The 487,877-nt window shown below is 35.6% G+C and overlaps 2 protein-coding genes across 7 annotated transcripts; both read right to left on the bottom strand.

The window, feature by feature from the left end:
• Positions 1–512: 512 nt before the first annotated feature.
• AGMO (alkylglycerol monooxygenase) lies at positions 513–344,756 on the bottom strand. Of its 6 annotated transcripts, none has more exons than XM_081244289.1 (14): positions 344,462–344,751; positions 342,357–342,487; positions 332,569–332,720; positions 239,685–239,788; positions 224,734–224,829; positions 195,555–195,621; positions 193,050–193,115; positions 192,880–192,959; positions 189,092–189,226; positions 187,493–187,609; positions 174,106–174,188; positions 161,108–161,213; positions 96,456–96,564; positions 514–2,564 (listed from the first exon to the last, which is right to left on the bottom strand). In XM_081244289.1, the coding sequence occupies exons 1-14, from the start codon at positions 344,585–344,587 to the stop codon at positions 2,458–2,460; spliced, it is 1,479 nt and encodes a 492-aa protein (XP_081100415.1). In that variant the 5' UTR covers positions 344,588–344,751; the 3' UTR covers positions 514–2,457. The 6 variants fall into 6 exon arrangements, with proteins under 6 accessions (XP_081100419.1, XP_081100415.1, XP_081100416.1 ...); XM_081244290.1 differs by having other exon boundaries at positions 96,456–96,561; XM_081244292.1 differs by lacking the exon at positions 96,456–96,564 and having other exon boundaries at positions 344,462–344,746.
• A 58,499-nt stretch (positions 344,757–403,255) lies between these two features.
• On the bottom strand, positions 403,256–466,983 carry MEOX2 (mesenchyme homeobox 2). The gene is made up of 3 exons (XM_081244829.1): positions 465,876–466,983; positions 418,668–418,840; positions 403,256–404,662 (listed from the first exon to the last, which is right to left on the bottom strand). Exons 1-3 carry the CDS (start codon positions 466,387–466,389, stop codon positions 404,438–404,440), a joined length of 912 nt encoding a protein of 303 aa, XP_081100955.1. The 5' UTR covers positions 466,390–466,983; the 3' UTR covers positions 403,256–404,437.
• Positions 466,984–487,877: the final 20,894 nt, after the last annotated feature.

Raw genomic sequence — 487,877 nt, 5'->3', positions numbered from 1 at the left:
CATTTCAAAGTCAGTTGACATCTCTCCAGTACAAGTGCTGAGTAATTGATGAGCCCTATTTTTACTGCTTTTCTCTTGAGAGAATGAGAGAGAGAGAGAGAGAGAGAGACAGAGGTAAAGTGTTTCCAGTCAAGAGTAAGCATAAATTTCATGGCATGACTCAAGATTAATTTACAACATTAATAATAGTTATATGATCTGTCATCATGTATTAGTGCTTGACAAGAGAAAAACTTGACTGGAAAACTAACAAGGTTGAAGGTGAAGAAAAAAGTGCCCTGATTAACACACACAAGGCCTTGGGAATACTACCTATCTGGGAATCACTTCTACTTTCAAAGGCCTGAAAATTTCTAGTTTGAAAATGTCTGCATTTCTTAAAAAAAAATAATTTATAATCATAGTGAGAGTAACTAAGAGAGAAAAGAAAATGGATTAATTTGAGTTGACTAAAAGAAAACTAAACTTCAGCATAAAAATATCTTTTATCAATTTTGAATTCTTTATTTCCATTATTAAGCTCATTCCTAGACCACTCCTATAAATTCATATATATTCAAGCATATATACATGTTTATACATGACTTATGGCGAAACCAATAAACTGTCCTAACACATTAAAAAATCTACTTACAGATTTGTGGAAGCTCTCTTTTCTTTGCTGTTCTTGAAGGCTGTAACCTATAGACTGAAGGGTTTTAGGATGTAGAATATGGGTATTCAGAGTTTTTATGCTATAAAAATTAGCAATTTCAAGCCAACAGAGGTTCCCCTGCTTTAATACGATTCTAAAAACGCAAAGCCCAGCAAGAACTGTTGGTAAGGGAGACAAATAGGGACTAATATCTGTTATGGGTTCAAGTATTTGCTCTAGCTCTGTGTTAAATTAAGAAGTAAAAAAAGATGAATGAAGCAAAGCCAATTCCCTACTTCTGACGCTTGAGATATAATTTGTTAATTTTTTCCATCATGCAAAATTTAATCTTCCTCTGCTTTTCCAGTTTGCAAAATAAATGTGCTTCAGTTTTGCATCATGAATCCACACAGACACCTGCAGTTTGATTTTTTTACTAGTTCCACAACTTTTCTCTGTTTAAAGGTTAGAAAACACACATTAAAAATAATTCAACCGGGGGCTTCCCTGGTGGTGCAGTGGTTGAGAGTCCGTCTGCCGATGCAGGGGACACGGGTTCGTGCCCCGGTCGGGGAGGATCCCACATGCCACGGAGCGGCTGGGCCCGTGAGCCATGGCCGCTGAGCCTGCGCGTCCGGAGCCTGTGCTCCGCAACGGGAGAGGCCACAACAGTGAGAGGCCCGCATACCGCAAAAAAAAAAAAAAAAAAAAAAAAAAAGTCAACCGGGCTTCCCTGGTGGCGCAGTGGTTGAGAGTCTGCCTGCCGATGCAAGGGACACGGGTTCGTGCCCCGGTGCGGGAGGATCCCACATGCCGCGGAGCAGCTGGGCCCGTGAGCCATGGCCGCTGAGCCTGCGCGTCCGGAGCCTGTGCTCCGCAACGGGAGAGGCCACGGCGGTGGGAGGCCCGCATACCGCAAAAAAATAAAAAAAAATAAGTCAACTAACGGATCAGTCTCTTTAAACCAGCAATGAATATAGGCGAAGCTCAGTGAAGGACAGTATTAACTGTTCTAGTGCTTATAACTTTGCTTACTTAAATTGTAACTTTAAATCTAAGAAATACTGGAAGAAGGAACTGTTTTCAGACCTTCCCCCTTTGAACCATTTCCTGCTTATCTCTGTCAGTTCCCTCCTAATGAAATACTTGGCAGATTTTTACAATCCCAATGAATAATATACACACAGTGCTTGGGCAATTTTATTTAGAGAGTCTTTTAACATGGTTGTGACAATTTAAAATAGCACAGAAATACTGCACACTCCTCAATTTGCCAAAACAAACTAACCAAACATATTAGACATATGTATCACAAATTAATCTATGGAATAAATGAATTCTGATGAATTCTGGGGATTTTCATTTCAGTGATGTCATTTTCTGTAATGTTACTCCTTAGGTTATATGGCTTTCAAAGGTAAACCTAGCCTTAGGCAGACAACTCATGTAATACATTTTTATGACAACAAATATGTATCCAAGCACAATTTTAGCAGACAGCAAATGAAAAGTTGTCTAAACAATGCTAATAAAATCTTCATTCTTTTTACTGTTTTGAAGTTTTGTCCCTTATTCTCATACTCATTGGCTTAGATGTTACCAGTGGATGTAACATCATTCTATTTGAAATCATTTTCTTTCAACCCTAGCAATAAAGTAACTGCAGCTGACTTTAATTTTAATAGAGAATAATAAATGCAGAAAGGAAGCAAGAGTAGATAAATGTATTTACCTCACATTAGAGAAATAGTTCATATAATCATTATATAAGATAATTATACTTCCATAGGCAGTAGTAATATATTATGGTTGTGGACAAATGATTAAAACAAGAGAGTTGTGTACAAACGTTTAGTCATTTCCAAGGGTCTGAGACAAGTTGCTTCATGCTTCTTACTCCCCAGAAAGCAATGCAGATGGAAAAAAAAATCTGAAGAAATAAAATACAGAGAGGAAGAACAATTAAAATTGATTCAATACTTCTGTTCAACTGAGTTAGAAATACCTTTCTAGGGGAAAATGAATATACATATTTTAAGCAATTAAATTATTCAAATTGAATCTAGCAGTTGTTCACTGATAGAATATAGCCAACCCAGCTTAAAACATGTTATGTGAAGAGTAGGAGTAAAAAGTTTTGTTTCTGTGGCTTTTAAAATAAAATATCCTCACAAATCTGGGTCATTTCTAGGGATGGGGCTATGTAAATTAGGCAGTGAATGAAACAGAACTGTCTTCCGGCTTTTGGATACACTGCATGTTGTTTGTATTGTACTAAACAATCTTATTATTTATATAGTTTAAGAAGCCTTTGGAAAAGGAGAAATAAAAACAGTATTAAGGAATCATTTCTCTCTGAGGCAATGTGATCTACCATATTATGAACTTCACCCAACATGAATTAAATTCTAAATAGTGCTGACTTAACTACTTAGTCTTTTGATCTTACCAGGTGTAAAACTGTAACTGCAAAATTCTCTTTAAAATTGAAGACATACTAAATCATAATAAATCATAAGAGTTCATTGAGTTTACCCCTTTGCTTTCGAGTAACACCACACATTCCCAATAAATCACCAAAATTTAACCAAGTAAAAGTGTTGACTTCTTATGATCCTAGCAAGAATGATAATACAGCCATCTTCAGGAAGAATTAACCAGTTGCAGAAATTTTCATTGTGTGTCATTTAAATGCCATAATGACCTAAACACACACACCTTCTGCTCTTCTTGAGGTAAAATCTAGGCACTGGTCATAGTCCTTACACCTCAGAGCTTTCCAAAGTCAACCCTTACCCTTTACCTATACACAAAAACTAAGCTACAGGATTTCTTTTATGATCTCCATTTTATGTGTTATTAGAGTGATGATGAAAAATGTCCAAACAGCTGGGGATATGGGGAAAGCTGTGAAAGCATTTCCCCATACTTTTTTTTTACTGTGCAAACTTCTTCTTCAAATGATTAAAATATGACCACTTGCCTCTCCCCAGAAAGATCACAATTACTGAAAGATCCATTAAAATGTACAAAGAGACATAGTTAAGTAATAAGATGAAGGCATGGGGAACATTCTGGGGTGATGGACTAAAGTGAAGCCAAGGCCATTAACTGAGGCCAGTCATTCATTCACAGAAAATACCCTCAACTGCCATGAATTTGCTATTAAAGCCTGGATATGAAAATAACAACAACAACAAAACCCTCTTAAACCCAGATATTTAGATTAGATGGGTAGGTTGTTCAGTTTCATATGAACATTCTTGTTCTTTCTAGAGAACTATTATCCTTCACATTAGCTAATCTGATAGTTTTATTCAAATCCATGTGTTACTTTCAGCCTATAACATCCACAATATAAAAAAATACCAAAAATAAAATCAAAAGTTATTATGAAGCAGGAGTCAAGAATAATATTAACATTCTGAAGTTGCCTCAGAAATCAAATGCAATATGCTTAAAGGCTGGTTTTGATTTCGTTTCTTTTGACTGTACTTTAAGTAAAATGACCTCATGGGATTTCTCACGTGGTGCCAAGCAAAGTAATATCAAGATAAGGGATATTTGTGAAAGTTAGTAGATTGTGCAGTGAATTACATTTGTATATGAACATGGGTTAATGTTGGCAGAGGGATAGCTGAGAAGACAGCTTTCAAGTGGGACAGAGATGATAAATCTATGATATCGGGGTGAATAGTTTAATTTGGATCCATAATATTAATTGAGCATCTAATGGATACTTTGTGCTGTGCAAGGCACTGGTATCTGAAAAATATTGGGCAGCAGAAATTTTTATTGGTTTTCAATCTAGTGTCTAGGGTCACATGGATTTTTTTTTTTTAAGTGGGAGCCCCTGTCCTCCTCTGACCCTCATCCCCAGCCTTCCCAGGACTCCCAGGCTGCACACAATCAGCAGGGAAGCCGGGTGCAGATCACAGGACCACATGGATTATTTCATTGGTTGAAGTCTAGGGAGAATGAAACCTCTACAACTGTGTGTAAAATTTTGTATGTCATAATTCTCCTCGTCCCTACTCTCCACCCACTAGACTATCCATACTTTCATCTAGGATCTCTGCAATATTAAGAACCTCTGATCTAACAAGAGTGTGAGAAAGATTATAATTCAGTACCTGCCTTTGTTGTTAATTCACCACTTCCCAACTAAATCTTTCCACTTTTGAAACTATAAATCCAGTTTTGTTTCCTTAAGGACCCATCCCTAATTAAAACACAAAGATCTTATCGTATTACCTAAAATGCTTTTACCTTTTTACCAAAAAATGCAACGTTGCACAGTTTGTAGTTTTATTTTGTTTCTCTGTTTTTGGTTTTCTATTTTTTCAGGCCCCTACGTATTATCCCTCCAAATGGAGGAGAAAAGCTAATGAAGCAAAGAGGTCAGATTCACACGTAAGATTAATGCACAGTGAAACCCTTGCTTAGGCTGGGCATTGTCTTAGGTGGCTTTACTAGATTATAATGTTTTATTCTCACAGCAAACTTGGAGAATTGGTATCCAGTTTACTGGTGAGGCAATGGGAACTCATAATTTATGTGGCTTACCAAGCAGTCACAAAACTACTAAATATCAGAGCTTGTGTGATGTTTTTTGTTTACTTAATGTCCCCCAGAAAATCAAACTACACATCCTGGGAAGTTAGTTCAGTGAATATGAACATCAACAGTGAATTCATTTTCTCTTTTTTAGTAATCACTGTACTTTTTTGCCACTAACTACTAGGTTTCTAAGACCTTTTCACAATCAATATTTTAAGCATAAAGTGGATTTTTAAAATATATAATGAAATCCAGATTGGCACAAGATCATAGAAATTAAACGCAATGAATATGTCCTTCTCAAAATATGCATGACCCTGAAATAGATACTCAGTTTTATTAGAAAATAAATAGGAAAACACAGATTTGCTTTTATATTTTTGAAAGTGTATATATACTTATAATAGATCTAAACATACATTTCATGTATAATTTTAAGCTGGAAAACTACTTAACATGGACTCAGTATGATCACTTGATTATTATAGTCATTTCATTTAAAATTTTCCCTTGTCCAATCTTTCTCTTGATTTTTGTATTAGGCTGTTTATTTTAGTTCTCCATAGCTGATCAGATTAAAAGTGTCATTTGAGATAATTGCTCATTAACATATTTCTCAATCAACTCTTTGTACAATGAAGGCAGGGGAATTACTACTTAGGCCAGTGTAAGACTACATGGAAACCACAGCACTTTTTCTTTGCAGTATTCTTCCCTAATCTGTAGATATGATGCTTCCAGATATGTACAAACTCAATGAACACTTATTTTATTCTAGGTCTGGGCAAGTCCCATGATTTTAACAGCTGGATTCAAAATATGAAACAGAGGAAGTTCACTCTTGGTGTCAAGCCCTCCCTGTGTAACACATCATTAGTGGCCCTTGTCTTCAGGCTATTTCCTTGACTTCTCAGGGCCCTGCACTCTGATGCCTGAACTTTGGCCTGTACAGATGCTCTCCACATTTTCTCCGCCCCTTTCCCAAAAGTTCACCAATTGGCAGGTGGCTAATCTGAGCCATTAATCCATAATAAAATGTCAGCGGGAACTGACGTGTCATTCTGCTGCTCCTCCCCGTTAAGTCTGTGTTTTTTGAGGCCTTATTAAAAATGGAGCAAATCAGGCATCTATTCCTTTTTTTTAACTTCTTAAAATTGAAATAGTTAAGTTACAATGTTTTATTAGTTTCAAGTGTACAGCAAAGTGATTCAGTTATACATACATATATATCTATGCTTTTTTCAGATTCTTTTCCATTATAGGTTATTACAAGATATTGAGTATAGTTCCCTGTGCTATACAGTTGGTCCTTGTTGGTTATCTATTTTACACAGAGTAGTGTGTATATGTTAATCCCAAACACCTAATTTATCTCTCACCCCTCCCCTGCTATCCCCTTTGGTAACCCTAAGTTTGTTTTCTATGTCTGTGAGTCTATTTCTGTTTCATAAATAAGTTCAGTTGTGTCATCTTTTTAGATTCCACATATAAGTGATATCATATGATATTTGTCTTTGTTTGGCTTACTTCACTTAATATGATAATCTTTAGGTCCATCCATGTTGCTGCAAATGGTATTATTTCACTCTTTTTCATGGCAGAGTAACATTGCATTGTATATATATGTATCACATCTCCTTTATTAACCTGTCAATGGACATTTAGGTTGCTTCCACGTCTTGGCTATTGTAAATAGTGCTTCTGTGAACACTGGGGTGCATGTATCTTTTCAAATTAGAGTTTACTCCAGATATTTGCCTGAGAGTGGGATTGCTGGATCATATGGTAACTCTATTTTCAGTTTTTTAAAGAACCTCCATACTGTTCTCTATAGTGGCTGCATGAATTTACATTCCCACCAACAGTGCAGGAGGGTTCCTTTTTCTCCACATCCTCTCCAGCATTTCTTATTTGTAGACTTTTTAACGATGGCCATTCTCACTGGTGTGAGGTGATAACTCATTCTAGTTTTGATTTGCATTTCTCTAATAATTAGCAATGTTAAGCATCTTTTCATGTGCCTGTTGGCCATCTGTATATCTTCTTTGGAGAAATGTCTATTTAGGCCTTCTGCCCATTTTTTGATTGGGTTGTTTGTTTTTTGATATTAAGCTATATGAGCTGTTTGTATATTTTGGAAATTAATCCCTTGTCAGTCACATCGTTTGCAAATATTTTTTCCCACTCCATAGGTTGTCTTTTTGTTTTGTTTATGGACTCAATTTGCTGTGCAAAAACTTTTAAGTTCAATTAGGTCCCATTTGTTTATTTATTTTTTATTGTTTCCGCTACTCTAGGAAATGGATCCAAAAAGATATTGCTGTGATTTATGGCACAGACTGTTCTGCCTTTGTTTTCCTCTAGGAGTTTTATAGTACCTGGTCTTACATTTATGTCTTTAATCCATTTTGATTTTATTTTTGTATATGGTGTTAGAGACTGTTCTAATTTCATTCTTTTACATGTAGCTGTCTAATCTTCACAGCAACACTTGTTGAAGAAACTGTCTTTTCTCCACTGTATAGTCTTGCTTCCTTTGTTGTAGATTAATTGACCATAAGTGCATGGGTTGATTTCTGGCTTTCCATTCTGTTCCATTGATCTGTATGTCTCGTTCTGCCTAGTACCATACTGTTTTGATGACTGTAACTTTGTAATATAGTCTGAGGTCAGTACAGTATTGTCTGTACCAAACCTGCATGAAGCAAGTTTATAGGTGCCATTTCTCCAACTACACTTACTCACTTCCTATCTCTCTGTCACATTTTGGTAATTCTCACAAATTTCAAACTTTATTATTATTATATTTGTTATAGTGATCTGTGATTTTTGATGGTACTACCATAACTCACTGAAGGCTTAGATGATAGTTAGCATTTTTAGCAATAAAGTATTTTTTAATTAAGGTATGTAAAAATTTTTTAGACATAATGCTATTGTACACTTAACAGACTACAATATAGTGTAGACATAACTTATATGCAGTGGGGAACCAAAATATTTGTGTGACTCACTTTATTGTAATATTTCTTTACTATGGTGGTCTGGAACCAAATCCACAGTATCTCCAAGGTAGGCTTGTACTCCATTGTGTATATTTTGAAGCAAATTTAGACCTCCACGTTGATTTCCTAAAATTCTCCTGGAATGAATGTACCTATTTTGTATCACTAATAAAGAACCTATAAACTAATAAAGCATCACCTATAAACTGAAAAGTATATTTTTATTTAAAAATTCTTTCTCTGACATTGATAAGGTTCATAAAATATCAGTTAACTGGCTATTTTACACAAGTGTAACAACCACAACAGCAGCAATTTGTTTTAAGGGAAACACATTAAATGTACAGAAGTTTTTACTGAATTATTTGGAGAAAAATAAAATCAATTGTTTGTTAAATATACATTTTTTACATGTAATATTATAACATGGTTTATTAACTAAGCAATTCCATAAATGTCTCTCAATGTCAACAGATGTACAGTGCAGTTTTCACCAAATGGTGCATAGTATTCCATCTAAAGAATAACCTATATTTATCCAATGCTGTACTGTTGTATGCTTGAGTCATTTCAGAATCATGTTTTTGCTATTAGAAATGGCGTTGTGCATTTACAACAACATGGAAGGACCTAGAGACTGTCATACTGAATGAAGCAAGCCAGACACAGAAAGACAAATATCACATGATATTGCTTATATGTGGAATCTAAAAAAAAGGTACAAATGAACTTATTTACAAAACAGAAGTAGAGTCAAGGATGTAGAAAACAAACTTATGGTTATCAGGGTATAAAGGGGAGAGGGATAAATTGGGAGACTGGGATTGACATATACACACTGCCATATATAAAACAGACAGCTAATAAGAACCTGCCGTGTAACACAGGGAACTCTACTCAATACTCCATAATGGCCTATATAGAAAAAAAATCCAAAAAAAAAAAAGAAAAAGAGTGGGTATATGTATATGTATAACTGATTCACCTTGCTGTACACCTGAAACTAACACAATATTGTAAATCAATCACACCCCAACAAAAATTAAAAAAAAAAAAAAAAAAGAAATGGTGCTGTGATGAGGTCACCCTGGGAGCAGTGTGTTTAGTGAGAAGAGGACAGGCAGGGACACAGTGGTCCTGATGACAAGGATGAAATGGAGCCCAAAGGACAAGAAAGAGCAACCAGAAAACAGAAGGTAGTAGAATGGTGGTGGAGAGCAGAAGGCAGGAGGAAGAGGGCAGCTTTCTGCTTCTGGCTCTGGCCCTTGGGGGCAGTTACTGATGAAGCTGTAGTGACAATGGAGGGGAGGTGATCTGGATGGCAGCAGCCTGGGCACAGGCAGCACTGCTCTCAGCAGTTCCAGCTCTGCTCGAGGTAGTGCCTCTTCAATGGATCTGGAACCAACTGCAGTAGTGTCTCACCACAGCCAGCACCAGCTTGTGAGCTGAGCGGCAGGGCACCCGCATTTTCTGATCTCTGGGTCTCACTGATTCATCCCTTTTGGTCCTCCAGTCCCACCTCCTTCCGTTTGCTCTTCTGCCCCTTCCAATGCCTTTGAAACCAGTTCCTTGTATTAACATCCCACTGTTTGAAATACCTAGAGTGGTTTCTGTTTTCCTAACTGGACCCTGTTTTAAATATTTTTTTTCTTTTCTTCTCACAACTTTTTTTTTTTAACCAGACAAGTATTTGACTAATACATTTTTTGTAAAAAAAAAGATGAAGGACAAAAATAAAAATCTATTCAATCAAGTGACAGTAATATTTTATATGATAAAGAGTTTTATAATGACAAAATGTTTGATGTGGATTAATGGTATCAGTATAAAATAGTTATAGGTATAAGGTACATATAGCTCCTGCTATGTCATTTGAATATTAAGGGTGAAAAATGATTTCCTTGACTACTGACAGCCTTAGTGTAATATAAACCACTATATTTTTTTTGAGGGGGAGATGTCTTTTTTATTTATTTTTTAACATCTCTACTGGAGTACAATTGCTTCACAACGGTGTGCTAGCTTCTGCTTTATAAAAAAAGGGAATCAGCCACACATATACACACATCCCCATATCTCCTCCTTCTTGTGTCTCCCTCCCACACTCCCTATCCCACCCCTCTAGGTGGTCACAAAGCACTGAGCTGATCTCCCTGAGCTATGCAGCTGCTCCCCACTAGCTATTTTACATTTGGTACTGTATATAAGTCCATGCCAATCTCTCACTTCATTCCAGCTTACCCTTCCCCCTCCCCGTGTCCTCAAGTACATTCTCTATGTCTGTGTCTCTAATCCTGTCCTGCCCCTAGGTTCTTCAGAACCATTTTTTCTTTTAGATCTATATATATGTGTTAGCATACAGTATTTGCTTTTCTCCCTCTGACTCACTTCACGCAGCATGACAGACTCCAGGTCCATCCACCTCACTACAAATAACTCAATTTCATTTCTTTTTATGGCTGAGTAATATTCCATTGTATATATGTGCCACAGCTTCTTTATCCACTCATCTGTCAATGGACACTTAGGTTGCTTCCATGTCCTGGCTGTTGTAAATAGTGTTGCAATGAACATTGTGTTACATGACTCTTTTTGAATTATGGTTTTCTCAGTGTATATACCCAGTAGTGGGATTGCTGGGTCGTATGGTATTTCTATTGTTAGTTTTTTAAGGAATCTCCATACTATTCTCCATAATGGCTGTATCAATTTACATTCCCAGCAACAGTGCAAGAGGGTTCCCTTTTCACCACACCCTCTCCAGCATTTGTTTGTAGAATTTTTAGATGATGGCCATTCTGACCGGTGTGAGGTGATACCTCATTGTAGTTTTGATTTGCACTCCTCTAATTATTAATGATGTTGAGCATCCTTTCATGTGTTTGTTGGCAATCTGTATATCTTCTTTGGAGAAATGTCTGTTTAGGTCTTCTGCCCATTTTTGGATTGGGTTGTTTGTTTTTTTGAAGGTGAGCTGCATGAGCTGCTTGTAAATTTTGGAGATTAATCCTTTGTCAGTTGCTTCATTTGCAAATATTTTCTCCCATTCTGAGGGTTATCTTTTCATCCTGTTTATGGTTTCCCTTGCTGTGCAAAAGCTTTTAAGTTTCATTAGGTCCCATTTGTTTATTTTTGTTTTTATTTCCATTTCTCCAGGAGGTGGGTCAAAAAGGATCTTGCTGTGACTGATGTCATAGAGTGTTCTGCCTATGTTTTCCTCTAAGAGTTTTATAGTGTCTCACCTTACATTTAGGTCTTTAATCCATTTTGAGTTTATTCTTGTGTATGGTGTAAGGGAGTGTTCTGATTGCATTCTTTTACATGTAGCTGTCCAGTGTTCCCAGCACCACTTATTGAAGAAGCTGTCTTTTCTCCAGTGTATATCCTTGCCTCCTTTGTCATAGATAAGTTGACCATAGGTGCGTAGGTTTATCTCTGGGCTTTCCATCCTGTTCCATTGATCTATATTTCTGTTTTTGTGCCACTACCATACTGTCTTGATTACTATAGCTTTGTAGTATAGTCTGAAGTCCAGGAGCCTGATTCCTCCAGCTCCGTTTTTCTTTCTCAAGATTGTTTTTGCTATTCAGAGTCTGTTGTGTTTCCATTCAAATTGTGAAATTTTTTGTGCTAGTTCTGTGAAAAATGCCATTGGTAGTCTGATAGGGATTGCATTGAATCTGTAGATTGCTTTGGGTAGTATAGTCATTTTCACAATGTTGATTCTTCCAATCCAAGACTGTAGTATATCTCTCCATCTGTTTTTATCATCTTTAATTTCTTTCATCAGTGTCTTATAGTTTTCTGCATACAGGTCTTTTGTCTCCTTAGGTAGGTTTATACCTACGTATTTTACTATTTTTTGCAATGGTAAATGGGTGTGTTTCATTCATTTCTGTTTCACATTTTTCATCATTAGTGTATAGGAATGCAACAGATTTCTGTGCATTAATTTTGTATCCTGCTACTTTACCAAAGTCATTGATTAGCTCTACTACTTTTCTGATAGCATCTTTAGGGTTCTCTACACATAGTATCATGTCATCTGCAAACAGTGACAGATTTACTTCTTTTCTGATTTGGATTCCTTTTATTTATTTTTCGTCTCTCATTGCTGTGGCTAAAACTTCCAAAACTACGTTAAATAACAGTGGTGACAGTGGACAACCTTGTCTTGTTCCTGATCTTAGAGGAAATGGTTTCAGTTTTTCACCATTGAGAATGATGCTGGCTGTGGGTTTGTCATATATGGCCTTTTTTATGTTGAGGTAAGTTCCCTCTATGCCTACTTTCTGGAGGGTTTTTATCATAAATGGGTGTTGAATTTTGTCAAAAGCTTTGTCTGCATCTATTGAGATGATCATATGGTTTTTCTCTTTCAATTTCTTAATATGGTTTACCATATTGATTGATTTGCATATATTGAAGAATCCTTCCATTCCTGGGATAAATCCCACTTGATCATGGTGTATGATCACTTTAATGTGCTGTTGGATTCTGTTTGCTAGTATTTTGTTGAGGATTTTTGCATCTATGTTCATCAGTGATATTGGCCTGTAGTTTTCTTTCTTTGTGACATCTTTTTCTGGTTTTGGTATCAGGGTAATTGTGGCCTCGTAGAATGAGTTTGGGAGTGTTCCTCCCTCTGCTATATTTTGGAAGCATTTGAGAATGATAGGTGTTAGCTCTTCTCTAAATGTTTGATAGAATTCTCCTGTGAAGCCATCTTGTCCTGGGCTTTGTGTTTGTTGGAAGATTTTTAATCACAGTCTCAATTTCAGTGCTTGTGATTGGTCTTTTTATATTTTCTCCTCCTTCCTGGTTCAGTCTTGGAAGGTTGTTCTTTTCTAAGAATTTGTCCATTTCTTCCAGGTTGTCCATTTTATTGGCATAGAGTTGCTTCTGGTAATCTCTCATGATCCTTTGATTTTCTGCAGTGTCAGTTGTTACTTCTCCTTTTTCATTTCTAATTCTATTGATTTGAGTTTTTTCCCTTTTTTTCTTGATGAGTCTGGCTAATGGTTTATCAGTTTTCTTTATCTTCTCAAAGAACCAGCTTTTAGTTTTATTGATCTTTGCTTTCATTTCCTTCATTTTTTAAAATTTATTTCTGATCTGATCTTTATGATTTCTTTCCTTTTGCTAACTTTGGGTTTTTTTTTCTTCTTTCTCCAATTGGTGTAAGGTTTGGTTGTTTATTTGAGATGTTTCCTGTTTCTTGATGTAGGATTGTATTGCTATAAACTTCCCTCTTAGAGCTGCTTTTGCTGCATCCCATAGGTTTTGGGTCATCGTGTGTTGTCATTTTTTTCTAGGTATTTTTTGATTTCCTCTTTGATTTCTTCAGGGCTCCCTTGGTTATTTAGTAGTGTATTGTTTAGCCTCCATGTGTTTGTATTTTTTACAGATTTTTTCCTGTAAATGATATCTAGTCTCATAGCACTGTGGTTGGAAAAGGTACTTGATATGATTTCAATTCTCTTAAATTTACCAAGGCTTGATTTGTGACCCAAGATATGGTCTATCCCAGAGAATGTCTCATGAGCACTTGAGAAGAAGGTGTATTCTGTTGTTTTTGGATGGAATGTCCTATAAATATCAATTAAGTCCATCTTATTTAATGTATCATTTAAAGCTTGTGTTTCCTTACTTATTTTCATTTTGGGTGATCTGTCCATTGGTGAAAGTGGGGTGTTAAAGTTCCCTACTATGATTGTCTTACTGTCAATTTCCCCTTTTATGGCTGCTAGCATTAGCCTTATGTATTGAGGTGCTCCTTTGTTGGGTGCATAAATATGTACAATTGTTATATCTTCTTCTTGGATTGATGTCTTGATCATTATGTAGTGTCCTTCTTTGTCCCTTATAATAGTCTTTATTTTAAAATCTATTTTGTCTGATATGAGAATTGCTACTCCAGCTTTCTTTTGATTTCCATTTGCATAGAATATCTTTTTCCATCCCCTCACTTTCAGTTTGTATGTGTCCCTAAGTCTAAAGTGGGTGTAGACAGCATATATATGGGTCTTGTTTTTGTATCCATTCAGCCAGTCTATGTCTTTTGGTTGGAGCATTTAATCCATTTACATTTAAGGTAATTCTCAATATCTATGTTCCTATTACCATTTTCTTAATTGTTTTGGGTATGTTTTTGTAGGTCTTTTCCTTCTCTTGTGTTTCCTGCCTAGAGAAGTTCATTTAGCATTTGTTGTAACGCTGGTCTGGTGATGAATTCTCTTAGCTTTTGCTTGTCTGTAAAGGTCTTAATTTCTCTGTCGAATCTGAATGAGATCCTTGCTGGGTAATCTTGGTTGTAGGTTTTTCCCTTTCATCACTTTAAGTATGTCCTGCCACTCCCTTCTGGCTTGCAGAGTTGCTGCTGAACAGTCAGCTCTTAACCTTATGGGGATTCCCTTGTATGTTATTTGTTGTTTTTTCCTTGCTGCTTTTAATGTTTTGTCTTTGTGTTTAATTTTTGATAGTTTGATTACGATGTGTCTTGGCATGTTTCTCCTTGGATTTAACCTGTATGGAACTCTCTGCACTTCCTGGACTTGATTGATTCTTTCCTTTCCCATATTAGGGAAGTTTTCAACTATAATCTCTTCAAATATTTTCTCAGTCCCTTCCTTTTTCTCTTCTTCTTCTGGGATCCCTATAATCCGAATGTGTTGCATTTAATGTTGTCCCAGAAGTCTCTGAGACTGTCCTCAATTCTTTTCATTCTTTTTTCTTTATTCTGCTCTGAGGGAGTTATTTCCATTATTTTATCTTCCAGGTCACTTATCTGTTCTTCTGCCTCAGTTATTCTGCTATTGATTCCTTCTAGAGAATTTTTTTTTATTAATTAATTTATTTATTTTTGGCTGTGTTGGGTCTTCATTTCTGTGCGAGGGCTTTCTCTAGTTGTGGCAAGTGGGGGCCACTCTTCATCGCAGTGCGCAGGCCTCTCACTGTTGTGGCCTCTCTTGTTGTAGAGCACAGGCTCTGGACACACAGGCTCAGCGGCCATGGCTCACGGGCCCAGTCACTCCGTGGCATGTGATCCTCCCAGACCAGGGCTCGAACCCGTGTCCCCTGCATTAGCAGGCAGATTCTCAACCACTGCGCCACCAGGGAAGCCCCTCCTTCTAGAGAATTTTTAATTTCATTTATTGTGTTGTCCATCATTGTTTGTTTGCTCTTTAGTTCTTCTAGGTCCTTGTTAAACGTTTCGTGTATTTTCTCCATTCTATTTCCAACATTTTGGATCATCTTTACTATCATTACTCAGAATTCTTTTTCAGGTAGACTGCCTATTTCCTCTTCATTTGTTTGATATGGTGGGTTTTTCCTTGGTTGTTCATCTGCTGTGTGTTTCTCTGTCTTCTCATTTTGCTTAACTTACTGTGTTTTGAGTCTCCTTTTTGCAGGCTGCATGTTCATAGTTCCCTTTGTTTTTGATGTCCGCCCCCAGTGGCCAAGGTTTGTTCCGTGGGTTGTGTAGGCTTCTTGCTGGAGGGGACTAGTGCCTGTGTTCTGCTGGATGAAGTTGGATCTTATCTTTCTGGTGGGCAGGACCACGTTCTGTGGTATGTTTTGGGGTGTCTGTGACCTTAGTATGATTTTAGGCAGCCTCTCTGCTAATGGATGCAGTTGTTCTCCTGTCTTGCTAGTTTTTTGTCATAGGGTGTCCAGCACCGGAGCTTGCTGGTCGTTGAGTGGAGCTGGGTCTTAGAGTTGAAATGGAGATCTCTGGGAAAGGTTTTGCCATTTCATGTTATGTGGAGCCGGAAGGTCTCTGGTGGACCAATATCCTGAACTCGGCTCTCGTATCTCAGAGGCAGAGGCCTGACACCCGGCCAGAGCACCAAGATCCTGTCAGCCACATGGCTCTTTTGGGAAGTCTGAGGTCTCCTGCCAGCATTCAGTAGGTGTTCTGTAGGAGTTTTTCCACATTTAGATGTATTTCTGATGCATTTGTGGGGAGAAAGGTGATCTCCACCTCTTACTCCTCTGCCATCTTGTAGGTGTCCTCTATACTTTTGAATATTATATATATATATTTTTAAACATGACTACTGTCTGCTGTACAGATAAGAATTTAAGCAGAGATGAGACCTGAATTGCTACAAAATATCTCTATTCCTATTAATGCAAGAGAAGAAATAAACACAAACAGAACTAGAGTAGAAATTGAAGCCACATGTATTGAAGTTCCTTCTGAAATGAAAACATTAGAATATATTAGTTAACAATAAATTTTTCCCCTAGAGTTTTGCAAGAACACAATTTGACAAATTCCAACTCATAACAAATTGAGAATTATTGATTTTACTGCCAGCATGTTCTATATATGACCAAAATACTGAGTAATATGCAGACAAATGAACAAAGGGCTTAAGAGAAATATTTCCAGAAACTACTACCATTACTTGGAAGTCCTGTGTTCTCTGTGCTTATTTCTATACCCTATTCAAGAGCAGATATAATCACAGCTATGTTTAATATGTGGTCTTATAAAGATTCAGTAATATTCATTTCTATTTAGACTTTAAATCAAACATAATTTTACATTAGTTTAAAAAATATATTTATGTTCTTAACTAAGGAAAAACATGAAAAGAAAGTTCACATGAATGCCCATGTACTAACAGTGGCTTATTTGAAAAGAATGTGTTTTCCTCAACCATTAAATATCTTCTGAAATTAATGTTTAAACAAGAGAATACACTAAGCATACCCCAATAATGTTTTTTAAAAAGAAAATAAACACAAAAGAAACATTAGAACAGAGTTTTAAAATAATTCAGCTGAACTCCAAAACCAGAAAAATCAGGTTATTTCATTATTTTACTACTCAGTGGGGGCAAAGGACCCATATAAGTTCAGTGACAAAGAAGCATTAAAGCACTGTTAATCTAGGTAACAAATGCAGAATCTTTATTGCAACCATTTCTTCAGTTCCCCAGAGATGATTGCCTCCTATTATGTATAATAAGTTATTCACTTCTTCAAGTCTAAATTGCTCAAGAAAGTGTTTATCCTTTTCAGCAGTACTCCTACAGAATATCCCATTGTTTACCCAGATCACCTTTGAGATATCACAATGACATTTGTAAGCCATAATATATATATATATTTTTTATACACATTCTTTTCCATCATGGTTTATCACAGGATACCGAATGTAGGACCTTGTTGTCTATCCATTCTATACATAAAAGCTTACATATGCTAACCTCAACCTCCCACTCCATCCCTCCCCCAATCCCCTCCCCCTTGGCAACCACAAGTCTGTTCTCTATGTCTGTGATTCTGTTTCTGTTTCATAGGTTCACTTGTGTTATATTTTATTTTATTATTACTTTTTTAAATTTTTACATCTTTATTGGAGTATAATTGCTTTACAATCGTGTGTTAGTTTCTGCTTTATAACAAAGTGAATCATTTATACATACACATATGTTCCCATATCTCTTCCCTCTTGCATCTCCCTCCCTCCCACCCTCCCTATCCCACCCCTCTAGGTGGTCACAAGGCACTGAGCTGATCTCCCTGTGCTATGCGGCTGCTTCCCACTAGCTATCTATTTTATGATTGGTAGTGTATATATGTCCATGTCACTCTCTCACTTTGTCACAGTGAAAGCCATAATATTAGTAAGAAGATTAGAGATCACTTAGAGGTCTCTAAAACCTACCTACAATTCAGAGAATATACTTGAAGACAGTTGGCATGAATTAGCTACCGTGCATACAAACCCATCTAGTGGAAACTGAATAAACTATAATTAGCATAAAGTGAAAATAGATGCTACATTTCTCAAAAACATCTGTGGATTTTTCCTCTCTGAATTCAAAGTTATGAATAAAGTGTCTTTATAGATATATTACTTTAAATATTTCCAGTATTACCAACCTTTATTCTATGGGTACGACCATCCAGTTACATGGATTTTTAAATTGCCTTTGATTACTTACTACATTCTTGCCTTTCCTTATATGCAATGATACATCTTCGATTTATACTGATTTCCTGGAAATTTTCTAAATATTTTAATACATATACTCTCAATATCCAGCCTTCCTTTTTCTCAGTTTTTTCCAGGTTAGTTTTGTTGTTGTTGTTAGTTGAAGTTTGTCAAAAGGATAGGTACAAAGAAATGCCCAACTTACCACATAGAGAAAAATTAGAGAGACAACCAAAGTTGATAAGGCATGATTTATATCCAAAGTATGACCAGAATATGTGCCTTGTCAAAACTGAAGCCTAACTTTATATTTTTCTAATTGTCCAAGTTCTTAATGATAAGATTTTAGAAATTTTTCTTGAACTACAGGAGAGAAAACATTATGAAGACATGGAGAGAGAGTTATAATAAGGTCAAATTAATAAAGGTCCAAATATCACTTGTGAGAATGAATGTTTGGGTCAATTCTTTTGACCATTCTTTTGGGAAAAATATCTTAGGAAATATATATTTTATGGAAAGAGTCTTTTTACACTCATAATCTTCCTCTTATACTTGTCATGGAGCCTCACATTCTTTACTTTTTTTTTTTTTGCGGTACGCGGGCCTCTCACTGTTGTGGCCTCTCCCATTGCGGAGCACAGGCTCCGGACGCGCAGGCTCAGCGGCCATGGCTCAGAGGCCCAGCCGCTCTGTGGCATGTGGGATCTTCCCGGATCGGGGCACAAACCCGCCTCCCCTGCATCGGCAGGCAGACTCCCAACCACTGCACCACCAGGGAAGCCCTCTTTACTTTTCATGAATGTGAAAAGGAAACATAAATCGGGGCAATGAAAAATTTTAAGGATAGTCTGTTTCAGTTTTTATAAAGTTAAGAATAAAACAAGAGTAGGAAAAATCACAAGGGACCCAATGAACATTACCTAGTTTGACTCTGTATTAAAGTTAGCAATAGGTAAAACATTAAAAATAACCTGACTCCTTGCCCTGTGTACTATGACTTCACTTTCTTTTTAAGTGTAAGATAGTTCAGTGAATTTAAAAATTAATTGCTATTATAATTTTTGCTTTTATAATTCTGCCAACAAGTTCTGGCTACTAGAAATAAATTTTTTTTTTAGTTTTCCTGAGTATGCCTAACATTGGCATAAAATTGTTTGCCTCATATCCATTATGTTTTGAAACTGAAGATTTTTGAATAAAATGTTGCTGGATTAATCATGGTCCTTAAGTGTCTTAACAGAACCCTCAGTACTGATAAAAAACACGATATTTAATCTACAATTCAAAGTACCACACTTTTCTAATGCCCTTTTTCTGACTACTAAAATGTAAAGCATTTACATTCTAAAACCAGAGCTTTGTTTCAACAAAAATTATCAAGAAAATTATTCTGTTCTAATCCATCAAAATGCCATTCTCCTGGTAAATGAGTGGCAGTTCCTGCCAGATAATCCTACAACAATAGCACGTTGATACTCTACATAGCAATGCTCCTGGCATCTCTCTGACATAAATCAACAGCCCAGGTCTTGTCACATGAATAACAACTTTTAATACTTGAGGTACAAAAATTTATATCTGGAAGAGAATATATTTACGCATGCAGAATACCATTCAAGACTGCTAATCCAGGACTTTTACCCTGCTGTTAAAAAAAATTCCTTGTACTTGCCTTGCCTTCTATCTAGGAAACAAAACAAGTCTCTTAAAAATGAGTTCATTTTGGGGGGAAAAAATGCCATGTTTACAGAAATAATTGTCATATCTAGTTTTTAAAACAGGCCAGTATATCTTGGAAAGATATGTTTTGAAAAGATCCTTTTGTATTGTTTTTGCTTGTGTCAAAGGAATGATTAGAGCCCCAGTAAATGGGAACCTCCCAGAGTAGGCTAAATAGAAGGCCAACAGCTCACATATGGCTTGCAGCTTGGGGGATTTCTCTCAATGTTCTGCCAGAGATGGGACTGCCCAAATAGTTTCTCGCGTAAGTCCTAAGTCATAAACTGCATCCTCCTAGGCCAGCCACGCCAGAACTGGACCCAAGGGTATACAGAGTTTTGGCTGATGGGAAACAATGACTGCTTCCTAAGGAAGCCGCAGCTGCTTTCCTGAGAGATACCCCAGATGTCTGAATTTTCCCCTACTTTCCATTTCTGACTACCTGTTCTGGCAACAGTTCAAACAAAGGGTGAGGCAGGCAGCAGGCACCCAGCTGTTTTCAGTAAGCCTTGGCAATGTAGGTACTGATTTCATAAACACTACAAACATTCAAAGAGCCTATTTTCTAGCTTTTAAAGCTATAAAAAAGGTGTGAGCCTGTTCAAAAGCCCTACATCTCCTTTGCTCCAAATAGTGATAATGACAACACTGATGATGAGGATAAAAATAATAATGGCTTTAATTATGAAAGCAAAGATTATTAAAGGAAACATGATAGCATGAGCTTCTAGGAAAGAGCTCAATCTATACAGAGAAAATTGTAAAGATGTGAAATTTCCACATTACAGGGTCACCGTTCCTTTATGAAACAGCAAGGTCAAAATGTGTACTTAATTCACTTGATTTCTTATTTTTCCCACAACCCAGGCAAAAAACAATCAGATGTTGCATTATCCACTTGCTTTACAGCACATTTTCCTTTTCATTCACATATATTCAAGAATACTATTTTAAACTTTTAGTATATGTAAAATATCCTATAAAGTATATTAATGAAATATTACATAAGGTCCTCTTTATATTGATATCAGGTCTAGAAACCTAGAGAAGATGCTGATTTACATTTTAATTAAGATGAATTTTCCTGGCTTAAAATAAATAAATAAATAAATAAATAAATAAATAAATAAATAAGTAAATAAGTAAGTAAGTAAATATATATATATATATATATATCCACTCTTTGGATCTGAGATTTGAAAACTGAAAGATTTAAGTAACTCACTCATGCCTATAGGTACATATACAGGTTTATTATTTTTTAATGGTTTCTATATTTTACGTATTAGACCAAAAATATATTTGAACATTGTATGAAGTGAGTTGGAGCTTCAGTAATCTATATTTCTAGGTGACTATTAAATTTTCTGTACAACAAAGTGATGTCCCTCTCCCAAAAATCAGAACTGAAATCAATTTTTTACCTTAAGATTCTCATTTATTTTTATCTCAGTAATTCACAAAAGTGATCTTTGGCCAGGCTAATTCTCTTCAATATATCTATTATTTTTGCCGTAATTTTCTTTCCTCCAAGACCCAGTGTATATTCTTTGATATGGATTTTAAATGAGACTCTTTCAAAGAACAAATGCTACTGAATAAAAGCAGCAGAGGGAATGTTTTTCAAATTGTTCTAGAAAAACAGTTTTGGACAAAGTGATCAATTGGTAATCCAAAAATTAAGCTACTGACAGGAAATCTGAATATCACTGGTAACTTAGTGAAGGCTAAGAATGATAAACCACATACACATTACAATTAACTTGGGAGATAAAGTGACCTTAGTCAAACCAGAAGAACTCTGGAAAAGGAATAAGAAGATTAGGTTGTCCCAACTCAACACAAATTATTTTACCTCAGAGATTACTTAGAATTTCAGTTCCTGCCTCTATAAAATTGGAATAATAGTGTCTCTAATTTTCACAAGATTATGGTGAATATTGATTCAATTTTTTAAATTGTAAAGCTTTATAAAGATATAAGATAGATTACTAAAGTGTGTTCATTTTCATGCTAAAAAGATTCAATAAATTAAAAGTGAAAACAGAGTGACAGATAAGGAGACAAAAATTATAAGTAGAATTTGGAACATGTGAGATTTTATAAATGCCAGCTCTGTGTCATGGATGGTCATAGTTAAAATGATGCTTTTAAAACTGTGAATATATAATTATTGCTGGGAAAACATAATTCTCCTACAAAGTAGAGTAGGATTTTAGTGGGTAAGTACAATTATAGATTGATCATTGTTTGGAGTATTGATAGATCCATTATGTATCTCATCCTGTAAGAACATGGGAGAGTTTGATGTTCCTGATGAGTTTTCATCATGCCAGCCATCTGAACTATATCTTTTAGTGTCCTAAAGTATCCTTTTTAACTCCTTATTTATGATGAAAGTATGGAAAAAGTAATAACTTCTAATGGTCCTCTGTTTTGATCTCTCATGTTAAATTAAATTTCCATTATACCTAAAATTGTTAAAACAATTGTTTTTTACACAGATGCTACTGCAGGGGGATCCTGGGTTATATAATGGAAAATATTTTTCTCAAAAATTCTACAGTAAATAAATAATTCCTAGTGGTGGTGTTTCATGAAATATATATTTTTTAGAAAAATGTAAAAAGATTATTTATTTAGTGCTAGGTCTGGTGTCCATTAGAAAAAATAGCATGGCTCCTAGTTCAAAGGTGAATATATGTATAAAAAATTACATTGACTCAGTCCCCATTGGGTTGTATCCACTACATGAATATTCATCACTCTTGTTTTAGGCCAGGCATTTCACTGTTGACAGAACTCACTGGTGAGCAATATAGTCCCTGAATTCATTCATAGAACTTAGACCTATACAGTTTTTCATGAACATATATATTAAAGGTTGGTTTTATATATATATATATATTTATTTATTTACTTATAAATCATCAGGTCAAATTATCTTCAAAATATTGAGGTTAAAAAGAAAATAAAAATGTTTTACTAAAAAGAGGTCAATCACAAAACTATGTTAAAGTCCATTCATTGAACAAGTTATTTAATGCCTCTCTGCCTCAGTACCTTCACCTGAAAAGTGTAGATGATCTTACAAGGGTTGTTGGAATAATTAAATTAAAATAATGTTAGTATTACATTATTACAGGTTTTCATACATGCAAGTGCTCAACAAATGTCAGTAGTTTAGTTGATGCTACTGATTTGTTATTGTCACTATTGATATTAGGTCCACTTCTACGGCAGTATTTTCTAAACTTTGTTTGAAAATACATCATAGCAGTTATTCCCCCCATTATATTTACCTTTACAATTTTTTCACTTTAAATTATTATTTGTATATTCTGAGACATATAAAAAGAGATTTCTTTTCAAAGAAAGATGGGATAAAATGACTATAAATAGAAATTCTAATATTCACTTCTTTCATTCCAGTGGATCCTCTCATCCATCACCTTCAAAAACCACAATCACAAGGATAAAGAAGACTTCAAAATCCTATATTTGGTGCCCTGGGAAAAACACTGGCTGAGAGCCCTAAAACCTGGTTTCTTGTGCTTTCTTTCATAAAATGATTGAGTCATTTTATTTTCTCAGGATGTCAGTTTCTTTGTTTCTTTTTCTGTTCAATGACAGAATAGAAATAGAAAAATCTCTAAAGCCTCTTCTCAGTTCTATTATCTGAAAAGTAATTGAATTGACCAAGACAATATCACAATGGTAGAAAATTCCCAGGATAGTTCCCCCAAATAATTAAATTCGTAATAAAAAGAACACATCAGAAATGCTTCATCTTGCCCACAATACTACCACAATAAGGTAATTGAAATAACAGAGGAAATGATGGGGGAAAAGACTTTAAAAAAATCATTCTCTACATATGTGGAATATGTGAAGAGACTGGGAAAGGATGGGAAAAATGATTTCCAAATTGTCCATTTTTAAATATCAAGATCCCTAATCGTCTCCCTGGACATAAGCTGACTTTCTGGCACTCTGTTGCCTGAAATTTAGAAACTTAAGGTTCATCTTTGAAAAAATAACTTAGTGGACATCATCAAAAAGGTACAGAGGGGCTTCCCTGGTGGCGCAGTGGTTGAGAGTCCGCCTGCCGATGCAGGTGACACGGGTTCGTGCCCCAGTCTGGGAAGATCCCACATACCGCGGGGCGGTTGGGCCCGTGAGCCATGGCCGCTGAGCCTGCGTGTCCCGAGCCTGTGCTCCACAACGGGAGAGGCTACAACAGTGAGAGGCCCACGTACCGCAAAAAAAAAAAAAAAGGTACAGAGAAGTAGCCGCAGCGTGATTCTTAGAAAAAATTGCAGAGGCATATACTGAAATAAAAACAAGTAATGGACAATTTTGATAGTTACTGGTAAATAATGATGAGCTTTAAGGACAACAGAAATTTCAGAGTTAAATAACTTACCTACTTAAGTTTAAGAAATACAGTTATACTTCAATAAAGCTGGGGTAGGGGAAGCAATAAAGTTTGGCCATTAATGTATTGTCTAGGTCAAGTTATAAAATGAAATCTTCGAAACTTTTAGTTTTTAACTAGTCCATAATTCATTGTCAGTTGTTTCTCTCTCCAGTGCGAGAGAAAGGAGAGAAGGGGTGGGGGAGAGGGATTATTACTTGGATCCTTAAAAACAATATTATAAAAAATCTGGGGGAAACTAATAACCAACATAAGATATTGAATAAAGGGATAATTATATTTTAGTACAGTATGAGTTTTCAGAAAGCATTTTTGTAGCTGTAAATGTGTTTATAATTATGCCAAAAGTATATTTTATGGATTGTGGGGAAATGTGTTAATAATTTTCATAAATAAGTAAAGGCAAGTGGAACCACCTTGGTTAGCTTCTGAAGTTAGCACATACAACAGAAGTTGTCCAGAGTTAAAATTACCCTAGAAAATCCCTTAAATAACCCCTATAGTATAATGGTTTGTGTACACAAACCCTTTGTGGTAATTCCTTCACACACTCAAGTTTGAGAACCCTTGTGCTATACTGAAGAGAACAATCAAAGTAAAGTATGTAGATGTCTGATAATTTAAACCAATCTTGCCTTTTGGTTAAGTGACAAAACTTAGCAGGAAAAAAAAAAAAGAAAAAAAAAGAAGGAAGGAAGGAAGGAAGGAAGGAAATGGATAATGAGCTCTAAATTGTTTCTGGTTATCTGTAAAGGTTTACTTCTTTTTATTTTTAATATTGAGCCTCTATTACTCTAGTACTACATGTTAGATGAATGTGTTTGCTTTTGTGAAGGTCAAACAAGATATTAGAGTGCATCTTGGAGTTAGCAGTAAGTTCCAAATTCTGAGAGTAGCTTAAATGCACATATGATGTTACTCCACTTTACCTTAACATGCAGGAGAATATTTAGCTTGACTTCTTTGCCATGAAAAATTTTGTTTTGAAATGTTTTGACTGCCCTCAGCTTTTGGTTTCCATTGCTATTTCTAACTGCATCTTTGACAGCAGTGATCCTTTAAGACCTATGTAGGCAGAAGTTTTATTTCAAACATTCAAGTGAATAAATCCAATTCAAATTCTGTCACAACAAATATGATGTATCAGGACTCTCTGTTATAAGTAAACTAATTTTAGACTTGAATACTATCTTTTTTTTTTTCCTAATTATGACCTTCTGCAATAAACCAGTCCATCATAGAGTATTTAGTACAGGGATTCCCTTGTTACAAAGCAGGAGTTAAACAGAGAAAATTACAGAAACCTGGAATGAGATGACTATCATGACCCTTGAAAATTTCACCAGGATGAATATTGACTGAAGTGCCTTATAACTGACAATTTTTGTATGCTCTTATCAGAAGAAAGCACACATATTCAGAAGTGTTCTTTTTCTTTTTCTTTTTTTACCCCTCTTTAATTTTTTCCTTTGCTGTGGTGAAGTGAGTTACAAGCTCCCAAAAGACCTGAAGCCTCAACACAGCTTGGGTTGTGGACTGGATTTCTCCCACATGAGTTTGGTGGCCGGGTCAGTCGGAATGATATTAGTACATTTAATTTTCAAAATACACACAGTGGAACAGATGTGTTTTATAGGGACTGCAAAATGAAGTTCAGAAATAAGGGGGCCTGGATAATGTTCTGGTACAATATGGTTAGAGATCACTGTATGAAACTAATTCCTGCTGATAGTCATAACTTGTCTCTGTGAAAACTGGTTTATAATATTTGTGTATAGCACTATGGAGAATATCAAAGCTACCAAGATTTGAAACAGTGCAGCAGGAGCTCCAGAACTTTATGTAAATTAACCCCACAACATGGAACACATTAACTTGAGGGTTTCAGGAATTTGGAACTCAGAATGCCTGGGATGTGGGTTTAATTGAAACGTGGTATTATGACAATCAGTTTTTCTCTGGAGACAGAATTTTTTAAGGTGCATGCAAACGTATAATTGAGCATTGACATATTACATCATAGTGATACATTTTAAACAACCCGTATCTGCTTCACAATATTTATTTCACTGAAATACCACTGGATATTTAAAGATTCCTCCTTTCGAGTCCAGCCATCTAAATAAATGAACAGTACACTGAGGTGAGCCAGTCAACTCTCAGATGGGGTCAGGCCTCAAAGGCTCACACATACACAAAGCACTTCTTCTGGAAAAAATATTTCTGGGTTTTCAACATAAATCAGGGTCAACACATAATACAATCATACTCTAGTACATTTAAAAGTTGGAAAATAGTCTAACTAGGACAGTGATGCTTCCAGCAAACCTTCAGGCCAAATAGCAATCAGAGAATTCATGGCTTTGTGCTCAAACCCCATCTCTGTTCAAGTCCATGAAGGGGTTGCCTGTTCTCATGGGGAAATTTTAAATGGGAGTTAGAAAACTTCACTTTCTCCATGGTTATGATTTTACAGGATTTCTTTTTCTTTTTCTTTTCCTTTTCTTTTTCCTTTCCTTCTCATTCCTTTTCTCTGTTTTTCAACTGTAGCCACAAATGTACCAATACACTTGTGAGTAATACTAAATTCCAGGAGCCTTGATTTTCACACCATAACAATTAACTTATTTTTATGGTAAAGGAATAAGTCAAATCTTTTGAGTGAAATTCTATATGAATTACTTATAAATAGTAATAAGATTAAATAAAAATATAAAATTTTCTAATTGTACAAAGTCTAACAATATAAAAAATCCTATTTGGTCAAATTGCATATTAGATTCAGAATATACCTGATAAAATTAAGTATGTTATTGTTTAGGTTTTTTTAATATAAAACATAAAGCATAAAACTAAGAGTTACTTATTGCATGGCAGAGTTGGAAGCTCCAGGATCAACAGACTAACACAAATCTATTGAGCATGCATTATATTCCTAGATATGTACTAAAACTAAAGTGACAGAGAAATAGTATAAAACAATACTATATTTATAATACACACTCTCAAAGGGGCTGGGCCTTCAGTAAAGTGACATTACACAGATACAGAACCCTCTTCTACTACAAATACATTGAAATGTTACATAAATGCGACCTTTGAAAACCTAATATATACCTTATTTCAAAAGAAAGAAAGGGAATGCTAGATGCTGGGGAAAAGAGCAGGAACGGGAGGGAAGACAAAGTTGGAACTGGAGTTTTAATGCTCAATAGAGCCATGAAATGTGGTCTTGAATCTTTAAGTGTTGTGATGCCAGAGGTGGTCATTCTACATTATGCCCAAACCATGAAAAGATACTAGGAAACAAACACTGGCCCAGAGAGGTGGCAAGGAAGCTTTTAGTTCACCCTATGCTACAAATGGGAGAAAAAAATCAAAGTGTTGCATGAGACACTGAACAGTCAACATTTGTTCTAGAAGTGAGCGTGGTTCAGATATCCAAAGATGCTAAACTAACATAAAAATGGGTCCGTAACATGAAATTGCTAGTGGCCCAAAAGAAATAAATATTAAACCATAAAGATGCTATCACGTGCCAAGGCACATGAGAAGCCCAGGGATATAAAAATCCCAAATGAGGATAAGCTTATAGTAAAAATGTAAGTATACACATATCCATACACTCACACACATTTATAAAAGCAAACCAAAAACATCCTGAGGGAGATTCTAACAGATAGAAGAAATGGATAATTTATACCATGAATGTAAGAACTAAAGAAGCATTTGGAAAGAGAGAATAAAGTAAGAATTTTCTTTATATTTTAAAGGGATAAAAATAGTAGAAATAATGAGGAACAAACAAGGGACTAAGAAAAAACAGGAGATAAATTTAAACATAAACCAAATTTTAAAATCTCAAAACAAATATAGTTATTAAAATTAAAAATCCAATGTGCTGGTGGAAAAGCTCATTATACACAGAAGAAAATAAAATTAGGAAACTAGAAGATGGAAATGCTAAAAAGAGAGTTATAGAAACAAAAATATGAAAAAGAGTTGGAGACATGGAAGTTACATGTGTCTAACATGTGTCTAATTAGACACATGTGTCTAATTAGAATCTAACACATGTTAGAATCACTTATATGTGGAACCTAAAGAAAAATAGAGTAGAAAAGTGGTTACCAGTGGCTGGTGGGGTAGAGAATGAGGAAATAAGGAGATGTTGGTAAAAGGGTACAAACTTTCAGTTATAAGATGAATAAGGTTTGAGGATCTAATGCTTAACATGGTGACTATAGTTGATAACTATATAACTATAGATATATACCATATAACACTGTATTGTATAAATGAAATTTGCTAATAACTCTCCATGGTGATGGATGTGGTTGTGAATTTGATGGGGAATTCTATCACAATGTATATATACAGCAAATCTTTACATATACACTTTAAATATCTTACAGTGTTATTTGTCAATATACCTCAATACAGCTGGAAAAAAATAAATTTAAAATTTTAACTCTGATTAAATTTAGTGTTAAATCATGGGTATTTTAAATTGATTTGCTTAAGTTTTCCATAGTTTGAAAAAAATTATAGTTTAAAAGTATTTTTAGGGCTTCCCTGGTGGCACAGTGGTTAAGAATCCGCCTGCCAATGAAGGGGACACGGGTTTGTGCCCTGGTCTGGGAAGATCCCACATGACGCGGAGCAACTAAGCCCGTGCCCCACAACTACTGAGCCTGTGCTCTAGAGCCCGCGAGCCACAACTATTGAGCCCACGTGCTGCAGCTACTGAAGGCTGCACGCCTAGAGCCCGTGCTCCATGACAAGGGAAGCCACTTCAGTGAGAAGCCCATGCACCGCAACGAAGAGCAGTCCCCGCTCACCTCAACTAGAAGAAAGCCCGCGCGCAGCACAAGACCCAACACAGCCAAAAAAAAAAAAAAAAAAAAAAAAGTATTTTTAATTAAAAAGAGGGAGTTAATGAGACCTGTGAAGGTTCAGGACACCGTCAAGGTAGAAATGGTATTCCCCTGGGCCTGAGCAGTGGACTGGACTTGGGGTGGAGAGAAGGAGAAGTAACACAAATGAAGTGAGGAGTCCAAAGTCACCCTTGTTGGCCTGACTCTCTTTGAACATATTTGAGAGTAAAAGAAAATTTGAAAAAGAAGTCTTTCTATGAGGGCTATTCAAAACAACACTAAAGAATGGGTATCTCACTGGATGATTCCGTAGGAGAATACTGTTACAGAAGTATAAAATATGTGAGATAAATTGAGCAAGAGATCATTCAAATCAGGAAAATCTGGCATATTCATGTGTAGTAAGAGAAAGATTCATAGGTTTATTAATTTATTGCTCAAATTTGTTTTACCTCCGTGCATGAATTATCTGTACAATACTCAACAACATTCATCAGGCTATTTCTACTCGTCTGAGATTTGTATTGGAATAGATAATACAGATCACTGAACCGACAGCGACAATACAGGGTGCTGTGTGTAGCAGGGCCACACAACACAGTCTGGGAGATCAAGGCAAGTGTCTTGGAAGAATGAAGTGCCTGGAATACATTATTTCCTCAACTAAATCTTTATGAAAGAGTGATTTCATGGTTAAACAAATGATATTTAAACATTAGAGATAAAGGGGAGTTTGCTGGTGGAAAAAAGAATGGAAAATTTGGGGGCTAGAGACAAATAACCAGGGAGAAAAAAAGAGCACACACTGGAAGAATTGAGAGACGTTCGGAACGGTCTAACCCCAAAAGCACAGGAAAAAAGTAGAGAGAGATAAGGTTTGCTTAAGACGGGGCAGGCAACTGAGGGATTTTCATCACAAAGTGATATGATTAATTTTGTTCTGCAGCACCTGGCTGTGGTGTGAAGGGTGGTGACTGGCACACTCGGGGAGAGACCTCTTAGGATGCTGTCTCCGTAAGCGGATGATGACAGGGGCCAGAATTAGAATAGTTTTGGCTATGGGGATAGAGAAAAAAAGATGGATTTAAAGGATTATAGGGGATTTAACCATGAGAGTGAATGAGTTCCCCCCAAGAAATATATACATAAAAAAATATTTTTATACTCTCCTAATAATCCCATAGCATATTTTCAGAAAAACCAGACAGCTTATTACTTGTTTCCTAAATGCACCCCAGTTCTTTCCTGTTGTGCTGCTCTTCTCATGCTCACTCCCTCTACTTTTCTTTTCCTCCAATCCCATTTCTTTAAATCCCACCCATCCTTCAAGGTGGGCTTCAATGTTACCTCCTTCATGGAATATGCCATGATCTCAGTTCTCAAAAATATACAATCTCTACCGCCTCTAAACCTCCAGATTTCCCGCCTTTATTTCTTTTATTGCATTTACTACATATCGCCTGCAGTGATGGCTACTGAATATCTTATACACCTACCCAACTGTGCTTTAAGGCCAGGAAAAATATCCAATTTGTTTCCCTCTAAAGCATTTGACGTATTGTCTTATACATACCAAAGTCAGTTTTTACATGTAATACATTACAGTGTATGTAAAAATAATACATTGTATCAATCCAGAAATGTTTCTTTAAGTATGGATTTGCAAGTTATTTCAATAGAAAATTAACCTCATTTTACAACTATTTAAGTTTTAGAACTGACTGTAAAACCAAATCTAGAACTGGCTATTAATTGATGTCAATACATGCATATTATTACTAGTAACATCATCATATATGATTCTTAACATCTGTCCATTAAAATAAATAACATTAATCTAATTTTAAATTAAGTATGTTTCCAAAGTGATATGTAGGCTTATAATGATGTTATTTTTGGTAATAATATTCATAAATCTTATAAAACCATGAAAACCATAGAAGTGTTCAATAAATTTGAGAGAATAGGAAAAATAAAATCAATATATTAGAATTTTTAACAATTTGGTTTCCTTTTACATCCCCCAAAGATTAGAAGGAGAGAGAGAAGCAAATCAGATCAACTTATTTAAAAATTTTCTGAATCAGTGTGCCTCCTTGGTACTGGGCCAATAGAAAATGTAGAAGAATAATTTGGCCCCTATTTGGCTTCTGGATATTGAGGACATGTGTGTCGGATCAGAGTTACAGGGTGATTTCCATGAATCTATTCCAACCCTCCTGGAAGTAAAGTCCATCTGACAGTTTCTTGAGCCCGAGCTCAGCTTTTGTTAAGTCATCTATCAAAACTTTGGAATCTGGCTGATAAGGCTGAATGCTGCAGAGGTGCCTTTCATGAACTAACAACTTTACCTACATCATAATAAAGAGAGGGAAAAAAATGACATGATTCAAAAAAAAGATCCTCCTTGTCTTTCTCTATGAATTCTTTATTTCCCTCTCTGAGACAAAGGGCAATAGTAGCAAACATATGCATAATTCTCTTTTCCCCTAAAAAATCAAATACAGTCTTGATTCCTTAGCAGTGAACTTTGATATTTTTTCACCTTATTGAAGAGTTGGATAAACTACTTTGCCTTTTTTGCAGACATACTGGAAGTAAATTATGGAATTCCTTTTAAAGAGAGAATAAACATATGGGAGTCCTTTAAAGAAAATATTGTGCAGTTCGATGTTAAACATGCCATCCATAAAGTTAAATTTAAGCATTTGCTTCCTTCAAGGAATAGCCACTTGCTCTCCTCCTGGAGAAAAACTCAACAGAAGGAACATAGTTTTACCTCTTTTCCAGTATCTATCAATTATCAGGTGATTACTAGACATGTTGTACAGTTTCACCAATTTCATAACAATTTCTGTCAATTTAAAAGTCAAAGATTCTTAATATTTATATAGCATGACCCTCTTTACCTTTAAATTATCTCAAAATTTACAAAGAAGAAATAGCTTAAATACTTATTTTATGAGTAGATATTGTATTTGGAGAATAAAACCTCTAATTTTCCCTGTAGTTGCTCTTTCAGATATTTTGGTCTGAAATGCTACCTTTGTCTACAGCCATACCACCCTGAATGTGCCTGATCTCGTCTGAAATGCTACCTTTGGAGGAGAAGGTAGGATGTAAGCTTCAAATTGGTCCACTTTGCTATGGTTTAATTACTCCACTAAGGCATTTTAAAAAGAATAGTGTTACTATTATGAATCCAATATATTCTGGGAGGTATCTGATAACAATATTTTTGGTCTAGGTAAATAGAATACTGAGGTTACTCAATATTTGATGATCAGTTTAATTAACTAGTTTACAAATATTTGAAATGTAGCCTTAAATTTTGATTTTGGAAATCATAATGAAGTGAGACTCAGCCTGATTAACAGCAAACTTAGACTAAAGGCTCAAAATATTTTAAAAGTAAAACAGAGAAAAAGAAAGAAAATGCGTGTGTGTGTGTGTGTGTGTGTGAGAGAGAGAGAGAGAGAGAGAGAGAGAGAGAGAGAGAGAGAGAGAGAATATGAAGGAATGGAGATTTGGTGATTTTTAACATTCACCTAAATAGTCCCTTAAAGGCAAAACTTTTTTCTGTGTTAGCCCCCTTTTGCAACTTACTTGACTAATGATTAGAAATGTTCAGTAATTACTAGCAACCCTACTTGGTTATAGAGAAAATTGCTGCATCTACTAACTTATCCTCTAATTTGTTAAATAAATGATCAATTTCCCCCACATTCTTATTATGAAAATTTTAAACCTACAAAAAATGGAAAAAGAATAGTACCACAAATACCTCTATAATCTTTACATCTTTCACATATATATTATAGTTGGCCATAGGTATTTTCTCCCCTATCAATCCTTCTCCCTCTTTCTAAACATTTTTTTACCATTTGAAATGGCAAATAACAAGAAATTTTACGCCTATATGCTTTAGTATTTGTTTCCTAAGAACAAGGACTTTGCCCTATGTAATTACAAAACTATCGCCACATGCAAAGAATTTAATATTGATAAAATGATTGCAGTATAGATTCATATTTCTGCATATGTCTCAAAATATGCATGTGTGTACATATGCATGTACATGGGCTCATGTGAATCCCAGATACACTCAAAAAATCAAGCATTGCATTTGGTTAAATTTTATATTTAATTCAAACACCAACACCACTTTAAGATCTTATGGGCATAGCTGAAGCATAATAGTTGGAATCCAATAGCTTTGCAAACTTTAAATGAATGACCAAAATTTAAAGAAATTATTGAAATCCAGTTTCTGCCAAAACCTAAAAGATGTGAAGAAAATTCAAAATGGCACAGTAATTGGTATTTCTAATTTGATCATTATTCCTGTTCAATTTAGTATTGACACTAAAGGTTGCTAGAAATGGTATTATCTGATATCCAAGATGAAATTAGTAGATAAAAATTTTGACGAAACTATAGTTGCAGTGATATCATTATATTGAAATTCTCCATCACATTTTCAAGTAGAAATGACTACTTGCTTTTCTTTTAAAAAGATAATTTTCAGAAAAAAAAGTGAATCTCATCTAGGTATATGAATGAACGTTTGTTAGGGGTTGAACTCAGGCAGATCTTATAACTGGGTCAAAAGAGAATATTAAGAACAGGCACTTTTACAAAATATTAAAATGAATGCAATAGGATGTAAAATTGATTTTTGTCTTGTGAAAGAAGGAGCTAGACAGGACAGAATTTACTAGAATTTATCTACAGATAAGAGCTATTTTTACCTTGCTATGAGTTATCTATAATTTATAGAGTTGTAAAATAGCTTCCCCAGAATAAGAATCTGATACCTGAAAAGGCCTTTTCCAGGAGTCTAGATAATGTGTAGTTTTTACTTAAACACACATTTTCCTCTATATCTTTTCTAATTCCTGCCCTCAGCTATTTAAAATTTGTTATAATGATGACTACATTTAACTACAGATGAACAGCAATGTTATGGCATTTGAATTCTTGAGATCTGTATAATTAATTGAATCCTAACAAATAAATTATGAATATGCAAACATGCAAACATTTTTTTATCAGCAGCTTTATTGGGAAATGTGCTAAAAATATGTGCTCTAAGCAAACTTGGCTGGAGAATCATACCTTCATTGTCAAATAACTGTTATTTGAAGTATTCTTTTAATGAACCTTTGATATATAACATTTATTTACAATGATGTGTGTCAGGATTATTACATATGGGTAGTAAGAATGAAACAGATCTAGAAGTCAGAGAGCCACTATTTTTAAGGAGGTATGATATTCCTTCCTATACTTTAGGCTTCCAAAGAGTTCTAGAATAGGAGTATAATAAAAGAGAAAAGGATTTCACAGAGCCATACTGTTCTTTGGAACTATACACTGTGGTCAAATCTTTGACCTCTAACTGTCTTATATCCCTTCCTCATCACCCAATGCCCCTGGAACTCTGTGCTTGAAATTTCTCTTCTGCTGTTTGTCTGAGCACTGATTTCTTATTCTAACTCTAAGAGGTTAGATAGGACTGTCCATAGGAAATATGACACAATGGTTGGCTCACGAAGAGGATCAAAGCAGTTAGCAAATTTGGCGATATTAGTAACAGGGTCCAATTATATCTTCAAAAGTCTTAAAAATTATTTTGCTTCATATTACACATCTAGTAATACTGGAAGGGTTTTAAACGTTTAATTTTTGTTTAATAAAAATATACACACATTGTCGAAATATTGGAAATAGGAGTATTATAAAAAACAAAAATAAAGATCCTAATTCAGTGGTGGGGGTAGTTTGGAAAGACATTATTAACATTTGGTATAATTCCTTCAATTTTTTTCTTTATATTTCTCTTTTTTTATTCAGTGCATGTTAAAATCATACTAAATATTTTGATATATTTTCAATTTAACACATGTGAACATTTTTCTTTGTGATTACATATTCTTCAAAAATAAGATTCTCAAGAATTATGTAGTGTTTCACTGCATAAATGCTCACGATTTTATTCATTGCCTGAAACTGCATATTCCATATGCTCCTAATAATTTACCTCTATAAGTAGTAAGGTGATGGTAATCTCTATACGACAACCTTTCAGCCAATCTTTGTATTTTCTTATGACATGTTTCTGTGGTTGGAATTACTATAAAAGACCACAAATATTTTAAATTTCTCCATACCTATTGCCAAAGCTCCCAGTAAAATTGTGTGAAAATTTATAATATAACTAGAAGTATAAAAGTATGCACATCTCATTACACTCACACCAATCTTAGTATGATCTGTTTTTTAAAATATATGTTAATATATTTTTAATGGGATGAAAAGGCATGAAAAGGGATGAAAAAGGCAACCTAATGGTTTTTGTTGTTGTTGTTGTTGTTTTTTTTTGATAATTGCTAAGGTTATTCAGCTTCTATTGGAATTGTTACTCATCTAGCTCTCAATAAAAAAATCAACATATTCGTCCCTAAGGTCATTTATTGTTCATATGAGTAAATGAATATGTCTTAGTTTATGAAATATTCAGGAAAGACAAGCACAGACATAGTAAATATTTTAATGCATCTTCTTAATTATTTGAGTACTGATTAAACTGATTGGTCCAAATTATGATATTCATTCTGTGAAACTGGGCTTTTTCTTGACAGTTTTCTTCTACAGTTCTCCTCTTACCTGGGCATCTAGGCACTGAGCCCACTATCTGAACTGATGGTACTTTTTCAATAAATATTTACTGAGTGAATGAACAGGACAAGTCAGTCCCTACTGTGATAGACATTTTCTCATTGCATATTTCATAGGTATAAATGTGACCCAAGTTTGTCCTGGCTTTATTTGCCTCCATCCTATTCATCCTCTGCCCTAATAAAAACCAGCCCTTCTCACATCAGGTTTTATTCACTAAAATCTTATCAAACCTGGGTCTGGAGGGTATCCAAAAAGCAGAACTTTGAGCTCGATGTTACCTCTTCATAACATCTGATAATTCACTCTTTATTTCAAATATCACTGGCCTAGATCTGTATCTAAAGTCAGACTGGCAGCCAAGGAGATGATCTGCACTAAAAGAAACCGGTTTGCTCTTTGTTTACAGGGATTCTATATTGTTTAGCCATTGTCAGACATGACCTTAGAAAAGTCAGTTATGCTGTGAGATGGCAATTATCTTCCGACTCGAATTCTGAGAAGGATATTCTGAATTGATTTCTAATGAGAAAACAGTAGATATAAAATTAATCACCACAATCTTCTATAGGTCCTACATTAACAAATAGTCCTTGATGTTCCAGTCCATTACTTAGCTCATTGAGCCATGCTACATTTTAATTTTTTTCCTTTTATTTATTTATATATATATTATTTTACATTGGAGTATAGTTGATGAACAATATTTTATTAGTTTCAGGTGTACAGCAAAGTGATTCAGTTATACATATACATGTTTTTCCCATTTAGGTTGTTACAGAGTATTGAGCAGAGTTCCCTGTGCTATAGCAGTAGGTCCTTTTTGGTCCTCTATTTTAAATATAGCAGTATGTACATGCTACATTTTTAGAGAATAGAAATATAGGGTCAGAATTTCTGTTTCGGTAGAGCTGGCTTTTGAGAAAAAAAAAATTCTCTCTGCATAGGACCTTTACTTTATTATTAGCCCAGGAGAAAATAGCCCTGGATAATGTCAGCTTGCTCACTGACCCACAGCGAATCATTTTGGCACATAACAGCACACTAAATTACTCTCAAACCTTAATTTCCAACTATTTTTAGGGCAAAAACATTGGAGGCTAATCTTACAGATATACCTTATTACCAGAGTCACCTTCCGAAGAGTTTCACATCCATGAAAAATAATTCAACAGAAGACATCATTATAAAATCAATAAAAGGAAAAACCAAGAAATGCCTTTTTCAGACTGTATCTCTAATAAATTATCATCTTGCAGAAGAAAGGCAAGGACCTTTAATTATAATTAGGGAAGAATGCTGAATTATTACTCGAGTAATTACCTGAAAAATCCAGAGAAATGTGAAAACCGTGCCTTATTTTCATCTTTTCCCCTAGAACCAGCTTACCCCTATTTTTATCCATTTTTCCTATTGTTTTAAATAAAACTTGTGTTTCTTTCCATATTGTTTCTTTCCACAGGAAATTAAAGTCTATACTTTTCCAACAGGCAACACAATAAGCCTCTACTATGGTGGGCAAGTGATAAAATATATCTTAAATTAGCAGGTAGCTTGAGGCACATGTGGCCAAAACATGAGTTGAAAGTGCTCCAATGTTGACAAAACACACTTCATGGAGGGCATGGAAAATCCCAAAAGATCCACGGAGCTCAAGGAAAGGTAATTAAAACCAACTCTGCAGGTTATAAAAATGGAAAGGGGTTTAAAGGGAGGCTGAGTACCAGCAAAGAGAGGCACAGTGTAGGAGAGGCAAAGAAAGACTGAGGAAAAAGGCTGGAGTAGAGCTGTGAAAGGGTCAAGTAAAAGAGCCAAGAGGTACAATTCAAAACATTAAGAGTTAGGCAGAAGGACATATTGGAAATGCATGTAGAGAAGTGAAAGAGTAAGTCACTAAGAGAAAAAGAAGAAGGAAAGATAATAACTAAAGGAAAATAAGTACAAGATACCAAGAGATACAAATGATCATTAAAAAGCTATCTGGCATTCATTCATGTTTTGCCATAGCAATTATCTGCCAAAGCTGAAATTACAGTATTCCTCTGTGATTCGCCTTAATAGACTCAGCCAGGTGCATTATCTGCAAGCATTCTCATTCAGGAGAAAAATTAGCCAATCATCAATCTGGATGTGAATTTAAGGGACAAGAGTAAGTGAAAGCTCTCCAAATGATATTTATGCAGTGGGCCAATCAAAATTGCATAAATTACTGAATTCAATTGCCAGGAAAAGGGGTTAAATTTAATACAGCTAGACAGCTGAGCAGCTGCTTTCATGATTTAAATAAAAACAAGCTGAAACCCATGCTGTCAGCTCAGTGATATATGACTTGTAATGGGATGTTTCCAACCTTCACTTCCATATGACCCCCTCCACTTTAGGTAATGCTCCTTGCCTCCAGTGCAACCAACTTTTCAGAAAAACATCTGGGTCCCATTCCTGCTCTGTTAGCTACAATGCTGTCTCCTACAAACATAAGTGATTCATTGGACAACACCCTTCACTTCAGGATCAAATTCGGGAGTTTCACTGATAATTTTATCATGTTTACAACCAGAGATACTGTACACGAACATGGCACACATCTGATCCACAAAATTCCTTCACACGGTGTTCATACTTGTATAGACTGTATATATAAAATGAGAGGTGAATTTTAGTGGTTGAAATTAGAAAAACAAAGAAAGGCTATCCCCAACAGAATGGAGGTTTTGTCTTGCTACTGCCCTACTCCTTTATACTAGAAACTTCTCTTCATCTACACATTCCCCCTATCCTTCCAAAAAATAAAGGGAAGGGGAGAAGAAAAGACAAACATCCCTCTGAAAAGTGGGCTCAGCACAGGGAAAAGAAAGATGAGGACTTTGCCAATTTCACACAACTTTCACTCAGGTCAAGGTCAAATCAAAAAGAATTTATCCTACTATAAGAATAAAAATGCCAGAAATGACAACAATTATGGAAAAATGAAAAATCATATACATGAAATACTCATGATTTGAACTAGGACATTTTGTGTCTTGCAAAGCAAACCACGAAGCTCACACTTTCTATGAAGATATTCATTATTGTAGAACCCAAAACATGGTAGATGCTATCCCGAAAGGGAATCTGAAATAGTCACTTGATACTTTAAGACTGTACCTCCAATGATCGATCGATTTGCAAGTTGTAACCATCATTAAAAACAAACCATATTTCCCATTTTTAATTAATGAAACCCAAATTAATATTATAACGTATACACTTTACATTAATTTCTCATTTTAATACAGCAAGTGTCTACATATAGGCACATACAAAATTTTAAGCCAGACTTTCTAAAATGATTACTTTCCCCATTAAAAGTCAACAAAAACGGGCTTCCCTGGTGGCGCAGTGGTTGAGAGTCCGCCTGCCGATGCAGGGGACGCGGGTTCGTGCCCCAGTCCGGGAAGATCCCACATGCCGTGGAGCGGTTGGGCCCGTGAGCCATGGCCACTGAGCCTGTGCATCCGGAGCCTGTGCTCCGCAACGGGAGAGGCCACAACAGTGAGAGACCCGGGTACCGCAAAAAAAAAAAAAGTAAACAAAAAGGAGAAAGAGGACGGGGAGGAGGGAGGGGGAGGAGGGGGAGGAGGGGGAGGGGGAGGGGAGGAGGGGAGGAGGGGAGGAGGGGAGGAGGGGAGGAGGGGAGGAGGGGAGGAGGGGAGGGGAGGGGGAGGGGAGGGGGAGGGGAGGGAGGGGGAGGGGGAGGGGAGGGGGAGGGGAGGGGGAGGGGAGGGGGAGGGGGGAGGGGGAGGGGGAGGGGGGAGGGGGAGGGGAGGGGGAGGGGGGAGGGGAAGGGGAGGGGAAGGGGAGGGGGAGGGGAGGGGAGGGGGAGGGGAGGGGGGAGGGGAGGGGAGGGGGAGGGGAGGATGAAATAGAGCAGCCGCAAAACCAGTGGCTTACTGGGGCTGACTGCAGAAATTTGTGAGAATTTTGTTTCAGGAAAGAAGAAAAAAATCAGTAATAGCTAAAGTAGTAGTATTTTTGTTTTTCCCCCTTGCAAAAGAATACAAAGGTTCTTACATTTCCTCCTTACAGTTATAAGCTTCTTTGGTGCTCTGAAAATTTAAAGGTCAAAAAAGTTCACCAGTAAAGATAATTGGGGAGTCCAGCTTCTGCTTAAAAACCAGTATGTAATTTTCTAGGCCTGACTATAGGCCTTTTCAAAGGATTTACCTGGCAGGCCTTGAGGGGGAAAGCTGCCCTCCCCGAACTAGCCTTGGTGCACAGTCTGGAGGGAGTTGCAGCTGGAGACTCAGCCCTCCCCCGCCCAGGTGGGACAAGCTCTTTCACATACTGACATTCTGAGCCCAGGCAACTTCATTCCCAGGTTTCTTGATCTGAGGCCTTGGGCAGAGGTCTTCTGCAGATGCCTCTGCTGAGACCTCCTTGAGGGGGAAGGTAAGGAAAACTTAGAGAAGTCTCCACTCAGACTCAGGACCCGGTATTTTTCCACTCCTCGCCTTTCCCCCTTGCGCTCTCCCCAACCCAGGGTCCATAAAACTGCCAGGGCATTTTATTTGGGGCTCCCTCAGCAGTGAGACACGACTGTCACAGCCCCCATTTCTGTGCTGATGCACCCGACCCTCCACCTGTGGGAGGAGAAAGGAACAGGGGGAGTTGGTGCTTTCTCTGGTTGTGGACTCCTGCTTATACCATCACAGTTTTAAAGGCCTAACTTCATTTTGGGCTTGTTGCTTTAATCAGCTACTCTGACACCTGGCAGCTCAGCTCTCTCTTTCCCAGTTCAGCTGAGCCCCAGACAATAATAATGCACAAAATTCACTCATTTACAATTTAAAGCATCATCAGAAGAGGCTTTTCAGAGCATCACAAAATTTAAAGTGTTTCCCCTTTAATTTCTCATTAATTCCTGAATATATTAGTTGGATGGTTGCAGTAGGGCAAACAGAAGTTACCGGAGAACGGGAATATGATCACTGATACCTTCTGTTGCACTGGGAAACTTGCTCAACTTCTCTTTTTTTTTTTTTTTGCGGTACGCGGGCCTCTCACCACTGCGGTCTCTCCCGCTGCGGAGCACAGGCTCTGGACACGCAGGCTCAGCGGCCATGGCTCACGGGCCTAGCTGCTCCGCGTCATGTGGGATCTTCCCAGACCGGGGCACGAACCCGCGTCCCCTGCATCGGCAGGCGGACTCTCAACCACTGTGCCACCAGGGAAGCCCTGGATACATTTTTATCTTTCTTGTTTTACAGTCAAAACCTATCAATAAGACAGTTTGATGGATGCTGCTTCCACAATCAACTCTCACTTCCCCAGCAATGTGAGCCAATGTACACCCATTTGGTCCACCACATTCCCCACCTTATCTGAAGGCATAGATCAAATTGTCAGCTCTCACATATGAGCTTTCTTTGAAGTTCCATTTTGTATTTAAAATAATGCAAAATTTGCATTTTATTTTATGATGTGATTATGTTTTAAGAGAAAAATCATGTGTTAACCATCATGCCATTTAAGAAAGTATATATCCGTGTTTATTCAACAGCTCTGCATAATGAATGGCCCTAATTAACTCATATGTATATTTCATTTTGCAAAGCAAAATCTAGTGGAGCCAGTCAGACCTGGGTTAGGATCCTAGGTCTTCTAGGCATTATTGAATTATCTGTGGGGATAATGTTACCATCTTGCAGGGCTGTGTGAGGGTAAAATGAAATAATGCGATCTTCAACACCTATTTTTTCTCTTCTGCACCTCTTTTCATATGTAACTGGTTAAAAAGCTGCGCAACTCTGTGGCCCAGACATAGCATGGTGTCACGGCCAAAGTAACACCAATCTGACAATCAAAAGTAATGGAGAGGTAACATATATTCATTGCAAACTCTTCAAAAAATGTCAAAGGAGGGTTATGCACAGAAAATAAAAAGCTCCTAAAATCATTTTCACCATCCTTTCCCCAAAAGTCATATTTGTCATATAAGTATCTGTTCTCTATCTTTCTCACAAAAATTTCCAAAGTGATTTTTAAATATTTTTTGTCCTGCCATCTGCTGAATGTTTTCTTCTCTTTTCCTCAGCTATCAAACTGACCCCCTTCAATGCAAGGCATCTGCCTCTCTCCATTACTCATTTGCTGACTCTGTACGATGCTAGTCCAACAATCTGACTGGTAACATCTGCTCCTTACCAGGCATGGGACATGGAGATGTTGAGTACCCACGTGCACTTGGGGAAATAGGATTTGTGAAGCTAAGCGACTTGTACAAGGTCACAAATTTAGTAAGTGAAAGATTTAACATGCACTTTTTTTCTCCTCCTTCCCTCCCTCTGTCTCCCCTTTGCTGTCCTAGTCCCACTCCTTTTCATAAACCAAACAGCCTTAGTCATGCATCAGCTTGTCAGAATATGAGGCATAAAAATGTGAGTCTCGTACCACTGCTAACTAGATGGATAAGAGGATTAGGGAAGAGCTCAGAGTAATCAGTTCATTAACACTACAATATTTTATGGAGAAAGGAATTCTGCCTTTAGAACTTAAAATCTATGCTACACGATTTGAAGAACGTGTACTACACAGCAGGGAAGAAAACATCTGCCAATGAGTAGAATCTGAATCAAAGGAACTTTTATTAAGAAAATTGCCTTAATTAAAATTCAACACTTCAGTACTCTATAAAAACACGATAATTACAGCAAGATTTAACTTTAAATGTGCAAACCACAAAAAATGGAAATTCAGAAAAATCTCATCTGGTTCAACCTATCATCCTCAGTAGGTAGGTGCTAGTCACAGTGTGAATGGGAGGAAAAGCACTTAGGATGTATTCAGAAAGAGACAGTAGGCTCAAAATGGCTTCAAAATGGCTACAACAATAGGCTAAGTCCACATCACCAAACAAAGTGAGATTTAATACCCAACCTAATTACAGTTTCAACCTCTCCCAGCAAAGTAATCTTAATGGGTCAGTCTGGAATTTCCTGGTCAGCACCAGTGAGGTAATGTGCCTGACAGATCCCTTCCATCCCCCAAGAATGCTGAGGAAGGCCACTCTTTTCTTGTCCCTGTCTCCTTCTGCCTACAAAGGCTTTCCATTTTGTACAGTTCCTCAAAGGGAGCTCATTTATATTTGCTAGATGGGATGCTGCCTGATTTATGAACCATTAAATAAAGCCTATAAGATTTTCCAATTTACTCAGTTGAAATTTGGTTGTTTTTTTTTGTCTGTTTGGATTTTTTTTGCGGTACGTGGGCCTCTCACTGTTGTGGTCTCTCCTGTTGCGGGGCACAGGCTCCGAAAGCGCAGGCTCAGTGGCCATGGCTCATGGGCCCAGCTGCTCCATGGCATGTGGGATCTTCCCAGACCGGGGCACAAACCTGTGTCCCCTGCATCGGCAGGCGGGCTCTCAACCACTGCGCTACCAGGGAAGCCCTGAAATTTGGTCTTTAAGGAGAAGGAAAAAGACAGAAGAGCTCAAAGAGAAATGAATAAAACATTTCAAAGAGGAAATAGAGATTATAAAATATCAAATTGGGGCCTCCCTGGTGGCGCAGTGGTTGAGAGTCCGCCTGCTGATGCAGGGGATACGGGTTCGTGCCCCAGTCTGGGAGGATCCCATATGCCGCGGAGCGGCTGGGCCCGTGAGCCATGGCTGCTGAGCCTGCGCGTCCGGAGCCTGTGCTCCGCAACGGGAGAGGCCACAACAGTGAGAGGCCCGCGTACCACAAAAAAAAAAAAAAAAAAAAAAAATCAAATTGTGGCATAGGTGGAATTTTATACCATGATTTCTATCTGAAAGTCAGACTGTTGTTCTAAAGAAATAGTCACATTGTTTTTGATTCATTATCAACTGTCAAAAAAAAAAAACCAAGAATACAAAGGGAAAAATTAAAGACATCAGAAAAAGAGAAAGGGGATTAATAGCCTCCAAACCTATGGATTTTTTTTTACATGAGCATATTAGTCTTTTTGTTTTGAACTACTATGAAGAAGTTTTATGACAAGTGTATTAAATTGTGTGGGCTAAAACAAATCCATCTGAAGTGCCAGCCACAGCCTGGTATTGTGCACACTTGCCTGGCTGGGAGTAAGGAAAACCTCTCTCAGAGTGGACTCACAATGTCTATCAGGCAAAGCCCAGGCTAAAAAACACAGCCTACTCCAGGGAGCTTGAGGGAGGGATTGAACATGGAGAACCAGTGACAAAACTGATGGCAGAGAATAGAGGTGACCAGGGGCTGGGGGAGAGGGGATTAGGCAGTTACCTCTCAGCAGTTACAGCACTTTTGTTTGGGTGATGGAAAAGATTTGGAAATAGTGGTGATGGATACATAACATTGTGAATATACTCTAGGCCACTGAATTGTACACCTGAAATGTTGACTTAAAATACACTGATTTGCAGAATTAGAAATGGTCAAATTAATCAACTTTCTGTTGTGAAAATTTTACCACAATCGAAATAAAAGAATTTAAAAAGCAGCCAATAAAAAAAAAGTGATGGCAGAACACAAAAACCAATAGGAAACAGTGTAGCAATTTAGAGATTAACCACAGCAAGAAGACTTGGCTACCTAGGCTAGAGGGACCAAGGGAGAGAGAATGGAGTTACCAGGGTCTGGGAGACAAGGTTCAAGGACTGGAACAACAGTAGAAGCTGCAAACACCAAGGAGACACAACCACTGCTGAAGATGCTGCCCAGAGCAGTCAGAGGGGAAAGGACTCTGGCTTCTGGCTTCCTCCCAACCATCAATATCCCACTGCTGCCCTACAGTGGCCAGAACGAGGGTTAAGGAGCCCAGCAATGTACATGGCAGGGTTCAGTCCCCTCAATCCAGAAAAGAGCAAGGAAAAGGCAGGGAACGGATCAGGGAGAAACCAGCAAGTAACCCCCATACAACATACATCGCTGATGGTGTAGTTGGGCATGTCTTAAAAAAATCTGATAAAAAATATTATAAGGATTTGACCAAATCCTTATATAATGTGTATAATGTGTTTTATACACATTAGAGAAAGATCAAAATAAATCTTTTCCTGAAACTCAACCACTAGCAACAACCTCTAGAAAGGGATTAAAAATAGTCCTTCCATCCAATTATCTTTTTGGACCACAGGTGAGTTTGTGTTTAGCAAATAGATTATAATGCGAATCTTCCTATGTGAGGTTCATAATTTCCTATCTCAAAGAGGACTTAGTTGTTTCCTTGCCATCTCCACGTACTTTATTCTGTGTGAATGTCTATCTCTCCCAAAGTTAGTGTCATATACTAATATCTTTTTCATCTCCCTAGCACAGCCAGGGACCAAAAATGTCTTGACTTGCTTATCTGCTGATGCCTTAGTTCACTTGGACACTGGTCTTGCCTGCACTCAAAAAGTTTTCAAAATATGCCACCTGAGAAATAGTTTACAAAACAGCTCTTAGTGAGACACTTTCTTCCTTAAAATCCATCCATAGCTTTTTTCTCTTACGTTGTATACTCTTAAAGTGTTTGGTCTACAGTAAGGGTCAGCAAATTTTTTCTGGAAGGGAACACATAGTAAATATTTTGGGTTTTGCAGGCCATATGGTCTCTGTCATAACCACTCATTTCTGCCATCCTAGTGTGAAAGCAGCCTCAGACAATCTGTAAACAGAAGGGAGAGGCTATGGTTAATAAAACTTTATTTGTGTACACTGAAACTTGAACTTCATATTATTTCATGTGTCACAAAGTATTCTTCTTCTTTTGATTTTTATTCTACAATATAAACATATAGAAACCATTCTTAGCTTGTGGGCAGTACCAAAACAAAAGGCAGCCTGCAGACCCCTGGTTTACAACATAACGTTTTCTAAGATCTGTTGCCTGCCCTCTTTTCAGGCTTATGTTTTCCCATCCCCCGCTCTTGGTTTAGTTATGCTGAGCTACTTACTGTTCTTTGAGCATATCATGCTATTTGTTACAAGTTTCCTCTGCCTAGAATGACTCCTAGAATGTCTCCTCTTTCTCCTATGCATTCTGCAAATCCCTGCTCAAAGAGACACTCCTCTGAGACTCCTACTCAGGAATTTGAGCTGCTTTATCCAATATTTATCTTATAACCTCTCACTACCTATAATAGTGTATGTGCCCAAACACGGTTCTTACTGTACTGAAATTATCTGTTCATTTTCATTCCCATTGACCTTTAGCTTCATGTGGACAAAGACCTTCCTTGTTTCATTTGTGTTTTCATCCCTAGAATTTTGCAAAATGCCTAGGGTATAGCAAATACTCTAATGAATAATTGTCCACGGAATGGAGTGCCAGTTAACTAAAATAAAATTTCACTCTTCATCATAACACGTTAAGTAACTACCATAAATGTTGAGCTTAGCAGTGTTTCCTCACCCAAGCACTGGTGACTAAGTTTGGTCACTTATAATATGTAAAGGGTTTCTTCAAACCTGACTCTGTTCACAGACAACTACTACAATGACTCCAGAGAGCTGTTTCCTGTTAGTGTAGAAATAAGTTGTTGGGTTGTTTTTGGTTTTATTTTGGTTTTTTTCCAGACACTAATTAATTATTATTTTGGAAAACAGATCCTAAAGAGGAAAAATAGAGACTGAGATCACTATTGCCTCCAAAAGCCACAGAACCCTGTGAACATGCAGATGAAATGCCCAGAAACCATACTGCTGATTTTTTGTCAACTTTACTCTCTTTGGATAGAAGAAGGAAGGAATTTAAAACATTACTTTTTAAAAATGAACTGGTAAACAGGGCAATATTGGGCTTCAGACTGCAGAATTTATGTGGTTTTTAAGGAAAAATGGGGAGATTGGAAAGAAATTCCACACCAAAAGTAATTTTTTCTTCTCTGCTCTTTGGTATCTTTTAGGAGGGGGTTCCTAGAAACACTAGTGGGTGGGGAACCTGAGGAACAATTTTAAAATAGTGTTTCAAATACCCTAAAGAAATATTAAATAAAGGAAACTAGAACTATGTCCTAAGAGGAGCAAGTGTAAGGAATGTAAGTTACACATTTTTAAAACATTACCAGTATATAACAATTAAAGATATGGAAAGGATTCCTTAATTGAAGACAGTTACTCTGAAGATTTTAAGGAAAAAAATCTGTTATTGTATAAGATGTTATTGTATTTTTCATAAATTTGGAGGGCAATCATATATTTATTAACAAAACAGAGAACAAAAGCAAACAGCTTTTGAGAGGTAAGTATGGCAAAAGAAGATAAAGAGCCCTATCTTGAACTGTATCAGATGTTAGATGTGAAAATACTGTCCCAAGATCCCTGCTTTGACTTAAACATAAGAGGTCTGTATAGAGACAATAACTGGTGCCAGGACTAAAGTGTGTAACTCAAAAGCTTAAAGGAGCAGCCACAGATAATGTAATTGGCAGATGCAATGAAGTGAAAGACAATCAACTAAGACGTGAATTAGAAATACATAATTTAAATACCAAGAGATTTGGATGTGCTGCCCTCCTGTTATATATTGGAAGTTGTCCTAATTTAAAAGTTAGAGTCTAATTATTGGTTAGTGGTAAAGAGTTGGCCTGGGGCTTTTTTATATACATCAGATTTTCATACTACTTTCTATTTTATCATCAAAATTCTCTTTAAAACTTTCCTAACACTGTAATTACACGAAAACCACACTGAAGGTCATGACAAGTGCAACCATCACCTAAAACCTGAATAGCTAAGAAACAGCTATCTAAGAAATAGAAAATATTCAAACCCCACTATAAAAAGTGAAGAGATCTTTATGATTAAGGCAAAGAAAGAGATTTTGAATGCTTTTCTTCTATAACCACTGTGTAATCAACCTCTAATTTGCCTTATAACTCTTGGAACTTTCTGAAAGATTATTTTGCTATGAAGCTCTGTGTCTGCACATATTCACACCAGACAATGGAGAGAAAACCAGGGGAAGTAGCTTCCAGAAGCAGCAGCTGAGATCCAGAACATGCGCGTGGAGAAACTGTGTCTACCATTGTTGTATGTTCTTTCTTCTTTGGAGGGTCATGCTTATGTCAGAGTTTTCACAGATTTTCATCAGAAAAGATGAAAAAAACATTTAGGAAAAAAAGAAGCTCATACAGACATCCTTATTCTTTTGTGTCCCCAGTGTTCTCTTCATTTGTGAGAAGAAGAAATAGGTCTACTTGGTATTTAAAATCCTGCCTACAGTTCTGTGACAATGTGTATATAGCATATTTGAGTTAGATCTAGAGATTTCTTCCCTTGCCTATAGAACAATTTACATTCAAAATCTGATCACACAAAACTATGGAATTTAAGGTCTGTTTCAGGAGATGGGATATAAAATGTCAGGGAAACTAAAAGATGTGCTTCTGTAAGAGTTCACTAAAGATAAAAGTTAAGATAAACATTCCTTTTGCAGGTGTAAAATATCCAAAGTTGTCCTTTAAATAATAGTTATATACATATATATTGACCAAGAAGGACTTAAGTTTCCTTCAGATTGACCAAACTTTAGACAGTCTTCGACCTGACTCCAGGCACCAGACATCCCTTTTCTTAGAGTAGTTACTTTAGAAAACTTTCAGTTGTAAATTATTTCTCTGCCCCTTTGAGATGTTAGTCTCCCAGACTCTTCCCAGTTTTACAACCCAGAAATGTCTTTCTCAGGGACCTGGAAGCCATTGTTTTGCAATGTAATCATCAGGACCCTCCTATCTCCGGTCTCTGTGGGAAGGCAGCAGTCTAACTTCAGCAAGTGACAATATCAAATACAGATGGTCTAATTACACAGACCAATCTTCCATGAACATCCTCAGGTACTTTTCCATTAGCTCACCCCAGCATTTACAAATCCTCCCAGATTTGGTTTTACGGGAATTGAGTTCAGTTCCTCTCCTGTATTGCAATACAGGAGAGCTCTATTGCAATATTCTTAAATAAAGACTTCTTTGCCATTTTTAACAAGTATTTAGAGTTATTCCTCTTCTACAATAAATACACGCATATACACACATGCCTGCACACACATATGTGCACACAAAATGTACATATACATTTTAAAAGCTAATTCTATTTTAAATTATTCATAATTTTTAATGTTATTAACAAATTAATCTAAAGTTAGAGTTTAAAACATAACGGCAAAAAAGATTATATGTTAAAATTAATGTCTGTGGAAAATGAAGGAAATTCGAAGGTATGCATTTCAGAGAATCTGAGACTATGAAAATTATACAATTTGTTTAAGAAAAAAATTTCCAATTTTACATTCTATTATTATAAATAAAATGCACCATATTACACAATACAATGGTCATGGAAAGTTATAAGTGTAATTATTTTTGAAAATAAAAATATTTTAAATGCCCTAGGGCATTTAATAATTTAATAATATGAATAATTATAATTATACTAATTTAAATAAAACAAACACTAATATTAACATGAATAATTTAATAACACATCCCTATTACTACATGCCAGGTACTATTTAAAGTTGTTTGCATATGTATTAATCAACACAATGATTTTGTGAAGTAGGTTCTATTATGCTCCGCTTTACAGCTGAGGAAATTGAGGCACAGAGAGGTTAAGTAACTTGCCCAAGGTCACACAGGTAGTGAGTAGAAGTGAGATTTGAACTTGGGAAGTCTGGTTCTAGGTCTGTGCCCTTAGTCTTGTGGAAGGCCAGCTCCCCAAATATCACCAACACCGCTTGTTGATAAGACAAAGCTGAGTGGCTGCTTACTGCCCTAAAGGGGATCAACACCTCCAGAGCTGCAGCAGTGTCTCTGAGGACAGAATCAGAGGTCAGAACTTACTGAAAATTGAAAACTTGATATAAGGCAGGTCTTAACAAAGGAATGGCTTGATTAGTATTGGCTAATGATCCAGATAAAAGAGTCTAGGATTGGTTGCAAAAACAAGCTGAAGATATATGAGGCAAAAGATTTACAGAATTGAGGGCACAAATTGTATGCTAATGCTTTCTATTGAAGATGGATCAATCTGGACCAGTATGAAATATCAAGTAATTTTCCTGAGCTAAAATCATGCTAAAGAAGACAATGGAATAGTAAAGTCATGTGAATGTACATACTAGGCTGTATGGGGGCCTGTAATTTGGTCTTCACTCTCCGAGCTGGGTGTGGGAGTATATACTTCGGGTTCTTTACATCTCTTAAAAGACTACTATAGCAATTTTTGTTTTTGTTTGAAAGCTGCATGCCTGTCGAATAAATTAACTGTTTTAAGTTGACATTTTAATATGCTTTTTAAAGCACCATTTATGTTAATAAACCAATCAGGATAATTTATAACTTAGTGTGTTTTATAAATAATTTAACTTGCTCTGATTTAACTTTATGTAGACGTGTCTGCAAATTAACATATTCGTATATTTTGTATATTCATATACAATTGAATATATGAACATTGGTATATTCATATACAATTAACATAATTAATTGTATTCAATTAACAGTTGAATTTAATACAACTGTTTAACAGACCTCACTGGTTTTTAGACTTAAAAGCAAACCTTAGAGTTTTGTCTAGGACATGTAAGAATAGACTATTTTTCATATGTGTATTTTCTCATCAGTGCATTTTGCAACTAATATTTTCCCTTGCAACTATCTTTTTTTTTCTTTTGTGTTGTTGCTTTAACTCATTATGAAGCAATAACTGCTGTTGCCAATAGAAAGTTTTAAAAGAGAAAAAAATGACTTCTCCTGACAAATGATCAAACTACATTAAAGAGATAATATAATTATATATAATAAACATCCTTTTATTAAAAGTACAATTAATATCAGCTAGGCCAGTTCTCGTCATATTAAAGTTTCCATATCTAGCAAATAAAAATACAGGACACTAAGTTAAATTTGAATTTCAGATAAAAAATATGTTTTTAGCATAATTCATCCCAAGTAATATTGGGACATACTAAAAATTATTAGTAGTTTATCTGAAATTTATTTATTTATTTATTTTTATTGGAGTATAATTGCTTTACAATGCTGTGTTAGCTTCTGCTATACAATGAAGTGAATTACTTGTATGTATAACTATATCCGCTCCCTCTTGGACCTCTCTCCCACCCCCCCACCCCCCATCCTACCCACCTAGGCTGCCACAGAGCACGGAGCTGAGCTCCCTGTGCTTTACAGCAGGTCCCCACTAGCTATCTGTTTTACACATGTTAGTGTATTTATGTCAAACCTCATCTCCCAATTCGTCCCACCCACCCCTTCCTGCCTCTGTCCACATGTCCATCCTCTACATCCACGTCTCTATTTATGCCCTGCAAATAGGTTCATCTGTACCATTTTTCTAGATTCCACATATATGCGTTAATATACAATATTTGTTTTTCTTTTTCTGGCTTGCTTCACTGTGTATGACAGACTCTAGGTCCATCCACATCTCTACAAATGACCCAATTTTGTTCCTTTTTATGGCTAATATTCCATTGTATATATGTACCATATCTTCTTTATACATTCCTCTGTTGTTGGACATTTAGGTTGTTTCCATGTCCTAGCTATTGTAAATAGTGCTGCAATGAACACTGGGATACATATGTCCTTTTGAATTACGGTTTTCTCAGGGTATATGCCCAGTAGTGGGATTGCTGGGTCATATGGTAGTTCTATTTTTAGTTTTTTAAGGAACCTCCATACTGTTCTCCATAGTGGTTGTATCAATTTACATTCCTACCAACAGTGCAAAAGGGTTCCCTTTTCTCCACACCCTCTCCAGCATTTGCTGCTTGTAGATTTTCTAATGATGCCCATTCTAGCCGGTGTGAGGTGATACCTCACTGTAGTTTTGATTTGCATTTCTCTAATAATTAGTGATGTTCAGCAGCTTTTCATGTGCCTGTTGGCCATCTGTATGTCTTCTTTGGTGAAATATCTATTTAGGTCTTTCACCCATTTTTTAATTGGGTTGTTTGTTTTTTTGATATTGAGCTCCATGAGCTGTTTGTATATTTTAGAGATTAACCCTTTGGCTGTTGCTTCATTTGCAAGTATTTTCTCCCATTCTGAGGTTTGTCTTTTTGTCTCATTTATGGTTTCCTTGGGCTGTGCAAAAGCTTTTAAATTTCATTAGGTCCCATTTGTTTATTTTTGTTTTTATTTTCATTCCTCTAGGAAGTGAGTCAAAAAAGATCTTGCTGTGATTTATGTCAAAGAATATTTTTCCTCTAAGAGTTTTATAGTGTCCGATCTTACATTTAGGTCTTTGATCCATTTTGGGTTTATTTTTGGGTATGGTGTTAGGTAGTGTTCTAATTTCATTCTTTTACATGGAGCTGTCCAGTTTTCTCAGCACCACTTATTGAAGAGGCTGTCTTTTCTCCATTGTATGTTTTTGCCTCCTTTGTTGTAAATTACATGACCATATGTGTGTGGGTTTATCTCTGGGCTTTCTATCCTGTACCATTGATCTATATTTCTGTTTTTGTACCAGTACCATACTGTCGTGATGACTGTAGCTTTGTAGTATAGTTTGAAGTCGGGAGCCTGACTCCTCCAGCTCTGCTTTTCTTTCTTAAGATTGCTTTGGCTATTCGGTGTCTTTTGTGTTTCCATATGAATTGTAACATTTTTTGTTCTAATTCTGTGAAGAATGCCATTGGTAGTTTGATAGGGATTGCACTGAATCTGTAGATTGCTTTGAGTAGTACAGTCATTTTCACAATATTGATTCTTTCAATCCAAGAACATGGTATATTTCTCCATTTGTTTATGTCATCTTTGATTTCTTTCATCAGTGTTTTATAGTTTTCTGAGTACAAGTCTTTTGACTCTTTAGGTAGGTTTATTCCTAGGTATTTTATTCTTTTTCTTGTGATGGTAAATGGGATTGTTTCCTTAATTTCTCTTTCTGATTTTTCATTGTTAGTGTAGAGGAACACCAGAGATTTCTGTGCATTAATTCTGTATCCTGCAACCGTATCAAATTCATTGATTAGTTCTAGTAGTTTTCTGGTAGCATCTTTAGGACTTTCTATGTATAGTATCATGTTATCTGCAAATAGTGACAGTTTTACTTCTTTTTTTCCAATTTGTATTCCTTTTATTTCTTTTTCTTCTCTGATTGCCGTGGTTAGGACTTCTAAAACTATGTTGAATAATAGTGGCGAGAGTGGACATCCTTGTCTTCTTTCTGATCTTAGTGCAAATGCTTTCACTGTTTCCCCATTGAGAATGATGCTGCTGTGGGTTTGTCATATATGGCCTTTATTATGTTCAGGTAGGTTCCTTCTATGCCCATTTTCTGGAGAGTTTTTTTTTTATCATAAATTGGTGTTGAATTTTGTCAAAAGCTTTTTCTGCATTTATTGATATGATGATATGGTTTTTATTCCTTAATCTGTTAATACAGTGTATCACAGTGATTGATTTGCATATATTTAAAAATCCTTGCATTCCTGGGATAAATAAATCCCACTTGAACATGGTGAATGATCCTTTTAATGTGTTGTTGGATTCTGTTTGCTAGTATTTTGTTGAGGATTTCTGCATCTATGTTCATCAGTGATATTGGTATTTTTTTGTGTGTGTTATCTTTGTCTGGTTTTGGGATCAGGGTGATGGTGGCTTCATAGAACGAATTTGGGAGTGTTCCTCCCTCTGCAATTTTTTGGAAGAGCTTGAGAAGGATGGGTGTTAGCTCTTCTCTAAATGTTTGATAGAATTCACCTGTGAAGCCATTTGGTCCTGGACTTTTGTTTGTTGGAAGATTTTTAATTACAGTTTCAATTTCATACTTGTGATAGGTCTGTTTATATTTTCTAACTCTTCTTGGTTCAGTCTTGGAAAATTGTACCTTTCCAAGCATTTGTCCATTTCTTCGTGGTTGTCCATTTTATTGGCATATAATTCATCCCAAGTAATATTAGGATATACTTATACTAAAATTATTAGTAGTTTATCTGAAATTTAAACTTAATTGAACTTTTGTATTTTATCTGACAACTCTCCTTAGTGGCAAGTTTTCATCTGATAAGAGTTGAGAGCAGTAAAATCTACTTAGGATACATTCTTCTATCTTATTCAATTCTTTTCTAACAATGTCCCTTCTATGATTTGCTTTCTTCCACTTAAGCTCTCACTTGAATTTAGGTGCAGAGATGAAGGCCGACCCAGGGTGTTTCTTTATCCTATAGATAGGTTCAATCTAGTCTTTATTAAGGTTAAAAAGCAAAATTAATCTGAAAGGAAAGTTATATGCAATATAAAAACTAACTTCTAATAACTTTAAAAATAACTATCTCTGATATTCCACATTTATAACAAATACAGATGCTGTGGGGTTAAAAGTCTATTCTATAGGGCAATTTTCAGAGATGTAAGACATTATTAAAGGAAAAGAAGAAACAAAGAAACATCAGTCATTCCTGAACATTTCCAATATGCTCAGGTCCACACTAGAAGCTTTATAACTTAAAAAAAAATTTTAAGTGGGATGTTAAACAATATCCCTTGTTAGTTTTATTTTCCCCAAATGAGAAATGAAGTTCACTGGAGATAATTGATTTCCTCAGGCTATCGGTCTAATAACCAGTGAAAGCAGAATTCTAGCTGTATCTTTATCTATTAACAATGTTTTGTCCATCATACCAGCTGGGTTTAGATTCCAGTCAGCTTTAATTGACTGTCACAAATGGTGCCAAAAGAAGGAATAATCTATATCAGGGAGTGTCAGCCGGTTCCCATTCAGGAAAGGTGAACACCCAAATGTAAGCACTCACTGTGGTAGGACTGGTCTTGGCATCAAGCCACCAGGTTAACATGCAGCAGCCAGGTTAAGATTAGGGAAGTCACCAGGTGGACAATGTTTAGGAAATGATGATTCCATGGGAAAAGCAACTCTCCCATCTGTTTACTGCTGTGCCCTTCCTTCCATCATAAAAAACAAAACAAAACAAAAAAGACAACTGATATGGGTCAAAGATGGAGGCATTTATCGGACACTCAGAATTTTCTTCTCTCCATCTGTTGACTGTCAGTTCCCTCAGAAAGATCAGTAAAAATCTGTTGATCAAGTCAAACTAAGTTTATTAGATGTACTTCAGGGAGGGGTAACACCACCTAAGAGAAACAAACAAATCTTAGGACTGTTATAGACAAGGGAAATCGGAAGACGATATTAATTTTTGTCTGTTTGTTTTGTTTTGTTTTTGCCTGGGCTAGGTGATTTTCAAGTAAGTCTCTAAAGGCAGAGAACTATTTGGAATTGGGCAAAGTTCAGGTGAAACAACAGTTTTGGATTGTTGAACTCAGCTTTGGATTTGAAGTGAGACTTTGTGAACAAGTTGATAAATAAGTTATCTTGGTTGATATAGAGTCTCATCATCAGATGAAATTTTGGATGAATTTTTTTTAGCTAGGGACAACTAGATTCAAATTCTAATTCTCTTGATAGACCAGTATTTTACATTATTAGTTTACAGGAATGAAATCAGATATCAAATAAAATATATATTTTAATCACAATGTTTGGAAAAAATTATCACTTAGTGATAAATAATATCAACAGTCTTAAGACTAAATGCTGGAGGAAAGAAGACAAAAGACCAATGAGGCTGGGCTGCTAACTGGTGATTATGAAGATCCAATCCTTAATTTGGACACATATTAGGTCCAGATACCAGGACAGAGAATCAAATTGATCAGTGAACAACGGATTTGAAAACTGCATCATAGAAAAGGAGTAAAGAATTTCTATGTCTAATCAATAAAACTGAGATTATATTAGAGAAGGACCTAACTATTTACATAATTACCACCTTCCCCATTGTAGGGTAAAAAACTTCAGGGGAAAATACATGATAAGCCAAATTATGTATAACATAAAATAAATATGTGAAATAATGAACAGAAACTATATCACCTGACAATTACCTTACTTATATTTAAAATATAAAATGATTTAATTTATTGAATTATAGAAATAAGGTAAATAACATTAAGTGTCGACGACAGATGCTACTACAGTATTTTACCAGATTCACTAACCTAAGATGGAGGAAAACTTTTAAGTCAGAAAAAAAGCACTGTTGTTTGGAAAAAGAGTTTGGGAAGAATGTGGGAACAGCTTGAAGGAATTTCTTATATCACTTTAAAAGCCCACTCTATCATATGATATTTATAATTTTATAATACTTTAAAAAATAGAGATTTAGATGAAAAAATCTACTTAGTCTTAATATGCACAGAATGGTCAGATCTCAAGGGAGCACTTTTACAATCCTACTCACTAAATCTAAATCATCAGGAAAGAAATCTTCAAATTAAATTTAAGCAAAGTATCTTTTTAGAGTTGGGTGGTAAACATTCATCAATGTTTCTTTGTTCTCTCAAGCAGCTACAGCATTATTATTCTCTCGACTACCCTATTATTATGATATCATCTGGAGACCCAAGAGTGCATCTGGTTAAAATTGATGGACCCTTGCTACACAGAAATCGTATGAGCTAGAGTTTTCCCCAGAAGACAGAGCAAAAAGTTAAATCAATCCAGATCCATTTTATTCTCTGAGACTTGGAAGAATCTCTGTTTTTTTGTTTGTTTGGTTTTTTTTAGTGTTGTCCCATGACCCTTAGCTATGGGTAGTGTCAACATCATTTGACGCTAAGCTGAGAAGAGTTTGCAGTGATCATGGCTGGAGAGTTTCAAATAGAAGCTACAAAGTGATCAAAACATATGCCAGTTAAGCTTAAAATTGAATTTTTAAATATTTTAAGTAGTAATATAAAAACCATTGAGTTGTTTAGTCAAAGGCAATTTTAGCAGTCAAAACCCAGAAATCCACCAACTCCAGCAACACAAGATTGGTATATTTTTTTCCAAAGGATGGAAAATTTTGAGGTTACCATAGACAAAAATGCCCAGAATTCCCCCAAACCACTCATTCAGTTTCTCCCACTACTCTATCCATTTATAGTTCAACTTGATATTTTCTAATTATTTCCTGAACTTCTACTTCCTGCCTCTGAGCTTTTGATATTCTTTCATATAGAATGTTTTTTTCCCTGCATTACCATATTTTAGGACTTAAACAAAAACTCATCCTTGAAACATCCCTCAACTCTTAGCTAGAAGTTATTTCCGTCTTTTGTCCCTTCTTCAAGTGTTTTGCTCACAACTCCTAGAAAACCTTGTACAAGGGGTAAAATGGTGTGTATACAGTAAATTATGTGTATAAGACAGGAGGAAACATACAGTTACATTTGCATAAAGAAATAGTGGAAAGGATATATAAGATACATAAAAAGTAAGAGGGAATAGGGCTTCCCTGGTGGCGCAGTGGTTGAGAGTCCGCCTGCCGATGCAGGGGACACGGGTTCGTGCCCTGGTCCGGGAAGATCCCACATGCCGCAGAGCGGCTGGGCCCGTGAGCCATGGCCACTGAGCCTGCGCGTCTGGAGCCTGTGCTCCACTGCGGGAGAGGCCACAACAGTGAGAGGCCCGCGTACCGGGAAAAAAAAAAAAAAGTAAGAGGGAATAAATGTTCTCACTGTGTACCTTTGTCTAACGACTTGATTTTTTGAACTAGTGATTATTTCTTCAAAGATGAGTTCAAATATAAGAAAGAACCATCTTGCGTCACTGTTTATGAACATTCCCTCCCTTATTTTTTCGTAAATTCTCCTAGAACAGGGGCTATACGTTGTTCATCTTTTATATCCCTTACCTGATTTTGTGTAGTGTATGCATTAAGGGCATTGTATAAACACCTGCTCCCCAACTTGCCCCATTAGGGTATATTCTGAAACAAAAGCTAAACAAAAATCAACACAAAGAGAACAAATCTTGCCATTTTGAAGAAGTAATAGTTTACACCATTAATGTATTGATGATGAGACCAGAGCTTCTTTCCCATCTTAACCAAAGACAGTAAAGTATTCACTAATTCTTAAAGAGATGAAAATATAGTGAATTTTACTTGACTTACTATCTTGAAAATAATAATACATACTACTGTTAGACTATAAAAAGACATTTTAGAGTTTAGAAAATTTAAAATAAAGGTTAGTCTGTGGATTATAAGGATAACAATGTCAGTAGCAGATGATCTGAGTATTCCAGATCACATGGAAGTCCTAACTCTCTAATAGATCAGGTTAGTGTATATAATATGACACATTCCACTACAAATACTTAATTTCCTTTCACTTTACTACAATGAAAGATGTCCTCCCTCCCAACTAATCTCCCACTCTACCAGATTCCCAATGTCTTCACTGCTTAACTTTCTTTTCCCTTTTTCCTCTGAGATCTGGGACTTAAGAATATACCTCTCTTTCCCCTTTGACCTGAGGGAAAACTAAATACAGTCTAAATTAGAGCCTGAGCTAGACTAATAGACTGAGTCTGAGATTTGCAGGTTTCTAAATAAGCCCTAGATTCCTAATTAGCTCAACAAGGAACAAAATAGCATTCAGCCTTTCTTTCATCTTCTGATCCTCCACCAACTTGGCAAGACAATTTGCAGCCCATGAGGCTCAGTAAAAATAAATCACCATCACAGAGGTATAGTGCACCATAAATATTCAAAACCTAGAATCACAAACTTACAAATTGGAAGGGTTTCACATATATGTCCAGAATGCCCAGAGTTATGGACCATTACCTCTATTAAAAAGGAGAAAAATGCCACAGTCATTACTCATGACAATTTAATCACCTCTATTTTTAGTTAATTAAGAATATTCCTTAACTGTTAAGTACAAGTCTAATTTTCCAATCCAGAAATAACATAAATGCTTGTGTTTTCTCTCTAGGATTAGTACAGAAACCAGAGCTCAAAGGAATGATGGAGGAAGAGAAGGGAATCCCCAAAGCACTAAATAATAGGTCTGCATCTTATAGATCATCATCCCCAGACAATCAGACACTACATAAATGTTTCCATTGTACATTTCCTTTATTGCAGATACAATGAAACTGTCCAGTATGATTAAGAGATGTCTTACGATAGAAAATTGAGGCACTTTGCTAGAATATATCATTGAAAACATTTTTTTTTAAAAGCTGAATAAAAGTCTCATCTGTTTCATCACAAACCCTCACTTACTAAAGATAAAGAAATCATGCAGTAATTCAAACTGCATTTTTAGGGATTGAGTTTTATGCCAAAATGATTACATATTCCAGCAACAGCTCTCTAAGGATGCTGGGTTTACAAAATAGCTTCCAGTGGTTAAAATAGATAAGCATTTCTAAACTGAATATGTTGCATTTGTTACTCAGTAGGAATTTGTTTAACTAATGACTACATTTGCTTCTGTGGTAGTAAATGCTACCTGCTGTTAATTAAAACCCCCTAAAATTTGTTTTACATAGTGACTTTCTGGAGGAACAACTACTAATAGAACCTTGTTTCTTATATTCCTTGGCAGATAAAAAAAGTGTCAGTTAATAGATGATGACTTCAAGTTTATTCACTCTCCACAAATTATGATGCATCCTTTTCCAATAGAAGCTATCAAGCAGAGCTTTCTCAAACTCTTGTAGTCTCCCCCCCACCAGTAACATATATGTTATATATGTTTTATATATTATATATTTAACATTTTTATTATCTTATCTCTTCCAACTTTCCATGATAAGCGATCTCCAGTTGATGGGTCCTCCCCAGTGCTCTGAGCCCCATATCCAACTCCTTCATTGCACACCTACCTACATATCAAATGCCTCATTTATTTTCTTTTTCATCTAGAGCTTCTCACTTTCTAGTCCACCTTTAAACAGGCTTAAGACTCTCTAAACTTTCCTTTTTGTCCTCTTTCCCCTTTGGTCCGTTTCCCCCTTTTGCCCTCCTTCTAAAGTTAAGCTTCTAAAAAGTGTATTCCATAGACACTGTCCTCCTTTCTGGCTTCTTATTCCATGCCTCCACCCCAAATTGGAATCTTTTTCCCATCACGCCTCTGAGCCTCTCCTGGATGCACCACCAGTGCCCTCTGGGCATCTCGCAGTCCTTATCTTAAGTGATTTCTAACAACACCTCTATCCCTTTGGTTTCTGTGATATAATTCTCAGGGTTTCTCCAGATTCTTTGGATCTGACTCAACCTCAGCCTTCTTTAGGAGCAAATATACAATTTTTTAAAATGTCAAATTCACTGGTAATTAAAGAGATGCAAATTAAAATATGATTTATAATGTGTTTCTTATGAAACTTATAAGGAAAATAATTCATACATTGATAGTGCATATAAAAATTGAAACACCATTCCAGAAAGCAATTTAGCAAAGTGTTTTAAAAGCCTAAAAAAGGCATGTATTCCTTGATCTAATATCATTCTATTGTTAGGAATATGGCCTAAGGAAAGAATCATAAATATTTGAAGGAGTTTATTTGTCAGGACATTGATCTCACAGCACTGCTTATACTAAGGAAATTGATAAACAACTGAAAATGCTCAATAGTGGAGAAATAAATTATAGTTATCAATACAAATAAATGCAAGGCCACTTTTTTAAATGATGCAAATAATTATCTGTACCTGTATTCTCAAGACAGATTAGAAAACTGTATGTTAAGTATGATCTTATTTATAAAAAGAGTATGTATACAAACACGTAAGTACAAGTACATAAAGTACTGGAAGGTTTTGGATCCAAGTGTCTGCTGCTGTTTCATGTGACTGGTGGAAATACAGGTGATTTTTTTAACTTTTCAATTTTTAAAAAATTTCCTACAATAAACAAGTATTATTTTTGCCAGAATGGAATAAAAATGAAAATATTTTCAAAAGTGTTTGTATTTGAATAAACTAAACACAGTATTGAATTTTCAATTTGGAACTTTGAGCTTATAACTTGGATGAATTTGTTATTGTTTCTCTTCAGGCAGATATTCAGGAGTTAATAAAATAAGTGAAGGTTGTTTCAAAATGTTCCCTTGTTCTGACTTTGCATGTGGAATAGAGCTGAAAAATAAAAGGTTGGGCATGAAAAGCTTGGAAAATTTTACATTGTAAAACAGTAGTTTTTTAAAGATGGTAGGGGAAAGAAATCAACACAGTATGATTTCTGAGCTATTAGAGATGGTAGTAAGTATTATATACTATGAATTACATTTTTATTTCACCAACACCAGCAATATTGAGCAATATTGCTCATATGAGCAGTACTGAGCAATATGTCCAAGTACTGTGCCGAAGCCTTAATATGAATCATCTACTTGCTCCCTACAGCAAAATTATGAGGCAGGCGCCATTATTATTCCTATTTTAAAGATGATGAAAGGGAGACAAAGAGAGATCAATGAACTTATTAATGGTCATGCAGGTAAGTGACTAGGTTTGAACCTAATCTAATTCCAGAGTTTGAGTGTCCAATTACTTTGTGATCTGTCCTCATATCTATCATATCTAAAGAGAAATTACCATTACCAAAATTTCTCATACATATATGACCCAGTTTTAGAAAGCGGAAGAGTATAAATGGCATTTATTTTGCTTAGATAGAATATTATCCTATCTATATCCTTTAATTAAAATGGAAAATATTTTTCCTTAAAATTCATTAAAATTTCAAATGTTAAAAAAATGAAATATGATGAAACAATGATAGCCCCCAAATTATAATAATTCTAGTTACACTTTGTTACAATAACTTGGAGACATACACACACATATATGCACATACACTTGTGAGCACATATATATATTTATATAAAAATTTCACACATATGAATAGCCACTGTGCCATTACCATTTACCAACAAGGCCATATTCGAATTGACCCCAACATACACAGACAAACAAACATTTACAGAGTTTTAATGCTAATGGAATATAGTTTATACACAAAAAAAGGAAAGGTGCATGTTCCAAAAAGTAATAATAAAATATTTTTCCCAACATGACCAAATGTTTTTACTACTTTATACACTATCAGTTAAAGATTCAATTATTCATTATTTCATTCAATAAAAATTTCCACACATGCCAAACCATGCTAGACACTAGCAATAAGAGATACAAAATTGAGGTCAGTGGTAGGGGCAAAGGTATAAATGACAACTCAGAAGGTGCTTTGATAGAAGGGTACATAAAGTGGTTAGAGGATGAATTCCTACCTTCACCAGAAAATGAGTTGAGGGGAGAGGGAGTTCAAGAAAGCTTCCTAGAGAAAATAGAAGACTGAACTCTTAAAAAGAAAGAAGGAATTAGCTAAGCAGAGCAGTAAAAGAATGTTCCAAACAGAAGAAATCCTATGTATAAATGTAGCCCATGCAAAAGTGGACAGGAAAATCATTAGCTGTCATGGGTAGCAGCTTAATGTCAAAATTAGTGTCTTAAAGTCCACGAACTAGCACAACATGTAGTCCCCCCCCCCTTTTCAGTTCAGATTCTAGTCAAGAAGCAAATCTTTTCTTTGAGGATTATATGGATGAAATTTCTCTTGCCTTCAAAATTTGGGGTAGAATAAGAACAACCCAGAACACAGAGGAGGCAGTTAAGGAATGAGGGTCCCAAGAAGAGGTGGAAAAATACAACAAAGAAGTAGTTTAGAACAGGCTAGGGGATGGCAATGAGCTTCAACTTGAATGCAAACTTCTATTAGTTGGAAATAAATGCGCTAAGAAAAATTTCCATTCCCACTAGACTGTTGGTACTGCCAAGGGGTGGCTTGTGAGCCTTTAGTTCCTCCCTCCAAATGTAGAGATTTTGCAGCTTCTTCTGAACCAGGTTCAGTGGGAATGAGTGCTGTAAGCAACTAATGACAGTCGTCGTGGACACTGAATTTGAGAGTAGTGACACATAAGACACATATTATCTTGTGGCTATTTCCAGTCTACAACATAGACTGCTTTTGGGGGAGTAGTGAGAAATGATGCTGAGCTGGGTAGGTAACTGTTGTAGGAAGGTTGTTCTACTATCCTCAGGAGTCTTGGGTACAGTACAGAGGCAGAAAAGTATTTTAACCAAGAAGATAACTTGATAATCCCATTTCTATAATGACGATTACCACAGTACATGAAAATGTCTCGTTTTATTGTCTGATTTCCTCATTAGACTCGAAGCCCTTTGATAACAAGGGGAATAAATCTTTATGTACATGCAGTGAAAAACTCAACTTAGCAAATGAGTACTGATGAGGTTTTTCTTTCTTTCTTTTTTTTCCAGCCCTTAAGAAACATTCACGACATCAAGAACCTTTGAAGACTACAAGCCTATAAAGGATTGTCCAGAGAGATAAGATGAGCATTACATGTCACAGAAACCAAGAGAAAAGAGATTTTTTTTTTTTCAGGGAAGAGTTAGTATTTAACTGTGAAAAAAGTCAGAATAGTCATGTAGAGATCTGAATAATGGCCACAGAATTCATCAGTTAGAAAGTTATTGCTGATCTTAATAGAGAGATATCAGTAAAAAAGTATGAGTGGAATTCAAAGAGCAGTAGGTTTAGGAGAAAGGAAGTAGGATACAGAGAGTGTGTTCTATTCTTGGGTGAGGGTATGGGAAGAAGAATAATGGTAACTAAGGACACATATAAAGTTGAGGGTAAGATTATGGGAATTATGTGAATGAAGATCTTCTTAAGATTAGAATACCTAGACAAAGATGCAAAAATATTTACTTACTTCAAACTTACAATATTCTAATTTGTCATTGTTTTTCTACCAGCCCATGTCTGTTGTGCTGAAGAAATGATAGTTTTAATCAGGATAAAAGTTCATTTTAAAAAAAGCAATTTTGACTCATGACACACTTTTCCATAAAAAGTCATCCCCAGCTGAAGGCAGACCCCAGTAGAATGTGTGGAAGCAAGGCTTAGGTTAATAGGAAGGCCATGGATATCTAGAAGAGTTACAGAGATGTGAAGAGGAGAACAGAAAGGAGGAGATAGGATGCAAAAAATAAGGTACATCTACTTCACAAAATTTCCTAGAGCCATACTCATTTCTCACGCATGGGTAATGGGTAAGAAATACCCTCTCTCAAAACTTTTTCCCCAGATGTGAAATCAGCAAAGGATCATGACCTAATATCACAGGTTTAATGGTTTATAAAATTTAGCTTGAAAACTTTAGACTTATATAACATTTCCTCTTAGGGAAATGTCCAAAAAGTGTTTTAAATTCTGAATTATAATGTATCTTTTGATAAACAACCTTTTCACAAGTTGCATCTGTCAGTATTTATTCCAGGCTAAGAGAAAGATGATTGCACTCCACTCATGGATTTGTGTTCAGTCTTTTAGGAACTGTGGTTGAAGTCTTCAACAAAGTGATGTAACTGTGCTTAGTTACCACATTTTTGAAAATGATTATTAACTAAAATCCAATATTCATATTTTTTGGCTGACCTAGACTTTTCTAGATGATCTCTGGGAAAAAATGTCTGTGAAGATCTATTGTAAACCATCACAGTCTACTAATTTTTATTAATGACCAAGTTGGTTGTCAAAAAGTATTTAGTAGGATATTCCCAGTATTATAGAAAGAATCCTCAGACACTTAGGGAGTGGCTAAATTTTCTTCTTAAGGAATCACTTGAAAAATTAAGGCACACAATGTTAAAGAAAAATTGTTCTGCATGTGTGAAGCATGTGCTAGATATAAATATTAATGATCTGTTTATTCTGTAATAGGTAGAACCATAAGCTGGGAGCATTCAAGCATTATTCCAACTGTCTGATGCTTTGATAATATATTCCAGTAAGCGGAAGGCTCAGACAGAAATGAGTCTAATAGGAAATTGAATCACACACCCATAGACTTATGTGGTTGAACTGATTTGAGTATATAAATCTGAGGTTGAAAAAACTCCTGAAGTGACCACTTGAAAACATTTGAAAAGTTTCACCTTGGAATTTTACTGTAGGGTCAAACAAACAAAGCATAGTTCAATGAGGAAATGAAGAATTTATGTGTGAATGTATAAGCCAGCAAAAATCGTTTCTGAACCAACAAAGTTCGTTCATACATAAATCTATGTGCTTTTGATCCAAGCAAGTTTTGCTTGAATATATTAATATTTGACAGCTCAAGGAAAACATTATATATCCCAGTCCAGCTCAATATGCCTGTCTCTTTCTCTGAGATAGTCCTCTGATGTTCCCATCAGTCATTCCCATACTACATGGCCCTGCTTCTTTGTGCACAGATGACAAATTCAGCAGTGGGCACCAGACCACATATAAGCAATTAGATTCTCTCTCAAAGAATGTTGGAATTTTGTGCTTAATCAGTGTCAATCAGGTACCAGCCAGGAAAATGAAAACTATCCTAGGTAATTAAAACAGAGGGAAGTTAATGCAACAAATCTGTTACATCTGTGATGAAAGAGCTACGAAACCAAACGGGGGAGAGTGAGTCAATGCAGAAAGGAAGCCACAACATCCTTAGGGCAAGGGGACAAAGGGAGGGAGTGGTATCGCCAGATCTCCTGGAAAACAAAACAGTCAAGAGGCCTTGCCCTTATGGAGTTAATATTCCAGAAAGGGAGATAGATAATAATTATAAGCCTATCAGGGGGGCATTTTAGTCTCTACTAAACATTCAGAGTCAAAGGACTGCTCAGTCTATGCAGAACCGTGTAGGACAGGAACCACAGCTTTCTGGAAGGCCAGTGTCAGGCATTCCTCCCAGTGGAGTCCTTGCAGTAGCCACACAGCAGACAACTGAGGTACAGGGATGTGAGGTCCCCACAGGGCAGGTGCAGGAACTCCCCACCAGCACCACTCTGCCTCACATCTCCATGCCTCACACGTGTTAATGTATCTAATAATTCCATGGGTGCAAATTTCAGTGTCCTTTGCAAGGGACACCCTAGTTCCAAGACTCAAGACATTCAGAGAAGCTTAGAATATGATGTTCTTATTAGGTATTTATAGGTCATTCTTATTTCCTCCCAGTCTGATGGAATTTACCCATCAGGGGTAATAATTAGCAACAATGCTTCATAATATAATGGACACCATATGTAGGTCTTTTCAGGGAAACAGAGCCAGGGGTTTAATGGAAGATAAGTGGGGAAAAGAGTTCCGTTAACTCTTTCACTCACAATAATCACAGTGAAAAAATAAATTATACAGTGTGTTAGAAGTTGTTAAGTATTATGGAGGAAAAAAAACTTGAAGAGGATAAGAAGTTCTTTAGAAGTTAAAAACTTCAAGGTGGTTACGATCTTAAATATGGTGGTAAAGTATGATGGACATGCTCTAAGGTGGAACCACATGAGCGCCACCTTCTGGTACTCTTACAATTATGATATCCTGTCTCCTTGAATATGAGTGGAGCCTGTGACTTCTTTATAACAAATGGAATATGCTAAAGGTGGCAGAATATCACTTCTGTGATCACATTACAGATGATTGTAATATCTTTCCATTTCTGGTTTTGAGGAAGAAAGTGGCCATGTTGGGAAGACCTATCTGGAAAGGAGCTGAGGGCAGACTCCAGCCAAGAATCTTAATCTCTCACTCCAACAGCCCATGAATAGTAGAATGCTGCCAACAACCATATGAGCAAGGATATAGATAGATCATCAAGATACATAATCAAGCCCCAGATGTGACTGCGGCCTTGGCAGCTTGATTGCAGCTGTGCAGAGGACACAGCTAAGCCATGACTGGACTCTTGACTCACAGAAACTGTGAGGAAATAAATGTGTGTTATTTTAAGTTGCTAAATTTGTGGTACTATTTTTTTTTTTTTTTTTTTTCAGTACGCAGGCCTCTCACTGTTTTGGCCTCTCCCGTTGTGGAGCACAGGCTCCAGACGCGCAGGCTCAGCGGCCATGGCTCACGGGCCCAGCCGCTCCGCAGCATGTGGGATCTTCCCGGACCAGGGCACGAGCCCGTGTCCCCTGCATCGGCAGGCGGACTCTCAACCACTGCCTCACCAGGGAAGCCCTGTGGTACTATTTTTATGCATCAATAGATAACTAATACATCAATGGACTTCATGTTAACGAGGTGCTCAAATGTCATGTATTTCTCAAGGTGAAGAGCATTTGGAGCAGAGGAAACAGAGAGTGAAAAATCCTCAAGTGGGAATGTACCCAGAATGTTTTAGAAGTAAGCTCATTTGGAATTGAATGGGCAAGGGAGAGAGTAAAAGGAGAAAGAGAAATTTATGTCAGAATTTATAAGCCATAGTAAAGACTTGAGATTTTGAGTGAAATAGAGACACATTAATTGAACAAAGTAACGTGCTATGAGTTAGCATTTTAATAGCTTCATACTGGCTGGCGTGTTGAGAAAAGGCTGTAGGAGATCAAAATAGTAATAAAAGAGACCAGTTAGGAGGCTATTACAATAATATAGGTGAGAGATGATGGTGACTTGGATCAGAGTGAGTGAGAGTGTAAGTGGTGAGAAGTGGTTGGATTCTGGTTATGTTCTGAAGCTACAGCCAACAGGAATTCCAGATGAACTAGATGCAGGGTGTAAGAAAAAGAAGACTCAAGGATGACTACAAAGGTTTGGGCGGGAATAACCAAGACAGAGAAAACTGTGAGTGAGCAGGTATTTTGTGTTTTTGTTTTTCCTTTGTTTTGTTTTTCAGTAAGAGGATGGTGAATACCAGAAGCTCAGTTAAGGACATGTGACACTTTCAGTTCTATTAGGCATCCAGCTGGAAGTGTTGTATCAGTCTTGTGGTATGATTAATTCAGAGAGGAGGCACAGCCTGGTGGATACATTTAGACATTTAAATCTGTTAGGCTGAATAAGCTTACTAAGGGGGTGAAGGTAGAGAGAGGAGAGAGCCACAGACTGAGTGCTGGAGCACTCTTAAGTGTTCCATCTTTATAAAAAGATGGAACCAGGGCTTCCCTGGTGGTGCAGTTGTTGAGAGTCCGCCTGCCGATGCAGGGGACACGTGTTCATGACCCGGTCCGGGAAGATCCCACATGCTGCAGAGTGGCTGGGCCCGTGAGCCATGGCCACTGAGCCTGTGCGTCCGGAGCCTGAGCTCCGCAACAGGAGAGGCCACAACAGTGAGAGGCCCGCGTACCACAAAAAAAAAGAAAAAGAAAAAGAAAAAAGATGGAACCAGCAACAGAGACTGAGAAAAGGGGACCAATAAGTCAGAAGGTAAACCAAGGGGTTGTGGCATACAGAGAGCCAAGTGGAGAGAATGTTTCCAGGAAGAGGATATGATCCACTATGTCAAATGATGCTGAGACAAAAAAAACAAATTGAGAACCACTGGATTCAGTAGAAGTTATTTATAAACTTCATAAAAACAGATTCAGAAGAGTAGTGAGATTAAATTTGATAAATATGTAGTAACTCATGGGATAAAGAGCAAAGTGAATTTGTTACTATAGTTGTTTTGAGATGAGAGAAATAGCACAGGGAAATCGGCAATGTGGAATAGAAAGAAGAATTGCTGGAGTGATATTTTTGTGTAGATGAGAAAGGATGAGGTCTTCTCAAAAGCAAAAGCTTGGGGAGAAACAAAGAATGTACATGTGTTAGAATAGAGAAGTGGCATAGGATGGAGACACCAATGATGGTAGGCAGGAGTTTACCAACATTCTTTCCTTATTGCTTCAAGTTTGTCAATTAAACAAGAAGTAAGACTATCAGCTAGGAGTGGCAATGGAGAGTAGCTACTGACAGTTCAAGTAGAAGCTAGATGATATACAATAATCACCTGGGAGAATGGGAGAGAGAATGGATGGAAAAGGAAGAATGATTTATGGGCAGCATGAAGGACCAATGTGCATTTTCTGAACATGAATTTGAAGCAAAATAAATCAGGATGGTATTACACTTTTTCTCTTTTTATTCTAACCACATTCAACCAGTCAGGTGCAGGCAAGGAATAGGTGAAGGTTTGGAATTAACCAGGGTTGTGGTTTTGCAAAGCACCGTGACAAAGTAAAGGAGGAAAGAGGGTTGTGAATATATATGTGAAGTTGTTATTATAGTGATTGGCCATGAGATTTAAGTTAAAGAAGGAGGGATGAGGGGGCATTGGGGATGTAAAAAGGTAAAACATTCCACCGATTCAATATGATGGCACAGTGGAAATGTTGTAATAGTAGAGATACTAGAAGTGGGAAACCCGTAAAACAGGAAGTGGTGGCCAGTGAGTGGGATATATGGAATTGGGAATTTGGAGATGCCAGAACATATTGGTAATGACAAAGGTCATTGCCCAAAGTTAAGTTGAGAGTGGTATTGGGTAGAATGAACATAGCCAGGAGTTAAAAACCATTAAGAAATAAGAGGGCATATCCTGGTGGCCAATAGGAGGACAATGGTGAGGGGTAGTATTTGATATAGTCTGACTGGATGAGATACAAAGCTGAGTGTTTTTATGAAGCAGAGAGAAATAATGGAGTCAAGACATCAGTGAAGAGCCAAGAAACTACCTACCTCACTCCTAGACCCACTGATTCAATTGATGTGGAAGAAGAAAGAACTACAACCTGACAGGGCTCTAGGTGATAGAGTGTTCCCTGGTTTTACTTAGAATAAGAAAGTAAAAGCAATTTTCAGATTGGCTTGTTCAAATATTACCTTTCACAATGTCCCCTGAACCCACCAGCTCATTCTCCATGGCACAAAAGAGCAACATTTTATAAAGCAATTATGATTGTGGGAATCCTTCCCTTAAATTATTTTAATGACTTGAAATTCTTCTCAGGATAAAGTCCAAACTCCACAGTGTAAACAATCCAGCATAATCTGGCACTTGCTTACATCTCCAACCTCAACTCCTGCACGTTGCCACTTCTATACTATATACTGAGCACACTGAACTACTTAAAGTTCCCTGAAAATTCTAGTCATGTTTCTTTTGCCTTCTAGTCTTCACAGATACACAGATTCTTTCTTTTCCCTAAAGTACTCTCTGAAACTCCCTGATTTCATAATCCTTATCATCCACCTCATTAGCTAAGACCCCCTTCAGTTCTTAGCTTTTAATACAATTTCCTCTAGCCAGTTTTCTCATGACCATTCCAGTCCAGGCTAGTGTCCCTCCTATACCCTTCTAGAACAATGTACACATCTTCATTCACATTACGGCTCATAGCAAACTCTACATTTTATGGACAGGGACCATGTCTATCAAGATTATTCTTCTAAATCCAATATTGAGTATCATGCCTAATAAGTAACAGATGTTCAATAAGCAATCGTTGAGTGTGTGAATGGGTGATGAAGTATGTATGAATATGAATTTAAAAGAGAAATATCAGTAAAAGAAAAGCAATCCTTCAAACTTCCAACTTATTTACAAACAAATAAATGCTAAGGAGAAATATAGAGAATTAGAGGTCTCAATTGGTTATTAATGTATCACTGTATTCACAGAAAAGGCCAGTCAAGTAAATGGATACATTCTTAGATTGTATTGGAAAAGTAAAAACTGATTAACTACCCAAGAAATTACCATGAAGACACCAGAGAAAATAAATAATAGAGAGATGCTCCATAATGTTCTCCTAGTAAGTCTCTAAATAAAGAGGAACAATTCTCTATGAGAATCTTACATGTGTATTTCTAAGATTCAATACTTTTTAGGTAAGAATGATAAAAGCAATTGCCTTAACTTTTTAACATAGTTTTCTGTTTGGCTTTAGTATGAAATGTACTTTAAAAAAAATTCTTCAAAGTACAACATGAATGATAATCCATGAACTCAAAAGAAGTGAAAATGTTTCTAATACATTATTTACATAAACCATATGGACAAATATGGAATGAGTGTCTAAGAATGATAACCATACACAACACAGGACTCCTATCTCAGGCAGATCTTTATATAATTCAAATATTAATTGGGTACTTGTTATGGAAATATTATAATTGTTTAATGCTATCATTATAAAACAAAATTTGAGATCACTTTATTGAAATACCAATTCCTCTATGCTCATCTTATAACAATGCAACATTTATTACAGATATTGTGTTTACATTTAGGCCATAGAAAAGAAGTTTAACTGAATTTCAATTCTCTTGATTGTAAAATACAAAGAACATCTCTTTCTACATAAGTCACAGAATGCTTTTTAAGAATTTTCCCTCCGATTAATTATAAATACTCTTTAGGGCACAGAACTTTAAGAAAATCCAATGTAACAAGAAGAATTGATCCAAAGGATGTTACATTTTACTTAGAAACATAATTTACCTAAAACACTCTATGTTTGGCACCTTATAGTAATATGAATGGCAATTAAAAGCCTGCCTGGCTCTGGCCAGGTAGGGGGAGGGAAGGACAGTAAAGAAAGGTTTCAATGGCTGCTCCCTCTAAAGGGAAATCATATGCTTTCACCCTCCTTTTTAAAACTTCTGTGTACAACCGGTGTGGGCAGTGGAGATGACCACCCATTTAACAATTTATGCTAAAACAGAAAGCTGCTGTTCAGCACCACACCCAATCTCATACCCTAAACAGATTTATTTTATGGAGTTTTTCTTTGTAGTTAACCAAAACTGTATTTTAAGTGATCTGTTTAGCATAATATGAAAACTCAGAATAATAAACTAAAAGCACAAGAGTCTCCATTCCTCATTAAATGTATAACATTCCTAACCACATTGCCATCTTAAAACAGTGTGATTTACAGTATCCATGTAAATGTAGAATCAAGGTGTTATTTTAGGTTATAATTTTACAAAAGTTAAGGTATCATCTTTAGTTATGAATCAGTATGTTTCTACTTTCTCATGGCTTCTAATTTTGAGGCACACAATCTGAAATGAATTTTTGAAGAGGGTATAGATTATGTGAGACCAAAGATAACTTTTCCAGTTAGAGGGTCTGGATACTGTTTTTGTTTAAACTCCTCTCTCTCCCTTTATTATTATTATTTTTTTTAAAGGATCAAATGATCTACCTGGCACTATCTGCTGTTTCATTATCTGCACTTAAAAATACTGATTCTAGCCAAAGCAATCTTGAGAACGAAAAATGGAGCTGGAGGAATCAGGCTCCCTGACTTCAGACTATACTACAAAGCTACAGTAATCAAGACTGTATGGTACTGGCACAAAAACACAAATATAGATCAATGGAACAGGATAGAAAGCCCAGAGATAAACCCACACACATACTGTCACCTTATCTTTGATAAAGGAGGCAAGAATATACAGTGGAGAAAAGACAGCCTCTTCAATAAGTGGTGCTGGGAAAACTGGACAGGTACATGTAAAAGAATGAGATTAGAACACTCCCTAACATCATACACAAAAATAAGCTCAAAATGGATTAAAGACCTAAATGTAAGGCCAGACACTCTGAAACTCTTAGAGGAAAACATAGGCAGAACACTCTATGACATAAATCACAGCAAGATCCTTTTTGACCCACGTCCTAGAGAAATGGAAATAAAAACAAAAATAAACAAATGGGACCTAATGAAACTTAAAAGCTTTTGCAGAGCAAAGGAAACCATAAAACAAGACCAAAAGACACCCCTCAGAATGGGAGAAAATATTTGCAAATGAAGAAACTGTCAAAGGATTAATCTCAAAAATTTACAAGCAGCTCATGCAGCTCACTATCAAAAAAACAAAAAACCCAATCCAAAAATGGGCAGAAGACCTAAACAGACATTTCTCCAAAGAAGATATACAGATTGCCAACAAACACATGAAAGAATGCTCAACATCATTAATCATTAGAGAAATGCAAATCAAAACTACAATGAGATATCATCTCACACCAGTCAGAATGGCTATCATCAAAAAATCTAGAAACAATAAATGCTGGAGAGGGTGTGGAGAAAAGGGAACACTCTTGCACTGCTGGTGGGAATGTAAATTGATACAGCCACTATGGAGAACAGTATGGAGGTTCCTTAAAAAACTACAAATAGTACTACCATACGACCCAGCAATCCCACTACTGGGCATATACCCTGAGAAAACCATAATTCAAAAAGAGTCATGTACCAAAATGTTCATTGTAGCTCTATTTACAATAGCTAGGAGATGGAAGCAACCTAAGTGTCCATCATCAGATGAATGGATAAAGAAGATGTGGCACATATATACAATGGAGTATTACTCAGCCATAAAAAGAAATGAAATTGAATTATTTGTAGTGAGGTGGATGGACCTAGAGTCTGTCATACAGAGTGAAGTAGGTGAGAAAGAGAAAAACAAATACCGTATGCTAACATATATATATGGAATCTAACAACAACAACAAAAAGGTCATGAAGAACCTAGGGGTAAGACAGGAATAAAGACACAGACCTACTAGAGAATGGACTTGAGGATATGGGGAGGGGGAAGGGTAAGCTGTGACAAAGTGAGAGAGTGGCATGGACATATATACACTACCAAACATAAAATAGATAGCTAGTGGGAAGCAGCCGCATAGCACAGGGAGAGCAGCTCGGTGCTTTGTGACCACCTAGAGAGGTGGGATAGGGAGGGTGGGAGGGCGATGCAAGAGGGAGGGGATAATGGGAACATATGTATATGTATAACTGGTTCACTTTGTTATAAAGCAGAAACTAACACACCATTGTAAAGCAATTATACTCCAATAAAGATTTAAAAAAATACTGATTCTACTGATGTTTTGTTTTTTAGTATGTTACAAAATTCCTATGTCCACCTGATTCATCTGCAATCTTTACTTATTTTTTTTAACAAAAATGAGATTATAATAGATTTAACATGAATATTTTTTGGAAATTCCTGTAGTCTTCACTGATAAGCACAACACCAAGAAAAGGCAGAGGTTGTTTGTGAATGAAATAATGAAATGATACACTGCCATGCAGGTTATTTCTATTCAGGAAAGAATGAGACATGCAACAGAATATCAAACGTTAAAAAATAAACTAAATGGAAGTTTGAAATATCAGAAAAGAGAAGAAAGCAACACATATTTTAGGGTTATATTGGTTAATTATATGTATACATCTAAAATAATGATACCTAAAAGCAACCTTTTTGAAAGATTGATAATTATCCATTTTCAAATGATACTTTTAGAAAAAGCTCAAAAGACATTTTTTAACTACTTTAATCACACATCGGAACTCAGTCAGGAATGGCATAAAAGAATTTCTTCATAGTGAAATAATTGGCATACACTCTATCTTAAATTGTGTGTAATAAAAGCAAAGAAATGGATAGCCCCAGGCAAAAAATACTTAAATTTTGTTTGGGAAAAAAAAATGTACCTTGGATTAAATCATCATCGAGGCTTTTCTGCAGCATTAATTAGTGTCTAATGCAATAAGGCAGATTTTCAAATAGATACTTTAACATTGATTATTTTTTAGATCCCCATTTAAAAAGTAATTTTAGGGCTTCCCTGTGGTGCAGTGGTTGAGAGTCCGCCTGCTGATGCAGGGGACGCGGGTTCGTGCCCCGGTCCACGAAGATCCCACATGCTGCGAAGCGGCTGGGCCCGTGAGCCATGGCCACTGGGCCTGCGCGTCCGGAGCCTGTGCTCCGCAACGGGAGAGGCCACAGCAGTGAGAGGCCCGCGTACCGCAAAAAAATAAAAAAATAAAAAAATAAAAAAAATAATAATCATTTTAATTAACTTCAAAGGGACGATTATTGTGGAAGGTTCTTTGCTTGTAACTGTCTCATATTAAATTTTTACTATATAAAGACTTTTTCCTTTGGACCGTGATTCATTTCTCTACCCATATGGCTTATTGCTACTTCTATTTCTATTTGTCCTCTGCTCACTGTTTGTCATTTTCAGATTCTTTCCCAATAGCTCACAGCTTCATAAAAATATCCTAGAGAAGTCTAAGAGAGAGATACAATCTTTTTGAGTATGGGGAGTTTTCCTTCATAAGTTTTTATGAACTCATTCTCCTCACTAACATAAATATTACTTTAATAAATAAAATAAAATACTTTATTCTACCTTCATGTTTTCTCACCATGTATCTGAATAGTGTAACAGAATATATACAAATGGCATCAAAATATCTAGGGCAACAAAATAAAGGGTCTATTACAATCAGTAATCTCAAACTAGATGAGATTTAAGATGGCTCAAAATTGTAGCCAATTTTGAGAAGTCCAAGGATGGGGCAATCGGATGTCTAAAACATTGACATAACTGGACAATAAACTTCTTTACTTTTGCTAAAACTATCATTTAATGGAAAAGAGAATTTAGAGAAAATGGAAAAGTTCCTTCTTTGACCTCTTGGATAAAATCATCCCATTAGAGGCACTTACTTTGTTTCAGAGAATTTTAGTAGGTGGGAGGTTGCTTCTCATTAAAGAGAAATCCCTTAAAATTTAGTTAAAAACAGTTGCAAAAAATTGGCTAATGTTTCTTGTGTAGCTAATCCTCATTATTTTACTTAGAAAAAAACTGTTATTTTCAAACTCATTTCTCTTTTGCTTCATGGAAAAATACACTACAGATAATTATAGTGAGATACATTGACTACACCAAAATGTGTTTTATGCATTAACCTAAAGATAGCTGGACTCACTCAGTGAAAAAGACTTTGAAAATAAACTCAATGTAGTTTTAAACATTTCATGAAAGAAAGTGAATTTCTTAAGTCATAATAATTTTCAAAGCTAAAAAGACATCCGATTTTTATTCTGGGATGTCCCAACAACAATTTCATTTAAACCAATCCATATTTGTTTTCATTCAATATTTTACTTATGGCAAGACAATTATTCAGGGACAAATTGAGTTATACAGTTCAGTACAACAATTCACATTTTTTTCCACATCCACCTTTTGTTAGTGACTCATTATGGTACTATATGCTCACCAAGGAGGGCACACGGCTTCCTATTTATCTACTTCAACTGGTAATAGAAGTTGGAGGATAAAAATGGGTGCACACATGCTGAGAAACATAAATTGACAATATCGAAGAGCAGTGATTACACAAACTGAAGACAAAACCTTGTACCAGAATGGAAGGTCATAATTTCATCACGCCTGACGCAAAAATGGTAACAATGTATTCCAAAATATTATAAATATTTCCAATTCTAGAAATATAATGAATTAGTTTTGTAACAACTCTGAGATAATGCCAATAATATGTACTAAAGATAGTATGTTAAAATTTACCCTAAATTAAATGTTTATATTATTCATCACAAAACCATAATCAAACATTTACTGCACACTTATTATGGGTGCTATACATAGGTGCATGAGAATCAAGAAAGATTTTGTTTCTTCTTAACAGAAACACTGATATGATCATACCTAGAGAAATACTTATTTCTGGATCTCTGATTGACAACTGAAGTCCCATTAGTTTCCTTTTTTAGTTGTCTATTTTTGTTAATATAATGATGAGAAAACAAAATCAGTCTAATCACATGAAGTCTCAGTTGTCTTATACGTATAGGGAAGATTTGCATCCAGATTGTCTTTTAAATTTCTTTAAGAAACTAATATTGTATTTTTTATCCTTTTTTTCTCATTATTTCTCAAGATCAGTTGTTTCAAAATCAAACTTTCTTTAATCTCTCACTGTCATTTCTGCCCTCACCTCTATACATGTGGTTACCAAAATGGAGTCAAAAGTCCTTTTAGAGTCTTAGAAGATTGAAATGGGTATCCACTGGCAATTATCAATATTTATAAAAGCTTAATGGAAATTTTATGTGTGTATTCTATATAACTATACAATTAATCAGGTTTCATTTTTGTTTATTCATTTGTTTGGTCTTAAAGGAGCCTGGAATTATGATAACTCAGTGTGTAGTTATCAAATGATAAAAAAGTAAATGGATTATTTAATAAATACAGTTTTTTAAAGTATGCTTTTCAAAACATGGAACCATTGGCAAAAATTAATAATAAGTATCAAAACACTGGGAACAAGGTAACTCAGCCAACTCTATCTCATGACTTGTATTACTATAAATGTCCCATATCTGATATTCCTACTCCTAGTTTCTTTGCCACAAGACACAAGATAGATTATTTTCCCTATCCTGTGTCATGTTAGATTTTAGTCAATTTTTGAATAGGTGAAAACATTTATAAATACAATGTTGAGGTTATACAGACTCTATTTTAAAATTGAATTATATCAATTTGATCCAAAATACTCTGAGAACTTATCAATATGCACACACCTAAAAATACTTACATGTAGGCATGAGAATTTTTCAGAATATTTCACAAAATATATTGGCATCAATGAATATTTTAGGTGCATTTGAACAGTTAAAATAATGTTATCTATGTTAAATCTGGTTCTTTGAAATACATTACCAAATGTGTTTTCAATTTAAAAAAGGTATTGCCCATAATTCCTGTCCTTTTAATTACTGGCATTTTCAATCAAGAGTTATATACCCATAATATAAATTTTCTAGGTGCTGTGAGAATCTTGAGTCACATTTAATTCAACTAGAATGCTTATTGCCATTTCCAATAATAATAATTTTGGAAAAAAAATTTTGATTAAATTATTATGATTTAAGATACAGAAATATTGTACCAGTCTTTAAACATAGTCCTTTCTAAACTTCAGATTATGGGTTATTTTTCCCTAATTTAAAAATGTAAAATATACAAATTTAAGCTAGAATTCTGCTCATTCAAGTGTATATGGAAAACTGGAATTGTGTTTGTGGACTCATTTCTTATCATGAAGCACTTCTTCCCAATAGTAGCTTTTAATATAATAAATCTGAATGAAAACTATAGATTATATATTATTTTCTTTTTTGCATTTCCCTTAAGAAGGGATGAACAATTATATGAATTAATAAAGGCAGAGTTCTTTGCACCCAAATCTGTATACATATCAATATTTACTTACTAAAAAATTTAGACATACAATAGGGAGTAGAAATTCTATTTTCATCCTTATATATCTGAAATTTTCTTATGCTTTCATAACGATTCTGATGCACAATTTTGTTTTTTTAGTTTAACTTTATCACCATTTTTACAAGCCTGCAAAATAAGTTATTAAATGCACGACAGTAATAGATTTTAGGAACTAAGTCATCCTGGAAAAAAAGAAAAACTATGTATGGAGAAGAAAGAACATTTCCATCTTTATAAACAACAGTTGTTGTTTTTTTTTTTTTTTACATTTTTGGAGCCTCCTTCAATTTTGGCAAACATACCAATTTCGTCCAACTTCTTCTAAAGCTGGGAGTTGATCCAAAACTCTGGTAGTCAGAGATCTGCTAAGTGTGTTGTTGTTCTATTACCTGACACTTATGGCTCAATTTGAAACATTTTTTTATTCACTCTTTATATTTTTTTTTTCCTATTGTTGAATCTTAAGAGTAATGGAAGAGCTGCTTCTTTCCTCTTATTTACAAAAAGCTAAGTCTCTTAAACCTCTATGTCCATACACAAAGTAATTTAATTGAATTAATAATTCAAACCATTAAAAACTTTCCGGTTCTTTGTTTTGCATTATATCAAAAAAGAAATTACAGGTTTTTTAAAACTTTCAACCAGTTGCATAAAGCAAATTTTTTAGAACATTAATTGTATTCATTTATAGGACTAAATGATGAATTATTATTTGTTATCAAATTTTAAAATGTATAGTTGTCTCTATGGTTAAGATTCTTCATTTTTTTAATAGTAGGCACATTTTAAGAACAATATTTAATCAGATATATTTACAGACAAAAAATCCAAAAATATATCTAATAAGTATAGTTCTACTATAATAACTTTGCTTTAGTCATTACTTTAGTAATATATGCTTTGTGGTACACTAAGAGTACATACTCTCTGAAAAATAAATTTACAAAAGCATTGAGGGCTTCCCTGGTGGCGCAGTGGTTGAGAGTCCGCCTGCCGATGCAGGGGACACGGGTTCGTGCCCCGGTCTGGGAAGATCCCACATGCCATGGAGCGGCTGGGCCCGTGAGCCATGGCCGCTGAGCCTGCGCGTCTGGAGCCTGTGCTCCGCAGCGGGAGAGGCCACAACAGTGAGAGGCCCGTGTACCGAAAAAAAAAAAAAAAAAAGCATTGATATATAGACTCCATTGAATCTACAATATTTCTTTTTTTTTTTTTGCGGTACGCAGGCCTCCCATTGTTGTGGCCTCTCCCGTTGCGGAGCACAGGCTCCGGACACGCAGGCTCAGCGGCCATGGCTCACAGGCCCAGCCGCTCCGCGGCATGTGGGATCTTCCCGGACCGGGGCATGAGCCCGTGTCCCCGGCATCGGCAGGTGGACTCTCAACCACTGCGCCACCAGGGAAGACTTACAATATTTCTTCAAAAATATATATTGTTTCATGAGTATATCCATGGAAAATTTGTTACTAGCTTCTACTGACTTCCTTGGGGAATAAATGTGCCTAAGAGGTAATTCAAAGAAAGAAAGGTAAGTGTTATGTCTCAATATACTGATGTGTTAAAACAGAGAAAATGACCTATGCTAAACTTTACTAAAATTAAAGGTGAATAAATTGGTATCCCTTCGTTAGAAATCTACATGATTACTCTTTTGTCTGAAATTTTTACTTTTAAATGTCTGTTATGCCATCACATCCAAGAGTATTACTTATTCAAGCATTTTCCAAAATTTGTTTCTTAAAGCATTGTTCTCATAGAATATTAATAGTTGTTGAGGGTGAGGGAGCTCAGAAAAAGTTTCTGAAATGTATTAAGTTAGGGAACTGTTGGGTTAAATAAAATCCACGAAGTATTCTTTCTGTAGGAATGCTCAAAGCCTAAGAGAGAATAATCAAACACATTCATTATTATCTTCTGACAAGACTCAGTTCAACGTCTCTCAAGTACTTTTCATTGTTCTGAGTGATGCCTATCCTGAATATAAGGAGAAGAGGTTGGACTTACATGTGGTTCTATGGAGGAATGAAGCCACTAGGAAATTGGTTCATATCACGATCAATAGGGTGAACTCCCTATATTAAGTTAGGTCATTATTTCCAGTATTTTCAGAGTAAGCATCTTTGCTGCAAGCATTTTTGCTGCAAACATTTTCAACTCATAACTAATTGGCCATAAGGCAATTTTGCCCATGAAAGATAAAATAACTGGGTGACAGTTTTTGGTTTGACAGTTTGGTTTCAACTAGCTGAAATGTATTAGCACTTCTTCCAGTTAGCGACATTATTAATGGCTTTATCGAGCTGACAGATGACAATGATTTGCCCCAAGAGTTGGTTCCTTATTTTGAAACACACTACATTGGAGAAGAAAGAGGACAAGGGTGAAAATAACTTATTGGCCATAAGGCAATTTTGCTCCTGAAAGATAAAATAACTGTTTGACAGCTTGGTTTCAACTGGTTGAACTGTGTTAGCATTGCTTCCAGTTAGCGACGTTATTGATGGCTTTATCGAGCTGGCAGATAACAATGATTTGACCCAAGAGTTGGTTTCTTATTTTGAAATGCTACATTTGACGAGAAAGAGGCTGAGGGTGTTGAAGGCTCAGAGTTGAACCCACATTTTCCATAGAACTTTGAAACATCTATCAGGGGATATGTGACAATATGCCAAGAACAAATGACAGTTCAGAGGCCTTTACAATGCAACACAAAGCTCAGTTACAAATATGTCTCCTAATATTTGGCAACTGATACCTCTTGTAATGAAGGAAGAAATTTTACTGGAAAAGGAAAAGTGTGGTGCTGAAGGAAAAGATGAATCAACAAGCCAAAAAAAAAAAAAAATCCAAAACACCAAAGAAATGTACAAAATACTATGAACAAAAGACTTGGAAGACAAGTGCTTAGGTACATGCCACTGAATAAAATCTGTTATTTGTATAGTATTGCCATGAATCTGTATACATTTTAAATGTATTCAAATATTTTGCATTTCGCAATAAAGTCTTATTTTGTTATTCATTTCTCATGTTTCCTTATGTACTCTTTAATGTCCCTTTTTTATTTTTCACTGTCGTATCTTTATGGCAAAATAGCCTGACAGCCACTTAGTTATGAGCAAATGGGACAAAAGTGCTTGAGGCAAAGATGTCTACAGCAAAGATGGTGACTGTGAAAGTACCTAGAACCAAGGAAGGTTAGAGTACTCACATTCTGTCACCAGATCATTTAAAGAAAACAAAAGAACATTTAAACTTTATTTATGTCAATATTTCCCAAACTTCTGTGATGATTTAAAAATTTTTTTGAATGATAGTTAAAACAGAGATTTGGAGGCACCACACCAGATTTCCTGATCCATAACCTCTGGATGACTGGTCATTTTAAGTTACTTTTTCCCAGGGTTTCTTATTAAGAAAAAAGAGCTAGAAAATCATCTGTTAGGACAGACAATGGCATCTGCTTAACCTAATTTAGCTCTTTTTACCAACAGTGAATTTCATTCATTCTCCTCCACAACAAGACCCAAGCTTTATGAATTTTCTGGATCCCAGCAATTCCTCTAGTACTTAGAATACCACAAGATGTGCAAGTCAGATGATATTTACAAATATGTTTAAGGTCCTCAGATGGTGCATATTATATTTCTGATAGTATTTGCATTTTTAATTTATCTTTTTAAAATTAAAATATCTGTGGTTAAATGTAATATAGATGCATATGTCTACATAAGCTTACATACATGTATAGATGCATGTGTGTAAATAAGTTTACATACACATAAATATAGAAGAACGTAGACTAAACAAAGGCTTTCTTTGACAATTTTTATTTATTACATGGAAAGGAACACTTATAATCCTTTTATCACAGATTATATATTCCTGAAATACGAAGATCAATACAATACAGACACGTTCTTCAGATCTATTATTTTCCAAATTTTGCAAGTATAGAGACCTCTTAAATATGACTCAATCTTTTTGACATGGAATTTTTTCAAAAATATATAAAATATTTTCATTGTTTGCCTACATATTAATGAAAAAGAAGCTCTTTATAAACCATGAAAACTATTACAACCTTTTCTTTAAAATTCATTTATTCACTTAAAAAATCCATTGACTAGCCCTTAAGTAATAAGACCCACACTAGAGCTAAACAGTGAAGTGGATACAAATAATAATAATACAGAATCCCTCCCCTCAAAGGACTCAGCCCATCAGAAGGCAGCCATATAAACACATAATAAAGACATTATGTGAAAATATCAGGGGAGCTGGAGGCCTCTGAGCACCTGGGAAGACCTCATAAAGGACGTTACCCTCAAGGGGAGCAATAGAGGGAAAGCAGGAGTTCATTAAATGGACAAGAAAAAGAATAACATTTACAAAGGCAGTGGAGGAAGTATGGGGATTGTGAATAAGTGAGAAGGACTTGAGGTGTAGATTGTGGTGACAGTGTGAGAAGCATGAACGTGACCATGTGCTGAGATTAGAAGGCAGACTCAAGTAAGGTAATGAATGAAACACATTAAATGCCTTTCAGATGTATTTGGATCATCTCCCACAGCCAAAGAAGAGTCAAAGATTTTAAAAAAGAGTGATAATGTTGGGGGGTGGGGGTGGACAAGGCTTGGGAGAAGGATTCTGTAAGGTGCCCTCTAGGAGGCGAGGAGTGTTTAACTTACAGCATTTAGGTCATCTTGGCTGAATATGTGACTCACCTGAGGAGCTGTAAAAATATAATGTCCCAATTGCACACTTGCCCAATCAATTATGTTAGAATCTGTAGGGAGTGTGACTGATGCTCCAGTATTGTTTAAAGCTTCCTAGGTGATTCTAAGGTGCAGTCAAATTGGGAACCAATTAGATTGTTGGTTCTCCTGGGCTAACTGGCTGATCCATGAAGGTGATGAGAGGGAAGGAGACATCAAGTTCCACTTGTGGTTTTTTGCTAGAGGAACTGGGTAAATAGTTAAGCACTGGTATTGATAGGAAATATGAGAGGAACAGCTGAATAACGTAAACATGAGTATAAGCCCAATTTTTAACATTTTGAGTTTAGAGAAACACATTTTACACTATTGCAAAGCTTTTTCCTGCACTTGCTTGTGACCTTTTGTTGGTTTGGGAGAATGAGAAAATCCCATAAGGACATAAGAAAAGGAAAGATAGAGAAGAGTTTAAATATTAAGATTTCCATCAACATGGTCTCTGATTCTCCAGCCTCTGGAAACATATGCTTTTCCTCACGTTTTAGGCCGAGTTTTCTTTATTTAGCTCTTATTTAATAAATAATCACTTATTCATTTCATGACTATGTTTGTGCTAGAGGTCCCTCAAAGAGGACTAAGACCTAGTGTCAATTTCATTTAAGGCCCATCTTCCAGACTCTGTCCACAAGTGTTCCTGGACTTAACTTAGTTAATTAGGCTGGGCAGGTTTTACCCACTTCAAAACCAGATGGTTTTTAAAACAAAAGTCTAAGTAAGACAAAGGAGAGACCTATACTTAAGCTGTATCATTTCCTTGACGATGCTGAACGATTTCAGAGTATACTTAACTAAATATTGTTGATATTTCAATATTGTCAATATTTATTTCAGCATAGATGTTTCAGGAATATAAAGAAATAAAGACTAGAATGGTGGTTACCAGGGGTTGGAGAGTGGAGGAAATGGGGAGATGTTGGTCAAAGAATTCAAAGCTACAGTTTTAAGATGAATAAGTTCTAGGGATCTAATGTATAGCACGGGGATTATAGTTAATAGCAGTATACTGCATAGTTGAAAGTTGCTAATAGAGTACATCTTAAACGTTCTCACTACAAAAAGAGAGACGGTAGATATGTGATGTGATGGAGGTGTTAGCTGTCACTATAGTGGTAATCCTTTTGCAATATGTAAGTGTATCAAATCAACAAGTTGTATACTTTACAACTGGGCAGCTGAGGTAGAGTAAACATGTTGGTAGAGGGATTAGAGTGAGAGAAGGAGGTATTTGTCCCTCAGTAATTTCTACATGTATAGACAATAATCCTAACAAAGTGTGGATTATCCTAATGCAGGAATCCATGATTTCTCCAAGCTATCTAAGATTTAAAAACAAACCAACCAACCCAAGGTACCTGTGGCAAAGGAGTGGTACATTTCAGCTTGTAGTCTGGCTCCCCAAGCAAATGGTTAAAACCCACACTTAGTTGTTCAGAGAAAGACCAGTGTTGACTAGTGATGAATAACATAAACTATGCTTGATTCTCTGCATTTTGTGTGTTTTTAAGCTATGCTCAGCCTTTTATTCCAGTGAGTATTAAATTAATACTCTACACATTTTCTTTGTTTAAAAATAACATCTCTCCCGTTATCTCCAGTTTCAAATATTTCTAGATTCTTAAACTTATATATATTAAACTGTTGTGTAATGATCAAAGCATTCAGAGTGCACAAAGATGCAATAGTGGTATTAACCAAAGTCACATCATAAACTTTCAAGTATCACAAAGATAAGCACTGATTAGTATACAGGAGAAATAGTGTAGCTGAGGTATTTAGCAGAAAGAAAATTTAGCACAAAGTGTAAGTAGAAATGTTTAAAAAAGGAGAGTTAGTTGCTTAATATTGGTTAAAATATATTAAGGAATAGCTATCCTAGTTTAAAGCACTTATATTTAATAATAAATAAATAGTTGAAGTCTAAAATCTTGAAGAGATTCAACAAAATAAAGCATATTTTTCAAACTATGTGACAAGCCACCAGCAAATTCTACTGAGATTAATGGTATAACACAGTTGCATGTAATCACAGAGGAACAGACATAACCTATAAGAGTTATTTTTTCTTATACTATTAGGGCATGTAGTACAAACCCACAATAGCTTGGTTATGACATACTAGAAAGACTCAACTAAAGTTGAATGTAATACAGATATACTTGTTAATATTTTTGGATGTCCCGAAATGAAACAAAAATAAAAACAGAAAAGCAAAAAATTAAATTATTAATTTATATAACCCAAAAGCAATAAACTAAAAAAATTAGCATTACTAGGAGTGGATAATAAATTGCCTGTTGCAATATAAATGTGACCTAATATTTCAATATATCAATAATATTAAAATATAAAATATAACAAAATGTCATTTTCACTAACAAAAATATAAACTACATGGGGATAACTGTAATGAAATATAAACTACATGTGATAACTCTAAACTACATGGGGATAACTATATATGTGATATACAAGAAGACAATCTTAAAAAATACTAAAAATATTTTAAAATGTGAATAATTTAAGACAAATATAATTTGGGGAGATGGAAAAGCTGCTTATTTTAAAGGTGTTGAGTATTTTCATATCTATTTAGATGCTGAAAAACCCACTAAACATCATTGGTAGTTGTTTGAGCCTTACCAAATTATGCTGAAGAGTATCTAAAGTTTCATTCTGATCAATAAAACAATGTGACAAATGGAAAATAATTTATAGCTTGCATACAGTAATTCAATACATGATAAAAGAAACAAAAATAAAAAGTCATGATATTTATTCAAAAACTAGTAAAACAATGAATATGAAAACATAATTTTAAACCCACATCATCAACCTAAATAAGACCTAAATAAAATAATAATAAAAAAAAATAAAAGAAACCACCATAAAGTAAAATCTAATAGAACTGAATTACTTTTTACAACCTCAAAAACAGAGAAAATTCTAATCTTGAAAGCTATGGATATAATCATAATTGCAAAAGAAAAGATGAACAGATGTTCACAAGTTTAAAACAACTATTTTTCCCACTTTATTGAGATATAATTGACATACAACATGGTGTCAGTTTAAAGTATACAACTTGTTGATGTGATACACTTACATATTACCACTATAGTGACAGCTAACACCTCCATCACATCACATATCTACCGTCTCTCTTTTTGTAGTGAGAACGTTTAAGATGTACTCTATTAGCAACGTTCAACTATGCAGTATACTGCTATTAACTATAATCCCCGTGCTATACATTAGATCCCTAGAACTTATTCATCTTAAAACTGTAGCTTTGAATTCTTTGACCAACATCTCCCCATTTCCTCCACTCTCCAACCCCTGGTAACCACCATTCTAGTCTTTATATTCCTAAAACATCTATGCTGAAATAAATATTGACAATATTGAAATATCAACAATATTTATGTCTATATTGACATAAATAAATGTATATATTTATTGATTATACATATATTTATTTAGTATTTATGTCAAACTACAAACTAGGAAAATATTTTCAGAGCATAATATAGATAAAGGACTGTTGTATACAGTCCTCATTTATATTTAGAAAACATATATTACTTAAAAGATAAATGGACTAAAAAACTGACCAAAATAAAAGTAGTATAATTATCCACTTATTCACTTAACAAATTTTTAAGAAGCACATGCTACATAACAAGCACTGTTCTAAATCTGAAGAAATAGCAGCATGCAAGCAGACAAAACCTGCTGCCCTTATGCAGGAGGGATAGATACTAAATAAGACAAATAAGTGTGACCTAATATATTGGTAGTAATTGCTATGGAGAAAAATAATTCAGGAAGGGAATGACAGGAAATGTGGAAGTGGGAAGGAGACTATAGTTTATACCTTCCAATTAACAAATACATGGTTAGAGAATGACAAGGTGATCTAAAATTTAATCCTCACTTTTAACACAATAAATATGAATTAAAATAATATAGAAATAAATCAGCATTTCTATCATCAATTAATCTATGATAAAGGAGGCAAGAATATACAATGAGGAAAAGAATCTCTTCAATAAAAGGTGCTGGGACGGGCTTCCCTGGTGGTGCAGTGGTTGAGAGTCTGCCTGCCGATGCAGGGGACACGGGTTCGTGCCCCAGTCTGGGAAGATCCCACATGCTGCGGAGCGGCTGGGCCCGTGAGCCATGGCCACTGAGCCTGCGCATCCGGAGCCTGTGCTCCGCAACGGGAGAGGCCACAACAGTGAGAGGCCCGTGTACCGCAAAAAAAAAAAAAAAAAAAAAAAGGTGCTGGGAAAATAGGATGACTATATGCAAAAGAACAAAACTGGACCACTTTCTTGCATAAAAAAAAAAAAACCTCAAAATGGATTAAAGACTAAAATGTAAGACCTGAAACCATAAAGTTCCTCGAAGAAAACACAGGCAGTATGCTCTGCTTTTTAACGTCAGTTCTAGCAATATTTTTTTGGATCTGTCTCCTCAGACAAATGCAACACAAGCAAAAATAAACAAATGGGACTAAATAAAACTAAAAAGGTTTTGCACAACAAAGGAAACCATCAGCAAAACAAAAAGGCAACCTACTGAATGGGAGAAGATATTTGCAAATGATTTATCTGATAAGGAGTTGATATCTAAAATATATAAAGTACTCATACAACTCTATATCAAAAAAGCAAGTAATCCAACTAAAAAATGGGTAGAGGACCTGAATAGACATTTTTCCAAAGAAGACATACAAATGGCCAACAGGCACATGAAAAGATGCTTAACAACACTAACCATCAGGGAAATGCAAATCAAAATCACAATGAGATACCACCTCATATTTGTCAGAATGGCTATTATCGAAAAGACAAGAAATAAAAAGTGGTGGTGAGAATGTGGAGAAAAGGGAAACTTCTTGCACTGTTGGTGGGAATGTAAATTGGTGCAGCCACTATGGCAAACAGTATGGAGGCTCCTCAAAAATTAAAAATAGGACTCTGTATGATCCAGCAATTCTACTCCTGGGATTTATCCAAAGAAAACAAAAACACTACTTACAAAATATATGTGCACCCCTATGTTCACTGCAGCATTACTTACAATAACTAAGGTATAGAAGCAACCTCTTTCCTGTGACAGATGAATGAAGATGTGGAAATCTGCATTCCATAAATACAGGCTATTTACACACAACTTTATGCCATCATTACATGCATATTTTTGTGATCATTAAATTATGGTGTTGAGTGCTATAAACATATTGAAAATATAAACAATACAATGTTAATTGAAGAATATCAGAGTATTATACTGTATATAAAAGGTTCTTAAATTGTCTTTCTTAAATACAAACATTTATGGATGAAACAAAAATATTTCATGAAAAAAATATAGAAATAATCTGATTTAAGTTGATAGTATTTTTACCCAGAATTACAAAATTTTATAGTGAATGAGACCATACAATGACCAACTTTAATCTCTCAACCAATAGAGAAAGCATTCTACATTATGCCTAGATAATCTAGTTAATGTCAGAGGATCGTTCCCCACTAAGATACACTTTTGTATAGCTTACACCTTCTCCAAGGATCACAGCTTATTTGGCTAAATTATGAGTTCCAGACTAGACAAGGTCTAATCTCACCTAATCTCATTCGGTCTTACAAAATAGGAGTTTTCCACTTAGAAGATTTTTGATACTAGCAACTCTTTCCAGGCGTACCATGGGCCTTATACTGTCTCAGCCTCAACCCCTTGCTCACAGTGCCCATCGCATCTGAGTAGAATAGCCATCCCCTTTCCATTTCCTTGATGGAAAGCCTATAAAGTCTTCCTCATATTTTAGGTCATGGCTTAAATTCCCCCTTATTCAACAGTAAAATTAACAATTAGTAATAATAAGCATAGTAATAACATCAGTGAAAACATATCATAAAAGGAATGTAATTGAGGGATTACTAGTAAAAGTATTTTAACAATATTAATTCTGTAATAGTCCCTTACCAGCCCAAACCACAGAGTACTTTTATGTTTCTTTTCCAAATTAGGAAACTAGGAGTTCAGGAACACCAAATAACTTGCCACATCAACAAATTACAAAATCAGCTGAGCTGGGATTTGTCCTTGAGCCTGAAAGAAGCCAAAACTAGGGTTTTGTGGGGTTTTTTCCCCAGTTTTCCACATTACCATAGTCTTCTTAAGATCCCTCAGATGGAGCAAACCTCTCCCTTTGCTGTTCCTCAACTATGTTTTGAACTTGTGTACAGCATTGAGTTTACAGACTACCTTTTACCATAAATATCTATGCCTTTCATTCGCATACTGCCAAGCCATGTCACACCACACACACACACACACACACACACACACACACATCTATCCACAGAGGAAAGTACTTGCTCAATAAATACTCACTTAACTGACATAAACAGAATCCCAATTTAATCTATCACTAGTGAGCCATTGTTAACATTTCTAATTCCAGTGTTCAAGGTAACATGGGCAAGAAATCCCTGGAATAATACCATCCAAACCAACCGCAATGACGCAGGGCTGTGAAGAATGTGGAGCAGTGAAAACAGAAAATACTTTTAATACTTCTAAAGGAATAGAGTATATCAACCCTAGGCAGTGCTACATTTTACTATTGTAGTTACTGGCATTATGGAATACGTTTTTTTGTTTTTTGTTTTTTTTTTGCGGTACGTGGGCCTCTCACTGTTTTGGCCTCTCCCGTTGCGGAGCACAGCCTCCGGATGCGCAGGCTCAGCGGCCATGGCTCACAGGCCCAGCCGCTCCGCGGCATGTGGGATCTTCCCGGACAGGGGCACGAACCCGTGTCCCCTGCATCGGCGGGCGGACTCTCAACCACTGCGCCACCAGGGAAGCCCTGGAATACGGTTTTAAATGGAGTTTTTTCAAGTCAAATATCTTAATAGAAATGGAGCTATAATTGTACAGTGTGGTAACTTTTCAGCATCTAATGACTCATGAAAGCTTGCCAAAACAGGCAGACTTTGAAAGAAAAGGTTTACCTCTTTTCTTGATTTACTACAGAGTAAATCACAGACAAGCTAGTGTTGTTTTTGGCTAAGGACTTGAGACTAAGGCATACAAATGTGCAAAAGAAAAATATCTAACCAGTATATTCCCCTCCCTGGGCAACATTAGCTTATCATGTGAGAATGTAAAAGATTTTCAAACAATTATGAAAGTATTTACTCCAGGAATATTTCCATGAAATCATTTCAAGTATGAAGAGAGAATTATATGCATTTAACGAGTTGACAGAAAGTAGAAAAACATGAGTGAATGAGTTTTGTGTGAAGGATAAATGATAGATATTGAATTAACATTAAATTCAAATAGCCATGAAGACTCTTCTAATTGGTTAAATATTTATTCTTAGGGGAGATGCTAAATTCAATGGTGAAAGTAAATATTCTAGTCCATTTTTTAACATGACTCCCTTCTAAAGGCACTGTACGTTAGCTCAAGATAAGTCAATAAAATATCCAAGCACATTTGATATGGAATATTTGGGTAAATCCATAAAAAGAGCATAAAGATTCATATCCTCTGAGGTTTTGAAGACTATCTGTTTAAAGCTACGAAACAGAGACTAGCTATGTATAATAAGAATTATCTTGGCCAACTATAAGCTAATCAATTTCCATATAATATGATTAATGTGATATAAAATACATTAAGAATATTAAATTAGTTCAACACACACTTTTCTATTTTACAATCTAACCCATTAACTCTGATTTCTCCCCCCTTAATGATTTTCCTTCACACCACTCTAATCATTTAACATCTGATCAATTGTATCTTCTAGTTACCTCCTATCTCTTTTACATTTTTCCGTTATCATTGCCACTTACTCATTTCAAGCTATAGCCTCTTTTTTTAAATGAGAATTAAAGTATGTTATTACAATGTTTTTTACTGAAGTATAGTTGATTTACAATATTAAATTAATTTCAGGTATACAACATAGCGATCAGATATTTTTATAGATTATAGTTCATTTAAAGTTATTACAAAATAATGGTTATATTTCCCTGTACTGTAAAATATATCCTTTTTGCTTATTTATTTTATACATCGTAGTTTGTATCTCTCAATTCCCTACCCTTGTCTTGCCTCTTCCCCTTCCCTCTCCCCACTGGTAACCACCAGTTTGCTCTCTATAGCCTCTTGAATATTATACTTGCCTGTGATCTACTAGAGCAACACTAACCATTTTATTCTTCTGCTTAAAACTCTTCATCGTTATTGGGTTGAAACACAGATGTCTTAGTGCCAATGTCCTCTGTGATTTTACTCTTGTCTACTTCTTACTTCATCACTTTTGTCTCACTCACATTGAACTATTTTCATTTCCCCTAACTCCCCATGGTATTTCACACCTCATGTCTGCTTTTATCATTGTCCTCCAGGCGTCCTTACATTGCTATTTCTATTCATCTTTCAAGGCTCAGCTCAAGTGTTACCTCCTCCTCTTCTAATTGATCTCTAGCCACTTTCTCATCATCTCCCCAAACTGTTAGGTTCTTCTCCTCATGTTTAAGTTAAGATTAGCCAGACCTGAAATTCAAAACCTGTTCCTTTTACTTATGAGTTATTTATGTTGAGCAAGTTAACCTCACTAAGCTTTAGTTATCATATCTGTATAAAATCATATCATGTGATATCAACAGCACTGTTTTGATGAAAGAAAAGTGTATTTTCTGGAGAATATCATTTCTTTTTGTTCTGTGCTCCCTGTTCATACCTCTATGGTATTACTGATAAGAGTGCTTTGCCGTAATTTATTTTTTCTTGGTGTCTTCAAGTAGACTGAACTTCTTGAGAGAAGAAATAGAGTGTATTTCTCAAATATGTATCTCAATACTAAATGTAGGACTACTAACAGCTGATACCTATTTCTAATGTAAGCATTTACTAAGGGCTAATACTATGCTCAGCATTTTATGGATTAGAAGTATATATTCAACATATCCTCTGTCCTTACTTAGCAGATAAGAACATGTAAAGAAGATATGGGTAAACCATGACATGAGGAAGAAAGCTGTGAATACCATTAAATAAACATGGGCAAAGGCATGGGATTTCAGAAGACAACAAATACTCCCATCCTGAGAGAAATGGGGGAAAATAGAGGTGGAGGTAACCAAGTAGGAAATGAGGAAGATTCTAAGAAATTTGCAGCATTTGAGTTGACACTTGGAAAGGTAGTTAGGATTTGAACATAGAGAGATACAAGAGGTAAAGATAGAAGCAATGTCAGATAGAGGGGGAAAAATAAAAGCAAAATGAGGAAATGCTGGGCATTTTTAGTTGCTAGCAAATAGGTCCACTAAATGAGAGTTCATGATAGCAAAAGTGGTGAGTGTCTTTCACCAGCAAACATGGATCCTAGACTGATAGTTCAATAGCTCAACCAGATTTGGATATGTTGAGTGCACAGCATATTCTCAGCCATAGCAGCTATATGACAGGATTAATTTATCATAGTGGTATTGACATCTCCAAAGACAAAAAACAGTGGCTGTTACAGCCATTGTTCATTATTAATTGAGGTGAATAAAATATAAAAATTTTAAAGAAAATAGCACAGTACAGTTTTCCCAAAATCCTTAGAGAGTAAAAGCACAGAAATCATCTTCAAATGAAACAAGCTATTTTTTCCTTGCTGATATCATTTAAATATAACATTCATAGTGCCTTCTCATGTGAAGAGTAACAGAGCATGACCTCATCTGATGAATAGAAGAAGCAATTTTTCTACCACTAACTGGCATGAGAAAGAGCAAAACTCCTGGAGGAAATTAGCAAATCTTAAAGGTGTGGATGACATTCTGTAGTAGTGCCTGTCCAAAAAAAAATGACACAAATTATGGCACTGAACTGTAAAGCCAAACAGCCGCAGACACTCTCTCCATGGCAAAATGCATTTTTCCAGAGATTAATTTCTAAACATGCCAATGTTTAAGTGTAAGTTTGCAGTATATTACAAGTTACACTAAGGAGTCAGTTGAATCTCTCCTCTGACTTAAACACACATAAACACACACACATAGAAATTTTCCACTGGAAAACAGGAAAACAAATTCTTATGTTCCAACAAGCAACTGTATATTTTAAAAGTCTTTTCCATATTTACATTGTTTTAGTGATTGTATGTGTTTGTGGGTGAAGTTAAAAATGTCATTGATGGTAATCTGAATACAGATAATGAATGCAACCACAAAATAAAGGCAGATACGTACTCTTATTTTTTAAATGCCAGAGTAGGACAACCAAAATTATGCAACTAATTCTCATAACATGATCTAAAAACAATCCAACAAGTGGCAATTTAAGAATTAATCTTTATGGATAAATATATAAGCAAAAACATAGGAATGATAAAGCCTGAAATCAGGACTGACTTTTCCACTAGGTATAACAGCCACAGTGCCAAGGCCCCAGGGGCTCAAAAAACTGTTTTAATTTTAATGTTTTTAAACCAGAAAAAAATGAATATAATAACATTTAATATATAACAAAGAATTCACCCTGGATTATATTCATCTTACTACCAACACAGTTGGAAAATACAAGTTTTTAAGAACTTTATATGGAGAAAGTGGCCCAAAAAGACAAAAGAACCCATGAAAGTCAGAATGTAGTCCTCCGTGAATTTATAATAGAAGCTACTTCTAGTACTGAAAGGAGGAAAATGATATTAAAGAAGAGTATACAGAGAGAGCTGCTCAACTTTTTTTGTAATATTTTATTTACTTAAAATTATTAAGCAGATGGGGCATAATGAGATTTGATAAAACTCTTTAGGTACATACACGTTTGCTATGTTTTCTCCAGTTTTAAAAATAATTCACGATTAAAAGGTTAATAATTGATCCTTTTGGTTGAATGAATTATCGTTAGATTTTTTAAGGGTAAAATGTCCCTTTAAGATAAGCTGTTAGTTTGGTCTCCATAAATATTTTTCATCTCTCAAATGAACAAACTTTCTTTGGAAAGAAATGTTTCATCTCAAGAGACATGTGATTTTAATTTACAGAATTGTTCTTCTAACCAAAAAATGACACAGTGAACTTTTTTTGAAAATCATGTTGGTTACGGATTTTTTATAGGGTATTAATGTTCCCTAATAAAATTGGTATGGTGACAGAAGGTATGGGATATTTTTGCAAGATTTCCTTATTTTAAAATGTATTATTTTGTTCCAACTCCAGAACTTAATAAAAACAAACTTAGGAATGAAAAAGAAATGGAAAATGTAAAAGTTATTTAAAAATTAAAATCACTGGAAATAAAAATAAAAAATACATAAATCAACCTGACTGGTATAGGGCTTTCAGTTCAGTAGTGGTTACAGAGCAGATATTTATTTTCCAATACATTGGCTTATTTGAATTAGAAAGTCTATTTTCCTTAGACTGTAAGCTCCATGAAGAGAAGCCTTTTTTGTTTTGTTTTGCTCACTGATGTGCCTCCAGTAACTGGAGCAGTACCTGGCATGTAGTATGTTTTCAATTAACATATGTCAAATGAACAAATCAACTAGGGTTGAGCTTCATAAAGAAGGCAGGGGGCTTCCCTGGTGGCGCAGTGGTTGAGAGTCCGCCTGCCGATGCAGGGGACACGGGTTCGTGCCCCAGTCCGGGAAGATCCCACATGCCGCGGAGCGGCTGGGCCCGTGAGCCATGGCTGCTGAGCCTGTGCTTCGCAACGGGAGAGACCACAACAATGAGAGGCCCACATACCGCAAAAAAAAAAAAAAAAAGAAGAAGAAGGCAGGGTTCAAGCCATGAAATTGTTGTTGATAGTACTAATTATTTCTGCCCATATTCCTTCTTGACTACTCTTATGAAAGATTAAAACAGGAGAATTATCTATATGTTTTTAATCTGTACAAAACACCTGCGAACTTGGTTGTATTAGGTGAGAAAATTTGAAGGACCTCAAAAGACAAAAATTGGGGATAGTCAGTGAAGAAACAGGAAGAACAAGCCACACAGGAAGAACAGAAGTAAGTGCATTCTTAGAGCTACTTCTCAGAAGACAGCTCACAATGCAAATGGTGATGAGAAAAGTGCTGTCCACAGATGATATTAAGATAGCAACAGTGATGCAGAGACATGGCTGAATAATACAGGAGTTTTCAGAATTAGACATTCAAGTTAAAGAATAAGTATCTGCGACCTAAAGTTTATTCTAAGTATTAGTTGGAGTTTTTGTTTGTTTTGTTTTGTTGTATTTAAGATACATCAGATAGAAATAAAGATCAATCGTTTCTCAACATAGCAGAAGATAACTAGCAAGATGAATGATGCCTAAGTGTGTGTTTGGCAGCAAACAAGGAAGAGACTAGAAAAAAAGAGAGAAGTGGTGGTGAACATCTGGGGTGGTTTCTCTTCTAAGAAAAGGAAAAAGGTCATATCCCACCCAGTGAGAAGAAGTGACCCCCTCGAAAATGTAAGTGATCTTGCTTGACCTATGACGCGAGCATGAGGATGACCTCGGCTGTTTCACTGCAATGTGTGTTTCTTGTTAGAAAAAAGTGCGAGAGTTGTGCTCTGCCGTAAAAGAATGTGAGGGGTAGGAAGGTGCTGAAAAGCAAAAGAAAGAAGTGGAGCGTGGGGAACTTGATGCAAGCTATGGAAAAAATGGAATACTAAGTCAGCCCTGCCTTTTAAAAATGTGAGGTAGAAAAGATAAAAAGAAATACGTGTATATGTACTTCCCTATACACAAATAGATATGCATATACACACAGACACACACAGAGCTATTTTTGTTCTTTGTTTAATTGTGGGGATCAGTTCTTTTTCTATTAATGTCTTCTGCTTATCATTAAAATAATGATCTTTACTTGGAAAGGAACAGGCCAAGGGCATGTCTCTAATAGCTCAAAATATCTAATACTATTTTCTATGGACACCTAGAATCCCAAGTCTAAAACAAATTTAGGTTAGTTCAACTTTCGGTCCTTTTACAAAAAACAATACCAAGCCAACACCCTTATCCAAGGCTTGACAGTATCCTCAGAATTTTTTTATTCTATAAAATATGTCGGTTCTTTGCTCAAAGTAGCTGAAAAATCCCCATATTACAATATAAATTAATGGAAACTTAAATGACTTGACCTACATAAACTCCTCACATTTCTTTCGTCTTTTAAAGTTTTTTTCATCCTTTTCTCTCTTCCAGCCCTCTCTAGTCCCTCAATCCCCTTGAGGTCTTCTCCACAGAGCCTCATTATTTAAGTAAGAATGCACCCAGCAAACAGCTGTGGAAGGGAAGAACTGGACCGAGGCACATGGCCAAACCAGGACAGAAATATTGGGTACAATGTCAAATCTATTGGTATAAGGACAACCAAACAATTATGAGCTCTCAATTATGTTAAACAGTGGTGATTCAGTGTTTGTCATTCAGTGTTTCATTATGGAAATATAGGGGAGATTTTACAGCTGAAGGATTGGGGGATTTTTCCAATTATTTCATAATAAAAATCTTACTTATTCAGTTATTAGTTATGAGTCAAAGATTCTGCTTATTTCAAAAGCCCATGACTGAACCTTTACTGGGCCATGACTTTTTTAATAGTCCAATGAACCCAAAGAAACAGAAACTCTCATTTTTTAGGATGCTGCCTGCAGGAACTGAGATGAAACTACTAATCAAGTTATTTAAACAGAACTGAGAAGTGAGATATCTTCTGCCATCTGTCCTCCCATCCCCCAAAATATTCTCATGGAAATATGAGACACCGTTACTCTTTCACTTACACAAAGCACCAACACTTAATAAGAAAGTCGACTCTGGCCAATGATTTAGTTAAACCCTGGGAAGCACACTGGATAACAATTTCCTCTTGCTTTCCCTTTCCTCTGGGATTCCCTCCTGAAATCTGAAGGCAGAGTGAGCCAGCTGACATTCAGTAGTGTATAAGGAATTTAATATTAAAAGTAGGGCACTGTTTTGAAATATACAAATTTTTACTAGACGCTATTGTCCAGTGACATGTGGTCACACCTGTCTTAAGTAATTATTCATCATCTCACCGTGGATGTTCTGCCACGTGTCTTTGCCCTTGCTTTTTCTACTTATGCTCCAGCTCTCCACGAGAGGGCAGGCAGGGGCAAGGAGAAGGCAATTCTGTCGGGAAATCTGCTTAAAAAAAGAAAAAGTTTGATAGGACAGGAAGTAAACAATATTGTCTAAATCCAGATTTGAGGATTATCTGCCGATTTTTTTTATTCCTCCATTTCCCCACCTCTCCCGGATATGGAGCAATAGGGATTGGCACTTATTGAAGTAAACTGAAATAAAGGATTTTCTGTGTGTTTGGGTTCACTGGTGAAACCTGAATGATCAAAGTTCAACATGTTGCATTAATTTCTTTTCAACTGGCAGGATGGGTGATTGTGCCACTTTTTCAACCTTGTGATTTTATAGTTATTTCCTTTGACTCAAATAGTTATAGTAAATAATTCTTAATAATAATTCCCAATTTTATTCTGAGGAAAATTGCTTCAAAACTACATTCCCACATATATATCATCTGGATATATATGTAATTTAGAATTTGGAATGGTGATCTGGATTTTACCTTAGATATGCTAATTTACTACTGTACCACAGTTATACATAACAAATTAATTTTTCCACTGTGCTATTGTAAAATGGAAACTGTAGCTCAAGAGAAATCATATAGAAGATTCTATGAATGATACTTGGCTTCCTCTACAAAAAGGTACTAAAAATGTATAATACCCAATCATGGGTAAAATGGCATTATGGATACGTGGATGGGTTAGAAGAACAAATCATTTTTTAAAGATATTCTTTTCACGTTAAAATTCTGGGTAACGAAAAATTTTAAGCAACAACAATCAAAAGTCTTCAAATATCTTATATTTCTGTAAATTCATAATAAAATAATTTTGTGATAAGTAGAAGAAAAAAGTATAACTTTTGATAAAAGAAAGTTCTTAAAAGTAATTAGAAGGCTACTTGAATGCATCCCCTAATATTGTTTTAATTAACCTACTTCCATTACTCACTTTACATTTTCTTTTACATCATATTATACTCACCTTAACTGGAACAAAAACTTGTGATATGCATCGACATTAACTTTATTAAAATACAAAGTTTTGACAGGGAAGAATTTTCTTATTCTATACTAATAAATGGAAGGGTTTCGAATTTCAATGGCTGAAAGGAAGTCAGATTTTAGTTATATGAATCCAGGGTAACTTCATTCATGGATCAAAAAAGACCTCTTGGGGCTTACAAAACCTTTATTATTTTCAAGCTACAAGAAATAGTTTGGTAGAGAGCTGGATAATGGAAAACATATTCTTCTCCAATCAATCCACTTTGGGGTGCTTTCCAGCTGTGAGACAGTCTCTCAAACTTAAAAGTTCTCCGAAGTTCTCCTTGGCCTGGAGCCCAAATTTACTTATAAAAAATATGACTACGTAAAAAAAAGCATTACAAAATATAGCAATTTTTGTTACCTTGCTAAAAACTTAAAATGATTTATGACACTGTTAAGGATTGTTAATGCTTCGAATGGTTAGATTTTAATGTTTAGAATTAGCACAGTTTAAATTTTCACCTACTATTTTAGATTGTATTAATTCTTGTAGGCTGAAGAGTGTGTCCCCAGACTAAGATTTCTACTTTATTATGCTAAGTACACCACACTGGAAGAGGGCTACTGGAAATACATAAGTCATACATCTGACGTGTTATTATTAAGATAAGTTATAATCACCATAACAAAGATAATGAACTCTTTCTTTATATAAAGTAGTTCACCATTTCTAAATGCATAAGTTACAATTATGAGAAATAAACGTCATTAAAGCACATAAGATTTGGGGGAGTTTTGATGTTAAAAAGCAATGTAAGTGGGCTTCCCTGGTGGTGCAGGGGTTAAGAATCCGCCTGCCAATGCAGGGGACACAGGTTTGAGCCCTGGTCCGGGAAGGTTCCACATGCCACGGAGCTACTGAGTCTGTGCCCTAGAGCCCGAGAGCCACAACTATTGAGCCCACGAGCCACAGCTATTGAAGCCCATGCTCCTAGAGCCTGTGCTCCACAACAAGAGAAGCCACTGCAATGAGAAGCTTGCACACTGCAAGGAAGAGTAGCTCCCGCTCGCCGCAACTAGAGGAAGCCCGCGTGCAGCAACGAAGACCCAACGCAGCCAAAAATAAATAAATAAAATGAATTTATTTTTAAAAAGCAATATAAGTATCTACATTTAAAGTTATTAAACATGAAACAATGATAAAGTGACTCCAGAAGGAAAAATATAATAATTTTAAATTTGTAATTACACAATTATTTCATTCATTGCTAATAAGACAAATCTACCAGTAATGACGATGAGATACATATATTACACTATCTAAAATGTCTAGTCTAGTCCCCTAACTCTAATAGTCCTGTGAAGGATAAAGACATTATTTATATTCCATCACGATGGATTGTTTTGGGATCCTAAAATGTGGGAATTCTTGTTTGACATGACTTGTCTTCAAGCCAAGCCCATTTATTTGGAAAAAACTGAATCACCCATTTTTTCACATGGTGAAAAACTAAAACAGGCATACACTTACTTACAGGTATAATTGAAAATAATCTAAAAGTGATAGTGACAGTACCTGATATAGGACCTTTTTCTTAGATGGGAAAATCAATTTAAAATCTAACATAATATGACTCTTTAATTTACTTGTTTTTTAAAAAGCTAATGTGGATGTTTTAAAATAAATCACTAACTTATACAAGACTTTTTTCTTTTTCTCTTATGACACCTACGGGAAGTAGACATTATAATTACCTAATCATGTAATTGCGTCAAAGTGAGCAACAATAAAAAATTTCCCTAGGTGATTGCTTCTATGCTGATGGTTGCAATTACCACCTTCAAACTGCACCCAAATCTATACCTCCAGGCCTGACCTGTTTTCCTGAGTTTCAGACTTGCAACTGAGATTCAGGTATCTCACATGTACCTCAGTATAAACAGGCCAACAAATAAACTCAGTATCTTTCCTTTCAAATCTTTGCCCTTCCCTTGTTTCTATCTCAATAACAGTATGAACTCACCAATTCTGAAATTCAAGAGACTATGCAAGACTCCACAGGTATCCTCCACCTCTGACCAGTTAGTAAACACGTCAGAGAGAGTCTCTCTCTTAAATCTCTCTAGTCAATTCCATTTGTTCCCAATGCCTAATGCTTTAGTCTATTTTCTGCCCTACTTTCTAAATACCCAGAATTTCCCTGCAAGGCCTCAGGCCTCCAGCCTTGCCTGCTGTTTCTCACTGCTTTCCTCCAGCTCTCCATACATCACCCACAAGCTGCCAGAGGAATCTTCCAAAGAGCAAATCCATTCATGTCACTTCTCTTATTAAATTTTGGTTCTTCTCATAACGACAGAGTGGGATAAATTCTGCTTATCCTGTATGTATGTCCCTAACTCATCATATCCCATTCACTCCCTACACAGGTACCCGCCACTCCAAAACATGTGTTACTCCCTGAATATAGAAAAGTTGTCATAACTTTGCACATGATTTTCCTCCTATTTAAAAATGGGTCCTCTCTTCCTTATCCTGCTCAATTTACTCTCATTCTTCTTCTGTAAGCCTTTAACCAAGTTTACGTCATTTGAGAAGCCCTTTCCGAGCCACTAGTCAAGATTGGATATCCCTTCTACTATACTCCTGCAGCATCCTCCACCTATATCCTAGAGGTTTTCACTTTTCACAATAACTGTTTCCTCATTTGCATGTATCAATTTACTGTAAGCTTCTTAAGGACAAAGTTGATATCCTTAAATTCATTTTCATCGGAGCTTTCAAACTTATAACTCAAAATGTTAAACAGATAAAATCAAAAAAATACTTCTCTACTAAGCAAAGCCCTTTGATATTCCTGTATCTGTTGATAATCATATTATTACATTGTATATAATGAGAATATAACAACTAACATGACATGCTTTACATTTTACAGAGGATTTCAAATAACTCTTGGAAGCAGGCAATGTTTTCTACATTTTGTGGATAAGGAAACAAAGTTTCACAATATTTAAGTAATTTATCCAAAGTCCTTCAGTCAGTGTGTGGTAAAATTAATATTTAATCCAATTTTAGTTTGATTTCAAAATCACTGACTCGTAGTTGGTCACACAGAGAGATTTGGCTTAAATTCATAATTTAAAAGCTTAACATTTCTTAATATTAAGCAGCTTTACTATGCATTCCATTGTCCCAGATACTGGGCTGAAGTCACAGGCTGAAACAGCGACATCAAGAAATAGTCCATCAGCAGCATTCCCTTCAAGCAGTTATTTATCAACTACTCAGTACAGAAGAGTCATGGTCTATTCTAGAAAGACAAGCCCTGCTAAAAATCCTTTGGGGGAACACGTTAATTGCAACTGCAGGCACACATTATGAAGAATCATCATTTTCCTCTCTGAGCTGTTTTACAGACCAGCAAGATGAGTAGGGCCAACATTTTTTCCATAGGAGGACATCTCCAAATTTTTGAGTAGGTACCAGTAAAAGATGATCAGCAGAGGGGAAATACTTTATACTTTCTTAACATCTCTCAGTAATAGTGACGATCTTCAACTATATCAAAAGAGTTATAAAATAAACTTTATGGGTTAGAGGTAACTAAGGCAATTTTGAAGACCATTGCCCTAGCCACAATGATTTGTACCTTTTTCCAGCTCCTCCCTGGAACATAAGATCTCTCATCTAGCTAATGTAACTCAGGTGCTGTTTTCATTGAATTTTATTTTTAAAAACATATTTAGAATGTTAGAGGAGGGTCCTTATTTATTACTATATTTATATATATTATAATAATATTATGTGAGCATATATATGTTTGGGTAGGTTTGGGAGTGTGTAGCCTCTCTAAAATAGAATGTTAGAGAGAGAAAAACTTTAGTTATTATATTTATTCTTTATCATTTGAGAGATAACACAAAGAAGGTGAAGAAGGACTTGTCTAAGGTCCCTCAATAAATGATCATCATTCTACTTAATAAACAGCATTCTCCATATTTAATAAACATTGTTACCCACTGGAAAGTATACTTGACTCCAGGATCAGTAGAAGTGAGGTCTAATTCTCCCAATCCCATTTTTGCAGGTTTCCAAATTAATGCTAAATTTATTTATATTCCTTCAACTTCATATAAATTTTATGACAAAACATATATATCATATGCTGTCTGGAAGGAAATTTTTGCTCATCATGATTTGTCATAGGATCCTATCCCCAAGGTCCTCACACGGTCCGTGCCAGTCCTTTTAGGATTAGCAGCTGCTGTGAGCAGACACATAGCAGGAAGGCTGAGTAACTTGGCACACTTTAAATAGATCGAGTTTGGTTTTAATTTAAAGAATAATTTGAATCTGTAATGTTATTTAAACAAATGTAAAACCTCTCACAAAAACGCACATGCAGTAAATGATCAAAGCTGTGGTTATTTAGGTTTTTATTTGCTAAAAAAGTCAAGATAATATTTTTAGCAAAAATTTCCATTCTATCCTTAGCTATAACTTTGGAGGAAGGGACCCAGTTAAAATTTCAGTTTCTATCACTTTGCCAGAAATAAGCATATTTGGTAACCATTTGAAATATTTTGTCTTTTAGCTTCAAATCAATAGGGATTTAAGGTAGAGAGCATCAATCACTAATATAACAAATTGGATCATACAAAAATGCCCTTATTTTCCTCAGTATCACGTTATTTCACTATTATAATGTTTTAAGTAATTAGTGTAAAATAACCAGGACTATAGAGACAGTACTACCATTATTTTTAACATTTATACTCTTTATAAAAAAATTGGGAGCTTCTATTCCTGTTAAGATAAAGTATATTATTTTCCTATTGCTGCTGTTATAAATTACCACAAATCTAGTGGTTTAAAATAACACAAATTAATTATTTTACAGTTCTGGAGGTCAGAGGTCTGAACTGGGTCTTACTGTTCTAAAATCAAGTATGTTGGCAGGGCTGCCTTCCTCTCTGGAGGCTCTAAGGGAGAATCCGTTTCCTTGCTTTTTCCAGTTTCTAGAGGCTGCCCACATTCTTTGGCTCAAGGCCCTCTTCCATCTTCAAAGCCAGTAATAACCAGTTGAGTGCTTCTCACATCACCTCACTCAGACTCTCCTGCCTCCTTTCACTTTTTAAAGCCCTTGTGATTACACTGGGCCCACCCAGACAATTCAGGACAATCTCCCCATCTCAACATCAGATGATTAATAACATTCATTCCAACTGCAACCTCCAATTCTCCTTGCCATACCGTATAACATAGCATATTCATAGGTTCTGAAAATTAGGATACGGACATATTTAGGGAGCCATTATTCTGCCTACCACACAGAGTTAAACAACCCTGCTACTAAAAACAAAAATGCTGGAGACATATATATATATATATATATATATATATATATATATATATATATATTTTAAAGTACTGAAGAGCTAATGAGAGAATTACAGAACCAAAAATTCAAGGGAAAATGGGAACTCAAGAGTGTGAGAACTAATTTGGGGCTGAGGATATCTGTGCTCTATCAAACATTACTTATTTTTTGACGTCCTCATCTCGATGAAGGGGAAATAAATGAAAATCTAAGAACCATGCAAGATGAGAAATCTAACAGAAACCCCCCTCCACATTAATCTGGAATCTCAAGTGATCCCACCTACCTTTCTAACACCAGGATACCAGAAAGAAATTTGCTTAGGCCCTGAGAGGAGGTGGGAGAAAAGGGCCCCAAGAAGTTGCAATCACAAGCCAACACTTGCTCGGATGTGCAGCAAAGTCCATATATCTTAGGGGGACCAAATAACTTGTCTGATTGAATCTTCAACTGTCTAGCCAAAGCAGACACAAATTCTCTCTGGAGGAAACCACTCATTTTAGGCCTTAATGAATCACTATATATAATTTTTTAAAGGCAGTGGCCAATATACAATGAAAAGCAATCAAGTTCGCAAGAAAACAAAGCACCTTAGTGAAAATAAACACAAATAATAGAAAGTTAAAACAGGTCTGTTGAAATTACCAGATGTATATTCTAAAAAAACCTCCTTTTGCCTTTTGCCATATTGAAAAACATAAAAGATACATTTGAAAATATTTGCAGGAAATAAACTATAAAGTAATACATTTTAAGAAAACAGTACTCCTGGTAATAAAAAATAGAATAACCAGAATCTTTAAGCTCAATAGTTGGGTTTAACATCAGATTACAATATCAGATTAGATACACATGAAGAAATGGTTTGTAAACTGTTAAGTACATTTTATCTAAATGCAGTAGTCGGAGAAAAAAATGGATAATTTTTTTTTTTTAAAGAGAGAGAGAGAAATTAAAAGACATGGAAGATAGGGTGAGAAGGTCTAACATACATTTAATCAGAGTTCCAAAAGGAAAGGAAGAGAGAGTTGGGGAGCAGCAGTATTTGAGAAGTGAGAGACTGGAGATTTTCCAGGACTGATATAAAACACAATTTTGTAGCTTCACAAAGTCAGATGAATGCCAAGCACAATAAATAAAAAGAAAGTCAAGCCTAGATATATCATATTAAAACTATAAAACACAATACAGAAAGGAAATGCTTAAAGTTTCTAGGGCAGGGGAAGAATAAAAGGCAGGTTGCCTCCAAATAATTGACAGTTGGGATGAGAGCTGACCTCTCAAGAATAGTCATGGAAGTCCTAAGACAAGCAAATACATCTTTAGCGTGCTGAAAGAAAATAGCTGCCGACCTAGAATTCTACATCTGGGGGAAAGGCACGAGGAGATCTTTCAAGAATGGAGTTGTTGGGATTTCCTGGTGGTCCAGTGGTTAAGACTTCACCTTCCAGTGCAGGGGGTGTGGGTTCGATCTCTGGTCAGGGAGTTATGATTCCACATGCCTCAGGGCCAAAAAATCAAAACATAAAACAGAAGCAATACTGTAACAAATTCAATAAAGACTTAAAAAAAATGGTCCACATCAAAAAAAAATCTTAAAAAAAAAAAGAATGGAGTTGTGAAATAAAAATATTTTCAGACAAACAAAAACTTGGAAAGTCCACTGCCAGCCAACAGCCCCTGAAGGAAATTCTTCTGAACTTCATCAGAAGAAAAGTGACTGAGACAGGAGGTCAGAGATGCAGAAAAAATACAGAAAAAGAGATGGTTAACATGTGGGAATGTCTATATGAACACTCAGTATGTAACGAAAAACTATGATCAATGTCTTAAGGGGCTAAAAATGAAAACAAGTTTTAGGTGAACAGAGAAAGCCCTTTTATGATTTGTCCTTTTACGTGGCAATAAAGGCATGTTTCTCATTGATCCCCTGTAATAGTAGTTTTAATAAAAATAAATCCTCCCTCATTGACTTTCTATTAACTACATTCCAAATATACTGCTAAACAATTTACAGTTACTACCCTCAGTCCTATGAGGTAACTACTATTAAACACATTTACAAATGAGGAAACAAAACAGGAAGTTTACATAACATTTAACTATTCTAAATCTAGTAAGCAGTTGGGCCCAGATTTATCTTACTTTTGTCAGTATACTTTTCAAAAAACCCACATCCTAACAGCTAGGCTTCCTGAAAAGATTGGGGAATTTTTACTAACAGATATGCCTGTATTTTAGAGAGTGAAAGGATTTAAGGTTCTGATAAACACAAAATTTAGTTCTATAAAGCAACTGCTTCATGAACACAAAGAAGAGAGATAAGGAAAAACAATAATGTCATAGTAATATAGTGATATAATTCACAGACAGACATTTATTTTGTTCAGTAACTTAGGAAAATAGGCCAAAAAACCCAGTGAAATATGTATGTTTAAAGTTTGTAAATGTTTACTTTATATACCTAAATCTAAAATTAAAAAATGAAAACACCTACATTGTACTATAAATCAAATTTTATCCTTCAAAAATTTAATGAAATTTTTCTTGTATCTATATTAATCTGAGGGCCTTTTTCCCCAGTTCATTGGAACATAATCTAATCATTTTTTCTTGATTTATTCTTAAAATGCTATTTATGACATATCAAAAAACAGTATACAAATATTTATAAAGTGTACTGCAGTAGGTTAGGTAATGACCCCCCAAAGATGTCTATGCCCTAATCTCTGGGATTGTAAGTACATTGCCTTACATGGCAAAAGGGATTCTGCAGATGTAATTACGTTTATAAACCTTAAGATAGGAAGATCATCCTGAATTATGCATATGGACCCAATCTAATCACCTGAGTCCTTGAAAGCAGTGAAATTTCTCTGGCTAGAGGCAACAGAGGAGAAAAAATACGTAGCAGAAGAGGAAATCAGAGATTTCAAACCTGAGAAGGATTTAATATGTCACTACACTACTAGCTCTGAGATGCAGAGGTCTTAATGTAGGGATTGGAGGAAGGGCTTTTGGCAATTAAGAGCAGCCCCTAGCTGATAGACAGCAAAAAAAAAAAAAATGGGAATGTCAGTCCTACAACCACTAGGCTCTGGGTTTTATCAATAACCTAAATGAAGTTGGAGTAAATTTTTCCTAAAGCCTCCTGATAAGAACCCAGCAGACTGACACCTTGATTTTGCCCTTTGAAACTTGGAGCAGAGGAAAGAGCTGAGCCAACCCAGACTTCTGACATGCAGAGCTGTAAAATCATAAATCTTTGTTGTTTTAAGCCATTACATTTGTGGTCATTTGTTACTGCAAAAATAGATAACATACATGCAGCAAAACATTTAAAGTAAAATTGAAGTGCAAGTGAAGAGAAAAGCAAAACATATGTGGATATTTGCTGCATATTTGACTCTCGGCTATTTAGCAACCAACACAAACAGAAAAATAAAACCAGTTACAAAATTAACAGACATAAGACAGATATAAATGAGTTTGTCAAGATTACATAACTATACCTGTTAACTTCCTAAAGAGGAACATAATGAAGAATGTCAACTATATCCATAGAGTAGATAGATTTTAAAGGACCATCACACCATTTTTAATAATTTTCTTAATTGTAGGTCAACTTCACAATAATTTAGCAGTTTAATAAATGTCAAAAAAACAAGACCTTTCTAATATCTGAAATTTCAGTTATCTAGAGAAACAATTTCTAAATGATGTTCCAAGAAGTGTTAATTTTGAGAGATATTATTAGAAGCAATATTGTTGATTAGAACACCAGGCACCAGTTATCAATGCCAGGGGAGTACTCCAATTCCATGGAGGATAGCAAAGATCATCACAGTGCCAGCCACCAGGAAGAGAGGTCCAAACACTTCTGCCCACTGCATCTTGGTATAGGACTCGCCAAGGAAAAACACTGCAGAGTCAAGCACTGGGTGGAAAAATGCTTTAAACAAGGAAGAGTCAGAGCAAGATCAGCACCAACAGTGTGCATCAGTTCCTACATGGCTAGTGGGTCCTCTTGGCAGTGGAAACAGGGCAATTAGCTTTGCACCCCTCTCTTTATGCAGTAGAAGGACCCCTTCTCCTCCTCCATGTAGTCTGAAATACAGAAGCCTGTGGGACAGTGACACACATACTACAGCAGAACAAAGGAGTGCTCACTGAGTCTGAAATAGAGAAAGATGTTCCCATTCAAGGTGATAAACCCTGCATAGTCTGTGTAGGCATTTTACCTCTAGGTAAAGAAGTGTTCCAGGCCAAAGATCTATTCTTTTGTGGTTCCATGGGTGTCTAAAGACTGCCCATGAGACTGCTATCTTTCCTAACAAATATGCAAAAAAAATTTTTCATTAGATCACTAGGCAAAGGGGATCTCAATAAAGTAAACATATTTTTTGCTGTACGACATTGAAGTCCTTAATAGGCTATATATTTACTCTTTAACTTTGTAAGCAATATAGTTTTTAGCAAGAAATCCAAGAAAAAAAGTTTCAAAGTAGATTCCTGTGTAACTTAATAAATCAGTCCACTTTACAGGTTTATTGACTCTATGTCACTTAAATTATTATTTTTTAAATTTTAGGCAGTACGTAGATAGATAATTCACTGTCTGCCAGTGGAATTCCAGTTTCACAGTAGTAAAACCAAATTGTCTTCACATAAAGACAATGTTTAGCTTTTTGCTTTCTATAACTGGCAAGATGGACATAGGAAAAAAGAAATACATCAAGTATATCCACATGTGGCATTGTTATTAAACCATAATTACTTTAGAAAAGACTTTCAATTTACAACTCTGCTTTTCTCCCGGTCAGTCAAGTGAATCTTCCTTGTGACTGACTCTCAAAATAGTAACTTTGACTTTCATTTTAGTAAATTCTGTCATTATTTAGCACAAATCAGAGAAATATTCCACTATATTGCAGATCAATATTAACTTAATCTTTGTTATTTTTAAGATTATTTTTGACTGGAATTGTCTATCTAACATATATAAGGTATAAATTTATGACCCTGAAAAGTAGTCAATTCCATAATCCCAGGACACTGTGAAAGCTTATTTAACCAACTGCAACATGACCATTGGCAGACGTGTACATGAAACCAGAAGCTTATATTTAGTGTTGGGACATAAAATAAATGCAGACTAGAATAAATCAATATGAGTAATCCAGTTTTCTTTATTAAATCAGCAGTGGGAAAAGGCAAAAGGTTCAAATTCCACTCAAGTTATTGGGTTCAAAATCATCTTGTAATAAGAGAAATTTCCTAACCTATTGGTTGGTCTAAACTTCCTTACCATTTTAAAAACCTGTTAAATCCTCTTAAAGATTAACTTGATTGGAGTGAACATGAACACATTATTATTAAAGCCACTAATAGTAAAGTAAAATATCCCAGAGGACTTTCATTCATTTATTAATTTCCAAACACAGTCGGAAGTTATTTGATACAAGTGTCTGGTATAGCAGCAGTGCCCAAACTTTTGGCACCAGGGACCAGTTTCGTGGAAGACAATTTTTTCACAGATGGGAGGTGGGGGGGGTTGATGGTTCAGGCAGTAATGCGAGCGGTGGGGAGCAATGGGGAGCAGCAAGTGAAGCTTTGCTCGCTCGCCCACTGCTCACCTCCTGCTGTGTGGCCCAGTTCCTAACAGGCCGCGGCCCGGTATTGGTCTGCGGCCTGGGGGTTGGGGACCCCGTGGTATAGCAAGCAGGAGAAGAGAATTTGCCACTCAGTAAAGCAATGGTAGTATTCAATGAATAGCACCATTTAATAATTTCCATGGGAAGGGATTCAGAAAGGTTTCTTTTTTTTTTTTGATTTTTTGAATTTTATTTATTTTTTTATACAGCAGGTTCTTATTAGTTATCTATTTTATACATATTGGTGTATACATGTCAATCCCAATCTCCCAATTCATCACACCACCACCAACAACAACCCCCCCCCCCCCACCCGCCACTGTCCTCCCTTGGTGTCCATACGTTTGTTCTCTACATCTGTGTCTCTATTTCTGCCCTGCAAACCAGTTCATCTGTATCATTTTTCTAGGTTCCACATATATGCATTAATATACGATTTGTGTTTTTCTCTTTCTGATTTACTTCACTCTGTATTCTTTGTTATATACAAATAGAAAGATTAAAAAATCTCAGAATTGTCCATCATATGAGTTTTATTCTAACACAAGGCAATCAAGTTCAGGTTTCTGCTGATAAAGATAGAGCCTTGGATATATACTGTATCTCTCAAAATGGTATTATTTTAAAATGTATCCATTTAAAGATAAAAATACCTTGCTGGTCTTGAATTCCTCAACCATATTTTCGGACAGGTGGATATGTTTGCAGATGAGTTCACAGAAATTAAATATTATCAAATTAAGAAAAATATGGAAGATCTAATACTATTTTTCTTCCAACCTTAAAAGAAATTTCTCTTATATGTCTTGTCAGATTTTAGGATTGGTTTGGTAAGCATCATCCGTGGAGTCTGTTCACGAAGAAATTTAATTCCAATTTAATCATGGTATGATTTAACTTAAAATGTTTTAAAATATATGGACTAGAAATATGTCCTACATTGTCTCAAAACCCTTTTTCTTTTCTTGCCTTTACCCAGCTTCTTAAAGAAGCTGGTAAATATGCTTTTTTACCTAACTAGTAATTCAGAAAACCCTAAAATTAGCCTTGAAGTTGTTCACGTTAAATTCTCTAATGCTTTCCTAATTACCAAATTCAGTTACCCTTTGCTCAGTACTCATCCTATTTGGTCATTCTTACAGTGCTACTCATTATCTCTTCTTGAAACTCTTTCTCCCTTTGACTTCCATGATCCTACTTTATTCCTACTTCCACGGCTGATTATTGCCAAAATCTCTCAGTGGGGCTTTTCCTTCACCCTCTTTTTCCTCTACCAGCCTCGTCCTGACCTAAATTCCTGCTACTCATTTCTATTCTACACAAAATTGATTGTTGATGCCTTCCTATGGAATTTCCTCTTTGACGAATGTCCATCTTGGTAATCACTCTTCCAGTGAAGAAACTAAAAAAGTGAGACAAAATCATTTAAAAATATTTTGGGGGAAATTAAAGAATGCTTGTGTGGCATTATCAGAGCAAGCAATGGGAGAGGATGGAAATCCAGAGAAGTGAGTCCAACATTCAGGATTCTCTTGCTCTCACTGAGTTTACCAACTGGGAGAGGATGGAGGAAGAAAATCAAAGTCTAGGGTCTCCCAAAGGAGTGACCCTGGTGAATCAACCCTGAACTTGAACTGAAGACCAAAAGGATGCATCCTAGGACTGACGGGATAAGCCAAGTAAACCATGCTTTGCATGCTCTGAAGCTTGGTTTTGAAACATGTATGTAGAAATATCATGCCTCAAGGTTGAATTAAGGTTATCTGGATTGTTGGAGACTATGCCAATGGTAATTTAAGATCCTCTTTGGTGGATTTTCTTAGGACTCATTAATCTCTATAAATTAAACGTTAAATTTAATATCTATCACACAATTAAAAATCACCAGAAACATAGGAGAGAAGACTCCACGAATGAGAAGAGAAATGAAAGACAACAGAATAGAATCTTAGGTACTAAAAGATATTGGTATTATTTGACATAGATTATAGATACACATCTTTAATATTTTTAAGGAGGTATATGCCAAGCTTCAGTTTTGTCGATGGAAAATGGTAAAGTTACATAAAAGATATGAAAAAGAACTAGCTAGATATAGAAACAAAAAATACAACAATTCAGTGGTTTTTGCTTTGGAGCAAATTAGACATACACGAAGTAAAAACAGATGAAGTCGAGTATAAGCCTAAAAAGTCAATCCAGAGTAAAATTCAGGAGGTAGAGGACAGGAGTGAAGGTGGGAGGATGAAACAGAAGGGAGTGTAAAAGGACACAATAATGAAGTTTCAAAATATGTTTAATTAGAGTTTTAGGATGAGATGGCACAGAGAATGCATCAGAAGCAGTATTTAAAGGGATTAAAGGCAAGAAAGACATCAATTGATGAAAGACATCAATTCATAACTTTAAGAAACCCAGAGAATCCTAAGCAAATAAATAAAAATAATCTAAAACCAGATGTATTTTAGTGAAACTGCAGAAAACCAAAGACAAAATCTTCAAGGTAGTCAGAGAAGCTGTAACATAGTCACCTCTGTAGGTGAAAATTCTAATACCTTGATTCTTTTCCCAAGCATTCTCATACTAGTTCTACAATTGACTAGAAATTTTGCCTTTAAATATTCTAAGTGAGTTATAGTTAAATTTGTATAAAGAAAGAAAAAGGACGTTAAATCACTCAGCTCTCCATTTACACATTAAAATGTTCACATTGCATTTTCATAATATGAAAATAATAAAAAGGAACATTAAATATAAACTTAGAGAGGATCTATTTCCTTAATGGTTAGATTTCCAAAGTAGCTCAACATTCTTGTTTTCCCTGTCTTTACTGGGAAATGAACTGACAGCCATTATTAAATGAGATGATAGATGTCACAGAGTGTTACATAAGTCCTATTAAATGCATGGATATAAATGAGCTTGAAAAAACAACCTCCAAATTAGAAAAACAGAAAAAGCACAAGCTTTCCCTTTCTGATCAGAGAAATCAAATTAAGAAAACGACTGTGTTTAACATAATTGTCAAATATATGTTACATTTGGGTTATATAGCAAGTTTTTTTAGTCTTTAAAAACACAAAGTTTAAATGTCGTATGACGTTTTTAATGTGAAGCTAAATGTTATGGAAATTGTCTTAAATAACTCTGCTAAGAAACTAACCCTAAATCCACTCACCCCAATTCATTCAAGCCCCTATTCTGGCAGAGAGAGATGGAGACACCTCCAAAGATGATTCTTTGCACAATTTACAGTTCTTTTATGAAATGCAAAAGCTCTGAAATCCAACTGCTATGTCTGTGTGTACGTGCATGCTTCTTATTTTATTTTGCCATAGAAGTTAACTGGAATTGACAGAAGGCTACTAATATTCTTCATTTAGACAAAACTTTGCCCCCCAATGTTTTCCTCCCCGCCGCTGGCAAATTTGCTACAGAAAGTATTGATTGCTGGACTAAGGGTGCTGCAACAGACCCCCTAGGGGTGTTGCATAATACATGGTACATGTACCCTTTAAAAGCTCTAAAATATACTGGATTCTAAACACATCTGGCACTAAAGGTTTCTAAGTGGGATATATTCTTACACAAAGCAATGGCGAGGATCTGTTGGTGGCAAATGCTTATATATACATCATCACCGCCAAATAAGAACAGGTATGTCCAACATTAACTAAGAATGGAGCTCTTGAGGGTTTTCTTGGGTCAGGGGGCAGGGGCAAAAGACAACTGCATGATATAAAGAAAGGACGCATCTCTACAGTTTGCATTTGTAGAGAAGACAATTTGCTGAAAATTTTGCATTTAACAGCACAAGATATAAAAATTTTAAAAGACATATATCACTGCTACATTTAGAAGACAACTATTCAACAAAAATAAACTTTAATAGAAAAAAGAAAGACAAATGAGACCTGAGATTTTGTTTCAGTACTGTTTTTTCTGTAACTTGAATTTAAGGAGATTCTGAAAATATGGGTAGATTGGTTATTATTCTACATAGGCTAGTAAGCTGGCTATTTTTTTCTGCTTTAACCTTCATACCAGACCCTCTCTTCAGAGCCGAAAATCTTGGGCTATGACAATGGAAAATTAGGTGTTTATTCTTTTTCCTACTGGGTTTTCTATAGTAATAAAGTTATTGAAAATGGAAATAAACTAAACAAATAGGTTAGGCTTTTAAAAAAAAAATTCTAGGCAGAAGAGCTCAGACTTCCCAAAAGGCAAGAAAATCCCCATGTACCTGGGTAGGGCAAAAGAAAAAGAAAAAACACAAAGGAATAGGGACGGGACCTGCACCAGTTGGAGGGAGCTGTGAAGGAGGAAAGGTTTCCACACATTAGGAAGCCCCCTCACTGGTGAATACTGGGGGGTGGCAGGGGGAAGCTTCGGAGCCACAGAGGAGAGCGCAGCAACAGGGGTGCAGAGGGCAAAGCGGAGATGTTCCCGCACAGAGGATCGGTGCTGACCAACACTCACCAGCCTGAGAGGCTTCTCTGCTCACCTGCCAGGGTGGGTGGGGGCTGGGAGTTGAGGCTCGGGCTTCAGAGTTCAGATCCCAGGGAGAGGACTGGGGTTGGCTGCGTGAACACGGCCTGAAGGGGGCTAGTGCACCACAGCTAGCTGGGAGGGAGTCCAGGAAAACGTCTGGACCTGCCTAAGAGGCAAGGGACCATTGTTTCAGGGTGCACGAGGAGAGGAGATTCCTTCCCTGTCTGCCCAAAGAAGGCAGAGCACCGCCTAAACGACCTCCAGAGATGGGTGCAAGCCATGGTTATCAGCTTGGACCCCAGAGACGGGCATGAAACACTAAGCTGCTGCTTCTGCAGCCACCAAGAATCCTGTGTGTAAGCACAGGTCACTATCCATAACGCGCCCCCCCCATCCCGGGGAACCTGTGCAGCATGCCACTCCAGGGTACTGTGATCCAGGGACAACTTCCCCGGGAGAACACATGGTGCGCCTCAGGATATTGTAAAGTCATGCCGGCCTCTGCTGCCACAGGCTCACCCTGCATTCCGTACCCCTCCCTCCCCCTGACCTGAGTGAGCCAGAGGCACCTCATCAGCGCTGCTTTAAACCTGTCCTGTGTGGGCAGGGAACAGATGCCTGAGGGCGACCTACAAACAGAGGTGGGGCCAAAACCAAAGCTGAACCCCAGGAGCTGTGGGAACAAAGAAGAGAAAGGGAAATTTCTCCATGCAGCCTCAGTAGCAGCAGATTAAATCCCCACAAGCAACTTGATGTACCCTTCATGTGTGGAATACCTAAAAAGACAAAGAATTGTCCCAAAATTGAGGCAGTGGACTTTAGGAGCAAATGTACACTTGCGGTTTGCTGCCTATGACTGATTTGTTTCTGATATTTATGTTTATCTTAGTTTAGATTTTAGCACTTGTTACCAATGGTGGATTTGTTTATTGGTTTGGTTGCTCTCTCTTATTTTTTATTATTATTTTCTATGTTAATAATTTTTCTTAATTTTTTAATTTATTATTATTATTATTATTATTATTATTTTTTTTTTTCTTTTTGCGGTATGTGGGCCTCTCACTGCTGTGGCCTCTCCTGTTGCGGAGCACAGGCTCCGGACGCGCAGGCCCAGCGGCCATGGCTCACGGGCCCAGCCGCTCCGCGGCATGTGGGATCCTCCCAGACCGGGGCACGAACCCGTATCCCCTGCATCGGCAGGCGGACTCTCAACCACTGCGCCACCAGGGAGGCCCTAATTTATTATTTTAAAATTTCTATTAATTAATTAATTAATTAATTAATTAATTTCTCCTTTTTCTTCTGAGCCATGTGGCGGACAGGGTCTTGGTGCTCTGGCCTGACGTCAGGACTGAGACTCTGAGGTGGGAGAGCCGAGTTCAGGACATTGGACCAATCAGTGACAGCTCACCCAGAGATCTCTGTCTCAATGCTAAGACCCAGCTCCACCAAATGGCCAGCAAGCTCCAGTGCTGGACGCCCCATGCCAAACAAATAGTAAGACATGAACACAACCCCACCCATTAGCAGAGAGACTGTCTAAAATCATAATAAGGTCATAGACACCCAAAAACACACCACTGGATGTGGTCCTGCCCACCGGAGAGAAATGATCCAGCCCCACCCACCAGAACACAGGTACCAGTACCCTCCACCAGGAAGCCTACACAAGCCACTGAACCAACCTCACCCACTGGGGGCAGACACCAAAAACAACAGGAACTACAAACCTGCAGTCTGTGAAAAGGAGACCCCAAACACAGTAAGTTAAACAAAATGAGAAGACAGAGAAATATGCAGCAGATGAAGGAGCAAGGTAAAACCCCACCAAACCAAACAAATGAAGAGGAAATAGACAGTCTGCCTGAAAAAGAATTCAGAGTAATGATAGTAATGATGACCAAAATCTTGGAAATAGAATGGAGAAAATACAAGAAACGATTAACAAGCACCTAGAAGAACTAAAGGGCAAACAAACAATGATGAACAACACAATAAATGAAACTAAAAATTCTCTAGAAGGAATCAATAGCAGAACAATGAGGCAGAAGAATAGATAAGTGACCTGGAAGATAAAACACTGGAAATAACTACCACAGAGCAGAATAAAGAAAAAAGAATGAAAAGAATTGAGGAGAGTCTCAGAGACCTCAGGACAACATTAAACACACCAACATTCGAATTACAGGGGTCCCAGAAGAAGAAGAGAAAAACAAAAGGGACTGAGAAGATATTTGAAGAGATTATAGTTGAAAACTTCCCTAACATTGGAAAGGAAATAGTCAGTCAAGTCCAGGAAGCACAGAGAGTCCCATACAGGATAAATCCAAGGAGAACACGCCAAAACACATATTAATCAAACTATCAAAAATTAAATACAAAGAAAAAATATTAAAAGTAACAAGAGAAAAGCAACAAATAACATACAAGGGAATCTCCATAAGGTTAACAGCTGAACTTTCAGCAGCAATTCTGCAAGCCAGAAAGGAGTGGCAGAACGTATTTAAAGTGACGAAAGGGAAAAACCTACAACCAAGATTACTCTACCCAGCAAGGATCTCATTCAGATTTGATGGAGAAATAAAAACATTTACAGACAAGCAAAAGCTAAGAGAATTTAGCACCACCAAACCAGCTTTACAACAAATACTAAAGGACCTACAAAAACAAACTGAAAACAATTAAGAAAATGGTAATAGAAACATACATATTGATAATTACCTTAAATGTGAATGGATTAAATGCTCCAACCAAAAGACATAGACTGGCCGAATGGACAAAAACAAGACCCATATATATGCTGTCTACAAGAGAGCCACTTCAGACCTAGGGACACATAAAGACTGAAAGTGAGGGGATGGAAAAAGATACTCCATGCAAATGGAAATCAAAAGAAAGCTGGAGTAGCAATTCTCGTATCAGACTTTAAAATAAAGGATATTATGAGAGACAAAGAAGGACACTATATAATGATCAAGGGATCAATCCAAGAAGACGATATAACAATTGTAAATATTTATGCACCCAACATAGGAGCACCTCAATACATAAGACAAATGCTAACAGCTATAAAAGGGGAAATCAACAGTAACACAATAATAGTAGGGGACTTTATCACCCACTTTCACCAATGGACAGATCATCCAAAATGAAAATAAGTAAGGAAACACAAGCTTTAAATGATACATTAAACAAGATGGACTTAATTGATATTTATAGGACATTCCATCCAAAAACAACAGAATACACTATCTTCTCTGATCATGGAACATTCTCTAGGCTAGATCATATCTTGGTTAAAAACCAAGCCCTGGTAAATTTAAGATAATTAGAATCATATCAAGTACCTCTTCCGACCACAATGCTATGAGAGTACACATCAATTACAGGAAAAAAATCTGTAAAAAATACAACCTCATGGAGGCTAAACAGTAAACTACTAAATAACCAAGAGATCACTGAAGAAATCAGAGGAAATCAAAAACAACCTAGAAACAAATGACAATGAAAACACGACGACCCAAAACCTATGGGATACGGCATAAGCAGTTCTAAGAGGGTAGCGTATAGCAATAGAATCCTACCTCAAGAAACAAGAAACATCTTAAATAAACAACCTAACCTTACACCTAAAGCAATTAGAGAAAGAAGAAAAAAACCCCCAAAGTTAGCAGAACGAAAGAAATCATAAAGATCAGATCAGAAATAAATGTAAAAGAAATGAAGGAAACATTAGCAAAGATCAATAAAACTAAAAGCTGGTTCTTTGAGAAGAGAAACAAAACTGATAACCCATTAGCCAGACTCATCAAGAAAAAAAGGGAGAAGACTCAAATCAATAGAATTAGAAATGAAAAAGGAGAAGTAACAACTGACACTGCAGAAATACAAAAGGTCATGAGAGATTACTATAAGCAACTATACACCAATAAAATGGACAACCTGGAAGAAATGGACAAAATTCTTAGAAAAGCACAACCTTCCGAGACTGAACCAGGAAGAAAGAGAAAATATAAACAGACCTATCACAAGCACTGAAATTGAGACTGTGATTAAAAATCTTCCAACAAACCCAGGGCAAGGTGGCTTCTTGCCCAAGACAAGTTGGCTTCACAGGCGAATTCTATCAAACATTTGGGGAAGAGATAACACCTATCCTTCTCAAACTTTTCCAAAATATAGGAGAGGGAGGAGCACACCCAAACTCATTCTACAAGGCCACCATCACCCTGATACCAAAATCAGACACAGATATCACAAAAAAAGAAAACTACAGACCAGTATCACTGATGAACATAGATGCAAAAATCCTCAACAAAATACTAGCAAACAAAATCCAACAGCACATTAAAAGGACCATACTCCGTGATCAAGTAGGGTTTATCCCACGAATGCAAGGATCCTTCAATTTAAGCAAATCAATCAATGTGATACACCATATTAACAAACTGAAGGATAAAAATCATGATAATCTCAATAGATGCAGAAAAAGCTTTTGACAAAATTCAGCACCCATTTATGATAAAAACTGTCCAGATAGTAGACATAGAAGTAACCTACCTCAAAGAAATAAAGGCCATATGTGACAAACCCACAGCCAACATCATTCTCAATGGTGAAAAACTTAAACCATTTCCTCTAAGATCAGGAAGAAGACAAGGTTGTCCACTCTCACCACTCTTATTCAACATTGTTTTGGAAGTTTTACCCACAGCAATCAGAGTGGAAAAAGAAATAAAAGGAATCCAAATTGGAAAAGAAGAAGTAAAGCTGTCACTGTTTGCAGATGACATCATATTAATACATAGAGAATCCAAAGATGCTACCAGAAAACTACTAGAGCTAATCAATGAATTTGGTAAAGTAGCAGGATACAAAATTAATGCACAGAAATCTCTTGCATTCCTATACACTAATGATGAAAAATCTGAAAGAGAAATTAAGGAAACACTCCCATTTACCACTGCAACAAAAAGAATAAAATATCTAAGAATAAACCTACCTAAGGAGAGAAAAGAACTGTATGCAGAAAAGTATAAGACACTGATGAAAGAAATTAAAGATGGTACAAACAGATGGAGAGATATACCATGTTCTTGGATTGGAAGAATCAACATTGTGAAAATGACTATACTACCCAAAGCAATCTACAGATTCAATGCAATCCCTATCAAACTACCAATGGCATTTTTTACAGAACTAGAACAAAAATTTCACAATTTGTATGGAAATACAAAAGACCCCAAATAGCCAAAGCAATCTTGAGAAAGAAAAACAGAGCTGGAGCAACCAGGCTCCCTGACTTCAGACTATACTACAAAGCTATAGTAATCAAGACAGTATGGTACTGGCACAAAAACAGAAAGATAGATCAATGGAACAGGATAGAAAGCCCAGAGATAAACCCACACACATATGGTCACCTTATCTTTGATAAAGGAGGCAAGAATATATAGTGGAGAAAAGACAGCCTCCTCAATAAGTGGTGTTGGGAAAACTGAACAGCTACATGTAAAAGAATGAAATTAGAACACTCCCTAACACCATACACAAAAATAACCTCAAAATGGATTGAAGACCTAAATGTAAGGCCAGACACCACCAAACTCTTAGAGGAAAACAGAGGCAGAACACTCTATGACATAAATCACAGCAAGATCCTTTTGGACCCACCTCCTAGAGAAATGGAAATAAAAACAAAAATAAACAAATGAGACCTAATGAAACTTAAAAGCTTTTGCACAGTCAAGGAAACCATAAACAAGACGAAAAGACAACCCTCAGAATGGGAGAAAATATTTGCAAATGAAGCAACTGAAAAAGGATTAATCTCCAAAATATGTAAGCAGCTCATTCAGCTCAATATCATAAAAACAAACAACCCAATCCGAAAATGGGCCAAAGATCTAAACAGACGTTTGTCCAAAGCAGATATACAGTTGCCAACAAACACATGAAAGGATGCTCAACATCACTAATCATTAGAGAAATGCAAATCAAAACTACAAGGTATCACCTCACACCGGTCAGAATGGCCATCATCAAGAAATCTACAAACAACATATGCTGGAGACGATTTTGAGAAAAGAGAACCCTCTTGCACTGTTGGTGGGAATGTAAATTGATATAGCCACAATGGAGAACAGTATGGAGGTTCATTAAAAAACTATAAATAGAACTACCATATGACCCAGCAATCCCACCACTGGGCCCAGACCCTGAGAAAACCATAATTCAAAATGAGTCATGTACCACAATGTTCATTGTAGCACCATTTACAATAATCAGGACACGGAAGCAACCTAAGTGTCCATCAACTTAGGTTGGATAAAGAAGATGTGGCACATATATACAATGGAATATTACTCAGCCATAAAAAGAAATGAAATTGAGTTATTTGTAGTGAGGTGGATGGAACTAGAGTCTGTCATACAGAGTGAAGTAAGTCAGAAAGAGAAAAACAAATACCGTATGCTAACACACATATATGGAATCTAAAAAAAAAAAAAGGTTCTGATGAACTTAGGGGCAGGACAGGAATAAAAACGCAGATGTAGACAATGGACCTGAGGACACAGGGAGGGGGAAGGGTAAGATGGGATGAAGTGAGAGAGTAGCATGGACATATATACACTACCAAATGTAAAATAGATAGCTAGTGGGAAGCAGCTGCAGAGCACAGGTAGATCAGCTCGGTGCTTTGCGACCACCTAGAGGGGTGGTATAGGGAGGATGGAAGGGCGATGCAAGAGGGAGGGGATATGGGGATATATGTATACATATAGCTGAATCACTCTGTTATACAGCAGAAATTAACACAACATTGTAAGGCAACTATACTCCAATAAATATGTTAAAAATTTTTTAAATTACTACAGGAAACTTTATTTCCTCATTGAATAGAAATATATGATTAATAAGAAAAATGTGATACCAAATAACACATCATTAGCAAATGTCAATTGAAAAATCAAATACACTTTATGAATCTTAATGAAAAATTGTGAGATGTATATCATACCAAATGGGATAGCAATGGGCCAATAAGAAGTGAAGAGAGTAAAAGCACAAGTTATCAGGACTGGTAAATTCTGATTTAAATATACTATATTAACTTTTTTCTGTGTGAAGAAAATAGTAAGCCATATACACATAACTATGAAGATCAACCTGTATAACCTAAAAAACAATTAAAGGATAGAAATTAGGCATACCTAATGCTTAAATAAATACCCCATACTTCAAGAATAGTGCAATCTTTGGAGTAATAAGAATTCTTTTAAACTTCCAATATAAAATGACAATAAGCAAATATATTGATAAAGAATAATCTTGTTTTTCATAGTATAGTTAAGAGCAGAACAAATTTATTAAATAATCTGCACAGATACAGGCAATTTACCTTAAGAATGTGTTCCAATAGTCAGAAACAAATTAATTGACTGTTCAAGCTTTTGTATATATATTTGTATTGTTTTGTTTTTTAATTCTTTGGTATGGAAGAATTAGAGGAAGGCATACTGGGAAAATAATAACCATCATGGGAGAAATCCGTTTACCTTCCTTTTAAGGGGGTAAGAGAAAAACTGAGAGGAAAAATACAGTGTGTACAATATGAATATTTAATATCGAGATGGTAGGAGGGATGCTGTCAAATTATACTGATCTTTCCAGTTTTATTTTAAAACATTTGTTGTTCTTTATGGTTTCTGTCTTTAAACAATTGATGTATCTCCGATTCCATGCTACAGCAACCTACTGAAATATTCAGGCAGGATACTGAAATACTCCCAATCTTTCATAATATTTAGATACAAAATAACTTGGATATTCACAGATCATTCAGGGCTCTCTCTTGAGCTTGGAGTTTGTGACTTTTGCCAGAGCAAAGGGTTGTATGATGGAAAAGCATGCCTCCAGACTCTGGGCTTTAAAGCAGCTATGTAGTGGGTGACAAGGAGAAAGCCATATGATACTGAACTAGATACTGTTATGATGTTATACTTACTTTAAGATGGTGGTATTATCACAACAGATGTGAGATACTGTCAAATATGTGTTTTTTTGGGTTTAAGTTCATTTAAACACAGACAACAGCCAGAAAGTGAATATTTCTTGATAAAGGCCTAAAGAAAGCACGAATATGGCTTGTTTGTGGACTTTGAGGAGACCTGATTAAAATGGAGTCTATCTTTGGAAAAAAATGGGAAATGCAGTTAGTTAGCAAAAGAGAATATATCACCAAGACATTGAGGGCTAGGCAGAAACATTTAGAGTTGTTTGAGGGGAAAATTTTGAATTATATTTACTCTCATCTTTCTCCCCATGCCCCAAATTTGTAGAGAAAGTAAAAGACTTTCTTTTGTTGGAAAAAAAAGACTAGTTTAGGCCAACACTTGTATCAAATAATTGTGCTTATCACCCCACAGCAGTAACTTGTCACTCAGCTACTTCCATCAGGCCTTCTGCTCGGTGAAAGTCAATATCAAGGGAATGAGAACATAAGTAAGCCACAGCCTGGGAAAAAATATTGGCAAAAGAAACATCTAGAAGAAGAAAAATTATGGAGACAGTAAACAGATCAGTGGTTGCCAGGGATTGGGGGGAAGGAAGGAGTAAATCTGGCACAAAGAATTGTTAGAGCAGTGAAAACACTCTGGATGGTACTATAATGATGGATACATGATATTACACATGTGTCCAAGCCCACAGAATGTACAACATCGAGTGAGCCCTAATGTAAACTATAAACTTGGGGTGATTTTGATGTGTCAATGTGGTTTACAATTGTAACAAATGGACCACTCTTGCGGGGAATGCTGATAATGGGTGAGGCTATGCATGTGAGAAGGCACAAAGTATATGGGAAATCTCTGTACTTTCTTCTCAATTTTGCTGTGAACATAAAATTGCTCTTAAAAGATGAAGTCTTTAACTTAAAAAAAAGTCACCCTTGAGAAATATATACTAGATATATAGAGTTGGTCTTATGCAGAGATGCTCAGATTTTATATGCAAACCAAAATGCATGTTAAATTCGCAATGACACTTTTATTGGGAAGGTTTTAGAAGTGAATAAATTGTATCCATTTTATCTAATATTTTCAGATATATATAATTATAAATATTAACAAGTATATGTTTAATATTTATATGTAAAATTTAATACATAATTTTACCTGTAATAGTTTAATAAGTGAGGGATGAAGGCATCTCAGATTAAAATTTACTATAAAAAGCTGGTAAGATAATTGTTTTTTAAAACTAACTTCCCTCACAAAATTCACATCCAAACTGATCTGATAAAGAGTAAAACACCCTACACACACACACACACACACACACACACACACAATCATATGTATGTACACACAGGCAAATGACAATACCTTAATTCATCAGGACTTTAAAATATATTTAAGGAAAAAACTGTTGAAACAGGAGAAAATAACAACTCAAGACACTGAAAGAAATACCATGTAAGAAGTAAAATGCTTAAATTGAAAATATAGTATTGTACTTTACCACTTCATATCTCACTTTCAGCTAGTCAACTTAGATTTTTCACCCAATTCTAACTTTCTTTAGTTATATCATTGTTTCATTAATTTATTATTTTTTGTTCATAAGCTTTATAATTTTTTGAACCATGAGACAATTTATGACTTCTTAGCTTGATTGTGCAATTTGTGTCTGTCCTCTTGACTGACAAAAAAAAATGAAGAAACCAAAAGAACAACAATTTACAAAAATGAATATTCACTGTAATTACTGTGTAGGTTAAATTTTATAAAGCAGAAGAAATAAAATAGTCTCGTTAGAAGTGGTACGAAACTAATATGGTGGAAACAAGTTTTTAACCTTGGATATTACTGTTTCTTAGAAAGAATATAAAACTTAATTCATAGTGTTCTCAAGATGCAAACTCTATTAAATATTTTTTTAAGGCTCTGGGAAAATGGTAAAAACTTACAGTTACCTTCTGCCACTAGATGGAGCCTGGGCATCTATACGGCAAAATTCTCACCAAGTTTACATTTGGCTATATTTCATTACTTAGAAACTGACATAGAGCAGTTTAATATGAATGGGGGGAAGGGGAAATAGGTGATTTTTAGACTGTAGTATCTTGGCAAAATGTAAATTAATTCGAAGTTGACATTACTTTGTCTCTTTAGAGTCCCCTTTCCTGAATATAGATTCTCCAACACAAAACCCACAGACCTCTTTACTTGTGTACCTGCCTCTCAATGTTCTATCTGTTCTGCAAAGACTTCTCCAGAGCTTTCAATAATGCTTTAAAGATTATTCTACCTCCATTTTTCTTATTTTTTTCTGAACCGACTGATCATATGAAACATTCATTCTTGATCTTGATCATATAGTATCTCTTACATGTGGTTATAATGATTTCACTTAAAGAAGTGGCCTTCTCTCTTGTGAGGAGATGACAAAACTCTAGGATCACCACTTTGGAATGGACATCAAGTTCAAAAATACAAATGGCCTATTTGAGACAAACAGATACCATCCATTTGCTGTGGGTTGCATCTTTAGGCCTCTGGGAAGTAGGGTAATCATAGGAGAAGGGTTTCTGTGTGCAACAGGTATGGTGAAAAAGAAAAAAACAGAGATTTGTTGCATCCTGCCTTCAATAATTCAACTTGTCAGACTGCCAGGTATTATCTTGGAAAAGATTTTAAAACTGTAGTCCCAGCACTAACATAGGAAAGATTTTGTGAAATGCTGGAAAGTTTACAACTTTCCAGAGAATAGAATTTTGGCTTTTGTAGATTTAATGTAAATTATTTCAATTCTTTTTGATCAGTCCTGAAAGTTCACAATGTTTAGTATTTGTAATTATGCTGAGGCAAAGATTTGAACCTCATGTTGTGTTATGAAGCCCTTGTACAGGAATGAACCTCTTAGCTTAAGAGTAGGTCTAGTTAACTGCCTAGAATACACATAGCAACTCAGCTCTGTTCTCAACTTAACTATGTATGGAAGAAATGTTTTGTGACTTCTCTGTCGAAGACCACCCAAATGATATTTTCTGTTTTATATTTGCAATTAGGAGAAAGAACACTAAAAATGAAAAATCCTTGAGGCTAGGGTTCAGAGAAGAAGGAGGAACCAGTGGCTGAGGAGACGAAACACCTTGGGATAGGGAGACTGTATCAGCTACCAAAAAGACTACTTGAACCTGAATTCCAGAAAGAAAAGGAGCAAGTGTACGGATGACCAGACTTAGCCTAATGCATCATCCTGGAGCCTCACCTGCTCACATACAAAGATCGTTTGTTCACTGAGTTAAGGAGGCTGCATATCCTTTATTGCAACTCAGTTATGAAACTTAGGAGTTTAATGCAAAAGAAAAGGTTAGAAAAGAGACAACTATAGCACAATGATATAGGAAATATAAAAATACAATGGGCTACTACAGGAAGGTTATCTACTTTTGGGATGTATATAGTTTGGAAGTAGGAGCGAGAGAGTAGAGGCCTCCATGAGACAATGGTAAGCTGATTTCTTAAGCTATTAAAAAGTCAGGCAAATTTTAAAAAGAGGATCGTCATTGAAGAACAAGGAAAGGAGATATTTCCCACATGAGTAGCCTGCACTCAGGCTAGAGTAACTATGAAAAATGCATTTGTTCAAAGAGGAAGATACCAGGATAACTGAAAGAAAAATCTGGCGTTGGAGAAGCTAATCAAAAAGGATCTTATTATACTAAGCCTGATGCCCAGAAGCAGTCACTGAGGGTTTTAGACAGGCGAAGGAAACTCATTATTTTTTTACTTCAAAATAGTCAATCAATATTCCTTTTAAAGCTAAGTTTTCAAGTGAAGTTTTTTAAATTTATTTAATTTATTTAGTTTTTTATTTATTGGCTGTGTTGGGTCTTCGTCGCAGTGCACCAGCTTCTCATTGTGGTGGCTTCTCTTGTTGGAGAGCATGGGCTCTAGGTGCGTGGGCTTCAGTAGTTGTGGCTCACTGACTCAGTGGTTGTGGCTCATGGGCTCTAGAGCACAGGCTCAGTAGTTGTGGTGCACAGGTTTAGTTGCTCGGCGGAACGTGGGATCTTCCCAGACCAGGGCTCGAACCCGCGTCCCCTGCATCAGCAGATGGATTCTTAACCACTGCACCACCAGGGAAGCCCTCGAGTGATTTTTGAAAGGTTAAGTCATATCACATTACTTTTCTGCTCAAAAATTTCCAATATTTTCCCATGTATCCCTAATACTAGCCAATAAGTCTTGATGAACTCTGTTCCCATGTTACTTCTTTGACGCATCTTCTACTCCTCTCTCCTTCCATCCATCCTTTCTAGTCCCATTGCTCTTACAGCTCTGCCTTGAACACACCAATCATCCTCTCATAGCAGGGTTTAGAATTATCCTTTCTCTCTGCCTGGAATCCTGTTTCCTAAAATAACTGTATGGTTTGCACCTGTACCTTTTTCAGGTGTTTGCTGAGAGTTTACTGGAACACACACATCTCTTGCAGTCCTTCCCTCCCCAGTTCCCTCTTCACTTCCCTTGTTTTGTTATTCCTCACATCTGACTTATCACTATGTAACACACGGTGTATCTTATTAAACTATTTCTACAGTCTTTCTTTCTTTGCTAAAATGTTAGCCCCCTGAGGGCTTTGATTTTTGTTTGTATTGTTTCTGACATACCTCTAGAAACTAAGAAAATTCCTGGCACATAGTTATGCCCACTAAGTACTTTTTTTTCAATGATGGCTATAAATCATGGCTAATAAAAACAAGTTATTAAAAATTTCAGAAATATAAGGAGAGGTCATGAGGATCTCCAGTTGAAGTTTGATAGGGCAGAGGGAGAAAACCTCCACAACTAATTGGAAGTTCCTAAAAAGTGTGACAAGACATTGACTATAATCAAGAAGCCTGGGGCCAGGTAAACAATGAGTACTTGCTTGAAGGAAAAACATTTGTTTCTGAAATGAAAATGACAGAAGAACGAGTCAAATATATCTTTACTTTCAGAGTGGAATAACCTAGCAACTAGCAGGTACCATTTTTATATAGTCACTATAGGTGTCACTTACTGTTATCTGTATTAGAAATGTTCTCTTCATTAACGTCATTATCCTATTTAATCCTCTCAAAACCAATGTCCCTGACTCTCCATTTTACAGAAAGGGAAACAGAGTGATCATGGGATAGGAAGTGGTAGCTTTAGATTCAAACCCACCTGTGGGAGTTTGGATGCAATTTGCTGGAGAAGCATAAGGGAGATTCATTTCCATGAATGTCTTTTCTTGTTGAGTTTGGTAGAGAGTGAAGATGCAGCTCACGAAAGTTAGTGGAGTATTAACTCTGTACTTAATGTCAGAGACTGAAAATAAAACGAGACATGTATCTTGTGCTCAAGTAGCTTATGGACTGGTGGAGGGGGAAATGTCACTAACATATGGAATGGCATGGCATCATTTATTTTTGATACATTAAATTTAATGACAAGACATTATACAACAATTTCTTAACTTTTTGAGACTATTAATTTTTAAACATATTCTTTTTATTGTAATCACCAGTGATAAGCTGGATTATTTCACAGTGTTATAAAACTAAAATATCCATCTGCCAACCTACTTACAAATAGTCTAAGAAAATAGAATCCTAGGCTCACAGCCTAACTGTGCTTCACTTTAAAACCGTTGATAATAGTTAACTTTACCTTTGGGGGAGGAGAAAAAAATAGGAGCAATTGTCCTGGCTCCAGAAAGGGGCTTTGGGTAAGGTTGAATTTCAACCCTAACTATAATCCTCACCTAGTCCCTCCTCTTCTGCTAATTTCAATACCCAAAAAGGAACTGATGACTTACTAATACAATATGCATGTATGGAAAAAGAATATTTTGATAATCATTTATGTTGTAATTTCTAGATCTGAGTTGCAAGAAAGTTCTGAGCTTTTCTGATACTAAGCACTCCCTTTATTTCAAATTCTGACATTTGAACTATTTGAATTTCTATAGTAGCTTTTGCTTCTGTTTGTGCTTACTGGCTGCACATATTTTTTTCTGGGAGAAACACATGCGTATGTACTTTATCTGCTTATAGTGACAATGTATTTTCATTGTTAATAGTATGGATTTTAAAGCCAAACATTCTATGTGCAGGTATGGGCTTGCTAATTATGTGACCTTGAGCAATACACTTAACCTTCCTTTAAGCCTCACCATCCTTACCTCCTAAATGGAAGTGTATGAATCAACCTGCAAAATGATCCCAGTGATCTATCCTTCTGGTAGTCACACTGTTAATATAAAAGATCCTCCCACAATGAATCAGGATTGGCCCTGTGTGACCCACAGAATACAGTGAAGTGATATTGTATGACTTCTAAATTAGGTCATAAAAGGCATTACAGCTTCTCCCCTCACCTCTTAGATTGTTCACTCTGGGCAACCCAGAGCCATGTTTTAAAGACATTTAAGCAAGCAAGAGACAGGTCGATACAGAGGAACTGAAGTTACCAAGTCCATGACCGGTTTCATCTTTCAAGCCTCGGAAGTAAGACCTCCAGTCCTAGTCAAGCCTTTAGATGACTTCAACCCCAGCCAACATATGACTGCCAGTGCAGCAGAGACAGACTCCCAGCTAAGTAATGACTTCCCAGCTAAGCCTTTCCTGAATTCCTGACCGAAAGAAGCTATGAGAATATAAATGATTGCTACTGTTAAGCCACTAAGATTTAGGATATCTTGTTACGTAGCCAAAATAACTATAACATGAGTAACATATCTTATGGAATTGTTATGGGTATAAAATGAAGAAATGTAAACCAAGAGGTTAGTATAGTGACTAGCACTCAGTATGTGCTTTAAAAGATTGCAAAAGGTGCTATTAAAATTGTATGTTGGGGCAGGGGGGAGAGGTGGGGCTGGTGCTTAAACACAGAAAAAAATACACAAAGACCTCTCTCAGGACAGGCTGTGCTACCATATAGATTTTTGCAACTTACAGCCAAGACTAAGTGTTCGCTAAAACATAACTGTCTCTTGTTAGGTTCGATTGTATTTTTCAGCCTCATGTTTAATTAAGAATGGCCATCTGACTAAGTCCTGACAATGAAATGGGAGGAGAGGTTATATGCGCTGCTTCCACCATGGCCTAAAGCCCTCTAGTGGACAATCTTCTCCTCCCCTTCTACTTTTCCTTCAGAAGAGAGGGAGGAGAAACCATAAGATGGAAGGGCCTGGGGTCCTAAAAGACACAGAAGACTGCACTAAACAAAAAAATGATGTCAGTCTTTTTGTGAGCAAAAAATGTTGATTAATATACACCTTCACTGGACACTGGCATCTTCCTCCCTGTCAGGACTCCCCTCTTTGTTACTGACAGTTTACTCTGTGCCTGCTTCTAGTTTATCATAGGAACGCAGCAAATATGAGGAACTGAATGGATTTCAACTGTCAAAAGCACCCCTGAGGCCAAAATCTCTCTTATCAGGAACTCTCACAAAAATTTTAAAAGACCACATCTTCAGGCACTGGATTCTGTGTACTTCACTTACATTTTTCTTTAATATATCTCTCATTATATCCTCTTTCCGATATTTTACCTCATTTTCCCTTGCCTACCTCGCCTCCAGCTTCTGGCCCATCCTAACGTGATACCCTGATTTTTCCGCTTATTAGTTATATGACCTTGGGCAAGTCAAAATACGAAACAAGGCCATTCTGTATAATTCCAAGAATAGTTAATATGAAATGAGATAAACTAAATGAAGCCAGGGGCCCAAGAGAGTGCCTGGTACTTAGCTGGGGCTTAATAAATAATTACTATCATTCAAAATAAAATGATTTACCCAAATAATTTATATTTATATTCATTACCAAAATAAAAATACATTTTACATTTTTGTTACATAATGATATTTAAAACTATATTTCACCTCTCGATTCTCTGGCAGATATTACAGAATAATACCAATGTCTCACATTGTGGTATAAATTACATGATGCTTTCTGGGCATATGAGTGTTAAATTGATCAGTTTCTCTTTTTTAATCCTTGGAATCTCTCCGGCAATAGAAATTCTTGATGCATACTAGAAGGAAAAGCTTATAGCCCAAACATACAACCAGAAAATTGAGTTCAATTCTATTTTAGCATAATATCTTGTACTAATGTGATGACACAGCGGACAAAATTGAACAAGCTTGCTGATATTTATTTCAGAGCACCACTTTGTAGCCTGAAATGGATACTCATCTCAGCAGGTGTCAAGACGCAACAACAATCCACTTTCAAAGTTAAATGCAAATTACACACTGAAATTCTATAGAGAAAACAACTCTATTCCTTTCCCCAAAAAAAGACTTCTCATTCTCTAACAAGAGTGCACTTAGCTGATACAGTAAATGAATTGCGGAAAAAAATCCCTCTGGCTTAAAGAAACATCAAAGTCCATTTCATAAATGAGAAATAAAATGTAACTTCCTTTCAACAAAACAAACACGTTGATGATGATTCTTTACCACATTAACAAGGGATTTAGAGTCCATATACTCTCTTTGAACTTGGTAATAAGTTTCAATGTGCTTAGCATGTTGATGTGGCCCTGACAAGTGCTAATGTATACCCTTTGGGTTACTTGATACTCTCTATTGAGATGCACTACTGAATTGAAAAGGAAAAAAAAAGAGAAGAAGAAAAAAAAAAGAAAGTTACTGCCATGGGTTCAAAAATTCACTTGTAGAGAAAATGACTACAGAAAACCATCCATATTTAAAGCACTTGGAAAAATATTGATTGTACAAATTATTTCACACTAATCTAGACATCACACTTAAGAGTTAAAAATATTATTGCAATAAGTATCAGGAAAAGTGGTAAAAGTAATTGTAGTATGGTACTTAATAGTCATTTTTTCTCTGCAGAATTTCCAAATTCCAACTGTATTTATTCCTTAAATATCTCTTCTTCCAGTGATGTCAATATATCAGCATTTATTATGGACTCAATATTTTAAATGTCCCATTAAAGTTACTATAGACTACAAGTAAGCCCAAGTAAGTGTGAAGGAAGCAAGTGAACAACAGAGGGAATTAATTTCCCATATCACAAAGAGGATTCCTGAGAGCAGTAATACTCCAAATGATGTAAAAGGAAGTTTCACAAACACCTTTATTTTCTCATTTTTTTACATGTAAAGAACTATAAATAAATGACTTTAGAAGTGGCCAAGGAAAAGGAGGAAGGAGAAAGAAAAACTCATAAAGCAAAATTTGAAACTTTAAACGTCATCTTGAAATGATATATTAGAATGTAAAATTTCACATCATTCTGAAGTCTCTGACAACAAAAACACACTTACTAAAAAGTGTTATTGATGCCCTTATTGACTAGTTTAAGGAATATGTATGTGCTAGCTTGTATATTTACAATTACGATTTGCTTTCAAATAGTAATATCTTTGAGGTATTTCAGAAAAAAACATCACCTCATTCTATTCTCCTTTCATGATATTAGAGTGACTGAAAAGTAGGTGATTAGAAAATAACAGTCTTTTGTAACTTCAACCTTGCTCTCCCCTGGGGCAGTGGATTATTCTTACATCATAATATCTGTTAGTTAATACCAAAGGCTTCGCCCAACTTCAAAGTAGAGATATTAAAGGCTCACTTTCCACTACAAGCAGGTGTATTTTTATTAGCTTTCTCTTTCAAAATTGCTATGACTTCACTTGCGGATATCCCGCCAACAGCCATTATTGAAAGCCTTACTATAATTGCTAAGTTACATGCAACGTCTGAAGCACAAAACCAATGTCACTTGCAGCCCTCCAACAACTGACTGAAACCAAGTGTTACATCATTAAAGCTGAATTACAACACACCCATGGCGTGTTTTCCATGTGTGCTATTTTAAACAATAGTACAGAAAAACCTGGCTATAAATTCACAGATCCCCAATTTGTTCGAATTCATGAACAAGAGCTGTCCTAGAGCCTTTTCTGGCTCTATTTTAGTCAGAAATGTCATGCACCAAAATTAAATGTCTGTTTGGATTTTATTGGAGATGGAAATGCTAGCTTTATGTTGTAAATTTAAACAACGTGCCACAAAGGGAGCCTCACATTTATATCGCTTGGAAAGGCATATTCATGTCTAATTGCTTAGGGTAACATAAATAAACTAATGTAAAGTGTTCGGTTTCTCAACTGGTTCTGTGTAGAATAAATGAGATGAAGTGATGATGGCATGGGTTTTCAGTGGGTTCAGATTGGATTTGTTTTCTTTGATAGAGTTGGATGTGGAATCAGTGTATTCAGTTATTGTTAATGACCAGGAAGTTTTCTAGAAATTCATAAAAATTCAGTAAGACATTCATTACTGCTGATAAAAAGAAATATTAGCAGCATACTCGTATTACTTTTTTTTTCCAATTAGGTTCAACCCATTCCATTATTTGGTGATCTAAGTGGAAATACTTTTTCTGTCATAGTGGTATGCAAAGCTATTATAATTACATTTTAGAAAGGTCGACAACTTTTTTATTTGGCTTCAGTGATTTTATGGTGCCTAGATTCCACCGGAAAATATTTAGTCACTCACTTACTTGGATAGAAATCCATCACCTGGAATAGAAATCATGGTTTACATGCCAGCATCTTTGTGCAGACAGGCCTGAAAATATATACTAGGCAAGGCCACTGCCAAATGACTTGTGTCTGGCCAGGACTACCTTTCAAATGTTCTCTGCATACCAGTTACTGTTAAGATTTATTGTAGCATGTGTAGATAAATATACTTTAGCTTTCATATCCATAACTTAGATAATACAGTAGCAGTCTACACTCTACATATTACCTGTCTTCAGTTATGGTTTCTGTAGCCACTCACAATATTCAGATTTCTCACCAAACTTAACAGTAGTCTTCCTGTTACTTTAAATAGATCACATTGACAAAGCGAAAGAGAGGCATGGACATATATACACTACCAAACGTAAGGTGGATAGATAGTGGGAAACAGCCGCAGAGCACAGGGAGATGAGCTTGGTGCTTTGTGTCCGCCTGGAGGGGTGGGATGGGGAGGGTGGGAGGGAGGGAGATGCATGGGGGAGGGGATGTGGGAGCAGATGTATATGTATGACTGATTCACTTTGTTATAAAGCAGAAACTAATACAAAATAAAAAAATAAAATAAAAAAAAAGAAAATAAAGGCAATATCCTAAATATCTGTTTTTTTTAAAAAAAATTAAGCTGAAGCCTCCTGTATCACTCTAAATAAATGGAGGAAATATTAGTGGCTACATTTGGATTATCTTTAAAAGGAGCTACAATTGTTGATAATTCCTAGCTGTATACGTGGATCTAATTGACTGGTGAAGATTAAACTTGTTATAAGAACCCTAACAAACTCTCAAATAAAAGCATTTTTGTCAAAAAATAAATAAATACATAAATAAATAGATCACATTAAGCCAAGTGTAGGAATTTCATATATACATATATAACCAATCCATAAAGAAATTAGTTTAGTGTCTTAAACGAATCACTATCATGAGAAAATACTTCATCATAAGCAGATCTAATCTAAAATACATGAGAGAAATGAGGCCCTATAAAAATATATACTAATCTCAAAGCTAAGTGCTTGACTGGGAGAAATCCACTACTCTATTATTTAAATTATTTCATTCATGTGAAAAGTAAATAACCTCTATACACACATAAACACAAACACATACACATCAAAAAAATTTCAGGGCCATCACTTCTACCACATTCAATTCACATCACAAATTATGACAGCAAAAGAAATACATCACACCCACCAAAAGAACAACAAAAAACCCTAAAACTATGCTCTCACCACAAATATATGTCCACCCAGTTCTTTCCTTTACTTAGAAAATCTCAGTGCCAACTGAATCAAAGCAACCATACTATTTTAGGGTTTATTTGTTTTCTTTAAATTTGGCGGACACTGTTCTTTCCTATAAAATTGGTTGACTCAATAGGGAAAAAAATATCCACCATTAACTTTCAGCATACCCACTTGTTATTCTTCATCTTCAATCCCAAAATTAATCCTACTGATTCATGTTTAAGGATTGCTGTTGAATAAAAAATATTTTATGAAGTTACGTGTTCTGAGTTAATGATTTGGGGGTAAATTTGTCATTTAAATGTGTGCCATTGAATATATTAAGCACATTCTTTAGATTCTAGGATCTGGGCTGTTATACTCATCTTCAAGTACTTGGAATTTGACTACTTTGTGTGTTTTGATACACATTGAGAAAGTCGCAGGGAAACTAAACTATGAGTTACTTCCAATTTAGACATATCTACTAAATTCTAGGTTGTAGCATTTACATTATTAGAAAGTCATTTATTAAGTATTTGTCTTATCAGGCCCTACACATATTTCAGCAAATCAAGATGGCCTACATTGTATTTACATTTAGACTGTAATTTTCCCAAACCACAAAACCATTTTGACACCTGGCCCTTTAGAGTTCATGAACTTCAACATCTGAAAACATATGCAGGATTGTCAAACTTTCCACTTCCCTCCCTGGGGGCACCCAAACATATGTAACCATGTATATCACTATGTTATATGCCATCAAATTTCCTTAAAAGAAAGTAACTGGGTCCTTTTATCGCGGCAGCAAAATGTCCCAGCTCTAAGTCTGTGAGATATGGAGCAAGGGCTCTCCGGGAGGAAGCAGCCCAAGGGCAACCACAGGCTTTCTAAAATTGGAATCAAGTATACCCACTCTCTCTACACTTTCTTTCATTCAAAACCTATAACAGTACCAAACATTAATGCCAGAAGTACACAAGAGGAAACACCTTAAGCCAAAAATCATATTTCAATAACAGAATATATTTTATAATTATATGATTTACATTCTCAATTATTCCGGGGGGGAGGACAAAATAAAAAGGGGAGACAGGCAATGAGAAGAGTGATTACCCATAAAATAGGGGTGTATCCCCTCACTCAGCAAAGCTAAAGGAGATACAATGACATCCACCCCCACTGCTCATCTCTACCGGGTCAGAGATCTTCCAAACTGAGCAAAGGATTTTGGAAAAAAGGGCAGATGGGAAGACTGATTAAATCCACCCTTACCTGCAAGATAGGCAGCATCTCCCCAGAGAAGAGCGCTTTGTAATTCTGCCAGGGACATGGGAGGGTCAAGTGCAACCCACCTGCTCACCCAGCACATCTTAAAGCTTGCTAGCAACATGTCCACAAAATGCAGCCGCTGCCGAGGCAGCACTCAGGGGTGAAATCTCTTTAGCAGTCTTCGTCCACCTGTCTCTGAGTGCAGCGACTGGCCACGTCCTGCCGGCTGTTTCTGACATTTACCAGATTGCTAGCCCTTTTGACCACGGGCAGATAAATTAAGGCACCTGGGCTCCACCTTCCTAACTTTGAGTAGCAAGAGGAAGCCACTCTCCAGTGGATTCTTAGCTCCAGCAATTAACTGAAGAAAGCGCTTAAAGGCTCCCAGGCATTCATAATAGAGGATCTGGGGCTTTAATTAAGCAGTGACTTAGGGTGGCCAGAGGGAATATGTTATGAAAATTTTATCTCTGGTGGAGAGGTCTGTTTTCTAAGTACTTTAGAAATACTTTCCTGTATGTAAACAGAGGGTTTTTACTTTTGTTTTTTACAATCTAGAGAAATTTGAAACATTGATTTCATCTTTTTCCTCTGCGTGACACTATTTTTCTTTTTTTTTTTTTTACTGAGGGCAAATTCAGATAACATAAAATGAATCACTTAAACGTGTACAGTTCAGAGGCCTTTACTGCAGTGTTGGACAACCACCACCTCTGTCAATTTCCAAAGCATTTTCATCACCCCCAAAGAAAAAGGTAAAATTTCACACATTCATTTGATAGGCAAATATTTAAAAGTTACAAGCATTTATTGCTAACCATAGATAAAAACTATATATATTTCATCTTAATCATTCAAGTTATTGTTACACAAAATATTTTGCTGCTGTATCTCTGCTTTCAGATTTGCTAGCTGTAAAACTGTGAAGCTCTCACCTCTGATTATGTAATTTGAAGGTCAGCATCTGATGGAGATGCACTTTAAAACTCTTCCACCTGTGGGTACCTCCATAGCCCTCCTCCCTCCCTTACTGCAGTCTCTACTCAGGAACCAGAAGACCTAGTACTTCTATGAATCCTAAAAAGTAAATAAACTTTAAAATAAATGTATTTTGGGGATTATAAATGAGTGGACAAATGAGGGATGAGTGAAATGAGTGGACAAATGAAGGGATGAATGAAAGTATATTTCAAAAAAGAGTAGATTTCATGACACTGAATTTCATTAAAAATGTAGTGCAAAGAATGAATCATCTTCACCCAATCACATTACCTGCAAGTATTTACATCTGTTAGATCTTTAACAGATCAATGTTTGGTATAGGAGGTTGAATCCCTGCTGCTTCATACAGAATTGAAGAACTGGTAATAATACCAAGTTGTAATTTTATCTGTTCTTTCATACATAAATTGGTTAGAATGCTACCTAGTGGTTCTAAAACAAACAAAAAATTGTTTCAAATAGAAATAACCATTATATAGCTTAATTAGATTTACATGTATTCAAATAAAGTAATATGAGTGAGCAGTGAGATTGTTTTATGTCTGCATTTTTGTAGTTAGAATAATATAAGAAACCTAACTTGCCTCTCCAAACTCATCAATTCCCATGGATCTTGTTGTCTCCCAAATTTACATCTCCAGCTTAGACAACTCCTATTATTTCCAAACTTGCATTGCCCCACTTAGATACAGAGTAGGTAATTAGATTTAATAAGTCTGAAATTCAATGGAGAAACCAGGAAAGGGTAGATAAAATTTTAGGTCAATAGCATTTAGAAGGCGTTGAAATCCACGAGACTAGGGTAAATTGTCTTGGGTTGGGAGTAGATGACACAGAGTGAAAGTAAGAGAACTGAGCCTGAAGCACTATGAGAAATGATGGTGAGAAAAAAAGTTGCTTCTAGCAGCTAAAAAGGAGGGGCTCGTAAGGCAGGAATAAAACTCACAAGAGTACATTGCTGTGGAAACCAGAACAAATGAAGAAGGAGGGAAAGGCCAAGGTTGTTGCTGCAAAATTAAATTGAAGTAAATTCATGTATGTCTTCCAAATCCTTTCCCACCTAAGGAGAGTTAACTTGTTTTTAAAATCCAGTGTTAATCACTTCACTGGTAAACTCCTCCCACCTTCCATCATTCCCCATATCTGCCATTATTTAAACCAGGCTTCATATCACGTCTTCCAAGTTTTTAGGCAGTCTCATCAGTAAAAGTTCTCAGAATGGGAATATTTTTAGGAGGTCAAGAGATTTGGGCTTGCTGTCCTGATCAGACTTAAAAAATAGCTTATTTCATTAATGTGTGTATTTATAAGGGAACTGTCATATGTGTTAATATTCTCATCAATGCAGTCATTGTTATTCTTTGGGAGACAAAATAACATAATACTATTATGTGGGAGTATAGTATAATAGCAAATGTACAGTTAGAAAAGAGGTTTGAATTCTACCCTTATAACTTACAATGATATGACCTTGGACAAGTTAACTAACTTTCTGGGTCTCAATTCCCTCATCTGAAAAGTGCATATAATAATATATACTAAAAGATGCTGTGAGTTCATGAAAATGCATACTTAGAATGGAGTAGACACGTGGTAAACATCAGTGGCCTTTGCTTTAATGGATGTTTTGCCTTTCTTGCACCTAATAATAATTACACAAATGGAAATCTTTAAGAAATTTTATATTTTCCTACAGCAATTATTAAAACCTAAATTATATTTGATATTCAGTTACATTCTAAGGAGCCCTTTGCAATAGTATATTAGCATATTAGTATATAGTATATTTCATAACTCTCCACTGTAAAATGATCAATTCTATTAATTTCTAACTATGTACCTTTTATGGTAGAATATATCAATGCCTTTTTCTCTTAATATACTCAGTACAAAATTGCCTTTCTGTCAATGAGTGCTTGAACACTCTTCTTGTTCATTCACCCTTATTTCATCCTTAATTAAGCTTTGAATACCAAATTATAATAAGTATAGCTGATATTCTATCAAATATTTAACTCATTTCCTATCGTAACACCAGCATACCTCTAAGTGCCATGAAAAGTAAGGCAAACAGGCCCGAATATTTAGTTTAGAAGATTTTTGAATGAAAGGGGTTAGGGAAAGTATTAACAGGATCTTTTGTAGGTCTGGGTTCACTTTTGGGATTTATGATATCATATTCTTTCAGGGCTTATTACTATCAAAGAAAGAAATATAATTCAAAGGATCAAATTACAAAACTAACAAACAAAAAAATCTATCATATACACAATTCCTTACCAACCCCCTTGCTTCACCTCACTGCTGTTTTATTTTTATCTGTATATGTTTGAAAATGATGCAAGCTTCATAGTTTCCACTTAAATTTGCTGTAATGTTTACCACAAAAACCTCTGCAAAACTTGTATATGATATTAGTGAGTGCCTTTCAAAAATGATTTAAAGTCATGAAAAGCAGAGGAGTGAGATCCATTTATTACTTAGTACTGAAATAGCGGACAAAATTTTTCCTTCTGGTAGCATGTCTTAAACATGGTTTAAAAGTTGAAGTTTGTACTCACTCATGTACATATGGGAAACAAGATTTAGAAAATAATAATTTTTACTTTAACTATCCATAAAATTCACTGGATGATGCTGGCTATCATTTTCCTCTTACAGATTTGGGATTTTAAAAAAAGAAACAACTTGGCTATCAGTCGGGCTGTTACAAATAAAAAGATACAATTCCAAGCTTAAATCAAGAATTTCTTGATTACCCATTTAGAAAATAACACATATTTTTGGTCACTGATATATTTGAAACACCTACAGGCATATATGACACATAATAGGCACTCAATAATATTTACTGAATAAATAAATGCATACATATATATAATTACAAATACTGGTGTCCTAATTTCCTTAAGGAGTTTGGGTTTCTCTCCACAAAGCTAAAGCAACACAGAGTTTTGGGCATTGCTAATTTTGCAACAGACTAATGGTTTCAGACCTAGAATTAATCTGCGGAGCAAAAATATATTACAGTTTGAAACTAGGAATATGGATGTAGGACCACCTAAATGGTATGATGCTTTTTCACTGGTTGAATAAATCTCTAAACTTAAATATAACCGCTCTCAACATTTTACCTGAATTAGTTACCTTACTCTCTTCTATTAGTTTTATCTCTCTGGTGAGATTGTAATTTTCCTGAGATGCTGACATAAATTATCCTAAATTTCTCAGTTTTCTCTATCCCTCTCTCTGTAGAGTAACTATACTAGTTCAAGTCACTGTCATATCTTACCAGGATTACTACAATTAATCCCTAATACATTTCTTGTCTCTTATCTGTTCCCTACCAATTCTTTCCTTACAAAAGCATTTCAGTGACTATATTAAAATGTGAGTCTAAGCAAACGGCCTCTGTGCTTAAAACTCTTCAATGGCATTGGTGGTAATGCCGTGAGGACAAAACCCCAAACTCCTATTGTGTACTCTCTACACTTCTTTTTTCTGCTATTGCACTTTTCATTTTTCTAGTATGATCCCTTGTGTTCTTCCACTGTCACCTAACACTAGAGCCATAAAGAGCTACTGTCAATTACCCAACATGGTGGCCATTTTCTCACCTACCCCCTTGGCTCAAGCTGCTTGGTCTGCTTGACATGCCCTCCCTCAAAACACTTCAGTTTGTAAACTTCCATTCATGCTCAAGATACACATCATCACCTCGGGAAATCTTATCACACACCACAACTGGATTGTTCATGCTTTTCTTCTTTGTTATCTCAGAGCGTGCTGTGCATAACTTTAACACAGCATTTATCAAACTCTACTGGAATTACTAGTCTATTTGATCATCTCCTCCACATTCTTAAAGACTGGGATAATGTCTCATTTGCCATTTTCCCTTAGTATCGGTCTCAATACTTGGTACTGGTGCTGTTGTTACTGTTGTTTTCATCATCAGTAACACCACCAGCTAGCACTTGTTAAATATGTACCATGCAGCAAAATTAAGTGTTTTACATCCAATATATCATTTAATTCTTGCAACAATTCTATTGTTATCCACTGAAAGCTTGAAAACTTACTAATTTTCACACAACTTGTAAATATCAAAGCCAGAACCCAAACCAAAATTTGTGAGTTCCCACTCCCTGTTCCTAACCTCTATGATAACAATTCCATTGCAAAGTTGGTACTTAATATTTCTTGAGTATGTGACTGATTGATGGATGTATTAAATCCAGTAAGTTGAATGAAACATCAATGTTTTAGTAATAAAATATTAATTCTTAATAAGTGCTAATATAATTATTGCTCAATATAACTAAACATTTTCCTTATAAATAAAAGAAAGGATCATTTAAATAGATTTTTGTTGTTAATAGGAAGAAAAATACTGATTCTTTCTTGGTAGATGTAATACAAAAAAGATGCATTATATTCAGGTAAATATCAAAACCCACTGATAGTATTCTTTGTCATATAAGAACTATACCCTTCAAACTGGAAACAGGCATCTCAAACTGCATACACTGTATATTAGCATTCAATCAGCAATGTAAACAATATAATATAAGCATTACATGGACTTTACATTAAGATAAACCAATCCACTTTTGCCAAGACAGATGTAATCACTCAAATCCCATTGGGAAAGAAGTAACAGTGTTGTTTGGTCTAGGTCTCAAATACTTTATTTAGTAAATAACTTGGGCTTTGTATATTCATTTCTTCATAACACATATTTCTAACATTTAAATATTACAAAGTGTTTCAAGAGTTCTGGGCTTAGGATTCAATGGTAAAGCATGTTATTTGCTAATCTTACCTCATCATGCAAATTTTATTTGACAGTTAAGGGGATAATTTACTTTACTCTTTCTTGCATAACACCTAAATAATAAGAGGAATATGGCATTGTTATACCTTCCTTATATTTCAAGCCCCCTCATTTTTCTGAATCACAGATCTAGAAGTAAAACATAAAGCAGTTTTTAAAAGTTATACTCAGAAAAATTCAACAGTTTGACTTTAGTCAAGAGATTAATTTTTAAAAATTATTCAAGAGTTAAAATCAGACAAATGAGTTGAGTATATTCAACATATGGCTTTGAAAAAACCAGTTATTTTAGTGTTATCAGCAAAAAGCAAAGTTGTCTAAACTGAAGTGCACTTTGTTCTTTTTTTAAATTAGATCCATTTGTTTGAATTAAAACTGCATTTACAAGTAACCATTTTATATATCTAAATGTACATGCTTTAGTGTATTATGTTTATTTCTTATACATTCATGGAAAAAATTACTCTTTGGCGTATCAACATAGGTCATAAAAATAGGTAGTACATTCACATGAATCAACCTTTAAAGATTCTATGAAAAGGTCCCTTCCACATCTGTTCTCCTGCCATGCAATTTCTCTCCCCAGAGCATTCCAATGTTATTGTCTATGTGTGTGTATGTGTGTTTGTGTGCACCTCCTGACAAATTTCATGCACCTACAGACCATAAATATACAACCACCAAAAGACTTAGATCCATGACACTTAATCTCTTAGATGTAGGGCACATCTGTAAAGTGCCAAAAAGGATAATTAGGTTTCTTCCAATTCTAAAATATCTCAAATGATGAAAGCTGACAACAGCAGTTTAGCCCTCCATTTATTTTCATCTCAATATTGAAACATCCTCCTTTAATCTGTAATAGGTAATCTAGTCATTTTCTTCCATGGCACAAAGTTACAGGACTTACATGCTGTCTGTAACTTTTATTTGCCTGTCCTTCTTGATGTCTATGACCCGAAAGAGTCAAAACCCTGCCTAGAGGACCATTCATGGACTCAAAACCATTCTTTGGCTTTAACTCATTAATGTCCTATGGGAATGCCAGTTGAGTGTTGCCAGATCTTTAAATTTTTCAAGAGAAATCATTAATCCAGGTTCTTAAAGTCTCCTGATTTTAAAATGTTGGTAAACTATCAAAACTTTTTCCAATTTTATTGAAAAATAATTGACATACATCACTGTATAAGTTTAAGTCATACAGCATGATAGTTTGATTTACATATATTGTGAAATAATTACCACACTACGTTCAGCTAACGTCCATCTTTTCATATAGATACAGTAAAAAGAAAGGAAAGAAAAATAACTTCTTGTGATGAGAACTCTTAGAATTTACTTTCTTAACAACTTTTCTATATGTCATACAGCAGTGTTAGCTATAGTCATCATGTTGTACATTACATCCTAGTAGTTATTTAACTTATAAGCCATGTCTTGGCTATTGTAATTAATGATGTTATAAACATGAGGATGCAGATATTTTTTGAAGTTAGTATTTTCATTTCCTTTGAATGTATTCTCAGAAGTGTAATTGCTGGATCACATGTTAGTTCCATTTTTAATTCTTGAGGGTCCTCCATACTGTTTGCCACAGTGGTTGTACTAATTTACAATCCACCAACAGTATACAAGGGTTCCTTTGTTACACATTCACACCAGCATTTATCTATGTTTTTTATGATAGTCATTCTAATAGGTATGATGATATCTAGTAGTTTTAATTTGTGTTTCCCTAATGACTAGTGATATTGAGCATTTTTTCATGTATGTGTTGGACCTTCCTAGATCTTCTTTGGAGAAATATCTATTCAGCTCTTTTGCCTACTGTTAATAGGGATATTTGGAGGGGGTTGCTATTGAGTTGTATGAGTTCTTTATATATTTTGGATATTAGTCCCTTATCAGATATATTTTTAGAAATATTTTTTTCCCATTTCAAGGGTTGTCTTTTCACTTTGTTGATGGTTTCCTTTGCTGTGCAGAAGCTTTTTAGTCTGATGTAGTCCCACTTATGTAATTTTCATTTTGTTGTTTGTGTCATATCCAAAAAAAAATCATTACTAAGACCCATGTTAAGGAGGTTTATGCCTGTTTTCTTCTAGGAGTTTTATGGTTTCCGGTCTTATATTGAAACCTTTAATCTATTTTGAGTTAACTTTTGTCAGCAGTATAAGATATGGGTCCAGTTTCATTCTTTTATATGTGAATATCCAATTATTTCAGCACCATTCATTGAAGAGACTGTCCTTTCTCCATTGAGTATTCTTATCTCCCTTACCAAATATTAACTGACCATATATACTCGAGTTTATTCCTGGGCTCTTGATACTGTTCAACTGGTCTATTTGCCAGTACCATACAGTTTTGATGAGTATAGCTTTACAGTATATCAGGAAGTGTGATACCTCCCACTTTGTTCTTTCTTGGAATTTCTTTGGCTATTCAGGGCCTTTTGTGGTTAGATATAAATTTTAGGGCTATTTTTTCTACTTCTACAAAAATGCCATTGGAATCTTGATAGGGATTACATTGAATGTATAGAAGGCTTTTGGTAGTATTGACATGTTAATATTAATTCTTCCAATCCACGAACATGGATACTTTCCATTTATTTGTGTCTTCTTCAATTTCTTTCTACGTCCTTTAGTTTTCAGCAGAGAAATTTCATCTCTTTAGTTAAATTTATTCCTAAGTATTTTATTGATCATTTTATAAATGAGATTGATTTCTTATTTTGTTCTTATTGTATAGAAATACTACTGATTTTTGTATGTTAATTTTGTATCCAGAAACTTTACTGAATTATTGACTATATCTAACAAATTTTATTTGAGGCTTTAGGATTTTCTCTATATAAAATCATACCATATGCAAACAGAGATAATTTTACTTTTTCCTTTCCAATTCTGAAAACTTTTATTTCTTTTTATTGCCTATTTGCTCTAGTTGGGACTTCTAGTACTATGTTGAATAGGAGTGGTGAGAATGGGCACCCTTATCCTGATTTTAGAGAATAACTTCCAACTTTCCACCACTGAGTATGTTAGCTGTAGACTTGTCATAGTTAACATTTAATATGTTGATATATGTTCTTTCTATGCTTAATTTGTTATGAGTTTTTATAATAAATGGATGTTGAATTTTGCCAAATGCTTTTTCTGTGTCTACTGAAGTGATCATATGATTATTTTCTCATTCTATTAAGGTGATGTATCATATTGATTGATTGTGTATGTTGTGCCATCCTTGAATCCTAGGGATAAATCCCATTTGATCATGGTAAATGACCTTTTTAATATGATGCTGAATTTGGTTTGCTAGTATTTGATGGAGAATTTTTGCATCTATACTCATCAGGGATATTGGCCTGTAGTTTTCTTTTCTAGTAATGTCTTTTCCTGGTTTTGGTATCAGAATAATTATGGCCTTGTAAAATGAGTTTTGAAGTGTTCACTCCACTTCAATTTTGAGAAGATTTTGATAAGGATTGATGCTAATTTTTCTTTAAATGTTTGGTAAAATTCACCAATGAAGCCATCTGGTCCTGGGCTTTTATTTTTTGGGAGATTTTTGATTACTGATTAAATCTCCTTACTAACAATTGTTCTATTCATATTCTCTATTTCTTCCTGATTCAGTCTTAATAAGTTGTATGTTTCTAAAATTTTTTTCCATTTCTTCTAGGTTGATAGTTTATTGGCACATAGTTGTTCATAGTAGCCTGTTATGATCTCTTGAATTTCTGTGGTATCAGTTGTAATGTCTCCTTTTACATTTATAATTTTGTTGATTTGGGTCCTTTTTCTTGGTTAGTCTTGATAAAGGTTTGTCAGTTTTGTTTAGCTTTTTAAAGAACCATCTATGTTAATTAATCTTTTCTATTTTTTTGGCTATTTCATTTATTTCTGCTCTAATCTTCATTATTTCTTTTCTTTCTTTTTTTTCCTGCTAATTTTGGGCTCAGTTTGTTCTCTGTTTTCTAGTTCTTTAAGGTATAGAGTTAGGTTGTTTATTTGGGGTCTTTCTTGCTCCTTAATGTATGCACTTATTGTTATGAACTTCCCTCTTAGAACTGATTTTGCTGCATCCTATAAGTCTGGTCTGTTGTATTTTCATTTTTTTTTTTTTGCAGTACGCAGGCCTCTCACTGTTATGGCCTCTCCTGTTGTGGAGCACAGGCTCAGTGGCCATGGCTCACGGGCCCAGCTGCTCCGCAGCATGTGGGATCTTCCTGGACCGGGGCATGAACCTGTGTCCCCTGCATCGGCAGGCGGACTCTCAACCACTGCGCCACCAGGGAAGCCCAGATTTTTTTTTTTTTTAATCTATTTGAGCTATTCTATGACTTCTGATCAGAAATTTTAATCAGTTTACATTTATATGAAATTATTGATAGATAAGGACTTACAAGTGCCATTTTGTTAATTGTTTTCTGTTTGTTTTATAGATCTGTTGTTCCTTGTTTCTTACCCTGCTGTCTGTTTTGTGTCATGATGTCTTTTGCTATCCGTATGCTTTAATTTCTCTATAGTCTATAGTTCTTTTGTGTAATTGCTAGGATTTTCATTTCTGGTTACTGTGAAGCTCACATAAAATATCTTATAATTTTAACAGCCTATTTTAAATTGATAACAGCTTAACTTCAATAACATTTCTAAACTTTACACTTTCACTTCTCTTCCCCTCGTATTTTAGGATGTTGTTTTTTACAACTTACATATTTTTATATTGTATAACTAAAACAGATTAGACTGGTAGTCATGCTTATTTTTACATGTTCTTTTCTTAACTTTTAAACTACAGTTGTGAGTTATGCACCAGTATTATCATACTACAAAATCTAACTATGACTATATATTTACCATTAGCAGTGAGATTTGTGCTACCTTTTTATGTCTTTATGTTGTTAATTAGCATTATTTTAATTCCACTAAAGAACTCCCTTTAGCATTTTTTGTAAAGCAGGTCTTGTGGTAATGAATTCCCTTAGCTTTTGTTTGCTCAGGAGTCTTTATCCCTACTTTGTTTCTGAAGAATAGCTTCACTGGATATAGAATTCTCAATTGGCAGTTATTTTCATTCAATATTTTGAATATGTCATACCATTCCCTCCTGGCCAGAATAGTTTCTATTGAGAAATTCACTGATACTTTTATGGGGGTTACCTCGTACATAACTTTTCTCTTCTCTTGTTGCTCTTAAAATAATTTTTTTGTCTTTGATTTTTGACAATTTAACTAGCCCTATATGGTTTCAACCTATTTGGAGTCTTTGGGCCTCATGGATCTGTATGTCCATTTCTCTCCCCATGTTTGGGTAGTTTTCAGCCACTGTTGCTTTTTTTTTTTTTTTTGCGGTACGTGGGCCTCTCACTGTTGTGGCCTCTCCCATTGCAGAGCACAGGCTCCGGATGCGCAGGCTTAGCAGCCATGGCTCACAGGTCCAGCCGCTCTGCGGCATGTGGGATCTTCCCAGACTGGGGCACGAACCCGTGTCCCCTGCATCGGCAGGCAGACTCTCAACCACTGCGCCACCAGGGAAGCCCAAGCCACTGTTGCTTTAAATATTCTATCCCTTTCTCTTTCTCTTCTCCTTCTGGAATTCCCATAATGCAAATATTATATATTTTCATTGCATCCCATAATTACCATTCCCATAGTAGGCTTTCTTCACTTTTTCTTTTTCTCTTTTATTTATTTATTTTTGATCCTTTGACTGGGTAATTCAAATGTCCTGTCCTCTAGGTAGATGAATCTTTCTTTTGTGTGGTCACATCTATTTTCGAAAACCTCTATTGAATTCTTCAGTTTAGGTTTTGTATTTTTCAACTCTAGTTTTTCTGTTTTTTTTTTTTTTTTTTTTGTGGTACACGAGCCTCTCACTGCTGTGGCCTCTCCCATTGCGGAGCACAGGCTCTGGACGCGCAGGCCCAGCGGCCATGGCTCACGGGCCCAGCCGCTCTGCAGCATGTGGGATCCTCCCGGACTGGGGCACGAACCCGTGTCCCCTGCATCGGCAGGCGGACTCCCAACCACTGCGCCACCAGGGAAGCCCTGTTGCTTTTTTTTTTTATGGTTGCTATTTCCTTGTCAAACTTCTCATTCTGTTCATACATTGTTTTCCTAGTTTTGTTTAGTTGTGTGCTTGTGCCTTCTTGTAGTTCACTAAACTTCCTTAAGAAGATTATTCTGAATTCTTTGTCTGACAGTTCATAGATCTCCATTTCTTTAGGGTCAGTTATTGAAGCTTTGTTAGTTTCTTTTGGTGGTGTCATATTTAAACCTGTAATGACCTGGAATACATTCTATGGTTAATTGGGAACAGGTATTCTCAAGTATGTATTAATCTACTATAGCTTTGGCTACAGTCCCTTCCATTTGCTACGTTGTAACATTTGTGTATTCATACAGTCAGATAACCTACTTTTTCAGGGCCATTATTACTGAGGATAAATATAAATAAAGAATCTCCCTGATTTTCATATGAAGATTTTCCTCTGGAATAATGAAAAAGCCTGAGCTAAAAGTACCATTGCACATTGAAATCAGTCTACCATTTTAGTTGTTGGTTTTAAAATAAACAGAAATCTAATCCAAAATTATCCATAGCCTTCAGCAATCAGCTGAAGAATATTTAGCAAACTGAGGAAAATATTTTTTTGCACTGCAATTTCCACGTAGTATCACTAACAAAACATGGAAGAGCAAACAAAGTTTTTTCTAAGTTATCTGACTAATGTATTTTGATTAAACACTTTCACATGCTTATTGTAAACCATTCATGTGTCTCACATTGAGACTTCTTTCTGTGAGTGACACCTCAGTGATTTATAATTGACACTTTAGGAGAACAAAGTGGAAGGAATATATTCCTCTGGTTGCCTTTACTCTAGGCACACTGACAATAACAATCTTGCTGAATACTGATAACACTCTCTATGCACAGCTATTATCAGTTTTTGGCACAAGGATTCTCAGAGAGCCTTGTTAAAGACTTGCTTTCAATTTATATCATAGATACTGGGTTTAGTATTTCAATATCCAGTGTTCTCCCAGTCACAGATTTGTTTCAGAGTCCACTCCAATGACCTGACTCCCATTTCCACTGGCCTGGAACCCTTCTAAGCTCCATCAACACCAGTAAGAAAGCTTATCTGGAAAATGGACTTATAGCAAGCAAACTTTTAAAATCTATTTTGATTATTCATTTGTTTGGAGTGACTCTCTATAGGTTGAAAAGGGTGAAGTGGTGATTATATGCAGGTGCAATTAAATTCTCGCAAAGCACGATTAGGATTATTATTGTCCCATTCCTGTCTTTTATGTTCTCACACATCATGTACTGAAAAATCTCACAGACTCAATACTTCATTTCCCAAAGATTCCTCAGAATCCCACTCTTCTTAGTGAATTAATCATATGAATGTAAACCAATAGTATCTATTTAATCTGTTTTTTGAAAATTACATAGCCAGTATGAAACCTTAAACATTGAAGTAACTTTAGAAATCAACTTCATTCCCTTGACTTTACAGATGGTGAAACTGAGAACTAAGTGACTTTCCTCATGTTGTTAATTCATAACATCCATGTGTCTGGAACCTGATGCCAGTTTTTTCTCCAACTCATCACAGTATTTTAAACACTTGTACAAAGCTAGGCTGAGCCAGTATCAGACACTGTCATAAACAAACACAATTTAAAAGAGGTAGTATCCTCTTGGGCTGTACACTAGATCAAATTCCTTGCAAGTATTGAATTTTGGTAGGAATAATATAAAACACAGCATAAGCTGTGTTGAAAATCCATATTAGCTTTTAATCTGTATCATCTGATTCCCTGATCCATTATGTAAGCATGAAGAAAAGATAATACCAGTTAAACAGCAAACTTAGGAGTCACAAAGAAGGGTGTCAGATGGTAATTCTCCATCAGCTAGATCCTTTTCTCTGAGATTGCATGTCCAAATGGTTATTAGCGGGTTTGCAACTATCAATGGGCTTAATACCAAACAGACAGATTTTGCTCTTAGTTCTGAACATATTTAGAAAACACACGGGATGTTTCATCTCAGAGAAAAGGAATGAATTAGTCAGCTTTTCCTTTCTGTAACAAGTTGATCACAAGGAAGTAACTTTTAGAATGTTCTTAAAGGCTGCATATAGCTTTTTTTAATTTTACTTAGTAAAAGGAAGTTTGGCTCACCAATGACATGCAGAGCATATGGAGGGCCTTGAGAAGGATAAATGAGGCGTTATTTTTGAAAGATGGTAATTAAGTTGTTCAGTCTTCTTTCTTTTGGTTCTTGTTGTTGGTGGTATGCTACTTTACCCAGCAAACTATTAGGTAATATATGTCTTTTTGACCTTTATTACATTGTGGCATACGTGTGACATTAGGTATTTTAAGCAACTGAGTTTTTCAGCCTACTTAAAGTTATTCCATGAATATAATAAAATTGTATGATATATTAGGTACACTTGATAATACAGTAATTTATTCATTTATTCAACTAATATACTTCAATCTAGAAACCAGACTAACTGGTAGGCAGATGTCTGCACATGTGGAAAGAGTTCTCATAAAAATGCAAATTTAAACTTATCTCTGTTGCCGTTAAATATGAAGATACTACCAGAGAAACAGACAGAAATTCCTTCTACATACCTCTCCACCATTATATAAGTAGAAGTTGCAATACTTAAGAGGAAATAACAGGTGCTTAAAGTTCCGTTTGACTACAGAAGTAATAGGTAGTTCTGGGAGCTAAAATTCTGTTTTTAATGGTGACCCTCTGAGAAAAAATATTTGATAATATTTCTTGAAAGCATGAGTGAACATTTTAGTGCTAAAAATGTACTGTTGAAATTTTCTCTGCTTTTTAGCCAGCGGGAGAAACAAAAGCAGACTTCCAGGAAGCATGTCATGTACTTAGGGAAAGAAAACAGACATGTGCCCAGTGATAATTTGAATACCTGTGTTATTTTGCCTTTTAATTTGGCTTTAGGAAAATCATGTCATTTTCATGCTATAATAGCTGATGTGCTTTAATTGGACACAAAATATAAAAAGAATCTGATAGCATCTTATCAAATAAGCATTAATAAAAGCTTGCCAAATAACTATAGTTAAAAAGGAAAAAAATTCTTATTATAGTTTTTATTAAATAACACATACACATATAGCTAGAGAGAAAAAGAGCAGGCAAACGTACTACACAGTATTAATTCACATTATTTTCAGAAGATGGGTTTTGATTTTCCTTAACCTTGACTATCTTTACTTGTCAAGCAATTAATATGACAGAAGAAATAACAGATGTTCTTTTACCATTAACCTTCAGAAAGGAGATCCCCATTTCCAGATTTATAACCATTTGACACAATCTATTAAAGCAATGGAAAGATTCCCCCAATCAGAGATCTCCAGTTTGCTCACTGTAGATAAAATAAATATACAATCCAAATTTAACTTCATTTTCAAAGGCATATGAGACAGTCTCCTAACGTGTCTTGCCTATTTTTAAAATTTTTATGACGGTAAATAAACCCTGAAAAATTCCTTCTTAGATTTTACCACCTGAAACTGCAGCTGTTGGCTGCCACTATCAAAGCCTCACAACTCCAAACTCACGTGCAAACCTCATCAAGGGCAGACATTTCTAATTGATTCCAGAAGTATTTCTTTTGCTGAGATCAGGGGGCAAAGGAAGAATAATGAGCAGCTTTTTAGAGGGAATTGGGGCTTAGGGTGTTGAGGGGAGGGGAAGGGGAGCTTTTAAAATCTTGGGTTTGGCCAGAAATGCATAGCAATTTTACGGTCAATTGGTGAGAGCATCTGGAACCAGGCATTCTGGCCTCATAGTTGATGGTAGTGAAACCAGCTTACAGGCAACAGCAAGCCCATAATGAGTCCCTGTCATGTACTAGTGGAAACCATGCTGACATTCTGCCAAGTATCCCTGCACCTTTTTCTCAGGGTCAGGATTCCCCTTAGAGCCCTCATCTACTGTGTGAAATCCTGTCCGCCCATGGATCTTAACTTATTTTAGCCATTCTTAAAGGCAATGCAAAAAGAAAGACTAAAAATTAGAACTTGTGTATGTTTAATTCCTTGCATGAAGACAAGGTTTTATATCACAAGGCTGTGTTTGCTTTCATTTGGGGGATATATTTCAAACGCAGTGGGCCATCTTGTTAGTGTATATGGAGAGTGTTGGATGCTCAGGTCATAAATCATAGCACAGCTCGTGGCACACTCAGACGAGAGAAGGCAAAATTCGAGGCTCTTTGTTATTTCAAATGTAAAACAGGTGATTATAAAAAGGGACAGGATTTCTTTTTTTTTTAAATGCCAAGTCGAAAACCAAGGTGATGTGGAAATAATTTCTTATGAGTAAATGATGTTTACCTTAAGCTGCTGCTCGTAATTCACTATGCTGACATTGGTAGATTATACCCACAAATAAGTCAGGTAAAAGGACAGCCATGAAAAATGTAGAGTGATGTGAGTCAACAGGATGGAAACTGGTTCAGTGGTCAGGAAGGGGCGATGCAGAACGCTAGACTTCTAACATTCCTAAATTTTTGTTTTTATCTAAGCAATATAATTAAGAGAGATGGTATCCATTTTAGAACTCACTCAAAATTCCAAAGTTTGTGATATCGAAATAAATTCAATATGTTTTCTCTTCTAGTTAATCTCTGGGCAAGTAATCACTTCCTGTTTTCAAACAAGAAAAGTGAAACAAGCAAAAAAACAAAAGCAAGGAAACAAAAACTAAACAAAAAGAAAGGCATTTAAAATATTTTTTAAAAACTCAATATATTTTGATGTAAAATTTTCATAAAATACCTATGCTTTGATGATTTGAGTATAAGTTAACAGAAATACATAAAATTAGTGTTCCTCATAATTCATACAGTATTAAAATGCAGGGGAAAGTGCTTGATGGTGAAAATTTCCTTGAAGATAAAGTATTTGCAAAAGCAACCATACTTTGTAGATGCCCAGGCTAGTACTTTTCAAATAAAAGCCTAAGGGAGAAGGGACAGGTGGGTAAAAATATAAGATATATTTGTATCTCTTAATTTTTAACCATCTTAATAGGAAAAGATGATACATAGAAAATGATCAGGGATTAATATTTTCTTATATGTAGATTCAAAATTTATTTTAAAAATCTCATACTAGGGCCAGTAAATTTCAGGAATTTTTACGTGATCATCTACAATCCACTGTGTCAAATGTAGTCTCTTTGTGCTATCGTAAAACAAAAAAAGCAGCACTATATTCTAATATTGTTTTATTTTGGTTACCAAGTATTTTGTTGCTCACAGAAAGAAAAAGTAATTATTTCTAGAAAAAACACAGGCAGTGGAGAGGAGTTTTTTAAAAGGAGCCTCATATAAATCACCCCAATCAGTTTATTTTCACTTGCTACTAATCCTGCTCCACATTCAATGCATTACTTATGTTCTATCCACTCTTATAGAACAGTATATGAATGGACATGAGAGATACATGTGCACTGTCAATGAGTTTACACACATAAAGCTCTTTGCACAGGACCTGGAACAGAGTATTTGCTGTTTGTATGTGATATACACTGAAAATTTTATATCTTTAGATAATAAAAATGCAAGGAATATAAGGGAGAGTGAAAGAATAAAAACATTTTAAAAGAAAGTGGCAATGATACTTAAATTGAATTAGAGGTGAAGGAAGAAGAGTGAAAAACTTTCTTATATGAACACACAAAAAAATCTAAAGGAAATTTGCTAATAACCTCAATGCTTGTGTATTTTATTCTATTCCGTGAACGTTGCATATTTTCCAAAAAATAAAAATCTCTTATGTCCTATAAAACATATACTCTAATATGTCACATGCAGGTTATTTTCAAATTTCTTAATTTAAAGAGTACAAAAGGGATTACATTCTGGAACTGTGATCTGGCTGGTGAAGTGGCTTATATTCACCTATTGGATAAATAGCTAATGAACAGGAAATAAAGGCTAATATTTGGGTTGTTTAATAGAAGACTCATATATTCTCTGTGACGTAGCATTATGGACATAGGAACATTTCAGTATTTTAGCAGTTTTGATATAATGTAAAGATTTTGAATTAACTTTATAGTACTTTCTCCTAAAAAAGGATAGGGGAAATTCTGATCTATGTATTTAAAACTCAAACAGCCAATAAACCTTGCTAAACAAGTCAGGCTTGTGGAATTAAACTTCATATTATATGTTAGCTTCTTATTTTTGCATAATTATAGACTAGATTCATAACCCTGTCCAAGATTCATACAGGCTTATACTGTTAGTTACAGGAAAAACTGTAGCTGGATATATTTAGCACTATGTATATAAGAAAAAGTATATGTTTATCAGAATTAGTAATAATAAATGGTAGTATCGTGTTTATGTGTGGAGGTAGTATACTATTATATGGCATTACTCTGTGGAAATAAAACCTATCTAAGTTCAATCCAGGGGCAATGAGACAAACTACAAGCTGGAGAAAGATACTTTTAACAAATATAAATGACGAAGGAATGGTATCGTACACACAATTTCTAAAAAGCAGAAGAACTAAATAACAACCAAATAGAAAAAATGGGTAAATGACATGCAAGTGCATATCAGTGGAAAAGAAACATAAATAACCAGTGAAGATGAAATAATGATCATCTTCAGTAATAAACAAGAAGATGGTAATTAGGAATACAATGAGGTATCATTTAATCCCCCAGATGAACAAAAGTTAAGAAAGCTGACAATTCTGACTTTGGGGAGGGAATTTATACTCTTTTAGTGGTAAATTTTACAATAACTTTGGAAAACAAATTAGCGTTCTCTTAGGAATGTAAACAGGCCACACATTTCCTACAATCCAACAATTCCACATCTAGTTGTATAACCCCAGAGAAACTACATATATGCCACGTGCACTACAAGATCTGTGCACGAATTTTCATTGCAGCATTGCAAAAGTAAAAGCTAGAAACAAACATTAGAGAATGGATATTGGATATAGTCATACAATGTACATAAACTACAAATACATGCAATAAAAAGACTATATTTTAGGGCTTCCCTAGTGGCGCAGTGGTTGAGAGTCCGCCTGCCGATGCAGGGGACACGGGTTCGTACCCCAGTCTGGGAAGATCCCACATGCCGCAGAGCAGCTGGGCCCGTGAGCCATGGCTGCTGAGCCTGTGCGTCCGGAGCCTGTGCTCCGCAACGGGAGAGGCCACAACAGTGAGAGGCCCGCATACCCCCCCACCCAAAAAAAGACTATATTTTAGAAACAAAACGTTCAGTAAATTAAAGGAAATTGCAAGAAACTATACATATACGATATTTTGTTTTACTCAAAGTTTTAAAATAAATCAAATATTGCTTAGTGATAAATTTAAGAATATATGAAAAAATAAGAATTTGTTTAGAAAAAGCATGACAATGATAAACACAAAGTACAAAACAATGGTAGTATCTGTGGGAGTGTGATATAGAGCAGGATCACCCAAGTAGCACATCATAGTGTTAACAATACTTCACTGGTATTGTAATATTTATTTTTAAGGTGGGTGGTTTTCATTGTCTTTTAAAAACTATTTTATATAATTTAATGTATAATAAATACTATATAATGGAAAAATTATGAGTTAATATGAAGAAAGTATTATTTAAAACAAATAGGTACTTTTCATAAATGCAAACTTTGTACGGTTGATAAAAATATTTGCGGTTTGAATAATATTGAAGTAGATTAGTCAAAACTGTATACTGAGTATCATAAGTCAGTGTGTGTGTGTGTGTGTATACGTGTGTGCCTGCACATGTGTGTTATTTTTCCACATAAATCCATAAGTATGTTTATGGCAGACCATATATTTCATGAAAAAAAGTTGGGTGCAGTCTATTCTCCACATTCATAATGAGGACAGATGTACAGTTGAAATGAACCAACTAAGATGGCTTCAGGCAAATATGTCTACATCCTGTGATATACTAATCATCATTGTGAGATGAACCTAAATAATATAAAACCCAAGTCTGGTAGATTGGATAATGGCCATAAAATTCATCATACCCTTTTATAATTGCCTGCTCTTCTAATCAAGAGATGGAGTCTATCTTTCTACTCCTTGAACAATGGCTGGTTGGTGATGTTCTTTGACCAATGGAATATGGAAGAAATGACACTTTTTGAGTTCCAGAGCCTAGGCTTCAAGAAGTGTGGCAGATTCAGTTGTCATGATCCTGAAATTGCCAGGTTAAAAACCTGGTCTGGTCCACTGGAGAGAGGTCTTGTGGAGTGAAAATAAAGGTGTTCCCATCAACAGCCAAAATGGACACCCCCTCATGTGACCCTTGTGTACATTCAGCCCAGCTGACCCTTAAGCTGAATACAGCCTGATGAGTGAGCCTACATTAAAACAGCAGTAGAAACACCATAGAATTGTGAGAAATAATAAATCTTCATTATTTTAAGACATTAAATTTGGGGTTGGTTTGTTTTGTAGGAACAGAAAACTTAAACACCAAAGAAGGTTGAATTTTACTAAAAAGAAGAAAGAAGAAAGGAAGACTCCATGAAACATGATGCTGCTAAGAAGTGCTAAACCTCCCTTCACTTTCTGACACATGCATTTTCATCAACCATTTGGATAACAAGGGACATCTGAATATGCATGCCTTGTTATTTGAAGTATTCAATATTTAATTCAGCATTCTATGTAAGGTGAAAATTCCAACAACTTGCTCTCCCCCATTTGGGTGATTATAGTTGTGGAGTAGGTGCTGTCAGTGTTCACTCAACATTTACTGAGTCAGCAAATAAATGTTGAAGTCTTTACCATATTCTATTGGCTAGATGCATTCACAAGTCTCACCCACATTCTGGGGGAGGGGATTATATAGGCTGACAGGTCATAAACAGCAGAGGCAGGGATTATGGGGTCACTCAAGGTTCTGTCTGCCACAGTTGGAGAGAGTACGGACAATAATTCAGACAAATACTTATATACATATAAATACTAAGGGGAAAATTAAATCAGGGGTGGACGAGGCAAAATTAGAAAATAACAACAACAACAAAAATGGTACCCAAGGAAGGCTGGTGGCATTTCAGGTAAGACATGATGATATGAGGGCAGAAGTCATGTGGATTCCTGGGAAAGAGCAGGCAAAGGTAAAATCAAGAGCAAAGGTACTGAGGCAGGGTATACTGAACATGTTTCTAGAACACTGCACATGCCTGGAATTGAGCAAGCAAGGAGGAAAGTAGTAGAAAATGCGGTCAGGGCACTAAGAGGACATCTACTTTTTCATTTGATAAAAGTAGAGTATCCTGGATGAGCCTGGCTGAATCACATAAAAATCCTTCAAAGAGGCCCTGAGCCCTTCCTGAAGCAAGAGTTTCTCTTTGGGGTTTGATGAAGTAGATGGCCATGCAGAGGAAGCCCACATGGCAGAGACCTGCGGGCGGCCTCTGGGACCTCAGGGCAGCCTCCAGTCAAAAGCCACAGAAAGTGGGGCCCTAAGTCATATAGCTGCAAGGAAATGAATTCTGTCAACAACCTGAGTGAGCTTCGAAGTGGATTTTTCCACGGATAAGCCTCCAGATGAGAACACAATCTAGCGGACACCTGAAATGCAGCCTTTTGAGATCCCGAGCAGAGAGCAGAGTATAGAATGAAACTGTGTCTGACTTCCTGACCCATGGAAACTGTTAGACAGTAAATGTGTGTTGTTTTAAGCCACTAAATTTATGGTAATTTTTTACAGCAATCAAAAATTAATACACCGATTAAAATCGAGCTCACAAAGGCAAGGCTTTTGCTATGTTTTTGCTGGATCAGGCGTTCAGTAAGTGTTGAATAAACATTTCTTTTTGCCACTTAGAGCATTAGGCAGGCTGGTTCTGTCCTCTGTGAGCATGTGTTTACCTCCTATTAGGACCCACTCTTTGGGCTGTTGTCACCAGTTTCATCTCATCACTCAAACAGTCCATGGCCACCCCTGCTTCCAGACCTTTCACTCCCTTCAGTCAAATGCTCTCCACCTTCCCCTCTGCTTGTTCAAATTCTTCTCCCCTCTTGTGCACAACTTCAGCAGACATAAGTTGGTTCACCATTTAACAGTGATGTGTTTCCATTTTAATGATTCAAGCAAAAACTGTAAGAATTTAGGGTTTTTCTGAGGTCTACATTTATAGACATTTCATGTTCTTTTGGAATCAACTAATAAGCAGTTATTCTCAGGTTTTTGGTTTCATTGCTTTTAATGCCCTACTTCTCAAAACATTGTTTTAAATGTGTGTATGTAGTTTTTGTATGTAGTGTGTGTGTGAATATGGCATAGATAAGTGGATATAATTATTACTTACATGTCAGATATTATGGTAGGTTCTACAGACTATTCTCTTTACTCCTTTGAATATAAAAACAACTTCCATAAGTTTTTTATTCTCCTTTTTGTTGAGGGAACAAAGGTGTGGTTATTTTAGATAATCCCTCAAGGCCATACAACCAATTGGCAGAGCTGGAGATGGCACTTAAGATTTGTGTGACTTCAAAGCCAATGCTTTTTCCAGTACCCTAAACTATCTCCTCAATTAAATAAAAAGTTATGTGAAACAAAATATATATAGTATCAAAATATATGTAAACAAGTATTTCCCATTATCTTATATATCTATATACTTATCAAAATATTTACTCATCTTTGACCTTGCTATCTTCTCTTTAAGTGTCTATCAGGTTAGACATGTTTAAAGCTACTGATGCAAGTTAGATCAATCACAAATTCATAGGTGATCTTAGAAAAAACAAACTGTACCTGAGCCAGCAGAAAAAAAAAAAATGTGTTGCTTATGTGAGTGAGAAATGAGTGAATGAAACAGTGAGGTGATTGGTTTTCTGTCAAATGTCTTATACATAAAACAGCAAGTTTTTAAAAAAGTATGTGAGTCAAGTCAGTCAAGATATTGATTCATCTATCCAAAAAGAAATGTACAAGGGCATGGACTAATCATTTCATGCACTAGATAGACAACTATGCACTTGTATACCAGTAAATTTTATTTATAAATAGCAAGAGCACCACACCCTTACTTAATGTTCTTGTGAATCCAAGCTAAAGGGAATAAAACTTCCACATGGAAGTCACAGGATCAGATTCAAATTATACCTTGTATTTCTGACTCAGAATTGTAACTACCTAAGAGCTCTTTTATAATCTAAGTGAAAAATAATTTAAGGTCAATTTTCCAGTCTGTGTGTGCTTGTGTGTATGTGTTTTTAGCTGAACAGGTGTGGTCAGCAGTACGGTTGTTTAACGTAGGACTGTTGTCATGCACACCTATGGAATTTGGCTTACATAATAAAGCAATATAACAGACAATCTCCAACCAGCCTTCGAGATAAATAGAGAAGAGTCATCAGGCTACAAGCTGATGTTGGCAATACATACAACATTGGTTTATAAAAGAAAGAGGATTAATTGCTTCAATGTCTCTGATTCTAATGATAGCTTCAAAGAAAAATGATGAGAACACTGCATCCTTGTAGGATAATCACTCTTAGTCAGTCAGTCCTAATTCATATTGAATGGAGTCACTGAGGCCATTCATTAGGTTTCTGTACAACTTGTGGGGTGCAAAGAACAGTTTTAGTAAAACTCTGATAAATGGCAAAGATTTACATAAAGTTCTAAGAAATAAAAATGTTAGGAAAACACAAATTTGAAATTCACAATTAGGAAACAAGATTTGGTAACTGGTTTTAATTTTTAAATTTTTGAACTTTAAAAAGAAGTGGAAAAAAGCCTATTTCACAGGTAAAAATGTTGATAATAAAATACTTGCCCAGTCTTTACCATATAGTTATTGACCTCTGGTCAGAGAAGACTTATTCAGGTTTAACCTTGGAAATTCAGTGGTTAATAATAATAATATTTTAATAATGATAATAGTAGTACAAATACTTTTTATAACAACAATAATAGTAATAATAGTAATATGAATAATGATAATTAAAATGTATCAAGTGCTTCCTATGTTCTTCCTTTGTGTCATTTAATTTTTCCATCAAGCCACATGGAGTAGACATCATTATTATACCACGTCAAGTAAATGTTTTAGTGGCAAATCACAGGCAATATCTGTTCTTGAAGAATTGGTCATGTGTGTGCCTTTCTGGAAAGAACAGGTAAGCAGCTTGAAAGATTTGGCCATGATCCTTCCTTCTTTGAATAACAAACCAAAGATAATTCAGAGGTAACTTATTCAAACTATTAGTCTTTTCAGAACACTTTGCAGCTAAATGGATAAGACCTTTTAGCTCTCCACATTTTTCAAGGTATTTTTGTTACACTGCATCTGAAATTTCATCTAAACCCCTTGAGGTAGGTGAGTACTGCTATCAATACATGGAAGAAAACATTGCTTAGTGATCAAGAGCTATGGTGTCAGACTGCCTTTGCTGTATCCTGACTTGTTTACGTATTACCTATGTGAATTCAAACAAGTGATTCAACCTGTTACTCAGTTTTCCATTATGAAAATAATAATAGTAATCACATCATGAGTTTGATATGAAGACTAAACGGAATAATGCAGGTAAGTCTTTTAGAACGTAGTATGAGCTCTATGCATGTTAGCTCTCATTAAACCTATTTTACAGGTGAACGACCTGAGGCAGAGTCCAATGTCCAAAAAAGTGAGTGTCAGGCTAAGAATTCATTACCATAACATTAAGTTCAACATTGTTGCTCCTTCGCAACCCCTATGTCAGTAGTTCCCAAACTTGATTTTGGACCTCATGGCAAGCCAAAAAATTATTTCAAGGGATCCTTAAGCTCATATAAAATAATAATAATAGCACCTAACATTTATTAAGCATGTACTATGTGTTAAGCACTGTACTAAATCTCTTACACAGATTATCTCATTTAATTCTCAAAACCCTATTTGATAGACATTATTAGTTTATCCCTTTACAGATGAGGAAGTTAAGGCCAAGAATATTTAAGTGATCACATAACTGCCCAAGGACACACAGAAAGTAAGTTCCTGAGCCAGGAATCAAATTCAGACAATATGGCTTCAAAGCTCAAGTCCTAACATTCACTTTCACCTACTGACTAATTTAAGTAAACAGAGAGCACTTCACCCCTAGAGTTCATCACCCTCAAAAGCTGGACACACTACGCTGCCCTTCACTATCCCACCATCACAAACCCCAGTGTTTTTTGTAACTATACCTTTTCACGTGTGCAACATGGACAACTTAAAGAACTTACATTCTCTCTTTGTTCTGGAGCATTTAAGATAAACTACCACAATATACCCAAGAGTAGGTTCATTAAATGGAATTACTCTCCTTCATGCCTCCAATTAGAAGGCCTTCCCTCATATAAAATCTGAAAATGCTATGTTTTTTTATTTTTAAGGGTTGTTTTTTGCATTTATATTTCTAAACTTCATTAAAAATGTACAATTTATGCTTCTTTATTTTGATTTTAGGTTGTAACCTCAAGAAACAAAATATATGTAGACATATTAACTTTATTTAATGCCTATTTAAATATATATGTTAGATTAGATGATATCCAAGATCCTGGTACTAAGATTTAATACTTCATTTTTTTAAATTTAGATTTTTTAAAAATTGGAAATATATTTACATGGTTCAGAAATTTTAAGGTACCAAAAAAATATTAACTTAATGAAGAATCTTCCCCCTATTCCTTTCTTCTAGTCACACAATTCACTTTCCCACAGGCAACCACGTGTAAGGATCTTGTTTATATTTCTGGATACATTTACATAATGTAAAAATATTTGTACATTTATATGCATATAACTCCCCTTCTTCATTTTTATACTTATATGCCTTGTATGGTAGCATACTTCACAGATTCTCCTGTTTCAAGTTTTATTCTCTTTCTTTCTCTTTCTCTCTTTTCCCCTCTCTTTCTCTCTCTCTGTTTAATATATACACACATGATGCAGCAAGCTCAAATATATATGTATTTTTTATAAATGCTCCATACTGGTATTAAAAACTTTTCTCTTTCCATTGGTAAATGCATACTCTACTTTGTGAGTGAACCACAAAATGTAAGTAGTTCCCTATTAATGGCTATTAGGTTGTTTTCAGTCATTCCATTACAAATGACAAATTTTGCATACGTGTGAGCGTATCATTTGTGTAGCACAAATTCCTTGGAGTGGAATGCTGGGTCAAAGGGCATGAGTATTTGTAATTTGATAAGTATCACTGAATTGTCTTCCAAAGAGTCTGTCCCAACTTATAATTATTACTCACTCATGAAAGTGTCTCTTTCAGTTTTCCATTAACACTGGAGAGAATGTTAGCATCTATGTTTCATGCTTAAATAAGGTTACACAATGCACATTCTGAGGATGTTTGGCGGGTTGCTCAGCACCAAAGTTAAACAATATAACACTTTATTTAAAAGAATAAAACCATGTCCATTAAAACAATAGTGATGAGAATTATGTTTTTTAACAGTTACCTAAGATTCAAAATCATAAATATGAATCCAAAAGTTCAGTGTTCTTGGAAGATAAGTTTTAATCCTAACAGGTCAAATTAAACATATTTTTCAGTTGTAGAAAAATCTCAATTACATTAATGATTTTATTTCTATAGAATTATTAACTCTCGCAAGTAATTAACAAAACATCCTAGTCACAATTTTCACTTTAACAGCCTAAAAAGAAAAATCTCAAATGGCAGAGTCTCGGCCAAGAACTTTTTGTAAAGTCACTTCTACCACTTGTTGAGAAACAACTACATGGCCTACTTTCTTTATAAACATCACGCAATGCAATTTGTCCAACCACCTTATGAAGGTTAATAGTATCAATCCAAATTTAGAGACCAAAAAACGGAGACTCAACAATATTAACTAGCTCAAGGTGACACAACAAATAAGTACTGGCAAGTAAGTGAATGGGTAAAAATTTCCCACAAATACTAGTCATAAAATAAATAGACAAAAACATTGCTGAATGAATGAATTAAATATGCAACAGATGTTTAATCCTGCTATAGCTACCTAAAGCAAATATCTTACCTCAAAAGCAAATGACAAAGAAGGGATGAAAGGCTTCAGATGACCCAATCTACACAGCATTAGGAACAACAAGCAACGGAAAGTTTCCAGAACAGCTGCCTTAGGTCTGAAATAAAATGTCATTTACATACATTAGCTTTAAATATGCTCTTTATTACCTGGTATAATTAATAGAGTGATATACACTTATTTTAATTTTCAAGAAACACATAGTATTTTAATATATTTGAGGAGCATGTGCCTCTGAAGCTGCTTGAGAAAAGGCATTAAACTAAGACACAAAATGCATCTTTTAAAGAAAATCTATTCTTTATCAATTTATTGCTTAGTTTGAGAATTGCTGAATTAGGGTGAAACATTTTCAACTAATAAATAAAATATTAGACAACTAAATTTCTAGGGTTTCAAGACTAGACTCCCCTCACTGACCCAATACCTTCAAACGTCATTCATTTAATAAATGGCTTCTTAGGAGGACTGACATAGTTAACGACAGTACTCTAAAATAATGAACACTCGAATTATGAAATACTGGGAACATGACAACATGTAGTTAAGTCTAACATGATAGGCAGCATAGATCTTTATTAAATATTTTGTGATGAATATTTTCGTTATATATAGTATTCTTGAAATTCAAACTCTAACATATAAAATAGGTATATGTATTTAAAATGGAGTTGAGAGGAGACGAGGGGAAGATGGCGTAAGAGTAAGACATGGAGATCACCTTCCTCCCCACAAATACACCAGAAATACATCTACACGTGGAACAGCTCCTACAGAACACCTACTGAACGCTAGCAGAAGACCTCAGACCTCCCAAAAGGCAAGAAACTCCTAAGGTACCTGAGTAGGGCAAAAGAAAAAAGAATAAACAGAGACAAAAGAATAGGGACGGGACCTGCACCAGTGGGAGGGAGCTGTGAGGGAGGAAAGGTTTCCACACACTTAGGAAGCCCCTTCGCGGGCGGAGACTGTGGGTGGCGGAGGGGGGAAGCTTCGGAGCTGCAGAGGAGAGCGCAGCCACAGGGGTGCGGAGGGCAAAGCGGAGAGATTCCCGCGCAGAGGATCGGTGCTGACCGGCACTCACCAGCCCGAGAGGCTTGTCTCCTCACCCCCCGAGGCGGGCGGGTCTCGGAGCTGACGCTCGGGCTTCGGTTGGAGCGTAGGGAGAGGACTGGGGTTGGCGGCGTGAACACAGCCTGCAGGGGGTTAGTGCACCACAGCCAGCCGGGAGGGAGTCTGGGGAAAAGTCTGGAGCTGCCGAAGAGGCAAGGGACTTTTTCTTCCCTCTTTGTTTCCTGGTGCGCGAGGAGAGGGGATTAAGAGCGCTGCTTAAAGGAGCTCCAGAGACGGGCGCGAGGCGCGGCTAAAAGCGCGGACCCCAGAGACGGGCATAAGACGCTAAGGCTGCTGCTGCCACCACCAAGAAGCCTGTGTGAGATCATAGGTCACTCTCCACACCACACTGCCGGGGAGCCTGTGCAGCCCGCCACTGACAGGGTTCCGGGTTCCAGGGACAACTTCCCCGGAAGAACGCACGGCGCGCCTGAGGCTGCTGCAACGTCACGCCGGCCTCTGCCTACGCAGTCTCGCCCCGCCCTCCGTGCCCCTCCCTCCCCCCCGGCCTGAGCGAGCCAGAGTCCCCGAAGCAGCTGCTCCTTTAACCCCGTCCTGTCTGAGCCAAGAACAGAAGCCCTCCGGCGACCTACACGCAGAGGCGGGGCCAAATCCAAAGCTGAGCCCCAGGAGCTGTGAGAACAAAGAAGAGAAAGGGAAATCTCTCACAGCAGCCTGAGGAGCAGCGGATTAAATCTCCACAATCAACTTGATGTACCCTGCATCGGTGGAATACCTGAATAGACAACGAATCATCCCAAATTGAGGAGGTGGACTTTGAGAGCAAGATTTATGATTTTTTCCCCTTTTCCTCTTTTTGTGAGTGTGTATGTGTATGCTTCTGTGTGAGATTCTGTCTGTATAGCTTTGCTTCCACCATTTGTCCTAGGGTTCTATCTGTCCTTTTTTTTCTTAATAATTATTTTTATTTTAATAACTTTATTATATTTTCTCTTTATTTTACTTTATCTTCTTTCTTTCTTTCCTTCCTTCCCTCTATCTTTCTTTCTTTCTTTCTACTTCTACTAATTCTTTCTTTCTACTTTTCCTCCCTTTATTCTGAGCCATGTGGCTGAAAGGCTCTTGATGCTGCAGCCAGTAGTCAGTGCTGTGCCTCTGAGGTGGGAGAGCCAATTTCAGGACACTGGTCCACAAGAGACCTCCCAGCTCCACATAATATCAAACGGCGAAAATCTCCCAGAGATCTCCATCTCAACACCAGCACCCAGCTTCACTCAACAACCAGCAAGCTACAGTGCTGGACACCCTATGCCAAACAACTAGCAAGACAGGAACACAACCCCACCCACTAGCACAGAGGCTGCCTAAAATCATAATAAGTCCACAGACATCCCAAAACACACCACCAGACGTAGACCTGCCCACCAGAAAGACAAGATCCAGCCTCATCCACCAGAACACAGGCACTAGTCCCCTCCACCAGGAAGCCTACACAACCCACTGAACCAATCTTAGCCACTGGGGACAGACACCAAAAACAACGGGAACTATGAACATGCAGCCTGCAAAAAGGACACCCCAAACACAGTAAGATAAGCACAATGAGAAGACAGAAAAACACACAGCAGTTGAAGGAGCAAGATAAAAACCCACCAGACCTAACAAATGAAGAGGAAATAGGCAGTCTACCTGAAAAAGAATTCAGAATAATGATAGTAAAGATGATCAAAAATCTTGAAAATAGACAAAATGCAAGAAACATTTAACAAGGACCTAGAAGAACTAAAGATGAAACAAACAACGATGAACAACACAATAAATGAAATTAAAAATACTCTAGATGGGATCAATAGCAGAATAACTGAGGCAGAAGAACGGATAAGTGACCTGGAAGATAAAATAGTGGAAATAACTACTGCAGAGCAGAATAAAGAAAAAAGAATGAAAAGAACTGAAGACAGTCTCAGAGACCTCTGGGAAAACATTAAACGCACCAACATTCGAATTATAGGAGTTCCAGAAGAAGAAGAGAAAAAGAAAGGGTCTGAGAAAATATTTGAAGAGCTTATTGTTGAAAACTTCCCTAATATGGGAAAGGAAATAGTTAATCAAGTCCAGGAGGCACAGAGAGTCCCATACACAATAAATCCAAGGAGAAATACACCAAGACACATATTAATCAAACTGTCAAAAATTAAATACAAAGAAAACATTAAAAGCAGCAAGGAAAAAACAACAAATAACACACAAGGGAATCCCCATAAGGTTAACAGTTGATCTTTCAGCAGAAACTCTGCAAGCCAGAAGGGACTGGCAGGACATATTTAAAGTGATGAAGGAGAAAAATCTACAACCAAGATTACTCTACCCAGCAAAGATCTCATTCAGATTTGAAGGAGAAATTAAAACGTTTACAGACAAACAAAAGCTGAGAGAGTTCAGCACCACCAAACCACCTTTACAACAAATGCTAAAGGAACTTCTCTAGGCAAGAAACACAAGACAAGGAAAAGACCTACAATAACGAACCCAAAACAATTAAGAAAATGGGAATAGGAACATACATATTGATAATTACCTTAAATGTAAATGTATTAAATGCTCCCACCAAAAGACACAGATTGGCTGAATGGATACAAAAACAAGATCCGTATATATGCTGTCTACAAGAGACCCACTTCAGACCTAGAGACACATACAAACTGAAAGTAAGGAGATGGAAAAAGATATTCCATGCAAATGGAAACCAAAAGAAAGCTGGAGTAGCAATTCTCATATCAGACAAAATAGACTTTAAAATAAAGACTATTAGAAGAGATAAAGAAGGACACTACATAATGATCAAGGGATCGATCCAAGAAGAAGATATAACAATTGTAAATATTTATGCACCCAACATAGGAGCACCTCAATACATAAGGCAAATACTAACAGCCATAAAAGGGGAAGTGGACAGTTACACATTCATAGTAGGGGACTTTAACACCCCACTTTCACCAATGGACAGATCATCCTAAATGAAAATAAATAAGGAAACACAAGCTTTAAATGAGACATTAAACAAGATGGACTTAATTGATATTTATAGGACATTGCATCCAAAAACAACAGAATACACATTTTTCTCAAGTGCTCATGGAACATTCTCCAGGATAGATCATATCTTGGGTCACAAATCAAGCCTTGGTAAATTTAAGAGAACTGAAATGGTATCAAGTATCTTTTCCGACCACAATGCTATGAGACTAGATATCAATTACAGGAAAGGATCTGTAAAAAATACAAACATATGGAGGCTAAACAATACACTACTTAATAACGAAGTGATCACTGAAGAAATCAAAGAGGAAATCAAAAAATACCTAGAAACAAATGACAATGGAGACACGACGACCCAAAACCTATGGGATGCAGCAAAAGCAGTTCTAAGAGGGAAGTTTATAGTTTAAGAAACAGGAAACATCTCGAATAAATAACCTAACCTTGCACCTAAAGCAATTAGAGAAAGAAGAACAAAAATACCCAAAGTTAGCAGAAGGAAAGAAATCATAAAAATCAGATCAGAAATAAATGAAAAAGAAATGAAGGAAACGATAGCAAAGATCAATAAAGCTAAAAGCTGGTTCTGTGAGAAGATAAATAAAATTGATAAACCATTAGCCAGACTCATCAAGAAAAAAAGGGATAAGACTCAAATCAATAGAATTAGAAATGAAAAAGGAGTTAACAACTGACACTGCAGAAATACAAAAGATCATGAGAGATTACTACAAGCAACTCTATGCCAATAAAATGGACAACCTGGAAGAAATGGACAAATTCTTAGAAATGCACAACCTGCCAAGACTGAATCAGGAAGAAATAGAAAATATGAACAGACCAATCACAAGCACTGAAATTGAAACTGTGATGAAAAATCTTCCAACAAACAAAAGCCCAGGACCAGATGGCTTCACAGGGGAACTCTATCAAACATTTAGACAAGAGCTAACACCTATCCTTCTCAAACTTTTCCAAAATATAGCAGAGGGAGGAACACTCCCAAACTCATTCTAAGAGGCCACCATCACCTTGATACCAAAACCAGAAAAGGATGTCACAAAGAAAAAAAACTACAGGGCCAATATTACTGATGAACACAGATGCAAAAATCCTCAACAAAATACTAGCAAACAGAATCCAACAGCACATTAAAAGGATCATACACCATGATCAAGTGGGGTTTATCCCAGGAATGCAAGGATTCTTCAATATACGCAAATCAATCAACGTGATACACCATTTTAACAAATTGAAGCATAAAAACCATATGATCATCTCAGTAGATGCAGAGAAAGCTTTTGACAAAATTCAACACTGCTTTATGATAAAAACCCTGCAGAAAGTAGGCATAGAGGGAACTTTCCTCAACATAATAAAGGCCATATATGACAAACCCACAGCCAACATTGCCCTCAATGGTGAAAAACTGAAACCATTTCCACTAAGATCAGGAACAAGACAATGTTGCCCACTCTCACCACTATTATTCCACATAGTTTTGGAATTTTTAGCCACAGCAATAAGAGAAAAAAAAGAAATAAAAGGAATCCAAATCAGAAAAGAAGAAGTAAAGGTGTCACTGTTTGCAGATGACATGATACTATACATAGAGAATCCTAAAGATGCTACCAGAAAACTACTAGAGCTAATCAATGAATTTGGTAAAGTAGTAGGATACAAAATTAATGCACAGAAATCTCTGGCATTCCTATATACTAATGATGAAAAATCTGAAAGTGAAATCAAGAAAACACTCCCATTTACCATTGCAACAAAAAGAATAAAATATCTAGGAATAAACCTACCTAAGGAGACAAAAGATCTGTATGAAGAAAATTATAAGACACTGATGAAAGAAATTAAAGATGATACAAATAGATGGAGAGATAAACCATGTTCCTGGATTGGAAGAATGAACATTGTGAAAATGACTCTACTACACAAAGCAATCTACAGATTCAATGCAATCCTTATCAAAGTACCACTGACATTTTTCACAGAACTAGAACAAAAAATTTCACAATTTGTAGGGAAACAGAAAAGACCCCGAATAGCCAAAGCAATCTTAAGAATGAAAAATGGAGCTGGAGGATCAGGCTCCCTGACTTCAAAGTATACTACAAAGCTACAGTAATCAAGACACTATGGTACTGGCACAAAAACAGAAAGACAGATCAATGGAACAGGATAGAAAGCCCAGAGATAAAACCACGTACATATGGTCACCTTATCTTTGATAAAGGAGGCAGGAATGTACAGTGGAGAAAGGACAGCCTCTTCAATAAATGGTGCTGGGAAAACTGGACAGGTACATGTAAAAGTATGAGATTAGATCACTCCCTAACACCATACACAAAAATAAACTCAAAATGGATTAAAGACCTAAATGTAAGGCCAGAAACTGTCAAACTCTTAGAGGAAAACATAGGCAGAATACTCTATGACATAAATCACAGCAAGATCCTTTTTGACCCACCTCCTAGAGAAATGGAAATAAAACAAAAATAAACAAATGGGACCTAATGAAACTTAAAAGCTTTTGCACAGCAAAGAAAACCATAAACAAGACGAAAAGACAACCCTCAGAATGGGAGAAAATATTTGCAAATGAAACAACTGACAAAGGAGTAATCTCCAAAATTTATAAGCAACTCATGCAGCTCAATAACAAAAAAACAAAAAACCCAATCCAAAAATGGGCAGAAGACCTAAATAGACATTTCTCCAAAGAAGACATATAGACTGCCAACAAACAGATGAAAGAATGCTCAACATTATTAATCATTAGGGAAATTCAAATGAAAACTACAATGAGATATCATCTCACACCAGTCAGAATGGCCATCATCAAAAAATCTAGAAACAATAAATGCTGGAGAGGGTGTGGAAAAAAGGGAACACTCTTGCACTGCTGGTGGAAATGTGAATTGGTACAGCCACTAGGGAGACCAGTATGGAGGTTCCTTAAAAAAATTACAAATAGAGCTACCATATGACCCAGCGATCCCACTACTGGGCATTAATTCAAAAAGAGTCATGCACCAAAATGTTCATTGCAGCTCTATTTACAATAGCCCGGAGATGGAAACAACCTAAGTGTCCATCATCGGATGAATGGATAAAGATGTGGCACATACATACAATGGAATATTACTCAGCCATAAAAAGAAACGAAATTGAGCTATTTGTAATGAGGTGGATAGACCTAGAGTCTGTCATACAGAGTGAAGTAAGTCAGAAAGAGAAAGACAAATACCGTATGCTAACACATATATACGGAATTTAAGAAAAAAAAATGTCATGAAGAACCTAGGGGTAAGACAGGAATAAAGACACAGACCTACTAGAGAATGGACTTGAGGATATGGAGAGGGGGAAGGGTAAGCTATGCCAAAGCAAGAGAGAGGCATGGACATATATATACACTACCAAACGTAAGGTAGGTAGCTAGTGGGAAGCAGCCGCATAGCACAGGGAGATCAGTTCGGTGCTTTGTGACCACCTGGAGGGGTGGGATAGGGAGGGTGGGAGGGAGGGAGACGTAAGAGGGAAGAGATATGGGAACATATGTATATGCATAACTGATTCACTTTGTTATAAAGCAGAAACTAACACACCATTGTAAACCAATTATACTCCAATAAAGATGTAAAAAATAAATAAATAAATAAAAATAAATTTAGCACTAAGTTAAAAAAAAAAAGTAGAGATTATATTTCTGAACCATGGTTATTGTAAGAATTATGCTGAATGAGAAAATTTTTCAAAAGCAATAAAGAATTTATAACCTTATAAATGTAAACAATAAATATATGCAAAATATGATGGTGATGATGATGACATAAGACTGAGTAAAGTAGTTTTATGACTATAAAAAAAGAAAATAAATAAATAAATAAATAAAATGGAGTTGCGGGTCACACAGATAGGCATTTATAAATTGCCTTATAATAATAGGAATGAACAGGTACTTTATCGGATTAAAATAGACTCCATATAATAGTCAACCAACATTTGTTGTATAATTAAATATTTTCATAAAAGACAAATGGTATTTTTATGAAAAATGAATTTTCTAATAAAATATTACTGAATTAATGTCATTATAATAAAACTATATTTTATTTAGTTAATTTAGAATATAGAGGTAACAAAAAAAGTATAAAAAAATCTAAAACAGTGTATAAGCTTAAAAAATTCTTCTGCCATCAATTATGACATGTTGTGGACTTTCCTGGTGGTGCAGCTGTTAAGAATCCGCCGGCCAATGCAGGGGACACGGGTTCGAGCACTGGTCCAGGAAGATCCCACATGCCACGGAGCAACTAAGCCGGTGCGCCACAACTACTGAGCCTGCGCTCTAGAGCCCACAAGCCACAACTACTGAGCCCACGTGCCAGAACTACTGAAGCCCACGCACCCAGAGCCCGTGCTCCACCACAAAAAAGAAGCCACCACAATGAGAAGCCTGCTCACCACACCGAAGAGTGGCCCTCGCTCGCCACAACTAGAGGAAAGCCTGCGCGCAGCAATGAAGATGCAACACAGTCCAAAATAAATAATTAAATAAAATTTTAAAAAAATTATGACATGTTGTTTCTATAAAATTGAATATAACATTTTTGTGCAAAAATAGACAACACATTTCTACCAGATAATTTAAACTCAGTTAAAACAGGGTGACAGTTTATGATTCATTTGCATCCAAGTAATGTGATTTTTGTGTATGTGAAAAAAAAGTTAAGAATTTTTTTCCCTTGTAAAATAATCTTATTTCATTACTGTAAACTATTATTTTTTAAACTGATATTTGGGTAATTTTCAGTGATAAAACAGAAAATAAAATTTCTAATTTAAAACATTTATTTTTATTAATTCTGTTCTATCATTTACTGTTTAACTTTATATTGTGAAATGAAACATACATAGGGAGTACACAAAACAGAAATATGCAGCTCAATGATTTTCAACAAATAAACAACCATATAACCACTACTCAATAGTAACCCCCCCAAAGACATCTCACCTCCTCAATATTTCCACCCTCCCTCTGTTGCAAAAAGAATCACAACCTGTTAGTTTATCATTTATGCCAATCATACCATTTCTTGCTCTCTTTTACTTATACTTTTATTGCTTTAGCATAAATTTCTAAAAACTGTTCTTTACTCTTATCTTTTTTTTAACTTTTTGTAAATGAAATTATATTGTGTGCACCTTTTTGTATTTAGCATCTTTCAGTCAGTGTTGTTAGTGAGATACATCTACGATTCTGCATGCAGCAGTAGCTCATTCTTCACTCGTGCATAGTATTCCATTGTGTGAACATATGAATATTCATGCATCCATTCACCTTGTGAAGGACATTTGGATTGTTGGCCACATTTGTTTATTAGGAACAATGCTTTCTGAACATTCTTTCACGTGATTTTGGGGTGCATTGTTAGTATATATCTGGAATTGAATGGTCGGGTTATAGCATATGTGTGTGTGTGTGTATATATATATATATATATATATATATATATATACACACACACACAAACACACACACACACACATATATTCAAATTTAGTAAAATTCTCAAATAGTTTTTCAAATTAGGTATCACAATATAAACTGCCTCCTTTAGGGTGTGAGCATTCCAACAGGTGGTATTGTCAATTCTTTTAATTTTAGCCATTTGTGATACAAGGTCTTTGTTGCTTATAAAAATTGTCAAATACCATCTCCTACCTGAGAATTTTACTTTTGTACTGTCTTAATAAGAGTTAATTTTTGAAGAACTGACTTTCGTAGTATTATTCTAATCTAATTCATCAGTTTTATCTATGTGATTAGGGATTTCTGTGGACCATTTAATATTTTTACCTACTCCAAGTTTATACAGATATGTTACTATACCATCTGCTGGAATCTGTACTGGCTTTCCTCTCACTTTTAAATCTGCAATCCCCTGACCCTAGAATTAATTTTTTATGGTGTGAAATATTGGTCAAGTTTATTTTTCTTATTCCTATGTGGAAATTCAGTTTTACTAAGACCATTTATTGAAAAGACAGCATTTTCCCGTAGCTCTGCAGGGACACTTTTGTCACAAATCAAGTCCATATATATGCATAGATCTGTTTCTAGGTTCTCTGTTCTAATATTTGTGCCAATAAAACATGTCTAATTACTGTAGCTTTATAATACATCTTGATAGCCAGTAACTCAACTCCTGCCATTGTAAAAAAATCTCAAGATTGTGCTATTATTGGGCCTTTGCATTTCCATATACATGTATTTTAGAAAGATCCTGTCAAATTCCACAAAGAAGAGACCTTTATAATTTTAATTCAAATTGCATTGAATATGTAAATCAATTGCTGAAATTATAATCTTTACAATATTGAGGATTCTAGTTTATGAATAGTTATCTCTCCAATTTTAAAAATTCTTTATTTTTCACAGTATTTCAATAGTTCTATAGTGTAGTTTAGAGATTTTGTACTCATTTTTTTAGGATTGATTTCTCTTGGTATTTGATATATTTGATGCTATTGCATAAAGTTTTATATTTCCTAGTACATAAAAATATCGTTGATGATAATTTCTTTAAAGCTTTTCTGAAATTCATCCATTAATTTGAATAAATTCCCTATAGATTCCTTAGATTTTCTAATTAATTCACTAATTAGATTTTAGATTAATTAACATAAATTAATTTTCTAATTAATTTATTAATTCCTTTCAAATCCTCATGGCTTTTCTTTCTTTCTCTTTCCTTTCTCCACTGAGAGTTTCCAGCCCAGTGTTAAATAACGAGCATATCTAACTGCTTCTCAGTTTCAAAGGAAAATTTTCAACATTTCACTATCAGATGTGAAGCTTGCTATAGAAATTTGTATAAACAGTTTTTACTTCACCTACATTTTTGCTGGATATAGAATTACAGGTTAGCAGTAATTTTCTTTCAGCACTTTAAAAATACCATTTCATTCTCTTCTGGCTTCCTTTGCACAATGGCATACCTATATCTCTGTATGAGTTCCTAAATAAGGCCAGAGGAAGGGGAGACTTTATATAAATATATACAATAAGAATAACTTAATGTATCATAGGATATATTGTGATAAAATCAATAGCTTGCTTATTTGGCCTATTTATTTGTATCCACGGAGACAAAAAAACATTAAAAACATAAAACTATGCTATTGTTATTGGCTGATTGATAATTTTACTACGTATATGGAACCAACAGAACTGTGATCTTTAAAATGTGATCCTGATTCTTTGGATCTGGTAATTATTTCAGATTATCTTGTGACTCCGTTTTTAATTTTCTCTTCTTATGGCTTAGTATGTTTTATTTCTAGTATAGAAAAGTAGGGATGGATGGAAAGCCAAACAAATTAAATGATAAAATAAACACAATTTTTAAACTATAGAAGGAAATACGTTTAAAATTCTACACACTGTTTACATGACTATGTGAAGTGTGCCAGCAGCATCACTCTCCCAAATGTTTATAGCAAAGGCATATTGTACACAGTTCCATTAACCATTTGGACCTGCATCTTGATGAAACTTCAGAATCTACTGATATTCCAGAGCAGCTATTAAGCATTTCTTAGGAAAGTGACATGATATTCAATATAGATTAAATGCATGTTTACTGGACTTTTACATTTAAAATTTCCTGAAAGTAATCTGGTTATTGGTTACCTACTTGAAAAACAATTACACTACAACAATGATAAGATTTTAAGAATGACAGAGCTTTTTTGCCATTTTTCACAGTTATATGTAAATTCTATAATATGTGACTTCTGGGGTCATATTGCTTGGGTTTGTGTTCTGTTCTATCTCTTAGTGTTCTTCTGTCTGACTTTCATAACCTGTAAAATGGAGTTTATAGTAATTCTTATCTTAAAGTGTTACAAGAAATAATTAAGCATTCTATGGCACATATTAAGTACGTAAGTATTAGTATTAGTATTAATTTTAATGATTGATAAATACTAAGCAATAACAAGTGGGTGTTTTGCTATATACCTTCAGCCATAAAAGCAATTTAAAATTGTTCAAGTGAATGTATTTTCTGGCCAGAGTAGTATTTAAAACTGGATTCATTAAATACTATGCTGTGTGAGGGTAAAGAACATAAACTTTAAATATGCAATTGGCCCTCCATATTCATGGGTTCTGCATCTCAGATTCAACCAACTGCAGATGAAAAAATATTTTTTAAAAATTCCAGAAAGCTCCAAAAAGTAAAACTTGAATTTCCCACTGCCAGCAACTATTTACATAGCATTTATATTGTATTTACAACTATTTAAATAGCACATACATTGTATTAGGTATTATAAGTAATCTAGATAGATGATTTAAATTTATGGGAGCGTGTGCATAGGTTCTGTGCAAATACTATGCCACTTTACATAAGGGACTTGAGCATCTGCAGATTTTGGTATGGGGGTGGGCGGGGCTAGGTTCTGGAACCAATTTCTTGCCAATACCGAGAGACAACTATACATACACTTAGATGTATATTCTGAACTGTTCAATAGCAAAGGAAAAATAAATAATTTTTAGATTTTATTAAGTACTCAGAGTTATACTCTATGTTTTGCTGACTTAACATTATATTTTATAAGTTTTCTTAATATACTTGAAAAACCTAAATTTCACTTAAAGGGCTTAAATTTAAAATGGACCTTTGATTTAAAACCAGACAAACCACTACTCTCATTTAAAATGAAGGTGTGAATTTGTAGTTTCAACTTTATTTTTTTAATAACAAACGTTTGCTGAATTTCAAAATTTCACATATATTTTTAAAACCACATTATAAAGTTACATAAAATGAAAGAATTTCACTTCTTACCTTTGATCCAGAAGAAATCCAATGGAGGTCAAGGTCAGGATAATGAAGCAAGCCCTCAGAAGGAGAGTGACCTGTGATAGTGCCTGTCAAACAAACACAGAGACCAATGGATCTTTAGGTGAGTCATCCAAAGGAGCATCAGAATTTAAAGCTGACAAGAATAACAGACTCAATTTTATTTTATGTTATACCATTTGTTACTAACATTTTTCAAGAAGGTTGAATATGCAGAGAACATTTTGGTTTTCCTAATGTCATTTAGTTATCTTGTTGGACACTTGGAGAATGAATTAGACAATTCTAATGATGTTTTGCTTAAAGTGTTCTTTCTAATAATTCTCCTTTAAAGTTTTGGCTTTTGTAATTCTTTGAAACACTTATGCCTCCACATATGGAGAAATCACTTACATTTTTATGAATAAATACCACATTTCAATGGTTATTTTTAATATCACCAATTCTTCGTGGTTTCAAACCCAAAAGTGTCTTTAATAAAGAAAATATTTAAAGGAGAATGTGTTATGAGTACAAACACATACATGAAAGAAATTACGCACATCCACTCACATTTTTATTTGATGAAATCTGTATGTTCCTCTGTACATGTCAAGGGTCCTTTTTTGAATTAGTAACAAAAACCACATATATCTTTGTTATAATTATAAATTAATTATGCATTTTGTTTACATGTAAAAATTTAATAATAATGTTTATTGAGCATCTATTTTATAGCTTCCATGCTATGTGTTTCACACATGCTAATTCTTTTCATATTCCCAACAAACTTGCAGAGTAGGTGTCATCATATGTGCTTCATATATGAAAAAACAAAGCTGGAATCAAAAGATGAAGTAACTTTTCCATCATCACACAGAAATAAATAATGCTTCTGAAATTCAAAACAGACCTACCTGACCCTTAAGTGTGACAATGGTAGAACACATATGAGCAACAAACTTAAAGGTGGCAGAAGCAGAGATCTATACTGAAGTTACATAGCTCATGTTAGGGCCAGATGGTTACCACTTCAGATTGAGAGTGGATCAGTAAAAGCAAGGAGTTGGATGCACAGCCAGTGGATGATTTCCCTACTCACTGATGGTATTTATGTTTCACCTTTATGAGAACACCAAAGTTTGTTTTATGTTGGCTAAAATAGTGATTGAATGCTCTCTTTTTTCTTTTTCCTGAAATAACTAGAGGTAATTTCAAGTCATTACTAACTAATATACACACCTACAACTAAGTAGCATCTGTCCAAAGTTATAAACAAAAGTTACCAATTGCAATTGCTGCTCACATCCAGCATCTCAGTTCCATATCATCTTCTAAATCAGCGCTGTCCCTTATGGCCAACTTTTAACACCTCCCTAGTTACTTTCTAAATGTCTACAATGGCACCCATAATTGCCAAGGGGCTTTAACCCTCCAGGGCAATAGTTCAGTAGAAGAGTATTGTTGAGTGGTCAAAAAACTGAATAGGGCTTCCCTGGTGGCGCAGTGGTTGAGAGTCCGCCTGCCAATGCAGGGGACACGGGTTCGTGCCCCGGTCCGGGAGGATCCCACATGCCGCGGAGCGGCTGGGCCTGTGAGCCATGGCCACTGGGCCTGCGCGTCCGGAGCCTGTGCTCCGCAATGGGAGAGGCCACAACAATGAGAGGTCCGCACACTGCAAAAAAAAAAAAAAAAAAAACTGAATAAAAAGTGTCAGAATGTTTAGGAATATGGAGACAGTGCTGGATATCAGATATAGGATAAGGAGTTCAGTGAACTCTAGAACGTTTGAATGGAGAGCAGGAGAGTACTATTTGGGTATATGGAATTCCGTGGTGGCTGCTTTGGGACAGTAAAACAGAAAAACAAAAACAAAAACAAAACAAAACAAAAAACACACCAGAAAAATATTTTCTTGGTGGTAGAAGTAACTAGGTGTGCTTGAGTAGATTAATGTTTGCTTAGGGGAACTATTTTGTCTCTAAAGAAAAATGCTTCTTACACCATTATTGCTTCTTTTTGATCTTTTAGGGAAAAATTCATATGGAAGGGAGAAATGATTTGTGTCCCAAACCTATAGCATGATTTTAAATGCTCTATAAGCATGCAGTGCTTAAAATTATTTGAACCTATTAGCCATGTAACCAGTCAAATTGTTCAGCATTTCTAAGTCTCTCTTATGTGTTCAGTACATCTGAAATAAAATATGAGTTTGGCAAAGACTATAATAAAGTACTTAGAAGAGTGCTTGGCATAAAGTAAGAAGTCAATTCGTGATATGATGATTATCATTGTTATTATATTCAGGCTATACTAATTTTCTAAATGGCTCTTAGGCTAATCTTAATTAATTACAATAAGTTAAGGAAGCACAAATAAAAGGTTTGTTAGCTCTTTCAAATATCATAGGAAATTCAGAGACAGGACAAAATATATTTTTTGTTTTGGTTAGGGAATTTATGATCTCTGGACAAAAAAAGAAGAAAGAACTCCTCTCTCCACAAATTGCTTCCTGGCTAATGGTGTCTGAGTGAAAACCAACTTAATACAGCTATCTGGCTGCCTAGTGAAGCTTCTACTTGGCTATTACACATCTGAAACTTAGCCTGCCTAAAACCCTGTATTTGATTTCCTTCTCCACCCCACACGCTCCCCACTTCTCTTCGTTTTAGGGATGGCACCCACAGTTTTTCATTTGCTCAAGCCAAAAACCCATAACTCATCCTTGACTCTTTCTCTCACTATCTACTTCTAATACATCAGCACTATATTTGAAATACATCCAGAATAAAGATATTTGCTACAAACAGCACACACAAAAAATACCATGTTTCACCCCCAACATTATCTCTACTATATTAAAATACCCTTCTAACTGGTCTCTCTGATTCTAAATTGTGTGTCCACCTATTCTGGCTTCCCTCCCCTGGTATGTAGCCAGAGCTATCTCTTTAAAACTAAGTCATATTATATCATTCTTATGTTCTAAATCCCCCAGGAGCTTGAAATCTCAGTAAGAATAAAGCTCAGAGTCCTTATTCTGGCCTCTACACAACATACCCCCTATTATCATATAATTCCTGAATCATTTCCGTCTTTCATTATTATGCTACATCAGAAATTTTGCTCTTCCTTGAATATGACTAACATCCTTCCCACTCAAATCTGTTTCATCTACTGTCTCTTAAGCTTGAAATGACTTCCCACAGTGACCCTTATGGTTTATTCCTTCATTCCATTCAGGTAACTACTGCATGTCCTTGTTCATCCTGTATAAAATAGTACTTCTCCACAATGCTCTATAACCTTTTTCTGTTGTATTTTCCTCCATACAACTTAACACGCCCATACACTTATACATTTGTTTGTTCATTCTCCAGCTGTTTGTTGTCTGTCTTCTCTCACTCCCTAAGAGAGGTTTTATCTTTTTATTTACTATTATATTCCAAGTGCCTAGAACATTGCCCAGCACATAGTCAGTAGCTAATATGGTTTTTGAATGACTGACTGAATTATTGAATCATTTTACATTTCTGTTTATTGTCCATACCTTTAATATAATTCTAATTGGCTTAATAAATAATTTAATATTACATTAATATTTAATTTAATATCAATATTTTAGTCCTTAAAATTATTTAATAATTTAATATTAATATACTAAATGCTTGTGTTAAATATTTAAAACATTAAATACTTTAATATTTCTATGTTTAATTTCTTAAAGAACAAAACTGTCCTAAAACTGTTTGAGTTTAAAGGAAACTAAGATTACCAGAAGAAGAAATCCAATATTGAACACATGCTTCCTTTAGAGAGTCCATTTTCCTATGAAACTCTTAAGTTTTTCCATATTATATCCTTTGATAGGCTAATCAGTTGATCTTCTCTGATTTCTACACATTCATTCCATGAATATGTATTGAGCATTTGCTAGGAACTGTGGTAAATAGGAGTTTAAGAGAGTGAGCAAGAAAGACAAAATCCCTGCCTAGAAATCACACTACTTTAATCCCTGCTGGTAGGACCATAGTCCAGCTACACTAGAGCAAAAAGGAGGGAAAAATAGAATAGACTTTATAGACTTTGACCATTGTAACTACTTAGCCTCCTGTGTTTTAAACAAGATGTGAAATGACATGAAGCTTGTTAATTTTTTATAACAGTACAATTTCATTTTTCATTGGGTTTACTACCATTTTATACCATTCACTGCTAGTATATCTTTCATGTAAGATATTGCTGTTCTAAAGTGCTAAAATGGAATTATTCTAAATTAGGCTTTGAATATATTATGTCTTTATCACAAAAAATGAGAAGGTCCATAACTATAAAAAGCTTATGAAGCAAGGAATTAATTTTCCTCCTTTAAAATTATCTTTCAAATCCCAAGCAGTTTGGTAGCTCTTATTTCCATAGGTTTCTCAGTGCGGAAATTGCTCTCCAGATTTTTATGCTTGAAAAAAGCAAACATCCCTGCAACTTTAAGTAGATGAGAAAAAGTACTCATGAGGCAACATTAACTACACAGGAACTCAAAAATTACAATTACATGTTTGATGCAATGTTGCTTAAACAATTAATAAAGGCGTGAGAAGTCTTTCCTTTGCCCACAGGTATATAAAGAAGAAAGCCTTTTTCTTCTTGAATGGGGATATCACCCTCTTACTATTCCATAGAAAAATTCTGGTGATCAACATAATTACCTTTCATGTTTTCCCACCCGACAAATCTCACAAAGGGAAGTATCAGCCCCATACACTATGTCCTAAAATAACAGTAAGTGTCTGTATACATTCTTTTTTTAAGAACTTTGTGTACTGTCAGAGGTAATTTGATAATACTTTCCATAGTCTTATTCTAAGGATTTAGAAATAAAAATGTCTTGATTTTATTGTATCAGGGTTGTGCATTTTTAGGAGTTTCTGAAAAGATCTACTAAAGTTATTATTTTGACTCAAAATGTCCATCTTCCCAAACATCTGTAAAATAAGGTCAAAAACTTCCTAATACTTAAGTGTCTGTAACCTCTAATGTGAAGGCAGAAAATTTGGTTTGGGGCACACTTGCTCTGCTACCTCATCGTCCCTGTGACTCTGATGGCTCCTTTTAGATACCTTGAGCTGAAACCTAGGGCTTGAAGATGCTTCCCATTACAACATAGACTCAGGAACAGAACTCCAGGTGATATCATAAAGCAATTTGTAATTCTATATGGATCTCAAAAATCTATATTGAAATAAGATCCTGTTTAAAAAATATATTTAACAGTATTGACTATATTGTTTTTTTTTCAGTATTTTCAGAACGTTTGGTTACTGTTGAAGCATACGTAAAGAAATATGATTAGAATGAACGTTTTCTATAATTTCAAACAGGAAGCAAACTAAATAAATATATCAAAGGTGAAAATATATTGCCTAAAATGTATAAATATATAGTTCAGAAGCACTGAATTGGTATGGAATAGTGAGTTTCTACAAAAATGTGTAAGAAATAAAAGCAAAAATTTTTATTTTAAAAACTTTAAGTAACATAGCTTGAAGAATAGTTATGTTGTAGTCATATTTCAATCTATGATTCCACTGTTAATAATGAATGTGCTCCCAACTAAATAGAGAAACAAGGATTGATTTTCCCTCCCACTTGAAAACAAAACAAAACAAAGCAAAACAACATATCTGAAACAATTGTTTTCAAGACCCTGGACACCAGGCAACAAAGGTCAGTGATCCCAGGGAAACGGGATACAAATGACATGACCCCTCACTATTGCTCCAGGTTACTACCTTGAGAAAGTTCCTATGCTGCCGCACAGAGGGAACTCAGAGGGGCCTAGTGGACTCCCTGATTTGAGGAGATGGAGCTGGGATTTGGGAGAAGCCAGGGAGGCTATTATTTGGAAGAGAGTACCAAAGAGGAGAGAGCTGCATAGACAGAACTCTATTCATCAGCAGCGGGTGCCCATGAAGTCTCGTATATCAGCTCATGCATGTGAGGAAACTATCAAAGATTAGAAAAGGACTAGAGCTTGCAATGCCCAGAGCTCACAACAGGGCCAGCTAGAGTACAAGTTCCCATCAGCCAGACTGGACAGCCTCATGATTCACTGGGCATTGGGTAGAGAAATCTGTGCATTGACATATATACAATGGAATGTTACTCAGCCATAAAAAGGAATGAAATTGAGTTATTTGTAATGAGGTGGATGGACCTAGAGTCTGTCATACAGAGTGAAGTACATCAGAAAGAGAAAAACAAATACCGTATGCTAACGCACATATATGGAATCTAAAATTTTGGTACTGATGAACCTAGTGGCAGGGGAAGAATAAAGATGCAGATGTAGAGAATGGACTTGAGGACACAGTGGGTAAGGGGAAGCTGGGACAAAGTGAGAGAGTAGCACTGACATATATACACCACCAAATGTAAAATGGATGGCTAGTGGGAAGCTGCTGCATAGCACAGCGAGATCAGCTCAGTGCTTTGTGATGACCTAGAGGGGTGGGATAGGGAGGATGGGAGGGAGGCTCCAGAGGGAGGGGATGTGGGGATATATGTATACTTACAGCTGATTCACTTTGTCGTACAACAGAAACTAACACAACATTGCAAAGCAATTATACTCCAATAAGGATACAAAAAAAAAAAAAAACTGTGCATTGAGATTTTGAGTTTCCAAAGCTGAATTAAAGTATCTAATTTTTACATATTTTTAATAAGTCAAAATGAGATCTTAATTCAAATTATAAGCAGTTCATGGTTGGTTGTATTTATTATATGATAGCTTTTAAAAGAGCTGCCTGATGCTAAACAAATTTTGAGACAGTACTAATAGTATGAAGATATATTTAATTTCACAATTAATATTTCATTATTTGATGCAAAAGGCATTTTTAAATGTTCAATTTCCCACTTTATTATAATTCAATATAGTGGACAAAAATAGATTTTTCACAGGAATTCACAGTGATCACTTTTCTAAGTTCCCAAAGTCTATGCTTATTAGACAGGTAGCTTTGGTTAATATCCTTCCTTTACTAATACACATTTATTACATTCATTTCATGGATTTAAATTATAATTGATGCTCAATTTAGCTCACATTTCTTTTTTCATATTACTTCAGTTACCACCTAAGAACTTTAGGAAATTAAATTAAATCCCAGTGGGCTGCACTGGAAGAAAACTGTATGTGCTGAATATTGACTTGAGAGGTTTCACGTAGGACCTAAGTTAGATCTAAATTGTGCAAGCGACACTCTCTGTTATGAGAATACCACTAAATATATTGATTTTTTCTAAGGGTCTGTTAAAACATGTCAATATGAAAGCATTGGTTACAAAATTTTAGTGCCCATAATGTTTTACAGAGTACAGCAACCAGGGGAATTTAAGACTATAAAAACCTGTTTCCAAATTTATATTGGATATTCTCAGATGCCTCATATTGAAATATATCACCAAATAATCTGGGTTAGACATATCTACAGTAACTTTATTATATATTCTATTATAAGACCCTGTTAAATATTCAAACTGTTTTGAGTATGTCTATTATTGAAAAGGATAGCATTGCCTTTACAGTTTTACTTTGGAAACATGCTAGTGAGTCCATATTTCCATTTCAAACCCGTATTCATGATATCACCCCATGAGGTGGACCCTGGCAGCTGAGGAATTGATTTCCCAAGCATTACTAAACTAAAATCAACATAAAAGACTGTGGGTCATATAACTAAACTAAACACTATATATTTGAATGTATACATTGCAAGTTTCAGTAAGGAAGAAGTGTGCCTTTTCCACCTTTTTGGTGGCCATCAAATTGCTATTTTGATTCCCAAAGTTATTTATACAGAACTTGCACACATTAAACAAGTAAGTGTTTATCTACTCTGGTAAACCCATAAACAGAAAAGGCTGTGGGACTACAGCAGGGTCCTCAATTACACGTCAGCCACAACTTTTCTATGTGATTATTGGCTACAGTGAATCTGGAAAAAAAATATTGCTGTTGGATTTTAATGTCTTCAGATGCTTTTAAACATCCCTGAGACTAGAAAGGCACTATAGAATTTTGCAAATAAGCAACCTTTTTTCCTATTTGCACAGCATGCTTTTAGCAAAGAAAAACATGTGTGGGAAACAAGCAAATGTACTTTTCAAAATTAATTTGTGTCAGGGATGAAGCTGTCTCCAACTCTAATTTTAATTTGAAAAGGATTTCATCACTTGCTATTTCTCTTTGTCGACATACCTACATGAGTTTCTCATATAGTTTTTTTATGACAGTGGAAAAATCTTGTGAAAACCATGCTATGAGTTACATATTTTAACATACACCCTGTCTGGCTACATTTTAACCCAAGAAGCACTCACATATGCCTAGACCTTCAAATTCTCTTGGTGAGCTTAATATTAAGGCCTCTACTTCAAAATCAAAATGGATAAATTTTCATTTTTATTTCTATGAATTAGGTAAATTTATTTTGAGACTGTATTTAGTACAACTAAAAAAATTTAGGGCTTCCCTGGTGGCGCAGTGGTTGAGAGTCCGCCTGCCGATGCAGGGGACACGGGTTCGTGCCCCGGTCTGGGAAGATCCCACATGCCGCAGAGCGGCTGGGCCCGTGAGCCATGGCTGCTGAGCCTGCACGTCCGGAGCCTGTGCTCTGCAAGGGGAGAGGCCACAACAGTGAGAGGCCCGCCTACCGCAAAAAAAAAAAAAAATTCAATAATGCAAACTGTACTCAGTATTGATCAGTATATCAAGAGTTAGATATTTAGATGTAGATGATGTAGCTTTTCTTCTGGTGTTATTCAATTATCTAAACTCGATTAATGCAGGCATATTTTAATCATAACTTAGGTGAACAAATTAAAATAACAAAGTAGTTTAACAAAGTAATCAGTGATGGGTTAATTATGTAATACTTGAAGACATGATTATGAGACCTTAGGTTAAGCAATTAATAAGTCTAACCATTATGGTAGTTTGACATCTACTTGTGCACTGCTAAGAGTGATGTAATCCATGCTGCTTTTAAGAAAGCTTTGCTCCTGAAATTCTTGGGTTCAAATTTTGTCTCTTTTGAAGCTAAAGGCAAATGAACCTGCTACAATTTGGAATTGGTTACATTAGTTGTAGTACACATATGAACCAGCAAATAATAAGCCATAATATATTCTATGATGTTTTCAAAGCATTTCTGGTCACATCATATCCTATTTCTTTTTTTCAGTCCACAAAATGGAAACCAGAATTTAAATCATTGTTTTCTCCTATGATGAGGAACGAGTTTTTCTGTAGTTTAAAAAACAAAAACATTGTACGTGGGCAGAGAGAACATGTGAACTTGTCTAGTGTCCAAAATTGGAGTCACTATGTGTAGCAATTTGGGGTTATTAATTTTAAATGCTAAAACCACAAATACATATGGACAATACCAATCGTTAAAGTCTTTAAATAATGTTTAAAATTGAAATGGCTTTCTTCAATATATTATCCAATAGTCTCTGTAAACATCTTGTAAACCTATTTTATTTAGTAGGACACACTGTGACATACACTGCTATTTGCCCAATCAGAAAATATCTCCTATATCTTCTATACTAATACTATGCTGATTTTGTCCAGGTATAAGAAAGGAATGTACTCAGAGGCAAAGCGAACCCTTTATCCCCAGGGCATGAATTATGCTTGGTATAATTCATTCATGGTTAACTCATGAACCAGTGTTAGTTATTGTTTCAGTGTGGGCATGTGAATCAGTCCTGAGCAATGAGACATGAAAGGACATTTGCTGGGAAATACTCTAGGACTTTTTTCCCCTCCTTCTTAAGTGAAATTTACAAGATGCTCTAGAACTGAACTTGCTGCCTTTGGTCACAGTGTGAGGACATGATGCCTTGAGTTGCTGTAATTATGATAATGAAAGCCCAGAGAACTGTAGAGAAGCCTTTTTGGAAACTCTACATGTTTGAACTGCTGAACTAATCAATACTCACCTCTGAATTTTCAGTTATACTTAAGCCACGTTTAATTGGATAATCTGTTTCTTAGAACAGAAGATATCTAATGGACTCATATCATAGATACCTTAAAATGATATCCTACAGGAAGGTTTATTATGTTACTATACATTTATAAGTGTTAAAAGAATATTCTTTGAAAAGAAGTTCAAATCACATAGTATTTAGGAGTGAGAAGGATTCATATAGATCTAACATTTGTTATTTTTGCCTACTTGACTCTATTTCCTTTTTTCTATAAACTATCATCTCAGTATGTCTTTCAAGCCTTCCTATCACTGGCCCTGTCCTCTCATTGATAGATTAAATGGTCTGTGATCCAGGCCTGATCACATTAATGGGTTTAGTGATAACCAGATGAACCCACCCATAACATCAGACTCCAACTTGGAACTTTCACTTCTGGAGTTCCTTGTGTGGAAGTATTTAAAGCTAGAGCTGCTGGTAACCATCTTGCTACCATGAAGGTTGAGAGCCTGTAGGAGAATCTGCTTTGAGAAATGCATAACTGCAGAAAAGAATGAGAAGATTCCTGATGAAGTTACTTTACTCACTGGATCCAGCACTGCCTAAAGAAGAAAAACCCCAGACTCTTCAGTTATATGAGTTAATAAATTCACTCTAAGTTGAATTTCTGCCATATACAACCAAAGAGTCCTTCTTTTTTTTTTTTTTTTTTTTGCGGTACGCGGGCCTCTCACTGTTGTGGCCTCTCCCGTTGCGGAGCACAGGCTCCGGACGCGCAGGCTCAGCGGCCATGGCTCACAGGCCCAGCCGCTCCGCGGCATATGGGATCTTCCCGGCCCGGGGCACAAACCCGTGTCCCCTGCATCGGCAGGCGGACTCAAAGAGTCCTTCTTAATACACTCCGTGACCTATTTTGAGTAGACTTATTTATAGAACTCACTGTGTGAGTCATATGGAATACTCAGAATTGTTCCAATTGAATATACTGTGATTTTTACAATGGTATCTAATTATTAAATATAATTCCACAGGTTTTATAAATTAATATTATTTTAAAAAAACTTATAATAGACTAATTTTTCTGTCTTTGAAAAAGGTAATTTATCTTTTATGAATTCACTGCCCACTAATCCTATTTGTATTCATCTGAATTTTTTCTGGATTCTTGTATTATCTTAGACTTTTTCACACTATTTTTAATGTCTAAAGATAACTTCTGTTATGTTTTTTAATATCATTGTCTGTTCGCACTGTATAATGGATACTTTTTTTGGTCTTTTAAGGCACTAATTCTCTCTTTAGTTGTCTTTAAACTGCCAATGAAGTCACTGACTTCCTTATGTCCATTATATTTTTGTGTTCTAGAAGTCTAATTTGATTATTTCTAAATGTGTTTCATCATTGTTTCTTGATTTTCCATAATTTCTAATTTCTTTTTAATTTCAACTTTTGCTTCTTCAAATATATTAAATTTACTTAATTTATCTTTTAATTGATTTTATTTTCAAAATCTGTTCTTTTTGAGGGTATAATTCTGTCGCTTGTTGTTTCTGTTAATGCTTTGTCATAGTGGCTTTCTCCTAGTGTGTTTCTGTGCTTTTTATCTCTCAGTTCATCATCATTGAGACATTACCTGGTGGACTATGTTGTGACCTGAGTTTGAGGGGATTGCTCTAAGCATGATTTGAACATGGGTCTTTTAAACATGAGTCCTTATCTGAGACTACACACTTAGTTTAGGTTTATAAATCAATGGTTAGTGTAAATCCTGGATCCATATCTGAGTGAGATGTGGTTTGCAGTCAAAAATTCTCAGGGAAGACTTTTTTCTGCCTCCTCAAAGCCAAGTGCAGTATGGGTAAGTTTCCTTTTTACATGTCTTTTTCTCATCCTCCTCCCCCTCCCCTTGCCGAGAGTATTTCTTTTGCTTTCAGTTGTTTTACTTGAAGTTCTTTAACTGACTTTCCACCCACATAGGCTCTCAGCTTTGTTTTGGGTCCCTTAAGGTCTTGATCAACAGAGATTTTTCAGTGCCTGGGATAGCTGTCAGGAAGAACACCTCATTGGATCCGCATTTTCTCAACATTTTTAGCCTCTAAGGAGTACCTCAATTTTTTGCCCACTCATCTATGCAGTGTATTTAAAGGGTTTTCTTAAAAATTACATTTTGTCCAGCAATTTTAGGTGTTTGATATGCCTTAAAAAGAAGTAGGTGGGGCTTCCCTGGTGGCGCAGTGGTTGAGAGTCCGCCTGCCGATGCAGGGGACACAGGTTCGTGCCTCAGTCCAGGAAGATCCCACATGCCACGGAGCTGCTGGGCCCGTGAGCCATGGCCGCTGAGCCTGCGCGTCCGGAGCCTGTGCTCCGCAATGGGAGAGGCCACAGGAGTGAGAGGCCCTCGTACCGCAAAAAAAAAAAAAAAAGAAGTAGGTGTATCTAACCCACCATTTTGTTAGAAATGGAAGTCCCCTTTCCCTGTTTCTTTAGAGCGTAAACATTACTCACACATTGCTGCTATGTGAGGCCTCAACATTCCTGACTCAGTGAGGTTCTTTCATGAGGTACATACTTCCTTGGTAACAAGGTCAGATACTGATTTTTCATTCTTCTGTCATCCTATTTTCAATTTCACCTACTTCCAACTTAGTTACTTTACTATAATTTATGTACCTCTTTGAACTATTGTAAATCCTTTTTGGAAGAATATAATATGAATAAATATGTGAAACAAAGCAAATATTTAAAAATACCTCTGTTTTTAATCTTTTTATGGTTTACAGTGCATTTTTACATAAATTATGCTATTTTTGTTTTCTTCAAAATATAGGCAGTGAGGGTATTCTCATGTAGCCAAAAAATGATTCCCCAGGTGGTAATGCCTGAATCAGAATCCAGATTCTAAACCCTGATCCAGTGCTCTTGTGCTTCAGGAATATTTCGAATATTTAGAAAGGACAAAATAAATGAAGTTAACTGTACATTGCAAATCCCATAAATTCAAGTTATCAGGGTATTCTTTAATTGAAGATAAGCATGTTGAAATTGCTATAAAGTCTGCTTTCCCCAACACATTTAATTCTAGCTTCTGAAATACTTTTCTTTTAATTGTTGAAGAATTTATTTGTGAAAAATCATTTCCTACTTATATTTTAGATCAATTATATACCATTTGATGGACATCTTATACAGAACACTTTGGATACAATTAATTAACTTACATTAATTAAATTAATTCTAGAAGAATCATTTTACCTGTTTAAATGTGAGACACTACCAAAATTCAAAAATTATTACAGAATAGAGCACAGCTTTAATAGAGGGAGCTTATTTTCACCTTCAAAGTGACAGAAAACTTTTTCACACTCTATTTAAAATGAGCACCACTTACAGCTTTATCTGTATAGGTCTCTTCATAAAATGTTAGCATCAGAGCAAACTGTACAACTGCATATGTCTTTAATAGCCGAGATGCTGATGATGAGAAGGGAACTTCTTCCCCCTTGACCTAGGAAGATAAGAAAGAAGCCTTTCCATTATATTGTTCCCTTATCTCTCTCACTGAAATTCACACTAAGTGAAGAGGAGATATGCAAAAAGAAATGAAAGGTTTTGCTACCTTTTTTAATCCTCAAAATGACTCTAACGTTTATTATTTTGGATAGAAAAAATGTAAAAATTAGGAGACTTGTTTTTCATTTCAGAAGCATTATGATTCTGATCTACTCTGCTTTATATAGAGCACTGTAAGAATTGATACTGATGATTAACATAAACAAAATAAACATGTAATATGAAATATGAAAATTTGTCCATGATTATACATCAAAGTATAGCAAAAGAGAAAATGGAAGGTGATTTGGGATAGTGTAGATAATCATGCTTCAAAGGCAAATACTGTCTTATTGAAAACAGCTTTCCCAAACTACAGTTTCCCAGAAATACTATAATCCTATCCTTATGATGCAGATTTAGGCATCAATATGATTTTAAAATATTCAGTTTGAATGTTTTATTCTATGTTTTAAAGTTTTAATCTATTGCAAAAAAGGAAAATAATAAATGAACCGTAGCTGACTAGACTTTCTGGAGCTGAAATAAGCAAATTATTTTCACCTATATCAAGTTAGATCATTGTTATATAACTAACTGTGAACATAACCAAGTGTCTGGAAATTCCAACACAGCAGCTTTCATAAGTGGATGAGAAAATATCCTTATTCAGATCAGGATTTTTGAAAAATAAAAATATTCAAATAAAACATATTTCATTTTCTTGAATACTGGCTAATTTTTATACTCATAATTATCTTTGAAATCAACAGTAGCTTATTGTTTCTATATTACTATCAATGACAGTTATTTTGATAAGCAATCTCAATATACATCCTAAATGATTGGAAATAAATTCCTTTTCCTCCATTTCATAAGAGAAATTCCATATTGAAACTGAATTTTTCATTTGATTTTCAGTGTTTTAAACCTCTACCTTGTTTATTTTTAGTTTTTCATGGGATTTCTGTATTTAATGCTACTACGCCACTATGGAATGAATAAAGTGATCTAATCTAATAACCACATCATTTCGGTATGACTTTAGACCTTTTATTCTGGAGACCTCAGTTTTTCATGGACAAGTTGAAGGCTAGACTGAATCTTCTCTAAGGCTCTCTGTGACGGATCCATAAGTGTCTGTGTGGTTTCTGCACTACACAAAGGCTCTCGGCTGTGGGTTTGAGCCAAGAAAACCAGCCTCTGCTGCTCTGCCCCAAACCATGCTCCCTAGTAAGAGGCAGCGTGGGAGAAGGCACCCCTCTTAATGGCCCCTAGGTGGTGTCCACTTATTAATTTACACATTACAGGGCTGTATCTGCCTAAGGAAACATCTTTTTTCAGATTTGCATGAAGTCAGCATGTATTACAGGCTGGCTGTAGACCTGACAATATGAAATTAATCTTTGCCATCATCGAATTCATGAACTTTATTTACCTCTGGGATTTCTTCATTCAGTCCAAGTCTTGGTTTACCTGGACCCCATCCTGGTCCTTTAAATATGACAGAAAACTTATTGAAGAATCCAGATGTGGCCCAGAATGTAGTCCATATGGTAAGTAAATGGTGGAACTAGAAGAATAAAAATATAGTCTGTTTAAGATAAGAAAAGACCATAACAAAAAAGATTAAATACATTAACTCATGCATTTTATGTTATTGTTTAATGTAACTTACAAATTATTCTTTAATATATAGGTTATGTATAATTTGCTAATATTGATTAATATGCAATTGCATTATAAATTGAAATTCATTCTATGCATTCTGCATACCTTTACATTTAAATGTGTTCTTATCAATATTTCTGAAGCTCCACAAAATTATAAACATGAAATTTAATAATAGGGCAATTGTTTAGAAAATTAGCAAAGAATAAAAAGTGAGTTCAGAGAATTTGCTTCCAATGGATTTAACTAGCAGCCTGTGCACTCGACAGCCACATCGAATGACATCTTTTTTAGACTCGCTAAATGGTTTTTAAAGTTGAACATGGAATCATACAAATATTGCATATCTGTTATATATTTTTAAAATAATCTTTTATTTAATGTATTGAATTACAGACAAACACCGCATTTTAAGAAAAAATGTTCAAAACCATTTCTGATGGTAGACCTCTGAGGATTAAATAAATATATCACATTCTGTAATAGGAAAAGTTTGCTGAGTCACAAGTTGACCTTGAGGCTTATAGCAGGAATTCACATTCATTAAATAACACACATTTGATATGTACAAAGTTAAAAGTATGCCCACACATGACAAGGACTCAACAAATACTGGTTATTAGGATAAATAGCTATACATATCATATATGTTATAAAAATCTATCATAGGATTAAAAATAATCCTAGATATTGGGCATCAGCTGTTGACTCTCAAAATGACTCCTATTATACATGTAGTGATAAATTAATGTAGAAAGAAGTTATGGCTCTATCAGAATTTGTTGTCTCATTGATATTTTCACTATCTCTAACAGAATTTAAACTGCTAGCATTATAAAAATTGTTTTTAAAATTACTTGAAATATTATAATAAGGAATCTGAAGCAATTAAGCAACAATGTAGGATTTAGCTGAGCAGATTTTAAAGAAAAAGGAAATGTTAGATGGAAACTTATCCTGAGGCTTTGCAATAATAATAACACAGAAAATTAATGTTACAACACACATTAATATACTTACCTGTTTTGTTATTTTAAAAACTGAGTACAAGACTTCCCTGGTGGCAGAGTGGTTAAGAATCCACCTGCCAATGCAGGGAACACAGGTTTGATCCCTGGTCTGGGAAGATCTCACATGCCGCAGAGCAACTAAGCCCCACAACTACTGAAGCCCACGTGCCCTAGAACCCACACGCCACACTACCGAGCCCACATGCCGCAACTACTGAAGCCCATGTGCTCTAGGGCCTGCATGTCACAACTACTGAGCCCATGTGCTGCAACTACTGAAGCCTGTGCGCCTAAAGCCCATGCTCTGCAACAAGAGAAGCCACCGCAATGAGAAGCCCGTGCACCACAGTGAAGAGTAGCCCCCGCTCGATACAACTAGAGAAAGCTTGCGCGCAGCAACGAAGACACACTACCAGAAAAAAAAAAAAAAAAAAAAAAAAAACCTGACTGAAATTTTACTGCTATCATTCTAGACACAAGCCATGAGAATACAGGGCTTTTAAATAAGGAGTACTTTCTCACTTACTTGTTTTCCAATGCCCTGAAACTCCTGGACTCCAAAGGAAAGCAAAACGAATGGTTTCTACCTAGTATTAAAGGGGAAAAAAGCCTCTCCATCTAACAGGGGCCATCCCAAGGTGCTTTTGATGCCTCTGATGGGAGGGTGAGAAATTTAGCTAATATAAAGGAATACAAGTGAAAGTAAATACGTGATTTTGTAGGTTTAGGAACTCCTAATTATTAAAACTTGCTGATTTGACATTTCTAACAATATAAGTGAGTATGTAGGAGACTAAAACTTAGACACAGTTGTGACAATTATTACGCTAAAGGCAATGTTTACATGAGGGCAGATTTAGCAGCAGCTCATAAAGACCTGTGATTGAATACTGTGTCTCCAAATCCTAATCATCCAACTCCTTGTGCAGCTCATGTGATGCAGTTTTCAACTTCTTATTGTATCTCGAATATGAACCCCTTTTCCTCCATGTGTGTACACTCCCAAAGCCTTGCTAGCTAAAGGATTGCCATGAACCAGCAATGTCAGCATCTCCTGGGAGCTTGTTAGAAACACAGTATCTTGGCCAGATTTCAGACCTACTGAACCCTACTTTAATAAGATCCTCCCATGATTCATATGCACATTAAGTTTGAAAAGCTCTCTCCTAGAGGGCAGAGACCAAGTTGTATTTCCTTCTCAATCTCTACATTATGAAGACAAGACCACGCCCAGTGAAGAAGTGGCTCTCAATGTATTATCTTGAAACTGATTTCAGTTCTTTAAAGAAGGTACCTAGAAATGTTTATTATTAAGGAAGTACCTGGAAATATATGTTAGTATTCTCCTGAAAAAAATCTATCATATTCTTGGTAATGCCTAATCAAAAGAGAGAGAGAACGAAAGACAGAGAGAGAAATGCCACTAGTTGAGAAGAAAGAAGAGAAATAATCAACTTTTCTCTTCTGAATGGCAACATAAAAATGCCTTTCACTTGAAAATTGAGTTAATCAAGTTTGGGGCTTGGCCTTCAACCCACCCTACTTAGGTTAGCATCTAACAAACTGTGTATAGTCGGGTGAATTATTTAAATCCTGAGAACCTCAGTTTCATCCACCAAAAAACTGAGGCTAAAAAGAACCACTACCTTATAAGGTTTTAGTAATGGTTAAATTAAACATGTGTGCTGTTAGCAATGTCCTGCACATAGTAAAACTTCAATAAATGTCCATTTATTTTGTTACTTTAACTTTCTTTAAAAACCTTGAAGAAGTAGCTTTGAAAAGCAGACCCAACATGAACCTGTACTTTCTTCCCTTTCTGAATGCTGTATATCCAGTCCCCTGGACAGAGCTGTCATTGACTGACCTCTTCATTTTTTCAAGCATTTTTATCTTTTTCTCATTTACTAGTCCCGACCCCTGGGAGTGTCTGCGGTGCTCTGCTACTGACGGATCAGAGCTTCACAGACATTCCTCATTTCTCTAGCGCCAACCATTGAGAACAGCGAACAACCAATACCACATGTCTGACAGAAAACTGGGCCAGGGCAACAAGTCTTAGCAGGTGAGGCAATGTGCAAACCTAACCAACCCGTAATAGCTCCTGACACCTCCATCCAAGAAGAGGAGGGCAAAGCCCTCACTCTGAATTTCTAACCAGAGTCATGCAGGCTTGAAGCAAATATTTTTCTTACTCTGGGATCAGCCTTAATTATACATTTTACTACCGCTCCTTCTGAATACATGAATATATTTCAGGTCTATTCTGAGAAAGGGTATGTTTGCTAAAGAGCTATTTCTTTTAATTCTAGGTTACAGACATATTCTAAAATTCTTACAATGAATTGTTTTCAAATGTATTCTGCCCAATTTGATTCAAGTCTTTGAGTGCCAGAGTTATTTCTAAATTCTTTTACAGTTAAAATATATATTTTTCAAGGCTAGTGTAATGTACTTCCACCTTTCAGCAGCTGATTTTTCTTTCAAATATAAAATTTATAAAAGGATGGAATCAATTCAGAAGAAATAAAACCAAGTACATTACCTGCACCTTGAAAGGTTCAAATGAATTAATGGGATGTGTTAGACCATATACAACTTTTTCCTTTTCTGCCTCAAATGTTCCTGGAAGATAAATAATAACGATATGATTTTTGACTTCCTGTGAATGAAGGAGCTAATTTCCTTTTTTAAATGCTCATAGTTTTTACTTACCAAAAATTCTATCCCATATAATAAGAGTTCCGGCAAAATTTTTGTCTATGCAATAACGATTTCTGCCTATGAGACAAAATATTTTAAAAAGTTTTTTTGAAAAAGGAAGTTATACATTTTGAAACAATGATAGTCCTAAAAATATCTTTTCACTGACAACACTAGACTTTATTTGCTAGTAAACTGAGTATTTATTTTCCAACTGATTTTACTAAGAAGAGCAAAGCCTGCCTTAAAGCCATAGATATTTAGAATTATCCCAGATTTTAAAAAAAACCGTTCACAATTTTTCTGGTCTTTAAAGATCTGGGATAATTCTAAGTAATTCTTTTTTTTAGGACTATTAAAGAGTAATAATTATAAATTAAATGGTCTAGAACAAAAGGCAATATGAAATAAGATAAATATCAATAATATATGCATATTTTTTTCTTTTATTTTGATGTGATCTTTACACCTTTTCACCGCCTCTTTTCCAGGAAGAAAATTTTCCACTTACAGTAAGACTTTCCTATTTTTTTCATCACAAAAGATATAAGTAAAAATTGTTACCTTTGATTATATTCATTGACTCATAACATATATGATATTTTAATGCCCCAAATACTTAAATAATAGTTTAAATTTAAACAGTTGGACATAGTTTCCTAATTAAGAAAAAATTAAATAAACACAATCATATCCACATGATTGTAAATCAAAGGAAAAAGAATATTAATCCACCAAGCCACTACTCCAATAAATTCAACTGTCTCCATGTGTCCTCATTTCTTTACACATCTTCTGTACATGTAAATGTACACGTGAACGTAAAGGTACAAGGAAAATTTTCCCCTGGTACAAAAGTAGAGTGGGGCTGGCTACACAGATCCACCACTCATTGCCACACATAGGCTAAACAGTGGCTCCCAGTTGGGTGAGGGAGCACTTTGAACCTCAGGGAATATATGGCAATGTCTGGAGACACTGTTAAGAGTCATAACTGGGAGGGGATACTATTAGCATCTAATACGTAGAGACCAACATCTTATAATACACAGGGCAGCCCGCACGCCCACCCCGCATTCCCAAGTGAAGAACTATCTGGTCCAAAATGTTAATAGTGCAGAGGCTGAGAATGCCTGATATAAAGCAACATGCATGCGAAGGTGCTCTAAGGCCAAACAGGAAATTAGCAACTATTTCTTCTTCAATGTGGACATGTTTTTCTCCAGTCCTTGTGTTTCCTTTAATATGGAGGGAACAGCAAGAGCATAATGCTCTTGACCTCTGCACAAACTCAGTAATAATTCCCTGTGGTGGAGGTATGACTGTGGAGTTTGGAAGAGGAAACTGCACATGTGCAGCAGGACCCCACCCTCTCCCTACCTGGAGGAGCTTGTGCTTCTGCTCTGCTCCCTGCCCCAGGGAAAGGGACCTGCCCACCTTGGGAAGGCAGGCCTGACGTATGCCAGTACTACTGCCTGTGATGCCTGGAAACTTATAAAATAAAAACAGAATAATAATATTTATTATTTTCTTACTAGCTTCCTTCTCTCAAAATGGCATTTGTGAGATTTATTCATGCCATTACATGTTGTAATAGTTTGGAAATTTTCATTGCGATGTAGTCTTCCATTACATGAATAGTGTACAATGTATCTGTTCTATTGCTGACAAACATGCGAATTATATCTTTTTTCCCTATTACCTATTACAAATAATGCCAATATGCACACTCTTGTACAGGTCTTTTGGTGCGCAAATGTAAATACTTCTGTTATTTCTTAAGCTAGTGTCTTTAAACCTTAGGCACTAGTCACATGGGATTTTTTTTTTTTGGTCAGGAAAAAGCAGTGTATGTTGAGTTTGTTCATAGAATTTAGACAGGAAAGTGAAGTGTTGTTTATTAGGCTTTCCTTAAATACCAACAGTTTTTAAGACCAAGACACTCTGTACACAGGAACGACCCTCAGCATGGGGTCAAGGAGTAACTTTCAACAAGCTCCTCACAATATGAAGTATGTACCCCCTCAGCTGGTTAACTCCTTTTTCCATTACATCTGAGGAGAGCTAAGCAAAAAGGAAATTCAGAAGTCAGCTATGGGGCTTCCCTGGTGGCGCAGTGATTGAGAGTCCGCCTGCCGATGCAGGGGACATGGGTTCGTGCCCCAGTCCGGGAAGATCCCACATGCCTCGGAGAGGCTGGGCCCGTGAGCCATGGCCGCTGAGCCTGCGTGTCCGGAGCCTGTGCTCCACAACGGGAGAGGCCACAACAGTGAGAGGCCCACATACCGCAAAAAAAAAAAAAAAAAAAAGTCAGCTATGGAGAGGATTCTGTTTTGTTTTGTTTTCCTCCAGTCCTTTCTTTATAGACTAGGTTTGTCCAGGTACAAAGGAAGAAGCAAATGCCTATTTGCAGTGTGTGGTGACTAGGTTGGGTAATTGTGCTGAAGTGATACAAAATAATCATGTCATTTTTCAAGAAATGAGGAAGGAATGAAAGAAGAGATCGAATTTCCTTACCATGATGGACCCTATGATGGCTAGGAGTATTAAGAATCAGTTCCAAAGGACCAAGGTTATCGATGACCTGTTTAAAAGAAAAGGAACATAGTTATTAAATTATATATAATATTTAAGTACTCACATTAAAATCCCATATGGGTTAAGAAATATTGCTAGTTCCATGGTTGGCATCAGAGTCCGAAGAAGGTTCTCTATCTTCTGGTGTTCATATAAAGATAACAATTAGCTCAACACCATATTCTAAGAGACAATATAGTATAGTAGTGAGGTTAAGAGTAGTGAACTGACTGCCTCAGTTCAGTTCCTGAATCCTCTATTTATTATTATGTGGTATTGGGGAAATTACTTAAGCTTTTTATAAGTCAGATTCCTTATCTTTAAAATGGAAATAATAGTACCTACATAATAATATTCTGAGGATTACAAATGTTACTGTATTTAGATGCTACTATTGCCAAGGCATACTTCTTTAAGTTTCATGTCATTTTATGTTCTTCACCTATCAGCTATGTCTTTGATGACTTATGTTAACAGAGCATAAGTAGGCGAAGGGAAACCCAGTATTATATTCATTTTCTGGAGTTGGTTTCACCCAATAATCAGTCATGCAGTAACTAAGTATTGCAGTTGCATTACGGTGATCCTTGCTTATTCAAACAGACTCCTAAATGTTCTCTTACTGTAGATGCCCCATCTTCCAGTCCATTTCTGAGGCACGATTCAAAGTCAAATATGTAAAGGGCCTTTTTTGGAATTAAAGACCCTTTAAAATTGCGTCTATTATTCTCTAATGTTCTCTCTCAACATTTCTCAGTAAGAATCCCCTATGCCAGAGTCTGCACACTCTAAAGAGTGTAGAAACCAGGAAGTTACCATAAATTAGAACAGCAGGCCATATTTAAGATATCCATTACATCATACAGTTAATATTGGACAATGTGGGAATGCTTTTCATCTCAATTACATTATTCTTTCTTCCATCAACCATGGCAGATAACAGTCTTTTACTTTTCTTTAATCACAATCTAAATAGATCTCTTAGAGCCTATTTATGACAAAATCAATACATTGATATTTTAAGAAATTACTCACCTTTAAAGTTAACTTCCATTTAAAGGATATATAAGGAATACAGTAATACGTTAAATGTTACTTAAGGGGAAAAATAGTCACTGAAATCGTAACACTGACATGAATTTGGCAACAAGTCAGTGGTACGAGAAAAAACAGGGAACTGGGACTGCTTCAGATGAAAAGATATTTAAGATACATAACAACCAAATGTATTGTGGGGATCTTGTTTAGATACTGATTTGAACAAACCAAACATAAAAGACATTTTATAGGCAATGAGAGAAAACTGATTACAAACATAGTATGACATGATAAAAATACTGTTTTATTAGGAGTTATGATGGCATTGTCATTGCATGAGAAAATGTAATTGTTTTTTAAGAGTTGTATAACTAAAGTATACGTGACATGAGATCTAGGTTTTGCTTCATCATATTTGGCAATGAAAAGGAAAAAGAAAAAAAGAATAACTGATGAAAATGAATCAAAATCATAGTGTTTTTATTGAAATATGGTTGATTTACAATGTTGTATTCATTTCAGGTGTACAGCAAAGTGATTCAGTCATACATATCTATCTATTATTTTTCAGATTCTTTTCCATTATAGGTTATTACAAGATATCATAATGATTTTTAAATTGAAGTTATGGAGCTAGAAACATTCATTCTATTATTCTCTCTACTTTTCTGAATGTTTTAAAATTTTTAAGACAAATTTAAAGAAAAGAAATTACTACTCTAGTAATATACAGTAATACGCAGTCAGTTGAAAATATTAATATTGGTAGATCCCTATAGTCCCAAACATACATGTATGTTGTAACTCTTTATATAGCAGGGTTTAATCATTTTTTGGCAACCTCTGACACTGAAACACCCAATTTGCAATTGCTCTGCAGACGTGCACAGCCGCAGGGGCCACACGGTCCTCAGCTTGTGGAGTCCTGCACGTTCCTGAAGGAGAAGCAGCAGCAGCATTGCCACATAACAATGTTGCATCTCTTCATAGGGCAGGTGTCACCAGCATCTCCTTATTAGACTCAGTGCACACCTGAAAGAAACAGTCCTTGCCTCCTTCCCTGCTTCCCAGCTTCTAAGGGGTTCTCGATTTCCATTATGGTACAGGCATGCAAAGGATGCAAATGTTTGCAATGCAGAGAATATGTAATATGTTATCTCTCTCTCTCTTCCTCTCTCTCTCTCTCTCTCTCTCTCTCTTTCTTCTTGTCTCTCTTTTCTAATCTAGAGTTCTATAGCCATTTTTAAAGTTATCCAGAAGAAATGTATTATGAGATCCAAACAACAGACTTTTTTGGTTGATCCATAAGACTTTTTGGTTGATTCATACAACAGAACTCATTTATACATGAAAAAAATATCTGTAATTTTTAATTTCAGGAGTTCAAAATACTGTGAATATATAGCCCTTACATCAGACCACAGCCCTGTGAAATAAGAGGCAAAAATATTATCCCACAAATGCATTATTAATGACCAGAAATTGGGAGGGGAGTAAGTAGAAATAACCCCTAGTTTTGTTGGACTACATTGCTTTGTACTGGTGGAAAAATATTTGTTGAGAAGAAGAATGGTGACGGATAGAGAACAAAAAGGGGGTTTCTCAGCAGTCAGGACATTGAAATCTGATGCTTTGCTCAGGCTTTGTATCTCTGGCAGAGAACCAGATGGGAAAGGAGAAAACCATTTTATCCTTGTTTGTGTCTTTGGTGGCTAACATATGTTACAAAAACAGACAACAAAAGGGGGTAGAGGAGACTACACTAACTAGTTTCTGCTACCCAGATGCATTTCTAATCCTTGGTCCCGGTGTGTGTGCAGCCAGATTTAAAGCCACACAAATGGTAAGTGAATTCAGATGATTGGAGCCTTGGCTGAGGGCATTATTTTTTTAATGTCAAGTACTTTTCCTCAAAGAAAATCTTTTGCTTCTGCAGGCTAAAGCATGGTGATATCAATATTGAAAATTCCTTTTTTTTCTTTTTTTAGTAAAATGCCAAGTATAACACAGGCAACCAGAGTTAAATTTCCTTGTAGTGCCTATGAGTACCTTGGAGCTGGGGAAGACCACCTTGGTGTGGGAAATGATTCATCATTCAGACAGCCTGGTCAGAACCTCTCTTGTAGTAAACTCTTCTGATTCAAAGTCATGGAGAAGTAATTAATAACTAATAAGAGCTGAGTGTGACGACTTATCACCCACTTTTGCAAATTCAGTCATTTAGAAATTCAACCGCATCTAGCTTTGAATCACTTCCCGAAAATATTTTACTGTGAAAATAATTGGAGCTATTCTCATTTTTAGAAGTTATTTGTCTTGCTTTTTTTTAGATTTAGATGAGTTAATTTAAATTACAAAATTTTAGAACATATAGAGGACTTAAAAATAATATAGTGCAATACTCTATTACAAAAAAGCATAAAACTGAAGCTCGGAGAAGTTAAATTACTAATCCAAGTTTAAACATCTTAGAAGAAGCCCTGAAGTCTTCTCAGTTTCAACTCAGTAATCCTTCTATTTTTCTATCATGTTGCTTTAAGAGATATAGCACTTCTTCCATCAAATAAAAGAAATCTAAATTTTTAGAACTTTAATGGGAAATGATAACTAAGCGCTTTTTGACTACATTTCAAAATGAAATCCAGTTATTTAGAAAGAACCCAGGAATTTCAGCTTCTACATTGCGCTCATGGTATTTTAGGCACTTCTGGGGCTTCTTAGGTCTCTGAAGCAACGGTCTGTGTCTTGTAGCCTGTAGTTTTCTATCCGGGTCTCATAATCTGAGGGCCATGGATGTCTAGAAGGGCCATTTATGGGCTTCAGAAGGCCAAGAACACCCTGAAGTGTCACACCAAATTTTATGAATATGTGACTATGGGTATTTTCTTGGGGAAAACTACTATTTTCATAATATACTCAAAGGGATCCATAAGTCCCCAGAGATTAAGAATCAATGTCCTAAACAGAGTGCTTTAGGTTGTTGCCTTTGCCCTTCTTATTTATATTGTGTTTTTAGTTTCTGTATTATTAAAACTTGGGTGCTAATTTCCCACCCAATCTTCAAAGATAGTAACTTTAACATTTTCTTCTGCCTATTTCGTGAAATCATTGTTTTCCAAAAAGATTGTTTCTTAAGCTGTTTTTACTTCTTTAATAATAAATTATTAAAAATAAATAAATAATAAAAGTAACAATTTTATAATTATAAGCTCCATCCATTCTATTGATTAACCTTCATCCAGCAGAAGTGCTCTGAACTGGATTTGCTGGAGTGGTCACAAACTCCTTATTTCTCTCTCCACAATTTATGGTGGATGTAGGGAAGAAGAGTTCAATGTAAAAGTAAGAGAACAGGAACCATGAGTTTCATCATGTCATTTTATCATGTCATTTCCTCTCATCAAAACTAAAATGAACTCAAATAAAAGGATCTTCATAATGAACTAAATAAAGTCCAAAACATCTGGAATTCAAAGCCGTTCAAATTTTTCCTCAAGACCGATCCCAATTCTCTTTCTTTTGCCTCTAAGACCTTCATGTCCCATCCTGACCTGTTGGAATCATGCTCTACCTCCAAGACCTAGCTAAATTTTCCAAGCTCTCTTCTGGATTTTTCCAAAGGGAATTTTGTTTTCCTTTCTCTGAGTACATATCAAGATACCACTACATTGTATGTCAGTCTGTCCTATGTCCTAATTATTTGTGTTCATTTCTGTGAAGACAGAAACTGGGCCTCATCCTTCTCGAAGTTTCTCACAGCACATACAACATTGGTTTGCACATAGTGATTTCTCAGCAAGATTATATTGGGTAGATAAATCAACTTTACTGCCCTCCACACTTCTGCCTTTATAGTAGTGGTTCTTAAACTTGGGTGATTATGCTCCCAGGGGACTGGTGGCAATGTCTGGAGATATTTTTGGTTGTCTCAGCTGGGGGAAGTGCTATTGTATCTACTGAGTAGTAGGTTTTAGTGCCACTAACCACCCCACAGGGCACAGGACATTCCCCTAAAATAAGAGTTACCTGGTCCAAAATGTCAATAGTGCCAAGGTGGAGAAACTCTGTGTCATGGGTGTGAATGTCTTACTGTGCTCTAGTCTTGTGTAGTTCAGGAGGGAGGCTCTGTATAATTTCTGTCTTCTAATTGGGAAGTTGGAGGAAGGGGTGCATTAGGGAATGAGCCTGGTAGTTACTGCCAAGGCTAGAGGCAAAACATGAGTCTGGAGTGTCCTTAAGAGTTTAAAGCCCGGAAAGTGAGTCCAAACATAATTTTTGTTTTAGTGAGGTGAAAAATTAAGATAAATAACTAAAATAAAGGGGCTAACAACAACAATAACAACAACAAAAAAAACACACACAAAATCACAGAGCCTAGATAATGACATAATTGAATTATGATAATCATCGGCAGTTGAATTTCTTGAATTATCTTTATGCTCTCTTAGCACCAGTTTGTGTGGGCTTCAGTTTCAATGAAGTGAATCAGAAATAGAAAATGTAGTTTCCATGTCATCAATTTCCTTTGAGATTTCCTTTGAGAGTTCTCATGACACCCGCACCCCACCCGCCCTCTAGTTACACTCTGAGTGAGCTGGATAACTTACAAGTCTAAAAGAGTGATGACACCTTCATAGTATGTAGGGTTACCAGCCTGAAATCATTTGGCTTTGGAAATTGATAAAATAAGTACACGTGGTAAATCAAATATTTAAATGTCTATTATGAACCGATTGCAATTAATTCTTTCCATGATATAGTTCTCAGAAGTTTTCTTACTACCTTACATTACATGAAAAACATACCTCAATAGGTCTTTCCAATTGAAATTGAAAAATCACTTACAGTTGAACTCTACAAGCATCAAAGTAAGTGTTCTAAATTAGTGTCTTGTATGAAATTATTTCTTATAAAAGTAACTTAGTCCATTCTATACATCCCTTAATTAGTTTCACAGATTCTTCTGAGTGGGAAGCATGGGCTAGATTTTTATAGTTCAGTTAAGAATACAGAAATAATTACCAGATGGTCAAGTTGGATGACAAGATTTCCTTTCAACAAAAGTGATTAATTCAAGAGAAAAGTATTTCGTTTGTCTGTATTGCTTAGAAAATTGCCTCCTCTCACCTCACTTTGACTATTGAGGATAGGAAGGAGACTTTCTAAATCTAATTTTAAAAACTCTTAATACTATTTTTTCCCAATTTTGGAATAATATGTGAATACCATATTACATTTCTACCCTACGGTTTTTCTATCTGCAGCCTGGCACCAAAATGCTAAAATATATTATTGAAAGGCCATAGAGATCCTTATAATGACTTACTTTTAAGAAAGAAGGCATGAGCTTATAGTTATTTGTAAAGTTCTTTCCAAATAAGAGATGCTTACAAATATTCACGCATCCTGTGTGAGAGGAAAAAATTATAATAGGGAAAATATGTCTTAAAAAGCATGTGTTTTACAGAATTCTCATTATAAAAATGAACGTGCTAACAATATGATAAATGCTGAGGGGTGACTGGGTTGAGGGTGAAGTGAAATGAAATCTCCGTAGCAGAAAAATGCCTGCATTCAGATGAGCGTAGGCTACAGTGACGACATTGACTCTAAGTAGTCAAGACTTCTCCTTACAGCATCATGCGTGATTGATGTTCCAGAGGGACCCATACCACTGCAGGCCTCTGGGTTTCACTGCATCAGTATTTAAGGGAAATGCTAAGCCAGCTCCCAATACATTTATCATCTGATATAAAAATCACTGTCATGTTATATTTAACTAAGAAACATATGCTTGAAGTGCAGACTAAAAACAGCAAAACTTTTCAGGTAAATTAGTGGCAAGATTCAGTGCAAACCCAAACTAAAATTAAATGGACTAACAGTTATATTATGATTACTTGCCTTTTTCTTATCTAATTTTCTTTCTTTCTTCTTTCCTTTTTTCCTTCCTTCCCCCCTCTTTTTAACTTTTTCCTTCTTTCTTTCAGCTATCTATCTATCTATCTATCTGCCTTTCTACCTATCTATGTATATGTGTATGTATGGGTGTTTTTGTATTAAAAATTTGGAGAATCTTATATTTGGAAAGATCTTTACAATTAACTATAGGCTCATGCATATCTTTTTGAAAAGTAAGTGATTATAAATATTTCTATGACCTTTCAATAATGCCTTCCAGTATTTTAGTCCCATTTACAGATTAAAAAACCTGAAGGACAAAAATATTAATGTATATACATATATTTATTCCTATTAAATATATTTATTATATATACTAAATATTAAATACAAACTCAAATACTAATCAATGACAATTTTAGGTACCAAACTACCAATAAGGGTTTTCTACTAGGGTTGGAAATAATCTGTTTCAGAGGATTAAAACCTGTATTTATAAGTCCTTATCAAAGTCTTTTATTAAAAGCTACTTGCAGAATAATCAGAGCAAGAAGTCTCTTGTCAGGGATTCCATTCATTCTGCAAACATTTACTGAATTTCTATGAACTTTACTAGGTTTTAGATGCAAAAAGAAATAAAGCGATATGCAGGTACTTCACATAGGAAGCTTATTTACGGCCCAATGGTCTCTTCAATGGAAAGGTAAAGCTATTTCAGAAACAAAGCTTTTCTAAAAACTTATCTTTCTCATAAAATTTTGTGATTTTGGGGGCAGGATGAGAAAATCATTCTTTTTTTGTTTTGTTTCCTTTTCAGTTACAATGCACAGCAGAGACATTTGAGCTTACAATAAATTTGAATGTGTAACTGGCACAAGAGTTATTTAACAAGCAGCAAATTGAGTTCCTTTTCCAGGTCTCAAGCTGAAAATTACCCTTAATAGAGATATATGCTTTTGCTTAGTTTTCTGTAGTGCTGCTTTGCAAACAGTCCCATTGTTTGTTGCCAGAGAATGCTGTAGAGAATTCTCCCTTGTTCATAAACTTCATCTGACTGTATGGAAATTAAAATAACCTATGTGGGTTTCATTTATTCAATAGGTATTTACTGAGTGCATATTTTATGGAAAGTACTGTGTTAAGATCTTTTGAAAGGTCACAGAGTAAAACAATGGAAATTACAATTTATTAGCAGGTAGTTTATTAATTTAAAGGTAGAATGAGTGACAATGTTAGATTTTTATTGTATATATATATATATATATATATATATATATATATATATATATATATATATATTTATGTATGAATAGTTTTTCTCCCTCAAGAAAATCTATAGCAATTCTTCACTTAAAGTTTTAGAAAAAGAATAAAATCCATAAACACTACAAGTCAACATATTAAAATAATTTTACTTCTTGTTCTGAATTAGTTGATCTTTAAACACCCATTGTTTTCCTTATTAAAAACTTAATCAATCTGAACATTTATGGATAAATTTATATTGTAGAGCATCTGGTGATGAAATGTAAAAATAAAATCTTAATTATACCCCCCACTAGATCTGCTGTGTTAATTCAAGACAACACATTCAAGTATTTAGACAGATGGTAGTGGAGGCCATATTAGCCTCTGATTTCTCTACAGGGAAGCAAGAGAAAGCAGAGCTCTTAGGATCTGGGCTTGTCTGCCTACTTTCACACTTTGAAATCCTCGACAAATGCTGATTTATTCACAGCCAAATGTTTTCCTATCTGATTAGGCAGTTTTCTACTTCAGTAAGCATGTAATATGGAGGTAGCTGAATTTCCACACTAAGGAGTGAAAAAACAATATTTATAGTTTGGAAATAAAACAATCTGGAGGAATCAGGACTGTTGGGATCATAAAGAGCTTCATAGGGAGTAAATTTTTGATGAATCCATACTATAGGGTTAAAGAGTTAAAAGCTTGGTTTTAAGAAGAATGAGACTAGGCTATGTTTATACAATAAACAAGGGTTTTAAAGAACCGTGTTTGTAATAAATTACCTTGAAGGCTGACTCTTGTCACTTATGATTGTATTATTCCTCAAACAAGAGGACAAGAGGTGGACAAGTTAGCATTCTATTTGAATTCATCTCAGCTTACATTTTGAGTAACACTTTTAACTTTTCCTTAGAAAAGTGAATGTAAGTAGCTGCTGAATGTGTTCCTTCAAAGGGAGGTGGATTCCAAGTGACTTTTTTAAAGCAACACCAATTAAATTGACCTAAGAAAAATGGAAAATATTCATAAGCATAACTATGTAAAACTTCACTCTTGTGTAACATCATTTTATATTTACCAATTTGGTCACTCAGTGAGAAAAGGAACCACTTTGTTATTAGTGGTAGTAACATCATGTTAAAAGAAGGTAACAGACAAACTGAGAGTTTAGCTAGTTCTTCCACAAACTCCAAACGTTTGACTCATTCTAAGGCTCAGTACATTGTGTCTGCCATGATGATCATATTCCCCATTTCAGTGTCGCTTTTACATTCATTAATCAACAAATGTCAGTGATTACTGACCATGTACCTGGCAGTTTCTAAGCATTAGATATAAATCTGCATTTTAATGTTTACAATCTCATAGGTCAGATCTCCTGTCACTCGTTATAAATTTTAGTCTGTTAAATACTTGTAAATACCAATTGCTTAAGGTCAAATATCATAGCATGATTTCTCAATTAGTTGTTTGGAAGCTACAAGTATCTGTTTGTCATAAATTAACTTGCCCTGTTCCTATTTGCATATTTTCCTTCTAAGGACAAGCTAACGGACAACTTCTCCCCTTGTCCCTCAGAATTTATTAAAGATTTATTTATTTATTTTTAAACTGTACATCATGTCTTAGTCAGTTTGGGATGCTGTAACTAAATACAATAGACTGTGTGGCTTAAACAACAAACATTTATTTCTCACAGTGATAGAAGGTAAGAAGTCCAAGATTAAGGTGCCAGCAAATTCAGCATCTTGTGAAAGCCACCTTCTTTCTGTATCCTCTCCTCTTTGCCTCTTCTTCTATGAGCACTAATCCCATCATGAGGGCTCCACCTTCAAGACTTGATTACCTCCTAAAGGCTCCATCTCCAAATATCACCACTTTGGGGATTAAGGCTTCACCATATGAATTTTGGAGGAACACAATTCATTCCAGAGCACATCCTCTCTGATCCAAATCTTTGCCATGGGTACTCTCTTCTTGTTTCTCCTTCTGCTTCTCTTCAATATGTACACATATTATAAAGAATCTGGTTAACATGATGAATTCATTCATTCATGAAAAAGATATTTACTGATAATCATCCAAGTTCAAGACAATGGGAAAATGAAGAGGTATAAAACATAGTCTTTGTCTTCAAGAAGTTTACTGTCAGCTCCTGCATTCATTGTGCTCAAACTTCATCACAACAATGTTCAGTCTAATCTCTTGGGAAGCTTGCTCAAAATGCAGTTTCCTACTCTTGCTCTCCAGAGATTTAGATTCTGTGGTTCTCAGAACGGGACCATGATTCTATATCTTGAGTAAGCACAAATAATTCTGATGCATGCAGGTGACCAGCAACAGTTACACTTGCTTCTATTAGCTCTGTCTCTGTGTACCAGTTCCAATATGCAGGGTTTGTTTTGTTTCGGTTGTTTTTATGCTTTTTCATAATTGCTATTGGTTGAAAGCATATTATTTTCCAGACTATATACTTAACACATGTTATTTCATTAATCCTAATAACACTCTTATGGGGTAGGTATGACTACTTTCAGTTAACAGATTTGGAAGCAATGTCAGAGAGTTTAAATAACTTTACTAAATGTCCACACGCATTCATTCAGCAAACATGTCTTGAGCTCCTATTAAGTAGGTACCTTTTATATTCTGGGAACACACTAGTGAAGAAGGTGTACAAACCTCTAACAGAGGATAGACTTCTCTTTGATTATAAAACCTTATGCCATTATGTTTTACTACTCCCTTGTTCTTGAAATGTCTTTCTCTTCAATTCTGATTACAGATTCCGATTTTATTTCTTGTGTCTGAAGGCCTCCAATTCCAATCCTTTCACAACAGATATTTGAATATGGTGATCTATGAATTTTTAAACAGTTTATTGATAATCTTCAGGAAACTCAGTAAAATTCTTGATATTTTGTCAATTTTTTTCCTTTGGCAAAGAGTCACCAGAATCCAACAGTGTCTGGAAGGAGGTTGTGATCCTCAAAATGTTAGTAATAAAGGGTGCCAACCCAGGTCAGAAAACTGGAATTGCTCTTTGCCCCAGAGTAGCTGCTTGAGAAATATTTTTTGAACATATGAACTTCAAAGAGATTTATATATCTAATACATGTGGAAAAGCACTTCTAATTTATACATGAAAAAGCAGGGTGGGGGTGAATTATTTTAAAAGGTAACTATAGAACAGAAGATTTCTTCTAGAGAGAACATGTATAGGCTACTAGAGAGATCAAGGAGTTGAAGGTGACACCAGGATTTGATCTTGACATTGTCTTCAACTAGCAATGGAAACAAAGAAGAACAGCTGATTTGAGGTGAGAAAAGCTGAAATGGAATATGTTTTAGAAATGTTGACTCAGAGTGGTGTCAAATATTCCTATGAATATGTTAAGTCAAACATTCAAAAGATAGATCTTAAATCCATAAGAAAATTTGTATTAGAGCTATAGACTAAATATGCAATTACTTGAAGACAACCTAAAAATGGTGAAGTAAGTTAAATTCTAAGAAGGAACAATACTGAGAGAAGAAAAGAGAATTGGAGTCGGAAATTCAGGAAGAAGTAAAACAGAGTAAGGGAGTAAGGAGAGCACAAGTGCTGAGAAACGTCTCAACTTATTTCAAGAACAAAAGGTTTATGATATTAGGTACTATTGGAATAAGCACTGGATAGAAAAAAAGCATGAAATTTGATTTTTGTTAAAATAAGTATCTTTCAAAAGCATATATTTTGAAATAGAACTTACTCATTCCCCCAAGTTCCAAAAGATATGTAATCATCACCCTCAAAAATTTACACTCTATTAGGGGAGATCCAGCATAAGTATATTCTAGATATAAATACAAGTATGTACACACATATGTTTACTAATATCTAACACTAATAATTATTATCAACAAGTTACAGTTAATTGTTTATTTAAATACTGTTGTTTGTTTTTTATTAAAGTTTGTATATATTTATATAATATATGTATACATACATGTAAATAGATGCTCACATAATAGATGAGGGACACTTTCTGCTATCAAGGAACTCAGAGAATAATGGGAGAAGCAGAGTTAAGCAATAAATACAATACAGTGGTGTAAGAATTAAACTTCACCATTATTAGCTGGATGCTTCCTATGTGCAACAACTGATACGTTATCTCATTTATGCCCTCCCAACAGAGCCCACGCTTTTTATCATTAACTGCCAATATGGAAATAGGACATGGGGTAGTGTCAAGAAAAGTGCACTCAGGCCTCCCTGATGGCGCAATGGTTGAGAGTCCGCCTGCCGATGCAGGGGACACGGGTTTGTGCCCCGGTCCGGGAAAACCCCACATGCCACGGAGCAGCTAGGCCCGTGAGCCATGGCCGCTGAGCCTGCACGTCTGGAGCCTGTGCTCCGCACAGGAGAGGCCACAACAGTGAGAGGCCCGCGTACCACAAAAAAAAAAAAAAAAAAAGAAAAGTGCACTCAACTTTAACTAAGAGGTGAAAAAGTGACATTCCAGAGGAAGTGGTAATTGAGTTGCATCGTGGGGAATGTCTGGAAAAAAGGCATCACAGAGAGAGCCTATGCAAATACAAAGGGAAAAAATGTGTTGGGCATGCTTAGGGAGCAAAAAGCAATGTGGTTTAGCTGGACCGGCTAACTAATGGAATGAGACTGGAGAGTAAGCAGGGTCATATTCTAAGGCTGCTGAAATCTATGTATGTATTTAAGGTGTTTGATTCTATGTTTGATTCTATCTTGGAGGCAATAGAAAGCCATTTAAAAACTTCTGTTGCTGATGTTTGTTTCATGTTGGGTGTGCCCTGATACTGCTTGGGTTCTAAAATGATCATCACAGTTGTATGCAAATATATAGGAGAGGAAAGAGTCTGCAGGAATAGAAAAAAAAGGAATTTTGTAGTAGCCATCTATGTAACAGATAATAGGAGCATAAATTAAGGTGAGGCAGTAGAAACAAAAAGGGGAAGAGAGATGCAAGAGCTGTTTAGGAGGAAAACACAACAAGTGTACAATGAATACCTTAAGAGAGTGAAAGGGTGCACTAGTAACAATTATGCCAGAAAAAAAAAAAAGGTATATATTGGGGCTGCACCAGGCAAACTGGGACATTACCAAGAGATGTGAAATAAATGATACAGGATTTCAAAGGCGGAAAGGAGAGAGAATTGTTTACCAGGTTTTGAGTCACAGATCTACTACAAACTAGCTGCAACAGCATTAAACAAGTTCATCTCTATGTAGTTCAATTTCCTCATTTTGAATGGGGACAGTAGGGTTGCATTAGTAAATACATTGTATAATCAAATAAGTACATCTTGTGAAATACATAGCATAGTGACTGACACATGGTCTGAGCTACATAGGTGTTTGCTCTTAATAAAGGAAACACTTTATGGAGAAGAGGGAACTGAGTTGGGCCTTGCAAAATGTATAGAATAGCAACATGTAGAAAATATAAAAAGGAGAGGCACTGCAATGATCATATATCAGATGTATTTGGGAAATGGAAATGGTCTAGTTTGACTGAATTGTACAGAATGGAAAGTAATGGGATATATACCAGGAGATCTATTTGAAAGGCAGTGCGTGGGAAACATGAAATGCAAGAAATTTAGACTTAACTCAGCAAGCCGTGGAACATCACCAAAGAATTTTCAGCAGGATCAGCCTCTGAGAATAGATTACATTTTAAGAGGGACAAGTAGATGTGTGTGAAGGTCACACAGCAGTTTGGTATAGGTAATATTACAACTGAGTTCTGTCTCAAGTAACCAACAGCCATGATCTTTTCACTGTACCATATTGATTCTTTATGAACCCTGTGGCATTCTGCCATGCTATACTGAGATGTAATCAAATAAAAATTTTGTTTGAAGGAGTAGGATGTGTGAGTAATGGCAAAAAATTAGCTCTGAGCCAGCTATGTTACCTTATATAAACTGTAGAATCTCAATATTCTTAGCTTTAAAAGGGATGGTGTTTGCTCACAGAGTTAGTGAATATAAAAATTTCAGTTTTCTAAAATTGTCTGTTAAATTTCTGGTATGGTTTCCTGCTGCATGTACTTCTATATGTTGTCCCCTTAAAATAAAGCTCCATTAACTGAAGTTATTTCAACTTACATTCATTCTTTACAACCTGTAAAAGTTTAATTGGTCTTTAGGGACTCAAATTATTTTATGGGAATTAAATGAAAAATTTTTGCTTGGCACATACTCAGTGCTTAATACATGGTAGCTATTTTATTATAACATTAGGATCAGAAATGACCCATCTATGGGGAAGCTGTATAGTGTAGTGGATGAGAACAAGGAATCTGGATCCTGACTACTGGATACAAAGCCCAGCTTTCACATTTACCAATCACGTGACCCAGAATAAGTTACTTAGTATATTTAATCGGAGGAAATAGTATTTGTATTTCACAGAGTTGCTTTGAAGATTTAATGAGATAATATTTGTTAAGATGCTTAAAATTTAATATTTTCAAACATTTTTATAATGCAATAAAATAAGGTAAATTTAATTTTAAAATAAATAATAAATCTAATAACTTAATAAAATGCTGAAAAACTCAGTGCTGGCTAAGTATATGATATACAAAATGAAATAAGTAAATAGACAAACAGAAACGTCATTTAATCATATTTTCCTTGGGATATCTCAGCCAATAACAACTATCAGTAACTGAGAATTATTGGCCTGGGATGACTATAACTGTTTATTCTCCTAAACTTGACTTTTTAAAAATATCTTTCAAGCTCAGATACTTTCCTTCTTTCAGAATACTACACCTCATTATTCCAGTCTTTAATCCAATTTTGTTTTTTGTTATTACATGCAAGAGTAGGAATTAATAGGCTAGGCACTCAGTGAATCTCTGTGGGACATAATAATTAAAATATTTAACAAGATATACTGAACTTGATAAATTTAATAATTTTTTATATTGATTAGTTTCTAAATCACACAAGAGAAGATTTTTAAAAACCTGAACAATTCACTTCATGATAACAATCTGAAACTCTTATAGTTAAGAATGAATTTTTTTCCCTAAAGTAAATTTGTGCATTAATTAATTATTCAAGTTTAAAATCCAACTGCATGGGACTTCCCTGGTGATGCAGTGGTTAAGAATCCGCCTGCCGAACACAGGTTCAATCCCTGGTCCAGGAAGATTCCACATGCCGCAGAGTACCTAAGTCTGTGCGCCACAACTACTGAGCCTGCGCGCTAGAGCCCATGTGCCACAACTACTGAGCCTGCGTGCCCTAGAGCCCGCATGCCACAACTACTGAGCCCACGTGCTGTAACTACTGAAGCCCATGCACCTAGAGCCCGTGCTCCACAACAAGAGAAGCCACCACAATGAGAAGCCCATGCACCACAACGAATAGTAGCCCCTGCTTGCCACACTAGAGAAAGCCCGTGCACAGCAACAAAGACCCAACACTGCCAAAAATTAAAAATAAATCAATAAATAAATAATAATTTTTTTAAAAAACAAAAAAATCCAACTGCATTTATTCTTATTAGTAATTCATACTAAACAAAGTATGTATTATATTAAAATTATGTCATAAAATATACACAAATAATTATAATGATGGCTAGGAATGAATAGTGACATACAATAAAACAGATATTTAGAGTGCAGAAATAGTAACAACAACAATAATAGCACTGAAAACATTTTTTAGTACTTTTTATGTGCAAACTGTTCTAATCAACAGATTGTAACATGAACTCTTTTATAATTCTCACAACAATGCTACGTAGTGTTACTATTTTTATTTTACATATGAGGAAACTGAGGCATAGGAAGGTAAACAGTCCAAAGTTACAGGGATGATTCACAACAGCCAAAACATGGAAACAACCTAAATGTCCATCAACAGATGAATGGATAAAGATGTGGTACATATATACAATGGAATACTGCTCAGCCATAAAAAAGAAGGAAATAATGTCATTTGCAGCAACATGGATGGACCTAGAGATGATCATACTAAGTGAAGTAAGTCAGAAAGAGAAAGACAAATACCATATGATATCATTTACATGTGGAATCTAAAATATGACATAAATGAACTTACCTATGAAATAGAAATAGACTCACAGGCATAGAGAACAGATCTGTGGTTGCCAAGGTGGAGGCAGGGTGGGGGAGGGATGGACTGGGAGTTTGGGATTAGCAGACACAAGGATGGATAAATGGATACATTTTGATACATAGGATGGATAAACAACAAGGTCCTACGGTGTAGCACAGGGAACTATATTCAATATCCTGTGATCAACCAAAATGGAAAAGAATATGAAAAAGAATATATATATGTATAACTGAATCACTTTGCTGTACAGCAGAAATTAACACAACATTGTAAATCAACTATACTTTAATTAAAAATAAACACACACAAAGTTGCAGTGATCGTAATAAATGAAGTCAGGATTTAAATTCAGGTAATTTAATCTCTAAGACCCCAAAAGGAAAACACAGTTTACACTATGCAAATGGTATTTCTTACTTTTATCGTGTTTCAAAAAAAGCAATTGAGATGAATAATTGTGTGTTTACAATACTCATATTTAATTTTAAATAATTATAGTACGTGAAATATTCAAGAATGTCTTCCCAGATGTCACTTTTCTTTATGCAAAATGAAAATAAATCTGTTAATGAAAAAGACTTGTTGACTAGCTTAATAATCCCAATACATTTCCCACCTACACAAAGGGCAAAAAACAGCTACAGAGACTTGAGATAAACACGTTTCTCTGCAATTATGACTTAAAATTTATGTCACAAATATTACATATTTCATTCTTTCTCAATGGTTTATTAAAAAGATAGAATAAAATAGATATAGCTAGGTAAAAGAAAGCTAACTTTTTACACATGACTAGGTCTTGAGTAGACCTGATAAGATTTTGAAGAATAGATAAATACTGCCAAACTTCCATGAGAAGCATAATGTTGGATGCAAAAGGGCAATAAGCAAAATACTTTATTAGTTATATCATCAAGAATTCAGGTGTCCTAAATCTCTGCTCATGCTGCTACCACTCTATTGTTTTTGCTGCTATCGCGTTACTTTTTCCTGTTCTTCTCTATATGTCCTGGCTTCTGCAAACATCTGGCTTCTATAGTCTCACTAGCTATATTGCTTCAAAATACCACTGTATGTTTCTCATGCTTTCTAACTGTGCACATTACACTCTGCAGTTCTCCTGTATGCTAATTTCTACTGACCCTTACTGTACAGGTCTATCATGAATATATCCACAGAGAAAAGATCTGATTGGGGCAGTTGCATGATTTTATGGTGCTGCTGATGAGAAGAATTTGTTTTCTTCATAGCTTGTCAACTAGATCACTGATGGCAAGTGATGGCAAAACAGTGATGTTTGTTCTTGGTGGATATAGTCTGCACAGTAGGATTCTACTAGAATGGCCACACTACGTCATGCCCTGATTGCAAGGAAAAGGGGAGCTGGAGGTGGTAGAGCTTGAAGAAAAAGTGCTGGTCCCACTAGGTTAGAAGTCAGAGATCAAATTTTGAGACTGCAAGAGTGACTGCAAATTGAAAGGAGAAATCCTGTGGCACCACAAGGGGAGGAGCCACATCATCAGCTCACAAACTGCCCTCAAACCTGAATCTTGAATTAAGAGTCTTGGCTGACTCTTATATTATTCATGCATGGGACAAGACATTAAGGAACTTGCTGAAAAGTTACAAGGGTAATGAGCAGGAATTTCAACTGCTACCTGGTACTGGCAAGAGAAAATTGAGAATTCATATTCTACCAAGTTAAAAGGGCTCTGTAAACACCTTATGCATTTCATTAACAAACAAACAAAAGGAGGCTACATGCTCTTTGGTGGGGCTAATGGCAGACTCCAGGAGGGCTCTTGCCAAGGATTACTTCCCAGAATTTCTGCTGTCAGCGTCCTTGTCCCCGTGGTGAGCCACAGCCACACCCCACCTCTGCAGGAGATCCTCCAACACTAGCAGCCCTGTGGCTGACAGGGCCCTGGTGCTCTGGCCTCGTGTCAGGCCTGAGCCTCTGAGGTGGGAGAGCCAAGTTCAGGACACTGGACCACCAGAGACCTCCCAGCCCCACATAATATCAATAGGTGAGAGCTCTCCCAGAGATTTCTGTCTCAACACTAAGACCCAGCTCCACCCAACAGCCAGCAAGCTCCAGTGCTGGATGCCCCATGCCAATCAACTAGCAAGACAGGAAAGTAACCCCATCTATTAGCTGCCTAAAATCATACTAAGTTCACAAACACCCCAAAACACACCACTGGACGTGGTCTTGCCCACCAGAAAGACAAGATCCAGCCCCACCCACCAGAACACAGGCACCAGTACCCTCCACCGGGAAGCCTACACAAGCCACTGAACCAAACTCACCCACTGGGGGCAGACACCAAAACAACGGAACTATGAACCTGCAGCCTGCAAAAAGGAGACCCCAAACACAGTAAGCTAAACAAAATGAGAAGACAGAGAAATATGCAGCAGATGAAGGAGCAAGGTAAAAACCCACCAGATCAAACAAATGAAGAGGAAATAGGCAGTCTACCTGAAAAAGAATTCATAGTAATGATAGTAAAGATGATCCCAAATCTTGGAAATAGAATGGAGGAAATACAAGAAATGTTTAACAAGGAAATAGAAGAACTAAAGAGCAAACAGACAATGATGAACAACACAATAAATGAAATTAAAAATTCTCTAGAAGGAATCAATAGCAGAATAAATGAGGCAGAAGAACAGATAAGTGACCTGGAAGATAAAATAGTGGAAATAACTAACGCAGAGCAGAATAAAGAAAAAAAGAATGAAAAGAATTGAGGACAGTCTCAGACACCACTGGAACAACATTAAATACACCAACATTCAAATTATACAGGTCCCAGAAGAAGAAGAGAAAAAGAAAGGGTCTGAGAAAATATTTGAAGAGATTATAGTTGAAAACTTCCCTAACATGGGAAAGGAAATAGTCAGTCAAGTCCAGGAAGCACAGAGAGTCCCATACAGGATAAACCCAAGGAGAAACATGCCAAGACACATATTAATCAAACTCTCCCCAAAAAAATTAAATACAAAGAGAAAATACTAAAGGAGCAAGGGAAAAGCAACAAAAAACATACAAGGCAATCCCCACAAAGTTAACGGCTGAACTTTCAGCAGCAATTCTGCAAGCCAGAAGGGAGTGGTAGGACATATTTAACCGATGAAAGGGTAAAACCTACAACCAAGATTACTCTATCCAGCAAGGATCTCATTCAGATTCTATGGAGAAATTAAAACTTTTACAGACAAGCAAAGATTAAGAGAATTCAGCACCAGCAAACCAGCTTTACAACAAATACTAAAGGAACTTCTCTAGGCAGGAAACACAAGGGAAGGAAAAGACCTACAAAAAAAAACTGAAAACAATTAAGAAAATGGTAATAGGAACATACATATTGATAATTACCTTAAATGCAAGTGGATTAAATGCTCCAACCAAAAGACATAGACTGGCTGAATGGATACAAATACAAGACCCATATATATGCTGTCTACAAGAGACCCACTTCAGATCTAGGGACACATACAGACTGAAAGTGAGGGGATGGAAAATGATATTCCATGCAAATGGAAATCAAAAGAAAGCTGGAGTAGCAATTCTCGTATCAGACAAAATAGACTTTAAAATAAAGGCTATTATAAGAGACAAAGAAGGACACTACATAATGATCAAGGGATCAATCCAAGAATAAGATATAACAATTGTAAATATTTATGCACCCAACATAGGAGCACCTCAGTACATAAGGCAAATGCTAACAGCCATAAAAGGGGAAATCGACAGTAACAGAAAAATAGTAGGGGACTTTAATACCCACATTCACCAATGGACAGATCACTCAAAATGAAAATAAATGAGGAAACACAAGCTTTACATGACACATTAAACGAGATGCACTTAATTGATATTTATAGGACATTCCATCCAAAAACAACAGAATACACATTTTTCTCAAATGCACATGGAACATTCTCCAGGCTAAATCATACCTTGGGTCACAAATTAGGCCCTGGTAAATTTAAGAAAATTGAAATCTTATAAAGTATCTTTTCCGACCACAACCTTTGAGACAAGATATCAATTACAGGAAAAAAAATAAAAAATATAAACACATGGAGGCTAAACAACACGCTACTAAATAACCAAGAGATCACTGAAGAAATCAAAGAGGAAATCAGAAATACCTAGAAACAAATGACAGTGAAAACATGATGACCCAAAACCTATAGGATGCAGCAAAAGCAGTTCTAAGAGGGAAGTTTATTACAATCCTGTCTCAAGAAACAAGAAAAATCTCAGATGAACAACCTAACCTTACACCTAAAGCAGTTAGAGAAAGATGAACAAAAAACACACAATGTTAGCAGAAGGAAAGAAATCATAAAGATCAGATCAGAAATACATGAAACAGAAATGAAGGAAACAATAGCAACGATCAATAAAACTAAAATCTGGTTCTTTGAGAAGATAAAAAAATTGATAAACCATTAGATAGACTCATCAAGAAAAAAAGGAAGAAGACTCAAATCAACAGAATTAGAAATGAAAAAGAAGTAACAACTGACACTGCAGAAATACAAAGGATCATGAGAGATTACTACCAGCAACTATGTGCCAATAAAATGGACAACCTGGAAGAAATGGACAAATTGTTAGAAAAGCACAACCTTCCGAGACTGAACCAGGAAGAAAGAGAAAATATAAACAGACCAGTCACAAGGGCTGAAATTGAGACTGTGATGAAAAATCTTCCAACAAACAAAAGCCCAGGACCAGATGGCTTCAAAGGCGAATTCTATCAAACATTTAGAGAAGAGCTAACACCTATCCTTCTCAAACTCTTCCAAAATATAGCAGAGGGAGTAAAATGCCCAAACTCATTCTACGAGGCCACCATCACCCTGATACCAAAACCAGACAAAGATGTTACAAAAAAAGAAAACTACAGGCCAATATCACTGATGAACATTGATGCAGAAATCCTCAAATACTAGAATACCAGAAAACAAAATACTAGAAAACAGAATCCAACAAAATATTTAAAGGATCATATACCATGATCTTGTGGGGTTTATCACACGAATGCAAGGATTCTTCAATATACGCAAGTCAATCAAAGTGATACACCATACTAACAAACTGAAGGATAAAAACCATATGATAATATCAGTAGATGCAGAAAAAGCTTTCAACAAAATTCAACACCGATTTATGATAAAAACTCTCCAAAAAGCAGACACAGAAGGAACCTACCTCAACATAATAAAGGCCATATGTGACAAACCACAGCCAACATCATTCTCAATGGTGAAAAACTGAAACTATCTCCTCTAAGATCAGGCACAAGACAAGGTTGCCCACTCTCACCACTATTATTCAACATAGCTGGGGAAGCTTTAGCCACAGCAATCAGAGAAGAAACAGAAAAGGAATCCAAATCAGAAAATAAGAAGTAAAACTGTCACTGTTTGCAGATCAGATGATACTATACATAGAGAATCCTAAAGATGCTACCAGAGAACTACTAGAACTAAGCAATGAATTTGGTAAAGTAGCAGGATACAAAAGTAATGCACAGAAATCTCTTGCATTCCTATACAGTAATGATGAACAATCTGAAAGAGACATTAAGGAAACACTCCCATTTACCAATGCAAAAAAAAAGAATAAAATACCTAGGAATAAGCCTACCCAAGGAGACAAAAGACCTGTATGCAGAAAACTATAAGACACTGATAAAAGAAATTACAGACGATACAAACAGATGGAGAGATATACCATGATCTTGGACTGGAAGAATCAACACTGTGAAAATGACTATACTACCCAAAGCAATCTACAGATTCAGTGCAATCCCTATCAAACTACCAATGGCATTTTTCACAGAACTAGGACAAAAAGTTTCACATTTTTATGGAAACACAAAAGACCCCGAATAACCAAAGCAATCGTGAGAAAGAAAAATGGAGCTGGAAGAATCAGGCTCCCAGACTTCAGACTACTACAAAGCTACAGTAATCAAGCCAGTATGGTACTGGCAGAAAAACAGAAATATAGATCTCTGGAAAAGGATAGAAAGCCCAGAGAGAAACCCACACACATATGGTCACCCCATCTTTTAAAAGGAGGCAAAAATATACAATGGAGAAAAGACAGCCTCTTCAATAAGTGGTGCTGGGAAAACTGGACAGCTACATGTAAAAGAATGAAATTAGAACACTCCCTAACACCGTATACAAAAATAAACTCAAACTGGATTAAAGACCTAAATGTAAGGCCAGACACTATAAAACTCTTAGAGGAAAAAATAGGCAGAACACTCTATGACATAAATCACGGTAAGACCCTTTTAGACCCGCCTCCTAGAGAAATGGAAATAAAAACAAAAATAAACAAATGGGACCTAATGAAACTTAAAAGCTTTTGCACAGTCAAGGAAACCATAAACAAGACGAAAAGACAACCCTCAGAATGGGAGAAAATATTTGTAAACAAAGCAACATAAAAAGGGTTAATCTCCAAAATATACAAGCAGGTCATGTAGCTGAATATCAAAAAAACCAAACAACCCAATCCATAAATGGGCAGAAGATATAAATAGACATTTCTCAAAAGAAGATATACAGATTGCCAACAAACACATAAAAGGATGATCAACATCACTAATCATTACAGAATGCAAATCAAAACTACAGTGAGATATGACCTCACACTGATCAGATTGGACATCATCAAAAAATCTAAAAACAATAAATGCTGGAGAGGGTGTCGAGAAAAGCGAATCCTCTTGCACTGTTGGAGGGAATGTAAATTGATACAGCCACTATTGAGAACAATATGGAGGTTCCTTAAAAAACTAAAAATAGAACTACCATATGACCCAGCAATCCCACTACTGGGCATATACCCTGAGAAAACCATAATTCAAAAAGAGACATGTTCCACAATGTTCACTGCAGCACTATTTACAATAGCCAGGACATGGAAGCAACCTAAGTGTCCATCAACAGATGAATGGATAAAGATGTGGCACATATATACAATGGAATATTACTCAGCCATAAAAAGAAATGAAATTGAACTATTTGTAGTGAGGTGGATGGACCTAGAGTCTGTCATACAGGGTAAAGTAAGTCAGAAAGAGAAAAACAAATACTGTATGCCAACACATATATATGGAATCTAAAAAAAAATGGTTCTGATGAACCTAGCGGCAGGACAGGAATAAAGACGCAGACGTAGAGAATGGACTTAAGGACACGGGAAGGGTGAAGGGTAAGCTGGGACGAATTTGGAAAGTAGCACTGATATATATACACTACCAAATGTAAAATAGATAGCTAGTGGGAAGCAGCTGCATAGCACAGGGAGATCAGCTTGGTGCTTTGTGACCACCTAGAGGGGTGGGATAGGGAGGGTGGGAGGGAGATGCAAGAGGGAGGGGATATGGGGATATATGGATATGTATAGTTGATTCACTTTGTTATACAGCAGAAACTAACACAACAGGTAAAGCAATTATACTCCAATAAAGATGTTAAAAAAAAAAAGAAAAATGAAGGGTGATAATAAAAAAAAAGGGCTTCCCTTGTGGCACAGTGGTTAAGAATCCGCCTGCCAGTGCAGGGGACACTTTTTTTTTTTTTAACATCTTTATTGGAGTATAATTGCTTTACAATGGTGTGTTAGTTTCTGCTTTATAACAAAGTGAATCAGTTATACATATACATATGTTCCCATATCTCTTCCATCTTGCGTCTCCCTTCCTCCCACCCTCACTATCCCACCCCTCTAGGTGGTCACAAACCACCTAGCTGATCTCCCTGTGCTATGCGGCTACTTCCCACTAGCTATCTATTTTACATTTGGTAGTGTATATATGTCCATGCCACTCTCTTACTTTGGGGGACACTGGTTTGATCCCTGGCCCAGGAAGATCCCACATGCGGTGGAGCAACTAAGCCCGTGTGCCACAACTACTGAGCCTGCACTCTAGCATCCGTGAGCCACAACTACTGAGCCCATGTGCCACAACTACTGAAGCCCCCGTGCCTAGAGCCCACGATCCACAACACGAGAAGCCACGACAATGAGAAGCCCACACACCGCAATGAAGAATAGCCCCTGCTGGCCACCAACTAGAGAAAGCCCGTGAACAGCAATGAAGACCCAATACAGCCAAAAATGAAAACAAATAAATTAATTAATTAAAGAAAAGAACCCTAAAAAATAAAACAAAAACAACAAAAGACAGGCCTTGTCCTAATATTAAAGACCACCAAAGATAAGGTATATGCCCTAGGACTAAACACAGTACTAAAAGACAGATGTCCTGTCAAAGTGCACATCAAAGCCTCCAAAAACACAAGACAGTTAGCTAATTATTTTGCTGCCTCCTACAATAAAAAATAAATAAATGGTCAGAGAAACATAAAAGAATCTAGTCTCTACAACAAGTTTTCCATAAAGATTGGCTAGTAATAATTTACTAAACATACAAAGAAGACAAAAAAGGGATCCATATTGAGGGAAAAAAAGCCAATTGAAGTACAAACGACTTGCACATGACTCAGATGTTGGAATTAGCAAACCAGAATTTAAGCATAATTATTATAATTAAGACTTAAAGGAAAAGATAGTCATAATAGGTGACAATTTCAGCAGAGAAATAAAAATTCTAAAACTTAAAGCATAATATCTGATGTGAGAAATCCACCTAGTGGGCTTAAAAGCAGATTGGTAAAGAGCAAGTAAAAGGGTAAATGAACCTGAAGACAAATTAATCAAAATTATCCAATCTAAATAAGAAAAAAAAGTGAAATTTAAAAAATTATGGAGCATTATTGATCTGTGAGTCAACATCAAGTAGTCTAGTAAACATGTATTTAGAGCTCCAAGAGAGGAAAGAGAGAAAGGTATAGATATAATCTTTAAGGAAATAATGGTCAGAATTTTTTTCCAAAATTTGATTTAAAATACACTGTCTGTGAACTCTAACCAATAAAGCAAGAAAAATAAATAAATAACATAAATACAGGAAAGAAAGAAATAAAAGGCCATAAAATCGTACATGGGAGACATCCTAGAGAATTTTAAATTAGTTTACAACTTGTACAAACAGTTCTTCCTATAAAGATATAGTAATCTATAAAGTGAGGGATTTGTATAAGAGGAGACAAATCAAAGAGAAGTCTAAAATTAGATTCAACCACATATATGGTCAATTTCTTTTCAACAAAGAACCCAAATAGCTCAATGGATAAAAGAAAGTCTCCACAACAAATAGTGCTGGAGTAAGAGGATGTGTATAGAGATAATAAATTTTGACCCCTACCAAATGCCATTCACAGAAATTTGTTCCAATATTACAGACCCAAAGAGAAAATTAAAGTTCAAAAAATTCCAAAAGAAATCCTAAGATAATTTATTTGAAAGTTTGTGATAGTCAAATATTTCTTAGAGAAAATACAGTGAAACTAACCATAAAATTTTTAAATGATAAATTAATCTTCAAAATTCAATATTTCTTTTCATGAAAAGTCATCAGGAAGAAAATAAAAAGGCATGCTACAAGCTGAGGGAACATTTAAAATACATATATTTGACATTGATTTATATCTAGAATCTATAAAGAATTTCAACAAATCAATTAGGCAAACAACTTAATAAAAAATAAGAGTTTGAACAGACAGTTCATTAAAGCAAATGTATCAGTGTCCAATAAATACATGTAATACTGTTCAACATCGTTAGTTATTAGGGAAGTATTACCACCAAAAGATAGCTCTTAACCCACATTAGACTGGGTAAAATTAATGTTAACAATTCATTGTAATCCTATCTCCCAGCCATCCCAAATATCCCTCCCCTGGGAAAACTGTTGGCTACCTACATGTATTTCTAGAGTCATTTTAGGCATATGTGAACATACAAAACATAGAGTTGTTTTCTTTTTTGACATATAAATATTAGTATACACTATACCCTGTTATGTAACTTGATTTATTTGGAGATCCGTCCATATTAGTACATAAAGATATCACTCATGTTTGTAACTGAAAATAATGTTCCATGTAGAAGCTTCAATTTAATACTATAAAAATCATCGAATCATATGGTTCAAATCTTCAATACCAAGTAATTATTTTTAGATTTATTTGCTCAAGCATCATCTGATATGTATATGAACAATATGATAGCAAATTTAAGTTAAATCAAAGGTAACAGATAAAGTTACTACCGTTACTGTATTATCTAAATCAGCTGACACCCAAATATCATCTAATATCTTAAAAAATAATTCCAATATTCCATAGTTACTAAGTTTAAAACATGTATTAAATAAATCTTTTTCTAATTACATTTAGCAAACTCATAAGAAAAGTATATAATTGACTATGGACTGCAGACACTTTAGATGAATGAACAATAAAAAACATTGTCATAAAAATTAAGCAACAGGGTACAGTTTTAAGCAGAATGTTTTGTAACTTTCAAAAAGAGGAAGAGATAGATGCTATTGTTTCTTCATTGAAGTAACTCAAAACTAAGCAGAAAATTTCTTTATAAACTCTTTAGTTCGTTATATGACCTACTTTATCTCTCATTTACAATCTTTCAAAAACATGTTGTTAGTTTTTTTTTTCTTCCTCTTATCCTTATCTGATTGAAGTGAATAAACTTTTCTTCACTTTTAGAAAATCATACCTCCTTTAGGCCAGATTCCCCTCAGTGAAAAGTGATTTTATGGATGTCAGTAGAAGTGAAATAACTGTAAGAAATCAAACCTCCATCCAGGTATGTACAGGGCTCTTTGGTCAATACTGCCACATCTATGGCTCATATATTGTTTCTGTGAATGGAGACCCAAGTATGATGCCTGAAAATAAACAGTGCCAAAGTGGCCTAAAGGGGCTAACATATTTTAGAGTCACAAAGTGGGTATTTTTCTAGGCTGAAGGCCACTGTTTTCAGTTTTTATTTGTTATTTCTTAATCTAATATGTATTAGTCTCTAAAAAGTAGGGCAAAAGCATGATAATATATTTTTTTCTTTTAAAAAGGTTAAGTCTTCTCCTCACTCCAGTTCTTTATATCACTTGCTCCTCTCTCCAGAAGCAGCCACTGTTACAAATCTCTTGGCTCTACTTCCTGAGTGGTTCTGTTATTAGTAAACAAATGGTAGTATGCTGTCTATAATAATTAATGCAATTAAGTACACAGCTGTAAAAATTTTAGAAATGTACTCACAGCTAATGTATAATTTAAAATTCCAAGAATCAAACCTTACTTTCAGAAGATATGCTCTTACTTCTGTGCCGCTGAACTGTAGTAACTATACGTGTACAGTACTTGCAAAAGTCTAAAGTACAACACAAGTGAGAGGCTCTAATGCATTGCTTTCAAGTTAGAATGAAGCCACATGGAGCTTCTGAGCTTAAAAGAAATGTCTGACCACTGGCTTTCCTCTACTCCCCACTTACTTCTTAGGATAGAACACAAGCCCTGGCTCATGGACTTCTCGGAGGGCCACAGGAAAAGGCAAAAGTTACTTAGGCACCATTATTCTGTATCCAGACTAATTCCAGACCCAACACATGGCATGACCTGGAGCAGAGCTGCTATAAAAACGTATTTCTCCTTTAACCCCTCCATGTAAATCATCAGAAAGCTTCCCTCCACTGATTTAAACAAATTTGTCTTTGACCTCCAGAGTCAGAATTGGCCTCAACAACTCTTTCAGATGGTTGTAGTACTGACTGTTTGATGTATGTCAGCTACCATAAAATGCAATACTATTTCATGACAGATCTTCAAATAATGCCACATACGTCCAAAGTCATGGTAACAGTCTCTTTATTCCAAGTAAATCAGTAGCATGAAATACTGCAGATTAATGAAATAATGTACTTTGTTGTATCAAGCTTTGGCATCTAATGCAGCTGTGATTTGTGGTAGTGTTCAACCAGTTGCAACACCTGTCAGCATGCTTCCTCTAGAACTTCAAAAGGCTTCTGATAAATACCAAATGCTTGAAAGGGTTCTAATGTGCATAAGTAAGAATTTTTCAGGGTCTGTGATTTTTGGTATTTAACAACCAGATCAGTATGATAGTTCATAAAACAATCAGTTGCTTAATGATCTATCTGCAAACATCCAAGTCTGACAATTTGAAATACCACAGAAGACCCAAGAAATTATATTTGTTCACTTTTCTGGAAGAAAAAAACTTATTGAACACTCTTTAAATAAAACCTAAACTCTAAAACTAGAGAAAGATTTCCAATCAAAAAATATTTAGATAATTTCTTTAAGCATTAAGTGTTTTTCAAGGAGTTTTCAAACAGTTTCCACCGACTGATATATAAATAAAAATGTATAAACATTATATGCCTTATATAATTAAATATTGTTCATTATATAACAAGAAATTCTATTTTACATAGAAATTATTATAACTAGTATATATTAAATATATAAACAAAATATTCACAAATATATACATATATATAAATTTATATCTCTAAATTGAAATGAATTTCAACATCTTTATGTTTAATAAACTGTAATACAGGAAGATATTGTATTGAGCACAGTATTAAAACATTTTGGTACTTAACAGTTCAAAAATTATTTTATTTAATTGAGACCAACTGGCCTCATTGCTTCTTATAAACGTTGCAATATATATTCAGTAAAAAGGAATAAAAATGAACACATGTTTCTCCTTAAAGAAGGCAAAGGTTTTTCTTACACAATAAATCAGCTGCTAGTGGATTTCTAGGACATTGCTTTAGGCTATTTAGGTATAAAACTTAAGAAAAAAAGTTACCTTTGTGTGGATCCAAAACTGGTAGAGGAGATTGAACTGAAGATGAACAGCATAGACTGAAGGTGGTATGAAGAGGGCCAGTGGAGAGTAGAATATCTGAAAGATTAAAACATTGTAAATTTACACATAGGATTTCTCAACATAACATATACTCTTACTAATGATTCAATATTTTGAGTCTATCCTTCAGCAAATATGCCTTATGTTTAGCAAATATATCTTATTCTGTACATTTTATTGCCATGTTTGACTTTGCAACATTAATTTTTCCACATGATGATAAAGTTATAGACATGTTGGAGCTAAGTCCACTAGACTTCTATTTCACATTTAATATTGTCTTGTTAACATAGCATACAATGTATGTTATTTCCTTAATCTTGAAAAGGTTGGGTGTATTTCCTGGAAGTAAAGAGGTTTTTTAATATATACAAAAATACTCACTTTCTTTAAGTAAAAGAAATGTAGGAGCATGTGCCCTTATACCTTGACAGCTCCTAAACACTGTATTATTATGGCATTCTGAGTAATGAAATGAAATTATAGTAAAAGACAGTAACTTCATATGAGAAGGGGAAAGAATACATTTTCCCTCTTAAATTTTACTTTGTTATTTTGTGGTTGATAATATCTCCTGATTTTTTTTCAAAGTTAGTAAAGAAGGAGCTATGATATTGTGCCATTGTGGAAACAAGTTTTGAAGGTCCCTATTTCTAACAGATGGAAATGCCTCTGCCTTGGGAAAACTTATTCGTAAACCACTGGTTAGAATCAACGAGTAAGCACAATCTGCTGTGTTCTCCCAATGACTTTTATCCTCAAGAGTGGTTTCATGTTGTAAGAAAACTTTTTATTAAATGAAAAACCAAACAACAAAATAGGAAGAAAAAGAATCAGACTTCGACTTTACATTTTGGATTTTATAAAGTTAATATTTCCAAAAGATGAGATATTTTAAAAACATGCTTTCAGAATACTACAATTTTATTTCTGAATTATTTTAAAGCTTTTGTTCTCAATTAGGTCAAATATGATTTCAACAATGTTTAGTAATGAGGATATATTTCAAATCAGACATTTCCGTAAACTCTTATAGTTTTTGTTTTGAACTTTAAGTCATGAAAAATCTCAGCTGTCATCATAACAGGATCAGTTTCATTATTTATAAATTCATTATTAAGCAATGGATTAGATTAGTGAACAACAAAAGAACACTGGGCTCTTACTCAAGACATTCCCTTTTAAGACTTCATTCCACTATTGAATGGCTCTGTAATATTTACAAATTTCTTAAACTTCTCTAGGCTCCAGTTTCCTCAAATGACTGGTGAAGGAGAAGACCATCTGAAATCTAGCCATCTCTTTAGTTCCAAAAAATCTCTAATATTGTGATTTGATTTGAGAATATATTAATATAGTTCTCTTATAATAGGTGAAAAAATTTTTGAAACACATACATGACCAATGATTTAAGTATTTTAAGTTAAGGAATATTTTGGAAACTTTGAGATATAAATAAAAATAGAGAACAAACGTATCTTGATGCTTAATAGTTCTATCTGGAAAAAGAGTTCATACAAGATGACTATTTATAGTTCATTATAATTCCTCAAAGTGTGAAGAAATAGTCCTTGGAGATAACAACAGCTATTATGGAAAAGGGTGTTCTATCATCAGATAAACTGTGAAGAGTTGAGTAAGGCAAGTGAACTTTCTTTACCTTAGAACTTCTCAGAGACATGCTAGTACAAACCACAAGCCTGTTAGCCCATAGAACACTTTCTTAAGGAATTTCCCATAAGATTTCCTAAAAACGTATTTGATGAACCATGTTGTTGAATTGGAAGAATCAGTATTCTAATATGACCATATTGCCCAAGGCAATATACAGATTCAATGCAATCTTTATCAAATTACAAATGGTATTTTTCACAAAACTGGAACAAAAAGCTTTTTAATTTGTATGGAAGCACAAAAGACCCCAAATAGCCAAAACAAGCTTGAGAAAGAAGAACGGAGCTGGAGGAACCATGCTGCCTGACTTCAGACTATATTACAAAACTACAGTAATTAAAACAGTATAGTACTGGCACAAAACCAAACACATAGATCAATGGAACAGGTTAGAAAGTCCAGAAATAAACCCACACACTTACAGTCAATTAATCTATGACAAAGAAGGCAAGAATATACAATGGAGAAAAGACAGTCTCTTCAATAACTGGTACTGGGAAAACTGGACAGCTACATGTAAAAGAATAAAATTAGAACATTTTCTAACACCATATACAAAAATAATCTTAAAATGGATTAATGACCCAAATGTAAGACTGGATACTATAAAATTCCTAGAGGAAGACATAGGCAGAACACTCTGACATAAATTGCAGCAATATTTTTTTGAATCCATCTCCTACAGTAATGGAAACAAAAGCAAAAATAAACAATGGGACCTAATTAAACTTAAAAGATTTTGCAGAGCAAAGGAAACCATAAACAAAAAGACAACATATGGAATGGAAGAAAATATTTGCAAATGATGCTACTGACAAGGGCTTAATTTCAAAAATATATAAACAGCTCATACAGCTCAATATAAAAAAAATCCAATCAAAAAATAGCAGAAACAGACATTTCTCCAAAGAAGACATCCAGGTGGCCAACAGGCACCTGAAAAGATGCTCAACATTGCTAATTATTAGAGAAACGCAAATCAAAACTACAATGAGGTACAGCCTCACACCACTCAGAATGACCATCATAAAAAACTCTAAAAATAATCAATGCTAGAGAGGGTGTGGAGAAAAGGGAACCCTCCCACTCTGTTGGTGGGAATGTAAATTGGTGCAGCCACTGTGGAGAACAGTATGGAGGTTCCTTAAAAAGTAAAAATAGAGTTACCATATGATCCTGCAATCCAACTCCTGGGCATATAGCTGAAGAGAACTCTAATTTGAAAGATCCATACACCTCAACGTTCACAGCAGCACTACTTACAATAGCCAAGACATGGAAGCAACCTAAATGTCCATCGACAGATGAATGGATAAAGAAGATGTGGTATCTTGATACAATGGAATATTACTCAGCCATTAAAAATGAATGAAATAATGCCATTGGTAGCAACATGGATGGACCTAGAGATTATCATACTAAGTAAAGTAAGTCAGACAGAGAAAGACAAATATTATATGATATCACTTATATGTGGAATAAAAAATATGATACAAATGAATTTATTTACAAAACAGAAATGGACTCATAGGCCTGGAAAACAAACATAATTACCAAAGGGAAAGGGGGTAGGGGGTTTGGATAAATTGGGATATTGGGATTAACAGATACACACTACTATATATAAAATAGATAAACAACAAGGATCTACTTTAGCATAGGGAACTATATTCGATATCTTGTAATAACCTATAATGGGGAAGAATGTGGAAAAGTATATATATATGTGTGTATATATATATATATATATATATATATATATATACACATATGTATATTTAACTGAATCACTTTGCTATACACCTGAAACATTATAAATCAACTATGCTTCAATTTTTAAAAATTGATGAAACAATGTCTCAAATCTTACAAATCAGTAAATATAATGATGAACTTACAATTAGAAAAATGAACTCAGCATAAATTACAAAAAATAACATTTCTAATAAGAAATAAAGATATATGTCAGGGAGTAAGTCACATGAATCATATTAAAATTAATTTCTTGTGATTAATATAATACTATAAAAAGAGTCTAATGATACAATTAAGGTTCCAATTTCTAAAATTGAAATCAGCTTAGTAAATGTCATCTAGTTCTGAGAATTCTTATCTTCTTCTCTACTTCCAAATCCTATACAGTTTTTAAAACTGGTTTAAATGCCACTTCCATCATAAAGCTTCAGATGGTACTAATTTGTCAGAAGAAATTTCTCCTTCCTCAAACTTAAACTCTCAGTACCTGGGCCAGAGGATATTATACTGTTTCCTGAATATATCCATTTCTGCCATGCATTCAAACCCATGTTATTCTGACTCCAAAGCTCTTTTGCCTTCAATTACACTATCTACCTTAGGTTATTTTATTATCTTTTGATAGAGGTCATATATAATAGGGTCATGAAGGAGAGAAATAACACAGATCTGTATGTGTGAGAAGAGAATATAGGTCTAGAGGTGACCTTAGGCTAATGGGGAGGAGATGAGTGGGTTTTATTCTGTTTATCAAGTAAATGGGGCAGGCAGGGCTTGTATGAGGAAGCATCATGAAGCAAGAAGCATTACAGAATGGACAAGAGATTGGGGGGAACCATGGAATTCATGGATAGATCTCAAGGAGTCTGTGAACCCCCTGGATAGGACTATAATAAAGTGTGAACTTGTATGTATGGGGGAATGTGTGATTTTCTAAAGAAACAATCTATAGCTTTCATCAGGAAGTCTCTGGGGAATCTGTGGCTCACCACAGCCAAACAAAAACAAAAGATAATTTAGACATTGGTCAAACCAGAGAGGGAGCATTTTAATGCCATTCTAAGGAGATTGGATTTATCCTAGGCCAGGAGGGAGTAGTAAACGTGTGATTTTTAAGCTTGTAAGAAATATAAAAGTGGTATGAAATCCTATTTGTATAGCCCAGTGAAAAATCATGCACATTCACCACAGCAGCAGCCATGGAAGTGGAGAGGCAGAATATATACAAGAGACCAATGGATTTGGTAACTATTTAAACATAGGAAATGAGAGAAACAGGAGAATTGGAAGACACCCAGATACCTGGCTTGTGTGAAGGGTGATGTTGTTCACCAAGATGATGAATAGGAGGAAGAGTAGATTTATAAAGTTCATCTTAGGGTACATTGTGTTGAAGCCCTTGAGGAATATTCCAAGAAAGCTGTTGAGGAAGCAAATATGTCCTGCAAATACCAACTGAACTAAAAAATGACACTGGATTTGCAGCTATGGATCAGTGGAGCAGTAGGCCTGGAATGCAAACCTCAGTAAGTTGAAGAATCATTCAAAGGAGGTGATGAAACAGAGGTAGGTTTGATTTACTTCTCTCTTTCTCCAAGAACAAGGAAGGAGAGAGCTGGAGGTATTTCTTGAATAGAACATATGTGTGTGTGTGTGTGTGTGTGTGTTTTAATGTAAGAGACATGAATATATTTATGGTATACTCAGAAGGAGCCAGTTGAGAGGAAGAGGGACAAATGCCAGGAGTCACTGACAGGACAAAGTCCAACAGAGGAACACAGTAGGACCAATGTCACCAATCTAAGGATTAGACCTACTGAAGAGAGGTGAACATTTTCTGCAAAACTAGAGGTAAAGTATATGCAGTAGGTCCTTGTTGGTTATCTATGAACCTAAATGGGAAAAGAACTTGAAAAAGAATAGATACATGTATATGTATAACTGAATCACTTTGCTGTATGCCTGAAACAAACACAACATTGTTAATCAGCTATACTCCAATATAATATTAAAATTTTTAAATTAAATTAAATTAAAAAAATTTTTCTAAAGTATATGTACTTGTGAATTCACAAATCTTAATGAAAATATCTGAACAGAAATAGAGAGAGGGAAAACTAGAAAAACTAATTTCTCTGTGAAGTTTTTAATTAATTTATTGGCTGACAAATAGGGGCAGCAGTGGAAAGATCTTGAGGAGACTGAGGAATTTTAGAAAGCCTTCTCCCAGGTAGGGGGGAGGCTCATGTTTATGGCTTGGTGAGCAGCACTGACCGCTCATTTGGGTTTGGAAGCCATTCGTGGAGGGGCACCAAACTCCCAGCTGGCGATGGAGGACACCCATGGCACTCAGCAAGCTGGGTGTGGGAGTGAAGCAGGTGAGTGACCAAATTCAAGCAAGGCTTGGGGACTTAAGGGCAGATGTAGCAGAAGGAGGTAGCCTGTGCTTTCTGGAGTCATGGGCATTACGCATCTTAGGTTAGATGAAGTAGGAAGGAAAGCCATGAGGAATGACAAGTTGGGAGAAAAAGCAGGGGTTGACAGAGGAGAGCTGTCCCTGAATAAGCTGCAAGCAAAATGGTTGAAGCTCAAGGGTATAATTACTTGGAAAGAAATATTTTTTAAAAAATCTTTTGAGCTCCAGATTCATGTCTATTTTATTTTAATAAAGTAGTTTAACCTGACTAATATCTGCACTTCTATGATTCTTGTTTATTTCTGTAATACTTTACAGACATTTTCCTTGAGAATTGAGAAACTAAAGATTGAATAATTCCTTAAGTCTGTGATTAGCAATGACAGAGAGCCAATTCCTCTTATTGCAGGTAGAGTACTCATCTCCGTCCTTAAAACGCATCCACTTAAATTGTTATGTTTGGAGAAAGTGCTTGTGTTTCCACTTAGAAAGTCTACTTTAAGAAATCTGGGCCCACCCTTCTGTTCCCATTTCTGTGCTCTTAGCCATTTCCCCTTTCCCCATTCCGCCTTCTTATACATCCTGTATTCTAGCCATACTCATACTGTGATGGGTTGAATTATGTCCCCTAAAAAGGGAAGATTTGGACACAGAGACAGACATGAACCCAGGAGGAACTTCATGTGAAGAGGAAGGCAGCAATCGGAGTGATACATCTACAACACAAGGAACACCAAAAACTGCCAGCAAACCACAAGAAGCTGTGGATCTGATGCTTCCTCACAGCCCTCAGAAGGAACCAATCCTGCCGATACCTTGATCTTAGATTTCTAGCCTCCAGAACTGTGAGACAATGCACATCAGGTGTTCTAAGTCACAGTTTTTGGTACTTTGTTAGGGAAGTTCTAAGAAAGTAACACATACCATACATGTTACTTGCCATTCCCTAAGTTTATCATATTTGTTCATAATTTTGTGTTTTCACAGACATTCTCCTTCTACATAATGTTCCACTTACAACCATATTCATGGCAAAATTTTTTTCTTCTTACAGATTGGGCTCAAGCCTCGTTTCTTCTGTGACGCTTCACTTGACCCTCCTTGGTTCTCAGAGCAGACATCTCTCTCTAAATCCTTAACAATCTGTATTACAATGGCTGTAGACTTGACTGAATCCCTCCAAGGAAAGTAATCACCTTAAGAACAAAAGCTCATGTCTTACTTCTCTTCATATCCCCAACCTCTGCCACCATGAAGATATCTGCCAGTCAAAAGTGTATATAGAAAAAAAAAGAGTGTATGCGTTTCTCAAAACAAGAAAAATAACATGTAAAGGGAGTGTTGTAGCCACTTGAACATTTTTTTTAATGCCAATAAGATAATGCTGTTTTATGTAGAGGTCTTCACTATGATTCCCCTTATTTATCCTTCATTATAAGGACTACAAGTGACTATCAGATTTCTGTAAAGAAAAATATCAAAAATCGGGAAAATTTTATTTTTACCAAATTTCAAAATGGCTTGGTAAGCACCAGAATAGTTCCATTTTGCTGATCTGTGCTAGAATCAAGGATCTAAAACTGGTCAACACACAAACTGGCAAAGTGCTTTTTTTATTTAATGTATGGACATAAACTTTGTCTTACTAATGTCTTTGAATGGAGGTTGAGGGTGGTAAAGGGATACCTTGGAGTTCTGAGGCAAGGTCCTGAGAGAAGTTTTGTTTTTTTTACCTCATGGGAGGCTCAAGGCATGTTTTCCTTCTGTGACATAAGAGTTGTGAGAATTTTATCCCCACTGCATTTGACTGCATTACATCAAAGTTGTTAGTTTCTTGTGTCTTTGTTTGTTCGCATTTGTCTTTATATAAGTCCAACTCCCACTCCCATATATTGAAAAATAGTCTTTGCTTATACAGTTTGGCAGAGAGTATGTCATAATAAAAAGATCTGAGATTTCACTAAAAGTTCCTCTGCGGTTTTATGTGTAATATAAAAACAATATTATACATGTGAATCATACTTGAATAGTTCAAAGAATTTACACACTCATTATTTAAGGTGATCTTCCAATAACAATATGAGAAGGCAGAGCAAATATTAATGCCTAATTTCATGTTCAAAATCACTGAGATTCAAACATTACTTAATTGGTTTAGTGTGGCAAATCTAGCTAATAACTGATCTAAGGCTGGAACCCAGACTTCTTTCTTCCAAGTGAATTGTTCTCTACTGTTTTCTCAATGAAATTAGTATGTATTTTGAAATTATTATGCTCAAAAATAATATCATCATACATTTACATAGTCCCTAACTTATAGATATAAAGGTTTTCACAAATTGATATTTTAACTGTATGTCTTTCCTCTGATACTGGTTAAAATTTACTTATTTTTAGATTGCTAATATGCTCTAAACATATTTTACTAATTCTTGTAATATTGATAATACCAACCTAAAAACAAGTACCTCTGAGAGATACTACAGAGCTAAAAAAAAATTACATAACCCAGTCATTTAAACTGTTTATCATTTTTTACTGCTTTTAAAAGAAATACTCACCTACTGAAATGTAAATAGCATACTATTTCCCATTCAATAGCTTCATATGTTATGCAAATATGTTAAAATATATTTTATTCCAAAAAGTAATTAAGTTACTCACCCTGTGCTCTAATTTTTTGAGGATCTGTTAGATCATAAACATTTAAATGAATGACAGATTTAAATTATTTCACACACTGGTCTTACCCTAGGTAACTTAGAAAAATAATTTCTTTGACAACTACTAAACTTTTTGTTTCATTCATTCATGTTATGTGCATTTATTAAGCACTGACTGCATGAGGCACTTTATACATGCTAAGTATGTAACAGTGAAAAAATAGAAGTAGGTTCATTTCCTTCAAAGTTTACATGCTGGTGTGAAAGACAACAATGCAAATAAGTATTATAATAGAATATGCAAGGTTTTATGGGAGAACAGAAAGAAAAAAAAAAGTGACCTGGGGGAAGTTAGAAAGGTGGCTGTAAAAGAGAAATGAATTGAATCTTGAAGGATATAACAATCAGAGGTAAAGCATAAATAACTTTCTAGGCAGAGATAACTGTATGTTCAATAAAATATCAAGGCATATGTCACGGCAGATTTAGAGAATTGAAAATTAATTGTTAAACTGGATGGGGTGACAATGGGGGAGGGCGGAAGATGAGATTGGAAACAGGCTGGATCAGGTTTAGACCAGCTCTGCCTGTGATAAGGACTCTCTGAGGTTCCTTTCTCACAGCTATAAAGGAGTTTAGCTTGTTCAGAGCTGACATTTTGGAAAATGAGTGCTCGATTGAGAGATTAAGAATGGAAACATAGTTACTTTAGAACAACAGCCAGTTTAACAATTGCATGGCTGAATCATTGTCCTTTATGATACTCTAGGGGGTTCCAGGAATCAATGTCTATTGCTAATGGCTAGATCTAAGTTGTTTTTTCTAGAGTTGGTATATGATCTACAGTGGCTCTGAGTTTGAAAATGCAGGTATGGGCATGCAGTTCTATCTTTTAATGAACTATTTGTTTTATAATAGTTTTGTACTTGCCAAAGTGTTGCAAAGATAATATAGGAAGTTGCCACATTACCTCCCCTGCTCCCCCCAGACTCTCTATTGTTAACATATTTCAAAGTTGCATTGAAACAACTAAGGAAGTGACAGTGGTACATTACTTTTAACTAAACTCCACTAAACTCTACACCTTATTTAGATTTCATTAGTTCTGTTTTTCTTCCCCCTAATATTCTTTTTCTGCTTTAGGATCCATCTAGGATAAAACATTACATTGAGTATTGTATTTTATAGTCTCCTCTGATCTGTGACAGTTTCTCAGACATTCTCTGTGTTTCATAACCTTTACACTTTCGAGTACTGGTTAGGTATTTTGTAGAACGCCACTGAATTTGGGTTTGACACGTGTCTTTTCTTATGGTTAGACTGGGGTTATGGGTTTTGGTGACAAAGACCACAGGGGTGAAGGTCCATTCCCATGTATCTTGTCATAGGTTACATACTACCAACAGCATATTTTTATCACATCTTATCAAAGGGTACCTGCTACCAATACAACCTGGTGATGTAAACTTTGACCCGCGATTTATTGTGTTTGCTAAGTTTCTCCACTCTAAAGTTAAACTTCCACTTCCACCCCACCCTTTGTCCCTTTCCATACTCTATTCTTTGTGAAGGAGTTACTAGAGTCCACACTCAAAGGGCAATGGTAAAGGAGGTATTAATCTCCATTTCCTGGATGGGGGCAGTATCTACATATATAATTTGAAATTCTTTAGGGGATTTCGTTTCCCATTTATTTGTTCCTATTTATTTGTGTATTTAATCATTTATCTATGTCAATGTGGACTGATTTCAAAGATATCTATTTTATACTTTGGATTATAACTTCACACTATGTTATATATTTTGTTGTTCAAATTGTTCCACATTTTGGCCATTGGGAGCTCTTTCAAATTGGCTCCTGTAACCCTTTGACTTATCCCATTCTTTTATTTTTTGAGCACTTCTATAACTAGGTTTTGAATATAAAGCTGTAGCATTCAGATATTTTATTTATAAAGTTGGAAGAAAATGAGATGTTAACCCTGACCCTATTATATATTACATAATATTCACGGGTCTAGACACATTTTATTATTTGCAAAGTGGAGAGACTATCATGTTTAAGGTATTATATTAATTAAGATATATAATAAAAGACTGAAGTAGCAAGCAAAACCATATATTTAATTATATAATGAATAAGCCTCAGTTAAAAAGGTGCTACCAAAAGGGGCAATATAGGGATAGGGGATTAAGAGGTATAAACTATAATGTACAAAATAAACAAGGATATATTGTACAATACTGTTTTGCTGAAAGCCTGCTTTCTGTTTCAAGGTTCGTTGGATTCACTGGCAAAATAACCACTCATCTCACACAACCGAGCAGATTTAATTAATTTTTAATAGAAGATTATTTAACTTAATTTCAATATACAGTCATTAGAAAGGGATGAATAAAAGTATTCGAGAGACATAACAGAGTATATATCACCAGATTGGTCCGACACCTACATCCAGATTCAAATAGCAGCTGGGAAGTCCCAAGTAACAGCAAGCTGGAGTCCCAGTTGGGAAGGGTCCCAGGAGGTGCATCCACCCCACAGGTGAGACTTCAGTTTGCCACTCGAAGGAGCCCAGTTTTTAGCACCAGGCCGCATGCTGATAGCAATCAGCCAACATGCAAGTTTGCAGCTCTGGTTATTGTCATAAATGCCTTGGTCTTAACTCATAAGTCTTGGAATGTTCTTGATCCCCAGGGGCTGGCCAGACCCTCAAGGTGCAAGAAGTCCCAGGACTTACTCTCTGTCTTACCTAGTGGTTTACAGTGTGTGCTGGCGCCACCCCTTTGGCCTGGATGTAGCTTAGCAGTTTGGCATGCAGCCAGCTTTAGTGTCATTGTCAGGTCAGAGAGAGGCCTAGTGTGGCCTCTGAAGCCCGAACACGACTACTTTACTAGCTTCCCCAACAAATACAGGAAATATAGCCAATATTTTATAGTAACTATAAATGAAGTATAACCTTTAAAAATTGTGTGAATCACTATTTTGTATACCTGTAACATATAATATTGTACATTGACTACACTTCAACAAAAAATAAATCAATAATTTGGGGAAAAAAAGTTACTCCACTAATTGTAGCTCTTTGGGGATAAGTAATGTTAAATCACCTAAAACTGGATTTAAAAAATGCAAAAAGGGGCTTCCCTGGTGGCGCAGTGGTTGAGAGTCCGCCTGCCGATGCAGGGGATACAGGTTCGTGCCCCGGTCTGGGAGGATCCCACATGCCGCGGAGCGGCTGGGCCCGTTAGCCATGGCCGCTGAGCTGCGCATCTGGAGCCTGTGCTCCGCAACGGGAGAGGCCACAACAGTGAGAGGCCCGCATACCGGAAAAAAAAAAAATGCAAAAAGTATGGTTATAAATTCTCATCTTTAACTACTTTAAATGACAGGCCTGCCATCCTAATTTTCATAGTAATGTCAAAGAAAAGCACTCTGAGCTTAATTTTGCTTTTCATTTCACAAATCAATTTTCTCTCCAAAGACATGACCCATTTATTATTTGTTCTAAAATACATTGTTACCTTAGTAGCTACCAAATTATATGCCTTATATAGCTGTATCGAGGAAAAGAATCTTACAAAAGATTCAAAGAAAATGAAGAGACCTGACAACTCTGATTTTAATGTCTAGAAAGACCTATCACAGACTGGCAACCATCACAGATCCTGAAACCATCCAAGTTATCTTCTGGCACACTTACAAATATTAACCAAGAATCCAGGCTGATTGACAATCCTTACCTTTCATGTCTCACACTGGAAACCCTCTCTTCCTCCCCATCTCCACCCCAAATTAACAGCTGTAATGTGTTCCCAATGCTCATTTACTTATTCAGCATATTTTCTGTGTCTTTGGCAAAGTGATAAGAGGTTATAAAGGGAATTTAGTCTGGCAATAAATAGGTGTGAACCTGCATTTCACTTCAATTTTCACTAATTTGTATCTTTGGATGCATTGATATAATAGGGGAAAGGACACAAGCTAGACCAGGATAAAGATGGGAGTCAGATGCCTGGACTGTTCTAACCAACAATGTTCAATACTGGATGATGGGTGGGCTCCCCTGAGATTCATTTTGTAGCTTTAAAAATAGATGATATAAATATAGTATCTCCCAGGTTTCTTCTACTTCTGAAATCTCTGATGCTCAGATAGAAAATTTTCCTTTGATCATTCCTCAGATAATTAACTCATTAATGACACTGATTTCCCTGGAGCAACTTCCAACATAGCTATATCCCTTGGAGACTTTCTCCCCCAAAATGTAACTACTGGTGGTTTGAGTTATCCTTATGCAAAGAGTAATACATAAATCAGGAGAGAATAAATATTTTTGAGATTATTATTTTAATCAGTCATATAGTCAGCCTATTTTGTATAGGATAATAGCAATTTGTATTAATGCAGCTATGCCTTAAGAAGGGAGGGTGGACAGTATTCTCCTCCCCAGTCAAGAGTCTGTCCTTCCCTCCATTCACTGGATCAGTCTTGAGGTATATACAGCTGTGTAATAGGTAGTGTGTTCCTCTACTTTTAACCATCTAAAGTTCCAGCACAAGCTGGCTATAGAAGATGTGAGGGGGAAATTATCTATCTATCTATCTATCTATCTATCTTTTCCATCTATATTGCTTAGAGCTGTGTTATACATTGAATCATGTCACTCTAAAGTTCATGTGTTGAAATCCTATTCCCTAATACCTCAGAATGTGACCTTGTTTGGAAATAGGATCACTGCAGATGTGATTAGTTAATATGTGGTCTTAAGGGAGTAGGGTGGGCTCCTAATCCAATATGACTAGTGTCCTTATAAAAAAAGAGAAATTTGAACACAGACACAGGGAGACCCCCATGTGAAGATCAGACTCCCATGGGGAGTGAAGATTGGAGAAGCTAGGAGAAAGGACTTGAACAGCTGCTCCCCTAGAGTCTTCAGAGGGACCATGACACTGCCAGCACTGGTTTCAAACTTCAGGCCTCCAGAACTGTGAGACAGTACAATTCTGTTGTTCTAAACCACCCAGTTTGTGGTACTTTGTTACAACAGGCCTAGGAAATTAATATAAGCTGTAACATAGGTGTATGGTGTGGGGAGCAGGGGGTGGATTTCCTTCAATATCCTTTTCAGCAAATGTATTAGTGCCATCACTGGCTTATCCATTTGTATGGCCTATGCTCCTGTTTGGGTCAGAACATACGCCAGTATATCTTTCTATTGATTATGAGGAATCTGATTTCAAATATGGGACTTTGTCACTTACTGGTTGTGTAATTAACCTCATTGACCTACAGGTACCTGATAATGGTAATGCTTGATCTAGCATAGCACAGGAGGGCAGGGATCAAAAGAGATGACATAAGTGAAAAACAATACAGAGGTACATAGAAGAGGATTTAGTGTAGAGGTTAAGATCTTTGCAGCCAGGTTGAATGAGTTCAAATTCTACTCCTCCCTTTACTAGTTTTGTGACTGAACTATGGACTCAGTTATCATTTTGAAATGACAGTTATACTATACCTATGCCTTGAAGTTGTCATGAAGAACAAATGAATTAATACATAAAGAGGTCTTAGATGATTGCCCAGCACATAGAAAATATTCAATAATCGTATCTAATAGAAGTATTACACATGCAAACTATTAAGAACCATACAGATTAACATTTGTATTATTATCATTATAATTTATCATTAGTAAACAGCTATTGATGAATGCACTTATACATTGGTAACTCTGACTTTCTAGCTCAAGGTGCATTTTAGCAGCAGTACTTTAGACAGCTCAGAAGAGCTAAAGAGGGACAATCACAGATGAGGTCTGATACCAAGTGGATCAGGTTTGCCCAGAGAATGAGAAGAATCTTAGAACTAGAGGCAATTTCTGGTATTCATTAGTCTTGTCATTTCCTTATGTTAAAATACTTTAGAGCCAAACTTTCTGTTGAGCATTGTACTAACTATGCTAATATATAGATAAAAAGCAAAGAATTTAATTAGATTTTACTCAAGCATGCAGAAATGGGAACTGATTTTTTTAAAACTGTTTTTAAAAGTTTGTAATGAAATCTTTGCATATATTTGAATTGAGATACATTGTTTATGTATCACACTCCTTAGTTTACAGTAAATAAAGAACAGCCAGCCACTTTCTCACCGTGAGCTTTGGGGGCTCAAGTAAAAGACTACCATTGGAAAAAAACACTTCCTTCATGTGTGTCTGGCTTCAAAGAGGAGAAGGAAACACTTTAGTGTCTGGCCTTACAGAGGAGAAAGAAGCATTTTTTGTAAAACAGCTTCTATTCATTTACTTGGAGGAAACAGAAACAGTTGCAACTAAGTGAAATTATATTATCACCTTTATTCAATTTCATAAACTTACCCAGGAAGTGTACAGTTGGAAGACAGATTGTCTCAGCGCTGTGGATAAGTTATAGTCTTCTGAACTGTGGTGTGTTTGGTGTGCAGCCCACATAATATTAACCTCTGCAAAACACACAATTTGAAATGAGCCATGACAGTAAGAACAAAGCAACTTTCATTTTCAGTTATGTATGCTGCTCTGTTGAGTGAGGAAGAAAAATCTCGAACATCTCTGAAAAAGCTAGCCAACATAATTATAATTAAAATGAGCTGCCTCAAATCATTTTTGGAAGCAGAGAGGGTATAAATTAGAAAGAAATAAAAAAATTGAAACATAGCCAATAAATATGTATAGTGTATATGATATAATTAAATGCCTTCAGCAAACTGAAATGACTTCCAAACTTTACACTTTCCTAACATATTACAATATGACAAATCATAAAAGCTAACTGGTAATGTTGTAACAAATACAGTCAATGAATTGTAATAATTTTTCAGCATATGATAACATATTTCTAATTAAAGAAGAGTACTCTGATGGGAGAAATTGGTGTATAAATTTTGGAATGAAATATTTCATAATATTCTTCCCTAATGGCTTTTTAAGAAATTTTAAAATCTGTCTACTGGAATGAGAGGCAAAGCAGAATAACATCTGGCCCTAAGATTTAAGGTTTCAGTTTTATTTACAGATATATATTAATAACTAATAGTTATATATAGTTCTTCCCATACCTCACCAAAACAGTATACCATTTCTAAAATTGTCCCACATAATTGTTGTTTGTCCTCAAAATAAAAAAGAAAATGCAAATTGTTAATTTTCACTGAACACTACGTAAATTGCCCTCATACTGTCTTGAGATTCATATATACCTAAAGGATAGTTGCTTGCCTTTTCTACAGCAAATGTGCCACCTAAGTGGCACACTTAGGTGTGCCACTTAAGTATATGGAATATATAACCACCTAAGTATATGGAATTTCAGAAAACAAGCCCACATTTTTCATTCTGCCTTCATTTTTCATTTCCTACCAGAATTACAGATCAAAATGCCATATATTCTGTTTTAGTAAAAGAAAGTATGCTCTTAGCTAAACTAACTTATATTTTGTCCTTTGCTACAAATACGAGATAGAATTAACCATATGATGTGATAACTGTATCTCTGCCAGTATAGATTAGAAATTTAAAATCTTTTAGGCTTGGATGCATGGGAACTGAACAGTGAAACCAGAAGTGGAAATATTGAGTTATTGGTCTCTGCAGCTGCCATATATTCAGAGTTAAAATACATGGCACATGGCAGAACAATTTGTTAGAAATTTTTAAAATGAAAAGCATGGATAAACGGAGATATAGACATAGATATAGTCAATCTGGGTGGACTTCTTCTTGGCCATTCATTTAGGAAACGAAAGGTCTATGGACAATCTATGTAGGGAGTTACCAAATAAAATGTGCAGAAGAGTTTTGGTAAACAAATGAGATATAAGAAAGACTTAGTTCTGTGAGAATGAGATTATGAACAGGATTATGAATACATAGCTCTATCAGAAGTCATTTCTATTAAAGTCATATATTTTCAAGTGGGGCAAGTATTTTCACAAACCATCAGTTTATATCTAACTTAGATCCTGACTGGTTTCACATTTTAATCATTTTAATTGTTCCTAGTGATGACCCTGTGTTTCTACCCTAGCAATGAAGGAAATTGTTCTTACACAAATGAAAACTACTTCACCATAATGATCTCTAACTTCCCAAGCATAATCTCTGAAATAACCTAGAACCTAAATCTCTGGTTTGCTGACTAGCCTATATAGCTATAAATAAGAGAGATACAAAGAATCCCATGGCACTTGAAATCTTCGGATGTTGTGTGGAATATTATTAAGAGGTAATAAATTTGATGAATCTCCTAAATCCTTTAAAATTTCTTACAGATTGAACATCTGAAGTAATCTAAACACCATTTTCTCTTTAGAACATACCATTATTGAACATTTCAGAATCTGTCACATAAAAACTTCATTACAAATAAAAACACTACTTTGTTGGACCTTTCAGGATTTGTTTTAAAAAATTCATCATAATGTATCCATGTTATGAGTTCACAAGTGGATGAGCTAATCAGATGGGGTTTAATTAGAGGGTAATAATATGCATTGGAACTACCTCCTTATAATCTCCACAGAAGCTAAATGGTGGAACAAAGAATCCATGAGGGTGGAGGTTAAAGACCTGTCTCTATAGTTGTTTTAAAAGCATTTACTTCCTATCACAAACGTGTGTAACACAAGCCTTCATTCAATGAAGTACAGCTGTATAAACAAGGTGCAGTAACTGGATCCCACTGCCTTACCTCTGTCACTTTTCAGAATTGGGAAAAACAAGAAGAAATTTTTTTTCCACAGTCTATATTCAGTTTACTTGAAGTAAATTATCTTCAAAGGTGGTTAAAAAAATACATTTTATAAAAAATTGTCCCCACAGTTTTTTAGTAAATAAAATGAGAAAAAGTTAATAGTACATTTATATACATGTTCATCTTCCCTAATACTTGAATTGATGAGTTGTCTGTTCTAAGGAAGAAAACCAAATGTTAAAGAGAAAAAATTGATATTATCACAATAGACTTCTGTGAAAAAATATTAATAAAATTATAAGTTGTCAACAATAATAATTTTCTTTTTCTATAAGAAAAAATTATTGATTTTCTAAGCATATGATATGTTATTATGGCTTTTTAATGATATTAGAAATAATAATGCTACTTTCCAGTGCCAAAATATAGATTTCTTTACATATATTTTATTAATACATTGACCAATCATTCAATTTGTTTGGCCAAAATTTAATGTAATATGTGTGTTTGTATGTATGTTATATTCTTGAGTTTGTTACCTTGTTTCTATTTTTTTGTAAATTAAGGTACAACTTACATACAGTGAAATCCATCCCTTTTGATATTTAGTTCTATGAGTTTTTACCAAACAAACACCACTGTGTAATCACTGTCACAATCAAGATAAGATATGGAACAGTGTTGATCACCCCTAAAAGTTCCCTGTTCCACTTTGTGTATGGCAGCCTGACTCTACCATGGCTCCCAGATTCAGATGATGAGATTCTGGACTTTGAACTGATAGTGTAATGGGATGAAATGTTTAGGACCTTGGGAGAGGTGAGTGTGTTTTGAATGTGAGAGAAATAAGAATCCATGGGATCCAGAGGATTCCTATAGGAGGCGGCCTCTAAGATGGCACCCAGTGATTCTTGCCTACTGGTGTTCAACCCCCTGCATAAACCCACCCCTTGGGTGTGGGCTGGATTTTATGACTCCCTTCTAGTAAATGTAATTTTGGCAAAGGTGATGGGATGTCACTTCTGATATTAGGTTATAAAAAGACTGTGGCTTATGTCTTAGGTGCTTTCTCTTGTACTCTCATATACTCTGTCTGAGCAAAGTCACCTGCTGTGTTGTGAACTGCCCTTTGGAGAAGCACATATGACAGGGAACTAGGAGAGGCCTCAGGTTAACCAGTTAGCAAGGAACTAAGCTCCTCAACCCAAACTCCACAAGAAACTGAATCCCACCAACAATCATGTAAGTGAATTTGGAAGCTGATCCACCCCCACTTGAGTCTTCAGATAACACTACAGCCAGCAGACAGCTTAACTGCTTAACTACAGCCTCATGAAAGACCTTGTGCCAGAAGCACTGATCTAAGCTGTGCACTGATTTCTGACCTACAGAAGCTGTGAGTGAAGCCACGGATGTGTTACAAAGCAGTAGAAAATTAATACCGTGGTCAATTCTCCTTGACCTCACTCTCAGTCCCTAGTATCCACGGATTTGGTTTCTTTCACTTAGCATAATGTATCACAGATTCCTCCATTTTGCTGTGTTTATCAGTAGTTTGTCCCCTTTTTTGCTGAGTAGTATTGCATTTGTATGGATGTACCGCAGTTTTTGTTTTGTTGTGTTTTGATCCACTTAGTAGTTGAACATTTCAAGTGTTTCCAGTTAAAAATAAAAATAAATTAAAATAAAATAAAGCAATTAAAAATAAAGCATCTATAAATTTTCTAGTATAGTTTTCATGTGAACATAAGTTTCATTTCACTTTGGCACATACTCAGGAGTGAGATTACTGAACTGTATGGGATGTTTACATTAGGTTGTCAAAAACTGTCAAAACGTTTTCCAAACTGACTGTGCCATTTTGTATTACCACCAGCAGTATATGAGAGTTAAATTTGCTACACATCTCTGACAGCACTTGACATTATTAATTTTATTTTTATTTCTTTATATGATAACATTCTAATAGGTGTGTATTATTATCACATTGAAATTTTAATTTGCTTCTCTGCAATAGCGAATGACAATGATTACCTCTCCATGTGCTTATTTGCCATTTATATGTCTTCTTCTCTATTCAAAATTAGTGCCCACAGTTTAATTCGGTTGTTTTTTTATTATTGAGTTTTGAGATATCTTTATATATTCTTCACACAAATATTTCCTCCCAGTCTGCGGTTTGACTTTTCATTTTTTTACAGTACCTAATGGAGAACACTGGGTTTTAATTTTGATGAAATCCAATTTATATACTCGAGAGTTATATTTAAAGATATTTTTAGTGTGTATAAGAACAGAGGTTACTTCCAAGAAACTTTTCAGAATGAGGACAAATTTGTAAGCAGAGTTAACTTGTAATTTAGAAGCTAACAGATTCTATATGTACTATACATCTAAAGTATATCTAAATAAGTCTCTTGTCATTACTTGTCACCTATGAAATGGAGAGAAATAATTCTTTAGGTTAATCTGAGACACAAACAAGGTCTACAAGGAATTTTTACAGCTATATGATAGCTATTTAATCTTCAGTAGTGGACAGGAAGTCTTGGGGCATCCTGGGGGTGATGATTTTGCCCTCACTCATAATTTGGAAAACCTTCGAGTTATGAAGGAAAAAATGTTCAGGCATAGTTGCAAAATGTTGGTGTTTGCACCAAGAAAGGCATGTTAGTAACACTTGATGGAACATTTAACATATTGTGTGGTAACTATGGAACATGAGAACTGCAAGGAGTTTATGAGGTTACTTAGTTCAAATTCTTTATTTTATAAGTAATAAAAATGAAATTAAAAGGGAGAGGGGAAAAAGTTTCATTAAAGGAGAGAAAGCTTTTTAAAATTTTGTCTCTCTCTCTCTCAACAGTGATTTATTTGATGCATTCATTCCCCTCTTGGAGTTTTATTTCTCCTTCAGAAATGGAGGTGACTGGGACCAACTATTCTGTGAGCCCCAGATGACATGTATTTGGTAATTTCCAATAAGTAAAGGACATTAAGGAGCTCAACACACATTATTAAATGATGGTGCTAAACCTCTTGAATTGGAGCTACTGCTTACTGCCTTTTGCAGGAAATCTAACACTACAAAACACTGAACTAGTCTATTTTTGAATAAAAACAAATGTCACTCTGAATTTGAAAATATCAGTACCAGGTATAAGTGAATCCTTTAAAAATTTGGTCCATCTCTTTCCAACAGATAAGCACGATTGATAAATGATTTCAAAAAAGTAACTGAACTAAGCAATCAAAATATTAGTAACAGACTTGAACTGTCAAAGTAAAGTCTAAATGGAAAATTTAATAGCTGGTGAAACAACAAAGAATATACCCTCATTGAATGCATTGATGATGACATCATCAATTTTGTCATCACAATTTCATTCACTTCCTATAGCAATAAATCAAAGTGATGATAAAATTGATATTTCTAATTCATTCAGTGAATAAAGATTGATAGTCTTTATTGAGTATTTTTTTCTAATCTGTCCTTTGCCCACTTAATACCAAAACATAAATGACTAAGTATATCTAAAAATGTCAAATCAATGAGAATAAAATTGATAAACTGGCTGTACCTCCATATTTTTGTTCAACACATTTTGCATATATCCAGATGTTCAGCATCATAGAAACCAGTCATCTGAAGGACTAACCAAATTTTCACTTTTTATCTATACATTTGGCAACATGTAGATATTAAATCATTTCTCTAGAGGAGGTAAGAAATGATGGCTCTAAAATTGTCACAAACACTAAACTGTCTCTGTAATCTTTCTAGCAATCACAACTTTAATACTTCTTTAAAATTTATGTTCACATGGAAGTCTTTAAAAACTAGCATGCAGAATTTTAAAAGACTAGTTCTCCGTTCATATGTTTAAATTCTTTCAAAATTTAAACAAAAAATTGGGCTTCCCTGGTGGCACAGTGGTTGAGAGTCCACCTGCCGATGCAGGGGACACGGATTCGTGCCCTGGTCTGGGAAGATCCCACATGCCGTGGAGCGGCTGGGCCCGTGAGCCATGGCCGCTGAGCCTGCGCGTCCGGAGCCTGTGCTCCGCAATGGGAGAGGCCACAACAGTGAGAGGCCCGCGTACCGCAAAAAAAAAAAAAAAAAAAAAAGAAGAAGAAAAAGAAAAAAATTTAAACAAAAAGTAAAAGAAGATACAGCTTTTTAGTATGAAGCAAAAATAAATCCTTAAGAATGTATATCATCTTTTCAATCAAAACTTCCATTTCTATACAATGCAAAAGCAAGAAAAATTATGATGCTTATTATTGTTATCTGGACGAAATGTTAAAATTAATTGAAGATATAAAAGAATGTTATTTCCACCTACCATATCCACTATCAATAAAAATGAAAAATGTGATTTTAAAATTTCAGAATTTTGAGACGTCCATAGTTAGTTCAATTGTATTCTATTTTAAATCCATTTCGGAAAGTCTAAAAAATTAAGATTATATTTGATAAGATTTCATTTAAATTGTGTATTTTTTTTAAAATAAGGATTTATTTAGCACTAATTTATTGAATCCCTACTATGTATATCTTTGTGGATATTCTGATAGATAAAAGCATGCAATCAATCAAACAAACAAAAAACGTCCCTCAAAGAACCTACAACTAAATAGAAGCAAAAGAAAGATATACAAAGAACTCATTGATACAGGAAACTTTTACATCCCTTAAAATAAAAATAATTCTGTGTAAATTATACATGTCCTGTATCACTTTGTAGTTATTGTTTCCTAACAACTTTTGAAAGATTATTATAACCAAGGCTTCCATGAAATATAAGAAGACATTAGGCTTCCCTGGTGGCGCAGTGGTTGGGAGTCCGCCTGCTGATGCAGGGGAGCGGGTTCGTGCCCCGGTCTGGGAAGATCCCACATGCCGCGGAGCGGCTGGGCCCGTGAGCCATGGCCGCTGAGCCTGCGTGTCCGGAGCCGGCTCTCCGCAGCGGGAGAGGCCACAGCAGTGAGAGGCCCGCGTACCACAGAAAAAAAAAAAAAAAAAAAAAGAAGACATTAGCTTCACTCTGTCTGACAGATTAAGTGACCCCTTCCCTACCTGTCTTTCTATATGTCTATTCTCCACATTTTCTAGAAATGAGATTTTACAATATCTCATACAATTTAAATTTGGGTCATTGCCTACTTGCCTAATGGTTAGAAATGCTATGAGTTCCTCCTTGACTTTACTCAAAGATGAGGCTGATTAATGATAATAAAAATAACAACAGCAATGATTGTAAACACACAAAAGTGCTTATCATGTTCTAGGGGATATTTTAAACACATTATATGTATTAATTCATGTATTATCTAGAACTATACTAGAGGTAGATGTTTGTAGTTTTCCTTTTATAAATGAGGAAAGGGATATATGAGATTTTATAACTTGCATAAGTAATGATTATTTTTATTACATATTAATAATTTTATCATTGGCAGAAACCATATTTTCTAGCCCCACTGCCCCTCAGTGGGTTTGTGTGTCTGATTCTCAATGATGCAGAGTGAGTATAAATAATGTGTGTCACCCTGGGCAGGGGTTGAGAACTGGTGTGATCCTTTGCACTCTCTCTGTTCCCCTCCAACTGCCAGACAGGATATTCAGTGGAGGACGCTGAGGCCTTAGGGTATGCAAAGAAACCAGACAGAAGGATCTTGGCTATCTGACTATCAGTGTAGAATAGAAAGTTCCCACTGACCCTTATTTAACCAGGATGCGAATGAGAAATAAATCTGTTGTGCTAAATCACTGGGATTTGTTATCGCTCAATGAACTTATTCCCCACTAGTCATTTTTGCTCTTAATACATAGGAATATGATGCAAAACCCCCCAATATCAGTGACCTTATTACAGATCTATGTACTCTATCACTCAGTGTTTCCTATGGACTGACTTCTATGAGGAAAGCACTTCATAGCATACTGGGTACCTGTGTTTCTAAAAGCAACCTCCAACTAGCATAGCTCAAAGTAACGTATTTTCTTATCAATAGCCTTCCAAAATGAGAGCTTCAAAGAAATGCTTAAGGCTCCACGGAAAGACAGAGTAGAAAGAAATAGTAGTGCATTTACATATGAAAGTAGAGAGAGTTCTACTTTGCAGTCTACTCCATCTCTCAGAGTAGACTAAGCTTTATTGTAGGTTGTCAGTCCATATAATCTCTGCAACACTTCCAACCCATGAGATAAACTGGTTGTCTACTAGCTTAAGAATAAAATGGTAATTTTTGACTTTACTGTCCATTCTATTAGAAGGTTATAGGCTGCCTGAAAAGAATGCTGTAACAGTTTGATGTCATGAACACTCTTCCTTCTCTAAGCTCCATCATTCTCCATTTATATCCCTCTGCTCCTAGCCATTTTGGGTGTTGATACTTGCCAAGACTAAATATTCACCTAGAGTTCTCTTCTTTCTATTCAGATTGATATTACCTCGGCCCTAGGCCATGGGCCAAGTAATTTGCTAGAGAATCCTGATTATATCCTTGGTAATGCATGGAAGGAGTTCTTCCTCACTCAATAGAAAAAGTGTTATTGAACTAAAGTATTAAGTGGCTTGAAAACTGACATTTCCAGAAGTACAACAGACTAGTGAAGAGAGATTTTTGGTTAAGGGAGATTCCCATACCTTTCAACCATGTGGAAAATAAGCTGTGTTTATAGGAAAACTATCCCTCTCTGCAAAAGTTGGCAGAATTAAATACAAATTCTTTGAAATAAAAGTTATCAGTATTACATTTTAAAACAATTATGAATTTGACAATTTTTATGTCTCATGAAGGTCACTTACCCATTTAATAAAACCAAATTCTAGTGCATGTGGGTCCTGGTTAGCAACAGCACAGTAATATCATGGTTTAGGTTTTGGGGGCTGTTAGTGATTTTATCATGAGATTTCCAATATATTCAGATTCTAAGGAATCCACATGCTTTACATAGAATAAAAGCAAGAAACCTTCCAGAGGATTTAATGACATATATTTGGCATTCCTAATGACCTAACTAGCACAATCTGGGGGCAGAAATCATGGGAGAAGAGCTGTCTTTATGTCAATAGAGTTAGCTAGGATTGGCAAGCACTCCTTCTGTGCAGCATGCTCGCCTGTGGTGAGACCCAGTGAACTTCTGCTGTATTATGTTTGGAATAATGATTTCTATAATTTGTCTCCACAAGTCACAGAATCCAAGAACAAATTAACCCCCAAAGTTTGAAAGGAGAGCAACGTAAGGAAGTGAACAGGAAAGCAAAACAACCAGGGATTGTCAGGAAAAGACAGGAAAGCAGGAAAAAATGGCACTAAAACCACTAGTTAGAAGGTGGCTGCAATCTGTCTTTATTCTCCCTCTATTAAGCCTCCTGAGTGGATACAGATTACCCCTGTCAACAGCAACAAAACCTACCAGGATCTCTTTGACAATAATAAGGGCTTTCTATTGGTCTTACCATTTACCTTTGTGTTCTGAAACTAATTTTTACTGCTTCATAGCAAACGAGTTAGAAGCTTGGAAGACTACTGAATTTGCAAGAAATGCGATGGTGTCCAATGAAGGTGCCAGAGTGAATCAGCACTGGATGTCCCAACTGGAACAGGTCAGTCTATCCTTTGTGAATGGTTTCATTCTGACATAGATTAGCATTGTCCCTGATCTTTGAGGAACCAATCTGCATCTGATAGATTTCGTTCTACACATTTGTTCCTCACTCTGTTATTATCATTTGCTGATACATCATAGAACTGAATGTTATTTGTTACTGTGATGAGTTACTTTGCCCTTTCCTCTGTTCCCTGTAAAGTAAATGTATGTCTGAAATCTGAATATATGTCTGGTTTAAAAGGGAGGTTATCAATGACTACTGAGTCTCACTACTATTTGAGGAAGACGTCTTGGAATATTCTTTGGCCATTGAGAGATGGAAGCGGTTGTGCAGGACCATATCCCCCATTATTCTAATAGACAAAACTTCATATTCTACCTCCTAAGTCCCCAACCATGACTCCACTGCTACATGACCTTCAAACCCAAATGCTATTTGTTAAATGAATTTACTGTTTTGTGCCCATGCTTCTTCTTTCTGTTTCTGACCTTGTAATATGACTACTGTACCTTTGATTATTCCTTTTCCCTCCCTCCGGCCCCCACCAAGACTCCCCAACTGACTGCCATCAATCCACCGAATCACCTGATTTTTTCCTTTCCTCTCTCATACCTGCTGTCCTGGATTAAGGCCTCATTGCCTCGGTACAACCAGAAAATATTCACTGTGTGATATCTATGTGTAAGATACTCTGCCCTTATATCACTCACAATCTAGTGCAGGTCAGCAAACTGACATCACAGGCCAAACACCAGCCCACAAACTGCTTTGTACAGTCAACAAGCTAAGAATAGTTTTTACATTTCCAAATGACAAATAAAATCGGAAGAGTAACAGTTTGTGACACATGAAGAGTACATGAAAAAATATGTATCTTCCTCTTTTTTTCTCTCATGTACCCTCCATTCTCTGGGCATCTTGAACACCCGCAACCCTTTCCTGGTCCCGTCTTTGTGTGAACTGTCAAAATATTCTTCATCTTTCAAGAATAACTGCATGTGTCATTTTCTTCAGGAAATCATATTCAGCCCTCCCAGCTACAATTATTGTATAATCCTTATTACTCCTTGGCCTCTAATGTCACAGATAACTCTACTATTTTACATCCTCCCCTATTTTATGAGCTACTTAATTTGAGGGATTAATTTGTCCATTGTTGTATTTTCCACAGCACCTATTATCTTTGTATAGTAGATCACTAATGTATTTTCTTTTCTATGCTTACCAAATAAAAGTGTTTCATTTGAATAATCAATAACCAAATAAATAACTATTGATTTTATTTGCTAAATACATGTATTTTCATTAGTAAAATCAATACTTTAAAATTTTTTCTTTTTCCTTCCCACTGATTCCATCTCCCTAATTTCAGTCATATCTAAACATCCCATTTTGTAAAACATGAACCCTTGGCTTCCCCTTTCCTTAATTTGTTTTTATCTCAAACATCTTAAAAGAGCAGATTATTTACTTACTTACCTCGCATTCATTCTTAAGCTCATTGTTAATATCACTTAGTTCTCTCCAAAATCATTATTGGCCTCTTTTCTTGCCAAAACTAAAGACCTCATTTTAGACGTCATCCTATTTGAACTTTCTGAAACATATGACCATTGCTTCTGTTTGAAACTCTTTTATTCTGGCTTTAGTGACACCCCTTGCTCCCAGTTTTCCTCTTTATTCATCCAGATGCAATTCCCTGACTTCTTCCCTGATTCTCACCCACCTTAAAGGGACCAACTCTTGTTTTCCTTTACCCCTCACTCTCACTGTTTTTCATGGTGTGCTACCACCAATGACTTCAAGAATCACTGATGCAAAAATTGATGGCTCCCAAATCCTCCAGTCTACAGGTTTCCATGGACTCTGGGTCTGAATTCCTTTTAAGAATTCTATACATATTGTGCCCTGAGTCTATCTCATGGTCTTACTTTCTGTCCCCTGTTGCCCTTCTTTCTTAATGGCATTACTACCACCTTGGCCATCCAGGCAAGGGAGATGACAGCCAGGGAAGGTCTCAAAGCAGAACTAGATCTCAGTGCTTTTTTGTATCCTTCTGCCCTCTCTTTTGATATTTATGCAATGTTTAGCACATGATCAGGACAAAACCCAGTATCACTAAATGAATAAATTTTTTAAGTGACTCCACATTAGTTTGTGATATTGTCTTCTAATACATGGTAGCAAACAGGCCTAAAAGTTGGTTTTATTACTAATAGGAACAACCATATATATAAAAAATATAAAGAGAAAAGTGGAATGGCAAAGGTAACATAGAAAAACATTATTATTTGTGAAAGTCAACAATAAAATGTAAGATTCTTTCCTCAAAGACTTGACATTTTAGGAAAAATCCATAAGGAACAGTATATGAAGAAACTCAAAAACTATTTGACACTAACTCTAAAATAATGAGACAGCTTTTATACTACAGAAAATTTTCCTCTAATTCATCAAGGTATTTTAAATATTATTAAATGGTGTATTACTGCCCCTCTAGTCCTGAAGTTAGAACATCAAACTGGGAGCCTGTCCACCTGGATGCTGTTTACAGATTTCTTAACCATCTGCAAGAAGTCATGACTAGAGCTATCTCACCTGCTTACAGTTAAGCTTACCTTATCATGAAGTTAATCTTTACTTGAACATATATATTTTTGATACACTTATGAGGTTGGGAGAATAGGAAGGTGATACAGCACTTTAGCATTATTTTTTTTCAGAAGCCTCAAACATTAAAAAAAAAAATCAAAGAATATGGCTACACAAAACTCCCTAAAAATTTTCAAATTCCCAAATGGAAAACAAAGATATTGTCAAAACACAAAGGGCAATCCCCGTGGTTTTGCTGCTAGGTAACCCACACTTGCTCGTGATATCCAAAGGAAGTTAAGGGTTCCACGCACTCCTCTCGCCCTTTCTTCTGCCATTCCAAATATGTGTGGTTGTTCTGTGAACTGAACTTAATTCTACCCCGTCAAATAAAAAGGACCAGATATTTTATTGAAAAAATACTCTTTCCTAAGGGGACCATTATATTTCAATATAATTTTGAAAACAAGTTGTTGGAAAAGTTTTATAATGTCATTAGTATGTGGAACTGTTATTTTTAAAGTTATTTTGCAAGCAATGAAGATCAATTAAATAGGTTCCAGATAAAAGGTCATGAAGCAAAATATTACCAAAGTTTAAGGCACACGTGGAACATTTCTCAGCACAATCTAACACCCAGGAGTCCACAATAACTGGCCTTGATCTCTGAGCTTTGCAGTGCAGTGTGAATTTAAGCAGCCATAAATCTATTAGCAGATAACACGACAAATTCATGTAGGTCAAAACAATGATTTGAACACATTTTGCCTAGTAATTCCCTCTTTTCTTGTGATCATCTTGTCTGAAACTTTGTCAAATGGCCGAAAAATAAAAACCCCAGTTCTCCTCATGTTGCAGAGTTGCATAACGTGATTTCCTATAATGATGTCACGGTTGATGCAGTAGACCATGTGAAACAGATTAACTGTGACCAAATTAGCATTCTTTTGTAAGACCAGCTGATATGCACATGTAAAACATGAAACACCCTCATACTTTGAGAGGCAATTAAATGATTCTCAAACACTATGCTGCAAATAATTTAAACCTCATAAATATCTACCTTATAAAGTAGAGATTGCTTTTTATTTGTTTCTTTAAACAAGCATCATGACAACCTAAGTCATTTCAGTGCATTTTCATCTTTGGGAAACTTATTAGGAAAATGCTTTTCATGACAACCTAAGTCATTTCAGTGCATTTTCATCTTTGGGAAACTTACTAGGAAAATGCTTTGGTGGCACTTTTTTTTTTTTGGTTGGATAATGCCTCGTTTGTTCTTTTTAAAGAGTTCTTATGTTCATGTGTTCTCGGCTGTCTTCTGGAAAGATTGATGTCTGGTGTCACTGCTAGGAAGTGCAAACTGTTCAGCCTCACTGCAATCTATGTCCTCATCCTCTTGCTCCACAGGATACCACATACTTTGGCAGCCAACATTCAGAAGGGAAGTGCTTTAATGGTAATAAGTGATGCCAATGAAACCTTTCCCCCAATGCTCAAAACTTAGTGGTTGGAGGCTGAGGAACCAAATGGCGGGACTGAGGGGAATAAATGACCATGTTAGCTGAAAGGGACCAATGCTGTTTATCTAACCAATGGTAAAAGAGATTCGAAATTTCCTCTCTCATTAAACTTTTCACCAAAATATCATCCTCATGGTAGCCTGGGAGAATCTGGATCTATTTAAGGATGTCTTGACCCTCTTTTTCCAGACATAAGAGTTTAGTGATCAATTGTGTTAATAATAGCAATTGTCAGTGTGCTTTTTAGACGTAATTTCCACAGTATAACATGTTCCAGCTATACCTCCACCCCTATGGAGAGTCGAGCAATAGGAGGGAACCCTTGCAATGTAAGTAAAATGAAAGGAATTTATATAAGATGACATGAAACAGGTGTCTGAGACATGTTGAGCTCCTTAGTGCAAAAAAAAAAAAAAGTGCTATTGTGGAAGCAGTATGTTCAGAAGCTGTGTGATGGTGGCAAAGTCATTTAAATTGAAAGTCTGCAATGTTCTCATCTCAATGAGTGAGTGAGGGTATTGTTTTTCATGAAGAGCAATATGGCTACCTTTACAATATCAAGCAGAAATAGAATGTGGACTTTTCTTTATTACACATGAGTTGGATTCTGATTGATAGAAATGAGTTACTCATTTGATTGCCTCAGGTCACAAATGTAGTCAAAACCACCAAATCCAGTGAAAACAACTAACCACATGGTGATCTGACCTACCACATTGGTCTTATTATCTCCGTGCTTTAAGCAAATTACCTAATTCTTTGAACTGTCCAGTGAAATAGATATCCAGTTGTTTGCAAGCAAAACCAGTAAGCATAAAAACTCAAGTTGATCTTAACAGCCATGAGTGATTTCTCTAGTAGTTTAGATTGGTTTTTGTTTGTTTGTTTTAGTTTTTACCTAGGTCACTGGCAAGACTTTACCACAAGTAAAATTCCACCAGGTTTTTTATATTACTTTTGAATTAGGGACACCAAAAAGCAACCATAATAAAGAGTGGTGGGTAGTAAAGACTAAAAAGAAATGATTCTTGCAAGCAATTGTGAGGAGAGGTGAAGGTAGTTTGAAGGAGAAATGAAAGATAACATACATTGAAGAGTGAAAATGTGTAGAGCTCTAGGCAGATACTTGAGATTATCCTGGCTAAGCTTAACAATGAGTTAACTCTTATTTTCTTGCTGTTTTAAAGAATAGGAAATTGAGGAAACAACTTTTCAAGATCACAGCTACAAAGATGCAGAGTCAGAATCTGAATCCAGGACCATCTGGCCCCAGAGCCCACACTTTTTTCTGAGCTCTAATATAGGTACCTGCCCACAGCTCTGCATGACATAAAATGCACAGTGAGTGATGCCTAGTGCCTACTTTTAAAAGTTTGTTCTTTAGACAGAAAGAGAAGATAAAGACATTCATATGAAAAAGTAAATATTAGAAAATAGTAAACCACTAGTTGCGTAAACATTGCATATAATGGAGATCAGGGAAAGATAATATAGCTGAGACCTGATTAGTTAGGTTACATCCTCAGAAAAGGTTAGGGTTGAAGCTCTGCCTGAATGTTAAAATAATAATTTCTAGAAGGCTGGAGTTTAGTATATTAAGAGAGCAGCTTTCATTAAAAAAAAAATACATATATATATATATAATGCAAAATAATTGTTAGAGTATGCCTTCCTTTAAAACAAATCCAAAACAATGACATTGAGATTAACCCAACTGATGTATATTTTTTAGTTTTACAAAGTATTACTCGGTTTAAAAAAGGTAAAGTACTACTTGGTTTAAAAAATCATTTTTTTGGTATTTTTAGGAACTATTACTAATGTTCAAAGCAAAGAATACAAAATATGAACAAGTTAATAATGTTCCATTTAGGGAAAGGAAAAAATGGAATTCAAACATCACTTGTTTTAAATAAAGAAGGACCACTTAACATTTCATCACATCTTAAAAGCCCCTTTTCTCAAATTTTACAATAATTAGTTCTAAGACATAGACACTTAAATGAATTTCTGCTCAACTCTTTTTCCAATTTAATTTATGTAATCATGAAGCTTAATTTTTCTTTAAAAGCCTCTGAAGTTTTAGTAAAATATCACAGATGATTTCTATTATATCAACTAATTTTTTTTTTTTTCCGGTACGTGGGCCTCTCACTGCTGTGGCCTCTCCCGTTGTGGAGCACAGGCTCCGGACGTGCAGGCTCAGCAGCCATGGCTCACGGGCCCAGCCTCTCCGCGGCATGTGGGATCCTCCCGGACCGGGGCACAAACCTGTGTCCCCTGCATCGGCAGGCGGGCTCCCAACTGCTGCATCAACAGGGAAGCCCTCAACTAAATATTTTAAACTTCTATTTCAGTTAAATTTACTGAAAATACTATTTTTTCCTCAAAATATTTGCACTAATATTTTGAAATTTCACCAAAAATATTTATTTAAGTGTATTTACTTTAAAAAAAGAAAGGAAGAAAAGAACAAGTCCCTCTATGGAGTTTAGAGTGAGTATTTATGTAAATGAGATTATTTATCTTGGTTAATCTATTCACAACCACACACACATAAACACACACACACAAATACAAAGTGCCTGGTATTATTGTCAATGCACAAAGCTGTTGGATTCTGTACCTTTTTAGCCATAAAATGTGCTCCCAGCAATCAAATGCTCATGAGTATATGCTACTTTCTTTGGTTTTACTCAAAGGCCTATTGCTGGCCAATTCACTCTCCTTTAATAGAATGGACCCATTTGACAATTTTTTACTTTTATTTGAAAAATATATTTAGGAATCAAAACGTGAAATACTAAAAAGAAAATGAAACAAATTCTTTTATGCAACACTTTGGAATGGGCAAAAATAAAATTTGAACAAAAATAAAAAAATCTTCAATAGATAATGTTAACTATTGTTACTTGTTTAATTACAGTTTTTTCTTGCAGTGAAAGATGAAGCTAAATATGTTAGGAAAACTGTTTAGCATCAGATTTTACTATAAGAAGATAAAAATTTCAGCAAAGGATGTTTCAATCCTCTCAGCTGTTTTTAACCAGAATCGTAACTGGGCTCTTATAGCCTCTTCATCAGGGATAGCAAGCAATACTCTAGAGGGATACATACATTATTTTTAATGGAAAAGAAACCGGATATGATATAAAATTATTTTCACTGTAATGGAAGCTATAAGGCTTAAAGAAGACAATGCTTATAATTTATTGCCTATATTTTAACAAGGTAAGAGTGATTCTAATAATCTTTCTATAATAGGACACGAGGAGTTCTGGGTAATTAAATATTCTGGTTAACAGAGAAACACACTAATATGAATTATCCATTTTCAAAGAATTAGGCTAATAAAAATTGGCCACATGAAACTACAATGAGATAATTACATCTTTCTCTGTTGTTTCAAAAAATGTGTAACATTGAAGTGTCTCAGGACCATGTCACTGTTTCAGCAATGTTGGATGGCACATGTGCAGACAACATGTTTAGTGAGAGGCCCAGGGTTACAGAGAGCGTCACGCATTGCCTTTAATTTGATAACATTTATCTGTTATTATACTGTGTTGAATGGCTATGGGGATTTTTGTCCACCACTGAAAGAAAAGGGAACATTGACCTTGTGCTACTGATTCACAGCTGCTTCAAAACAAAATATTGTTAAACACTTTGAAATAGTATAAAGACATGAGTCTGTCTTTCCTTCCTTACTTTCAGTTTCCTTCATTTGTTCGTTCGTTTGCTCATTCCTTCCTTCTTTCCTCCCTCACTTTTTTCTTTCTTTCTTCCCCAAGGACCTCCTGGAGACCGCTCCTTCTTTATAACCTTTGACCTCTTGGTACTATGCTCTCAGACATGACTATAAGGGACCATTTCACTTTCAAAAGGGATACTTGAACATAGTAACACTCTAATCTATAGTAAGGGTTTTTCTCGTAATGCAAAAGGCACAAGACTTTAAATGCCTCAAATTCTAGTATAAACTAATGCAAATCATTACATTATTATTATATTATATTCCTTAATCATGTTTGGCTTCAGTTTCTTCATTAGAAGGACAATAGCATTTTGGCAAATGTTTGCAGGAGAGCATTGTATCAACAGGACTTTACATTCATTTGCACAAACACTCATGCTAGGAATAGGCTGGTTCTGATTTGGTATGGTACAGTCAAACAGTGGCTAGTAATAGCATTAGCCAGTAAAGTTGATATTTCTTTAAGAAATTGGAAATTTGAACAAAGGAAAGAGAGAGAGAGAGTGAGAGAGACAGAGAGAGGAAGAAAGAAAGAAAAAGAGAAGGAAAAAAGAAAGAAAAAAGAAAGGAGGAAGGAAGGGAGGGAGGAGAGAAGGAAAACAAAAATTGTAACCTGGTAATAGCCAAGTGTTAAATGTTATAGAGTTATTACAATGTTATTATCTAGGAACTAGAATCTTGACTCCCAATTTTCACTATCAGTTAAGGGTTAATATACTGCTTAATTTTGTACGTGAATCTCATAGCTTACTTTTGCCATATAAAAAATAAAAATTAAAATATTCCCCTTTGTATTTGATGTATATTATACAATTTGCATAAAACTTGCTTTTAGGATTTTCTTCTCCCAGTTATTAATTATTCTGTTCCTCCATGCTATCTCACCTGAATGACAGTTCTTGGGTACTCTTATTTCTTGATGTACATTTTTCTTATTTGCTTTCCTTAGAATATCACTATGACAAACCTCCATGTCACCTGGCCTCTGCCTGTGCTTGTTTTTTTATTCTTCTCACTGCAATATATGCAATCACTGGACATTATCAAGTTTTCACATAGAGAAGGAAAGTGAGATGCAGAGAGTGAGTAACTTACACAAAACAATTTGGCAACAAAACTAGACTAACAGTACAAATAATCACTTCTTACCTATGTGTAACAATTTATAGTGATCTACATACTTTACTATAGTTTATGTATTACGATCATATTCTCAACCAATCAACTATAATCTCAGTCTCTAAAATTTTTATTTCTGTGCTTTTCCCATATTTCATACTGGGTGTGGAATGCATTTTAAAGTATTCACCTTTTATCTCTCTGCCTGGACAATTCTATACTTTCTCAGTGGAATAAAATTCTATCAGAAGAAAATGCTCTAGTCATCTCACCCTCAACTCAGTTTAATTCAATAATTTTTTTCTGTGCAACCTCTATTTGCAAATCACTGTGTTCATCCTACGCACAAAATAACTCAAAATGGATCAAAATATAAGAACTACAGCTATAAAACTCTTGGAAGAAAACATAGGTGTATATCTCTGTGACCTTGGCTTAGGCAATATTTTCTCAGATATGATACCAAAGCCCAAGCAAGAAGAGAAAAACTAGATATATTGGCCTTAATTAAAAAGTAAAACATTTATGCATCAAAGGACTCTATCAAAAAAGTGAAAGACAACCCACAGAATGAAAGAAAATATTTTCAAGTCACATATCTGGTAAAGACCTAGTATCCAGAACATATAAAGAACTCTTGTAACTCAACAATAAGACAGATTATCTGATTTAAGTATGAGCAAAATATTTGAATAGACACTTCTCTCAAAAAGATATACAGAAGACCAATAAGCACATGAAAAGATGTTCAGCATCATTAGTCATAAGTGAAATGCAAATCAAAACCACAGTAAGATACCATTTCATACCTACAAAGATGGCTATAATTAAAAAAATGGACAATAACAAGTGTTAGTGAAAATGTGTAGAAATTAGAACACTCATACATAGCTGATGGGGATGTAAAGTCATTGCTGATGGGGATGTACAGCTGCTTTAGAAAACAGTTTAAAGGTTTCTCAAAAAGTTACATATAGAGTTACCACATGACCCTGTAATTATACTCCTAGATGTGTACTCAAGAGAATACACATGTAGAGAATATGTGCTTACACAAAAACTTACACTTACACACAAACATACACACATACCACAAACTTCCTCTCTTCACTTTCTCCCAAAAAGGTTGTTATCATTATTTTTGATAAAGAAATATTAAATGTGTATATTTTGTGACTTTGAAAATATTATGCACCACTGAGCTATGCAGCATATTATGAAATTTTCTTCTTCTTCCACATTTTGTTTACCTGAAATTTGCTTTTCTAGTTATCAGTAATTTATCCCCAAATTTTGCTGCAGAAAGATTCTCTTTTAATACATTCAAATATATCAGGTAGTCTATGAAAGTTCTCTTTTATTTTTCTTTTTGGATATAGTTCATGAAGACTTCAGGTCATCAGCTTCTTAATCCAGACTGATTGTTCTCAGATTGGCTTCATAGTTTTTGTCTGAGGACAACAAATTTGGAGTTTCCTTTAATGTCTCTCCCAGTGCATTTCCTATTTCCTAGATGCCACTTCTTCTTCCTCTTTCTTTAATTATTTTCTTCTCTTGATCACTTCTAGTCCACAGGAGGTAAGTTTTGATATCAGGCACATCTGAATATATTTTTATTCTATTCACATACTTGATTGATAGTTGCTTAGGTATATGATTTCAGGTTGGGAATGATTTTTTTCTTCAGAATTTTGAACACATTGATATACTAGCCCCTAGCATCTAGGTGCTGGTGAGAAATTTCATGCCATTTTTATCCCATCACCATTGGATGACTGAACTGATTTGTTCACCTTTCTGCAGGAAGTTAGTGTATATTTTTATCCCTAATGTTCTGAAATTTCATAATGAAGTGTTTAAGTATGATTGCTATTTTCATTTACTTAACTGGAACGTGCTAAATTTGGGAACTGCCATCCCTTAGATCTCAAAAATTTATTTATTTATCTCTGATAATAAGTTTCTTTCCATTTTCTCTATTCTTTCTGGAGAAAAAAAAAGTTAGTTAACCAAAACCATACACAGACATTACAAGAAAAGAAAACTACAGACTGATATCTGTCATTAGAGGTAGATGCAAAATCCTTAACAAAATATTAGCAAAGTGACTCCAACAGCATATAAAAAAGAATTATACATCACAATCAAGTGGGATTTATCCCAGGTATGCAAAGCCTGGTTCAACATTCAAAAAATAATGTAATCCATCACATCAACTGGCTAAAAAAGAAAAATCACATAATCATATCAATAGATGCAGAAAAAGCATTTGTCAGAATCCAGAGCCCATTCAAGGTAAAAAGTCTCAGTAAGCTAAGAATACAGGGGAACTTCCTTAATTAGATAATTAATATCTACAAAAAGCCTATAGCTAACAAGATACTTAATAGTGAAAAACTTGAAGATCAGGAATAAGGCAAGGATGTCTCCTCTTACAACTCCTTTTCAACATTGTACTGGAAGTTCTAGCTAATACAATCAGACAAGAAAAGGAAATAAAAGATATACATATTGAGAAGGAAGATATAATAAAACTGTGTTTGTTCACAGATGACATGATCGTATGTGTGAAGAATCCCAAATAATTGATTTAAAAGCTCCTAGAAATAATAAGAGATTATAGGAAGTTACAAGAAACAAGGTTAACATACAAAAGTCAATTATTGCTTTCAAATATACCAACAATGAACAACTGGAAGTTGAAATTAACGACACACACACAGATGTAGAAAACAAACACGGTTATCAGGGAGGAAAGCGAGGGGGTAGGGATAAATTGGGAAACTGGTATTGACATAGACACACTACTATATATAAAATAGATAACTAATAATGGCATATTGTATAGCACAGGGGACTCTCCTCAGTACTCTGTAATGACCTATATGGGAAAAGAATTTTTAAAAGTGTGGATATATGTGTATGTATAACTGATTCACTTTGCTATATAGCAGAAACTACCACAACATTTTAAATCAACTATACTCCAATAAAAATTAAAAAAAATAAACGTGGTGGCTTAAAACAAATAAAAAAGAAATTAAAAACAAAATACTATTTCCAGTAGCACCACCAAAAATGAAATACTTAGGTATAAATCTAATAAATTATGTGTAAGACCTATATGAGGAACACTAAAGAACTCTACTGAATAAAATTCAAGAAGAACTAAATAAATGGAGAGATATTCCATATTCATGGATAGGAACACTCAATATGGTCAGGTCAAGATGTCAGTCCTTCTCAACTTGGTTTATAGATTCAATGCAATTCCAATCAAAATTGCAGCAAGTTATTTTATGGATATTGATACATCGATTCTAAAGTTTTGTAGAGAAGCAAAGGACCCAGAATAGCTAACACATTATTAAAGAAAAATATTGAAGAATTGACACTACCTGACTTCAAGATTTACTGTAAACTACAGTATTAAAGACAGTGTGGTATTGGTGGAAGAACAGACAGGTGAATCAATTGAACAGAAGAGAGAACCCAGAAATAACTCATATAAATGTAGTCAGCTAATCTGTGACAAAGGAGCAAAGGCAATACAGTGAAGCAAAGATAGTGTTTTCAATAAATGGTGCTAGAATACTGGACATCTACAAGGAAAAAAAAAAGAATCTAGGTCTTACAATCCTTCACAAATATTAACTCAAAATGCATCACAGACCTAAATGTAAAATACAAAACTCTGAAACTCCTAGAAGATAACATAGTAGTAAATCTAGATGACCTTCGGTATTGCAATGACTTTAGATACAACACCAAATAGAACATGAAAGAATTGATGAGATGGACTTCATTAAAATTAAAAATTGCTTTGTGAAAGATAATGTTGGGGGGATGAGAAGACCAGCCAGACTGAGAGAAAATATTTACAAAAGACAGGTTAAGGTCTTGTTATGCAAAATGCACAAAGACCCTTTAAAACTCCAAAATAAGAAAACAAACAACCCAATTAAAAAATAGGCCAAAGACTAAATCCTCACCAAAGAAGATACACAGGTGGCAACTAGCACATGAAAAGATCCTCCACATTATATATCCTCAGGGAAATGAAAATTCAAACAACAGAGATATCACTACACACCTATTAGAATAGCCCGAATCTGGAACGCTGCCAACATCAAATGCTGGTGAGGATGTGGAACAACAGGAATTCTCATTATTTCTGGTAGGAATGCGAAGTGGTGCAGCTACTTTGTAAGACATTTTGGCAATTTCTTACAAAACTAAACATACTCAGCACAAGATCCAGCAATCATGCTCTTTGGTATTTACTCAAAAGATTTGAATACTTATATCCACACAAAAACCTAAACACAGATGTTCAGAGCAGTTTTATTCATAATTGCCAAAACTTGGAAGTAACCAAAGTGTCTTTAAGTAGGTGAATGGATAAATAAGCTATGTTATACCTAGATAATGGAATATTATTCAGTGCTAAAAAGAAATGAGCTATTAAGCCATGAAAAGACATTTAAGTATGAAAAGTGAAAGAAGCCATCTGAAAAGTCTACATACAGTATGATTCCAACAATTTGGTGGTTTCTTACAAAACTAAACATACTCTTACCATATGATCACTTTTGTTCTTGCATATTTCTTTTATTTAGCATTCTATTCTTGTTTCATAAACACAGTATCTACTCTTCCTTCTCTAAAGACATAATTGTAATTTAATTATAATAGGATTTTAAAACTATTTCTTTTGCTCCTTGCACTGTCTTTGTTTCACCCAAGTTACTTTTATTGCTATTGCTGTTGTTTTGTTTTTTATTTTGATCTTCATATTTCTCTGGCACTTTGAATATCTGTAGGTCAGGGAGAAATCCTCTTACTGTGGACCAGGAGGTTATAAGAACTCTCCAGATATTTTTGAAGCCAGTGGGGAAAGATTTCCTCAGTTTTCCTGTGTTCAGTTTAGTTATCTTGCCTTCAGTTCTATTTGTTATTCCCAAGTGCAAGGGCCTTCTGTTTCACTGAGATCAGAAAGTAAGCTTCCTGTCTTCTCCTGAATAAGGAAATAAAGTTTGCCCAGCTCTTCTGGGGACCTGGGGAACACTAATGCTTATAAGGAATTTCAACTCATCCTCAGTTTTCAATTCCAACTGTACACCCTCTTCAGATGCACCTACTGACTCCACTTTTTGAGACTTTCTAGGGTTTTCTCAGGCAGATCATCTTTATTCTTGGCTTCATACTCAATAAGTTTGGGTTTCAGCCTTCTTGATTCAGCAAATTAGTTTAATTCTTGTTCATCAACTTTCAGCTTTCAAGATTTTGTTGCAGTACCCTCCACTTGTTGCTCAACGTTCTTGGGGTTTATGGCTTTCTTTGTCAGTCTCTTACTGTAATTTTCATGAGACTTCTCAAAGAGGCATAGATGAATGCAAGTGGTCAATCAGCCATGTTTAAGTGTAAGCAATATCCATGATATTGTACTGTAAACTGGTATAATAATCTGTAAAATTATCATTTAGTAATTCTTATCAATGTAACATACAATACTGTCTTTTTTTTTTAATGAACTTTAGTGTTCCAAAGAAAGTTTGGGATTTTTATTTTAAGACTATCAACTTTTCCAACAAACAATTTGAAATATCGATTCCTTTTGTGCATTATGTTTCAAAATCAGAGTTTTCTAAAATCTACTAGTCATTCAGTAGTCAGATAAATTTAATAAATGTGTATCCTCCTCCTAGAGATATTTGATACTTAATAAGATAACAAAGGTTCGGAGTAAAGAAACATATTTAACTTTATTTAAACTTGGGTTTTCTTAACTTATTCAACAATTCGATAATTTTCCCACAAAATTCCTATCAGTATCCAGTAGAATATTTGTTCTGTGCAATACATTCTGAGAAACTCTGCTGTGGGTTTAATATTTACCCTGTTAGAGTTTACACAGACATAGTGTGTAATTAAGGTTTATTGGAATTATTACCAATAAGACTTTTAAATGTCTTAGAAAAGAGCTACAGTGGATTAGCTTGCCATGATAATACTACTTGCCTCAAATTTAGTTGATAAGTTTATCAAAGATAAGACTATACACCTAGTTCCTTAAAATGTAAATACCTTTTATAAGATATATGACTACAGTAGTATCATTATTTGGACACCAACTGTCAATTATGACAGTCATATTTTATGCAGAAGACAAATATGAAGAATAAATTTTACGTGCTTTAACTTAGTTTTACAGTTAATAATGAAATCACATTCTTGCCATATTATATTCTTTAGTACAGATACATACACTTTTAAAATCTAACCCACCTGTGATATTCAAAATTGTAATTCCAATTATATACTACATAATGAAGTAAACTGGGATAAATTTACATAAAAATATTTAGAACTAGGAAGCAAAAAAAAAAAAAGGTAATTTAGCTCATAGGACTATTTCTATTTATTCTCTCACTTGCCTACAAGAAAGCATCACTTGGATTACCAAAGTAGCTATTTTTCTGCTGTTAGCTCTAAACCAAATATTGGCACCTAAGAACACCATCTCTCCTTCAGCAGATCAAGCCAAGTACAACTACAGCCCAAAAATACATCCTGTCCCTCCTTCAAAAGCCAGCAGTCTTCTCTCACAGTTCCAAAGAAAAACAAGAACAAATATTTGCAAAGATTTTTGTCTTGTACTGAAAATGAGCATTAATAAAATCATGCTTGGAGGAAAGTGCTGAGAGAGTATATAAAAATGATATTGTAATGTCAAAGTGGTAAGCATTAATTCATAATATGCAGGAATATTTTTAGATGGTACTGACAGTTTGCATGAAGCTTGGGAGTGGTGTGACTTGCTTTCATAGGAAAGGAATGGCCTAGCCTGGGAATTTTATTGGCAGATATCATAGCTTAAAAATGCACATGGGATGTCTGTCTTATAAAGCAACAAGTATAATATTTTACAGCTTTTTTCAATTTATGATAGGAATCAGTTATACAAGAGAAAAGTTTTCTTGTTTTTCTCATTATTCATTGTACTTTTGCTAGACAGTCTTAAACAGAAGTCTGCATATTATCTTGGATTTTATCGCTCTCTATGGTTTGCAAAGTACTTTCACATACATCACCTCCTTTAATCCTTGCGACAACTGTTGAGGGTGTTATTAATACATCTGCTTTATCAAAGAGAAAACTGAAGATCAAAGGGGATTAGTGAGTTGCCTAAGACTACACAACCACTAAATAATAGAGCCAAGTGTGGAACCTTGAACTTCTGCTTCCAAATCCAAAGAGGACACTCCCCTCTCCCGCCCCTGTGACATGTTCTTCCTTCTTTTAATTAGCTTAACATGACTCAGGACTTTACAAAATGTCAGCCTATATTAGGGAGTTATTTTCCATTATATGACAGACTGAAGCCCACAAAATTACCATGTTTTTTTAGGTCAGAAGCAGGTGAATATCAGCAATTTCACATAGTACAATCTAATACATACAGAACCCCTGTAAAGACATTTGATAATTTGCAATACTGCTCACAATGTCCTGTTTTAAAACTATATCATAAAATTTAATGGTTTTTTAAAACATCAGCTCTAGCACTTTAAGCCATGTCTATGCACACACTGGTTTCATCAATTTGATTGACTTCGTTAAGCCAAGGTAAATAAAATCATCCAATGAGTTGTTCTGACTTAAAACTCTTTGTTTTTGTTTTATAAGGAATGAATCAATAAACGTAGTTTAACAGGGTTCATTTAACAGTGTAAGTGGTACAGTGAGAAAGGTGCTTGTGGGCAGGGGTTCGAGGGAGTTCTCAGATGACAGAGGCCCTTGTGCAAGGGCCTCAGGATGCTGAGAGGGAGGGAGGAGTGGTCGTGTTGAGAATGCTCTCATTTCCTGCCCTCTCCCCGGGGAGGCATAGATATCATAAAAGGTCCTGGAATGAACCCTTCTGAATCTTAAAATAATTCATTTTCAACTTTTCAGGGATGGATAAAATTTAGGTTTGATCTTTCTTTGAAAAAGACATGATTTTCAGTCATTAAAAAAAAAAAAAAGTTGCCCAAGCCATGAATAACTTGTGTTCATAGATTTTATGATGGTTCTAAACAAAGTGTATTTTTAAAAAGGCATAGATTTTTACTCAGTTTAAACTAAGACAGAAAAATAAGAGTAAGAAGAACAAGATGTCTATATGTCAGGCTATGTGACAAGGCAAACCGTAATAGCTACTCTTTCAGATACAGGTAATCTCCTTCACCTTACCGGATTCTATAAGAAGGATAGCATGTTTTACAGAGCATGCTCGATATTGAATTTTAAGCAACACTGTGATTAATATTTATTAGAATTTTCATTCATTGTTTCATTCATTCATCGATTAAATTTTATTTGTTCATAGTGAATACCTAATGAGTGCTTATTGTGAGTGTAGCAAGAGTACTCAGGTACTTTGCAGTCCTGGGGGTACAACAGTGAACAAAAGAGACACATGAGGTTTCAAAGTGGCTATTTATCCAATTTCACATTTTTTTCTAACAAAACCTGCTTGTCAAACCTTAGATGCAAGTCCCCATTTTTCAATTTTTCATAGACATAATATCTATAACCACACATGTTCCAGTAAAGTTTTCATTATGATGAGCCTCAAAAAAGTACATTCATCATAATTATGGAAAATATTTTATCTTATTTAAATAAGATTGTGTTCAATTATACTTATTATATTAAAATGCATATGACTATTAAATAATGGCTGAAAAGAAAGAATATTAATTTAATAAACTCTTCAGTGAAAACTGAGAAATTAAATATTGACCTTGGCTATATGCCATTTAGAAATAAGATTTTCACTCACATTGACACGATTTAAAAATAAGACAATAGTAAGAAAGTAAGAAACATTCGTAATTTGGAACTTTTATAGACAGCTGATCAGAGAAAGTTGGAGCAAAAATAACGTCTATGAAGCAGCAGTTTAGGTAAAATACGAAATAAAAAGAAACAGTTCATAATTTCTGAACTGGGAATTAAACTGAGTTTTTGAGAAAGCTAAAGTAATTTATGATTATCAACAAAATAAAGATTGTGATATATTAGTGTGTGATTTCTTCACTAAATTATAATCATAATGTTCTAGTAATTCATGCAACAGACACTTATTGTGTGCCTAGTGTGTAATACAGCCAGTGTTGAAGAAGAAAGAAGTAGTCCCTGCTTCAGTGGGGCCTGCTATTGAACAAAGGAAATGAAAGTTGTGTAAGTGTCCAGAGATGAGGGGACATCCCCAGCTAAAGCACGGGTCATCAAACCAGAAGTCATTGCTTCAAAGTAGCTGGAAATTTCTGACCCCGTTAACTGTCTCATTACAATGCTGCATGCTTTTGAGATTGGCATAGCATTTCTTTAAAATAATCATAAATATAGTAATCATAAATATCCCATATAATCATGCATATCCCACATAATCATAAGTATATATATAAACCAGCTAATTATAAATATCCTATATTTAACCCCGTGTATATAAAAATAACTTGATCACCCTTTCTGTTTTCAAAAAATACATGTTAAATAAAGGCTGAAGAGAAACAGCATCATTCATAATTCCTCTCAATGTTGCAACTTCATCTTTACCACCTCTAGATAATAATAACAACCATAATGTGTTATACTTAAAGTCAAGGATAAAGAGCTTCGGTAAAAAACTATAGGAAATGATGATCTACTTAGATATTAGCATAACCACCAAGGACCTGTTTTACCAGAGCTCGAACTTGTCTATTTCTGAGCAGTAGGGGTTTTCATTAACATTCATCAAATCCTCCTGCAGAGAGACCTGGGCTGCTAGTCTCTCTAGAAGGAGCATGTCTTTTGGCACTTTGTTGATCAGACCCCTGGGAGATCAGAAGGAAAGCATACTCAGTAAATGATTCAGGATTTTAGAATTCATTTCCCTTGCCAAGAAAGGAAAACCAGGGTCTTTGGGGGGCTGAGAAGCTCACATATTTACACATGTATTTACTCGAAGAAGTGTGGTGCAAATTCCCAGGACTCCTAGGAAAATAAGAATACTATTTTGTGGTTATATTTGGCAAAAGGACCAGAGATTCAATGTCATGATAGACAAATATTACAAACACTAAAATAAATGAAATAAGACCCCTTCTTTATTTATGCAGCACAAATGTTTGAAATAATTCATATTAGTTCTGCAAATGACCACAGGTCCACATTAAGGGTGAATGATATTAAGCTGGACCCAGAAGAATCTTACATGGAAAAGGTAAAAAATTTTCTAAAACAAAAAGAAGACACAAAATATGTAGGATATTGTAGGCCCATTTTATCACCTATATCAACCTAGAATTTCTAAGTAAGATAAATTTTACAGCATATCAGAAAGCTAATTTCTTTGTACATATTCCCAGTACCCTAAATAATGCCCAACACACCACGTGATCTTGATAAATATCAGTTGACATTGATGTATTGTAAAATTTTTGTAAAGTGAAATTATTCTATTCAAATTTATTTGATGTTCTGCAAAAGATGGAAGGTTTCAAGGCTGTAAAAATAAAATGTTTTTATGTAATTGTTCCATCAAATATAAGTCATTGAGATTATTTATTAGTCTGCTGGAAAATCAATTCTACTAATGTCATAGAAGTTTTTCTTTCTACAGTGTGCAATCACTGGCAAAGTCCTACAAATTCAAATATCCAATTAAGAGTGAAAATATACTAAGAATAACTTAAACCATATTTCCTGTAGCAAAATGATAAGCCTTGACTACTGAGCACTAAAAATAAAAGTTTAATAGGCATGGCTAAATCACAGTCATGCACACTAAAGACATCTAGGAACTGTAGGTCTGTATCAACTCTATCCAAACCTGTCTACATTTCTGATTCACTAACTACAAAAGTTATAAATTTCTCTTTATAGAACTCTATCACAGGGACAAAAGCATACTAAGATCTATCATGTGATTGGCCAAAATGTCCTGTATAAACATTTCATATGTCTGATCCATAATGGCAGAGTAATATTGATTTATAAATGAATTCATGCAAAATAGGGAACATCATCTCTATTTATAGCCACTCCCCATCCCTTGCACTACCACCTGAGCTCCACCTCCTGTCAGATCAGCAGCGGCATTTGAGCACGAACCTTACTGTGCACTATGCATGCAAGGGATCTAGGTTGCACGCTCCTTATGAGAATCTAATACCTGATGATCTGGGGTGGAGCTGAGGCACTGATGCTAGCGCTGGGGAGCAGCTGCAAATACAGATTATCATTAGCAAAGAGGTCTGACTGCACAGAGACCATAATAAATCAATTGCTTGCAGACTCAATTAAAACTCTAGGGGCTTCCCTGGTGGCGCAGTGGTTGAGAGTCTGCCTGCCGATGCCGGGGACACGGGTTCGTGCCCTGGTCCGGGAAGATCCCACATGCCGCGGAGCGGCTGGGCCCATGAGCCATGGCCACTGAGCCTGTGCGTCCGGAGCCTGTGCTCCACAATGGGAGAGGCCACAACAGTGAGAGGCCCGCGTACAGCAAAAAAAAAAAACAACTCTATCAGTGAGTGGCAAGTGAAAACAAGCTCAGTGCTCCCACTGATTCTGCATTATGGTGAGTTGTATAATTATTTCATTATATATTACAATGTAATAATAATAGAAATAAAGTGCACAATAAATGTAATGCACCTGAATCAGCCCAAAACCACCTCCCCACTCCAGTCTGTGGAAAAATTCTCTTCCATGAAACCAGTCCCTGGTGCCAAAAAGGTTGGGGACCACTGTCCTACAGGTCAACCAAGACAAATACAATAAACAGTTTACTACTGTAAAAACTACTCTGGACTATTGTAAAGCCTCTTCTAAATCAGTGTAAGATTCACCTTCCAGAACACAAATGGAACAAACGCATTGGTGTTCGTTGTCTCTTTTATCTAATCATTCTAAACATTCTTCTTGAAATACCTAGTACATTTTTAATTCTCCTTTATAAGTCCAAGGTCCAAAAAGGAATGGAGAAGACCAAAACCTCAGTCCTCACGGATCTCATGCTCTATTACTCCAGAGCCTGTTCTGTAGGCAGCAATGTGTTCATTGCTGCAGGTACAAAGAGAATGATGATGATGATGACAGTGACAGTAGCTAATATTTATGGAGTGCCTCTCCTTTAATATTCATAGAGGTTCTATCTTTATCCTGATGCAGAAGTGTAGAAATGGGGCACAGAGAAGTGAGATAATTTCCCCAAAGACACAGAGTTAGTAATTAGTGGAGCCAGGATTCAAATCCAGGTAATCTGAACCTTATGCTCCCTTCCTATCCTTAAGGATTCTTTCAGTCTAGTGCAGTAGACAAGAATTAATGTAAATAATCTTACAAATAAATATGTAACTGTAAACTATGATAAATAGTATAAAGGAAAAGAGACCTGGATTTATAAATGTGAACAACAGGGCATACTGGTCTGAATTCTACATCTCTTCTACTCAGTTTGTGTACTTGACCCGCTTTATAACCTGAGATATCCTATCTGTGCTCTTCCTGAAATCATGAGACCAAATTCTGATACTGCAGCCACCTACAGTCCCCAGTACACACCCAGGTGGCCTGTAGTGGTGGCTGTTTCATCCCTCATGTGACTCAAGGGTGCACATGGACTGTGTCTTACATCCAGGTTTTGCAAAGTTCCTCTAACTTTTCACCTTGTGTGTCTGATGTTACCTTCAAAGCAAGAGCCGTGGTAGATCTGCTTGGCACCCAGGTATGCACACAAAAATGTAAAGGCCTTAAAACCTTATGGATCACCTTTGACTAATGGAAACAAGAGCCAGAAGAATACATTATTTTCCCTTCCTAACCCTGATGGACCACTTAGGGAGCTTAATGGGACTCTTGGAAGATGCAGTGGGTGAAGGAGCTATCAGCTTGACAAGAAGCTAGGCCATCTGAGTAATGTACTCTCTTGCATTTACTATCTCTCTCCTTTAATGCCTGCCTTTCATTTTCCTCACTCCCTCTTCCCTGGGATTGCACTTCCCTAGAAAATGTCCAGCCAAATGGAAAAAATATATGCCTTTGCCTCAGGCTCTTTTTTCTAGGGAGCCAAAGCTAAGGGGTGAGGGGTGCTCACCCAGTATGAAGGTCAGGAAAGGCTTCCCTGAAGAAGGTACATTTGTACAGGTCTTAGCATATAGGCTAATTGGAAATGAAGGTCAAGAGGGTCAGAGGTAGAGAGAGGGAGAATTTCAGCTTGCATGTGCAAAGCCCTGATTAGGGTAGGAGCACAGTGCTTCTAAAGAAATAAAAGAAGGTCAGCAGGGAAAGTGACGTTGAAAATAACAGTAGTTAACACTATATGCCAAGTACTGCTCTAAGCATTTATGACTATTATCACATCTAATTTTCACAAATCTCTGAACTAGGTATAGTTAGCAGTCCTATTTTATATATGAAGAAAGGCTGAGAAAGGTTAAGGAAATTGCCCAAGGTTGTAAAATGAAGAAGTAGCATAGGAAAATTTAAGAATGCAGATTTTAGAACTAAACTACATGGGTCTGAATAACTGCTCTGCTGTTTGAGAGTTGTGTGACTTTGAATTCTCTGTGATGCAATTTAATTATCTGTTTAAGGGACTAATAATCATACCTTTCTCATAGTATTGCTATAGAATTAAATAAGTTAATATGTGTAAAGCATTTCAAGCAGTTTTAAGTACTCCCATTTTAAACACTGTGTAAGTGTTTGATAAACAACAAAGTCAGTTTCAAGTAAAATGCTGGGTCGAGATCCCATACTTCATAGGCACTCTACTGTCTTTTACTGTGTTAACAGTAGTAAATAAGGGTCACCAGGAAATAGAGAGGACAAGGATTAGTGATGACTTAGCAAGGTAACTACAAATTAGGGGTATAAAACAGTATTTACTAACATGGGCCTGTTGATTCTCAAATACTGTTGCAAGAACATTGTCAAATATGGATCATACAGTTTTACAGTACTGCTAAATGTAAAAATATAGAACAAAGATTGGAAGAATGTAAATGCTATTCAACCTAATAGTCTCCAGGGATTTTACCTGGAAAGCACGATCCAGACAACAATGAAATGTTGTATTCTTACTTGCCTAATAGACGTGTTGAATTTACTATGGCTCCCCTGATTTCACACGGACATGTGAAATATATTGAGCAGGAAAAGGGGACATTTAGGGAACGTTAAAGGCCTAAGAAGAGCAAGGGGATTCTGTTGTTGGAGGGAAACTTGGCCAGACACATCAGGCTTAATTTATGGGAAAGGAATGGCAGCTACAATATTTGTCCTGACAGTGTAAATGGTTACAGTATTTTTACTTGTTTGGACATAGGTGTTTCTTAATGAAGCTTGTTTTAATTGAAGTCATTATAGTGTTCTTTACCAAAAAAAAAAAAAAAAAACCCAAAAAAGAATTAAAAGCATTTAAATGTATACAAAAGGAATAAAACTTCACAACAGTGCATGGAAATTTAATAATAGGATTCCTGAAAATATTTACACCCCAACACTGTGTCTATAATGGCTCTTCCAGGCAAATAGAAAATCCAGAATTTTACACAGAGTATTTGCACCATATCAAATAACAGGTATCTGTAGTTTTGGGATATTATTTCTGAGGCAGTTATGGGATTTGTTAAATAAATCTATATTTGAATTCACTAAGCCGTATTCATAATTTTAAGGAAATATAATTAAAGATGAAGACCTTTAATCCTTTTAGAAGGGAAATTTTATAGTTCATGTTTTAGGAAGATGCTCACTGTTCACTATAGTATGATCCTGAGATGCGGGTGAGGGATTTGTCCCACCCCTGACCCCTGTGAGGCCCCCGTCACCTCCCACACAAACTCAGCTTCTCCTTTGACCTCAGCAAACCTAACAGTCTGTTTTTCATTTGTAACTCTTCCTTGGCCTCACTTAACAAGATGTTCTAACAGATCTAACAGCTCTCCTCCCGCCTCCTGACCAAATAGGTGGGCGATTCATTAAATTCTCATCTGTTTCTGGGATAACCCATCAAGAAGGTAGTGAGTTTAAATGTTGGCTCTAAATCACTAATCCAAAATGGTGATGGCAACAATACTATTACAACTGATATATCCATTGTAATATTCTTACAAGTGGCAACACACACAATGCAAAGATTGCTTTATTTTTATTTTTATCTTTGTCCTGAATTGTAACAGTACCAGACCTTGGTACCAAGATGACTATGCCAAGGATATATTTTCTATATAATACAAGAATTATTTTTTCTGAACATTCAAAGGCAAGATCATTCATGTTTGAAATTTCCTATACTGCTTAACAACTTCACTGTAGGAGAAATGTGTAGTCCTCTCAATTGTATAATTATATGTACATGCATAATACATATATGTATGGGTACTAAATACATGTAATAATTATACATATGCATTAAATGTTTATGCATACATACAAGTGTATATGTATTTATGTACACAAATTACATATATATGTATATGTAATTTATATACAAGCATATGTGCATATGTGTATGTGTATGTGTGTGATTTTTTTTCTACACTTGGTAAGGTGGTGCCTCAGAGGTATAAACTCAATTAATCTTTGAAAAAATATATATCTCATTTTGGAAATGAGAACTTTTAGAACTCCCCTTTTATAAGCTATTTTAATATCTTATGACTTTTACTTTGTCTATTTGAAGACTATTTTGAAAATCTCATATATAAATGTATAGTTTATTCCTCTTGTCAAAAGCTATGGAGATGGAACTTCTGATGAAATAATACAGTAATATCACAGTATCTTCATGTATGATAGCTGAGGAAAGTCAGTTAATATTTTATCCATAATGTCTAACACAGATTTTTAATCAAGTAAAAGCCCATGTAAAAGCAACAACAACTACAACATCTACAAAACCAATTTTAACAAAATGAATGGATGGATTGTGCCATTCGATATCTGCCTAAAGAACAAGCAGTCAGAGAGACTCACTGGAGTTCGGCCACCTGCTGAGGCAGTTACTGGCTATGTAACCTCGGTTGGTCAGCTGAGCTCCTTGTACCTTACAGCAAGAAATAGAGTCTGAGCTAGGACCATAAGAATAAAAAGGGATGGGCAGACTCAAGAAGCTCTTGTAGTAAATTGACAGAATTTTGTGACTGGCTGAATGTGAAAGAGAATTAGAGAAAAGAGGCAACACCCTAACCTGTGAGATGCCTTTGAGATGGCAACATAGCTAATAGGTATATAAAATACATGAGGAGAGCCTGTATGGAATAAGGTTTCATCTTAACACACATTAATTTTGAAGGGGCTACAGGATATCCAAGAAAAAATGTCTAGGAGATACAGTTGATAATAGAAATCTAGATCTCAGTAGAGAGGGGTCAGGTGTCGTAATGCTCAACACACTTGGAAAGGCATCTAGAGAAAACCAAAAGAATGGATGATCTCATTCAGGAATAGCTGACTTAATGGTAAATGGACCAAGCAACAAAAACCTAATGGAAACAATTTTTAAGGTCTCCATTTAAAAAAAAAAAAAAAGGAACGGTGAATGACTAGAAAGGGTAGCAAAGATGTAGGAGACTCAGAAGAGGTGTCATGAAATAGAAAGATGGAGTCGTATGGAAAGAGATCAAATAAAATAAGGTCTGGATATATGCCATGTAATTGAATCATTAGGAGATTACTTTTAACTTTTGTAGGAAGAGTTTGGTAGAGTGTTGGAAACTATATGGCACAGCTCTAGGAAGTATATAGCAAGAAATTTGAAAGTGAATATAACATTAATAGTCAAAATAGTCATATTGTATAACCATGACTTCAGTTTTTTCACATTAAAAATATTTTATCTATTACAGGGGCTTATACATCTTCCAACAGTAGGAAATAATAGACTCAATCTGTTTCTATAATATTACAACTTCAGGTATCCATAATTAGCCTGTTAATAGATTGACTTTCACAAATTAAATCTGTTTGAAGTCTTATTATATTAAAATATGGGAAAACTTTAGAATACTTTTATGTGACCTAAGTGAAACTGCTCCTCTCAAACCTATGTAATAGCAAAATTAAACTTTACGTGACCTTAGATCACTTAAAAACTTTGCTATTTTTTCTTTCTTTTTTTTTTTTAGTGGGGTATAGTTGCTTTACAATGTTGTGTTAGTTTCTGCTGTACAACGAAGTGAACCAGCTATATGTGTACATATATCCCCTCCCTCTTGGACCTCCCTCCCACCCCCCTCATCCCACCCATGTAGGTCACCATAGAGCACCGAGCTAAGCTCCCTGCACTATTTTTTAATTGTTATTTTTTTTGTTATTTTAATTCTCAAGGACAGCAAACTACAGGAACATAAACATTTAATGATATATATACTTACAGAGCTTTTTAGAATACCCATATATACAAATATTTACTTCAAATGTACCCTTTCTTTTGGGAGTGTGAATAGGTAACACATTTCTTTTTATTATATATGGCATGTATATATTTTTATGAATAATTAAACATATTCATAATCTTAGACCTAAATTGTATATTTTTTAAAAGAATAACCAGATCCTTCCAGGACAAACAGCTGTCTCTAAATAAAAATTAAGCACTTGTGGCGATATATTTGCCCTCTGGATTTAGTGATCTATTGCAACTCCAACACATTCAGACGAACACATTTCCCTAAGTGGTTTATTTATACCTCTAGACTAGTGTGCACATAAATCAGAATCATACCCAATTGTCATCATTATCATTTCCCCATTTCCTCTATAATTCTTTGTATTGATGTTGCACACTGGTATGATCTCACAACTTTGCAAGCTGGAGATGAGATATTAAATACCACAGACATTTGTGAACAGAGTTAACACACTGAAGTACAGGACTTTAAATTTAATATTTTCTGACTTCACTGTATTTCTAGCCATAAACTATGATACTAATAGTACCCCCCAAAAATGAGATAATAATTATAGGTCTACATGAAACCTCTTATGAGCATATTCTATTCTGTATACGAATGAGAGCATGGCCCAGGATCCTTCTTTCTGCTTTAATTATCAATGAATAATGTCATGATTGTCATGTCTCAGCCATACTTGGCAGGGCCTGGAGGGGAATCTTTACTCTTGAATATTGTTTAGTAGCTTAACTGTAAATGAGGATTACCCCACACTAAAGCAGCATTGTTTCAGAGACAATGTTAACTTGGTGATTAATGAGGTGATGGATGAGGAACATATGACTGTTTCCAGGTTCATTCCAGCATTTTTCTTAACTTCGACCCCAGCCAAAGCTGTCAGCACTAATGACAAGATGACCAGATAATGTTTCACCTGCAAGTGGGGATCTTGACTGCAATTTAAAATTTCCAAAACTTCCACACGGCACAGCTCTTATGTAAAGCCAAAAAATTTTTTTTCTTTCAAAAAGCTTAAAAACAAACGGGACAGCAAATCTCTGAGGAGGAAAAGCAGCAGATCGGTTTGCACTTTTGGAAGTCATGTATGTATAGACTGATTAGCAGAGTGACTCAGCTGCCCAGAGACTGGAGCATTCAAACAAAGAATTTCGTATTAAAAAAAATGATACAAATGAACTTACATACAAAACAGAAATAGACTCACAGACAGAGAAAACAAATTTATGGTTACCAAAGGGGAAAGGGGGGTAGGGATAGATTAGGAGTTTGGGATTAACATATACACACTACCGTATATAAAATAGATAACCAACAAGGGCCTACTGCAAAGCACAGGGAATGTATACTCAATATTTTGTAATAACCTATAAGGGAAAAGAATCTGAAAAAGAATCTGTATAACTGAATCACTTTGCTGTACACCTGAAACTAACACAACATTGTACATCAATTAAACTTCAGTAAAAAATAAAGTACCCCAAAAAAGATTTCTAACAATAAAGATGAGCCTGATTCTGAATGATCTAGTCATTCAAAATGCTTGTGCCCATAATTTTTGACGAAGAGTTTTTGAAAGACGTATTGAATTTTAGCAGCTTGCAACACACTTCCAAGTCTTTGAACTTAAGGACTGTGATGACTCAAATCTCTAAACTTCACAGCACCTTGTACTCAGTGCTCTGGACCACTCAGATGAATGCAATTAGCAAATTATTTTAACCGATTTCCCCTCTGTAAATTGACAATATAGAACTGAATGTGGGATATCCTTAGCATGCTGAAACACTGTAGAATCATATTTTAGAACTGAGAAAAAACCTTAGATGCCACCCAAACCTTCAAGTTTACACATAAGAAAGTGAAATGTAGCGCTGACTTGAGAAAGGTCGCACAGTCCTGTGGGGAAATCACAGGAAGAACCCGATGTCACAATTAATTTTAAAATATTCTTATTTTGAAAACTGTATTTGTTTGATTTTTTTTTTTTTTTTTTTTTTTTTTTTGCGGTACGTGGGCCTCTCACTGTTGTGGCCTCTCCTGTTGTGGAGCACAGGCTCTGGATGCGCAGGCTCAGTGGCCATGGCTCACGGGCCCAGCCGCTCCACGGCATGTGGGATCTTCCCGGACCAGGGCACAAACCCGTGTCCCCTGCATCGGCAGGCGGACTCTCAACCACTGTGCCACCAGGGAAGCCCTGTTTGATATTTTAATAACATTAATGTGATCATATTTCTTGACAATATTTAAAGGAACTTTGTCACGGCAATACTGACCTACATGTTGTGCCTTAACTTATGCCAATCACTATTGGCGTATGTTGTAAATACATGTTATTAAACCAAAATATTCCATCTTTCTATGTGAGTGAAGTGTTTTATAAGATAACTGAGCATGTGTAATGTGATTAAGAGTAGACCTGAAAGTAACTGTTGACTGCACATTTAGAACAAACCCGAGTAGGGCCAAACAATAGGAGATCTGACATCCTATTTTTACAGTTCCACACTGTAAACTGAACTCTCATATGTTTGTCATCTATTTCTTTAGCATAGCCAAACCTAATTTTCCTCAGAGGAAAATATCAAGAATCTGTAAATCTACAATTATATTTACTAAGAAAGAATTTAAGTGTATTCAATGTAAATCAAATGATGCTTTTCCTCCTTATTTAGAATTTCTAATGTTGTAACTCAGCTAGATATGACTGTAGGTGAAAAAATAAAGAAGGAAAATGATTTGAGATGCAGGACTTAAAGAGGATTTAACTGAGCTGTAAATGTAAATGGTTGTATTTTCCACATGAGATCTACAAAAGACAGATAAAAAATTCATTTCTGTGAGCCCTCCTTTTCAAACCCTGAGGTAGAGATACTTCCAAATCATCACTTAACAGAGCATCAGCGATGCACTGGAGTTTAATAATCAAAGCAAGTGAAATGCTGAGTCTGGTTCAAATTGGACTGAGGCAAAACTTCTAGGCAAGTGATAGAAGTGTCACTTTAAGAGGAAGCTTATTGATATAAATATGTACAAAGTGGGAATACATTTCAAAGTAGAAATCTTAGTTCACTTCTGTTTTGCCTTTATCCTTCAGGACTAGAAGATGACCTCAATTACCAAGAATCATTGCTGTTTGAATAAGCAGAGGATATTAAGAAGGAATTGTGGAAACCAAGGTAACAGTTTTCCAAAACAGGATCTCACATTACAAAGATTTCTGTGAGGGTATATTAATCCACAGATGGATTATATCACTCTTGACATTTTACTGAAAGTAGTGAACTATAACATTCATGAAAAATTCAGTCTCTGAAGATATCCTTTCCATGGAATGCTTCTTCATGCCCCAATGTGTGTTTATTTGACAAGAAGCTCCATGGAGGGCAGGACATGGATAAAGGATATTGCTGTTTTGTCTTTGTCTTTCTATGGGTATAAAGTATGTTATTTTATCTACAACTTTCTCTTTCAAAGTGGATTCTTTTCGAAAAATTGAGAGAAAGATAACAAACCTGGCTTTGTGGTGGTGGTGATTTTAATCTTTTTTTTTTCTTTTCTTTTTTTGTAAAGAGTTCTTTCTGACTAGTTGTTGGTTTGTGTTCTCTGCGAGGAGAATAAAATGATAAAGAACCAAAGAGCTGTTTTCCTTTTATCAAACTTTGAAAGTTGTTGATAAGGTTATGTCTCCTGGACTTTAAAATATTGGATGCCCATTTCCAAATACAGCAAAACATATGTAAAGCAAAATAGGTGAAACCTTGCTGTATTTGAAGGACTTCACATGTCACATAAACATAATTTAATTCTTACAACAGCCCTCCAAGATTAATTTTATTATTATCATCCTCCCAATGTTATAGATGAGGAAATGGAAACAAAGTAACTCACCAACTGGGCTGGGATTTGAACCCCAGCATTCTGAGTCTCAAGACCGCCTCTTAATCATCATGATCTACTTCCGACCAGAGGGTATACCTACACAAAGCCCCCAATCATCTGAGGGTGGTTTTTTTTCATTGAATTACATCAGTTTGTGCTAAACAAATTATGTATATACAACAAAATTATGTCTGTCATTAACTATCCATTCTGGAAAGTGCTTTTTTAAAAAGACAAATTCTCCAAATGGCTTTACGTGTTAGGCAAAGTTGAGAATCTCAGATTAAGGAGTGAATGAAACTTTGAAATAAAGCACCGAAGACGAAAACAACCTAGAGCTATGTAAAAACAAGAAAGGATCGCTTGGCTGCAGTAGCTGGATGCCACTGAAAAAAGTAACTAAATTGGATTACAGAATTTTCCCCAGAGACAACAGCATAGGTTTTCATCAAATAACTGTTACATACACATTCACTCTGTCTCCATGCATAATCCTATCATGTTTCAAGGTATAACTATATTCAGCACAGCAGTATACGACGAATGTAAATGAATAAGAAATTGGGGCAATGAAATGAGAAAAAATTGTCTATTTGCCAGTAGAATAAAAAGTTTCATAGTTCACAAACTTTGAGAGGAAAAATTAGGCAATTCTTGGGGACCGCCTAATATTTCTAGGTAGCTGGTATCTAAAATGCCAGTGAAGTATGACTAGCTCTCTGATGCTCAGTGAACCTGTAAGATAACTTTTTTTTCCTTATTGGATTCCAAATTTCTTACCATTAATTATCACAAGAAATAGTAGTGCCTTGATACTCTACACCCTCAAAAGTGATGTTTCCTTTCTTTTTTGATTTTATGTTTCTTCTTCAGAATCACTGCTATGAAACTGATTTTCTCATACAGGAAAGCAGTTGAATGATTAAGTCAACTTCGGATTTTCAAGTCAAAAAGTCTAACAATAAAAAGGCAAGTATACTTAGAGGTTACTAATTTACAGTGAGCAATTTTAAGCTATTTACCTAAATGTCAACATTTCCCCACAGTCACTCCTTTTATAAATAATGCACATATCAGCTTAATCACTCCTTCCCTCCCTCTGCTTTGAAAGCCATAATTTTAACTTGGAGCTCATGCTTGACACCTTGATGAAATGTAGGAATTATCATGAATAATCCATAAAGCCAATTTTTATAGATGATAATCTAAAGCTTTGTTCCCCTAGAATTTCTGTGTGGTATTTCAAAGATTGAAATTACTTTCTACACACACGTTTAAAACGTTACAACTGTTCCAAGTGATGTCACTGCCCCTTAGGTTAGGTCAAGAAGACCAGTAGAGAAAAAGAGATGTTCTACACTTCCCAGGCATAATTCAGTCCTAAAATACACTTGTCCATTCATGATGGCTGTTTAGCTGCATATTATGGAGAAAATAATACCTTATGAAAAGAGCAGGAAAGCATGGACTTGTCAATGTGGAGCAAACTTTCCAAGCTTTATTGAAAGATGTTACATGACCTAAACATTTCCAGTTGTAGCACGTAGTGTTACAAAGGCATATGCTACAGCAGAAAACCACAAACAGCTGAGTCCTCCTTCCACAAAGGCTGTGAATCCAAAAACTGACTGCAAGTCAGAATTACCTCAGAACGTTAAACCAATACAGATTCCCTGATCTTGCCAACAGAGATTTCGATTCTGCTGCTCTGTCATTACACTTGAGAATCTATATGAACATGTAAATAAATAAAAACATAATAGATGAATAAATACATAATCATATAACCCTTGGTGATTCCGATACCCAGCCAAATTTGAGAAAGACTTCTGTGCAGGATGTCAGTTGAATTTGGGCCACTGTGCAACCACGTTTCTTATTTTGGAGGGACTCCCAAAATATAAGAAGGCAAGCCCTTGAATCTTTCCCCTGTGCGTATTAAAGAGACACATAACCTCCAGAGAAATGCTCCGTCTTTGACCAGCTAACATCCACTCATGGGTACGGAAAAGTAAAGCCTCTTTGTAGTGATAGTTTAATCATACATATGAATTAAATACAGCTCTAGCCTTAATTGGAAAATGAGCAGAGACGAGGGGAAAGCCTGGACTCTGAGTTAGGAGAAATTAAATTCATATACCTAACAAATTCCCTAATTTGATATGTGACCTTGAGCATGTCACTTAATCCCTCTAGCCTTTAATTCCTTGTCTATAAAATGGGTCCTTCTATAAGAGGAAGGACCGCTTCTCTCAAGTATCGTTGAAGACATACTGAAGTACAAGGAAAATGTTTCACGGGTTTTTTCTTTCCAAACTCAATGTGGAGCAGACTGTAAAGTGATCACTGAAGCAAACCAGCCAATACACTCTACAAAAACCAGAACAGTGAGTCCAACACATGCACACAACAGGCTATTGACTTTCCTGTCTGCTGACAGACATCAGATCTCGTCACCAGTACAGCCAATGGGGTGCAAAATCCTCTGGAATTTGCTGAACTGAACAGGACACCACACAGAAGGATGGGAACCTCAGACACTGGCCATGGCATGTGTTGTCAATGCTGATCGTGTTCCTGTTCTCACTCCAGGGCCAGCCAGAGAGTCTGTTATTTACATTAAAGACAAGACTCTTCAGATCAGATAAAATCTTAAGCAATTATTTTGACTTAAGACTTCCTCTTTTATCTTCGAGTTAATGATTTGGTTTTTGAAAAATATATACCCCGGATAAGCAGCTTTATCCTAAATTTGGTGCCCTAGAACTTTAATCTATCATGCGGTTCATCATCCGGGATAGGTAGCACTGGAAATGTAAGTTTGTAATAGGAACTTTATATCATGTGATGTCAGACAAATGAGCCAATAATATTGTGCCTGCGAGTGATACAGCTCTGAGGCTGAAGAAGTTAGACACACAATTGCTCGTGCATTCTAACTGATTTCATTAGAATCAATATACATATCTGTAGAGACAAATCAAAGATGCATGATTTTACATAATCATTTGCTCTGCAGAAATGATAGCGATTACAAGACACTTAATTGGTATGGAAAATAAGGGACATACCAAAATAAGAGGCCCTTTTATGTTTGTGATACCAGAGTTTAAAATGACAAAAGTGAAATGAGGCAGGACCAGGAAAGGGAAGAATCCAATCAGAGCGCAGAAAAACAGAATGGACCCAATACAAACACAAGTGATCTGAAGCTCAGCCTAAATCCATAGAATTGTAAAGCTGAAAAGACCTGAGAAAGACCTAGAAGAAAATGAGCCACTGAGACATTAGGTGATTTGCTTAAATTCACAGGACTAGAACCAGGATCTCCAGACTCCTGAGCCAGTGTTCTTTCCACTCTAGTCCATAGCTACAGTTTTAAGTTATTAAGTAGCTCCACTGAATATAGATGGCTCAAAGCAGAAAGAGATTACCATCTTTTTGCATGGACTACCATGGGATGAAAACAAAGAAGCCATTGTGGTTTGGGTTAACACTGACACACATAATTTAGTAAGAGTCATTCAAATAAAAATTGACCCGTCTTGTCATGCATCTTTCTTCTCATGCATTCCATCTATACTGAGGGCTTACCCTATGCCTGGGCATTTCCTCTCTATAAGGGAGACAAGGAATATAAATAGATGGCTGCAAAAAGATATATGGATGGTAGGAGTGGTGATGAGCAGTTAGTAACAGGGCTGGGATTGTAAGAAGGACCCAGATTATGAAGAAGTTGTCCTTGGTAAGGATTTTAAACTATATTTTTGCAGCCAAGAGTCAATGGATGACTTTAAGCAAAAAAGTGACATGTACAGGTTTATTTAGGAAAATTACTCTGACTTGTTGATAAGGTAAATGGACAAGAAAAGGGAGGGTAGCAGGGTGACCACATCAGAAGCAGGTACCATAGCCTGAGAAGATGGTGAGCTTGAAACAAAACAGATATAGAAGTGTTTCTGTCAGTAGTTATTTCTGAGATGGAACTATTAGTCTCGTATGGTAATAATTAGAAAGTGATCATAAATTGCTGGTGCATGTAATAAAGGAAAATTCATTTCTTCAGATTAGAGTATGGATGCTTCAGTCATGTGGAGGAAAGTATACGTTTATGAGCATAGAGAAGTTCTGTTCAAAGCACCTTCAGTTTCAAGTTCTAGGAGAAAGGTAATGATGTCTTGAGTCAGTTGAACATAACTACCTAAAGTTTGGAATGGGGGATGGAGTAGAAATGGGGAATTCAGTAGCCTTAAGCATGTGGTTGATGCCATGGGGGGCAGAGGAGAGCACTACAGGCAATAAAGATACAGAGAAAATCATACAGTTTCATAGAATAAAAGTCATAGCATTTCCTATCACTAAGCAGCAAATCAATAACGGGATATCACAAGCAGCATAAGATTAGATTAAAATTTTTAACTGCCCTGATTTTGGCTGGAATTCTCCCTCTGGCTCCATACTAATTCAAACACTTCCCCCAAATTAGCTGAATTCTTTAGCATTGAAGTGTAAGTCACTTTTAGATGGAAATTTCTTTATTTCCCATTTCATAAGAAAAGTTTATAGCTTGAATCTTTTTTTGATTTCCTCCCATTTATTATTTATTTACTTATTTTTGGCTGCGTTGAGTCTTAGTTGCAGTACGCGGGATATTCGTTGAGGCATGCGGGATCTTTCTTTGCAGTGCGCAGGCTTCTCTCTAGTTGTGGTGTGTGGGTTTTCTCTCTCTAGCTGTGGGGCGTGGGTTCCAGAGCGCATGGGCTTTGTAGTTTGTGGCATGCAGGCTCTCTAGATGAGGCGCGCTAGCTCAGTAGTTGTGGCACGTGGTTTGCTCCACAGCATGTGGGATCTTAGTTCCCCGACCAGGGATCAAACCTGTGTCCCCTGCATTGTAAGGTGGATTCCTTACCACTGGACCACCAGGGAAGTCCCTATAGTTTGAATCTTATAGTCCATATTTTTTCTGAGTCTTGCCATTACATATAAATATATATATTGGAAAAGTCACCTGTTATTGCCACAGGAAGGTGATGATAATTGTTTGAAGCCTCAATCAAGCCCCACCTAAGGTTAAAGTGAGTGAGAACTAAGTGTGTGTTGGTCATGATGACTGATTAACGAATAAGAAACCCTCCCAGCTACAGGTTCTTAGGTGTCAGAGAGAAATGGAAGCAGGTACAGAATTAATATATATTGCCACATCACAAGACTGTGGACTCAAAGGAAAATTACTTTGAGTTCACAGTGTCAAAGTGGACTTTGAGATTTTAATAGATTAAATAGATTTAATGTATTTAATTAGATTTAATTTACTTTCTAGATTTTAAGTTTCTATATTTCTTTTTTTTTTTTTTTTTTTTTTTTGCAGTATGTGGGCCTCTCACCGTTGTGGCCTCTCCCGTTGTGGAGCACAGGCTCCAGACATGCAGGCTCAGTGGCCATGGCTCACGGACCCAGCCGCTCCGCGGCATGTGGGATCTTCCCGGACCGGGGCACGAACCCGTGTCCCCTGCATCGACAGGCAGACTCTCAACCACTGCGCCACCAGGGAAGCCCAATAGTTTCTATATTTCAATAGTTCCTCTTTACTGCTTTAAAGGAAAATAGTGGCATATAAAAGGAAAAGGAAATAGGGGAGAAAATATGATGGTTCTGAATACAAAGTGTTTTCTTACAGGGATCCTATCCACAGTTCCTAATAATGGGAAGGTCTGGAAAAGTGCAGTGGAATCTTTGTCAGTAGGAAAGGACTTTGAGAACACTTTGAGAGTGACATAAGTGTTGGGAGTTACCACAGAGTCCTTGAATCTCTGCCAAAGACATCAAAGCTGAATGTAAAGAACTAGACAGTTTCCTTGATTCTAGAAGGTCATAAAACATCTCTAACAATAAAGAGGAATATTTCATAATGATAAGAAGATCAATCTGTAAGGAAACTCTGTCTTAACTGTATATACCTAATATTATAGCTTCCAAATTTTTAAGCAAAAGAAAATGACAGAACTAAAAGATAAATAAATCAATCTGTATTCAGACTAGGAGATTTAACTTACCTTTCAATAACTAAGACAAGCAGACAAAAAAAACTTAATAATGATATAGAAATTAGATCAAATTTGTTAATTTTGTTGTTTAGGATCTAGCAAAACGGAATTCAATTCCTTTTGAGAGCTCCTGTAGCAATTTTGGGGCTAAATGGTGGGCCATAACCAAGTTTAATAATTTTCAAAAGACTGAAATAGTTCAGAGCATGTTCTTGGAACACAGTGAGATTAAGCTAGAAATCAATATGAAAAATCTAACTAGAATACTACCAACTTTGGAAATTAATACACTTATAAGTAACACAATGGTCCAAGAAGAAGTCACAACAAACTAAGTGATAATAAAAACATAAATCACACTGTGAGATATATATAAAGCTGTGCTTTGAGTGTAACTTATAGTTTTCCACAAATTAATAAAGAAGGTTGAAAATCAATGATATAAATGTCCATATTAAAAAGTTAAAAAATAAAATTAAACTCAAAGAGAGGAGAAAGAAGGGAATAATAAAAGTAAGATCAGAAATAAAAGAAACATAAAATAAATGTACAATAGAGAGACTCAACCAAAGTAAAAGATGTTCGTATGAAAAAATTGAAAAAATGATGTACCAGTAGCAAGACTGATCAAGAAAAATATAAGGAAGGCACACATTACCTATATAGGGAACAAAAAAATAAGATACTCTAAATTCTACAGTTTAAAAAAATGTGAATAGGATGATATTATGAACAATTTCATGGCAACATATTTTGAAAATTTAGATAAGTTGAACAAATACCTATAAGAGAAAACTTATGGAAAAAGAAACAATATTAGAACATCTGTATATTAGTATGTGTCCTAAAGAAATTAAATCTGTAATTAGAAATGGCCCCAAACTAAATATCCAGGCCCAGATGTTTTCATGAATGAATTCTATCAATCAGTAAGGAAGAAACAGTGCCTGATTTAAACACTTCTATATGCTAGGAAAAAAACAGGGATACTTCCCATTTTTATTTTGTGGTAGCATTTCTTCTGTACCAAATTCTGAAAATGAAATTATAAAAAAGGAAAATAAAAGGGCAAAACCTATGAAAATAGATGAAAAACACTGAAATATGAGATGTCTCAGAGCTGGAGAAAAAAAGTAATATCACATACTTAAAAACATTATTGAGTACCAAACCTGTTTAAAAGGTCTTATGATTTCTATGCAGCTAGGTTTACACATGAATTAAATATGTAGGAGGTGGATGGGAACTACTAAAGGCTGGCAGCTATAAGAAGTAAATGAGAGATTACATAAGACAAAGTGATATGAGTACAGAGAGACACAAGACAGATGGTGATAAGAAAAAGATGCTTTGTTTTTAAGCATGGGAAAATGAAAGACAGAGAGAGAGAGAGAGAGACTGATGGCCAAAAATGTCAGCTCAGAAGATAAAAATGAACCCAAGAAACCCATATTTAATTTTACTCAGACTAATTTATCCCTTCCCCATCCCCTTTCCTCTTTGGTAACCATAAGGTTGTTTTCTATGTCTGTGAGTCTGTTTCTGTTTCATAAATAAGTTCATTTGTATTGATATCATATGATATTTGTCTTTGTCTGACTTGCTTCACTTAGTATGATAATCTCCATGTCCTTCCATGTTACGTTACTTCATTCTTTTTTATGGCTGAGCAGTATTCCATCTTCATCTATTCATTTGTCGACGGACATTTAGGTTGCTTCCATGTCTTGGCTACTGTAAATAGTGCTGCTATGAACATAGGGATGCATGTATCTTTTCCAATTAAGAGTTTTGTCTGGATATATGCCCAGGAGTGGGGTTGCTGGATCATATGTCAACTCTATTCTTAGTTTTTTAAGGAAACTCCATACTGTTTTCCACAGCGGCTGCACCAATTTACATTCCCACCAGCAGTGTAAGCCATTCTTACTATTCTTACACCCAAGGAGGACTAATTCTTTTGTTTACAAACAAGGCTACCTTCTCAGTGAAGCACACTTTACTTCCTTGTATCAATGTCTCTTTTATAAATAGGACTTATTTGTGGCTCTGAGGCATGAAATATTCTAAGGCTACTGGTATACTACACAGACATTTTTTGTTGGTCTTCTTAAGTGAAGCTCAATTCTACTTAACTGCATTTTTGGAATTTCTGTGTTTTGTAGGGTTAAGAAATGCTTATCGAGAGCAGTTGTAAATTTCACAAACAGAATAGTATGATTGCAACACAACCACTTTTTCCACTGTACCATGCATTGTATTCTTGCTGTATCCTTTGGAGATAACACAAGCCACCTTTCATATGTGCAGAAGTGTTGCTATTCAATGTCTGAAAGCTGACCTGGGCTGTAAAAGGGCTGTTCAGTATCTAGACTCTATCGCCCAACCTCAGTGGTCTCCAGGAATACCTCAACGCTGAGTCTCCAGACAGTCAGGGGTGTAATTTGGATTTAGGAAGCAGAATATTGTTTCTAGAGAGTGATGTGGCCTACGTGCAGTTCAATCTTGTGATCCTGGATTTATGAAAAATACTGTCTCAGTAACTGAAATAAGTTTGAGAAAGTGACAACACGTACTAAACATGAACACATGGAGATTTTGTTTGACAGAGCAAAACATTCAAATGACTCCTGAATTTTTGTAAACCATTCTAAATAAACACAGGGAAAAAAAATCAAGTTAAGTTTGTAAAAAGGAAAAAGTAAATATAGAGGGACTGACAAAATATGGTAGTTAAAAAGAAATTGTGCTGTAATTAATTTAAGAAAACTTAAGCTAAATTATAAGAGCCCAATTATAATACACTCTGCATGGTAATAGTGATTTTATTGTCATGGCAAATAAAATTAACAATACTCACTTTAGATTTCTGAAAAAATACAGTAATACTTTATATCTTATCTCAAAAAAATCATTATTATTTTGACTAAAATATGTCCTTTATGGGAAATCTCTTACTCACTGGGAAAAAATGGGCAAAATTATTTTGCTTTAAGTAACTTGTTTGCTCTACGTTATGCTGCACAAAAATATACGCAAGTGAGACAAAAACAAAGAACCACTGACAAGAGTATCTTTCTTTGCTGCCTTGTTTTCTTGACAACCACCAGACACCTCCTCCATCCCTCCCATCCTGTATGGAAGATCTGTCAAATCTCATTCGGCCTAAGTACATTAAGAAAAGTTAAGAATGAATGAAAACAACAGGGAATTACTTATTATTAACTGCTCCAAAATTGACTCTAATCTATTGTATTTAAAATAATGGTGGATTAAAGTTTTTAATAAAGATTCTAAATAAAAAGTCGTATTTTATCTTCCAACTTGGTAAAAAAAAAGGACTTAAAATGAATTGTAAAAAATAATAAAAATGTGAAACAAAACAAAATCACTGACAATTAAATTATAATAGGAATTAGAGACTAGCCATGGAATGGAACACAGATAAGTCAAGAGCCATATATGGTCACATAAGCTTTGTGACTAGAGCATCTTATAACCTCCTGTGCTGGCAAATTTAATTTGGAGGATAAGTGAATATATTAAAGCAAATTGAATAACATACTTACATTTGTAGAGATGAAGAGCTAAAGAGTATATTTTCACTTTCATAATAAGTTTCGTATCTGATCAATTGGACAGTGATTCTGTTTATACAGAAAGTTTTGTTTGGGAAATTTACTTAGATATAAAATTATTTTTTTAAATTGCAAATTTCCTAAACACACAAGAATCCAGCCTCTCCTGAAACACTATGAACAACCATGAGAAAATTTACTATTTTATTTAAACATGTTTCCTAATCACACCTTCCATTTTATATTTAAACCATTTTTGCCAAATGATGTCAGACATTTTGCGGAGAAAAGTATATAAAATAGGTAGAGCTTTTAAAATTAATGAAAACTATATTCAGAGCCCTTAAAAATATTTGAAAATATTTTATTAATTCTTGGAATGTTAATTACAACTAAAATGTATTTTCACCGGCAATATGATTAAAACGGACACAGAATAGAACATCAGCTTCTGAGGATAATGACCTAACGAATTAAAAATCTTAAAAAAAATAAACAGCACGAATTAAAACTTTAAGTCATCAGTGTTTTATCTCCTTAATAATATACATATAATTTCCCCCAAGATCTACTTAGAATGAAGCTCTGTTTCTAAGAAGAGAAGGAAGCGGCACATTTTATTGCTGGCCCATAAGCAGAGAACAAGGCATAAAGCCACTAAGTTTATTGAAATGTGGAACACATTTTCCCCAACTTTCAAAAGCTATTCAACTTGAACTTCAGCTAAACAGAAGGTAGAAGGTTTTTAAATATTATACTCCTAGTGAAGCCATTTAGCCTAGATTATTAAAAATGCTCTTTGGAATTGTAGTTTCCCAGGCAAATGATTTTTTTTAAATAGTTTTGACTCATTGATCATTCACAACGGGTACTTACAGCCAGGTATCTTATTACAAAAGAAGAGGACTTTTGTTTTTCAGGGAAACGTACTAAAAAGGTAGTTGACCTCTGTCATACTCTTTATCTTCATGGCAATATTTTTTTGGTAATATTTGAAAGTGACTTTAAGCAACCAGACTCAACAAATTTTAAACGAGCCCATTCTTGACATTGTCGTGGGCCATATAACATAAACCTTGTTTTATCATCTATTTGGCAAAGCATGGGAAATTATCGGGCTTGGATCTAACCTTAGAAAATCATCAAGGATCACATCACATATTTGTTTAAGCTACAAAGCATCTAACACTGCTGAATAGTTAGTAGGTATTTAATAAATATTTAAAGATTATTGAATTTGGATTCTCACAAACGATTTCCAGGATAGTTTAGAACTGCCAGCAAGAAAGACTATATGTTTGACCTGCTCATGCCCAATGATAGGTATATAAAAACATAGTCTGTTGTGATCCTTACACTATATGTAAACAATAAGAGAAATATAATTTGTGCCAGTAATAATATATTTTAAAATGGATGGAAATAAATGACAATATTTGATAAACTGTGTGATAAGTTGGTTTATTAAAGCTAAAGATTTCTAATCAAATAGAATGGTTTGGGAAATAGTTACAATGTAACATACTCACTTTATCCTTACTTTCATTTGTAGTAATTGATAAAATATAAAGAATTCAACAAATTATATACTGTGTCTTCAAACTATAACCACTACTATTAAAAAAGGTGAAGTCTGTAGTTGTTAATGATTGTTTTTGAATTTAGGAAAGGCTCTTGAACATGTTCTACATAAATAACTGAGAAACATTACTTTCATAATGGCCATAAAAATAACAATAAAATAACTAATATTTATTATAAGACCGTGTAGGATCATGGGAAGCCTTTCATTGGGGAAAGAAAGCCCCAAATGACAATAAAAACTGTACAACTGTAAGAATTTTCTTTAATGCAGAAGAAAAAGAAGAACCTAAAATTAAAACTGTTATTAGAAGCAGTTGAAAGCAGGCAGGAACTGAAGCTGTGCCTTGCAGTCTTGGCTATTGTTATATTATTGCAGAGTCCCATAGGCAATCCTCACACGTACAGTACATCCTGGATCTTTTGATTCTTTTGTCCACCCTCCAACCTACACGGCCAGGAACCTTCAGCCAGGAAAGATTTATGGAGCCCCCACTAACGGGGTCAACCCTGTTTTATCACCAGAGGCCTTCTTCGTAAAAATAACATCCATCTACAGCTCTGTTGGGCTGATTCTCTTGGCACCAACATTTTGTGTTTATCTTAACAACCAGTGTACACTTAAAGCCCTGGTTGCAATGAACACCGTCATCAATTCTATTGGGCACAGTAGCCCAGACTCCTGTGGTTTGTCAACCCGATGTCATCCAAGGTAATAAATAGGTCAGAGCGTGTGTCCACTTCGAAAGGTTGATAGGGTTTGCATTTTAAGATGAAGATCGTGAGTTTTAGGGAGAAGAATTTGCAACAAAGAAAGCAAACCTACTTCAGTATAATCATGAGTAAATGTCCCCAAGCACAATGGGGACAATTTAAAATATTACAAATAAATAAGTGGAAGAAAGTTAAAATATTTTTTAAAAGAAATTATTTTTAGAACTTATGCTACTCCATGCACATGGCATTCTGAATTTGAAAGATGTTTAATTTCAGGGTACTATCAATAAGTTATTTCAATGTTATCCTTGTTCTACTTTTAGAAGGCTTACCTAAGCTATTTTAAAATATTAGATTTATATAAAAATAGACTCCTGAGTTGTAAACATTATGTACTTTTAGATGGGAAAAACTCACTTTGAGCAATTTAGTATTTGAGATATTTTATGGATCAACTAAATTATTGTTTCTGAAATGTTGATAATTTATTTAAATCATTCATTTTACTTGCTGGTAGTATAAATTTGTGAGATTTTACAAAATGTTTTGGGATTTCCTCTTGGAAAAGAATGTGCATAAAATCCAAAGAAATGCTCAATATTTTATTATAATTGCATAAAGTAGTTCTCTCAGAAAGATCATTCTTAACAATCTTAATCCCCTGTGCTGTGATGAGAGAGGCTTTTCATGGGTATTTGGCCAAAGGTTTTTTTCTAGAGTTAATACTCCCACTCTTCTTCCTTACGTGTCTTGGGATTTTTAACATCCGCAACACAGACAGGAACTTGGTTTTATGCCTCAAGAAAAGAATGGATCTTTTTTCATATAATAATCTGCAGTGCAATTACCAATGAAAAAGTAATATTGTGCACCATAAACTGAACAATCTGCAAGGAACATTTTAGTAACAGACAATTGTAAACGCAGGGAGCATACGGAATTTAAATCAAGTAAAGAGGGAAATCAATACAAGAAAATAAAAAGGAATCCCGCCATTCCTTATACAAAATACATGTGGGGGAAAAGACAGAATACTGTTGTCTGCCCCAGACTTCGAGGTCATCAGAAACACGTTTTCCAAAAAGAAGTCTTATAATTTTAAAATCAAAATTTATAAGATGCTTGAAGACAGTCAGTAATCACCTATATTGATGAAACTAGTTATCAGTACTAGCTTAGCTCAAGAATCAATATTTTCGGGGGCTTCCCTGGTGGTGCAGTGGTTGAGAGTCCGCCTGCCGATGCAGGGGACACGGGTTCATGTCCCGGTCCGGGAAGATCCCACATGCCGCGGAGCGGCTGGGCCCGTGAGCCATGGCCGCTGGGCCTGTGTGTCCAGAGCCTGTGCTCTGCAACGGGAGAGGCCACAGCAGTGAGAGGCAGGCGTACCGTAAAAAAAAAGAAAAAGAATCAATATTTTGATAAGAATGTCACCTACCATCACGATTTCATGCCAAGTGGAGGCATAAAGGAGGATCCTGATGGTTCAGTGTCCATAAAACTGAGAACTCTAATCTGCTCAATCTTATAGTTAGGTAGGATTACATTTACTTACTGTTTCTTTCATTTCTTAGTCCATTAACTAACAAAGATGTATCAAACAACTACTGTATGTCGAGGCCCTGGAATACACAGAGATGATGGAGAAAAAGTCCCTACCAACCAGAATCTCTTAGTATAGCTGGGGAGACAAACATGTGAGCAAGTAATAATTTTTCAATGACATGTGTGTGAAATAGAAAAATAAACTATGGAGGGTATTATGAGATAAGTAGTGCTAGGAACAGTCTCATCCCACAGCGATATTAACATCACTTGCTGAAATGGTCTCACTGATATTTATTCTGTTTGCTCTCCATTAGTTATGAGACTGAAAATAAATTCACCCAAGTTTCTGCTACTAAACACTTAAATATAATACTTATTATGTGTCATACCAAAAAATAAGCATTATATATAACATTCTAAGGACTTGAACAATATTAACTCATTTATTTCACTTCATCATATTAGTAACAAAAAATAAAGTGCCATGTCTCGAGGCTACTAACAGCACAACCCAGGATGACATCCCAGAGGCAAATGGATTCTCTTATGATCCATCTTAAAGACACGGCATTCACTAGTTCATGCGAAAGTCATACTTCTGTTATTTGTGAGGACCAAAGAGCACACCACAGGGAATCTAGAAGATGGAGACAAAAGAAGACTTCTCTCTGGGCAGTTTTTTTTTATGTGGAGTGAATAAACAATATGTATATCTTTGCAGAGGAACTAAGTAGCCATTTTCTGAATCTTAAAATCAGAGAGACTGAAGTCTATCATCTTTCAGCTGGTTGAGAGAAGGAGAGATATCGTCCTGGCTTCACACCAATTACCCTAGTTAGCCAAAGCTAGGAATATTTGCACTACTTCTAGAATAAATGATCTAGCCACTAAGACCTTGCACAGTGGCAACACCAACAGTGATGGCAGTATTAAAACATCATATTCATGGAGCGTTTCCTGCATTCTAAAGTGCTTTCAGACAGAACATTTTATTTGATAAGATACTCATTCTAGGGTTGTAAATAGAGCAAGATGTGTTTTTCATTTGGGGAAACTGAATCTCTGTGAAGTGAAATGACTGGCTTAATACACAGCTAGAACCCGATTGTCAAAGTCTAGTCCTTTTTTACATTCTACTCCATCTCAGGGTTAGTACAACTCCTTTCTGGAGATAAGGCAGTGTTCTTCTGCTATGCTACCAAGGTGGATAAACGCAACTTACTGCAGTTTGTAGCAGGTCCTTCTGAGACCCAATACAAATAATAATAATAATAATAACTCACTCACTAGCAATGGAAATGTTCTGCTTTTCCACAAGGGTACACAAGTTCTGTGGAGCCAGAAATGGAATCGTCTAGAATTGCAGTTTCCAAATTGTTCCTTAGGTACCCCAGGCCCCTCACAGCTATACTTGACGTCTGTCTGATACCATACAAATTACTAACTCAAAGCGTTCATGGGTCCAACATTACAGTGCACCACATTACTTTCTAAGACATCCTGTCTTGGTGAAGTGGGGTTTTCATAAAACACAAGTACCATGCATTACGCAATACAGGAAAGGAAATGAGAGCATTGGTGTACAATCAGATTCCCAGATTTGAGAAACTGTGCAGTGCCCAATAGACACACATATCCCATTAGAAAGTAATTATGGTTTTTTAAGAATGAAATAAATGTTTTCAGTTTATACATCTTATCTTTTCAAACAGCTACTAAGTTGTTAGGACATAAATACTTTCAAGTTGATTTGACCTAACTGCCTAATAAACAGGACAGTTGGCTATTTCTCTTAGCCTAGGGATGCTATGAAAAAGTAACTGAGACAGTAAGAGCATCATAAGCCAAGAACTTTGGGAACTTCTGTTTAGAAGTTCAGAATGACTCTCTAAATTTCTCAGTAAATGGCTTCTTCAGACTCCTCTATTAAGAAAAAGGAATAACTTTGCAAAATGGAGAACATAGGAAATCTTAACTTTATTAAATTATTTTTGACTCTTTCACAAAGTGGTGGATATTGGACTTATGAAAAACTAAATTATTTTTCTTTTAACAAAAGTGGAATATGTTCACTTAGTAAAAATTCATATAATCCACATGCACTTACATTAAAGAATACCCTTCCCTTTTGCTCCTGCATGCTCCCTGAATGGGTTTGACCGAAAATATTTCTGACCTTCTTTATGTTCTTTCTTACTCAAAGTTTTTATATCATTAAACACTCTTAATCGCCTTCTTCTGTTGTTATTATTTTACTATACCATTAGCTCAATAAAGGGACGTTCCTTACCTAGTTCATCATTATTTTCCCAATACTAGTAAAGTCCTTGGGACTTAGTAGGCATGCAATAAATACACATTGAATTCATAGAGAAATGAAGGAAGGAAGGAAGGAAGAGAGGGAGAGAGGGAGGGAGGAAGACTGCTTCCAAAACTCTGCCTTAATCCTGGTCCTTTTATATCTTTTTCCTCTGGTCCTACTTTGGTCTTGTTTTGGTTTGGTTTGTTTTTTTGCCAGACCTTTTGCCTCCTACAAATGAAATTTACCATTTCTGACCTCATCATTTTCTTCTCTTCTTATGAAATATTTAGGATGTTTTTCAAGTGTTTGGTACTATAACCAATGCTGCAATAAACAATTTTCCAATTACTTCCTTAGGAGAGGTGCCTAAAAGTTTTGTTTTAAGCTTCTTTTATAAACATCTTAAGGATCTATAATTAGACATTGCCATATTGCTCTAATAAAATTTTATAGCAGAGCTTTATTTATTCTCGTTTTTAAAAAAAACTTCAAGCTTAGTTAAAAATTTCAAACAAGGTACAAGAAAGACGCATATAATCATTACCCATACTGACCAATTTTTTTGCACTTGCCCCATCTATTATTCTCTGCCTTTCTCTCTCTCCTTTGCACACACACGCACACACATACACACACAGCAGATTGTTTTCTGACCATTTGTTGGTAACTTGGTGGCTTCATGTTTCTTTACCCCTAAATCTTTTCATGTGTATTTCCTAAGGACCAGTATATTTACTTACCTAATCCCGGTACAAAGATCAAAACTGGGACATGGTTTTACAGATATTTATTTGTAATGCATGTTTCTTATTTCCTCCTTAACACTAAATTAAGGCTCTCAAGTTCAATGAGTGAATCCCACAGCACTGTATACCTTCAGAATCTGGCAGAGTACATTTACTCATAGCGGGGACTAAGTAAATCCGTCCTGATTACTTTCTTAAGACAAAGAGAAAGGGCCTTTCACAAGGCACTGCTCTACCAGGTTTTGATTTGAAAACAGAGGCTCATCAAAATTAAAACATAAGGGGTTCAGGATATTTGAGCATAGTTATTCACAGGCTGAAGCATATGCGAAAACTGAGTTTAGTACCAGATTAAGCGCATTATGGTTGAGTATATTCACGCTACAATTAAAATAATTACTTCATTTAAAAATTAATGCACTCTAAATATGTTTAATGACTGAAATTAAATGTGCAATTATAGTATAAATACATGAAATGATGTTGTAGTGTGTTTATACTAATTACCATGCATCAGCTGAAACAGCTGTAGTGAACACTCAGGTAAGGGTCCAGTGAAGTTGTTCACAGTCCATCTAGCAAAGGTACTTCTAGACCAAGCTCCACATGGGAGAAGCATGTTTACCATGGTTGGAGGTTTGAGCAGAGAAAATGTTGCTTTTTTCCTCAGTAGTCTTGACAATTATGCAAGTAAGTAGCTAGTTTACAGAAAGTGCTAAATGCATAAATATCCTCAAGTATTATGGAAAAGTTCTTGAATCAAGAGCTCCATTATATAGGAGCTTAGAAATACAGTCACAACCTACCAGATTAAATACAGTGTCCTGAAGAAACTGTAATAGTGACGCACAGTCACCTCCCTCCTGTGACTCTATGGACCAGTCTTTATAAATTGGATAAACAGGCAGCTGTCACTAATTATAAATAAATTCTAAATAATTTTACCTCACTTTTGATGCCTCTAGGACCTAAGAAATTTTAGCATGGCAGTATAACCTAAAGTATGAGTTTTTTATTTGTTTACTTTAGTAAACGAAACTTTGGCAAATACAACTCTCATAAGCAAAAATAACCATTGATGCATTGATAGCTTTGCTAGTACACACTTGATTTACAGCATTTTGCCTCGTGCTTCAAATATTTAAGATTCTGGCACCTTAAATTCCAGGACTCAGAAGCCTCTGGTTGCTCCTCTAAATAGTAAAACTCCCCCTCTTCTTCTCAAGCTAACTTGAGTGCCCCGTAGGATTTGGCATCCTTCCAAACACTGCCCCTTCCCCTTCATGTTTATGCTCCAAAGTATTTCAGAGATAATTTGGTCCATATGTTTCTGATTCATTTACCCTTATGTCATCAAAATATTGTTTGCTTAGAATTACTTGATGCCCAAGTAGTCTTACCAAATTAGTTCATACATCATTTCTCTTTAAAATAGAAGGAGAGATTTTGTAAGCCTTACATAGTAACTAAAGGGGAAAAGTGGTTTTGATTTTAAATTCCTATAGTCCAGAGCTTCCCATAGCTCTATTTTTAAGCACGTCTACTGTCTTAGACTGCTTGGGCTGCTATAACAAAATACCATAGACTGGGCGTCTTGAAACATAGATTTTTATTTCTCACAGATCTAGAGGCTGGGAAGTCCAAGGTCAAGGTGCTGGCAGATTTGGTTCTTGGTGAGAGCACTCTTCCTGGTGGGTAGACAGCTGCCTTCTCAGGGTGTGCTCACATGGCCTTTCGTGGGTGCAAGCACATGGATCTCTTCCTCTTTATATAGGCTGCAATCCCATAATAAAGTTCCTACCCTCATGACCTAAAATAAACCTGATTATCTTCCAAAGGCTCCACCTCCAAATATGAGCACAAAGGGCTTAGAGCTTCAACATATGAATTTTGAGAGAATACTAACATTCAGTTCATAATACCTACAAAACACTAAAAGCCTATTAAAGAAGCAATATCATTAAATATTGTCTCACACAGCCTGAGCGACATGCAAATATCATCACACCTATCCTTAAGGTGAATGGAAAGACTTCAACTCCCATGGGAGCAGACTACCATCTTCAGAGGGTAACAACACAGGCAGTGAATAACAGATTACTACATTTCAGATAGAGATTCTCTTTGACACAAAGGGAAAGGATGCTTACTGACTATTGTAAAAGACTTGGGTTCCCTAAAATCAAAGTCTCTCTCTTGCAGTGTAACTCACTCTGTGTTCTGATGTCACCTGAAACTTTCTTCCTGGCTTGTAGGAATCCAGGCTGGAGGAACCAGTGGAAATGCTAATACCTTACCTACTGCACTTGCTGTGAGATGATTGGACAAATGGGTAGATATGTGATAAAGCGAATATAACAAAAAGGCAATTGTAGGATCTAGGTACTGGATGGTTATACGGGTGTTCACCAGCAATTCTTTCAACTTTTCTAGATGATTGAAATATGCATAATAAAATACTGCTTAAATATGTTTTCAAAGTCCTACTTCAAAATTAGGAATTTAATGAAATTAGCAAGGCCCATTTGAGTTACTTCAGCCCTTGTGGAGTATTCCTTTATTCACAGTCATTCACTATTTTATTAATTATTGATCATGTTCCCAGTTACCCCAAACCTCAGTGGTACTTCACAGGCCTGCTGTCCCTCACAATGCCCCTAGCCTTGAACCTATTTCTCTACTCTCAAAACTTATCTACACTGTATTCCATTCTTGCCCAGCTCTCTGCTAGCTGTAATATCTGAAATAGATCTGACAACAAGCAACTAAGGTGTGCTTGAGAGGAAAGAGCAATGAACTCTAAAAGTCAAAGAACTGGAATCCTCACCCTAGTTGTCCCATTTATTTGTGCAAATAGCCTTTGTTTGTTGAGCACTGAGGTGTTTATTAAAATCATTTAAACACATTTAATCTTCACAACAACCCTACTGTTCCTATTTTTCAGAGGAGAAAGGGTGAGCCAGAGAAGTAAAATATTTTGCTCAGGGATCCATGATGTAGCTAAGATTTGGAACTGACCTGGCATGCTCCAAAGCCTGAGACTGTAACCACTTGTTCGTATGGTCTCCCAAGCAACATTACCTCTTTGAGTTTTTGTTTCTACAATAAAACCATCTTATTTCACATGGATTTGTTTTTTAGCATCAAATAAAACATAGTCGAGAAAGTGTTTTAAATTGTAAAGAACTCTATAAATACAGGTATAAATATTAGCAAGGAGGAAAGAATCTCTTAGATGGCTTTGACAAGTGAAATGAGGTGTCACATCTCATAAAGGAAAGCTGTAAAAGGATATCTCCTTATTTAACCATTAGACATCCATTCCTTTGATATTTACAAATAGTGAGAGTGCATACACATTCAGTGGAATTAACTCTAAAGCTCAACTCTGAACATGATTATTAGATTCTTTTTAAAACCATGTCTTGATGAGGGAAAGAAAGTATGAAGAGACAGGACACTTACAGAAATATAGAGAAGCCAGGTGAACTGCAATAAAAGCATCTTTTGCTGCACTGATATTAACACTGCCTGGCACTCACCTGACTTGCGAATCCCAATACAGTCTATTTCCACTCATAGGGCAATTGCAATTTAACAGAGGGACATAAAGATTATAGTTCCTTAACTCAGTGGTTCCCAAACTGAAAGCCTATAAATATCAACATTAAAAAAATTATTAAGTTTTGTGTTTGTCTCTAGGAGATTCTTAGAGTAGGTTAGTGGGACTTGAGAAATTGAGTATTTAGAAACCTTACTGAGAGATTTTGATAAACAGCTTATTTAGAGACCAATGCCTTAAATTAAAAGAAATGTTTGGAACTATACATTTGCAGGGCACCATTCCATGCTTGATGGCAGAAATGTTCGGCAGCAAGAAGGCTCTTCAAATTATACTATGTAGGCTGCCCCTTTCACACACTTAGTCTGTGTGGAAAGTTAGGTCGTTTCCCCTCAGTGAATTAGATGACATTGATTAAACATAATTTGTCCCCAGACTTACAGAGACTATTAATGTGGCTGTCTGAATGTTAAGTATATCTACTATTACAGAAGAACAAAACAATACAAGCTGTCCAAAAAGATAGAATTGAGAAAAAAGTAGTTGAGATTTCTTGGCACTCAAAAAATAAGTGGATATAACTCCTTGCAAAAGTTTTTCCTGTGGAAAAATGTGATAGTGATCATTTACTTTGTATATTAACCAAAAAGGGTAGCATAAAGGGACGATTTAATGGTTTTGAGAGTGACTCCAATTTTTGCATCAGGAAACTAAAGATTGCCTTTTTTGGGAGACATTATTCTTATTCATATTGTTTAAGTCACTTGTATACGTAGAGGAAGCAAAGAATGACTTTTCCATTCCTATGTTTCTGCAGTTTGTTACAGATGAAAAATAGTTTAATTTTGTGTGCTCAGAATAAAAGAGGTTAGAAGGTTACAAATCATGTTTGTATAAGGTATTACAGCATCTCTCTAGTCAATTGGAAAATTAAACTTACTGATGCAGTGACCAAATCAAAACAATGTGCTTATTTTTTTCTCTAGAAAATCTCCAGCCCAAATAGCAATTTGGCTTCCTATTCCCTCACTTACAAAATACGTTTTGATTTACCACAAGTGTCTAATTTAATCAGAGGTACAAACATGTAAAGGGTGTCTGGTTCTTGTTTCATTGTAATTTTAGAATTTAAATGAGAAACAGTGAGAAATGCACTTTCTGAAGACATCTATTGTATATTTTCCCAGCAGTGTTTATAAATTGCAAACTCTTTTGCAGCAGTTTCTAAAATGTAAGAACATTTTATCTGATACCTAAATACGAAAAAAATCTCTGTCTGATATATAAGTCATGTCATCCTCAAAGAACATTTGCACTTGCATGAGTCATGAGTGGTTAGAGAAGAAAATATGAAGATTCATAGACTCACAAGTATTCTCCTATCCTTGTTCTTAAAATGAGTAACACTTATAAGTTTTAAATCAGGGTTCTCAGATCTTTTCAGAGAAGACCATTATTAAGTGACCACCAGGAAGTGATAAATAAATACTTCAGTGCAGCACATATGGACCCTTCATCCTCTCTGGTGGTAAGTTTGAGAACAAAGTTGATGATGCTTTCATTCCATTGCAGCCATCTATCTAATAAAATGTTTACCCCAGGCTCTCCCTTCATGTGTGCCCTCTGCCTTGCACAGAACTGAACACAGCTTTGTAGAAAACGCTTGCCTCGGAAAGGGTTTAGTGGGAGATACATGTGCATGAAAACTCATAATATACGTGAGCATTTATTCTACCAACCACAGGTGCTCCAAATGCATTTCTATGCCATTAAAATTGCTCTGAGATACTATTTTCACCTATCAGATTGGCCCATATTTAGAAGTTGGACAATACACTCATTTTGGAGAGGATGTGAAGAAACTGGTGCTCTATACAAGGCTGATGTGTAGACACAATGGATCAATGCCACTGGAAGGGAATTTTACAATAACTTGATAGTTATTGCATATTCATTTTCCCTTTGTGGTCTCCTTTAAAAAAACCTATGTTAGATATACACTGCCAAGAAATAATAAAGAATATATAGACAAGGCTATTTATTGTTGCCAAAGACTGAGATAATCCAAATATCCAACAACACTGAATGGCCTGGATAAACTATGATACATCCCAACAATGTACTATGCAACTGTAATCAAACAAGGCAGATTTCTTTAAGCTTTTTTAAAATGATCTCCAAATATATTAAGTGAAAAAAGCAATGTACATATTACTCAGCCATAAAAAGAAACGAAATTGAGCTATTTGTAATGAGGTGGACAGACCTAGAGTCTGTCATACAGAGTGAAGTAAGTCAGAAAGAGAAAGACAAATACCATATGCTAACACATATATATGGAATTTAAGGGGAAAAAATATGTCATGAAGAACCCAGGGGTAAAACACCAGGGCTTCCCTGGTGGCGTAGTCGTTGAGAGTCCGCTTGCCGATGCAGGGGACACGGGTTCGTGCCCCGGTCTGGGAGGATCCCACATGCTGCAGAGTGGCTAGGCCCATGAGCCATGGCCGTTAAACCTGCACATCCGGAGCCTGTGCTCCACAACGGGAGAGGCCACAACAGTGAGAGCCCCGCGTACCGCAAAAAAAAAAAAAAAAAAAAAAAAAAAAAAAAACAGGAATAAAGACACAGACCTACTTGAGAATGGACTTGAGGATATGGGGAGGGGGAAGGGTGAGCTGTGACAAAGCGAGAGAGAGGCATGGACATATATACACTACCAAACGTAAGGCAGATAGCTAGTGGGAAGCAGCCGCATAGCACAGGGAGATCAGCTTGGTGCTTTGTGACCACCTAGAGGGGTGGGATAGGGAGGTTGGGAGGGAGGGAGACGCAAGATGGAAGAGATGGGAACATATGTATATGTATAACTGATTCACTTTGTTATAAAGCAGAAACTAAGACACCATTGTAAAGCAATTATACTCCAATAAAGATTAAAAAAAACCCAGCAACGTACGAAGTGATACTTAACCATAATCAAGCAAATTTTATGAAGAAAAGGAGAGAATACAATTATATATACACATATATATATACACACACAGAAGTATTTTTTTTCTAAAAAGAAGCATTTGAATTTTGAAATAAGAATTCATAAAAAAAATGTTTAGGCAGATGGGAAAGGACAGAACTCGGTGTGTGTACATGTGTGTTATATTAAAGTGCATTCTTTCTGAATGTGTGTTGACGTACTTTTGACGTTGGATGCAAATATTTTATCTAATTAAGAAACAAGATTAAAATTTTAAAAAGCAAACTTTAGAAGTTGAAAAAATTAACAAGTGGGATTAACTGAATACCCAGTTAATGGAATATCAAAGTAACTTTATTTCTAGTGATTTTAAACAGAATATTTTGAGTGTTTATCCTTAGTGAGATATATCCAAATGACAAAAAGAGCCACAAAGTAGTCTAAAACTGCATTAAGGGGCCTTGTTTTTAAAGAGAGTAGGATACAGTAGATAAGTAATTACATTAATTTTATTAGGAAGCAAAATTTTCATTTTAAGTGAAACAGATTTTAAAAATCCAAGAAGAAAAACCCTACAATATTTATTTTTATTTGCAAGTATCAGTATAAATTCATATGTTCTTGTGTTCCTTTTTATTTTGATATTACACCAAACTTACAGAAAAGTTTCAAGTGTAGTCCAAAGAAACCCCACAAACTCTTTCTAATTTCCCATATTTCTTTTTTTAAAGAAAGAAAAGTATTTCATAGTTCTGTCCACTAAAATGGCCTATAAGCAGTGACAATCTCCTAGAAATGAACATCATAGCACTTGGACTGTAACCCCTGTATACTACATACCTTAAATCAGAATTTTTTGGAAAAAAAACTAACTCCAGATTTGAATCAGAAAATGTACACTATGAAGCTAGGTCAGCTTATCTTGCCTGAAAGCAAAAAGTTTATCAAAGACCATTAAGGTCATATCAAAAGGTCATAGAGGGGCTTCCCTGGTGGCGCAGTGGTTGAGAATCTGCCTGCTAATGCAGGAGACACGGGTTCCAGCCCTGGTCTGGGAGGATCCCACATGCTGCGGAGCAGCTAGGCCCATGAGCCACAACTACTGAGCCTGCGCGTCTGGAGCCTGTGCTCGGCAACAAGAAAAGCCGCGATAGTGAGAGGCCCACACACTGCGATGAAGAGTGGCCCCCGCTTGCCACAACTAGAGAAAGCCTTCGCACAGAAACAAAGACCCAACACAGCAAAAATAAATACATTAATTAATAAACTCCTACCCCCAACATCTTCTTTAAAAAAAAAAAAAAAAAAGGTCATAGAGATACTCCAGTACGAAAACAAGTGATGCCTCTCAAGGATTTTAGAAAGCTCATAAAGCCAGGATTTTATTACAATATTCCAAAAGAAAGGTACACTCATGGATCATCTTTGCTAGGACATTAATTCATGAATCTGAAAATTAACAGGAACAAAACAAGCATTTACCCTGCCTTTCCTGAACAAAATAGTTGGTTAACTAGTTAACCATATATAAATATATAGTAAGGGGAAACTTTTCAATGAAAAGTTGTTCAATGCAGGAGAAATAATACACTTAGAAAATTGCCATTTGACAAGTCCTGATGAGATCATTAATTAAGAAAGGCCTGACACTGGGTGTTATAATTCCTAGATTGAGAGCTGATGTGGACCTTCAAAATGGATGGATTAACCTGGCACTGGACATGATATGTTAACATAGGTATATATAGCATCACCTTGGAAGTATCTTTGTCCTTCCCACCTTCCCGCAAAATTCAACTTAAACCTAATCAATTCTCTAGATCTAATTATGGCTTTCATGAAATATTAGGGTGAAGGAAATTAAAGGTTAAATGGTATTGAGAGAACTAAATATGCGAAGGTCTTGGAAAAGAAGATGACACACTTTTTCAACAGAAAAAGGATAGATTGTTATAGAGATCTTAAAAGACTGTAAAACATTTGACGTAAATGCACCATTTGACCTTACTTAGATTCTAATTTTTACAATCAATTGTTAAAAACAAACACAAACTGTTCATTAGATGCTATTAAGGAATTATTATAAATTGTGTCATGTGGTAATGGCATTGTTATCATTTAAAACAAAAGTGTTGTTACAGTTGTGAACTGAAATATTCATAGGTGAAATACAATGTTTTGGTTGTTTTATAACATTTCAGGCAAAAACGTGTGCTTGTGATGGATGAAATAAGAATGGCTGAATGTTGATAATTCTGAAACTGGATAATGAGTACCTTGATGTTTATTGTTGTATTCTTTCCACTTTTGCATATATTTGAAATTTCCATAAAAATTAAAAGAGTAATAATAAAGTATGTGACTAAATGACTCAATCACTTTAATGATTGGGTTTAGGTCAAATCAAATTAGTACACAAGAACTGCATTATTGCATCCTACAGAGAAAGGAGTGAGATGAAATGAGGGAGAACACAACGAAAAGAGGGTAAGTGATAGATCTGCGGTGATAGGGGAAAGGGTATCAGCAGCATATGAGTTTTTAAAATCAAGAGTAGACTCAGGACAGTAGTTATAAGTTTAATAGGAAGGTGAGTGTAATTGAACAAAAAAAAGTAGAAAGCATAAAAGAAGAATGACAGGAAATCTCTGTGAAAAGTAGAGTCCATTAAAATGTTATAATCCAAGAGTAAATAATCTCAAGGGAATATATCAAAATGAACTGCAGAAGAACCTAACTGATTTCAAGGACCTTTCCCATTAAGGTGGCTAAATTAATTCTATATTTAGCTAATATTGCAATTTCATTGTGCCTTTAAAATAAATTTTACCAAAACTACTCAGCAAGTATAAATAAAAAGAATAACTCGGAGGCAGTAAGGTTTCTCCAGTATTGAAGTTCACAAACCTAAGCACAAATCTCATATTTTAGACAACAGATTAATCCACTTATCCTCTCTGGGCATGCATTTTTCTCACCTTCCAAATGAAGGTTTTAAGTCAAATATCTTAGAATATCATTTGTTGTAGAATTGACATTCTGTAATTTGATGACTCAAATTTTTTTTTTTTTCTTATCTCTCCAAAATTCCCTGATCTTTCGCACCTTTTCAGATTAGAGGAGATCAACTGCATGCAGCCCTGCCCCTCCTCCCTCATTTCTAAACATTCTTTCACTACCCACCCCTGCCCAACCCCCTATCCACACACATTCTGGTAGCATGGGTGAGTGCCAGAGACAGGATGCTGGGAAGTAATTTATAATCATATAGACTGCTGCTGTCACCTCGGAGAGGGAGACGATTTATAATAAACAATGGACCTCTTAAAATTATCAAAGCAGTGGTCCTCAGCTCACAGGGTCAGTTCTCCAGAGGGTCACTGATGGTTGCAAGGGTCTGGCTAATATTTGCATCCTGTGTTGCCTCCTCATAAAGTTCCCTCTCATCTCTTCTCCTGGATTCTGTAAGGGCCACCCTAGGAAATGCCTGGGCAAATTATTCTAAGGAATAAACGATGAACTGCAGAAAGGAAGACTTCAGTTTGGCAACTAAGATGAAAAATAATGTTTTAGGTAAGTATACGTTAGGTAGGTAGAAACAAAAATATGGAAAGTAAATGAGGCAAATATATTTAGAGAAACAGAAAATTCCTTTCTTATTTCATTTAGTCTTGAATGGGCAGGACAGTGTTAAGTGTGATAGAAAAAAGAACACTGAATTTGATGCCTGAAGATCTGTTTTCAGATGGGAACTCCATCATGTATTCCATTTCTGACTCTGTGCTAGGAACGGAGGTTTAAATTTAGGCACACAAAATGATAACAATAGTAACTTCCCTCACACACCTTCCTTTATCTGTCCACACCACTGCCCTAAGCCACCATCATTGTGGTGTTACTTTTGGATTTGAGGCACTGATTCAGAAAAGGACAAATCAGAGCCAAAGTGCCCATAACTTCTAAATTATTCATTTACTCTCTCAATTTATTTATTCATTCCTTTCTCTGAGGCAGTTTGGAAGGCCTGTCTCTTAATCTAGGATAGAGATCATCACCAAACAAATTGTCAGTGCTAAACACCTACTGAGTCACTTACTGCTCACAACCACCTGGATAAGGAGGTTTTATTATCACAATTTTACAGACGAAAAAAGTAAGATAAAAGAAGTTAAATTATCCTTGACCATCCAATTGTTAAACGACAGAGCAGGGAGTTGGGGCCAATTTTGCTTATTCTATCTAGTATTTATTGATTTAACAATTAATATATTTTTCAAGAATATCACTCAAATATTGCATTTAAATACCATTGAAATAGACTTAAAATGACAATAGAAACCTTTTGTACAACATGAGTCAAGGCACGCAATAAATGTAAACATTGATTAGTATTCTCTAACTGACAATATCACAAACATTTCTCTAAAGTCAATGATAGGAAGTAAATCATATTTCTTGCCTCCCCATTTCAAAAAATTAATAAAAACTATATTACATTTTTGTAATAAGTAAAATAAGCTTTTATTTTTCAGATTACATAAGGAGATGTCTCTGTGTAGTTTTAAAAATCATTGTCTTTCTTCAATTCTCCCCAAAGCAATCATAGAGGCACCCCAACCAATTTATGTAAAAGCCCTCTAATTCTTCCAGAAGAAATGTAGGCATGTATCTTAATACCAGCAGAGGGAGTGGAGATCTAAGAAGGAGACATTTTTGGATGGAATATAAGGAAACACTTTAAAAGGAAATAATGATTTTCTTACCCAGCACATCAACTGCAAAAATCATGATTTTAATGCATAAATTCTAACATAAACATCTTATCTTCTCTTTCCATCTTCAGTTGAACGCATCAAAATTTATATCTAGAAAGTTTATAATGATAAATGTGAGGGGAAAAAATTAGTATCACTACTTTCCTAAGAACATTTGATATGTTCCAACCCAGGGCTTCTCTGATGGTTTCTACAGCGCCACGTGTTAAGAAGGAAAGCTTTAATCTGTAAAGATGAATTTCAACCTCAAAACCCCCACTGGTTTTAATGGGAGTTACACAGCTAACATGTCACAACAGACTCTGGAAAGGTACCCCTGAGTGTCCAATTAGTTTAAGTGCTTTTCCTATTCACTGTCGCTCAACTGATCACAGTGGATTTATTTGGCAATAACATTCCTCTGACATGAACTTCCGGAGGAATTGCTCCATAATTCAACCCTAGTTAATGCTGCCTTAAAAATTAAGTGTTTCCGTAAGTTTTAAATAGATAACAGTACTTTCTAACAACTACATGCTTGAATACAAGTTTATTACTTAGACAGGATTTTAAAAATTCTGTTAAGAAAGATTTTTCCTTTTCTAGCTAAAATTAAAAAAAAAAAAAAAAAGGTGAAGTGAAAACATCCAGTCATAGGTCCCAGAAAAAAGTCCCCAACCAGGAATTATTTTCTAATATTGCCTCAAAAAAATGTAAAACACTCAGTTCAATATTCATCTCTTTTTTAAAGAAAAAAAGATTATTGTTTTTAGAATTATTAGTAAGCATTTCTCCTTCTTCCCTAATGTGTTTTTCTAGGATTATTATGTGCTCCAAGTCCTCAAGTTTATAATGTCAATGCTAATTTCATGATTACTGTAAGAGGCATTAATCCAGTTCCCCAAGTATGCTCTCCAGTGGGCACAGACCTATAGCTCTGGGTTTATCCATGCTTCACATCAAATCTCCTACTGCTAAGCTGCTACCTATTTTTTTGTAATAATGAAAATACAAATGAATGGAATCTTTTCATTCTACTTAAAATAAGATAGTGTCTATTAAAAATAACAGGAGAAAATGCTGTTTGCTTTTCTTTTTGTTCTTCTCAAGGTCATCAGGATTTATGAGCAGTATAGATGATGGACCATGCAATCAAGCTAGAGTGAGGCACAGACCTAGTATTCATAGAAGATAATATAAAGCTAACATGCATCCGTCTGGTTGAAAGATAGTCAATAATTTAGCAGAATTTATAGATATCTGTGCTAACTCAAATCTACAGCTAAAACTACTTTCTGCCACTTCAACCAAGTAGGCAGATGTTATTTCCATATAATCCAAATGAAACCAAGACTATGTCACTCTTCCTTCCAATTAGTTTCTTATGTTACTAAAATAAACAAAAACAGGCATTGAGCATCTACTTGTTTTACAGAGTTGCAAGAGGTCTTGAATTTTTATTCCTGGAGACAAAGGGTTGATATGAGCATAATAAATACAACTACTTCTATAAAAATCAACTTATATTAAATCTCCATGTAGTTGAAATTTTAAAATATTCTGGATAATTCCCACCTCTTTACAATTTTTGGAAATATTTTTCTTGTTTACATTATTAATAACAGAGAGAGTCTAAGAAGTTCAAATATACTCTTTATTTCTGTTTTTAAAGAAGAAAAGTAAAACAAAAATGACTATCAGATGAGTAGTCTGATGACTTTAAAGCTTAATAGCTTCAGCATGATACAAAATTCAGTATTTTAAAATGAAGTGTCCACCTACATACTTGGCAAGTTGCCAAAGTCTAAACTACCACAATGGCAAATTTAGAGAGGGTCAGGAAAATACAATTTTAATCTCATAAAGATCAAAGCTACCTAGAAGGAATATTCATTTTCATTTGAACTATGATTTGTCTGATTTTAATTAAATTCAAAAGTAAAGTCAAATTACTAAATTTACTTGGAAAGACACTTTGAGCTCAGTAACTTGAATTTTTCTCCAAGCCTCTAAAGATGAACCAAGTGAAGTTTCAGTAATTGAGCATTTACTATATGCCAGGAATTGCACATAAAGGATATAAAGGTAGGTACTGTTACTTTCTTTTTACAAATGAGGAAACTGAGACATAAAGAGGTTAAGAAACTTGCCCAAGTTGCAAAAATTCTAAGTGATAGAGCTGAGATTCAAACACCAGGCATCAGATTCCAGAGTCTGTGCTTGGAACCTGTGCTACACTTGCCTTCTATGATACCATTTTATGACCCTGCTGTCCTCTGTGGCCATTTGTCTTTATTCCAGGCATCTGCATTACTCCCTGAGCACTGACAGATAACTACAATGTAGTAGTTATCTATCAAGAGTATTCGTATGGGAAAAAGAGACACAATTCCTTTAACGAATAAATTACAAGGGGGAAAGAACAGGAGATAGAAGTGGAATTTATAATTAAAAGATTTAACCAATAAAGCAACCATTGCAATGTAAGGAGTTTATTGCCATCCTTATGAAAACAAGTAAGCTCAATAGTGTGTCTGCCTGCTTTTGTTTTGAACTTCCTGTAACTTTGTTTGTGGAACAAAAATAAAAATAAAGAAAAGTTTCTCAAATAATATTTGGCACTAATATTATACCTGAAACTGTCTCCTTTGTCTGCACATTAATTTTAAGACCACTGTAGATGTAGAAACTGCTACAGAGCATAGGAAACAGGAAACTCAAGTAAAAGCAGGAGAAAAAAATCTGAGAGCCAGATCTCAGAAAGTATAAGGTGATATTGTGTGTGTGTATATACATACACATATATATATAATAAAAACATATTATATAAAGTACATAATATATATGAAACACATATATATTGACATTTCATAAAAAACAACGAAAGACAGAGCTCTAGTGCTGTGAGGTTGAGAGAGCTATAATAGCACACCCTTTCTCCTGAAGTTAAGGAAAACTAAGTTTCCATAAAATGAGTAGAAGGATCATGGTCTCATATTCCAGAGATTAGACTGGGTCACTGAAAAACGAAAGGAAATCAAATTTCTGTCAAGTTTATTAAAAACATTTTTTTATTTCTAAAAAAAGAAATAAAAAGAAAAGGAATAACACATTTAAGATACTCAAGGAAAGAAAATGTGAGCCAAGGATTTTATAAGCAGCTAAACTAACTTCCAAGTATTAACGCCAAGGAAAAACTGTTATCAACAAACAAAAAGTCAAGAAATATTGTTCCCAGAGGAATCTACTGAAGAATAAACTTCAGAAAACCATAATGAATGCAGAGACATTGATAAAAGGACTAGTCTTAAGATACTGAGTGCTAACCTCACAAAAAGAGAGAAAACACAACAGTATGCTCCTCCTGACAAAAGAAAATAATAGCACTTATAAAGTGACCTTGTGCCCCCAAATCAAACTTTAATCTTACCCAGCCTCTAGATTCTACCAATAATTCAGAGGAATTACAGAGGACAGAGGAATATGTTAAGCTATATACCACAGGGATGCAATCAGCAAAACCCAGAAAAAGAGACACAATTCCTTTAACAAATAAATTACAAGGGGGAAAAAAGGTGAGAGAAGTGGAATTTATAATTAAAAGAGATTTAACCAATAAAGCAACCATTGCAATGTAAGGACTTTATTGCTATCCTTATGAAAAAACTAAGCTCAAAAATGTTATGATATTCATGAGACAATGAGAAATTGGAACTTTGAATGGATAGCACATGATATGAAGCAATTCTTTTTAACCATTTTTACATGTGACATTGGTCAGGTAAATATATAAAAGAAGGGAAAATGGCTTATTCTTTAGATATTAAACTAAATCATTAACAGATCAAATGAATGCACTGATACAATGTCTTGCTCCAACACTAATTTGGATGGATATGGGTGTGAAAGCAGTAGGACTGCCATGGAGTGATGTCTGTTGGGTGGATGATGAGTGATAGGTACCTATTTTTGTCTGTGTTAAAAATTCACCCTAATAAAAATTTAAATGGGAATGAAATAGAGGCATTTTCAAACAAACAAAAGTTAGGAGAATTCATTACCTACAGGTCTGTGTTAAACTAAAAATAGAACTACCATACCACCCAGCAATCCCACTACTGGGCATGTACCCTAAGAAAACCATAATTCAAAAAGAGTCATGTACCACAATGTTCAGTGCAGTTCTATTTACAATAGCCGGGACATGGAAGCAACCTAAGTGTCCATCGACAGATGAATGGATAAATAAGATGTGGCACATATATAGGATGGAATATTACTCAGCCATAGAAAGAAACAAAATTGAGTTATCTGTGGTGAGGTGGATGGCCCTAGAGACCGTCATACTAACTGTGAAGTAAGTCAGAAAGAGAAAAACAAATACCGTATGCTAACACATATATATGGAATCTAAAAAAAAGTGGTTCTGAAAAATCAAGGGGCAGGACAGGAATAAAGATGCAGACGTAGAGAATGGACTTGAAGACACGGGGAGGGGGAAGGGTAAGCTGGGATGAAGTGAGGGAGTGGCATGGACATATATACACTACCAAGTATAAAATAGCTAGCTAGTGGAAAGCATCCGCATAGCACAGGGAGATCAGCTCGGTGCTTTGTGACCACCTAGAGGGGTGGGATAGGGAGGGTGGGAGGGAGATGCAGAGGGAGGGGATGTGGGGATATATGTGTATGTACAGCTGATTCACTTTGTTATACAGCAGAAACTAACACACCACTGTAAATCAATTATACTCCAATAAAGATGTTAAAAAGAAAAAAAGAATATGGTAACATGACAACTCAACCCGCTCCACAAGGGAAGAGATACAAATGCCAAGGAGAGCCCACCAACAAGAATGCCAACACAAGACACGGCCTGTGCACATCAAGCCCAACAACACATTCTTTTCCCTTTTCACCCCTCACCCATACTAACCTTGACTGAGTGTAGAAAAGTGTGTTTTTATAATGAGAGCAAATAAAATTTAGCCATATTTTTGGCATATTTCTATTTTTTTCTGTCATGTAAATAATGTGTGAAAATTTAACGTAGAGATATATCTTAATACATTCCGTTCAGGTAAATGTAATTAGATCTAGAAAATACCTTCTAGATAAGTTAGCTTCTTTTGAGAACATGGATGAACAACAAAAAGAAACCATCAATCATGCTAAAAATTAACAGAATAACCTTGTTTCTATGGGAGCTTCAGAAGCTCTGCTTGTAACCACTTCTTAGAATTGGGTAGCCCTTAACAGTCTGACACAAATCACCTCAAATGAGTCCTATAACAATGTAATCAAAAGGGGAGAGTTTTATTATTTTTAATTTTTCATTAAGAGAAGGGAGGTTTTGAAACAATAAGTAGCTTACTTAAGGGTAAATAGATACTACTGATTAAGAAAACAGACAAAATAATTTAAATAAATTAAATAGAACTTATTTTGATGCAGCATGCATCATCATTCATCTAAACGTTGCACATGCAGAATCACACATTTAATGCTTTTTGAATTTACTAATCTCTTGTATTGTCTTTAAAAATAACTTCAGCAAATAACATTGATTTCTCTCATTATAATTCACTTATGATGAAATTTGATATTTCTTTTTCAACTGAGAAATATGTAAATGAGAGTTTTGCCTACACATTTAAGAAAATTGATTATTCGGGGTCAGTAATTTATAGGTCAGTGTCTTCAGACAATATTTTCTAAGGCTTTTTTCCATTTCAATAACATTTTCATTTATTTAGAAAATTTTTGAAGTAATGTTAGGATTAGCTCCAGGAACTATGAAGTTTTAGAAAAATGGTCCTCTTCAACGTACGTAAGACTTCACTCTATTCTTTTTTATATCCTTTCTTCCACGGTTTTCACCCCCTTTTTTTTCTCTAGGCTACATTCTTTATAGTTTCTTTTGCTCTACAACTGAAAAATATTCTCTTCTGCTTCATACATTCTGTTATCAAATCTGAGTACACAGTTTTTAATTTCAAATTTGTATTTTTCATTTCTAGAAATTCTATTTATTTTTGCAAATTTGCAATGCCACTTAAAATTGTTTTCCTAATATGTCTATTTATTTGCAAGGTTTAAAAAATGTCTTTAAACATAATAAGTGTACTTGCTAAAATCTGCATCTGATACTACTGGTGTATGAAATCTCTGCAAGTGAGCTCCATTTGTCTGTTGTTTTTGCTGGTTGTCAAATATAATTGCTTGTTTCCTTGTGTGCCTGATTTTCTGTGATATGTGCTGGTCATTGCTGTTGAAAAGTTGAAAAAATAATTGAGGCATAGATAAGCATCACTATTTCTCCAGAGCCATTTGCTTTAGTTGGCAGGTAGCTGGAGCACCACTTTAAACTACATTCATGGCCTGAAATGTCTTGTATAAACCTGGCAGTGCACATTTTGACTATAATTATGTTTGGGCTGGTGTTTGATTTACAAACTCTTAGGGATCAGTTTTGTTTTTATCTTTCTTTATTTCCTCTATTTTCCCAGCAACCAGACAATTTCTCCCACACTCTAGTGGGAGTGTAAGTGAATGGGTGGGTTTATGTCTGTTCGACCCTTACGTCTTGAGGTCTCAGCTTAATTGATAGAGTCCCCATCTTTGGGGTCTCTACCCCCTTGTTCCCAAAGACAACAAAAATCACCATTCATTTTAACAGCTGTTTCTTCAGGAAAAGAAAACTAACAGAAGCCCACACAATAAAAGTGGATTGGAGTGCTACCTTAATTTTGGTGTCCTTGCTGTCTTCAGTATGTGACCTGGTGATTCCTCACTATTTGGACATGTCTCTGAAGCTGTTAAGACAGTTTTTATATTTCATCCAGCAGTTTTAGTTGCCCTCAGAGAGGAAGTTAGTCCCAGCAACCTGGCCTACTATTCCTAAATCAGGAACCTCTCAGCACTACTTGATATAGTTCATCATGACCTTCTCCTTGATATACATACTTTTTTCGATTTCTTCTGTGACTTTTCTGCTGCCTTCCCAGTCTAATTTGCTGGTTCCCCCTTGCGCACCAAACACAAATAATGGAACATCACAGGGATCAGCTTTTGAGCATCTTCCCTTTCTAGATTTACTCCTTCAGACCTCAATCTCTCCCATAGTTTTAAACACCATCAGCATGTTAACAATGTGCTCATTTATATTTCCAGCCTGGACCTCCTCCCTGAACACCAGTCTTACATAAAACTTCCTCCTTGACATTTCCACTTGAGAGTCTAACAGATACCCCAATTTCAACATGTCCAAAATGGAACTCATAAATTCCTGGCTCACTAAACCTACTTACCCCACTTCTCTTGAAGCAATTCAAGACTAAAAGACGTAACGGAATGTATTATTTTAATTTTTAAAAAAGATAAAGTGTAAATGCAAAGTAGTACAATGACTAGTACTCATCTAGAATATTAATTCAGAAGGCATTTATAAACATGTAGAATATACCAATTAGTAATTGATGTTGAATTTTCTAAGATGAGTAAGACAAGATTCCTGCTCTGATCTTCCCACATTCCATTCCCAGAAAGTGATGGAATATAAGTTTCATACTTAGAAGTAGTTGTTTAGAGCACTCTGCTAAAAAAGATTCTGAGACTGTATGGCATCAGTGAGACAAAGCACTACAGTCAATTAGCACTATCTTTTACAGTCTGGAATTCTGGAATTCCTGAAATAGTCATCACATACTTACCATATAGTAATTACAAGAAGTATCATGGATAAGGTATGTACTGTGTGCCAGCCATCAAACACATAATTATTTCATTTAGCCTCAAAGCACTTTGAGAGGTGTATAATATTAATGCCCATTTTACAAAAAAATAAATTGAGACTCAGAAAAATTGAGTAATTTTTACCAGGTCACAGTAATTAATAGATGATGGAGTCAGAATTTGAAATCAGGTCAATCTGACTTTAAAACCTATCCTCTCCATATGAAAAGATGATCAGCGTTGCTAATTATTAGAGAAATGCAAATCAAGACTACGATGAGGTATCATCTCACACCACTCAGAATGGCCATCATGAAAAAGTCTACAAACAATAAATGCTGGAGGGGATGTGGAGAAAAGGGAACCCTCCTACGCTGTTTGTGGGAATGTAAATTGGTGCAGCCACCATGGAGAACAGTATGGAGGTTCCTTAACTAAAACAGAGCTATCATATGATACAGCAATCCCACTCTTGGGCATATATCTGGAGAGAACTCTAATTCAAAGAGATACCCGCACTCCAGTGCTCATAGCAGCACTATTTACAATAGCCAAGACATGGAAGCAACCTAAATGTCCATTGACAGATGAATGGATAAAAAAGATGTGGTATCTTGATACAATGGAATATTACTCAGCCATTAAAAAAATGAAATAATGCCATTTGTAGCAACATGGACAGACCTAGAAATTATCATAATAAGTAAAGTAAGTCACACAAGAAATACAAATATCATATGAAATCACTTATATTTGGAATCTAAAAAAAATGATACAAATGAACTTATTTACAAAACAGAAACAGACTCACAGGCATAGAAAACAAATTTATGGTTACCAAAGGAGAAAGAGAGTGGGGAGGGATCAATTAGGAGTTTGGGATTAGCAGATAGAAACTACTATATATAAAATAGATAAACAAGGTCCTACTGCATAGCACAGGGAACTATATTCAATATCTTATAATAAACCATAATGGAAAAGAATATATATATGAGCACACATATGTATAACTGAATCACTTTGCTGTACACCAGAAACTAACACAGCATTGTAAATCAACTATACTTCAATTAAAAAATAAATACATAAATAACCTCTCCTCTTACTCTCTGTATGAAATTGTCTGACAATGAAGGGCATCTGAAAACTAAGAAAGGAAGTAAATGAATGTCTTAGAAGAGTATATGAAATGCTTTTACATCTTGATAAAAGAATTGTCATATGCATTACTTCTTAATGTCAGTGAGGGAAGAAAAGAAACCGTTTTAGTGGTACATTTCATGAGAATAACTAAATTAACCCTTCTATCCAACACCTCTCTCTTATGGCCTTTAGAGGTATTCATTAAAGTGTGGACACTTTTCCAGAGATAGGTCAACATTTTGGCAGCTTGCTTCCCACCCCTCCACCTCTGCACTCAAACACAAATAAGGGAAGGAGGGAAGCAACATCCCTGTTAGCATTGGGAGGCTGTTCTGGGAGAGGGAAGACACTGATGAGCTCTGTGATGCTTGAACACCTTAACCAGGGTTGAACTCCTCTTTCTGTGGTTTCCCCCTCTCTTCCTCCCACCAGCTGTCTACAACAGGAGGAAGTTAAACCCCAGAGAGGTAGCTCCTCCCGTGGGTGCATTTACAAAGGATGAAAAGGAAGTGCTGTGACTTTTAAAATTTCTCTTCCCATGTGAGGAATCACTTTCTGTCTGCTTATGCTCCTGAGACGACTACAAGATTTCACCCTGGCCCAACTCTCTAGTGAATTTCCACTAACAAATTTCTCATTATTAAAGGTCACCTATTTCACTTTGAAGCAACTTCCTATTATCTGAGCAAGTTATCGCACTTTTACTTTAGACATCACTGTTCTCTCCAAAACTACATGAGATTTAGGGACACACGGAACCCAAATGGCTTCTTTCTTCTCCCTAGTTGTTTGTTGGAACTCAGCCAAAGAAGTGTCAACTTCAAATCCCAGAGCCCTTTAAAATTCCCGAATTAGGATGTGCTTTGTCATCATTCCCATGGATGTATGTTTTGGCTTCTAAGAAGCATGCAAGGCATGGTAACCATGTAGAACAAAAAGAATATTTTGCTATATATAAATGAATATTTGAATGAGGGCAGTATCTATCCTACACAGGAACAATAGCTTTCTCAGGTAGAAAATACTCCATTTTTCATACTATATATTTTAAGATATTATTCATACTAGTTCGTAAGACAGAATTAAGAAATATACTGCTAAAGGATGGCATTGTTCTGTAGGATTTAGAAGCAACAAAGTAATTTCGCTACTTTTCTTTAACAGTTTGCCCTAGGCTGTGGTAACTCAGAATATTTGCAAGTTGTTTTTGAGGACGTTTAGTACTGTCTAAGAAAGAAGAGCAAGAAATTTGTAGGTACAGATGAGTAAAGGTTTAAAAAAACAGTCTACTTTTATTTCATGGTAAAAACAAATTCATCAAAAATGTTCAACCACATATTAAAGATAATAAAGCAAGAATTATCATATTCTAAGTCCCCATTTGATTCAATTCAATCTAGGATCTTTCTGATATGGTTTTACTTATATAAAGTTTTTTTAAAGCACTGCTAAATAGTGTAGAGATGAAAAAAGTATTTGCTACTTTAAAATCTTGAAGAGTCAGACTATGGTTAATAGTTGTTATGTATTTACTCTTTACAACTTCCTCTCTAAAAATACAGGTATTGCATTCCTTGTCTTAAAATGTAACCTTATACATCTGTTGTGCACACATCTGGACATTTAGCCTAACTCATCATTTCCTTCTGTATGTCTCAAAACTGTCAGTTATTTCAGCCGAGATTCAGCCCTTGGGAGAACTGAAAAAGTTACATCCTTCTTTTGTCCAGGTTTTATAAACTCTCCTTTACCTTTTTCCCCAGGATATCAGTAAGTATAAAAATAAGCAGTCTGAATTCCTTCTGGCTCTGGAGAAAGGAGCCCAGGAGGATGAGGGGCATATGCTCCATTAACATTTGCTTCTATAGAGTAAAGAACAAAGCCTTCATCTGAAAGAACAGACATGGACGGTCCACACAGTTATAAAACAAGCACTTTTTTGGAGGCAAAGGAAATACAATTTGAATTAAGAAGGAGGGAGCTTGAGCACCAATGAAGAAGATTTGTACTTTCAAAAGATAAGGATCTCACACTTCATAATTTATACTTTTCAATTAATCAAGGAAAAAAACATGTACTTATGACATAGCAAATAATTAAATACATTAATATTATTTCAAGTCAAGATTTTTAGTGTAAGAGAATAGAAATGCAAATATGAAAAGTGAAGAGCAAAATGCTAGAGAGTGGCATGGACATATATACACTACCAAATGCAAAATAGACAGCTAGTGGGAAGCAGCTGCATAGCACAGGGAGATCAGCTCAGTGCTTTGTGACCACCTAGAGGGGTGGGATAGTGAGGGTGGGAGGGAGACGCAAGAGGGAGGAGATATGGGGATATATGTATATGTATAACTGATTCACTTTATTATACAGCAGAAACTAACACACCATTGTAAAGCAATTACACTCCAATAAAGATGTTAAAAACAACAACAGCAACAACAACAACAAACACAACTAAGCCCAAGCTCCTTGCCCAGAGATTCTAATCTAAGTGGTTCCATTTCCAGTCTAGGTATGAATATGTTTTTTAAAGCTTCCAAGGTGATTCTAACGTGCAGCCACAAAGAGGATCACAACACAAGTCAATCAGCTAACAAATACTGTGCTCTAGGCTTAAAAGGACAGCAATATGAGTATAATATTGATTGTATGAGGAGAGAAAGAGGGTAAGCCCCGTTGTATCCTACTGGAGCTTAATTCTCATTTTCAATAAATTTTTTGACACTTTAACAACCAAATTAATAAATTTAAATTTTCTTTCCTACCAAATATTTGAGGATTTATATATGTCAACAACAATCTAAAATAAATAGATTCGACAGATGGTGATATTAGTATATATTTTATTTAATTAAAAGTTAATTTTATTAAGAGACTAGAGTAATAACAAAGCCAAGAGACTCAGATCAATGGCCCCCGATCAAAATTTTCAGGCTGTGGCACGTCAACTCTGAGAGCTGGGCAAGTTACTTAAACAATATTTGTTTTAGTTTCCTCGTTCGTCAAAGTGCTGTGATAGAAGTCATCACCTGGCTGTTTTAATTAAATATGAAAATGCATAAGAAGCACTTAGAAACACTGAGAAAGAACTCAGTAAATGTTAGGCAGTATTAATATTATTTCATAAAGTGACAGGTTTTCAATGCCTAATATGACGACTTCTCGTCCTATTAGGTCTGGTACTTATCTGGCCTTAATATATTCACAAATATTTTTGTTTACTATACTTAATTCAAGTGCAGAAGATTCAAACTCTGGAGTCCCATAGGATTTAAAAATGGCAAGAAGACTTCCTGCCACCTGTAGAACATCCTACTTACATTTAAATTTTAGTGAAGTTCAGTGCTTACCCTTCACTCACAAACTTTTGGCAAAACCACTCAGAGTGATATCTTTTAGTTCTCCCTGCTGAAGTTTTTGATTTGTGTATATGCTGAAGTATGCATTTAGAGTCACTAAAAAGATGGTGGGTACTTGGGATCTAAGGAAATATGTATCATCCTTCCAAGAAGTTCATGTTATACTGTGGCTACGTATTTCTTCACATTGCAATATTCTTATTCATCTCCATTTTCATAAAATAGTAATCAACCTCTTTTCTTGACATTAATAATTGTATCTATCCTTTTTCATATCCCAGTTTTCTACTGATCTTTATCTAGTCTAAAAAATAAGCTATGATGATAACAATGTTCCTATATAACCATTATCTGGCTTTATTCTTAAATTATATGATTGCTTGCACTCTTTTTAGTAAATCTTTTAAATTATAGATTACTGTTATAAATATGATTTATATGTAACTGCCTGCACTAAATATCTTCTACTCAAACTCATTTGCTTTCTTTGCTTTCTATCAATACTTCTGACTCATGTGGCTTTACGCTTTAAGTGCAGATCACTCTATTCTTCAATTTTGAGTTATTTTTTTTCCTGAAGCAATATTATCACCATGATGGAGCCCTTAAAATTCTGCATAATGACATATTTTCCCACTATATTTCAAAATTTCTAAAGAAAAAGGGAGTACTGCTAATGAAATCTAATACAATGAAATAAAATTTCTTGTTGACTTAACTACCACCTGCACATTTTTCTGGTGCATTTTTCTGGGACTTGTCTGTACCGTTTGTTTAATTCATGGTATAAGCACTTCACATTAGAGGACGTGTCCCCTTCAGTGCTTCAAACAGCTCGAAGGCACAGAGCTGGCACTGAACATTTGTTTTAAAAAAATGATGCAGCACAACTACATACTGCAAAACCCTACAGTTGTGGGGGGTTTTTTGCATTATCAAGATTTGTGTGAATTTGGAGAGGGGAAAAAAATCAAACACATACTTTAGAAATGCCCATAACACAAAATTACATTTTGGAAAGCATTCTAAGAAATATGAGGCTTCAAACTGTAAGAAAAAGGACAAAGTCAAATTACCTATTAGTGTAAGAGAAGAAAGAACAAATCTGTTTTAGTGATTTTTTTCAAGTCATTTTCTAGGTCCTGGAAAAGAGATTTCAATCTCTAAGGAAAAAAAACTTTTGACAAATTAATATTTAATTAAGCTGAGAAGGCAACAAAAGAAACTTTAAAATATAGACAAAATTTATAAATTCTAATAGATTCTGTTTCTTCCAAAAGAACAAGGTAAAAACAATGATGTTTGAAGGAAAAAAGAGTATGAATAAGTTTGACCTGCCAAAAAAATTTTCAAATTATATGACATTCACTTGAGGAAAGAAACAATTTTAAAAGCAAAGGATACTATAATTTTATTATTATAGTTGACAACTATTCATTTAGGAAAAGATTGTTAATATCATGTGTGTATGAGTGGAATGCTAAAACACAGTCTTTCAGTGTTCCCTATTGTCTATATATCTGACCTGGTGGTGAGGCCTGAAATGTTCATTTTCCAATACATGTACCTTATTAAACACAGAGACGATTTTGTTAAAATTGATAAATCAAAATCCACATGACCTGTTTGATATAATCAGAATTCTCTAGCTTTAGTATATATTATATAATACATTTCTACATATACCCAATGATACAAATATATAGGACATCTTTACAAGATCCTTCATAAAGTATTATTATTATCTCCAGGTAACAAAAAGAAAAAATTGAGTTTGTATGAGGATAAGTAAACTTAATTATGCATTTTGAGAAAGATAATTATTTTAACAACTAATATATTTAAGTATCATTTAAGGAAAAGATGATAATTTTCATAATATTATTATATATAACATATGAACAGAGAGACCTGACAACGTAATAGTTAATATTTATTTTTTTACTTAATTATGTATCAGTCTCTGCCCTAAGTGTTTTCTCAATTGCAATTCATTTAAACCTCACAATGATCTTATGTGGGTTACACTATTGTTATTTGCATCTTACAAATAAGGAAAAGTAAGAGGAGGCATAACTTGCTTAATAGTACACAGTAAGTAGTAGAGCCAAGGTCTGACCCTAGGCAGTTTAGCTCCAGGGATCATTCCTTATAATCTACTTACAGAAGTTGTCTATAATAGTTCTTCGTATATTTTAGAAAACAGTCCATTATCAGATGTGTATTTTGCAAAAACTTTCTCCCATCTGGCTTATCTTCTCACCCTCTTGACACTGTCTTCCACAGAGCAGAAGTTTTTAATTTTAATGAAGTCCAGCTTATCAATTTTTTCATGGATCATGCCTTTGTTGTTGTACCTGAAAAGTCATCTCAACACCCAAAATCTTACAGATTTACTCCTATGTTACCTTCAAAGAGTTTTATAGTTTTGTTTGCTATTTAGGTCTGTGGTCCATTTTGAGTTAACTTTTGTGAAGGGCTGTTAGGTCTGTATTCAGAATCATTTTTTTACATGTAGATGTCCAGTTGTTCCAGCACTATTTTTTTAAAAGACTCTGCTTCATTGCATTGTCTTTGCTCTTTTGTTGAAGGTCAGTTGACCATAATTATGTGGATCTATCTGGGGGTCTCTTATCTGTTCCACTGATCTATTTGTCTTTCTTTTGTCAGTACCACACTCTCTTGACCACTATAGCTTCATAATAAGTCTTGAAGTAGGGTAGTGTCAGTCTTCCAACTTTGTTCTTTGTCAATATTTTGTTGGCTATTCTTTTCTTCTCCTTCAATATTCTGTATTGGCTAGTCTTTTGCCTCTCCATATAAACTTTAGAATCAATTTGTCAATATCCACAAAGTAACTTGCTAAGATTTTGATTGGGAATAAATTGAATATATGGAGCAAGTTGGAAAGAATTGACAGCTTGAGAATATTGAGTCTTCCAATATTCTGGCTTCAAAATCTACGTTTTTCTACCACTATACTTGTTGCTTCTCCAATGGCTTTCAATAATAGTTGATGTCTACTTATTAGTATTAATATTAATACTATTACTAGCATCACCATTTCAGGAATATGAGAGGTTTTTTTAAATAGATCTTTAATTACTTCACAATACTGTGTTAGTTTCTATTGCACAACAAACCGAATCAGCCACGTGCATACGCATGTCCCCATATCTCCTGCCTCTTGAGCCTCCCTCCCATCCTCCCTCTCCTACCCTTCTAGGTCATCGCAAAGCACCAAGCCGACCTCCCTGTGCTATGCTGCTGCTTCCCACCAGCCAACTATTTTACATTCGGTAGTGTTATGTACGTCGATGCTACTCTCACTTCGCCCCAGCTTCACCCTCCCACCCCATGTCCTCAAGTCCAATTTCTATGTCTATCAGTATATTCCTGCCCTGCAACTAGGTTCATCAGTACCAATTTTTTTTTTTTTAGATTCCATATATATGTTTTAGCACACAGTATTTGTTTTTTTCTTTCTGACTTACTTCACTCTGTATGACAGACTCTAGGTCCATCCACCTCACTACAAATTTAGTTTCTTTTTATGGCTGAGTAATATTCCATTGTATATATGTGCCACATCTTCTTTATCCATTCATCTGTTGATGGACATTTAGGTTGCTTCCATGTCCTAGCTATTGTAAATACTGCTGCAATCAACATTGTGGTACATGTCTCTTTTTGAATTATCGTTTTCTCAGGGCATATGCCCAACAGTGGGATTGCTGGGTCATATGGTAGTTCTATTTTTAGTTTTATAAGGAACCTCCAGACTCTTTTGCATAGTGGTTGTATCAATTTACATTCCTACCAACAGTGCAGTAGGGTTAACTTTTCACCACACCCTTTCTAGCATTTATTGTTTCTCTCTCTCTCTCTCAATATATATATATATATATATATATATATATATATATATATATTTTTTTTTTTTTTGCAGTTCGCGGGCCTCTCACTGCTGCGGCCTCTCCTGTTGCAGGGCACAGGCTCCAGACGTGCAGGCCCAGCGGCCATGGCTCACGGGCCCAGCTGCTCCACGGCATGTGGGATCTTCCCGGACGGGGGCACGAACCCGTGTCCCCTGCATCGGTAGGCGGACTCTCAACCACCGTGCCACCAGGGAAGCCCTCTATATTTTTTGATAATGGCCATTCTGATTGGGGTGAGGTGATACCTCATTGTAGCTTTGATTTGCATTGCTCTAATAATGAGTGATGTTGAGCAGCTTTTCCTGTGCCTCTTGGCCATCTGTATGTCTTCCTTGGTGAAATGTCTATTTAGGTCTTCTGCCCATTTTTTAACTGGATTGTTTGTTTTTTTGATATTGAGCTCCATGAGCTGTTTGTATATTTTGGAGATTATCCTTTGTCTGTATTTTCATTTGAAACTATTTTCTCCCATTCTGAGGGTTGTCTTTTTGTCTTGTTTATGGTTTCCTTTGCTGTGCAAAAGCTTTTAACTTTAATTAAGTCCCATTTGTATATTTTTGTTTTTATTTCCATTACTCTAGGAGGCGGGTCAAAAAAGATCTTGCTATGGTTTACGTCAAAGAGTGTTTTTCCTGTGTTTTCCTTTAAGAGTTTTATAGTCTGATCTTACATTTAAGTCTTTAATCCATCTGGAGTTTATTTTTGTGTATGGTGTTAGGTTGTGTTCTAATTTCTTTCTTTTACATGTAGCTGTCCAGTTTTCCCAGCACCACTTATTGAAGAGGCTATCTTTTCTCCATTGTATGTTCTTGCCTCCTTTGTCGTAAATTAGGTGCCCATGTGTACATGGGTTTATCTCTGGGCATTCTATCTTGTACCATTGATCTATATTTCTGTTTTTGTGCCAGTACCATACTCTCTTGATTACTGTAGCTTTGTGGTAATAGTTTGAAGTCGTGGAGGCTGATTCCTCCAACTCTGTTTTTCTTTCTCAAGATTGCTTTGGCTATTCGGGGTCTTTTGTGTTTCCATACAAATTGTAAAATGTTTTGTTCTAGTTCAGTGATAAATGCCATTGGTAGTTTGATAGGGATTGCAATGAATCTGTAGATTGCTTTGGGTAGTAGAGTCATTTTCACAATGTTGATTCTTCCAATCCAAGAACATGGTATATTTCTCCATCTGTTTAGTTCATCATTGATTTCTTTCATCAGTGTTTTATAGTTTTGTAAGGACAAGTCTTTCTCCTCCTTAGGCAAGTTTATTCCTAGGTATTTTATTCTTTTTGTTGCAATGGTAAATGGGAGTGTTTCTTTAATTTCTCTTTCTAATTTTTCCGTGTTGGTGTATAGGAATGCCAGAGATTTCTGTGTATTAATTTTGTAACCTGCAACTTTACCAAATTCATTGATTAGTTCCAATAGTTTTCTGGGGGCATATTTAGGATTTTCTATGTATAGTATCATGTCATCGGCAAACAGTGACAGTTTTACTTCTTCTTTTCCAATTTGTACTCCTTTTATTTCTTTTTCTACTCTGATTGCTGTGGCTAGGACTTCCAAAACTATGTTGATTATGAGTGGTGAGAGTGGACATCCTTGTCTTGTTCCTGACGTTAGTGGAAGTGCTTTTAGTTTTTCACCATTGAGTATGATGCTTGCTGTGTGTTTCTCATATACAGCCTTTATTATATTGAGGTAGGTTCCCTCTATGCCCATTTTCTGGAGAGTTTTTATCATAAGTGGGTGTTGAATTTTGTCAAAAGCTTTTTCTGCACCTATTGAGATGATCATATGGTTTTTATTCCTTAATTTGGTAATGTGGTGTATCACATTGATTGATTTGTATAAATTGAAGAATTCTTGCATCCCTGGGATAAATCCCATTTGATCATGGTGTATGATCCTTTTAATGTGCTGTTGGATTCTGTTTCCTAGTATTTTGTTCAGGATTTTTGCATCTATGTTCATCAGTGATATTGGTCTATAATTTTCTTTTTTTGTGATATATTTTCCTGGTTTTGGTATCAGGGTGAAGGTGGCTTCACAGAATGAATTTGGGAGTGTTTCTCCCTCTGCAATTTTTGGAAGAGTTAGAGAGGGATGGGTGTTAGCTCTTCTCTAAATGATAGAATTCGCATCTGATGCCATCATCCTGGACTTTTGCTTGTTGGAAGATTTTTAATTATGCTTTCACTTTCATTACCTGTGATAGGTCTGTTTATATTTTCTAATTCTTCCTGGTTCAGTCTTGGAAAATTGTAACTTTCCAAGAATCTGTCCATTTCTTCGTGGTTGTCCATTTTATTGGCATATAGTTGTTTGTAGTACTCTTATAATCTTTTGTATTTCTGCAGTGTCAGTTGTGATTGCTCGTTTTTCATTTCTAATTTTATTGATTTGCATCCTCTCCCATTTTTTCTTGATGAATCTGGCTAAGGGTTTATCAATTTTGTTTAACTTCTCAAATAACAAACTTTTAGTTTTATTGATCTTTGCTATTGTTTTCTTCATTTCCATTTCATTTATTTCTGCTCTGATCTTTATTATTTCTTTCCTTCTTCTGACTTTGGGTTTTCTTTGTTCTTACTTCTCTAGTTGTTTTAGGTGTAGGGTTAGATAGTTTATTTCAGATTTTTCTTGGTTTTTGAGGTGAGATTGAATTGCTATAAACTTCCCTCTTAGAACTGTATTTGCTGCATCCCATAGGTTTTGGGTCACCGTGTTTTCATTGTTATTTGTTTCTACGTATCTTTTTATTTCTTCTTTGATTTCTTCAGTGTTCTCTTGGTTATTTAATAGTGCACTGTTTAGCCTCCATGTATTTGTGTTTTTTACAGTTTTTTTTCCTGTAATTGATTTCCAATCTCATAGCACTGTGGTCAGAAAAGATGCTTGATATGATTTCAATTTTCTTAAATTTTCCAAGGCTTGATTTGTTACCCAAGATGTGATCTATCCTGGAGAATGTTCCATGTGCACTTGAAAAGAAAGTGTATTCTGTCACTTTCCAGTGGAATGTTCTATGAATATCAATTAGATCTATCTGGTCTATTGTGCCATTTAAAGCCTGTGTTTCCTTATTTATCTTCTGCTTGGATGATCTGTCCATTGGTGTAAGTGGGGTGTTAAAGTTCCCTACTATTATTGTGTTACTGTCGATTTCTCCTTTCATGATTGTTAGCATTTGCCTTATGTATTGAAGTGCTCCTATGCTGGGTGCGTAAACATTTGTAATTGTTATAGCTTCTTCTTGGATTGGTCCTTTGATCGTTATGTAGTGTCCTTCCTTATCTCTTGTAACAGTTTTTATTTTCAAGTCTATTTTATCTGATATGAGAATTGCTACTCCAGCTACCTTTTGATTTCCATTGGCATGGAATATCTTTTTCCATCCCTTCACTTTCAATCTGCATGTGTCCTTAGGTCTGAAGTGGGTCTCTTGTAGACAGCATATATATGGGTCTTATTTTTGTATCCATTTGGCCAGTCTGTGTCTTTTGGTTGGGGCATTTAATCCATTTACATTCAACATTATTATCAATATGTATGTTCCTATTACCATTTTCTTAATTGTTTTTGGTTTGGTTTTGTGGGTCTTTTTCTTCTGTTGTGTTTCCCGCTTAGGGAAGTTTCTTTAGCATTTGTTGTAAAGCTGGTTTGGTGGTGCTGAATTCTCTTAGCTTTTGCTTTCCTGAAAAACTTTTGACTTTTCCATCGAATTTGAATGAGATCCTTGCTGGGTAATCTTGGTTGTAGGTTTTTCTCTTTCATCACTTTAAGTATATCCTGCCACTCCCTTCTGGCCTGCAGAGTTTCCACTGAAAAATCAGCAGATACCCGATGGGGACTCCTTTGTATGTTATTTTTTGTTTTTCCCTCCCTGCTTTTAATTTTTTCTCTTTGAATTTAATTTTTGTTTGTTTGATTAATATGTTCTTGGTGTGTTTTTCCTAGGGTTTATCCTGTATGGGACTCTCTGTGCTTCCTAGACTTGGGTGACTATTTCTTTTCCCATGTTAGGGAAGCTTTCCACGATAATCTCTTCAAATATTTTCTCAGACCCTTTCTTTTTCTCTTCTTCTTCTGGGACCCCTGTAATTCGAATGTTGGTGTGTTTAGTGTTGTCCCAGAGGTCACTGAGATTGTATTCAATTCTTTTCAGTCTATTTTTCTTTATTCTGTTCCTCGGCAGTTATTTCCACCCTTTTGTCTTCCAGCTCACTTATTCATTCTTCTGCCTCAGTTATTCTGTTATTGATTCCTTCTAGTGTATTTTTCATTTCAGTTATTATGTTGTTCATCTCTGTTTGTTTGTTCTTTAGTTCTTCTAGATCTTTGTTAAACATTTCTTGTATTTTCTTAACCCATGCCTCCATTCTATTTCTGAGATTCTGGATCATCTTCACTATCATTACTCTGAATTATTTTTCAGGTAGATTGCCTATTTTCTCTTCATTTATTTGGTCTTGTAGGTTTTTACCTTGTTCCTTCATCTGTGACATATTTTTTTGCCATCTAATTTTTTTTTTTTTTTAATGAATGGTATTGTGTTCCTGTCTTACTGGTTGTCTGGCCTGAGGCTTCCAACACTGGGGTTTGTAGGCTATTGGGTAGAGCTGGGTCTTGGTACTGAGGTGAGGAATGCCATGAGACCTCACTCCAATGAATATTCCCTGGGGTCTGAAGGAATATGAGTTTTTAATATAATTCCATTTGGTTTTTATATAACCACTTTGAGAAAGGTTAATCAGCATATTCAGAACTTTGGAAATTTAAGAACTAATGCCAATGCGAAGGACAAAGTTTCTTTTGTGAATTTTAAGAACTCACTCCAAAATCATCTTTGCACTTCCCCTATCATTATTGTAGTTAATTTTTAATGTCTTTTATCCATAATAAAATGAACAACTGGTGTTCAGATATGTTATTATCCAAGCTACCTCTGATGCCTAATATAGGGTTCGTATAAGATAGATGGTCATTAAACATTTGTTGAAAAAGTTAAGGCATGAATGAGTGGATGCATGAATGAAAAGATTATAATTATAGAAAGAAGTCTCTAAGTTAGTTAATGATTCTTGCTGGAATTTTCACTTAGAGTATTTTCCTAGTACTTCACCATGCTTAGTCTCTTTTATTGTAGATTTTAATATTATGACACTAAATTCAGTCACAATTATACCTGTTTAATAAGTGAAAGAGGATAGATTCCACTTGATTTGACCTTTTGTGGTCTAAAATGGCTTTGCTCATAGATCTCACTTGCTAATGCATCATATGCCTTTAGTAACAGAAACTTTTTCAAATTCTCCTTTTGAGCAAAAATATTTGGCACAAACGAGACAAATTTATATGGAAACACAAAAAACCCTGAACAGCCCAAACAATATTAAGAAAGAAGAACAAAGCTGGAGGTATCACACACCATGATTTCAAACTACACTACAAAGGTACAGTCATCTAAACAGTATGGTACTGGCACAAAAAGAGATACACAGATCAATGGAAGAGAATAGAGATCCCAGAAATGAACCCACACTTATATGGCCGATTGGTCTACAACAAAGGAGGCAAGATTATACAATGGGGAAAAGATAGCCTTTTCAATAGATGGTGCTGGGAAAAATGGATAGCTATATGCAGAAGAATCAAACTGAACTACTCTCACACACCATGCACAAAAATAAATTCCAAATGGATTAAAGACTTAAATGTAAGACCTGAAACCATAAAAATTCTAGAAAACATAGGCAATACTGTCTTTGACATCAGTCTTAGAAAAAAATGTTTTTGAATGTGTCTCCTCAGTCAAGGGAAACAAAAACAAAAATAAATAAATGGGACTACACCAAACTAAAAAGCTTTTGCACAGCAGAAGAAACTATCAACAAAATGAAAAGGCCACCAATGAATGGAAGAGATATTTACAAATGATATATTTGATGAGGTGTTAATATCCAAAATATACAAAGAACTCATAGAAACTCAACATCAAAAAAACAAGCAACCTGATTTTTAAAATTGGCAGAATATTGTAATAAACATTTTCCAGAGAAGACATATAGATGTTCAACAGGGACATGAAAAGATGTTCAGCATCAGTAATCCTTAGGAAAATGCAAATCAAAACCACAATGAGATATCATCTCATACCAGTCAGAATGCCTATTATCAAAAATACAACAAATAAGGGGTGTTATCTAAGATGTGAAAAAAGAGGAACCCTTGTGCACGGTTGGTGGGAATGTAAATTGGTACAGCCAATATGGAAAACAACATGGAGATTCCTCAAAAAATTAAAAATAAAACTACCATACAGTCCAGCAATTCGACACCTGGGTACTTATCCCAAGAAAACAAAAACAGTACTTAGAAAAGATATATGCATCCCTATGTTCATTGCAACATAATTTACAATAGCCAAGAAATGGAAGAAACTTAAACACCCATCATAGATGAGTGGATAAAGAAGAGGTGGTGTATATATATATATATATATATATATAATGGAATATTAGTCAGCCATAAAAAAGAATGAAATCTTGCAATTTGTGACAACATGGATGGACCTAGAGGGGTATTATGTTAAGTGAAATAAGTCAGACAGAGAAAGGCAAATACTGTATTATTTCACTTATATGAGAAATCTAAAAAAACAAAACAAATAAACAAACATAACAAAACAGAAACAGAGTTATAGATACAGAGAACAAACAGGTAGTTGTGAGGGGATGGGGGTGGTGGGAAGGAAAGAATTAGGTGAAGGAGATTAAAAGGTACAAAATTCCAGATTCAAATAAATGAGCCATGGGTATGAAATGTACGGTGTGGGGAATATAGTCTATAACTATGTTATATATTTGCACAGTGAAATATCATTTTTTTCCAACTAGCTTTCCATCACAAGTCAAAAGTCTTTGAACTTATGAGTAAGCTTCATAGCCTGAAAGTGGTGAGTGTTTTTCCAGAAGGTTTTCAGATTTTTTTAATGCCTGCATTTACTGGACTTGGTTCAAAATTTTCTAATGGGAAGCATACTTTAAATAGCCTTGATTCCATGTTTTTAATATATTATTTTACTTTATTGCTATTCCCTGAGAGCACTTACAATCAACATATTTTTTAAAGTTTTATATTTGGTAATATTCTGTTGGTTCTTTGTTTCCTGTTATAATGGGCTTTCAAATATTAAGCAAATTTGCAGATTTTCCAAACAAACACATCTGTACAGGACAGTGTGATATTAGAAGGTTCCTGAAATTAAGTAATACAATGTAAATGCTTTCTGCATTACCCACTTGCTGCACAGAAAGTGAGGAAAATTGCCAATGGGTTTATTTTAGGGAGAAAACTACTATTTTGAAATAAAATACCAAGTTTACCACATCAACCTTATTTTATTCTTAATCATGTTCAATTTGGGAGTATCCTCTTACATTTATATATAAGGAAATGATGTAAGAAGCTGACCTATTATTTTCAAAGACAAAGGTTATCACACACAAAATAAATAACTTTTTCTAGTTTATCTGTTCACTCCAAATTTTTAAATGAATTAACATTTTTTATAGTTTCATTAAATGTCCATGTTTAAAGTGCTTAACAAAATAATGCCATGTTTAAAGTTTAACTGCCTTAAGCATAATGCTGTCCATGCTACTCCTATTTCCTTCATCCTCGCTTGGGAAGGATATTTGGTCACACATACTCCTACACACATAGCTCAGTTATTCACCCTGATCTCAGAGCTCTTCTTTCCATCTCCCATCTATTTTTTATTATTATTCCAGGTTTCTTCCTCTTCCTTCCTTCCTCCCCACCCACTCAACCCAACTACCCACTGAAATCCTGAGTTCTGCTCTTCAGTAGTTTTTCCAAATTAGCACTTTCCTCCGTTTCCCTTCAGCAATATTTTGCATGCCTAATTCCTCCTTAGAGACCACTTGTTCATCTTAGCTCTACAATCATTCTCCGATTTCTGCTTATCCCACGAGAGATTTAGAAAGCTCCACGCTCTTCCATTTTCCATTCCATAACAAAACATTTCTTTGGAAGGTGTGGCCAAGAATCCCCAAAAGCAAGTTCAGTGAACCAGTACCGTAAGAAGGCTTTGTAGCAGATGAGAAATTTTGCAAAGCTGTGGTCACACTAAAGTGCATTATGGCTAATGTCTAGCTGATTGCATTTTCATTTGTAAATATGGCAATACTGCCAAGAACATGAATCAGGCTTACATATGACAGCAGGTTACCTAGGATTCCATGCTGTTACAAAGCTCTCTTGAAAGACCCTTGATAATTGGGGTGTGAAGTGATGCTACAGTCAGCACTTTCTAAATGGTTTTAAAAATAAATTAGATACAAGAGGTGTGAAAAATGTACCTCTATAATCTCACTTTTTTTCAACAATGACTTCAGATTGTTTCCATTTAAATTACAAAATGAACTTTCATTATTAATCTTTAGATGCTGTAAAATAAACTAAGTTATTCATTTAGTCACTTGTTCAGTAAATATTTACTGAATACCAACTATGTGGCAAACACAGTTCAACATAAGCTGAGTATCAAAAAAGTCTTGGTTTGCAACTTACCATGAGCCATACGATGAAACCAGTAGTAACCAAAGTCAACTCCCAAGAAAGTTAAATACCAAGTCCATGGAGAATCCCAAGGCAAACTGATGAGCCTGTAGTTCTCCCAGATATAAATGTAACTGGTCAGTTCAATGCTCCTGAAAAACAAACTGGAAAGATAAAATGTATAAGCAATGATTATACTATATTTTAGATGTAAAATTATGCTAAAACATTTTAGATAATATTTAAAAATTAATATGTTCATACATAAAAATAAAATCCTTTCCCCCTTCTCTTGGTTTCTTACTGCTCTATCATACCTTTGAAGAGGCTCAATTTCCTTGGTATCAAAATGATTCACATGATGTTTCCTTTTGTTTCATAGGCATCATGGATGCCAACTATTCTCCTATTTCATGGAATTTAGGAAGTTCCCTTTATATGTCTCTTAAAAATACTTTTCATGGAAACCATATAACATAAAAATGACAAAACTATGACTTATTTTCTGTGAGTCATTTCTAAATCTTAGTAAAGAACACAAGAAGGGTGCTTTTTAAAGGGAATGTAAAAAGTAGAAAATTATAATAGCATATTTTTTAAAGGGACTGCAAAATGACTACTGCCTTAAAATATATTAATCCCATAAAGTTTGCCTTTAGATTTAAAGTTGCTTCTGACTAACTCTATTCTCTCTCTTCCTGTCTAGTCCCTCCTCTCTTTCACACACACACACACACACACTCTATGTTTTCTAGATATTATTCTTAAGACTACAAATTGGATCCTCATAGCATATCAGTATTTCTTATAGTAATATAAACTATGGATCTCAAAATATAAGGGAATAATTTTTCCCTAGAAATAAACAATTGTTTTTAAAACCCAGATAGCATATCTCTTACCACATACTCTACCAAGCTTCTGTAAATTCTTATGTCAAGAAATTTCAAAAATATACATAATATACTTCAATTTTATAAAGAGTAGTATTTTTCCTTTTAAATTTCCTGTGATCAAATTTAGGATCAGACTCAAGATAATCATTCCTTTTATCACTTTTATAGATATGACTGAACTGACTTTTTCATTAATATTTATCAATTATATGTAAAATGAATTATTCTACCTAATAAAGATTTATTTATAAACCATGAACAAGTGAGAAAGTTCTGAAATATTCTAACTTTAAATAAAAGTCAAAGAAGCAGCTCATTAGTTTATTGTTAAAATTCATTATTTTACTAGTATTTCCCTTTACATAGTCAGTGTCTATGAATTAGCATGTTACTGGTTTTGTTGGAGACCCGGATGTTTACTTTTAATCTAATGTTGATGTTAGTTATGATATGACTTTAACTGTGATTTAATAACTTTAAAATTGTCTCACATTTTGAATCCTTCAAGTTATTATTTAATCAGTAACATAAAACACTAGGCTTCTTCACAACAGCATTAATATAAATAACTAATAGAAATGCCAAATACCTACACTTTGAAAAAGGATTATACATCATCAGATCTTAAAACTCAGTTTTCAATTTAAGATTACTCTAGGTTTGTAAATTGGTCCCCATACACTGAGGGTAAGAAGCAACTAAAGAAAGAGACAGAACACTCCAGACTGAGAAGTGGCAGTTTTAACAAACAAGGAACTTAGAGACGAGGTTTCTCTTTGGTGGCTTCAAGGCATGTAAATGTCCATACTCTCACTCCAGAATGTTAAAATTTTCTAGAAAGGTCTTAACTGGGTTCAAGTCACTTATTCAGCCCAGATGGTCTCAACACCACCTTACTCTCTCAAGGCTGCATCCTTGAAACAGCTGTTAGTATGGGATTGTAGGTGGAACTTACATTCCATGGACAGGGGAGAGAGTAAGGGAAAGGGGAAGGGCAAGTAAAGTCCAGCTTATAGGTCAACCAGGGTCGCATCCTCTCCATGACCTCCTCCAACAATTATATGGTTGGAAAGAGAAATTTTGTCCTTAAGTGTGAGTCCTTGATCCAAGGAGACTACCTACCCAGCACCCCTGTCACAACTCAGGCAATGCCCTGGATACTCCAGAATCCCCTGTCAAGTGGCCCTGAGCCTGCTTTCAGGACTGCATGGGCCTCTTTCCTGGTCCAGGCCTCCAGAGGGTCCACCTATGCAGGTGTGTAAAGTCCTCAACATGACAAGGCAGACAAAAGTGTCTTCTTTGGACCCATAGACAGAGCTGGGACGAGCAGTCTGGGGTGTGCACACACAGGTGTGTGAGGTCCCTCATGAGACAGGACAGGCCATGGGCCAGGGGCTTTCACCCTGTTCTGGAACTCTGAGGAATCCAAGAACTTGAAATTTGAAATGTGTCTTCCAATTTGTCATCCAGGTTATTTATCAGGGTAGGGGGAATAGAACGAATTTTATTTTAAAGCATGTTAGCTTGGTTGGTAATTCTTATACATCTAGACTAAGGCTTCTGAACAGTGTCATTATTGACATTTGGACAAGATAATTCTTTGTTGTAGGGGTCTGTCCTGTGAAAACTATTACCCAAATTATGAAACGTTATAATTGCTCCTTAGTACTCATTAGTAGAGGATTAACCACATAAAATTCAAGTTTTAGGGAAAAAAATGGTGAATAATATCAATTTTATATGGTCTAACTTAATTTTTCTAAAACAGAAATTCTGAAGTTTGACACTGCTGCTATTTGGGCCAAATGATTCTTTGTTGTGCGGGCCTATCCTGTGCATTGGAGGATGTTCAGAAGCATCCCTGGCCTCTCCCACTAGATGCCAGTAGCACAGCCCTCCACCCAGGTGTGACAACAAAATGTCCAAATGTCTCCCAGGGGCAGAACTGCCCCAGTTGATAACCCTAAAAAAGACTGATCTAGAAAGAAAAATTAAAACTTAGGAAAATGCAATAGAAAGTTGAAATAATCTAGTTTTTTTTTTATATCTGCTTTACTACATGGTGTCAAAGCAGGTCAATTCATGGATTCATTCAATCATTCAAAAAATTCATATTAAGTGCCTGCTAGGTGCCAGGCACAGCACAAGAAAGGGAGGACACATTGGTGAAGAGGGCAACTACAGCCACCTGCCTCATCAATGTCCCACCAGTTCAGTATCTCTTTTTAAAGTTGCTGTCTTTCTTGTCAGTTTTCTAGTGACAATTGAAATAGGCTTTCAGATATCAAAACTTCAATAACAGAAAGACGGTCCCTGGAAAACTTCCATGTGTAAAACAAAAAGAACCTGCCTGTAACTGAAATACTTTATTTCCTGTACAGGTGCCAGGTCTTGAGCAGACACCCAATTTATTATTCTGTCAACTTACTTATTAGGGTTGACACAAATCGAGCTGAAATATGCCTTACATACTACAGTCAAGGCTTTTTCTTTTTTTTTTTCACACCTTAGCACAAAGCCAAACTTTCCTCAAGGTGAAGGGAAAGAGTGGAGAAGCTGTGGGAATTAAATTCCCAGTTCTCTATCAGCAAGATGAATATGATCCTCTTCCATCATAAATGGGAAAAAACAGCCATGGAGTGCCCACAACTAAAAACAATTCGGCAAGAGATACACCTGGGAAATGATTATCAAGCTCTGGAAAGCCCTTGATTGCAGGAAATAGCACCTATATTTTCAAAAATGTTCCCACCAGACCTTGAATCATAAAACTAACCCTCTTCCTCTTTCTCTTCCCAATTCCTTCATTCTCTCCCAGCCCCCAATCCCAGCATATGACTCTGCACTCTGGAATTCAAACGACAACTCTAACCCCTATCCTGTGGAAAGAGACATATGTAATATGCATATATAGTGAGCTTACTTTATCATGTGGAGATGGAAATTAGGTAGCACAGGGGCTTTGAATAACCAAAATGCTAGATCCCTTTTATTCATTAAGTTTGAATGCAAGACCAAGAAAATAATCTAAATATAAGGAGGCATTAGACTCCTCTAATTAACAACCTGTATGTGTAGAGACTCCCCTCCCATTTTGTCCTATATTCTTTATAAATTCCCCCCAAATAGCTATTTCTCTTGGGTCTGAAGTATATCTTCTGGCAAATGAAAGACAGTTAATTTTTCATGTGTTTTATGTAAGCATTTCTGTCCACACTAGAAATGTGTGGGAGGGATGGAGTGGGAGATTAGGGTTAGCAGATGTGAGCTTTTATATATAGAATGGACAAACAACAAGGTCCTACTGCATAGCACAGAGAACTATATTCAATATCCTATGATAAAGGAAAAGAATATTTTAAAAAAGAATGTATATATGTGTGTGTGTGTGTATATATATGTATAACTGAATCACTCTGCTGTACAGCAGTAATTAACACAACACTGTAAATCAACTACACTTCAATAAAAATAAAATCTGTCATGTCAATGTTTAGTGACTGTAAAATCTGGTAAGGTACCAAAATAGTATTCCAGTAATAATGCTGGATTTTTAAAAATATAAAGTTACTTTATAATGTTGAAAGTTTTCAATAATCAATAAATGAGAATAAATATTATTTGAGGATTGAGAATTACAAAGCTAATTTGTTATCAAAGTCATCTGAGTTTGAATGTTCCCATCATCAAAAGTAGAGAAAAGTAACACTGGACAGGTCGTTCACCATCTCACTATCTCCCAGCTAATTTGACATGAGAGCATTAGGCTGAATGGACCCTAAAATTATCTAGCTCTCAAATACTCTTCTGCTCTAATCATTAATCAAGCAAATGAAATTTGATGTAAGGCTCTCATTGCAAACTGTTAAAATTTCAAAGCAACTTTTCAGAGTAAGTTGAATTACGTACTCAGTGTTCACAGACATCTGCCAACTTGTACTATTTTATACCTGCCATTAGAGAAATTTGGCCAGATTATGCAAAATTGAAAAAAATAAATTAGACTTTTTATTTCTAACAATCTTGTCATAAATTAGAAAATAAACCAATATTTAAATGAGATCATTTGAAATGCCCTTACAAGTTTCACGAAGTTATAAATAAATTAATATATATATAACTATATTTTATATATGTAACTATATATATATTGGTTTTTCTGAGAAATTGCATTGTTTATTTCAAAATCTCTTATACCTGGCCCAGGAACTTGCACTCTCTATCTGTAAAGCTACTGCCACTTTTGCTCCATCTAGTGGAATATTGATTTTTGCTCAGTAATAACAAAATACATAACACAAGCTCTACCTTCTGCAGGCAGACATTTGTACTGCTATTTCCTACTGTGAAATGACATTTATGAAACAATCATTTAATTTAATTTCTTTTTAAAACAACCACAAAACCATAGACTTTTCTAAACACAATGTGGTGGATTTGGAAGAAGTAAATGTGCTACATCTTTTACTTTGCAAGAAGTAAATTACTTCAAGTAATTCAATTACTCTACTGAATAAGCACGCAAAGCCAGACTAATAAGTGCAAGGAAGCTTGCATTCATTTGGGAAGGATAGTCTAAGAGCTAGCTCTGAAGCCACACCATTAATAACAAAGTCTATTTATAAGGTTTCTAAGGTAAAAGTTAAGGGGACATGTAAAAGTTAAGGGGGCATTCTCTCTAGCAAAAATAACAAACCAGCAGATTTTTTAGATATATTTTGTTCACATGGGGTGTTTGTTTCATAATTTTCTAAGTTAATAAAAATATGTTAATATTCATAATAAAATACCATTATTAACATTACATAAATGAATTTATCTCTTACTTAGGACAATGAATAACTGTTGACTAAAGTCATCATCCTAAATGACAGGTACTTGTTTGTCAGAAGTCCACATTGCCAAAAACAGTATTGCCTCTGCTACTAAAGTCTAGTGTAAAAGTGCAGTACACAATTTTCCTTTATTCTCTATTCCCACCCCAAGGAGTCAAAAGTATCTCAAAGAAGTTTAATTTCCTCCTCTTTAATTTTTTTTTTTTTTTTATGAATTGAAACTTTCTTGTCAGGAGTGGAAAATTCCATGGCAGCCATGGCCAGTAAAACTGTAGATACCTTTGGTCCAACACTTCAGACCTAGCTCCATAGTAAAAATTGGCAGAGACCCATGTGTATTAAAAGTAGAGTGTCCCCAACTCATTTGAAAATTTACCTACTTAAATTATCCCTCCAACCTATTGCAATTTGATTTATAATCTGCTGTTTCAACAGAATAAATGAACCCATTAAAAACAAACATACTGTAGATATTTATATCAGGAATAAAATTTCTCTGGGGAGGATGCAATTTATGGAAGCAGAAACATTGGAAGGAAGTAACAAATTGAAGTCCCGATTTTCTAATGAAGGATTGGAAACTGAGTTCTGCTTCAACAAGCAAGAAAAAAAAAAAAGTAATTATTTTTCACTCATTAGCATTTCAGTCAGTAGCAGGATATTTCAGAAGTTTCAGATAGATTTTTAAAAACTGATTTAGTCAATATTTTGTTTAGTTTAATTTTTTGTAGTGACAAATGCAAGTAATTGATAGAAAGGCAGATTATCTGCATATGATACACTGCATTTAACTACAATAAATACACATATCTGTCTATAATTTCAGGACTAGATTCTGACTAGGAAGTCTGCCTCCTGGATTCCAGAAGAGTAAAACAGATGCAGGCCTGCCCAGAATCTGGTTCTTAGGACAGATGGACTTTTATTACATATCATGGTCTGTCCGACAGGCTCGTAAACAAGGTACAATCTTGTCTATGATGAATATTTTCCCTTACATAAAGATTTGAAAAGATACACATATATCTTTTCCATCAATATGGTAAGTATGCTACCAATCTTCAAGGTACTTTGACTTTTATGTAATAACAAAATTGAGATCCTCAGATAAACATTGTTTTTCCTCAAAGTCTGCACACAGCATTTTCATTACATGAATGGCAAAGTGGAAAAACATGTTCATGGTTGCACTTTGATTTCCCCAACTTCTTTTTTCAGAGGCCACATGTCTATTTCAAATTATTATCCAAAGTATAATTCCTCACAAAGGGATTAACAAATGGTATACTACCATTTTTCTTGCAATCATGTATTTTAAGGACGTGGCAAGCCCCTGTTGTTGGTATAGAAAGTGAAATTAGTCCCTCGGAGAGGGTATGATCAATGCCGTGTTAATCTAACCTTCAGCTGTTAACGATTTGCAGGAGGATTCCCCTTGATGCTGTGGCTTCAACTGAAATATTGTTCTAAGAGTTTCTGTCAAATCCCCCTTCTCATCTTGTGCTGAAAGGGGATTGAGGGGAGTGCATCCTGAGGATCAGCTTTCCTTCTCTGCTTATATCTGTGAATTTTTTTTAATAGCAACAAAGTAAACAGAAATATTTAAAAATTTTATTTTCAAATAATTTGCTTTGCTGAGATCTTTCACATAAGACTACGAAAGATAAAATTCTTTATAAAACTTACAAAGTTATCCACATTTCATAATTTAGGATTGTGAACAAAAAAGAAGCAAGATGCTGTTCTCATTCAAAATACAACTATAGAAAAATATGCTCCAAATTCAAGTTCACAACCTTTTCCCTTTCTTTCAAAGGGCACCAGAGTTCAAGCTTGTGTTAGCTTAAGGAGTGTTATGAGTAGTGGGATGTGAAGAAAAAGAACTGCAGGCTTATCCCTGAAGGACTGGTTTGTTTTGGTTCCTCTCTCTCTCTCTGTCTCTGTCTCTCTCTCTCCCCCATACCCCGCCATTTCCCTTATATTTGGGGGTTTCTTTTTTAGCAGAAATATCTATTTACTCATTGGGTCTCCTGTTAGAACTCTGTACCTTTTTTTTTCTTTTAATCACAGTGTTGAACAGAAATAGAGTACTGAGGATACAGTTTATATTTCTAGTTGTTACAATATTATAAGAGAAGAATCTAATCTCACTTGTGACCAAAGTCAAACTTAAGAAAGTAAAAGAAATGCTGAAGCATTCATTCAACTTGATGTCTCCCTGAGTTCTTAATAGATTCATTCCAGCTCAACAAAATATGTGATCCATAATTGTACCTGCAGGGCACTTCTCAGTTATCAAGTTATTTTGACAGTTCATCAACCGTCCAATTTCCATAAACCTATTCACTTAACTTTCTCAGAGTGAATTATTGTAACCAACTGGGTATTTTTCAATAACCAAATATACATGTCCCTTGAGTATGTTGAATGTATTTCTTGTTCAGTTCTGCTCAAGGCAGACATGAAATAGAGGAAATTATGGGTAGTTGTAAACTCTTAATTAGAGTATTCTGGAAATTAACTGAGAATAATTTGAGATATTATTCTCTGATTCTGATAGGAATGTGCAACCATATGAGTAGTTTTTTAGAGATTCTTATGATGATTATTACTATTACTATTTTATAACTATTATCCTATCTTTTTCATAGTAACATTTATGAAAAATATTTTACATTTAGGTTTACTTTCTATCTAAACAATTTTATGCAATTACATGAAATTATTTTACCTTTCCTCAGATATCATTAAGTTTTCATTTTATTTTTAAAAAATCCACCTTGGTTTCCCACTGGGCGGTTCATACAAACATTCCAAAGCAATGAGCACTGGTTAGAAGTAAAGCTCTTAAAACAGTAAAAGAAGCAATGGGTGGGAAGCAGGAATGAGAACATTCTTCAGCAAGGCAAAGCACAGACTTCTAAGGGAATCTTCCCTTACCCTCTGCTCTTTGGAAAACTCTCATATACTGAAGAGCCTTCCATTCATTGGTATCTCCTCTAAACACACTACAATTTACTTTCTAAACAGTAGTGGATCATTTATTGTTTACTGTTTTTTGGTCCCTTCATCCTCAGACTTCACCATCAACATAACACTATAGGAATGTTAGGTGTTTTTTTTAAAAAAAATCGACCATGTATCAGACATCATTCCAGGCATAGGAGTTAAAACTAAAAGAACACTTGTTTCTCAAGTTGCATGCAAGCCTGCAGGAAGGGCAAACAGGTAAGTTTAATATCATGTGACAATTCTATTATGGGGTAAGCACAATACTCCACGGTGAATAGAGCCCATAGTCAAGTGGTGCCTAAAATAGGGTTGGAAAACAGGCAAGATTTGCTGAAGAGTATGACTCTTTAAGAGAAGTCTATGCTTAGACTTAAGAAATGAATGGGAGTTGGCCACTCGGATGACCACGTGAGACATCTGGGTAATGGCAAGTAGCAGAGTATGGAGGGAACAACTACTGCAAAGGAGGAAGAAGAAAGAAAGGACCAGAAGCAAAGCTGGATAAACAATGGCCTCCATAGATCAGGCAAGAAATATTCCTCAGGCCATAAGGAACCTATGAAAAGTTTCCACCAGATTCACATTATGGAAATGTTTGGCTGTAAATGAAGTAGGACTAGAGACAATGATACCACTTAAGAGACCACTGTAGTAATCCAGAGCTTTGTATGACTTTGAGTAGGGAGTGTCTGCACCCCAGATTGCTACAGCATGTGAATTTACCTGAGGCCAAATTAATTTTCCAGTAGATAACTACAACGTCACTGAGGCCTGGGACTAGCGTAATACAAGTAAAACACTTGTCGTGGGCACAAAATTTAAGAAGGCACCAATAAATTCAGTAATTAAGATAAATAATACTTAGAGCAATATTTTTAATAACAAATGTAAAAAAATCCATGATGAACAAAGCATCAAAAGGCTAAATAATGACAGTAACTGAGTTATTTGGGGATGTATGTGAAAATAGACCAATTCTCCATACAATGGGTTTCTTTTCAATCTTACTTGGAGAATTTCAGTTTATTCACTCAGTGTTGCTAACCAGCTAACTCACCTCGGAAGCCGAGACAGAACACCGGCTGATATCGATGTTAAGGCATCATCCAAAGGACCCGATGGCTTCCCTTTGTGAATGCAGCTGACAACCAGTTCAAGCAGCATCAAGGAAATAAAAAATGGAGTTGCCTGGAAAGGAAATTGCAGAAAAGAGATGCTATTGTCCTCGGTATGAAATTCTTCCAAGTTTCCTGATTAGTCATTCCCAAAGTGGGAGGCCCAGAGTGATAGTTCTTAGCAGAAAAGGTATATACCTATCCTAGAGGATCACTTCCTCCCAACAGGCAAAGAAATCTGATTATTTCAGACACGCACTAAACAGGTGCTCAAATTCTATCATCCAGTTTGGACATGAAATATAACTATAGATGTAACAATGATTATTGTGCCAAGAAAATAAAAAGATTAGGCAGGACGTGTTTCAAGTTAGATCTAAAAAAAATACATTTGAAAATAAGTGCAATAATAAGAAGTCTATTATCTACATGCCTAAGGCCCACTTTAACAGGCTTTCCTTAAGGATGCACATGATTCTAGTTTTTCATATTAGAATTACAGGAATCACAAAATTGAAACTGTAAGAACAAAATATTTGCTTCTGAGTATTTCAGAGAATGAGGTCATTTTAAATGCTTGTTTTAGGCATCAAGTTTTATTCATACAGTATTTTTTTCTTATATCACAGAAAAAAATTCTTGTCATCCACAATTGATGACAAATATTGGACTAGGTTTGGTATCATAATATTAAAATAAAATGATTTATGAAGATGCAAGTATCACATTATTTTCTTTAAAAAATCAGAAAGAAGGAGTGATATCAAATCCTGAAAAAGTTATAGGTTTCACTCATTTGGAAGCTAATCATGAGTACTGAAGTTTTCTAAACCGAACTCCCAAGAACATATTCTCTGATGTCATTTTTTTTTCTATTTCTGATCTCAACTAGTAAGTGTTGTAGGAACAACTTTGACAGGGTGGGGAACTTAAACATTCAAGTTCTAATTCTGGATATTTCCACTTCCAATCATAGGCAGGAACCGGAAGTGAAGCATGCCCCTGAACACCTGAGTTTCAAAGAAAACTTGGTTTAAACTGAGACTTGGGAAGTCAGGGTTGAACTCAGTCAGCTGTGTATCCATTCTGCAGAACTATGCTGCTAAAATAAAGAGCAAATCATTCCTGGGAGGTGGTAGACAAGTTTTCCCTTTAGAAACAAAATTGTTACAAAGTTTAGTGATGTCACATAACCACTAGGTACTGAGCTTCTAACAGCTAAATTTGTAAGGCCACTGTGTCCAGGAAAACTTTTTTAAAGTTTTATCACAGTCTGGAGTAACATATCAGGGAAGACAAGTTTAATAGGAGAAGATGGTCATGGATACTGCATGGAGATTCAATTCAAGTGGAATTCTACTTTTGCCCCATGCTTTTTTGAAACTATTATTTTTTATTAGAATTATTTGAAGAATGAACATGAATGAAACCCTAAAATGTATAACTTACTTCTTATTAAGAGAAAAGCAAGAGTAGCCTCTTCCCAGAGTCTCACCCATTTTTTTTTAACATCTTTATTGGAGTGTAATTGATTTACAGTGGTGTGTTAGTTTCTGCTGTATAACAAAGTGAATCAGCTGTACATATACATATATCCCCACATCCCCTCCCTCTGCATCTCCCTCCCACCCTCCCTATCCCACCCCTCTAGGTGGTCACAAAGCACCGAGCTGATCTCCCTGTGCCGTGCGGCTGCTTCCCAGTAGCTATCTATTTTACATTTGGTAGTGTATATATGTCCATGCCACTCTCTCACTTCGTCCCAGCTTACCCTTCCCCCTCCCCGTGTCCTCAAGTCCATTCTCTACATCTGCGTCTTTATTCTTGTCCTGCCCCTAGGTTCTTCAGAACCTTTCCAGATTCCATATATATGTGTTAGCACACAGTATTTGTTTTTCTCTTTCTGACCTACTTCACTCTGTATGACAGACTCCAGGTCCATCCACCTCCCTGAGAAAACCATAATTCAAAAAGAGTCATGTACTACAATGTTCATTGAAGCTCTGTTTACGATAGCCAGGACACAGAAGCAACCTAAGAGTCTCACCTTTTGTACATAATCAGGCACCTCTTCCAGGGTTTCAAATGACGTTTCATTGGGCTTCATCACGTAAAACATCATGCGAATTCCCTGGGAAACCGAAACATCCTGTTGGGCTTCTGGGTTCTTCATCTCTGCCCTTGTCTGACTCCCAGCTGGAGAGTATTTGTGATTCAGTGGTTGAAGCCAGAGGCTGAACAAAGAGGACGAGATGTGCTGCACAGATCAAGCCCTTTGTCAGAGAACAGCTAAAAACAAAGCCCCACAGAGCACAGCCAACAGCAGATTCTGTGTGGAGAGACAGGAAAATACAAGGATCAATCAGGAACGAGTTCAGAGTTCAGGGACGCTGTCCCAGAAACAGCGCACGTGGGGGAGGGGGAAGGGAGGAAGGGCTGCTGCCCAAATCAAGGATAAACAGTGGAGTCTGGCAGCAGGTGGAATAATTTATCATTAAAAAAGAAAAAAGAAAAAACCACATGATCCCTCCTTGGAAAGGAGAAGGAAAAAAAGTGATAACAGGTGAAAGTTCACTCTGAAAAAGTGGGTGGAAATTCAAAACTCGAATCACATGAGGAAAATACATTTTTTTCTCTCCCTTTTGAAATTCACATCGTGTTCAGGTTTGTAGTCTCCCCAAAGAGTCACATTTCCTGAAAAGACAAGGTGTTCTAATCTCACTTAATAAGACTAAGCTCAAAAGTTAATAAGCACTGAATATATCTTACTGGTGACTGCCTATATATTTCTGGATGTGTATCATGTTAATGTCTGCATGTTTGAAAACCAATTTAGGGGCATGTAGCTTCTTGCATGATTTGCATTGTTTAATGGATCTCAACTATTCACATCTGTATTCTTCTTAGCACTAATGGGGACTCTGAAGAAGCTGTTAAGATGTTGCTGAGAGACCTTATCTCTGTTTTCCAGGAGGAGTATACATTGACTGTGCCTCTTAGGTAGACTAGAAAGCCCTTAATTGATTGCATCACCAGTGAGTAAGTGGAGCTTTCCTGAGTAGCCCTCCACCTAGAAAAGCTGTGGTCATGCTTTGGCTACCACCTCATCTTTTAAAAATGTTTATGTAGATTTAATTAGATTATTAATACATGATTGTTTTAGGAGAAATAAGTAGATACTATAGATAAGCAACAAATAAGTTACTACCCAGAGACACTACTAATATTTTGATATATGTATAATCAGTTCCACTGTCATATGACATACTTGTTGCTAAAAATCACTGCATTATGCAAGTTTGTGCAATAAAAACCATGGGGCTAATGAGAAAAATGGGATTAGAGTGCAATACTCAAAAATGTCTTAATGGTTCACAAGTAGAAAAAAATCGGAACCTAATAAAAATGGTAGCACGCTTTTACACATGCATATGTCGACTTAAAAAAAATGCACAACTTAAGAGTTGCAAGTTAAGTTTTATCTGGGGCAAAATGAGGACTATAGCTCGGGAGACAGCACTTCAGATAGCTCTGAAAAACTGCTCCAAAGAGGTAGGGGGGAAGGTCAGTATATATGTGATTTTGGTGAAGGGGTGTACATGCAATCAAGCACACATTTTTTGTAGAAGGTTTCTGCTAGTCTCGTGATGGTTACTGCTAGTCACGAGGAACAGATGTCGCCATACGGGATTTTAGTGCTTTTCTAGATATGAGGAGATACAAGAATTGGGCTCATAAAATCAGCTCCTGAAAGTATCTAACTATCTGAAGACCTGTTTTGCCAGTTTTTCCCAGAGCACAGAGTGCCTCATTTCTGCTCTCCACCCTGAGCTCCTTTCAGGGGGTGTTGAAAGTCAGCAGCTGCAGCAGCACATGATTTAATCCTTGTAGAGGTAGATGGCAAGTACCAATGGCAAGTGCCTATTTGTAGTTGACACGTTATATGGTGAAGAAATGCATAAATACTACAATAAATATGGTATTTCATCTTGAAAAAGACCTGACCTGACCTCTGTTCGTGGAAGCGGGCCTTGGAAGAGTTGCAGATTGTGAGTTACTGTGGAGTATGGGAGGAGGCTTATCTGAAATCATACAGAAAGTTGTAAAACCAGAGGTCAGGATACCATAGTTCATAACACATAGGTAGACTGGGGACACTGGTAGATGTTTAAGGTGCACGCAGATGCGTGCATTTTGTGTCTTCCTAAGCCTTTCTGTTTAGTTGGGTGCTACCTTTAGTATTCACCTGGAATTTATCCCTGACAAAATCACATACAAACATAGGTGGCACACTCAAATTATTCCGTAATATATTAATCCTGTTGAAACAAATTTGTACTTTCAAAATATTGCAGAACTGACTGTACTTTCAGGGGATTCCCATTACAAATGAATACATATGGACATACATATTTAATGAAAGTGATCGTATTAGACACAATATTTTATTACCTGCTTTAAAAATTCTTTGAAATTACGAATATTATGCATCATGGGAGAAAAAAAAATCCAAACATAGAGGTATATAAAGTAAAAAGTAGGAGCACACCTTCCCCTCAAAAAATACATACACGCCTCCCTTCAACTTCTCACTAACAACTTATCCTGGAGGGTATTTTGTCATAACTGTTTTTCCCTACAAATGTTAATTGTTATCATCATTATTATCATCATTTAACATTTAAACACACACACATTGATTTTTTTAAACTGACCATATTAAATAACGATATAGCAACTTTCCCTCTTGAAGTCAACAACTTATCAGGAAAATTCTTCCACTCCGTATATGGTGAAACAGCATTTTTTTTTTTTTACTGGCTGCACTGCTGTGTGTGTATTCCAAGCAGGCAAACAAAATGATTTAAAGTATTTAAAGTAGAGAACTTTAATGCAAAGAATTAATTACAGAGATGATGAAAGAAGTAAAAAGCCAAATGGGAATAAAGAGGCAATCTAAAGGTTAATATCAATAGGAAGCCACTAGCATCCTTAAACTATAGATAGAAAAAGAGGTTATGTGAGTAGAGCTTGGGGGCTGTGGTCACCCAGGGAAAGTTAGAACCATGATGGGCCTGTCAAGGAAGAACAGAGAGGGGATGAAAAAAGTAGTTCCTGCCAACCAATCTCCCAGCAGTACTTCCCCTTGGCCTAAAGGAGTCCAAAGCCAGGTGAGGGAGGATCCTAGGAAAGGAAGTCTGCAGGGGGCAGCTCCTGGAGAACACAGCAGGGAAGGAGAAGGGGAGGACTGGATCTAAAGAAAAAGTCAACCAAGGGCCAGCACACCATCATAACTGTTTCTCCACTGTTGTGCAATTAAGTGTAGTCTTGCAGTTGGGTTAATAAGTTTAATGCAGCAACGAACATCACGGTATAAATATCTTGTACACTTGTGCACATTTTTGAATTAGATTTCTAGCAGTGGAATTATGTTGTTGAAGGCTTTATAAAATTTATATTTTGATAGTCATGCCAACTTCACCTCCAAAATTGCATTTCCCTCTTGCTAACGCTGGCTACTATCAATCTTTTACAGTTTTTAGCCAATTGATTGGTGAAAAATGACATCTTGTTTTAATTCGCATTTCCCCAGTGACTTTGAAAATCTTTTCAATACATTTATTAGCCATTTGTTTTTCTTTGTGTGTGATTTACTTTTTAATACATGTTGCACATGATTTTATTATATTGTCTTTTTGTATTGATTTATGGGCTATTTCTATTCTATATATGCATATATTTCTCTCATCTATGTGGTAAATGTGCTCTCATTTTTTATTTTAACTTTGCTATAAATATGTTGTCATACAGCGATTGTAACTGTGTGTGTGCTATTATCTTTTATTTTATTATTTCTGACTGTGGGTCTTGCTTATAAATGTTTTTTCACCAGAATTCTGTAAAAAAGATGTTTTATATTTTCTTCTAGAATGCTTTCTTCTAGGATTTTTAGGCATCATTCCTTTCATCAACTGGAATTTAGTTTTGTAAATGTTATGAAGTCATTATTTCATGTTATATCCTTCCTAACTCCCTTTGATGGATCTTCTTCCCATACCATTAGTTAGAGTCAATACTTTTCACACTATTCTTCTACTTAACTGGACTATTTCCAGGCTCTCCACTCAGGTCCACTGATGTGTTTGTCTATTCTTGTGCTGGTACCATGCTGTCTTAATTACTGTATTATCGTAATAAGTTCTGGTAACTTGTAGAACAATTGCTCATTTATGAATATTGTTTTTCAGAAATTGTAAACTTTTTTTTTCACATTTGCTCTCATGAATCTATTAAGACTAAACTTGAAGGAATTCTTTTGGTATTTTACTGGAACTTCACTAAATTCATGATTGATTTGGAAGGACTGACATCACAGGCATTCAATAAACTTGTCTGGAACAAATGAATCTATATACTACAATCATTTAAACTTAACTCTGTATTTAAATGATGCTAATGCTCACTACCAATCCTTGTTTTCCTTATTTTCTCCATTCTTTTTTTTTGTACTGGCTTAGATTACAAAGTTTTCTTTCTTTTTTCCAGAAGTTTACATATATGATCACATGTTATACTATAATATTTTCTTACCTATATATGTGAGGAGTAACTTAGCTAAATATAAATCTCTAGGTCAAAAATGTGTCCCCCCACAAAAAAAATTCAACAGAGACAAACACTTTCACTGGAAATCTGTCAGGTGAAGCCAAGGTATGTAGAACAGAAGATGTTAAGCCTTTACCTGAACTAGAAAGAGGAAGCCCAAGATAGTTCCAGGTGCCTTTCTGCCCAAATATCTCAGTCAGAACTTCCTAGTCAATGGGGCCTTGCTGGCAGTCCCTTCTTTAATCCAGTTAAAGTGGAAATGCCTGGGAAGAGCCTGATATGAGTAACAAGCATCTAATGAGAATGCAAGACATGAAAACCTGCTACTCTTAGTGCCCACATTTGCAAATAACTCAGCACAAAAAGCCATCAGAAACTTTTTGTAAAGAAAAATCATTTAAAAAACTGATTAGGAACCTCTAGTGATATTGATAACTGTCCATTCCTATTGATATTAGGAACCTCTAGTGATACTGATAACAAAGAGAAATCACAGTAATTTAAACAGGGAAATTATAAAGAATTGTCAGCTATAATTGGGAATTGGAATAATGACAGAGTGACCAATAAAATTTAAGGGAACTAGAAAGAGCACAGAAATAGCAGATGAAAGGGGCAGGCAGTACCTCTAGGGCTGGACTAAGGAACTTGCCAGAAATTGTATTGGAGGAGGACAAGACTGCTGGTTAACCCCACTAGCTTTGACCCAGCTGGAGGCACTCAGAGGCTTCTCACCTCCTCCCCTGTCCTTGGAATACATATACCTTCTGCCCACCCTTCCCACAGCTGGAGCCATTTTCAAGGACACAGTCTTGAGAGAGCAATGTGTTGTTGAAACATCTGGACTGACTAGTGACTGAACCAGTCAAGACCTCATATAAACTTTTAAGATTCTGGCAGATGGGTGCAGAGATCTATTTGTTCTGTGGCTGCTGCAGACAAGCCTTGTATGTAAGTTTTCTTGCCTGTTAAACCTGCCACCTCCCAATCTGGAGTGGCCTCTTTCTTTGGTCTCCCCTTGCCCTCCATGTATGGGGGACAGTTTCAGATTTCACCTGGGAAGTTTCCAAGGATTCAAACCAACAAATCTGCCCTCTAGGATGACTAAGAAAGCTCTTTACCATGGGTATCTCACCAAGGCACTTCCCTACGAAACCACCTGAGGGGGTAAAGGCGCTGGCTTCCAAGCATTGCAGGAACTGGGCACTGGAGAATCCCAATGCTTCAAGGTGCTGTGTGGTACTGCCAAATGAGCACAAGAAACCAGAGAGGAAAACCTTTTCCTTCAACAATGACTGTGCAGGGCCCACTCCTGGCAAAGCCGAACGTTATGTCAGCTAGCACACGACCAATATTTAAGGACTCAGATCCATTTTTGCAGATCAGGCAATAAAGTGTGAACTTGGATATGAGAAGCAATACCTTATAACTAACACTAAACATAACACTCTTTAGTAATTATAAAAGTCTTCCTCATCATAGCCTCTTATGCATGTGACAGTTTCAATGTTCATGAAATTATAAATCATGTAAAAACAATTTTCTAAGAGGTGTTCATTGTAAGAGAAGGGGAGGGGGAGAGTTTCTATGTAGAGCTCTGCATTTTCTTTCAGTATTTAACATTTCAGATTAATATGAAGTCTGAGTTCAACTTGACTTTTTTTTTTCCCCTAGGTTAGCCATTTCTGCCTCTTGGATGTTCATAGAATACTTTTATGCCCTTGAAATTAAGTCATTTTGGTGTGTTGTTTCTTAGATAGGAATATTTTAAAGAGGTAAACCTCCTTAAACCTCAGATTCTAATCTTCCTTTCCTTTAAGGAAATTTTCTGTAATTGTATTTTTGGCTATTATTTCTATTCCATTTTTTATACTTATTCACAAATGTGATTTATCTGTTTAGCAGATCACATTTGTCTTTCACATACATATATTGTCTCTGACTACTTTCATCTTTTATTTTCTAATGCGCTCTGATTTGCTCAAGGTTATGCTTTAGGTGTATGTTTCTTCACTTTCTTTTTTCCTTCTGGTTCTACTTTAAATTCTACAGTAACATTATTTGTTTTCTTAAATCCTTTCCTTAACTCTCTTAGTATTTCTATTATGTCTATTTCTTATCATATAATCTCTTTTTTCTTCAGATTTATTTCCTATTTAACTTCTTCATGTGCATAAAACAGTGCTGCCTAAAATTCTTCTTAATTACCTGGGGATGGTAATACTCAGGATACTCAAAAGGATGCCCTTCATCTACTTTTGGCAATCTCTTTCTGTGGCCTCATCCCCAATTTGTTTATCTTTGAATGGGTACAGGTCTTTTTGTGCTTTTTTCCCCCAAAAAAACACATGTGGATGATTTTTCCTTGGTACTATATCTTCAGGCCTATGTGGCATTTTGGAGATTAGGTTTATTTTATTAATTCAACCTGAGGGGGGGAGGAGGAGCTCTGAATATGACAAGTCTCCACCAGTCTCTGCTTGTTTTTTCAGCCAGTTGGAACTGCTGTAGTGGTGGCCAGCTTTCCTCATCTTGACTGTCTTCTTGACCTATATTACTTGTCATACAAAAAGACTATTTAAGGTATTTTTCCTGTAATTTCTCTTTATTGAGGCAGGAGTGTCCATGGCCCATCATGAAGGGCTTCCAGTCAGAAACCTTGTCTTTTGATTTTGGACAATTTGACAACTGGGAAAAATATGAATTTGTTTATGGAAAAGTTTCTCAGCATTTGGGTTCTCTCTTTTGTGAGAAATTCTATACTCCCCTCCACCCTAGATGATCCCATCCTCCTCTGCTGTCTTTGGCACCAAAGGCCAAAATGACTCCAATTAGACTGAGTCAATCTTAGCCGTAGTTCTCACCACCAGTCCTGACCGCATGCAGATTACAGGGTTCATCCACCACAATGGAGAGATCAATCTCTGCTTTTGCAAAACGGGGTTAGAGAAGTAGCTTATTGTGTAGTCATCTTTCTATTAAGTATTAAAAATCACACATTAAGTTGAACTTCAGTGTGGGTGCAAGAAAGGAGACCCTCATTTTTTTCTTGGTGCTACCACAATTTTATCCCTCTGAATAAGGGGATATTCAGTTTGCCATTTACTCTAGAACTGATGAAGTCCTTTGTCTCCTATATTAATTTGCTAAAGCTGCCTTAACAAAATGTCATAGACTTAGTGGCTTAATCAACACAAATTTATTTTCTCACAGTTCTGGAGGCTGGAAGTCCAAGATCAATGTGTTGGCAGGTTTGTTTTTTTCTGATGCCTCTCTCCTTGGCTTGTAGATGGATGTCTTTTCACCATGTCCTCATATGGCCTTTCCTTTGTGTACACACATACTTGTTGTTTCTCTTACTCTTATAAGACCACCAGTCCTATCGAATTAGGGCTCCACCCATAAGACATCATTTAACCTTAGTTACTGCTGTAAAGGCCCTATATCCAAATACAGTCATATTGGGAGGAAAGACTTCAACATATGAATTTTGAGGAGTCACAATTCAGTCGAAAACACCTCTTCATATATCCTTCCTTTTAGTCCTTTGAGTGAATTTCTGGGAATTAGACTGGAAACATGCTCTTATATCACCCTCTTTAAAAGTTTATTTTTCTAAGGTCATAAAAGCAAGATAAGTTCACTGTAGAAATATAAAAAAATGCAGAACATGCTTAAGAAAAAAAGTAAACCGTCATAATCCCACTAATCAAATTAGAGACTCATTAACATTTTAACATATCAATACATCTTATGTTTAAGTTTTTTTCAGGGACATTACTTCACATAAATGAGTTCACACTATGCATAATTTTAGGTCCACGTTTTTAAAATCTGGAAGTCACATGATGAATAACAAAGTCTCAAAATGGAAGATGTCTTGGTCTTTGAGTTGCTACTTGGAGGAGAGCTATCCATCAATCAGAACATTCTGTAAGCAAAATTTATAATTATAATGTGTTTTGTGTTTCATTTGTTATTATTTGAGGCTAATGGTGGCCTAACCAATATAGACAAAAGGCATTGGAGGGTTTTGATCAGAAGAATCACATAATCTGACATCAGTCTGGTTTCTATGTGAGGAATAGGCTTTAGAGGAAGAGAATGAAAGCAAGGGAGTGTTCAGAAGTGATTGATACAGTCCAGGAGCTACATGCAGGTGATTACACTAGGAAGGTTTCAGTGGAAGTAGTGAGAAGTGGAAAGATTCTGGATACATTTTGATTATAAAGCTGACAAGGACTTCCCTGGTGGCACAGTGGTTACGAATCCTCCTGCCAGCACAGGGGACACAGGTTCAAGCCCCGGTCTGGGAAGATCCCACATGCCATGGAGCAACTAAGCCCGTGTGCCACAACTACTGATTCTGCTCTCTAGAGCCCACATGCCACAACTACTGAAGCCCACGTGCCTAGAGCCCATGCTCCGCAACAAGAGAAGTCACCACAGTGAGAAGCCTGCGCACTGCAGCGAAGAATAGCCCCCACTCTCCACAAATAGAGAAAGCCCATGTGCTCTAACAAAGACCCAATGCAGCCAAAAATAAAAATTAATTAATTAATTTTAAAAAAAGGCTGACAAGGTTTACTAACAGACTGGATAAGTGAACAGGCATAGTTTCAAAAATTTGGTTTAAGTAGATGAAAGAATGGAGTGGTTATTAACTACAATGGACAAACTGGGGGATTTGGCTTTAATCATGGTATGAGATGGCTACAGACATCTAAATGGAGATGGTTATAGCAATTGGATATATAAATCTGAAGTACAAAGCTCAAAATAGGAGAATTAGTTATGAATGGAAAGGAAAAAGTACTGACAAGAATAGAATAGCTACAAGCCGAACACAAGAATCATTTCCATATATAGATTTTTCAACCATGTTCATATGCATAAAAAAATACTCATTTTTAATTTGAAAATCATGTCTAGTATATTTATTTTATTTGCATGACAAAAATTTTATAGTTCAAATAGAGAAAACATAAAATATTATAATTTGCACATTATTATGAATAATCTCATTATGGAAGTAACTGAAAGGCTATATCATGTTCCTATGTTAAATATTAGTAGGCATATCTTTTTTTGGTTTTTCAAGTACTAACAGTCTCATTTTCAGCTGCTATAATGTCCAGTGTATTTTTCTTTTTAATTTTTGAATTTTATTTATATTTTTATACAGCAGATTCTTACTACTCATCAATTTTATACACATCAGTGTATACATGTCAATCTCAATCACCCAAGTCATCACACCCCCACCCTAACCACCCCGCCGCTTTCCCCCCTTGGTTTCCATACGTTTGTTCTCTACAACTGTGTATGAATTTCTGCCCTGCAAACCGGTTCATCTGTACCATTTTTCAAGGTTCCATATATATGTGTTAATATACAATATTTGTTTTCCTCTTTCTGACTTCTTCACTCTGTATGAAAATCTCTAGATCCATCCACATCTCAACAAATGACCCAATTTTGTTCCTTTTTATGGCTGAGTAATATTCCATTGTATATATGTACCACAACTTCTTTACCCATTCGTCTGTCGATGGGCATTTAGGTTCTTCCATGACCTGGCTATTGTAAATAGTGCGGCAATGAACATTGGGTGCATGTGTCTTTTTGAATTCGGGTTTTCTCTGGGTATATGCCCAATAGTGAGGTTGCTGGATCATATGGTAATTCTATTTTAAGTTTTCTAAGGAACCTCCATATTGTTCTCCATAGTGGCTGTGTCAATTTACATTCCCACCAACAGTGCAAGAGGGTTCCCTTTACTCCACACCCTCTCCAGCATTCGTTGTTTGTAGATTTTCTGATGATGCCCATTCTAACTGGTGTGAGGTGATACCTCACTGTGGTTTTGATTTGCATTTCTCTAATAATTAGTGGATCATCGTGTTTTCATTGTCACTTGTCTCTAGGAATTTTTGATTTCCTCTTTGATTTCTTCAGTGATCTCTTGGTTATTTAGTAATGTATTGTTTAGCCTCCAAGTGTTTGTGTTTTTTACGTTTTTTTCCCCTGTAATTCATTTCTAATCTCATAGCGTTGTGGTAAGAAAAGATGCTTGATATGATTTCAATTTTCTTAAATTTACTGAGGCTTGATTTGTGATCCAAGATGTGATCTATCCTGGAGAACGTTCCGTGCGTACTTGAGAAGAAAGTGTAATCTGTTTTTGGATGGAATGTCCTGTAAATATCAATTAAATCTATCTGGTCTATTGTGTCATTTAAAGCTTGTTTCCTTATTTATTTTCATTTTGGATGATCTGTCCATTGGTGTAAGTGAGGTGTTAAAGTCCCCCACTATTGTGTTACTGCCGATTTCCTCTTTTATAGCGGTTAGCAGTTGCCTTATCTATTGAGGTGCTCCTATGTTGGGTGCATACATATTTATAATTGTTATATCTTCTTATCGGATTGATCCCTTGATCATTATGTAATGTCCTTCCTTGTCTCTTGTAACATTCTTTATTTTAAAGTCTATTTTATCTGATAGGAGTATTGCTACTCCAGCTTTCTTTTGATTTCCATGTGCATGGAATATCTTTTTCCAACCCCTCACTTTCAGTCTGTATGTGTCCCTAGGTCTGAAGTGGGTCTCTTGTAGACAGCATATAGATGGGTCTTGTTTTTGTATCTATTCAGCAAGCCTGTGTCTTTTGGTTGGAGCATTTAATCCATTCACATTTAAGGTAATTATCTATATGTATGTTCCTATAACCATTTTCTTAATTGTTCTGGGTTTCTTTTTGTAGGTCCTTTTCTTCTCTTGTATTTCCCACTTAGAGAAGTTCATTTAGCATTTGTTGTAGAGCTGGTTTGGTGGTGCTGAACTCTCCTTGCTTTGGCTTGTCTGTAAAGCTTTTGATTTCTCCACTGAATCTGAATGAGATCCTTGCCAGGTAGGGTAATCTTAGTTGTAGGCTCTTCCCTTTCAACACTTTAAGTATATCATGCCACTCCCTTCTGGCTTGTAGAGTTTCTGCTGAGAAATCACCTGTTAACCTTATGGGAGTTCCCTTGTATGTTATTTGTCATTTTTCCCTTGCTGCTTTCAATAATTTTTCTTTGTCTTTAATTTTTGCCAATTTGATTACTATGTGTCACGGCATGTTCCTCCTTGGGTTTATCCTGTATGGGACTCTCTGTGGTTCCTGGACTTGGGTGGCTATTTCCTTTCCCATGTTAGGGAAGTTTTCGACTATAATCTCTTCAAATATTTTCTTGGGTCCTTTCTCTCCTCTTCTCCTTCTGGGACCCCTACAATGCGAATGTTGTTGTGTTTCATGTTGTCCCAGAGGTCTCTTAGGCTGTCTTCATTTCTTTTCATTCTTTTTTCTTTATTCTGTTCCACAGCAACGAGTTCCACCATTCTGTCTTCCAGGTCAGTTATCCGTTCTTCTGACTCAGTTGTTCAGCTACTGATTCCTTCTAGTGTAGTTTTCATGTCAGTGATTGTATTGTTCATCTCTGTTTGTTCTTTAATTCTTCTAGGTCTTTGTTAAACATTTCTTGCAACTTCTCGATCTTTGCCTCCATTCTTTTTCCGAGGTCCTGGATCATCTTCACTATCATTATTCTGAATTCTTTTTCTGGAAGGTTGCCTATCTCCAGTTCATTTAGTTGTTTTTCTGGGGTTTTATCTTGTTCCTTCATCTGGTACATAGCCCTCTACCTTTTCATCTTGTCTATCTTTCTGTGAATGTTTCATCTTGTCTATCTTTCTGTGAATGTGGTTTTTGTTCCACAGGCTGCAGGACTGTAGTTCTTCTTGCTTCTGCTCTCTGCCCTCTGGTGGATGAGGCTATCTAAGAGGCTTGTGCAAGTTTCCTGATGGGAGGGACTGGAGGTGGATAGAGCTGGGTGTTGATCTGGTGGGCAGAGCTCAGTAAAACTTTAATCCACTTGACTGCTGATAGGTGGGGCTGGGCTCCCTCCCTGTTGGTTGTTTGGCCTGAGGTGACCCAACACTGGAACCTACCAGGGCTCTTTGGAGGGTCTAATGGTGGACTCTGGGAGGACTCATGCCAAGGAGTACTTCCCAGAACTTGTGCTGCCAGTGTCCTTGTCCTCATGGTGAGCCACAGCCACCCCCCACCTCTGCAGGAGACCCTCCAACACTAGCAGGTAGGTCTGGTTCAGTCTCCTATGGGGTCACTGCTCCTTCCCCTGGGTCCGGATGTGCACACTACTTTGTGTGTGCCCTCCAAGAGTGGAGTCTCTGTTTCCCCCAGTCCTGTCAAGATTGCAAGTCCTGCAATCAAATCGCGCTAACCTTCAAAGTCTGATTCTCTAGGAATTCCTCCTCCCGTTGCCAGACCCCAGGGTTGGGAAGCCTGACATGGGGCTCAGAACCTTCACTCCAGTGGGTGGACTTCCGTGGTATAAGTGTTCTCCAGTTTGTGAGTCACCCACCCATCAGTTATGGGATTTGATTTTATTGTGATTGAGCCCCTCCTACTGTCTCATTGTGGCTTCTCCTTTGTCTTTGGATGCGGGATATCTTTTTTGGTGAGTTCCAGTGTCTTCCTGTCGATGATTGTTCAGCAGTTAGTTGTGATTCTGGCCTTCTCGCAAGAGGGAGTGAGAGCATGTCCTTTTACTCCGCCATCTTGGTCAAACTCTCACATATATCTTATGGCCTTGGAGACCAAGGTGATCATAACTCTTTCTTGCTATGCAGAACCTACAGTAGCATATCAGTACCAGCATGGACTTTGAAAGTCATTCCTCCTTCCTCCATCTTTAAATGACAGGGGCTTAAATGCTTCTCATATTGCCCTACTCTGTCCTCCTCTTTTTAGTTTATGGACTCTTGTGATTATACTGAGTCTACCGGGATAATTCAGTTTTTTTTTTTAATACATCTTTACTGGAGTATAATTGCATCACAATGCTGTGCTAGTTTCTGTTGTACAACAAAGTGAATCAGCCATATGCATACATACATCCTCATATCCCCTCCCTCTTGAGCCTCCCTCCCACCCTCCCTATCCCATCCCTCTAGGTCGGTGCAAAGCACTGAGCTGACCGCTCTGTGCTATGCTGCTCCTTCCCATTAGCTATCTATTTTACATTTGGTAGTGTATATATGTCCATGCCACTCTCTCACTTCGCCACATCTTCCCCTCCCTTTCCCCCCATGTCCTCAAGTCCATTCTCTATGTCTGCATCTTTATTCCTGCCCTGCCACTAGGTCCATCAGTACCATTTTTTTTTAGATTCCATATATATGCATTAGCATATGATATTTGTTTTTCTCTTTCTTACTTTACTGTGTATCACAGACTCTAGGTCCATCCACCTCACTACAAATAACTCCATTTCAATTTTTTATGGCTGAGTAATATTCCATTGTATATATGTGCCACATCTTCTTTATCCATTCATCTGTCAATGGAAACTTAGGTTGCTTCCATGTCCTGGCTATTGTACATAGTGCTGCGATGAACATTTTGGTACATGTCTCTTTGAATTGTGGTTTTCTCAGGGCATATGCCCAGTAGTGGGATTGCTGGGTCATATGGTAGTTCTATTTTTAGTTTTTTAAGGAACCTCCATACTGTTCTCCATAGTGGTTATGTCAACTTACACTCCGACCAACAGTGCAAGAGTGTTTATTCGCTTTTCACCACACACTCTCCAGCATTTATTGTTTCTAGATTTTTTGATAATGGCCATTCTGACCAGTGTGAGCTGATACCTCATTGTAGTGTTGATTTGCATTTCTCTAATAATTAGTGATGTTGAGCATCTTTTCAGGTGCCTCTTGGCCATCTATATGTCTTCTTTGGTGAAATGTCTATTTAGGTCTTCCACCCATTTTTAAATTGGGTTGTTTGTTTTTTTGATATTGAGCTCCATGAGCTGTTTGTATATTTTGGAGATTAATCCTTTGTCCGTTATTTCATTTGCAAACATTTTCTTCCATTCGGAGGGTTGTCTTTTCATCTTGTTTATGGTTTCCTTTGCTGTACAAAAGCTATGATGTTTAATTAAGTCCCATTTGTTTATTTTTGGTTTTATTTTCATTACTCTAGGAGGAGGGTCAAAAAAGATCTTGCAGTGGTTCATGTCAAAGAGTTTTTTTCCTATGTTTTCCTCTAAGAGTTTTATAGTGTCTGGTCTTACATTTAGGTCTTTAATTCATTTGGAGCTTATTTTTGTGTATGGTGCTAGGGAGTGTTCTAATTTCATTCTTTCACGTGTAGCTATCCAGTTTTCCTAACACTGTTTATTGAAGAGGCTGTCTTTTCTCCATTGTATGTTCTTATCTCCTTTGTCATAAATTAGGTGACCATATATGCGTGAGTATATCTCTGGGCTTTCTATCCTCTTCAATTGATCTATATTTCTGTTTTTGTGCCAGTACCGTACTGTCTTGATTACTGTAGCTTTGTAGTATAGTTTGAAGTCAGGGAGCCTGATTCCTCCAGCTCCATTTTTCTTTCTCAAGATTGCTTTGGCTATTCGGAGTCTTTTGTGTCTCCATACAAATTGTAAAAATTTTTTGTTCTAATTCTTTGAAGAATGGCATTGGAAATTTGATAGGGATTGCACTGAATCTGTAGATTACTTTGGGTAGTATCGTCATTTTCACAATATTAGTTCTTCCAATCCAAGAATATGGTATATTTCTCCATCTGTTTATGTCACCTTTGATTTCTTTCATCAGTGTTTTATAGTTTTCCGAGTACAAGTCTTTCGCCTCCTTAGGTAGGGTTATTCCTAGGTATTTTAGTTTTTTTGCTGCGATGGTAAATGGGATAATTTTCTTAATTGCTCTGACTTTTCATTGTTAGTGTATAGGAATGCCAGAAATTTCTGTGCATTAACTTTGTATCCTGCAACCTTACCAAATTCATTGATTAGTTCTAGTAATTTTCTGGTGGCATCTTTAGGATTTTCTATGTATAGTATCATGTTATCTGCAAACAGTGACAGTTTTACTTCTTCTTTTCCAATTTGTATTCCTTCTATTTCTTCTCTGATTGCCGTGGCTAGGACTTCCAAAACTATGTTGTGTAAGAGTGGCAAGAGTGGACATCCTTGTCTTATTCCTGATCTTAGTGGAAATGCTTTCAGTTTTTCACCACTGAGTATGATGTTTGCTGGGGCTTTGTCATGTACGGCCTTTATTATATTGAGGTCGCTTCCCTCTATGCCCATTTTCTGGAAAATTTTTATCATAAATCGGTGTTGAATATTGTCAGATGCTTTTTCTGCATCTATTGAGATGATCATATGGTCTTTATTCCTTAATTTGTTAATATGATGTATCACATTGATTGATTTGCATATATTGAAGAATCCTCACATTCCTGGGATAAGTCCCACTTGATCTGGTGTATGATTCTTTTAATATATTGTTGGATTCTGTTTGCTAGTATTTTGTTAATGATTTTTGCATCTATGTTCATCAGTGATATCGGTCAATAATTTTCTTCTTTTGTGATATCTTTTTCTAGTTTTGGTATCAGGGTGATGATGGCTTTGTAGAACGAATTTGGGAGTGTTCCTCCTTCTGCAGTTTTATGGGAGATTTTGAGAAGGATTGGTGTTAGTTCTGCTCTAAATGTTTGATAGAATTTGCCTGTGACACCATCGTCCAGGACTTTTGTTTGTTGGAAGAGTTTTAATTACTGTTTTTATTTCATTACTTGTGTTAGGTCTGCTTGTATTTTCTAATTCTTCCTGGTTCAGTCTTGGAAAATTGTACCTTTCCAAGAATCTGTCCATTTCTTCGTGGTTGTCCATTTTATTGGCATATAGTTGTTTATAGTAGTCTCTTATAACCCTTTGCATTTCTGCGGTGTCGGTTGTGATTGCTTCTTTTTCATTTCTAATTTTATTGATTTGCATCCTCTCCCTTTTTTCTTGATGAGTCAAAGGGTTTATCAATCTTGTTTATCTTCTCAAAGAACTAACTTTTAGTTTTACTGATCTTCGCTATTGTTTCTTCATTTCTATTTCATTTATTTCTGCACTGATCTTTATGATTTATTTCCTTCTACTGATTTTGGGTTTTCTTTGTTCTTATTTCTCTAGTTGCTTAGGTGTAGTGTTAGATTGTTTATTTGAGATTTTTCTTGTTTTTTGAGGTGAGATTGAATTGCTATAAACTTCTCTCTTAGAACTGCTTTTGCTGCATCCCATAGGTTTTGGGTCACCAAGATTTCATTGTCATTTGTTTCTATGTATTTTTTTATTTCTTCTTTGATTTCTTCATTGATCTCTTGGTTATTTAGTAGGACACTGTTTAGCCTCCATGTTTCTGTGTTTTTTTACAGTTATTTTTTTTCCTATAATTGATTTCCAATCTCATAGCGTTGTGGTCAGAAAAGATACTTGATATGATTTCAATTTTTAAAAATTTTCCGAGGCTTGATTTGTGACCCAAGATGTGATCTATCCTGGACAATGTTCTGTATGCACTTGAGAAGAAAGTGTATTCTGCCACTTTTGGGTGGAGTGTTCTATAAATATCAATTAAATCTATCTGGTCTATTGTGTCATTTAAAGCTTGTGTTTCCTTATTTATTTTCTGTTTGGATGACCTGTCCGTTGGTGTAACTGGGGTGTTAAAGTCCCCTACTATTATTGTGTTACTGTTGATTTCCCCTGTCATGGTTGTTAGCATTTGCCTTATGTATTGAGGTGCTTCTATGTTGGGTGCATAAACATTTATAAGTGTTATATCTTCTTGGATTGATCCCTTGATCATTATGTAGTGTTCTTCCTTATCTCTTGTAACAGCATTATTTTAAAGTCTATTTTATCTGATATGAATATTGCTACTCCAGCTTTCTTTTGATATCCATTTGCATGGAATATCTTTTTTCCATCTCTTCACTTTCAATCTGTATGTGTCCCTAGGTCTGAAGTGGGTCCCTTGTAGACAGCATATATACGGGTCTTGTTTTTGTATCCATTCAGCCAGTCTGTGTCTTTTGGTTGGGGCATTTAATCCATTTTCATTCAAGGTTATTATCAATATGTATGTTCCTTTTACAATTTTCTTAATTGTTCTGGGTTTGGTTTAGTGGGTCTTTTCCTTCTCTTGTATTTCCTGCCTAGAGAAGTTCCTTTAGCATTTGTTGCTAAGCTGGTTTGGTGGTGCTGAATTCTCTTAGCTTTTGCTTTTCTGAAAAGCTTTTGATTTCTCCTTTGAATCTGAATGAGATCCTTGCTGGATAAAGTAATCTTGGTTGTAGGTTTTTCTCTTTCATCACTTTAAGTATATGCTGCCACTCCCTTCTGGCCTGCAGAGTTTCCACTCAAAAATCAGCTGATAACCTTATGGGGACTCCTTTGTATGTTATTTTTTTGCCTTTCCCTTGCTGCTTTTAATATTTTTTCTTTGAACTTAATTTTTGTTAATTTGATTAATATGTGTCTTGGTGTGTTTTTCCTAGGGCTTATCCTGTATGGGACTCTCTGTGGTTCCTGGACTTGGGTGGCTATTTCCTTTCCCATGTCAGGGAAGTTTTCCACTATAATCTCTTCATATATTCTCTCAGACCCTTTCTTTTTCTCTTCATCTTCTGGAGTCCCTATAATTTGAATGTTGGTGCATTTAGTGTGTCCCAGAGGTCTCTGAGATTGTCTTCAATTATTTTCATTCTTTTTTCTTTATTCTGCTCCTCAGCAGTTATTTCCACCATTCTGTCTTTCAGCTCACTTATTCATTCTTCTGCCTCAGTTATTATGTTATTGATTCCCTCTAGTGTATTTTTCATTTCAGTTATTGTGTTGTTCACCTCTGTTTGTTCTTCTAGATCTTTGTTTAACATTTCTTGTATTTTCTGAATTCGTACCTCCATTCTATTTCGGAGATTCTGGATTATCTTTACTATCATTACTCTGAATTCTTTTTCAGGTAGATTGCGTATTTTCTCTTCATTTATTTGGTCTTGTAGGTTTTTACCTTGCTACTTCATCTGTCACATATTTTTTTGCCATCTCATTCTTTTTTTTTTTTTTTTTTTTTTTTGATGGGTGTGATTGTGTTCCTGACTTACTGGTTGTTTGGCCCGTAGCTTCCAGCACTGGAGTTTGTAGGCTGTTAGGTGGAGCTGGGTTTTGGTTTTGAGATTAGGATCTACAGTTGAACTCACTGTGACAAATATTCCCTGGGTTCTGAGGTTCTCTGTTAGTTAAGTGGTTCAGACTTGGAGCTTCCATTGCAGGAGCTTTGGCCCAACCCCTGACTTGTGAACCAAGATCCAACAAGCCGCATGGGTGGCAAAAAAAAAAAAAAAAAAAAGAAAAAAAGGAGCAGAACAATAACAAAGAGTAAAAAATAGAGTAGAAAACTAACAGATATGTTAGAAAGAATATAAAAATAAAAATATAGATGAAACAACAATCAGAAGGTAAAACAGAACCACAATATTAAAAAGGAGGAGGGAAAAAATGGTGGAAAATGCCTTGGTTGTGGGGGGCGGGGCTTAGGGAGGGTGGGGTTTAGGCAGGTGGTGTGGCCTATGCTTAGGACCCACAGGGCTGGAAAAGGCCCTGGGTGGGGTGGGGGGTTAGGGCTTGGGCTCAAGGTAACAGAACCGGCCCAGGCTTGCCTCTGATCTCAGATGCAGGAGGACCCAGCCTGGGAGCCCAGCAGGCTTCCCGGTGCGAGTGGTCAGGTCTAATGCCCTCTGTGCCTCTCCTGCTCCTCTGGTCCTAGAGGGTCCCTCCTGCATGCCTCTCCTGTTCTCCCCCAGACTCCCTCCTATGTCCCCAAGACCCATGTGGCTTTGAGGGGGCCTCTGAGGGCACAGAACCTGGCCTGAGAGCCAGGCAGGCTTCCTGGGCTGATTGGGCAGGGGAAACGCTAGGCATGCTCCCCCCTGATCCTAGCCCCTGAGGGTCCCTCCAGGTGTGAGAACCCCTCTCCCCTCCCAGCCACCCCTAAGGGGCGCCAGTCCTGTCCAGCCTCCACTTCTCCACCCCTCTCAGTCCCCCCACGTTTTAGACGGTTCCTTGAGGGTTCCTCCCAACTCCTTTGGCATTGAGGTCCCTCACCAGCTTCCAGCAGGTGCCCTAGTTGTGGGGAGATGCAAACTCTGCATCTTCCCATGCCGCCATCTTGATTTTGCCCCTCCAATGTCAAGCGTATCTTTTAATAGTAAGAAACTGCCAAACTGTTTTCCCAAATGTATGCATCATTTAGCAGTCTCATCAGTATGGCAGTTTCAATTGCTCTGCATGCTTTATAGCACTTGGTATATCCAGGGTTATTTTTATTTTTTATTCTCTTTTTCAGATCTATACGGCTGCATAATTTGTGTAGAATATGTAAGTTGTCATAATGCAAGTTTATTATCTTCATTCCTATGTATTTGGAGGGCAATTTTTTTTAGAACATAGCATGTGTTGCCAAATTTTTAATATTGTCTCTAAGAGTCTTTGAATCCTTTGTATTAATACTTTTCATTAGAAAATGGCAATGTATGAAACTTAATCTCTCTATTTTCTTAGATCAGATTTTATTACTTTTGGCCAAAGTCCTTTTCACGACTTAGAAGGCAAAGATCAGGTACAACATGATCTTTAAAGAAATTTATGGCATGCACTTCAGTTCAGAGCATAAAAAACAAATAGTATTTCAGAAGTTATTTCTTTAAAATCCCATCAAGCTAATACATCTCATTGTTATTTTAACAGTAGTCAGTGCCAAAAGAGCAACTCAAAGTTCTGCACTCATATCAGTGTCAGAATGTATGTAACTCGCTCTTTATAGGATTGGTTTTGAGTCAATGTTGGAATTAATCCAAATGCACAGTACAGAATAAAAGAATGTGGAAGATCTCAAGAGTATTTCTTGAAAGAGCTCATGAGAGTCTCTGCAAAGAGAGGCTTTTTTTTGGAAAATAAGTTTGGAAAATAAAATAATACACATAACACTTAAAGGTAAATTTTGTGTGTAATAAATATTTTAAAGGTTCTGACAAGTCCAGCAACAAAGAAATTTATTTTAATTTGTTCAACTTGCAGTTTCCCAGTTGTAATTTACTAGAGAATTCCTGTTAATCTAACAGTTGCAAACAGCTCTGAGAATGTGTATGACACGGTGCATGATTTGGGGATTGCTATCTTACTTAGGGTCTCTTTAGGGCTGTTCTCTGGGGGATAAGGGGGAGGAAGAATGGAAACCTATCTTTGGTAATAGTAATTAACGCCCACTGATTTGAGAGAAAAATCATGATAAAAGACTTGCATATTTCTGAAAATAAGTAAAAAGGCTAGATTAGTGTTCTACACCACATACAAAAGTGTGTTTCTAATAACACCAGCAGATAAGACAAAGTCCTTTACCTAAATATCCATCACAGGAACTGCTGTCTGCTGATGAAAGGACCTGTGAACCTTCTTTTATAAAACAGAGTTGAAGCAATTCATCGTAGACATAAATCCAGTTCTTATCATTCTCTAGGACATATGGTTAAGAATTTCTCTCTAGTTTCAGTACCAAGAATAATGTGTTTCTCCTGAACAGCATTCACATTATTTAACTTTATGGATGCTATGAATCACCTACCTAATCATGTTTCCCACTTCAGATGGTTTAATATGTAGCTTACTGCCAAATCTATGACATAAATCTAGCAAGTGTGTAGGATCCAACTGGTGGCATACAAAACTCACCCCTGGATCCATGTTGATTCTACCCACATTTTTCTTGCTTAATTTTTATCACCTATTTCATTCTGCTTTATTAAGCTTTATTGAGTGTATTGGTGTAAGATGTTTTTATTTCTTCTTGTCACAAGGTAAAGAATTTGTAATGTTAATAGATTATTTAATGAGTGAAAAAAACAATTCTCTAGTAGTGCCCCATTTTGATAGGCATCCTCAGGAGACACCTGTAAATTTTTATTATCCTCACAAAAGCACAGATTGCAATTAAGAAGAGCCAGCATTGAATGGGATGCTGGTGATGCCAATGGAAAAAACTGAAGAGTTTTAGGGGAGCAATATGTGATCCCAGCAAACTGATATGTTTTTCATTTATTTTTAATTTTTGTTTCAAGCATCATCTCCCAAAATAAAGAGATCACTACTTTTTGAATCATAGTTGACTTTCACTTCAGACTTTTTCTTGGGAGAAAGGGGTTAAATTTATTCAATATTTTGTATAAGGAACTATACTGCTCTATACTTCAAACATGTAACTGGGATGTCTGGATCTTCATTTGGGGCAAATGAAGAGCAATAAGGCTATACAGTAGCATCAGAACAAACAATTCTCAATAACACATGCTTCTGCAACACTTCCCCATGTCCTCCTTCTCCAGGAAGTTCAGGAATCTTACTTGGGGGTCAGGGTTCCTTGCTGGAAAAGGACAGTCCCTTGAGTCTGGATGACTCCACAACACTACCAGAACTTGTCTGCCTTATAATTAATCACTGTGCTGTTGTTGCCATCACATGGTCAAGAATTCTTCTCTGCCAACTGAAATCAGAAATTTCTCAAAGATATCTTTGGTTCATTTTCGCTGATGCCTCTGGAACACTACTGCTCATCACTGTCACCTGCCCTGTGCAAAGCAATGAATTTGATGCCTATGATCTGCTTGCTGCTTTGTTCACTCATGAAGAAAACTCTGGAGTCATAGGAGTTCTTTAAAGTAAAAGAAGATACCTCACACAAATATATCCAAAGCCACATACCTTCTGCACCTTTCCCACTCCCTCAAGAACTACATCAAAATTTAAAATTTCCACTCTTCAAAAGTCACTGTTAAGAGAATCAAAAGATGACCCCAGACTGTGGAAAAGTGTTTACAAATCCTGTATTTATTATGAGAACTGGACCCAGAATAAACAAATAACTCTAAAAACAAAACTTAAAAGCAACCTAATTTTTAAAAAAGTGGGCAAGAGATTTAAAGAGACACTTCGCCAAAGATCATTCAAATGGCTAGTCAGTACTTAAATAATGCTCAATGTCATTAGTCATTAGAGAAATGCAAATTAAATCATTAAGTACCAATTAAAATGGATTTTACAAGACTGATGATAATGAGCATTTGTGAGGAGGTGGAGGAACTGTGGCCATTGTATACTACTGGTGGGCATGGAAAATGGTACAAATCACTATGGAAGGCTGTTTCACAGATTCTTAAAAAATTAAACATAGACTTACCTTATGACGTACCCATTTAACTCCTAGAAATGTACAGAAAAAAGGAAACCACATATCCATGCAAATAGTTGCACACACATTAATAGCACATTTGTTGGTATTTATAACAGATAAAATGCACTAATCCATAGATTCATCTTACAATATGCAGGATGTTCCCATTTTCACAGTGGCTTTATGGGGAATATTCAGCTATTCTGTCAAATTTCACTGCAGAGCATACATCTGGGGATCTACCTTGATGCTTCCATTTTTCTTACTTCCCATGTCTAGTTTAACATCAACTCCTGTAAGTTTTACCAGCAAACCAGGGTAGAATCACAACCTACTAGTGGGCTGTGAAATCAATATGGTAGGACGTGAGTAGAATTTAGAAAACAAAACAGAACCAAAAAAAGATAATAAAATTATTTCAAAATGTCATCATTCCTGACCGGTGATAAGATCAAGCACCATTTCATGAATTTTTTTTTCAGTCACATACACACCGCTCACAGACATTAACAGCTCACAGGTTGAAAGTTTACATCTAAGTGTAAATTGCAGTAAAAAAAAAAATTGATCCAATTCTGACTCCTTCTTTCCATTCCTCTCCAACAAGCTTGAATCCACTGCTCACACAGCAACTACAAAAATCTTTTTAGTACGTCAATCATATCAATCCTTTCTCCCCCTTAACATTTTACATTTCCTCTTTTTGGTGGGGCTAATGGCAGACTCTGGGAGGGCTCATGCCAAGGAATACTTCCAAGAACTTCTGCTGCCAGCATCCTTGTCCCTGCAGTGAGACACAGCCACCCCTCACCTCGGCAGGAGACCCTCCAACACTAGCAGGGTCTTGATGCTCCAGCCAGGTGTCAGGCCTGAGCCTCTGAGGTGGGAGAGCCGACTTCAGGACACTGGTTCACCAGAGACCGCCTGGCCCCTCATAATATCAATCAGCGAGAACTCTCCCAGAGATCTGAATCTCAACACTAAGACCCAGCTCCACTCAATTACCAGCAAACTCCACTGCTGGATACTCCATGCCAAACAACTAGAAAGACAGGAAAACAAACCCACCCATTAGCAGAGAGGCTGCCTAAAATCATAATGAGGTCACAGACACTTCAAAACACAACACTGGACGCGGTCATGCCCACCAGAAAGACAAGATCCAGCCTCACCCATCAGAACAGAGGCACCAGTCCCCTTCACCGGGAAGCCTACACAACCCACTGAAACAAGCTTACCCACTGGGAGCAGACACCAGAAACAACGGGAACTACGAACCCGCAGCCTGTGAAAAGGAGACCACAAACACAGCAAGTTAAGCAAAATGAGAAGACAGAGAAACACACAGCAGATGACGGAACAAGGTAAAAACCCACCAGACCAAACAAATGAAGAGGAAATAGGCAGTCTACCTGAAAAACAATTCAGAGTAATGATAGTAAAGATGATCCAAAATCTTGGAAACAGAATGGAGAAAATACAAGAAACATTTAACAAGGACTTAGAAGAAATGAAGAGCAAACAAACAATGATGAACAACACAATAAATGAAATTAAAAACACACAAGAAGGGAACAATAGCAGAATAACTGAGGAAGAAGAAAGGAGAAGTGACCTGGAAGATAAAATAGTGGGAATAACTACTGCAGAGCAGAATAAAGAAAAAAGAATGAAAAAAGAATGAAAAGGACAGCCTCAGAGACCTGTGGCACAACATTAAACACACCAACATTCGAATTATGGGGTCCGAGAAGAAGAAGAGAAAAAGAAAGGGACTGAGAAAATATTTGAAGAGATTATAGTTGAAAACTTCCATAATATGGGAAACGAAATAGTCAATCAAGTCCAGGAAGCACAGAGAGTCCCATACAGGATAAACCCAAGGAGAAACATGCCAAGACACATATTAATCAAACTATCAGAAATTAAATACAAAGAAAAATATTAAAAGCAGCAACCGAGAAGAAAAATAACATATTAGGGGGTCACCATAAGGTTAACAGCTGATCTTTCAGCAGAAACTCTGCAAGCCAGAAGGGTGTCGCAGGACATACTTAAAGTGATGAGAGGGAAAAACCTACAACCAAGATTACTCTACCCAGCAAGGATCTCATTCACATTCAACGGAGAAATTAAAACTTTTACAGACAAACAAAAGCTAAGAGAATTCAGCACCACCAAACCAGCTTTACAACAAATGCTAAAGGAAATTCTCTAAGTGGGAAACACAAGAGAAGAAAAGGACCTACAAAAACAAACCCAACACAATTAAGAAAATGGTCATAAGAACATATATATTGATAATAACCTTAAATGTAAATGGATTGAATGCTCCAACCAAAAGACGGACTGGTTGAATGGATACAAAAACAAGACCCATATATATGCTGCCTACAAGAGACCCACTTCAAACCTAGGGACATGTACAGACTGAAAGTGAGGGGATGGAAAAATATTCCATGCAAATGGAAATCAAAAGAAACCTAGAGAAGTAATTCTCATATCAGACAAAATACACTTTAAAATAAAGATTATTATAAGAGACAAAGAAGGACACTACATAATGATCAAGGGATCAATCCAAGAAGAAGATATAACAATTGTAAATATTTAGGCACCCAACATAGGAGCACCTCAATACATAAGGCAAATGCTAACAGCCATAAAAGGGGAAATCAACAGTAACACAATAAGACTAGGGGACTTTAACACTCTACTTTCACCAATGGACAGATTATCCTAAGTGAAAATAAATAAGGAAACACAAGCTTTAAATGACACATTAAACAAGATGGACTTAATTGATATTTATAGGACATTCCATCAAAAAACAACACAATACACTTTCTTCTCAAGTGCTCATGGAACATTCTCCAGGCTAGATCATATCTTGGGGCACAAATCAGGCCTTGGTAAATTTAAGAAAATTGAAATCGTATCAAGTATTTTTTCCAACCACAATGCTATAAGACTAGATATCAATTACAGAAAAATAAACTGTAAAAAATACAAACACATGGAGGTTAAACAATACACTACTAAATAACCAAGAGATCACTGAAGAAATCAAAGAGGAAATCAAAAAATACCTAGAAACAAATGACAATGAAAACACGATGAGTCAAAACCTATGGGATGCAGCAAAATCAGTTCTAAGAGGGAAGTTTATAGCAATACAATCCTACCTCAAGAAACAAGAAACATCTCAAATAAACAACCTAACCTTACACCTAAAGCAATTAGAGAAAGAAGAATGAAAAAACACAAAGTTAGCAGGAGGAAAGACATCATAAAGATCAGATCAGAAATAAATGAAATAAAAATGAAGGAAACAGTAGCAAAGATCAATAAAACTAAAAGCTGGTTCTTTCAGAAGATAAACAAAATTGATAAACCACTAGCCAGACTCATCAAGAAAAAAAGGGAGAAGACTCAAATCAACAGAATTTGAAATGAAAAAGGAAAAGTGACAACTGACAGTGCAGAAATACAATGGATCATGAGAGATTACTACAAGCAATTATATGCCAATAAAATGGACAACCTGGAAGAAATGGACAAATTCTTAGAAATGCACAACCTTCTGAGACTGAACCAGGAAGAAATAGAAAATATAAACAGAACAATCACAAGCACTGAAATTGAAACTGTGACTAAATATCTTCCAAGAAACAAAAGCCCAGGACCAGATGGCTTCACAGACAAATTCTATCAAACATTTAGAAAAGAGATAACACCTATCCTTCTCAAACTCTTCCAAAATGTAGCAGAGGGAGGAACATTCCCAAACTCATTCTACGAAGCCACCATCACCCTGATACCAAAACCAGACAAAGATGTCACAAAAAAAGAAAACTACAGGCCAATATCACTGATGAACATAGTGCAAAAATCCTCAACAAAATACTAGCAAACAGAATCCAGCAACACATTAAAAGTATCATACACCATGATCGAGTGGGGTTTATCCCAGGAATGCAAGGACTTTTCAATATACGCAAATCAATCAATGTGATAAACCATGTTAACAAATTGAAGAAAAACCATGTGATCATCTTAATAGATGCAGAAAAAGCTTTCGAGAAATTTTAACACGCATTTATGATAAAAACTCCCCAGAAAGTGGGCATAGAGGGAACTTACCTCAACATAATAAAGGCTGTATATGACAAACCCACAGCCAACATTGTTCTCAATGGTGAAAAACTGAAACCATTTCCACTAAGATCAGGAACAAGACAAGGTTGCCCACTCTCACCACTATTATTCCACATAGTTGTGGAAGTTCTAGCCACAGCAATCAGAGAAGAAAAAGAAATAAAAGGAATCCAAATTGGAAAAGAAGAAGTAAAGCTGTCACTGTTTGCAGATGACATGATACTGTATATACAGAATTCTAAAGAGGCTACCAGAAAACTACTAGAGCTAATCAATGAATTTGGTAAAGTAGCAGGGTACAAAATTAATGCACAGAAATCTCCTGCATTCCTATACACTAATGATGAACAATCTGAGAGAGAAATTCAGGAAACACTCCCATTTACCACTGCAACAAAAAGAATGTAATACCTAGGAATAAACCTACCTAAGGAGACAAAAGACCTGTATGCAGAAAACTATAAGACACTGATGAAAGAAATTAAAGATGATACTAACAGATGGAGAGATATACCATGTTCCTGGATTGGAAGAATCAACACTGCGAAAATGACTATACTACCCAAATCAATCTACAGATCCAATGCAATCCCTCTCAAACTACCAATGGAATTTTTCACAAAACTACAACAAAAAGTTTCAAAATTTGTATGGAAACACAAAAGACCCCGCATAGCAAAAACAATCTTGGGAAAGTAAAACGGAGCTGGAGTAATCAGGATCCCGGACTTCAAACTACACTACAAAGTTACAGTAATCAAGACAGTATGGTACTGGCACCAAAACAGAAATATAGATAAATGGAACAGGATAGAAAGCCCAGAGATAAACCCAGGCACATATGGTCACCTTAGTTTTGATAAAGGAGGCAAGAATATACAATGGAGAAAAGTCAGCCTCTTCAATAAGTGGTGCTGGGAAAACGGGACAGCTACATGTAAAAGAATGAAATTTAGAACACTCCCTAACACCATACACAAAAATAAACCCCAAATGGATTAAAGACCTAAATGTAAGGCCAGACACTATCAAACTCTTAGAGGAAAACACAGGCAGATCACTCTATGATATAAATCACAGCAAGATCCTTTTTGACCCACCTCCTAAAGAAATGGAAATAAAAACAAAAATAAACACATGGGACCTAATGAAACTTAAAAGCTTTTGCACAGCAAAGGAACCATAAAAAAGACGAAAAGACAACTCTCAGAACGGGAGAAAATATTTGCAAATGAAGCAATTGACAAAGGAATAATCTCCAAAATATACAAGCATCTCATGCAGCTCAATATCAAAAAAACAAACAACCCAATTCAAAAATGGGCAGAAGATCTAAAGAGACATTTCTCCAAAGAAGATATACAGATTGCCAACAAACATTTGAAAAGATGCTCAATATCAGTGATCATCAGAGAAATGCAAATTAAAACTACAATGAGGTATCACCTCACACCTGTCAGAATGGCCATCATCAAAAAGTCTACAAACAATAAATGCTGGAGAGGGTGTGGAGAAAAGTGAACCCTCTTGCACTGTTGGTGGGAATGTAAACTGAATCAGCCACTATGGAGAACAGTATGTTGGTTCCTTAAGATACGAAAAATAGAACTACCATATGACCAGCAATCCCACTACTAGGCATAGACCCTGAGAAAACCATAATTCGAAAAGAGACATGTACCTCAATGTTCACTGCAGCACTATTTACAGTAGCCAGGAAATGGAAGCAACCTAAATGTCCATCAATAGATGAATGGATAAAGAAGATGTGGCACATATATACAATGGAATATTACTCAGCCATAAAAAGAAATGAAATTGAGTTATTTGTACTGAGGTGGATGGACCTAGAGTCAGTCATACAGAGTGAAGTAAGTCAGATAGAGAAAAACTAATACCATGTGCTAACACATATATATGGAATCTAAAAAAAAAAAAAAGTTTTTGAAGAACCTAGGGGCAGGACAGGAATAAAGACACAGATGTAATAGCATGGACTTGAGGACACGTCAAGGGGGTGGGGTAAACTGGGACAAAGTGAGAGATTGGCATGGACATATATACACTACCAAATGTAATATAGATAGCTAGTGGGAAGCAGCTGCATAGCACAGGGAGATCAGCTTGGTGCTTTGTGACCACCTAGAAGGGTGGGATAGGGAGGGTGGGAGGGAGAGGCAAGAGGGAGGAGATATGGGGATATATGTATATGTATAGCTGATTCACTTTGTTATACAGCAGAAACTAACACACCATTATAAACAAATTATACTCCAATAATGATGTTAAAAAAATTTTTTTACATTCCCTTTCATTGCTTTTGGAACAAAATGAGAACACATTCCCATGCCCACGTTACCTGGATTTGAGTGTGGAACATGAACTGACCCAAGCCTGTCCCAGCAACAACCTCCCTGAGTGCCCCACCCCCTTCACTTCACTCCTTGTGATTTTCTCTCAGTATCTCAAATACACCTCAGCCCCCTTGAGGCTTATTTTTGCCTCTACCTTGAATACTTTCCTCAGCCTCTTAAAATCCTTGGATCCTTCTCATTCCTTTTTTTAAAAAAATTAATTAATTTATTTATTTTTGGCTGCATTGGATCTTCATTGCGGTGCACGGGCTTCTCATTGCGGTGGCTTCTCTTTTTGAAGAGCACGGGCTGTAGGCACGCGGGCTTCAGGAGTTGTGGCTTGCGGGCTCCGGAGTGCAGGCTCGGCAGTTTTGGCGCACGGGCCCAGCTGCTCCGTGGCATGTGGGATCCTCCTGGACCAGGGCTCGAGCCCGTGTCCCCTGCGTTGGCAGGCAGATTCTCAACCACTGCACCACCAGGGAAGCCTGATCCTTCTCATTCTTCATGAATAGTGTAAATAGGCCAAGCTTCAACTGGTCTTCTTTGAATACACACTGACTCCTGTATATCCCTACTTGGATACTACAGACATATTTAGAACTTAACACATCAATACTGAGCTCATCATTGTTTATCCCTGATCCTCTCCTCACATCACTATCATCAAGGCTGTGTATCTTTCCTATGTCCTACCCCTGTGAATACTGCCACTTTTTAAGTACAGATATTTTTCCAGTGTAGATACATCCTGAGTATTCCCACTCTCACATCCATTCTATCTCCAAGTCTTGTCAATTCTACTTCTCCTGACACTAGCCAGGTAGATGTTGTCAACCAAAGAGCTTAGTACGTCAGCTTTTCATGCATGACAAAAACAGAGACAGAGAGACGGGGACAGAGAGAGAGACAGAGAATGTTGGAAGCACACAATTTCTCAGGATTTTCCAACTTCATTGGTATTATTATTATCCTATGACCTAATATGCAAATATCCATGCTATCTCTAGGACTATACAATGCCCTACTGTGTGATCCATGGCTTGGGTAGCGGGTTTAGAGACTAGGTCATGCCTGCTTTAGGGCAGAGGCCTCTAAGCCCAACAGCAAAAGGAGCAATCTGGCAAGTTCCAGCTCCATGCTAGCTCCAACCTACATTAGAGCCTCCTACAACTAGGCAGCAATGATGGGCTTTCCCTCTTTTAAAACCATTACTACATGATTTGTACTAGTCTTTATCGTGCTTTTATCTTTAACTTTTTCAATATTCTTTTAAGGTAAATGTTTGGCAGCTCTGTTTATACTATCAGCCAATTTAAATATTTTTTTGTTAAATTTATTTGTAATATTCCTTGAAAAAATTACAAATTTTTCTTAGAAGTTCTCTAAGAAAGCAAATTTGCCCGTTCATGTACTTAATACTTTACCTATGAAACACTGAATATTCCTGAGTCTTCAAACATGTAGTGTCTCTTTTATAACTCAACATATCTTGAGGTAAATTAATAATCATTTGTACCCCTCCTGTACAGACAGTAAGGCTGCCCACCTCTATTAAAATTTTAAATGACAATCCAATTAATGATACAATATTAATTCCTGCTGCACACATATCATTTGGCATTCCTATGCTAATTGATACCAAAGGAAAAACATTGAGATGTCTTACAGATGAAGAACCTCATCTTCATCTTAAAGAAAGCAATACAGAGTCCAATGCTGAGTTCGTTGCCAACTAATTTTTAATAGTTTCCTTTATTCATTCAGTAACTTTCTTCAGTTATAAGCACTTTGTAAATTGAATTTTTATTATTTGTATTTAAGTTATTTTTATTGTATATTAAATATTTAATGACATTTAATTTTTGTTATTTTTTAAATTGCCATCTATAGAAAATATTCTTTAGTATGCATTCATGTTTGTAATACAAAGTTTCTTCTTTAAATAGTTGTATTACTTTTTTTAAGATTTTTTTTTGATGTGGACCATTTTTAAAGTCTTTATTGCATTTGTTACAATGCCACTTCTGTTTTATGTTTTTGGGTTTTTTTTGTTTTTGTTTTTTTCTGGCCGCAAGGCATGTGGGATATTAGCTCCCCGACTAGGGATTGAACACGCACGCCCTGCATTAGAAGGTGAAGTCTTAACCCCTGGACTGTCAGGGAAGTTCCAGTTGTATTATGTTTTAAATGCAATTAACTTAAAGACACTTAATAAATGACTGGCCTGGCAGAATTTTCAAATTTGATACTCACATGACTAAAATTTAACTAATATTGTATTATCTTATTTAATCCTTGTCTCCCAAGGTGTATATTTTTATCCCATTTTACAGATGAGGAAGCTGGGGGTCAGAAGGCGTACTTAAATTATTCAAAGTCATATTTATAACTTAAAACGTGACCAAAGTTGAAGAGAACTATGATGAAGGTAAATACAACATTTTTTTGACCATCACTATGAATTAACGGTGGCAAAGATAAAGAACCTAACTTTGAGGAGCTTGCGGTTTTGTTACTGACAACCATGTGAGCCCACCCTTGGGATATAATGTGCTCAGTGCCTTAGCAGAAAGGACTGTAAAGGGGGCAACAAGAAGGAGGTAGAATATAGTCATATTGACCCTCCTGGGAGGTGAAAACTGAAACAATGAAGTCTGATTCAAACAGCCATATTTTAAAAAACAATATAAATTAAAAACTAAAAATTAAAAAAAAACGTAGAATTTTCCCACCTACTAAATTCAGAATGCTTCACATTAAATCCATTTAGATATGTAAATATCTAGAAGACATAATGATATCCATCCAACTTGAGTGGGATCAGAAATTTAGCCCACTTGGAAAGCAGGCAATGTTCTCACTTCTCTAGGTTATTTCTAACCCATCCACATTTCAAAGCAGAGAATCCCCACATGCTTCCTGCTTGAGTTTCTGAGTGCTGGACCTCAACTAAACACAACTCATGAAATGCAAACTGGAGAGAAGCTATAGACAGAAAAATGTGAAATAAGCAGCCACTTATTACGTTTGAAATCCTATTCAGAGCTGAGCCAATGCAATTTATTTGTCATTGAACATTATCTTGTAATATTAAATAAGCTAACAAAAAAGAGACCATCCTTGAAAAAGTGACTCTTATACTGTTTTTCCAACTATTTGCAGACTATATCAAAATTGGCAGTGGTCTATTTTTAGAGATTTATATGACATTTATTATTAGTCTGGCTACCAAGTGTAGCACAGACTCAGTACAGAGAATGCCAAACCGAAAGCTGCATTTTGGCCAGCACCTATAGGTTAGGGGTGTGTATTATACTTAAAAATTTATATATATGGCACTGACATACCTAACAGAAAATGGAATATGTTTGGATTAGGCCATCATGACTGAGCCAGGTTGCTTGGTGGAGCTTCAAAGGCGATGCTAAATCAAGGCCTGGTTGAATCTCACTCTCTAACATACTACATGATAAAACTCAGACAGCCAGATTCCTGGAGGCTGTAAGAATGTGAAACATAATAGCTACCATCACTGGTATCAATTTCCTGCAAGTTTTTTTTAGAGGAAAATTGGGCCCTGAAAATCAATAGCATGTTACTCACAGAGCTGTAGCGTCCTCTAGGAAAGGAGCTGTAAAGAATCAGCCTGTTAATCCGGGATGAAATGGACACTGCCATTATTATTCTGGAAGATTGTTCAAGGGTCAGACATAAAGTCCTTTCCTTGAAGTCAAATAAAACCAGACTAATTTAGAAAACAAAACTCATAACGCTGAGCTGTCACACAGAGTTGACAGGCTGTTTCCTAGTGCCACACTAGGGCATGATGTGAATTCCCAGGCTTTGGGCTCGGCCAGATGTACATATCAAACCATTTAGTGATTCTAACACAACTCAAAAAGTTGCTTAAAGTTTCTGATGCTTTGCTTCCTCTGTTTCTCAACTAAAATAATTTTATTTAAATGATATTTATTTCTTCAACGACTCTTTATTGAGGCTCTTCCATTTGCCTGGCCCTCTACAAGCAGAGCATGCAGGATGACTGCAATGGTCTTGTTATCATAACTCATACCTAGTATTATTATAAAGATTAAATCAAATGATGCGTGAGGCAAAAAGTAGGCACTCAAAAAACATTAATTTCCTTCCTTCCCTTTCTTGAAAAGGGAACTTACTACCAGACTGTAATTCTGTTTTACAATAGAACAGGTGGAGAAAAGTGAAGTTGTATCAGATGAAATTATTTAAAGGATATCACAGTATTCCCTGGACCCACAAGAATATCATGGTGCCTATACATTGACTTAATAGTTATTGAGCACCTACCATATGCTAGACCTTGTACTAAACATTAGAATATAAAGAATAAACAAAGCCTATAAAGTCAAGGGGATCAAGCTTTACAGACTCAAGGTATCATTATCATGAGAGCAATGCATATGAGTTAAACCACAACTCATATAAAATAGTTGTTTATTTATATAAAACATATAAAATAGTTGTTTACTTATATGCTATTAATTATATAATTTTATAATTATTTAATATATTTTGCAGTATATAATATATAAATATATTTAAATTATAATATAACAGAAGCAGATCAGCAATCTACTCAAAATTGATTCAGGAAAAAAGTTCTTTGTATTTATTGTAATCCAATTTTTTGGTGATTGGAATATTTCTTTTAAATAAAGAAGCAAACAAACAAATTAAAAAAACAAAAACATAAAATATAAATAATTTTTACAGTTAATACTATATAAACAATACATATTATTTAATATTATATTGTTATTAACATAATTATGTATTCAATACCTGCTTTCATTTAAAAAACACTACAGAAGATGTAATGTCGTAAAGCATCTTCCTCCTTACATCAGTTTTATTCCCTAGAAACAGAATTCTACTGTTTATACTTTAAACTCTGTCAGAAGCTATTTCTATGACTCTCCTATTCCAATGTGGATTCATCGGTTTCCTCTATTAACCACTGATCACTCTGTCCTGGAAAGTGAAGATTTCGCTCACTGATGACATCACACTCCTCCACATCTTCTCCTTTAAATGTCAACATTTGTAGGATTATTTATACAGTTATTACAATTGTAACTTTAAAAACTTTATTTAAATCTGAGTTCCTTGTTCAATCAACGTTCAATGGTATCTCTTGCTTCCTATTTTTTAGCAGCCTTGCTCTTTCCTGCACCTTTCCTGCCAGTTGCCACTTCCAAACCCCATCCTTGGTGAGCTCTTCTTTCACAAAGTCAATGATAATACATGAATTTGTTTTGCAAGTCTAAGCAGGTCTTACATGGTTTGTGCACTTTAAGGTTGAAAATAAATAAACAAGATCTGAATTACATGACTATATAAATATTGGTCACTACTGGCCAAAGAATAGACAAGGATTATATTTCTTTTTCGTATGTTCTAATGTCAGGAACCCTGGACTATGCAAGGAAAATTGAACAGCATTCATGTTTAAGACACTCTCTGAACTGTTTAAAATTTTGCCACATTTTAGTTTGCTTTATATTTGGAACATAATTTACTTGTTTAGTTTTTTCCCAGGTGTTTTTAATTGCTTTTTCCCCCCTACTATTTGCCTTTACAATGCCGCAAACTGTTTTTCTATCTTGCAATTATGTCATCATTTCCAATGGTTCTCAAAGTGTGGTCTGCAAAACCCCAGGGTTCCCCAAGACTCTTTTCTTTCGTGGGCTGAAAGGTCAAAACTATTTTTATAATGGCACTAAGACATTATATACCTTTTTCACTGTGTACAAAAGCCATGGTGGGTAAAACTGCTGACAACAAACTGTACTAGGAATCAGTGTACTCTTCATCACTGCACAGTAGCAGTGCAAAACAAAAAGGAAAAAACAGTTACATTTAAACGTGTCCTTGCTGAAGCAGTTAAAATTGTTAATTACATTAAAACCTCAACCCTTGAGTGCATGTCTTTGTAATATTCTGTGTGACAAGATGGGAGTGCTCATCAAGCCCTGCTATTGCACACTGAAGTATAATGTAAATCTCAAGAAAAAGCACTTTTATAATTGAGTTGTGAGCTTAACTCTCCACTTTTTTCATAGAAACCATTTTGACATAATGACAAACCATGGTTATTCTGACTTTAGTACTTAGAGACATTTTCAAGAAACTGAAGTAAGTCAGTCTGCCAATTTGACAAGAATTCTAGCTTCTGAATGAAAAACGATCATCTTGGAAAATTTGTAGAGGCCACCATTAGCTTAACAGCATAATTTGGTGACAGATATTTTCCAAATTACCAAGGCATGTTCTTCCAAAATCATGCAAAGATAAAAGATTCATTCAAAGTGAAACATGGATAAAAGTATTTTTAAACAGCTTTACTGAGGTATAATTGATATACAACGAGCTATACACATTTAAAGTCCATTATTCATATATGTATGTACACATCCATGAAACTATCACCATAATTAAGATAATGAAAATATTTGTCACATCCAAAATTTCCTCACAGCCTTTATAACATGTACAGATGGTCCCCAAGTTAATGAGGATTTAACTCACGATTTTTCAGCTTTACAATGATGTGAAAAAGATATGCATTCAGTAGAAACTATACTTCACATTTTGGATTTTGGTCTTTTCCCATGCTTGCGATATTGAAACTGAGTCCCCCTAAAACTGAGTTCCTCTGCTGAGTTTATGATTAACTCTCAACCCAAAACTTTACTCCCTTTTTTTTCCCTGAAACTGTTCCCCTCAAGATTGAGTAGTATCAAAGAAAAGGGGGCACTGAAACCATATACAAGCCCCTGTGTCCCTATCCTTGGGAATAAAAGGCTTTTACTTTAGTCTCCTAGGCCTCTCTTGAGTCTCAAAAGGCTGACTCAAGAGTTAATGATTAAGAAATGTGAAGATGTAGAAACAAAGAATAGCTGTTGCACTGCGAAACTGGTAACAATTTCAACTATAAATCCACCACACAGCAGAATCACTGAATTCATAGTTCCCTGAAAGCTACAGATAAGGGCCTGACACACATTCCTAAGTTGTTTTTACAGGAAGCAGACTGAAAACTGCTGACTGCAAGAACATAGACCCTAGACTGGTTGAAACCAGAAGGCTGATGATGCTTGAAACTTCACCTTGATGCCAACCAATCTGAGAATTGAGCCTGAGCTGATCATGCCCCATGTGGCCCTCTCCCTCACACTGCCTTTAAAACCCCTCCCCTGAAAGCCATCAGGGAGTTCGGATCTTTTGAGCATGAGCTGCCTGTTCTCCTTGCTTGGCGCCCTGCAATAAACGCTGTACTTTCCTTTACCACAACCTGGTGTCAGTAGATTGGATTTACTGCGTGTGGACGAGCAGACCCAAGTTTGGTTCAGTAGCAATATGTTGTATGATACTCCCAATGAACCACTTGATCACAAGGGTAAACAACCTATACACTTTCAACCATTCTGTATCCAGGCAACAATGTGTTTTTCTCTTTTGATAGAGTATTCAATAAATTACATGAGATATTCTATACTTTATTATAAAATAGGCTTTGTGTTAAATGATGTCTAGGTTAATGTAAATGTTCTGAGCATGTTGAAGGCAGCCTAGGCTAAGCTATGATGTTCTGTACGTTAGGTGTATTAAATGCATTTCAACTTATAACATTTTCAACTTATGATGGGTTTATCAGGATGTAACCCCATCGTAAATGAAGGAAGATCAGTATATCCTTCTACTTCTTTCCCCATAAACCACCCCCTAATTCTATCCCCAGCCCCAGCCAACCACAGAACTACTTTCTGTCACTACAAATTAGTTTACATTTTTAAAATGTTCCTTGAATGGAATAATATTGTAGGTACTATATTTCTTTTCTGCTGGCTTCTTTCACCCAACATTTGTAAGTCATGCAACTTGTGTATATCAATAGTTTATTCATTTTTATTGTTGAATAGTGTCCATTACATGGACTTACCATAATTTGTTTATTCATTCATCCGTTAATGAACATTAAGTTCTTTCCAGTTTTTTACTGTAACTAGTAAGACTGCTGTGAACATTCACATACACATTTTTGTATGACCAAATGCTTTAATTTCTCTTGGGGAAATACCTGGAAGTGGAATGGCTGGATCATAGAGTAAGTATATGTTTAACATTTTAAGAACTGCCAAACTGCTGTCCAAAGTTGTCATAAAATTTTACAATTCTACCAAGAGTGAGAGTATGAGAGTTCCAGTTCCTATCCTTTGCAATACTCAACATAGTGAATCCTTTTAACTGTAGCTTTTCAAATAGGTGATGAATATTAATGTTGAGTATCTTTTCATGTGCTTATTTGCCAGCTCTATAACTCATTTGGTGAACTGTCTGTCCAAATCTTTTGCCCATCTTTTCATTGTGTTTTTCATTGTCACTTTTGTTTTGCTTTTTATTGAGTTTTGAGCATTCTTTATATATTTTGATATAAGTCTTTTATTAGTTATGATTTGAATTTATTTTCTATCAGCCTTAGGCTTGTCTCCATTCTCTTAACACTGTCTCTGGAAACACAGAAGTTTTTTTATTTTAATAAAGTCCAACTTAAGTTTTTATTTTATGTATTTTGCTTTTGCTTTATACCTAAAAAATCTTTGTCTAACCCATGAAAACAAATGTTTTCTCCTGTATTCTACAAGATTTATAGTTTTAGGTTTTATATTAGGTATATGAAATGTTTTCGGTTAATTTTTGTATATGGTGCAAGGTATGGACCAAAATTCATAACTTTTTTTTTTTTTTGCATTTGGATAGCCAATTGTCCCAGCAACATGTATTGAAAAGATTATATTCTCTCCACTGAACTATACTGTTTCTTTGTTGAAAACCAGTTGTTCATATATGTGCAGGCCTCTTTCTGGACCCTGTATTCTGTTCCATTAATGTACTTGTCTATCTTTACATCAATACATTTTCTTGATTATTGGAACTTTGTAATAAGTATTGAAATCACTTATTAGTAGTATTAGTTCTCAATCTTTGTTCTTATTCAAACCTATTTTGACTATTCTAGGTCATCTGAATTTCAATATGAATTTTAGAATTTGTAGTCAATTTCTACCAAAAAACGGATAGGATTTTAATTGGCATTACATGGACTCTATAGATCAACTTGGATAGAATTAACATCTTAACCATCTTGAGTCTTCCAATCAATGAATTTGATACATCTTTCCACTTACTTAGGACTTCTTTTTATCTCACTGTGTATTATAGCTTTCTGTATACAGTTGTTGCCTAAATTTTGTCATATTTATCCCTATCTCATAATTTTTGATGCTACTGTAAATGGTATTCATCCTTTACTTTCAATTTCTAATTATTCCTTACTAATATATGGAAGTACAATTAATCTTATATTTTACATACTACAAATTGCTAAACTCACTAATTAGTTCTAGTAGGTATCTTGTAGATACAGATATTCTATATACATATTAAAATGTCATCTGAGAATAAGACAAGCTTTGATATGTTATTTTTTGTTTTTAGTTTTCCATATTTTTAATTCCCTTTATGATTTACTCTTTTATATATGGTTATTGCTGTGTGTTATATATGTTGCAAATATTTCAATGTTTCTAGAGATCTTTCTGATATTGATTTCTAATTTAGTTTCATTTTGTATTTAAAGGATGTATTTTTTAAGACTTGAAACTTTTCACATTTATTGAGCCTTGTTTTATGGCCCAGAAGATGGTTTATCTTAATGTTTCTTATGCACTGGGGAAAAAATGTATAGTTTGCTGTTGTCTGAAGTGTTATATAAATATCAAATACACCAAGTTGTTAGTGTTTAAGTTTTTATGTCCTTACAGATTTCTACTTGTTCAATTTATTTTTGAGAGGGTGGTATTAAAATTGACTATAATTTTGGATTTCTTTATTTTCCTTCTAGATTTATAAGCTTTTTCCTCATGTATTTTAGAGCTCTGTTATTAAGTGGTAAATATTTAGGATTGCTATATCGTCTTAATCAGTAGGCTTCTTATCATTATGAAATACACTTTTTTTGAAATACATTTCTTCAGCAGTATTTATATTTTTTCTCTGAAATCTAGTTTGTCTAATAATAATATGGCCCTTTCAGCTTTCTTTTGGTTAGTGCTAGCATTGGATATCTTTTTTTTTTTTTACTTTTAATTTATTTGGATCTTTATATTTAAGAGTATTTTCTGTAGACATTATATAGTTTGGTCTTGCTTTTATATTCATTCTGACAAATACTTCCTGACAATTGTGGTACATAGAATGTTTACGTTTAATGTAATTATTGATATTGTTATTTAAGTCTGTGATTTTGCCATATGTTTATGTTCTATTTATTCTTTGAGTTATTTTTCTTCTTTTTCTCCCAGTTCTGTATTGCTGGAGAATTCTTACTGTAAACACAGTCTCAAAAGGACATAAAATTTTTTGACATAATTATGGTTCTAGCGATTATTAGCAGAGGTTGCTGTTACCATCCTTGTGAAGATATTTAATCACCCCATGTCATTATGAAGGGTGCCAGTTAATTCATTCTAAATTTTTTGCAATCCTTATTAAATTAGCAGAGTACAGATATTGATATGAAAAAATCTGAAATGAACTCATTTCTGATTTCCAACAAAAGTCTAAAGGGCATGCTTTTAATAACTCCTGCTGCAAACAAGTATTACATAACAGGTTTCTTGTTGATATAAAAATATAAATATCCTGAGAAATGTTGGATGAACCAAGATCCAACAGAGCATGACTTTTACAGAACTTCCTAGTTTTTAAGAATCACCACAAAATGCAAACCTATTTCAAAGCAAGTTTGAGGAAGCTGAAAGAAATACTGCCATTATGAGCTCTGAAAATGGAGATACTTGGATGTCTTCTGTCTTCATAGCTTATGAGTTCTTAAAATAGGAAAGCCTGTTCTGTAGATTTCACCGAGGCAAATTTGGCATAGACCCTGGCCCGCCTGGAAAAACTCCATTGTGCTAATGTATAAAGCAGAGTTAAGGGCCTGTCTCCTTGGCATAGTATGGCCACATAGAAAAGGATGCATATGGCTCTAGTTTAAATAGTTTTTTCCTCAAAGAATTTCCTTGCTGCTTTGAGTATTAGAATTTTTCTCCTTAACTTTGCAAATATTTATACAGCATATGCCTGTTAACTCTTTTTTTAAAAAAGGTACAGGCCCTAGAAAGTTAAGAAGGCAAAATGCAATATGCTTAGAAAAATAATTAATAAAAATGCTAGTGTTTTCTTCATTGCTGGTATCCTACAGCCCAGTCCAGGTTCTTACAAAAAGTAAGATCTCCGTAAGCATTTTTGAATCAATAAATGTCAAAACATGCCACCTCTCCTTCAGAAGAGAAAAGTCTTCTGTGGTATTTTCTCTTATGGACTTTTTCTGACTGCAAGGTCATTCATTGTAGGAAACACTGTACTTCAGGGTATAAATTATGCCATTATCTAGGCTGGGGATAGGAAACTCCCCTCGCCCCAACAAGAACTTGCAATGATGTTGTGGAAACAGGACATAAAAAGATAAGTTACAGTAAAATGTAATAGTAAAATCAATAAGAGCTACAGAAACTGAAAAGAGTGAGAACAGAGAAGGTGGGAGATGAGTAGGATGTTGATATTTGGGTGAGAGTGAGAAGGAAATAAAATATACTAATTGGGAATGTATGCCTGGAGGCAAATTCTGTGAACAAATCAATAGTTTTTTGTTTGTTTGTTTTGGTTTTGTTTTGCTTTTTGTGTGTGTGTGTGTGTTTTGTGGGTTTTTTTTTTTTTTTTTTGCTAGGACTGGTGTATTCCTGTAGTGAGAGTGAAATATGAAGAGGTATCCAAGAGTCAAATTATGGAAGACGATGAATGCCAGTCTATGACAATTGAACCCTGCGTTTCTGAAGTTAGTGTGTGAAAATGGTGTTAACAGAAAATCAAACCTGCAGAATTTGAAAAAAAGAATTGGAAGACCTAGAAGGTAGAGTAGAGGGATAATTAGCAGGCTTCAGAAATGGCTTCAGATATGATGTGGTCAGAACCTGGTAGTGATGACGGGAATCAGATAAAAGATATGGATAAGAGAGCCATTAAAATGGAAGCCTGGCTCTGGGGAAAGAGGATATTTGAAATAATTATTCCAACTATTCAAGGTTGAGTTCTTATAAGCATGAGGGCACATTTCACGGGAATGAGAAGATGTGCATTTTGGAAAATGATGATAAATTCAGTTTTAGATATGTTGAGTTTTGAGGTGAAAGGTCAAATAAGACATCTATAGCAAATTTTTGAATATCCAAGTTAGAAATTTAAATATGGCAATGATAAACATTCAACTGCATAGAACTGGGAAATAAATTCACAAAAGTAGGATAGATAGAGAGGAAAAAGAAATGTGAGATAAGTGCAGAACCACATTTAAGTGGGGGGGAGGGGTAGAAGAGACCATGAGGAATAAGTCAGTTAGATGATTGAAAAATTAGGCACTTCAGTATAATGTAAAGCAAATAATGATACCCAAATTTTTCCATTGTATTTACAGTTACAGAATGCCAAAGGAAAATCAAACTTGATGTAAGCCATTAAATTAGTGATTAGTAGGACATCAATAAATAAATACCAGAGAAAGTTACAAAATGTTAGTTTGCAAACTAGGGCCTAATTAAATGCATAAATAATTCAAAACAACTGAAAATAAAATTCTTTGAATATGGATTATTGCTAATGCAAATATTATACCTGGCTTTATTTTATTAATTTTCTATTTTTTAATCCACTGATATCTATAATTTATATTAAAATTCATTTTGTGTTGTAGAGTTCTATGCATTCTTTAAAATGTGTAATGTCATAGATCTATTACTATTACAGAATCATACAGATTAGTATTTTGTACACCTAAAAATCCATTTCTTGTTCTTCACCTATTCACCTCTCCCCTTCTGCCCTCCTTTTGACAACCACTGTTCATTTTACTGTCTCTATTGTTTTGTTTTTTTCAGAATGTCAAACAGTTGGAATCATACATTATATAGCCTTTTCAGATCAACTTCTTTAACTTGCCAATATGAATTTAAAGTCCTTTCATTTCTTTTTGTGGCTTGATAGCTCATTTATTCTTATCACTGAATAATATTTCATCGTATGGATGTACCACAGTCGGTTTATCCATTTACCTACTGAAGTATACCTTTTTTACCTCTAAGTTTTGGCAACTATGAATAAAGTTGCTGTAAACATTTATGTGCAGGTTTTTATGTAGACATAAGTTTTCAACTCAGTTGGGTACATATTGAGTGTTTGGATCATATGGTAACATTATATTTAGATTCATAAAAATTGACCAAAATATCTTTCAAAATGGTTATACTTTTGCATTCTGAGCAGCAATAAATGACAGTTCCTGTTGCTCTGCAGTCTTGCCGAAATTTGGTGTTGTTATTTTTCTAATCTTGGTCTATATAGGTGTGTAGTAGTATCTCATTGTTTTAATTTTGAATTTCCTAATGATTTATGATGTTGCACATCTTTTCGTGTGCTTATTTGTCATCTGTTGGTTAAGGGTCTTTTCATATATTTTATCCATTTTTTATTCAGTTGTTTGCTTTCTTACTGTTAAATTTTATGATTTCTTTGTATGTTTTGGATAAAAGTCTTTATCAGATATGTGTTTTGCAAATATTTTCTCCCAGGCTTTGGCTTGTATTTCCTTTGTCTTAGTGTCTTTCACAGAGCAAAAGTTTTTAATTTCAAAAAGACCAACCTATCACATTTTTCTTTCATGGAGTACATTTTTGGTGTTCCATTTAATAAGTCATTGACAAACTCAACATCAGACATTCTCTTAGCTTATCTTCTAAAAATTTTACAGTTTTGCATTTCATATTTAGGCCAATGATTTATTTTGAGTTAATATTTGTGAAAGGCATAGGTCTATGTCTAGATTCATTTTTTTAAATTGTATATGGATGTCCAGTTGTTCCAGCACCATTTGTTGAAAAGACTATTCTTTCTCCATTGAATTGCCTTTGCCCTGTGTCAAAGATCAATTGACTGTATTTGTGTGGGTCTATTTCTGGGCTGTCTGTTGTGATCAATTGATCTAGTTTTCTATTCTTTAACCAATACCACACATCTTGATTATGGTAGCTTTATATTGTCTTGAAGTTGGTTAGTGTCAATTCTTTGATTTTGTTTTTCTTCTCCTGTATTATGTTGGTTATTCTAGGTCTTTTGATTTTTCATTTAAACTTCAGAATCAATATAACTTGCTGGGATTTTGATTGGGATTGTGTTAAATAGATTGCATTGGCAAGTGATATCTTAGCATTATTGAATAAGCATTTCTCCAAACCTGATATACATATGTCCAACAAGCACATGAAAAGATGCTCAAGAATAGACAGTAGTGAAATGCAAATTAAAACCACAGTGAGATACCACTTCACACCCATTAGAATGGTTACTATTATTTAAAAAAAACACACACACAAAGAATTACCATATGACCCAACAATTTCACTTCTAGGTATATATACCAAATAACTGAAAACAGGTACTTAACAAATACTTGGATATGTGTGCTTACATTACAGCAGCACTATTTGAAATAGCCAAAAGGTGGGAACAGTTCAAGTGTCCATTAACAGATAAACAGATAAGCAAAATGTGATGTAAACATATAATAGAATATTATTCAGCCATAAAAATCAATGATATGCTGACCTAAATAGACATTTCTCCAAAGAAGACATACGAATGGCCAAGAAGCATCTGAAAATCGCTAATTATTAGAGAAATGCAAATCAAAACTGCAATGAGGTATCACCTCACACCAGTCAGAATGACCATTATCATAAAGTCTACACATAATAAATGCTATAGAGGGTATGGAAAGAAGGGGACTCTCCTACACTGTTGGTGGGAATGTAAATTGGTTTAGCCACTATGGAGAACAGTATGGAGGTTTCTTAAAAAACTAACAATAGAGCTACCATATGATCCAGCAATCCCATTCATGGGCATATATCTAGAGAAAACTGTAATTGGAAAAGACATATGCACCCCAATGTTCATTGCAGCACTATTTACAATAGCTAAGATGTGGAAGCAACTAAAACGCCCATTGACAGATGAATGGATAAAGAAGATGTGGTCTACATATACAATGGAATATTACTCAGCCATAAAAAAAGAATGAAAGAATGCCATTGGCAGCAACATGGATGGACCTAGAGATTATCACACTAAGAGAAGCAAGCCAGAAACAGAAAGACAAATATCATATGATATCACTAATATGTGGAATCTAAAATTAAAAAAAGACACAAATGAACTTATTTCCAAAAGACAAGGGGGACTCACAGACACAGAAAACAACTTTATGGTTACCAAAGGGGAAAGGGGGTGTGTGAGGTATAAATTAGGAAGCAGGATTAACATATACACAGTACAGTACTATGTAAAAAATAGATAACCAACAAGGACCTACTATATAGAACAGGGAGCTATATTCAATATTATGTAATAACCTATAAGGGAAAATAATCTGAAAAAGAATATGTACTGTACACCTGAAACTTGTAAACCTGTAAATCAACTATACTTCAATTAAAAAGATTTTTAAATGAATGATGTGCTAATACATAGTACAACATAGATGATTCTTGAAAACATTATATTAAATGAAAGAAGCCAGACACAAAAGGTCACATATTGAATGGTTTCATTCATATTAAATATCCAGAGTAGGTAAATCCTTAGAGGCAGAAAACTGATGGAGGGTGAGGGGGTTAATGGGAAGTAATTGCTTAATGGGTATAGAGTTTTTCTTTTACATTGATAAAATGTTTTGGAAGTAGACAGGAATAGTGGTTGCACAACATTCTGAATGTACACAATGCCACTGGATTGATCTCCTGTGAAAGGGTTAATTTTATGTGAAGTGAACTTCACCTCAAAAAAAATTTTTTTTTAAGCATCTCTATTTGAAGGCATTAGAGAGTGATCCAGGCAGGACTTGATAAGCCCTAGTCCTGAGGAGAAAGGAAGCGAATTTTAGTGATTCTGACATTTAGTACATTTTCTGCATTAAACCATTTGCTGATTCTAAGCATCAGCTCAGGGGCTAAATAACTGAGCTGAAAGAAGTAAATGATAAAATCAGAAGCTCAGCAAAACTTTCAGTAATCTGATGGGACTAAGACTGGGTGTAAAGTGTGGGACAAAAATTACAGTTCTGTTTCCAATAATGAAGAGAGGCTCAAACAAACTAGAATAAGGATGAATTAGAAATAGACCAGCCTCAAGTAGACAAACTCAGCTAAAAACCACCTCATTCCTAATTGAATTATGTGTTCCTACCCAAAAGAATGCCAGAAGCAAACTTAAATCCTTCTGCAGGAATGTAAAATCATCCAGGTCTCTAATAATAATGAGTGTCTTGGTCAAGTTAATGAGAGCAAAGATGGAGCGTAAGGGATGGACGTAAAATGAAGTTAACTGAACTATCGACCATCAATTTGAGTTTGAGGGCAGGGAAGGAGTCAAAAGGAAGAGACTCAGAATTAAAATTTGAGCATCTAGGAGGATGGTAGTGGTATCACTTGAGTAGGACATACAGGAGGAGTGGGTTTAAGAAATGAAAGAGCAAATAAGCTTGGATGGGGATTTACTAAACTTTGAAGTATCTGTGAATTTGTTCCAGGTGGAGATGTGTCCTGTTACAGGAAAAGTGTCTAGAAAAACAATATTTTTTATACGTTTGGACCTGATTCTTTGCATTTGCCATCACTGGGCAGCCTGAATATACATGATGTGAATGCCACCTGTTAAAGTTCATCTGAAATAGCTATGTGGTTAAAGTCGAAAAAGTACAGATTGTCATGTTGGTAATGAACTCTCTTGAGTGCATAAAAGAAAATAAATTTATAAAAGTGAAATGGAAGTATTACTTTACATATATGAAGTAGAATTCCTAAGCTCATAGTCAATTAAAAAAATTTTATCTCAGCATAGTTTTTCCATTCAACTGTGAATTTGATGCTACTGAAATATCAGTATATGCTGGAAATATATTCTCCTCAGTTTGCAACTTTACAGGAGACATTCCTGTCTCAATCCCAGGTTATATAGAAAGCTTTAATAATACTTGAAAACTGTATATAACTAAAAAATGATTTACATTTTCAATTGTTTGCAAGCCTTTATCTAATTTATATTATATACCTTAACACATGATATTCTATGTTAACTTCTTTCTCTCTCAGCATATTTACCTAAAAATCCCTTTCCAAGGAATTTTACTTCTTTCCATTGAAAATAGTGGTTTTTAAATCAGCTCTGAGCTTTATAAGGAAACAAACCATTGATGAAAATTGATGAATCCATTTAGAAACAGATTATATAAAGTAAAATATGCACTTATTATATTCGATATAAACATATACCTTATAAATATATTTTTTTCCTTATTATAGTAAAGAGAGAGTGGCAGAGATCTAAAAAGAATGTCTATATTGGATACACATGAAGAATGGATAAGAAAGGGGTTTACAAAGCATTTCATGAAAGGAAAAGTATATACCTTTGTTTTGGTAGAAAGATCAAATGGTTGATTTGGGTAATTTCAAAAAACTGAACTATATCCATTTTCAGAAAAGTGGTGAAAGTGTCTAAGAGCCAGTCTATAACAACTGATCCAGAATCTCAGTTCATCTACTTAGATTTCAGCTCATACTCATGTCCTCCTCACAGAGAGTTCCCTATTGCAGAGCTCATTTCAAGCTAATCCAAGACATTAAAAGTCCCTGGTTATTGAAAGTAGTCCCTGCCAACTACTTGCTATAATGTCATAGGCAGAGATACTCCTGAATCATCCCCTCAGATGGAAGACTGGATAAATCCACTGGCATTTGGAAAGAACTGAACCTGTAAAAGCAGGACCCTGGGGTATTGTATCTGACCTAGACCTCTAGAAAAAAATTTAAAAAAAAAACAACTTTTATTTATCATCGAGCAAAGACAGATAATATAAATTAATAGCAATATTCAATTATAAGCCAAGCAACACACACAACAAGCCACTGAACTCTTCAGACAGACAATCACATAATAAGGTCTAAGTAACAGAATAGTCCTATGCCATCATAAAAGTAATCACTCATTAATCAATGTTGGTAAAATCTAACATTGCTTATCCTACATAGTTTTGTTACATTGCATATTTTATGGTTATGTGAGCTAAAAATGTATTATAGGTTTTGGCTAGTGAGTCACTCACTACAAATATACATGGTAGATTAATTTTTCAATTAAAATTTAGATTACATGAGAGGAATTCAAAATCATTATGAAATACCATTTAATTTTCTATTTAACCAAAGTGACAGTAGAAGATGTTAAAGGCAAAAACAGAAGGTTGTATAGTTGTTAATATTGAAAAGACTGGGCTTTCTTAAGTAATCAAAGACCTGATAAAGACAATGTGAAGCACAGTAAATTATTTTAAGATGGAAAATCTTTGCCGTTCAGGCAGATTACTTAAATGTAAAGCAAAATCTTTGTTTACAATTTCTTATAAGAGAAGACCAACATCTAAACAAACTTTGTCCCTCTAACAGAAAGAAAATCAAATTCTAATTTTGCACCAGCATACTTTTAATATTAAAACTCATTTTTAAAAAAATTTAAATAAATCCCTTTGAATCTTAGCAAGCTTGAGCACATATAAAATTTCTTTCCCAGGATTCCTTTTCCACAAACCTTCTAAACTTTCTTACATCCATTCAGTTTTTGTCCTATGTTTTTTTCCTTTTACTCATTCTGGAACAACCAGTCACTTTACTTTCCTTACCTATTTTTTGTACACAGTTGTTTCTTTTCACCCTCTAAGTAGTTTTAATTACATATATTTATTAGAATTCTTAACCCTTAGAATCCTTAATTCCTAGTGAAAACTAAGAAGTAAGCAATTGTGGACTGTCTGTTATGCTAGCATTCTGTATATTGGCAAATTTATAAATACATTTCTGAATTTCTAGAAGTATTGATGTATTCCTCCTCATAGTAAATTTTCCAGTGTGGCACAGCCATGTTTACTAGTAGACCCAAATACCTCTAGCTCCTTGGTAAAAGAAAGCCCAAAATGAATAAACCTGTGTTCGGTAATTAATTTTTCAGTATTTTATCTTATTCCAAAACGGTCTAAATATTCAATGAATATTCATCATTTAATTTTCTCAGCATAACTGTAAGGATTCAAGTTACCAAGAAGATTTTGGAAACTATTTTTAAGTAGACATACCATAAAGCATAGTTATTGTTGAAAAGCTCATTTATAAATTTTTATCTTACGTATTTCTATTTAACTTATTTGTTCTTAACAATATATTTAGATTACTTGTGAAAATTTCATGAGACATTGAACAGCTAATCATCACCTTAAGTTCTCTTACTGACAAATTTTGTAACAGAGATAACATGAGCTTATTTGACTTTTAGTAAACCTAGGTAGAATAAAAGTTACATGCCTGCGTTATATTTACTATTAATAGCTCTAAAGATATGCCTGTTTTAATTAAACCAACAAGCTTAAACTAGCTTTTATTTACTGAAGACTATCCTAGATCACTTGAACTTGAAAAATGTTTGGGTTAGTTTCTATATTTCTGAGAGTATGCTTGATTTATATAAATGCTTAGTTTTCTTTAAGCCAGTTAAATTGAGGTCTTTACAAATTAATTTTGGAAATTCCATTGGAGGCAGAAAGAAAATCACTCATCTATATAACATACATACATAGATATACATAAACATATAGAGAGATGTAAACAGAGATCTTACAGCTCCGGGTTCATAGAGGAGACTGACTGGGTAGAACATTTACTTCTCAAAAGCACGAAGAAAAGATATCAGTTTCTCTAGGAAGACTTTTTTTTTTCTAAGTCCAGATCTTTTGCAGTATCGGCAAGCCTTTTAAGATGAATAGAGGAGGTTTGGGGACTGGTCAAAAGGATAGGTGGCCTTTGAATTATTTCTAGAGCTGCATTTCTGTTCTTGTACAGACTGGATTTGTAAAACGAGTACAGTTGTTTTTTCACTCCTCAAAGAATTGGGTTGCAACCAGAATGATATCAAGAGGCTGACCCAGCCATCCAACTACATTATCTTTAATTTGCTTCTTTATATCAAGGAGAAGATTTTCAACTAAGGTGGAAATAAAAAATTCCTATGTTCTACATTTGTAACATATCTTTGGAATGTTGAGGCAAATCCTTCCACAAAGCCCTCAGAATCTTAGCTTAGGGAAGAAAGCCTAAAAAAAAAAAAAGTTCCTATCAGGCTTTGAATACCAGCTTTCAATTTCACCAACATCTCACCATAGAGATTTTTTGGAAAATCTTATCAGGTTTCAGCTGGGACAAATAGTCAATATTCCTGGAAGTACTGAACAATCCCATGGATGTAAGAAGCATCCCCAAAGCAAGTAAAGAAGATACTACCCTCCTAAGATCCAGAGCTGCACCCAAGGAAAACCAAAAGAAAGAAAGACAATTTCCCTGAGAGCTGGCAACAATTGGTGGGACCCTAGCCATAAATGGAGTGAAACCCACATTTCTGTTAAGCCATACTTTTGGGGCCCCCAACCTGACGGTTAAGCTGCCTGGACACACAAGAACCTGTGTGCCCCAGTCAGGCAGAAAGCCAAGTTCTTAGGACACAGAACAAGAAGCCAAACAAGAAGGCAATAGCTGTCCCTGGAGAGGATGGATCAACAACCAAAGAGTACCTGAAAGCAAATTTACAAGTCACAATTCAGAGATCTAACTCTTACACATGTTTTTTCCTGCCAATGTGAAAGAAGGGGGCAATATGAAATTTCACCTTCCTCTCTTACCCAGGGAACAAAAATAGACATCTGGGAGAGCATTGATAAAAATTCTTACCCTTTGCCGGCTTCTGTCAGTTTTCCCAAAATCCTTTCTACAGGCTCTAGAGCAAGTGGGGTGTCCCAGCAAATCTCTCCCTGGTCACCAGAAACTGTGGAGGAAGAAAAATAATTCCCTCTATCCTTTATGGTGAACGTTTGGCTGAGGCCCCTTTTTCTTTAGAGCACCTGGTAAATGGATAAGCTAATCTAGGTTAAAAGTTCTCCACTCTGGCCACTGTAATTCAAGATGATCTTTGGTAAAGTTAACCCACTTGGGCAGTTTTGTTTGTTTGTTTTGTTTTTTTGCGGTAGACGGGCCTCTCACTGCCGTGGCCTCTCCTGCTGCGGAGCACAGGCTCCGGATGCGCAGGCCCAGCAGCCATGGCCCACGGACCAGCCACTCCGCAGCATGCGGGATCCTCCCGGACCGGGGCACGAACCCGCGTCCCCTGCAGCGGCAGGCGGACTCCCAACCACTGCACCACCAGGGAAGCCCTGTGCAGTTTTAAAGCAAAATTTTACCCACCTGAAACCTCACACCGGACCCAGGCAGACCCAGCCCTATCCCAGACCCAGAAATGCTCAAAGTCTGAAAGCTCATGATGCAAAAGCTGCAGTGCTACGATCGGAGAGGGACTTACTCCCCACCTCCAAAGACAGCAAGAAAAGTGAACTGAAGGGGCTCGACAGGTACCTTCACCTGCTGGCTCATTGCTCCTGGGGCCGTTGGGGGGGTCTCTTCAGTTCCCTCTTCCAACTCCAGGACTGTTAAAAGATAAACTGAGGCATATTAAATTTAAGCGTTTATTTGAGCAAAAATCAATTCCAATCTGAGCTCTGAGGACATGTGGGAAATGAAAAACCTTTATAGGCAGAAGGGAGCAGGAACAAGAAAGTTATACTGACAAAGTGAGTTGGTTATTACAAAGTTACTTTCCTTTAGGTGATGGCAAAGATCTGTTACCTAATGACAGATTACTTAACTAGTGCTGATCAGGTGATCCTTGAATGACTTAAGATTCATTTTCTGGGAGAGCCAAAACGTTAATTAAGTCTTGGTTTGATGACATGGGATTTAGCATAAGCAACTCAATTTGGGGCCTGTTGTCTTGTTTTTAACACACCTTAATGAACTAAATCCTGCTGTAATGCAGAGATTTATCATGTAAAGGTAATTAGTTTCATTAATTAGACTGAGGTGGCTCTAATGCCGTGGCAGCCAATGTAAGGAAACCAAAATCTAAGCCTGTAAGTGCCTCAAGGACATGAAATTAAAATGCTAAGGACAACCGATTACAAACAGCCAACTAGGATTTAAGCTATAGCCAATCAATATTTTTCTTACTTTGCTTCCAAACTTTATCTACATAAGTCTCTCCTCAAGCTCCTGTCAGCAGAGTGCTCCTAACCACTTCTGGTTTGCTGCTGCCCAATCTGAATCACTTTTTGCTCAAACTCTTAAAAGTTTTAATATACCTCAGTTTATGTTTTAACAGCTCCAAATGACTTTTTATCATTTTTCTGGATTCTCCTTTGATACTTAAGCTTCCAGTTCTGTTCAAAACCCAGTGTCTGGCAGTAACAACTTTCCAAGTCTTATTTGATAATTCGAATGCATTGCAAGATGAGAAACGGTGACAGAGAAGAATAAATCTGACTCCGTATTGGATCTATTCCTTTAGCTCTAACCCTTGTGCTCTGTTGCCTGTGCTTGGTCACGCTGGCTCTGCACCTTTCTAAGAGTATTGCCTATTGCCAGAAATATGCAAGATAGCCCATTCTCAAGGCTCTGACCTTTATAAAAAGTTGCAGAACAGAAAATAACAATTGTCTTGTTGGAGGTTTACAGGAACATTGTGAGCAGACCTGCATGGACAGCTGCCAGAACAAAGGATTCCTGCACCAAGAAATTTGTTAACAACGAGTCACGGTGCTCCTGCACTGCCTTTTTGTATAAAAGAAGCCTGAATTCTGACTCGGGTAGATGGTTCTTTGGGACATTTATCCACCATCGTCTTGGTCTGCTGGCTTTCTGAATAAAGTTGCTGTTCCTTGCCCCACCAACTAGTCTATTTAGTGGCCTGTCCTGTGGCAAGCAGTACGAGCTTGGACTCGGTAACAAAACAAGGTAACAGAGCTAACTGGAATTGGATATAAGAATAAGCTTCCTGCTTTAAGTCTCTTGGCTTTAACAGACCCACTAGATTCATGGTAAAGGAGGGGCCTTTTAAACTTCCTGTTTGTAGGTCTGTTTGTCTTGGCTACAGTGGCTGAAATTTTAGCTGAGATCAAGTGGTATGTAAGTTACAATATTTTGCTATGATGGTGACATTTCCTTTGCGATTAGATGGGCTAATAAGGGAAATCCTTCTACCTAATATGCTTGTTTTATGAAGAGACTATTTTTGGAGTGGTCAAAACACAGGCTTTGGGGTTCAACAAATTTGACTATAAGCCCCACTTAGTGGTGTGTGGGTTTAGGTAAGATGCTTTAACTAGCTAAGCTTCAATTATCTCATTTGTAGCCTAGAACAATACTGGACTCTTATAGAGCTGCTGTAAGGATTAAACGGTATAACGCGTTAACCATATCGCGGATAGGAAAGGTCACACACCATAAGCATGAACGAAGTTAGAGTTTATAATGATGATGACTTTTTACTGGAGAAGACACATCTATATTCATACTTTAAAATTTGTCTGAGAGGTTTTTCTATCTTGCATTATACGAATTAGCACAGTAGCAGGTGAGTGTGTCATCATGAATCTGTAGTATAATAACTGTGATAGCCTATAATAATTCTATTTAATTAATAATTTTAAGGAAAATAAATTGGTTATTTTGCCCTGCAGAGGGCTAAAAAAGACTCCATTGAGTCTATTTATTCCAATAATAAAATGGGTTCCATTTAATAACTATGAAAAACTAATTCTGACTAATTTTACAAAATTAATTAATTTATCTTGTAATCGGTAGTCATACTTTTCAGTTCCTCCTTCATGTAATTTTCAGAAAAAACTATAATTGGAAAGATATTTTAGTGAGGAAATACATAACTTTGATGTAGCCTATATCCTTGATTTAAAGTAAAGCTTTATTCCATTGTTGATGGTGGAAGTAGTTTGAAAGTTTTACAGCTTTGCTATGCAATCTGACCTTTACAACACCCCAAAAATGGAATGCTTACATGCCATGCTTAAATTCCATTTTACAATATGGTAATGCCATTCTTTTTCAGCATAGCATAGTCATTTTAGACCACTGTAAGCTTGGCACCTGATTTCACTTTAACAGCACCTGCCCAGAGTACAATTAGCAGTCCATTTTTAAAGAAGGATTTCCATACTGCACAGATGGCATTCCTCATACTAGACAAGCAATGATGTATGTTTGGAAACCAGCCAAACTGTCTGCAAAAAAAATTGTGAGAATTTCAAGACAGGCACCTGAGCAGAAGGAAAATTTTCCCTTTTCTCTCCAACTATAAATGAACATCTGTTAAAGCCTATTCTCCTTAACTTTTCTTTCTATTTATTCCCATCCGACTTGGTATATTATTAGTACAATTTCAAAGACTATAACCAAACTTTTGCTTTGGCTTGTGACACCCATGTACTGCCCATTAAGAAAACGTTCCAGAGCTACATTTTACAACGAATTTGGATCTACAGGTATATCTTTGAATGGATGTCATGTCATTTCACTCATGAATTAATTCAACAAATATTTATTGCTTGCTACAACTGAAACCATGCCCCACGGACTTAACAGAAGCTGACGGCTAACGGGAACTCTTGAGCTTGTCCTGAAGAGCAACAGATATGGGAACAGCTTGTCAAAACCCCTCTGCTTGTAAAAGGCCTTCACTGATTAAGTTGGCGATATTTTTCCTTTTCCTTTTCCTCTCTTTCATTGCCTACCTTCCCAGCTTCAAGTAGCCCAGTTGTTTTACAGGAACTTGGAGTCAGCTCTTGTCCAGTGCAAGCCGGCTAAGGCCGGTTGGGACCACCGACCCTAAAACTGGACCTGTGCAGATGAATGGCCTTTTGAAGTCAGAAGACTGGAGAATTCCACCCTCAGATCCTTCTAAGCCAGCGGTCCCCAACCTTTTTGGCACCAGGGGCCGGTTTCGTGGAAGAAAATTTTTCCACAGACGGGTGGGGGAGGGGTGGTCAGGCGGTAATGGGAGCGCTGGGGAGCGCTGGGGAGCTGCAGATGAAGCTTCCCTGGCTCACCTGCTGCCCACCTCCTGCTGTGCAGCCGGTTCCTCAAAAGCCGTGGACCGGTAGCGCTCAGCGGCCTCCGGGTTGGGGACCCGTGTTCTAAGCGCCTCCATTTTGAATATGCAGCTGCAATTACGCAGATACGGAAAACGCCTGCGCAGATTACCTCACCTTTTCCCGCTTCCAATCACCTTTCGCCAGCTTAGGACCACCAGGCGCAGCCCATAAATAACCCAGCCCCCTTGCCTCCGCTGAGGTGGATATAAGACTTGTTCTCTGTTTCCTTGCTTGGCTGCCTTGTGAATAAACTCTTTCTTGGTTGCAAACCTTAGCTTCTCAGCGTTTGGCTCGCCGCTCACAGGGCAAAGGAACTTGGTTCAATAATATAACCTTTCAAGCACAGGATCGATGTTTATAATTGCGCAAATCATGCGTTGTTCACCGCCAGGGCATGTCATTTACTTCACAATTACCGTGCAGTTTTACAACGCACACTCTGCTCACTGAGCATTGGCATTCTGATATTTTGAGGCAGGAGTGCCCTTTTCTAATTCCCACAAATTCAGGATATGGGCTGGTGGTCGGGCTTCCAAGGACAGTTCAACGTACTAGAGACAGAGTAATGAGCCCAATACACAAAGTCCTTGCTCCCAGAAAGTCTGCAATCAATAAGGGGAAAAACATCAGTAGATACCTACCTAACAGCTAAAAAGGAAAAAACAATACTACTTAAAGGGGTAGAATGTGACAGGTGGTGCCGTTTTATTTAAGATCAGGGATTGCCTATATAAGAAAGTGGAAGCCTAAAGGAAACGAGGGAGTAAGTCCGAGACTTATGTGGTGGAAGAACATTCCAGGCAGAGGGGTTGGGGAATGCGAGGCCTGAATGAGAGAGGCATGAACTCAGCGTGGTCAAGGGTAGGCAGGAAGCCAAGAGTGGTTGGAGCTGAGGCCGTGCAGAAAAAGTATTGGCAGACAAGTCAGCAGTTTGTGGCCAGATTTGACTGTCTTGAGGCCCAGGTGAAGGTTTTGGTTTTTATTCTGAGCCACTGGAGTATTGTACGCAAAGGAGGGACATGATCTGATTTGCCTTTTAAAAACATCTACAAATGTTACATTATGGACTACAGCTTTCACTTGAAATTTTACATTTGCAAGAGACACCATGAACCACTTATTAATCTGGTTTGCATTTTAAAGGGACCACTCTGGCTGCAGTGTGGAGAACTGATTATAGCAGAAGAGGAATGGAAATGAGGAGGACAACTATTTTCATGTGTTAGATTTCCCTAAGTAGTTTGTAAGTGGCTTTAGCATAGGACCACTGCATTCTTCTGTCCTTCTGCCCAGAGAACCACCTAGAATTTCAAATGCTGTTTGGAAAAGAGTAACTGTTTCATAAGCATAGGTAGGTGTGTAAATTGGTATTTTTAGGCGGGAAATCGGCAATGTGTGCAAACATTCCTAGCAATGAGCAAAGCTCCTTGTCCCAAATAATCTACTTCCTATAAAAATCCCTTCATGGGAAAAATTAGATTTTGCAAAGAGGAATGTAAAAAGAAGTTCATTTCAATATTGTTTAGGGAAAATTTGGGGGAGGGGGAGTAAATATTCACTAATAAAGGATTTATTCAGTATTGCATACTACATCCACATAAGGGAATACTATTTAGGTATTAAATATGCTTATATTATTAAAACCAAACCAAAACAAAACAAACAGCTTACAGAGCAGCATGTATGCTATGTTTCAACTATTACTCAAAATATACATTTTTACTGAAAAATATTTTCTAAAATTTTGTGTAATGTAAATAAAAAGTTCCTGTTACCCATATATATTCCAAGAACACACAGACAGCATCTCTCCTAAGAAAACATCTACACATAATTTGAATATTGCCAACAAGTAAGCCTAAATCTAATTAAAGAGGCTTGCACAATTTCTATGTGAATAGTACATTTTAGTAATCAGGGTAACAGTAAAGATGCTGATAGAGTCTTCATGAGGCTACCAGATAAGAGTATAGTCACGATTAAGCACCTTTTCATTTAATCAATCTGACTTGTGGTCTGTTGTCAGACTGAACATTCTAATAAGACAAAGTCTCCTTATAAATGTTCTGACTCTAACCTCATGAGTGGTATGACATTCAGTAAGTATTTCATTCTAGATACAATTGATAGATCTTGTCCATCATCATTCTTTGACATCAGCTAAAATTGCATCTTTCCACAGAGTCAAAATTTGCCAAAACTTGTGGTGGTCCGAGAGGAAAATTCAAAAAGAATATCTAATGAATTATTCTAAAAGAAGTTGATTTGATGCTACTTTTATCAAATTTCTAATGTCATGAGTTACTTTTTCTATTGAACATTGAAGAAGTCTTTTTCATTTTTATCATTTTAGATAAAATGTTCTCTGTCCACTTTTTCAATGTTTTTAAACACTAAAACATTCTCTTACACTTTACAGGCTTGATGTCATGAAAAATGACTATATCCCAGTGTTGGCAAATCCAAAGAAAATTGAACTTTGCCCTAAAGAAAGTGAAAGCCAAGCAAATAATTTACCTAGGATTAGTAGTCTGTCTTTAAACGTATAGTGTGGGTCTAACATTTCATCAAACTGAGCAAGTAATGATATATTTTTAAAGTTAACATGTGTACTAAATATGAAAAGATACCATGGCAAGCCAGGATCCCAGTGTAGAATCAAAACGAATAAAGTTCTTTTAGATTTTGTCATTTCTGGAGTAAATTAAACCCGATAGTACGTGAGAATATCTGAAGTTTCCTTATGGGATTTTAATTCTAGAAGGATGTTGAGTCACTGTCTAGCAAACTTAAGCACCACTTTTAAGATAAGAGAATACAAAAATACTCCAAAAAGACAGTAAGTTCTTCCAATTAAAATTAACCTAGCCTGCTTATTTACCTGTCAGTGTGTCATCATTTTGCTAATGTGTTCCAGCATCTTATATGGTGGATCACTTTAATCCACTGTGAATAAAATGATGCCTCCTTTTGGTCAGCCAGTGGCCTATTCTGCCTAGTGATTCTTAACGTTCTCCAGAATCAAATTTCATTACATCATTTTAGAATAGCTTATGATTCTCTAATAAAGGGATGGCCCACAATACAAATGCTTCACATTTCCTAAATGTCATATCTATTCAGAATCACTTTTTCCTACTTCATTTATCATGCTTAGTGGTAATTCTCATATCTTTCTATTTGGCCACAGCCCTTAGCTCTCATTTTAGCTGCTTTTCAGCTGTCCTTTCCTCTTATTACTGGAGATTATTTTCCTGCTGAAATGAAATATTCTCCACTTTGTCCCTATAGAACTCAATTGGATTTTTATCTTCCCACTTCTCTAATCGGTCAAGATGTTTTGAATTTAAATCCAAAGTAAGAAAGTCAGTCTACCCAAGTAGATGTCATCAGTACAAATATACTTTGTATTCATTCAAGTAATTGATAGAAGAGTATCTGTTTTATGCCTGGAAGATGTTAATCTGAATTGCCTCCCCCCAAAAGTTAATTTGAAATATTGCTAACTGCCATGATAAAATTTATTACACAAAGGGAAAAATGTGATATGAACAATCTAAATATTCTATTTCTTGAATATTCTGTATATATCATGATAGACTAAGCAAATTAAAATTAACCAAATCTATTTTTTTGTCAGTCTCACCATTCTAAAGCAAATGAAATCCAATAATGAGGTTTTTGGAAATTCTTACGGATTAGTGTTCTTTATTTTTATTTCTAATTAATTAGGGGATGGGGGAACTGCTGGATATTTCGAAATATTTTTGGTTAAAATATGGGACACAAGAAAAACAGTGTTATAAAGTTATTAAGTAGGATGTAGATATCCAATGTATGTGCGATCATGCATGATACAAAGTACATTAACATAATGATTGACTTCTTATATTGGTAATGTCCACTAGGACTAAGAATTCTGATTAGCTTATTTAGCTTATTTTCACATCAACAACTCTGGATATTTTTACTTAGAAACAATCATTGGATAATTCATCTCTATTTATACATAACCTTAAAAACGTATGACTGTGTTGTTTCTCACATTGTGGTGAATAGTATTACTTTTGTCTTTGATTTCATAAAACATACAAAGAAATCTATTTGGCATATTCTTCAAATCAGGGAAATGGCTTACCACATGCCTATTCTCAGATGGTTTTTTATTACACAAGGATTTTTTTCAGTAATAAAAAAGTTCAGAAATTAAAAAAATGTAGATGATTCACTAATTATGATCATCTGGATTTACACAAGTGCAGACGAATTGGCACTTCAGCATTATCATGAAAACCTGTAAACATTTAGGAAATCACTGTAGGGAGACCAAAATTATTTACAAAGGATCATTTATTAAACACTTTTTTAACAAAATACAAAGATTGTTGTTCTGCATGAATACATCATATATGAAAAAATAATGTGTTTTTACTGAATTTAATTTGAAAACATTCAGAATTTTACATTCTACCAACTTGAGGAATCAATTTTGTTTTGCAACTTGTCTAACACCATGGCCAATCAGGAGGGGAACCATTTTTCTTGTTAATTAAATCATATTCACAACAGCTAACATTTTATAGAAATAAAATCAGACAATGTCTGTCATACAAAGCTCTTTCTGCAAGTAACTGATTTGCCTATGATCCTAAATTTTTTTCCAAGCTAGAAGATAGGAAGAATTGAGGAGCTAGGTAAGTTTTATAATAATGTATTAGCAGCAGTTGATAGAAAATGCAACATAAGATTTGTTTTGTCTGTGGTACAAGAATATGTCCTATCAGACTCTAATGTATTTTTCTCTACTCAAAAATAAGTAAGCATGTGCTGATTGTTTCTGGGATGACAAAATGTATAAAAAGACAAGAAGCTGGTTCTGGTTGTCATCGTGAGTGCCTATTTTCATCAGCTAATACGAATGCATTGCTAAACTTAGTGAAGACAGTAAAATGACTTAAGGGTAATATATACAGAGTTAAAATACATTTTTTAATCCACTTAAGAGTGATTTCAGGCACTGTGGCTGTTCAGGATAAAATGTCTCATGGTTTATTCTTGATAGTAGTGTAACTGTCAGTGCAAGCAAGAGCAAATACCTGCCCACTGTCACACACATGACCTCGGACATCTGGAATGTTCAGAGCAAATTCACCTTCTGCATCTTCACTCTGGAGGCACCTTCAATGCACATGTCTCATAGTTTGCTCTTGATAGCAATTTAATTTTCAGTGCAAGCAAAAGCAAACACAAAGCTGCTCACTGTCATACACACGACCAACACATCTGTAATATTCAAAGCAAGTTCACCTCCATCTTCACTGTAGAAGAATCTTTAATAAGTGGTACTTAGTGTAAACCCTCTATATATCATGAGAAACAGACTCGAGATGCCTGAATTTAATAATATTAAAAATCATGGTCCTAGTCATCTCTCTGTGTAAACGATGTTTGAAGAAGGCTTGCCATCACAACATTTCTTTCCTGAGAATGGAGCTGATCCCCTCCGTGTATATCATAAGTGTGCATGCTCTGAGCTGTGGTCACTGTCGTGGCTGTCTTCATTCGCTAGAGAGTCCCCTGTTTGTTGGAGAGTGGCTGCACCGATTCCCGAAAGCTCTGAAGGGAGAAGTGTTCCTTTTTTCACATTCACCAGTTCCTTTTCTCGAGCAGCAGCTCCTTGCTGTCCTCCTTTTACTCTCTTCCACTTCATTCGCCTGTTCTGGAACCAGACTTTCACCTTTAACGAAGAAAGGGAGCAAACAAAAGAAAGCACGAAAGAAAGTTAAATGGACCATTTTTTTCGTCCTTTTTGGTCATCAGTGAAAAAAATAGCTTTTCAAAGACTTATACACACTATGAAAGAGTGAATATGAAAATAAATCAACATTGAATGTAATCATGTCCCATGTTCATGAGAATAATTTTAAAACTTTCAGAAGGTACCAAGTACTATATTTCACATTTTATGACATACAGTATAAAAAATAGATGGGAAAATACTCTATCATTTTAGGCTGTTCAAAGGTATTTAGCGTTATAAAGAGTTTCTGTGAATTAGAACTAACATTTAATAATTGTCTGGGTCAAACAACAGCCCTCCTCCCGCCCCGGGCTGTCAATTCCTGAGCCCATTTAAAAAATGCTCAGGGAGCTACTGATGAAGCTACATCTGGAAGGTCATTCTGTGCCACTGCAGTCCACGGCTGCGTTCCCAAAGCTTTACTTGACCATTCCACCTCAGAGTGAGTCCATCTTCTTTTGAACTATGCTTTTTTTTCTGCCCTTAGTACTTTTATTTTACTTTACATGTATGTGATTCCAATGATTTCCTCAAAACAAGATCGAGATCCGAAATTTTCACTGATACTTGTTAATTGCTAATACTGAGATTGTATATTATGGTAGTCTCATCAGCTTTGTAGAGACATGCATTAAATGACCATCCATGACCACAACCATAATAACAATGGCATCATTTCATTTTCTTGTTCAGGAGGAACTCACTTCCTTTCCTGCTGCACTTCTCATCACTGTATATTCTTATTAGGCTAACTATTCCTTTTACATTGCATTTCTCTGTCTACCCCACTCAAAGTTACCACAAGCCTGACTTTTGTGTTTATCATTCCCAAGCCCTTATTTGAAACAAAGATATAAACAGAGACAACAGCTTTTTTCACTACATGTGACCCTAAAGAGTACTAATTTCGTCTGTCTTTTAGATTTATCAAAATGGAATGTTTTTAACTATAGCCTTCTTGCCTTATCCATGTTGATTCAAGGGACTGCATTCATTCATTTTTCATGACTGTATACGATTTCATTGTGTGAATATATCACAGTGTACCCATTCTCCTGTTCATGGACACTTGAAAAACTTGTTTTTTTCCATTATAAATGATGCTGTTATAAATATTCTTGCATTTGTGTTGTGCTAAACATGTGATAGAACTTCTCTGAGTATACATCCAGGAGTTGCCATCATACACAGGGTGTATGAATGTTGAATTTAACATGATAATACAGATAAATTATTTTCCAAAGCTTCATCAATTTAACCACCCGCAGTCCGGGGTGTAAGAGTTCTTATCAGTCCACATCTTTGTCAATATTTGGAGTTATCAGTCAGTTTTTTCCAATATAATGACTATAAATGTTATCGCACCATGTTCTTAGTTTGCATTTCCTGATTACTATAAAATACAGCATCTTTAAGTGTTTATGGCCCAGTTGTATCTCTTCTTTTGTGAAATGCCTCCACATCTTTGGGTTGCACTGAGTTGTTTTTGGATTTAATTTCATTCCTTATGGACTCTTAAAATATGTTCTGAATGCTAATTTAATGCTTTGTGGTTATATGGCTGTTACTATAGTCTCTCAATTTATAGTGTGTCCATTTCCTTTCCTTAGAGTATCTTTCGATGATCAGAAACTCTAAAATTTATTATATTCAAATTTATCAATTGTTTCTCTTATGGCTATCTTTTTCATGTCGTCTCTAAAAATCTTCTTTCTTCTGAGACCATTAAGATATTCTTCTTTGCCTTCTAAAAGTTTTAAGGCTTGCATTTCAAATTGAAGTGCTCAATCCATGATGTACTGATTTTAGCATATACTGCAAAGAAAATTTCTAAATTTACTTTATTCCACATGTATAATAAGTTATTCCAAGACCATTTAATGAATAGTCCACCCTTTTTCCAGAAATTATTGTTTTCAACTTTGTTATACATCAAGTTTCCATTTACACATAGCTTTATTGATGCACTCATTTGTTATATCCTTTTGACAAAACCGCAGTCTTATTATAATTTCATAGTAAGTCTTTATATCTGGCAGAGATAGTTCTGTTTTATTCTACTCCAGGAATATTTTGAATATTCTCCATTTTCATTTTAGAAACAATCTCAATTTCTGTAAATGCAGAGTGCTAAAGAGAAAGTAAAGAGAAACACATTACATTTCTAAAGATGTACTTATTTTAGTGGTCTTCAAATCACAATACTCCATCAAAATTTGTACAGCTTTCTCAGCTGCTGGCACCAAAAAATATTTAAACCAAGTCATTTCTCAACTCTGGATTTTCATTGTTCTATCAGACCATAATTAAAATCTTGTATCATACATTATCCATACATATATTAATCCATTTACAATCAAAAATAAGAAAATGTAGGAAAAGATTGCTTAGAAACGCAGAATATGTAGTAAAATAGACTGATTAAAAACAAGCTGATTGGTGGTTTTGTTTGTTTGTTTGTTTTTGCGGTACGCGGGCCTCTCACTGTTGTGACCTCTCCCGTTGCGGAGCACAGGCTCCGGACGCGCAGGCTCAGCGGCCATGGCTCACGGGCCCAGCTGCTCCGCGGCATGTGGGATCTTCCCGGACCGGGGCACGAACCCGTGTCCCCTGCATCGGCAGGTGGACTCTCAAGCACTGCACCACCAGGGAAGCCCTGGTGTTCTTATATTATTATTACTTAATAGCCAAATGACAAGCTGTGATTTTTAATCATATATCTACTTGGCGCTAAGCCCCTATACTGATAGGTGCTATATATGCATTTTTCAAATACTCAAAATTTTTTCTATATGATTCCTATTTTATAGATGAGGCAGTTGAGACTCAAAGGTTAAGTGACTTGTCTAAGAGTACACAAATGCGAAAATGTGGTGCCAGAATTTAAACCTGGCGGTTTGTTTGGCTCCAAATTGATTTTTTTTTTTTGGTTTTGTTCCTATTATATTTCAAACTCCTGCTTTTTAAGCCTTGAGGTTAGAAAAGTAAAGAATATAAAGTATGTGAACTCCATCCATATGATTACTATCATTCAGGTAATTCTCCTACTCAATATAATTAGGTTTGTAAATATGACACTATTTTCCTGTACTGTAATTTGGGTAATTATACTACTCAATTTAATTACCTTTGCAAGTTTGACATTGCATGTTTCATTAGACCTTTTCCACATGAGTTGAGCTCTACTCCTGGCTTCACTTCTGAGTTTCTGTGTGAATTTGAGAAAATTATACTTCTCTCTGCCTCAATTTTCATATTTGTAATATTGGAATAATGAGCCTTTCAAGATTCTCCATAGGGACATTTTCTCCATGGACAATTCCAGATGGAAGAAACACATCATCATCATTGTCACTAAAGAGTGAAATATCCAGCCAAAATAATCTTGGCAGAAAATGGGAGGAATAGATTTCTTTAAATCTATACTTATTTCCTTTTCTGGGAGGAGGGGTGCATTAATTCTATAATACCAGTATAAAACCTGTTATGTGCAATTCTAAATGAGAAAAATGTAAGAATATGGTATTGATTTTAGAAACAGTATAGGTTATTTTGTGTTGTTTCCTATGTCTACCATGTGAAATTTTGCCATTTCATTTTCTTAAACAGACAAATGAAATACTTCAGAGTTTTCAATAGTAGCTATGTAACAATACATATATATGGATATATAGATATATGCATGTATATGTGAGAGCATTTGATGATTATATAATAAATTTAAAAATTCTAATACCTTTAGGTATCTTCTTGAGGTATTTCTTGAAATACCTTGAGGTATTTTCTTATTTCAAGCTACATATTTGATACAGGAACTCCATGAATTTAGTAATGGAACAAAACACAGAAACAGATGCATGATGAGTACACCATATAAAAATGGGAAGGAAGAGTAGAGAACTTCAAAAGTCAGTGTGTCCAGCTGTATTTTCAAATACACTATAAAATATTGGGATGAATTGAAATAAGGAGAGGAAGATTTTGGGGAAAAGCATATGTTTTTCTACAACCATCACAGTATTAAAAACAAATCTATAAAAGTAATTCCGGATTATGTCAATATTGCCATTAGAATAATAACTCCATGGTTTTATAAATAAAGAAACTTTATAGTTTAATTTATTATCACTTAATAATCCAGCTTCGTTGGCTGGATTGAAAAAATACTTTTGTAAGATAGCTAAAGAATAATCATTCAAATGCTTGACAATTTTTAAAATATGCAAATCATTTTGATTAAAATTTGCAAGTGTGTTTCATATAATAATCTGCACTTATAAACTAAGTAGAGTAAAACTAATCTTGTGTTTCCTTGGTGACTTGGAATCTCTAGTCATTCATTCATACACTCAATATTACTGAATATTTAGTAACAGGTAAGAGGGGTTAGATTGAGGAATGTGTACAAATAAATAAGAAATAGTTCCTGCCCTCAAGGGCAGTTTACTGACTGTATATGAGGCCTTTGGCATATACTGAGGTGAGTAAAGATTAGCTTCATCTTTTATAGAATATCCTTAAACTGCTTGTTGTTGTAGTTGGTGTCATTGCTAATCCCCTAATAAGAGGTTCCCTCAATGGTCCATGAGATGGCATGAACTCTACCCCTACATTCAATGTCCCACACTGTTTTGCTGCCACACAATTATTATAGCAAATGATTTCTTTCCTCTGGGAGTCTCATGCTCTTGTTGTTACTGGCATCCTGTGTGTCTCTGAATTTTTTGTTCTAGTAACCTAGGGTGGTACCTTAGGTGCTAGGAAATTGGATCATCAAATATTTTGCATACAACTAAAACAAATCTGTCCATCTTGGAGTATGATATATAAATTTTGTGAACTTTTATTATTTTATTTGGGCTTAAAGTCAATTTATCTCCTATCGGCAATTTCTCTGGAAATGCTGGTTAACGGTTTTTTTTGTTTGTTTTTTTTTTTAGTATTTCCTTTTTTTAAGATTGGATCTAGGGCAAGATTCCATATGAAGTGTGTTTTGTTACATAGTATGATTAATAATTCAGATAAAAATAAATTATTTCTCCCACAAGAATCTGAGTAATAAAAAAATACCATTGTTCATGAAACCAAAGCAATATGAACCAAACTTATAGGCTCTTAATATTTCTGCACGAAGGTAGTATTTTTCAACAAAATCTTCAAAATAAAAAAATAACAAAGGAAATAATAGCCTGCAGTATTAGTAGTAAATATTTAAAGTGCTCAGTTATAAACCTTACTTTTCAGAACATCTGATTATTACGAAGCCTCACTTTTTAATCCCCTAGTTTACAAGTATTTAGTATTCACATTGCCTGGATAATCAAACTACTATTTAAATAAATAGGAAAACATTTATTCACATCTTGACTCTCGTTACTGAAGAAAGCAGCTAAGAGAATCTTACTGTAGTTAATTTGTTTAAATGATATTTCAGAATCTAGAAATCTAATTTTTCTCTTTAATAAAAATACTGTAACTGAGAATCACTGTTACTATATGCTAAACATTCATTTTATCTCTTTAATTTATTTAGTCATTCACATATGGCCTTCTATGTATAAGTTCATAATACCTGTCCTTGAGGGTTCACAATATATCAGGAGAACACAAATGAAATACGTAGTTGTATTGTCATACAATTTTCTAAAATGGCCAGAGGCAAACTGGTTGATAGAAAGAAGAATCTATATAATGCTATAACCCATATTTATAGACTACCATAAATGTGTCTTTTGAAGAAGCAATCATAACACATAACATCTGGATGAAAACTAAATATTTCAGTGACATACCTAGATGTCTCTAAACATCTGGAGTTTGTAGATTTAATATTTCAACTGTTTCTATTTGTATATGAACACTTGAAATACTGTAAACACTAACAAATATTTATTCACATCTTTAACATGTGAAAACATGCAAAGGAGTAATTGTGTGAACATAATTTTATCACAGGTGTGATTAAATTTGATCATGGTGGCTGATCTAGTAAACCTACTGTATCAATAAATGGATCCCAGTAAGACTTATCCAAGTAATTCAGTGGCAAAGTCAGCGGTTAAACTGAAGAATTAGAACCAAGAATGCTCTATAAGGTAAGGATGAAAAATGGAGGAAAAGAAAGCTTCTTTACTCTTCCTTTCTGAATAGATTTATATCTGATTAACAGAAGGAATCCCTCGGCTATTTCCAAGAAGCACGTGGGAGCTACCGGTTGACTGCTGTTTCTATAGCAGTGCAACATGGGGTTGGGACGTGGGGTGTATGTGTGTGTGTGTGTGTGTGTGTTGTGGGGTGAAGGGGGTTAGGACATATTCCATGACTAAAGCCTGAATCCCTGCGTAGAGGACTGCCACTCACCTTTCTCCTCTATTTTAACACAATGTTTAAGACCAGGAAATCATTTTCTGGTCTCTATAATTTTCAAAGTCTCTTTTTTTCTTTTTGTACTTAGAATGCTTGAGAACCAGGCTCACTAAAAAAAAATGTAGTCATAAAACATTTACTGTTTCACATGTCTTTGAACAAACTGAATACGCATTAGCCATTGGCAGCCGTGGGCAAATAACATGTTGAACAAGAAATAAACTCTTTCCTAGGCAACAAATGAAATTCTCCATTATAAATGGTAATGCAATGGGTACTATTACAAGCCAATCATATGTATTATATTCTCCTTAACAAAAATGCAGCCAGAGTAATCATTCACATGACGAGCAAAATTCTTAGAGGACTGACCACTTTTAAATTTGACCCTTTAGAAATGTCATAGTAGTAGTAAATGCTAACAATTATACCTTTTGTCATACCTGATGAAATTCAATTCAAATGACCTACTTTATTAATATTAATTTACAGTGAAAATTCACTACACTAATTCTATACAAGATTTTAAAAAAACAGATACATCTTTTAGTTATTCTAAGTGAAATATTGTTTAGCTCAGTATATCATGAGTAAATGACTTCAGCAAATCTGTGTGGAAATATCAAAACTAAATAAGGCATTTTTCTCCATTACTGTGTTAACAAATTCCTGAATAGCAATTCTTGAATACATGGAAATTGTGTATTCTGACCCACAGCTGGTATTTATCTTGTTTAAACTACTAAGATCAACTAGAATGATGACCTTTGCTCGCAACATCTTGCCTAATCTCTGGGATAATGTTTAACAATAGTTAGCAATATATCACAATCAGTATATACAATTTTAAGAAATGAACTTTATCCTAGCCACTGTCTAATTAAGTGAAATCTATCAAATGTAAATATTTGATTGAAACACAGAAAGTCACCATTCTTATAAGAGCAGAATATTGGCAATTCTTATGATTCAATCTAATTAAATATTCAGATTATTTCTTGACAACTAATTTCAATATCAGAATACATGTGAACTTTCACCACACTTTTATTAGATTTTGGGACTGTCTCCAAAATTATTCTAAGAACTTATAATGGCAATTATTACTATCATATGAATATACACTGACCACAAAAGTATTCAGTAATTTCAATAACTGGGAAAATTTCAAAAAATTGAAAAAAAACTGTTCAGCATAAGAATTAGAAGTGATAAAGAGAAATGAAGTTAAAATCCATCCTAAGTTAAATACGTCTCAGGTTTTCATGAGGAGTCATGGAAATAGGGAGTTAATTGGTAGAAAGTCTTTTATAGCCAAATTCTCTAGAAATTGTCCATTATTAGATCTGTATTTACTATTTTATAGATGTCATAGAACATATGCAACGCTCTATATACATTTTTAGATAACAGAACATCTCTTTAAAGTTGAAGATATCAACATAAAACTTGAACCGGCTTCTCAAAATTTCCAGAAGCTTCTTAGTTTTAGAATTCATTTTAAATTACATGAAAAAAACTTACATGATCGCAAGGATACTGTGGAAAAGGAGTAATCTTTCATTACAGAAGATTTTTTCTTTAACATTACAGTTTAAATGATGATCTGTGTTGCAACGCATATGTTTCAGAATGTTACTGTCGATTTATTGATTAAATATAAGTTAATTACTTGTTTCCTTATTGAGGAAATACCTAAAATTAAGGCTCATTTTATATGTGTGTGTATATACATACAGGTAGATAGCGATGTATCTGTATATCTCTATGTCTATCTCTCTATTCATCTACCTAAGAACGTTTTAAAAAATAGATTCCTTACATACTCTCAAGGCTGGTTCAATAAGGGTGGAGTCTTATTTTTCTGATTTTTTTCTATATTATTTCAAACTTGGATATTTACATTGGTAAAAGGTTAGGGTTCAACTGTTTATTTCTCAGCCTTCTACTTTATACAGCTAATATCTCTGAAAATTAATTTAGGAGAGGGTGGAATTGTTAATCTTCTCTTTATAGATTTTGCTTTATTATTGATATTCTTAAATTTTACATCATAGCCTTTGTTTTGTGGAACCTAAGGCAGTTCTGAATGTGGCTTTTAGAGCTCACCACACATTGTCGATATGCATTTCTTTAAAAAACCAAACAAACAACATTATTCAGGAAATATCTCTTTTTATTTTGAACTAAGATTCCATTGTATATTCCACCATCAAATTGTGCACCCTATCCTACCCCATTTTTCCCATCAGAGTCAAATTATATTTAATCTCTCAAATTAGCAGGCACACCATGATTTACGCAAAAGAAATATCTAACCGTTACTCTACGTGACTGTTAAATACTACTCTAAAGAAATGAGGAAATATCTAAAATCACTGGCTACACAGGTATTCTTGGATTACCTTGAATAGACAATATGTCTGATCTTGGAGACATAATTTATTACCTAAGTAACTGAAAGTATTCATAGATATGTATAGAAATAAACCTGCAAAGGGGAGGGATTGTGCAAAATTCTGAGTAAAACACAAAACCACTGTTTATTTGGCACAGGAAAAATTCTCCTTCACAGTCATCCAAAAAATGGACATCTATTTGGAAAATACTTGGCATTGAGCCATTTAATGATTTATGAGTAACAAACAAAACATAATCCCTCTCATTCCCACTAATGTAATATGATCCAACTAGGTGGGATTTTCCATTTATCTTGGCAGAGGTATCATGAATTCAGGCTGTTTATCCTGATAATCTTAGCTTACAAATCTGCAACATTGCACCTTTGATTAGCTCTGTGAAATGATTTTGTGAAAAGGAAGGATCTCCCATTCTTTCTATATTTGGCAGCCTTAACTCTATAAATATGTCCATTTTGTCACTCATAGTTTTATGCAGCTGCCTTCCCTCTTCTTCCCATTGTGAGACATTAAAAATTTGGCATGAGCTTTTTCCAAGTGTATCTGGATGGATGAAAAAGCCAGAATAAGCTTGTCAAACTTAAAAAAAATCTTGGGACAGGAGGGTCTTTAGACTGACTGGCTCTTCAAAGTATTCCAAGTGGCTCTGCCAACTGAGGATTATTAGATGTTGACTGAGAAGGGTAGATGAGAATATGTTGTACACTTGAGGCTGTAAATTAGAAACTGGAAGGTTACTAGAGTGGTAACTATTCCACAAAAAAACACTATATAATTAAAATATTTAAAGCTCAACTTTGTTCCAGTGTATTCATTTTTATTTAACATAAATCAATTTTCTTTAACACCTAAGTGCTAACATGGAATTCCTTTGCAGGATAAGCCTCTTTTTCTCCTTCTTTCTTTTTCCTCTTTGGCCAGATGGAGTTCAAAGGGGATTACAGACTTCCCCTACCTGTATAGGCACTGCATTATGGGAGACACAAACATAAAAGTCCTATTTCTTTGGAGATTTCAGAACTATTCTTCAGATTTGAAAATTTGAGTCCCGAGTGATATTTAAGGATTTAGTGTACCTTACTTTTCTCTAAAAGGAAAACTAATCATTATTGCAAATATTTATAATCACATGTATGTGGCCCATCAGAGCATTGTGGCAAGTATATTGATTGGGTGATATAAACAAGGGAGCAGTATCTACAAATAACATATCAATTATACATATACATATTTTAAAGGCAATTATGTAAATTTTCTAAATAAAATTACATCTAAAAACTGTTTCTGGTTATAAAGTAAGTTTTCATTTAGGAGAAAGTTATTTCTTGTGAAACAATTCTGCTATTAATGGAAATGATTCAATATTTGTTGTTTTTTCCCTTTACATTGTTAGAACATACAAGTTCTTTTTCTATATTTGAATCTTGAAAGGCTTTTAAAAAATCAATAAAAAAAATTTTAGGAGATTATTCTGTTAAAGTTAAGGAAAACACTGAACAAAATGGAGTTAGATATAATATTCTTTGGTGTATACATTTAAGTTACTTTAATAAATCTCATGTTATTTTAAAGTATGGAAAAAATCTTGCAGCAGAATGGAACTGGGAAACTGTACATTTATAATTAGAATATTTTACATGTGGAAATCCTATAAAAGGGGAGTTATTTAAGATTTTATATGTCAAGATATAGATTACATAGGTAAGTATGTATGACATTAATGCAAAATCAAAGTAATGGAATAGCTGTATCTCAATTAAAAGAAGATGAGTGCAAAGGGTTCAGTTTATAACTCTATGTTTATCATTTTTAAAGCCCAACCATGAGAAAATAAACTGAAAATATCTCACTGGGATGACTACTCTGGCATCTTGGAGGAATATGCTTTCAGACCTTTAAGAATAGCAAAACTGATTGACAGCATACAATATTTTTCTGACGAATTTAGCATAGTAAAATTCAGCCCAGAAAAAAAGCCTTCGGATTCTTAATTTAAGATAATGAATGTGCACTGAAGTAGAGGACAAAGACATAAACATTTGGCATAACCAGAAACATTCTCTCAGATGACCCTGTCATTCCTCTCTTTTGATATTCAACACTCATCACAATAGTGAACACTTGTTCAATTTTTGCTTCTTCCATGAGTTCTACCAGACTTGTCCAGCTTATTTTAATAAGATTTTATTTCTATCATCTAGCTCAACAAATATTTGTGTTACAAAAGGATTAACTCACTATGCCTTGCATAGCAAAGAAGTTTTCCCCCTCTGGGTGATAGATTTGTTTTATAGTTTATGCTAAAATTTCTTTGACATTCATTGTGACATATAAATCTGAGTAGAAGAAAGAGAAGGTAGTTTTAATTTCCATTTTATGCCTTGGGGAGATTGTTACTTGCCTAAGAATACCCAATTCCAATTGGCAAATCTAGGATTTTTGTTCAGATTTTTCTCATAACAATTAAATTTTTTTCTGACTAGCAAAAACTAAAGACATAATTTTGATTGGGAATTTAGATTCCACATGCATCCATCATATTTTCTTATTAACTTGCAAAACTGTTAATAGAGATTTATAGGATAAAAAAACTCTTCTACACAATACCAAATTTTCAATTCTTTGAAAACCTAATTAACTCTTAGTGTTTGTTGTTGTTGTTATTTTTTCCCTTTATGGAGCTATAGTTAGATTGTTTCCCTAATGACCTCCAAAAAATTTTGCCTTCCTTCCATGGGTCTACTCCCATAGGCGGTCCCCTCTTACAATGACACCGAACTTGGTCATATGATTCACTTTAGACAATGGAATATTAGTAAATATGATGCAAGCAGAGGCTTTGAAAGCCCTTGTACATTGGCGTTTTTCCTCTAAATACTCCTGGGAATGCTTTGTGAATCCCAGGGAGCCTATTAGAAGATGAAACCACATATGCAACAGGGACAAGATGTCCCAGGTGAGGCTGCCTACACCAACCAATTCTTAGTTACCCACCAGCTGACTACAGTTCCATGAGGGCTCTAGGTAAGGCCAGAAGTAGGCCAGTTGAGCCCAGTCAAAATCTTTGATCCTCAAAATTTTGAACAAATTAAATGTTGGTTATTATTTAAAGCCATTAAGACTTTTCAGTGGCTTGTTACACAGCAAAGGCTACGTGATACAAATTTTAAAGGGACCCTTTTTAAAAAACAAAGATTAAAATTGTGCATGTGTGTGTATACAGTGTGTGTGTGGGTATGTATATATATGTACATAAATTTTTCACATAATGGCTTCTGATTCTTTTCCAAGAATGGCAAGTCAGTTAGGAAAAAAGAAGAAATACCCAAAATACCTTCAAAATTCCCAAACCAAATTTACAGAATTTCTCCTAAAAAGACATTATTCTTAGCCAAAAGTGAGACCTCTGCTCTATGATCAGATAATGACAGGTAACCATAGGACATTCCCAGAAAAGAAAGCACGGATCTTGACTTTTCTCTAGACTAAACACAGTAATGCATCCCATATTTCTGTAGATTACAAGAAAACCCTAGTTTCTTATTTCCTTTATGTATCATTTAAAATATAGTTTCATTTCCTAGAATTCACTGTCTCTATACAAAAACATTAATGTATAATTCCACCCTCCTTTTTTTCTATTTCCAGTTAAAAAAAAAAAAAAGCAAAAAAACAGATGTCTGACAATGTAGATTTTGGATCCTGCTTTCCAGCATGCCAAATGTTGTACACTTATGGAGAGAACTTTGTATGTGAAATTCAAGGGAAGGAAAATGTTGTGCTCCATAACTTCAGTACTAGTCGTAATATTTAATAAAATATAAACTGCCAATAAATAAAACCACATAAAAGTGTTCCTCTGTATATTTTCACTACCCAGAATTATCCTACTAAAAACTGAAATACAGAAATTAACAGAAGGAAAGCAGATGATTGAAGAAGTTGGATAAAATAACTTGCTTTCCTAAGACAGTATTCATCTGTCCACACCATGTTGATATTTCTTTGCTTCCAGTGGGATCCCTGGAGGAGGTGCATACAGTGGAAGAGGAAATGAGACTCTACTCCTAAGAGTGCCAATCAAAACTGCATTGTCCATAAAGATGTTTGCATTTGCCTTTCAGGAATGTTTTCCTAAAGATTAGCAACTATTAACCATCCGTAGGGTAGATTCTCCTAGGGAAAATCAGAATCCATATAAGGAGTGCTCTGGGAACACTACTGGAGCAAATCATTTGCCATTCAATTAAAATACAAGAAAGGACCTAAAAAGTAATTAATTAAAAATATTATTTAGGTCTTATTAACTGGTGCCCACAGGTCACTAATAATTTCAAAGTGTTCTCTAAATGAGTGGGTACCAGAATTTTGAATTTCTGAGACCAATACAATTTCAAAAATATTTGAAGTAATGGGGTAGAAATGTTTACCAATGATCTATGTAGCCTTGCTCCCATAATTTCCCAGCTCCCTTGAATTTAAGTGGTACTATTGACTATTTCCGGACATTAGAGTGTAAATGGAAGTGACATGGGTCATTTCCAGGTGAAAACATTTAAAGGTCAATGCATGAACCTCCAACTCTTTCTTACCTCCTGTGGTTACCAAGGACACCACATGTCAGGATGCCAGAGGGTCAGATTGGGTCCCTGAGTGATTATTTGGAGTGCTGGACTTGTAAAGTTAGTATGGAGAGTGAACAAACAATGAACTTTTTTCTTATGTCACTGAGGTTTGGGGGTTAATGTGCAACATAAACCCTATCCTGAGCAAGAGAGGAAACTAACATGGGATTGCCAACTTTCTATTATTCAAAATAAGGAGATTTTAAAATATAAGCAAATAAAATTCCTCTCTATATGCCATCATTATATAAAATAAATAATATTTTAAAATAAAAAAATATAAGAAAGGTACAATCACAGAACAAAGGATGATTCCTTAAACTGAATAAATGCAGTTTTCTATAAAACATGACTATCTTATTCTTTCTTAATTTTGTCATTTTGCTGGGCAAAAACTTCATCATGAAAGAGAAAATCTGTCTTCCCAATGATATTTAAGAACCACAGATCTAGATATTTCAAAAATGGCGGGAGAAGATTGTTGACCCAAAGCAATTAAAAATATCATATAATCTCAATATCCGACATTACCTGTCTTTCAGTGAGATCCAGATTCACTGCTATCTCATATCGCCTCAGTCTGGTCAGATAATTATGATGGGCAAATTCTGCTTCAAGTTCTCTGATTTGCTCTTTGGTAAAAGCTGTCCTTTCCTTCCTGGGTTTGCTATTGACTTCTGACTTGTAATTTCCTTCCTGGGAGTCTGAAAATAAAAGAGAGAATTAGATTTAGTTCATTCATTTAAACATGTTCAATCATATCATTCATACCAGAAACATTTACTGAGTAACTACTTTTCCAGGTAGCATTAGACATGGTAAAAATAGACAGAGACCAAAGACAGTAAGACTTATCTCAACAGGGTGAGATAAATTTCTTTTTTTTCCCAGTGTGCCCCCAAGTGACTCACAGCCTAATTGGGGAAGTGTCTAGTTTTCTTCTTTTGAAATAGGAACAAAAAACTTAACTGCTCTTAACATGCTGTTATAATAACAAGATAAAACAAAGCCCCTCTAGAAAAAATTTTATATCTGAAACTATTCAGATATAATTCTTCTAATAAGTTTCTCAACATAAATTCTTGAGGTCTAAGTATGACTAAACAGAGTGATCCTAAGAAACAGTGGTGACTCAGTATGTGACTATCTGAGCAATTCAAATATCTAGCAACTGGACCATAAAAGTCAGTTCAAGCTCAGAGTAAGCATACGTAAGTGTGTGTGTGTGTCTATTTATTGGTTTTTTAATTTCAATTTAAGTGCAGTCTCCTTGAAGGCAATAGCAATGCTCTCTTTTTATTTTGAATAATACTTAGTGCAATGTGGAATCTATAAATACAATTTTGTTCATTTAACTCAAAATATGAACAGAGTTTTAAATGTCTTTTCCCTACATATGAGATAAACATAAGATGCACAACACCTAAAATTAGGTATCCAAACACCAAATCTTATAATGTCCTGTAGAAAAAATCATAATTTACAGCAAGCATATCATGCCATCTTTTCTTCTAAGAGTTCAAGACATAATTAACATAGAGTTATTTAACTTATCTTCCTAATATCCCTGAGACGTAGGTTAGAAGACATTCTTAACATACTGAAGAACAGAACGTGTGCCTATAATGGAAAAAAATTCTACATATACAAAGTAATAGATAATCATACCAGATCTAACAATTCATGTCAAATTTACCTCAGTGAAATATCAACATAATCAAGATAAAGTGGCATGTCTGTACTCTCTCAAAAATTATTTCAGTTTTCTAATTAATTTTGAGCCTGTACACACAAGCAGTGATGCCTTTACCAGGTAGTGATACAATGAACTCTTCTATGAAGCCAAATGAGAGAAATGATATAGGAAAAATGACGGTCAATCAGATTACGAAGTGTGACATTTTTTTAATTGACAAATATAGTATGGTACAGCTTTATGAAGGACCTTTTAAAGCAGTATTTGTTTCTTCATCCAATGATGCTTAAATATGCTATGTACAAAATATTGTTGTTTTTTTAGTGTTCTTTTCCTTTCTGTCTGGCTGTGGGAAGTCTAACTAAAGTCAAGAGGGGTCTACATAATGGAAATCCTCTAGACAAGGTGCTCTAATGTAAACAGTTTTGATTTGACTCTTACCAGAATCTACGCTGGCCAAATGTAAAGTTTTCTAGGTCTAGTAGCAGCAGTGGCAATAGGTTTGCATCAAAATTTTGGCATACTTGGCCATTAATTTCCTGTGAGGGATCACAGGGCATGTTTCACTGACTGGCGCACTGGCACTGTCATAAATTCTTTAGAATTCACAGACCACATTTCTGGGCTTGACACATAGCCCCGTGTTGACTGCCTCCCCACCTTGACAGGGCAGTCAGGGCTTTATCCAGTGCAAAAAGTGGTTTGTGATATGTTAGACACAGGATGACTGTATCTAATTGTAAGCCACTGGGACCAGATGAGTTACGGATTAGATGTGTGAGTTCTCAGCTAGGCTGTGTTTACACCATGTGAACTTACCTGGCTCTAAGCGGAACGTGCATTATCCACTTTTTTAAGCCACAGATTTGCCGACCTCCACATCTTTGGTGCATTTTGCTATTCTGGTATTATGTGAACAAAACTTTCCAATGATTGATTTCTTTCTTTCTTTTTTTTTTTTAACTTTTCCATCAGCTGTACTGGCAGAGGCAAGCTCAGTCACAGCCCAGAATATTCAGATAAGTCCCTCTCACAAGGACACATGTTCTCACGTGAATCAAAAGTATATTTTTGCCAGTTTGGAGCCATGTTTAGTCTGAAATCTGTGGCTGATTATTCTTTATGTGGGGACAATGCTCTTTTCCCTTCAGTAATGCAACTCTGGAAACTGAAAGCAAAGCCAGGGCATTTTTTCTCATAAGCAATTCAATTGGAATGATTCATGGTTAACACATTCCCTTATATAAGCATGAATGAACAAATTCACATTGAGGAAAGTCCTATTAAGTTGTATTTATTTTTGAAACCGATTTCTTTGAACTTTCGCAGTATTCAGCAGTACTTCAAAAATGCCACAGACACACAGAAACATACAAAACTTGGGCCAGTCCTTGGAAGAAGGGTTACATGCAGTGGATCTATACGTATGCCCAATGAAACTAGAAATATACAAGAGAAGGTTTATACATCCAGTGACTGAATTGGAACAAAAGTCTGGCTATAATTCAACATTTATATCCAAAAGCAACTTACCAAGCGCCTGAATTCCAAACCAAAGTAGCTCACAAAGTGAAACCCAGTGACTAAAATGATGTGAATTGTGCACACTTACAATAAGCACAAATGGAATAGTTATATTGGAATTAACGTGACAAAGAGTGGGTATGTGCTTCTTGATTTCATTACCTAAAAGAGAATGTCAATGTAGCTGAGGTGGCACCAATGTCAATTAATTATGTGGACACTTTTATCCTTGGGTCTGTGATTCTGTTGTGGTTTCCACCCATGATGCTCCCACTTTTTCTTTCCTGTGAAAAACATGCTCCTTGGGATTGCATTTCTGGACTTATATTTTCTATAATCTTGGATTTTAAACAGTTTTTGACTTTCTTCCCCTGTATTTTGCAAAGTCCATCGTTTGCTGACCCTGAAGCTTCTACTACTATCACCTGACTAGCTTTTCTTTGGTGGAAAACGGGTGACAGCCTTGGACGAGGCTTTTGGCAAACTGCACATTAGCTTCCATCTGTTTCCCAGCTGTTTCAACTGAGGCAAAACTCCCTCCGTTTTCTTCAACCTCCCATATCCTATGCCAAATGGTAGGTGTTGAGGGGGGAGTCTGGAAACTGCCCTCCTTTCTTGCCTACAACCGCAAACAAAATGTCACCATCTGTACAGTACATTGCAATGTAAAATAGTACAATTGTTGTTTCTCGTCTCAGATACTTTAATGCACATGTGGGTGCGCTCTCACTCTCCCTCACCGCTTGGAGGAAATGTTGACTTATGTGTTCAGGTATAGTTGGCAGTCCCAGTTCCCTAACCTTTTGCTCCCTGGGACTATGCTAATGGAAGAAGTCTGCAATACTTCCGTGGAGGATAAAAATTGCCCTCTAAGGATCGTTTCTGTCTAGCATTTAGAACTTCTCCACATGTGACTTTTTATTTCCCCTAGTGCAAGAGGATGCCAAAAGATAATAATGTTTTACTGACAAAAAGTAATGTGAGGGCTTGGTCTGTTCACTAGTGGCACAGAATACCTTTTAGCAAAAGAGAAATAATAAAGTATGATTGAGTATATTTTTGGCTACCCTGAGTAAACTTATTAACTTGTTTAAATGAAGAACATAATTTACCAATGTCTGTAAAATATCAAAATGTAAAGGAAGGTCTCCATAGCTTAGACTAAAATGAATACTTATTTCATATTCTGAAGAAAAAAATGAATACTAAGCCACAGTCTATTCTAGTGCTTTGCAACTTCTTGTATTAACGTTTTGTAAGCTATTCAAAATGAGAGATATTCTGTTATTATTAACAAAGCTCTGCAAATAGTAGATATAGGAAGCTAATAATTATATTTATATAGGCATAGAGATTGTGGATAGATGTAGGGTAATTTATAGAATAATCCTATTGATGCTAGTAATTTTCACATTTAAACGGGAAATTGCCTTCCTTATGGGAAACTTATCCAACTTGCTACTCCAGCTTCTTAATGAGTGGGCATTTCAGCCTTTCCAGATTTTTTTTTTTTTTCAGAGTAAATAATCTTCCCCAGGGGTTCTTAAATCCTCTAGGTGATCCACTCTCCAGATTTGAGAACCACAATCATAGTGAGCTACTATTACTAATGAATGTGGCTATTATACACTGAGGTATGTAAGGGAAAAAAAGGATTGAAAACGACTATGCTAAATCTAGAATAGAAATTAGCATTGAAAATATCCACTGTTTCTTATACCATTGATGTGAAAAATGTAGAGCTACTATAACAGTTTCTCTTATAAAGCAAACCCAAATTTCAAAGAACAAAAAAAAAAGAAATTTCTATTTTTAGTAACAGTGTAGTAATAGTAACAGTTGTATTCAACATGCAAAAGTCATTCTATGGGCTGGACCAGTGATTATCAATTGGTGAATGTACTCTTTTACCATCCAGCCTCCCTCTTCACTGCCTCCTTGATTACTCATGGGATTGTCTAGTATGCTTTCAGGAATGAAATAAGTCGGATAAATCTCACATTAGTGAAACTGAAGATATATTTATTTTTATTACATTTGTGTTGCCAATTGTATGTTTTGAACAAATAATTTATAAAGCATACCCTATTTACTTCTGTTAAAGGCATTTAGGTTCTTACTTGGTGGGAGATATTGAAAGATTAACTGTGTATAGCTAAAACTTATATGTAATAGAATAGTTACTATTATGTCAGAATAAATTTTAGTTTTGACTTTTTAGATTTTGACTTTTTTAGATTTGACTTTTTCCCAATACACTTGGGCATAATTTTATACAACTAATTCTTAAAGTGAGAAAAATCAAAATTCAGTGTACATGACTGTGTCGGTACTTAGCAGTAGCTACCTACATAAGCAAATATTATAATTGGTAACATTACAGAATCATACCACATGATGTAATTACACAGAGGAAAAGAGTATGAAGACTTGAGATACTTTATAAAATCTATGTATTTTTAGGTCACATGTTAGAATGAGAGCGAAAGAGAGAGACATAATAGCACAAGATTGTTCTTAAACTAGTACCAATTTAATAACTTGCTATGAATCTGGATATAAATAATTTGAAAACAAATACCTCAGAATATACATAAAAATAAAATATTTGGGTCTCTTAAAGTCACCCACACCTTATACATAGATGTTTCCCCACAGTAGGTAATAATCTTACCTTGGCATTGCATTGCATTCCTAGGATAAACTGCCAAATATTATAACAAAGTCCTTCTCTTTGCTTCCTCCCTTCTCTATAATTTTAAGATGATAGCAGTTATAGGAATTTTAGCCAATTTAAAGTAGATACAGGCATTTTAACAATATTAATTCTTCCAATCCAGGAGTACAGGATATCTTTCCATTTTTTGTGTCTTCTTCACTTTCTTTCATCAATGTCTTATATTTTTTAATGTATAGGTCTTTCACCTCTTTGGTTAAATTTACTCCTAGGTATTGATATTTTCTTCTTTTTTGATGTGATTGTAAATGAGACTGTTTTCTTGAGTTATCTTTCTGATAGTTCATTTCTAGTGTATAGAAATGCAACAGATTTTTGTATATTAATTTTGTGTCCTGCAACTTTACTGAATTCATTTATTAGTTCTAACAGTTTTTTTGGTGGCGTATTTAGGGTTTTCTATATATAGTGTTATGTCATCTGCAAATAGTGACGGGTTTTACTTCTTTCTTTCCAATTTATGTCTTTTACTGCTTTTTCTTTCCTAATTGCTGTGGCTTAGACTTCCAATACTATGTTGAATAAAAGTGGCAATAGTGGACATCCCTGTCTTGTTCCTGATCTTAGAGGAAAAGTTTTCAGCCTTTTACCATTGAGTATAATATTAGCTGTAGCTTTGTCATACATGGCCTTTATTATGTTGAGATGCATTTCCTTTATACCACTTTGCTGAGGTTATTTTTTAACCATAAATGGAAGCTGAATTTTGTCAAATGCTTTTTTTGCATCTATTGAGAACATCATATGATTTTTATCTTTCATTTTGACAATGTGGCCTATCACGTTGATTGATGTGCAAATGTTAAACCATCCTTGAAAAATTCCACTTGATCATATTAATGTATTGTTAATACATTAATGTATCCTTAGATTTGGTTTGCTAATATTCTTTTTTTTTTTTTTTTTTTTTGCGTTACGTGGGCCTCTCACTGTTGCGGCCTCTCCTGTTGCGGAGCACAGGGTCTGGACGCGCAGGCTCAGCGGCCATGGCTCACGTGCCTAGCCGCTCCGTGGCATGTGGGATCTTCCCAGACCGGGGCACGAACCCATGTCCCCTGCATCGGCAGGCGGACTCTCAACCACTGCACCACCAGGGAGGCCCAACGTCTCCAATCTTGCTACACACTTCTAGGCTCAGAAACTCATTACAGAAGCCCAGAATTGACTTTGTGCCTCTAGCTATATCCCCAGGACAAGGGGATGCAACAGAACAAGGCACATGTACCTGCTTGGATTGTGCCTGATAGTGAAGGCTTTCACAAGGATCACCATTTCCACCTCCAATGGGACGAGGAACCCCTAGTGAAGAGCTTTGGACATACAGCATTCCATTATATTTTCCCTGATTATATTAGTTTAAAAGTGCACCTCTCCTCTGGGATCCCATGAAATGGTCATGTTTCCTTTTTACAATGCTTACCACATTCTGCCACAGTATGGATCCTTTACTTCCCCTACTAGAACATAAATATTTGATGTCAACTATTGTTCTCATTTATTCAGTAATTGGGGATGAATACGGGCATTCATATTTACATTTTAATACACACATAAGCAATAGTCAAGGACATGAAGAGGATGCAAACCTCCAATCCATTTCTCATTCACCTTCTATTCAGCTCTATGTCAGCAAACGGCATGGGGTTACATGGTGTTACAGTGTCCCTGAGAGAAATGAGGAGGGAAAGAAACTCTTTCAGAAGTCAGGGATCTACGTCACTTGGCAGTGGCCAGAAGAATTGTGACATTTCTAATTTACACCTGTCAACAGGTCAAAAGGGACTGAGATCCCTTTTGACGTCAGACAGCACCATATAGCTTTTGCAGTGAGGTCTTAGAAAATTCAGCACCAATTCTGCTAACAGCTTGATAAATCCCTTGGACATGGAAGAGCAGAGCTTCCATAGTTTTCTTTTATATACTGGAAGACAAGTCTACGTCTTCTAAGAGTGTGAGGGCTTGCATTTATGCCATTGTTCTCAGCCTTTTTTGGCAATTCACCATACATATTTTTTGGCAAGTGACTTTAATATATTTTTATAGCAGTACTCTTATAAATTACTGAGCTTTTCATTTATCTTCATGTCTGCTTTGTTTCTCTGGATTCTAGACTTTAGGTAATTTAATATTAAGAAATTTGCCTTATTCATGTTCATATTCCCAATGCTAAGCACCTAATTCTGAATCTGTTCTGGATCTTTGATTTCCATGCTGTGGTCATGAGTTATGATTTCAGTGACAATCCTAAGGGGCTTTCTTCTGTTATAAAAATTTGAATGACCTTCAACTTAAAAAAAGAGAAAGCATCACTCAATATTGCTTTGTATTAACTTTTCAAAGCACACATCTTTCATATAGTTGATGGCAGATGGAGACAGGTCCATAGTCTATCTGAATATGCAGACATATTCAGATAGAAAAGTGCCAAAGCAGTGTCACAATTATAAAATTTAAAACCCAAGAGATTAAATGTTATACCAAGTGAAGGAACTGATTACACATAGTTCATAATTCCCACCCTCAGCACTATTGACATTTTGGACTGGATAATTCTTATTACATTTATATGCAGTGAAATATGAGCATATTCAAGATAAATGGGTGATGGCTGTCCTGGGCATTGTAAGAGATTTAGCAGCATCCCTGGCTTCTACTCCCTAGATGCCTGCAGCAACTCTCATCTCCACTTCAGTGTTGTCAGATACTACGCAGGACTTCCAGTTCAATTTAAAATCCAGATAGACAATGAACAGCATTTTAGTTAAGTATACCCCAAATATTGCTTGGGACATACTTATATTAAAAATATTGACCTTTGGGGCTTCCCTGGTGGCGCAGTGGTTGAGAGTCCACCTGCCTATGCAGGGGACACGGGTTCGTGCCCCGGTCTGGGAAGATCCCTGGGGCCATAAGCCATGGCCGCTGAGCCTGTGCGTCCGGAGCCTGTGCTCCGCAACCGGAGAGGCCACAACAGTGAGAGGTCTGCATACAGCAAAAAAAAAAAAAAAAAATTGATCTTTGATCAAAAATTCAAATTTAACTTGGAATTGTGTATTTATATTGGTGAAATCTGGCAACCCTACCCCAGTCGTGACACTCAAAATGTCTCCAATTGTTTTCAGTGCCCCCAAGGGGCAAAATTACTCCCAGTTGAGAACCACTGAGTACAGATAATATTTGAGACAAAACATCAGGGATTCCCTGGTGGCACAGTGGTTGAGAATCTGCCTGCTAATGCAGGGGATACGGGTTCGAGCTCTGGGCTGGGAGGACCCCAGATGCCGCGGAGCAACTAGGCCCGTGAGCCACAACTACTGAGCCTGCGCGTCTGGAGCCTGTGCTCCGCAACAAGAGGCCATGATAGTGGGAGGCCCGCGCACCGCGATGAAGAGTGGCCCCTGCTTGCCACAACTAGAGAACGCCCTCGCACAGAAATGAAGACCCAACACAGCAAAAATAAATTAATTAATTAATAAACTCCTACCCCCAACATCTTCTTTAAAAAAAAAAAAATCAATAACTCCAAGTTACACAACTCTTTCTAGGAATGACCAACTTGATTCAGAAGTAAATGTCTTATGTGCAAATACCACCACTTTTATTCCACAGCCAAGCCTTACCTCCTCCAAGTCAATGACTAGATTGTCTGCAGATTAAAATTGCTCATGAAGTTTTTTTGTCAGTGCTATGTTTCTACAATATGTCAAATCACGTAAGAGCTATAATAAATCCATTATTTTATTAAATATATATCATTTAATTAGTAAATCTTGGTTTAATTAATAAATCTTGATTTAATATGCATGAATTTTAGAACTTGAACAGATTCTTACAAATCATCTAGTTCCACCTGCTACATTTATAGATAAGAAATAAAGAGACTCAGAGTGACTAAAGTGCTCATCAGAGATCACATACTATCAGGTCATGTTTATAGGCCTCAAGTGTCATTCAGTTATAGAAAGAGACATAAAAGCATTTTTCCAACTCCTTAAATATCCTTACCTATTGCATGGTGTCTTCTCAAGAACAAGGATTTCAGAAACATCACTATTTAATTGTGATACTAAATATGGCTATGAAAGCTACACAAACAGAATCTTTATTATCCAAAATGCCAAATGAGCAGATTTTAAGACCACAGTCTCTGCCACTTATCTGAATATTCAACCATTAAACTTCCTTTTCTGCATATTTAACATAGAATTAAAGTGAAGGAGATAAAATTAAGTAAATTATTTAGCATAGTACTTGCATACTGTGGGCACTTAGTAATCAACTGCAAGCTCTAGCCATTATTAGGGGAGGACTAGGCTCTAAGGACCTCAGTAATTGAAAATGATAGATTTGATAGAATCGGGAGTTAGAAAGTTTTTTTTTTTAAGCATATGAAAATTTTGTTCTGAAAACAGAAGTCAACCTAAAATCTAGGAAGTTTAGAATTTACACAGTAACTAGCAGAGCTTTATTTTACATTGAAAAATGCATAAATCTCTAAAAGGATCTGTGTATTATTTTTGGCTAGTCTACAAATGAAGCTTAAGGTTTAATTATGATTTTTCCAATGAAACTGTTGAGGTGACATTTTACAAGGCCCAGTGGGATCAATGTATGAATTCTTGTTTCCTCTGAAAGTTTTATTGGGATATTTGATGAAATTTAACCAAACCTGGAGTCAGATAGTGTGCTTGTGTGTGTGTATGTGCCTACCTGCATGTGTTTATTCTCCTGCAAAGAATCCTAGCAGCCAGGTATATGGTTTTAGGTAGAGAAGAGTCATATTCTGCCTTGATATTAGAGTATACAAAATGTTTAACTAACATTCTTAAATTGATAAAAAAATAAAATCAGAAGTATTTACTAAACAGCATTATGAACCCATATATAGTCTACTTACAACTTTCTTCACATAGAGGGTTTGAGAAGTTAATCACATAGGTATTTTTTAACGTCAGAAATAACTATATGGGAAGATTAATAGCAAATGACTCATAAATTGATTTTTCTTTAATTTCACACTAATAAAAGATAAGTTATAAACATAATTAATAGATAAAAGTAATACAATAAAAATAATTGGAAAATCCCAGCCAACTCGGGATTCTGGCCCATGCACCAAGCAGCAACTGGTTTCATTTTGACTGCTGCTGGTAGAATTCAATGCTTTGTGATCCATTTCTCTGCTGCAGCTGTACTGGCAAGAAGGAGAACAGGCTCAGGGTGACCAATCTGCATTAAGTCAATTTGTGATTGTTTTCTAAAAGGGATTTTTTTTTTTTGAGTTCTTAGCTGCTTTTTTTTTTTTTACATCTTTATTGGAGTATAATTGCTTTACAATAGTGTGTTTCTGCTTTATAACAAAGTGAATCAGTTATACATATACATCTGTTCCCATATCTCTTCCCTCTTGCGTCTCCCTCCCTCCCAACCTCCCTATCCCACCCCTATAGGTGGTCACAAAGCACCGAGCTGATCTCCCTGTGCTATGTGGCTGCTGCCCACTAGCTATCTATTTTACATTTGGTAGTATATATATGTCCATGCCACTCTCTCACTTTGTCCCAGCTTACCCTTCCCCCTCCCCATATCCTCAAGTCCATTCTCTAGTAGGTCTGTGTATTTATTCCCGTCTTACCCCTAGGTTCTTCATGACATTTTTTGCAATTGGGAGAAGTCTAAGAATTTATGACTTACATTCATGGAACATTACTTAGGTACTCTCCACAAATAGAATTCTGTTTACATTCACTAAGCAGTACATGCTTTATAAAAAATAAAAACCAATAAAAATAAAACCAGTGCTCTATGATTAAATCAACTTGTGATTTAATAATTTTACAAAATAAAAAAGTCTGATGTAAATGTTTGAGCATAATAATATTAAAATGACAAAAGTGTTGATGATGGTTCTCAAAGTGTACAAGTCATACCATCCTCTTTCTCCTCATAATTATTACTACTACTTACTACTTATATATATTTTGAGTTGGGAAAAACTGCAGTGAAATTTACTTTGAAAAACACCTGAAACATAAGATCTGACTGAAGAGATGAAATGATAATTTAAAAGAATTTTTGACGGTAAAATGTTAAGAACTACCGGGCTATGCGATAAAGAATACGGAAGCAAAGGTGGTTGATGACAGAGACCAGTGAAGCCAGAATGGTTGCAATGAATAAGAGGAAAAGATAAGCCTCCATTTAGTACATATATATTATTCTGAGAGATGAGGGAAGAGGTTGAGATCAGAAAGACTGATTCTAGAGTTACACTTCTTGGACAAAAGAAGGTAGGGAACGATGGTTGAGTCTGGGATCTGCCTGTTTGTGGAGAAAGGTTGTGATCTGACAATCTTGTTGAACTCTGAGGCTCAATAATAAAGTGGCATTTGCATAGCAGTTTATGCTATAATCCATCTTTGAATCAGGCATCCATAGCCTAATACTCTATGTTGAGAGTGTTGTGTGTTAGACACAAACATGAATAGTTTATTGTGTAAAGTGCTAGGAAATGGATCAATATGACATAGTGCCTATCTTAAGGTAGCTTACAATCAAGTTGGGGATGGAAGCCGCTTAAGATAAATCCACAAATAATTACAAATAATCATTTTGGGTATACTATCTTGACAGTCTGATGTTTAATTGTCAAAATTTGATGTTTTGGCATGCATAACCTGTGTTTTTGTTAAGAGCACTTTATGGGAAATACTTGGATAATATCATTATTAGTCCATTTCATGGGGGGGAGCAATTTTAGAAAGATACATGTGTATATTTGCATATATAACATACGCTAACCATGAAGCCTTCCTTTAATCCCACATATAGCATAAAATGTTCTGCAAAGCCTTAAGAATTGCTAACTATATAGGGAGCTTCTAAAATACTTTTTGGAAGTCTTAAATGCAATTGCCCTTACATAGAAACTTAAGAACTTAAATGCAATTATTATCTATGCCTTCACAATATTTTTGAGACTAACTTGAATGTAGCACTGTAAGAATTTCACTAGGAAATTCGCTCTTCACTGAAGTGTAAAAAATAAAAATGATCATAATTACTTTTATATTAGATTTGAAAAATCTACACTTATTTTGAATCTCTACCAAGATAACATATAAATGGTACAGAGTTAAGTCTATGACAAAGTAAAGCTTTCATCTAGGTCCTCCTGACAATTCATGACTTGTAATTTTACATCAAACTAAGACATTCCATCAAAACTCACAGTTCAATAATTTTTTCACATGTCACAGATCACAGCCTGTACCTTTTGAAATGAAGGTTAGGTATTGAATAGCATTCAGTATTCCACTTCACTGTGGAGGGAAAGGGGTTTGAAGTATCAACATTATGTTTTACTTAACACCTGTAGGTCAACACCTGTGTTGTACAAAAGGAGTACAAAATTTATTTCTAAAATGTAATTTTCCAACACACACACACACACACACACACACACACACACATGCAAAGTGTATCCTCTGCTCTCTTGCAATAATTTTCAATAGGTGGAAAAAAATCTGAATAGTATACATTTTAAAAAGTTTTGCCTTGATTAAACAGAATTGTGGTTACAATTAAAGCTATATACATTTTACAGCTTTACATATTATTTACAACTTTTATGTATTTAGAAGGGAAGAATGACTTAGAGAAAGTAGCAGGAGCTTTGAAGCCAGCCAATCTCAGTTAGAAGTCCACTGTAGTTACTTACAACCTGTGTGGTCTTAAGTCTTTTGAAATTCAGATTCCGCATGTACAGAATCCACACATGATTGTTATACAGGGGAAAATGAGCAAATTTACAGTGTGTATATCCAAGATGTATTATGAATCCAATAATATACACCTATTATTAATAATATTATTAAACTTAAAACGTATCATGAGTAAGATTTAACTAACTGAAATTGTTACTGAATCACATTTATTAGTCTTTTAATTTTATTTGAATTGCTTAGTTGTCATTTCTCACCTAGCATTGAGTTAAATACATGTTGATTTGTTTTTTTAAAAATGATATTGATTTCAAAAGGAGGTGATTATATTTTCTAGCTCTTTCTACCAACACACATGTTAAAAGACCCAGCTGTGCTCATAATTTCTTTGGCCAATCAGCAAGGTTTAATTATGTTTCCTTTTAAAAAATAAATGGGTGTTGCAAGTCTGTATGATTTTATTTCTTTCATACTTTCTTTTTACAGCTTTGCTACTAGAAAGTGTAGCCAAAATTAAAGCATACATTTTTCCTGAGTGTAATTAAATGTCATTGTCTTTTATTTTCAAAGTAAGCCAAAATAAAAAGTGTATATATGTTTGTATGTGTGTGAGTACATATATATTTATACTCTGAATATTTAAAATATTTTGTTTTATTTAGTCATCATTGGTCACATAGGCATTTAGTCAAATTCAGGCAATTTTGGTACATATATAAAGCACTTCTAGATTTTTACACTTTCAATCACATGTAATATTTGAATCCTCTTTTTGAATGACTACAAATGAATTTTATCCAGTTCTGTGCTGGAAGGTGGGGGGAAATGCTCTCTAGAGCCACTACTAACTGGCCCTAGCACACTGCTGTAACACCTTACTATTTCACAAAGCTGAATACTGGGATTCAGAAACTATCATAACATCATGGATAACAATCTATAGTTAGAACCTTCTAGAAAAGAAAGATAGATTAGGCTAAGAGGGTATGATTAGCTAACCTGGGAATGATCTCAATGATTAGACAATAGTATTCAGAGCAGTATTCTAAAGTTTATCTATAGAATTGATGACATTTATCTATGATTCATTAAAAACCCTTCCTGCTGTGCTGATCTGACAATCAATTCATCAAAATGGGTAAATCACAGAGGCTATGCTCATGTCACTGTGAACAAAGAAAAGGTTAGAAGTTTCTATAAGTAAGTGAAAAATATTTCTTTTTAATTCTGTTCAACACACAGGGAGCTGTTGCTAATCATAGATTATTGGGGTATCCAGCAATGATCACTGCATCTGAGTGTTTTGTTGTTTAAATGAAATAATAGCTGTGCAAACCTAAAGCATAGAATAAAATGTCAAGAAGAAAAAGACCACCCTTTAATATCCAAGTATTGGAAACTAAAAGCACAGACACAGTTGAATAAGAGTGGAAAAAACCTCCAAATTTCCCACCATTACAATAATATTTTTCTCTTAAGATGGATACTGGTGTTATTTTCTCTTGAAGATGTTTCCACGTTGAAATTACTTAAGGAACTAGCAAATTGAAACAAAGAAAAAGATGAATAATTGTTTGGAAGACAACAGAGTACCTGAATTATCAGGACTGTCAACAAAGATAAAAGTATTTCTTAGATGCTCTCTTGGTTATTATGCTATTTTAAGTACCAGACAATGTAAGTAAACTATACAAAGTACCTAGTCTATAGAAAGAGTTGGCTTTCAAATAGTAAACAAATGGAAAACTACTACATACATAAGCCTCATAGCATTCTGAGAAATGTGTATGAGTATTTTTGTGGCATGTGCATTTTGTTTCACACACATTTAAGTGTGTGCTTACGGGTATGTACTTGTGGCAGTACTAAGGGAAAATTTTCCTATTTTTAAGCTTATATTTAATTACAGCATCAAAGGGAATCTTCCATAATGAGCACTTACTATGAAATATTGGAAATTAAAAAGAATGTGTTTATAATTAAGCTCCATGTTAGTAGCCACACAAGAAATGTCAATTAATCTACACTAAAACACCAAGTTTTCTGGCAACAGCTATGGAAATGAAAATGGCAACATGCTTGTAAAAACCTCAGTGGTGTGAAACCTTGTTCATTTATTTAATAGTTGTAATCCTTTTGTTCTCAGTTTACTGCCAGCCTCAGGTTTCTTAAATGAACAAATGAGATAATATACATGAAAGTACTTTATAAACGTCCCCATATATAAATAGAACATTTTACCTGGGACAAAGTTTCTATAGCACTTTGAAAATATATTTTTACAATGTAATTGTATTTTTTTTCTCCCCAGACATCAAATAAAGTGATACTGGTTTTCTATTATTGTCTCCTTCAAATACCTACACATTTCCTTCCTTCAACTCTGGAATATACTATTTTTCAGCTGAAGAAGAGAATATCTTTGCAACATAGAAAAGTTTTGAACTTGAGTTTGAAGTATGTCAAACTCAGTAAAATCCATGGTATTATAAAGATCTAGGATATTGGAAATACTGTACTCAAGTGATTATAATTTAATTGCTCATTATATTACAAACAGAGCTCTTCATGCATTTAGTTAGCTATAAAGCAATGACTTATTAAAAGAAAGTACTCCATGGAACCTAAGAAGTTTTTTATAATGAAAAGCGAAAGCTCCATAATTCATAATTATATTTCATCATGAATTTGAGAAGAGCTCCAGCATTTTTCACTTAAATAAATCACACTGACATAAAATTAATATCCAGATTAGTGGTTTGGTAATGCTTTAGTGAACCTGTATTAACTCTTCCTCTCTAAGATAATAATTGATTTTAACAAGTATTTTCTCTTTAATGATAGCTCATTATCCTCAAGGAACTATATTGAACGTGATGTGTATATTTCAAAATATATTTGCCACACTAAATGCAATTTATATACAGTATTATCCACACATTCTCCGTGTTATAGAGAATGGTATACACACCAAGAAAAAAATATAACAAATACGTTTATTATGTTAAACAACCCACAGCTAAAGCTAAAATTTATCTAATGTTCACAAATAAGACTAGTAGTAGAAAAAGTTCTTATTTTAGGTATTTCAATAGTTCTCTAGGAAGAAAGTTTTTATTAGCTTAAGTAAGGTCTTTTCTGATAATGATTATGCTCTAAAAATATGAATTAAGGTTTCTGTTGAGAAAAATAAACCATCATGCAATTCCCACAAACCTGTGATACTTGAATATACATAAAATGAATGTTGGAAGAATATTTTCATTGCTCATTTTTACCAATAATCCAGGTTTGCCTCATGAACTCATCATAACAGTATCTCGGCGAGGTATCTGTGCTTTCCACATTAAAATGGTAAGACATTTTCAGACATATGGCTCAAAGATATGTTTTAGTAAATTCTATAGCTAAGTTCAACAAGCACCAAGATTCTGCTTATTATGCAAAAGTCTACTTTGATGGTTCAATTTCTTTGTCTTCTCATATTACACTATTTCCTTTCCTTAACAGTTGTATGCATTAACATAGCAAAATCTCAAGGATCATGATCTAGGTTCTAAAATGTAAAGACAGGAAGCTCAATTTTATGGAACATGAAACTAAAGCTGCTGTGAACAGTTATTACATTCTAGTGGCAACGCTACAAGATTTAAACTTTATAATTGCTTTTAATAGCCAATAACAACTACGAATCCTGGAATGTTTATTATTGTAATTTTCCTGAAATTGGTAGAACATAATTTCTCATTTTAAAAGATGACCATTAACAAAACAATAGGACTTTTAAAATTTAATTAACTTTGAAAAGAACAATCGCTTTTTCTAGGATTAGCATGTATGCATTAGCTCATCTTCTTACAAAGACCTGACTTCAGAACTCTTTTTATTTTTAAATGCCTCAATTTACAAACCATGTTTTGGAGGGTTCACAAGACAAACTCAAATAATGGAAACATAATAATCTCAGAAGGATTTCCTTTATCCACTCATTAAAGTGGGAAAATCTGGTCTTCAAAATGCTGAATATCCTATCATGCTAGAGATATTCCCAAAGTATTCAAATTCATCCCTATGACATGTGTTTTTTAATTAAATTAATACATATTGGAAGAAATATCAAGAATAGGCAAGCTTTGTCTCTTTCATATTTAAAAAGTCTTCAAGATTTAATGTAATATTTTCTTCTCTGAATTGTCATTAACAGCATGAATAATAAAGATTTACAGATAAAGCACAGCTACTTTAAAAGTTGACTTAAATAGCATTAGTTAATTGAATAACAAGACAATTTCAAACCATACAATCATGTAGCAGGGGACTTCTTTTTTCTCTTTAAAAATGTAACCAACTACATATAAAAAAAAATTTGATGCTGCTGTGGATGAGGAAAAAAATAAAACCAGGAAAGTGAATATCTCATCACACAGTAAATAAATGACAGATTTCGTTTGGAAGGTTTAAGATGGCCCTCTTTCTGGAGTCTGTATAATCATTGCTGGACTAGAGAGGTAAGGATAGCGGGCCAGAGAAGCGGATCTGGGTCCTTTATTGTTACCATTAAAGTCATACATAAAACTGTCTCCACATTCCATAAAAATGCCATGGTGCTTCAGGAGAAATACAGACCTGAGACAATAGTTTATTTTGGCTGGAACTAAAGTTCCAGAACTGAAGAGTTACTGCCAGAAATAGGAACCAGCTTTGAGAAAAATTTAACTGAACTAGTATGCAAAGAAAGTGCTGCAGTATTAATACCCTAGCGCTTTAGGATCTGAATCAAGGGTCCTTTGTTAAGAACCTTGCAACATAATTGATCATTCAGAGGACGTAAAGAGGTATGAGGTTGCAGTCCAGTTAGCCAGGGAATGCACTTTTCCTCTGGCACCCACTTCCCAGTACAACTATTAAATAGGAGCAGAAATGTCTCACTCTGTAAAGGATTAATAATATCTGATTTCCATGAAATTGAGTTGTTCTCTAGCTAAGCCGCAGTTGACCTGCGTTCTAGGGAGAGCCTTCCACAACTCCCTGAATAACCAAAGCAAGTCACCCTGTCTGGGCTTCCTCATCTCTGTTCCCCATATTCTTTTCTCTCAAAATGGGGAATTCTCCAAAGGGCTATGCTTAATCTACTATCTTCCATTACAAATAGTCATATCTTAACAGTTCTCCATCTTCAAGGTGTCAATTACCATATGAATTCTGCTCAACTAATATTTATTGAATACGTACAGACTGGTAAGTCGTATATCATGTAACTTCATTAAGTTAAAAAAAAGTGTGGGGGGGAAGGAGTGGGGTGTGTGTGTGTGTGTGTGTGTGTGTGTGTGTGTGTGTGTGTGTGTGTGTGTGTGTTGGGTGGAGATATCAGGAAAAGGGATATTTTTTAAGTTCAAAAATAATTCAAAACTTCGAAGAACAGGCTTGGTGCCGGAATAGAGATACAAACGCCCATGGATAATCAAAGAAGAAGAAAAAAAATCACATGAAGTTGACGAATCATGAAAAGTTTCATGAAAAAATTACATTTATGATGGTACTTAAAAAAAGGCAGTGCTTCTACAATGGGAGAAGGCAGAGATACCTTTCCAGGTAACAGGGAAAGTAAGAGTAAAAAGTAAGGTTAGAGGGGCTTCCCTGGTGGCGCAGTGGTTGAGAGTCCGCCTGCCGATGCAGGGGACACGGGTTCGTGCCCCGGTCCGGGAAGATTCCACATGCCGCAGAGCGGCTGGGCCCGTGAGCCATGGCCGCTGAGCCTGCGTGTCCGGAGCCTGTGCTCCGCAGCGGGAGAGGCCACGACGGTGAGAGGCCCGCGTACCGCAAAAAAAAAAAAAAAAGTAAGGTTAGAAACCAATTAGTGAGTGCAGAAAATAGCAAGTACCTAGATTATACAGTACACATGGAATAGATGACAGAATCACCCCAGAAAATAGGCTGAGGCCATCTGGTGCCTTGAGTGACAGGCTAAGGAAGTAACACATTTCTGATCAAAGGGAAAAAAAAATGTTCTATTACAGTGGTAAGGAAGGGGATATGGCAAAGGTACAGGTGCCCAGCGTACAGGCTCGCGGAACAAGGAAGGGTAGATCAGGACACCATGCTGCTGACAAACCATCTGAAATTCAGGGCAGGGTTCTAGTTCAGCAGAGAGCCTGACACCTCACGGAAAAGTAAAACAGAACACTTTCAGATTTAGACAACACTATAGAGATTAAGCCTAAGATGGACTTGTGTGTGTTGCAAAACAATTTATTCTAAACTCTCAAAGTTGGTGACCAGACAGGACTACAGATCAAAGGTTTTGGGGATCAACAACTAAGTAGGGTGGATGTCAGGAGAGCTCTCTCAGTCCCACTTCTGACTGCCTCCTGGCATTCCCTCTTGGTTGTCTTGCCACCCCCTACAAGTCAACAGATTTCGGGTCTTCCTCCTCAAAACTAAACTAGCTACCTTTTCCAAACTCCCTATCAGTGGCGTAACAGTTTTCCCAATTCCAGGCTCAAAATCCTTAAAGCATTTTGATTCCTTCCACTTTTTCCCATCCCCCCACCACCTATTAGTTGCAATGTTTTGTGCAATTTTCCTTTGCGAAGGTAAACAACACCTGAGTCAGGTTCAGCATTTCGTGCTAAGATTACCACAATAACCAATCAGCCCGATTCACACTAGACATTTGAATTTGCTTTTACTCTGCCTAAGAAACTATGTTCTTATTTTATCAAGGTAGGTATCATATGTTCAAATGACGCTGGTCTCAGTACTCTATCCCAAGAACATTTTAAACTAATTCCATCTCCTGTGGGTGCAATTATTCATAAAATGAATCGCATTACTGAATGCTTCCTATGGGCCAATAACTGTGCTGGGCACAGCAGAGGACACGAGGTGAGCAAAAAATTCTTCCTGCCCCTGAGGAGCTCACAGTATTAGAGAGGAGAGAGTGGGGGGCAGAAAGAGAGGGAGAAAAAGAGAGAGAGAGAGAGAGGCAGGGAGAGAAGGAAAGAGTGAGGGAAAAAAAACCATGGATGCCAATTATACTCTTCATTGTACCTTCCTGTAGTTATAAACTTTGAAATATAAAATCAATTAGACTGAAAAGAAATAAGTCAATACAATGAAGGGGGTAGGGTAGAGGTATTTCCATAGTGGTTTGAAAAGAGAGAGAAGCACTCAGTTTGCTTGATTTTAGTTAAGATAGAACCCATAGAAGGCAAATGTGAGCCAGAATTTGGAAATGGAGAAGAGTTTGCCTAAAAGAGGAACCCAGAATTGCATTAGAATCAGAGTGAACAGAGGACTGAGATGGAGCACCTTGAATATGCCAGGAACACTAACTACCTCAAAGTGCTAGAAATGAGGATGTGGGGAAAGAGGCGGTTTAAGACCAGGGCCAGCCTGTGAGAGCCTTTAATTTCCATGCTGAGTGATTTCTCGTAATAAAAGCCATTGATGGGGACTTCCCTGGTGGTGCAGTGGTTAAGAATCTGCCTGCCAATGCAGGGGACACAGGTTCGATCTCTGTTCTGGGAAGATCCCACATGCTGCAGAGCAACTAAGCCCGTGTGCCACAACTACTGAGCCTGCACTCTAAAGCCCGTGAGCCACGACTACTGAGCCCGAGTGCCACAACTACTGAAGCCCACGCACCTAGAGCCCGTGCTCCGCAACAAGAGAAGCCACGACAATGAGAAGCCCATGCACAGCAACCAACAGTAGCCCCGGCTCGCCGCAACTAGAGAAAGCCTGCACACAGCAACAAAGACCCAATGCAGCCTAAAATAAAAGATAAATAAATAAATAAATAAATAAATTTTTAAAAAAAGCCTTTGATGGTTTTAAAACAGGGGAAATAAAAGATTCGTTCTGAATGTCTAATTTTGGTATTTATAAATGAAATATGATATATACTTCCTCTATACTGCTATGGAAATCTTCATTCTCCTGTCCAGAGTAAATAAAAGCAGGGATGATTTAATGTATCATCACTAACAGTAGTGCATGGTAGGCACTGAACAAAAACTAATCAATTAATTCTAGCATAAGCTTGATGGTCAAAGATGGTAAGCTATCGCCTCTGGTAAAATTCCAATACAATACCATTTCTAATCACTAAAAAAGAGAAATTCTTTAAGAATATAGTTGAATTTTACAGCGTTCTTGATGTTCACATAATAGCAATGGCTACCACCTAAGTTGTGCTTATTATGTACCAGGCTGTATTCTAAGCACCTACATTTATTGACTCAATCCCTCATTTCAGGAATAAGGAAACTGAGGCACAGAGAGGTCCAATAACACATGCAAGGTCATGTGGCCAGCAAGGCCAAAACCAGGGTTTAATCCTCAGGATTCTTCCTCCAGAGTCTGTGCATTTAGCCATTGAACACAACAATCTTGTCCAAGTACTTCATTTTGAACCCATATCAAAAGAAATGCAAAGAATGAAAGAAATGCAAAATAAGGGGAAAAAACCACATGAGCAACATTTAATGGCTTGAACCTTCCCAATATGAAAACTTCAAAGCCATATCATTTCAAAATTCTCAAGGTCTTTAATTACGTAGGGGACCACATTATTAATAAACTGACATGATTACTAGTTAATTTTGCTGCACCAACATAAGGCCACTGGACCTTAACAAACACATCCTGGGAAGAAGGAATGATCTAGAACCCATTCAATGATAAACTCATTGGCTTCTCAGCCTTATATTCTTCCAAAAAGGGATCTAAACAGCTTGCAAAATACCATGTTTAATAGTGTGATACTTACTATTAGGTATAATGATAGGGTGTTATTCTTCGACTGCTTTGAACATAGAGGCATCTCAGCATTTAATTCATTTTCTTTTGACTTTTTCTGAAAATTCATTTTCAAAGGCAGTTATGCTTTTTTTTTTTTTTTACTGCTCAAAAGAAACTATGGTAGGTGAACTAGCTGTAACAGGGTATTCTTAGGATACCCCTATAGAAGCTTTTCACTAAGTGTAAAACTCCTTTGTAATTACTCATGTTCCCTGAATACTCTAAGTAATTTACAATATTTTCAACAAAATGTATGTGGCATAAAAGCATGGAACATATGTTGTGACATCTTCTGTAAACATCAGTCATGTAAGCAGATCTTCTATTCTCAGCCAAAAGAAGTAGTTCCTATTTGAAAGGCAGCACTAACACCTTCTCTTTGGAAGAGAAAATATACACTACGAGTATAAACTATATAATGGCCCATATAAAAAGTTAAATAAATATATATTATTTTATATAGAGATATGCTAAAGAACTACTAAGCCATCATAATTTTTTATTAAATTAACTTTAAAATTTTGAGATGATTGTTGATTCACATGCAGCCATAAATAACACAAGGAAATTCCAAGTACTCTTTGACGAGTTTTACCCAATGGTAATCTTGCAAAAGTAGAGCACAATATCACACTCAGGATGTTGGCATTGAAACAGTCAAGATTCAGAACATTTCCATCACCATAAAGATCCCTCATACTACTGTTTTATAGGCCAGTGCTCCCTGGGCTCCATCCCTTTATTTCTAGCAACTGCTAATCTGTTCTATTTCTGTAAATTTTCCTTTCAAGTATGTTATATAAATGGAATAATACAACATATTTATAACCTTTGGGATTGACTTTTTTCTCACCATCACTCTCTGGAGATTACCCAACTTGGTGAGATTCATCAATAGTTAACTCCTCTTTAATTCCTGACCCTCTGAATAGGGGCTTTCATAGAGCAAAAGTTGTTTTGCTTGAGTAGAGCAGTTGTTGTCTTGAATGAAGTATTTTGGTCTGTGAGGCTACCCCTTTTTTGGACCAAAGACAGCAGACCTTTGTCAGAGCTTTTTTTGTGTTTGTTGGAGTTTTGAGGTTGCTGTCTTCCTCAGCTCCAAGTCTGGGACACAGAAGGCAAAAGCCAACTCAGGGACCTGACCACCATGTCATTTCTCGTGTCAAATTCCCTAGCCATTCTGCCTTCCCTTCTCTACCTTTCAGAATCATCTTAGGTTTGTCTTACTACAGTGTCCAGTATTTTCAGTGGTACTTAATGGAAGGAATCCACAAAAGTACATTTATTCTATCTTTCTGGAAAAAGAAGCCCCCAAATTTACTTTTAATGTATAAACTTATAAACTATGCAATGTTATTTTAAAATATGAGTGGTGTAGAAAACATAAAGTTACGTCTTTTTTGCAAGCAATTTCCATGTGCTTATTTTCAAGTATAGGGATTAGTAGTAAAAGAAAAGGAAATGAGCTTTTACTCTCCTGTGTGGAATGCAAATTTCACATTTATGTCTGTTAGATGTCAAAGGATGACTAATGTCTAAACTCAGAATTTTTAAAACTTGAGAGTAAAGCGAATCAAGTGTATTTATATTTAAAAGTTTTGTGCAATTTAGGTCCCTCATTCTCTTTCTACAGTTGATTCAGGTATTTATTCTTTTATCAAATACTTAAGACAGCAACTCTGTGTCAGACACTGTCCTATGAACTTGGAGGTAAAGGCTCAATCTCTGCTATCAAGGTTAGGAGATATAGGTTAATACAAAATTTTAATGTAGAGGACTCATTCAAAAATAAAGTATGCACAATAAGCTACAAAACTATTGAGAGGGAGGGAGTAAATACCTTTTCCAGGGTGAGTTAAGGATGACTTTAAGGAGGAAGTGACGTCTGGGGTGGGGCTTAAAGAATGGGAGGAATTTCTGTAGATGTAGAAATAAGAGTATTCCATACAAAGGAAATAGCAAGAACAAAGTTTTACAAACACAAATTAGCACAAACTGCCCTTGCCTTTGGACAGTAATGCTCTCCTGGGATTGAAGATCCCATACGGAGAATGCTAGAGTATTGGTGAAAAAAACATGGGTAAGAAAGTGTGGGCTGTGAACAACACAGAGTATATTATTAATCTGAGGGCTTTAATCGGGGTAGGATTAGATGGTTGTGCCTAAAGAGCAAGAAACTGACCTTATTCTTTACAGTCTCTCCATCCCTCCCTCCCCACCCTCACCCCAAGGATTTCTCATTTTAGGCAATACTGACCTTTGGACCAGATAATTCTTTGTTGTGGGCACTGTCCTGTGCATTGGAAGATGCTTAGTAGGATCCTTGGCCACCAACCAGTAGACTCCAATAGCATTTCAGCTACATTCAAGTTGTGACAAGTATCTGTCTCTATATATTGCCAACTGTCACCTTGGAGATTAAATCACCCTAGCTCGAAAACAACCAATCCCATTTTAAAGTTCTAGCACTGTGCTGACGCATAGTCAGTGGTCACTGAAGGATGTTTAAATCAATGTTCATACTTGCATTTAAAAAATGAGGAAGGAAGCATTGGGATAAACTAGAGAGGTATTCTTGTAATGACACAGGTGAAAGATAGCATTTCTAAACTAAGAAATTAGATTAAGGGAAATATTAAACAGTTGTTCAGAATGTAAAATTGATAGCCTTTGATAACTAAATACATAAATAACTTTCCTATTGGTAAGTGGTTTATTTTCTTTCCTTATCAAACTTACAGCTGAGATCTTAGAGCCAAGCAAATTAGCATGATTTGAGAGAATATCCAAATTATTTCAATTCTGCTCTTAATTGATGAGTACATTAACACATTCATTAAATTGACTTGGTCAAATAGGCATCTACATAATGTATGGGGCCTGAGTTTTAGACACTTTTTGCTTTTTAAATCAATCACACATTGTTTTTTTTTTTTTTTAGAAGTACAGCACTTTGCCAATAGGAGGCACTCAATATGCACATTATAAATGACTGAATGGCTGAACAAGTTGGGGTGATAAATCAATCATCCTAAAAATATGATCAACCGTTTCAAAGTGGCCTTCTTGAATGGGTTTTCCACTTATGGCTGAGCAAACACACACAGTTCCCTGTGTAACAGAGAACGCATTTATTACATGGCTGGTGATGATTAGGGCAGTGCTCTATAGCCACGAAAGAAAGTCATTCTCTAAAAGAAGCTAATGTCACAAAACCTGAGCTTGTGGTTTTGGCATTATTAGCACTCTATCCACTTGAGCTAATTGACAAATTTTCCAGTAAAAGATAATGACTGGCTGGGGTAGCAGATATAGGTGCTACTACCACCATAATTATATTTAATCACGTAATACGAGATAGCATTATGCAATGGGAAGAGTCAAGTTCAATAGGGTAAAAGAACATAATTTTGTAGTTAGAACTTTGCGCAGTTAACCATTTCATATTTATTTTAGGCAAGACCATCCTTACACCCTGGAATTAAAAAGGACAAGACCACTCACTGCTCCCCCCCACTAAACTTTATTCTCTTTCCTGGTGTTGACTAAGGAAATCTGGAGTGGAAAATCAACACCACTACTGCTATTTGCCTTCTGGATTATCTTTGAAAATGAAAAATAAAATCAACCAAAGACTATTATTTAGAGAATTCTATATTTATCAATTTTGAGGTCTACAAGGAACGGTGCCATATTAATGAAATACATAATACTTGTTCTTTAAGGAAAGGTTTGACTTTTAGTGTTTTTCAGTTCTCCATTTTCTTAAACTAAAAGCAATTAAGCAGATATAGAAAGAAATCTTGAACCAACTCTATAATCAGTAAAGTGGATATATCAAATGGCTCCTGTAGCGTGAGGAGAATATCAGCTGTACAATATTCCGAAGAGATTTTAACTGTCAGCAGATCAAACTTGAGAATGATACTGGATTCAAAATAAAGGAATAAAGATAGGATTGGAAATTAAACATATTTTGTAGTTGCCAGGCAATATAAATTTTCAAGGTTGAGTAACGCATTAATCCCCTATAGGAATAAGCAGACTTTTAGTTTCCATAGTCTTATAAGCCAAATTTTGATATTTTTGGCTTAGAACAATGGAGCAGGCCCCCATTCCTTCAACATTTTTCCACATCCTCTTTAATATCCACACAGTGCAGTGACTGAGTATTTTTGGTAATTTATTTGTATTTCATCCTGAGATTTATAAAGAATGAAACTATTCTAAGAGATTTATGATTTAATGTCCTACATATGAAAATGTAAAAACACAGTTCCATTAAACCAATCTATGTTTCCCATAATTAGAAAGTAATAGCCTAACAGACAATAAATTCTTCATGTTCTGGAGGTTAAAGTCTAAGGTATTATCAATACTGCCCTAGAATTAAAAGGCCTCTATACCTTTTTATCAAATAACTGAGAGATGTAAATTACTCAAGACTCAAATATACTAACACAGTGGTCATTTCCACATCTGTAAATAACCAAAGCCAAATCTGTGGATAGAAAATCAACTTTCTTATTGCAGTTCCCAATGACTGAGGCTGCACAGAGCATACTGGTATGACACTCTTTCGTAGCTACAAACTGTATTTTGTTTAAAAGTACCAGGAATCTCTGAAAACCAATATAATTATAAATTTATTGATGATAAGGTGATAAACAGATTCCATTTTTTTTTTTTTTTTTTTTTTTTTGCAGTAGGTGGGCCTCTCACTGTTGTGGCCTCTCCTGTTGCGGAGGCACATGCTCCGGACGCGCAGGCTCAGCGGCCATGGCTCACGGGCCCAGCCGCTTTGTGGCATGTGGGATCCTCCCCGACCGGGGCACGAACCCGCGTCCCCTGCATTGGCAGGTGGACACTCAACCACTGCGCCACCAGGGAAGCCCCAGATTCCATTTTAAAACGATGGAATGAAATAAGAACTCTCATCTTGGCACCAAATCTGTTCATGTCAAGCAAGAGAAATTTCTATAATCATTTTTAAAATATCTGCTGGCATAGCATCAGATTTATTTTTAAAATTTATTTTTAAAAGAAAAAGTAAATGTGCAAGTTTCTTGAAGGCAGAACCATTATAAATAATTGCACAGTGCAGGCATCCTTAAAGTAGTGACAGATTAGTATAAGGCAGGCAGTGAGAAGCCTGAGTACAGTAATGGCATTATTCCAGTCACTGGGCTATTGGCAGACACAAAACAACTTACTGTCTTGATCTCCCCAGTTACGCTCTTGGTCCTTTCTACATCATCTATTTGAAATCTATGTATGTATGTATGTACGTATCGGTCTATCACATGAGTTAAGGGATTTATCAACCTTGAGATGAAAAAAGTTTTTAGTTCAAACAAAAATTGTAATTTGGATCGTGTGTTTTGCTTTTGCTTTTGTTTTTTTTTCAGCATTATGATGTTAAAACAAATATCAGTCACAGTAACTTGTGCTCACAGACCTAAGAACTACATGTAAAGGAAATGGGTGAAGAGAAATTTGCTGTTACTGAGACAAATAAATTCCTTAATTAAAAATAAAGGATGAACACAAAATTTAAAGAAAATAGCAATGTATCACCCTTTTAAATTTAATTTGGAGATACACTTGAGTTTTCTTTTTTTATTTCCTTTGTATCTTATTTGCTTTTTGGTCTTTCTAGGAGCTTTAACATTTGGCTTCTTTTTTTGTTCTACTTCTTACTTGACTTTGTATTTCCCTAGTGAATTTCTGGCTAGAATACATGTGCATTTACTTTAAAGAAACCCATTTATTTTGACTGAGATAAACAAAAATAAAACATAGGTAGGTCTGGAATTCTCTGAAATTAAATAAGCAAGCAAACAAACAAACAAAAAGCCCTCAGTGAAGGATGCTTGACATTTACTCCTTAACCAAGACCCTGCTTTTCTAATAAATGTTCTTATATAAGGATCAATTGCCATTTGATTTAAAGTAGAAAATGAAATACCCTAAAGATAAAACAACTATATGCCTCATTCAGTCGGGGGCCACAGGCCTCCAGATTCCTGGCCTTTCCTCTTCAAATTTCCTAGGTTTCCATAATTCAGGCTTTCAACTTAAGAAGTTTCCAAGGGCCTTCCAAAGTTTATTCTTGGCTTCGTCTCTGCACTTTTGCTGAACGTCAAGGTCTGAGGTTTGTTTGAATTCCTGCTCTGTGGAGATCTGCTGGACTTTCTAGCAGGTGTGAAGACCCCATGGCTCCTTCTGTTGCATCTCATTTCCACTTATTAAATACTTTATCTTGGAGGATGAAGCAAAAGTGACTTTCGTGTTTCCTGGCAGTCTCCTGCTTCAAAGAACTTAATAGTGATTTGTTTATTTCCGAGGAAATGGAGACCAGTCAGTGATGACAGATTTATTAGTTAAGTGGACATCACCCACAAAAAAACCTTTTCTTACAGTTCAGGCTTTCTTCTAAGCACACTCTAAATGTTCAAGACAATGTTATACATTTTGGCAAATCAAACCCATGTGATTCAATATAGTCAAATGTGTGAACTGATACAACTTCTTCCACATACATTTCCAGAATAACTTAGAGAAAAGAAAATGAGCAAAGAAAGCTACTATTACCCTAAACTAAGAGGAAAAAAAAGTACCCTGATGAACTGGTAACACTGAATATGTTTTGGAAGATAACTGAAGGAATATTAAAAGCAAAAAGTGATGAAACAAAAAAATTCAAGTAAGATGTCTGGAATTGAGAAAGAGCACTTGCAATACTGGGGAACCCTCAAATGCCAGATCATGAAGTAATTTCAAGTATAACAACACTACAGATTTAACTTTTATATTAATCACTGATAAAATATATGTTAATGTTTAAATTTTCAGAGTAAATATGAAGAATAGACATCAACTCCAGAATGGCCCAAATTATTCCTCAATGAATGACCAGTTTTACCAGGAAGTAAATGTTAAGCAAGGCAGACACTGAGATCCCATCAAAGGAAATTCTATCCCTCCCAGATTCAAGTAAAAGAAATCAGCTAACACTCAGTATTCATTCAAACCAAGTGGACAGTGGTAATGAAATGATAATATTGCTAGTCTAGGAAAGTAGATTTATATGCTTTCAATACCCTTACTGTAGAAAGTGAACAGTTGAGCAAGAAAGAGTGTAGCTATTTGACATCTTAATATTAAATAAATGGGGTGAAATTTTCAAACAGCAGATTATAGAAATAAGAGAAAGTTACTGAATTGGAAGTTATTAGCCCCATCTCTGCATACATTATTTTAGGGATGCCACTCTCTGAGCCTCAATTTTCTCATCTTTAAGACTGACAGGGTGGTTTTGATAAATTCTAGAATCCCTTCCAGTTCTAACATTCTGTGAAGGTGCTTAAATATAGTCTGCAGGAAAGTCTTAACAGCTCTCAAGATAAAGATGGAGAGAAATGCCAAGAAGACTAAAGAAGGGAAACCTAGGAAGGACTAAAAGTCATTTCACTTGTTTTACAATATTCTAGTAAAGTCAGCCCTTGAAATATGGGAGAGCTAATAACATCACAGTCATGCCTATAAATGTACTCCACAACATCCTCCATGGGCCTAATCCTCTCCTGCTTTATCAAGATAACATCAAGGGGCTTCCCTGGTGACGCAGTGGTTGGGAGTCTGCCTGCTGATGCAGGGGACGTGGGTTCGTGTCCCGGTCCAGGAAGATCCCACATGCTGCGGAGCGGCTGGGCCCGTGAGCCATGGCCGCTGAGCCTGCACGTCCGGTGGAGCCTGTGCTCCGCAACGGGAGAGGCCACAACAGTGAGAGGCCCGTGTACCGCAAAAAAATAAAAATAAAAAAATAACATCAATATCATGCCAAGTATAATACAGCATATATATTTAACCAGCTAGCATCTTTTACCTTCCGTTGTGATTTTAGCAAATAATAACCTGGGGATAAAATTTTTGAATTACAAAGTTTAGCTATGTACAGTCAATTACCGCCCCACAAACCTTGGTGCATAAGACAAATGAATGCTTAAATCATAACGATTAAAGATATGGATTTGAGTGTCCAAGGGACTCCTGTGCATGATTTTGTGGAGGAGCCCAGGAGCCCAAGACCTACTCTGCATTTCATATCTACAATATTCAACTAGGATACTCATATTTTTCTCCAAGGGTGATCTGATCCAGGCCACAGTTTAATAGATTTTTAGGTACTCATGGCTTCAGAAGGGAGAAGTAAGAAATGAGAGGAATTGAGGGAGCTGTCATGCACTTTCTGAAACCTTCCTGGATTTCTCAGGATGTTTTCATCACCTTTGCTACATTATTATTTCTTCTATTATATTGCTGCATTTAGTTGTTTCCATCTTTGCCTTCCCTACTATGCTATGGACCCCTCCAGAAACCTCAACGTGTTCTATTCGTATCAGTGTACCCACATCATGGAACCAAGTCCCTCGCGCAGAGTACTCATTTAATGAGTTATGTCTGAGTTTGTGAATTGTGAGGCTACTGAAATACCTATGGCATTGGTGTGTGTGTCCTGTGTGTTTCTGGGGGCAGGGGGAGGATAGGCTACAATTTGATACTAATTACCATTTATCTAGATAGTCTTTCTCTGAGTTACTTGTTTATAAGATTTCAGCTTTATCTAAAATACTAATGCTGCTTCCTAAGGTTAACAGGTGGTTCAAAAAGAAGTATAATTCTATCAGAAAATGTAAAATGAGAACTTTCTGTGTTTCAGTTTTTGTTTCTAATATTAGGAGAAGGGTAGAGAAAATGTGAGGGTATTTATAGCTGAACTGAGAATAGCACAACTACCTCATGAAGAACATCCCTTAATAATAGTTCTGCTTGTGACTCTTGTGTGAAGCAGCCCCTCCCTCATTCAGCACCTCTTCAGGACACAGTTAAATTGTGGAACCTCTTTATTCCACCCACTTTGAATAACATATTTAAATTTCCTATTGGTTTAGTTTGGCTTTTTCACAACCTGAGTTGTCAAGGTAAAACCATTCAATCTGGAAGTCACCTATTTCTACTGTGTACTAACATCCATTCAACTCTATTGCATTTAGCTAACTTTCTTTAATTAGCAATGCTCTTTTTAAAATAGAGATGCTTTGCCAATGCAGACTTTTTCTTCTATCTGGTTTTCATAAAAATATAACCCCTTATCTCTATTACTGGGTCCATGGAAAAAGCATCTATTTTTTTAACTGGGAAAAACTAAGATTTATTCATCTAAAGGAAAGATCCAATTGCCATTAGTAACAGAGATGACCACATTCACACATTTACACACCAATGGCCACCAACCTCTTATGAGCAAATTTTCAATACAAAATTTCGCTCACTGAAAACTACTAAAATGTTTTCTTTACTCTTCTTCTACACTGCCAATAACACTTTATTACAAATTACATTTGGTCTGCCCTGATTCTATTCCAAAACCTCTCAAAAAACAGTGAGAGTTGCCTGGACACTTACGTATGCTTGGCCCAGTGCTATAATATATATGTTTGTTTTTTTTTGTGTGTTCCTAAGATAGTCTGAACGCAATCATTAACATTTTCCCTACATTTTCCTACATGAATATACACTCTCAACTCATAAATTCTAACATGAAAGTATCCAGTGAGTTCGTTGCTTAATATGTAGTATTAATATTGCCTTTTCTCCCATAAATCGCCAGCAGTCCAATCATCAGTTAGTTACCAATTAATCTCTATTAAAGATGAATCCACTGATGAATAGTCCTGCTTCCCACATATTCAAAACTCCGCGGTTGGCAGCTTAATTGTGTAATGTATGGCTGCGGCCAAACAGGCCCAGATGGTTCACAGGACAGATGTGAGACTCCCTATACTTCACTTTTCCTTGCATTTGCTCTTTGCTAATGCCAAGATGAATATTTTATCCTCATTTTCTTCCCCCAAAGTTAAAAATCTTCTCTAATACACTATTCTGTTTGTCAGCTACCTGACTTGCAATTCTGGAATTCATACCAGGGACTATAAAAGACCAACTCTTTTGAGAGGCTTTAAAAGTTAATAATTCTTTGTCATTAATTGCCACTGTCTGATTCTATTAAGTTTTCATATTTTCCCCCTGGAAAATCTAGCCTAATTCCTGGCATGTTCCCCACCCGTTCCCAGAAAAATGTTCTCCTCCCTATTCCTCAAGAGGCCTGGAAGAATCTCCCTAGTTGACCTTACATTTTTGAATATGCTTTCATTGTTTGCCTTCCCACTTCCAAAATTCTATTATTTTTTACATTCACATTCATCATTATGCTGTGATTTACTTCATTTTAATTCTGCATTTATAATTCAACAATTTAACATCTCTCATTTTGCTTTTATTTTGGTAAGTGCCCAAATCCCACATTACACATTATGTTTAATTAACCATTATTTTAAGGTACACTTTGGCCTTTTCAAAACCATGAATGTATTTTATTTTAGTAAACATGTGGTTGAGTAAAGCAAGCATTTATCCAAGAAATCTTTTAGCAAAGTAATGCTCCTTGCATTTTCATTTCAGATATTTTTCAACTTTTACAGCTATACTTTTAACTGAATTTGGCTTTGTGTGGTATTTGAATTCTCATTATCTCTTTCTCTACTTGAGAAGGTTCCCATCCTTGATGACTCTTTCAATAGCCAAAGAGTCAGAAAGTTTGTCTTTTTGTCTAGAAGCACTTGTTCAAGTGGACTTTCTAACAGATTGAAATGTTCTATATCAGCACTGTTCAATACATTAGCCAATAAGCCACACGTGGCTAGTGAGTATTCAGAATGTGTTTACTGATACAAAGGAACTGGTTTTTAAATTTAATTAACTTTAATTAATTAAAATGTAAATAGTCATATATGGCTAGCGGCTACCACACTACACAGCATAGGAGAGTATTATGATTATTGGTGATAAACAGAGATATACAAATGGCCATTTCTAGGAAGTGTGTAATATTTTATTGAGCGACCATGTCTAACATTGCTCTCCATGGGCAGAAAAGGGTAAGATTTAGAATACAGAGTCCCTGCCCCTCATAGCTTTTTAACCTAGAAACAAGAGTATTCCATTGGTAGTTCTCTGTCTTGGTTATACATTAGAATCACTTGAGAGCTTTTTAAAAGTATCAGTGTTCAGATGAAATAACAAGAAATCTGAGATTTGTTTCAAAGTAATTGGGACAAGGTAAGGGAGGAATGGAATGGTATAAATGAGTTAAGATTTGCCACGTGTTGATCTATATTGAACATCATGGGCACCTGAGGGTTCATTATACTATTATCTCTATTCTTTTAATGATGTAATTTTCCATTATAAAATTTTAAAAGTTCCAGCTCTGCTCTAGATTAACTTAAGCATACTCTATGAGGCACGAGAATTTTGTAAGAGTGCCCAAATCATTCCAAGGTAACATCAGTGTTGAGAGTTACTGGTCTGAATAAAGTAATCTCATGATACCATGTTAATGAAAAGGTCCAGAAGCATGGAAAATCTGAAAGTTATTTTTCTTTATGAGCTGAAGGAATTGTTAAAATAGAATCAGTATCAGAGTCATGGACAACAGGTTTCTTTAAAAATTGTCAAAATGTTTTGCAATACGGATTAATTTTACCTCTTTTACAGAAATAAATGCTAACTTACTTGCATAAGTAGACTTACTACAAACTTTCTTTTCATGAGACAGTTCATGTGATGTGTGACTAAGCTCAAAACCACAAGTGAGATGATTTTTTTTAGCCTGCCCACTTCTCACTGTCATTGCTCTTTCCTTACTATCCAGACCACCTCACATGTGGTCACTTGTCAGTGTCTTGGATCCACATTCTCTAATCACATACCATTGTTTGAATCTGGTTAACCAGTCATATTTAAAGCAGAATGGTACAGGCTGAGGCATCATGGATTGAATCAGCATCACTGTATCAAGGCACTCAGAAAAGGGATTTTTCATTTCTTTTTTAAAATTCAGCTTACTTGAAAAATTTGAAAATTATCTATCTTCTTTTTCAAATCACCATTTGTGCCACTATCCAACACTACAATACTGATTGATCAATACTCCACATTTTCCCCAAATGCCTGATAATTTCAAGTTTAATTTAATTTTTTGGCTTTGTTAGACAGACATTTTAAGTAGTATGATTACTTGGTTGTATGTAATGTGCAAAAGCTCAACAATTCACAGCATAACTGCACAGAATTTTCATAGAATCTCGCCTCACCCCAAAATAATGGAATGAGACATTTCTATACGTTAGTTAATGGGAAACTGGGCTTAACAATCACTAAACTGTTGAAAGTATATGCACCTTACCTTTTAAAATGTAGATGATTTTTGCTGATTTATAATAAAGTTTCTAATAAATGAGTATTTATTTTTGTCTCGATTAATTCACAAATGGTAAATATATGCCATGTAATCAAAGGAATTTCACTTTAGAAAGCATCCATAAAAATCATTCAGAAACAAATACAGATAATTACTTAAGTCAATATTCATTAAACTCCCTTATGGATTGACCAACAATCTTCTGAATTTGCCCAACTACTAGAATCCTGGAACCAAGAGTCTCAGAAAACCCCTGATACAAACAATTCATTCAACATTAGTGAAGCATTTTCTATGCTACAAATGGGATTTACCAAGCACTTCTATGCACCTATCCTAATGCTGGATACCACATTAAAAGAAAAAGAAGATAGACTTTTTCTTTGGGAATACATGTAATTCAAATCAAAGACTAGAGACGTGAAATAAAACAGCAAATTTAACTGTGTTGTTATGCAGAATACAGACATCAATGTGGTAAGAGAAATGCAGTCATTAGGTTAGGGTGGTATTGACCTGAGAAGGTGTCACAAGCTGTATATAAATGAAAATAATAAATACATATTGGAAAAAGATATTACAGGCTTCAGAATCAAAATACAAAATAAATCTGGCAGGCAGCATAGAGCTAAATACACACACACATACACACATACACACAAGAGTGCAATAGAGCTAGTGAAATCTGAATAAGATTAATGGATTTTATCAATGTCAGTTCCTGGTTATATAACTGTATTACACTATTAACACTGGGGAAAACTAAATAAAGGGTATCGAGATCCCTCTGTATTATTTCTTACAACTATATGTGATTATACAATTTTCTCAAAATAATACACTTTTTAAAAAGGGGTAGACATAAACAAGTTTATTGAGGAAATATTGGTTAAAAAAAAAAAGCAAAATCAATATCAACAAAACTGGCCCAGCTGGTCAACAAAGCCTTTAATGACTGAGTTGAGATATTGTAGATGGAATCCCATTAATATATATCCCTAAATTTTAGCAAAAGAAATTGGATAGTAAGTAATATGTAGCATGTCTTGTCAAATGGAAGATGCAGAAAATCTTGTGGGAAAAATTCTTGAATGCAATTATGACTATATATATTTAGGTACCCACATTAGGAATTATCAGAACACAGTTTTAAAGTAACATTTCACATTGTACTCCAAAGACTAAATGAAAGATGACTTTGCCAGAAAAAAACTGCTCTAAATATATCTATCAGATTATATATGTAATATGTATGAGATTATATTATATATTTAATTATATGTAATATATAACATACAATTAGATATAAATGATATTAAACAAAAAGTAATTGCACACAAAAAGCAGCACAAGTAAAACCTAGTGGTATATCATTGACGACCATTAGCCACTCCATGCATATGCATCAAAGCCTGTAATTAAACATTCATATTGTCAGTGTAGAATACTTTCAGTTTAATGCAGAATTCCAAGAAGAGGAATGACAAAGTCGAAATATTACTGTATGTAGAATGTAGGATTTCATTAGGGAAGAATGAGCAGAAGTAAAGATATTTGGAAGAGAGAGCTACATCAGAAATCCTGGAGAGAGAACAAAATTAAGTGCAAGAAACATCAAAGTAGGAATACGAAAAATAATATAGAATCATACGCAATAGAATGGATTTGGCCTGAGCTGTGTAGGAAAAGGCGGCATGACTGACTTTGAATTTAAGTCTAGTGGAAAAGGAGTGGAAAATCATCGAGACCATTAACATGAAAGGATTTTGACTGTAAATTAAAATGAACTAGGTAGAAGAGGAATTATTTTTTATCACTTTGGAAATAGAGTTGTGTTAAGACAAAAGAGGAAAAAAATTCTTGGAAAAACCAACTGTATATTTTATGTTCAATTTTGTTTTCGAGGGTCTAGTAAGAACTAAGGACCTGGAATTACCATGAGAGGTAGGTGTTAGAGTGTTCCAGAGGTTATGTGGTTCACTGTATTGGGGAGAAGCACATGGGTCTGGTGTTTACAGATGATGGGGAAGATGGGTGTCAGCAGAACAGGAGGAGAAACAAGGAAGGCACATCTGGTTAGCAAAGGCAAAAAATGGTCAATCCTTAACATTTTTTAGTATCTTCTGGGCAAAAAAAAGATTGTATTCAATTAAAAAATAAGATCAATAATTATTTTAAAATGGAGTTAAAGACTTGAGACAAGGGGAAGTTGCTTGGTGTCTACTTGTAGCTATTTATTACATTGCACTCAAAATGCAAATATGTTATAGGTAAAGCCCAATTAAATAAAATCTACTAGTATTGCATTAAACATTTTAAAACAGGAGACAGATTCTTCAGTTCACAAATGGCTACCCAAAATATGATACCCTTTATATAAATACCTATTACTTATAGATATCATATAGCAAAGTCCATCTGCACATTACCATATATTAAACTTTAAAATGCTATGGTTTATTGTACAAGGTGTCAAAAATATGCAGGCACAATGGTAACCCATAGCAAGAACTACGTCATCAGAAAACTGAAGCTGAGAAAGAATAACAGTGTTCGTATTTATAAAACAAGAATGAAAAATGACCGAGGTCATCATAAATTCAGATTTAGAGAGAAGTAGTTTACACTCAGGTAAAGCATTTTGCCAAATTTTTATTCACTCAAAAGCAGTAGCCAACATTTTAAATGAGCTGAAATTTACTTTCATTGGGAAGACTAAAAACTTAAAGTTTCAAAATATGATATGAGATTTTCCTTTTAAGGGCACTAGGCTGAAGTTAAGATAGGGAAGTTCAGTTGGTACTACTTGGCTGAGTGCACAGACATTACTCAACTTCTCTGGGTGCAGTCTCTCATCTAGAAAATACGTTAATTGAACTGCGTGATGCCTTGGGTCTCTTCTAGTGTCTTGATAATTCTGATTCTAATCATCTGTTGAAACATTATCGATTATAAATCATTTAGAAAACTGACAAATGAAGCCTACCCTTGAAACCCAAGAGGAACGAAATAGTTGATGAAGTTGGCTCTTTCTTGTCACTTCTGTGTATTACTGAACATGTAATGTTTTGTTTTCTTCCTGTACCCCTGTCCCTACCACCTCTCAGCCCTCCCATTATCTAGCAGAGAAGTAATCAATAGTCCTTTAAAACTCTCTCATTTTAGGGATTAAATTGCTGTCAGTCTAAGAGCTTTGAAAGAGTTAGCTCTTGACATTTAGAATTTTAATATAGTATTTGATTCTACTATTTATTCAAAAGCAACTGCCACAGACTATCACATATAATAATCTAAAAATTCTCTGAAATACATTTCTGAATTCACCACATTAAACTGTGGGCATAGGAGAGGTGAGTAAGCTGAATAGAATGAAACTAGCCAATCACCCAGGACTTAAAACTTGGGTGGGTTTTGTTCTCTATTGCCTCGACCTAAGCAATAATTTTCAGGAATTTATTAAATATAAATAAATACACAAACAAATAAATAATCATTTCCTTTGAAAAAACAACTTATCACCATTATAAAACTGTTTTTATGCATTTTATGTGAGATATAATACATTTTTAGTTTTTTGTAGCATTTGCATATTTACCATTCATGGAGGTCTCCAAATGGAACCATCAAAAATAACGAAGGGCTATAATATGTAAATTCTCTCAGCAATGAACTTTATAATACAGCAGAAAAATGTCAAGTCCAACTTCCTAGTTAGCAACGGCAAGAGAGACCTGATATTTTATTATCATATTTAAAACCCTTTGGTTTAAGTTCTGTTCCCTCTTGACTAAATACCCCTTTGTACATTCCTCTTGAAAACAGGTGTTTGATGGAGAAGTGGTAGGAGACATTTGAGAAAGGTTAGGAGATGTCCAAACAAAAAGGGTAAAGAATGGGAATCTTAAGGGTTATTAAGTGAAGGAAACTTGAGTCTCTTACACAGCTTGGTCTAAAACTCATCCTACATTTCAGGAAAATGGCATGCGACATAATTCTAGGGGCAGTTGCAGATTATTTTAAATAGCAATCTCAGGCAAGCAACATTTCCTACAGTAATATTAGCAGTAAAATACAAATAAACAGGCAACATAAGACAGAGATTGTTTCCAGATGGTGTATACCCACAACATAATTGCACCTACATTGATAGAAGATAAAAATAACAACACTTACTGAGCCAGACATTGTTTTAAGTACTTTATGTTTACTGACTCACTTTAATTTTTAGGAAACTACACTACAGAGAAGTTAAATCATAGTTAGAAGAGACAGAGGATCTGTTGTGTTCTCCCAGATCAACTCTTGACATTTCTCTTCTATGGCCTGCATTCCCTTAGGTTGACTTCTATGGATTTTATCTACCGAGACCTCTGCGATCTGCTTCCCTATATTCTGATTATATCTGGGCAGTGGGAGGCAACAGAAGGAGATGGGAAGGCATGAAGAGAGGCTACTGCATGATATTTGAGATTAGCTGCAATCTTCCACCTGAAGTCCCAGCTTTGCTGGAAGGCTTCTGTCCTGCTGCTCTTACTGGATTCCAGATTCGTGTAAAAGCTCCCTCTATTTTGTCAGGTTTACAGGCGCTAATGTCTTCCAATTGTGGGCAGACCCTGAGTGATGCCCCATCCTGTTGCTTCCCGACACACTGCCCACCATTAAATAGTCACCATCAACCTCTCTTCAGTTATCGCTATGGGTGTGCCACCTATTTTCTTGTCTAATAGGATAACAAAGAAATAAGATAAATCCTTTGTGATCTATGAACTACTGACTAAAAACGCAAAAAATTTAAAAAATAGCATTGCTGTTTCTTCTTATTTTCCCAAACATCTGGGTATCCAAGAAAAAATGGGGTGCTCTACTTCTAGGAACAAAGAATAATTCTGGAAGAAAAGGCCTCCACAAGTCCCTGTATTTTAAAGGTAAATGTTCAAAAGATAGTAATCCTGGAAATGTGTGTGGCAGCAGGCCCCTAAATTTGGGTGCCTAACCTCTGGTTTTCCTGTCATTTCAGTCTTTCTTAGTAGTTTACATGTAGATATTCTCTAGTTTAATGCATCCAGACCCATTTATACTACAAATAAGGAAAAAAAAAAAACCCAAAGTAAATGTAGCCTGTAGTTGGGGAGATTTTCATTGTTAAAGACATTAAAAATACTGAAAACTCATTTTACTTTTGAAAATATTAAATAAGAGAGATATCACTTAAAAGTCAATGTATCCAGTTGGGAGTAAAGCTCTCTTTGGATGGTTCTTAAAATGTGAAAGCCATTTGCTAAATTACTGGCATCCTACAAAATCGAAGCTACTATTTATCAATTTAGTTCCCAGTAAGTTTTTGACGGCACAATTCTATTTTCCTGAGCTGTGTATTTTAACTAACAAAATAAAATCAATCTTTTGTGAAATTTACTTGGTATTCATTGTTTATTTGATAAGAGTCATTGGCCATTTTATACATTTTTTTAAAACTAATAAGCATACACCTCAGTTTAGTTTGTTAGTTTTTCAGGAGGCTAAGAATACTCATCCAAAAGTTTCCTGTGCAGTCCAGAAAGTTGTAAGAAGCCGCCTATACAGACACCGAATATATTTCACCACTACACTTGCAAATAACTATCATTTGCAAAAATAAGTTTTTATTTGGGTGTTATTTCTGGCAAAGCTTTAAGGCTATATTTTCAAAGAGCAAAACTCTAGGCCTTTAAAATTCTACTGGCATCCACCAACCAAGCTGGACTCTCCTCTAGGTTTCCACAGAGCCTGAGAGAGAGATGACTTCATCTTAATCATTTTCTTGCCCACAGTCATGTAAGATAACTGGGATTTTTTTTTCTTGCAGCATTATAAAATCTCTTGAAATGTGTGGAGAGAAAAACAAAAGAAAACAGAAACTGCAGGGAGTTGGCAGATTTGATTTTATGACTAGCACTGATTATCAGCTTCAGCCTGTTGGACTCTCCACACAGCCGTATATGCTTCAAACTTAATATTTTATTTTGTAACTAGAACATTTAACATCATATTATCGTCTCTAATGTGGATAATTTAGTTCAGATGATCTGTTATGAAGAAATTAAATTTGAAATTCTATTAGTGTATATATACATTTATATAAATAATTATTTTTTAATTATGTATTGTATTTTATTTTTTTAATACCTTTATTGGAGTATAATTGCTTTACAATGTTGTGTTAGTTTCTACTGCATAACAAAGTGAATCAGCTATATGTATACAGTGTGCTTTAAGTGTAGCTGCCATATCCTAGTTACTTCAGCACCTTCACTGTTTTTTTATACCATTAACCTTTCTATTAAAATACAGTAGGGATTAAAAACTATAAAAAATAAACACCTTATATTCACAATTTCAACCAATACAGCCTATCTAGCTTCAAGAAACATACCTATAACATCTTAGAAAGAAGGCTTATGAAAACAAACACTAGGATATTTAAATGTTGGCTTGGCCAAAAAGTTCATTTGGGTTTTTCTGTAACATCTTACGGAAAAACCCAAACGAACTTTTTGCCCAGCCCAATACATTTGAAACATTCTAATCGAATTGATTCTATGAAATTTTGAAGAGCAACGATTTCTGAATTTAAATCTTTAAACAAAACCCTAACATTTTCGCTACTACGAGTTATTACCTACTAAACTTATATTTGCAATAGAACTAAAAACTCCAAGGATGTAAGAATTAAGTCACCAAAATACACAAATATTTTAGAAGTATTAAACTTTTAAGGAAATGCTAACTTTGAAAAGTAACATAGGTATAATATCAGATAAACTGAAGATTAAATTTATTAATTTTTAAATCTATATAGTATAGAGAGCAAAGTAATTATTTTTGAAAGAATTTTCCCCATACAAACCCCTTCCAAAAATGTGTACTTATTAATATAGATTTCACCTGATTTTTCTTATTCATATGCACATGGAAGAGATCAAAAAGCATATCATAAAATAATTTCAGAGCCCTATGAAAATCAATATTCCAAATTTGTACCAAAAAGTACCCAAAGTACCAAATTTGGTACCAAAAAAGTACCAAATTTGCAGGCAGTAACACGTTAAATTCAGAAATATTATATTGCTGTGGAAAATGTGACATTATAAATAAAGGTTTCATGGATAAGGGGACTTTAATTGTATATTTAAAATTCCAAATATAAAGGAATATTAATAATTGACCCAATCAATTCCAAATGAAGGTAAATTTTTACCAAGTAATTCTCAGTTAATTTAGTAAGAAGTATTTCAAAAGGTTTTAAAAAGAAATATTACTCTGAAGTATGAAAAAACATCTGAAATTTATACAAATGGATTAATAGATATATTATTTATTACTTTGTATCATAAAATACTATCTAACACAATTCCTTAAAGGGAAAATAAATTCCTTACATTTTTGTAATGTAAGTAGAAAATCATTTGAGAAAAGGGGATCCAAGTTAAGTTACTTCTGCCTCTACATAGGTAATGCAAATTGAAGCCTGGGATGTAAAATGACCTTTACTATTTTAAGTTTTACTTCACGAGAGTAATAAAATATTCTACAAGGTGTCCTCCAGTTGAATTTTGAACCTCACTGATGACTATGATTTAGAAGTAGTGTGGAGAATGAGAGAGTGTTGTAACTCATTTTTCTTTATTGTGTTACTCCATCTCTACTTGGGGGTTTCAGTTTGATACAGCTATTCCAATAAATAATCATAAAGGTATCATAACAAAAATAGGAAAAATGTTAGTGTTTGATTTTCTTTATAAACTTTACAAAAAGCTTATTATTGATAACTAAACCATATTAATGACTAAAACACATGAGAGAAATAAGTTGTGAGTGTTTTATCTTTTTTTTTTAATGAAACCATTGAAATCAGTCACCAATACAATAATCCAGGAAATGTAATTTAGCCGGCCACTCAATAATTAATCCTTCTTATTTTATGATTACAATTAAGTGGGAAAGAATTCTACTCCTGATAGTCTTACTTCACGCGCTAATATATTTTCCTCACAAAATTTTTTATTATTATAAAAAACAACATGGCAAAAATACAAAAAGAATGAGAGATAAATCATCCGCAACTCTTAAGTCAACAAATACTAGTTAAGGAATTCCTGTGTGTATTTCATTTGCTAATATCTTTTCACCCTTATCATTTATCACTCGTAAATGTTTGTAATAATTATAGCAATTCTTGGGAAAAAAAACCTCACTCTGAAATTTTAAAAATAAGTTACTGAAGTGAACACAGTCTAAAACTAAAATATATTATAACACAGCCTTAAACTAAAATATATTATTGTATTATATTGTTTATTTTCATTTGAAATGAAAATCTAAAAAGCCATCACATTTTTTGTGTGTTTCTGGCTGCCATTTTTAATACAGAAAATAATGAAATTTCCCAGCATATATATATTTTAATATAGTAAATGGATAAAACTGGCACCATTACTAGGCTAAATACATGTAATAGGTTTATATGTGGGGATGTTTTTTTACATAAATCAGCTATTAATTCACACATAGGTTATTTCTTAAAAAAAAAAGTTAATTCTTCTACTAAATATAGAATTAGTCTCTCAAGTTTCTCTGATTCTAAGGGGATGGGTTGTCCCTACTGTTATTTTATTTTTGTTTAAAATTAATTTCTTAAGACGGTTTAGGTCTTATAATAAAAATTATGTTATTATAAATTCCAACGCTGTGATGAAGGGTCTATGTTTTCAAACACAGACAAACAAGGTAATGTTTAAAATATGTTTTTCAGTTTATTAGTGGCGATCAGCTTACTGTGTGCCAACATAATGGTTTCCATTGATAATTACTGTAAAAAAGATTAAAATTTTAAATACTTGGTAAAGGCTTTTTAACCCAAATGAAAGTTTTAGCAGTGTCATGTATGACATTTGATGCTTTTCCTTTTCAAATCAACTATAAATAAAGATATTTACGGAGAAATGGAAACTATTTCAGTATTTATTTGCATTCTTCCTTCCATCCATTGCTGACTTTCCACAATAAAGTGCCTTGATTCTAAATGAGTTGCTGCTCTTGACTTTTGAGCGTAATCATTTGAGAACACTCATGTAGGTCAATGGTACTTAGCAGTTTATTTTATCTCAGGTCATCATTTAAAAATGTTCACACCTAAAATTAATCTACCATTCCAAGAAAAAGACTGAAAATGGTACTTTTTAAATTCCATAGATTCGAGGCCCTTAATTTCTTCAGTACTGTCCTATAATCATCTATATCCAAAAGACTGTATTTTAAATTCTAAAGCAAATGCTAAAAAGTCATCATCCAGCAACACAGAGATGAATAATAAAGTAACTTTTTTTCTTTCAGAAAACATGACGATAGAAATATCAAGAAAAAAGTATAATATAATTCTGGAGTTAGGGTAGGTACGACATTACTCTGTATTTTAATTTCTAGCATATTAACATAATACTTGTGTATTATTCTGCAGAGCCAGGCATACAGACAGACATAATTTGACAACAGGTATTTTATGATCTTGTAGCTATAATAAAATATTTACTATTTTATAAGAATCTAATATGATTCAAAACCTTGTAAAATCACTACCCCCGAATCACTCCCTTCCTTTCTGATACAATTTTGATTTTTTATAAAATTAGTTACTTTGAATATAAAATACTTACATATTTATACTGTATATTACCTGCATAAAAACTAAAGTTAGATTGATTAATCTATTTTGGTGATATTAACTGAAAGTAGGCAGTATTATACTTATTATTTACTTATTACTACATTGCTTGGTGAACAATCAAAAGTAACTGAAGCTAAGTAATTCACACTATTTATAGACATTTTTTCAGAATCACCTGTTTTGTATAGATTGTTTTAAGTACAGTTGTAAAGTTTTGATTTTTAAGAGTTCCTTTGAAGGCATGGCAGATGTTGGTTTTGCTAATAATGCTGGAAAGCACAGCAGGTTCAAAGTTACAAATATGCTTAACACATATTAAAAAATAGTGTGATTTTCTATTAAACTTCGTTGTTTTCAATTGTCAGTAAACTATAGTGGAAGCCTAAAGTCCATAAATATTTGCTTCTAGACCCTTAAACTTCTTGAGTTTGTATATGCGTGTGTTCATGTGTGTTTGGGAAGGGGAACACATGTAAATGCACACTGGAAAATGTTACATATTATAGTTTTAGCATCAGTACCATGGATAAATATTGGGGTTGTTTTCCAGTATTTTCCAGGGCTTAAAATTCCATTAGAATTTCACACAGTCATACACACATACACATATTCATACAATCTGGGTATGAGATGCAAGGATACAGAATTTTGGTTCCAACTTTGCCCTGGGTTTATGTATTATATTTACTCTCAACTAGAAATACACAGAAATTATAAACTGCCTAACAAAATATAAATGGTCTCTATAACACATGATGTGAATTTTGTCTAACACAATTTTAAAATTTCAAGAGTGCAGAAATTACTTTAATATAATTTTTTGGAAATACTGAAACATTAAAACTATGCTATAAGTAATGAGAGATATATGTGTTAACAATATACCAAAATTACACTGACTTTGTACTTTGCTTTAGTTTCTGCTAGCTTAAGATGCCTTTATAATAATATGAAATGAAATAACTGTGAACATAAATTGTAGAAGACCAAATACAATATCATTTCAGGAAAAAGCTACCTTGAATTTAAATCTAGCTAAAGACCTAACAAATATTAATTAACTAAAATATTGACTTTAGCTAATTAAATTTTATTTTCAAAGAGTATACAGATATTTAACCAGAAACTATTGTTATATTTCTTTTTAGATAGCCAAGAGTTCTTTCAAAATATCCCATGAAAGAAAATGTTCATTCTAACTCCCCAGTGATTCTACCCTTGGTGATGGCTAATTGTATTTCCCGCTCAAGATGTAATCTATTAATACTTTATGTAGCTGATGAAAACTTTTGTTTGTTTTTCCAGGACTTTAATTACCAGCTTCAACATGAAAAAATAAACGTATTTGGCTATATGGTTATTTCCCACCAAAGGAGGGTAGCACTGTTAATGTAACCAATATTCTTAAGAAAGTTGTTATTAAAATAATTGAAGGGAACCAGTTCTTAGATCCCACTTCTCTTATTTCTCCTCAACCAAAATAACATATGCCTATATGAAAATTCAATTTGCCCTATGAAACTTAGGTGCATTGGTTCAGTTGAGGAAGCATATGAAACAATCCATCACATAGGTTTCTCACTGCAGAAAGTAAAATGAACAGTAAGAGCTTCTGGTAATTGCTAAAGTGCCGCTGACCAAACTGACCTCGGATCCTCTTATCCCAGAAAAGTTACATTGATATCAAATGCTAACTCTATAAAATGACCTCATTTTAAGATTGACTTTTTTTTTCTAATGAAGATGGAAACCTTGCTATGATTAACCTTTTAACTCTCTGTCTGAAGAGTGTTTCACTTATGGTTAGTAAAAACCATTAAAATGAGTGATACTGCTGGCAACTTTCTTGGATATAAACTAATTTGTGATGGGGCATTAGAAGTTCACCCGACCTTGGAATGTAAAAGTCAGATTTTAAGTTTGTGATAGAAGAATCCATCCCATACTAACGCTTAAGAATAACTGATACCATTGCTGCAAAAGAACATGAAATATGCGGCTCATTCATTGTCATTCATGTGGGATCTTACCTAAAGCATTATAAAGGATAGACACTTTTCAGTCTTTCAAACCAATATCTGGAATTATCTTCCAGGACTGTTAAACCAATTCCGCAAAGAAAGAAAATATGTAAATATTATATTAAACAAACGACAGCTTACGAAAGGACGGAACGCAGGCTGCACTATAGCTACAGAAGAAAACTCACAACCTCCTTAATTATAAAGCATCTTTTAACAATTTCATAAAGATACAGATAGGTCAGGGCTTTGATGAGTTGCCTGAAAAACTTGTTTCTCTGGATTGCTAAAATTTAGTTGGCAGCCTGTGCCTTCAGGCATCCGCATTCAGTAAGGTTCCCCTTTTGCGTGGCGGCTCAAGTTATCCCCACGTAGGTCTGCGCCTCCTGCGCACACCCTCCAGTACCAGCGCTACCCGGGTTGCTGTTTGTTTCCCAGTACTTGTTTCCGATAATACTCACCTGGAGGAGAATTTTACTTTCCACTTTAAAAACTTAGATTTTCTTTTTGGTTAGCATCACATAAATACAACTACTATTAAGAATCGTCTTTCTTCAAGGGTCTGAGCATGTATTTAGTTACAATTCTCTGACATTCCTTAAAATCCTCTGAATTCCTAGACTGCCTTCTTCCCCAAGAAAGGGAAATTTTTACCATTTGGAATAGGGTGCTATTTAAAGAACTCTGAAATCAGAATTTAAAAAAAAAAAACGAAAACTTTTTTCTCATATGCTCTGCCAAGTTCCATTGCAAGTTCCAACTATTGTGCAATAATTTGGAAATCCAGTTAACGATGGGAAAAATCTAGCCACTCAGTCGGGAACTTGCAATGGAAAAGTCAAGGAACGGCACCCGCACGCACGGCCAGCGGACGCTGCATCCCAGGGTGCAATCCTCTCCCCATCGCTCAGATGGAAGGTCACGCTTCGCAATCGATTTCACATACTTGTCACTTGTCCTTTTTTCTCAGCGCTCTGGTAAACTAGTTTGAATCTTGGAGAGCTTAACGCAGTTGGCTGGGTGTTGCGCTTGGAGAAACACGTGCCCCCAAAATAAAAGGACCAAAGCAGCCTCGCCGAATTTGGCGGCGAGGAGCCAAGGAGGAAAGACCTGTACCATAACGCCCGCCGCCTCACTCTAGTGCGAGAATCTTCCCAGTCATCTCTCCGCCCCCTTTCGCCGAGGGTGCCCGGCGCGCCCTTACCTGAGCTATCGCTTTTTCTCTTGCCGCCACTTCTCTTCTCCGCCTCCGCGGGTGACAGCGCCTGGCGGCCGTAGTCCCCTGGCGGGCACGCGGCCCCGGTCGGGGTGCTGGAGCCCAAGCTGGAAGAGTTGGAACACAGGACCGGCGGGCTGCTTCCCAGCTCCGGGGGCCCTCCCGAGTCCGGCTGGAGGCAGAGGCTGTGCCGAGCCGCGCTTGGCGGGGAGGACATCTGCGGGAGGTGCCAGTTGGTTTGCAGAGCCTGGTGCTGCTGCTGCTGGTGGTGGTGGTGGTGATGGTGGTGGTGGTGGTGGTGCCCCCTGTGATGCTGGCTGGCAAACATGCCCTCCTCGTTGGGGTATCCCGCGATTATGCAAGACGAGGAAGAAGTGGAGAGCTCGGGATAGGACATATGGTCAGATCTTCCATGGAGGGCGAGAGAGGACTGGGAGAACGGGTGCAAGCCTTGCGCGGTGGCGTGAGGGCTGCGCAGGCAGCCAAAGAGCGGGTGTTCCATAGCATGCAAGTCTCGGGTTCCAGGCAGAAGACTTCACGACGGTTCCAAACGCCACCACCCTCTGTTACTTTTCCCTGGAAACCGTGTGACTTTTCCCCCTCCCAAAGCAATAGCCGCCCGCGTTTCAGCAGAGCTCGGATAATCCCGGTCCTGAGCCCTAGCGGCCAGTCTCCTTTACATATAAACACTCGGACCTGGAGGAGCTTCCCTCCGAGCTACTCAGATGTTAAGAGTAGGAGAGGTTGAAGCCAAAAGAAGGTGGTCCCAGAGAACTGCTTTCAAGGGGAAACGGTTCTGAGAGGTTATAAATAGAGTGTAACGTGAGCTGGGGGCTGGCTTAGGAGCCCAGTGCTGACCACAGGCGAACTCCCTCCAAAACTCCGGCTCAGTCCGCGCCATGCGCTCGCAGTTCCACTTCCTATCGCCGGCTGGACGCACGCAGCGCGCCCACGCCCGCCCGCCCCTGCCAGCAGCCGGGACTGCAAGCGGCGCGCCTGGCGCCTAAACCCGAGCCCCGGCGGGCAGCGGCTCCCCTTCCCACTCCGTCGGCCAGGCCGCGCCGCAGCGCCCGCCAGCCCCAACCCCGCACCCAGGGTCCGACCTGCTCACTGCTCTCATGAAAGGTGTCTTGTCCGTGCCCCTTGGGCACTGTCACCTGCAGGAAAGCTTGGGCTGAGCCTAACTGTGGAGGAGCACGAAAGGAGAACTAAGATTAAGGGAAAAGACCAGAGCTAGTTTGGCGCGCGCTCAGATAAGTTTCTCAAACTTCACATCAACTCGTGCCCTGGGCGCAGCGGCACTCCTAGCTTTTTACAGCCGGTGTCTGTGGGTGGGTTGTTAATGGGCTGGGACGTCAGATCCGAGGATGCAGGGAAGTGACCCACGAGCAAAGAAAGGGCCATTTTCGGTGCTGCAAGGAACGAGACCTGGTGGGGTGGTAGAAAGCATGGGGCGGTGACAGTTGCAGATGTCCTGAGTCTGGCAGCCTCACCTGCGGTGCCAGGTGGGGTCTTTTCCTCTGCTTTCCGCAAACGTCCTCCCTCCCGATTTCCTAGTCCCACTCCATTTCCTAGCCACTTGTCCACCAGGAAGAACTTTTCCTGGATCGGGAGTATTCCGAAGCGATTACGTCCCGGTCACAAGTGAAGTGTATATTGCACGCACATTTCCAGTCTTTTCCCTCAGGAGCCAGCCCATGTCCCCTTGTTTTCCTCCAGAAACCCATCTCTCTTCTGCTCAAAGATAAATCAGCTAATCGCACCCCTCCCGCCACCCCGCCATGGTTCCATTTACTGAAAAAAATATTGCACTTCGGTATCCCTTAAAGTTCGGGTCTCCCTGGTTACAATCTTGCATCATAGAAAATGAATTAGAAAACTTGCCACCAGTAAATTAATGCGAGCGGCGGCTGGGCTTTGATACCGTCACATGTTTGAGGGACGACACCGTCTGCTGAGGGCCAAGTCGTTTACACAAGGTAAGCACGCCGCCCGCTCATAATGAGCTGCAGGAACAGTCGCGTCCTTCCTGGGACGTGTCGCATCAGGAGAATATCGGCGCTCACCTATCCCGCCCGGGACCCCAAATGTGCCACCAGCAGCGTCGCCCTGTTATTTTCATTGTCTCAGGTGTCCAGAGGACGGGGACCAGGTCTTTGAAGTTGTTAATGGGATTAATGGGTACAGCAAACTGGGCCAGACATCTGGTTTGAATTAGGAAAAAGTATTGATTAATCTTTGAGAAATGTCACCAAGGCAGAACCTTTTCCCTAGCCCCGTCCCTCAGGCTTCAGCCTGACCATCTCCCTTTTCTTTTAAGTTGTCCTGTAGAATAGTGGCTTTGCAATAAACCTTTACATCCGTGTGAAAGTTCGAATTGTTTTCCAGTGCTCAGAGGTGGGGTAGGGTGGGGGTGATCAGGAATTCTGAGATTTGTAAGCGCTGCTTTCTTTAACGGAAATTGAGCCCTATTTTGAGGGAAATTAGTTTTGCAGACTTCGTTTAAAAAAAAAAAAAAAAAGCTAAAACTTTTGTTCACCAGCTGCTCAACTTTTCAGTCTGGGTCTGAGCTGGAACCTGCTGCAAGCGTTTGACGGTAAGGCTTTCTTTGCCGATATGTTTTGGGAATCTAATATTGTTTTAGATTTCGAAAGGGGGTGTTCTTCACGTTGCACGCTTCTAAGGGTTTTAAGCGCTCGCAGGATGGCGTCCAGGGCTTAGATCTTAAGAATGTTTCTTCCTGCCACTCCCCACGCCCTTGGCTCTTTAAGGATAAAAAAGGAGGGGATATATTCTTCTAATATAGTCGGAATATTTTTTGAATTTTCATTGTGTTTATGGTTTCAATATGTGCTCTGATATTAAAAGTTAAAGTACAAAGAGCAGCACTAAACTTCCCAAACTCGGGTAGCTCCTCTATGGATCCTGGGTGAAAGCATTAAAGGCTTTATCCAAAGAAAAATTTAGGCAACCACCTCCATAAAGTCACCAGAAATATTTATATAATACTGTCTACTAAAAGTATTGTGGAAAATGTCAGTCAAGACTAATTAAAGATACACTTGATTTGCACACATCAATAAAAAAACATCCATAAAGGTCCTTTTGGTTTGCATTACAGTGGTTTAGAGGGAGAGACACCAGAAATGAATGGATTTGAATTTAACCAGTGTGTTGCAGGTAACCAGCAACTAGCAAACACATATAAGTTTTCCTCTCCGGGAGCTGCCACTTCTCCTTGAACCTGCCTTGTGACTGTGCTGGCTTTTTTTCTCACTGTGTCAGATGTTAACAACATGTCCAGAAATTTCTCTACAACCTGTCTCAGTCAGTCAGCTGAGTGTGGGGCTAAAAGTCTGGTAAAGAAAAATTAGAAAAGATTAGAAAAGAAAGGAGTCTCTTTGAAAGGCACACAGTTAAAAGAAAGCTAGCAGAAAAGGTCTTTTTAAATGTAGACCCAAAACATATATCAGGAAACTTGATGTCTAATAGAAAGTATAATATAAGGAAAATATTACTTGGAAGAGAAAAAGTGTGATTCAAAGGGAAAAAATGTAAAAAAAGGAGGTCTTGATGCATTCCAGAATTAAATATGACTGGTTTGTTTTCTCTGAATTTCTAAATATATACTAATTATTCCATAAAGTTTTTTTCAAAAGTTTCATTTCTTAGAATATTTGGAAAAACATAAAATATTAACTTTTATTTTCTAGGCCATAGAGAATTTTTTTAAATGCAATAATAACAGGAAAAATCCCTAGCATTTTCTATAATAGCTACATCAATGTCTACATCTATAAAACCCAATGATGAAAGATGCCTTTTTACCTCAAATGGCTAATTTCATGGAGAATGGTAAAAATTACCAAATTTATTAGAGAATTTCTATAGCATTCATTTTAAACTATATATAGCATAGTATTTACCGTATATTTACAATATACTTGAATTTCTGTGAAAAATGTTTCATTAATAATATTTTATGCAAGATTTTAATATCAAGTAGCACATTATAACAAGAGGCTGAATATATGAAAAATGTAAGCTGCTCATCTTTTGTAGAAAACATGATCAAAATTATTTTAAACATGTGCTAAACTCTTTAAACTTGATAAATGTGTATATCTATGATTCCTTCTGCTTAATGAAATGATATTCAATAGTAAAGGCAGAGGTATTTTTAAATTAAGAATATTTTAAGGGGAAAAGAACTTAAATTAAGCAACCTGAAAAATTTGTTTAAATTCTAAGACTCATGACGATTCTCTTGTTGCCATTCTTCTGTAAGTTTGTGACATGAGATATGATGGGAGTAAAAATATTTTAAATTAAAATGATCTTTAGCTACAGATATTATACAACTTTATTTTGAATTTTACCTGCTAGATAAAATTGCCTTGGTAAAATATAGTCATGATATATGAATTTAAGTACAGAAGATTATGTTGAAACCAGAATTTGTCTCTGAAAGTTTTGTTGAGAATATAAATATTATTTCTGCTACACTTCTCCAAGAAATAAAGTCAGTTCTTTTGAAATAAAGAATATTGAAAATATATTAAAAGATGCTAAATACTCAATGGTAATTTATGTGATTTATGATGCACTCCATTTTACAAAACTTAAGAATTGCCTTTCTCCAGGAATTATGAACTATAAAATTTAAGGAAAAATTTGGCTATTGCATGTTATTTAGTGATTCTATATATTTTACTGATTTTTTAAATAAATTACTATTTTTACATAATAATTGGTGCTTTCACCATAAAATCTGTTATCCTTCTACATATACTAGAAGATATGAATACCTATTCATTACTCTGAAAAGTATAAAATAATATTCAGCATATTTTGTTTTTCTAATTTCTATCTCTTCCTACATTTAGATTTATGATTTCTTTTAGAAATTAGTGGTTTTCTTCAAGTGCCATATAGTAAATAATGTGCTGAAAACTAGCATGAAATATAGATTATGACTGATAATATTAAATTTATGATTTAATAAAAATTCAAAATATATGCAATCTTCCCTAATTCCAGTTGCTTTCCACATACATGTCATGAAGTTCTAATTATATTTTTTTTTTGCGGGGGTGTTCAAATTAGGAAGACAATGACTACCTCTCAAATTTCAAAAACTTCTAACTGAACTTCCTTTTGTCCACATGTCTTAAATCCAGAATTATTCAAAAAGTTACTTTAAAATGATGCATATGAGGAATAATTACATTCAATTCCTACATCTTCATTTGCACTCAACTTGTATGTTATTTTTATTGATAAAGTATGAATCTTAAATTTTTATAGTTGAAAATTGCCTCCTTTATATATCTAACTATAAGATGTAGAGGCACACTAAAGCAAGACAGTTCCATAATGAAATGCTATTTATTACATTATATATTCTATACCATCAAACACATAAGCATTAAATTTCTATCCATATTTTATGGGAAATAAACCACTTCTCCCATGTCATAAAAAGCAATGTTATACTTTTAAGCAGATTGAATTTAGAACAAGTTCATAAATCTTGGGGAAGAAAAATTCAATCAAAACTAAAGAGGGGAATTTTAGGTAAAACCTTAGTCTTCTGTTTTAAGTTTTCCAACTTGAAGAGTTTAACATGACTAATGTAATTTTGACACTATGGTAGGTTTTTCTTATGTGTTTTTATTTTTCATGCTTCATCAATTTGTAGCATGTTCTATTCTTAAAGTATCTCTTTCATTGTGAGCCTGGGTTTATGATTTGTATCACTAAAAACCTCTGTGTTTTAGTTGTGTTGGTATAGCTTCCCCAAAATATTTAACTGCACACTACAATTTATATAATTCAGACTCGGCAAAGAAAGACCAGCTGCCTTTGATATCAACATCTTTGTTTATAGGAATAAAGGGAAAATTTTTTGCTTACCAAATAAAATGGAAAGTGAAGGCCAAATTCAAGATGTCTTATAACAAAATATTTTTAAGAGTTTAATATTAGTACTTTGATTCAGCTCAGATTTGTAAAAGATTTTGAGAAACGATCTGGAGTAATTTTATACAAGGTAATAGACATACGAAAATGGATCAAAACAAGAATGAAAATGACTAAATGACAAATATCTGCTTATGCCTCAGTTGACCTAAGAAATTAGAAGGATGATCAAAGGACAGATTAGGTCAAGGGAAAACCAGAAGAAAGTATTTAACAGGGGGAAAGGCAGAGAAATAAGATAAGCTTAAATATGCAGAAAATAATTCTATATTTGTAATTCATAAGCCATGTACACTTATAATAATGGTAAAAGGATCCCAGAAACATGTTTTAGTTTAACTGGAATTTTAAAAATAAGTAATCAGAAAGGTTTATGTTTAAACATATATATGGCATTTATATTTTTGACAAAAGTAATAAAAACAAAATACTATTTGAGAAACAGTTTCAAGTAATCACATGTGCATAACGTGAAATGTAGGTACAGATGTGGTCAATGCCTAGAAATGTGCAAGCTACTGAATGTTTGAGGTTCTGAATAATTGTTGCCTTCTTGGCTTACAAATCTGTAACCTGATACTCAATGTAGTCAATTGTTTTTCTAAATTTTATTTATTTTTAAAGGATGATTTTTGCTAAGTTGGGGTACTAGTATTTGGGAAGGGAATAGCTGGTTTTCAACAGCTTTCAGTCACTGAGGGGGATTAAAGAAAAGTATTGGGCTAACTGCATCCTAGAGCACTTCAAAGTACAAGGGAATCCCAGTAGAATAAATCACTAACCAGAACTCAGAAGGAATATCAGCTGTGAGCCCAAGGGCTCAGGATGAGGCAATTCCTCCTACCATCAGCTAACAGTTTTTGTTTTTACTAACACGGAGACCTGTGATCAAAGTAAAGCTTTCTCCATACTACATGACTGTATGAGTACCAGTTGAAACCTCTTCAACACAGAGTGGCTATAAAAGATACCCACTGCTTGGCAAATTCATTCTGCATGAAACTTGCCTTATTACCTCAGAATTGCAGTTATCACTTTTGTCAAATTTCATATTTCTAAAGACTAATTCTTGAGGGCATAAGTAACTAATGGACAGGAAAACAGTCATGATTGAAAAAGTCCAAACAATCTTGGAATACTTTACGATAAAATACAGTAAATCTTACTACTGATCTCAAAAGCAGGCTGCATGAGTAGTGGGAAACCTAACAGTTCTTTTCTTTAATCTAGAGCACCTGTAGCAATCTGCAGCAGCATTTCTGCACATACCTTATTTAAGATGACTACATGTGCTGGTTTCAGTAGGTGTCTGTGAAGACATACTCAAAGTCAATTTAAATAAATTTTACCCATTATCGAATACAATAACACCTCCACTTACTGCAAACAGCTTTAAGAATATTTATAGTAAATATAGAGAAATAAAAATAGTTCAATTATGACTTTCTAGGATAACTGTTACTTTTTTTTTTTTTCATAACAAGTTACCATCTGTGGGCCAGTAGTCCCTGTCAATTGCTTATGAGATGCTTGGATTCCTCCAAGTTTTGTTTTTAGTCACCTCTTGTAACCTGCATTATGCAGTTAATGATGTGATTTGATCAGAGTAAAAAGCTGAGTCGCTTTGCATTATTAAGATCAGATTTTCCAAAGTACATGGCCTACCACCATCTGATAGACCCTGCCAACGCAGATGGCTCAGGCCCAGGTGGCATCACTTGGAATTGTTCTTCCGGGTCCAAAGATAAGCACATAACTATGAAACCCCACAAAAATTATCACTGTTGCATGTGTGGTGACAAAGCTAAATGGGTATCTTTTAAAAAGATATAAAGAAGGACATAGAAGCTTCCACGTGCTGTAAATCTGAGGTTGTTGAATTAGATGTTGGTGTTCCTCTTTCTGTAATAATACTAAAGACTTGCCAATCCACGTGTAGTTCTGTTATGCAGATATTATTTTTCTTAAATTGTTAGCAGGTGTTAAATCATTACTATGTGGCATTTGTGACCAAATATAACCTAGTCATGGCTAAAACAAACAAACAAAAAATGGGTTAGGTTCCTTGCACTGTAGTAGCAATTCCAGTGATCCAAAATTGCTAAATCTCAACTTCAGCTTAACAAGTCACATGTCATTCTCTCTCTGAACTGCATCATTGCCAATCAAGTTTCTCCAGTCAGAAGTAGGAACTCACCCTCGACAAGCCCCTCCATTCTCACCATCCGGTATGCAATCAGTCATTAGGTAGAGTAGTTCCGACTATACCGCTTTAATGTTCATTAACTTCATCCTTCCCTCCATCACCAATGCCATTACCTTATTGGGGGGCCTCACTGTTCTTAGTTGGATGACACGGGACTCTCCATTGCAATCTACTTGCCTAGAGCATCACCCCATCTCCAGAAGCAGGAGGGAGAATGGTTTTGAATCTTAGCTCTATCATTTTCTGACTCTGTGAGTGCATTCATTTGTTAACTCAAAAGAATATTACGGGCTTCCCTGGTGGCGCAGTGGTTGAGAGTCCGCCTGCCGATGCAGGGGACACGGGTTCGTGCCCCTATCCCGGAAGATCCCACATGCCGCGGAGCGGCTGGGCCCGCGAGCCATGGCCGCAGAGCCTGTGTGTCCGGAGCCTGTGCTCCGCAACGGGAGAGGCCACAGCAGTGAGAGGCCCGCGTACAGCAAAAAAAAAAAAAAAAAAAAAAAAAAGAATATTACAATGAATAAATTCAACAATGTTGTGAGTGTGCCTAATACAATGCCTAACATAAATTTAATAAACGTGGAATACATTTAAGTTAAATCTAGAGCTGTGCTGTTAAATACAGCCTCACGTGGTTACTGAGCATTTGAAATGTGACCAGTCTAAATTAAGATATGCTTTAAGATTAAAATGCACATCAGATTTCAAAGACTTCAAGGGAAATTAATAACCTTTTATACTGACTACCTGTTAAAATGATATTTGACGGATATACTGGCCTAGATAAAGTACATTATTAAAAATCAATTTTCTTTTTCCTTTTTTTAATATAGCTACTAGAATATTTAAAATTACAAATGTGGCTTATATAATATTTCTCTTGGACAGTGCTGATCTAGAGGATGTAATTTAACTTTTTCTCTGTTTTATTCTCTCCCTCACAAATAGGTACCAAATTACATATAGATCTGTCAGAATGATGTAAGACCTGAAATCTCTCTGTAAGTTGATCCTCTTGACCCCATGATTAGGAGCTTCACACTGTGGTACCACACCTGGAAATCTCCAGAACAAGACCTCAAGGAAACACAGGAAATCCCTGGAGTGGCAAAACATCTGATTTGAAGACATTCAATTATTTCTCTGTGCATCAGGAGCATCACTGTTAATTAACTATTGATATGCTTGAAAGAGTTTGTTTAGCAATAGCCCTTGCAGAAAAAAAAAGAGCTGTGTATTATTTATGATGAACTACACAATGCTGCCACAATGAGTTAACTTCTACATCTTATTCCCTTGGCAAAGGTTTAGTTCTTACTCCTGCAAATTTTGATGCAAGATGGTTGGCTCTCCAGGTAGATACTGACCTTGTGAAATAGTCACCTCAACATGTTCCTCCATAACAAAACTCCACAGCAGGGGAAGATGGAAGTGGAGGGTCACACACCTGGTCTTATATTATATAATTTGATGCAAAGGTGATACATGTCATTTTTACTTACAGCTTGTAGGCCAGAACAAAGCCTAATATACCTGCAAGGGGTCTGGAAAATATTCTGAAGCACACAGCTGTTTGGTGAGCAGTAAATATTTCTGCCACACCAGGCTTTGGCAGACTTCATATTTGTTCCTAATAGGCCTAATTTACACCACTAACTGTATATCCCTTGAGTCTTCCTGGAATATTTTGTTAATGTTTTTCTAGCACAGTGTCTGGCACAAAGTATTCAATAAACATACTCAACAGAACACTTAGATCCATAAGTTTCACTTTGTCTTTGGACTTCAGAACCCATGTAGCTGCTATATCATATCAGGAAAGTGTAACTGCAACTCTAACTGCAATGAAAATTAACAGATAAAATGCTCAGCCCAGCTTCAATTTTGTTTTGTTTTTGATTTTTGTAGTTTTTCCTTTGTTTCTTTGCTCCAGAGCAGAAGTTCATACCTCATTGTCACTGGACTTAGAACAATAGTTGTGTCCACACACAATGAGAGTGGTTCAAATTCTTTGGGGAATTTGTCTTCAAGTATCTGAAGCCAGGTTGGGACACTGGTCTCTATGTGTAAATTAGGTTCATTCCCTTTCAGATGTTGTATTTTATTTTCAATCAATACTGTCCATTCTGTAATGGCTCACTGCATAGACTTGAAGATGACATTTTGGGCTGTGTCTTGTATTTGTCACTTACTAGCACTTTGTGGCCAGGTTAATTAACTTTTTGTGTCTAGGTTTTCTCATTTCTAAATAAAAATGTTTATTTCTATAATTTCATGTTGACAAACTAGCAAGTCGATCTAAGTCTAGTGTGTGTGTATATCAGTGATAGATATTCTTATCATAATGATAATTTTCATTATCATCTATCCTAAAGATCTTATTCTATCTAAAAAGAAGTCCCTGTAAAAAATTTTTGAAAGTATTCACTCATATATATTTATTCAATCCACTATTTCCCCAATTAACACTCTAATATCTTAAAACGTCTTGTCCTAAGACAAGATTCCATAAATGTTTGTCGAATGAGTAAATGATACACTAACGATAAATGTAACTCTATTCTCAGCATTTTGTACATAATGATCATACATTCAGGTTACACACATTTCACTTGACTTTTTTACTTGCTTCAAAATATGATTGTAAAAAACCTCTCAGCATATAAAACCTAGAAATTGGGGTGAGTGACAAAAACTCTTCAGTATGGCCAAAAGGACTATTAAGTTCTAAGGAAGAAGCTATCTAACATTGCTTAACTATAGTACTTTGGAATAAATTTATAGTAGCATTTGGCACATTTTATTTTAGGTTTTACTGGATCTAGGCTTTGGTTTAAAGGTAATGAACATTTTTAAATAGCAGACGTTTAGTGGGATAACAAATGGACTAATCCTACCTTCCATTCTGTTGAAATATGCAACCCCTTGAATTCCAGACCATTAAGACATTTTAACGGTGAAACAAAATACCCCCAAACAAGTAACATTGTAGAACTTAAGATTTAACATCTATGTATATAACTTTTGCTTCATTTATATATTGTGTATATGAATTACGCTAAAAGTAAGCTAATTGTTACATAGGTAATGTTCAGAACTCGCTATATCATCTATGCCTGAATAATCTGAGATAGCTATATTAGATAAACATGAACCTACATTTTATTATGCCGATTAAAATTTCTATTATTTTAGAATTGAAACTCTTCCTAGTTCCAGAAAGTTTTTCTGGTGATTTACAGTAGAACTTGATATAACAAAATAATTTAACACAAAGAAAGGAAAACCTCCTAGAGCAGTCATTTCAGAACACTAATTATCAGAAGGATCCTCTTTTTTCTTTTACAAAAAAAAAATTCATTATAGAACCAACTATGTGAAGTTAACAGAGAGAAGCAGAGCAGTTATGATGGACTCAGGTAAAGGGAATCTGGTAGCACATGCCTAGTGTTTTGTCTTCTCACCTACCACAGGTTTGTAGGTAGTACCTACAAAGAAACAAAGGAGCTAGGGACACAACCTGAAAACCACTAATCTCACTAATATATACAATCCACCCAGTAAAATGGCCCCTGAAATGCCATACCTGTGTTTTCCTGGTCCACTGATTTATTTGATAGGCACACTCCTGGGGTAAATATTTGAACCACATTATTTTCTTTTATTTCTGTCTTCAAGTGTCTAGTCATCAGTTCCTTCAGATTTTCTGTTTTAAAAAAATATATAAAGTTAGATTGTCAAACTTTATGACTGTAGAAATACTTTTAGTGGAGAAAATTTTAATGTAATAACCCTATATTTATCAAGAGTCAAAATTAGAGAAAAAAATCTATATGAGGAACATATTCATAAGATCTGAACAGCGCAGTGTTACTTAACAAAATCCAAAAAGGATCTAATCCGTACAGAATTCAGTGCCAAAAAACCAGACTGCCAGGCAGAGAAGAGGGCAAATGACACAAACTTCTAAATTATCAAAGAAAAAATACATATGATCAAGAAATATAAAAACACTGCAAGCTACTTGTAATGAAAATGCAAGTTAAAGATGATAGCATTTTCCTTCTACCAAATTGACAAAGTTTAAAAAACAAGTTATCATGACAAGGATTTAGGAAAATAATAAATCTCATACACTACTGGTAAGAGTGTAGTTAAAACAGATTACCAAGACAAAATCAGCAGTAAATGTTAACTTTTGATTCAATAATTTCAGATGAATATATTCAAAGGAAATAATCAGATATATCAAAAAGTTTGTATATAATCAATTGTCTGAAGTGATATTCATTGTATTGAAAATGTACATCTAAAAGTAAAATTGATTAAATGCTTTATGATAAATTATGATATAGTGCAACTATTAAAAATCATGTTCTAAACTAATAAGAATATAGAATTATGATATAATTCTAAGAAAAAAAAGCAGGCTACAAACATATGTAAAAGATGATCCAAAAACAACCACATCATACATCTTTGGTTTGTATATATTTGTTATGTATATTATATATACACAAATATATGATATCAATTGATATACTCAAAATGACAGTTCAATGAACGTTATCTCTGGTTGGTGAGATTAGTAGATATTTGTATTATTTCTTCAGATGTTTCAAAGTTGTTTTCTAATTTTATAATGAAGCTATGTCACTTTTATAATCAAGAAAACAACATTATTATTTCTATACAATTAAAAGATGTCCTGTGAAGTAGAAAAAGTCTTTGCGGTTTGCATAAACTTTTTACATGTTAAATAGTTCCATCATGTATAGAAATAATCATCATATAATTATTGACTGACTAGCAGCTTGTGTCAAATACAGTGATTATCTTTGTTATACCTTTCCCTTAGAACTATTGTTCCTCTTTCTAAATAACATCCATCAGTCTAAAACTGTATTATTATGCTATATCCAATTTAGAACTACTAATCTGAATTGACTCAAATGTGAAAAGATTCAGTTATCTGCCTGTACAGTATGGTGAAGCATATGGAGTGCACTACACCTAAGACTGAGAGTTTACACTGGCTGCATGGCAGTGTCTGGAGTATAAACTAAGGTATTGTCTTGGACAAATATAGTCTTTAATGGTTTGAGTTACAGTAAATTTGAAACCAATTCTCCCATGTGTGAAAGTAGTAGAGATTGAGCAAGGGATTTTTTTTTTTTTGGCAATGGCAAGGTTTAATATTTAGTGGGGGTCAGAACAGTAGAACGTGTTCTCATAATAATGTATGACAAGGAAAAGTTCAGAGTATCACATGATGCCTTCCATTGTTTAAGAATGTATAACTGATTCACTTTGTTATAAAGCAGAAACTAACACACCATTGTGAAGCAATTATACTCCAATAAAGTTGTAAAAATATATATATATATATCAAACATTAATACAAACATTTTGGAAAACTGCTTGGCAAAATCTACCCCCCAAAAATATGTGCATACCTTAGGATTCAGTAATTCCACTTCCAGATATATAACCAACAAAAACTCATACATATGTTCATAATAGCGTTATTCATAATGGCCTCAAACTGGAAATCTCCCAAATGTCCATCAGTAGTAGAATGGATAAAATAATTGATGTGTTCACAAAATGCAATGTATACAGCAATAAGAATGAGTAAATAAAATATACATAAAATTATGAATAGGGCTTCTCTGGTGGGGCAGTGGTTGGGAGTCCGCCTGCCGATGCAGGGGACGTGGGTTCGTGCCCCGGTCTGGGAGGATCCCACATGCCGCGGAGCGGCTGGGCCCGTGAGCCATGGCCGCTGAGCCTGCATGTCCGGAGCCTGTGCTCCGCAACGGGAGAGGCCACAACAGTGAGAGGCCCGCATACCGCAAAAAAAAAAAAATTATGAATAAATTTCATAAATACAATGTTGATCAAAATAAATTAACTACAAAATAAAAAAAAAGCATGAGTTGCTACAGTGTTAAAGCAGAAGTTCACAGAGTTCCAGCATCTTGAGATTTTCACACACACTGCAGAGCTCAAAATATTACCCTTTTCTTCCAGTTGATATCATTTTGGGAAATACATTAACAATGCAAAAATACCACATTCAAATTTCTAACACATAACCAAAGAAGTTTCCTTTCCTTACTTGATAGTGAATGTGTTGCACAAGAAAATACAGTTTAACATCCATGTGCAGTAAAGAAACATCCTCTTCCTCTCTCCCTTTCCCTCTCCTCTCTCTCCCTACCTCCTCCATCTCTAGTATATGACTTAGATAATGTTATTGATATCTTTAATATTAAAATACCCTTGGCATCATCAGAGTTTAAATCAGGCTGGAAATTCATTGAAATGTGAAATTAACAACGAATCTTTTTTTAAAATAAATTTATTTATTTATTTTTGGCTGATTTGGGTCTCTGTTGCTGTGCACAGGCTTTCTCTAGTTGCAGCAAGCTACTCTTCGTTGTGGTGCACAGCCTTCTCATTGCAGTGGCTTTTCTTGTTGCGGATCACGGGCTCCAGGCGTGTGGGCTTCAGTAGTTGTGGCATGCAGGCTCAGTAGTTGTGGTGCACAGGCTTAGTTGCTCTGCAGCATGTGGGATCTTCCTGGACCAGGGCTCGAACCCACGTCCCCTGCATTGGCAGGCGAATTCTTAACCACTGTACCACCAGGCAAGTGCAACAACAAATCTTAGGGCTGGAAGAGGATTTAGAGCTCATCTAGTTCAACACTCTTTACTTAAAGAAGAATACAAAGGCTATTGATGACTTGTGAATGACCCATAAGGTCCTAAGTTAAATTCGTTGTAATGTGTTTATGGGCTGTGACAAAATTTAAATCTCAGATAGCTGACCAACAAACCTAATACTGCATTTCAAAACAGCACTGATGTTTGCTATTATTTGCTTATTATCTTCTTGAAGCTCTCACTAAGGATCTGAAGAGGTCTTTCTCATATTTCGTTATATTTTGTTTAACTGGGGAGGAAGAAACATGAATATACCTGATATTAACGAACATAGGAATTTCCAAATTCTAGATGTACGCCCCTTACAAATGATGGCATACTTTTATATTTTCCAAAAATTTTTTTGAAGTATAACATATATGAAGAAAGTGGGCATGGTTCTATTTTAATGAGAAAATTGTTCTAAGAATTTCCTTAAGATAATAAACCCAATACAGTTCTTTAGCCTTAAAGGTACAGATGCAAAAACAAGAAATTTACCAATTGATATGTTCATTATTCATCATGACTTTCTCTCCACACCTCATGAGAGCTGCATCCAGCCAGGCCACAAATGACAGTCAAAGTAGCATTGACTTCTCATCTGGTACTTGCTTTTGCTGGGGACTTTAACATAACAATGGCCCCCAAAGAACTGTGACATCACTTAACATTGCCATAGTAGCCAAGCTCATTTACAAGGGCACATGTATACAACAACATGAGCTATATAATGTGTGTATAAAAGGAATTTTACCTGGGAATAATGAAAGTGTATTACTGAAGCACTTGTAACATATCACTTAATTACCATTGGTACAAGCATACCTAATTGACTTCTTCCCTATTGCTATTACTGCATACATATTTTATTTCTAAAATGCTAATATTTAACAAGCATGCTTTTCAGTTGGAGAAAAATTCAAAGCAAAATTTGTTTTTTTTTTTAATTGGGGTATAGTTGCTTTACAATGTTGTGTTAGTTTCTGCTGTACAGCAGAGTGAATCAGCTATATGTATACATATATCCCCTCATTTTTGGATTTCCTTCCCATTTAGGTCACCACAGAGCACTGAGTAGAATTCCCTGTGCTATACAGCAGGTTCTCATTAGTTATCTCTTTTATACATATTAGTGTATATATATCAATCCCAATCTCCCAATTCATCCCACCCCTCATTTCCCCCCCTTGGTGTCCATGTTTGTTCTCTACATCTGTGTGTCTATTTCTGCCTTGCAAACAGGTTCATGTGTACCATTTTTCTAGATTCCACATATATGTGCTAATATACAATATCTGTTTTTCTCTTTCTGACTTACTTCATTCACTCTGTATGACAGTCTCTAGATCCACCCACGTCTCTACAAATGACCCAATTTGTTCCTTTTTATGGCTGAGTAATATTCCATGTGTATATATGCACCACATCTTCTTCATCCATTCATCTGTCGATGGGCACTTAGGATGCTTCCATGACCTGGCTATTGTAAATAGTGCTGCAATGAACATTGGGGTACATGTGTCTTTTTGAATTATGGTTTTCTCAGGGTATATACCCAGTAGTGGGATTGCTGGGTCAAAATTTTGTTTTGGTTAAATTACAAAGTTAATTTGGCTATTAGTAATTTGACCCAGCATTTCTAAGTGGTCTCAGTTGATACAAACTTACATCTTGAAAGAACTAATCTGATGATTGAGAAAAGTGGACTGCCCTAATTCATATCAAAATATATGTGTGAAATATTATTATTTTATTATCCTCTTAAATTTTTAAAGATTATTCTTTTATTTTGTGTAACCAACTCTAACTAAAAATAACTGTCCATAAAAGTCTCCTTGCAAAATATATACTACTGAAACAGTATTAGGATTTATATTATACAGTATTTGGACTTTATTAGTCAGTCATGAAATTTTAGTTCTCCTTTATTTTAATATTATCATTACAAGCTATATTTAGTCATCAAAATAACGGCAATGAAAATGGTGATTCTTACCTGATGTGTTACATATATACTCACATGTATTCAGTTAGTATTTTTACAGGTGTATCTAATTACCTAATTTAAAATCTCATTTTTCAAGACTCCCATTCTTAAAAGTGTGTGTGTGTACATGCATGTATGTGTATACCCAAGATTTTCAAAGTGTTTCTTTTTTTAAAATAAATTTATTTATTTATTTTTGGCTGCGTTGGGTCTTCATTGCTATGAGTGGGCTTTTCTTTAGTTGCAGTGAGTAGGGGCTACTCTTCATTGCAGTGCGTGGGCTTCTCACTGCGGTGGCTTCTCTTATTGCGGAGCACGGGCTCTAGGTTCACGGGCTTCAGTAGTTGCGGCACACAGGCTCAGTAGTTGTGGCTCATGGGCTCTAGAGCTCAGGTTCAGTAGTTGCAGTGCAAGGGCTTAGTTGCTGCACGGCATGTGGGATCTTTCCAGATCAGGGCTTGAACCCGTGTCCCCTGCATTGGCAGGTGGATTCTTAACCACTGTGCCACGAGGGAAGTCCCAAAGTGTTTCCTAATAAAAATATTTTTTCTCTATTTTAGTCATGTTAATATGAACATTCACAGGATGAGCTACAAAATTCAGATTAGACTGATGTTAGCGTTTTTAGAAGTCTATGTTTATTACAAATGTCCACAATTGTTTCCTTAACATCATAGATTTTGACAATTATATAACCGGTAAATAATATTAACCATGTGCCATAAAAGCAAATTACACTTTTTTTTCAAATTACACTTTTAATCAAAACATGTCAATATTGAGCAAGAATTGTTAATCAAAATAAAATGAAAACCATTTTCTATATTTATGAAGACAAGCACTACTGATTTAACTGAGAATGTACATATAAAGCATGAATAGTCCACCATTATATTTAGTGAAAATGAAAACCTTCAAGTTAATTTTAATAATTTGGTTCTATAGTGGAAAAATACAGGTCAAAAATATACCTTAAAATAAAAATAAATTTCTATCATTTAAAAACATAAATCAATGCTTACTTTCAATAGGCACTAAAGGATATATAGATCCCTACGTTTGCCAGCATTTGGTTATATTGATTCTGGTTTGAAATAAGTGACAACCAGTTAGGTTTAAAAAAAAAATGTTACAGGACTTCCCTGATGGCGCAGTGGTTGAGAGTCCGCCTGCTAATGCAGGGGACACGGGTTCGTGCCCCAGTCCAGGAGGATCCCACATGCCACGGAGCGGCTGGGCCCGTGAGCCATGGCCGCTGAGCCTGCGTGTCCGGAGCCTGTGCTCCGCAACGAGAGAGGCCACAACAGTGAGAGGCCCGTGTACCGCAAAAAAAAAAAAAAAAAAGTTACAGATTTTTCTTCTGCTTTATCTTTTCCCATTGGAACTCATTTTTTATTTTTAATATGTTATATGTAAATAATTGCTCATTCTGTACTAAAACACTTTGGGTTTTAATTATTAAACACTTACCCAGCTTTGCTAGAAAATTGTTAATAATCCAATAATTCAACTAATTCAGACATGATACAAGACCAAAGAGCTCCAAAGAAGTGCACATCATAAAGGTAATATTTTAAAAGAATAGTCAGATTCCTGTCCTAAGGAAACTTGCTGTATTTTTAGTAAGAGAAGATTTATATACATGAAGAAGCTAGATATATTAAAACAGACATTCTTCTGTAGTTTATGAATGTAAAAAAAAAGGTTTTACGTATTAGAGAGAATTGCAAAGCTTCTGTAGGAAGATAAAACAGCATAAATTTGAAGGAAGTTTGAAATGTCATTTAGAGGGAGTGCTTAGGCATTGTTTGGGCAGCAAGTTAGATAAATAGGAATTGTCAACTGATTATATTTTAGGATCAGAAAAGTAGTTATTAATGGTCATGGTGTCCATCCTTTTGGGACTAGGAGAACATTGTTGTAGTTGACAGAATTGGAAACATCAAAAAGGGATTTCATCTAGAGAGGAAGGTGGTGAGTTTTATATTAAATACATGGGATTTGAGCTGATGTTTGCTTACTGAATAGATCCCTTTATTAGATGAACTGGAGCATGCATTAGAAGTAAGGATAAAAGTAAGACTTGGTTGCCAAGTGATCATTGAAGTTATGATGATGAATGAGCTTTCTGAGAGTATAAAAGGTAACAATATAAAAATAAGAGTTCAGCGTTGGTAGCCTCACAGAAAGAAAGAAAAGAATTGAAAACCAAAAGGAAGGCTTGTCAGATGAAATATTAGAGAAGCAAGTGGCAGACACAGCACACTATTCTGAAAGCCAAGAGAAGAGAAAAATTTTATAAATGGGTGACGAATAGTTTCAAGTGGAGTAGAACTATTGTGGAAGATAATATTTGAGAAAAGACTCAGAAAAGGATATAGTTAACAGCATACAGAATGTTTCAGCAGAGTATTCTTGGATCCGGAATACAAAGGAAAGAAGGGAATGCATCATTTTTCAAAAATTTGTACAACAGCCAGAAAAAAGAAAATAGTGCAGTTATCTACAGGAGAGGCAAAGATAGTGGAAATGCTTTTGTTTGTTTTTTTCTAAGGAAGAAGCAACTTTTGAGAAGTTAATATTGAAGGAAAGAAACTGATTATGTTCTCATTACTTAATACATGTCAATATTTATTGAGTGGATAATTGAGAACTAGTTGGAAAAGGCAAAAAATAAGGAAAAAATAATACTTCTTGGAAGTCAGAGAGGGTTACTATAAGTAAGGAGTTTGTTTAAAGGAAGAGAGAGAGAGAAGTATGCTACTTGTAAAACATATTTTAAAAGTCATCATATCTTTTCTATACATTGGGATGGGATTGTGGAGTTTTAATAAATTAACACTTTGATATTAAAGAATAATTATTAAAGAATAATAAGAATTTGTAAATAATAATAAGGAATATTGCTTGGAGGTCTTGGTTTATCTTTTCCATGTACATTTTTCTTTCAACCTTACTGTTTAAGGATGCTGGAGTTTGATATACAATATTCTCCTTATGCATCTGTAATCAATTCTATAATACATAAGTAATACATAATACAATTACTAAATTTTATAATATGTAATAATGTAATCAAAATATGTGTATCAACATTCTGACCAATAAGAACTTGGTAAAGAAAATCAACTAAACAACTCTCTCATTAAGACGTCAGAAAGTTGTTAAACTTGCAATTTTTAGACATGTATCAGAAGAAAGTACTTTGGACTTCAGATCAGAATTTTAAAGACTCACTCTTTCATGCAAATTTATAACTTGCTTTGTCAACCTTAAATCACACTTCATCATTCTATGAAATGATCAAGAATTGACCATTAAGTTCAATCAAGCAATTCTCCTGTTTGCTTAAACTTAAGGTAGCATGTTTTCCCAATATTATCTTAGAGGAAACAGGAAGCCACATTTTGGATCTTTGAATCCTTGCATAGTCACATATGGGTCACTCTCTCACTTACTTTATTTTGAACTACAAACCACCCTTTGGAAAGACATTTAATCTGAAGTAACTTCAATCAATAATAAAGTAAATGATGATAATAATAATTTTAATGCTTATAGAAATCACCCATAATAGGGTGTTTAAAAAAGAAGGAAAAGAAATTTAACACAGATTTAATTTTTTTTCCTAGGAAATATTCTCAGAATTACAAGTGTTAGATATCTAATTAGTTTGGAGTCCTGTAAAGAAGTCTTTTAAAATTACTTAAAAATAGGGAATGATTAAGTTGTGAAGTCAAGCAGATACACTTCTAGGAAAAATAAAATAATGTCTTAATATTGTGCAACCAGTACGTAAAAAGTGAGATAAAATTTCATGTGAAAGAATTATGAAGTTTTTAAAAGTTCTGTGCCTCAAAAGTATAGAAGAAGGTGAGGATTAAGTACTCTTGAAAACTGCCTTGGAAGATTCAAAAAGTGACTCCTGTGTGTATGAATGCCCTGGTGTTGAAATATATATTAAAAATGTAAATATATTAGTGTAAATGTATTCCTAGGGCTGCTATGACAAATTACCAGAAATAGAGTAGTATAAAACAGGAGAAATTTATACTTCTGGAGACTAGTAGTCTGAAATCAAGGTGTTAGCAGGGCCATGGTCCCTCTGAAAACACTAGAGAAGGATCCTTTGTTGCTTCTTCCTACCTTCTGGTGGGAGGCAGCAATCTCTGATGTTCTTTGGCTGTAGATACACCACTCATACCTCCATCGTTATGTGGCCTTGTTCACTGTGTCTCTTTTTTTTCTTATAAGTACACCAGTCATATTGGATTTAGAGCTCAGTCTAATCTAAATAGTATGACTGCATCTTAACCAGTAACATCTGTAAATACTCTATTTCCAAATAAGATCATATTCTGAGGTACCAGGTAGAGATGAATTTTGGAAGAACACTAATCAATCTAATATAGGGAATGAAAACATTCCATAAAAGTGGAGAGTGGAAATTAGCAACATTTCTAAATAATATATTATTTTACATAGGGTTTAATTTAAGTATGTTTTTGAAAATTGATAGGTTAAATAATATAAATAGACATATGGCTATTTACCTACATTCCTCAAAGTTCATAAATCCATGATGGCCAAGATCTCTCTTTTGCATCTTCCTAGGGAAAAAAAAAAAATCACCTTACAGTCAGGCACAAATTGTAGTCTGATAAATACCCTTTTCAACACAACGGAAATAAAGTTGATCTTAAACGTTAAGCAAGTAATTATACCTGGCATGCTTTGCAATGGAAAGACAAAATAAATATTCCTTCCTCAAATGGAAAATGCAAATCTAATCTGATCCACTTAAATCTTTTTAAGTGGCGTTTCATCAAAGTTTTTGTGTCTTCCCTGTTTAAAGACAGGAGTATATCCATCACTAGATGGATATGAGTCAAAGATATAGCAATACATGCCTTCCTTTATTTTTTTACTCTCTTTTTTTTCTGCTAAATGCTTAAAGGCCCAGTCCAAGACTCACTTTTGCCAGTAATAAACTATATACTTTATTTACTTAATCTTCTACATATATCATCTATTGCTTCTCAAAAAGCAAACAGAACAAACAATACTCTTACTTGGAGTATGCAGGCATACCTCAGAGACATTGC

Source organism: Mesoplodon bidens (genome assembly GCF_964165515.1).
Source record: "Mesoplodon bidens genome assembly, chromosome: 9".
Classification (NCBI taxonomy): domain Eukaryota; kingdom Metazoa; phylum Chordata; class Mammalia; order Artiodactyla; family Ziphiidae; genus Mesoplodon; species Mesoplodon bidens.
The sequence above is the reverse complement of the archived record's forward strand: the minus strand, read 5'-3'. Positions and strand labels throughout refer to the sequence as shown.

Bases quoted from the DNA above. Each gene is read 5' to 3' on its own strand.
- AGMO (XM_081244288.1), bottom strand. From the start codon at position 344,587: ATGAAGAACCCAGAAGCCCAACAGGATGTTTCGGTTTCCCAGGGAATT. The intron at 239,789-332,568 runs GTAAGTTGCAAA...TGTGTTTTGCAG, and splicing joins GTTTCATCGTATGGCTCATG to AGGTTAATATTATGTGGGCT. The intron at 193,116-195,554 runs GTAAGGAAATTC...TTTGTCTCATAG, and splicing joins CCATCATAGGGTCCATCATG to GCAGAAATCGTTATTGCATA.
- MEOX2 (XM_081244829.1), bottom strand. From the start codon at position 466,389: ATGGAACACCCGCTCTTTGGCTGCCTGCGCAGCCCTCACGCCACCGCG. The intron at 418,841-465,875 runs GTAAGGGCGCGC...TTTTATTTTCAG, and splicing joins GAGAAAAAGCGATAGCTCAG to ACTCCCAGGAAGGAAATTAC. The intron at 404,663-418,667 runs GTAATGTCGGAT...TCTTCGTTAAAG, and splicing joins TGGATCTCACTGAAAGACAG to GTGAAAGTCTGGTTCCAGAA.